Genomic DNA, 576,716 nt, shown 5'->3' on the forward strand with positions numbered 1-576,716 from the left:
AAAGCATACTGTGTGACTCAAACACACAGTGCTTGCTACAAAAAACCCATCAGCATTATTATATCTAAAGCAAGCCCAGGCAACTTGTGAAAAATACAACAGAGCACTAGAACTTGCCCAACAGTCTATCGTTAAAGTTGGAATGCCCTGCCCCAAAAAGTCTGAGAAAATCCCCATTGAGATCCAAACCGGTCAGGCAGCTCCCACATCTACGTGTCAGAGTCAAAACCCATGGCTCTGAATTGAGTTTTGAGAGAGATTGCATTTCGTAGTTTGGGTCCGGGATTTAGCTGCAGGGGGTCCCCAGTGCTGCTGGGAAGTTCAGCTCAAAACCACACACCAAATCTCCCATGCGAACCCGAGAGGAGAGAATGTGGGACCAGCTTGGAGGATTACATATGATGGCAGCAAAACAGCAGTGGCAACCCTTTGTTGTTCACAGGAGCATGAGACCCATGATCCCGTGGTGCACAGGTCCCTGGGCACTGGGACTCCTGCTGCACCCCAGCACGAGCTGCCACTGCCACCACCAACACCACCACTGTCACACACTCTGAAGTCACATTGATGCTGAAAGCACCACTGAGGCCACAGCCAGGCCCCGGCACTGTCCTTAAAAAGCAGAATTAAAATAAGCCTGGGACTGAACCAGCTGCAGCAGGTGCACAGAAGCATCCTCTAACTGGGGCTATTCAATTTGTTATTGCCAAGGGCTGCTGGGTAATTTTAAAGAGGCTCAGCTGCTTTTTTTTTTCCTTTTCTTTTTCCCCTTGTTGGTTGGCTGTCAAAATGGGTGACAGGAGCCAGACCAAGCTTGCTGGACCCAAGGCTGCCCCTCCAGCCAGTGCGCTCTGGAGCTTGCTTTCCCATGGGCTGCTGCAGGGTCCAGTTCCTTGTGCTCTGCCTGTGAGCACATGCATGCCTCTGGTGCTGCGTGGGCCCAGCATGTGAACATTGTGGGAGAAATAGGCAGTCCTAAGCCTTTTTTGCCCTAACTTCCTTACTTTTTGTAACAGGTTTAAAACTTTCACGTTTTTTACCACTGAAATGCCTGGCTAGTGAATTTTTTAGCAACCAGTACTGCTCTTTTTTGATGTGCACTTTTCAGCTAATCTATTACTTTTTTTGTTGTTGTCCTTACCTTCTGCATGGTTACCCAGTCCCTGCTGATGCTGACTATTCAATCACAATTTCACACCACTGTGTTGTCAGGTCTACTCTGTGTTACGCTGGTAAACTCTCGTTGCTCATCATACTGCCCTAACCCAGCCATACTCTTCACATTTACAAGGGGAAAGACTAAGAAACACAATTTTTTTCAAACTCTCTGTTTCACTTCTGGAAACGTGCAAAAAATACGGAAGGAGCAGCAAAAGTTGCAAGAAGGAGGAGTTGAACAGGGGCCCAAGGAGCCCACATGGAGGGGCAGGGCTGCGACACTGAGTGCCATTGCAACATCTCCTAACTGCCTTAATGAAGGGTCAGTTTATTTTTACAATAATACCTCAATATTATTATTAAACACGCTACAACTGATACATCCCCTTCACACCTTCAGAGAAATCTGCCTGTCTACTTTTGATAACGGAAAGTAGCCAAGCAGATCCCTAAGCAGGTCTTCCTCGTGCATGGTGGAGCAGCGGGAGGACTCTTGCAGGGCTCCGTGCCAGCTGGCAGTGCTTCAAACTAATAATCCCACACAGCACTTTCCTACAGTGCACTGCAGGATGTTGTAAGGCTTCATTAGCTAAGGCTTGTAAAGTATCGTGAGTGCTTAAATAAAAGGGACTGGTTTAATGTTAAATATTATGAGGATGTTTTTTCACCATGCAAAACTTACAGTTCCAGCCCGGAGAAGTGAGCTCTTGCCCTGCCCTCAGCTCTGGTAAGGAGAGGCATCTGCCACCAGCAATAGTATCATCATCACTGTCTATGAACGGGATTGCCTGTGGTGGCCTGAAAGCACCAGTGGTACACTGGTTTCTTTCACAGCTAAAGAAATATTTCATTGATTTCTTAACAGAAATCTTGATTTTCTCCATTGGTAACACTATAGCAGCTAAAACTATTTGCAGGCCAGTCATGTTTTTACAAAAGACACTTTATTAAATTACATTTAAAACCTTTATAGAGAGTCATTAAAAAAAAGTAACAAAAAGGAGGTAAGAAGGATATATTTTAGTGTAAGTGAAAACTATTGCCGTTACTATTAACAGAACAATTCACACCGCAGTAAGCTTTTACTGGTGCATTAAGTAAATAAATGACAGTTTAAATTAAAACATTTAATCAACTGCTAGCCTTTTCAAACCTTCCTGGACTTTATCATCAAAGCTATATACCCACAGACAACAAGGACCTTTTTGTCCAGAAAATCAGTTTTAGTGAGCAGAGGAAGCAGCCCACTGACTGTAACCCTAGCAAATGGTCATTCTGCATTGTACCCTCCCCCAAAAATGAAGCCAGATTATTTACAGGAAGTAGATCTGGAAAATTAAGAGAATCATTCTGGCACCAAAGAAGAACCATTCATTCATTTAAATGTGTTGGAGATTATTACTATAAATTGCAAGGGTCAGTTTTCTGCTTCGTTTTACCAACTTATGTCCATCCATTTCCCAATAGTCACCGAAGTACACTATCTTTTGCTTTCCATAATATAAAAACCTGTAAGCTTAGAAAGCTAGACTTGTTATGGGGGTGAAGACAAGATCTTTCTCAGGAAGGAGGGATGACATGAGCAGGGCTGGACACATGGGCTGGGCCAGGGAGCTGCAGGAGCAGGCCTGCTCTATGCTGAGGGGTACAAGCAAGGCACAGCATCATGTGCAGAGTGCTATTTTGGGGAGCAGAGGTGTGGCCACATTCCTCTTCCCATGGTCCTCTCCCCTTCTTTGCCATTCCTCACTCCTCATGAGTAAATTGGCTTAATGACGTCTGCCATTAGCGGCAAGAGCTGATTTTCCTCTCCCCCTTTCAATACTCAGCAGCCCCTAAAGAGATCCAAAACCACCAATTCCCAATGAAGTATACTGTAGCTGGCATTTCTGCTACCTCTGATATTCTTAACAACCTGTCCATCAAAGAGGAAAGAAACACCAATTTGTTCATATTTCTGAACCACACAGCCATCCACACAGGATCTACCCATCAGCAGCCAGGATGGCTTCCCAGAATCATGGTCTGGGATGGGTTAAGTCCAGACAAACTGTAAAGTCAGCCTCATAACGCAGGTTTTGGGAACATTCATGTAGCTGCTGAAAACACTGCCCACATTGTCTCCCTTTGTCTGTTGGGCTGCCTCTTTCTTCCTTACAGACACTCAGACTTTTCACTTCATTTCACCCCAAACACTTTTATCATGGTTTTATGCAGCACAAGCATGTCAAGCAGAGTAGTCATTACTTAATTACTCGATATCTAAATGAGAGAGTTTAGTCAAACATCTCAAGTTTTCTTAATTATAGCCAACTTTATATAAACATCTGCTAGCAAACACCAGGCTTGCAGGCTTGCAGGAAGTACACCACAAATGACGGGAAGGCTCGGGAGAACAACCTGGGGTAACAAAATAAACACAGTGGTTCATCTCAACTTGCTAATCTTCTGAATATTTTCATTCTCAAGTGATTTTGACAAGCATTTTTGAAATTCAACCAGAAGTCTATGTATCATTGGAGTGTTTCACTTTGCTCCTACAACAGACCAAGTACTGAGACAGTATTTTTATCTTGCATCTGGTTTCTCAAGGAATTCTGTCATCAGTGTTACACCAATTCCTTCTTCCATAAAGCATAGCTAGCAAGACCTAAGCCTGGCAGAAAAAATTTATACAGTTAATTACATATCTATAAATTTTAGTTTGGCCTCCTTTTCAGTCACAAAAGGCTCTCTTAGGTACAGGCAGGCCTAATTTTGTAGAAGACTGGCCTATCAGAACTTTTTTCTGTTACACAATGTCCCTGACCATGTGTATCAGCCTCCAAGCACTTCCTCCAGACAAAATCAGGCTTTTTTAAATGGAAGAGGAACCTTGTTCTCTACCCAATCTCAGTTAGATGCTGAAGATCTCTACCAAGACTACACCCAGCTCTTCCTTGCTGACTTTTCCTTCCAAGAACAGACCTTAGATCTCCAGCATAAGTAGGCATAGGTGGTAAAACTGTCCCTGACACATTCAGCCTCTGGAAAAGCTGGAATGCAAATGGTAAAAAGCTAAAGCATGGTCCCTCTCACATGCTTTGGTCACCACAGGACACTTATAAGGGAAGTGACCCACACAGCTGAAGTCCATGGTGCTGGGGAAACTGGGTGCCAGCACAGCAGTGGGGGACTATGGGCAGAGCTCTCACTGGACTCATCAAATCTTCAGTAAAAGGGGCCATCAGAAACATAGATGTCAATCTATTTTGTGATTTCTCTTTTCTCCCCCGATCGTCCTTGATGGCAGCTGTGTCACTCTGAGGAGTGCAGCCAGAACACAAAGCATATTACCAAGCTAATTTTTGTCTTATGTTGTGCTTTCTAGCAGCAGCGCTAGTAAAGAAATTATTTTATCAAACCTTTTCTCCGTGTATCCTCAAGTTTGTTTTTTTTTTTTTTTTCTTTGGTAAGAGGATGCTGTAGAGCCTTAATCCATCTTTTTATTTTGAATCTCTGAAGGTTAGTGTCACCTCAGCTCCTTGGAGCTGATGACCCTGCAGTCAGCTGTGCTTCTTCTGAATGCACTGGCTGACATTTTTGCTTGTAGAACATGCATCCTGTGGAAACCCCTCATTCCTCATTTATGGCTCAATCCTGCCTCTCCTCAGGGGAACCCCTTCCTGCCTTTCCAGTGGCAATAGGAGGCAGCTATTGCTATACCTGCCAAATTTAGCATCAAATAGCCCTCTTATTAAATTTTCAGCAGAGATAGCTATGGACATGAAGTGTTTCCACCTGGTGGAGGTGCCCATGTTACCCGGAGAGCAGGATGGCCACTGTGTGTTTTGCCCAGACAGTGGGCCGTGGAATATTCACAACACCGTCTCTGTGCCTAAGCAGGGGGAGGAGACATGAGGTCCCTCATTGCTCCATGTCCTGACCAATTCCTATCCCATTTTATAAGTCTACATGAAATTAATTTACTTTCTGCAACCAACATTGTTTACACTTGATAAAGATCTGTTAGAGTTACAGAAAAACATATGTGATCATACTTACTAAGCACATGAATGGCAATACACAGCAATATATAGTGTGTAACTGTGACATACCCAGCTGTTTCTAACAGCATTACAGGCTGTCCCAAGGGAGACTTGCAGCTACACATGCAATTCTCACTCTGGTGTAACCTGGCCCTGGTCACCATGGCAGGTAACTTCTCTTGGTATTTTGCCTGGTGGAATTACAGTATTAACAGTCTAGAAAACTATTAAAAACAAAAATAACAAGGAAGCAGTCTTGACAGAGTAAAACCTGTGCCATTTCCCAGTGCTTCTGGAGTCTCTTAAATCACCCACAGAGAAGGAACTTTTTCTTGTTTGGCATGACTTAATGATGGCCCCAGAATTAATTAGCTTAATGCCAGGAAACTTAATGTGTAATATTGAGCATGACATTATTAGCTGTGCAAGTGCCAAAGAAGTCTTTTTTTTTTCTTTTTCAAATTATTATGCGATTTTTGTTACTGTTGATCAAATTATGTTGAAAGATATTTGACCTACATCCATGATCTTATAAAATTGACATTTATATTGCTTCTTCCATGCTTGATCATCACCAAATACCTTAACAAAAGAATTCTTTACAGGGGAGGAAAGAGACATTTTTATACTCACATGGAAGGCAATCAAAATAGGTAAAAATCAAGCAAAATTTTAAATTCATTAGGTCTGTTATGTCCATAGTGCTCCAAGGTGAAAGAGAAATCAATTCAGTCTCCTAAACCTGCATGGAGTCCATCTGCTGTGGATGGAGAGAGAAATTTTAGTATGGAAAGTAAGCAAACCCATAAGAAAGAGTTGAGTATCTCCACTAAGACATAAGTTCACCCCTGCAGTCTCCTTTAATTGACTGAAGAGGCTTTACCACATGGCTCCCTGCTATTACCCGCTTCTTAGAACATTGTCCTGAATAATTGAACCTCTAGATTAAATCATTGTGATGGACACATAAACACACATGCAGAGGAAGAATTACAAATACCCTCACAAAATTTATGTGTCCCATCTTGGGAATTCTTTAATGTTTCAAGGTTTTATCCCATTAGCACTGCATCAGAAATGTGAACCTAAGTGGCTTTCCCTCCCCCACAGTGAAAAAAATTATGGTAGCCAATTATTTTTTTCTGTGAAACTTGCAAAACATTACTGCCAACTTGAGTTACACTCATGTAGGTAATGGTGGTAATCTCCTTTAAAACATTTATCAGCTTACTGTAAATTAGGTAACCTCCATCTACAAAAAGCGACAAATTTATATTCAAGAGCTGATGTATGTGATACTTATAGAAATGTATAAGGTGGGTAAAGGCATGAGTCCAAAATGTGCTCAAGGAATTAATGATTGCAAAGCACATAAAATCCTTAAAGAATTTGTCTGGCCTCCATATTGTGAACGACAGAAAGGCTAACTAGCCCTAAGCACTCTCCCTACTAAGAAAGGAAGACCTTTTCAACCTATGATTTTTTTTTTTTTTTAATACTTTAGCATATTGATCGAGTGTTAAACTATTACCCACCGGTCAATAATTCATTACATTGGCTAATGCACTTAACTGCTAAACTAGCTGTGGCAGACTCCTTGTACTGAGCATTAAAGCTCTGAAATTAAAAGGGAGTGGGGCTGCTGAATTCTGGTTGCATCAGAAGCCCAGAAGACCCAAGTTCCTTCCTGATGAAAAGTGTGTAAAGATACTAGAGTCTAATCCTATTATTTTATATTTAATTAAAAAAATCTTGCAAGTGAGGTGCCTATCTAATTGCAACATGCAGAGGATCAACCTACTTGGTGAAAAAAAATTCTTGCAATAAAGCAGGGGAAAAAACCAGTAAAATAAGAAAGAACTCTCACTCCCAAAACCCATCTTAAGGCACAAATGTTCTGCTTTGCTCAGCCTAAGAGCAGATATAATCAGAGCCACCACCAGAGCAAGTACTTTTGCCACGGTGAGCCCCTACACAGTGAGGATGTCAGAGCATCAGCTGCCACAGAATGAGAGTAACATGTGGCTGTTCTAAACCAAAGTGCTCTCTGTCACGGTCATATTACATCTTGGCATGAAAGGAAAACAGTTTAAGTTTCATGTGGCAGATCTTGGGAGAAAAAAAAAAAAAGACACAGGTCTGAAATGCAAAGCTAAGCTGTCTGGATTTTTCTTTTTTTTTTCTTTCTAGTTTAGGCAATGAACCTCCATGACCCCCTTCCTCCCCCAAATCAGTTATTCACACAGACTCACTCTTCCCCAGGAATTAATTTGTGGGAGTGAAAGGAGAGCAGATTGCTGTGCCTTTGGGTTAAGAGCCTCCTGCTATGTCAGGGACATTTAAGACAAGTTGCCAGTGACATCTTCAGACCTACATTTTATACTACATTTTTGTGAGCTTATATAGGGAACCTGGGGAGAAGACCATGCTGGATGTGGTTGGACCGTCCTTTTGCTGACCTCCTCCAGAGCTGTATTGCCTTGGGAAGCCTGGTTAGTGTGCGGGTGTGCTTGTACAACTACAGCTTTGATGAAAAGACGGTTTTCAGAAATAGTTTCATCTCATTAGTTTTCCCATTACCACTAAGATAAAGTTGCCTCTTGGTTTCTGATGCTCTTTCAGGCATCAGGTTCAGTTAGATACATACCCCTGAAAAATGAGGAAATGAAGAGAGCAAATCTATGCTATAGTTGCATCTTTTAACATCCATCCATGTTTTAACAATGGCCTACCTCTAGCAATGGAGATTCCAATTACACTACGTATTTTCAAATCAGCTGGACAAAATTCCTCACCCAAAGTGGAAGGTCTCTTTGTATGAGTAAGGCTGATTATCAAATAAATATTAGAAAACCTCCAACTTTTAAGTGGAATATATTCAAGTGTAATTCCATTGCTTCAAAATAGAGAAAGTAGTTTTCCAATCTGACATTAGTTTGCCAGAGATTTTTCAGGATTTTATCAAAAAAGAGTTAGAGTCTAAAAGTACAATGAATACCAGTCAGCATGGTTTCATGGAGAATAGGTTCCATAAACACTTTTACTTCCAAAAAATATATATTTTAACTAGTCTGTGTTGATGCAAATAATTTTCTTACTATCACACAACATTTTGACTAAAAAGCTTGCATTGTCTGGAATTAGCCAGTACTTTCTACTGATCTGAAAGTGTCTCACTGATAACTCTCCGAACTGTGATGTTGATGAAAAGATATCAAGAAGCAGGGCCATGAGAAAATAGATATTAAAAAAAAAATGTCTTTGGTCCAACATTAGCTGACATTATCAGTGATCCAGGTGACCAGAATGGCAGGATAAAATTCTTGCCAAGTAAATATGCAGGCATCAGAAAGACTGGTGGGATGGCAAATAACAAGAATGGGTTAGTCTTCTGGACTCACCTGAATCACATCACTAAATGGTCTCTATACCATGTAAGGATAGCATTTTACTGCATTGCATCAAGAAAAATTATGAGAGAGATTGTCTGATAATTATGTGCCCAGCCAGGTGCTTCCTGGAAGAACAGAGAAAAAGCAAAGGAGAAGGGTTTACCTAGGCTTAAAATTCACAGATGGGAGCTGATAAATGTGACCTTGCAATAAGATACTGCTCCACAGCAGGGAGGGTAATTAAAAGGTAGAGGGGATTACTGGAAGAATCAGTAGACTTCCAGTCACTTAGTCTTTAAAATGAGATTCTCTGCTTTTCTAGAGGACTTGCATGCTTTAACCCTCTTCTTGAGAAATTAAATGGCCTCTATGCAAAGCAGGTCAAGAGTAAATAGCCGTAGTTGCTCCTCAGGGCCTCACAGCCTGCGAATAATTTATTGACAAGTCAGATGTTAAGTTTACAACATGGCAGAGAGGAAAAAGGCCAGCTTGGCTTTGGGCAGCATCTGTAAAATGAACAGGATGGCTTTAGACATCTCTGAACACCAGCTCAGGCCACCACCTCCCCAAAAACAGTCTCACTAAAACAGAGTCCGGAGAGACACAACAAAAGCCATCCTGAGCAGGAGTGATTTTAGAGCAGAAATTCTGGTTTGTGGCCAGATCAGACACAGTGCCACTATAATATCTTAAAGAGATCAGTACTAGGGTGATGCAGAAGTGTTTCAAGCACTTCAACTACAAGAAATACACTGTCATTAAGAAAAGCAAAATGTTAGGGACTTGTAGGTTTTGCTGTGGACTTGTAAAACTGACAGAAAAAGAAGTCCTGCATTTTGAGGACATGAACCCAATGGTTTAACAAGATTTCATCTTTAACTTGCTTAATAAATGCACCGTTTACAGCATTTCCAAAGCCCCTGGATTTCAGCAGTGTGTCGTGCTCCCCGCATCACGCTGACAAGGGATCTGAGCATGGAGCACCCTCCTGTCCCTTGACATGCACTACACGTTACACCAGGTCATACTAATGAGTACGGCTACAGCCCCTGAATCCTCCTGCTCGCTGATATTGGAAATGCAAAGCAAGCTCATTGCCTCTGCACAGCCCGTAACAAACCAAATCTCCCAGGATAAATGACAGTCAAGGCAGAGCAGGGCCCTTTGAATGAGAGATACCATTCAAATTCAAAGTGTAAAAAAAGAAAAATAGAGGATGATGTGCCACTGAAAGGGATGCAGAGGAATACAATACATGAGCCTTGAATAAAAATGAAAAATTAATCACATTATACTGAGGCTGTGGATAGAACGCTTCATTCTTTTTTTGTATTCTGATCACTCAGGCAGGCATAAAAATGACCTTTCTTGCATGCATGTTTTCAGAAACCTGTTTCAAGCAGATGTTTATTTTATCTGACTGGATCTCAGCTGGCCTTCAGCACAGATGATACCACATTTTCTATTTAAGGACTGTTCTCTGAAAAGTTAAGCCTGGGCAGTGCAGCAGGTGTCTGTGTGCAAGCACTTCAGCTTCTGCATCCCTGAGATCATTCAATGCTCTGTGACTTCAGCGGAGGCTGCCGGTGAGCAGGAAAACTGCCTGTTCCCTGGCTGCTGTTCGACATGTGTTGCCCAAGAGCTCTGGGTATGGTTTGAAGGGTCCTGTGCTGGTCCCAGGCCCCTGACAAGCAGCATCAGAGGGGCCCTCTGACAGCTTGTTGGTGTGGCCTTCCAGTGTTGGCACCACACAAGCCTTCAAACCATCTCTTTCTCCTACTAGAGTGAGGTTTCCTCAACAATGAACAGGAGTGAAAACCAACAAAAGCATTTCCTTCCTTTCAGCCCCACTTCAATGGACTCTAGACACCTTTTCTACTGTGTTTTGCCTGGAGTCCAAAAGCAGAGAAAGCTGTCTGCTGAAAGTAAAAGGATAAAAGACCACCTCTTGCTGTTTATCTTACCTCATATAACATATGAAACCCCCTGAAATGGGCTGAAATACCAAAAGGCCTGTCTGGCTCAGTATCTCCTCTCCCACAGTGGCCAAAAGCAGGTGCCCATGGAAGGTGGCAGATAAGGATGCACCAATAGGATACGTCACCCAACTAATGTCCCAACATCTGGTAACATGTGGCTGAGGGCCACAGTGAGCCAGGGATGGTTTCTGTATATTGGGTAATCCCCAGTGCATTTATCTGTCATTAACATATTCAATCTCCACACATGAACTTGCGCATCTACAATATCCTGTGGCACAGAGTTCACAGTTGAGCTATACATCACAAGCAGATTAACAGTGAGCTGGGGAAGGTTCATGTTGTGGGAATCACCTTCTGTCTGCTTTACACCCACCACCTGTTAACAAAGGGGTGTATGAAAGAAAGTTCTTGAAAAAGAGATGAATGTACACCAAAAGGTGGAATGCCACAAAGAAAAAAGGAGAAAATGAAGTATTGCCTTCAATACATTGCTGGTCTCTTTCTTGCCTTCGGTCCTAACTAAGAGGTATTGGAAAGCTAGAACAGTAACGGTTGCATTTTATTTGAGTTTTATTATTATTATTACTACTACTACTACAGCAAATATCTGCTTAGTTTGGATCAAAACCCTAGGACTTAACCACACTATGTATCCCAGCTACTATAATGTTATTTAGTTAGCTGGTATCTTGCACATTTTCTTGAAGAAACGGTACTCATTTTGTTAGGAAAGTTTAAGTTCAGGATTACAACATACAAGGAGGAAACAGGAAGACATTCAAGGGAAGCAAAGTGTTTGAAAATTGAGAACGATGGGCTAATCAAAGAAGAGAACATAAATTCCTAAAATCATAAGGACATTGATGAAACGTGAAACGGGTGAGAGTTACCACAGTGAAGCTGCTTCTTCTTTTGTACTTAAAAAGACCTTGACTACGTCTTGCTGTAACTGCCTGCCTGGAGACCTGCAGCAGCCTCAGTGACAAAATGTCAGCAAGCGGAACGGTGGAATGAAAGGGGGGCTTTACTGACTTTTAATAAGTGAGTAGAAGAAGAGTGGTAGAGAGACATCTGCCAGTCCTAATCCACTTATCAGCCAGGATTTCGACTTTGAGGAGATTTCGTAGTCTGGACAGACAGAGGAAAGAAAGTGAAGAAGAATTAAAAGATGTCTGTTCACTCAGTTGCTTTGTTATGAATCTAAAGGATTTGACTGGAGGAACTCATCTGGACTTAGATTTTTCCAATATAAGTACCTTGATTTGTTTGTGGAAAATTATAGAGCACAGTCCACAGAGCAGTCAAATTTCCTTGCATGTGTCGTTGGGGATTGTAAGGTTGTTTTCAAAACATTTGTAGCCCTCTGGAGTTTTCCAGCCACAACCCACATCTTCATATAGTGAGTCATTATTGCTGCCATATCTGAGAGCCTGTAGGCAAAACCAAGCACAGACTAATATGACCAGAGCCAGTTTGCATGCTTGCAACGGAGTGTATATATGTACAGACAGATGCATAATCAAGGGACAAAAATAACTCTGAAAAGACATCACTACTGTCCCTAAGAGGCAGTTGGCTCTTAAACAAGATCTTTTCACCAGTATATTCCAGGATTTAACTGCATTACTATGGATGACAGGAAGCCATCCTCCTTCATCCATGTGGGGATACAGAGATTACTGAAGGATCGCTAGACAGCTGAGCGTATTTTAGCATTAAAACTGGTTTATGCCCCATTAATAAATGTAGTTTTAAGAGAATAGAAAGGAACACCTTTGATTATACAGAGACAAAAAATATGTATCAATACTGAAAGATATTCAGCACTAAGGGGAAATCACACAACGGAAAAAAAAAAAAAAAGGAAAAGAAAGCAGGGAAACTATGTGACAAAGTCTCAATAAATACTGTGAAAGCAACCCAAATGCTTTTTCACATGATTTCTGTAAAACTTCTTTGGCTTGCAATATGCTACTGCATTTACCAGTTCTAGAAAGAAACCATATACTTTCACATCAACTACTAGATCTCAAAATAACTGGGACAGTTGCATAACAGTTACTGCATCACAGGGGAAAAAAAAGTCTAATTTTTTTGTACACACAATATGGAGCAGAAAGGCTATTTGTGTTTAATTTCTATACTATTGTGAAAGGGGTTTAGTGTTTCAATGTTTCAGAGTACTTTTTCCCAGTTTGTTAAGGATGCTTTTCTCCTTCCTGTGCTTTTTCCTGTATTTTGCTGACAGCTTAATTCTTAGGCAGATGGACCTCGATACAAGACCAGTGTCAAATTTCTTCTAGTCAGCACTACGTCATGAGCCAGATGCAACAACCGCTTGGTTAGGAGCTGTGTCCCACATTCAGCAGGTCAGACTGGGAGTTGGATGGTCCCTTTTGGCCTGACCTGGAGGGTGTGATTAATGCAGCCCTCATGGCATACCTAGCTCAGGTCAGCTTCAGCTGAAAATATGTTTTATTCTTGGCTTGCAAAGAGCACCTCTAACCCCCAAAACACCCTTAAAAGCAAGGCTAATGCCACAGACGTGCTTCACAAAGAGCTATCACATGCTAGTAATTTTATCCACCAATATGGCTATCCATGTTCAGCTGCTTATAACCCAAAGGTAAGAAGCAGCTTATTTCAGGCTCCTGGAGTAACATCCCATTCCCTAGAAATGTTACTTGCTGTACAGATTATTCACTGAATGAAACCACTGTGCTGACCTGCAGCATGTACATGACTATTTCCACTCACCCTCTTCTGCACATAACATGCAGCAAGTCCAGAGTTTAAATTCCATTAAGAAGTTTACTCCAAAAGTGTGATCTGCTAATAGGATCATGAAAATGCTTAAAATACACAGTGAACTTTAGCATAAGAGAGCATGGCTTTTTTATACAGACACATTTTTATTATGTTTCTTAACTTTTTAAAAGTTCTAAGAAGAAATTATAAATCTATGTCTACACTATCTAACAAGGTAATTTTAATCTTTATTTTAAAAATCAGATTTATCAAAGATAACAATGCTTGCTGGAAGTATCAAAGCACAGAATTACTTACATGTCTAGCTGCTGTGCCCTGAAAATAGGGCAATAATCCCTGGTAATCCCTAGGTATTTAAGATTACCATGGAATAACACTAGAAATAGTTTAGCAAATGATTTAAGAATGCCTCAGACTGTAATTATGTGCAGATAAAGGTCACTGGGTAGAATATTCTTAGTGTGGTTTGGAGTTCATAAAACAGTGAGAGTCTTAGAATAAGGTACTTTTAATTCCATTCTGCATAACTGAGGTGGAAAAGTAGCAGCATGACAGTATCTGATTTAATTTCTAAGTAATTGGTATGCCTGTAATAGGCTTTTTCCACTGAACAATAGGACAGGCAGGCAGTATGTGATGCAAGGGACAAGAAAAGAGAAAAAAAGAAAGTGAGAGTTCAGAAAGCTCAGAGGGAGAAGCACATCTCTAACTATTTGCTCCTTTTCAATAAATGAAGAAGGCAGAAACTTTTGCCAAACTGTGAGGAGACTTCTTTGTGCTCATCCTTTCCAAACGTTTTCTCCTCTTACCCTGAGCCCTTCCCTCCTGCAGCATGTACCCACTGAAGAAGCTCCCTCTGGAAAATAAGTTCAAAACAGCTGCTCCCCTGCTTTGCAAAACCGAGGCTTGTCTCACTATTAAGTCACTGGCTGGGGACGCTGGGATTTTGTTTCTTTGCTGACACCAGCTTCGTGCAAAGGCAAATCTGTGTTCAGACCCTACGTCCCCAGCTCAGAGATGGAGACAAGGCTGCTGCCTTTGCCTGCTGCGTACCTGCAGAGCATCACTGGTTCGGAGCGAGCAGGATCTCCGGCCCTATCCCCATGTGCAGCCAGCGCAGGCTGCAGCATGTTGGTGCACCTCTAGTAGCACGTTTATCAGAGAACAACAGCTTATGCTACGTAATGCATGGCAGCTTACGCAGTTTTCCTTACATTTATGGGGTAGTGGTCACTGCGGGCTGTACGCCCATGCCACAGGCTGGCGGGCACTCTCAGTGCCGAGCGGCTGCTCGCTCCCACCCCAGCACACCTCCTGTTATTGTCTATTCAAGCACATGTTGAGAAAAATCTGCACTTCTTTAACAGAAGTCCCGCATTAGCATGCAAAGATAGGATCTCTCACGCTAACAAAAACCTTTGCTGCTCATTGTTAGTGGGCACGCTTTGGGGCTTCAGCAGGGTCCTGTTCGCACCTCCAAGCACCTGGCTAACTGACCACGCTCACACCCTGCGAAGGCTGCAGGGGGAAGGTGAGCAACGCGCAGGCACCCTCGGTCTGAAAGTCCCCCACTAATGTCAGCCCCTTCCTCCCTCTCCCCACAATGAACACAGCACAAGAACCACTAGAGAAGCTTGCTTGCAAACTATTTATGAACCAAAAAAAGGTAAAAATATCAATGAACATGGTGTTCACAAATCAGCTGAACAAGCTTTAATTATTAGAAAACACCTACTGTCACTGTGATCTAGGTTTCGGATGAAGCTATACTTATAGCATTAGTTTTCATTCCCAAAAGACTAATGAATCAGGGAACTGACATTTAGAGTGATATTTAATTTTTTTAAGAAATACAAAAGCAATGGCATACTGAATTTGCCTTTTTTCAAGTCACAGGAGTTTCACTAACATCCAGGGTTCCTCTGGAAAAGAAATAGATTAATCTGGATTTATTATAAGGAAAAGAATTCATTATAGTAAAAATAATGTTTGGAGAAATTACATGTAAATTATATTTTGCCAGGAAGCCAAAATGCCCTGAATAGTCATTATGGTAGCACAGATGTTCTCCTGCCACATTTCACTTCGACTCTTTCTATTCAAGTTGCTCTAAAACAGATAATTGAATAAGAGGCTGTAACAGCAGGCTAAGACCTTTCCGTCTAACTCTGATTCACAGATCTTTCCTTTCCAGCTTTAGTCACAAACCTGTTATTGCTGGGCCATATTTCCTGGATATTGAACATAGCAAATGCTATTTTAAAAGAAATATGTTTTGCAGAAATACAAGTGCCGCAGCTGTTACAGTGCCTTTTTTTTAAGCCCTCTGCACTGCATACCATTAGCATTTCATAGAATCTGACTGAGAAGTTCAAAACGAGGGCAAATGTGCAGTTCTCAGAAGATCAACTAATTCAACAGCTTGGAAAGAGTAAGTGCTCCAAGTAATCATATTAAAAACTTATGAAAGTGCTGAGTCAACAGCGAACTGCATACAGAGTCTGTTAACTGGTTTCACAGAAAATTTATGCCTGTGCCTACAAAACCTTGCTTTTTGTTCACAAGAGCTATTAAGGATTTTCATTTCAAAAGGGACTTCGGAGATCAGACCTCTGCAGCCCTTCTGAAAGTCCCTGAGAGTCTGGTGCCATTGTTTGCTTAGGGGTCATATGATTAATTGATTTTGTCAGTTTGCTGTGTTAACTCAAAAAAACCCCCCCAAAACCAAAAACCCCAAACAACAAACAAACAACCCCAAAACATCAGCTCCTTCAGCAAACCAAGAACTGGGAAAATATCATGGGCAATTGACAGAAGCATTTCCAATGGTCCAAGTTGGAAGCTGCATTTTTAAAATTAAACACAAGCAAATACCACAGCCAAGGGCTGCTTGCACCACTGCCATTAATATTTCATCCTTTTTCACACAAACCCTTCCATTCAAAACTATTTGACAACTCTGCAATTACCTTCAAATTTGCACAAATTGAACCCAAATTACTTTATTTTGCCAGCAAATCAGGCACCTGGCAAATTTTACCATCTTACTTGGGGCCTTTTGGGAACGACCACACCAAGTTCTGCCTCCATGTAGATATTGCCCTCAAATACTGCTTCAGCATAAAGCACGCTTATTTTACTTGGACTCTCAAAAACTTCTGTGACTGCCAGAGCAGACCTTCACCCTTCCATGCTAGCAGAGCTTCAAGCATATAAACCTCTTTACATGCTTCAAACATGTAAACCCGTGACAGAAGTAAACCTCTGTCCTAAAAACAACACATGGCATAGTTCTCTGCCCCATCCCCTTGCACGCAACCCAAAAAGAGGGTGCAGCTCACCATGGCTGGGGGAGGGCAGGCAGCTCCCCCAAGGTATTGCACACCCCGGTCTTGCTTTCCACAGCCAGGTCAGGATTGAGCTCATCCATTTATACCACAGACAGATAAATCGATAGGAGCACCCTCATTCACATGAGAGCACATTGCCCTGTGCTCAGTCAAGATCAACAAATGGAAAAGGCCGAATTTTGCACATACTGAAGCTACCCCATGCGAGCCAGACTTCACGTCAGGAAATCAATACATTTGTGAGCAAACCATCCTCAGCATCAAGTTGTATTCCACAGAAATCACCTCCGTAGCTCCAGAAATGCCAGACTGATGTGTGGTCCTACAGGGAGTTTTGCAATGAAACCTGTTTGGGGAGTACAGGTTGGGTCTGTTATTTCTGAAGGCTGCGTATGGTGCATCTCCAATAATTTGTTCTCTATCTGCCAGACCTTTAAATGGGAAAAATCTCCTCTCCTTGCCCCAGTCACCTGTCATTTTGTGTTCAGATGTAGTCCTTTACAAAAATGCTCTCAGATTCATTATTTCTGCTCTTTCTTCCTTTAACTGGAGTAGCTCCTTGTGGCTGAAAGAAAACATTTGAGCTCAGGTGATTAAATGGAGTAGCTTTTTACTTGCCAGCACTTCAGTTTAGAAAAAAAGAAAGTGACACCAACAGAAGTTTGAAAGGCTGAACTATGCCATGGGTTGTTCTTAGGACAGAGGTTTACTTCTGAGCAGTTCCTGGTATTATATTTTTCAAAATTTCACTCACAGCTGTTTAGTTAAATTGGTTTTTTACTTTCCTTCTGAGACACCCAAGTCCCAACATTGTTGTTTGTACTCAAGCAAGAAGCTCTGAGACACCAGCAGGCATCTTATCTGAGAAAAACTCAGTCTAAGTCCTAAAAAGCTCCTTTGGACCCTCCTTGCCCAAAAAGGAGAGCGTCTGAGGAGTCTGGCAGGAAACAAAGGAGGAGTTTGGGCCATAAGACACAATTCTTTTGGAAACAAGCTGCATCCTCTAAAAATAGTTGAGAGACATGTCATGCTGGACCTTGCTGGTACAGACTGAGCCTGCTTATCCTACACAACAAAAATATAATTTCCCTCAACTCTGTATTTGTAGTTTTCTGCTTTCTATAAAAGGATTCAAGAAGAGCTTCCCAAGCTGTGAGGCTGTGTTAGCTTTCCAATCTAAAGGACTTCTGGGCATAGATGGAGAATATTTTCCTACTACATCTGAGAAATGTGCATGCCACACAAATGGCTGATGTAAGGAGAGCAGTTCCTTATGCTTCCTCCTGTGATTTATGTCTCTAGATTTCCATGGCGTGGCTAAGGGGCACGTGGCTGAGGGGCTTGTGGACGAGGGGCTCGTGGCCGAGGGGCTCATTGCTAGCAGCTACTTGTGAGTGCAGAGGACTGTGTACAGTGCTCCTCACTGCTTTTTGCCTGCTAGCTGCTGTGCTTTTTTAATATTTGTCAAAATGAGAATTTTGGGGGTTCTCCACAGCAGTGAGGCTGTCACATTCTGGCCCAGAGGCATCTGATCCACGAGGCAGATAAGTGACCACTGTGCTGTTTTTCCTCTCCCATTTCATTGCCAAACTACCTCCGGATACCACAATTCTCAGCACATTTCCTGCCAGAAAGAACTGCAGCCCAGGCTTTCTAGAGTACCTAGGTACGTGCTTTTCTTCGACCCATTTCAGCCTGTGCATCATTCAGGAAAGATACCAGGGAAGGACATGTCCAAAAGGCTGTTTGCTGCCTCCGTCCCTCCTTCCGCCTTATTTTATAACCTGGAGCTGCCACGATAAACTTGCAAATCTGCATCCTTGCTGTGACTGGGAACCCTGTTTCCCAGCTTGAAGCATAACTACTGCAAAACAGCTAGACTTTAGTTATTTTTCCCCCCAGTGCTGTCCTGCAGGAGCACTGCGAGACTTCAGGCTCTGGACCTCATCACTGACAGGGATAAGTTGCAGGATCTAGCAGCCACACGGGCATTAAATAAAGCCACCCTTCACCTTCCTGACCTGATTGTTAGGAGCAGCACTGGCCCACACCAGGGACCAGCAGGGCTCAGGTAGCCCAGAGGAAGGCAAGGCAGAGAGCAGCACGTCCCCAGCGCGCAGCCTTGGCTGCCAGCAGCCGCTGGCGTCAGCCCTTCCTGAGCCGCAGTTCACACCCAGGCTCTCGCATTTGCCTATCTATCTGCCATGGGCTTGACTAACCCTTTTTGTGAACCCATTCATACCTTTGGCCTCACAAACATCCTGTGACAACGAGTTCCCCAATTTAAGCATGCATTGTGCAGAGAAGGACTTCCTCCTCTTTGTTTTAAACCCACTGCCTGGTATTTCCACAGGGTGCCTCAGACTGTGAGATCCCAGTGAATAGTCGTTCCCTGGTTATCTTCTCTATGCCATTCATGGTTTTTTATAAACTTTCACCATCTTTTTCAGGCCCCAGAGTTCCCTCCCATGCTGAACACAACTTACCGGGACCAGAGAAAAGCACTCCAAAGACTCAGTTCAGTTATACAGAAGCCCTTGCGTTATTTTATTTCTACTTTGTTTACACAGATTTCCTAGTTATTCGTTGACCTCAACTAAACACAACAAAGTTGAAAAATGGGAGGCCAGGAGTGCCACACTTGCAGCTTAACTGGATTAGTGGGACCGCTGCACGTGTAGCAAGTGGGACCAGGGATTTCCAAACTTAAGCCTGCTGACTCCCCATACACACACACACAAGGACCACATTGCTCAGAAGCACTCAGCTCTCCCCTTTGGGACCAGATGTCCCAAAGGTCTGCTGCAGCTCAGACACCAGAAACCAGCAGCCACTTCCCCTCACCCCATGGCAGAGAAAAGACCCCACTCCGGAAAACTGAGCTTGGACTATTGCAACCAGAGTTTCTGCACCTGAGCACTTTGCCATCCAGACCTTATTCTAGTGCCTACCAACACAGCCAGCACCCTGAAACACTTGGTGCCAGCTATGCCTCCAGAAAAACAGACCCCATGACTTTAAAAAATCTGTCTGAACAGAATTGTCCATCAATGGTGAATTACAGCAGTATCACCATGGGGGTAAGCAGCAACTGAACAGTGATAACAGAAACATCTCACCACAACGACAGGGCAGAAAGAGAGGAGCACTCCATCAAGCAGAAACAACAGGGGAGTTCACACAGATGTAGACTAGTTCGGAGACATTCCTGGTTTATATGAGAACTATCATAGGCTTTTTACTGCTAGGCATGTATTTGAAACTGAGCTTTGCAACTAGTTTCTCAGTTTCCTTTCTTCTGCTTGAATCTGTAGAAAAGTCATGAATATTATGACTTCAATCTCATTTTATGGGAATAAGTGCCATCAGAAACTCAGCACAGCTTTATCGCAAGATCAAGACTGTGTGTGTTTGTATGTATGTATTAAGGTCAAGAGAGAAAAATCCATTTAAAATAATTTAAGATCCTTACAAATATCAAACAACAAGAGAAAAATATTGTGTTCAGTGAACAGGATTTAAGATCTAAGCAAAAAGTAGCAGACTATTTTCAAACTGTAACTGTGACATTTTGAACCCAACAAATCGAGGTGATATGCACAGTGCAGTTAAGCTAGACTGACTATTTAAACGCAGACAAGTAGTACATCTTGTGTTAATTGTTAAAGTGCAGCTCATTCAGCCATCACAAGATTTCCAGCCAGGATTCCCCAGCTGGTTTATTTCCCCTTTTTTGTATGTTTGCCAGATCATTGCTGTACTCAGCACCACACTTCCCTCTCTCAAGGGCAAATCCTCCCTGAAAATAAGCATCAGCAATCCCCTGAACAGAGCTATTGGAGTCATTGAATTCGACACGTGAGGTTGGTGGCAATGCCATGGAGAGGAACTTCTGGTTCAACTCCTGCCTGCGGTTCCAGCTGTGCTGCAGGGGTATTGCCTCAGGCCAGGACTGGAGGTGTTGGTGCTGGTAGGTGCCAGCACTGCTGAGAGCACCTCCAGCAAACATGCCTCTTGCCGCGTGCATGTTGCCAGTTTGCAGAACAGCCCCTCCAACACCTTGTCACCCATCACAGTGACCTGCAGCGGAGGGAAGGAGAGTTGTGTTTAATCAGCTTCCTGGAGAAAGGAAGCATCAGTCTCTGTATTCTAGCAGACCCTGGATTATATTGAAATGGTATTTTGACATCAGGGCTGGCAGAAAAGGGGGAGGGTTTGGAAGAGCCCAGGTGCAGCCACGCAGTGCCCATGGCTGGCTGGGATGCCCTTGTTAATACATTGCCCGGAGCAGGGTCTTGCTGTGGAAGGCATCCGCCGAGCAGGGTCCCACAGGCAGGTCACAGACAGGTGATGAAACACCCACAGCAGCAGCAGGTTCCTATGGATCAGATTCACTGCAACTACCTTAGGATCATGCATAGGTATTTATTTTGAAAGGGATTATCCTATGTTGCACCTCTATTACTTAATAATGACCTAGCTAAAGTTACAATGAATATGGCAAAGGTGAGAAGATCACTATGCAGATCAGATACCCATCATTAACTTAGAGAGCAATAATGAGTAAGGTTAATAGTGCTGGTGAGCTGACAGAGTTCAATGTGCTGAATGTAGATGAGATTGGCAGCCAAACTTCCCAACAATTTTGCTGGCAGATGTGCCTTTTCTTCACACACAGGAGACAGGAACCCACATCACAGCTCCATACTGGATCCAGCTGAGCCCATCAGTAGGACAGTATTCTTCAGTTCAGACCCTTCCCCTTCTCTGCCCCTGAAGACTCCTACTCTGTGATCTCCAGGCACTGTCCTGTCTGCAACAGTTTTATAACACACACACAGTGGAAGCCCTTTAAACATTTCCCATTGCTTTAGCGCACAGCAGAATAGATTAATCTCCCAAAGATAGGACTTGTAATGAAGCTAGCACACCAAGGTAATATAAATGCCAGAGTGATCAGGACTAGGCGAAGGTGAATATCACAGTCTACTGATTTATGATTACACTGGTTGACCTTGCTAAAATTTTCTAGAAATATATGTTAGTTTAGGAAAATCTCAACCTGTCTTCTGGTCAAAATGTTCCTCACATGACAGCGGGTCTAAACAGGCACTATTTACTACTGTTTTGTTCTTAGTGAATCACTCGGTGTTATTTCCAAATGCTCACTAATAATGTGTTGGACCAAAGTAACAACTCCCTGTGGATACCAAGGAAATAAAGTGTTTTACAGTTCTATCCCACCTTCCACCCAGAGAGCACCCAGCACTTTATGCACACATGAATTTACCCTCACTGCCTGTGAGACCTGGGGAGAAAAAAAATGTTGGAAAGATTCACCTCTAACACAAAACTCTAACTTCCTTGTAAAAATATAATATAAACATAATTTAAATCAGATTTTTTTTCCACAGGGATTTTCCATTACCATTTCTTTTATCACTAATTTTAAATGCAAAATATATTCCAGGTTGACAAGATAAGTTTTAGTAGTGAAGAGGCTTAATAAAACTCATCCTAACAGAGCCTTGTGTCACCTTGATCCTTCTCCAAAGATAGGGCATACTATATCTCGAGTAATATTCCTACTTACACAGTGTTTCTAGTTTTTAACTGCAAAGCTATTAAAATAGTTGTATATGGCATAACGTGACATGAAACAGTAATTCTCCAGCATTTTAAACATAAGCAGCCTCTCCTTCCAAGGAGAAACCATAGTTCATCTGCCTTTGGGTCAGCGAATGTCCCAAACATCTTAATATCCAAATGATGAGCACTATGGTTCAACAAAAAAACCCCCTCAGATAAAAACCTGTTTGCCTTCCAGTAGATGCCTGAGGGAGATTTAAATCATTCCTACCAAAGTGATCAGTATTCCACATGACACTTCACAAAGGAATTAAAGAAAATCAATTTCCTTCAGACCTTCCTATTTCTGAGCTTTTTTATGAGTCAACGACAGCTGAAGTGTTTGCATCATTAATGAGGTCTTTCAGCACATAATACCTCAAACGCTGCACAAGGGGTCTCTCGGGATGGATAAAACAAACTCGCTAGTTCTGATGTCTGGACTTCAGAGCAAGAACCAGGAAGCGCAGCTGCATTACACATCTCATACATACATACACATATATCCTTTTTAAACTAGCTTGTATTATGCAGGATAACATTTTTTGCTAGCTCTCTGAGCCCAGCTGCATTGATATGAAATAGCCCAGACACCATAGGAAACAAGAAAAGCAAAGGCACGACTACATGCTAGACATTTTAAATCTTGGAGGCAGAGCCTGAACGAATAAAGGTAGCTCTTCAATGTTTTACAGAAACACTGTGCGAACTGTAAAGTGCCTTATGGCCAATCTTTTCCTCTGTAGTAGCTATGTCTACCCCAAAATTGGAAGGTTTGGCTTGGGAGGTCTCCAGCCTAAAAATGTAACACAGCAATTACTAGCAAATTTCTCAGCAGAGGTGTGCAGAAAAAAAAAAAGATTTATGGAGAGACCACTACTCGTGCTCGCTGCCTCTTAGAATAACTAACCAATAACCCTGCTAAGAGGTTTCCCTTACTGTGGCACCCTGCCTTTTGGAAAACAGCGCATGGTGGGACCACTCCCTGCAGGGCAGCCCTGCCTGCTCACCAGCATCTCCCACGGGCTGCAGGAGCCTCCTGCTGACTCACGGGCACGGAAGTCGCAGAGGTCTTCAAATTCCCTGTTTCTTAGTGGGAGGAAACTACAGTTGTACTCACACCCCTCTGCAGCCTCCAGCTCTGTGTGGGTCGGGGATCCTCATCCTGCTTCTGGTGTCCTGCACACGGCTCCTCTCCTGTGATCTGCTCTTTCACCTCAGCTTTTGAAGACAGCTTGCTGTGTCCTGGATTAGTTTGCCAATCAAAAGTTCACTGTCGCACTCTTAGAAAACATACTTTTTCAGGTTTCCCTCCTTTCAAACATCTTAGTCTTTAAGAAGCCCTGAACCAACTCTGGTGCTTTGTGCAATACCGGGGAAATTTCTAATATTTAAGCCTCAAGGCTCCGACAAAAATTCTTCCGACAACTTTACCTGTACTGCAGCTAGTCCACAGCTCTGCAACAGCTGCATGGTTTGCTCTGCTGGTAATTTTTCATCCCACTCGCCAGCTGACTCAGTGGTGCTGGGCCCCCTCACCCTGTTCCTTGGCACAGGGAGCGCATGGTAGGAGCACAGCACACAGGGCAGGAAGCACTTCAACATGCAGAAAGTTCAAACAACATTCATCCCATGTACATAAAAACTTGTCTGGCACAGGGAGCCATCGCGGCGATCACAGCCCTGCTCTGGTCCACGGCAGTTCGATCCACCAAGCACAGCCATGGGACAGGTTCGCAGCAGGGCAGTCACCTGCAGGGTTGCACCAGTAACTCCCTTTGCAGGCGCTAGGCAGGTCCTGCTCTCTTGTCAGTTGGTTCCCTTGAATGAAGATTTCAGTCGAGTTTATCTTGTCTCAGCTGAACTCACCTTCTGTGCCTGATTCACCGCACTTTCATACCCCCATTATGGCAGAAAAATGCCACATAGATATGCAAAACTGGTGAAGAAAAAAGGCCCTCCAGACCCAACAGTAATCAAATCAGGGTGCGGTAGTATCACCTCTACCTCAATGTTTGGTGTTTGAATTGCTGTTTATGCAAACTGCAGAATTTAGTTGGGTTTTTTTTAAAGAAACATACAATGAAAGAGTATTTGCGTAAATCCCATTTTACTGAAGGAAAGGCTGTCATCAATGGCTGCAGCAACATCTGGCACCCAACCATTCAACAGGAGCTTTACAACACAAATACTTTTTAGATAAATACCCCTGTTTGGGAAAAAGCCCTTGCTTGCTGATGCTTGAACTGATGCACTTCATTACAGGAGCCTCACCATCCCGTTAATTGGCTCGATGATGCAGTCATTAAAATAAATGAGCTACACTTCTGCACAGCTAGCAGTTGAGGAATCCATACTGCCCTATTATCTGACAGTGAATAACAAACTGTAAATAATGCAGACATGTAATTAAGCTGACTAAACATTAAAAGAAAAAAGATTAATTCTAAGGATTCTCTTGGTTTTCCCCTTCTGCCAAAAGTTGTTACCTATCAGATATCCCACAGGTTCCCCAACAAGCCCTCCAGAATGTCTTGCATGAAACAAGTCTCTTGAACATCATAATTAATTAGATTAAAGGTTTTAATGCTTTTTCTTCATGAATTAACTAAATTAAAGGCACATCTAAGGGAACACAGGTAATCCAGCACAAGAACGTCCTACCGTCTTTACAGTTTGATTATCATCTGGCTGCTGTAAAAAGGAGGTGAGGCAGGCTGGATGCTTATAAGGCAGTCTATGTAATTTAAGCAATGCCAGACACTTATAACATGTAGTGGAAGATGCAACCCTAACATAGATCTATAGTAAATTCAAAATGCAAAAATTAAGGCAGGGTCAAGTCTTAGTCTTGCACAGATGTTAGTCAGAGCATGTACTAAAACTAAGCGTTCTGTGTACTCTGTGCAGGCTGGTCCAGCTGCAGGCACACAGCTTCCCCCCTCCTCTACCCTGCAAAAAAGGATGTTCAGGTCTTTCTCTACAGGTACAATATCATCACTGAGGTAGAGCAAAGGCTAAGGGTGAGGAAATACTCTGTTCTTCATGGGGACATATTTGCATACCAGTTACACACCTGCTGGCATCAGGTAGGACCAACATGGGCTCAAATCACCAACTTCAGCCCCAAAGCCCCTACCACCCAAGCCAAAGGACTAAAGTGATCATTACTAGTTGGACTGTCCACCAAAGTATTTGAACTAGAGCTGGGTTTGAAGCATTTTATCAGGAAAATTTCACACAGTGAAGGAAACCTGACTGTAACCTAGTATGAACTCAGTTCAGGGAATATGACTCCAAGGAGAACATTGTCCAAGTCCAGGATTATCAAATACTCTGGTGAAGGTAAGAACCATCCTACAAAGCCATTGCCTGTGACTTCAAAATATCTTTCTGCTGCTGTTTTTTAGTTGGATCTACTACTAGCATTTCAGGATCTACTTTTTGTTGGTTGGTTGGTTGTTTTTTTGTCTATCATCAGGCTCATTAGTTGAAATTCACAGTGATTTGTGTGAATGAGGAGAAGGGAGTTAGGGCCTCCTGTACAGAAAAGGATTTAAGAAATTCTTTTTCACTACCTCTTCAGAACTTGGCTCTGACCTCCTAATCCTGAACAAGCCTTTTCCTTCTTTTTAACCAAAGTACAGATCCAGGAGACATATGCTGTTTGGGTAGATCTGAGATATGTGTGCTCTTTGGCTAATAAAAAATTCTCTGGATGAAACACTTGAGGCAACATGTGCATGTCTAGGAAACAATGGGCAGGCATATAAATATGCATAAGCGTATATTCAGACTTCATTTCTCATATCCTGTGGCTGAGCATTACCAGCCGTGGGGCAGGAGGAGGAGGGGGAGGAGAGGGAATAAAAACAAGAAAACCCATGGGTCTGAGGACCCTTTTTGCTGCCCTGCTATTCAGTATCTCTCCTGCCCTGAAGAAGAGACATCCAGTCTGCATTCTAGGAAACACCTGATTCAAAGCCAGGAATAACATATATATTTGAGAGCAATAACCCACCCTGAAATGTTCTTGCATCTCTTAATAAATGCCAATTATCCATACACTATGTATTGTAAATGAAAAAAAAGCCTACATAATGAGGCATGTAATATTCTCTATGGTTTGCTGGAAAAAAAAGTCTTCTGGGAAGTATCAGAAATACACAACATACCCCTGAATTCTTGGAAAATACATAAGTCTGATTTAGCTGAAATTTGTCTAATATATGGAGGCAAATACCTTACAATTGAAAGCACATTTGAAAGATCACAGGGACTTATTTATTCCAGCAGAGGTCAGGAACAAATTATATTCCAAAACATGTGCTCCCTACCTGCTTGTTTCATAGCTTATGGCTAGCTGACATGCAGAGCTAAAACCTCTCATTTCCAGTCAAAAGGAACCTTATTTACAGAGCAAACCTCATTTTAAGATCTTTAAGCACAAGCAAGTTGGACAAGCATGTCTCTGCCAATTTATTCTCTGGAAAGGCAACGATGTCCTGGAAGCTATACAAGATTTTATGCAGCAATTGCTGATCAATCCCTTAGACACGTAGAGTATACCATTTTGATAGGGTTTGCTGAAAAATCCTAATGGCTGCCAGGAGGGGAATTTCAGAACCATAGACAATAACAGTCCTCATTAAAACACTGGATTTGCCACGCTCATTTTAGATTCAGTTGAAGAAGCAATGAAACCACTTTCTATATAATAAAAAACATTTTAGAGCTGCCTCACAAGGCATCAAATTGCAAAAGAGGTCAGGGCTAAGCCATTTCACCTCAGAGTTTCCACTCATTGCAAAAGCAAAGTATGGAATATTAGTTTTGTAGGATTTGGACTTTGGAGACAAGAAGTCAGGTGAAAGGGTTTGGAGAGGAAATTGGAGAGAGATGGACTTTCTGAATGCATAACTCCTTGGAGTTACAGTCTTTCGATATACTAAGAGCTGTACCCAGTGTGTACTTTTTCCATTTTGTTAAAGCAAATGTACATTTTTCATTAACTGAGAGGCTAATACCAACAAGCCCAATTCATAACCTCAGTCTCCATATGCATGATTCATAACCCTGTAAATTCTCTTCTTTACAGGTTGTATTTTTTCATTGGTTTCAGAATTTCTGAAGAAGTTGACTGGAGTTTCCAACTCTGCACAAAACAAAAGACCAGCACATCTAGGAATTTACAGAAAAATGTGACAATTACACTACAACGAAACTCCAGCAATGAGCCTGCAGGACTCCTGAGACTGTTGTTTATGACTTTGTCCTGGTTTTAAAAATGGGCACTGGGCAGTGTAAAGGCTGAAGAGAAAGTGAAAAAGAGCCTACCAGTAACTGATAGATTAGAAACCCTCGAGGATGAGAAGGCACAGTAAAGCTTCAGTGAGATGGAGGAAAAGTCTATTTACACAGAAAATATACATAAATATATACATTCCTGTTCTGGTAGGGCACGCAAGTAATACTCAGGAAAAGTAAATCCATCTTTTAAATCAGGTCTCTGCTGATTTAGCAAAGTATCACACTCCTCTTGTGTAGCACTTGGGAACCAAGGAAAAGGATGAGAACAGATGGATAAACATCAGCTTTTGATTGTCTTCCACTGGAGCAGTACTGGACCATTGCTGCAATATGTAGTTATTAAAAATAATAATTGAAGAAAGAAATATTAGCAAGATTTTAAAAGATCCGTCCTTTTGATCCAAAGAAACTGCTCATCTTTGCTGTTTCTCTGTCCATCTATTCCCTGCTCCTCAAGGCTCAGAAGACCCATCATGGCCCATTCTCTTCCTCTCTCTTTGAATTGATGTTTTTTCAAGAGTTTATGTAGATTATGTATGAAGTGAGGTGTCCCCGGTTATTTTCATTGGCACTCTAAACCCTTCATGTTCCCCTTTGAAATCCCTGGCAGTTCATTTGCTCTCTGCTTTTCTATTTATAAATTCTTGTGCTGAATTTCTGGAATCTTCATTTGCATTTTGCATTTTGCATTTCAGGGCTTGGAGGATGAAGTGGGGATTCTTTTGGAGTGGTTTTTCTGTTTGTTTTCAAGACCAGAGAATACCCTGTATCTAGGTTATTTGTTGTTTTTCCACCAAATCCTTCTGTGCTTTTTGGCTTTTTTAGTTTTACCTGCCTGAGGGGCTGCACTGCTCTGCTCTTGGACTGGAACATGCTATCATATTCCCTTCAAGAGCTTGTAAGAACATCTCAGGGTTAAGTTAGATGCTAGCCCAGGCAAGGACACTATTTATTTGCTGTGGTCACAGCTGGTAAGTAGTTACCAAGGATTCTTTCTTCTTTCTGTTTCAGGAAATATGTATTTCTGCTTTCAATATATCCTAATCATGTAAAGCTGCAACTTGAACAGATCTGCTCTGGGCATTTGCCCATTGCACTTTTGAATATCACCAAATAGTAGTCTGTGCACTTACTTGTAAAAACTTGGATTCTCAATCCATTCCATATGTGCAATAATAATAATGAAGTGGACAGTATTTTATATTAGACTGAATACATTTATGGAGCTATTGACAGAGGTCATCTCATTAAATGACATGTGCTCCCCAAATAATAAACCTAATCAACAGCTGAAGGTGTAGGTGCCCATAAACCTCAGGAGCCCTCTGGCTGAGTGTTTCTTATATGCAGGAGTTTCATTCCTTGCACATTTTTTATGTATTAACTATCCAATTACCCAAAACTTAAAATGGGAGCATCCATAAGCCCTGATATACAAATATGGTAAGATTCAGACCTATGTAGCATCAATAATCAGTCTGTCATAATTCCACCTGCTGTGCCAGAACATCATCTTCCCAAGAGGAATCATCCACCAGCTCAGGAAAAACGTAACACCAACTCCATCCAAAGAAAACAGTTCTGAGACAGCTCTTTGCTGCACGCAGTGGCTGCAGCTTGTTCTTGTTCTGAAACCCTCCCCTTGCCATGAAAAAGCCAAGGTAAAAAGAAAAGCCTCCACATGGTTGGGATACAGATTTGTGATCATTAATGATATTTGGTCATGTCTTGAAGTGCCTTGTTTTTCACTGCTATTCAAATTGTGCTGCTCATTAGTCTCTGCGGGGCTATGGAATATGAGAATTAGAAAGACTAGATATGGTAGCTGCATGGGAGAAGCAATTCACATCAGGTGCATAAGCATGCCCTCCATGTAGCTGTTGTTTCTCCTGCTGGCCCTTTCTACTGCTCAGTCTTTGCAGTCTCAGTGGAATTGCTGCAGACCATCACACAGCCTGTGTGATCCAGGGACCCCACACGGCTGTCTGCAAAGAGTGGGAGAGACAGAAAGCACATAGTCTAAAATAACCACATTCAGTCTGACTTGTATGGGCTGAAGTGGTATCACTACTCATGGGTGCCTCAGCCACCACAACTGAACCACAAAAACCTGCACTGATATGAAAGTAACATAGATTTTAATGTAAATTATTATTCATAATAATAACACATAATAACAGTATAATAATAATATGAAGAATATGGATTCATTGTCATAGGTTTGCACTAAAATCCTCTAGCTGGTAATACTTACTCCATTTTAAGTGGTCGCTGCTACACATTAAGGAAACAGACTTTATACCACAGACCCCAGCTGGCCGTGATGCCAATGACCAAGATGAATGGCATGCAGACAGTCCACCCTCTGAAAAAGTAGTTAACCACACTACTCACTGAGTCTTAGCAGAAGAAGTCTGGTCAGTCCCTCCATTAACAGTCAGTGTCTGATAAAGGCAGAAAGCACAGAGGAGGTTAGAGCAGGCTCTGCTTTCCGCTAATGTTAATGTCTTCTCACCTGCTGCCAGTCCAAAACCTTCTTATACTTACTAGAAGACAGAGTCAAGGGTCCCAGACCTGCTGTCCTGCATCATTACCCTCACCAACTTCTTGAGCTCCCAGGACACCTGCGAAGTCAATCCTGTGAGACTGGGGAGCAGCATGAAGTCTGCTGTATATTCAACATCACACGCAACAAGTGAAAGCTCTGCATTTGCAAACAGGCTTCACTTCAGAAAAAAATGAGTTGTATTCTCCCATTTTTAGACTATCTCCATGTTCAGTCTCAGCACACACACAGAGCTGTGGGGCATAGAAGTCTCCAGAGAAGTCAGCCGGCAGACTAACATAGAGATCAAATTTACACCTAAGAATGATTGAAGAGAGAAGATTGTTGTAGTTTCACTGGGAATATCAGAAAGGCCTGGGGCAGCTCAAAATGTGAGATCAGAGCCATCAGGGAGCAATAATATAAGCCTAAGAAACTGGAGAAGGAAGACAGAAGTGGCTGAGGATGTACTTGACGCAGTAGATCAAAGAGATGACTTGTGAATGAAAAAAGTCAGATCCAAAACTAACTGAGTAAAGGGAAGAGTAGACAGACACAAAGACTGAAGCAAGTCTGGTTTCCTTTACTATCTTCTGTTTGATCTGGACTGTGCTTACGGTAGTTACCATGATTATCCTGGGGATATTACGAGTAGGGCACTGGAGGAGATGGTGGCGTTAACAGACAGAATGATTATATCAGAGGTACTGTTTATTAGACTAAGCTCTATCCTCTGCAATTGAAATGGCACTGTTGCTACTTGCCTATTCTCGTTCCCCATTCAAATAATACTTAGGCAGGGATTATAACAGGAGGAGCCCAGGAGCTTTGAACCTGAGATGCTTTGCTTTGTCCTGTAGGCACGGAGTCGGAGGTCACTCCCTGGGGGCACTCAAAGGAAGATGTTCCACGGGACACTGAGCTGGAGAGGGGCCAGGGAGACTTCCAGACGCTTCACAACATAAAATTGTCTCTAAGATTTAAACCACTGAGGAGTGGGTCTCTGTAAAAGCAAAGCTGTTTCATCCAGATCTTTTCAGTTTTGACACATAGTTACATAAATCATGTCAAGAGATGAAGCAGCAGCCAATATCAGGGTCTCTTTTTTCCTCTAACAGTTACACCCAAGGAAGAAGGGGGGGAGGGGTGAACTAAGACCATTATTTTAGTTCCTAAAACATTTTTTTCCTCAATATCCTGTTCATGCCTTTCCCTAGTCATCTTTAATTGTGGTATAGAAATCTTTTGTCTTAACTATCAGAAGAAAACCCAAATTAAGAAGCAAACCATTTAGAAAACATAGCAATAAAACAGTGATAATAGGAATAAAATCTCCACAGCTTTCGATTTAGGCTAGACTGAATGAGATTTATAACAAGATCTGGTCCATCCATTCACAGCAGCAGAAGCTGAGGCTTCCACTACAGAAAACGCTTTAAAGAAGAAAAGACCCCCACAGACATCAAAAGCCTGCAAGAGAGAGACCACCCCTGCAAGGTTAGCTGCCAGACCAGGATGGCTGTGATCTTGCAGGTCCCTCCACGCGAGTGAAGCATGTCGGTTAGGCTTCTTAGGTGCCTGAAATCAGGAATGTGCTTGCACACCTGGCTGAATGGAGCTGCTGGTGAGAATTACAGCTCTCAGAGCTATTGCCCCAACAAAATTGTAAGTTACTTCAGGGCCAGGTGTCACCCAAGCAGATTCATTGCAAAAACTGTAGCAACAGGTGAACATTACTGCACTGACTGCCCCAATTCAAGGAAGACAAAAGCAGGCAGCCTACACCATAGGCAGACTAGATTAGGAAACACCTTTTTTTCCACCTCACCATGTCTCCCTCTCTTCCTCCCCCAGCTCTGCAAAATGCACTACTGCACAGACATCCTCCATTTGACATTTTCATCCGTAAAAGTCCTAGGAGTTGATTGACAGGCTTCTCATATACCACACACCCTGCCCCAGCTCATCACAGCAGGAAGACAGAAATAGGTATGTCAGCATGGCTGCATCTCAGGCCCATCAATCAACTCAGCAGTGATGATGGGCCAAATGAAGTCTTTCCACTCATTAGATTCCGGTGGTCTACGATGTGCTAAGAGTTTGACCGTAACTCCCTGGTGTATTTGGATGGCTTCTGTGATTCCCAGGTGGTCTTTCATCAAAACATAACCCAGGCCTGGGTCTGGTTAGCTTCCCAGAACAGATGAGACCGACACAGGCATGGGCTCCAAAGATAATTATCTGTTGAAGAACACACAGGTTTTGGTGTAGAAACAAAGGCTGGTAAACAGCCACCACCTGTGGAGTCAGAGATAAGAAGTCATAGCAAACTTGAAGAGATAGGAACAGCAGAAAAGGAAGGCTTCTATTGTCTTTTTTCTTAACCAAAACAGTACTGTAAAAGTAAGACCTTAAAAAGCAATAATTTTCTTTATTTGGAAATAAGAGATACTATCTCATATAACTTAATGACCAGCAGCTCTGCTCTCTCCCTCCCCTGTTCTGGCCATCTGTGCTCTGACACCCCTCAGGCCCAGGTGACTGCAGAATTAAGACAATAATTCTTATTGTGACAGTAAGACAAATCTCTGTTTTTTACAAAAGCCCCTTTTCAGTGGAATTTGATACCATTTTATGATTTGATTCTGCAAGAAGAGCACCCAGCTGAGGCCCGAATCAATACAGAATTCACTAAGGACCTGGGCACCGGCTTGATCTCTAGGCAGAAGAACAAGGTCTTTCTCTTTCCCTCCCTTGTTACCACACCACCAGCTCAAGAAGGTATGAAGCATGCAGGGAAGATTTAATAAATCAGTAGAGGGACTTGTAGCTCTTCCTTTTTTTTTTTTTTTTTCCTTATGGAAGGATGAAATATAGGAAGAGGACCACAAGAAGCAGGGAGGGAGAACTAGGGAAAGGCAGCAGATGTTGTAAAAGATCTACTTTCACGTTCCCTGTGCACCAGAAATGTGCAGACGTATGTTGGCAGAGCTACAGTCAGAGTCCATAGCGAGGCTACATCTTACACATCTGGAAGCTATTTGGCAGGGTGTAGAGTTCAAATGTTTTCTGCTTCAGCTGGTTTCAGACACACCTTCCAGTGCCGGGCTGAGCTCGGGACAGCTCAACCTACAGGCTCATTAAAGAAGGCGTTCACTGCAGCTTCAGCACACTCGCTTCAGCTGTTGTCAGAAGAAGGCATGGGGCTGGGCTTTGCTCCCCCCTCTTTGGCTACAGGGTGCCAGTAATGCTCAGCAATGAGAATGATAATAGAGAAACAGGGAGGAGAGCAAGGAGAAGAAAACGGCACCACAACTCAGCAAAGCCTGGCCTCATATCAAGAAACAAAATGTACTTGGACAAAATCCAGGGTGTGAGTTAACTTGAGAGCAGAGCAAGCCGTTCAGGAAATAAGAAGGTCTGTGCTGCACAGGAACACGGAAGGGTCACATTAGAGCCCATGTGCTTTTTTGCAGAAATCCCTCCATTTAAAAAAATAAATAAATACGAGCAGAAAGGAAAGGTTTGGTCTCCCTGGCCTAGAAGAAAGCCCATCTTTAGCCAGCAGGAAAGAGGAGGCACATTGCTGAGTCCGGGGCTGCTGACACTGCACTGACGCAGCATGGGAGCTCCCAGCAGTCACCAGAGGTTAACTCTACTTTGGTAAGAAACGTTTCCCAGCAGAGATGCACTTCTGGGACCGCCCAAATTCCACCTAGCATGATCCAGTGCATGTGAGCTACCTGCTGTGCTGAGTGAGGAGAGGTGGTTACCAGTGTGGTGCGTGATTTACCTCGTCAGGATGAGGCCCCTGGGTGCAGCACAACTTGCAGTGACCAGCCTGCCTGGCAGGTTGCTGTGACCAGCTGATTGCCCCACTGCCCAAAGCCCCGCTGAGGATGGACACCCAGCAGGTGTGTAACAGAACATGGCAGAGTGAGGCTTTCCCCACCTCACGGCACAGGTCCCAGCTGTGATGCTGTGGGAGCCAAGTCAGGGACTTTTGCTGGTGAAGAAAGATGTCTTATGCGAAGAGGAGCCAGGAGCCAAGCTTCACCCTGTGAACTGACCTTCGACCACCCAGCCAAAGTTTCCCCCATTTTCTCCCCTCTGAGTCTCAACCATGCTCAGAAACTTAAAGCAATACACTGATCCTTTCAATGCTTAGCACACTTCGGGGTTTCATATCTGCTTAGTTTAGATGTAGAGTATCTTACATACCTCCAATTCTGCCTTCATTTTCTCTGTCCAGAGCCATCCTGGAATTAAGACAGAGAGAGAGGAGGAATGGGACGAAACAGCATCTAAAAGTAGCGTGCCAAGACATTATCACTGAATAACGCTGTCGGTGGCAGGAACATTTTGCAGCACAGCACCGCTCTTGCAACACCTCCACCTCCAGCTCCCCCCGCCCTCACCTCACTGTTTGTATTTGCACTCTGCGCTCTGTGATGGTGCACATGCCTGGATGCAGGCGATGTCGCACTTCTGCTTTCTTCAGTTCACTTCAAGACTGGGAAAGCAGCAGTATTCATCCACTCATTTTGTGGCTAAGGTCATGGACGCTAGTGGGGGTGACCGAGACCACGCAGCAGAGGGACGAGGGGGTGGGAAGCCCCCTGTGCTGTGACATGTCCGCATGGCCACTGCGGTCATCTCTACCCCCAGTCCAGGTGCCCAGCCACATAGGCCCGGATTGGAAACATCCAGTGGCAGGGTGTGCCAGCTGGGCTTGTGCTCGGAGGGCACTGCTCGTCTGCCAGCCTGACCATTGAGTCCTGCACTGACATTTTCCCTGGGTTAGTGTTTCCAGATGTTTTCTCAGCCTGACCCTACCACCACTCTCCCCCAGCCTCCTCCTTCCCTGACCTCCCCCATGCTATCCCTCCACAAACCCTGACAGCTTCTCCAAAACAAGTATCCACCCCCTCCCCGTGCCTCGCCTACCCGTGCCCTGTGCCCACTCACCCGCAGCCCTCCCACCCTGGTGCTGATGTGGAGGAGCGTGCTATTTCTTTAGCTGACATAATGAGAAGGTCAGTCAGGGATGAAAAAAGCCCAAGAGAAACACTGAGATGTTTTATATCAACTTCAAATGAGCAGCAAGACAGGACTGTCAAACCCCTCATCCCATATGTCAAAAATACAGCCAAGTCAGAGGAAGAACACACACTTGTGGCATAACAAAAATTTATCCCTGGAACAAAGTTAAAATATATCTGATTATGGTGGCTGGAAAATCCCAGCAGACTGTGACCCAAATAATTGGTCTTTTCCCCACAAATACCTTTACTAGAAAATACACGTGAACCATAAATATCAAATTCACTTCTTTTTTCAACCTGGTGTACCTAGCTTAGCAATGTCAACATGACATGGTGCTGTGAAGCTGAACAGTCTGCAGCGAACAAGGTCTTTAACCATGACGTCCAGCTGCTCTGCCTCCACAGAGTAGCTCACCTGCACTATGCCCAGCCTAATGGAATAAAGGAAAATCGTTTTGAAATGGGAGAGCACCACTGGAAGCACCTGCAGTACTTGTGTTTGGCTTATGTGTAAATGCTCTGAATTACAGAGCAAGATGCAGGTTGTCACCTGATGATTTTTCATCTAAAAGAAGCGAAAGCACCTGCAAACCAGGGAACAAGCACCAGTCCTCCAGCCTTGCAGGTGTGGAAAGCCAGGTAGGAGAAAACAAACAAACATCTCAGTCCAAGCTGGGGCCAGAAGCCCTGGGACAAAGATGCAGCATGACCTCAGAAGTGTGTGACCTTTCCCAAAGCCCAGAAGGGGGAAAGGGGAGGGGCACTTTGGGCACTAGATCAGCTGTTTTCCTCAGGACAGCTTCAGAAAAACCATAACCCCAGCAGGCTGATGTGCCTGAGCTCTCAGTCACAGTACAAACAACAGAGTTACCCCAGCTTGGCAATGGTGGTGCTAGTAGCCATGGGGTGTAACGGTCTAAGAACATAAAGCAACAAGGTCTGTGGACAGAGGGTAATATATTTTATTAGACCCACTAAAACAGTTGGGGGAAAAAAACAGACCAGCTTTCAGCACGCTAGCTTTTTCTCAGGTCTGAAATGGAAGTCCGTCATCCCAGGGGAGAGCCGTGACCCACAGGGAGCACAGAGCATCTGAGAAAATAACTGGATGCTGAAAGTCAGTGGATTATTCACACATATTTGAAATATTAAGTAGTGGGGTGACTGCTGACTAGCACAGTGCTTGGCCAGGGGAAGGGGGCACGCAGCTGCCTGCCAGGGTCTCTGCAAAATCCAGCTGGAAGCAGCCACACTGCGACGGGAAGGGCAAACCCTCCCGCAGCCAGTCAGGCTGGGGTTGGGGCTGGGGCTGGGAACCTGTGCGCCTGGGATGCCAACCAAACCAGCAGCTGAGGAGCAAGTGCTGCCCAGGTTCCCAGGCTCCAAGGGATTTCCCAACAACATGTCCATGACAGCACATAGCTTTGCTCACACACCTGGTGGAAGTTATGTTTATCAGCAAAGCTGCCTGGCTTGGTGAAGCAGCAAAGGCCAGTGCCTCGCTTGTGTTAAGGCTGATCTGGGAGCCTGTGAGGAGTTGCGGCTGCAAAGTGCATGGCGATGGGGCCCTTTGTGGGTTTTAGAATTCTGCAAAAAAGAAGTTTGCAAGAGCTAACGTTTTTTCCAGCTGTTGCTCTACAGGGCAACTTCTTTGAAAGAGTATGAAAGCCCTATATCCAGTCTCAAGTACACCAAGAGAAATAAATGCTTTCTTCCCGCTGAGACAAAGGTCCGGTGGCATATGAAGAAAAGCGTATGCTTGCTTGGAAAGATGACAAAACCCAGTGCATTATTATTGTTCTGTCTGTGTGGAGGCTGCTGCAGCTGCCCTGCCTCATTCTGAATTCTCTTTCTTGCAGCCTATACAAAGGGAAAAATGATGAAAGCGTAGCCCAGACCTGCTCCCACAGTCAAGAGGCAAACAAGAGTATGGAAAGAGAGTTTGTGCCTGATTTTGAACCCCTGTTTTCTAAGAAAGAGAACTGAGTGTGACAAAAAGTTTGAAAGTACTTGGTCTGGTAGAAATGTGTAAATATTCATCCTTCAGATCAGGGGATGAAACTAATCAGAGAAGGAAGAGAGGAGGCAGCAAGTGGTAGGGCTGAACACATGCAAACTGAAATTTTTGCCATTGGCATTGAGCAGCTCCAGTTCCAGTACCAAATGATGCTTTCTATCCTTCAGTAGCAAGAAACATCCCAAAATTAGAAAAGCACAGCACAGTCAGAAGTAATATCTGAAGTTCCAAGGAAATGCAGGAATATGGATTTTTTACTCATCAGGGGTCCTTGGAGAAGAAGGGAAAAAGCTATACTGAGTGAAAGATGGACTGTTGAGTTGCATGGCATAATCTTTACACATCATGTCTCCACAATACGTTTTCTGCTGTAATGAAATCCCAGGAGCTGATGAAAAGGGAAGGCTGGCTGCCAAAACAAGTGACGTAATGTCATTGCAGAATGACCTGAAGTTCCTGTTGTTCAGTTGCACTTGTGAAGCTCGATATCTCAGGTAGGAATTATAGCTGACGGCTAGTTTTCTTTCATATATAAACCTTAAAAATAATCTTTCTCTATTCAGTTCACCAGAAGCCAGTTTGCTGTTTTTAAAAATGATGTATCTGGTGTTAACCAAATAAAAAATAGAACCACCAACCACCTTTAAGTCACAGGGCCTTCCTGGAAAACCAAAGGATATCAAATGATCATACTGTCTGTCTTTTACCCTTCATCTTTCCTAGGATATTATCAGCTGTGATGCTCAGTGGCACGTCCTCCTCCAGAAGAAAAAAACTGCCTCAGACTGAGCTCAGTAAGAAAAGTGTCTGAAGTGCTACCGCAGATGCAACCATCCTCCTGCTTCATGAAAGGGGAGATTGGAGCGCAGGTTTTGCTGCAGCCTTGCCTTCAGCAGTCAGCGCTCTGGCCAGCTGAGGCTCATCTTCAGGATTTTGTAGGCAAAGAGTGTTTTTCTGATAATGGAGCACTGACACCATGGCATTGATACCTGGTAATTTGCCATTGCTACACTCAGTGATTGCCCCAGAGAGAGACTGAGAAATAGGACACGTTACTTTTGTTGGTTGCCAAAATCCACATGGGAGAGAGATGTGGCTCTCTGTAGAGCTCAGAGATGGAGAGGAGATGCTTCTCTCAGCATGACAAGAAAGTGTTCCCATCACAGCTGAGATGATGGAGCTGAGAGGCGTGCTGGGAGGAAAGGCAGCTGCGCCAATATTCGGTTGCCCTTCAGCTCTGATTTTGGCTGTTCTGCCCTCTTAGGCTCAATGAAATTTAGGGCAAGTTCTTTGCAGACTCAACCCATGGTCACAACCTGACTTGAGTGACTGCCACAGAGGAGACCCCTTATATATGACTTCTAGTTGCAGTGTTGCTTCACATCCAGCGCAGTCCTGTGTTTTGCCACAAAATTTTATCCTCTTGCTTCAGACACACTCAACCCTGTCCATTCCTGTTTGGAAAGAAACAGCCTGAGCTTGGATTTGAAGAGGAAGCATTGTCAGAAAGGGAAGTTGCCTTCACCATTAGACACTAATACCTAGGACGATAACTAGAGAAAATGCAGGCTTCGAAAGCAAGTGTTCTTATTACCCACCATACCACAGATAGCTATTCTCATCTAGTAAAGTAGCCCAGCGTTACAAACTAGCTGCAAAAGAGCACAGCATGTGCAATCCAGGCGAAGCCTGCCCGGCCCTGCACGGCTCTGGGTGCATCACAGGAGGGGCAGGACATGGTGTCAAACCCATGGAGCAGCCCCGTGTGTCCTGTGCGCTCTTCTAATGGATGCCGGATATTGGCTGATGGTTTAAAGTTTATATATACTATGTCTGCCACACCATTTCCTTGCAGTGCCATGGGAGCTGTTTCCATTTAAAGCATGGGTTGTTTTGCTATTGTTTAACCTATTCCTCTGTATTATTACATTTTTCTACTTTAGATTATATTGGACCATCTTTACTGAAGCATAGAGGGAATCTTGCTGTTTTACCCCAATTGCTGACTATCAGCTTACATAATACAGAGGATTTGCTTGTAAAAGCAGCCAGAGGAGCCAGAAAATTTGCTGTAGAAATACCTGAGGCGTTGCCAAGGAGCGAGGACCACAAATCCTCCCTGAGACAGTGAAGCAGGATGACAGCAACACCAAGGCCTCATCCGACTCAAAGAAAAATCTATACCTCTTTATATCATTTCTACAATGGAACCTCAACAGCATTGTAAATAATTGCAACCACCCTTGCCATAGGCAGTCCCATTGCTTTTTTGTTTCTGGACTTTTTTGTTTCAGAGACCACAGAAACAGAGCTAATGGGTGCGAGGGGTGGTTACGAATAGAGCTGCAACAAAATAGGCAATTTCAGAGATGACCAAAATTCAACTGTTCATAATTCAAGTCGAATAGTGTTAGCCTAGCAAAGGTAGGAGAGAATTTTTAAACAAACTGTTTCAGTGTTTTCAGAGTGTAAAAAATAGAATATTTAATTTGAGACAAAACTAATACACTTGGTAGCTCCAAGGTAAAATTTTCCTTTTTATTACATTTCACTGGAAAAAAAAGGACATCCAAACCTGTTATTTTTTTTCCTCCCTCCTCCCGCTCCCCCCACACTTGGCAGCTGAAACATAATTCAGTCCAGCCTTTCATTAATCAGGCCTTTCATATTCCTTTCCCACTATTCGTATTGTCCGCGTTAGTACTTTCACAACAGCTATCATTTCTAATCAAGATGTAGGTTTCTCACCACATAAGCCTCGGGAAATATATAAGACAAAAAGAAAGGACCATATCAAATTTGTTTTACTAATCAGCTTTATAAAACAGTGGGGAAAGTTGTAAAGAAATCAAGAAAGGGAGCACTGGCAATTTTACTTATATATTCCATATGTGAATTATGACTTGATCATTTTATGTTTTATATGCAAGCCAATACCAGCTATGACCCCATTTGTCTTTATCATTATCTGATGACTGTGACCTCATCAATGGCTCAGAAGAGACAGTCTTCAAGAAGAACTGCAATACATAGGGGTTCCTTCCAAAAGGGCAGCACATGCTTTCATCTTCCCACCTTCTGAGTTTGCAAAATGGAGGCTCAGGTCTTTAGGAGCTGCAGAGAAGAGAGAATATGAAACCAAGGAGAAAGAAAGAAAAGAAAAAAAAAAAAAAGGGCATATTTTAGGAAGCAGAAGCTACAGAGAATTACCCTGCCTCATTAGCCATCAACACCTTTCCCTGACCGCATCATCTCTACTTGCAAAGGAGAGATAACAGGACTGTAACAAGCATGGAGGAGGATTTCTCTTTATCTGAAATGTTAATTACCGGCATGGAGCTCTCTGAGGGTCTGGTAGCTCACTCTCACCACAAAGCTGATCTATAAAGCCATGCCATGAACCACCTCCCTTGGGCAGCCAGGTAGAAATCCTATTCCATTAAAACATCAAACATTTTCATCCCAGGCAGAATACTGCAGTCTGAACCTTTTCTTAAAATAATTACCAGAAAGGCAACCGGCTGAGGTTAAGTCTTGTTTCTGCCTCATTCAGAAAAGGGTCTGAAATCCAGATCTCCCACACCTTGAGTGAGCCCAGTGAGACACAAGCATACCAAGCTCCAGGCTTTGCAAGGAAACCCTGATGTGCAGACAAGAAATCCTGGTGCGACTGCTACTGTTGAGGGATCCAGGTTTCAGGATGCCTTGCAGCAAGGATGGTGCCAAGATTTTGGGGCACACTGCAGGACAGATACAGCCGTCATCCTGCTTAGCCTCTGTGAAGCTGAAGAGCTTCAGACAGGTATTCTTTGGGTGAGAGAGAGAGAGAGAGAGACTTTCCCCACTTTTTTTTTCTTGCAAGAAAAAGATTTCACTAAAATAAAAAATAAACTGTCAACCGGATCTAGCTGCCACAGAGAGCAGCCCTGCCTCTTGCCTGCAGTACTAAGTCAGCCAGAGGGTTGTGGTCCACACCACAGGGTGTGCGGGTCTGAGTTCCTGTGTTTGAACACCTAGGACACCAGGGTGGAAGTGCTGCTGCAAAGGGAACCTACAGCTCCAGCTTGCAGCCCACTAGCGTTCCTATACATCAAGGCTTCAGTCTTCAGAACTACCCTACAGCCTCCTTGTTCCTTCCCCTTGGGAATAACCTGACCCTACAACGCCCAGGCCTGCTCAGGGAGCCTGGAAGCACCCCAGGAGATGCACATTGACTTCCACATCTACCAGCCTTCCCTGAAGCAAGGTGCTATGTTTAACCTGGGAGGTCGCAGGCAGCCAAAGACCTCTGGAGGTTTCTGTTTTATCTGGAGTGGAATATATGGGAAGATATTAACAGCAACATTCAGCCAGTAACACGGATATGGACAATAGGCAGCACAGGCTTATGAAGAAATAATTGGTCAGACCACTGCAGTTGCTTGATCAGCAGGACTGCAGGCTTAGTGGAACGTAGCAGATGTAACAAGAAGGTACATCCTAAATTTGGCTTCAGTTCTTGGAGACAAACAGGGGACCCGCTTTGTCTTGTTTAATGTCTTCAGCATTCATTTGTCAGCAAATGGAAGCTGCAATCCCCAACTAAAGAGGGAAAGCAGTGCAATAGAATTAGATCATTGTCTTCTAGGATTTAAATGCACTCACTTCAAATGCATGATGTGATGAAACGGTAACTGCATCAGCTCCAAACAGCCCCTCTCTGATGGGAATTTATGGTCTGGAGATAATTCTGTGTTACCGGTGAATCAACTGAACGGTGCTTTCTTTTACCAACTTCGCTGTAAATTCTTCTTAGGGAGGAGCTTGTGGTTGCAAATGAACAGTTCAGTTAGTAAACATGAGGAAGAAGTGGAAATGACATGCCACAACTGTCAACTAATCCTCTTCTGTTATGGGACTGTTTTTTTCAGGTTTGGCAGCCCACACTGATCCCGTCACTTCTCTGGGGAAGTGCTCTTTGAGCAGACCGTGGCAACATGCTGAGCAACTGTCATGGTTTAACCCCAGCCAGCAACTAAGCACCACGCAGCCGCTTACTTACTGCCCCCCCCCCCCAGTGGGATGGGGGAGAAAATCGGGAAAAGAAGCAAAACCCGTGGGTTGAGATAAGAACGGTTTAATAGAACAGAAAAGAAGAAACTAATAAGGATAATGATAACACTAATAAAATGACAACAGCAATAATGAAAGGATTGGAATGTACAAATGATGCGCAGTGCAATTGCTCACCACCTGCCAACCGACACCCAGCCAGTCCCTGAGCGGCGAATCCCCGCCCCCCACTTCCCCGTTCCTATCCTGGATGGGACGTCACATGGTATGGAATACACCGTTGGCCAGTTTGGGTCAGGTGCCCTGGCTGTGTCCTGTGCCAACTTCTTGTGCCCCTCCAGCTTTCTCGCTGGCTGGGCATGAGAAGCTGAAAAATCCTTGACTTTAGTCTAAACACTACTTAGCAACAACTGAAAACATCAGTGTTATCAACATTCTTCACATACTGAACTCAAAACATAGCACCATACCACCTACTAGGAAGACAGTTAACTCTATCCCAGCTGAAACTAGGACAGCAAAATCCACAACAGACACTGCGCACAGCTCTTCTGCGTTAAGCTCTGCACACAGCAGAGAAAAGGCACTGTGCAGACTCTACCACTTCAGGAACAGACATGTGAGAACAGAGGCCCATGCTGTGTCCGATAAAGTATTTTGGGGACCTGTGTTGCAGTCCTCCGCTGACCACTTCCAGTGAGCAAATGCAGGCAGTGGGGATGTCCCAGGGCAGTGCCAGAGGAACAGAGGGAAGCTGGAGATGGAACCTTGTTCTTTGGATGGAGCTAGTTGGTGGAGGCTTTGGGAAGCTTCTTGGCATTAGGCTTAGTTTCCTACCTATGTGGTTCAAAATCTGGCTTGCTAGGACAACTTTGGTTCCTCCCTTTGATCTTCTTGGTGGGGAAAAGCCATGAAGTGAGGAAGCTTCCAAATAGAGCTGTGCAAGACCTGTCTGTCCCCCATCAGGCTGGAGCACATCCTTCAAGTTACCGCTTCTTGAACAAGGCAGGTTCTGCAGCAATATTTGGTTTCCAGTCATCAAAACATTCTGGAATCAACAAAATCAAAGCATCCCAATATTATTCTGACTTATATTTATTTTACTGTAATATACAGTGTTCAGTTGGGGGAAGGGTGGGGAGTTTGTTGGAATGCTCAAAGATAACTCAAGTATCTCACCAGAAAAATGTTAAGCTCTTCTACTATTCTCCCTTCTTTGTGAAATTTCAGGAAAATCTACTTGATTTCATAGAACTCTTCAATTTTAATGGAAATGGTTGAAATTTCTTCTTCCAGCTGGATGTGTCCATGTCCCACAAAAAAATGTCTGAAACTTTTCAGCAGGAAACTCCAGAGGAATTGCACTAAGGCTGGAAGCACCGTATTTCAGATGCTTATTGAACACATTTGACTTAGCCCTAGTAACTGCTTAAAATTTAATTATAGTACATATATAAGAGAAGCAGCACAAAAAAATATTATCTGAGAAGGTAATTCTTGCTTCAGCTAGAGTACAAAGTTGTCTTTGGTGGAAGAGCTAGCAAATCCAGTCTACATTTCCACAAGCCCAAACCACTAGATCCCACCTGGAATTTTCAAAACTCATTATCTCTCTCCCCTATACCCACCCACCTTTTCTTCCCTTTTACAGGCTACATCTTGCTCATCTGTCTCTTTACTAAGAAAAACCACCAAAGCCACATTCCTCCTACTATTCTTAGTTTTTTGTTTCCCCTGTAGGAGTCACAGTTCGTATGTTACCACAAAACAGACTTACAGAAATTTAATTGCCAAACCAAGCTGTAGCTTGAACGAAGTTCCCAACAAGTTGCATTTGATATAGTTACATTTGTTTAGCCAGACTACATACTACAAAGCCTAGTATCACTTTGGCCAACAGACACACAAAAATGGGAGCAGATGGGGAGCAGTGACATTCAGAGCTCATGATAAAGCCACATTAGAAATGGTGAGATTCCAAACATTCAGCCCATGTCAGACTGCAGCCACAATTAATTGCAGAAGAAACTCCTCCCCAGAATGCACACTTCTTATTTTTTCTTGCATTTTGCACCACCATTCCTGAGAATGAGCCAAGACACCTACTGCTGTGACATGCAAAGATGTACCACCTGCCACTAAGCATACCAAGCAAGAGAAATCTGAAGCTAGGTTATGTTCTCTTTCAGTTTGCTCAGTGCAAAATGCTTTGAAATATTTGTGTGGTAGAATCGTAGAAGCATATAGCTCAAGAGGATTTGAAAAGCTATGAACTTCTTACCACTGTCCCAAGGCAGAATCAGCTGCTCCAGTGTCATTACTGGGAGATTTCTCCAAATTGTTTTTAAAAACTGGCATCCTATTCCTACAGTTCACCATCATTACCATCAGAAGGTTTTCCCATTTTCAAACCAGAAGCTTCTTCACTGCTGTTTGCAAACTGCCATTCCTCTACTCTGCAGCAGTGCTGCAGCACTGAAACATTACTCTCTTCCCTCATCAGTCTCCCATTCTTTGGGCTGAAAAGCCCTCAGTCTTTCACCATCAGCTGTTACTTGCTGCATCTCTGGGGACTCTTAATGCTCTTTTGTGGACTTTTTCCAGTTGGTGCCCAGCTTCTCTGCTGTTGACACAGCTTTTAAGCTGGCTTGTCCAGTCACAGGCTCAGCACATCCTCTTACAGCTTGTACTGCTATCCCTAATGGCACTTCCCCCCCCCCCCCCCCGCAACTGGAGGATAACATTGCCTCATGTTCACCTTGTAACTAACTACACCCGCCAGATTCCTTTCTGACAAACTCCAGCCCATTTAGCCCGTCCCTACCTGTGCCCATTCATCTCATTGTTTCTAAGAAAGCAGAGCTTTGGACTTGTCTTTACTGAGTTACACCATCCTTTTTCAGCCCAAATCTTTAATTCGTTGAGATCCTTTAAAATTCAAATCCCTCCTGAGATGTGCTTACAGCACTCTCACCTTGGTGTCATCTGCAAATTTAATAAATTGTCTCTACTTTATGAAAATGTTGAGTAGTAATGGACAAAAACCCACCTCAGCCAAATCTCTCACAACAGTCTTCACTTTTGATTCACCAGTTTTACATCCTCCCTGTTGACTAGGGCTGGTTTATTGCTAATGACTTCACCTACACCTCCCCTCTGATCATAAAACCACAGTCCAGTCTTTCATATTGACTTATGGTGAGTTAGAAATAAAGATATCACTAATGAGGGATGAGATTTTCGCAAACATAAGCCATCATGCATAATTGGAGAGAGCTGCAAAGACCTGTGCCCAAGGAATTGCCAACCCCAATGAAGAAGCCTCACATTAAAATTGATCAGTAGCCACCGCTTCAACGTTCTTTCAGAGTTTTAGCACATTTTGTCTTCAATACTTTTAATAAATCAAGCGCTAAGGTATTCACACAGTTCTTTCTTACAGCAAGGGAGAGAGACAAAAATCAAGCAAGGGGAAAGTAAAAGGTCAAGAAAAGGTAAGACATCCCCCAACCACTGTAACAAAGTCTAGAGATTAGTCTTCAGGGAAAATAGAGCTACTGGTGCTCTGTTGTTTGATATTTTCACTGTAAGCAGCATTTCTGGTTCAGCTTGGGCTTTTGCATTGTGCCAGGTGTTTAAGACCTGGCGCTCTCACAACTGTTCCTCCCTAATTTAGCATTACAACAGCTTCTTCACACAGTTTATTCCCTGAAGCATTAAACGCAATTAAAAGTATTAAAAAGATCAAATGTACATTTCTAGGGTAATCTTCTGATATTTCTCCATTGGCTGTCTTATCTTTGGCTTTTGCTCATACTATTCTTTTTGTCTGTGTAAAATCTGACAATAACTATGTATTTGAGAGTGTTTTGAAGATCAATGCCTCCACAGAGAATAATTGAATTTTTTCATGAACATACCCTTGGAGTGAAAACAATATGAAAGCTAAAGCTACAGATGTCTGATGATTCGGGGGGGGGGGGGTTCCTTTTTTTTTTTTTTTTTTTTTCCCTTTGTAATAGCAGATTCTTTCATGTCCCTTGGCCGAGGCTTCTGGTCAATAACAGGTCACAGTGCTGGCCAGGCTGGCTCCTGACTGCTGCACAGATGCCCCAAGCAGCTAGTCCCCTGGCCACCAAGCGATCCAGATAAGCTGCTCAGGCAAACTCACTCCCTGCCTGTGGCATGGCCACGGGTAAATTTCCCCACTCCAAGGGCGAATTTACCTATCCTTACCGTCAGCAGTGCAGTGTTCACCCATTTCCCACAGTCAAGACTGGGCCAGCAGATGAGGGAGTCAGTCTGTCCTCATTTACCACCGCACCACTGGTCTTTGCCCCAAAGGCTTTAAAGTCTGCTTTGAAGCAAAGCATGAAAGAGCATAAACAAACGAGGGAAGGACAAATGGAGATCAAAGGCGACCAAGGCAATGAAGATCAACTGATGATGCATATCTGCCCTTGCCCAATTTAATACTTACAAATCATCTTAAAAATCAGCTGACCTTCCAACAGGTTCAGGGTTAATTACATTGTGTATGGTTTGGTTTTCCTATTTTTAATCAGATTTTTCTCTTTCCTCAGAGGTGTCCCAGCAGAAATAATTCTGAGTGGAAACTACCTGTAGAAGGCCAAACTTTTGACCTAGTTCAGGAAGGCAAGTCTGAAAACAGCACAGGGGCATTCAAGGAAGGAGTGGAGAAATGAGTCATTTAGGGTGCCAGCCCAAGGAAAGAGGGGAACAAAATCACAGAGGAGATCAGATTAGGAGCTGGTGGCCTAAGATACTTGGAGATCTGGGGATACAAATCCAATCCCAATTTGCTGGGCAAGCAACACACTCTTGTGCCAGGGCTTCCCAGTTGCAAAAGGAAAGCAGAATTATCTGTTTTTTCTACTAGAGGTATATACAGAGAAACCAGAGAGATTAGAGAGAGTGATGTCTTCGAATATGGCGGTTGACAGCACAGTACAAGAGTAAGGGTAGGAGCCTGAGGAAGAGGGCTAGCACCGTGAATTTGCAAGCCCAGTACTGCATGGAGTCTACAGAGCTGTGCAGAGCTCTAATAAATAACAAGCTGGAGACAAGGAAAGCTAGGAATTTACAAAAGCCATAAAGTGACCCTGCCTGCTGTGACTCACCATTTAATAAAATTAAGATTTAACCTTTTCTGTAGTTTCATGTGGATAAGTCACAACTGTCTAATACAGATTCAGCTCAACAGATCTCTACTGTCATTTCTTGCTGTGAAATCATATTATTCCAAACGCTTGACCTCATTACTATGGCAGCCAGATCACTGCTGTTACAGTACCTTTTTATGTATGATATGCACACCATTGCTTCTCTGCTCTGTTTACTATCCTTTTTCATTGTCTCCATCAGGCACAGAGTAACAAGAAACCCTACTGGTGTAATTTACTCTGCTCAGTATGCTATCTTGCTAAAATATTTTTCTTTCATACAGCACCCCCAAAAAATAAATAAATATGAGAATATTACTATGGTTGAAAAATCAAGCTAGTTAGGTAATGCAAATTGGCAGACATTCAGCATCCTTCAATTACCCCCCTTGTATGTATGCATTCTGGCATAGCCTTTAATTAACGTGATCATACCATTTTTTTTCCAGTGAAAACATGTCATTAAGTACCCAGGTTGAGTAAGGACCCAGTACAGAGTATTCTGCTTTCTCCTTAATGTTTAACAGGCTTATTTTCTATAATCCTCAAAAACCCACTCTGAAGACAGACTAATTAATTTCTGCTTGTTTTTCTCCCATGACACTACAGTACGTGAGTGCTTCAGAAACAACATGTTAATTTTCACAGCAGCCTGGGGAGGTGGGCAAGGGGTAAGGAGGTGTGGGAGGTAATAACTTTCATTTTACAAGCAGCAAGCCAAAACTGTGATCCTCAGTAGGGACCAGACCCAAAACCAGTCCCCCTGTTCCCATCCCACCCCAGACTGGAGAAGCATAAATCATGCACCCCCAAGCCAGAGCACAGCACTGGGCTTCACGGGGATGGCACAAACGTTGGTCGGTGGCAGAGGTACCAGGACAGGCTGGTGCAAGTCCCAGGGCATGTGGCCCCACCGAGCCACCCTGAGGGATGCAATGAGCCTGGGGAGTCCCAGGGATGGTGTGCACCAGAATTTATGCGCAGGATTTGTGCTCAAAAATGGCCAAGCTGTTTTGGCTGAAGTTTTCCAGCAAAATCAGCTTGACCCAGAAATCTGGTGAGGAAGTGCTCAACTCAGGGTCTCACTCTTTATCAAAAGCTATAAAGTGACTGAAACCAGAATTTGACAATCAGAAGCACCAGATAACTGTAATAATAAGCTCTAATCCTCATGATGAGAAAAAAAGTAGCGTATCTGGCCATATCCAAAATTGAGATTGATTTTGACAGTCTGACAGCATAGCTTTAATTGCTGTTTATAGCACAGCACTTTTGTGTTCTCACATAATCAATTAGCAGAGCTGCCAGCAGTTAAACACTGCGCGTTCGCACACCAGCTCAGGGAGATGGACCGGGGTGGTCTCACCTGCTCTGGGCTGCAGACAGGCCAGCATTGCTGTGGCCATCGCCACCTCTGCCCAGGGCCACCTCCTGCCCTCACCAAAGTCAGGGGCACAACCACTAGGGTCACATTAACATACATATCCATATGCACTGGAAAACCTTGTCACAACAACTCAGGGCCACATCCAGCGCCAGGGGCTTTCTGATGAAGAAATCAGTCTGTAGGAGTTCAGTAGGAGTCCTGAATCAGTCTGTAGGAGAAATCAGTAAAGGACTCCACTTTAATCTTGACAGGTGAGTGGAGCAATGTGGGTCCACCTTGTCCAGCTGGTAGCAAAGTGTGGCTGTGAGGTTGAAGGACTCTAGGCAGGACGCTCTTCCAGCCATCATGTGTTTAACCATCACAGTCTGCCACAATGAGACCCCCTACCTTGGCACGGTGTGATTACTAAACAGCAGTAACAGTCAAAGACCCCAGAGCACAAATTATTTTCTGAAACACTGGCATGACATTTTTAGCCAGCTACTGTGAATAGAACAGACATGATTAGGTCTGAAATACAACTGCTTAAAAAAAAAAAATTCGAAAGAATACATATGTGAAAAGCTGCCAGCTAAGGCATCAAGTGATCACCAGAGTCAGCTATATGTGGCAGATCTGTGCCATAGACCAAGTGCTGCAGTTGAAGGCCTCCCTGCTGAACCTGAGAGGCCTTACACTGAACAACATTAAAAATCCTGCATTGCATGACATTAATTCACTTCTATGACACTCAACGGCATCATAGCGCTGCACCACCACTGCCAATTTTTACTCTGATAGCCAAAGCCTGGAAAGCCTCTGCAACAAACCTTCATATGCCCATGTCTCAGAAACCTTCATGATCACCTTGTTTAACAAGTGGCAAAGTCACCCCTCTTTTGCAGCCCCTCACCAGGCAAAGAAGGTGCCTTGAAGACATACTATACTTACTCTCAAAGAGAGGGATGTCAGTACAGGCATCAAACAGCACCTCCTCCTTTCTTCCTGAAGCGGCACTGAAGCAGGGACACATCTTTCTCAAAGTCAATGGAAAACCAGACAGTCCCCAAAGTTAAAGATGTGCTTATAGGGCTGGATTGAAAAATATGCTTAGATGCTTTTCGGAGTTAGAGCCAGAACCAGTCCCCCCAATTCATCCCTTTCGCTTGAGACTCATCACAGCAGCAGATAGATGGCAGTTTTCATTAAATCCTTGTTATCAATGTGAGATTCAACACATCCTTAATTACAACGCTCTGGCATCCCCACAATATTTTCAAGGAGAATGCAAAATCTTAATCCCCACAGGACCATACCAGGCAACAGCAAACAGCCCTGGGAATAGCACACAGCATCCTGTGAGAGACAGGTAAGACAAACTGTTCCACATTATAGCAAGCACCAGCATATTTTAATCTTGCTCCAAAACCAGATGAATGAGAGACATTCATTTGAAGGAATTAATGTAACTAATCAGATTCAAACACCAAGGCAATCCATCTGCAATTCTTACCCCAATTTGCTAGCTAGCAGGTGACTGCTTGTGCTCTAAACAAGCACAGACTCTTGCTGAGAAAAAATAAGCAATTTTCTGATTATTCTCATGGTAAGCAATCATTTTAAATCTAAAGACGAAGTAGAGACTTTTCTTTAGAAGATCTGTCTGCCAAGCTCTCTGAACACATGTGCTTTTTAAGCAGGCTCGGACAAAATATTTTTTATATATTGATCAAGTGACACCAACAGGCTCAGTAAAGTCTTCTGCCTCTGTTTTTATGAGGTGAGAATAAAGAAAGTTACATTTTGGAGGAAAGGAGAGTAGCAAACCATGGCTACCAATATTCAAATGACAAAAATGTCTGAGTGAATTCCAGATGTCAGCCATGTGTTATGGTTTAATAGTTCAGCTCTGAGTCACAAGCACAAAAACCTGTTACAAAACACATGCCTGCCCGCGCGTGTGTGTGTGCACACATCAGTATGAACTACTTAAAAAAGAAAAGTCATATTTTTGTGGCATTAGTAGCACTGGAGAAAAGCAGTCAATCTGAGTTGAGGTGGGAGAAAATTAGCAAAGTTTGTCCTATGCTATGGACCAAGGGTGTGATAATTTGTAGTTTTACCATTTACAAAGAATGACTTAAAACTGAAGAGAAATTAAACACCCACTTCACAAGCAAGTGTAATCCTTTCAAATCCTAAAAGTCCCATCACACACCATGTCTTGAATAATCGCTAGCCTAAATCGCCCGCACCCCTGCCATGTGAAACTCATGGAGGTCCAAGTAATTCCTAGACCAGATCTTTCAAACAGTAATATTTATATTGTGGTTTATTAAATCCTTTTACTAGTTTTTTCTTCTACATAAAAGGAATAAATATCCATGGCACCGATGTTTAGCAAGAGTTTATCTTCTTTCTGGTGAAGAAACTTAGAGGAGAACCATTTATTGCTCTGTGTACCGTTTGTGGCCGTGAGCAGGCACACCTCTCTGGGTGTTTTCAGCTCTGCCGGGCTCTGGGTGGTGGGCTTGCAGGGGAGCTGGCAAGAGAGATGCTCCCTCTCTGCTGTGCTCGAGCTTGGCTGCCTGCCCAAAGCAGGGACCTGCATGCAAGGGGAATAATCTACTTTGGCTCATCAATTTTTCACTCATCCCTTCCTCCTGGAACCAGCACTGCCTGTGCTGTGCTCCCACACGCTGCAATCAGCCTGCTCCCTCCCTCCCTCCCTCTATCTGGGTGGCCCTTCCAGAGGCAGAATAAGTCAGGACCTTTGGGACCTGGATGAATTGGTCTTGGGGAATTTGCACAGCAGTGAAATCCATAAGGACCTATGGACACTTTGCCACCCCCAAGAATTACACCCCTGAACACCCACAGGCAATTGCATATTGCATGTTTTCTTGACCGATTTCAAATGCCCATTTGTATTTGGACATGCACATGGCAAGTCTACGCACCCACACAGCCACTCGCATGTGCAAACCTGAGCCAGATAGGCCAGCATGTCAACTGTACACACACGAGGTGCGCGGTAACTACATGCAAGGCATGCACAAATAGACACACATTTTTATGAAAATTAGGCCTTTAAAGCTATGTTTAAATAAGCCGTATTAGAGGATTTTAATGACTCCATGAGAGGATGAGTGGGGTAGTGGCAACAGATTGGCCCAGGCAGAATCACTTCAAAGAAGGTCCAGCTGGTAGGCTGGAGAGGGGAAGAAAGATGAGCAAACTTCAGCCAGAGGAACCACAGCAAGGCGCTTCTCAGCAGCAGAGCCGGCTGGTGGCTGCCTACTCCTTGGGGCCTCCCTGCTGCACCCCTCAGGTGCTGGAGAATGGTTGTCAGATTAAAGAAACTGAAGTTACGCTGATGCTGTCTCTGTCCTGGTCTTGAAAAGCAAGAGACAGACGGTGCTTGCTAAGTACCTGTGTGCCAACAGCGTGTCAGAGGTTTCAGTCTTCCCCAAGGGTACCTGCAAAGAGGACAACCCTCTACTTGGGAGCTCACAAGAGGTTTCTATATTTCCTCCAAAGGTCCCTCCACTGTAAAGTGTGGGCTTAGGGGCAGGGAAGGAGGGATATTAAAGCACACTGGCAAAAAAAAAAAAAACAGAAAAAAACCCGCCAAACACATTTATGCTCCAGTCTTTGCAAATTAAGATTTCACACGGGAATTTGGACAGGTGCAGTGTTACCAGATCTGGCAAGGGCAGCCCCCTGCCCTATATAGCTGACCCTTATTTATCTTGCTGTGGTTTCGACTTAGCTAGGTCCCACAGCAGTGAGGATTTCAGACTCCGTCTAGCTGAGAAGTGGCAGCCGGCTCTCTGCTGTGGCAGGCACAGGGAGGAACCAGCCCCCAGCACTGGGCTCTTGCTTGGGAGGGAAACCTCTGCCCACCGGCTCCGTGCATGGCCACGTGCTCAGGGGCAGGCACATGTTGCCAGCGATGCCTCGTCACGGAGATACCGCTTATGTCCTGTGTGCAAACAGAGAGCACCAGCTTCTCGTGACAATGCCAGCGCAGCCCTAAACAGCTCAAAATCCAAGCAGCAAGCAAGAGATTTTCAGAATACCCTCTTTTCAAGCATTACAAATATTGCATATAAAACTGGCCCTAATTTTGACAACTCCTGTGGAAACTCCCCAGGTAAAAGCCTGTCCCTGAGCTGCTGCTGTTTGTAGGGACTGCAGTGGGAAAGCATGCCCGAACGACAGGGACAGGAGGAGCTGGCTCTGTGGGCATGATCCGGTCAAAGGCCAGGTCATGCCGTGGATTTTGCAGACATACCTCACGGAACAACAGCATTTGCACAATTTTTTGTCTGCAGTGTGACTCAATGGGAAATGGGGCTGATGGGGGCAAAGCGGAGAGGGAACGAGTGGGTGCTGCAGCAGGGAGCAGGCAGTGTGTGGAAACAGAAAAAACTAGATTAAAAAGGACAGAAATGCTGCACAAGGGGGTCATCCCAGCTCGGCAAAGGCAGGCAGCTGCGCTAGTGGGCTGAGGTGTGCAGACCAGGGCTGTGGGCAAGGGCCGGTGGGAGTTGAAGGGCCACCTCCCCAGACATATGCAGAGTGGCCCCCGGGGACACGGGGCATTAGAGGTTTCCTTAGCCATGGCAAAATAAGCCCTCTTGGAGAGGTGAGGCTGGATGCACCCCCAGGAGAAATTTTTGCAAGGAGCCTTTTGATGATGCAGCCTGGCAAAATGTGCATCGAGGTCCAGCGGTTTCTGTTGGGGTTTTTGGGGGATGATGTTTTTTCATAAAAGCCTACCCACTTCAGAAATACAGTCATGGAAATAAAATAAAACATGCGGTGGCGTACTGTTCTCAGGGGGCTGCTGTCAAAGCCATGTTAGAATAGCTCCATCTCGTGGAACTTAGCTGCAGAAGTGGGGGCAAACGACGAACCGGGAGAAAAGCTGTAGGAAAATGTTGGCAACTTGCTCCTTGGCTCTGTGTGCCAGCAGTGGCTTTGGTTCCCATCTGCAGGGGTTTCGCTAGTCCCATCCCTCACTGAGTTTCACTCCAAGCTGCAGGTTTGAAAAAAAAGAAAAATGTCTTTGTGCAAAGCCAACAGAAATGGTATATTTTAACTGACTTCTGACCTATAACTGTAATATTTGCATGGTTACTGTATGATCATGCTCAGAGCTCATGGGAAGGTCTGGGGCTGTGTGGTGGCTTCAAGCTCTGCCACACAGAGCTCCACTTCAGAACATCTTCCAAACAGACTCCTTCTCCCTCCATCACTCTCTACCTCCATCGGTTAATTTACAGCTGCATCTGCACCTTGCTCAGCATTTCTTTCTTGTCTCTGTCATCTAGTTTCTCCTTCTTGTTTTGCAGTTTGTTCCAGGAGTGTCTGTACCCCTGCATGTGTACTCGTAAATCAGAGGGAACATCTGTACTGCAGAGCTCAAACACATTCCTGTCTTTGAAAAAGTTTCCAGTTTAGATAAGCAACCCTTTCAATCATGAATATGAAGCAAGTACACAGCATTAAATCAATGAGATTACATTTTAAAATAATAATTACTCCCTCTTTCCTAATGTACTGTTGGATTTATTCTCCTGTTTATCCAGACTCTGAGTTTTACCCTTTCATAACAGAGGTTATCTTTCAAGTCTATTTAATCCATGTCCTGGGGGACAGGGCAGACAAGAAGCGGATTTCAGCATCAGGAATATGTCCTTTTCGTTTTGCACTGTTACAACCACTTACCATCATCTAAGAAAATACAAAATCTTTCAGGCTTAAGAGGTCTGACAAACATCCCATGAACTGCATAAGACATCAACAAGCCACCAGCGTAGATCACTGAACACAAATGTAACAATCTCCTCGGGTGAAACTGCACTTACCTGTAAGGTGCACGAACACATAAATAATGTTGAGATGATTAATTACCCCTTGGACTTCAGGGGAGCTCTGCATTGCCTTGCCATGCTCAGGATATTCCAGAGTACCTTAGCAAACAGTGCCCACTCAGCACATGGGCACAAGAACTGGAGCTCACTGCCAGGAGATGTCAGCAGAAAAGCACAGCAGCGTGCACTGCAGAGAGCCCATACCGCTGGCTGTGATGAGGTCCAGGCTGACAGCAGTCTAGAAATGGGACCTAGGAAAGAAAGGCCATGGAAAGTGCTGTTGAATGAAAATCTAGACACAGTCATGGTTAAAGGAAGGCTCCCCAGAGTAACTGGTCAGGTTTTCCTCTGGCAGTGGGTAACCCACTAAATCCGCTACAAACTCCAGCTCCTTCCCCTCCCCTCTGGCCTTTTCTCTCTGGGCAAGAACCTCTCTGAGCCCTTGTTTGCTCCAAAATGCCGGGCATGACTCCTCCACACCAGATAACACAGGATTTGGCCCAGTAGCAAACCATATGTGGCTGTTTGTGCTGCTTAGGCAGCTGAAAACCAGAAGACAGAAGTGGTAAAATAAAATAAAAGGATAATATGGGAGGTGAATTTTGGAAATCTCCTCTGGATCACAAGAGTTTAACTTTCTGCCATTGTTCACCCCACCACCTTCCTCCAAAGAGTTATTTCCACTCATGTAAAAAAAGACCATTTATACAGTACTACTGTCCCTCCTAGCCAGTGTCATTTAATCAGGCCAGGCAAACCCTGGCCAGGGCAGGCTTACCGCTCACAAACAGCAGCATATTGAAAGACACTGCTATTTCTGTCACAACAGCACAACTTCAGGAAGTGCCTCCTAGTTTATTAAAGTGTAGGGCCAGTGCCCAGCCGCTTGCGTTTCTTTAAGACCCACTCTTCTGTGATCTAAGGAAAATAGACGTCCTGTGGTGTGCTGCAGCTGACAGAGACGCATGTCTCTGCCCCCGGGTAGCACAGCTCGGATCGGCATGGCAGCGTGACAAACTACAATTCACGCACCTGCTGGGAACACTTCTTTAAACACGGTTTTGTCTCCACGAGCTGGAGATGACGACCCTGACCAACAGCTGCCGGAGCCAAATGGGCAGCGAAGCAACGCAGTGGAGGGGACGGGGGCTGCAGCACCAACAGCCTGCGGATGCTGTGGAGGATGTTAGGCAGAGGAAAGGGTCGGTTGTTCTGAACAGTCAACAGCAAAACAAGCAACGAGTTAAATTAGAGCAAGGAAAATATAGCTACACCAAGAGGAAGAAGCCTATAATTGACGGCAAGAGCGTGATTAGGCAACGGGCCCCAGTGCCAGAGGAAGCCTGACTATCAGCCAACACCACCCCAGAGAGACTTTGTCATCATCGCCTCCAGGAGGATGGACCCCAGCCACGGGAACGAGCTGCGTGACCCATTGCTGGCTCCCTTCCTTTTGGGCTAGGGAGATTAGCCATGCCAGGCCTTCCCTGCTATGGGCCAAATAGTGGGGTGGTTGTTCAGCTGCTCCCAGCCACCTCAGGAGAGCATAGACCACTGGGGTATGGTCTTTTGAGCATTTCACTGCTGTTTTTAAAGCTATTGCAAAAAGGAAGAGAAGGCTATTGCTTGCTTATGGCTTTATTATGAAAGCAAATTATATTCTGGAGGGGTGGCAATATGCACAGAATTAACACCAAGCCAAGCCGCAGTGTGAAGCTCTGATGTGCTTTCTCTGACGGCAATGAAACCTTGCCAAAGACTGAGTTGCCAAGTGAAACACTTTCAAAAGACTAATCACCAACCCGCAGACAGTTACCCCTGGCAATACTGCAGGACATTTGTCCAGTGATCTTTTAGAGGGCTGAAGAGTCAACCAGCCTGTCTCTGACCTGGCTCTGACAAACTCATCAAGTCTAAACATTTGGCAAATTCTCCTTGCACATACCTTTGCAAATGGTGACTAGGTAATTGGTATATATAAAAAAAAACACATGAAAGCAAATGTTAGAGCAGGTGGAATTTCTGGAGCAAGTATCTGATGGAAGAAGCAAGCTGTGGCTCCAGGTCATTGATATATGCCAAGGCCAGTGGGTGGAGGAGGCATGGCTCCAGCGAGGACTGCTATGGGATTGCTCTGCACACACGGGACTACTCGCCTCATTGCCACATTGTTAGTCTGGCTGAGCAGTAAGAACTTTCCCTTTCAAAACCATCTGATAGAAACAGCTCATTAACAGCACCCAACCGCAGCCTTGGCTCCAAGCAGACACACTGAGAATGAAATCCTGAATTTTAGCAGTGAGGTTGGTTTGTTCTCCCATCAGCAAACTAGCTTGGTCAAGGATTCATGCTTGGCAAGAAAGGCAAGATTGCTGCAAGGATATGGACTTCAGAGCCATGTCTCCAAAGCATGGTGAGGACAAAGAAACAAATGTTACCCTGTGGCAAAATACATTTAGGGCATTGACATATTGCTGGCTGGAGCAGCATGCATTTTACCTTGTTACCTCACACACAGTCATAACCACCATAAGATATTAGCTGGCAGCTGCATGGATGCTCATCAGGCAAAGACCATCAGCACAAAATGAGCAGATAAGAATTTGTTAATATGAACGGGGGAGAAAGAGGAGTTGAGAAGTGAATTCAAGCAGTCAAAACTGTGCAGAGACATCATTTTAGGTTCCCAAGCCATCTGGCTGAGCAAGACCTACCTTTTTTTACCTCATCGTGGCAGTTTTGAGTTTCTCACCTGCCCTGACCAGAGGTGCAGCCTGCTGCTGCATTTCAGCACTCTCAGAAGCCCCAGGTGGAGGAGGAGAGGCAGCTCTCACCTGCCCACACTGTCACTGGTGGCGACCCCCCACCAAAGGGCCACGGAAACCCTCTCTCAGCCGGGACGTGGCTTGGGACACTTCCAACCCACTTTGGATGCGGCTATGGCACCTGGGTCACAGGTGCTCCTCACCAGCATTTCTTACTTGAAAGTGGGGGGAAGATTTCTCTCCTCTCTTCCTGGAGCTCTATACGTGGCAATTAATGTCGGTTAGCAACAGGACTTCCTTTTAAGGCGCTCTTTTGTCATTTCAAATCCTCTGTGCCAAAAATTCTTTAAATAGCCTGAACACACACCAGCTCCCTTAGTTTGGCTCTTTTTCCTTATCTCTGCCTGGTTTCCTCCTACTGCAAGGTTAATATCTGCAGCCAGCTGAAGCAAACCAAATCCAACAAAAATGCGACTCTCAGGGATCAGTCCACCCTCTCCGTGCAAGGGGTGGGAAGCTCCTTTTCGCCAAAGCCATGGCAAGATACACCTGACAGAGACCAGCTGAGGAAAGGGGAAGCTTGGAAGGGTTTTAATTCTGAGTTTTTTTGCTTGCTACTCATGTCAGACTTACAGATGCAACCAGATTTCTCTCTCATCAGGCTAAAATCTAGTGTGCAAGACTTGCACAGCCCAGTTTGTCAGATTCTGTAATGTTCAGAGAGAGGAAGAACAGCTTGTTACTAATCATTGTAATCTGCATTTTATCTTGGCTTTGTGGTACTGATACAACCCATGGGGAGCAAGAATAGTGGGTATTTTTCTAGCTTAGCAGGGAACAGAGGCTGCCCTTCTGAGACAGGCAAAAGTCTTACAGTTGTTTCACAGAGTAGCAGGGGGCTCCAGCACTGAGATCCTCAAAACACCTTCTGAATTTTTGAAAAAATCACAAGCTACTAGAGGATAACACAACAACAGTAGTTATACAGAAACAGTATCTGCAGGGAGAGTATAGGAGACGTCCCCCTTCGCAGATGAAATGTGGACGTACAAGATGTCAGTAATTAATCAGTTGCTAATTCCCACCAGCAGTTTCCTTCCCGCATAGCGCCTTTGTCCTGACTATTTTCAGTTTGTGTTTGGTAGGACTTCACACAGCTTCACATGCCCCAGCCGTGGCCAACCCAGCTTCCTGGCCAGCAGGCAGGGCACAGGATGCAGGCGCAGGGACCAGGAAGCCCAGCGTCCCCCTGGCCTCTAGAAAGCTGCGATCATCAGCTGAAAGTTTGTTCATCCTGCCTACTAAAAAAAATAGCACCAGTGCCCCCCCAAAGCCAGGGGTTCCAGGACCTGGCGCAGCAGCAGCACCCTGGCTGAGCGCCCTGGCCTTCAATCCTTTTGAAAGCTGCCTCAAATAAAATCCACGTGAGAACATGACATCCATGGAGAAGTGGCCAAAGGAGCGCTCACTTTATTTATTTGGGATATTTCTATATACAGTGCTCACATCACGTTCCTGGTCACACCCTCTCTCTTTTTCAAGGGGCATCTAGGTCGCTATCTGTGCAGGTGGTTTGTGCGAGTCATGGAAATTTCGGATTGAAGCTGTGGGGTGCTTTCAGCATTAACCTTAAACATCAGTGACAGAGGACAGAAGCTGGTGGTTTGGTCCTCCACCAAGGAGCAGCGGCAAAGCCGATGAAGAAGAATCCCTGGGGTGGGGGGATGCTGCAGCCTGGCCCCTGGCTGCCCAAAACACACACTGGACAGGCTGGCGCCCAGCTGGGGAGTGCATCAGGGGCACAGTCCTGCAGCTCGTCCCCCTTGTGTTCCCATTACCCCTGAAGGCAGGTGAAGGGACATGGTTCACGTGCATGGAGAGTGTGGGCTGGAGAGCACATTTCTCTGCTGTCTCCTGCCCTCGTTTAGGGTTTCAGAAAGATCAATTGCAGCAGCACGAAGCAGAGTGGTTTCACATAAAGTCTTGTAAAGTCTGACATTTTTGATGGCAGCTTTTTCTCCCTGCAGGTGATTTATGCTCCTGCTGCACCACCTTGTTTTACACTTTTCCTCGGAGCGCAGCCTGAGCCCGCAGCACCTGCTGCACCACCAGCAGAGCCCACGCAGGCTTTCCTGCTGGAAAATGCAGGTTTGTGGCAAGTCAGGGCAGGTGGTCCCAGTCCTCCCCAGCTGCTGTGTCTCCTGGCGGGGCACCGTGCAGCTGCAGTGGGGGAACGGGCACAGCCCAAATCCCACTGCCTCAAGGCAAATCCCGGTCCAGGTTCTTAACATCCACCATTTAAAGCAACCGTTTGGATTCCTATCCCATGTTTGTGGCAGCAAATAAAACAACAAGCAAGGAAAATCTTGAAATCCATACTTGAAAGAAATGACTGAAAATTATTTTAATCCTTTGATCCTGCATAAACAGGTATTTTGGAACCCTGCTGTGTTGGGTTGCCAATCCCTTCTTCTTCAGAGGTATGGAAGACCCAGAGATTGACATAATTCACCTCTTAAATAAGAGAGAATTAACACCTCATAGGAATTCTGAGGGTCCTAAATTCATTTAATATATATACACAACTCATGGTACATTTTTTCTTTTTTTTTTAACGTCTTAGATTGATTCCCACTTACTCCTACAGTCATTACACATTTTTTGCAAGGCAGCCCTGGAAGAGGAGCAATTTCCCAGGTTCATCCCACCTGCAGCACCCCTCAGGAGCCACGCTTTTTGGAGGTGCTGTGCTCAGTGCTCTGGCCGGGAGACTTTCCCAACACAAGAGCCAGGCCTGGCGCGGGGCCAGCTGGGCGGATTTGACACCAGACAGGATTTCCCCTTGACCCGACCAGCCATCTTCCTGCCTGGGTGGAGAGGCTCCTGTAGGACCCAGGATCCCACCCAGAAACGGGACCCACTTTTCTGCAGCAGGGGTGGGAACTGGCATCCCGTGATTTCAGCATCGTGCCAACAGCCCACATGATGCCCACATCCATGCCTCTTGGCTGGGCTGAGGAACACGCCAGCACTTCACCATCGTGGTCCCCACTAGGATGACAGCACACCGCTGGTGGTTTTTAAGTGAGGGAAAGGCCACCGCCCGTGGGTACATGTGGTGGGGGTGTCACCATGTTTTGGTGAGCATCGTGAGCCGTTCCTCCTGTCTAGCTCAGAAATCAGTTTAAAATGGAGAACCTGTGGGGGATGTACAGCCCTCTGCGGGGGACTTTTTGATTGCAGGGCAGAGCGACTTGTTTGTGGGGTAGTGTGCGGCCGGAGGGGCAGCACAGGGGGAGTACCGTGCTTGGCCCCCAGCAGCGTTCAGCACCTCACAAGCACTCAGTGACAAACACTGTGGCACTAAAGCCAATTATTACCACTGGTGTTTGCATGCTCTTAAATTTCCCGTGAGGAAAAGTAGAGCAGGAAGAGTTTCAACCAAGCACAGAGGAAGTAAAATTATCAGCAGACAAATACTCATGAGGGGACTCTCCCAGCAATGCCTGTGGTCTGACAGACCCCCTGAATGCCATGATGGAGAAAGGATCCACCCAGCACTTCGGAACAGCAAACACCAGCATACAGAAAAGGAGTGTTCCCTGTTAAGCATGGGAGTTGAATCAGCCTGCAACAGCCCTGGTTCCTGCTGTCGCAGAGGGGCTGCAGCCTGCCCGAGCTTAAGCCCACAGCAGGTGCCCATAGCAAAGCCCCCTGACAGCACTGAAACCCTCTCCTGCTACCTACTGCCATAAATTCTTACCCCTCCCCATTTTGCTTTAGAAGCACAAAGAGCTAAATTAATGAGATAGGTACATGTAATGAATAATTCAGATACCTCCAATCTTTAGTCATTTTTACCAAGCTCAGCAATTGCTTGTGCACATGGATGAGAAGAGGAACTTCAGTCACCCAATACAATTTCATAATGAATTCTTCATATTGTGAAATTGAGGCAGGCCCTGGAATTCATTATTTGCATCATAAAGCTTCCCATTTCCTCAAAGAACACCCCCCACCCCCCAAAAAAATCTCTGGAGTTATTTCTACTTCCTTACATCACACATAAATTCTACGACACATAAGAATATGCTTCACAGCAGTACAGGAAGAGGCAGGATTAGCTTTGGCTGATATCCCCTCCTGATTCAGAGGACTCTTCTTACAAAACAACACATTCATCTTAAATTGGAGATTTCTGGTATAGGTGGTTTGAGGAAGAATACATGCCACCAGGGCTTGTAGCCTGCCAGAAACAAGACATAGGGTACAAGAGTGAGTCCAAGCTGCTGCATGCCAGGAAAGCACAGCGGGGACGACAGGAACACGCCAAACCTTAGCCTTTGAGCATTAGCATGGAAAATGGCAAATGAACAAGGAGCAAACATCCCAAACAAATTCCCCTGAACTTTTCGCTACCAGCTGCAGAGCGAGCAGGATTTCCAGCAAATGCAGAGCTGGCTGGAAAAGAGGAAGAGCTGTTAGTGGGATGTGGAGTGAGCTTTTCAGGTTGTCATTCGGGTAAGTTATTTTCTTCTGTATTTTATAAATTAAGGAGGAGGAAAAACCCAGCTAAATCAGACCTGCACAGAAGCATCCTAGCAGCAGACAAATACAGCAGCAGGGCACTGGTGCCGTGGCCTCTCTGTGCCCGCCAGCCCCAACAGCCCACCCAAGAGGTTTAGGCAAAGATGCAAAAGGGAGTGAGCCCTGCACTGGATTTTAAGCTTTGCTCCTGCCACATTGACTGCTCCCATCTCCCCAGCTGCCTGCAGGGATGAGCACAGCACAGCTCAGGTGAAACCCGACGGACACATCATCTCCAGCTACCAGTGCAGCCGCGGTATTCATACACTATTGCAGAGCTGAAGCTGCTGACTTCGTGCATGCCCTTGGTGCCAGAGAAGCCCATATATCTCCATCTTCACGGGTGTCGAGCTTGATGCTCTCCAGATTCCTTGAAGCTTCACTGATCGAGTCGCTGGGGCTGGATCAGCTCCCTGGTTCAGCCCACCTGGCCTCTCCCCACCACGCCGGGGCACATTGGCCGAGCCTAGTATGTTTTCACCATGCCTTGCTCTACTAGGTAGTGAAGAAAGAGTACCACTTAAGCCTGATGAAAACAAAGTTGTCAAGCTAATAACTCAGCCATTTAAGAAAAGAAAAAAAAAGGCGGGTTGAGATGTCTGGCTAGAGCCACCGCTCAGCGCCATCCCAGGCTCTGAGGACCAGACAACCCTGTCCTGCTGGCATTGGATCCCCTCCTGCCTGCAGCTACCGCACACGTATGTGCCTATCATAGAGATCATTAGAAATATTATCCCTCTCCAGAAAACTGATCATTACCTGTAATCTAAATACAAGAGGAAAAGAGTTCATTTTCAGACTGAACTATTGCTTTTCAGCTTTACTGTTTCTATTGAGAAGTATGTTTCAGCATTGCAATCCTTTTTGCAGCAATATAGGCACAGACCCTGTGCCTATATTTCAGTTGTTTTATAAGTTCTTGTGACTTTTGTAAGTGATGTATCAAATTTTGTTCAACTCAAACTCCCCTTTGCATTAAATTCCCATTTGGTGGGATGCTGCAGTCTCATCTGCCCTTTTCTTGCTCTACCTCCTATTTCACACTGAACTACCCTGTACTTAGCGGAGACATTTCACTCTATATGAGCATCAAGACCAATTTCCCTCAGTTTCCATTTTTTAAAAATCTGTTCTGCCACAGAAAAGTATCAGTGCACAGTAATTTGACTATATTTAAAGCAGGGAAGTTCCTCTTTCACTTTGAAACTACTGTTTTTCTCACATTGAGTCTGAGAGGTCCAGCAAGCATTTCTTTTCCTTCTGACCTGCTTTCTAGCCAACTCGCCCAGTTTGTCTGAGCCTTGCTGCTCAGTCTCGCTTTCGTTAAGGGAACGTAGCACAAGATCATCCATTTTAGCAACCCGCCTCTCACCGTAATGGCCTGTGATTTATACCTTTTCATTTTCACAGCACTCGCCTGTGTTAGCTGTGAAGCATCCAGCACTGCAGAGACAATGTGCATGGAGGTGAGTGACAGCCACCGGTCCCTCTCGAGACACAGGACCTGCGTATGGTCTCTGGTGAATACTTGCCTGCTGACACCTGACTCTTTTCAGCTCCCGAGGGGCTTCTCTCAGGGGGACCTGAAGGCCTTTATTAGAGAAGTAAGGCAGGTGTCTTGAGATGTGCTTAGCAACATCAGTCACTGTCTCTCCTCCTCCTCACACCCACGCATCTGTGCACCCTCACGCTCTCTCCTACCGCTGCTGGGGACTTCGGGAGCCTGTCAAACCAGCACTGCACTTCACCTCCCAGAGAGCTTGAAGGATGAGAAAGTTTCACAGGAGTGTTTAGTAGATATCGGAGCTAGACAGAAGACAGATAAAAGGATTTTGCCTCTTGTGCAGTGCTCTCCATACAGGAATCTTGTACCTAGTGGTGGGATGATGGTGTCTCTATTTGCCATTTGGTTGGTGTGCGGTAACACATGAGGGTTTTTCCAGGGGCAGGAGAAAAGGCTGACCCATAAGATTTCTCTTTTCTCTTCTCTCTTTTCTTTTTCCCTTTTCTTCTCTCTTCTTTTTTCTCTTTTCGGGAGACAAGGAAAAAAAAAGGCAAGGATTTTGATTCAGGGAAAGAAGCACCATGGAAGCCTAGCCCTACACAGCACACATTTGGGGCCAATAGCAAATTCCTTAGTGAATTAAATGTACAAATCCCTGAGCACCCAGAGTTGTACAGCGGGATCCCCCAGGGGATGGTTTCTCCTTGGCTCCCTGTGAGAGCCACTCCATTCCCCTAAGTGTATAGAGAGAGCTCACTTACTCACTGTTTTGTTTCAATGGTAAAACAGGCATTGTTCTCATTTATAGTGACAGCTAAATATTTCTGTATCTGTCTAAACCACATGCCACAGCAGCCAGCTCCACGGGTTCTTCTTTGCTTATCAGTACTGAAAGCATCAGCTTTTCTAAGTCTGTATTTTGCAATTTCTATAGTTATCGGCACTGTATTATTTTGGTGCTTCTAGGCTGGACCTGAGTCCCCGTGCTACAGCCACATCTTGTGACAGCAGGTAACGGGCTGGATTCCAGTCCCCCAGGTCATGCCGAGTGCCCACACGTGGGGGGCTCAGGTGTGGGCAGCACTGGGTCACCCCTCCCCGCTGCTGCCACCCCCAGTGCTGTCCACCTGGCGCTGAGCTCCAGCCAGGAGCCAGGGGAGCAGGGCAGCGGAGGAGCCATGCTTCCCACCCACGCAGGGCATTTTGCTGCGACAGTCCCTTTCCACTTCTCCCTCCCGGCTCCACCATGCTGCTGCCAGCCTCCCTCTGCCCCTGCCCACCGGGCTGCACTGCCTGCAGCAGCGTGGGGCTGTGGCACTCCCCAGCACACACTGGTTGCCGGATTTGTGCTGAAAGGAAAGGAAGAAAGCATTCACCATACCCAGCTTGCGGCTTGCAACAAATACTGCTCTTCTTCCCCCTCCAGCGAGGCTACTGAGTGCCATCACTGCCCACCTGCCTCTCCTAAGCCACAGACAGGCAGAGACATGGTTTGGTCTAAAATACTCACAGTCCCACATGAACAGAAAGACCCGAACCCCATGCACTGTTCCCCAGGGTCCACGCACATGCCCCTCAACAAAGCCCCGGCGGGCCACACGTTTCCACCCCACAGGGCGCACACGTGCACCGTCCCCAGCTCATTGCGGACGCCAGCCTCCAGTGCATTTCTCTCCGGACAACCCGCTGCCACCTGTGCTTGCTTTCTTCTGGCTAGTAGAACAGCTTTGAATCCAACTAAACCAGTCAGATTGGCCAACTGTGCGACATGTGCATTTACCTCCCTGCAAGCAGAACGTCTCCAAGCTTCCTGGCAGGATATTGCCAAAGCTGCCACCCCCATGTGGCCCTGGGGACCCAGGCTGGGACCATGACCATCCAGGACAGGCTGTCCCCTTGCCCTTTGGGAGCAGGGCTGGGCAAGGGGGAGGCTGACACTGTGCTGGCTGTGCCCACGCTTCCCATTGCAGCTTGGCAGCTGGGACAAGTGCAATGCTCTGAGCATCGCCACCACCTGGAGCAGCACAGCAGGCTATTTCGGGGCAGCACTTCCCTGTGTGCCATGGTCCCAGGCTCTGGCTGACTTTCATGCAATCACAAGGCAAAGGCAGGCCAGGCACATTTAATGAATTTCCCTGGTATCCACAGAGTAGACTTCTCTATATAAGAAATTGATTTACTTTCAGTTAAACTGAAAAGCCTTCATAGAAATTGTAGACTCGGCATATCAGATATAATATTTATCTAGTCTGTGCTAAGCCTTCCCGCCATCCTCTCACTGCAGCGTGTAACTGCAGTTCAGATCCAATTAATTTGGACATGTTCCTCCTAGAAACACTCCCAGACCTACTCTTTTTAACATCTCTGCAAGGTTTTTTTTAAGACTTCTCTTAGAATAAGCTTTGTTACAAGACTCATGAAATTCAGAATTTAAAACTACCTGTGGGGATTCTTTCTTAGGGATTAACAGTTCATCTGGAAGAGTAAACAATCCTCATATGTGCTAACCTTGATAAGTACTACAGATGGGACACGCTTTGAATTAGTACAAGAGAGATTCAAGGCATTTGTTTTAAAAACACACTCCACAAACCCCCAAGACTGTGCATTGCAAGTCTGCCCTGAGGCTTCTTAGGGTTCTGGCTGCTGCTTTTTTAAATAATTGAAAATTCTGTTTGGTTTTGGTTTGTTGGTTGGTTTTTTTTGTTGTTGGTGGTAGTTTTTTTGAAAAGCCATAGTTTCCTTCTATTTATATTTGCAGTACATACCTCTTGCAGTTTCACTATGTATTTTCCACAGATTACAGTAAATAAAAGCTATAGCTGTGAAGGTTTAGGACTGAGGGAGGTTCCTGAAAAACTACCTGTCACAACAGAAATCCTCGACTTCAGCTTCAACATGCTCCCTTCCCTCCAGAATTCAACCTTCTCTGAGTTGAAGTCTCTCCTCTACTTGGACTTAACAAGGTACGGAAGGAGCATCCTCCCTTCTGCACATCACATTGGTGAAAGCCCCTGTCCCTGCTGGAGGCTTACTGGATCACACCACAGCAGCATCTCCCTGCCTTCACAGGGAAACCACCAGTAGCGCTTGCAGACAGGTGGTGAAGTGTTTTGCTAAGCAGAGGTTGATCCCCTTGGGCAGTATCTAGGCTTCTTCTCTGATGACAATCGTTTGCAGGACAGTGGGTGAAATATGCATTTTCCAGATATTACTGCTGCTAAGACGGTAGTGACAGCAAAGTTACTAGAGCAATTTTTTAATTCACTTTTTTATAAAGATATTGTTCCTAAAACCTAAAGAAAGACAGGTTTTGTCCTTGGAAATGCCCAACTTTTTCTATAGAAAAAGAGATTTTCATTTTATTAAGCTGGACACTGAAAACCTCATGTCTCCCTGAATTCCACAAATGCCTCTTCATGCCCATCATTTCAGGCCAGGTTTTTCTTCTCACCAGGATCCTGTATTTAACTGTGAACTTAGAAGTACCAGGCAAGTGTTACTGGAAAAGACAGACACTTTTATCCTGGTGAAGGCAACTGATCATTAGTTTTTACAGATATGAAGTGCAGTTCGGGTTATCACGTATACCGGGAGAGTTTTGCGAGACAGGTCACTGATGCTGGTTTCTGTTGCTTTCTGAAGGTGTCAGATCAACTGGGTGTATGATGGCGCTTTTCACAGCAACAGGCAGCTGAAGACAATTGTGCTGACTGGAAACCTGCTCTTGTTTCTGTCTGACACAGCATTCACTGGCCCATGGTCCCTGAAGCAGCTTGACTTAACACAGACAGGAATAACCAGTATGTCCTTTATTCCAATGACAAACCTGCACAGCTTGGATACCCTCATCTTGGGCAGCAACCACATCTCTTCACTGCAGCTTCCTCCCAACTTTCCCACTCAAAACCTCAAATACCTTGACTTTCAAATGAACAACATAAGAGCAGTCACAGCAGAAGATGTCCGTGTTCTGCAGAAGACCAGCAATATAACTCTCATCTTTAAAGGCAATAACTTTATATACATTGAACCTGGAGCTTTGCAGTCTCATTTCTACAGTTTGGACTTCGGGGGCTGCACTGACATCCCCAGGGTCCTGACAGGGATACAGAACTCCACAGCTCAGATCCTTTGGCTGGGAACATTTCACGGCATAGAAAAGGAGCCCTACATAAGCCCGAATGTTTTACAAGGCCTCTGTAATACCTCTGTCAAGGACCTCTATCTGCAGCTACGGCACTTCAGAAACCTAAATGCTGACACGTTTCAGTGCTTGACCAGGCTCTGAAAGCTGGACCTAACTCAAACCCACATCAGCACGTTGCCCCCTGGCATTAGCGGCATGAGCTCGCTAGTGGAGTTAGTTCTCAACACAAACTCCTTTGAGCACCTCTGCAACATCAGCTCTGCCGCCTTCCCCTCCCTCACCCACCTCCACATCAACGGGAACTTGCAGGTCCTGCAGCTGGGCTCTGGCTGTTTGCAGAAACTAGCAAAGCTTCAACATCTCGATTTAAGTAAGAGTCATATTGAAAGCTTTGACTGCTGTAATGAAGCGCTGAGCGGTTTGAGCAGCCTTCAGTACCTGAATCTGAGCTATAACACAAAGCTCCACCTCCAAGACGTGCTTATTAAGGACAGTGCTAACCTGGAGCTGCTGGACCTAGCTTCCACTCCTCTTCACATCAACACTTCACAGGGTCCTTTCCGAAATTTGCATCTCTTGCAAGTACTGAATCTTTCCTCCTCCCACATTAATACTAGCATGCAGCATCTCTTTCAAGGCCTGGAAAACCTCATGCTCTTGGACCTTAGTCAAAATAACTTTGAGTCGGGGATCATGCCAAAGGACAAACTGTTCCAACAGCTATCCAATTTAGAGGTGCTAATTTTATCATCCTGTGAACTGACAGCAGTAGGTGGCAAAGCATTTCACAGCCTCAAGAAGTTACGGCATGTTGATCTGAGCCACAACAAACTTATTGCATTCAGCACAGATGCATTTTCAAACCTCAAGAGCATCTATCTCAATTGTGCCCACAACAGGATCCGTATTGTGCCACGCGACAAGCTAGCATCCCTAGCTGGCCACTGCATAATCAATTTAAGTTACAACCCTCTGGACTGCACCTGCTCCAATATTGGCTTAATCACCTGGTACAAGCAGAATCTGGATAAAATTGAAGACTCTGAAGGAACAAGATGCTCTGAACCCAAATCGCTAGCTGGGGCTCAGCTGGCCACCATCTCGCTTTCCTGTGGGATCAACACAGCAGGAATCACTGCGGTTGTCCTGGCTATTTTATCCTGTGGTGCCATCTTCATTTGGGGTGCTTGCTATTTCAAGCGAAATTACCAGCAAATATAAGTTTATGATGGAGATATAGAAAATATGTACAGCAATTGTATTAAGATGAAAGACAACTTACTGTATTTGTTTGTGACCTGTATTTTCTTCACTTTTGTAATACCCTTTCCATTTGTATTATAACTTTCAGAAAAATAATGAAAAAATTTTATTTGAGAGCTGGAAAAATAAACTATGACCTGAGCCTTGAACATGAATAACTTCTCTTACAGAGAAATCCTACTTCAACTCAACGTTAGCCCCGGTGTCCCAGCTATTACGGCTAATGTACCTGTAAAGGGAAGATCCAAGGGCCAAAATGCAAACCTTGTTCTCTTTAAAAAAAAAAGCAGCAAACCACCGCCATGACCATCACTCCCAACAAAAAAAAACCCAAACCAACCAAACCCCCACCCTCTATCAAATGCCTTTGAAAAACAATGTCGTTTAAGAGCTGGCAGTGGTGTACCCTGCTCCACTAAAAAGAAAAAAAAACTTTCTGTGAAGAACAGATGCAACATTCATAGTCACTTAAGACCAACTTCTGCAGGACTGACAGAAACAGTCTGTATCATTTCTCCAATTTCTTTAAAATATTTTTTGATCCTTAGGAAGTTTCTGGCCATTGAACCTCTATCTGTCCATCTCTCACCCCAGGGCAGGCTCTGTTCCTGTACTACTTACTAGACTCCATAGTAAGCAAGGACCAGTAACAATTTCATCTTTAACCATAAAACTTGTAAATTTGGTCAAGAATCTGCAGGTGCTTGGCACTACACTTGCTTGCACAGGGCAAAAAACCAATGCCTATAGCTATGAGACTTTCCTGTGCCAGCCCAGAGTGGACTGTCTCCTCCAGCAGCAGCCCAGGAGAGAAAACTAGAGACTGCAAAGGGAGCAGCACAGTAGGGAGCAGCAATCTCATCCTACAGGTGCTCCTGGTGCTGACAGCTACTGATGGGAGCTTGCCATGCCTACTCATCTGCCCCATGTTACCATAGCATGATTTACTGCACTCATGCTTTAACAGGCTAACCCTGACATATAGACACAAACTTCTCAGATGGTATAACCCTTCTGTCTCTCTGTAGAATCTTCATCTTACAAAAAAAAAAAAAAAAAAAAAAAAAAATTTTAGGGTCTGTACCACATGGAGTCTTGCCCTGCCCCAGCAAGGCTCCCTGGTGTGCTACACCAGGAGCTGCGGTTGCTCACCGAGAGGAGGAAGGCAAGATCTCTCTCAACACTTCCCACGCTGGACTCCACATTCAGCTCCTGCCCGAACGGCATTTTGTCGATGTTTCTTCTGTAACATGCTGACTAGCTAAGATTTCAAAGATCCCTGCTGGACTAGAAAGTTTGTGCTCGTTTCTGAAGATGCTGTTGACAAGAATCCCTGCTTAGTCTTCTCAAGTAAGAAATACCTCTCTTATTTGAAAAGCCCCTTTTACTGCTAGCAGATCAGACTAACACAACATGGATTCTTGCAGCTTTCACATGCCGCCTTCATGTCACATATGCTGCCTGCCTTACCCACAGCTTCTCCTCCTCTTGCCCATGTAGCCATGTGCTGCCCAAGGGCACGCAGGGAGAGATGTTTGATGTTTCTTCTCCAGTTGCCTATAAACGCTCCCAGATATGGGGTACCAAGATGTTGCCTTTCCTCACAACTCTCCATAGTGTTGACCTGTATTCCTTGTTTCTGTGGCCGCTGACACACTCTGCACAGAAACCTCCTCCTGACCCCATCAGCAGGTGCTGTGCTCCAACTGCCCAGCTGCAGAACACCAAAGCTGCGTGGGCTGTCTGCATTAGACGAGCCCTTCCAAAAGGACTGGTCTAAGGGAGAGAAATGTCACCAAGGAAAACACGTTGCCCGAGGTGAGGACTCCCTGACTCATCCTTGGGAGCAAGGCAGAGATGCTCCTGAAGTCAGCCCAGGGTTCAAGGCGCATCTTCCCCTCCCTGTGCAAATCCGACTGGTTGAATGAGCAACCTCCGATAACTGCATTATCTAACAATCCAGCATGAATGCCAGTGTGTGCACCATCCTAGAGAGATCTGCTTCTTCCCTCTTAAATTTGTGGGTTCAGGTAAGTGTTAGAGAAATAGTGAAGTTAAAAGGGAGAAGTTAAAAGGGAGCATGATGCAGTTCATTGCTTGGCACAAGTGCAAAAAAAATTGCTGCAAGTATCAGGTAGTAACTATGGGAGATTCACAAATACCAGCCAACTTGAGGGGAAAACTGCATCTTAGGCTGATGCTTTCTGAAATGCCTGTGTTTGGAGAGAAGACCACAGATTCAAACACCACAAGTTTCTGAAATGCTACCCAGTGTCACGGCATTGAATCATGTAGACTTCAGATGGTTAAAACTCAAAGATGGCTGAAAAGGCAAAATGGTGAATGTGTTCCTGTGCAATATGTATCTGCACACAGAGTATTAACTACAGACTTTTCTGTGACCCATCCCTTTCCCTCTACACAACTTGGTTTTGATGACCCTATGTTTGTAGCAGGGAACCATCTGGAGACGTGAGCCGAGTAACAACCGGACACCGATACGGTTAGAGTTGTTCTCCCTTTATTGCCCAAACAGCGTGCTTATATACCTTGTCAAGCTAAACATCAGCTGTCCACGCACCAAAAGCTAAAATATAATTGGTTATACTATCTCTGTCCACGCGCCTAAACATAGGACATAATTGGTTATACTAACTCTGTACACGCGCCTAAACATAGGACACAATTGGTTATACTAACTAAAACATGCGAAACTTGTCTCAGCCTAATTGGTTAAGATAAACTGCTGAATTGAGGTTCTTCATGCCAAGTTCCCTTTATCTTGGAATGTGCACCTGTGTTCTTCTAATTGGCATCTTTCTTTTTTTGTCTTCTTGTTTATTCTGTTCAAGGCTTTCTAAAGGCGTCTGGAATACTTTTGCGACCGTTAGCTAAATATGTGTCCGCAACATATGTTCATCTGTTGTCATTTTTATTTTCTCTTTGATTTACTTTACAGTGCCATCTCTGCTTTATTTGCCTGCAAAACACCATTCACAGGACACCACGTAAAACAACACTGCTGAACAGCATACAGTGTGTGTTTTAGGATACATGAATCCTAAATACAGGGACTGATCATTCTGAAGGAAAATTTATATATGGCTATAATACACTAAAATGTCCAGATTATACATGAGAACTTTTTGAAGTCCAAAGATTTTGTCTTCTGGGATTACTTAGCAAGGATATAAATGGAAAGAGACAGTAGATTTATTTTTCTTTATAGAATTTGTTTACTCAGTCAAGCTCTGCTCTGATGCAGTCCTTGGTTTCCAGTCAGGCCTTTTATCTCTTGATTTTTTTCAAATACGGCTAGGGAGCTGGCACAAAGAGAGAACAAGGGAATTGCCTGAGGTGAATGGTGCCTAATAGGATTGAACTCACCACCATCCTGGCTCCTGGGCCACAGATATATCACTGAAGTCATGGTACAACACAAACTGCAAAACAGAACTTGTTATCAGTATTTACACAGAGAAGAAACTTGAGGAGATCTTAGCTAACAAGTCATGTTTCAGAGACTGGTAAGCACTTATCTTTATTCCAATTGGATAAACTAAAACTCAGAGCCAAGCCCTTCCTTCCCCAACTGTGCTTAAACAAGATACTGTCAGTTAGATGCAAGTCAATTTTTGAAAGGGTTTTACTCTGAACAGGATGGTTGAAGAGGCCAATTTCTAAATCTGTCATCTTAAAAAAAAAAAAAAATATCCCCTTGTCAATGATGCATCTTTTAAGAACTTTCTCATATTCAGTACTCATCTGTACCTGGAAAAAGAGCAAGTGAGATGCCTTCCCAACCACTCACCCATACCATACCTCCTGGAAATTACTCTTCCCCAGGAACGGACTACATCCTTCTCCAGCAAATCTCTCAGCCGTCCTCTTGCCCCTGTATCCAATTCACACCTGCGTTTTGAAGGGCTTGCTTTATGCTAGAACTCACCCATGTTGTTACTGTCTTCTTACTCTGCAGCCTTCTCTACTCTTCCTGATGCTCCCAACTCTTTGCAGCTTGAACTATAATCTCTAGCATCGCTTCCTACCCTCAGTTCATTCAAACCCATCCTTGGCAGGTGTCTGGTAGATTGAGCTGGTCAGTGCTAATCAAATACTATGGTATAGATACAGTCAGTGGAAAGAAAAACTGTTGCTAACCCAAACCATGAACTGGGACATGCATCTGTATACCCTCTAGTAACTTATACCCTCTAGTATCTTCCTGTTCTGTGATTTATTCTTTCTGAGCTACCATCCAAATTCAAGCTTGACATCCCTGCTAAGTCTTGCAAACTACATAAGAGGAAAATATGCTAAGGGAGCATATTTCTGCACTCCAAGATGGGAGTTCAGTGCTGAAGAAGGGAGCTCACATTTCCTTTCAGACCATTAAAGTATTCCCATCCCAGGTGAGGTGCAGTCTCTTCTTACAACAGTAGAAGCAAGGATGACAGGCTGCTGTGGTTTAAGCCCGGCCAGCAACTAAGCACCACACAGCCACTCACTCCCTTCCCCCAACCCAAGTGCAATGGGCAGGAGAATTGGGGGGTGGGGGTGGGGGACCAAGTAGAACTCATGGGCTAGGAACTATTTAATAACTGAAGTAAAATAAAATACTAAAAATAATAATAATAATAAAAAAAATTGTAATGAAAAGGAATATAAAAAAAAGAAGAGGAAAAAAAAATAAGACCAAAGAAAAGACAAGTGATGCACAATGCAATTGCTCACCACCCACTGACTGATGCCCAAACAGTGATCAGCCCCTCCCAGCCAACTCCCCCCAGTTCATATAGTGAGCATGGCATTCTATGGTACAGAATATCCCTTTGGCTAGTTCAGGTCAGCTGTCCTGGCCATGCTCCCTCCCAGCTTCTTCTACACCTGCTTGCTGGCAGAGCATGGGAAACTGAAAATCCTTAACTTAGGATAAGCACTGCTTAGTAACAACTAAAACATCAGTGTGTTACCAACATTATTCTCACACTAAATATAAAACACAGCACTGTACCAGCTACTAAAAAGAAAATTTAACTCTATCCCAGCTGAAACCAAGACACAGGCCATGCCAGATATACCCATGACCTTTCTCTCCCAACTTCTTCCTCAACACAACCCCCTTACACCAGCCCTTTCCTCTGGCCCTGAACACTATGGAGACTCACTCTGGGCACGCAGGTTTCTATGTCTCCCCAGGCAGAGGTGACCATTGCTGTTCACAGCCAGAGACGGCACAGCAGGCAGAGCAGTTAAAGTCAATCCTCAACTCCAGTCATTTCCTTTCCCTGAGCTGCCAGAGCCTGCTCTCCTCTCCTTATCACAGCCCCTGCCAGTGCACCAGTTTTGCAGACTACCTGCCTTCTGCTGGGTTGCAGCAAGTTGGAAGGGTTGGGGGTGACCTGCAGCTTCCCCTCACCTATTGGTTTCAAACAGAGAGCAAAGCAGCAAAAGTGATGCTGTAACACTGCTGCACTTGGTTTTGTACAGAGGAAAAACAGAGAAAACAATGCAACAGTAAAACGTGAACAAAAATACCCCCTCTGCCGGGCAGCTGTGCAGAGCTACCAGCAATGGAACAGTAAAGACACGTGTACTTTAATAGACACTGCTCCTCTGCAAGAAGTGGAAAGACAAAAATCAGGGGAGCAAAAGTCCTGCCCTGTTGCTCCTTCTGCCAAAAGGATTTTTCTTCATTGAAGAAACCACTGGATACTAAGGTGTTCTGCTCTATCTCCCCCATCTGGTTCACTGCATCCATTTTATCTTCTGAGAAAAAAGAATAAAGGGAGATTTTATGATATTCAAGGGGTAGAGATTTCAAAACTGAAGAAAACACTGCCCTTACACACGCTCCAGGAATTTGTTAAGGCTGAAACTTCAGCGCAAATTAAAAAAAACAATAAAGATTGGCTATTTTGAGAAGGTACTAAAAAACATACTGCCCTATTGTAATGAATGATGACACGTTTTGGAGGAAAGATTTAAACATCATGTTACAGCCTACTGCTGTTGTTAGCTACCATCACTCCGCGCCTACCTACCCACCAGCACAGCAGTGGTTCCAGCCGCTGCCTGAGATGAGATAGCAGCTATGCAGATATACTCCATCCTCCATATACCTCCTCCCATCTCCAGCCTCAACTGCACTTCCTCATGCAAAATCCTTGGCCAGCATGTGCCTTAAGGGGTGCAATGAGTTGGCCCCAGAGAAAAAAAAACCAAAACAACAAACAACTGCCTGCCTCTGAGTAGAGCAGAGATGTGCCTTAAGTTACAGGAGTGAAAGCAGTTCAAGGAAAAATGCTAACGCAACAGCGTTTCATGCTGAATTTTTATTTCAATGTTATGCAACTGCATAAGTATAAATAATCGTGTTCAGTATACAACAATTATGACATCCATAAGGAGTTTCTTAGAGAAAATAAGACTGCAAACACTTTATTGCACAAACCCTAATAATTTTTTTTCTTTCCTTTTTCTTTTTTGTAAGCTGAGGAATCTACAGCAGGAAGTCTACAAAAGAACACATCAGATCTACAATCACATAAAGACTGACCAAGCAGAACACAGGCAGGAGGATCTCTAACAGCTCACTGATAAGGTACACACCAACAAACAGGTACTACATAAACACAAGCTTAAGCACTATTACACTTCCAAAATGCAAAGAACTTATTTGTTAGAAGTGATAATGAATTATACAAAATATACATAAAGGTATGCTGTAAACAAATAGCTAGGTGTGCTTTAAAGGAAACAAAAGGATAGTTGAAAAAACGCAGAAGACTGTAAACTAGGAAATACTTCCCAGACAGAAATGTTATTTTGAAGTGCATTAGCATTCATTTGTAGTAACTGCCAAAGCACAGATGAACTGTAAATGTCGAGACCATTTATCTGTAGAGCTGCTCAAAAAATATTATCCATTGCTCACTAGCTCCTCTGCAAACCCATCAAAGGCAGTATGAATGTTATAGTGCCACATGAAAAATCAGGACTTGTTTGTGATGTTATTGTTCCATGACAGGTCTGCTGTAATCCAACTTAACTAATCAGTATAATAAAATTTTCACCAGAGGGAACTTAATTCTGCACACTGTCAGTTGCCACACAAACCTCCAAGTCAAGATTACACTGTGCTTTTATGAACAATTTTCTAGCTTTTGAGACAGAAAGACAATCCGTAAGACCTGATGAAACAGGTATGGGCCTAGCTCTACTGTGGGTACATATAACAGAAATAGGCAAACTCCCCATTCTATTGATCCCAATCATTAAAAAACACACATCTGCAAGGGTATCTTGTAGTGCTTCTGTATATGTTTCAAATTTTACCTTTCATCCTTCAAAACAAACTAAATACCTCCACACTAAAATTATTGAAGTCTACATGTTCCACAGTATATAAAATTTAAATAAGGCTTAGCAAAAGTAAAAACACAGTCACATTCTAGCACCAAATAGCTCCAACAGGTTCCTTTGTTACAAAATGCTTCTTTTATAATTACAGTATTTACTTTTTTTTGCATACAAATAAAGATTATGTTATGAAATGTATGGAGCTACTCAATGCATTTAGAAATGAATGTGAAACCCAGAATTACTTGCTAAAAACAGCAAGTTAAGTCTACAACATAAGGCCCCAGCTACGTATTAAAATGTATTGGATGTCCTGAACTTTTCTGAAGATATGATGCTGAAACTGCTTTTTTCCCTTTTCCCCTTACTTGTCATAAAGCAGGAAAAAAGCTACAGCTGTATGAAGCTAATGATGCAGACCTATATGCCATGATAATATGTATTCTCTACATGTATTAAAAAACAGGGATGAACGTACTAGTACTGCAAGTCGTGTGCTTATACTTGTGCCTCACACTGTAAGGGTCCAAATTTAAAAAAGCTCAAGGAACTCAAGAGAGGACTGCAGCAAAAACTAGAGCACATGGCATGTGCTTCAGAGTCTCAGCCTTTTCTGAGGTGAAGGTCACAGAACACACTCCCAATAGACAAGGCAAGAACCACCATTTCACCAGAGAACACGAGTCTTGCTGGGACACCCTGATAACCAACTGGTCCTCCCATAGCTTTAATGACACCTACTCTAAGAGGCTTTGTGCAGTAGGGAGATGCAGTTAGGTCTTGTGTTAGATCTGGTGAAGCAGTCAGCCACGTACAGTACTATCAAAATTGGATTATTAAAAATACATGTAAAAACTCACAATAAGTCACTGTATTTATTCCGTAGTAGTATTTTTTTAACCTCTAGCTAGGATTTTTAGTAAGTAAAAATGTGGCCTGTTTTTGTTTTCCAGTCAGACCAATGCTTGTGCATGTCCACAGCAGGTCTGAGTTTTAATAATTCGGTTTCATATTCGAGTATGGCAAATAAGTGGCAAAGCAACTATCTTAAAAAAGGGGAGAGTAAACAATGCAATCAGCAGCAAAGTATATATGCTACATTCAAACCCCAAACACATCGCTAGGTATTTACAGAGGAAATCTTTTCTTCAACAGCTCTCAGCTATAAAGGTATTTTTGTACAAATACTATATGGTAACAGTTTTACCGGTTACAATTGGGAAGGCATTTTGAAAAAAAGTCCTCTCTTTATATATCCCCGGTCCTCTTTCTTTAGAGACATGAAAGCTTTGCCGCACAAAGACACGACACAGTGCTGGTTTAAAGGCAGTCTAATATATTGACATTGTTTCAGCTAGTCTTGTATTCATACCTGCCAGGTCTTACAGTTAACAAGTTTTTTTGTGAGGACTGCTCCGTGAAGTTTCCTTTCCTCGCCGCTGCCGAGCTGAGTCTTTGTCGTCAGAAAGTGCATTAGGGCGGTCGGGTGTGGTTGCTGACCTGGCTAAATCTTTACCTACATTCTGTTTTCTTGAAGCAGACTGCTGAGCCTGAACGGCATCTTTTCCCTTTACATCCACAGTGTTAACAAAAGACGACATTTCTTGATTTCCAGGTTTCCCCCCAAGGTTTGAAGCAGGGTGGTGGGCTTCTACTACAACAGCAGCACTGTGCAAGGCCATCAGTGAAACACTTTTAGTCATTTCTGCCTTACCGCTCCCTGCAGAAGAGGTGCTTTTCTTATTTACTTCCTTGCAGGTTGTGGGAAGCTCAGGTGAGCCTGCTTTAACCTTTGCTGAAGGTGCATCACTCTTTGCCGAAGACAAAACACATACTTCTTGTCTACATTCAGAGAAATTGGCTGAACAAGTCAGTGACTTTCCTGGTGTTGCACCCACACGACAAAAACTCTGCCCGCTGGCAGCCGACAAATGTTTTATTGCAGTCTGCTTGTTTGCATCCTCTGGCTGTTTTTGATTAACTTGGCCTTTCCCTTTTGAATCTTGAGAGCTTTTGCTACTTGTAGTCGCTTTTTCTGCTCCTTTTCCTCTGGCATCACAGTTTGCAAGGCAAAGGGTAGGTTCTACTTTCCCACTGTCAAGCTGAACATAAAGTGCGTCAGTGCGTATTTTTCCTTCCCGTCTTTTGTCTGCAGAGATCGTCTCATTACTAGGATTTCTGTCTGCCTGTTTGCTCAGCAAGAGACAGTCGTTCACAGTGGAAAACTTTGGAGACATCGTTTGTTTTTCACTGAGGTGAAGTTGCTTTAGATCAGCAGATTCCCTGAAGCCTGCTGGTTCTTGTCTCTGCATCTGCTTAGAACTCACTGGGCTGACAGCAGAGGATTTGGGTTTGGTGTCAGGAGTGATGCTGCTCATTTGGAGGGTGGCTACTGAGCCATGCTCCAAACTCACAGGCCTTTCGGCCTGCACATGGTCATTGCTCATTTTTCTCAATGACCCTGAAACGGAGGAAAAGGGATCTAGCACATTTTTACTGGCATGTTTCCCATCTTTCCGGGAGTTGGTAGACACCTGAATAATAGTTTCTTTTTCTTTTATGGTTGGAGTGCACGGTTTTTGTGACAACGTCTGCTTATCCAAGTACTTAGACTTAGAGGAATTCATATCAGAGGCTGGCCTGTTTTTATTACTGCTGCTTTCCACAAAGGTGGCAGCAGGCTTCACATGTTCTTGAACACCTACACGAACATCTACAGCACAGTTTCTGCTTACAGTGTCTCTCACAGCAGGGGAGCCTGAAGCATTAAGTTGCTGCCAAGGAACTTGGCTGGACTGCTCTTTCTCAGTAGTTTGAAGCCTTATGTCAGTGAACTGTTTCTGATCTTTCTTTCCTAAATCTTTGGCACTGTCCTTCTGCAGACAGGAAACTGGTGCAGACTTCTCACTTTTAGGATCATAATCTATTGGTTGCATGGGCCGTTTGCATAGAAGAACTTCACTCTTTGACTCTGCGATAACTTTCTTGGACTCACTGAGAACTTTCTGCTTGGTTATGTCCCTTTCCACAAAACTACTAGCAACACTGCTGTCATCTTTGCCTAGCTGTTTCAGTGATTCTCTGCCATCCTTAGGTTGTGTCTTGAGGCCAGGTGCCTGCATTTTTCCTTGCACCAGAGGTGGAATGGCAAAATCAGCACAGTTTTTTTCATTGCTTTTGGAGTAGCTCTTTATCAGGACATCCGAGACAGATACCTTCAGAGATGACTCCCTGATCACCTCCACCTTTGCAGGGACAGGCTCACAACTTCTCTGGGCTACTGGTTGTTTGCCAGGCAACTCTTTTTGTATTTGCTTCTCTTTTCCTACAGCTTTTTCAGGAGTGCTTTGGACAGCAGAAAATTTGGAGCATGTTTGAGTAGTTTTGACACTCTGACTTTGAATAACACAAGACTTTACCTCAACTGAATTGTCCTTCTGTTTTGAAGGGGAGGTGTCCTTCTTTTGAACAGGTTCGATAACAGAAATACTGCCTTTAGTAGCTGGACTAGAAACCTTTTTCTCTGTCACTACTTCTGCAGCCACAGGGATGACTGGTGGATTTGGAGAACTCTTGCTTCTTTGCAGAACCTGAGGCTCCGATACATTGACTTTGCCAGATTTTGAATAGCTTAACAACTGCTCTTTCTGACAGGCCAGCTCTGCCTTCCCACCACTCCCTTGTGGTGCTGGGAGTTTAGGAGATCCCCCATCACTGCTGGTGCTCTGTCCTTCTGGCAGCACGCACAAAGGCAGTTCAGTCTTCGAAGCCTGTGGCCCAGAAAGTAAGGCAATGTCTAGTGTGCCTTCTATTGGCTTCAAACAGGAAACAGACCTCCCATCAAGTTTATATTCTGATGGACTTTTTCTGACAGGAGCCTCAGTGGAAATAAGGGCTGATTTTTCCACACTTATGTCCGCTCGGCCATTCAAGGTCTTGAGAGGAACAAAAGAAACTGAGTTGATCTGAGCAGCATGTGCACTGCCAATAAATGCTCTACCATCAGCACCTGCAGTGGAGTCCTGCTGTATGTTTATGGGTCTGCCTGTATTAAGTTGAAGGCATTCATGAACATTTGATGTCAATTTGGGTTTTAGCACTGGACAGACACTGTCATCTTTTTCTTCAATGGACATTTTCTTTCTAAGGTAATCAATATTTGCAAGTTTACCATCTAATCTTTCAAATTTGACGAATTCTTTTGTTGGTACATTTTTATCTGTGTTTTCTCCTTTTCCATTTAGCATCCTGTCAGAGGACTGAGGTAGCACATCTTGCAGTGTACACGGAGGGGAAATTCTTTTGAAGTCATAAGAAATATGACTGGGTTCATTAGGTGGAGGTGCATGACACATCTGTGCATCTAAAGCAACACCATCATTTGATCGCAAGTTTGCGTTCTTTTGAAGGGTGTCTTTCAGTATGCCACCAGCTGACTGGGTCTCCAAAGCAACAATTTTTGTTTCAAACTGATTTGATCTTTCTAATACCTTCTGGAATGCTTTTTTGTCTCTTTCTTCCAATCTTAAGGTATTGGGATTTTCTGATTCACTGCTAGGTTCATATATAGCAGCATTTGCTTTTTCAGAAAAATCTTGCTTTTTCATAACTATCTTGAACTTCAGCTTCTCTCTGTCTAGCTCATCGATGGATTCTTGCCTACCTAATTTTCGGGAGACGGGTCGTTTCAAGCAGCCCTGCTCTACAGGCCTGACTCGTGTGAGTGATGGCATGTCACATACATTCTCCTCCAAGCTCTGAAGAGTTACTTCCCTTTGGGACAACTCTCTGTTCACTTCTTCTTGGGTCACTTCGAGACTGTGTTTTCGTGAACATAAGTGTTTCTTATCACTGCCATAAGAGGGTGCAAGTTTCTCTTCAGACTGGACTCTCTTCAACAGTGGGGATCTTGGTGGCTCTGCACTCTTTGGCCTAACAATATGCCTTACGATAGTTGGAGGGGAGTGCATTTTGCTAGGAAAAGATTGAGCTATTTTTGTATTTCCAATCGAATGTCCTAGCAATGGTGACGGAGATCGCTGAGGGGATGTTGGCTGGGGTGTTGGAGAAGGTGTCCGTGCAAGAGGAGAGAGAGGAATGCTGCCAGCTGATTTGCGTCTTCCTGATCTGTATCTTTGCCCACCAAGCTTTGGACCCAAGCCATGAAGAGTGCTGGGTCTTATGTGTCCTGAACCAGCTGGAGAATTGGGAGCACTTGAACTAGGAGAGCTACTCTGGGAAGAGTTAGTACCTACAAAAAGAACACACAAACATAAAATTAGCAAGATTTTTTTAATCTTGTCTAAATGCTCAGTGAGACACAGAACTTTCACTGATCCAAAAGACCTGTGTGCTGCCAGCTGCCACAATGTTCCAAAATTTGGAAGTTTTTGAGTGACTGGGCTGTAAACCCCTCACCATTCCAATTACGTTGCTATTTCTCTCCTTCCCCCTCTGTTCCTTCATCCCCTTTGAGTTATCACTTACTTCTGTTTAAATAGAATAGCTAATGCTTTCTGCCACTTCAAAGCATTGATCAAGGCTTTCCAAATAATTTACCTTTGCCAAGGGATTGTACAACAGTAGTCGCTTTCAGTACACGCTAAAATCATGATGGCAGTAAAACAGGAAAAAGGGGCAGGCTTTTAGGAGCCAGAAAGATGCATATTTCAGCACCCAGCCAATCTTTTCATCAATAAATCTGCATTCATGAGTGCCCATGCTAGTTCCGTTATGTAGCAACTTTTTCCTCAGTTTCATTCTTTTACCAATTAGCCTCTCCTAGGCAAGATTCTACCTTTTACCCCAAACTCGGACTGTTTATTACTCAACTTATAGCCATTGGACTTGGATTTAAACTCTGGGACTAACCTAGCAGACATTTCCCTTTTAGGAGCTTCTGTATCATGAAAACACCTTTGATTTTGCATCAGGAATCTTTTTCCCTTTTCCAGACAGAAACCAGCTGTTCAATGACTATGCTTGTCAGAGCTGACTACTGTTAGCAGTGAGTGGGGGGCTCACAAGAAGTAGAATACACTTCAAATCCTTTTCTTCTGCCCTCCATGCCTTCACACTCACCAGATGGAAAATCAGTAGTAGAGCGGTAGCTTGGGGTAGGTGATCTGGGAGATAAGCTGTGGGTTGGAGACCCAGGCAAGCTCTCCCCTGATGAAAGTGATCGGTTCAGACAGGAGAAACTTCTGCTTGTGTGAAGAAGAGGAGAGGGTTGCTTGGCCAGCTTTTTAAAGAGAGATCTTCTCCTAGCATGAGAAGAGCACAGCATTAATCAGAAGTTAAGCTGCACAGAAGATACTATTACAACAGGCAAAACTCTTGCTAGCTGACATTGCTTCCCTCTCCCATTACCCTCAGAAAAGCAAATATTAAATGTATGTTTACATGAAAGCAAACCACAATGCAGACCGTGAAGTTTAGAAAATATCCCGATTTGCTAATAGGTGGGATAGGTATTGTAACTAAATCTATTTGTACTAAAATTTAGTCACTGTATTTCAGAAGAATGGTTAGCTCCTTATGAGTATAAATCTTCATTTTCTTAATTTAAGAGCCCACCCAAACTGATGGCATATCTATAAAGCACTAGCAATGTATTTACAAAATACACATAAACTTATGACCAAACTAAAAATGGCCAAAAATTTCACACTAGAAAGTTTAATTAAACAAGTACAAAAAGATATACTTAAAACAGATTAAGATGCAACCTCAGCTATTCACTTTCTTCCCCATATCTATGTGTGTGCCGTGCAAAATTTTTAGGGGTTATGTTAACAGATCTAGTTTAGGCAAAACAGGATTGCAAGGAGGTCCAACATAGGATCTCATAGAAGAACGTAAAAAGGTGAAGAAGACGAGAGAGAACTGTATTACATTTATATTTTAAATTATTATGTATACACACACACACACAAGGAAACATATTCACGATGAAACAAAAGTATTACTCACCTCTCTAAACTCTCTTTCTTTTTGGTTTTCTTACTGCGTCTGACCATTCTGCTCCTGTAGCTGTTTCGCCTGGCAGGTCCTGTCTTGATGGAAGTGTTTTCAAAAGGGGTTGTTGTTACCGAGACTTTGTTGCCACTCTGCCAAAATGGAGAAGGAACCTTTATGTGTGAATAATACAACACGAACTTGCCTCAAATTGAAGCTACACTACAAATGCAAATGCACTGAGACAGAACTCCAACACCAGAGTAAGAGCTGGCAGTGTAGGAAGCCCTATGCAGATGTTGCCAGGCTAATTTATGTCAGCTAAAAAATGATTGGAAAATTCTCAAATTCTGCCAAATTTCCTAAACTTCCTCCATTCCAGCTTCGGGACAAGGAGAAATTCCAATAATTGTAGCTAGACAGGAGGAGACCAAGGACTGACAAAGACTGCAGTTTTCAAGATGAAAGCTTCTACAGAAACATCCTATTTTCCCACAAAGAACAGCTGTCACTGCACAGGGGTCCATTCACTGGCCATTCATGTCTCAGGATACCGACAGTTACAATGATGAAATGGAGGAGAAAACTTAATCTTCATCATCAATCCCAAACAATCCTTTTATCTTGTTCAAAAGAGATAAAAAATATAATGAAGTTAAGCTTTTAGGACTGTTTGCATGAACAGATGACTTAATAAATAAAACCAACTGGAAATATCTATATTATGTTTTAAAAATCCATACCTCCTGCCCAGCACTGTATACCACTACAGTGAACTTCTACTCAAAGGAATTCTAATAGCCCAAATTCATTTATAGTACAGCACATTTGGATAAACAACAATCTCTCATTTTGAGTTTGCTCTTGCAAGTAGTGTGTAGGGTTGTCATGTTTCTATTTTTCCTGTACCTGACACAAAACAACTTCACAACCAACTGCCATAAGTTACGGAATTTTCTCTTATACATTTCTTGCAAAATTGGAAAACTTGAAAGTTCCTTGTGGTTTCAGAGAAGGAAAATAAGACTTAAGGAAAAGTGTATTTTGCATCTTTCCTCAGCTCTTTATATTTCCCCTTTATTTCATTGCTTTCCGATCTTCTTTTATAACTAATTACTCCCTTTGACAGGCAAAGCTTTGCATGTAACACCAGAAATTGTTAGTAATATTGTAGAAGTAAACATACAGCTGTCTAAAATAACTCTGACCTACGTGAGTCTATGCTGAAAAGATTAAAAAAACCACTACAATAAAATAAGCTACAGTGACAAGCTAAGACACTATCATTAATTAAAAAAAGTTGGGGTTTTTGTTTGTTTGTTTTCAAGGAAAAACTGTAATTTTCCAACAGGATAGGCCTTGGAAAACTCCACAAGAAAAAAAACGTGATAGATTATTTATAAAACTCCAACTGCAGGATCAGAACTTCATTAAGCAAAGCAGCTCTGTGGGACATGCCTGGCTATATACGAGACAAAAACCTTTTGGGCCTTAAGATTATGAAAGGCAAGTTCATGTACAGTAGGCAAGAAAATATTTAATATTCTTTGTTTCCACTTTTCCTCATTGATTTCACTTTAAAAGGAGAAAATGAGAAGTAGCATCGTCATCAAAAGCCTGAATTGCCTGATTAAAATGGGGGAGTTCAAGAAAGTGCTTGAAAATGTCAAATTTTTTGAGAGACAGTCATTTCTTTGTGTCAGTGCCTCGAATGTACTTTAGGTATCTCAGCAGAAGTGTCAGTTTATTGCAGAAACTAAAACCGTAGCAGGATATATGAAATCATTGACCTTCCTCCAGATCTGTGCAGTAGTAGCTTAGAGTTTGTATTTGAACAACCACAAAAATCTGATAACTAAGCTCTGAGGGAAACAAACAACCCCTCAATCCTTGGTGAAAACAGCAAGTGCTTTTGTATCCCAGTTGTCCAAGAGTTACCTTTAACAACAACTCAATGACTTCTGTATGAACAAGACCATGCACTGGCTCTCCGTTGATATGAGTAATCAGGTCTCCAGCTTTTAAACCTGCTTGGTAAGCTGCACCGCCTTCTTCCACATTCTGGAAATCAAGAGATGGAGAGAATGGACTCCTGTTTAACCTTCATACTTTCAAGAGTAGGCTTTGTTTAATGAACTCTTTCTATAAAACCAGTTGGCAATGAAGAAAACTTAAGAGATATTAAGTTATATAAAGGAAGAAAAGAAGAAAAATCAGACCAGACCTTTCACCATCAACTACTTACTCAAACTTTATACTTACACAGGGCCTGGAATGGTTTCAAAGCTCACTGAAACACTGCTTGTTGCCACTGGTATTAAGTAAGCTCTGCATAGCGGGGCAGTTTTCATGCATGACAAAGAGGTGATTCACTCCCCATGGCAAAATTTCAGAACTGAACTGAGATTTTTAGCATCCAACACTGAGAAATACTGATGTAATTAAGGCAGTGGTCACATGCAGTACCCAAATCATGATAAAAATTAACTCCACCATGTAGTTAAGAATTGTTTTCATTTGGTTCAAATTCACCAGGCTGCTCATCAGACGGAACAGTGCAGCACAAAGGTGATGAAGGACCAAAACAAAGTGAATTGAAAATTATTTTGACAGTGGCTTAAATAATTTATTATATTTTAAAATAAGCTTTTGAAGAATTGTAATTCATGCAGCCACTACTGAAGCCTACAGTGGTTACAGAGCTAAAAAAACCCAACAAACCTATAGTATTTTAAAAAAAAGCCAAGGTTTCACTTTTACTGCAATGTACCATTTTGCCCCCTTCCTTTCACTGATGTGATGCTACATCAAATTTCTTTCTGGCAAGAAATCCAATTTTTTTAGTTATTCCATTATCAATCAAATGTACTTCATTCTCCAGATTCAATGTTCTTGATGGATTAATAGGTCTGAGAGGTAAACAACATGAATGAAAAATGAGTAATACACTACCACATCAGTAGCACTGCTACTTCAAAACCTACAATACATATTTAAAACAAAGCACTATACAAAACTTCAAAGCTTTCGATATATTTGTAATCAGTTTTTCAAAATGATTTTAAGGTAGTTGAAATATTTTAGTTCATATGCACACACTATTTATGTGTGTATAAAATATAAATGATATAAAATATGTAACTTGTTATCAACCTCAATTATAAAATAAATATAAATACATATATATTTACATAAATATATATTTCTTTTACAATTACGGAAGTTGATAACCAATTAAATGCAAGAACTGCTGTTTCTTCCTTTAGCCTGTCTCCCACTTCATTCAAATCAGTAGTGAACACAGGATGAAAAATACTTGATTTATCCAAGACAGTCAGTCTTTTTCCTGTGCCACAGAATCCTCAAAGGTATTCACAATTCCAAATGATTTGCACATTTCTATACAGAAGAAAGTCAGTGCTTGAAATCAGCCTACTTGTGTCTAGTAAAACACTGTTAACTTTCAGGAATCCCTCAGCTGATGTGGTTTAATAAACTCCATGTATATTTCAACAATTTCTGTTTACAGTCTCCTAGTTTTGCAGATCCTGCCCTCAATAAAAGAGGGGCTGCACCACCCCTTTGGTTTTCTAAGCTGCAGTACTCTGAACTTAGACATGGCTGTTCACAATTGCCAAATTTCCCAAAAGTGAAAGTGACCCATGCAGAAGGTCAACAACATATGTAGGTACCACCTCTGCCAAAGGTGGCTTGTGTCATCCCTACAGCCAACATTGGTTTTGTGTACAGGCACAAATTTCATTCTAATTTACACAGTAATTGTCAACAAACAGATACCATAGGTACAAAAATCAAAAGCAAATGCATCATTACAGTTTTCTTTGGCTGTATATAAGCAAAAAAACGTATTATCTTACCCAAACAACATGGTGCACAGTGTAGATATCACTGTCACCCACATAAACCCTGATTGCTCGGATGGTGAAGCCATACTTTTTTCCTGAACTGTGAATTACTATTGGTTGATGAGGACTTGCAGCAGCAATCGATGAATCACGGCTGGGAGATGAATCTCGGGAGGATGAAGGATCAGATGATAGGGAATGAGGAGACATAGGACTTCCCAAAGGAGAAACACCAAACACATCTGGAAGAAAAAAAATCTGCCTATCAGAGTACATTCTGAGCACACACAAATACAGACACAGAACAGGGAACTGGCTTAGTTTTATGACGTCTTTGTGTCAAAATACATCATTGCCTTTGCACAAAAACTCTCTCCTCCTTAGTCAGTGTGTATCTTAGTGAATGAGAAGTTTAACCAATAACCAGATCTTAGAACTAAATTTCTTACCTTGTAGTGTAAACTATATGTTTTAATGCAAGAGTTAACTTGTTAAATGTAGAATGCTTTTTCCTTTTAGACAGGAAACACACTCATTGTGAACTCCAAAAGAACAATTCTCAGCCTGTTCCTAACACTCATGAGAAGAAAATCAGAGTCTGGTAGCAGATGTTATTGTGAGTACACCCAAAACCACCCCCCAAATCAACCAGCAGTGCTAAACAAAGCGCTAGTTGTTTTTTTGGTTTCAGTTTTATGTAGGTACAGATAAAGACTACTGTAATTAAACTACAATATCTAACTGGTACATAGGACAGGAACTTATTCTTGTACCAAGCCTCCCTTTCTACATTCTGCTACATCATGTAAGACCACAAGAATTTCTTGCGACAACAATATCCATTATGGCTTTGTTTCATTTCATTGTTTTGAAAGCACTATATGCTCATGTTTGTGCAAATGTAAACACAATTGCAGCAGCATAAATAAAACACACTTTGATGACTGTAACAGGGTGACAGCTTTGCAAAGGAATGCAGCTCAGAAAGGTTCCAGGTTTGGTGTTCATGCCAAGCCATGTCATGCGAGGGCAGATATGCTTTGACAGCAGCGGTGCTACTCCCTGGATGTGAGTCACGAGAGGCTCCCAGAGGTTGGTATCACTGGGTTAATGCTGAAATCCCACAGAATAGCCATGCCCTGAGGGGGCTGTCACTGTCACCCTCTGGCTCTGAAACATGCCCAGATTGTCCGCTCCTGTGGGACAAGTCCTGTGACTCTCAGCTAAATGACTCAGGTCGGGAACACTGGCCATCTGTTGCTATAGTTTATTTTATGGATAACCATGAACAAAGTCGGGTTTTTGTACAGTATTAAGTACAGCTAACATACAGTATTTTGGTTGATATAGATACAATGACAGCATTTCTAGGTGTAGACAAATCTACGTTTGGATTTTATAGAATGATGCTGAGATTAAACTGAAAGAAAACTGTAGTTTAATAAGCATGGTAACTCAGTCTATATCATCTCTGAACTTAGTGATTCTTACTCGACAGCTGTGAAAGAACTACTAGAATACAAACTGATGAATAACTCTTGAGTGTTACTTGGCTCTGTAGTTACCTATGTGTATATCATGCTCCTGTGATAGCCAATCTCAGTAATAAGCATGCACTACAGGCCCTCTACAAGCAGAAAAAATAACCATGATGCTGTTACAGGGGTATACCACAAAAACACTTAAGACATTTGGGAGAGAAACATTATTTGGAAGAAAGAGTCTACACAAGGAACAAGCCCAGAGTGTTTGCAAGCCACTTGCAGTATTCAGTGTCAATACTGCCCTGAACAGGCTGAGCACATGGTCACTATCTTTCTCATTGTAAAAATAAAGTCACCTTCATCTCTCATGCATTTTGTCAGAATGATCATTCACATTCAGACAGCATCACAGAAATCCTAAGTATTCTTTTCATTGTCACCTAGTTGTCCTCCTTCAAGCAGGGGCAAAATATTCCTCTTTAACCAAGACCCAACATTTTCCTCTTGACTTATCTCATTAAAAAATCCTCATGGCTAGGGGCTGGAATTACAGGTACTGCATGGGAAGCCTACGCTGTTCTTTAAACTGTATGGTGAAGAAGGGTAGAAAACATGAGGTGAATCAGAAATTCCTGCAGTAATAGGGATCAGATGGGCCTTTCACCTCTCCAAGGGCTCCAAAACACATGCACAATAGCACATTGTTTGCTTACCAAAGTATTAAGGGGCACATGTGCTTTACAACCCAAGGACAGGTGAATTCTAAGAGGAGAGCCAGAACCAACTCTTCAACACTATACAATTCTCCACTAGCCTGAGGACTCAAAGCAACATGCTGAAGTTACTGTTAAAGCCACTTTGAACATATGGAGCAAGTGCAGGGTTATGTTATCAGACCAGCAGATACTTAACTATTACTCCTACGGTCTAAAAGCAGTATATGGCCAGTGTGTGAAGCTGAGATGTAATTCCACTTTCGCAAAAAAGTCCCTCAAAGTTTGGGAAATTTGGACTTTGATTCTGAACCATTAAAAAGCAAAGCACCAATGCTTCATCTGGAAACACTCAATACTGCTGTTATACTTCCACCTACTTACAGCAATGTTTCTGGCTTCAGATTTTGAGCACTCCATGTAAGTCAGTGTAGTACAACCAGGAGCCTACATTCTACTTCTACTTTTGTGACACTTCTCTCTGGGTTATCACCTTTCCTTCCTTCAGTGGTTATTTCACCTCTCCTTACAGAGAGAGAACGAGTCAGGCTGCATGTGCTGCTGTAACAAACAGCTATTCTTGGAGCTGCACATATTGAGCTACTTAAAATTTAAGCTACACTCCTACTGTAGGATAGGCCAAGGACTGAAGCTGGCATCCTGACAGACATGCATATGGCTAAACACAAAGTAGTCACTACTAAGCTACATTTTTGCCTGTCAGAGAAGGTCCCTGAGCTGTAATGTGACCACTGTAAGTCACTGATGAGATTGCACCACCTAGTAACACATGTAAACAACAAGAGAAACAAAAAAGTGTGATGCAGAATCCATTCTGGACTCTCCAAAATCTTGCATTTACGACATAAACCATCAAGCATGCATAAATCATGAAATTTCAAACAAAAAGATTTATCTCTACCTCCTGGGATCATGAGGGACAAAGCACTTGCAGAAAGGGACTTTGTGACTTTTCCAGAGATCTTCCTTTTCTCTGTGCTTTCTAACCGCTGACGAGCCATGTGAGATGCAACTTCACTGGGTGGCTTTGAGGAGTTATCTGTACTGTCCACACTCTCACTTCTTCCATTTATCTGATCTAAGTGCTCTGAAAAACTGCCAACTGTACAAAGAAGAATGGATAAACACATTGAGGGGAAACTGGGGGTTAGGGAGGGCAAACAGTACAATTGTGAGATAGGAATTTTTCTTTCTGTTAACAAGTTCATAAAAGAACACTACATAAATCTGAGTAATTCCTCCAGACTTACAGAATGCATAAATGTTAATAGACTGAACTGAAGCAACAGTTTTTTGTAGTCACTGACTAAAGTAAATAAGAGACAAAGCTGAAGCAAGCCTGGTATCTCAATATGCAGCACTCACCTTAGAGAACCTAATCATACATTTATTTTTCATGTGAACTCCTCCTAAAGTAAATGAAAGGCTCCAATCCTACATAAGTTGCTATCAGCTTAACAACTCTTCCAAAATCATTAAAACATTAAGTATAACTTTATTTTTAATTATTACCTTTTGCTTTTATTCTTTGGGTGGTTTTCTACCATACAGGAGAAAGATATTTGGCACCACTAAACTCAGTATTGCAACGACATTGGTCTTAGTCTATGACAGGTAATGAACTTCCACAATACTGAATGAAGGAAGGACAACAATGTTTCAAACAATTTTAAAAACCCATAAAGGCCTTGTGTCATGTCAACAACATGCACAGGATTTCTTCAAAATTTTCAGAGATGTCACAGGAAATTTGTATGACCTTATGAAACAAGCACCAAGGGTAGGTCACTTATTTAAAGACATAGCAATAATTCCTAGTATTCCTTTAAGGTCACACTGAATATCCTGTTGCTAATGGACCAGAGAAAAATGAAATTACTCTTAAGTGTAATCGATAAGTGACAGAAGAGGATCAGATGCTTTGAGTTATCATTGTGACAGCTGTACTAATGCCAACACCATAACACAGGGCTGGGGGAGCGAGCAAGACTTGGGATACAGCAGAGTCAAGGTTTCAGACAGGGGAGGGAGATGGCAATGGTCACACAGCTGGATGAGCCTGAGGAAATTTATTTTCCCAGAAATGGAGAGGAGGAAAGGGGAAGGAAAATGTGGACTACAAGGGAAATTAGGGGTATGGGATAAAGGGGTATCTTGAGAAAACTCAGTGGGGTCCAAAAGAGAAATAAGCTGAAGACAGGTAAATGCATAGAGAAGGTAACTGGAACCTATATATGGACAATCATGAGACTGATAAAGGCCTAGAGCTGTGTTAAGTATCAGGTCTTTCAACAGTTATACAAGACTCTCCTCAAAGTACAAAACCGGCAAGATGCTAGGGCCCTGGATCCTACTGAAACACATGCAAATACTTGAGCTACGTGAGGGATGCATAAAGGAAATAAATAATTTAAGTAGGGAATGGTTTACAACACTCCCTCCTAGATTCCTAATGACAAAAGTGACTTCCGCAAGTCAAAGAAAACCCTGCCAGCTGTGAAAGGCACACATCATTGAGATGTCTTAACTAAAAACACACAATGGTGCAGCACAGAGTGGTAGAAAACAGCAATACGGATCAGCTGGAATGACTCCAGGATGACCAATCAAAAGATCACCAAATTCAGTCAGGGAATATGTAAAAATAGCGCTTTAAGTGCTCAAGGGATCTAAGACTCCTTTTCTCCACAAGAAGAATCCTGTAAAGGCTCTACAGTCAAGTCGCCGTTCTATTCACTTGCCTAGCAGCCCTCCAGAGTCAGTGGGGCAACATCAGATGTTGGCATTTCCAAAAACGTTGAAGCTTTCCCATACTATCTTCACGAGATTTTTATTAGCTTGAGCCTGAGCCCAAACCAGACCCCCTTGGGATGGCTTTTTTTTAAAGCAGTTCTGAAATACAGGACTTCTAAATCCATGAATGCTACTGCTAAAGAAAGTAAGTCCACAACTTTTTCTAATGTCATCAGCCAAGAGACCCACTGAATTACCTGATAGCGTGGAGCTGCTGATCGTACTTGCTGGAGTGGTTACTTCAGGTTCATCTTGCACTACTTCCTCGCTCACAAATGCAGGCTTTTCCTGTTCATCCCGAGGTCCCACTAAGCCAGTGGAATGATCCTGTTCTCCTTCGGCTGATATGGCCAACTTCGGAAGCAAACCAGAACTGTGTCGCTGCCTGCTACTCTCAGTGTCAGAGGAGATGGATGTAGATATTTGTTGTCTGCATTAAAAATAAGCAAACTCTCATGCAGTAACTGAGAGGAGGAGGCCTGCTACCTGACAGGCAGGATGTGGACCACTTCCAGCACCTCCTTCTACTTACATTTCAGAATATTCTGAACTCCAGCTTAAAGATTCCACAGAAGGCAGTGTTACAGTTTTTGGTTTGTCTCCTGGATCTTCCTTTTCTTCACCTTGCGTTTGAGTGATTCGATCTATGCTACTAAAAACCTATTACAGACAAAACAAAACCCACAAAAAACCCAACTTATCACTAGACATATATGATATAAAAAGATATGCAGGAAAACACATCTTGGGTTGTACTCTGCATGTTCTAAATGCTTATACAGTATTTCAGAGTGCAAACTTCAAACTTCTTGAGCTTTTTTTAAATTTCCAAGAGTTTGTGTTCTTAAAATGCTTTCCTATTTTGCTTTCTTGGCTTGTCACACACAGGGTCATGAATAACATCTCTTCTCATTACGAATTCATCAGCTTTCTCCCAATTTCACTGTGTGAACCAAGAGAGTAGAAACAAAATCCACAGCCTTGGGGTCTCTAGGTCACAGGATTAATGGACATCTTGGATTAAATCACAACCATAAAGCCAATCAGGGTAAAAAAGCCCTAACCCTAAGATACTGGCTTAGTATCTACCAGTCAGGTGTGGAAAGCAGAAAAATTAATCTGAATTAACTCTGAAGTTAAGAATAAATTACTTGGCTAAAGGATTTACAAAAAATAAACTCTGATCATTAGAACTCTGTTGTTTGCTTAGCTGACAAACAGTACACAGAAACTGCCAGCTCTATATTCTACAGCCTGAGAGGCACAGGTAGAGAATGCAATGGTGTAACATTAACAAACCAAACTATTCCTGTGGTACAGAGCTTTCAAAAGGACAGAAGCTCACAGAATCACAGAAGGAGGTTGGAAGGGACCTCTGCAGGTCATGTTGTCCAACCCCTCTGCTCCAGCAGGGTCACCTAGAGTTGCTTGGTCAGGATCACACCCAGTTGGCTTTTGACAACCTCCAGGGACTGAGACTCCACAACCCCTCTGGATAGCCTGTGCCAGTGCTCGATCACCCTCAGAGTAAAAAAGTGTTTCCTTGTTTTCAGACAGAACTTCCTGTGTATCAGTTTGTGCCCATTGCCTCTTGTTCAAATTACCCCGAAAGAGACCAAGTCATTTACCAGTATCTGAATTTGAAACGTACCACCAAGTCAAAACAAGGAGTTTACATAGAATGAGGATAACTACATCCATGATTCCTGTCTCTGCTCTTCCATGCTATCACAGGTACAATATGTATGTGATACTGCAGAGCCAGCATAAGATCCACCGATTCCTTAAAGCATAACCCAGGACAAACAAGAGAAACATAGAGTTTCCAAATGCCTTTAAACAGTTCCTAAAGTAGGTTAAAGAAACTTAAGCAGAAAGCTTTTGAAAATCACTGCTGGATGCTATGTTAAGACTAAAAGCATGCTCATTAGGCATTCCACTTCCATTAGTTCCTGCCAATTTACCCTCCACAGTATTTCCTGAGCGTGTCTACTCTGCTCCTACTAGTATCCTTTGCCCAGCATTAATTAGCTCTCAACTACTCAAGTATACTACCCTTTGGACAGTCAGCTTTACCTTCAATTCACAGCATGCAAATCACTCTCTCAAATCCACATCTCTCCTTGATCAAATCACATGCTAACCATGACTTTAACCATGACAGCTTTTTCCCTTCAGTCTAATGTCATTTAATTAATAGCTACTATAGGCTAGTAACGTAATCTTTGTTATGCCATCACCTGCAAGATACCTAGCACACAACTGGAGCAACATGCAAACTATGTACAAGGAAAACAATGTAAGAAACATGCATTAGCATTTAACAGAACAGTTTCCATATACTTTGTTATGCTATTATGAATTGTCTACAGAAAATACCAACCTATTTATACAATTTTCTGTTACCTTCTTAAGGATTCAAGAAATGACTTTCCTACAGAATCTTCCCATGTTTTGATTTAATGGAATGCACTTAATTCTTGCTCAATTTCAGTTAACATTTGTTGAAGAAACAATCCCCTATACACCTCTTCCATATCTAATATTTCCAAACTCCATAAAACTAGCAAAATGTTTATGTACACAATACATACTAATATTACAGCAATTTTTACTTACTTTTGAAAATCTGTGTGAACATGAGGAAAACTGTCTTATCTCCAAATTAAAGTCTTCATCATTAGTATCATCTTCTTCCTCAGTTTCCATATGGTGGTATTTCTCAGAACGAGCTACAGTCAAGGGAAATAAACTATTTGAATTTATCAGGAAGATCGGGTACCAAGCATTAAAATTAACTAAAAGTGTAATTTTAATCTTAAGATTATTTCTGCTGAAATGTCAAACTACCAGTGAATTTGCAAGCTGCCAGTGGTTCTGATAAAGGAGATGTTCAAAGCAGTAAGCAAAAGTCAAAGGCAGTAATTATTTAAACAAGGCATTCATCACATTTTTTTAATACCATCAAACACCTACTGTCAAAATAACTTGTGTCATCTTCAGACTCCAATTGTGGAATAAATTCTGCTTTCTGCCTCAGCAGGCTGTTCCAGTCAAGGCTCCTGAAGAACTGATGCTGCTTTACTTCATATGCACCACCTGGGGGAGCCAGAGAAAAACACTGAGCAAATCATACCAAATTCTCTGACATTAACTCAACTAAACCCCGGCCAAAAAAATGCAAATTATCATGGAAAGGCATAGTCATCCCTGTGGGCAGGAACATCTACTACCCATTTCCACTAGAATCTCCTAAACCTGTCAGAGCAAGTCCCTGTCCCTGTTTCGTTGTTGCCATTTCTTTAACAGTGGCAGCATTGCATTATCATCTTCCCCCCCTTTCAACATTCCTATTTTTCTAGATATACTAAGTATTATCTGTCAGCTACACATTAGTCAGAATGCATCAGTTGTAGTAGTAATCATCAAAAATGTGCACTAAATGAGTAAGTACAAGTTAGAAAGTAAGGAAGAACGATTCTTAGTAGTTGCTCAGTGTAAATAGCATTACTGTCCAGGAGCTCCTTTTGGTCTTTTATGGCAGTAATACATGATTCTGTATGAAGTACCTCATCATTTATCTTCTTATCGATTACTGCCTACTTTTTATAATGTGTGTAGAACAATTACACTAGTTTCAAGTTAAGAAACAACTATAAGAACACAATGAAATACTGGAATTTTTGTCCTAGGGAGGTGGGCGAGGATGTTAGTAAACATAAATCTAATTCTAAAAACTGAACAGGTAACCTGCAGCAGCAAGAGTTACTGCCAACTTGATTGTATTCGGTTTACACTGTATGGTTTTGGTAGCGGCAGGGGCTGCAGGGGTGGCTTCTGTGAGAAGATGCCAGAAGCTTCCCCCATGTCTGATAAATCCAATGCCAGCCAGCTCCAAGACAGACCCATTGCTGGCCAAAGTTAAGGCCATCAGTGACGTTGGTAGCACCTCTGTGATAACATGTTTACAAAAGGGTAAAAAAAATGCTGCACAACAGCAGCTGGAGACAGGAGTGATAACATGTGAGAGAAAACAACCCTGCAGGCACCCAGGTCAGTGAAGAAGGAGGGGGAGGAGGTGCTCCAGGTGCCAGAGCAGAGATTCCCCTGCAGCCCGTGGGAAGACCATGGTGAGGCAGGCTGTCCCCCTGCAGCCCATGGAGGTCCACCGTGGAGCACACATCCATCTGTAGCCCATGGAGGACCCCACACCGGAGCAGGTGGATGCCTGAAGGAGGCTGCGACCCCGTGGGAAGCCCGTGCTGGAGCAGGCTCCTGGCAGGACGTGCGGCCCCGTGGAGAGAGGAGCCCACGCTGGAGCAGGTTTTCTGGCAGGACTTGTGACCCTGCGGGGGACCCACGCTGGAGCAGTCTGTGCCTGAAGGACTGCAGCCCATGGAAGGGACGCCACACTGGAGCAGGGGAAGAATGAAGAGTCCTCCCCCCGAGGAGGAAGGAGCAGCAGAGACAATGTGTGATGAACGGACCACAACCCCTATTCCCCATCCCCCTGTGCTGCTGGTGGGGAGGAGGTAGAGAAAATCAGGAGTAAAATTAAGCCCGAGAAGAAGGGAAGGGTGGGGGGAAGGTGTTTTTAGATTTGTTCTTATTTCTCATTATCCTACTCCATTGTTAATTGGCAAAAAATTAAATTCATTTCCCTGAGTTGAGTCTGTTTTGCCCGTGACGGTAATTGCTGAGTGATCTGTCCTCATCTCGACCCACAAGCCTTTCACTGTATTTTCTCTCCCCTGTCCAGCTAAGGAGGGGGAGTGATAGAGCAGATTGGTGGGCACCTGGTGGTCAGCCAGGGTCAACCTACCACATGGATACAGCACAAACTCCCCTATGTCAAGGCCAAGTCAGGAGAGAGCCATAGAAGAAGTGTGAAGTATCCAGGATTGGTCTCTGAGTGTCAAGATTTCTATGTTGGATTCTTTGCTTTTCTGACTGCACCAGGGAAAAATTCATAAAAGCCAAATCTTCCCAAAATCACATCTCATTTTAAGTCACTAGCCAAGGAGTGAACATTTCTCTGAGCACAGTAATGGGATATTACATCAGAATTGTGTAATTCTTGATTGGTATCAGACACTTCAAACCCAAAGAGGTCTTTTTTTCTATCATTTTCCTTCTTCAAAACAAGTATAGTATCTCTCTCTCTTCTTTCAACTTGACTATGCCACTCAGGTCTCCTGAGCAAATACACAATTACAATTTTCATGGAGTGTTACACAACTAGCTAATACGTATTAAACAGATAGGGCTGTCATTTGAAATGCATGGTGGAGCCTGGGATAAACTGTTATTTTCCAGTGCCCCTGTGGGACCTGTCACATTGCAGCCTCAGTTCCTGTGAGTTGCTTCTGACACTTAAAAAACCCCCAACTTTGTTGCAGTTTCTAAACACCCTTCTGTGCTTCAAATAAATGGCTGCCCAACTTCCTTCGTCAGACTGCCAGCTCTTGAGACACCATGGACAGTCAAATCAGCCCATAAATGAGCTGCACAGATGCTCCATGTGGTGGCACTGACCATTAACAGTAGTTAAGCCAGCCTCATTCTAGTCAATTCACTTTCTCAACCAGCTGTAGCAAAAGAGGCAGAATTTGCAATCTACTTCTGATCCAGCCTCTCACAAGGTGAAGGTCTTGAATTAACACTGTGTTTACCAGGAAAAAGTATCCTGGCAACAAAACAACAATGCCTGAAAGGAGTATACTTAAGGGAATGGAACTAATTGTGGCTCTTCCGTTTTGCTTTTGGCAGTGGTGCCCTTTGCAGATGAAGCAGGCAGCAAGTGGAGAAGCTGACTGGGGCATGACACCTCCCTCACTCTTAACTTGTTCAACACAGGGCAAGGGAGAACAAACAACAAACTTTGCTGGATGCCACATACTCCAGACCATCAGCTAGAGAGAAGTCTAAGGGCTGTTCACACAGATCTCAGACGCTCAGGGAGCAAGGAACACGCAGTTCACTCATCTCAGTCACGTCATCATGTCCCAAAGGAAGACCTGTCTTTTGGGACCACGTCAATAGTACTTTGGGTCTGGGTTATACTCACGTTCCCCCTGACTGGCTGTGGCAAGGCCAGTTGTAAACTGATTCCTAAAGCTCCTTTTTACATTAACTCTAAAAATATGCAGCACAATCTGATCACTGGACTCAGTTCTGCTAGGAATTTTCCAAGTACTCTAATGCTGACTCAACCTGCCACTTGGTTTCTGTAGCATCCCCAAGGTATTTATATTCGTGGCATACAGTGTTCACTATATATAAAACTATACCTTTTGTTTGAGCTCTTTTATGTAGGAGGCCTTCTTTGCTGTGTTTACATAGTGCTTTGTCCAGCGGGATGGCAGACACAGTGACTAGGGTTCCCATACATTAACACTTTAAAAATCATGTGCAATATTCTTCATTACTGTATCTCACCCAATTCCCAAATAAATCTGGCTCCATCAACTAACAAATAAACACTATTACATAAATGCATAGTGCTTTCATTAGCCTACACAGGCTAACTGCTCCTAATACCACATACCAGGTTGTTCTCTTGAAATGGAATGACCACAGTGGCATAAGCTGGCAGCTTGTGTTCTTACAGATATCCATTTACTTCCTTAACATTCACACTTTTGGTTTTATTCTTTTCCATGCAAGGTAGTAGTGCTTGCTGAATGAGAATGACAAGACCTTTCACAACACAAGCTCAGACAGTCATTTCTGAATATTTAGTTCGAGTACTCATCACCCACCCTAATGCCTGGAGGAACTAATTTGCCAGGCTAAGACACTTCTGAAAACGGAAGCATCAGTTGTGTATTGATTCCCCTTCTCTATTTCTGTGTTTAGTTATTTAACACTGTATTCACGAAGGAACCCCATCCAGCGGCTAACTGGGTCTTTGAGAAGTTTCTGTTTTATTCATCAAATTAAGAGAAGAGTAAATGTGAATGCCCACATGTGAACTCTGAAAAAAGGACAGTCATTATTTTGTTAAGCTCATATTACTGGTCTGAATCTATAAAATACCCTCTGCTATAATAGCATGTTGTCATGCTACTTGCCCTGACAGATGTTTCCCAGGCAAAACAAATATGTGAACAAAAGCTGCCAATGCAGAATCTAGAAGCTATTTCTAGCACACTACCGATTTAAAATATTGCCTTCTAACCTGTTCCCAGTCTTTCCAGAGGATTCTGCCTGAGCAGCAGGGTAATCAGATCCTGAGCATCTGGCGGTGGTGCTTCATCCTTTTCAGGCCAGTTGATTTCATCTAGCAAAACAGAAAGTTGTTTGTTATTACTGAAGTCTGATCCCAACATTCAGCAGAAACTGCATGAAAGCTCTCGTAGTGAGCTAACAGTAAAGTCAGAGTAAAGGCAACTTTTTCAAGTTGCTCTCTGTTGCATACCAATTACTTCCTATTTTTATACTCTCTATATACAGACTCCATAAGCATATTATGTTCCCATTTTCCTTGGAAGTATCCTTTAACCCAAAAGTGTTTAACAAGAGGATACAGGAATGCTTGGCTCATGGAAAACTATTGCAAAATATTAGCACAATTTGCACACTCCCTGCTCCCCCAAAATCATGGTTTAAATTTTAGTTATGTTCATGGAAACTGCTGTTAAGATGGATAGAGCTGACCTGACCCAGCAGTCACTAGTCACATCTGTAATCTTTCTCTGATATTAGTAGACTAACTGAAGTCATTAATCCCATGACTAAGGGCCGAGGTATCGGACTCTGCTTTGGAGAGATACACGCCAACGGAGCTTTCTTCCAAGTGTCTCATACTTCAGAGGAAAACCACCTCACTCTGCTGACTCTTATACTACTAAGGCTTTTTGCACTTCATAGCAAGTTGGACCTAAACAATGTAATCAAGACAGTAAACCCTGCAGTATTCAGGTAAGGCTGAATAAAAATTCCACCAAACTTTCATTTAAATTAAACAATGGAAAATTGTGCCAGTTTCAGTGTGCCAGTTTCAGTATGCACATTAACTTTATAACAGCTTACATAGCAAGTTTTGTCTGATCTTTAGCTGAACCTGCCTCCACAAATGTAATATTTAGACAAAACTCTGCAGAAGTTTCTGGGGAGGTACAAGGATTTTGGTGTCAGAGAAACAGAATGCTAAGAGCTCAGGAAATATAGAAGGCTGTTAAGGATTTTGTCATCACTATATGATCCAGACTCTTTCTTTGAACTGATCATCACTACAGAAATAACCATCAGAAGCTACACACAAGTTTAACCTTTGTATTTCAGAGTTTAAGGAAAGCTACTGAAATAAACAGGCATGAAATGTAACCTGTTTCTGGAGCATTATTTTTAACCCCAATCATTTTAGGCATCTAACTTGGTACACTGAGGCCTCCCACAGTTGTACTCACACAACTTGGGGGCAGGAAAGGCAACCTACAATGAAGAAGGAGGGAGGTAAAATGAGGGAGCAAGATTTTAAAGTAGATTTCCAAGTAGACGCAGATTTCACCCACAGAAACTGGAGTAAAAGTCTAGGCTATAGTTTGGGTTCTTTAACATGGTTTTTACAGTTGAATACAAGGGCAGCATATATTTCAGCACAGGAAACTTACCCAACAAAAGAGTTCTCCTGCAGATCCTGATAGTAATAATGATTTCACTAAGTTAGGATATTTAAATTAAAAAAGAAACTGACAAGTCAACATCAAACCAAGAAACTAAGCTGACAAACAGCCTTGGAGAGTGAGTGGGAATAGATCAGGTTTACAAACATACACTTCTACTCATAATTTCTGGAAGATAAATGGACACATTCAAACAGATGAAGTTATTTACGTAAGTATCAGCTAGATTGTAACCCATGACAATTTGTTTTACAAAACATAAAATTAATGCCACATGCAAAATAAAGTCTAAAGTGCAAATTTTGTCATTAATTTTAGACTATTCCCTCCCCTTCTCCCAGAGAGCATAAAGATAAAAACACATGTGCATGTGTCTGGAAATGCAATAAAAACATGAGTTATTTCCATGTTTGCCTGCCTACAGCTTCCACTGCAGTTTAAATGTAATTTGGAAAATAAAGCATGAATATGCATTGCAGCCATGAGGCATCCAGAACAAAGCCAGCATTTGCTGCTTGTGTTAATTAAACAGTTGATTCTCCTTGCCACTCAGGCCTCAGCATATCACATCAGAAAACAACATGGTTATAAATGCATGAACAGCTAGGATGTTGTATAAAGAGGTCACATACTAGAGGCAACTCACAAATCCATTTCATTAAAGTTTACAAACAAGTCTGGCTTTCAGCTTCAGAGATGGAGGAAAGCAAGATGACAGAGTGTCTCCTTAAGTACAAGAGGGGATTTGTTGCATTCTCAGATAATAAAGAACCAGAGGTGCGGTTAATTTTGTTTCTGTTGGTTTTTTTGTATGCTTGGGTTTGGGTTTTTTTGTCTTAGGTACTAGAACTTTTAAGCAGACCGTAAAACAGACTGGGAAATACTCAGTAACAGAGGTGCCATTCTGTTAAACTTTTGGCATAAATAGAGGCCCTCTACATGTATGCATCTGGGTAATTTATGGAAACAGCAGGTAGGATAGTAAACAATTCTGTTTAATTATCATTCAGTTTTGCCACAAGCCACATAACAATACTTAGGGTCAGCTTGCAGGTTAAGATCTAAAAGGTTATTGAATTTTAAATGGAAGAACAACAGCTGCTACAGAAATAACATTACACTACAACAATCAGCAATGAAATCATTAACAATCTGTGAATTGAATTTGTTTCCTTCTCTTTCTCATTATTTATTATTCGGGAGACATTTGTTTTAGGGTTTTATTACAACTTTGTTAATTTCTTTATTGTGCCATGAGGCATTTTCCCATTTATGCAAATTTATTTTAACCGTTTCTTCTCTGGTATGATTTCTTTATTAAAGACTGAAATTGCTGTGCCATAGTGGCACTAGTTTTCTACCAATACTGCTTTTTTCAAACAGTGCAGCTTAACCACTGTGCTCTACCTTACTGCATTTCTGTACTTAGCAACAGTATACAGTTTTTAATCCAAATATACTCTTATTGCTTTGACAGCAAATTGTCTATTACAATATTAGAATAATGGTGGGTTTTTCAGCAAAACTGGTTTGAAAACCTAGTCTATCAGTAAACTTGTAAATATCTTTACTATTAACCGAAACTGAAATGTTTCACAGCAAGCTAAGAAATCTGGGGAGTTTTGTGATGATCCTCACCACTGATTACTTGTCCAAACAGCTCTTCTGGTGTATCTCCAAAGAATGGCACACACCCAACAAGAAATTCATAAAGGATAATTCCCATAGCCCACCAGTCCACTGGTTTTCCATAACCCTGTCTCAGTATCACTTCAGGAGCTATGTATTCCGGTGTACCACAGACCTAAAAGAAAGAAAAGAAGCATGATGGTAAAACAAGTCTAATTGGGCTATGTCACCTCATTTATAATTCTTGAAGTGTAAAATAATATGGAAACATGGAAAAAATGCTTGCGTAACAGCCAATGTTTTTAGAATGACCTAGCTACATTTACAGGCAACATAATCAACATTTGCATATCTGTCATGCAAAGGACAGTTTGCATTTCATACACGGGAGTCCATTACAGCAAACACCTTCCTTAACTTAAACATATCCTTATTTTTACATGAAAGTTGTGATGGTTTTATCTTAAGTAACTTTTACAGTGAACAGATTGTGAGCAATGGTAATGAGGCATGCTTAAAGGGAAATGGGCCATAGCAAGGATTTTAGCACCCTTGGTTGTACAATGCATCATGAGCTCCACAAGTACTCTGCTGAGACTTCTGAATTCCTTATAAAAACAGTTTTCCATTTGTGTCTCTCACAGATTCACTTGCACACAATTAGGTTGTTCATCTTACTAATAGATCCTAATGCAGAAAGAAAGAAGCCTAGAATAATCTGCAGGGCATCAGTAAAAGTAACTGACATATGCAATTCAAACATCAATGCAGAAGTAACAACAGTTTATATAGTATTACGGTACATTCTGCTGGCAAAACATCACTTCATTTGAACACTCAATGTAGAAATGAAAAAGGCTGTGTCTTACTTGTTTGTCAAGGAATTCTCTGGCATCCTTCTCAATGTGACCCTCATAGAGATTGGTTGTCAAACTCATTAGCCCCACCTTTGACAGGCCAAAGTCTGTAAGCTTTATATGGCCCATGGATGTTACCAATAAACTGAAAATTAGAATGATCTCAAGTTACTGTGATATAATTCAACATTATGTGCTTATCATTATTATACTTGGAGGAAAATGTTTCATTAGCACTGCAAAAAAATATAAAGACAGCTTAAAAAGTAATTTAACCAGGTACAAAATAAACGGGTTAAAAATCTGACAGTCTTACATGTTACTATTATTATCAGATGTAAACAAACTTTTTATATGCAATAATACATCTTATAGAACCATAGAAGTGTTGAGAGCTGAACGCTAGATGCTTTGAAGAAAAAGAAACAGTCATCATCTGAAAGACCAAGAACAGAATAAATGTTGCTTTTGAAGTGAGGTGAACATTTTCTGTCTGTAACAAGCTGGGTCATTAATTTGAAAAAACCTCTGGTATTAAGTTAGTAACTAATACTACACTGGCCTGAGGTATCGTGCTATGAAGGTATTGTCATTCAACAGACATGACTGCAATTCTGTTTGGTTTGGTTGGGGGGGGTGGTTGTTTGTTTGTTTTTTTGATTTAAAATGTGAAACAGGAAGAAGATTAATGGAGCTGCAACTGCCATACTTTTTACTGCAGCTACTTGCTGTAATGTTATTTACATGTACAGGAGCAATATTGTATTTCTAAATATTGAAAAAAAAAAACCCCAAAACATGTAACAGGAAAGATTTCCAAATCTGGTCAATCTTGTCTTCATATATGCAAATATCTGCAAGTTGATGATACTTTGTATTAAACAGTGTTTTAAGCATACTTTGAAAGACGTTTTCCGTAATGACCAAAATGCATTTCCCTTCATTTCAGCCAGAAGTACTTTTTTTTTTTTTTTTTTAGCTACTCTAATAGCCTCTTCCATCCTAAAGACAGAAAATTTTAAAGAGCTCTTTTGGAAAAAACACATTTTCTGTAACTGCAGGTAAAGAAAATTCAAATACTGTGCAGAAATTGTGAATCTATATAACATTCATTAAAAAAAAATTTCAAAAACATTCAAAGCAAGTTTACACCTTTCATGTTTTATCTAACCATTTCAAAGTCCTCTTTTGGTTATATTCTATACACATACTTGTCTGGTTTCAAATCCCTGTGTACAATTCCATAATTATGAAGGTATTCCAAGGCCAGAACAGTCTCTGCAAAGTACATCCTTGCCATGTCTACAGGTAAGGGACCCATATTCTTCATCAAAGTAGCACAGTCTCCACCTGTGAAAACAGGACAAATGTTCCAGATGACACTATAAATTCTGAGGTGTCTCAGTATAATCCATATATGCTGCAGAAAGAGACACAAACTGTAGTCATAAATGTTTATTTTCCAGTCAAATGATTCAACTGAACAGGTAACCACACCAACAACTGTAGTGGAAACACAGTGTGAAGCTGGGAGCAAGTAATACAAGGGTTCAGCTGGAAACCAATAAAGTCTGTGCTGCTACTTCCAAAAAAAAAAAAAGGGGGGTGGGGGGGGTGGGGGGGTGGGGGTGGGGTGGGGGGGAGGTGCAGATATCAAAACAAGAAAGCCCACACAACCACAGCCTGGGTATCTCATCTTGCACTGCCTCTGTCCACTGTCCTCCTTCAGCATCAGCACCTTTTCAAATTGCTTCCTCTTCCTTCTTTCTTTGTAAAAATAACTATTACAAATATTACAAATACCCCAACATGTACTAAAGAAAATCTGAACTCCAGAAAAGCAAACAGCATTTCCACATGAACTTTGAATGCCAGGACACTTATAATTACAGTCTATGAGGAACTTATTCAAAGAGCAGTTATTTCCCATTATAGCTGGAGCACAAGTGTTTTACAAACTCTCACTGGGAGATAATGACTGGGAAAATGACTGTTGGATTTAGATCCTAAATCTGTATTTGCCAGAGTACAGAGGACACACCGGAGGCCTTTCTAATGCAAGTACTACATGGGTTATTTTTCTTTCTTGGTGTAAGAAAACGCATCTTCCTCTGTAAAACAAAATAAACATTTTACCTTCTACATATTCCATGACCATGCATAAATGACGTCTTGTTTCAAATGAACAATACATGCTGACAACAAATGGATTTTCTGCAAATGTCAGGATATCACGCTCGACAAAGGCCTGTTGGATCTGGTTTCGGAGGATGAGATTCTGCTTATTAATTTTCTTCATGGCAAATCTTTGTCTGGTTTCTTTGTGTCTCACAAAATAAACCGCACTGAGGAAGTTCAAGTGGGAGAGAAAAAAGTCTGAGTAACTATTAAAAAGGTATTTTAAAATACTCTTTTTACAAATGAATGTATTTTTTAAAAACTGCATATGTGTTATATAAAATACTTGGGTTTAATTTAAAGCAGTTAGCCTGCCTTTCACATTAGAGCATGGCTACAAACCTCATTTTGTTTCATAACCAGGATGAGTCTCAGTCAACACAAATTAGTACACAAACTTAAAACAACTCCCCCACCCCCCAAAGCAAACAACAGATACAGCAAATGCTGACCCGCCCCCCTGCCCCCCAGACACAGCAAATACTCTCAGCTCAGGCAGATTTGGGGCATTTCCATCAACAAAGGATTATACACAAAATCCAGCTATGGCACAGTGTTATAAATCATTCCGACAAATGCTTATTCTGAAAGTGTGCTGTCAGATAATTATGACTCAGACTTTATCCAAGGGATTTAAAAACATGTCACAGGTTTCTCACGAAGGTTACTCTGAAGTTGCTCGATGGGCTGGCTCCCTCATTGCCAGGTGCAAAATTTTCTGTTCTAGTTCAGTCCCTGACATCACCATTGATTCATATCAGGGGTATGATCACCAGTAGGTAATCCAAAACAAAGATCACTGCATTATCTGCATGGTAACATGGGATTAAGATATACTTTGATGTGCAGAATTTCCACTGGGATACTGGGTATAAAATATCCTGTAAGCTTGGTTAGATAAGGTCAAAGCAGTGAGGGAAGCAAAGTGAAAGAAAACCTCACGTGGATAAGCCTTCTTTCTTTCAAGGCTCAGGAGAAGGAATCACCCTGCTGTGAAACACTGACACAGAACATTACTGCTGCATTTTTCAATACCCCTTGAGGCAAATCCTGAAAATGTTTGCCTTCCTTGAAATCTACTTTGTAGCATTTAATGCTTATAGCATCTCCAGTATATAATTACCACAGTAGTGAGTGTTTATGGAAAGAAAGGACTAAAAGGAGAAAATAGGGGGAGGGGAAAATGGGACACAATTATGTGGTTTTTAAATTCAATTTGTTGTTCCCATGAGGTCCAATTATCAGCATACAATTATTTATTTAAACACAAAAAGCAATTCTTGCCTTACTATTTCTCTGAAAATCTTCCCACAGCTACCAAAGTTACATGCACTGAAAAAATCAACACGTTTCGGCTTTCCTTTGTGGAGGAAAACTTTTTCTAGACAAGAAAGTTTCTCTTACTGATTCCAAAAGCTTTCATTAATCCCTTGTTCTTGCCTTAGTGCAGGGCATGTAAAAGACGTTATATTACACCATTATGAAAGCAGGGGAAAACCACCTTGGCCAAAACCCAAGACAAACCCCACCCTTTGTGCCTCCTACTAAGTCTCACTCTCTTCTGCCCCTCCCAAGCTGGAATAAAGACAGAGTTAGTCAACTCCAGTACTCCTCTCTGCTGGCTTCACGGCTTTTGTCCTCCTGCACCTCTTCCTACTGCTCCCCTCATGCTCACTTCTCTCTCCACCCCTTCATTACAACCATTTTCCTTTGCTTTTCTTTCCCTTACATTCTGGTTTTCCTCTCTCTTTTTTTTGCTATCTCCTGTTAGTCAGTCTTAGCTTCTTAATTTCCTGTAATTTCATCTTTTCCCTATTTCAGTCCCCTTGTGCACTCTTGGCACCTAGAAAAGCGAGTCCTTCGGGTGCCTGAAGCTGCAATCCTTAAAAAAAAAGAAAAAAATTTAAAAAATTGTATGAATGAACTGAGGATTGCCTGAGGACTTGGCATGCAGATCTTTCTCAGAGCTTTAATTTGGACAGTGTGCCAAGGTGAACGCTTGAAAGACAGATGGTAACCAGAGCATATTATTACAGCACATTAATAAATCCCCTCTACAGATCATGTGGATCTGTAGGGTCATAACTACCATATTTAAAGATGAAGAACCAGTAAGTTCTAAGGACTACCTAGTCCAGTAAATATCCGGGACATGGTGGCTATGTTTCCTCAGCTGTCTAAATTGCATTCTCCAGTCTTACAGTCACAGGCAGGTAATTGTACAACTTTCCACTAGCATTCAGTTATCTACAACTCCTCAGAAAAAAAGCTGTTTAGTTCAAGTGTACCAGACTCAGGAGACAACTGCAACGCAATTGCCTCTCTCACCTTTACACACATATACACTGTTTATGCTATATAAAGTGCTTTTAAATGATCTTCAACACATAAAAATGTCTAACATCACTCATTCATATCCTCTGATCACAGTAACCCCAGCAAACAGCATTTATGCTTTACAAAGAAAACTATGCCCTAGCCAGCAGCATGTTATTCCTGCAGAAGACCTCCTGTCTTCCTCCAGGATGCTCCCAGTTCACAGCAGTGATGCCATTTCCACAGCCTACCAGTACACTAAACTAAGCACACTGCAACAGCTGTGCCCAGGACTGCCTGTGACACTGGAGTTCTCAGCTCCCACAGTTCAACAGAGAGTATTAGAATTTGCTCAAATGTCAATAAAGTGATAAATAGAAAATTACATCTTCCCAAAGAGAAACAATTAAATAAAGATGTATAAATTGCCTGGACATTAAAAAAAAAAAAAAAAGGAAAAAATAAACAGGAAATCTTCCACAGTTTTGCACATAAATGGGGCTTCAACTTAATCTAAATGGAAAGCTTGGGTACACATCTGCTGAGACACAACTGTGAACTTTGAGGCAAAATGATGGGAACAGCCACATAACAACTTTCTCTTGGGTAATTTTGAACCCTGATTTGCCACCCTTGAGCTACGCTTCTGTTATTGTATAACAACTTACCGTGTAGATTGTGATGGCCTTCTAGTTTCCGTTCACTCTCCTCAGAGCTGTCGTCTTGCTACATTCTCCTAATCCTGGCATTGAACTTGCACCTTGTTTTCTCTCCCCACAAGCCCACCTTCCCTTCTCTATTCTTTATTTTTCAGAATGCTACAGCTGGAGCACTTAGATGGAAGTTTATCTTTGTTTTGTATGTGCTTTTAAGAGAGAGCACAGTATCTCACTCCTGGTTTCTTGGCCTTGACTACTAAATGCTGCTCATGATTTTCAGTATGTTATAAAGACAATTGTAAATTTGAGGATTCCTTTAATACAAAAACAATGTATTAAGAACATCCAGACCATCCGATTGCCCTGTTGATCTGTTCAATGACAGTGGTATGCCCTATTCTGCCTGCAAAGCCATAATCAGAGTAGCATTGTTGCAGCCTCCTATGGTTTCAAATGAAGAATTTGCTCTCCTACTTCCCACCTTTGTGTTTTCATAAGATGGCAACAAGAGATTTCCAAAACATCCTCTGATTTCACTGTATGGATCTCAACAGGTACACAAGTGCTCTGTATTTTATTGATGCTGCATTTCAACATAGCAAGAAAAGTTTACTTTTCAAGAGAAGTAAGAAAATTCATGAACTTTGGCATTGCCCCGAACATTACCTTACTCCACTTCCAACACAAATCTCAGCTTGAAAAAGTATCTCTAAAATACCTTTAGCTAGGCACAAATATAAAACACACTGCACGTGTGTTAAGGTGACCAAAAAATGCTGAAATATTTAACTGGGTTCCTGAATTGCTCCTACCTAAATATTATGCAGTCTATCCCTCCAATCTTACAACCAACATTCCTGTTTTTTCTCTAAATTACTTAAAGGCTTCAGGCCTAGTTTACAGCTCTTCAGTAACTTCAACTTTTAGAGCCATTTTAAAATCTAGTCTACATTCAGTGCTTGAGGCTAATGTAGCTGTGTTACTTGCTTTGACCTGATTCTCTAATTTGTCAAAGGACCTTGAACTCCTTCTGGAAACACAGGTACTGTACTTTCTGCTTAAAATTTATAGCTGCTCACTAGGAGCTATGTTTCATTTTCACAAGCAATTTCCTGAGAAAAGAATGCTAAATTCTCTACTACCCTGGAATTATGTCTGGTGTTGCCTTCAGTGAAGAGGAGCTACTTGTGAGGCTGTAATTCATGTTACAGCAATACGGTTAAGTGTACAGATAGTTATTTAAAATAGAATTTACAAGCAGCACTGTACCACCTCCTAGCTAGGCAATGCCCATGACCAGGTCAGATTTATTTGGGGGCGGGGGGAAATACTGCCTAAAGCACTGCAGCACTCCTAACATGAGCATCCAGTGCAGTGTGAGTCTTCTGAGCCCTGGGACAACATGCACAGCCTCCCCTCAGCAATATTTCAGATTTATCCTAGTCTGCATAGAAGCAAATGAGAAGCTGGTCATCTGAAGAAAACAACACAATGGCTGTGATCCTTCTCTCACAGCTGCTACTAGTCCTAGTTGTTCCAGTATGTCACAAATTTTGACTAATAAAACCTTCTCTGCATATGTAACAGTAGCAGTGCCTTCTATTTTTATGGCAACTAGTAAACACTGATGCAAAATGATGAAGCTGCCGTCCAGATTTCCTATGGGTAAAGTGTTCTGTATTTACAAAAGAAACACTTGAGAAATTGAGCTCCTCACCAGTTTGTAGCATGCTGCACATTCAGGAAGGACAGAATTCAAGACCTTCAACATGGTAACAACCTTTGTCTACCACTGAGACGATTGCATTAGCTGCCAATATTAGATCCCCACACATATATTAGCTACAGAAGAAAGATAAGGCACTTGGCCTGTGCTGTACTGGGTCGAGGGCAATGAAGTTCATGAGTTCAAAGTTCATCATTTTGAGTAAGTCCACAATGAATGATGAATATAAGATCCCTCGCATAGAAATTGCCAGCCTCTACTTTCTAAACTGTTCTTTAAAGCTATGGGCTTCAAGGAATCAAAGCCTCTTACCCTGCATAGACCAGTCACCCACAGGGCTAAACAGAAAAGAAGGAAAGGAATACAGCTTATTAGACCTGTAGTCCTGTCCTGGTTTAACCCCAGCAACTAAGTACCATGTAGCCACTCGCTCACTTCTCCTCCCCGCCAGCCCTCAGTGCGATGGGGGAGACACTTGGGGAAAAAAAGGTAAAACTTATGGGTTGAGATAAGAACAGTTTAAGAGGACAGAAAGGAAGAAAATAATAATAATAATAATAAAATAATAAAATGACAACAACAACAACAACAGGATTGGAATATACAAACCAAGGGATGCACAATGCGTTTGCTCGCCACTCGCTGACCAATGCCCAGTTAGTTCACCAGCAGCAACCCTCCCAGGCCAACTCCCCCCAGTTTATATACTGGACATGATGTCACATGGCATGGAATACCCCTTTGGGCAGTTTGCGTCAGCTGCCCTGGCTGTGTCCCCTCCCAACTTCTTGTGCCCCTCCAGCCTTCTCGCTGGCTGGGCATGAGCAGCTGAAAAATCCTTGACTTAAGACTAAATATTACTTAGCAACAACTGAAAACATCAGTGTGTTATCAACATTTTTCTTACACTAAATGCAAAACACAACACTATACTAGCTACTAGAAAGAAAATTAACTCTATCCCAGGTGAAGACAGGACAAGTCCATTCAGAGCTGGTGCTACTGAAGTGAACCTACAAAGCCACACTTCCCCCTATCCCCTTCCACTTCTGAACTGGTGGCTACCAGGCTGATGATTAACCTGACTGACTGCAGCTGGATGACTTTCTTAGTCCCATTTCCAATGCAACTACACATGAGCAAATACTGTCAATCAAGTGGAGAAGGGACAGGAGTGAGTACTCACAGGTTAGGGGCAGCAGCTGCTCAAGCCAACACTGCCTCAGAATTTTTAAATTTATCAAGCAACACTGTTAGCCAGTATGTCATGTACATATTGACATTACCATCTTTGTAGAAGTAAAAGCATTCCAGTCTGGCACAAAAGTGGTACCATGTATTTGCTTTAAGCAAATACAGTTATACATTAGTGAAGAGCAACTGAATGAACATCACTTGCTTCCCTGAAATCAAATGTAATATTTATTTTGTTGAGCTGGTTCAGGAAACCAGACTGATGCCAACTTGAAGAGATGGACTATTACTACCTGCTACCTCTTGCAAGCTGGAATATGGAAAAATGTTGCTGTGATTGCAGTGTAAGTTTAAAATTTGGGAAGTATGAAAAGAAAAGTTTTGGCTGGCTGAAAAAAGTCAGATAGACAGCTTGTGAAACCATTAGTGACTTGGCCAGCATCCTACATGTTTACTGATTCACAGCTTGTTTAACTTCTTGTATATTCCTACCCATTCCCAAAAGCCTGATACACCTCATCTACTATACAGTCATTTAATTGCACTACAAATGAGTTTACCGAATCAATTAAAAGCAGAGAACTGCTAAGATATTTACTTAAACCTTCACAAAACCAATAGTTTATATTTAAACTCATCAAGTTTAACATATCTGACAAATCTCTGCTACAACATGCCAAGACCAACAATTACCCTGTCAAACAGTCAAAACTTTCCATTTCACTAATGATGGCAAAACCACCACAGAAAAATCAAAGACAGCAGAATGTATTTTTTTTTTAAATTGGTTCAGAATTAAACCCTCCATTATAGCCTCAAAATAAATAAAGTATTACAATAGCATACAGAATCTTTAATAAGTCAGAGCACAAAATATGCCCACTGACATATTTTTGAGAATAAATCAATGAAGCATAGGCAGAATTCTCACATATTTAGGTTATTTCAAAAAATTAATGGCCTGGAAAAACATGGAAGGGAAAAAAAAATCCTTGTAGCATAACAACAATAAAGGTTATTTCAGCTGTTTATACTTGTAAATAAACTGCAATAAATGCCTATGGGGCAGTTTATTGCCTTGTATTCACATATGGAGCAGGTATTATTGCTTTATTACACTCCATTTTGTAAATGGGTTAAAGAGCATTTAGGCTATCGTGATGTGTTCCCCTTTAAACTTGACCGTAACTTTTGAGTAAATTAACCACCGAACATATTGGTGCCAACAGAAAAAACACTTAATGAAGATCAAAACATGGTCTGTCAATATTACAGTCCCACCTATCTGACATACCACAGCAGAGATCTTCAAGCACACAGATAGTTTTGAAAAAGCGATATCCTGGAGAATTTAGGAGCACAAGCCTGCTCAACTTACAGTAGTTGGGCGGGAAGTAACTAGATGCTAAAATCACTTTTAAAAGTGAGTACTTTTAAAAGTTTATTGTCTCACTGTTCACTGTGTTCCTTTCCCTCTACATTAATTAGTAAGGGGCTGTACCTTTGTTTTCTTTCTTGTTCTTGATTTTTTTTTTCCTAATAAGTAACCATTTAAAAACAAAAATCCAAACCAACAAAATCTACTTTTTTATTGTTTGCTTAAGGATGGAAGTAATAGCACTCTACTACACTGATGAGATTTTCAGTTTCCACTTCTAATACTACCACAGTATAACCTGCCAGCCTACCCCTGTTTTAAAATTTGCTAAAGACAATAACGATTCATGCAGAATCCGGATATGCTGCAAGCTGTTCACCCTCTATCAGCTCCCCTTTTCCTCACAAATTTATCAGGGTCTCATCCAATTTTTACAACATTGATATTGCCAATTTAGCATATTACTGGCATGAAAAAGGTTTCATAAGTATTGATTTTCCCTACCACAAACATGAGGAAAAAAAAAAATCCTACATGCCTACATTGTATGTGTCATAGAAAGCCAGGGCTTTTCATCCTTTCTTTTCAAGCTTTTCAGATCCTTACTTGTCTCTGATTTCAAATGGACAGTTGTCTCCAGTCTGTATTTCTTAATGGCTCATCAAGGCTCCTTCTGACTGTAACACCTATGAGGCAAGATCCACAGGTCTACCGAACCTCTGACTTCAGGTGGCTGGCCTCATGATGCTGGTTACAGCATGCCCTTCTGCAGCTCTCCCCATGTCCCTCCTCTCCCCATCCCTCAGCATCCTAAAACTGCTGGGAAGGTGGGCAGGTCTAGTGACTCAGACAACCTTTTCTCCAATGGGGACCCACCCCACACGGTTCTTCTTATCCTCCTCCAGTAAGACAAAGAGGAAATTGGGTAGGAGATGAAAGCTGGAATGAAGGGGACTAAGCATCTGCCAAAAGAAGGAGAAAGGGATGCAGCCAGGGAGGGGTGCAGCAGCTATTGCTAACTGCTGGAAGAAAGGCTTTTGAAGTCATGGGGTAATTGGGAGAAACTGGCATACGGTAAGTAAAGAGTTTGCCTAAGGAGAAATTCTGAGAAAATGAATTGTGCAGAGGTTGACTAGTGAGACATTTTGTTTGGATATTTACATAACTTTAATGCAAATTATGCTATTTCCTTCAGGCTTTTTGCTGAGCTATGTAAGCAGGTCTGGACACAAGTAATAGCCTCCACACAAGCTGTCATGACCAACAGTACTAAATGCCTCCTGTCTCAGAGCTCAGGGTTACCTTTAACTAAATATGATCAGAGAGTATTACTGTGCCCATCAGCCTCAGGACTTTAAAACAGCATGCAAAACTCCAGTGGGCACATTGCAGGTGCTTTCTCTTCTATGTCCAAGTTCGCTTCAAAGAGTGCTCAGTCCTATCAGGTCACTGCTGCTGCCTACCTCAAGCAGAGGTAGTGCAGGGTAGAGCCATTCTAATGGGGTCTGTGCTGGAGAACAGTACAGCCCTCTCCACTGCTGGGCTGTGACATGGTCTCATTTGGCGATGGGCTCCTCACCCCAAGACGGAACCCCCTCTTTTTTGAACCAATACATCCCTCCTGGTCCTGCAGGTTACACAGACCAACAGTTCCTATCTTGGTATTTTCAGTGCAGAGGAGGAGGCACCAGTCAAGGGTCTAATAGACAGTATCTGATCAGAAAAGGTGACTGAAGACACACTTCTGGCTGCTGATAGACACAATCCCTGCATGGTACTTCCACAAAACATTTTTGTGTTCATTTAAGGCCCAGGCTAATATAATTTTCTCTTGATCTTCTGGAATACCTCCAGATGACTCACATACTACTGGGCAGTAAGGTGTGCACTTTCCAAGCACCCAGAAACTAACCAAGTAACAGCAATTCCTTAAAAGCTAACTGGTTAAAATTTGAGGATACAAGAGTGTCCACAGAGAAGCAACAAAACAGTGCTGCCCTACTTAAGGATATTTGTTTCTATTTTACCAATATTTTTAGGTCAAGTAAGCACTCATTTTTAACAATCTGTCTCCCTACAGATGCAGTTTTATACTGTTTCACATCTGCATAAACACAGGCTGTTTCCAGTATTATAAATCATAGAATCATAGAATCATTTAGGTTGGAAAAGTCCTTCAAGATCATCAAGTTCATCCATCAACCATGCCCACTAAACTAGGTGGCTTTAAGTGTGCTTTTTGATTTATTCAGATTTCATATTTGGTATTACATTTACTTCTGAAAAAATCTTTGTGATGTAATATTCAGTATTTTAATTTACTGCAGCACACAATAATTCATTATGGCCTAGCAGGCTTTCCAAAAAGCTTTTCATGTGAGCTTCAAATATTAGCAACAAAACAGGAAAGCAGAATGAAAAAAGCAGCAGTGCAAACAAACTCCCTCACATAAATATCCCTGCAATAAGAAATAATGGGAAGTTAAGCAAAAATAAAATGCAAAAGAGCTGGTGGACTCACAGATTACTCACCCATAAGCTCCATTACTAATCAGTTTAATTGTTTCAAAATCACTTTCCCGAGGTTTCCTCTGCAGCTTCAGTGAGGTATTAGAGTTCTTCAAAGTAAAAGAGGAAAAAGAACAAAGTTAATACAGTACTTTTTTCAAAATCGGGGAAAAATAAAAACCAAAAAAACCTCAACTTATCACCACGCTGTCACACCCTGATGAACCAGCTAAAAGCTCTGACCAGTTAGCCACCCAGCTAGCACAGAAAGGGACCAAAGGGACTCCTGAAGCAAAGCTGCTTTTTCATCAAAATGGTATCTGTTACACTGCAGCTATCTGTCCGCTCATCTACATGCACAGGTTACAGCAGATAGGCACAAAGGCTTCTGGTAAAGGAGTTACTGCCAATTCCTATCCAGAGTTACGGACTTCTGTGAATCCCACCAGGCACTCGTTGGCCATTGCCTTCCCATTTTAGTAAATCTGAGTCTGGTAGTACAGCTTGGTAGTAACAAAATGTAGATGAGCTCTCGTTCACTCAAACTTTTACACATTTTGAACTAATGTTAGGATAGACTGTGATATAACTTCGGATAGACTGTGAAGAGATACACAAAATGAAAGAGACAAATATGAAAGACAAAAATGCAGTAATTCTACCTTTACAGACATCACTTTCACCTACTTGTATGCCAGAACATTTTCAAAATGGAGTTGTCCCAAGTACTGCACAACCTTTTTTCTAGTTTTAATTTTTAACCAGTCCTGAAGATTTAAGTGCAAATTAGAATTGGGGGGAAGATGAGGGCATGGGACTCCAAATTCAGTATTCCAAACCCACAATATCCTTTTCAAGATGTTTTCCCAATCACCAAGAAGTTCTATGATCCCTATCCATGCAGTTTGGTAATAGTTAAGGTTGAAAGTAGACGTGGCTGGAACATTTTCAATTAAATGCTGGCTAAAGAAAATCCAGTGCGAGAAGGTCAGTGAATATGTTAATATAATGAACTACAAAGGAGCAGACAGAGACGATTTACTAAATTTTTTAGCCCACTTGCCTGCCAGTGTAGGATTCTTCCTAACTGCATATTTATGATGATTTTGAATGGTCCCGTACCTTAAAGTTGTGCTTCCTGTCACTTTCCATGTGTGTTTATTCCACAGCTACACTTTGAGAAAATGTTTCCAAATATTCACCCTGTATTTTTTCTTACTGATTTAATTTCATCACCTCCCTTACTTATGTTGCTTTATTATACTGCATTATCCTTCCTGTATTTCTTCAACATTTGCACAACACAAATAACTTTACAATTAAAATTTCTTAGCTATTGCTAAGCCACTTTGCACTTCAGATTCTCCTAAGCACTTCAGCACTTTCTTTAAGTCTTCTAGTTATTCTTTCTGACTTTTTTCCGATTTGTCAGTATCTTTGTACTAAATACTGCTCAGGTCTAATAGAGTATTTTAAATGCAGATGAACGAAAGCAGCAGAATAAGAAACACCCTTCGTGTCACAACTCTGGAAGCCCTTGTAGGTGGCATTTTACCAGAAAGTCAGAAATTATCTCAAGATAATATGACACATACCAGAGGATGATGTCTTTTCTGTAGCATATGAGAACTATTCAACAGATACCCCATACCTGTATTTTAAACTCTAACATTTGTAAATACCTGTAAAGTACCACTGAATTACCTATGCATCCCCCAAATTTGCACTTGCTTTTTCTATCCACTTGCACTGAAAATCGACACTAAATTTTTAGAACTCCTCCTACTCTTGTTGACTGAAATCCAAGGTATAAGAACCAACTTCTAAAAATAAGACGTTAAATTGAGAGCATTTAAGCCCACAATATTCAGCCCAACCAACTCCTCCAACTTTTTTCCTTTGCCAACCTGAACAAGCATCTGACAAAATGCCAGATGTACTGTAAGATACCTATTATCGTAGACAAATATTTTTGAACAAAGAGTCAGAAAAACAATGCATAATCTTCCAGATTGCAAACTAACTTTCTGAATCCAAGCTATTTGCTAATTTGCTCATTTCTTCGTTGTCTCTTCACTGGATCTGTTCAGGAGTCTCTCAATTTGATCATTAGCTGCCTCTGTAAATGGACTGTTTTAAAATCTGTTTAAAGGACTTTATTTTTATGAAGTGGTTTAAAAGTCCTTCTAAAAGAAAAAGAAATACATTAATTAAACAGAAATAAAGGAAGCAGTGGTGGATTTTGTGGCAAAACACTTGCCACATGGTGAACACTAACTGTGGAAGCCAAAGACACTGCAACATCTAGGAAAATGCATAGAAAGTTTTATTCTAGTATTTTTTGTAAGCCTTCTGTCTGCTGAGCACCATGGCATTACTCAGAGGATTAACCGCTGTCCTAGTCAATCTGTTTAGATATACCAGGAGAAAATAAAACGGGACAGGGCCGGGGGGAACACAACACATTTATTTTTACTTGCAAAGATTCAGCAAAAGCAGCAACATAACAGGAAAACTTACATTTATTGATTCATCCACTTCCAGAGTTTCTGCTGTCCCACTGTCACAGTCAGCTAGCTGAGCTATTTCTGGAAACAAAGATTAGAAACTTCATTTTAAACTGTAGCAAATACAAAACTAAATTAAGCACAGAAAACCTTGGAAGTGACACTTTTCTGGAATACTTAATAAACACGCTGTCCTATCTGTAGTACTTGCCAACTAACTTCTAGGGCATCTCCAAGCATATATAAAAAAAATCCCACCTGGAAGTTGAAGACCTGCTATTCAACGCCTATGTAATCTTCCACTAAAGAATTCAAACAGCCACAAAGCAATGAAGAGCAATACTGTTATCACTGCTGAGACATGGGAATTCTGACATACATGTGATCTCAGCATTAAGGGAAAGACAGCACTAATCTGCTAAAACTCCTGAGGATCTCAGCCCTTCAGGGGGCAACCAAGTTGGTGAGAGGCCTGGAGCACAAGTCTTATGAGGAGCGGCTGAGGGAGCTGGGGCTGTTCAGTCTAGAAAACAGGAGGCTGAGGGGAGATCTGATCGCTCTCTACAACTACCTGAAAGGGGGTTGTAGTGAGGTGGGTGTTGGTCTCTTCTATCAAGTAACTAGTGATAGGACAAGAGGAAACAGCCTCAAGTTGTGCCAAGGGAGGTTTAGATTGGATATTAGGAAAAATTTTTTTACTCAGAGGGTTGTCAAACATTGGAATGGGCTGCCCAGGGAAGTGGTTGAGTCACCATCCCTGTAGATATTCAAAAAGCGAGTGGACAGGGTACTTCAGAACATGGTTTAGGGGGCATGGTTAATGGTTGGACTCGATGATCTTGAAGGTCTTTTCCAACTGAAATGATTCTATAATTCTATGATTCTATGTTAATAGTAGGCCCCATCCTTGTTGGGCTCCTTCACAGTTAAAGCAAAATGCTTCTAGTTTAGACGGAAATGGACTCCAAATGCTTTGCATCTTCTACACAGAAATACTGATAAGCCTAACAGAATAAGCTAAATGCCATTTTCTTGGAAGCTTACCACTTATGGGGTCACTAATACAGACAACTTCTCTGGGAAACTAAGATTTTGGGAGTCTACAACTTGACCTGGCTGTCCCTGCCAGAGTCAACCTATGCTGCAGAGCTCCTAAGCCTATACTGTTGTTCAGAGGCCCAGTAACTAAGAATTCATCTGGGTAATAAAAGCTAAACAGGACAGCTGGTAGCTAAAAGACCCTGGGAAGCTTAGTATTACTTTAATCATGTACATAGTTAATTATATACTCCACATAGCCAAAGATGCACATTTTATCATAATTGTGTGCTGGGGATCAGAGATAAGATCACTTGAAATTTGTGAGGTGCATTTTTATCTCAGGACTGTTAAACTGAATTTATGAATATGAAAAATAATTCAATATCCACACAGAATATCTAAACTGGATTTTTCTATATAATAGTGACTATTACCAGGGAAATTCTGCACAACACTTACTGTAATCATTAAGAGCAAATTAACCACACAGATAATTTTCTGTTGGAACTTTTAGCTAAAGATTTAATGAGTAACTCTCATGTTATCACTATCCAAAACACATTGCTTGTAAAATATAAGAATCAGAAGTAATGAAAATGTCACTTCAAAAACCAAACAGATCTTTAAAGTGTTAGAGAAGCTAAAACCATTCCAAAAATTCTGAATATGAAGTCAAGAAACAGTGAAAAATATCTCCACTGAGAACAAACAAATCTTTAAAAACAAAACAAAACCAAACCAAACCACCTAAGCTAAATTGATAGGCCAAACTCAAAACTGGAGTGGTTTCCCTGGCAAAAGGCACAGTTTTGTGAAAGTGGGGTTTTTTATAATAGAAGTGCTGATGAAACCTTTACTGTACAGGTGAGAATGAAGCAAGCTAGAATAATGTACTTTGACAGCCTTCTCAACTGAAATTATTCATAAATAGCAAATTAAAATGAGCCATTTTTAAAAAGAACTTTTGCAAAATAACCATTATCTGAGAAACACATATTATTTGCAAGCAGTAAGTAGTAACGGAATGGAACCAACAGTCAGCTTTTGAAACGGGGAGCTATGGAACCATTTTGCAATGCCTGAAGAGATTTTTAAAACTCATCTAAATACCATTAAACATCTGCCCTTTTTCTTTCATTGATTTAAACCATTCTGAAGACTCATGATTCAAAAAGGTAAAGATGGTAATTTAAAAACCATGGGGAAAAATTTCTCCCTGAGGAACTCTTCAGAAATGTAGCCACCAGTCTCTGCTAAGTGATGAATCTGTTGTGGTATTGCTTACAGTACAGTATAAATTTATCTAGCATTATCTCCAAGTAATGCATGCATCATTTCACTTGAAGAGAGGACACTAGAGCTACGGCAGCAAACAAAGGAGGTAAGTAGAGAGAGGTCTAAAGAACTAGGTTGCTTTTCTCTGCAGAAGTAGTAAAATCCTTTGCATGAACATTTATGAACATTACAGACATAATTTAACAGCTTAGTTGAAAATACAATTCTGTGTTTCAGGACAAGTGGTGTTACCGAGGTGGGTTCTGTTTGTTCGTTTTGAAAGATTTGGTTCTTATGCTATTTAAAAGTTTAAATATTTCCTATGTTTGCATACAAGGAATTTAAAGCTCTCAGGAGGATAATCTTCACATATTTTTTTTTTTTTTTAAATAGCAATGAATACAGTGTTTCCAAATAATTGTCTTTGTAAATTATTAATTCCAGGGCATAAACCCATAGGGCCATTCTTTTATTTTTGCTTAGGAAATGTCCTTGTATAGTCACCAATTTAAAACCCAAACCAAATCATTTAAGAAGTCATTGCACAGTGATTTATATTGCTTATAAATATCACTTTTTGTAGGGAGGCAGGAAAGCATTAAGACAAATCAGATGGCCTGAATTATTTCACCACAATTCTACATACACATTAACCATTAAAATGATACATAAAATAATTCACTCGCCCAAATCTCCACTTGAACCAAAGATCAGTAATCTATACATCATTTACCCCTCAGTATTTACTGACAAACCACATAGCCCATTTTTCCCTCAGAAAAAAATTTCAATTATCCTGAAATGCTTCAAAGTTTATGTTATATTCATTAATATTCAATTTACGAAATGTAATTATGTGTCCTAGATGAAGTACACTCACATAAAATAAATACTTAGTCTGAGAAAATAGTATCCCTTATTTGTAAATAGCCTGTGTCTCTAGACACCTCTCACAATAAACTGTTTTTAAAAAAAAATATTCAAAGCTATTACTAAACTTAGGTAGCATCAGATTCTTGACTCATGCTGAGGAACACTTCTATTGAAGTGGCCAGAAAGAGTCAATCAGTAAGATAAGGTTCAAGTGGCAGAACCAGGGTCAATAATACTAAACCCTCAATCCACACTCCAAATTAAACCTTGCATACTTTATCAGTGAAGAATTCATGAACTGTCAGTCTAGGCGAGACCAACAGCTCTCCAAATCCAGCAGACACCTCTTTATCTTGCAGAGAATTAAGCTACTTCTTGATCTTTTCCAGTACCACATGGGTAACAATATTTATGTACATTTTCCCAATTTGTCTGGCATACTTGCTGCACTCTGAATCCAAGCAAAAAGCATCAAAGCTGCTTTAATCTATATCTTAGATAAAAATAATACTAAATTTGGAGGAGGAAGTTCTTCTGTGAAGATAGGAAGCAGACTAATAAAAGGCTTGACTTTCTTTAAATCTGTTAATATAACATGAATATCATCTATAACAATATCCAATCTAACTGAATTAGATCTAACCAAAATCCTGAAAACATATGGCAGTGCTGAACTTCATAAGCTGCTGAAGTTGAACAAAAAAGAGTTTTCTTTTAACACACAATATCCTACTCCTTTGATTTAAGGAAATGTGATCTTGAATCATGAGAACTGGTAAAAAGAAAGTTTATCATAGTTTTTTTGCAACTATTTTGTGTTACCAAGTCCTCTCCTAGACATGCCCCTTGTCCTACGTCATAACACAGAAGACAAGCAAAATGCCACTAGCTAGACTCATTTTCCATGATGGCACTTCTGCCAATTTCTTCCAAATTGCAGGACTAGCACTGAACACAATGAACCAATTTCCATCTATCACCAGTGACAGAACCTGGTCTCAGGATGGAAGAGAAGACGGTCTGGTTAGGAGACAGAAGTAATCTTAGTCTTCCCAACACTGTCCTTAAAAGAAGAATCAGGCAAACAAAAATTCCACAATGACAATACCTCCATTGGAACCCAAGTTGTTCCTACAAAAGCCCTCACCATGGACACATGAATTACCCGGAAAAACAAATCTTTGCAGTTTTAATAGGAATGGGTGATACTCTTCTCAGGGACTCCAAGATGTGGGAGCCTGGGGGCACTGAAGGGCAAATAACAGCTCAGCCCAGTTTCATTTTATACCTATGGTTGGATAACAGTCGCCATTAAACTATACCAGTAAATTTCAGCTACAGCTGAAATAAGAAAGTCGCATTGCCAAGCTGGAAGATGATGATGAGTATCATTGACACTGTCTATTTGTGAATGATACTCACAACAGAAAAATCTCAGATGACCTTTCTAATGCCTTTGAGCTTGTGAGTACTCTGAGGGTTACTGAATGTTTGTTCTGCTACCATCTTTACTTTGACCCTTTTCAGGTATGCACAGATTATCAGAATGATTAAACACATTGAGAAGGAAGAATTTAAGAGCCTATAGCTCGACCAGGAGATGCACTTACCTTCCAGAGGATCTTTATTTAAGCCCAGCTGGCTAATAATATATCGAGGGATGTCTGTTTTAATGCCTTGCCCCTCTTTAGCATGGCCTTCAGCTGCTTCCAAAAGATAGTAAAACTCTTCAGGATCAAATTCCTAGAAGAAAAATAATCACCATCATTCTCTCTGTACAAACTGAAGTCTTAAAGCCTAACATAAAAACTTTCTTTGCTTCTTCTATTGCAAATATTTGACATCTTCCTTATTAAAAACAATACCTCTTTATTCTATTACTAGTAGTCTATTACTCTGTTATGATCCTTATACAATGTAACATGCTGTAAGCAATGAAATTTCATACCATTATTTCAGAGCACTACTTTATAAGAATAGTAAGTTCTTCACCCTCAAAACTTCCCATAATATTCAGGGTGAAATGACATAACCAGCAGTGAAAAGATTTCACATACGGAAGACTATCTCCCTGCAGCTGCTTGCATATAAAAATCCACTACTGAAATAAAGAAATTATGTAAATATATTGCTCTCCACTTTTACTTCTAAATGAAATTTTGAAGTATTTTTAATCAATATATATGCACTATGTTTTATGGAAAACACATTAAATAAATCACTAACTTCAGAACAAAGCCAAAATTGTAAGTTGCTGAAAACAATATTTGAACTTCACTGATCTAATTGTTCCAACTCGAGAAATGAAACACCCTCCTTTGGGAACCAACTATTACAACTATCATTTATGCCATGCCTAAAAGGCAAGCCTCAAAGAGGAACAAAAAAATAGAAACTTGTAACCCTGCTTATCCCCCAAGTCCCTTGGAAATATATTTCTTTTACTACCTTCATAGAAGATAAAAATAGGCAAGTATTGAAAGGAACAAGGAAGTTTATTAAAAGGTTTGGGTTTTTTTAAGTAGACTTTATCTACTGGTATGAATTCTTACCAAAACATCTCTCACATAGCCATTACATTCTTCAAGATGTTCATGCCAACCATAGATCACAACAGGTGCAATGCTTATGAGAGTGAGAGCCAGTCAATCATGAAACACTGATGTAACAAATCAGATTTTTTGCTGAGGTAAGTCAGTTCTGTCAAAAGTATCTGTGGAAGCCAGGCAGGCTGCTGACCTAGTTAGCTTCCCTGCTGGTCATTTCGTGGCCTGCCATAACCCCATGGGGCTTTAGTCTGCATGCTGGGTCGCAAGGCTCCTGTCCCAGCTCCTCAGGCTACCCAGGACTTGGAAACAAAACATCCCAACCTGGAACATAGCTTGAGAAATTAGGTATCATGTTTCGTCTTGGAAGCATCCAAACTGCTGCAGCTACCAGGAGTTGCAGTGCATCTGAAATGAAGTGTCTTTGGCATTTTCAGTCTTGTGGAAACAGTCTTAGTTTTTCATTTGTCATGAAACAATTTTCATCATCTTCAGCCTACTTCAAAGTGTTTACCACAAACCCATGAACTGCCCAAACTCTCTTATTTAGCTCAAAGTCTCACAATGGTGCTAAACTGCCTAAAAATCTGAATAGAGTAACTAAGCATTACATGCTGTTTTAGCCTTACTCTCCTCATCTGACATGCTGTACCCAGCTGTATCTCTTACATGTTACTCCTTGGCACTGAAGAACGTACCAACATGATGATGCACACCAAGATTTCCTGTCTACCTTCATCATGAAAACACCATCATCTCCTTACCTGCTGCAGTGGCAGACACACAGCTTCTCCACTTGCTAGTAAGTCAAGGTAATTTCAAAACAGATACTTTTAATCATATGAATGTGTGTGTGTGCATATATATATATCTCTAAATATACACACACATGCATGTATACATACACATGCATGAATAATTAGAAGCAACAAATTTATTTTCTGACATTTACTTCCAACTCATTTGTTCATGTTTCATTTTCCACGTACAAATGGAGTAAAATCTTTCAATATTTGGCAGTAGCTCTTGGCACACATGAAACTGCAAAAGCTTTATTCATATGATTATAAAGTGAATAAAAAAAGGAATTCACGTACCACGAACACCTGAGCCAAGATCACCATCAGAAAACTGACAGCATTACTGCATGGTATCTGAAACTTCTCATGACAAAATTGCTGGATTTATTTCCTACAATGCTATGAACTTTCTTACAGAGGCTGAAGTTTTCCATACCTAGTATCTATTTCAGACAGACATTCCAAAATATCAGCCAATATTACTCTAAAGTTTCCAGAGGGACACTATGGAAAAACAATATTGTTTCTGTAAGATTACATGATTCCGATGACATTTATGGAGTAGGCTTAACACCTTCTTTCATGAGAAATGTATTGTTTTGTGACAGTATGCATAAATTTGTTCAAGCTACCTGCTACAGAAACACACTGTGCAGAGTTGTTACATTCCAGCTTAAATCTTCTGTAGATCCCATCTGAAGTAAGAGCACTAAGGAAGCTGTGCTGGTTTTCTCTGCAATTGCTGCTCTGAAACTCTGAACTAAGAGATACAGTCATCTCCTAGCCTTGCAACATGGTCCTTCCACTCGCATCGGCAGACCCAGCAGAAGGAGGGATACAGCACGCACAAGAACTCTGCTTGAAGTGTGGTAAGGAAAGCAAGTAGCCTAGAATAAAATACTAAGGGCAGAAACTGGGAGCTAAGTGAATGGAGATTTGAATTAGCTAGCTATAAAACTTGGCATTTTGGGAGAATGAACTAACGGGCAAATAGGTCACCAGGAGAGAACTTGAATTAAAAACCTAAAAGACAATGATGATACTGGGGGCAGGGGAAGGTGGCAGAGAGCCAGCAAGCATAGAAGGGAAGGATAAAGCATCATAAAGAAGCCTTGGTCTATCAGGCCACAGGATGTATTTAAGGGCATTTTTAGTTGTGTGATGACAGAGAAGGACGCAGACCAGAGGGAAAACAAGACATTGTACGAGAAATTGAGCAAAGAGGTGGAGAAAGGTTATGTGAACCCTGGGAATGGAGCAGGTGAGATCACACTAGATAGAGAATGAGCATTTCAGGGTTCAGGGCGAAGGAGTAACACAAGTTTGGATTCAGTGGCACAGGCAGGACATGCTAAGGCATCCTCTTATGTAAAGCCTGCCCTTTTTTTTTTTTAAACATCTCTTCAATGCTGATTCAGAGCACATACCTTATTTTAGGTTCCTTCTGAACTGCAAATCATGAACAAACTGCAACTGGGAACACTGAAACATGGTATTTCCAAAACAAAACACAGGCAGCTTTCAAAATGCCATGGCTGTATGAGCCAGGTTGTGGATTAACTGTGCCACAAATGAAGAGACACAGCACAGAGCCAAAATCAGGTTGGAAAGACTTACTAGCTCAGATTCAGTGCCATGCAAATGCAGTTATGACACTTTAAGGCATAACTTGAGTCTAGCAGCAGGTTAGTGACTCCCACACAAGCCTTGCCAGCCTCAAATAGCTGTATGCAGCATCCACACTGTGATCCCGGTATTGGCAAGCAGAGTGGCTCAACAAAGTCAACTCGGGCTGCCTGCCAGGCCTGTTGGGACTGAGGCTGGCTCTTACATAGTATTTGGGTGTCTACGCTGTCCTCCTGAGTACACGGTGTTCTGCAAGGGTTTATTAGTTCCACTGAACAACTGAAGCACATTGGCACTGTGCGTAGGAGGAACGTCCCGCACCTGAGCCACCCCAGCTCCCACAGCATGGGCAGGCAAAGCAGAAACACACCCACATGGCCTCACACAAGCTAGCCCAGTCAGGCAACATCAGTGCTATGCTCATGCATAAATAAGTTAACTCTTCTGCTCCTTCTGGTCCCCAGTATAATTCCCAACTACCTGTATATCCAGATACCCTAACCCCTCTTGCTGCTGTTCCCCCCAGATCAGGTACTGCATAGCTGACTGCAAGCTGCTTATAGCTCTGGCAGCTGTTGAGTGAAATGAAATTATTAAACTTGTAAGAAGGAGAACAACAACAACAACAACAACAACAATGGGAGAACCACCAAGCAGTTATGATTCTGGAACAGTCTTCCCAAGGAATAGCAAAGTCTAACAAAACAACAGAAAAACCCAATTGGTTTCGAACTGGAGCTTCCTCCATTGATGAAAAGGATTCTATAACATAGTATTTGCAATAGCAGGGAACCAAACACAACTGCAGGAGGTCCCTGCCAGTCCCATGTTCCTGAAATAAAAGCAGAAAGGATCCCACCAACAATGAAGCCCTACCCCACTGTTTACAATCGTTTTTTGAAACATGTCAAAGGGCCTTGAATACTAAGCCAGAAACCTTCATACACTAACAAGAGAAAAACCTACTTATAGTAAGCATGGTCTTACCAGGCATTCCAATAAACGAGCAGGACGAGCAATAACTATCAGGATTTTTCGAACAAGTTGCTTAATAAATGCCATTTCTCCACTCTCTGATCGCTCTTGAGCCTAAGAGATAAAAATAAAGCGATAATAAAACAAACCGCAGTCGATGCACTACTGATATCTGGGACACCTTTGAGGGTTTGAACCATCTACTTGAGATAAACAGCACATCAATTTCAAGATGCCAGCAGAAATAACAAGGATTTGAGCAACACTGTAATTTCAAATTGAAGTAATCCCATTCGTACAATTCTAACACTGTAACAACAAAATAAAAGTGCCTACAATGAACATAAACCTACTTTCTACTACTTTTTTTTCCCTCAACTTACACAGTATTATTACCATCAGTTTTGCAAAAGGGACTACATCTCAATACAACATTCACCTCTCTACACATACAGTTGTGTCTCAATTTGTTAATTTTAGGATGAAATGAAAACTGACCTACAGAATATTAATAAACATAAGCAACATCCATGCCAAATGATACTCATTTCTTATGGTCACGTGTCATACTAAAATGACAATGACATATATATATAAAAAAACCTATACTTGCAGAGAGGTTCCATATAAAGGTACATGTAGAAAGGAAGACAATGAAAAATTGAGTTCTACAAAAGATTACAACAAAGGGCGGAAAAATGCTATAAAAGAAAACATACGGAAAAAATACTTCCAGAAGGTTTGATACCATTTGCACAATGGGCTGAACTGCATTTCAAATTTCTTTCAAATGTTCCCCTCTAAGAACAAATTATATAATTTAAGGATTATAATGAATGCAAAGAAACCATATCATTCTCCTTCTGATTAAAATATACTCAAAGTCCTCTACTCAAATATCAAAGCATTTCTTTGTTCTGAACAGTAGAAACCACAGACTTAAGTTTTTCATCATCTCTTGTTTATTCAAAACCACAACAAGATTTAAGAAACTAACATTTAAAAGTGATTAGCATGGACTAATAAGTACTTTTCAAATAATAGATTTCTTATATTTTGGTAAGTTAAAAAAACATATGAAAACATAAAGCTACATATTGCTCTTAATATAAGCACTGACATTTTAAAAAACACCAAATATCTGAGAAGAATTAATCTGTAAAGTTTAAAGAAGGAAAGCAGAAACAGGTACAAATACCATCTAGCACTCTGTAACAGGTTTTGAAAGAACCTTAACTGGACACAAGCATTTGTGTTATGTACACTATCAACCAAGTCCAAAGAAAACTCTTTTGCAAACAAAACACCTGCCTATTTTAATCCCCAGCAAAGTTTAAAGCACCTTTGTACAGTTTTGTGAACACTCAGGTGTGTATATGAACAACCAACTCAATACATGTTATGTTTAAGAGGGATGAAGCAGGAAAGCATTCAGGTCCACTTGACCTTGACCTTAGAATTACAAAAATGTTGGGTAAACCAAACTGCTCAAACCTCAAGGGAGTCTTCCCCTAGTTATGCAAAGTAATCGCAACATGCCAAATAGTGGTAAGAGATGCGGCTTTCTACTGAACGTCGCAGCTGGGAATTGACAACAAATTAATTACACGAATGCGAAGCAGAACTGAGTGCCCATAATCAAGTTGTATGAAGAGAAAGTTTTCTTACTGTCATATTACGCTATTAACAGGTATTATGCACTTGACTCAAAAGTTAAGTCTGAATATTTTAAGGTATTATGTTTTTGCAGAACAGGAAATTTTTACATGACAAAGAATTAGCATCATAGAACATGACAAAATGACTGATTTGGTGCTTTTTTAATAATGCACTGCTTTATATGCAGATTGGAGAATACCTTGCTAGAGTGGGGTTTTTTAGTGGGTTTCGGGGAGGATGTTAGGTGAATGGGTGAACATGTACTCTAAACTTTACTTATTGTGTAGCAATTTTAAGGGATATATTGCTGACAGTGATTAACAGTGTTAACAGTGGTTCAGTGAATCTTAGCTTAGACATGTTTCCTTGTATTTTGACATTATCACTACCATAACATAATTAATAGTCTGTTATCTCCAGTCAACTGGCCAATTCTGCCTGCACTTTGACATCGTAAAAATGCAAGTATTTCACAAGAAGGTCACTAGTTCAAACTTCTTTTGACTAGTAAGCAAGCTCTATATATTTTCTCTGTTTAAAAAAACAGGGTTTCAATAATCCAGAAATAAATCACGGATGTCTTAAGCTTTGCATTGCTTTATGATGAGAAAAAGTTCAAAATACGGTAATTACAGAAAACCTATTTACAGAATAGAAGTTAACAAAAAAGCAGCATAGGGGAAAAAAACCCCAAACCAACCAACCAAAACCTTTAGCAACTGCTCCTGCATTCAAAAGAAAGCAGAAAAAAGGACATAAATTAATGCAGGCATGGTATCTTAACATCTCAGTTAGAAAATTTCAAGTCAATATCAAATCTGCTTGTCTATCACATTAACTTTGGCTCATAATGTGCTATCAAATCCCACACAAATGAGTACATTACATGCTGTACTCGTTTTTAAAATGATGAACTCATAAACTGCAGTGACTTTTGTCATAGCACATTTATTTTGTCAAGTTCCAAGTTCTTCTTAATTCATTTAGCTGATTATTCCATGGAAGTTTCAACACTTTTAGAAATGACATTATTTCTGTTAATAAACAATTTAATTATGAAAATATTATAAATATTTAAATAATTAAATAACCTCTAACTAATGGAAGGCTAAGGGTTGCTGTCTGCTTTCTCAACACAGTAGGCAATTAGTAGGATTGATAAAGTGCAAAGTGTGTTATGTTTCCTCATTTATCCACAGTAAATGGAATAGCAAGCCTCCTCACTCAGGGCTTATGCACAAACTCCTGTAAGCAATTTATAACTTGCACTGCATGACAAAATGCTGTTGTTTTTGAAATCTTTACAACCCATCTATTCCAGACTAGTACACCAGAATGTCTTATAGTCTTTGTAGTGGTCATAATGTAGACTAAAACTGCTATGAATAACACTTTGACGGTTATTTGAGTGAAGTCATGATTATTTCAAGATAACAACTCTTAGGCAAACAGATTTAAACAGTTTTTCAAGCAAACATAACTGTAGTCTCATGGCTCATACCTCCTGTAGCAATTTGTCTAATTTCTGCTGTAATTCAAAGAAGTATCGTGATGTGATGAGGCCCTGGTGGGATTTATCCAAACAATCTCGAGCCAGTTCTGTGATCTGATGGTGGGTAAAACTAAGCACTCCATCTGCCAAGGGAAGGACATTCTCTGGAGAATGATTTCTTATAATGTCCTGAAGCCTCTCTTCCATCTGAGCTGTGGCCTATAGACAGATACATGATACATTAAAAACAGCTTTACATGAAACTAACAACCTCAAATGTTATTTCTGATTCCACAACAATTCTGTACTGCCTAAGTTACATAGCTGGAATGCATGAAATGACTGAAGCAAAAATGCAAGCAAATGGAAAGGCAAAGTGACAAGATGATGCTTCCCCGCATTACAAATCCAGAAAAGCAATAGCCTTACTGTTCTACTATGCAGATCCTCCCCTTTGGCTGTCACTGGTGATGAACTGTGCACTAATCTTGTGACGATCACTAAACAGAACTAAAGGAACACCCATGTCCAAGTCAAAATAATAATTAAAAAAAAGAGAACTCATGGGGGTCTACTTTGTTATGCTAAAGCAGCAGAACTACAGACCAGAGTATCTTCCTTCCTTCCATACGGGTGATAACACGAAAATATTTCAATGGGCAGAGTTTGAATGAATATTGACTGATTAAAAGCACCACAGGCTCGCTAGTCCTACCAGATGTGTCTGCAGGCTGCTTGATGTGTCTGTTCTACAGAACCAACTGTCAGGTTCTCACAAAGCTGCAGATGCTTAAAAAAGCCTTAAAGATATTTTTATTAAAAAGTAACTCCACACCTCTTAGTTCCTATCTCAAACACTCATTAGAGTGGGTTGTTCCACACTTCAGATTGCTGCTTAATCACTCTGCAAATACTGACAAATCTCACTTCATATTTCTATGAAGCAATATGAAGAAATTTCTTCTATTTTTAGGCACTTTTTGGAACAGTATCAGTTTTACCTTATTTTATTTTCCAGGGCTCATCAAAATCCTAGCAGCAACCAAGAGCACAGTGCTCCAAGCTACACACCTGTACCTAGGAACTCATTTGTGCCTCAGACCTCTGGACATGACAGCAACTGTCCTCATTTGGTATCTCATACTCAAACCCCCGTAACTATGTAATGATCTTCACAATTAAAATAAGTATATAATGAGTGTTTTGGAAAAGGAATAAATGCCACTGAAGGAAGGAATTTGCAGGTATTATCAGCAGATGCTGCATAAGACTTAGCAACAAAAACTAGTTTTGGTTTACTAATTCAGTATACATTTGCCCCAAGAACACACCACCTATTGAAATTGAATGTACCATCCATTTCCAATCAGCAGAATATATTACCAGCATGATTCATTTCAAAACCAGTTCAGCAGCTCTGCCAAATGAATGTCCAGTTCTCAGCAGGGATTTTCTTTATTGTGATTTTATCTTTGTAATAAGAGCTTGGTGATGCTTTATGAAAGCCATTACAGTGTTGGATCATTAGTTCCCATAACAAAAACACCACTTACTTAAAACCTATGTAGCCTATCAATTTAGATACTGGGTATCTTAAATATAATTCATTACCTTTGGGAACCTTTCTTTGTAGACATGGTTCATCATAATTATTTCATTGTCACAGCAGGCAGGAGAACGTCCAGGGCTGCAAGCAAAGCAAATTACCCCTTTAAACTTGTCTCAGCATGAACTACAATTAGTTATTATATTTTTGTACAGTTTATTTGCAAAAAAAAGCCAACACAGGCTTCACTGAAAAGGTACATTCTCTCATCAGTGGCACACTTGGTTCCTTTCTGCTATTTCTGACCAGGCCCTAAAGATTATTCCATGTGCTTGACACCTAACGAACTATGTTATTTTCTTAGTTTGTAACTACACTTCAGGATACAGGCAGTTCTGCAACACTTGTGAACATCACCTTTTTCTCAGAAGGCCAACAGAGATATATTTAACTGTTAATTATGGCTATACCTGCCCCTTTGAAGGTTACATACAATCAAAATAGCAAGACCTGACTAAGAACTCTGTTACCTGCAAGTGAAAAACTTGAGAAGAATCAGTCTTTTTTTTTTTTTTTTTCCCCCTTTTTCTTTTTTTAACAGATCATTAAAAAAAAAAATCAAAACTATCTATTTTCAATCTGACCAGCAGGTAAAGGCAGCAACATCCTACATATGCATGGGTTCCATCAATGCTGGGGCACTGTGCCTGTAAAAAAAGCACAAGACTCGAAGGAAAACAATCCATAAATGGTACCTATGGCCTTGGCTAACCTACAAAACTGCTTTTTGCTATTATGAGCCTCATTGTCTGTTATAAATTCCTTGAAAAATCTCCATCTGGTTTTCCTGGGTGGGTGACACTGGTCCATTCAGTCTGGTCTAAAAGACGTGGAGTAGGAAAAAGACCCCACAAAGGGCATGCTGTCCTCTAGGAGTGACTTTATCATAACATGTACATAAGGCCTTCTTGCATGAGCAGAACTGGCTTTTGGCTTTCTAAAAGGGCAAAAATGAACACTAAAATTTGACCCAAGATATCACAATGGTGGGTCCCTTTAACTGATATGGACAATATCTTTGGGGACATCCACTGGCAAATCCGCTGAGGACAGGGAAGGTACATAATTTCATCATAACACTTCTGCAGCATAATCCCCTCTCTGAAAATGCTTGGCTCTTGTTTCTTCCTTGGAGCATTTCTATACATTCTGTGAATTCAAATGGCAGATTTTAAGTTTTTTAAGTGCTAAAAGCATAACTGAAATTGAAAAAAAATTTAAATATGTGGCAATAAATACAATACAGTTTCAATCGGTAATCTTCTAATGAATTTTTTTTTTCTAGTAATTGTTGTGCACTTTCATGTAGGTAATAACTACATTTGTCACAATAGACTACACAGATTTTAAAATAAAATAATAAAAAAGCAGAGTTAAAATATATGGCACTAAAAAACTCATTCCTTAAGATTTGTGTACCTGTGAAACTATTTTTAAACTTTTGAAAGTATCGATACAACAAGTGGAGATATAATACTTCTTTTTTTTTATCTTCCAGTTCTTGAAAACTTACCCATAAAATTCATCTGCATTTTCCAAACCTAAACTATTCGGACAGTTTAGAACTGATCTTGGATAAAACACATCTTACATGAACAGCCACTGCAAATGAAATGCAGAGGCCTAGACTTTGGGAAACAGGAAAGTGAAGTTCACCTTGGTTAAAGAAAATAAACAAGTGCATAACCCCCCACCCACCCGCCCATTTGTTCTTTCACATTTCTTTCCAGATAGTCCTAGGATATAAATACATTTTGAATTACTTTTGCAAATAAAGACTTTATTCTGTGAACAGTTTGAACTCTGGAAAAGAACCAGTGCTACAGTCAGATCAATCATGAGTAGCTCATCAAGACAGTTCATGCAGGCTAGTTGCCTTCATTAAGACCTAGCTTACAATGTTAAACCACTGAAGTAAGCCATGATCAAAACCAGGGGCAAGAATTTAAAAGGACTCTTTAATTCAGCCTCAGATACATACTTCTTGTATTATACTTCAGCAATTTCACAAATAGTAAATGCCCCCAATGTACAAAACCATGACACTCCACAGTCTGTGAATTTAGATCCAACTCCTATTTCCAGATAAACAAACTCACCTGAGACTTCGGGACCGAGGGCGCATTGCAGTGGTCCTGCACCTGTTATCACTGGCAATGCTCTCAGTAGTACAGAAATGTTTAGACAAAAAATGTAGTTCATCAGGTGTTGGTTGGTATGGTAACTGGTGTAGCTTCTCTTGGGATGAGCAGGATGACTACAAGAACAGAACAGAACACAAGCTTCTATCAGAGTGAAAAAAACATTTTCAAGACCATATTCAGTGCTCATGAATAAAGCCATTTAATTTAAAAATTATAGTTACTGTTCCCCATGCCTGACTACCAATTTAAAGATGAAAAATAATTAGTCTTACTTAATGAGCTAAATATGGAGTAAATATAAAAAAAAAAACAAACTACTTCAGTCCCAGAAGAAGGAGCCATTGCATTTCAAAAGTTCAAATTTCCTCTAAGGCAGAGATGACATCTAAGTTCAGTAACACACATCAATACGTAAGAATAGTTAAAACAGGGTCTGCTGAAAATTAATTATTTGAGTAGGACAGCATAACTGTAGAGTACAACTTATTGCCACAACACAAACTGTAAATTTACATAATGAAGGTACTTCATTATCCATAGCTAAGACATTATTGATGCTTTTTAAAATAAAATTAAATATAATCTAAATTCTTGCTGAAAAAAATTCATACGCTGTTTTCTTATAAAACCCTGTACACTCAAAATGAAGTGAAAGAACTTAATACATTTATCAAGAAAGGTTCTATGCCTGACAAGAGTGAAAGGGATTACATTATACTAAGTGGTTTGTTTGAAAAGTGGAAGATACAGACAGGTATGAAATTGGATGTGCTACCACAACAACTAGCCTTGCAAAATATCATATTTTACTGTCTTTTAGGCAGCGCAGCAGGCTACCTAAGCCACACTAAATGTTTGGAAGTAGAACCTTGAAACTACTTCCCTGAGCCTGGATTTGATGTCCTTGTAGAGACTTGTGTGGTAAAGGCTGAATATACGCTAATTCCTAGGAACTCAAGAAAATACTACTTATCACACTAGATCTCATGAAATCATCTCTTAAAAGCAAAAAAAGAAGAAAACGCACTGCTGGGAAAGTTTAACTCACACAAGACTGGTCTAAGTAGGAAGGCTGTATCACATCAGAACAAGTTAAAGTTAGCAAGACTGCATTACCTGCTTTGCTGCAGGCTAAGAAGCACGCACACCAAGAATTTACCACAGTTCATTCATGTGACAGGTAGTAACTTGTCAAATCACAGTAACTCATTTATGAAATTCAGCCATAGCACATTACCAGGCATAATTCAGCACACAGCATAGATAAGTCCTTTCTTATCTGACACTATGGCAGCTAGTTGCAGATAACCTCGTGACATACTTCCTACAGCCACACTCCATAAGATAAGATACTCTAGCACAGCGCGATTTCCCAATACAGACCATCACAGATGGCTATTTCTATAAAATCAATCTCTACCTCTTCAGCTTCACGGAATTCTGGGAAGATCAGGAGGACAATAACCCATATGACACTTTTCCTCATATAAGGTGCCACAGATTCTAGATGTAACAGGATTAAAGTGAGAATCTTCCTTTCGCTAACTACTCTCAGTTGTATCAGGTCCATCACAGGCACAGAGCGCATTTTCTTGGAGGCCTGAATTCTGATCTCTGTACAAATCCAAATTCTCATAGCAAAACTATTTAAAAAATCAGCTCTCCTGGCATTCTAGAATAGCTGCTCCAAAAATCATGTAAGATCTAACACATTTTTAATATGCACAACCACAGTGCACCACGGCAATGCAAATTGTTCTTCCAACACAGAAAGGTAAATTTGTAGCCAATACCAGCTAATGTAACCCCAAAGTCTCTTTCCTCATCTTCTTACCCTATTTCCCCATCCAAATAAGCTTCCAAGAATATAACCTACTGCCAAAAAAACACAAACGAGTATTCTCTCACTATCATTTTTATAGGTTTTCTCTCCTAGAAGAGACACATCATCTCAACTGCATCTCATAGCTGGCAAGATCTGATCCAACTTTGCTAGAATACAACACACAAAGAGTTTCTTTTCAATCAAATAATCTTAGCAGGAGATATTTTCATTTATTTCAGCTTTGGTGTGAGAACTAGTATATGTGGTACTAGCACCACTTCTAAGCCCACGATCTTCCATTAAATTGGTAATTCCATCATTCTCTTCACTTTCAATATCAAAAAAAAGAAAAAACAGGCTAACAAGAAATGGTTAGCTACACTCACCTGAGCTTAACTGTGATTACTATACAGACCCTTCTGCCCATGCTTTGACTTTCAGTTGCTTGTAAAGATCAAAGTTGTGCTCTGCTGTGATGTGTAAAAACTGTTTCTGCTCTCCAGCTAATAAATCTCTGGATTAATGTGACTCTCCTTTATCCAACACTGAAAAGGGAGCATTCTGTACGTAGGCTACTGTGTGTGAAGTGGTCTCTTGTTGCCTCTAAGAATTTTTAAGAATGTCGAGGAGAAGGTTGTACAGTGCTAGCTGTTTCAGATTCTGAAAAAGTACATTAAACCCATTAGATGGGCACACTTCCAGCTTTCATTTTCTGATTCACATGTGTTGCCCAGTGGGTAAAAAAAAAAAAAACAAACCTGAAAAGCATCTCTACTAAGAAACAATGAAATAGTGACTAAATTTAAAATGCAGAGGTTATCCCACTGCTTTCGCAGGGCTCATCAGCAGTAGAAGATTCTTGGGGAAGGAAACCCCCCCCCTAACCATAAGAAATATATGGCATGAATTCTCTACTGCTGGTTTCTTCAACAAAATTCAAACTTATTTATTAGGAAAAAAGGTTTCTTTCCACAAGTCAGAAATTGTTTGTTCAATGCTAGGGAAGACATCTATTTTAATATTTATATGATGTGATCTAGTCAGGAAATATTAAGGGAGAATTCAACAACAGTCTATTACGGAAGTTAAGATACCCAAGTCCATAAATGACAGCGCTATATTTTTTTCATAAGAAATGTAAAAATTATGTAAAACTGCTCCACATTCCAGGATGCATACAGTAGTTAGTAAACTTAAGTGGAAAAGAAGTATATGACTACAATTACCGTTATAAAATTGACGATGTCAAAGAAAAAGCATATGAGTATGGACTGAAAATTAAAACTGTGTTTTGATATGTTTCTGACACAGCTTTTCACTTCCTTTCTAGCACAAGCCTGTTTCTTATAACCATGATGGGGTTGCTATCGCAATTACTTATTATCTGACATAACCTCCTTTATGTCAATATATTTTAAGTGAAGAGTACAGTGTATCTGATCTAGTTCCAATGAAAGGCGTACAAACATGCACTATAAAAAGTGGTTAGGGAATTAATGTGAAACCAAGCAATTTTCTTGGCAAAAGTAAGATCTACACAGAAAGGAAAGCAGAGGTGAAAAATTAGTGCTGCTGAGGAACAGTTCTTAACATACATGAAATCCCTCAACCTGGTTTGAAGTCAGCAAGTATTTATTTGAGTTTCCAGAAGCCTTTGTGGACAAAAATAAAATAAGAGTTGATCATAACATAAAATGATCATGTTTCATCAGTGTATAGGCTGCGGAACTCAAATATTTCACACTCAGGGGAAGAGAAATCTTACTTAAATTGCAAAAGAAACATTTAAAAAAAAAAAATCAGATATCAGGTGACCAATAATATGTATCATTCATAAAACAGTACATTTGTTAATGATACAACCCTAAAGGTAAAAAACAAGGCTAAAGATACAAAACAATTTTTGAAAAGTCATAGTTGGATCTACAAGGACCAAGCCCTTTACTGCAGAAGATGTAACTTTCAAAATGCCAACTATTTGCTATTTTCAAAGCAGGCTTCCTCCACAGCTCTATCTCGCCAGTCTCTCAGCTGTGACTATCACAACATACAGCTTAGTTCCAGGTTGTAACATGATGCAGTACTTCCTCTCCAGTGTAGAGGTGTGCAAGATGTGCAAAGGTACAGATTCATACTTCTCCCACTGCCTAGCTGTATTGGCTTTGTGTGGCAAGGTTTTGGTAGCGGGGGGGGGGTGGGGGGGTTACAGGGGGGGCTTCTCTGAGAAGCTGCTGGAAGCTTCCCGTGTCTGACAGAGCCAATACCAGCCGGCTCTAAGACGGACCTGCTGGTGGCCAAGGCCGAGCCCATCAGTGATGGTGGTAGCGCCTCTGTGATAACATTTTTAAGAAGGAAAAAAAGGTTGCTGGGACAGACAGAAACAGCAGCTGAGAACAGGTAAGAGAAACAACCCTGCAGACACCAAGGTCGGTGAAGAAGGAGGGGGAGGAGGTGCTCCAGGTGCCAGAGCAGAGATTCCCCTGCAGCCCATGGTGAAGACCATGGTGAGGCAGGTTGTCCCCCTGCAGCCCACGGATGTCCACGGTGGAGCAGATATCCACCTGCAGCCCGTGGAGGACCCCACGCCGGAGCAGGTGGATGCCCGAAGGAGGCTATGACCCCATGGGAACCCTGCGCTGGAGCAGGCTCCTGGCAGGACCTGCAGATCTGTGGAGAGAGGAGCCCACACTGGAGCAGGTTTTCTGGCAGGACTTGTGACCCTGTGGGGGACCCACGCTGGAGCAGTGTGCTCCTGAAGGACTGCACGCCGTGGAAAGGACCCATGCTGGAGCAGTTCGTGAAGAACTGCAGCCCGTGGGAAGGACCCATGCTGGAGAAGTTCATAGGACTGTCTCCTGTGGGGGGGACCCCACGCTGGAGCAGGGGAAGAGTGTGATGAGTCCTGCCCCTGAGAAGGATGAAGCAGCAGAAATAACGTGTGATGAACTGACCATAAACCCCATTCCCTGTCCCCCTGTGCCGCTGGGGGGTGTAGGTAGAGAATCCGGGAGTGAAGTTGTGCCCAGGAAGAAGGCAGGGGTGAAGGGAAGGTGTTTTGAGATTTGGTTTTATTTCTCATTACCCTACTCTGGTTGACTGGTAATAAATTGAGTTAATTTTCCCCAAGCTAAGTCTGTTTTGCCCATGACGGTAAATGGTGAGTGATCTCTCCTGTCCTTATCTCAACCCACAAGCCCTTTGTTATATTTTCTCTGCCCTGTCCAGCTGAGGAGGGGGGAGTGATAGAACAGCTTTGGTGGGCAGGATCTCATGCACTGCCATGGTACACACCACAAGTCAGGTGGTACATGCATGGCAGGGAGCTGACACAAGATCACATCAAAAGGATTGCTCTAGCAGGCAAAAATTAACAAATTAGACTTATATTTATCCTATTATGTATCCCAAATAATTCTTCTATTCTAATTATAGCCATCTAAAATGCTAAATATCTAACCTATTACCATGCACTAACATCTCACTATTGTCAAGGAAAAAAGACAGGCAAATGCATGATTCATCCCATCTTAAGATAGCAGTCTAACCTAGGATGGATGAATCATGTCAGACTGGTTTCTCTTTCTTTTCATTATCAAGGCAGCCTCACTTAAGACTTGATACCTAACTACCATAGTTAAAATAAGACAGTATGTCTCCCCTCCTACTGCTCCCACAGATCAAAAGGGTGCAGTTAAACACTACACACTGCCAGAAAATATCTCTAAGCAAAGCACACTTTGCCTAAAGTTTTCTTCTATTTCAGTGAAGCAAAGCAGTTTCGTAACGCATGTTAATTCAAAGTCTATCAACAGTTACAAAACCTACATTGCCTTCTCCTAAGAGAAGCAAGCTACAATGAGAAGATATGGCATGTAATAGAAATCTATCAGCACAGCGAAGTGGATACTTACAGAAACAGTTGAGCTGGGTGTATTTGTACCATAGCCAGAAGAAGGGAGAGAAGCCAAAGACCAGCGGCGACCATCAGTCCTGTTGTGAAACCAAGGTTAGTCAAATGAACATCGCAGTATCCCAATACAGAAACATCTGTGGAAGTATGACTGTGTAAAACTGCATTCCAAGACCATAATACAAACAGGGGTTTTAATAAAGAGTCAACTTTCACAGGGGACCACAATAAACAAGCATTCAGCAAGGATGACTTAGGCTTACAGGTTTATTTTTAAGTGTGTTTTTTCTAGTTAAAAATCTGTGAGATGAAACAACCAGGAAGTGAATGAACAGTCCACAGAACTGGTGTCTCACTAATAGACGTAGAAATGGACCAGTTAGTCTTCACAACTTTCAGGTCCATTGGATGAAAATTAATGAGAAGCAAATTAAAAACTTGTGAACAAATGCAAACCACAATGCTCTGAACCACAGAACAACCACCACAGTCTGCTTGAAATACAAGGGTAGTGCTTTCTTAAGTGACTTCAGTACAGGATACCAGCAAACTAGCAGGCTAATGTCAAATAACTGCAAAGAATGATTAGGAAAAACAAACCTCTTAAATGTTAGATATGTAAATCAGGAAAAACAATTTTGCAACAAAAATCATGCTCACTCAGAATAATAATAAAAAAAAACCCCACAAACCCATAACCAAACTAATTTCTGTTCTTTACCATTTGAGGTGAGCTACACACACACAACATGGAACTTGAACATTCCAAGTGACAAATCAAAAAACAACGATGGGAGCAGTGTTTGGATTTTTGAGGAGGTAACATTTACCTGTCATTTCGGTGCCCATGACTGGAGTACGATTGTATCAAATATGTTAAAAAAAGCAAAACAATACATAAATAACAAAACAGGACAAGTTTTTATTAATAAACAGTATGATAGTGGGGGAAAGGAGAAAGGAGAATTGAAGCTCTGTTTTACAGCCAGTACAAAGATGATCTCTGAAGTCTTTTTTACACAAAAAGTGTAATTCCACAGAAGAGAACTGAAGTCATGCAAATCAGGAACCTTAAACCTCTTGATGCAGCTTCCCCACCCTTCAAGCTAACTGTCTAAAACAACCTTTGCTTCTCTCCATTCTAATGCTTTATTTCCTACTCCTATTTACCCATCCACGAGCTACAACCCAAGTCTCTGGGACTTTGAATACAAATAGTGTGGAAAAAGAAACTACAGTACATAATTAGTGTTAATACATTAAGAGAACATGTGCTAGAGGGACTGCTGACTGTATCAAAGACTGAACTCTGGAAAAAACTTCCTCCTCCTCCATAATTTTGTTTTTAATTCATTAATTCTCCTTCCTTCGCCCATTCCCCCAGGTATGCATGAGCTACCTCCAGATGAATGAACAATTCCTAAAGGAGTTTTCTCTTCGTTTTGGCTCAGCTGAGCAAGCTAAATATGTTCACAGTTGAAAGAAGAAGAACTTGGAAGGTATTTAAACATGGGTAAGACCCATATATTCTGCAGCTGTGAGACAGAAAGTGCTTCCTTACTGAGTAACTCATATTGAACAGGGTTCCTGCATCACGCAGCAATTCTCACACAGAAAGGCCGTCGAGGGTGGGGATGGGATATCACAGACAGTTACCTGGGAAGCAAAGGTGGGAGAATAGGAGGCATCCATACAGGAAGAAGAGAAAAAGGGGGTACCAAGTCCCAGCAGCATTTTCCCCTGGACTCTCATACACCGCTTGTCCCTGCCCTCCAGCGTGGCTCTACCCACTTCCCAGCAGCAATGGAAAGCAGGATCTGTCACGTGGGCTTGTAGATGCTGGATTTTCATGTCCCAGCAGAAGAGGCCTACCAGAGTGACTACCAAAGGCAAGTGTTATTCCCAGGCATTGACCACCCCACCAGACGTGGGCAGAGGAAGGTGACACTCCTGCTTGCTGCCGAGGGGCCTAGGGAAGGCTGTCTCCAGTCTGGCGCACCAGCTGGCAGCATGGCAGAGGGCCACCTTCCTGCTGGAGCTCCCTTTGCTGCACCACTGCATGGAGTAGCCAGCGACTGATGAGAAACAGCTATGCTGAGAAGCCCTCCTTCCCCACAGGAGGCTTCTAAACCATTTCCTTTGCCTTTCCCTTCCTTCCTCACGCTTCCCCAGCTTTTTAGTATCCTCACTGCCTGGGGGGCTGTGGATGAAAAAGGAATATCCGTACAACTATACCACCTCGCCTCTACTCCTTCAACCTGCTCTACCACACTCAGAAACACAAGCTGTCCTTCCCTTCCTTTGTGTCATCATTAAATTTACAAAACATAACAGAAGAGGCATAGTCAGAAGTCTGAGAACAACTCTCATTAACCACAGATCATTTTACTACTGAAATGCATCCTATGAAAACAACCACAACACACATACCAAAGTAATACAAAAATTTTACATTAATGCTGTTTTAAACTTAAGTATCATCAAGCATTTTCACTATAAACATAGAACAAAATCAGTTTCCATAGAAAATTGCTCTAAAGAAGTTTCTTGAATCCCACTGAAGTGGTGAAATATTCTGAAGTCACAGAAACTTCTTGTGTTCCTTTAATGAAAGAATTTATTTGGAGCCCATTACAGGGCTCTAAAAATGGTCAAAATCCAAATGAAACTATTGGTAAACAAATTTACTTTTTTCCTCCTGAATTTAAGGTTTGCAGAACTATAATGATTTTAACTTTCTGTTGATTACGGGTGGGAAAGGAAAGGAAAACTACTTCCTGCCCTGTATTTCTAAGTAACACTCGGTCTTTCACATCTGCTTTTTCCATTATAAGATATTTCTGGATTTAATTAATCTTTCTAAAAATATGCTCACAAACAACTGTAATCCATGAAGAGATAGTTTTCCTTTTTTAAAAGATACTATCAAGGGGAAGTAGCTTCAAAAGAAATACCCAACTTTAAGGTGTTGATTGAAAAAGTGACATCATATGCTATTAGAAAGATTGACAAGATCTGCTGTCACAGATTAATTAGATTCAGATAAAAGGAATACACAAGTAAAGTTTTCTCCCGTTCACAGCTTTTAAAAAGCATTAAGCCATTTCCTTGCACTTACTTTTGAGAGCTTGTGTGTGCTACTTTACTGAACTCCCAAAATAAAGGAAGTAAAACTATAGTGGCAAGTGCTGTCTCATCGCAAATGCAACAGTTACATGCCTGGCAGTACTTAATGGCAAAGCAAGCCACAGCATTTCACTTTCATTTTTTGTGTACATACTCTTGGGTCAACATATAAACACTGCCTACCCTCCCAGGCTCAGAGTTAATAAAGATGTTATTTGAGGTAGGCTGACAAGGTGTTAACTGATAGGTAACCACACCGGCATGAACAGGCAGTCTCCCATGACATGCTATCAACTTTGGCTACGGTTCATTTAATAATAATTTACTTCATCGATCACTTCAAATTCACCTTAGATCTCAAAAAATTCTACTCGCATTAATTAATCCTCACAACACTCCTAGACAGAGCTGACTGTCTCAGTGGTACAGACAGTGAAACAGGTCGAGGTCAGGTATTAAAGGTATGGTGACTGTATTGCTGCTGCCATTAAAATCAGGCCCTGAACGCAGAACCTCTATACTAGTGCTCTTATAAGCAATGCACTTCTTACATTGTTAAGAAAAAAAATAAGGAAAAACCTAGATGTAGCTTAAAATTTCCCTGTATCTCAATGGATGAGGAGATAGTGTCTGAAGTGGATCCATTACAATTAAGTCTTTTTTTTTTAATTCAAAAAGGTATGATTGCATTTTATCAGTCATCCAGTAGAAATTCATTGCAACTGAGGTTTAGGAGAGTTTACAGAATGACAAGTGTTATCTAACTTTTAAGTGATGGACTTCACAAATGTGTTTGCAATCATCTTCTAATATCTGGGGCCAACATTTCCTCTCTGCAAAATGCATGCTGCACACTACAAACTTCCTCTTACCTTCGTGCAAAAGAAAAGTGGGCTGAGGCACTGGGAGAGAAATTCCTAGGGCTATCTTGAGGACTGCTTCCTGTTGGGAGGGATACACAAAAAAAAAAATTATTAGGGGAACAGAAAAAAAAAGAACACACTGAAAAACATTCAGACATACTAATCCAAGCATTTCCAGGCAGGTTAGAAACAAATTTCAGAACTTCTTCTCTCACAGGCTCTGAGAAAATAGGCTCTGAACTAGAATGTTATTTCAACTCATATATTTCATTTGTATTTGACTTTTAGTTATTGGATTTTATAACTCATAGAAAATCCTCTATTTAGCCCTTTAATTTGAGAATTCTCAAATTAATTTGAGCATTGAAGTTTAAAAACACCCAGCTATTAGCTTGAAAGAAACATATTTTTAATGTCAGAAACAAGGTGGTTTTTTGAAATCAAACAAAACATTTGAAAGATAGAAAAATCATGATCGGCATGATTCAGCCCTTATACAAAGTCACTACAGCATTTCCACAGGGGCTTTATTGTCATTTTTTCATTGTTCTGTTTTTTTCTATCTCCAAAACAAACAAGACGACAAGACACACTGAATGAAATGTTTTTTCCCTTAGTTCTGTTACACCAAGGCATGGAAAGGCGACCACCCTCTGTGATGAAAAGAAGCAACTGCACATTGTGAACAGGTAACTTTAGGGTCTGTTACTTCTTCATATTAAAGCACCCAACCTCCTGCTGACCAGCATGAGTGCAGAAAGAAGGCAGCTTCTGAGAGCTGTTCCTGTCACCTCTGCCCCTCAGCACCTACAACTAGAGGAGACACAGTATCTGAAGAAGAAATAAAGATGACCCCTGAAAAACAAAACAAAACAAAAAACACAACAAAAGCTAAAAGGATTTGATTTAAAGTAGCACTGGCACATATCTAAAAGACAATCTTTCCTTAAATAGGGAACAGAGTACAACAACAGTACGTTAAAGTAATGTAATTATTGTAGCATTTTATTTTTGGACATAAATGAGACCGCAACATTAAGCAACAGATTAAAAAAAAAAGTTCCTGTGTACGCAGTTAGAATCAACATTTAATTTCTGAGGAGAAAATTACTACGACATGTGAAAAGGCCAGTACAATAGATTAAGTCCTTAGAAGGACTTCAAGTGGCCTTGATTTCTACTTAAATTTTTGAATTAACATTGCATTTATCATAGTGATGTGCTTAACAGATCCCATTAATTCTATACAAGAAAGCATAATCATGGATCCATTAGGTAGCAAACAAATGCAAAGAACACCCACCTCCCTACCTTTTTTTGGCTAGAAGCAGATGCAAGCTACTTTTTGAGCTGTGCTTAAATCACATCTTCACAGCTGCTCTTCCCATGGCCCCAAGAGACAAGGATTCCACTCTCACTGGCCAATACCTCCAACTTTTTTTTTTGCTCATTTATCTAGCACAGCTGAATTATGTTCTTCCAACATTCCCTCCTCCCCCTCAAAACCCCAGCTTCTTCATTACCCTTCAGACACTTCTGAGGGCCTTGATAATTTCAAGGTGGCAAGGATTTTCATTCCCTGAAGGTGGGGAGGGAAGCACAGGGAATCTGAAGCCACACATGTGGCACAGATTTCAATCTTTATTTGAGGATCAACACAATTTATTCTTGTCCTGCATGAACTGCAAACACCAAATTACTGAGAGCAACAGTTCATTTAATTTAACAGCTAACTGGGTTTCTTTTGTTGCTACCAGAGCTTATTTAATAAACTTAAAAAAAAATGGTTTTTTTAAAAAATTGTAGCACTGTGCAGATAAAACATTGTCACAAACTTCAGCTACTGCACCAGAAAAATTAGCAGTCATTTGGAGTGTGTCGTGGACTTAGGTAAGAGCAAATAATAATAATTTAAAAAAAAAAGAAGAAAAGACAAAGAAGCTACCTTAAACTCTGGCAGAAGAGCAGAGAATGAGGCTTAATGTGGTGAGATGTAAGCAGCTTTTGACAGGAAATAATTTGACAAACCAGCATATAGGAGTTTGTAAACTAATTCCTTTGATAGCTATTTTAAAGTTATATATGGATATAGACACATATTTAACAGATATCAAGAACATGCCTAACCATCCATCAGTCGGTCAGAACATATTTGTAAACTTCACACAGAAGCAAAAAACCTGGTGGAAGAATGCAGTAATTTTATAGCCATTACAATGGATTTGAGGAGACACAATGCTGCAAACCACCTCGCTAGAATCAACACACATCACTTCCTCACAGACAAAACCTGAAGAAGTCAAAGTCTTACTCAGGAAGAGCATCAGATCCTGTTATTAGGAAAATCAATTTGCAAGCACTATTTCCAATAGCAAATGAGCTTTTAGAATAACAAAACTGGTAAAGCTGTATACATAATAACTGGATACTAAATTCTGTGGGTTTATCTAGAAGTCTAAGAACTCAGACAAGCTTTGAAACAGAGAATGAAAATCCAAACCCCAAACGACTGGAGAAACAGCTAGTGCTATTGCGGGTTTAAGGTGTGGTGTTCTAGAAAAGCAAGACAGGTCAGAAGCAGAGTCCTATACGTGACCTTCATCCATCACAGCATTCATCCACCCATCTGCAAGTCAATACCTGGGAGACTTTCAAATGAAAACCAGTGCCAGTTAATTCTCTGTCCATATGTGCAGTGCTTGCTTATTAGTCAAATCCTGCTGTTCTCTGGGATCTGCTGGCTGTTACATGTTTTAGTCCTAGGGTATCTCTACGCTGTTGAGATTACTGTTGACATTTCTGACCTGGTAAAGTAAACCTGACTGGTGGTCACGCATTAGGTAAGTAATTAACTCCAGCACCCTCTGGGAGACACAATGAATAGGCAATCAACATACCAAAACAATACCTCATGACAACACACAGGGTAGCTCATTTTGCAAGCAGCTATTGTTAAGAAAACTGTATTGAGACTAATTAAATTGTGATTGTTTTGTAACTAGCTTCAAGAAGTCCTGCGTCTTTGCCACAGAGGGAAGATGTTTTAAATCTTTTAAAAAGGCATTTGTTACAGTCACTGTATATTATTAATGTATTTTTAATAGCTGTCTACTTACAAAACAAAGTTTCAGATGCAATGACTTTCTGTTAGTACTGAGGGAATAACAGATTAATGATAACTGTTATCCCAAATTCCTAATGGATCAAAGACAAATCCATCTTGAAGTCTTGATGTCATTATTTGATGGTCTTTTAAAATGAATCACAGTACATCAGCACCACAGTACTACAACATAACAATGGGTCATACGTTCCTCTGTGTCAGTTTACTTGGTGGTGAACCCACACTGTGAAGTGAAAAATACAAGAAATGATCCATCAACAGTTACAGGTCTGACTTTCATACCATAACAAACAGTGCCAGTCAGCAGGTGCTTTCCACTGAGATCCACTCACAGGTGAGGAGCTCAAGCTACTTCAAAACCTAGATTAATTATGCTTCACACCAGCAAACAACTTTCCCCAGTAACAGCAAGGAAGGTTTGAATAGCCCTTAAATCTGTTTGCCAAGATGCTTTGCATGTTCTGACCACTACTTAAAATACTGGCAGTGCTGTGTTTTAATGGGATTTAATTTAAAAGTCAGTTGTATCTGCATGTAACTTACCACTTACACTTTCCTCTCCTGTTCCTAAACTAGTAGATGCTCTGAAGTTGCTATAACAGTTTTACTTTACCCAAAAGCAAGACTAAATAAAAAGTTTTATATTAGCAAAACCATTTCTATTATTCTACGTGACAACAGCCAGAATTGAAATATTGTATTATTTTCCTTTCCGTAAGTATCAGTTTTCTGTCAAAAAACGATATTTAGAACCCCGCTTTAATCTTTAGCTTTCAGCATTCCCATACTTCACCATGAAAACACATTAAGCCTTCATTCATTTAGAAACCTTGTCCTCCTTTCCCCAAAATCCAGTCAATGCATACTATATATAGCTAAAGCAGAAGAGCACAGAAGCTGTGCATGAGAGAGATTCTTGTTTGCTTCAAATACACTGTAGTAAGCCAGTACTCATTATCACCTACATTGGACAAAACCCACAGGATTAACGTTAAAAATCCAGGGAAACTAAATTTGATGCACACACACAAATGCCTCCAGTGTGATTCAAACCCTAACACAATTAAAATACCTGGTGCAAACAGCTTTGTTCATTACTATACTTCAATGTAACTAGCTGAAGTATGTCTAACGAACAAAATTATCTGATGCAAGCAGTAAGTCCTAATGTAGTGAAAGCAGAATATTAGCAGTCAGCACTCTAACAGTGTCTGCCTAGAAAAGTCTAAAAAAAAAAACTAGAAAAAAGGATTACAAGTGGAGGTAAAACCTCCTTGGCCTTAAAATTTTGCTTTAGGCACTTGCATCATGTAATCCCATTCAGAAATTTATTGAATCCAAAAGGAAAGGTCATGTTTGTCCCTGTCATACTTAGTGGATGATTCTTCAGGAACCCTCATGTTCTGGTATATATGGCGAGCATGTATTTCTCTTCCCATTCCATGAAGAAGACACCTCTGGACTGATTTAGATAACAATACAGGCTTTTCAGTCTTCCTGTTGCTAAAGCAAGCAAGTAATAGTCTTTCAGTCTTACACAAAAAGTTCTCACATTCTATCCTACCAGCCTTTCTCCCCACATGATCCCATCTGAACATGTATGACCATAAAAGCATGCAGTATTCCAGATAAAATCTAACCAGTACATTGTACAGTGGCATGAAATCTTCCCGAATTCAATTAAAAATTACTTCCTTTACACATGTTCAGAGATTTGACTTTCAAAGGTATGCTAAACTGGTCCTTGCAAACATCATCTGATCTAGAAAATACAGTCAGGTCCTTCCCTAAATTCCTTACAATAGATGAGTCCACAGCTTACAGCAGACATTTCTGTTACTGGTCCTCCAGCACAAAATGCTGGATGTTGCTATGTAATTTCATAGTTTTTTATTTCCAGTCCTTGAGATCATTCAGTCACTTCAACGCAGTTTCCCAATGCTGTTTCATACTGGATGTCTTCCAAATTTACATCAGCCACAGTAATTTTATGCCAATGTCACTTATGAGAAGAATAAAACGTTTTGCCCACAAACCCAAAACCTGTGGACTCTACTGATAAACTCCGCTCCCACTTTATAATATTTCTCATTTTAGCACAACCCCTCTTCTCCCCTTTAAACAATTTCCTACTTATCTTGCAATTCTTGTCCTAGTACTTGTCATCTTAGTGGCACCACATGAAACATTTATGAAACTACAGACAAGTAAGATTTACAGCATTGCTCCTAACAGCTAAATCTTGTTCTTACAGCAGACACAATTAAACAGCACCACATGTGACTATTAATCTTTAGGGGTTAGTATCACCCACAGGAACAAGGTCCTGCGACTATTGAGGTGGGGACACCTGAATGCCCTGACTTTCTGAGATTATAATCATTCACTTTGCAGTCTGGGTGGTGCAGATGACCTACCTACACAGCAGCAGGCAGTCAGCTGGAAAAGCCCATTAATGACCAGGGCACCAGATGTTGTCCAAGCTGATGCTGCAACCCTTCGCTTCCCACAATTCTGAATGTACCCACAGTTCATGCAAAAATTAAAAGGATCTTTCAGCAGGTTTAACAGCTTCCAGCCCAGATACTAAAGGCAAAGGACGTCCAAACAACTAACCTAAGACAGTTGCTAATAATGATGAAGGTCTGAACCCAAAGAAGTGACCTGGTATAGATTTGTTTTCTATTTTCATAAGAAGGAGAAAGACTTTAAGTAGCAAAAGCTGAAATGCTTGAAATCTTTTATGATCTTTGCACGTATGCATAAGGCGTAGTGAGAGACTTCAGCTGCAAACTAAAATCCAACTTTCCACCTACACAAATTATCTCTGCAGGTAGCTACAGGTCCCGCACAGAGGAAAAGGGTATTATATGTATTGTATTAGTAATTAATGTCTATAACAGAGTGTCCTGGGTTCAGCTGGGATAGAGTTAATTTTTACAGGAACCTGGGAGGTGGGGGGGGGGGGGGGGGGGGCATAGCCGGGGCAGCCGACCTGAACTAGCCAAGGAGCTATTCCATACCATGTGACATCATGCTCAGTATATAAATGGGGAGCGGGCTGGGGGGAGGGCTCGGGACTTTCAGTGGCAGAGCGTCGGGTTCCGGGTGGTGAGCAGTTGCACTGTGCATCACTCTTTTTGTATATTCTTTCATTAGTACCGTTGTTGTTGTAACCTTTTTTTTTTTTTTTTTTGTGTGTTGTCCCAGTAAACTGCCCTTATCTCAACCCTCGAGGTTCCAGTTTTTTTTAATTTTCTCTCCTCCATCTCCTCCCTATCCCACCGGAGGGGGGCGGGAGGAGTGAGCGAGCGGCTGCGTGGTCCTTTGTTACCGGCTGGGCTGAAACCACGACAGTCCTTTTTGGCGCCCAACGTGGGGCTCGAAGGGTTGAGATAATGACAGATCTGGCCAGAGCGTGTTGAAACAAATTTGTCATACGCATTTCTTATATTAGATAAGTAGATGTTAGTCACAATGTTGATTCATTTGTTTACATGGTGGCGTTTTGTAAGTTCTTATGTGCTCTATGTATTGCCTGTAGTCACATTTCTCACCTCTGGAAGAGTGATTGGGATTATCATTTTGCTGTACTGGGCAATGTCGACTTGTGAAATGATTACATCACTGGTCATGAGGTTAAGCTGGTATCTGTATGAGGCAGTGATATCATTTCCATACTTCGGGCACCTTCTATCGGATTTTATTGGTAATTACACTCACTCCATGGGGAAGTTAGGGGGGGATACTTCCCCCCGTCCGTTCGCCTCCCTTCTCTCCTTCCGACTAATTACAACAGCTTTTGAGAATTTTGAATATCCTTGGGATGCGCAAGCCAGTGTGCTGTTAGTGCTATGCCTCCTGAATATGTTTCAGGTCTTGTTTAGGGCTACAAAAAGGCTCTTTAAGAGTACCACCCAGAGATCTGCCCCAAAGCTGGATATTCATGAGTGGCACGGCATGTGGGAGGATATGGGCAGGTATCTAGAGAACTTCTCACCTCCAGTGGCCTGGAAGTTCACTCCCGAACAACTACAGAACCATCATGAAGTGGTAGATTATTTGAAAGAAAAATGCTGTGGCTATTCCAAAGACGTACAACTCGCTGCACTGTGCTGGGCCCTGGCCAGTATCTACCAAACACTGCTTGATATTAGGCAGCACCCTCAGGGGGAAAAAGGGGAAAAGATGAAAAACAGGACAACAGGCAGTGTGGCTACCCCAACCCCGGTGACAGATACTGCGGCTACCCCAACCCCGGTGACAGATACTGCGGCTACCCCAACCCCGGTGACAGATACTGCGGCTACCCCAACCCCGGTGACAGATACTGCGGCTACCCCAACCCCGGTGACAGATACTGCGGCTAAACCAGAGAACCAACCTGTGCCAGTATCAGTCGCCCCTGTACAGAAAAAGAAACACACAAAGAAATCAGTTCGCTTAGTGAGAGATGAAGATGAACCAGGGTCATCGCGAGAACAGGAGGAAGAGGCAGAACCTGAAATAATTACCCGATCTCTATCCCTGAGTGAGTTGCGTGACATGCAAAAAGATTTTAGCCGCCACCCAGGTGAGCACATTGTTACCTCGCTGCTCCGATGCTGGGATAATGGGGCTAGTAGTGTGGAATTAGAGGGTAAGGAAGCCAAGCAGTTGGGATCTCTGTCTAGGGAAGGGGGCATCGACAAGGCGATTGGGAGAAAAACACAAGTCCTCAGCCTCTGGAGGCGACTTCTGTTAGGTGTAAAGGAAAGATACCCCTTCAAGGATGAAGTTACATGTCACCAAGGCAAGTGGACCACCATGGAGAGAGGTATCCAGTACCTGAGGGAATTAGCTGTGCTGGAGGTGATTTATAATGATCCAGAAAATGCGCAGTCACCCACAGATCCAGATGAAGTCCAATGCACACAACCGATGTGGTGGAAGTTTCTACGAAGTGCACCACCAACCTATGCCAACTCATTGGCAGTAATGTCCTGGAAAGAAGGCAATGGACAAATGGTGGATGAATTGGCTGTCCAACTCCGACAATACGAAGGAAGTCTCTCTTCCTCCCTACGGGCCTGTGTCTCAGCTGTAGAGGAATTGTCCCGAGAGTTCCAGCAATTCAAAGTGGATATGTCCTCCTCCCCACCTGTACAGGCCCACATCGCAGCTATTGGGAGTAAGCACTCCTCTGCCCAAGAGAGAGGAGAGAGAAAGTACACATGACGGGCTAACCTGTGGTTTTACCTGCGTGACCATGGAGAGGACATGAGGAAGTGGGATGGAAAACCTACCTCAGTCCTGGATGCACGGGTACAGGAGTTGCGAGAAAAAGCAACCAGAAAAGAGGATTCTTCTTGGAAAGCTGCTGCTCCAGTTTCCCGTGAGCAGTCCCCCAGACGCAGTAGATGGGCTGATGCCATTTCTGATCCTCTTGAAGGGACTTCTGATTCATGTGTGCGAAAAGTGAGTAACGGATATTCTAACCAGGATTAGAGGGGCCCTGCCTCCAGCCAGGTGGAGGAGAGGGACAACCGAGTCTACTGGACAGTGTGGATTCGATGGCCTGGCACGTCCGACCCACAGGAATATAAGGCTCTAGTAGACACTGGTGCACAATGCACCCTAATGCCATCAAGTTATAAAGGGGCAGAACCCATCTGTATCTCTGGTGTGACAGGGGGATCCCAAGAGCTAACCGTATTGGAAGCTGAAATGAGTCTAACCGGGAATGAGTGGCATAAACACCCCATTGCAACTGGCCCAGAGGCCCCGTGCATCCTTGGTATAGATTATCTCAGGAGGGGGTATTTCAAGGACCCAAAAGGGTACCATTGGGCCTTTGGTATAGCTGCATTGGAGACGGAGGAGATTGAACAGCTGTCTACCCTGCCTGGTCTCTCTCAAGACCCTTCGGTTGTGGGGTTGCTGAAGGCTGAAGAACAACAGGTGCCAATTGCTACCACGACAGTGCACCGGCGGCAATATCGCACCAACTGAGACTCCCTGATCCCCATCCATAAGCTGATTTGCCAATTGGAGAGCCAAGGAGTGATCAGCAAGACTCACTCACCTTTTAATAGTCCCATATGGCCCGTGCGGAAACCTAATGGGGAATGGAGACTAACAGTAGATTATCGTGGGCTGAATAAAGTCACGCCACCGCTGAGCGCTGCTGTGCCAGATATGTTAGAGCTTCAGTATGAACTGGAATCAAAGGCAGCTAAGTGGTATGCCACAATTGACATTGCTAATGCATTTTTCTCCATTCCTTTGGCAGCAGAGTGCAGGCCACAGTTTGCTTTCACTTGGAGGGGCGTCCAGTACACCTGGAATCGACTGCCCCAGGGGTGGAAACACAGCCCCACCATTTGCCATGGACTGATCCAGGCTGCACTGGAAAAAGGTGAAGCTCCAGAACACCTGCAATACATTGATGACATCATTGTATGGGGCAACACAGCAGCAGAAGTTTTTGAGAAAGGGAAGAAAATAATCCAAATCCTTTTGAAGGCTGGTTTTGCCATAAAAGAAAGTAAGGTCAAGGGACCTGCACAGGAGATCCAGTTCTTAGGAGTAAAATGGCAAGACGGGCGTCATCACATCCCTATGGATGTGATCAACAAAATAGCAGCTATGTCCCCACCGACTAATAAAAAGGAAACACAGGCTTTCTTAGGTGTTGTGGGCTTTTGGAGAATGCATATTCCAAATTACAGTCAAATTGTAAGTCCTCTCTACCAAGTTACCTGGAAGAAGAATGATTTTAAATGGGGGCCGGAGCAACGACAAGCCTTTGAACAAATTAAGCGGGAGATTGTTCACGCAGTAGCTCTTGGGCCAGTCCGGGCAGGACAAGATGTTAAAAATGTGCTCTATACTGCAGCTGGGGAGAATGGCCCTACCTGGAGCCTCTGGCAGAAAGCACCTGGGGAGACCCAAGGCCGACCCCTGGGGTTTTGGAGTCGGGGATACAGAGGATCCGAGGCTCGCTATACTCCAACTGAAAAAGAGATATTGGCAGCATATGAAGGAGTTCGAGCCGCCTCAGAAGTGGTTGGTACTGAAGCACAGCTCCTCTTAGCACCCCGACTGCCAGTGCTGGGCTGGATGTTCAAAGGGAAAGTCTCCTCTACCCATCATGCAACTGATGCCACGTGGAGTAAGTGGGCCGCACTGATCACACAACGAGCTCGCATAGGAAACCCCAGTCGCCCAGGAATTGTGGAATTGATCACGGACTGGCCAGAAGGCAAAGATTTTGGAATGCCGCCAGAGGAGGAGGTGACATGGGCTGAAGAGGCCCCGCTGTATAACAAACTGCCAGAAAATGAGAGGCAATATGCCCTGTTCACTGATGGGTCCTGTCGCATTGTGGGAAAACATCGGAGGTGGAAGGCTGCTGTATGGAGTCCTACACGACTAGTCGCAGAAACTGCTGAAGGAGAAGGGGAATCGAGTCAGTTTGCAGAAGTGAAAGCCATCCAGCTAGCGTTAGACATTGCTGAAAGAGAGAAGTGGCCAGTGCTCTATCTCTATACTGACTCATGGATGGTGGCAAATGCCCTATGGGGGTGGCTACAGCAATGGAAGAAGAGCAACTGGCAGCGCAGAGGTAAACCCATCTGGGCGGCCGCACTGTGGCAAGATATTGCTGTTCGGATAGAGAAGCTAGTGGTAAAAGTACGTCACGTAGATGCTCATGTACCCAAGAGTCGGGCCACTGAAGAACATCAAAACAACCAGCAGGCAGATCAGGCCGCCAAGATTGAAGTGTCTCAGGTGGACCTGGACTGGCAACATAGGGGTGAGCTATTTATGGCTCAGTGGGCCCATGATACCTCGGGCCATCAGGGAAGAGATGCAACATATAGATGGGCTCGTGATCGAGGGGTGGACTTGACCATGGACACTATCGCGCAGGTTATCCATGAATGTGAAACGTGCTGCAATTAAGCAAGCCAAGCGGTTAAAACCCCTGTCGTGTGGAGGGCGATGGCTGAAATATAAACAGTGGGAGGCCTGGCAGATTGACTATATCACACTCCCACAAACCCGCCGAGGCAAGTGCCATGTGCTTACAAGGGTGGAAGCAACCACTGGATGGCTGGAAACATATCCTGTGTCCCACGCCACTGCCCAGAACACTATCCTGGGCCTTGAAGAGAAAGTTTTATGGCGACACAGCACCCCAGAAAGAATCGAGTCGGACAACGGGACTCACTTCCGAAACAACCTCATAGACGCCTGGGCCAAAGAGCATGGCATTGAGTGGGTATATCACATCCCTTATCACGCACCAGCCTCCGGAAAAATCGAACGATACAATGGACTGCTGAAAACTACATTGAGAGCAATGGGGGGTGGAACTTTCAAACATTGGGACACACATTTAACAAAAGCCACCTGGTTAGTTAATACTAGAGGATCTGCCAATCGGGCTGGCCCTGCCCAACCAAGACTTCCACATACTGTAGAAGGGGATAAAGTCCCTGTAGTGCGCAGGAGAAGTATGTTAGGAAAGGCAGTCTGGGTTAGTCCCCCCTCAAGCAGAGACAAACCCATCCAAGGGGTTGTTTTTGCTCAGGGACCTGGGTACACCTGGTGGGTGATGCAGAAGGATGGGGAAGTTCGATGTGTACCTCAGGGAGATTTGATTTTGGGAGAGAATAGCCAGTGAATTAGGCTGTATGATATTTAACTGCTAAATAACCTGCCAATGTATGTCATTGTGTCTATAGTGTCTATATGCCATATCAAGGGTATTACTGTAAGAATTACCCAAATGACTGAAGGATGGACTTTGAAACCGAGCCAAGTACAACAGTGGTAGAACTTGAACTGGTGCCCAGCAATTTCCTCAAGATCAGCCTCTTCGACCTGCAGGCCAAGGGTGTGGGTTGCACCAAATGTACCAGCCACAAGTTCCAGAGGCAGCATACAACAACCTAACACCTCACACCATCTCTCTTATCCTGAAGAACTGTTACAACAGATGGAGCCCCAAAGTCATGGACTAAATAAAATTGATGGACACATTGGAGGGATAGCCCATCGACTAAGGGAATACTATTGGGGGGGGGGGGTGTCCATATATATAAGACAAGGAAAATGATAGTAGTTGATTGGAAAATGTAAGATCTGGGCATGATGTAGATGGTATAGAATAAGGGGTGGATAATGTCCTGGGTTCAGCTGGGATAGAGTTAATTTTTACAGGAACCTGGGAGGTGGGGGGGGGGGGGGGGGGGGCATAGCCGGGGCAGCCGACCTGAACTAGCCAAGGAGCTATTCCATACCATGTGACATCATGCTCAGTATATAAATGGGGAGCGGGCTGGGGGGAGGGCTCGGGACTTTCAGTGGCAGAGCGTCGGGTTCCGGGTGGTGAGCAGTTGCACTGTGCATCACTCTTTTTGTATATTCTTTCATTAGTACCGTTGTTGTTGTAACCTTTTTTTTTTTTTTTTGTGTGTTGTCCCAGTAAACTGCCCTTATCTCAACCCTCGAGGTTCCAGTTTTTTTTAATTTTCTCTCCTCCATCTCCTCCCTATCCCACCGGAGGGGGGCGGGAGGAGTGACCAAGCAGCTGCATGGTCCTTTGTTACCGGCTGGGCTGAAACCACGACACAGAGGTATTATATATCTGCTGGATACATTGTCTTTTTCCTACCCCCTTTTTAACCCTCAGTCTCAGACCTTATACTGCTCTGTGTGCTCCCAAGCCATGGATTACTTACTGCTCTAATAGCTCTCTACTATAGCCCACGAGCCCTCATGGTCACTGTTGCTTACAAATGTATCTGCCCTTTCTTTGACAGGTGCTACTTGTGCACTATTTGCACCCTGCACAATATACTTACTTCATCAGCGTGGTGCTGTCTCACTTGTCTCTCCCTCCCATCCTACCACATGGATCTGAGAATGACTGAGACGGTAAGGCTACCAAAAAACTTTACATAAGTATTCAGTGTTTGTCCAATACAGCTTGCATCTGTAAAGATTAACAACAGGCTCCTGTGTAGGAACAATCCTCTATTATTGCCAGAGCAAGCAATGAAAATTGGGGAGCGGGAGGAGAAATTTGCCGAGACCTCTATATGACTTTCTCATATGGGGCAATTATTGTCATCCTAAACTTGGGCCACTGCTCCTACTCAAAGGATGTCTTTCTAAACTAGAGAACAGCTGGTGCCTTCAGTTCAGAGTGCATCAGGGACAAAAACAGGATTACAAGGAAGAACACTGGTATAAAAATGCACCTCAAAGAATTATGATTATGTTCAAGAGGCTCTTCTTTTAAAATGGAGTGATACTGCTCACATCCAATCTGCTACAGCCAACTCCAATCCAGATTGTTATGATTACCCAGTAGCGACATGAGCTCTTGAGGAGGTCTGAAGTAATGGCACATTGTTTCCAAAGGTGCAGCCAGACCTCTAAATGATCGCACTACAGATATCAAAGATGAAAACATTCTTGAGCAAAGCCAGAGATATTGCCACGAGTGCTAATGCAGTGCACTCTGACCAAGAGAGCTCCACCTTGAGATTCATAACATGCCTTCCCGCACCTTGCTTCAGTTGACACACAGGATGCAGAGCATTTTTTTGCCCTCAGAGATGTGAGGTCTTGGGGGGGGGGGAGAACCCAAACAGGTAGCTTAAACTAGCGGTCCAAATAAAACTCATCTCAGGTATGAGATGCAAGCAAAGGTAACTAAGTATCTATTTTGCCTCTTCTCCCAACAAGCAATGAATTAACATAGAAAGGAACAGGTTGGTTGTAGATCCATGCAAGGGTTTCGTCCAGAGTTCAGTGTCCTCACAAGGGATGAAAATACTGACTTCAGATACATCTGAGGCACTGAATTCCCAAGCAACACCAAGGATCTTATTAGGACAATACAAGAAAGGCCCAGAATAACACTGAAGATTATCAAGATGATAATTAATAGAAATTGATCCTGGGTGGATTTTGAAGAGTCTGACAATCTTGATTACCTTGAGCTTGAATAGCCTATAATAAAGAGATAAGGACCTGCAATAACAACTAAGATGGTAGAAACATGAAGTCAAGAATCTAGTCCACTTCAATAATAGCATCTAATGGAATTATTTTCAGTAAGGGCAACTGCAGTCTCTCCACAGAGATGGCTGGAGTAACCCGACAGTAGGGAGTACAGTAGTGGGATACAGTACCCTAAAAGAAACAGATCTGACAGGAAAGCATTGCTAGTATGAAACCAGAAGCCAAAACGTTTATTTTTTTGAAAAAGGCATGAGCAGTCAGGGTCATGCATAATCTACCTATCTTTCCATTTGAATTACTCAAACCACAGAAGGTTATGTCCTTCATTTTCCTGTTTCATGGAATCAGGAAGGTACCCAACAAGGAACCTCTGGGCACTTCCTTTCCAAAACCAAAGCAAAAGGATGTCAGAGTATGTCCAGACCTTGAAAGTGGCCTCAGAGATCTCCCTTCCAAACTCTTACCTTGAAGCAAATGTGATTGTTTTTAAAACAGAAGATAGGCCCTGGCAGGGCAATCTGATGCTGGCCTGACATGCCAAGCCCAAATTCAGGTAACTTTCCAAGACATGAAAAGACAGTAAAATGTTATTTTGCAGCATATGGACAGAAATAATTGAGTATTATAATTTCTGGCCTAAAATGCTGTTAAGTATACATCACTATGTCCATGCATATTAAAATAAGTCCCAAACTTGCATTTCCAATCACATTTGAAAGAGAACCACGAGACAGACTTCTACTTGAACCAGGACCCAGCTGCCTGACAGACGAATGTGTTCTGACTCTCTATGCTAAAAATAGCTCATCTTCCTACTGAAGTACTACAAAGGACCTGTAAAGCACTACCTCTCCTCGCTCCAGAACCAGAAGAAAATTCTGTATTTTGAACAGGGTCCCTGAGGTCCCCAAGGAATGTGGAAGGTAAGAGAGGGGACTAGAGGATAGTGAAGTGGAACTCTCAGAGCCTACATGTCTTCACCAGTGCTTTTCATTTTTTTTGAAGACTCACAGAAGCATGCTAGGCTTTTTCTAAAGGGGGAAGCAATGTAATGAAGACAGACACAACAGAAACAAAGAAGAGAAAAGTGGAAAGAGAATAGCTCTGAATGCATGAATAAAGATGCTGAGAAGATGAACAGGACTTAAGAAGCTAGGAAAGCTGACAGTCTTGATCTCTCCAATGTCCATATTCTGCATAATCTTACTAGTATGGATTTGCCAAAAATGCATGTTATTACCACGCTTCAGCCAAGGATAGTCTAATGAATAAACCTGTTTTCAGTGAATGCGAACACTGATACTTTGCTGCACATTTAGCTTGCTCCATCCTCCTCTAGGATTGGAAACTATTTTGTTTCACTCTCCCTCTTCTGCTTCTATCGTTTCCTCCTCCAACAGCAAACATTAATAAGAAAGATGTGAAGGTGTTAAAGAGGGTCACCTCCAGTCCTGAGACTTGGAGCTTGTAGTACATGCTCCTGGCAGAAGGTCTGGCACAGGCTGCAAAATAAACACTTACGATATAGAGAACTTTTCTAGTAGAATCTCACCATTCCCAGCTACTTTCCAGGCATAGTCAAAAAGACCCTAAAATCATCTAGCTGGACAGGAGATATACCAGGTTCTCTCAATGGAGTCAAGGAGGTCTCTAACTTGGAGCAATCCCTCCCAGCCAAGGACTGCCAAGAGGAATAAACCCAGCAGGCCGTACACCACTCACTGTCTCTTGTCACATCCCTCTGCTGCACTTCGCAAGAAACCAGGCCTCCAGCACAGGCCACCACAGAGAGCAGAGAGGTGAGCTGAGTGTGCAGATGCCAGTGCAGGTAAGACCTGGTGGCTCTGACAACACAAGAATGCAAGCATCACTAAAAATCCACAATGCCTCTTAAGACCAAGATTACCAAGAATTTATGTACATTAAAGACTTGACACACTGAACCCCTTCTGTATATGTAGATGAAAATTTGTAACTTACATGGCTTTGCTGTGCTTTTAACCACAAAATTTGCAACTCTATTTGCATTAATTAGGATGGCATTCACAGTAATTCAAAGTACAAGTTTAAAAAAAAAAAATAAATTTTTTTTTGCCTATCAACTCAATTCCAGGCAGTATCTTATTGATCACTACACAAAGCAGAAAACCTGTCAAGGGTGATTCTGAGCACACTTTAATTTCAAATTGCCCTTTCAGGGCACTAGTCTAGGCACACTAGCCAGCTGAGCTAGAAGCCAACGATTCTGCAAATATTTACTGTACTTAACTATACATAGAGGCAAGCTAATAACAGGGCTGGCCATCCACATGCAAATTTTCATCACATATATGAGATTTCCTAGAGCTGCTAAAGTGTTTGGCACACGTACCTTGGGAGAATGTATCAGCATTAAGAGAACGTACTGTATCCTGGGTAACTGGAGAAGTTGCCAAATTTCCACAATAGGTTTTTGAATACACAGTACATACTGTTTAAGTAAAAGAACGGCTTACACTTAACCTGTCTTAATCCTTATAGTATTAGTTTTCTACCTTCAGAGCCACTTGTCAACACCTGTGACATCAGCAATATTAATCCCCTTTTACGGTTTGAGACATCGATACAAAAAAGATGAAGCAACTTGCTGAAAGCAGGAGCCCACTGCCAGACAGGAACTCTTCGGCATTTATCAAATACACAACCTATACTCAGGTCCCACGTAATGCGTGCTGGTCACTCCATACTCATGAAGCCTGTTAGGCATTGTTGGTCTAAGACATCGGTTTCCAAACGGGTGGTATAGTCACTCATAGCAGCAGACATGCTAGTTCTCACAGCAAGCATTGCTATTGCTTTCATCAAGTCAGCACAGCACAACTAAAGCCTCTTTCTACAATAACCACAGATTCTGTGTTCCAAAGGGCAATTTCTGCATCTGGGAGACCCAGAGAGGGATCCCAAACATTCCAACATTTCATTTTTCAGTTTTTAAAACGGCAACGTGTTTTTCTTTGTTTGCTTGTTTTAAATGCTCTGCTGCCCTGAACTCTTCACAAATCTTCATGTTGTCTGGATTCCTGGTTGTGATAACCTGCTGCTCAGAGTGAAAACCACCACCGTATTTTCTCTAATAACGTTGCTTCCACAAGAGAACTGGAGATGCCTTACTAAACTCACCATCCTCTTCAAAAATTCAACTGGAACTCTGCACCTTCTCCTTTAGCATCCATTGGAGAACAGTTCTCCAAAGTATTCAGTGTCATTGCCTACACAAGGATTGGTGTGGGGCTTTCATTTAGGCGTGTAGTTTACAGCCAGTGCCCAAAAAAACATAAAGAGACAATAAAACTCTGAGGAAATGTGTTTTGATATGCTAAAAATATTCCTTTTTAAAATGAAGACAATCATTATCAATGTAATATTTATTTATGGTCTTTCATTCAATCTTTAAGTGCTTCAGGTGCTTTAGAAGCAAAACAAAACGATCATCAATTTATTGCTGTGTAAGTGAAGCACAGAAATTTCTAGCAATGTGCCTAACACCACAAATCCTAGGGAGCAAAAGCACTAGGAATAGAACATAATACCCTACCCGCGACTCCACTACCTTTACCTTGTATGCAAACTATTTTATATCGTTTTCACACTGAACTTGGCCCAGAAAGGGAAGGGGATGGGGGGAAGAAATGACATCAGAATGTCAGAATGCAAGGTGGGGAAATAAAAAATAGATACATGATCCATATTAGGTGTTTCTGGACTGCTTCTCATCATAACAGAGGATTTATGGATCTAAACATAACAGAAATTTGGATGGAATGATATGCAACTTTTTGATATTACAAACAGTGGAAAGAAGAGTAGTGGCATAGAGAATGCGTCTGCTTTCCTTTCCTCACATAAACATTTTAAGAATTTAATAATAGCAGTAGTAGCATAGTTATAAAATCACCTGCATGAGCTGAGAGTGGTGAATGAGGCCGAGGCAGAGCTGAAGACTGGCCATTGCCCATCAAACTCTTCCTGTTGCTTGTTCTACAGCTGTGGACAAAAAGAGAGGAAAGACAACATCAGCATCAGAAATACAGTATGTACCGAATATGGACATTTTGAGATTCTGATACTTTGTTCCGTTACTTCCCAGTCTCCTATTAAAAATCAGACTGATTGTTTTTGTAGGCATGTCCAGGAAGTCTAAGATCATACTGGATAATGGCAAAGCAGTTTCCAAAGAAAATACACCATGGATACTTTTCAGGCTTGCACGTTTGCTATTCTGTGCAAAGACCAGCACTCCCCTGTAGAGTCATTTACAAAATGTTCTTCCCTGACTGCAGCTCGTTTCTCCGCCATATACTTTTTATAATACATAAAAATATACAAGCATAATGTGAAAAACAGTCTCAAGCTTAGAATCACCATTCAATGATTAAACCTATTTCTGTTGCATGGACTGTAGCGGCAAATGGCATGCTACAAAGAGCAATGATTTATCAATCTGAGAATGCTACAATAATTATAAACCTAATTATTGACATAAATTTCACATCTGTGCCTTTTGTCAATGGAACAGATGATGCCTAAGAAGATGAACGCATTTTTTTACTCATGCATTTTTCATTTGCAAAGCCACTAATTTCCCATATCACAAGATCATTAGGCGAGATAAATAGTAAATTAACGCATCTATTAAACTTGGGAAAGGAGATATTTTTCTTGAATACATCATACAGTTTTTAAATATTTGTAGGCAAAATTGTTTTTCTTTCTTCCTCTTTCTACTATAATAAATATTCTCACAAACATAAATACCCAACACTGCAAACATTCATGCACAAGGAAAAGAGTATCTTGAAGTCAAAGAAACCGTAACTGTGTATAAACTTAAGCGCATATGCTAATGTTTACAGCACTGCAACCAGAATTTTTTTCTGTAAAGTTTTAGAAAAACTCAAAACCACTAAAAGCAAAAAAATTCATACATAACACCATTTCATTAACACAGTAGGTTCCAACAGAAGCAGATTCAGATCATATTTGCAGATGTCTCCAAAGATGAATTTTGTAACATTATGATCTCTATATAACAGCCAGAAAGCATGACTGATTAGTCTTGATATGGTATAAGCTGAACAAAATGCAAAAGAAAGGACAGAGTCTAATAGCATAAACAGCTAAGTAAAACAGATTCAAAAGAAATCCAAAGCAATACTGAAAACAAGAAAAATAAAAAAGAAAAAGAGGAAATACTGAGTATGAAAGCAATATGGAAGATACCTGCATTACGCAAAAAAAGTCAAACACTAAGACCAATCTCCCCTTGAAAAATCTTTTGTGAAGCAGCAAGAGTGCCATTCCCCACTGTTTAATGCAAAGTTCATTTGCATGAATTGCACAATGAATTGCCATATCAATTATTATAATCAATTAAACAATGAGTTAACTCATGAATATATACTTGTCATTCCTGCAGATCTATATAAGAAAAGAAAGCACAAAATAATTGCAAGATTCACATTTAGAGCACTGGAAAAGTCAAAACTTGTTTAAGACCTACACCACAACTTCTAAGCTGAACAAACAGGGAGAACTTTTTAAATGTGAAATTATATACATGTGCTTTTAGGAATCTGTCTAGATTAAGGTCAGCTTTGTACAAGTATTTTTAACATACTCAGCACTTAATCTACTTTTAAAATGATGGAACTTGAGTAAATATTCCATATTTCATTAGACAACAATTTCGAAGTCATATTGTTTCCCCGATCTTTAAATTTTGTCCAGCTGAAGAGTCATATTCAATTCTTCTCTTATCTAAGAATGGTCCAAATTCTTCCTTTTGGCTTCATGCAATATCACTGTACTTCTTGTAACTTTTCTTGTATCATACTATGACAAGCCTCACTTCATCTGCTACACTTGATTTTAAAAGCTTGAATAACTGTTCCTTTGCAATTCTCCAATCTAAAACTGGTCCCAGTGGCAACTTTTTGTATTCATTAGACCTTCGTTAAAGGACACACAGATTGCTTCTATCCATGATGATGTGAGGATATCACTTCAGCATCTGTGGTGCAGGCTGGGGTTAAGAGACCCAATTACGGGACTTTAAAGCAGCTTTGCATGGCTGAAGTTTGGGATATAAAGGATCACCACATCTCCTGTCACAAGGAGGGAATACATTTTAAGCACCTAATCCTTGGATATGTTCTCAGCAAAACAAACATTACTTTCAACAAATTCTAGGCAACCTTCACTGATTTTGTTACAAAGACAATTCTAGATACAGGTTTATCAGTATCATTTGCCCTGATCTGTAGAAATTGAGAGTTTTAGCACTTTTGCCATAATTTCCTATGTAAATAAATGACTACCTTGTATTCACTGTTACATTAAAATTCAAACTTCACATTCTTCAGGTGAAGTTAGTGCAACACCTTTTACAAATCATTATCAAAGATATCTAATTCAAGTTATCTTGATTTTTGAGGTGTAATTTTTAAGAATTACTTCTGGGGAGTACGATAGCAGTACCTTCAGTATCAAGATCTTATGTAATGAGAAAACTTTCCCCCAACTGCCATTTCAAAAAAGTCTTTGCTATTTGCTCAGACGCAGCTGCAGCTATATGGAGAATTTATCTTTTATCACACAAATGAAATGTTCTATTGAGAAATAGAAAATAAAAAATACGAAGTCTCCTCTATTTATCTTACCATTAAGGTAAGATGCAAATCACTGCATGAAAGGACAAAATCTATCCTAGAACTCTTGCTGTAGCTTTGTTTTTTCAGTTCTGTTTCACAAAGATTCTGAAACAACGTTATCTATCTTGTATAATCTGTGAAACACAACTCCTTCCCCAGAATAATACTATTACAGAAGAGGCTTTTTGTGGGTGGAAAAAAGAAAAATCTTCAGGGAACCCTGAAAGATGATCTAAGCTGCAAGAATACCACAAATGGGAAGCAAGGTCACACTGAGGAAGTGTCAAAGCATCACTTACTCTACTGCATTTAGCCTTGAAACAGCAATCTTCCATACACAAAACAATCCCAGAAGTTAAAGCCATTCTGCAGACAAAATAGTTTTTCCTAGATCTCTGAACACATCAAGTAACTTTCCCCTTCTATTGTCTTCATAAACTGTTCTCCCATTCAAGTCTGACAAGTTAAACCAACTGATAAGAGGCAGCCCTGAAACAAAGCCTCTTTGTCTGCAGGAAAGTTACAGCAGTGCAGAACAGTCTACAGGGATTTTAACTTAGGGAAACATAAACCTTGGTAAACCACAGAGCGCTACACCCTCAAAATGCAATTCTCTTAAGCGTTGGATTTCATGTTGTGATCAGGTTGCATGGCACAGAGAAGAGACTAGCAAGACAGGAAGCAGATACGACACTGGGTTTAGAGCACTGAAAAGGAAGGAGAAAGAAAACCATCTTTTTCCAATGAGAAAAAGAGTAGGGGAGAACAAAGGGGGAAAAAAAATCAGTCATGTTCAACAATAATCAAACTTTGGGGTGCACACAAACTTAAACAGAATAGAAAGTTTACAATTTTTGTCCTTCATCTTCTTCTCTGCCCCAGGAAGATCCTTCCTGGACTTTAGTCTGTTGCCCACAACTTAAAGTGGCAGTCCTGGATGACTACCTATCTGGAAGTAGTTGGCATTACACTCTATCAGTAGAGACCTGGACTACTGGCACTGTTCCTTATCTTGGAATCCAACCTGTAATTTCTTATTTGGTTTCCAAATCCCCCCAAGACAGGTTCTGCCTTACCTCCTGCTCTCCACCACTGACACTCCTGCCCACTCACACTTCTCCTCCCTATCCTGACTTCTCACCACGTCTCACTGCTGGTGAATTCCTCCTTCATCCCAGCTCCAGTATCAGGCCCAACACACTAACCTCTGAGTCACTTCTCCTCCTCCATCTGCTACAGATGATCAACGCTTCCCATGAGAAGTACTCATGATAAAGCGAATAGAGGACACTACATAAGAAGTGCCTTGTGCTCAACTTTGTTAATCACAAAGCAAGGATGAACTACAGCTGCTGAAAGATGCAATCCAACTGCATGAAGCTTGATTACCTTGCTCCTTAAATAGCCACAATTCTTCCCATACCAGGCAAAAGCCATTGGGGCAGAGATGATGGGAACTGCTAGATTGAAACTAGCAAAGCACAAGATAAAAGTACTAGTATGGCCATTAAAATAGAGCTACACTCCACAAGCTCTTGGAAACACTAAATAGAATAAAAAGTTGAAGCAGAAATACAGTTCTTCTAGGACAGGCAGTACTTCATACAGAGCTGAAATATTAAATGCAGGTTTCCTGATAGAGTAATCAAGAAATGGTAAACACTGCAAGAGGTATGCACTGAAATGGAATTTTCTTCCTCAGAACAAGAGCTAATATGTGAGCAAATTACTGGCAGTAAAGGTTAATTGCCTTTTTTTTTTTCCCCCAAAAAAGTAGGGAAAGAAGGCTATTTTGACAGAGGTTACCACTTGCCATGCTTTTCATGGGAAATCTGGCATCAGCTTTAATCATTTATAATGATTTCATTTCAGCATCCTCAATTATTAATATTTACACTTGTAATGAAGATGGATTTGGACTGTAAGCTCTTATGACAGTTCACCACCTTTCACAGGCTATGCTGAGCACAGCACTACCCCATAACACTGCTTAATTTTGCTATCAGTGTAACACAGTGGTTTAGCTGAAGGTAAAGATTAAAAAGGGACAACTCCTAGTTTAAGAGAGGCTGTAGACAAAATGTTTTAATTGCTAATACAGGTACAGAGAAATTAAGCTATTGCCGTACTCAGAATGCAAAGCCTGACTATGTAGACACAAGAGAGACTAATAATGCAAGACAAGCACTCCCATAAACACTCTAGGGATAGTAAGCGTGGTTATAATTTCTCTAGCGTTAAAATTGCATAGCTGAAAACTACCTCAGGAGGAACATGCTGTGCCTAGTAAGACTTGAGACGTGGCCTCTTTGTTTATACAGGAAAGTTAAATTTAAGTTATATTTCAGTTATATTTAACTTGTTATGAAGCAAGCTAACCTGTGACTTCATAGTTACTTATTATCTTCATGAACAGCAACGCTGAAGAGTCAACAGTGCAAGCAGCACTGACTTAAAAAAAAAAATTAAAACATTTAAAGTGAGGAATTTAGCTTGTTGTGTTTTGGGTTTTTTGGTTTTATTTTGTTTTTAAAGAAAAAGAATCCTTTTGCATTAAAAAGCAGTTTGGTGAGTACTTCCCAGCTCTCCAGAATCCAGGCAAGTTCTGTGGGACATTAACTTGAAAGAATGCAAAAATGAGCTGCCATGAAGAGATGACGCACGCTGATGCTGCAGCAGCTTCCTTGTCAAAAGGAGCCTTTAAGCTTGTATTTGATGAAGCATCTCCTGATCTAGAAAGTCAAAGTAACACACAGCCTGCAGTTGATGTTAGTTTCACACCTTGATCACTTTATAAAGAAAATGAATCAACCAAGAATGTTCTTCTCTGAATACTGTGGTATTAAGGTTACATGAGCAAAATCCACACGCTCTAGTCAGTGCTATTCAGGCTGAGAAGTTGGGGTTGTTCAGCCTGGAAAAAAGGCGGCTCTGGGGAAACCTTATAGCAGCCTTCCAGTACCTAAAGGGAGCCTACACGAAAGCCAGAGGGGGACTTTTTACAAGGGTAAGTAGTGATAGGACAAGAAGCAATGGCTTTAAACTGAAAGAGGGTAGATTTAGATTACATGTAAGGAAGCAGGTCTTCACTGTGAGTGTGGTGAGGCACTGGAACAGGTTGCCTAGAGAAGTTGTGGATGCTCCATCCCTGGAAGTGTTCAAGGCCAGGCTGGATGGGGCTTTGAGCAACCTGGTCCAGTGGAAGGTGTTCCTGTCCATGGCAGGGGGGGTTGGAACTAGATGATCTTTCAGGTCCCTTCCAACCAAAACCATTCTATGATTGTATTTTCTGCTGCCTTGTTCTACCCCATAGCTAAGGGAGACTGAAGAGTAAAGAAGCAAAGGTTTACAATTTTGCAGAGATTATTTCCTAGACTCAAGTAGGTAAATTCTCGAGGTGCTACAATCATTGAGAGAAATATGCAAACCATCTGAATGCAAGTAAAACATACCATCAGTAACACCCGGAATTTTCTTTGTGTTCTTTTAATGGCTTTCAATGTTCCACACTCATATCCGTTTAGTATCACCTAGCATTATTTTCTGATATATTTTTACTAGGCTGTATGTCTGCATATACACTTTCCAAATTTGCTGCATGCATATAGATATGTATATAAGCATATACATATATACATTCATATTTACATGTATAAAATGTATATATGTCTTTTTATAAACATATGTATATAATCCTAGATTTAAAACATTACACATACAGCCAAACATTCTATTTATTCACTCTATGAGGAATTATTCCATATCAGTCTTTAATGAGCTGGGAAAAAAAAAGCTCTTGGGATTTAAGTCTTAACTGTTGTAATGTACGGGTTCAGGTTTTACTCTTCTGTTTTTAAAGTTTAGTCAACTTAAATGAGGCCAGTTTTAGTCTGAAGAAGTGAGAGTGCTGTCAAAACATAATAAACAACACACCAAGATGAAGTACAGAGCTGCTGGCAGCCTTAGTTTGGCAGAGTTTGTCCTGAATCTTTGCAACACTACAGTGAGCATTTCAGTTTGGCTACTGGCCAAGTATGCATGGACCGTAAGCTAAGGGTCCTCTCTAGGTACTCATGCATTTGTGTCCAACTCCTTTTTCCCTAACATTACTACCACCTACCAGCATGCCACCAGAACTTCATCATTCCTCAACCATACAAAAAAGGAGACCTCAGTCTTTTCCTTCTTTTTTCTACGAAAATCTGCAGGGAAAATAAAATGCAGCCAACTGGATGCATGACGACCTCCTGCATGGACTGCCTGCAGGGCTCAAATGCATGCAAGACAGCATCATTGCAAAAATATCTGCCAAGAAAAATCAGAGAAATGCAAAAATATCTGCTAAATCTGTGCTGTTTGGACCCGAGAAAGACTGTCGCAAAGACAGACTTCTTACTCTGTAGAAGGCCTCTCAATCTCTACCCCACTAGTGTACTACAAAACAAATAAACAGATCCTTCATTACACCTTCTCAACTGTACTTGCTAGTTAGATATGTGTTCAGTGTATTTAACTCCAGTGACTGCTCTCACTTTTACTCTAAGCAATTTTGATCCATCATTTTTCTTCTTCTCACACAGGAGAAAATCAGCAGTTTCAAGAAATCTGAATTTCTTCTGAAGAACTAAAATGGTGTATTTCTACCTGTTCTGTTCCTTCCTAAAACAACGAATTCAGTTTTAACTTGTTATAGAGATAAATATTTAATTATGTAACATAAAAAGGAGTATTAAGCTAACTACTAACTCCATAGTTGCACAATATTCACAAAATAGCTGCATACAAGATAAAGTCTGTAACGCACACAAAGCCGGCAGGCAGCGGAGAGCAGACAAAAAGAACGCACAGGATCATAAACCAGCCCACTGCGCAATTCTGTTTCATTATCCACAAAATGCAGTTTTTGCGTCTTCATATCATACAACCTATTGAGAAAACGCCGATGGGATCATTTAAATCCCACTGCTTCTTGAATTTCTTTTTTAATCTTATTTGTGTTCTGGGAAGGGACATAAACCGTTATGAGGTGAAGAGCACATTTGCTATAATACTGAGATATTTAACTAAATTCCTCGATAAACCAGTATTGCTCTTTCAAAATAGAAAGGTAAATAGGAAGCTAGTACCAGAAGTAGAGGAAAACACACCCAGGGCTGGCCTAAATCATCACTAAGTATGATTATCTTTATCCTACATAATTCAGGAGATGCAAAAAAAAAAAAAAAAAAAAAAAAGGGCAGAAACACCTCACTGGAAAAAAAATAGTAATAATCAGGAACCACAGTAATGGGTTTATAATATTTAACAAGTGCTACCTTAAAAAAAAAAGCTTCATACATCACACCTCTGAACATCAAAGCATCAATAGTTTGGAGATGTTAATGAAATGAAGTAGTGCCTTGACTTGGATAGTAGATAACCCTGCAGAAACCATTTGCATTAGACAGGAAATACCCTATTTACTGGAGCACATGCCTATCAAGGCTGCAGCACAGACAGGTGGTTTAAAACACAGGTCTCACTGTGCTCTTGGCCACCCCCAGCAGTTTCACATTAACCCAGATCACTCCAGATTTTGACTCGAGACTACAAGCTTCTGGTGCATCCCTTGGGATAAGACAATGAAGCCAGACATTTCTTACCATGTTGTGGTGGTCAGGCTGGGGGCAGGATGTTTCTCACTCTGCCCTCTTGCTCGTTAACAGCTTGGGAGAAACTGGGGGAGCGTGGGGAGCAGAGGGAGGTGAGTTGGGGCTGCTGGATGCAATTCGCTGCTGCTCCTCCCTCTAGAGCCTCCACTCCACCTCAGGCTGGAGTGCTGTCTGCCAGGCTGTAGCATAGACACCATCACAGGCAGTGCTTGCCTCTGGCTCTGTCCCCAGTTTGGGAGCTAGGCTGGTGCCCTGTGACTGCAGCCGCTGCTCACAACATCAAGAAGTCAGACTCGGGTGAGGAGGTAGCTGGGGGATATCCTCCTCACCCTTCCACCCCCAGATGAAGTTAAGGTATAGAGCAAGAGCCTTTTCCACACTTACACAGAACAGAGCAGCCCACCTACTGGCAATTTTGACCCAGTCTGGCCCTTCAAAAAATCCCGAACAAACCCAATAAACAGATGGGTCCTGTTCCAGCCCTATTTCCTTTGAACAACATCCATCCAGACTCGAGGACTAACCAGGCCATTTCAGTACAGCAAGGGAGCCAAGCACATACCCTGAGCTTTCTGTAATTCTGGTTGAAACTGAGGCCACCACAGTTCAGAATTAAGATAAAACATGGGAGTGTCTCCAAACTAGAGACAGAAGACCTGTTTATCCAGATACCTACCGCAGTGAAATCCTGTCTACCTTCTCCCGAGCTTTCTCATTCTGTTTTCCACTTAGACCTATGACCTCTTGGCTTTCTTTGCTTTTTGCTTGCTGGTGGCTGTTCCCAACACCCACAGCTCTGAGCATCACTGTTCATAACTCATCATCTATCATGGAATTAGTGGGCCATGATGATAAGCCAGACAGACCTCCTCATAACATTGAAAGCATTCCCCAAATAGCACAGAGAGTAGCTTTAGGGAGTGCTTCTCTTGGCCGAAAGAGTGTGCATGGTATTAATACTTGATAAAGTCTCAAAGGGTTAAAGTCTGCCTGGCACCTCAGTAGATGTCTAGGAGACACCTCAGAAACAACCACTCCATTTCCAATTGGGGGAAGGAAAGAATTAAGTCTGCTCTGCTTCTTGCTGCAGAAGTTGTGCTTCATCTTCCTTTCAACCTCCTCACTTTATCTGTACTCATCAAAATATTTATGTTGCCAAGGCTACTTTGACATAAAAAGAATCAGAGGGTTCTTAAAACAAAAGTCTACACAGTATCCTTCATACATGAAACACTCTCTGCTCTGCACTCCAGAGATTCTCCCCATGAGAACAGCCACTAAAAGACAAGCTCCTAGAAATATTTTTCCCTACATTATTTCATAATTTTTTAGGAGTTTTGAGCTTTTTTTTTTCCTTAACCCTCCCCCAAAATAATCACAAAGTACAACTAAATTAATCATATCCTAAAATTCAAGGGTAGGAAATTGGGAGCTGCCTAAAGTAGAGAGATTTTACATGGTTTTACTTTCAAACCCAATAGTTCTCTTCTGGTTTAACCCCTAAAATAATTTGTATTTATACCCAACTCCTTTCTCCTGCAATTAAATACTAACAATTCATTTTTACTTGAAAGAATAGTGAGGCCAGACTGGACTGCCCCTTTCCTCCCTTGCTAAATTTGGTAGCTCTCAATCTCTCAAAACTGTAAGGGATCCCATGATGATTAAATGTGTTGTCTTTAAATCTTTAGCAAATACTACCAAAGATTCAAGGGGTGAATGGGTAAGACAATGCCAGAACAATGCACCTGACTGAAGAAAAACTAAATTTCCAGACCAAACCTACCAGGAACAAAAGTCTGACTTTTTTTATTCCTACTTGGGCAGGATCCTAAAGCTAAAAGACACTTTTTCGTATCAATGTTTATTTTGTGACTGAAACCTCCATCACCTGAAAAATCTCTTGTGGAATAAGAAGGTTCATGAATACCAACCCAGCAAACCTTTACGCCTCTTGCACCAAAACTCCTTTTTCTATAAACTTCACATCTTCAAGAGAAACACATAGTTATCAGAGAGATGACAGCCTACACGTGCACAGGCATAAGCAGGGTTCACCTGTATTCACCAAAATCACTGTTAATCCCACCTAAATACATAAGGCCTGTCACCACTTAAGAAGCAAATGCTTCGCACAGTTTTGAAACAGAAACAGGGACACTGAGTGCTTCCTAGCGAAGGCACATCTTCAAGCCTCCCCCTCCCATGTACTCCTGCCCAAATGCTGGGACCACACCGATCATTAAAAACAGCTGGAATGATGGTGAAATAGTATAGCTGCACCAGCTACCACCTTAAGCAACATAATTCAGCAGAAAGTTTCTGAAAGGGATTTCTGGAACAACAACAAAAACAGAATTCCTTTTGTTGCAGCTGGGGTGGGGGGTTGGGGAGCACTCAAATATGTCAAGTCTCCAGCAGACACACTCTTCCAGTAAGAGTAAAAGGTCCTGAGCACTGCCTTTATTTAATCTCTTGAGAACCAGAAATGAAGATACACATCCACAGACTGCAAAGCACTGCAATGATGAAGGACAGTTGGCTACTGAGCATTTGACACACAAGGGAAATGAGCTTCATCCCTTCTACAGCACTTTGGCATTAAGTACAGTGGTTTCTCTCTCTCCTTTCCTCATACACATGTAAGAGTTGCAAAAATTTGCAATAAATGCCTAATTTTAAACTATGCAATATGAGATAAATTTTAACCTTTCTTTAAAGGAATTAATGCAAATAACAGGAAAATGGTCCTGTTCCCTTTTATTTCTGAACTTTTAAAAGAGGCAAGAGGCAATATTATACAACTGAAGTAGCACACCTTCCATACAAGTAATAAACATTTTGAAATTAGTATTCTGTACTGTTTTTTGCTTGGACATAAGTAGTCAGTAGTGCTTAAGCAGTTAATACACTGGAATTAAGGAAATGAAGAAAACACTTAAAAAAAATAAATCACTGTTTAGTACAAAATACGGGTGTTTGAAAACTATGCCCTTTACTGGTTAGGAGCCTGCATATGAACAATTAAGCAGGAGGCATTCAACCTGAAAACTACGTCTGTTCCCATAAGACCTCTGGCAGCACAATCAGTACCCCACATTTGAGTGTGCACACATTGCAGTCCAGAAATTTAGTTTGCAAACAAAAGACCCCCTTCTCTTTACTGAGACCCACATTCTCCTTCCCTTCCACTGTCAGCTGACCAAAAGTTTTTTAATTAAATCATAATTAAGCATCTAGAAGCATTATTTGGGGGGGGGGGGGGGGGGGGGGGGCATGGAGGAAATCCTTTCATTATGCCCATTCAGCTGTTGGTGTCTGTTGAGCCTGCCGAAGAGGGTGTCAATTAATGTCAGCTATAGCAGCTTTCATGAAGAGGCTGTTTGTTCAGTAGGAACTGGCCATCTGCAAAGTCATGCTGAAACGTAAGCAACCAAACACTCTATGGTCACAACGTTAAGACATCACTGGACACATATGTGCAGCCAGCAAGGTGGCATTCCCCATCAGTCATATGGGGCTGTAATAAATCAGATTCTTTTTTCCCTTGGAGTTCCCAAACACAGCTACATCCCTTTAATAGCAAAACAACAAATAACCAATATAAAAAACCTGTATGTCTGGTCTTTCTTTTTCCAGATGAAAACTGAGCTTATATAACTGGCATAACTGTTGATTATTATTTTTTATTTAACAAAGCTTCACAAAAAATTTAACAGAAAAAAGAGAAATCTGTGCTGGCACATAGCTGATACCATTTACAAAACTATAGAAACTACATCAATCACTTCTTGCCACCGCAATTTTTTATTAGATATACAGTATCTACACTCACAAGTTAGCTGTGTATCTATACTGATACAATTATACATGCATATTCTCCCTTCTACAGATGTAGTTACATCATAGAGTAAAAGTCTTTTACTGGTTCAGATTCTCCCAGATGGAAATAAAGATGAACCATGAGAATACAAACTCTCTTCTTCAACTGTAATTGTGTACTAACAAAGCTACGTCAGCAAAATTAACTGACTAGCTATAGCTCAAACCATTACTCCTGTTTAAAACCCAGTGTGTAGGTCTGGAAGCAAACTTCAGCTCTACATGCCAGTACACCTACTGAGGAAAGCAATCTATTATACATGCAGATCACCCTGCTTTGCTGCAAAGTCACGGTGAGGTAATTGGGAACATCTGAATAATCTCCCGTGAAGCAATTCAAACATATCCCGGCATAGTCATCAGCAGGGATGACAACACAAGGCTTCTGACATCCACTCATTCTCCTTTTTTTTTTTTTTTTTTTTTTTTTTTTTGGGGGGGGGGGGGGGGGAGGTAATGATTAATCATCAAGCACCACAGAAGCCAGGAAAGATCAGATGATTTATGTGTTTCAGTTTGCTGCCACAGACCTGGCACTTACATATACATGCGCATTTATACTATTAAAAATAGTATGCTGCGGTATTAAAAAAAGTTTCAGTGGTGTACGTTTCAAGTGACTGGATTACTCAAACAGTGAGGTCAGAAACAAATTATCTAGGCCATCCCATATAAGTACTGATAAAGCATTCATGTTATGCCACCAAATGTTCCCTTCCCCCTGACATGCTGTATGTCACTTTAATGATCCAAGTGTCCAAATCTCTGAACCAGAAATACTGTATAACTTTAGAATCCCTTAAGCCTATCTAACATAGGTTTTCTGGAGATCAAAACACAATAGCGCAGGGTTGCAATCTCTCATACAGGCTCTGAGAAGAGATGACACATTATGCAGGAAGAGGGGAATTTTTCTTCTCTGCAATGGTATACTTCAAGCTCTTTCCCACAACTGGTGATTCAGCACAACTATAACACAATCTGACCTTAAAATTTATCCACATGGTTACATCTAATGAAAATCTGCTGAGTGAAACTGGAAAATGAGTAGCATTTTCCTAGCAAAAAACAACAGTAGGCATTCAACGCTACAAGTCTTCAAGTAGAGCTCTAATGAAATGAAATTTACCTCCAGGAATTAACCTGGTCCACAAAATCCATCCATACTTTGTCTTTACCAAGACTTCTTTCTGTGAGTAATGTTTTACAGAAACTTGGAATTTTCAGGACCAAGTAAGCTTCATTTTTCATTTATAGCTCTCCTGATTCCCTTCAGTAGCTAGTAACACCCTATTTTCTCATGAAAATCCAAAAACACAGAAACAAGGTAAAATGACAATTTAAAATTAACTTTTATCCCTAGTATACTTTTCTATACAAGACTTAAATCTATACAATGATACAGTAACCCACAAGGATATAGAGAAAAGACTAACTCCATCTTAAACACATCAGAGTATACAAGCAATTTATAAAAACAAATTTTGCATATACTTTGCCCCATCCATACCAGGAAAGGAGTATTTTACTACCAAAGTAATGTACTAATTGTTTACAAATAGAAGTAGGTCACAGAGGATTCATGAATGCAAATGCCAGTGACTCAGTGTAGAAGAAAGAAGAAAAGGAAGAAAATGAGTGCAAGGATATGATTTATAGTGTGCAAATGGCTATGAGCTAATACTGTGAAGAGGAACAATTTTACAACGAAGATTTGTTTAATTCACCCTGGTGTGTCAAGAATGAAGCATCACATAAAACAACTAGTAAAGCAACATCCACTATTGAGACAAAAAAGCAAGCAGTGATAATTACAGTTAACATTTTAATTTTGGACAAATGGGTTAACTCACTGTCCACAGCTATGAAAGCCTACAACCTACCTGACCCAACAGCAGCAATAGCTTTAGGTGCCCGATCTAGCAGTGCTGCTGGCAGTAACAAGAACAACCTGAGATGCTACAGGAAATGCTGCCTGTCAAACTATGCAACACAGGCTGGCATACATCTGTATTAAACTTAACTGTTTAAACAATATCTACTCTAATACAAGCAGGATTGCAGGCAAACTAAAAGAGAGGAAACCAAAATGAATGTGTTGTCAACTGTTACAGCTGTATGATGTAGTACATGCAGTTATTCTTGAAGTTCTAGCTTCTGGATTCATAAAACGACTCAAGAACTCCAAGTATTCAGTGTTTGAGGGCAGGGTTTTGTTGTTGCTGGGTTTGGATTTTTCTTTAGGGTTTGTTTGGCCATTTTCCTGGAAGTTCATGTTTCAAGCCATATTTTGGCAAAGGAGAGATTTAACATGAACCCTAAACATCTAAAAACAGACAAAAACTAACTTCTATCCATGAACACTTCAGCATTAGAAAAGACAGTGCTAAAATCTACACAGCAGTAATGAATTCCAAATAAAAAGGAACGCTGGCTTGGACACACACAACAAAGTTGGACAGCACAATTCAGTGTACAGTCTGTCTTCTTTACACATCAATCCCTGCAAGAATTCTAGCATTATATTGTTAAAAAAATCTCAAGACTTCATAATCCTGCAAGAACAGCTCCATCTGGCTTTTTAACTTCAGTTAAAATTCCACCTCAGATCAGCAATGTCCAGGACAGCAGACACATGATGGTGGAAAAAGTAAATTTGAAAGAGAATTTGTGTCAAAGCTGTCAAGGAGGAGAGTTGGAACTCTCCTACAAAAAGCAATTTTACATAAGTCTTTGCTGTTTATAAATGATTAATTACACAAAAGCTGTTATCTCAGACATGAGCTTATGTACTTACAAGAAAAATTAGAAAAATTCTCACATTTTTTGCTTCCACAGATCCCAACTGTCTGCATTACAGTTTGTGCCTATGACTTTCATTGGATTTAGACCTAAGAAACGCTCAAATTGTCATTAAAACAGTACAATGGGATCCATAATGAGCAAATTTCCCCCTTTCCTCAACTATGTCTTAAAGTACCACCACATCACATTACATTCCTCAAATTCTCTAAGACATACTACTATGCTAGCAATTAAGTTTTATGTGGACAAGCTAAAACCAAGACTGTCCACACATTTCTGTAAGCTGTACTGCCACAAGGTTACACCGTCATCATTATTATTCTGAGATTCACACCAGTGATTCCACCACAGAAAGCAGTCTTGCAGATTACCAGTCATCTTAAGCAGCGTGGATGAAGAGAAATGAAAGTTGACTCTACAGTTTAAGATGAATCCAGTAGTTTCAACACACAACTAGTCTGTTCCACTGAAAACTTGCTTTGACACAACTTCCACATACTGTCTGTTTGATGTAATGGAGACAGGTTCAATTGGAACTACGACACATAACATTCTGTGATCTTCTAACCTTCTCAGTAGTAAGGAAGAACATGCTGAGAGTTTGAACATTAATCCTTCATTTCCTGGATTTTGCAAAATAGAGGCCTCAAACCTCTAATTTGGTTCAGTGGTTTAATCAAACATTAGACTTTCTATTAACATAAGGCTAGCTCAGCTTTTCAAATAATCATTACAAATGACCTCAAACAGACTATGTTCAGCTTGAAAGCCAAATGTAGGCATACATCTGAAAGACAAAACATTGTCAGCAAAAGCCACTCCCCAAATGTCTCGAATATAAAGAGTAGAGACATTTGTTGGGATTATCCTTTCTTCAAAAAGTAACTGCAAAAATTACCACTACACATGTAAACAGATTTTACCTTTGAAGACATAAATTAAATTATAAAGCATTCACATAAATAGATGTTAACATAATCACATGCTTTTTAATAATCTCCCTTCTACAAATGTATAACTAAACATTAAATGAAGATTATTTTTCAGTCTTTCAAAACCTCAAGAAAGTCTGTGCAGGTAATGGTAGCACACAGTTTAGAAGGGCTGGACAACTAGTTTGATGGACATATGGGTGTGTGACCAATTAAAAAGTGACTGTTTTCTCAACCTAGCTTAAACTGATTATGGAGCTCTGACTTGTTTTTATGGGGTTGTATAATCTCCTGCCTCACTGTGACTAGCATAAATTTAGCTGATACAGGAAAGTAATGACAATTACATTTTAAAAAGTGACCAATAAAAAACTCCTCAAGAATCTAATTGGTAAACTGGCATTCAACAATTCATATTTCCTCCCACAATTTGATGAAATAGCAATATAATCTGATCATCTCTTCCTTCCAAAGCGTTGCATTAGATTTTACATGATTGTGTTTACTGATTGACACAGATTCTTTATTTCTTCATATTCTTCAGAGAAATAGCATACCTTGCTCTCTTAAAGCCCTACCCCACCCCCCACCCCCAGTAAACTCAAACACAAGACTAGCAGCTTCACACCTATTTAACATAGGAGAGGTACAATATCATTTTGCAAAAATCTGTTAAACTCCCAAGAGTTTCCGTAAGCCTGAAGCTGGACTGAACATTACATTACTGATACTCATAGGTTTGATATCACAGCTCAGCAGATAGCCACTGACACATCACCCACTCAGAGCTCTAAAAACAAGTTATGGTAATAACTCCAGAAAATAATATTCTGCATTTAAATTCTGACTTATTCAGTATGTTACATTAGCCATATCTTTAAAACAGATAACGTAGTCACTCTCTCCAAAGGACAAATTCTGGTATTCCTATTCACTAATGTCTCCCAGCACACTTTATCACTGTAGAAAAGTAGAAACATGTCATTCGTCAGTAGTGGAGACAGGAATCATGCTGCAATGTGATACAAAGCTACACGTCATATCCTTTACAAGTCTAGCTTTAATAGCCCAAAAGCCTGTAGCCATATCACCTCATGCTGCGACTTTGTCACATCTCAGGCTACGCGGCATTAGGCTAACTAGCTGCTGCAGGAAATGATGATGATCTCAGTCAGAGCGAAGCACACACCCCAGTATGGTGCTGCAGGGCACAGTGCTGGTTTGCAGATGAATCTGGGCTGCCAACCATGTGAGATCATTAGAGATCACTGCTTTTGGTGAGCATAAGGGTAGTCAAGCACGCACTTGTGAAAAAACCTACCGAACATTTGGAAACCCAGATCAACTGAATGTGTTTTCTTCAGTCCTGGATTGCTCTTCAAGATCTCAACAAGCTAATTAAAGAAAAAGTTCAATCATTTTGACAGCATATTTGTGCTAAGCAAAATCCTGGTTACCTGAAGGTTTTCTCTACCAATCCTTAATTTAAAATCCACATGTCTTCCAACGGAATTAAGCTACTGAAAACTACCCAAACTAACAAAAAAAGGTCTGTTACAATAAAGTGCAATGAGGGTGTTCTGAGACTAAATTTAGCAATACACAATTATCCACTTCAACAAATCAAATTCTTATCAAATCACAGGCCATGTACAAAAAGTAGGTAAATTATACTGATAACCTCTTCAGAAGGTTATCACCACTGACTATGCAAAGAGAAGCATGGAAGTTCACTGATTTTGTTGAGGCAAACAGGTGGGATGTGCAGCCACAGTACAGATTAGAAGTCAGATTTTCACATCCAAGCAACTAAATCATACCCTCAAGATACATACCAAAATTTTCAATAGAAAAAGTACTCAGTATAGTTCAATATTGTCATTTTATAAATTCACTGTGCTGGGAGAACAGAAGGAAAAAATAAATCCAATAAGCCTTAAGCAAAACTATTGTCTTAGAGTGTTACAGTAAGGTGCCTTCCAGCTTACTTCAAACAGATCAAATCAACTGAAATTAATCATACATTATACACTTGCTTGAAAATCTCAGTAACCACTAAACTCACCAAGTACATTAACGCTGTTGCATATTTTCTCTTCCAATATTAAAATGCAGCAAGTATGTGAAACAATAATCTGCAGCTTTTGTTTTCTATATATCATTTTTCTTCTAGAAGGGCATATGAAAACAGAAAATTGTAGGTACTCCTGTGTATGTCCCTACAGCCATGTGGTATTCCTCCCAGCCAAAAAACCCAACTATGCCACTACAATGGTGCTTTTTGGTTGAAAAAGTCTTTGGAATAAATGATAATTTATTTTAGATGTTCTTACTCTAGATTTTATCTAAAACTAAGTAATGACTGGATTTTTGTTGTTGTGGAAAACCGTACGATGATTTCAGACTGTAGCCTTCCACCTTAAGGCTGCAATGGAGTCAATCTGCAGACACTCTGGAAAACTGGAGGAGGTCAGCTTTGTTCCAAGACTTCTAAAGAAAAACTATTTTGATGGAAGATCTGTCATAAAAGAGAAAACCCCAGATTCTCTACTCTCAAGAACAAAACCACTTGGTCCAACATGCAAAAAAGCCCAGTGGCAAGAAGCACTATTACTCCTTATATATGTAACAGTGCTACGACTCATTGTTCTAGACATCATACGAACACAACAAATGACAGCCTCTGGTGGAAAGAGCTTACACAGTCCAAAAGCCCAGGCATAACAGGTAGATGAGACAAACATCTCTGACAGGTTAGAATAGGGTGTGGATGAAGTGAGGTGACAGAAAAGGGGTGTGCTACAATTTTTGGCCATCAGGAAGAGTAATCACCTCACTACTCATCCGGCCCATTAGCTAATTTAAGGTTTCTATTTGCATCACAGCAGAAGTATGCCCAAAGAAGTGATGTGCAGAAAGGATAAAACCACCATTTCTGCAGTTTTCCCTTTTGTTTGGAACATATCTTATGCCTTGCAAACACCACTGTCACAGGATTCAAAAAAAAGAAAAAAATGTGAGACAGGTCCAAAATCTACTTCAGTCCCCTCATAGTTGTAGCCAAGTCAAAGCCAGGAGCAAATTTACCTTCCATATCAATTTCCCTTGTTCTGTAAGATTTTTATAAGGCAACAGTAGCCCTCACTTTTCACAGGACTTATAAAGAATCCATTGCCTAATAAATGCAGAAGTAAGTAGATTAATTGGAGTTGTTCTCACAAAATAGTGACAATTAAAAAAAAAATGCCTTAAAAAACAAAAAATCTGATACTGCACACTTCTTATCCTAAGAACATAAAGCACCACATTCCTTCCGAATCGTAATATAAAGAGTCGTATTTTAACTACTTGGACTTCTACTGTATTTGAAGTAGAAGTCCTATACTTAACTTGCCTTCTCTTATGTTGAAAAGCTGTGTTGATATTTGCTGCCTTTGCCCTCAGGATGGCTATCGTCTAGTGGTAAGTGAAGTGATCCACTTGTGGTTTATGAGTGTTATGTTTACAGAATCTTGGTGTCTATCAGAAAAGTGGTTTTGTAAAAATACCAAGTTTGCAGAGAAGAAGAACAAATTATTTTTGACAGCACAAACTGTTCAGGTGAAATTTCTGTAAACATATGAAAACTAGAATGAAAACTGTGACTCCATCCTCGCTTTTGGTTGTGTGCCATTATGTGCATTACTACTGTGCCTCCAAAGAGGTCACTGTGTAATGAAGTTCTCAAATGCTAATCACTCCTCTGACATTGGAGGTATTCAAAAAGCGCGTAGACGGGGTACTCCATAACATGGTTTAGTGGGCATGGATGATGGTTGGACTGGATGATCTTGAAGGTCTTTTCCAACATAAATGATTCTATGATTCTATGATTAGCAACGTCCATAACTAAAAAAATGTTTTTTCATATGTGCTTTTCTATAAAATAGGGTAATTACACTGACTTTCCTAATTTTGTACCTTCTGTTACATGCATGTTTAATACATGTATTTTTATTAGAATAGCAACACCTTTGTGTAAAAAAAGAATAATGCTTAAAATGTAACTTCAGATCATCTAAAACTTGGCAGATAGTCTAACATTCTACAGGCATACACTACCCCTGTACTAGAACTATGTTCAGCAACAGCTCATTTCAATAGGGTGCTGGATTTCTAGCATGCACTGGGTGTTCCTGCCACATACAATATTCTTCTAGCTCCTGGACCCCGATCTTCTGCTTGTCTGTAGTGCATGTGCTTTACTTCATTCCTGTACTGTGTTTTGGAATGATCCAACTATCTACCTACAAGATAAAACCTAGGAGCAGCTCTATGGATCATTTCTTAGAGCCTACATGAACAAGGCCAGTGGGACACTTTTGCCTCCCACTACACTACAGTCTTCCAACAGCACCTTCAGCAGGACGTGTTCCTTCATACAGCTCCCACACACTTCAATCTTTTCAGTCCAGCCCACCCAAGAGAGAAAAGCAGCACACAGCTTCCCCCCCACCCATGTCCTTACACACGCCCAACACTCCCACAGGGACCTGGGCCAAGCGCTCCCAGCACAGACAGAAGCCACACTGTGCTGTTGGCCCGTAGGCCACCTTCCTGGGGCAGGTGCCTTTTAGAAAACACAACATTATTGTTCCCCCAGTATGATCTGAAGGGAAAATTCATTTTTCCATACCAACTGAGGCAGAAAATGCAGACAGTCCTTAGAACCTCTCTTCAGATTGTTTCCTTCTATTAATATCCATCTGCTGATCCTTGGACTGGATTTAGGCAGTCATAGTTCTGAAGAACTTATAGAACTTTTTTATGTTTATAAAAAGACTGGCCCAGTATGTCCAAGACCATGACCAAGGTTTGTGGGAGAGATAATAGCATCAGCAATGAATTAGTAGTGGTAAAACACAGCTCACTTAAGGAAAAACAAGAATCAAAATAAAGCTGGCCAGAACAGTGGCAAACCTTCCAGATTTTCGCAAAACTTGTCAATGATTAAACAAACACGTTACCTTGCCTGTGAGGGCCAAATTACTAAATCTCTTAACACTGTTACACTGTGTCTTGTTTCCTGTAGACTGTCAGAGTAGGTGAGCCTATTGGTTTCTTCTTGCCTTATAGTTTATGAATCAGAAGAAGGAAACACATGATGGTTAAAAGGTATTAATTTATAGATAATGCTGAGTACTTAGGTCTGACCTACACAAACAATTTGCATATTTAATAAAATAACCTAGTATATTCATATAGTCTAGTATGTTTTGTATTTCCTTTGAAACATTTCCTTTACAGGAGGGGGGGGGGGGGGGGGGAGCAGTTTGCTGTTCTAAGATTTGAGGAAGACACATAAGAAAAAGTGTGAACAAACTTAATTTTCAAACTTGAAAAAGAACAGGAAGAAGTTTCATCTTTTGGTTTTGAGGTTTTTTCCACCAATAGAAATCAAAGCCTTGCAAAAGATGATAATATTTTGATATTTGGCAAGACAGAACAGCACGTGAGACACAGTCAAGCAGGAAGGAAAAAACTAGATAGAAGTGTATTTCCCAACAGAACTAATGTTCTCGCATTAATCACAGGTCACAGATGGGGAGCAGATGCCTCCAAACACAACAGTTCAATCATCAAAACATGGCAGAAGGGCCAGGGAAGACACCAAATCACCAAGCCGCAGGTAAGAAAAAAAATAAAATACAAGCTTACTTACAAAATGTGTTACATATTTTCTTTGTCCACTATGTGGGGGAAGCAAAAGGAAGATGTTCTGGTAAGACTTGATGGTACAGTGAACTGACATAATCATCCTTTTGCGTGGGGTGTTTGTAGACAAGGTGAACAGAGCATATTGGACTTGTCTGACTGCCTTTGCTTCTACTATTACAGCACTTATGGAAATTCCCTTGACATACCCATGCGTAAGAACAAGCTAGACAGGCCTAGACTCACTGAAAAAGCAAATCCATAAAACAAATGTACACAATCTACTTTTTATTAGTTAACTCCAACAGAGGTAACAGTATTATCACAAAGGATATTAGTTACTTATGTCTTCTAACTGAACAGCATAGTCAGATTAACGTTCAAGCATCCTCCTTCCAGTTTCCGTAAAAGGGAATTAAAAAAATCTGTGTGTTGATTTAAATTATGAAAACTGTCCTGACAACAAATTCTGGTAAACACCAAGGCATCTGTTGGTAGAAACGTAAGTCTGATTTATTCTTATCCTCAGTATCTAACTTCTGTTTCATCAAGGACTGGCTTATTATGTTTATGTTTGAACTATGTTAAATCTGTAAAGATGTATTTATCAACTAAAAATTCTGATAAAAATTTTCGCCTTCTCTCAGTCAGCATTGACTGTAATCAACAGAAAACATCTATGACTGAAGGCAGAATTTCACTCTAAATTGCTAGGTTCATTGATATTAAGCTATATATTGTTAAATTAAATGACACATATCTGTTACAAATAATCTATCAAGAGAAGAACCAGGGAAGCTCCGTGTTCTACAGTTTCATGTCCTCTCATTGAATCATAGCACTACATCTTCTACAACCCTCCTGCAAAATTTTCATATCTCATGTTGCATTCACTCTCCAAACTGCCTTTGGGGTCACCTTCCCTCACTTTTGTTTAGCTATCCAGAGTGCAAGAGATGCTTCTTTGCAGCCCCTGCAATGCCATCTCTGGGACATTTAGCCAGAATGCCACCACCTCTTGGCTGGAAGAAAGTCCTGCCTTCCAGTTACAGAGACCTCTGTGTGTCCATCAGGCACACCAACAAGTTCTCATGTTCCATTAGAGTTAGGTTTGGGTTTAAGGAGGGGAGGTTTCAGTGTTAAAGTACATACTTACAAAATATCCTATTCTTAGGACTACCTTTCCTTTGTTTTCTACTTTTGAGGTTTCTGTATATTTTTATGTAGGAATACCTTTCCAGAAGATTCCAGCAGCTCATCCAAGAAGTGAAAATAACAGTTGCCCAAAGAGAATTTTAAGAATAAGAATTTAAATTAGAAGCTGATTCATTATACTCAGATTTATCAAAGGAAGCTCAGCTAGTTCAAACTACTGTACCCATCTCCCAGTAACAACTTCAGGATTTAAAACTGATGCATAAAAGCATCATATTTAAATGTATTTCAAAGACAAAGTACAGGCTTCTCACAGAAATCCATCTTTAATGAACAGCTTTAATAAACCAAATAACTATTACATAAACTCCTCTCTCCCAGGTATGCATCAAGAAAAGCAAAGGGTCAAAAAAACACTGCAAGTTGTTCCACATGTGCACATCTATCTTTTGTGAGAAGTGGGATTCTATTCAGAAGCCTGTGCCAAATCTCGTACAGGATGGGGCCCCAGCAGCCCAGCGAGGGAAGACTGACTATGCAGTGTTCACAAGTGCATGCAGGAAAATAGCTGGGGAAAACAAAGAAAAGTCTGTCCTCCACTACTGTTTCAGTTATGAACATCTTAAGTGCTACTTAAAACAATCACAGATAACAAGTACCAGCATTCAAATAAATTAACTTTTAATTTATTAGCCCTCTCAAGTTGATCTCCAGACGAAACTGAAATCCACAGAATTACCTCCAAAAAAAAAAAAAAAAAAAAAAGATTACTATAAAGTGAATCCTTCTTCTCTTTCTTAAGAGAAAAAGAGATAGGTATCATGGTATTTTACAATTTAAATGCTATACTAGTTTGAATTAGTCAAGTTCAAAAATTTCAAAGAAATAAACCAGCTTCTTCCAGTGGTGGAGCAGAGCCGAGAATCTTGTTAAATTTGGGAAGACAAGCCACATTTCCCAGAAACAAGATTAGTAGTGGCTGCACTTTGGGAATTTTCAAAAGCTGTAGTATGAATGCACACTATAAACAGCATAAATACCCTCGTAGATGGAAAAAGTCTATCCTATTTATGCCTAGATGTGCCTTTGAATAAAGCACAAGTAAGAAAAATAAGTGCTTCCAATAGTTCAACTGACCTCATAGTATCAATCTCATTCAGCTTCTCAATAAGTATTATTTTACAGCTACTGCTTGAGTATTTATGTATACAAATGTCTATGCACCCTTATGTGCATGTATTTATTTACAGTCTGTACAGGGGTATACATATGTACTGATACATATGAAAATAAACAACAATATCAATAACATTTGTTCTCCAACCTTGCAACAGCTTAAGTTTGAATTCATGCAAGTCCCCTGAAAACAAAACATAAGAGTTTTGTCAGACACATAAAAAATGTTCATACTGATGTATTCCCTTATTGACACACACAAAAGGAACAGAGCTTGTTTTACAACCATCTTATTGCCTTAAGAGAAATAATGTTTTTTAAACTCTGCAATACAATACTATAATCAAGCACTAACAGGACTGAGCGTATATACACTTATTATAGAAATATATTTTTATTAAACTAAATTATTTCCACATGTAATACTTTGCATTATTATCTGTTTCAGCAAATTAAGCAGCATTAGGAATGGTATTTCTTCAATAATCAACACCCTTGACTTTACACAGGACTACCTTAGTCTACGCATAATTAACACAGATTTTTAAAGTTGCTTACATGTAAATGCTTACATAAACTAATTTTTTTTTTAACTGAATATATGTATCCTTGATTTCCCTGTAATTTATCTGGATGTTAATAAGTGTGTTTTAAACCAGTCTATTTAGAAAAGACAGACACTTTGATCACATATAAATGGCCATTTTCCTACCAGTAAGCAGTGCCTAATTTGACATCAACATTTTTACAAGGGGAAAAAAAAGATCCAGTAGTGGGTAACTTTTTAACAATTTTTCTTTAATGTATGATTTTAAACCTAGGTTAAAGCCAAAGGACGGAGATCAAAACCAGGCTATTACATGCTAGAACATCTACATAATTACTGCATATGCAGAAAAAAGAACGGGTGGGATAAGGAAATTGCAGCAGTTTTTACTTTCTAATCAGCAAACTGAACATGCCAGTATTTCATGGGAATAACAGATTCTACTTTAATTATAATCTTTCAAGAACTATAGAACATGACAGTTTTCCTTATTCCTAAACAATTATTTAGGGAAGACCATTCCTAATTGAAAGAAAGGTGAAAAAGCTGATATATTTATTCTGGCATGATCCCTATATTTTTGTACTCATCTGTCAGTGGCAGGAATACCAGCAGCGTGCAGTCTCTGGTTCTGAAGTCTCTCTATTGGGTAGATCAATCTGGGCATTGTTCCGGTTTACAGTACTTCTTAGATATGTTTATATTTAATGGGAGCCATGCCAAAAGGATGAAACTTTTCTAGTTCACTACTATTCAATTTGGCTTGAGCATTTTAAATAAAATGACAGAACTGACCTACCATGAGATTTAAGGTTGCACTGGAAGTGGTTTTTTTTAATCTCAGCTTTATTCAGGTGGAAGAGTCTACTGAAGTAGATCTAACTAATACTAATATGTATCAATAGTATATAGAATATGCACTGTTACGACAACAACAAAAAAGGACTGAAACGTTAGAGCTGAGAAGTATGTGGTCTCAGAAATGGACAGAAGAATGTCAAGTATATTAAGTGTGAGTGATCTCCTTAAATGTCTCTACCAGTGTACATTTAAGTCACACAAAAAATTAAGTAACCATGCAGTGTTATGCAGCAGACCCCCACATCAGATGAAAGTGGGAGTTCACTATTGAATCAGAGTTCAATATATGACACTTGCATATTATGCCTAGATACAATTTTATGTATTAATACTACATATTTTGGGGGGTGCTTTAAAATTTAAGTTACTGCAGTTAATGAATTTGCAAAGGTTCAGAGGAAAAATCCTCCAGAAGGTTCCCAAGAGAAAATCCAGGAGCCATCACTGAATGCAACACACCTGCTGAATAAGGCTGAATCAAAGATAAGTGAACTTTCTGGTTTTCCTCAGCTTGGGAAATACAGTACAGCACATATGAATCTGTCCTGGTGCCATCACAGTGTTCCTTCCAACAAATTTACCTCCTACTAAATCTTTTTCTAATGACAAGTAACTTGACATCCTGATCCAGGTCTACAGCCTACAGATAACGTGGCAATATACACAGAAGAACTGCACGCAACATTGAATAGTTTTACACCACTATTAAATTAAATTGAGTGACACATTTAATAAGCTTCATCAAAAATGTTCAACCTAAAGCAGTCAGCAGTATCTTCATATGCTAAACACAGTGGCTCAAAATACTGAATGATTTCATGTCTCATAACTAACCAAACTGTTACCACTCACGTTTCCTACTTTGTAAGGCATGCACACTGACGTGTAACAAATTCATGGGGAACCTACCCTGAAATCCACTTACCTGAGCACCATTTCCAGCTTTGACAAAGAACTACCAGAGGCAAGCCCATCAATCAGTATGTGGAGTCACACAAATAGGTACATAGCTTACTGCTACCAGAAGTTTGAAGCTCTCTGACAGAAGATGCAGCAGAAGAGGCAACTATGAACCACTCCATGAGTGAGCTCCTGTGTGCTTAAAAATTACATCTGAGAAGGAACAGTCAGCTTCTAATACAGCAAGAAATGTAATGGCTCTCTAGAACATCAATAGCAGATACAAACCAAATTCAATGGAGTGGGAGGACTGAATCTCTGTGTAAAGTGCTCACATCATGTCATATGTCCCAACAACCAGAGCTCACGAAGGGATTTCTAGACCACTGTCCTTTTGATTCCCAGGGTAAGAAAGACAAAGACTATCTCTTACTGTGTAACAGCAAACATTAACCATGACAGTAAAAAAAAAAAAAAAAAAAAATTAAAAAAAAATCAATTACAGCTTATTTCAGCATGTTCCAGTACTTTCCTAAGCACTAAGCTTCTTTTTTATTTTGCTTGTTTCCCGTTTCCTTAAGTTTTCTACAGTAAGATCTTTGGTGAAATCCTAAAGATCTTGACTTAATTCTAACAAAATAGGATTTTTTCAGAATAAAAACTAAGCAAAAAAACCAGGAATATCACCAGATGAATCCTCAACAGTCTGGCTGAAGCTAAGAAACAATGATGGCTCATTGGAGAAAACTGATCGTTGCCAACATTCAGACTGTAAGCACAACTTTAAATACATTAATTGCTTGAACGAAAAGTTTGGCCAAATAAACCAACCAGAATAAAATCAATATACTCACTTTGACAGTGAGACTGTAAGACTATCCCCCTAACGCACAGCCCTTACAGTGAATGAAAGGAAATACAATTACCAAGGTAAGATACATTAACACTTCACTATGAAGCATGGAAAGCAGTGGCATCATTAGTCCAACAGATTAACTTCTAACAAAACATATTCAATGGCAGAGACAGCCTGCATGGATGTATTTCTTATTCCCCCCAGTTTTAGGAAAACAACCTCCTCTCTGAACTTATTCAACACCTACCAGGGTTAATAGCTCCCCACTCTCTTGCACATAGGAATTAAGGTAAATGAAGAGGGTTGAAAGTAAGGAAGAGGTAAAGCTCTTCAAATCACCACGCTCCAAAACATACATTAAAAACACAAATACAGCAAAAAGCAATCCTTTTCTAACTTTTAACTGATGTTTACTTCTATGTACAAAAAGTAAAATAACTCAAGTTGGAGCATGGACAGATTCAGCTGGCATCAACACAATTGTACTTCATTTCTGTGGCTGCTTTTATGTTAGTAAGTGTGCTTGGTTTTCTTATGTCACTAACAGGACCACTTCTAATGTCTATTATTAAATAAAACAATCCATTTATAGTACACTTACACATAATACTATGTTGATAAAGGAAAAAAACAAGATCTATACAAGAACCAACAGCAAGAGTTTACATCATAATTTTAAAATCACTGCAACTACTCAAACTACCAACTCAGATAAGTTCAAAAAGCCTGCTCAGTATTTTCCAGGAAGCATGCTATCCCAAAACTAATAAAACTACACCAAAGTTTGACAACTCTATTCTCTGAGTTTCCAATAAAAGTTATAATTTTCCTTTGTTTTTAACATTTCAGGAATGGTTATGAACTGTTAGAATGTATGAATTATTACTTGATGATTGACAAGTATTTTAATCCTGTATCAGGAAAGTCTCCATACCACTTCAGTGACTGTACACAAGTAACACGAAGTTTCAACACAAATCATCCAGGAGTCTACTTCGGCTGAGAAGCAATTGGGCAAGCATTCATAATTCCATGCCTTTGGAAAAAAAACAACACTCTGACTCAAAGGAAGAATGATTGTAATAACATTGTTTCAGTGCAATTACCACAAAGAAGCAAGAGAAAAGCGCACACACACAAGAAAAATGAATCACTGGTTTGTCAGTTTTGTAAAAGACACAGAGAAGATCAGAGACAGAAGAGAGAAAGTGGCAGGAGGTAACTAAATACATAGCATAGAATGAAGCAAAAAGTATTTACTGATTTTTCCATATGAAAGAAGTGTGTGTGTGCACAGCTACCCATATGTAAATCTACACATTGATCTATATAAATGAATGTATACACATACACAGAGACTCTCTCTCCCCCTCCCCGCCTTCTCTCCCTCTCCCCCCCCCCCCCCATTGTCTACTCCAGACGATGCCATTTCAGGCAGGAACCTGAAGTTAGTACTGTGAAGGGAGAACACACCCACAGCAATAGAAAAATAAGTTACCACATGGTGGTATACATGTTTCTTCTCTGTAAAACCACAATGGTGTAATCTATGTCATTTATAGGCTCAGCGATTTGAATACCAAATGCCTCCAATTTATAATTGAAGAGAATTTTTCTACCCGCCAGTCCTGAAAACCTACTCCATGACTTGAAAGTCAGGCTGGGATATTTCTTGTTCAGGTACCACTCCAGAAAGAGCTGCTGCAATTGAAATTCAGATAAGTCTACTGTTGGAAAACAGAAATAAAAAAATCTTAATGAAAGACTTCAGTCAGCAAATAAGACCATAAACTAAGTTTTATATCCATTTTATAACTTAGCTGCCAGGCTCAACGCTGCAACCTAAAGGAGAATAGACTGTCTCTTCATCCTTTATTTCTCAGAACCTCAGCAAAGAGAAATAAATGCCTACATCAAGTAAATCTGTACAAAGAAACAAAATTCTTAGTACTAGCAGACAATTGTCATTACCCCTAGTGCCAAGAAAGTAGGCTAGTGCTTATAGAAAGGATAGGGCCTAGCAGGCCACAAGAATCCTGGTAGTATAGGTAAAAGTAATTGAACAGGCAAAAGGAACATACCCAAGAGGCAAAAATGCCCAATCAAAACATAAAATCAATGCTCTCACATTCGCAAGGAGTCCCAAAGCCAAGTGTGGATACAACCAGAAAGAACAATGAACATCCCTCAAAGTTTTCATGAAGCACCAAAGCTTGTCATTAGCTGGACAACAGTTTCATAGGCAGTGTTAATATTAAGAAAAAAACCTCTCTTGAATCAGTGGACCAAAAACTTTCACTTAAGCACAGCCGGGAGATTCAGATCACAGGAACTAGACACCCTTCAAGCCTACTCATAGGTCCTCTAAAATGCCTGGAAAGCTATACAAAACATGAGCAGCTACCACTACCCAGCAGCACTCTTTCAGAAAGGAAAGCCATCCTGTGGCAAGTAGGCAGCTATCCTTCTAGTCTTTTCATCTAACAGTTGGGTCTATGGCTGACTGTGAGCCTGTGAAGATAGTCCAGATGAGATGCAGCTCAGTACATGTGGACCCAGCTGGTATCTTAATTAACCCAAGGCCATTTCTGCAGCAGAGCCAGGAGAATCTGCACTGTCCATATTGTTTTTATTTCTTCTGACAGTTTTATCACTCTGGGATCTCCCATTTACACTAGTACATGAATTAAGACCAAAGGGTGCAGGGCACGGGTCCACCTTTAAGAAGGGAGCTGAAGAAGTGGGCTGGTCAGCCTTCCCCTGGAGATGGCAGAGCAACAGATGCTGAGCCCTCCATCCAGATGAAAGAACGAGCCTCAGAAAGGAGGGTGTCTGGGCCCATTAAGAGTAAGCAGCCTTTAAACTTCACTGCTGGCTTTTTAGTTTCACAATGCTGTGACATACTGATTTTGCTACAGAGAGGGCATTAAATATTGAATATCCCCATAATACATAAAACATAACTACGTATATGGCATGTACTATTCGCTGATACGCCATATATGTGACATGCTGAGACAGTATTCAATGCTGCTTTAAAAATTCAAATATTTCAACAAACCCAGTATAGTATTAAATGTGTTTGAAAGGCAGGAAGGCATCCAAATATTTAAAAAAAAAAAACAACAAACAAGCAGTACACATGTGTTTCATGCTTCTTGTGAAGTCTACCAAGTCTCTCTCCTTGACCTGCCGTGCAGCCATACACTTTATAAAAGGTATTTTTAGGTCATCGTACAGGTGCAAACCTACTTGAGTAAGAAAAGTGAAGATGATTTGAAAAAGCCACAGCACATTCATGTTGCCCTCTTTAAACACAGATACATTAGCAGCAGAAAAATGTGTAAGGCCTATTTGGACATTCAGTTGATGCTACATAAGAGTAAAAAAATTACTTACCAGAAAGGGATAATAATTAATTATAACTCCGTACTTACAGCTATCCCCAGTTAGGCACATAAAGGATAGATATACAGTGAAAGAACAGTTTTGCATTGATGTGAAATAGGCCACTTGATTTTCTTATTTTAACTTTCTACCATTCAACAGACAGACACTTCTTCCTTTTGAAAAATATCAGTACATAAATACTTATGTTAGAAATGGCCAGCTCTACTAAGCCCCTGTGCTCCTTGCTTCGTGCCAGCTTTTCAACCAGCAGAAGAAACATTTCATGTATGTTCTCCAAATAGAATACATAAACTAATATTCAAGGTAGTTTCACCGACAGAAGCATATCATAATTTAACATCACTATCAGTATGTCTCAAAACAAGTATATGGAGTACTAGTGAACAAAGTTACAAACTTCTATAAGCTTTTGATACTCCTTGTGATAGAGCCATATACTTAACTGCAAGGGATACCACAGCACAAAAAATGACCAAGATGTCAAAGCTTATCAGTCTTCTGTCCATTGATGGCACAACCCTTTAACTTTTACTTAATATTTATTATTTCCAAACCTTTTTTCCCTTCTGACAATAACGAAAATACTACAAAAAGTCCATTCCTGTATTAACAAAAGTCAGCTAGCCTGTCTAAAAAAGTAGTTACACAAACCTGTCTCTTTAAGAACACCGATCAAAGTAGGCTATCCTGAGTTGTCCATATAAAGTATATCTCCTCCGGATAAAAGGTCAAATATTTGAAAGCAAGCTGAAAGCGAAAGGGGGGGGGGGGGGTTGGAAGTCCGTGGGAAAACAAAAAAGTCTTACAAAAGGAGGCAGAGTAATAGGCGGCATTTAGTCTGTAAAAATACCAAACTAGAAGAACCCCAAGGGACGCGCAAGGCGAGTCTCGCACCTCTCGCAGTTTCAGACCAGCAGAAGCCAGGAGACCGGGAGTCCCGACGCCCTACCAGTGGCTTTCACTGCCGCCCGCGCCGCTCACCTGGCCGCCCCCCCCCAAACCCCAACCCGCCTTACCTCTGCGTCCGGCGGAGGCGGGCGCCGCTCCTCAGGTAGGGCAGCGTGAAGTTCGAAAGGAGCATCCAAAAATTGGGGTCCGACGCATCCATTTCCCTGCGTTGGAACTCCTAACAACTCAGTGCCATAATACAAGCGGGAGGAAAGGACAGCGCCCCCCCACCGCTCTCGGGAGACGGACAACCCGCGGAGCAGGTGGAGAGAAAGGCAGAAGGAGAGAGAGAGGTAGGCAGCCTCCGGAACAAGAGAGAAGGCGAGAGCAACTCGGACCGGCTGCAACTTTACCGTGCGGCTGCTCCCCGGGGCGCCGCCCCGCCCCGCCCCGCCCCGGCAGCGACCATTCGCGCCCGAGCAGGGGTCGCCCGCCGCCGCAGCAGCCTCCCTCGCCTCCGCTCCCTGCCCGCCCCAGCGGCGGCCGGCCGAGCAGTGGGTGGGCCTCCCCCTCCCGCCTGCCCGGCGGTGCGCGAGGCGGGAGCCGCCGCCGGGCTGGCAGCTGCCGCCTCCCTCCACCGGCGGCGCCAGGTGCGAGCGCCGCCGGCTCGGCCCGGCCCAGCCCGCTTCTGAGCGGCGGCGAACGCGGGCCAGCGCCTCGCACGGAGAAAGACAGAGGTGCAGGAGGCGGAAGGTGCGGGCAGCGGACCGCTGCCAGACTGCCCGCGGCGGAGCCCACCCGCGACGCCGAGCGGGCGCGCGTTACTCTGCCGGAACCGGCAAGCGAAGACCCCGGACGTTCCGTTTCAAGGTGCAGCGTACACATGTCACTACTGCGACTTCGTGCCTAGCCCGGGAGAACCGACAGTGCAGACGCTTCATTACTCTTTCTCACATCGGCTCCCTGCCACTCCAGAGCCCGGGCGTTCGCCGCAGCAAGCGGGGACACCTGCCGTCACTACCGGCTATCTCTTTTGAGAAAGCTGCCTTGAAACGCAGGCTGGCAAAAGAAGGGTGCGGAAAGGCTTTGAGTACCTTTTCCACTCAAAACAGTGACCTAATCCCTCAGGTTCGTTGAGTCACTTCCTCCTCCGAACTTGCTCTCTTCGCCCTTCCCCAGCTGCCTCCCAGCTCAGCTGGTTTGCTTTCTTGACTTCCCCCCCATCACCCCACCTTTGCTTTACTTCTCACTTTAGCTGGCTGCTGTCCTCAGTCTTTTCACTCCTAATTCCAGCACCACCCTCAAGCCCTCTCTTCTCTCCCTCTGCAGCTCTGTCTAGACTAGCATTTTTCCTCACATCTCTGCAGTACACAAATAAAAGTGTTTCTAAAATTACTACTATACTGCATTGTCATTCAGTAATGCCAAACTCCAGTTCTTGGAAGCGGTGGTGGTCAGGTATAGAAAAGCAGTTACTGTGGCTTCAAAAAATTACGAAGTTTGTTTTAACATTCTAAAACTTCCATTTGCCTTTTTATTTCTCTCAGGGTCACATTTAAGGGCCTTGGCCACATTTACGGTTATGGAAAGAATGCTGCAAGTTTTTTGCTGAGACTGTTTACTTATTTTACTGAAAGCAAGACTCCCGTCTAATCTCAACACTGAAGGAGCTGTATCTTAGAAAAACATTAACTACTGTGATAGCTGGCAGCACTGCACTCTCTGAGAGAAATTATGTAGCACTGTGGTTAAATCACTCTAAGTTGTCTGCAATAGGAGGAGGAAAACCATGGGAAACAAAGAAAAACCTGATGTAAATACAGACTAGTCTATCCCTTGAGTGAAAGAAAACTCGTGGTGCAGAATGCTGCAGAGCAGAGCACATGACAATCAGGATGAGAGACCTCTCAGGATACCAGCTCGGCATTGCAATGTTAGCCCTCGCTTTGAAAAGCCTTCAGAACTACGCATTGCAAAGAAGGCACTAGTGTCCTCTAACAAACTAAAACATGTTTATTTGTGGGGTGCACAGGAACATTTTGGGGGGATACTTTTACAAGTCACAGGTACAAACTTTATCTTATGCAGGAAACAGGTTTAGACAGGCATTTAATATGGTGTTCACACAGCAGTTACCACCAAAGGCCTTAGTACAAATGCCCAGCAGACACCATTTGCTGACAGGCCACTGTAAACAAGTGAGATTAACACTGATCAAACACAATAATCTAACACTTCTCCAAAGAAGTGTTAATTTTAATTCATTAATTTTAATTACTTAATTGATTTTAGAAGAGACCAATTCCATCTGAGAAGAAGGGAAAACAGGTCCATCTAGATCTCAGGCCAGATTTTCTTGTAAGAGTAAGGCTGAAATGGCCGCAGAAGCTGGTACTCGGGCCAATCTCTGCCTGTGCCCCTCACAAGGACTCAGCAGGAGGGTCCTTCCCAGGCAGCCTGCACGGCTGCTCTTTCTATACCCCTCCACTAGGACACAGAAGTAGTATTCACATCTACTCCAGCCAGTAACAGAAAACCTCTCCTCCGTTTATTTTTGCTTTGAGGCACGCTTGCCCATATTGAGTGTGAAGTTTTAAAGGTTCATGTGAAGGCAAGCACAGCTGGCAACCCTCGTTTCTTAAGAAGGAAATTCCCAAATCTCTGCATAAGCACTGAACACCTCCTCTTCCACGTATTCCACTACCTCATCTTCTCTGCTATGTACACAAGTTTTTGCCTGTAAATCGGCATGTTTGGGGAAAGAACTGTACATAATCATGAAACCAAGGAATTTTACCTATCTGATGTTGTGAACAACACTGGCTAAAGAATAACAACAGTCTTCCACCTATAATGCAGGAAAAGTTTCAGTGTCCCCATCGCCCTACAAGTTCTCCCTTCTCCTCACCCTTCGTAAGAGGCAGTTAAAGGAGTACCTTCCCTCTCTGATTAAAAAAAGCAGTTCGGTTTCCATAACTCAGCCAAGTGTATCACATGTGGGGTGATCATGGAACGTGTAGGTCAAAACTCATTTCATACCAAGGCAAAAAATTAGCAATCTTTTCTCCTGCAAGGCCAGGCTGTATGTAATTCAACTCACGATTTCTTTGTGAAAATCTCTACCACTTCATCAACAGTGATGTGAAGCCTCCAATTCTGAAACATACCCTAAAAACTTTCAAAAATGAAACAAGACTAGCTTGTCATACTGTGGGCAAAGACCGACCTGAAAAAAGATGATTGCTGCTTGCAAGTAGACAAATTCTAATAGAAAAGAAGTTTAATCCTCCTATGTACAACCAGAAAGATGATTATACAGACCTGGCTACTGCAATATACATTTCACGATCTGACAAGCTGGATTTTCGCAAGAGCAGAAAGTAGTGAAGAAATTCTAGGAAAAAGTTCTTGTCCATTTATATAGCAACAGAGGGTATAATAATCCCATCAGAATATCATTCTACATTCAATACTGAACATCATTCACTTCAAACTGTGGCTTCTCATGGTCAAACCCCTTGCAATTCCATTTCTAGACCCTGCACAGACTATTCACAAGCAATAGTTCCCGAGTTACATGACCTGTGGATTCAAACACAGCTTCACCTTTGCTTTCTGCGCACAATTAGATGCACACACAGTCCTGCTAACTAGTCAGGCTGTTTCTAACATGGGCTCAAAAGCAAGGAGACTTGAATAATTATTTTTCCAAGGTGCTTGGTGGACATAATGCATATTAAGGCATTAGAGACTTTGACAAAGGCATGGAAATGAAGGGAGGACTTGTGAGAAGTCCAGCATAGTCCCACAGCAACCTTATATGAATTAATATGCTTCATAAAGGGAAACATGGGGCTTATCCTTAAGAGCACAACATGTAAATGATGGTGAAGACTTTGTAGTGCCTGTCAATAAACAACACAGCTTCCAAAATGGCACCTGCAGTTTGTAACTTTCCATGCCACAGAAATGTCTGTAACTTTCCAGTCACAGAAATTATTTCAAAGCAAACATCTCAAGAGAGAGTGAGGTTTTGCAAGCTAATTAAGCGGGTACTACAAGGCTGCTAAGGGGCCACCTTCTCTCCCAATTTAGTGAGGTGAACCAGCTCAGTGAGGGACAGCCCAGGACCAGACCCAGTACAAGGGAAGCAAATGGAGCGAATGGTCAGGAAGAGAGGCAGGGGCAGAAGAACCACGTCTTTGGCAGCGGCTATCCCTTAAATTGGAGCCTCTCTCACTATCAATACTGATAGTGCTGCTTATCCTCTGAGAACACAGGCTCAACAGCCACATTTTGTCTTGCTTTGTAAGGCAGTGCAATTTACTCACCTCTGCCATATAAAACTGGACAAAAAAAATTGAACAATGCAGATGATACAGTGTTCCAAAACACTGTGTAAACCCACAATTATTAGGAAGGCATACTAGGAAGGCATTAGGAAGATCTACAGCATACTGATAAACGCATACTTTACAATTAGATATATTCCTTGCAACAAAATGTTATTGATATGTTCAGCCACTGTAAATAACTCTCCCTCAGTATCCAATTAAAACCACTGAATTCTGTCAAAAATAAGTAAACAAAATACAACAGTTAAGAACCTACAAACATGTCCTTACCAGCATTTGTTGCTTAAGTTTTCAGCTATACAGCCACTCCCAAAATAACAAGCAGCTCAGGCAACTTCATCACTTAGGAGATGCTTTACTATGTAACTTGGATGATGAGTTTTATTTATCACAAAGCATTACATACGGTAGAAGATAACAAAACAAGTGATAACAATCATTAAGTTTTCCCTTTTATATTCACTTGAACATAAAAACATCACTCAAGTCAGAAAAGGTGACTAATCTACCCTTGCTTTGAAGAAAATTACACTTCCAAAAGCAAACTTATAAAAGCCATCCTTAGAAGAGTCTCATTCAACACATAAGCAAAAAAGATTTCAAAATGTCAAAATTTACTTCCACTAATTAACAGCAATAAAAATTCTTCCCCAGAAATATTTTAATTATATAAAATTGATTACTGATTTTAAGTACCACCATGAAATACTTTGGAAGTTGAACAGTGTATCTTTAAAACCAAAATGCAATACCAATAATAAATCAATATTTGGCACATAGTATTCCAATGCAAAAGTTATCTAACCTACCTTCTTCATGCTGATAATTACACTAATATGCATTGGAATTTTTCAAAACATACAAGAAAATGTTCTGGAGTCATTGCCCTAAAGCATTACAGACTGCTCAACTCTTACAAATTTTATAGCAAGACATACTCTGAATGCAGTTCACCAGCAACAGTACAGATAATAGTTCCTTAAAGATGCTAAGACTAGTAAAATCCTAATAGCATAGGCCTCATACTGAATAAGGAGGGTAAATTTGTGAACCATGAAAGAAATAAGATTGCCTTAATACATCTTTTCTGCTTTTGTGGGAAAGGAATATGATGTACTCACAGCTTTTAGCAACAAAGAAATGCTTCCCATTCCATCAATATCTTGGAAGAACATTACATTAGAACTGAGTTTGCAGATGGGTTGCCAGTTTGTTTTGGTTTAGTTGAGCCTTTTCAGTCAGATCATTATTACCCAAAGAGTAATAAAGGAACTGGCTAAGCTGCTCATTAAATTATTGCTATTTTCGAAGTGTCCTGGAATATCCAGAAGTTCTAGAACAGTGAAACTAAGCTGTCATGCCATAGCACTCCTTTAAAAAGACAAACGCGATACTAGCTGCCATCAGGAATGAATTCAGGTATGGTAACATACTTACTGTCACTAAAAACAGTTTTACACATATAATAGTCTGCCCAAACAGATCTTGTTTCAAATGAGACTTCAAGTCTGGTCAATAAACATCTCAGGTGACAATACACTGAGACATTTGTAAAACATTCAACCTAGGTCCTCACAATGTTTTAATAACTTAACTAGCACAATACAAAAATTTATGCATGATACAGGAAACATTAAAACTCACTAACAGATTTGAAAAAGTAACTGCACATTAAATGTTTCTAGTCAATCATATAGAGTTATTTTCTTTGTTTAATACAATTCAATACTGCTATCAGTGATCTGGAAAAAAAATTATAACTTTTCTAGCAAACAACACAGAAGAGGTAAATAACAACAGGAACATGACAGTTTATCATTGGATAAAGCAGCCTTGTTTGAACAATATGCATTCTAGTCTTGCTAGACATCAAGTCATATCAAAGCACAAAAAAACCCCACAGACATAATACACAGCAAGATTCTGGAAGGCAGGAACAATGCAAAGAATTTAGGTACTGTCATAGATAAACAGCTAAATAGGAGCTCTTAATGTGATGGTATAGATAAAAGAATAAACATCCCTCAGATCTACAAGCAGGAAAATCTCTCATGGGAGTAAGGAAATGATAAAACTGAGCATTGAGGGGCTGAAGTACAGTTAGTTGTGGCATTTCCCAAAGGTTACAGAAAAGTCAGGAGGAGCTCAAGAAAAAACAAATTATAATGAAAGCTGAACTATAGTGTGCAGCTTGAAAAGTTTAATTTATTCCATTTAGCCAAGGCTAAAGGAGTACCTTGGTTGTTCAGTATGGGTATCCCCAGCAGGAAGAGATTTTTGGGAGGAGATGGGTTGTAAGAATAGTGAACTCCATCTTATCCCTCCCTCACTCATAGTGGAGTTAGGGGTTCAAACTGCAGGAGTCAGACGAAAAAGCAAAAAGTTTTAAATTCACCTTACCCATTGTAACACAGTGGATTTCTCATCACTGTAAATCTTATATGCCTTTCTACCTAAAAAATAATCACACTTCAAACAAGAGTTAAGAGGATTGATAAAAAAAATAGTAGACAAGGTTCTACAGCCTGTTTTATATAGGAAGTCAAAATAGAAGATCTTATTGCTCTATTCAGTCCTTAAAATGTACTGATTAATAATTGCTTTTTATATTACTCTTAATTACAATAATTGAGATCTTGCTCCCTCTAGCGGTTGATGTTGATGTTTATTACCTCCCTCTACTAACTTCACACAATTTTCACTGTGGTACAGTGTAAAAATAAGTCGAAGAAATCACAGAATTATTTTGTGGGTGTACAGTGTGTATCTTCCAAATTTCTAAGTTTACTTAGAACTGTTTATAAATACACATAAACACTATTGCTCTAACCAGTTCTGAAGCAACATGCAAAATTCAAATAATCCTCCTACTGCTCTAGTTTATTATATTATAGCTCATTTAATATAAACACATTTAGGAAAAGCAATGGTCCCAGCATCTCTTCCCATTTCTGAAAGGTTCTAAATAGACACACAGTATTAATTGGAAGTTAAATATATTGTGTAGCCATCTGCATCAGGCATCAAAATTCACATCAGGCAACACTATTTTTAATCCAACATTTTGCTATCTGTAGTGGAGTGAGCGAACCATGCTAACAGCTATGCTACCTTTGCTCTGGTCCCAGAGATTAGCTTCTCCTTCTGAGCTAATTTAACAAACAGGCAGACTAATGAGAAAGTGTAAAAGAGTTATTTCCCATTTTTATCACTGAATTTACATTTATCTTGGCAAGTAGAGAAAGCATTTCTACAGTTCAGAAGTGCTACTTTATGTGGTAAGCAGGTCCAGAAAGGGAGAGAATACAGAAAGCATCTGATAAAAATGTCATCATTTTCCAGATACTGTAGTGCTTGGACCCTGACTTCATTATCACAAATGCCAGAGGGGAAAAAAAAATACTGTATTACATAGCTTAGTATTAACCTATTCTGCTTTGTTTTTCCAGTGCTTTTTTGTCAGCACTTAGCAGCATCCTAAGAGGATGAACACCATTTTTTCAAATCAATAATTAACCATTTTTGTGGCTCCAGTAGCACTGGTACAAATGTGAAGGCAGATGTGTTGTCCAACAGGTATGTAAAAAGCCATAATGAATTTTTCCATGGTTTGGGGCATTCATATGAAGCAATCATATGCTTCAGAGACTTATTTCATTGCACTGGCTCAGACCACTCTACATACTTAGAACTTCTCCTGACCTCACACATCTAGACATATTTTACCATGCATCTTTTAAAATCAACAGCCATAGCCTATATGGCAAATGGCATTATCTTTAAGGGTCAAAGTGAAATTTCTAAAAAATTTCTTAAGAAAATGTGGATAAAATCATTCTTCTAGAACAGTAGGTACTTAGCTGTTGTTATACATTCTGCATCATAGATGCAGTCAACTAAGCCATATTTTTTGAGATTAATTCTTAACTCAACTGTAGAAATTCTTTTTTAAATAGAAGTTTTTGGTTTTTTGAACTATAAACTTAAAATTGTGTTCTTTAAAGTTTAAAGCCAAATAATTCTGGTAGACCATATAAACATGACACACAGCATATAAACTTTCTGTACCTTTTTAAGATTAAAATATTCATATTAGACTTTTTTTACTAGAGAAACTTACTGTTTAAAATAGAGCTTGAAATACATCTGTGAAAAAGACTGTTCAGCATTTTTCAGTTTTGGGTGGTTTTGTTTTGTTTTAATAACTTGTTAGCATATGGAAAAGCAAAATTCAAAACACACTACCTTCAGAAGGAAGGACAGTTGAGTAGAACATTTTGTCATGCCATCACAGCATTCTGTTTTGGAGAATCCCAAACAATATATTCCTACAAGAGGAATACTGCTCCTTATACAGAGCCATTTCCTCATGTTCAGCTCTGCGCCCAGCCACCCCACTGCCGTTGACACCAAACAGAGTAACAGACTTAAGGGATTCTCTATGCAAAAGTCAAATGAACTAGGGAAAGAAATCAAGCTCAATTCCTGTTTGATAGCATTCAACCCTGATAGGTTTGGGAAAGCTGTCATCATGAGTTGTAAATTCTCATTTTTAAGACACCTTTTGTGGTGGTGGGGAGGTTTAATGGACATCAGCACAGTGAAGCACTCAAGCCTGTCAATCAAAGTCTAAATAGATTGATTCCGGTGATACTGAATTTAAAAGCAGTTATTCAGTATAAATGCGGTCTTCAGTGAGACAGAAAACTTGATCAGCTGTAATACTTACACACTGAATGTCTTAAATTAATCAGCCAATCAGCACAAGACTGATGGCTACAGATCCATTGCAGGTCTCTGTCAGAGCAAGAAAATGAAATGCTCCTCCCCAACATTGGCAAGTACTGTGTTTATTTCAGCTATTTTGAACACACAATTTATTTTCAAATCCTGATTTAAATCACAGTGAATAAAAGTCAGGTGCTAAGAATTCAGAGCTTTGCAGTATATATACACCCAAGTAGTTGCATTTCCTGAGCTCTTCCCTGCACTCATCTGGCTTCATGCTTCAGCTGATCTGTGTGATGGATCTGTTGTCAGCAGAACAGTGTGAGATGGAGCACCCCATGCAGTGCAAGCCAGCAAATTGGAACTCGGGGACATTGGAAGTTAAAAGGGGAAACATTATGCTTAAAAGAACATTATGTGGACTGCCCATTAACATTACCCTTGGTATTTCAAACAATGAGCTGAGCATACAGCACTGCAAGTTGATAACATCCTTAAATCTCTTTACACAACACCCTTAATGCTCTTCTACTCAAAAGGCTAAATAATAGTAGTTCTGTTTCAGTGCACACCTGACAGTTTAAATCTGAATTTCTGAATAACCCTAATTACACTCAGCTCATACTCTTTACATCCGTGGGGTTTTCTGAACAGTTAAATACCCTGTCCCTCAGATGGTGCTGCAGCTGAATAATCCAAATTGTACGTGCAGATGATATGGTTGCCGAACAGAGCATCACTGGAAGCACTAGAACTAACTACAGAGAAAGAAGGTAATTTTACAGAAACAAAATGGAAAGCAAGCATCTAGAAGTACAAAAGTGGTAAAGATTATTTTAGTTAGTTACACTTGTCAAAACGTGAGAGAAAACCCTCAAAATGAAGGACAAAATACTAAAAATGATCTCATGGCTAAGATGCCTCAAGGTCTAAGACCTAGTGTTATCTAGTCGTTTAATCTCTGTTTGTACTTCAGTTCTCCACCTGTAAAGCAAAGATAACAATGCCCCACTACTTCTTGGGAGTGCAGTGAAGATAATTCCAGAATCATTTGCATTAAATGCTCAGATACTAAAAAAGGAGGAAAGAAAATGAGTAGACAATAGCAGGGAGATCTTATTGAGGCTGACCACTCTACGGATTCAGAGGTACTGCACGATTTCTACAATCCCCTCCTCGCTACAGGCAAAGATGGTACAAACATAAGTTAAGACAGACTCAGATAAGAAACAGTCTTAAACCTCTCCCTCATGCGGGGAGAATGACAACAATCACGGAGGATGATGTGACAAGTCACAGACTTCCACCTTCCACCCCCAAAGACAGGCAGACAGATTTCATTTTAGCTTTGTAGGACCGAGAGTGCACCTCAGTGTTCCGAAACATACAAACTTTGTTTCCATACATACAAATCAGCACCTCAACTGGCCCAATGCTCCATCAAAACCATGTAAAACAAGGCATGCAGGATCAGCACAACCCATGCTAGCTGTTTATACCTCCAGCATCCTGGAAAACTCCATCAGTTATAGTGAAAATAGGGAATTAACTGCTCAGCTTTCAAGTAGCAGTTCAAACCACTAAGAGTCCTAATTTCACAGGTATCAGCCAACCGGATTGTTCCACTCATGTAACCACACAGGATGTTAGTTTATAAAAATATCAATATCCTGATACAAAAGGGACTTAAAAACATTTATCATTACAAATATACATTCTTCGTATGCCAGAAATAAAAAATAAAATAAATAAAAAAAAAATCTCAAGACCCCTTCATCATTAAATCAGCCTCTCCTTTGACCATCTCCAGTCATGTCTGGACATGGCTTACCATGAATTTTATTGAGCCTGAACTATGTGTGTAAAATTATCTGTTTGTTTCTCTCAAATCAGCATACTCATTTATCTCGGTATTTTGAATTTTTTTTTAAGAGGGATTGGTTCTTTCAAAACTTATGCAACACTTCAATTCTGCAAAATTTACAAGAAACCATGCTTAATATCGGCAAAGGATTATCCCAACATATTCCATGTAAGGTATAGCCTATTCTCTATCCTGCTGTTCCTCAACACCCATGCTTGCACACTTCTACATATACACAAAAGAAGAGGATTTCATCAGTCCAGTGGCAGACAGCATGTGGAGAGCCTAAATGTTCTCCTGGCAAAGTATAGAGGTGAAGGAGGAACATACCAGACTGCTCATAATGAAGGAGACTGGCTTCAGTTGATACATATCTACACCAGCACTTCTTATGATCCCCTCCTCTCAGGTGCTACAGCAGTTATTAGAGACACTTCCAGGTTTTATCAGCCTGGGAGGTCGCAGAGCATTAACCACCTTCCTAAACTCAACCGCATGTTTTCCAGTGTACTTGCCAACAGAACTACAGCAATCAGACTACAACTTCTAAAATATGACAAGAACTTCTTCCCGACTGTTGTGGCTGTACTTTGGGGTCTCACAGACATGTCTTTTATAGTCTTTTTATCATGTGAAAGTTTTAGGCCCATTTCTGGTCACTGTTTACTTCTCTATCAAATCGCAAATTCACCTTCCTGACCAAGCAGCATCATGTCATCTCTCATCCAAGAACCCCTCTTGGAGCAATCCCCCTCTCAACTCCTTCAAGGTACACATTTTGGCTGTAAGACACACTAACTTTTTGCTAGGTAGCCCTGAGGCTCTAAACTCCCATTGGCTTTGCTCTACTGAAGTGTTACTGTGTTCGAGCCGGCAACTGCAAACCACCTCCTCTTTTCTAGCCCAAAGAGGGCCTTGCTGTTCCCTCCTACCAGCAGGTCCTGAAGAGCAGAAAAAACAGCCTCCACCACTCCTGGCATAAAGAGGGGACAAGCCATGCTTTTGCTCTAAGACAGTAGCTTTCTTCCTGCTACGAAAGAATTTTTTTCAGGCCTGGGTCATTCCCTCCCACAGTCTGTAAAGCTAACAGTCAGTCTGCTGCAGAGTGCCCTGTGGATTTGGGCCCCTGATTGCTCTAGTACGAGCTCAGAAGGTCATATTGCTCATCAAAGCCAGACATCACAACATACACCCAAGACAACACAGTATCACATGAATACTGACACTATTGGCACGCACGCACAAGGAATGGTTACCACTGTGACGGATGCACTCGACCCCCCCATAACCAAACCAGCAGCAGTTTGGTACAGGCTCCAAAGGAGGTAAAGGCCTGAGCTGTAGCCGGGCCAAGAACTCCTCTAGCAAACCCACAAAGGAGCAGAGTGACACAGTGAAAGTTGTGCGTACAAGGAGTCTCACACGTACCTCTCCCATTGTATGCAATCTGACTACAAGTCAGCCACTTCATCTCATAAATATGACAGCCTAAGTGAGCCTTCTCTGAGCTCTCCCTGCTAGGCAGCGTGGCTGCCTGTTGGTGGTCTCCAGCAATGAGATCTTTTACCACGACACATTGTTGGATGAGCCCCATTTGAATTCTCCCTGGACGGCAACTGGACCGCATGCCTGGCAACTTTCCCCTTGAGCAGTGATGCTTCTCAACATTAAGAGATATTAGTCATTTAGCTTAAATAAGTAAGTTTTAGATAGAATGAATCACTTAGGTTTATAATGTCGTGTGATTTAGTACACTGTTTGTTTAGCTTTACTTACTTAGCATGAGTAGATTTGCTGAAGCCTTAGGCTGCAAGCTGTAAACTTGCACTTAGACTTACTGAACATGTACCTACTTAGTCGAAACAGGCCTCCACAGCCAGGGTAAATCAGCAGGTAAGGAGGCTTCAAGGCTACAACCGTCAACAGCACCTACAACAACCTGCAACAAGATAACATACGGCCTGTCTGGAGACAGCAAAGGAGTCCAGTAAGGAGTCAGAAGGCATCAGGCTAGAAACACTATTGGACCAAAGGGCGTGTGGAAGACGTGCAAAGAGTGTGAAGAATGCGTGAGGGGCAGACAAATAGTCTGTATGGGTATAATTGCCCAGGGATTTCTTTGTTCGGGTCCTTCCTTCCTTCCTTCCTTCCTTCCTTCCTTCCTTCCTTCCTTCCTTCCTTCCTCTCCTTCTCCTTCTCCTTCCCCCCTTCCTTCCATTGGTCAATCCCCAGAGGCACCCAGCTGGAGCTGATCCTGCTGCTGTACCACTCTATTAAGTTACTTATTTTTATAAGACTCAATGCCCAAGAGTCTGTTTCAGGAAACCGAGGGCTTGAACTTCAGAGCGAACTAACACCGGACACCTGGACAGATCAGTAAGTGATTAATAGCATGCTAAACTTTGAAATCCTAGGTGATATAAAGGATTGATTGTGCACATACAACCTTTTGGACATAAACCGTTGACCAAGTCTGAGACTAAGTCTGGATCCAGCTGCACCTAGACTCCTCTCTGAGAAGGAGTTTAGAAAGCAAGGGGTTCCTTTCTGAACCTCATGACTCAATGGGAGGTTTTCCTTACTCTTTTTAATCTCTTAGATATAAACAGTTGACCAGGTCTGAAACCAAGTTTGAATCTAGCCATACCTAAGCTCAATTAGGATTTCAGAAAGCAAGAGGGTCCATTCTGAACCTCATGACTCAATGGGAGAGTCTCTTACCTTTTTGCATCTCCAATCTCTGTGCAAATCATTCAAAATCAATTCTAACTTGATTTTCCTTTGTATGTTTCTCCCACGTAGTAAGTAATAGAGTGAACCTTGCCATCAAACTCTGTTAAGTCGCACTTGTACAGATTCTCTAAGGATCCTAAATCACTCATCTGTGACAACCACGTATTGACAAACACACTAGGGTTTGAAAGTGAGGTTACCAGGAGATGGAGACAAGGACACACTCAAGTTGGTGTCATTCCAACATCAGGTTCCTCAACACCTCCTGCTTCCCAGCACCACGCTCTAGCCCAGGACTAGCTTCCAAGACCACCTAAGAAAACTGGTGTCCCAGCAGTAGGCGGAGTCACTTCCTCAGAGCTGTTCAGGACTACATTCACTACATTGGCTCTGGGACCACGCTGCACATTTACAATAGGCCAGTTGCATCTCATCTCATAGCAGAGGATGGAGTCACCAGGAGAGCTGATCAGTTTGTGCCCGAATCATGCCACCAGCTGTCCTTCCCCTGCAACATGCAGGGAGACCGCTCTCCTGTTGAAAGCCAAGAGACTATTTTGCTGAATGGCTCTTCTGATCAGGAGCACTGGCCATCCCTGCTCTAACCACTAACATATCTCGTAGATGAAGATGCAAACTAGCCAAAACTGACACCAGGAAAAGGGCCACTAAGTCTCAAATATAGCAGTTTGGTGACATTCTTCAGTTTTCTACATCTGCAAGGCACTGCCTCTAGGAACCTACATGTTCACTCTTCTTCTGAAATGGTTAGCGGCAAGTGAAAGGAGCAACAAGATATCTGACAAACACAAGGACTGAGAAGATTTCTACTTAGGGGGCGCTGGGTCTCATGCTTCTTCATTCCTATCTACCACTTTGTTTCCAAAACTTTCATTTTTAAAGGTTTTTTAGAACTTGCAGCTGTGAAGTTATCACTTTAGTAGTATTTAAGAATAAGCTAATACCAAAACAAGATACTTTCCCTAAGGGATCACCAACTTTCATTGCAAAGCAATTCAGCCTGCACAGCAGTGAAAACAAGTTATGTTGTGTATAGCAGAAATAATGAAGCCCTCAAAAAAGGCCACTGCAGGGACAGCAGTGCCTTTCTGACACACACCTCCTTCTTCTGCATTCCTGACTTAAAGCGCTGGGAGTCTCAAAGCATTTCTTCTGCTTGAATTGTGTGTCGTAGGGAAGGCTGATGCATGCAGTACTAATTTCTGTTCTGCATCTATTTTTACCAAGGTGCAATAAAATGATGCAGATGCAACATAATGCTGCAGCGTTGGCACGGAACAAGGTTGAGAATTTCCAACCCAAGAATTTAGCCGCAGGATTGTTTCTTTGGCAACTCATACAAGGACCAGCTGAAATCAGTCACTGTGCTGCACAAAGACTTCAGAATTTCTTAATTTGGGATAACAGGAGTGGAATTACCTCAGGAAATACCGCTCCTGGAAGAAGTGAGCCGCTGACATCCCTACCAGACCAAACTTTCAAAGAAAAGTAAAGGACAACTGGTAGGCTAACCTAGCAGTCTCTCCATATCTGCAAGAATTGACTGGCAACAGACTACTGACAGTAGTCACACTTTGGACAATAAATGGATCTTGAATTCAAGATGTTTTAAATGCTTTCCTGTTAAATCAGATGAAGCCAATTATGAGGCCATACTACATAAGTCTGAATTGTACATGCAGGTTGAGACAACTGAGCCTCAGGACATTTACAGTCCTTACTAATAGATATGTCACTGTCTGATAAGCAAAGCCTCTAGGTCAACAGGTAAGCTCACTGCAGTGACTAATGATCGCTGTTAGCAGGTAATTTGCATGTACGTGAAATTCTGTGGCATGACAGCTAAGGAGGACACCAGACTGTCCATTTTCAAGTATATTTCAAGACCTGTCTAAAGGTATTTTCACATATACAATGTGGATCAGTTACTCAAATTTCAGCCACCTCCTTGGCTTAGAGTTATTTCTTAACACCACGCGTGGAGTACTCAACTCACCTAGTCACTATGTGGCCCCAGGCACAGCTCCATGCCATCCTCCCTCCCTTCCTTCAATTTTTTATTTAGGTATGGCATATTTTTTGCAAATATTACAAACTTTCGCTGTTTGGGTTTTTTTAATTGAAAACATGAAAAAAAATTTTTCCACAGAGCTCCTTTCTCCACATCTTGCTTTCATTTCACTCTTTCATCTTTCAAACAAGACAGAGGGAATGTGATTAAAAGCTCTTTATTATGGTATCACCTATAACAGTTAAGGGAAACCAAACTTTGACTCAAAGGTAAACAAAAATCTGCCCAAAAAGTAATGCCAAGTTTTGGTTTCGAAAGGGGACTATACCAGGTTATTTGTCTTTAAGAGCTGTATGGCAAAAAACATTCACAGATTAGCCAGTGAACACTTAAATATTTTAGGCTTCAAAACTAAGTAATCTGAGCAGCACATCAAATTAAGGTAAAAATTAACATTATGAGGCTGTATCTCAGTGGAAAATACTTCTAGAAGATTTTTATTCTCTGCTTTAGAAAGTAGTAAAGCAGTTCAAGAAACATCCATTCAGGTCATTCCTACGACTGTGCAGCCTTTAAAGATGGTAGAAAGATATCTTTTCAAATAATATTTTGAATTAAAAATGAAAACTCTTCACTGTCTCCAGACCCAGTGTTCCCATGCTACAGCACCACTCCACAATTACAGTAATTTGCAAACTCAAATTCATATTACGTCCTCAAAATGCTTAGAAAGCCTACCATACTAACTTCAAAATTTAACATTCAACAGTACAGACAAAATACAACCCAAAAGGCCAAAAGATTTAATAAAACTAGCACACAACTGCTTTGGGAGGATTTTTATGAGAGTTCAGGGAGAGGAGATCAACAAATCGGCATTTTAAATGATTTAGATGAGCTCTCTCCCACAAATGAAAAAGTAGCTTTCAGACTACCACAGCAAATAACTGTCACAAGAACTTTCCTTGATTTCGTAAGACGCACCTTACACATAAAGGAAAAACAAACAACACAGCACTACAGCAAAGAACTATATTTCTGGTAAGCTTTCTAAAATTCTGTTATCTATCCCTCTAAGTTGGAATACGCTGTAGAGAGAAGGGGCTGCTGTTCTTGCTTTACTTGATCTAAAAATATATATAAATAAATCGTTCTTCTGAACAACATCAAGTAGCACAAGCCACAAATCAAATTGTGTTATTCCACATAACGTTTTCAAAGACATATACAAGAATGTGGGTTTCGCCTGGGAGCTTTTAAAAATGTACTTAAAACTGAAACTTTATGATATCAGCAAATTAAGTTTTACTCTTATTCTACTCCAGAAGCTGCACAAAACATCACTGTAACAACACAGGCTTAGTGTCTCTGATTCTGCATCAGTGTGCAGCAAGTAAAATTGCACTTTCTTTAGCGCCAGCCCCAAAAAACCCACATGGAATCAGAAATTCACATCCCCATATCACTCTTGGGTGGCAAACCAACAGTAAACATCCTCCAGGGGATCCATGCTCACAGATCACAGATGTGCAGCTCCTGCATTTCTCAACTGGACCCTCATTTACACCTGTGCAACCCCATTAAGATACTAACAGGCTTATACAGAAGTAATTGTCTGTTGCTCAATAAAATACTGACAATTCACAAGCAAAAATAAAAACAGTATCTTTTCCTCTGCTGTGACTTTAAAGGGCTCAGAAAACTTAAAAGCTTTGAAAGTATTTCAAAAGCTGAAGCTGGTATAACACATTTAAGTACACAAGAGATCAGACCTGCTGAGTAAGGGGGCTGCTTTTACTTAATCACTCCTCAAAACCCAGTTCTACACCTCAAAAATCTTACACATGCAACAAAGTTGTTTCTCATTTTCCATTTTCTGAAGTTGCAACAGAAACTGCTCTCTCTTTGACCTGTCACAAGTCTTAATATGGGAGAGTATGGGAAATAGCTGAGGAAAATGTGTTTTGTGTGGTTAAATAAATGCTCCCAGAAATAGTTAATAGAACAGCAAGGACATAACAACAACTTTGGAGTAGACAAACTACTTTTGGAGGAGAAAGCCAAAGATTAATTTATTTCACCTTGAGGAACTCGTGCTTTATGGAAGGTGTTCATGAATGCTAATCAGATTATTCTGAGAGATGAAACAGCATGTTTTCTCATTTTAAACAAAAGTGAATAATTTGGGAAAGAAATGGAGCCAAGTGATTCCTTACCTCATCCACGTCAGCCCTTCTCACGACCTTCCCATTTCAGGGTAACAAATCAGCAACTTCATCTTTCAGCACAACCTTAAGGTCAACATACTTTGTACTGATCTCAGAAAGCAAAGGTGGGAATAAATTTTAAAGAACAATGTTTGCTTGAGCATCACTGGGTATGGCAGCTGTGGCACTGAGACACAGGGAAAGGAGGCATCCTCTGACATACACTCTTCCTGTGTCTTTTATAAAAACTTATGAATCCATGAAGTAGCAGTTCTACAGTAGATTACACAGAAGTAAAGAAACTACTCTGAGACCAGAAAGGACCAAATTTAATTGCTAACTCTTCTGTAAGAATTTTGCTCTACCTTTTTTACAGTATTCACTGTCTGGTCTATCTAGACTATACACTTACACTAGATCTAATCATTAACCAGTACGTGCAACAGCTATCACCTTGGCTGTTGCTCAGGTCTGAGCGGCAGCTTTTGGAGCTCCAGTGCAGTGCTGTCAAAGGAGGTACCCTCAAGTCGGTGGAGTGCCAGCCCAAGCACACACTGCCATTGCCTCCCACAATGCTGAAAACTGGCCCCTTGCTCTCTCCCCACTCCTCTCCTAAGACAGGCCTGTTCTCACTCGCAGTGGAGATTCAACTCAGGGTGCAGCCACGCTAACACAAGAGCTAACACAGAAGAGGGCAGGAGCATGGTCGTGGTGACAGAGGCAAGGACAGGACTCATACAGGTTTCCATCATCAGTTAGGCTGTGTGAGTCCCCAGGGGCAGTTTTGCCATAAGCAACTGCCACCCTGCAGCTGCCCCCCGCCAGCCCCACAGCTGCCCCAAGTGACCCAGGCCAGCTATCTCGCACCATGCTGCAGAACAAATGAAGACTGACCACACTGCTTTCCTCCCCACTGAAACGCAGGAATACTGGTAAGTAAAAAAACCCATACTATTGCCTTCTGTAATGTAAAAGCCAAACAGCAAACTAAATTCCCACTGTCCATTACATTTTTCACATGGGTGCATATGCTCACATGCACACACAGCATCATACAAAGCTAGAAAACATTTAAAAGCTCTTTAAACACGCTCACTTTCAGAACAACAATAAAAAACTACTAGAAACTTTCCTGCTCATTTTTCTACAAGATCCATCCATTTCATTGAGGGTTTCATGAAACAGACCAATATAGTTGTTAGAAAGTAGCTATTTTAAGCTTTCTGTCTTTAGCTGATTCAGGGATACAGGAATGTCAGGGGAAAAAAAAACAATAGATGCAGGCAGAGAAAGTGGAAGAACAGGAGGACACCGACTACATTTTGATTTCTGTATTCAAGAATTTGGCATATGATTTTAAACACCTTAAATATAGTTTCACAAAAAATTAAATTTTTTTTATTTTTATAAAATTATAAAAAAATCTGATATTAATTCTTCCTTGGGCTTGTAATTGTTACTCATTTATATTATATATTCAGGTTACATTTAATGAAAATGTGAGTGTCGACACTTTTTGGCAATTTCCAGACATAAAAACCTAACACTGAACACCAGCAAGTAGCTAAGAGCTCCAAGCTATCTGTGACACTGACTTTTTTTTTTTTCCTTTCAATTCAGTGCCATATGATGAAGTTTAATCCATGCCAGTTACACTTCTAATTGCTGCTTTTGGTAACACACATGTAATCAGCTGACAACATGACTCCATGTAAAATGCACTGATTAACACGGCACCCTCACAAGCTTTCCAAGAGAACAGACTACATTACCCAATCCTCATTTACCTTCCTGCCAACTCACAGTTTTAGATACGGTGAGCTGAACTGGATTTTCCTGAAGAAATAGGACTGCCTATGAAAAAAAAATTAAACCATAAAAAAATAAAAGTACAAGCTTGGGCTCTTTTACTTGCCACCTTCTTTTTCAAGGCTTCAGAACTAATCCTTTCAATCCCCTCACCAGGCTGAGAAGGTCTGTAACACTTGTGTCTGGACAGCACCTGACACTCATGCAATCCTCACTCTCCGCAGTCAAGGCTTTCGGAAACTTACCACCATCTTTCTTCCTGAGAAACTAAGATCTTTATCAGTTGAAACCTTCTGCCTGACAATGAGGATGATTAGAAGTTCAAATTAGCTCTCTGTATGAAGGACTTTTTTCTGATCCTGCCTACAAGCATTAAATTCCTTTACATATTTGTAAATGTCCAAAGGCAGGAAAGAATCACAAACTAAACCAAGATACCAGGCACAACCCAAGCAGAGAGAAAACATCAGCCAGCACAAGTCCTATATTTGTCATGAAGAAGAGCTGGAGTACTCAAAGGCAGCAAACGTGAATTCTCCCCCGGGACCCTCATTCCTTGTAGGCAGCAGCAGAAACTGCTGTCATTATTACGTGCCCTGAGTCTCACAGACATTTTTCTTCCCAGGCCGGTATCAGTGGCATCAGTAAAGGAAAAGGTTGAGCAAAAAATTTCTTCTGTTGACAATCACCATATCTACTAATGAAGCTCAAATGCATGCTGTTCTATGTTTTTTAATTTACTGTTTCCACTTTCTTTATCCATTTTATTAGAAGCTCCTACAACTTCTCACACTTAGTGTTTCCTTCTAGTCTTCCAATACTTTCACCACTCCATTCCCCATTGCTATCATAAAGGACACCAAATCATCCAAAGCAAAGGAAAGCACATTCTAAAATTATGTTAGAAGCATGAGTATCTTAAATCTCTCAGTAGCTGTGGTCAGCTATTTACATTACCTTCACTTTCCCTCTTTCCTTGCAAATCTGTTGCTTATGTACTTTAGTACTTAATTAGTACTAAAATAGTATAATAAACTTTTTTCCCCCACAGAAGTCAAAAGTTTTCAGGTGACCCAAACAGCAGATACAAAGTTGATGACAAGTGTGCGCCAGCTGCCTGAAATTTGAAAAACCTCTCCATCCCTCATTCTCTCCAAGAAGTATCAGTAAAATATGGATAGCGTCACGTTGTACCAGGAGGCCCTGCTACCACAGGTACTGCTATTCACCAGATGGTACTGTTTATTTTGAAAAGATCTTCATCATCTAGCTGGCAGAAGACTCCCTTTAGACTACTACTGCATGCGACAAATCCAATAAGCAAAACTTTAACAAAAACAACCACCCAAGGAGCAGCTGTGCAAGTCAAAGGCCAGGAGGGAGATGAGCCAGCACGTTAGAGAGAGATGATACCACAGGAAAATCCTATCCATTCACTCTGGTAAGGCTCCCATGCTGCTAACATTTCTGAATATGAGCAAAGTAGTCGTACTGAAGTAATTCCTCTCCTCCCACATACGGGAGTACTCTGAGCTAACAGAACAGGAAATGCTAATTATTTATATACCCTAAAAACCAACACATATGTTCTTCCTTGTTAACCTAGGTCAAGCTTGAACGGTAACTAATAACTAAAACATTTGCTGTTCAATACACCAGCAGTCCTCTACAGCTATAGCTACATACAGCACAAAGATTCAGAATGAATCAAACTTCTTATATTTCCATTCCAGGGAAAAATCAACCATTCTGGCACAGCTTTATATACATTTCAGGACAAAACAACGCAAGAAAAATCCCTAGGAATTATGACATTTTTCAGCAAGATCTGTGGAGGAGGCTTTACATTAAACAGTATCAGTAATTTCCACTCCATTTCTTCAAAAAGCATCTGAAAAGTCTTCTCCCAGCATCCTTCAACATTGGATGGAAAGCTCAAACTCAGCATTGTTGGGAGCCTCAGCCCCCCAGCAAGAGGAAACAAAAGCCTTGAGGGTCCTGGTCCCAAAGACCATAAAAACACTGAGGTCTGTCTCCATAGTACAGTTTGCATGGCAGGACATCCACGTGTCTGGAGATGCGGTTCAGCAGGTTATGCAAATTAAAAACTTTGTACACAGCTTTTTGATTCCACAAAATTGACGTTTTGAAAAGGAGCACTTCCTTCCCCATAAAGGGAAGTGGTTTGTTCTAGCTGTATAAAATAAAGATCCAATTAGAAAATGCTAGTTTTTACCAAGTATTACCTACCAACAAGATAAGCTCCACAGAATATACTGATTTTGCTGATAATTCATTAAACAAACATCACAAAAGTGTTTTCACTGAGAAAAAACGTATGTTTAATTAAATCATACTGCAAAATGCACAAATGAGAGATTCTCATCCCATCTCTTCCCTAACAAAACAGTATATACAAAAAATTTACAGTATTTCTTCAGAAACACATAGCTCCATTTTTCAGTGTCACATGAAGCCCTGATAGAAGGACTCTTAATTATCAGTTTGTTTTTAACTTTAAAGTGTGCTGAAGCAGGCTAACGCATCCAAGCAACTCTCTCCTCTGCCATGCTACATTCAAGAGATGGCACCTAATAGGCACAAATGCACCTTATTACATCATTCAACAAGGTTTAGTTCTCCAAGAGTCCTTTCTCCTCACAGTATCAAGTGAGACCTTTGATAAAAATTAGAAGGTTTTTTTAATTCATGAGGCATTGATAACTCATTAGTAACTCATTTTAGAAACTACTTTCTCTATGGAGCAGAACTTCAGTAACTCACACCTATGAGATCCCTGGCTTGCAATTTAATTTTCTGCATTAAAAAGAAAATAAAGAAAGCAAAAAATGTTTTCTGTATCAGAAACATCTTTCAGTTATTCATTATGATAATTTTACCATAATAGCAAGTGTTACAGAGTACTTTTTAATCAATTAATTATTTTCTGATCTCATAAAAATACCTTTCTGACAAGTACCAAAATAATGATTTGGGGAGTAGGAGAAAGAAGAGACTGAGAATGATGTTGTATGTAGCTGCTTAGTGCGCATCTAAAACATTACTGTATTAGAAGCAAGGCTTAAAATTCTCCAGCCCTGAAGAAGAAACAGTCCTACCAGGACTATACTACACAGGACTTTATGTTCTTCTAAATGGATATGCATCTTGGATACTCAACTCTCCTCGTATCTGACATCACTAAGCATACTACTACCTCTCAAGTAAGCAAAAAATAACCATGTATTTCAGGAATCGCCCTCATTTCTGAATGCACCTTAAACTTCTGACATAATAGAATACAGTTTGAAGTATGATCAAAGGAAGCAAGCTGTAAAATTTCAATAGCAGATACATTCCTAAGCAAACAGTCAAAGCAACACAGAATTATGCATCGGTATCTTGAATCTCTCCACTAGGTCTCAAAATAGGGATTACCCTATATTTTTTCCATAAAATGCTTAACTTTAGAACAACAGCTGGTCACATATTTTGGATTGCAGAAACTTATTTAATTTTCTTCAAATTTCCCTTTGCAATATGTTTTGATTGTCAGGTTTTGGATGCAGAAGAAAATAGCAACAATGGAAGTTTACTCGCTTACCTCCAAAAATGAAAAGCGAACAGAGGACTGCATGGACTGCAGGGGCTTGTTGGGGTTGGGCTCAGGCTCCTTGGGGTGAGACTGCAAGTTAAAATAATGTCATCTCCAGTGAACAGAAGGTTTAGCAAGAGTTGCATGTTTTAGCGTAGGAGTTACGTAAGGAGTTTTGGTTAGACCCAAAGCATTACCATCCTCCTGAATGAAGTGATTGACAATAGCCACACAGTTTTTGACTTAAGACGAAACTGATTTAAATAAAAACAAATATGAAATCTGGTGCTGGTGTATGTACTTGACTATGTTAAGACTCCCTCCAGGAAAATACTTGTGTACAAAGTCCACAGACAGGGGAAAAAAATGGTTACTTGTTTAAGACTTCAAAGCATTCTGTCTGAAAAAGGATATGTAACTGGGATGTTTTTTTCTTTTTAAAAGTCTCAGGGTTTTTTAAAGTTTTTGATATGCAAATCAGACTTATTAAAAACAAAAGGAAAGCTAAAATTGATGATGAGCTTTCATCAGCAATAAGAAACTCGTAAGAAAGGTTTCCGATTTGAGAGCCTGAAATTTGTGCACTAAAAATTAAAAGTGCCCTAGCTAGGTAGCATCATTTTCCATCGATTTCACTAGGAAATGTTCCCTCACGAATATCAAGCCCTTTATGTAGGTAATCAAATACGGATATAAACAACTCATCCAAAAAAAATGTACTTGAGCATTTGGCTTCAAAGGTGCCTTCAAGAAGTTGCCTCAAGTGTATCTCCATTCAAAAGGTCTCTCAATAGAACAGTAGGCCACTGACAGATTTCACAGATGCTCTTTTAAAATATACTCATGCACTCACATGCACTTGTCCCCATAAAACTTGCAAGAAAGCTTTTTTTTAAAACATGTTTAATAGCATGCCTCTTGTTGCAATTAGCTGAAGCTACCTGTCCAAAAAACCACACAGCTCTGCCTTCTGTGCAGACTGAGCGAAGGCAGAAGCTTACAGGGAACTTTTTCCAGATCACCTTCATAAAGATTTGTTCTGCCACATACCAGACCCTTGCAGCCAGCCAACACTAGCACTCCTGTCCTTGTCCTCAGTGGAGACACAGATGGCCAATATGCTAAGCACAGCTAGTTCCAACTCTAAACCCTTCTTTTCAATTGCATGACACTTGGCCAGATTTTAAAACATTCCCATCAAAACCTGTCAAGGTGGATATCTGATTCATTTTTTTCTGAACATTTCAGCAGGAATAGTACTACTGCTTCTAAAGCAGATTAGAGATGACATTTTTTTGACATTGTACATTCTTGCAACCTTTCCTTCTTGAGATACTTTGGAGACAACACAAAGTTTGGCAGGGGCATGCACAGTGAGTCAAGGGTGGGCCTACTGTTATGATCTGACAAGGCTACTGCATTAGGGCGATTTCCTCTGGCTGCTGGCTGTGCCTGCAAAATCCCTGAACTAGGTGCACAGAAGAGCATGCTGCCAACACAGCCCAGCAGCTAGGTATGAGCTAGCTTGATTTCAGTTGCAGACTAGCTGTGCTAGCACAACTGTATGTCTCAGCTAGTAAGCTCCATTAAGAGCCAACGGCTCAATATATCACTCTGAAAACGGCTAAACTGAACCCAGGCTCACATCAGTCAGCCTGTGCAGGCCTGCGGAGAAAGGTGTGGATTAACAGACTCAGATTTCTGCTGTTTCACTAGGGCACTCTCTGTTGCACTGCACTGACGTGCCGCAGCATGCACTGGAAAGGTCTTTGTTTGTGTGTGATCAGTACAGGCTTGTAAAAAGATATTGGTGCTTCTGGCTGCACTGTCTTTTATTCTCTGCTGCAGGTCTGCTGCTGCAGAGCTGGCAGTTTGTCCCCATTTGTTTTCTTGAGCACCTCTCTTCTGTTTGTCTGTGTGGCCCTCGCTGACTATAGGCTGGAAAACTCTCCTGTGCTGTACCATCAGTGCTCACACCGCTGCTCCTGGCGGTGCACAGCAAGGGTAGGGACAAAGGCAGGTGATACAGACAGCAACTAACTTCCAGCAAGATCAGAAGCAGGGAGGGGAGCTGACACTGATCAAATGAGAATCCAGGTGGAGGGAGAAGAACCGGCACCAGCTGGCCAAAAGGCACGGGGCTTTGGCAGAGAGAGAGCATGCGGACTGCTGTGGAGTAACAACTCAGGGCAAGGAACTTACTAAAGCCAGAGTAGTGAAAAGGAGAGCAAAAACACAGGTCTGGCACTGAATGGGAAGAACATACTAACTTCACACCCCAGAATGAGATTCCTAAGTCACTTTCCTGTGAACAAATCCTAGTGACATCCCGTGGCAAAGCACATCTCCCTCCCTCTCCTGGATGGCACATAGACAGCAGGTGGAAGTCTTACACCTGCTAGTAGTTATGCATATTCTTCCTCATTTGCATTACTGTAACACATCGGAGTCTCAGTCATGGAGCAGACTCTCAGGGCATTCAATATCAGATGTGCTTCTACTATGGATCTATAAATTCCCACCTAGTGATGACACTGGAGGGTCAATCCAGTTCTTCTATAGAACTTGCTTTTCATTTTTGCTTTTTTAAGACCTACTAATTACATGCAAAAACCTGTTAAAACAAATTGTCACAGTGCATATGCACGAGGCTGGCAGGCAGGCTCAATTCTTACATTTACTAAATTTGGAATGCTTCATTTTGGATCCTTAATATTCTTTGAAAGAGCTTTCTGCAAGTAATGAATATAAAGTAGACAGACTGTACTAATTTCTCAGAGACACAACATAATTCTAGTCCCAACATTTAAACTTTATTGAAGGAAAATTCATGAGAATCAGTGTGCAAAGAATTGTTTAAAGGAATGAGTCGGATTCTGCCCCCCACAGATATGTGCTTTTACAGATTGAAAATAAGAATCTGGGAGACATGACTTAAGTCTGCGTTGACTCCACTCTGACAAATCATGAGAGAACGACTCTCTGGGAATCATTAAGTGCCAGCAACCAAAATATGATACTTTCTTGTCTCTACAAGTAAATTAAGTTTAGGAAGTAGCAAGTGTGTTGGCAAAAGAAAGTCTGATATATGAAAAAATTAAATAAATCCAGACAACATTTTAGCAAAAACAATGAACAATGCAGAATTTAAAATATAATTATTAATTTTATCAGTATTAAATATTGTCAAAATATGGCAAAACAAGTGTAATTATGTTAGGTTACCATGAAAAAGGAGGAAGCGGTAAATGATTACCTCATATTACAAAAACACATACATATGTTGAAAAAACAGCAACATGAATCATTTTTTGTCCTTTGCAGTTAGTGATGTTATTCTCATACTATGATTACATAATTCATTGAAGATTGATTTTTAAATATTTAAATTGCCACATCTCAAAAAGAGTATAATTATCAATTATTCATGCAAACCATTTTAATGAGGTCCCTGATAGGACTCCTCCTCCAAAACTCCTGAGAAATTAGCAATGCTATTTTTTTCAGAAAAATACCTAGAGCTTAGTCTGCTCACAGCCAACACACACTGCTCTCAGCAGAAGGTGCCAGATTGAAATGCAGAATTTCTCTCTGATATTTCACAAACGTAGTTCTGGGGAACCCAATATAACATCTACACCTTTTCCTTGGAATAAAGTGCTCTGTCACCTTCATGTGAATATTAGAATAAATTATTTGCTATGCTGCACAGTTACCTATAGCCCTCTCTTTAAAACATGGCAGATGTCAGAGATAATACCTTTCATAGCTAAATAACTTTACCGCAGGCATCTGCAGCATTCAGGGTTTTTTTCTCTTGCAAGAATGGGGAAGTCCCAGGGAATACTAAAGGCTCTGACGTAACCATATCTATTTACCTAGATAAAATTAGCAAGTTCTCATGGTGACTATAATATGCATATATACATGCCTGACATGTCAATGTAGACTGTAGGTATGTATGTATAGAAATAAATATTTGGCTTTGACTAACAAATCTTGGCTAAACATATGCTGGCATTTATGAATAAAAGACTATACTTACTATCACTGTACATTAAAATTACATATTTTCATGTAGTAACTCTCTAAATAGCTGACATCACACAAATGAGTTAATCAGCTTCAAGCGAGTACCAAGTAAACATACTGCTAAATTAGGTAAACATACTTACTGCAGAGACTATCAGGAATCCTCCAGAATGTCGATACAGTTCATTAGTGTAGTTACGTATGTAAAATACGGCTCATTCCTGATGGATTTTCAGAAACAGCATTTCTATAATGCTATAATCTCTTGCAGTGGTCTCTATTATTCAGCAGAGATAGAGGCCTTTCTAAAAGGCAGCACTGGGATAAACAACAGTAACAGAGAGCTGGAGAGAAAGACAGACACCATGGCCTACTGACAGATTCTTCCCCCTACAAGCTGACAGGATGCTCCATGCACTGAGATTCAGTAACTTTAAATATGCAGAAATGCTTTCTTTCCAAATGTACTGCAATATCCCGGCTCCGGGCTCGCACATTTGCTGAAACCAACTGCAATGCATTTAAAAAACGTGTTCCTTCAACCTGGAGCTGCAGTGCTCCCAGACTGTCAAGCACAAACATGTTAAACAGCTCCTAGTTGCACGAAAGCCGGCATCATGCAGAAACCATTAAAATATTAAAGACAGACAATACTTACTCCAAGGTCAGCCCTGGAATTTGTAGCCTTTCCCGCTGGGCTTTCATTGCTGTTATGTGTTACCACACTCTATTGTAATCATGACACACATTCACTGGCAGCATTCTGGCGATGACAGAGAGCCAAAATGAACCACTATAAAGGAATGGACTAGCGATCTCTTGGGGGCGGGGGGAGGACCGCAAGTTTGGGTCCTTCCACCTCTAGTCGTCACGAAGAGCTGCCGGTTGCCTCTCTCAGGTTAGTGGCAGCACACGGCCGCGCTGATTTTGTGAAGCAAACGGCACCTTCAGTTGTGCACGTCAAGTAATTCATCCCCGGTATTCTGCAGCACCAGCCGCCGTGCCGACACACACACACACGCACACGTTGCACCTCAGAGGAAGGAGAGGTCCCCCTCGCTATGCCAGCCCACAGCACAAAAAACACCTCTATGCTTAAGACAGTTTCTCTTGGCAAATGTCAAACATTCACCACCCCCTCTGATCCTGCCGAATAGGATTTAGCCATCTTGTTTAAGTCACATTATCCCTTTCCTTGGTAAATAGACAGGCAGTTTCTGCAGTAATAGAACAGCACATTGCTGAATGAAAAACAGGCTCGTCTCCTTTAACAGGGAAAATTAATTGCCAAGGCATTTAAGAACAAATACATTCTTGTAACACTGAGGTTAATACAAAAGGAAAAGTTACCAGTCTGTTCTGTCATGACTGAACTTGAGTTTTAAAGGGAAATTATCTAGAATTTTTACTAAGGGTGAGAGCCAGACCTAGAAATTGCAGAAAAGTTATACATTTCAGGTTTAAAGGCAACTTCACTTAAAAGTAAACCAGTATACAGTTTATAAAGACAGTTTTAGATCAGTGCTGCTGTGTAGGGTGCTGGTTTTCATTTAATTATATTCCTTTTTTTATGTACTCTCTCTTAGTCTGAGATTATCCTTTTAATAAATAAATATTGTGAATTGTTCCGTGAGGACTAGCATTTTTTTTAATGCTCTATAAAACACCATGAAAAGCAAAGGCACTGTGCAAGTACCTATTTTTAGCAATTTAAGAGCTAAAGTATTTTATCTCACCTGCATAGTCTTCCTGTGTAATTCTTAATTTGTACCTCTTGCACAACATGATAATGTCAACCACATGATTTTATTTTTTGCCAGAGCTCTGGCCCTGCTCTAGGCATGGACAATTTCTACAGACTAGTCAGAGCACAGGACCAAATGAAGCTGCTGCTCATTTTTGGAAGAAATTAGTGAGTTTACAGGTACAGAGTCATGCATTTCAGAGACAGAGGGAAATCTCCTGGTTATGGAAACAGCTGAACTGGATTTGGTGAGCTAGATTGCTCTTTCAACCACACAGTAGAAAATAATGATTAAATTATCTCTTTTCTTTCTCCTACATGTATCTATTGGGAAGTACTTTAAATTTAACTGATGTATTACCTAGAGCCTTCATTTAAAGATATTGAAAACAAAACTGAAGGATACACAGAACTACACATTTGAATTTCTAAAACATAACAGACATCTGGATTCTGATTACTAAGCTGAGGCCCCAGCAAGCATTACTACGCCAAGCATCCTGCAAGTAATCCTTCTAAGGAAGTTCTAAATTCTCCTACCTCCCAAAGAAAAAGAAAGGATGAGATCTAAGGGGTTAAATTCAAGATCACAAATCACGATGGGTTAATTCACAGATTTGCAAGGGCACACCTATCAGCTAGATGCCCAACTCTGACTGGCACTTTCAAAACATATTCTTCAAATTTTACTCAGAATGCAGCAAAACATCAATTTTTTGAAGATTTTCTTGAACTTGAGAAAAAACAGTACAAGAATCAACTAATAGTCAAACAGCTCCAACACTGAAACTATCAGGTGAAGCTGTCCATGCCTACAGGTTTTTTCACAATTTGAGTTTGGAGACAACCATTTAGGAATAGAAATTTAACAACAGAGAAGCAGAGTGTGAGGTACGACTACAGTCACAGGTCCCTGGCTCTCCCCTAGCTGCCAAGAACAGGCAGCTCCCTATTCCCATTGCTCAGCACCTCTCAAACCAAGATCTGTTCGCTTAAAATTCCTCTGATAAAATCTCTTTTGTACATAAGACTTCTTCAGTCGCTGAAATGTCCTGTTTCTGATGGAGATAGAAAATTTTGACAGGTAAACTGTGACTGTGTGCGTACCACACACAAACACATTTATGTAAACGTTATAAAATGTTCAAAGGGCTTAACTTTGTGCTTACTAGCCTTTAGTTAGGTACTTCGTCCTGTTATCTATGTTCATATATGCACACATATGTAACACCAAAGTACTTGGTTTTTGTTGTATAAAGCTGTTAAATTTCCACTGAAGGCACAGAGAGTAGGAGACAGCATAAAACCCCTAGGAGGACAGCCAGCTCCGCTGAATCAGGACGGTACCACAATTATTTCCATACACAAACCAATAGAAGGATTAGCTCAGAAGGAGAAGGTGTGCTTCCTTTGAAAGTGCAATACAAATTTTACATGTTATTCCCATAAGGCTAATTTTAATACTGGGGTGAATGGAAGAGACAAGTCCACAATCAAGGTGGGTTTTCTTCCACTGTTCTTGAAGCAGTGCAACAACAAGAAACACGTAAAAGAATAGTCCGTTGCTACAGACTGCTTTAGTGTGAAACAAAAATAGGCAGTAGGTAGATTTTTCCTGCAGGAGGACAAGACTGCCAGCTTGTCTTGCTTAAAGGAGAATGAGTTGGACTGGCAATTGGGCACAACAGCTTAAACATAAGCAACTGCATATAAGGGCTATTTTGAGACCATGAAAAATCAACCTCTTCCCTGAGCTAATTCATGCAGGCACTTCATGTCGCATTAATGGTAAATTATTCTAAGCTGAGATTGAGCTTTGACTTTGAAAATCCTTCTTCTATGCATTCTGCCTGATCCAGACGGAAGTTTGGAAAGTCATGATTTACTGAAAAAGAGAGATGAATACATAGCAGAAGATCAAATTCTGCCTACCATCACAGCCTTACAGTTTTTACAGGAGTAAATGGGACTGCTTCACATATCTGGGGGCAAAATATAGCACCAATTTAATTAGATAGAGCCTTACAAGGGAAAGCTGACTTCAGTTTGATCAAAACAATTGTTTGCTCTTCATTTCGGACTGCTTAGATTTCGTTCCACAAACATATAGTTGAGGAAGCAAGTGGAAGTTAAAAAGGAGGCTCATCGTACCACAAAAGATAAATCTCATTCATTCACTTGAAGTAACTGTAGTTTATTCCTATGATAAATAACATTCATTATACTTGCAAAGGCTATAGTAAAGTCACTGTCTCAAAGGTAGTCATTTAAGTGTTTTCTTCATCTTTGGCATCATCCCTAAAAATAGGTGTCATGAGTGCTACTTCATTGATGAAACCAATTCCATTAGTTTAACACAGCATTATTACCACAAAAGATTAAATTACCACAAATCCTGCAATACACATGGTAAGTAAAAAGTTTAGTTTATCACTGGTTTGGGTTTGTGTGGCAGCGTTTTGGTACTGGGGGAGGGGCTGCAGGGTTGGCTCCTGTGAGAAGCTGCTAGAAGCTTCCCTGGCTCCAAGTCGGACCTGCCTCTGGCCAAGGCCGAGCCCATCAGCGATGGTGGTAAAGCCTCTGGGAGAACAGATTTAAGAGGAGAAACCTGCAGCAGAGGAGGGCAGTGGGATGTGAGAGAAACCCCTCTGCAGACAGCGAGGTCAGTGCAGAAGGAGGGGAGGAGGAGAGGGGGAGGAGGGGATGCTCCTGCAGCCCGTGGTGAGACAGCAGGCTGTCCCCCCAGCCCATGGAGGGGAGCAGGGGAGCAGATGCCTACCTGCAGCCCGGGGAGGACCCCACGCCGGAGCAGGGGGATGCCCCCCAAGATGGCTGTGACTCTGTGGGAAAGCCCGCGCTGGAGCAGTCTGTGCTTGAAGGACTGCAGCCCATGCAAAGGACCCACGCTAGAGAAGTTCGTGAAGAACTGCAGCCTGTGGGAAGGACCCACGTTGGAGAAGTTCATGAAGAACTGCAGCCTGTGGGAGGGACCCATGCTAGAGAAATTGATGGAGGACTGTCTCCCATGGGAGGGACCCCACGCTGGAGCAGGGACAGAGTGAGGAGTCCTCCCCCCGAGGAGGAAGGAGCGGCAGAGACAATGTGTGATGAACTGACCACAAGCCCCATCCCCTGTTCCCCTGTGCCGCCAGGAGGAGGAGGTAGAGAGAACCGGGAGTGGAGTTGAGCCGGGAAGAAGGGAGGGGTGGGGGGAAGGTGTTCTAAGGTTTGGTTTTACTTCTCATTATCCTGTTTTGATTTGATTGGTAGTAAATTAAATTGATTTTGGTTTTTCCCCAAGTTGACTGTCTTTTTTGCCCGTGACCATAATTGGTGAGTGATCCCTCCCTGTCCTTGTCTTGACCCAGGAGCATTTATTTGTATTTTCTCCTCCCCAATCCACCGGGGGGGGGACGGACGGGGGGGGGGGGACGACACTTGGAGGAGCGAGCGAGTGGCCTTGTGGTGCTTTGTTGCTGGCTGGGCTTAAGCCACAACAATACGTCAGCCCATAGCAATGTAAACTCACAGGGAAGGGGGATGAGTGTTTGGTAGCCCATGACAGAAAGACATACTAGATGACTCCTTCCAGCCTTAAGTTCTGTAAGTCTCAACATCACGGCTCTATTGACATTTACAGGCATACCCATAAATCTGACACCAGTAAGCAATTTACAATAATACATTTTATTAATGTGTCACTGGAGTACGTGGTAAAAGCCCAGGTGGTCTTCCAAAAGACGTTGCCAGAGCCTATTTAGAGCTGTAAGCCTTACTATTCTTCAAGGGATTTGTTTTTAAATTATAGTTTTAAAAAGCACTCTATTAAATTCAAATGTATTTTTAGTAACTTTTTATAAATGAGTTGCGTATTCTGCTGATAGCTCTATGGTATTGTTCATATTACTAAACAAAGGAATAGATCAAAAGAACATGTTTATTAGCAATGTTAATTATCCATTAAAAAATAACAGAACTGCTGTGTAGACCTCTGCTAGATTAACCCAGCAACTGGTTGTCACATTAAACATCTTAACTAAAACCACTGATCCTAAAACACCGCAGACAAATGGAATCAATAATGTGCACCAGCCAAGATCTGGCAAAATCTCTCCACAACCTCACTCACTCCTACTCCTCTGCAGTGAGTTTCAACAGATCTGAAATGTTCCCTGCAGCCAGAATAGCCTCCCCGTATGCAGAAGCAGATGATTTTAAGTTAAAGTGGGACTGATGCTGGCTGCTCCTGCAACACTGAGAGCTCAGAAGACAGATCAAAATAATGAAGGTATCTGGCTGAAAAGTGAAAGAGAGCAGCTCTTTACTCTTTGTCTAAATATCATTTGGATCGCTATTATAGATGACAGCAAAAAAACAGCGAGAGGTGCCATCTAACGCAGTGCATTTAGGTAGCCTTCCTCATATTCCACCACAGTCTCCCATCTCCCTTTATTAGGTAGCATCATTTCTGCATCTGCCTGTGAAAGCTCCAAAATAAGATTCATACAAAATCGAAAGCTCAGCCAATACAATGGCACACCTTTTGTCAAAATCTTTTCTTCTGGAAAAATCCCAGAGTAGCTACTTCAGATTTAGGAAACCTCCTAGCATATTTCACGTACTATAAGAATAAAAAAAAATTCCTAATCTGAAATTAGAAAGCAATAAAAATAGCTCGACTAATAAAGTCTCTTGTCAACAGACATCAAGCTAGTATCAAAACTGTAAAAAGCTTGAGAAATCAGGCTTTAATAATAATAATTGTCTCAATCTGCACTGCCTTTCAATACAAAAGGAACAGCATTAAAAAAACTAGAGGCAAAAATAGATCTACTTCTTGGAGAGTTCTACATTATATAGGGTTTAAACAGTTGGGGTTTTTTTAAATTCAAGAGCATTGTTACACGGTGATAACCCAAACCCAGGCTCTTGATAAGCATTTGTTTATCTGGTCCTTATTTAGGCTATATTTTAGTGCTAACTGACACTGTTTAACTTTCCTGTATTTATTTTTCCATCAAAAGAAATACACTGAAAACATAAAAAATCTTCTATTGAATAATTTTGTAAGATCTTGATGGTATCTGAGGATCTTCTTCAAAATGTTAAAGCACAAATAAATAATTTCATGATTCTACTATCTAGCCTGCAGCCCTTCTCTAAAACCCTACACTTGTCTATCAACAACTAATATGTACCTAGAGAGTTACTAAGCTCTGTTTTGGCTGATCAATTGATTGATAACTGATTCCTTATTAAGGCCCCTTCATGCACACGAATACATATATGCCTGCAGAAGCTTCTCCCCAACAGCTCTGTAATGCTACCACATATATGCCTGATTTTTTTTTTTTTTTAAATACACCTCCTGGTCCTCTCTAAATAGTCATTAGACAAACAGGGGTAGGCAAGCGCTCTGAACAGAGACGAGCAGCAGAAATAGAGCAGTCAGTCTTTCACCAAAAAAACTCAAGAAGTTTGAAGTTCATTGTCTTTCTTAAATTTGTCTTATGCTTACATAAAGCCCTATACACATTTCCACAGGGAATTCTGTCATTACAGACAAGCACAAATGAGTAACGCTGTCTGTTATGAGACAGTATTTTCTTCCATGAAAGCAGATACTTAAAATATAGCATCAAGTTTCAGCAGAAAGTTTTGGCAATTAATCCCATGAAAGTAATGATACATTATAAAGAGAGTGTCGTGGTTTAACCCCAGCCAGCAACTAAACACCACGCAGCCGCTCACTCACTCCCCCCCACCCAGTGGGATGGGGGAGAAAATCGGGAAAAGAAGCAAAACCCGTGGGTTGAGATAAGAACGGCTTAATAGAACAGAAAAGAAGAAACTAATAATGATAATGATAACACTAATAAAATGACAACAGCAATAATGAAAGGATTGGAATGTACAAATGATGCACAGTGCAATTGCTCACCACCCGCCGACTGACACCCAGCCAGTCCCCGAGCGGTGAATCCCTGCCCCCCCCCCCCCACTTCCCAGTTCCTAAACTGGATGGGACGTCACATGGTATGGAATACACCGTTGGCCAGTTTGGGTCAGGTGCCCTGGCTGTGTCCTGTGCCAACTTCTTGTGCCCCTCCAGCTTTCTCACTGGCTGGGCATGAGAAGCTGAAAAATCCTTGACATTAGTCTAAACACTACTGAGCAACAACTGAAAACATCAGTGTTATCAACATTCTTCACATACTGAACTCAAAACATAGCACTGTACCAGCTACTAGGAAGACAGTTAACTCTATCCCAGCTGAAACCAGGACAGAGAGCTAGAAGGAAGTCAAGAGATCATCTTCTCCCTCCCCAAGAGAGGTCCATTATACTTATATTACCCCATCACTTCAGCCAGCTGTTTGTTCCCTCTGTTCTTAAAAGTTGATGGTGATTCCACAACACTCCCAGGTACTCCACTCCTCTGCTTCAGTATTCAGAGACAGTAAATGTTTCAATGGTGTCTAAGCTGAATCCCCCGTAACAATTTAAACACATTATGTCTTGCTTTACACCCCAGTAACATAGAAAACACTTTTATTTCCTGCTCATGGCAGCACCCACGTGAAGACTTTCACGATCACCCCTCAGCCTTCCCTTCTCTAGAGTAAATAACCCCAGCTTGGTAAATATTTTTCCATAGATCATGTCAAGTTTTCAAAGGAGCTGACAGTTGTTATTTGTTCTCCAGCTGATCCATCTCAACACACAGCAGTCAAACCTAAATGCAGCACTCCAGCATAAAGCCTTGCAAGTTCTGTGTTGGGTAGAATAATGCTGCATGCCTTGCAGCTCAAAACATCAGCTTCCCAGCATGATGTACCCTCTCCCCACATTCCCCCCCCCCCAAAAGCATCACACTGTGAAACCATTATACCTCTCAGATCCTCCTCTGCAAACTGATGCCTGTCCGTCTTGCATCTGAAAAGCTGAGTATTTTCTGCTGAAGTAAGAACTCTCAAGCTTGTCCTATTTTACTTGGTATATTTTTGCCAGGTTGTCAGAATGATTTTGAAACCCCATACTGTTCTTCAATATACTCGCATTCTTCCCAGCTTGTTTCTGCTGCAAACTTAATAAATACCATCTATTCCATCATCTAGGTCACTAATGAAAAATAATGACTAAAGCAGTCATCCAGGCTTCTTACACCTGCAGCCCAGTGTAATTTCCTGCTTAGTGTTTCTACCCTACATTCAATATAGCAAAAGGTTCTCAAAAGTGACAATATCCCTACCTCATGCTCCTTCCTCTCCCCCGCCCTGACAGATTTGCTGGTATGGCTTGTTGACAGAACTTGGCTAAAAAAACGCAAACCAAAACATAGTTCAGATTTTCAGTAATCTGAAAGCTTTCTGGATTTAGATATATGTAGAAATATTCTTGGTACTTCTGACAGACTCATTTCAATAATAAAAAGAGCCATATTTTTAAATGTAAATGAAAACATTTTAAGTGTCTCCTAGCAGAATCTAGGAGAGAAGCATTCACAAAGTATGACAACAATCTATAAAAACTCATCTTCAGCAGCCTCTCAATGATACTAAGAAGAATCACAGAATAGTTAAGGATGGGTCTCAAGGCCATACACACCCATGGATGTAGAACGTGCCTGGTTTAATCCCATTTCCATCATGTGCTGTGTTGAAGTGGAATGAACGTCTAGTCACCAGACTGCAAAATAGTACCATGTAGTAGAGGGGAAAAAAAGCATTCCCAACATCTATGTTCCCTGCACAGCCTTTACAAAGGCACAGGAGAGCTTTTCCATTCAGGCTAGAAAGCAAGAACTTGTTTGTTTCCAGCAGCATGCTCAGCCCCATGTTAGGGACACCTAGGATAGCATGTTTGTCTCAAATGTTATGCCTGCCTTCACTGCCTAGGGGCATGACCACACGAAACATTCATGAGTGAAGCCACTGGGATATGAGGAAATGTGATTATATGCAATTACACTGCCTTTTGCACAGTGGCAACCAACACGCAATGAATATAAAGTAAGAGACTCCCAAAACCTGTGTCAGCCTTTTAGACTGTCACTCACTCTCCCTGTGGCAGTTATGTGCCATTCCTTTCAGGCAAGCATGGCAATATTATGGATCCACTTATCCCCAGTACTCTTTCTGACCTTTTCACAGGCCACAGTGAGAGCTGTCACAACACACCTCAGTAAACTTCACAGGTCTAAGCTTGACTGGCTTGCTAGGGAAAAACATGACAGAGAAGTGGAAACACTACAGCATTTGGGAGAAAGGACAAGAGGACAGAGATGGCAGAGAAGAAGAACACATGGATCACAGGGAAGTATGCTAATGCCAGGTTAGCTGCTGCCATGACTCAGGGAGCAAAGACTTGTGAAAGACTGAAGAGGCAGAACTGGCTAATGTTTAGCCCTTGCAAAACAGAAAGGTATCCTGCCAAAGCAGCATTTTCCTTCTCCAAACCTACAAAAGAAGAGCTCTGTCCTGGTGCCATCCATCCGCCCCTTTCCTTTTCAGCCCACCACAGAAGCCACCCACCTTCCTACTGCTCACGCTGTTGGCTGAAGTAACCTATTCAGTTTCTGCAACCTCCAGTCTCACAGTGAGCCATCAATCCCTCCCCAAGCACTGCTGATGGTCCCTGCCCCTCATTTTAGTCCCAGGAGCCATCACCCATCCTCCCATAAACAAAGCACTTGGTAACCAGGTTCTTGGCATGCCTATCCCCATAGGAAAACTACATTCACAGAGCCAGTCCTGCAAGCATAAACTTGGGTCAGGATCCCTGCCCCAGCTCTCCACTGCTCTATCCCAGAAAACACACATGTAAGGAAGGCGCTCCGCTTCAGGCAAAGGCTGAAAATACAAATGGATGGAAAACCTCCAGCAACACGGAAGTGTGCCAAGAACTGCATTCAGTCAACAAAATTTTATAAGAGGGTAAATATGACCCGTAACTCCCATCGGAAGCAGGAGGCAGATACTAGGATGGAGGGAAGTCAACCGGGCCCAGAAGTTTTAGGCAGAGACAGAAATGGTGGTAGAGGCAAAAATGGCCACGGCCACAAACATTATACAGTATGTTCACAAGGCACTAACAAACAAGAAACAGCCAATGTGACCTAACTACAGAGCAGACACCATTCCCAGCCTTGGACAATGGAGGCCCTGACAGTCAGCACAGGGTGCCTCCTGCTGCCACACTGCACTCTGGCTGCTTTAAAACTTAAATGTCTGTCTAGGGACCATGGACACATACTCCTTCCCAAGATCAAACCAGCCTTCCCCCTCCTCAAACCCTTCCTGCAGCTGTCTCACACATTGTTGCCCAGGACTATAGTATAAAGCCTTCAGAGAAAGATGCATCAGGATTGTTAGCATCTCCCAGTTTGTTCAAGATCTCTGCCAGTGAGGACATGCCTACTTTGCTGCTCCTCTGACATCCAGCTGTTGTCCCTAGTCCTCCAGAAGGAAGCGTTCATCTTCTGAAACTTCATGTGATTGCCAGTCCCTCTCACATCCAGCAGCAGCCTTCTGATACTGACAATGAAGTTAGCTTTTACTCTTCTTTCTCATGGCACAGGTTAATGAGCAGAATCCATTCTTCAGGGCCCCAGGCTGGCATTTTTAGGAGGGCAAAGGATTGCTGGAAGGATAGTTGTAAGAACAAAAGGGGAAAGAAAGGGAGACAATCATGAAGAGCTAAAAGGTTCAGAAAGGGGCAAATCATGGGGCAACTGACACAGAAGGTAGGTTGGGCATAAAAAAGACTAGTGGATATGACAGCTTAGTGAAAGAGAAAGGTGAGGGCCAAGGATTGTGGGTCATGGATGAGAGCCAGTATGAAGGCACAGATGCCATCCAGCTCTTGACATAGCAAAGGAAGCACGTGAGGACACTACATGAACTCAGTGATCCAAGAGCATTTTCCCAGTACAGATGTGCTCTGTACACACTCATTGTTTAGTCCCTTACCTCCCCATAAGGGGTAGGGGTAAATCAGATTAACAGCTCACAGAGGATCTTCCAATTTGGCTTCATCCAAAATAAATCTCTAAGGTGCTTGTAACAGAACAGTACAGTATAAGAGAATGTAGTAGTACACTACTGCAAACTAAGAGGCTAATACTAGAAAGTATCTACACAGCTACTTTTTCACGTGTCTTTCCAGTATTTTTATCCCAAGTTATGCAGCAACTAGGATGAAGATCTTGACTTGGAGTTCTGGGGGAAGCCAGCACATGGTAGCAGGTTTCATTTGCTCCTCGGAAATTACTGAAGTATTCTGCATAAACAAGAGTTTCCCAAATGCTTTATGCCAAGGCATGTAACATTGTGGTAGTCCAGCTGAATGACAAAGAAACTGCAGATAACAAATACATGAATATCCTCTATGATAAGCAACAGTACTGGTTTAGAATACTGACAACAATAAAAAATGTTCAAATTTGCATTTCACAGGAAAGAGGAAGGGGGAAAAAAGACTTCCCTCCTCCTTTAAGACAAAACAAAAGTGGCTCATTGGGATTTCATGATCCTTACATCTCTAGAAAGTCAGCCTATACTTTACATGATGGAATGCAATAATACTGAAAATTCAGAGGGGAAAATCTGTAATGCCAGAATGCCTGCCAGAAGATGCAAGGCAGGTAGATCCCTGATGTTCAGCAACTGTCTCTTTTACGTGAGAGCAAATATTTAGAATACAGGTGATATCATTGCTACCAGAGGAACAAATACCTTGTGCAGAAACCTGAGAGCTTCTTTCCTTAAAATAAAACCAAACATGTATTTGTAGAAAATACCTCACCTTTAATCTCTACTGTATTTAGTTTGTGTGGCAAGGTTTTGTAGCAGGGGAGGGGCTGCAGGGTTGGCTCCTGTGAGAAGCTGCTGGAAGCTTCCCTGGCTCCAAGTCAGACCCGCCTCTGGCCAAGGCTGAGCCCATCAGCGATGGTGGTAGCGCCTCTGGGGGAACAGATTTAAGAAGGGGAACCAGCAGTGAGTAGTGGGATTGGAACGTTAGAGGAACACCTCTGCAGACAGCGAGGTCAGTAAGGAAGGAGGTGCTCCAGGCACTGGAGCAGAGATTCCCCTGCAGCCCGTGGGGAAGACCATGGTGAGGCAGGCTGTCCCCCTGCAGCCCATGGAGGTCCATGGTGGAGCAGATATCCACCTGCAGCCCGTGGAGGACCCCATGCCGGAGCAGGTGGATGCTGGAGCAGGGGAAGAGTGAGGAGTCCTCCCCCTGAGGAGGAATGAGCGAAAGAGAGTGTGTGTGACGAACTGACCACAACCCCCATTCCCCGTCCCCCTGTGCTGCTGAGGGGGGAGGACGTAGAAAAAATCAGGAGTGCAGTTGAGCCAGGAAGGGGGGGGGGGGGGGGGGGGGGGGGGGGCGGGGAACATGTTTTAAGATATGGGTTTACTTCCCATTATCCTGTTTTGATTTGATTGGTAGTAAATTAAATTGATTTTGGTTTTTCCCCAAGTTGAGTGTCTTTTCTGCCCGTGACCATAAGTGGGTGAGTGGTCCCTCTCTGTCTTTGTCTTGACCCCACGAGCTCTTCTTTTATATTTTCTCCTCCTCATCCTACCGCCAGGGAGAAGTGAGCAAGCAGCCTTGTGGTGCTTTGTTGCCGGCTGGGCTTAAACCACGACATACACCAAAAATAAAGGGGGGGAATCTATCATTAGAATTCTTTAAGCAGAGCACAGGTTCATCAAACAATCATATAATCTCCCCTGAGCCCCACCATGACCCCAATCCTACAGAGGCTAAATGTGTGCAAGCTAGAAATTGCACAGCCTCAGAAAGCTCTCTCTTGTAGATTAAGAGATTATTCAAATCTTTGCAGCATCAGTCCTAAAAAAAAATCAATTCATCAATACAGCATAGGGCAGCCTGGATCATGCAATTCATGAGGACATTACAACTCCTTTGTGACAATTCTTTTTGACAAACTTCAAATTTTCCTTAACTGAAGAAAACTGGACTTCCCAAAATTAATGCCACTGGGAAAAAACAAACAATGAACACGCTGTTTCAGTATGTCAGAATTTTGATGTTTACTATTTGAAATTCAAACTGAGCTGACTAGCAGTGATTACCCACATGATGTTCTTCTGTAGTCTTCTCACTCAGTAAGTACTTTCTCAGGCAGCAGAATAAAACAGCTGGTTATATCATCATTTGTTCTTTTTTGTTTACATCATACAATTTTGAAGTTTTACTAGAACTAATATCAAAGACAAATAATCATACTCACAATGCAACTTCTGTTCACAGAACATACAAGTGGACACAGCCAATGCTAATTTCAAAATACTTATAGCAAGTATCTTCTGAAATATTTTTTTGTTATTCAACATGCATCTATCAAATTTTTCACTGAAAGTCAGAATTTAATCATGTAATTATTGCGCTTGCAAGCTAAGTTATCCCTAGGCCCCAATCTGCTGCTCAGAGATCACTACTCCCTTGCCTCAGCAGCTCACCATTAAATTACCCTAGCATTTTCCCTCTGCTCTCACTATATGCTTTGCTGCTTCTATGCACATAGAAACACTGCAAACACCACAAACTGCCAATTCAAGAGGTAATGTGGGACAGAAGGACAGAACCAACAGAAACAGAGCAGTTCAGTGAAAAAGGGCACAAGCGGAAAAGGCTGCTCAGGGAAGCAGACTGTCACATGGGAAGAGCAAGAACAGTAGGTTAGCCAGTTTGTCAGACCTCCATCCCATTACTCTTTTTTTGCCTCATTTTGTCAGGTTCACTATTCAAGTTTTAGTAGTGAACTGATGAGGGTATTTTCTACTGCTACTTCTTTGTAGAGATTCAATTATTTTAACACCTCAGCACCTGCCTTCATATCACTAGCAATCCATTAGCCATGAGATCTGGTCCTCTAAGATGTAGGTTGAACCTCATGTGCTATAAAAGAATTATCTGCAGGTACACAAATATTTTAAATATTTAACATTTCATATAAAATATTCTACTGCAAAAACATTTTTTTAACTTAGGCAAAACATGAAGGCACCCAGATACTTGATTTTCTTTGCTTCCTCCAAGAATCATGTGATTCCCCCAACCTGGAATTCTGCAACATTCCTACAGGAAAACGACTTGACCCTAGAGGCTCATTTCATTTTGCTTTTTCCTTGAGGCTTAATCTGATCACAATTTTGATAAAGAATTACTTAAGATTATTTTCCATTCTTGACCCTGTCCTGTCCTTGCCTAAGTAGCCAAAACAAAACTCCAGCAGGGCATAGCACACCCAGGGCACTGTGGAGAAGCGTGATACCTGGTGAAGCATGGGTCAGGTGCTAATTTACATTACTTAATGTCATGGTTTAAGCCCAGCCAGTAACAAAGCACCACAAAGCTGCTTGATCACTCCTCCCCCGCACTGGCCCCCAGTGAGATGAGGAGAAAATACAAAGAAAAACTCCTGGGTCAAGACAAGGACAGAGAGGGATCACTCACCAATTATGGTCACAGGCAAAAAGACACTCAACTTGGGGAAAAACCAAAATCAATTTAATTTACTACCAATCAAATCAAAACAAGGATACTGAGAAGTAAAACCAAACCTTGGAACACCTTCCCTCCCCCCCCGCCCCTCCCCCCTCCTTCCCGGCTCACCTCCACTCCCAATTTTCTCTACCTCCTCCCCACCAGCAGTGCAGGGGGACAGAAAATGGGGGTTGGGGTCAGTTCATCACACATGTTGTCTCTGCCGTTCCTTCCTCCTCAGGGGGAGGACTCCTCACTCTTCCCCCGCTCCAGCATGGGGTCTCTCCACAGAGACAGTTCTCCACAAACTTCTCCAGTGTGGGTCCTTTGCATGGGCTGCAGTCCTTCAAGCACAGACTGCTCCAGCGCAGGCTTTCCCACAGAGTTACGGCCATCTTGGGAGCATCCCCGTGCTCCGTCATGGGGTTCTCCCGGGGGGCTGCAGGCGGGCATCTGCTCCCCCGCTCCCCTCCATGGGCTGGGGGGGACAGCCTGCTGTCTCACCACGGGCTGCAGGGGCATCCCCTCCTCCCCCGCTCCTCCGCCCCCTCCTTCTTCACTGACCTCGCTGTCTGCAGAGGGGTTTCTCTCACATCCCACTCCCCCTCTCCGCTGCAGGTTTCCCTTCTTAAATCTGTTCTCCCAGAGGCACTACCGCCGTTGCTGATGGGCTTGGCCTCAGCAGAGGCTGGGCCCGACTTGGAGCCGGGGAAGCTTCTAGCAGCTTCTCACAGGAGCCACCCCTCCAGCCCCTCCCCCGCTACCAAAAAAACCCCGCCACACAAACCCAAAACACTTAGACACCACAGCACTTACAGAACAACAGATAAATACCATGTTACACAATTAAGCTTTAAAACCTGAACACCTCATTTTCTGGACATCAATCTTGCAGGTAGCCATATTACTTCAAGAAATTTTGTGATGTTCTGGGCCTTGTAAATGTATCTAGGTGATTAAAGAATATAATGGACAATGCTGGATGAACATATATGCCATTAATATAACAAAGAATAGTTTTAAAATATACAAAAAAGTCATCACTATCTGACTTTTGCATGTTTACATAGACTGTGTGTGCATGCACACACACAAACAGATGAGCATGAATTTACCTGTAACAAGGTTTCACAAAGCTTTAAAATATCCTCAAGCAGTGTATACATCTTTCATTGAAGAGAGACATGATGAATTACATTTTAAAAGATAGTTCCTTTCTCTTCCACGTGATGTGATAAATCGTAAAGAGAGGATGGTCACTGTGTAAAACCCACACATGTACCAGTAAAACATAAGTCAAGAGACAACATGCAGAGATATGTAATAATATTAATTTTATTACACAAATGAAGCAGGGATGCAAATGTGCATGTGAAAGCACCAAAAGAAACAATGCAACAAGGTTAAACAGAATGGCCTATTCTGATAGCCATGGACACAACTAACATCCATAAAATACCAAGGGATGTGTTGTCAACATCAAAATGAGGCCTGTGCTCTCCACAGCACAAAGGACTTGTCTGCAGAAGACCCTGCGCTGAAAGCAGGAAGATGGCAACAAGGCTACACAGCACACTGCACGTGCCATTATCCTTCCCATTAGCTCAACACAACTTTAAAACAAGGAAACACAGACAAAGGGCAGCAGACTTGTGTAAAATTTATAGAGGCTGAAGTAAGCAGGATTGTGAGGGAAAAGGATCATGCTATGGTAACTGTTGGCTCCTAAAGCACACAAAAAACATGTCCAAAAATGAGCTTCTCATTGTCAATCACAAGGAACCCAAGAGATGCGATGAGGACCCAACAGCTCATGGCCTTGTCCCCCATGTCATACACAAGTGACCAGCCCAGACACATAGACTTTGTGAAGTATTTGAATTCCTTGTGCAGAATTTGCATCAAAATCTTGTCGTGGTTTGTCTCAGTAAAGCATACATTAAGCACATTTAGAGTTCATTAACAAATCTCAAAAAAAGTTGTCAGTGGAGGAATCTCCTTTGTACAAAGAGTTTTTTGGTTTTGGTTTTTTTTATGAGTTTGTAAAATTTTATCATCTGGCTTGATGCTATTCAGCATTTTCATCAATGATAAGGAAATGAGATTTAAAGCCACTGCAGAAAGGTCAAAGGTGAAACATTGAAGAAATTATAAATATTGAGGACAACAAGGTTATCCCCATACAAAGTGACCTGGATCTCTTGGTAATTTGTACTTTTTTAAACAAAAATGCATTTTAATGACAAATGCAATGTTAGGCATCTAGAAACTTAAGAGGGTCTGCTGCACTTAGGAAGCCACCACTAAGAAAAATAACGTAGGGGTGCTTAGAAGACATTGTTTTCCCAGTGTGTTGCTGTGACAAAAGGTGCCAATAGAAACAGTAACACAGAGCTGTAAAAAGGAGACAGGGATTTTTATATCTACTCGTAGCAAGAGCAAAACATCACAAAACTAGACTTGCAGGAAAAAAAAATCCCCTCAATGACAGCACTAGAAAACCCCTGAAAGTTAAAGACTTGAATCTACTTAGTTTGTCAGAAAGACAGAAATATGTTTATTGAGCACCATACAGTATACTGACTATAGTACACTGCCACCAGGGAGAAAACCAGCTAAATGAGCATGTTCTCGCTTAACGCAGAAGCACATACAGAAATAGTGCTAGTAACACTTAACACTAAAGCATACATATCTTAAGAATCAAACATGGGCTATGGAGAGTATCCATCTGAGCACAATCCACCCATATTAGAATTGAGAGATTCATTACCTGGCAACAATAATTAATGTACTTCATTTTTCAAATTTAAGATAATGGTAATCTCCCAAATAATTTAAAACAAAAAAGTGACTTTCTTTTCATGATTAACGCTCTGTTATTTATTGCAAAGGTCTAAGATTATTATATTGGACACAATCATTTGAAAGTCCGAAGTGGAGTTTCAGCTTACTTTAAACTCAGATGAAGCTGAAGAAAATGAGTGGATAAAATGGAAATGAAAATTAAATGTAAGAAAAAAATAGCCAGTTCTACTCTCAGGGCTCTAAAGTGTAAGACCTTCTCAACCTTACCCACAGCTTCCACTCCTTCCAGAAAAGCCCTCTGTCTTTGACATACAGTTTAACAGTACTGTGTTACTTGCTGATATCAGAACAGTTATTCTTGACTGTGACACCAAAAAAGGCTTTTTTTTTTTTTGCTACAATGCCTGAAAAACCCTAAACATGGATGCAACTAACCCAACAGAAGAAAGTTACTCTTTTTTAGATATAATTTACATCAGCAAACTAAGTCTATTGCTCTAACACACAGGCAGAGTGATGAAAGCATCTCATGCATACGTAATGGAAGTGCAACTTTATGAATAGGTAGATTCATAGCTAAGCAAAGCTGTACCCACAGTACATACTGCACCACCCAAGCTATCCAAATCTGGATACAAAAAGGGCTAGCTCCTGCCAGTCCTGGCCCACAAGTCTTCTTGCTTACGTATTTTGCCCCCTCCACTTCCTGCCAAAGGTGGAAGACACTACAAAGACATGCGACAAGGACTTTCCTGAGGGCAACCTTGCCCCACATCCCTGGTCCAGATACACTGAATTCCTTAAACTGCCATCAGAGTATTCTATCAGCACACACTAATTTGTAGTAAAAATTCCTGTCAACAGAAGATAAGTGAGCCACAGCTATAGAGGCAGACACTGTAAAGAACAAACTGATCTAAATCTCTATATTTTCAGTGTAACAATGGTACTTATCAAAACACTCACCTCAGGTCAACTTGTTTACTTCATCTCTACACAAATATAAACAGCAGTAGCAGTGAAGTATATACAGAAGAGAGCTACAGCAATACAAATTTCCAGTTCAACACTGTTTCACAGCATGAGGAACTAACTCATTGCTGAGATTTAGGTGTAACTGTTGATGTGTGCTCTGCAGAAAGTTCTCTCATAAGTATTAGTTTTTCTCCTGTAATAATTTTAATGGGATATTGCACATTATTGTAACTTAAGGTACTCAGTTTCTCTCAATGAACACCAGATTGCAGAGGCTGTGCACTTTCAAAGAAAAAAAATCCAAACAAGCCCCAAAACTTACATAAACAGAGAAATAGTTTTTATTTTAATTAGGAATACAAATTTTCAGTAACTTGAGTATCTCAAGACTGCATTTTGAGTAGCTTTTATAATTAACATGGAAAATACTTTATTTCTCCAAAATCTAGTATTTTTTATAGTGATCTGTCTAAAATTGTTTAGATAATATTTTCCAAAACTAATCACTATTTTCTAGAACTTAAATGAAGTTTCTGTCTTCAGCTATAATGAATCAAATTTGAATTTCTGTGCTTTGCAAATGATGTACCACAACATGAGCACTTTCAGCACAATAGTGCACTTCTGCAAAAATACATTCAATGAAGAAAGCTGCAAAGCTGCATGTGTAAGCATGCACACAGGTCCTGAAACATATATACGTAAGACAAAGGAAGTAACAATCTTTCTTACATGTTTTGGTGTGCTTGGAGGCTTTTGTTTGTGCTATTTTTCAATTCTTCAGTCACTCTAAATTAATTTCCTTGACTGTCTTTGACAGTTGTGTCCTTCAAGCCACAAAGAAGCCTATGCAATCAGAGAGATAAAACTCAGAGGTGGCTGTTGGGAGAGAATTAGGCTTGTACAATCAATGTATTTCACTTTTGAGGTTTCCTTTGGGTGCTCTGGCATCCAATCTCAACACTTTTCCTTATCACAGATCACCTATATACATAGACAATTTTTTTATAGATATATCTATCTGTAAACATACATATATACATGCATACAGAAACTGTCGAATTCCAGTTTTGTCCACCTACTTTTTTTTTTTTAAGTATGGCTGGCACGATTTCATAATTCCATTCCACTCAATTTCTCATTCCTGCTTTTTCCCTGAGGTTAGCTGATAGTCCATATTTGTCATTGATAAAACTTTCTTACAAAACTGTCATTAACTGTCTTGAAACTTATTTAATTAAGCCCCTAAGCAAGCAGTAGTTTTAACTACTGTTTCTCTTGAATTCTTGGCTGGTCACACTCTTATGTTGCTGTTATCCAAGGATATCAGCTGCTTCACTGTAATGCATAAATGAATTTTATGAAAATTCAGTGACCAACTTTGACATTTCCACAGGTGCAAGTAGATTATATAATTGCTGCTACTGAACTAGAGTCCATATTTTATAATTACCGAAATTAGTTTCAGAAATGTCAAGAGAAGGACAGATGCAGCAAAAATGAATACATAAAAGTTATCTAGCTCTGCATTAAACTGAAATTGACAGATTAAACAAAAGAAAAAGGAAAGAGAACTGATTTAGTCTGGAAAGGTCAGGTATTTTACTTGTAGGGCAGGTGCTTTACCCACTGAAGCTCTAAAGAAAGGAGGAACCTCCTCTACCTACCTGCTTACTTCTTTTTAAGTATTACTGTTTCTGAAGGCTCCTCTCCACCTCACAGAAGCCTGTTGTTAATTCATTTTCAGAAGAAGGGGATTTTAAACCAGAATGTACCTACTTAAAGCTGAGGGTAATTTTCGTGCCACAGCCTTTGAGTTCATGCCCTGTCTCTCTGTAGTTCTCATTTTGCTATACTCTGTGGGTATGGGAAGGAAACAAAAGAGGATAAGGAAATTGATGCCTAAAATTCAGCAGCGGAAACTCACCTGGTTAACACACAACATACACTGAGAGATCTTCTCTGGCTACCTACTCCTGCTAGATACACTCTAAATGTGTAAAGGATAGGGATTTTTAGATGCAATCAGGCATTCTCTGGTTCATCAGAGGATCTGCATGCTTCATACACAGACATTAGCAACACTTAACTGATCAAATTAAATCTGTATTTCTGGGTCTGGCTTAACATTAGGCACCAATGTCTCCCTTGATATTTGGAAGTTTGGGGTGAAAATAATCAATAAAAATATCTTAACAACATATAAATAATCCACCCCTGTAGTGGCAGTGTGCAGAAACACACTTCATTGTTATTTTCCGATAGAGTTGCAAGTGGGACAGTAACAGCCATGCAGGTTTACAATCATGTTAAGTTTACATAAAGTCCGTTTTGCTGCTGGAGACAGCCAGCTCCAAGACATTCATTCTGCCTTCATGCCACCAGACCCTGCAGCGAGCAAGGCATTTGTGCAGCTAGACAGTCAGACACACCAAAGAACCTGCATGAAGCTAGCTGCAACCTGGATCAGTTCTGCCTGTGTCCACACAAGCACTTGTGCCAGCACAGCCAGGGGGTGCTCTGAGGATGGAAAAGCTCACTTCTTTCTCAACCAGAAGCCCTTATCTCAGTTTATGCCAACTATGCTAAAGTTAACTTCAACCTTCTAATGTTTTTTTGTCTCCAATTCATTCTTTAGGAGTTGCTGTATAACAACTACGTAAAATCAGAATTGGCTTTAATTGTAGGATGCCCACAGAAAGCTTAACTTCTTTCATGAGATCCAGAATGAGGCCCCACAGCCACAGACAATGTAGGGAAGAGTGGAAAAGTTAAGCCCTCTCCCTCTCCAAGTTTCCTTCACTTTATGTCCTCAATCCCCTCTCACCATTCCCCCTAAAGCACATAACATTCCCCATGCCTCCTTTCCCAACCCCTATAGATTCTTTCTTGATTTCTGCCACCACCATGGCCTTAATCTTTAGTCTTCTATTTCAAAACCAAGAAACAGTTTCATACTACCCTGCCCCTTACATCAGCTGAATCTTGTGTAACAAAAGGCAGGGAAGCTGCTAGTTTCCAGAGAAGTCTCTGTATTTGGACTGAGCAATGGTAACATAAATATGTCAGTGAAAACAGAGGGCATGTTTTTTAAGGGAAGCCAGTTGGGCTTTTAGGTTGACGGCCACAGAGCTAGATCAAAAGGTCAGCTACTAGGTGGAGTAACTCCACATACGGCAAGAACGTATGTGCCCAATGGCACAATCAGGGTACCCCTGGCAGACGAATGGCAGATGAGGTTCAACAAGTAAACAAGCATTGCCAACTTGAGGCAGGTAACACACTGTGTTGGAATGGATGCCACTGCTCATGAACTTGGAATAACAGCTACTGCACAGGTAGACTCCTCTGCTTATGGTTTTGCTGGCAGTAAGTCAGCATCACCCTCTTTCACTGCATATCTGATCAACTTAATAAAAGAAACACGAGTACCGTTTCTGGCATCAAGTTGAGCACATAGTTAAGCAAGTCCAAGAGCTCTGATTGTTTCAGCAGAATAGGTAGGGAAAGGCTGGTATTCCGATTCAGTCAAACACCACTTGTTTTCAAATGATCTAGAGTAGATAGCCCTACTGCTAGGAATTAGCATGCTCCTGAATGTGGTTCAGCTCTTGTTTAAGGTTAAACCACGACAGCCCTTTTTGGCACCCAACGTGGGGCACGAAGGGTTGAGATAACGACAAACCTGACCAGAGCTTGTTAAAACAAGCATACTCAGTATGCTTCCTGCCAAATACCCACCTTTCCATATAACCCTATCATATATACCATATCCCATCCCATTGAGACATAATCAGCAGCCTCCTTTCTGTTGTCAGAGAAGAAGTATTTAAAAATTTAAAAATTATCTGCATATATACAGAAAACAACTCTGTATGGTCAAGCTGGTAGCCTGTCTAAAATAGATATAAAACCCAATGCAACAGATATAAAAGAAAGCTTAAATATTTTGCACACTAGCCCTTTAAAACATACACATGGCAAACCATAAGCAAGACACCTTTCGTCCTGCATCCCTCTTTCCTTTCCTCCTCTGATTGTATCATATAAGAGAATAAGAGATCATTTCAAAGAAGGGGGGTGGGGCAGAGGAATCAGTACCAGTCATTCATCAACCCAAACCTCACTTTCCAAGCTTCTCTACTTGACCACCCCTGAACCAGCTCTCCCTGGCCTGCTTAAAGCTGTGTCTTTGGCATGCCATTGGCTCTGAAGCTCCAGAAGACAAAGTGGCATGCCTACCTGAAGCCATTCAGGACCTCTAGATGCTTATGGCAATAAAAACATAGGACCTCTCACATTTTGAAATTCAGTCTTCATGTCAACATGCATTTGACGTGCAAACACAGCAGCCCACATGCCACACACACACAACCCCTGATGCTACAGCCCTTGCTAACCTCACCACTATGAGCCCTGCTAACTAAGATAGCAGTATTAAAGATATTTTAAAATACCATCTGCAGAATCCTAAGCACTTTAATAACTAGATATGACTATGCTGACAAGGGGCTATTCCTTTACTGTACTTTATTAAAGTCTTAGCAACATTACAGAATATGCACTTACATCTCAGTGGTCAGCTATAAAAACACGTATACGAATGCAACTGGGGTGATTGCTTTGCAACTGTTTTTCAAACTTGGAGAAAAATATCTAGTAACTTTCAGTGTCAAATATCATAGCAAGAATAAGCAAGGTCATGGCTATGGGCAAAGAAAGAGCCTCAAGAGCCACTTACTGCTCTGGCTGCAGTCAATAGGAGTTTAGCCATTAACTTCAACAGAGGGAGTCTTTTGCCCATACAACAGTTTCAGGTTAATATAAAGTAGCAAGGGCACCAAAAGAAGGCATCAAAAATAAATTCCCCTTAACTGTTTTTCTATCATTGCAATAATCAAATACATGATGTGAAATTAGTTTTATATTTTCTTGACTTTTTTTAAATAATTGGTTTCCTCACTATTTAGTATAAGATTTTTCATGTGTCAGAACATGAAACAAGAAAGTCTTTTCCAAGTCAGCAAATGTCCTACGATGTACAGACTTCTGGTATGCCATGTAAGTCAGAACAACAGAGCACTTAACAGCACTTTCCCTGCAATTACAGTTTCAGTTATTCACATACCTAACCTCACTATCACCAAAAGATACACAGCACTATCAAGCTGAAAACAAGTACAGAAAAATAAAACCAAATAACTGGCCTTTTGTGCGAGGGCTTAGGGTTTTATTCACATGTTGTCACACTAACACAAGCTTATCCAAGTACAGTGATAGCCTTATAGTCCTAAGGTATTTTCTGAAAGAAATAGTAATTGAACAGAGTTTGTTGTTAAGATATTCTGCCATGTTTTATCCCAATACTTTCTCAATAAATTACTAATGAAGAACAAGAAATAAAACAGATACAAATAAAAATATAAGCTTTAAAACCAAACAGCTCAAAAACATGAGGAAAACAAAGCCAAGGTACAGAAATCTGAGCAAAGCACAACTAAATCACACATAATCTGAGTTCGTATTACTCTAACTCTGTAACAATTTATACAAGAATATACACTCTTTACTTCCACTAACCAAAATAGTAGCTTAACAACCCTATAAATTTAGTTGAACTCACCTACTCTTTGTTCCTACCTTTTCATCCACAGGTCTGATCACAGAATTTCATAAGGAAACAGTTTTATTTACACGTCAAGTTTCAATTATATCATTCATGAAGAAACCAAATTTCTTTCTTGATTTTTAACAAGAGAAATCTTCAATACAAAACAAAAGTTTCAGTATAAGAACTTCTTGTCACTTTGGAAATCCCTCATAATAGCTCCTCTAGAAGAGGGGGATGGGCATAAAAAAGGTCATCGCACAACCCATAGGTTTTCATTTCCAATCTTAAGTTTCTTTATATGTATTTTGAGGCAGGTCAGCTGCCACATTTAACCTTCATTTTAACTACCCTGAAAAGAAGACTAGGCTACTCAAAAACTGTCAAAACTACATACTATACTGTGAGTGCAATAGAAAAAACTTCATCTACTTACAAACTTCCTCTCCTTGGAAGGCTCAACTCCTTCTGCAACAGAAAAAAGTTACACTATATTAGGAATAAAACATTTTAAACAGAAGTGGCCTTTTTAAGACAAGTACTGTAATCCTCCCATCCAACCAGTAGCAGGGAGATAGAAGTGGGGTGTTTGGACTACAATAAATAATACAGATTTTACATGCACCATTTTTTACTTGTTGCCTTCCATGCTTATTTGAAATATTAACATTAGCAAAGGGAAAAGTCTAGGCCTTTTTGTAGCAGCAATATTAAAATATTTCAAACAACAGAGGGATGTTTTAGAAAAGCCTTACAGTCAGAGCTATGATGCATTGCTAACAGTATTAAAATTTGCAAGAGTCAGTGACAAAGACATGCTAAGTACAAGTAGATTATCTTGCACTGTATAAATCACAGAATATCTGAGGCTGGAAGGGACCTCTGGAGATCCTCTGGTTCAACCTGCTCAAAGCAGGACCAATTACAGCAGGTTACTCAAGACCACATCCAGTTGGGTTTTGAACATCTGCAAAGATGGAGGCTCCACAACCTCTCTGGGCAATCTGTTCCAGTGTTCAACTACCCTCACTTTTTTCCAGTTCTCACATGAACTTATATTCTGAATGCTACATTAGTTAAGTCTTCTTTGCAGTCATGTCCACCAGGGAATACCACCTATGTTTAAACAAAGGGATAACTTGTCTGACGTGGAGAATACACAGACAGATACACATAAAGTTGAAGAGCATCACGAAAGACAAGGTTACATATGAGAATGATTCAAGTTATGTGGATGTATGTCTTTAGTCACTCAATTGCAGTATTTTATGTTTACTTTCAATGTCCACATGAAAGCCTGTTTTAAAGTATGTAACAGACACTCAGTTTCCATTGTAGAAGTTATCAAAGGGCATAATGACAAAATTCTGTTTAAAAAGTAAATATATATTTATATACACACATGTATGCTGTGTATGTGTGCACATGTGTCTATTTCATATAGCACATAAAGTTACAGGTATTGACCAGAAAACGCACATGAAAATACAATTGAATGGATAAAAATAGTTCAGCCAGGCACCTTAGAAAAGCCCATAAGGGAATGAATAATTACGTATTCTTTACAGACTTTTAAATGGTGTGCAGTAAATAAAGCCCAGGCTGCTAACTCAATGATAAGGATTAAAATATCAAGTAGCTGCTCCATTCCTGAGCACCACCCATCCTGTTCACTGAATGAGGCAGGAAAAAATAGCGTGAAACAATGTAATTAGAGATCATAACGCAAAGGCATAGGAGAGCAGAATTAGGGGCCTTGGTAACAAATTCTGGCACTTCCTAGGAAGTTCCAGCAACTGTTCAGAATTTGCAATTTAAAACAACACCTTTTAGCATAACATGCGCTTACATACAAAAGAAGTTACACCTGCATACAATGTTGCATTATGAAGCTGAGTAATTCCCCTAAATTTAAAATGTCACATTCATCATGAACAAAATGTAACTGCAATTTAGAACCCACGTACTTCCCTTTGTATGTTTTTTTCCTTTAATATTTACAATGCCATTGTGTTCTATTTCTAACATAAAACTTTACTTGTAATTCTAGGCACCGTCACACTGTAGCAGACAATGGCTGTGGAAAAACTGCCAAAATGTATGAGCAAGAATCATACTTGGTTTTGCATCCCATTTAACAGAGGTGCAACATGTACTTCGAATTTTTTTCTTATGAGTCAGGTAATTTTTTTCTTTTTTTTTCTTTTTTTTTAAATCAGAGTGTTTTGGTTATAGTTTATCATTATAACAGCACAGCAAATGACAGAGTGCCTTCTTTAGACACCTGAAGTCACATTAATCTCTTGGCCTATTCTCATGCATGCCACGCTGAAGCACTACTGACTACAGAATAAGAGATGATTCACTGTAGCAACTTGCCGGTAAGTATGTTAAGAACTGCCAAGATCTCCCCATACAAAGTAAAAAATGAACCAAAACCTCAGGTATGTAATTTATAGAGGAAGATTTACAAAACATTGCAAATAAAGCATTTGTAAGGCTTGATTTTAAAACAGTATACACAGAAACAAACAAAACAAGGAATGAAATAAAACAAATATCCTTTCTGGATAATATCTATATCCTCATTTTTCCTATATATCACAGCACGGATGTTAAAATGCAAGGTCACTTCTCTCATGCTTCTCCAGCTTGAATATCTCCAAGACAAAAAAAAAACCCAAAACTTAGTAAATTGAAGCTTGTTTTTTCCGTCTCGGATTAGGCAGAATTTTTACACTCCTATATGATTTTTTAGTGTCACTTAGGACTCACCTGCCCCAAAGATTTTTGCACAGCCTGAAGAAAGTATCAGATTATCAGCTATGTCAATACAGACTTTCTTACTCCAGACAACGCTCACCAACATTATACTAGCTTTGTAATAGTACCGAGCTCCATGTACTCCAATAGTACAGTAGCAGAGCTCCACGGCTGGGTCTACACAAAGCAGGTGGGAAAAGTGTAAACAAGCTCTACATGGGGCTAGCCTATAGCTTAGAGAAATCATTTATCTCCTATGTACCTAAAAATCATCTGTACCATTCCAAAGCTAAAGATGCCATTTTTACTCTGCTTCTCCCAGCTGTTTTACTCACAGCCACTGAAAATAGGGAAGCACTGAATGATACCATACCAAAAATCACTCAGCTCTTCAGACTTGCAACCCTCCAGCTCAGATCTGTTACATTGCAAATGACCTGTAATGACTTCAGAGTTTTCTGCTATTACACTGTGTCCTTTCTGAAAGCCTCAACAAAACAGACTCAAATGACCAGCTGTCCTAGTTCCATTGCACAGCATCCAACACATATGGACTGCTGAAGGTAAAAAATTCATGGCGTCAAGACTTTCAGATCATGTACTTAGCAGGCAAGCCCCTGAAGTATTAAAAAGAGAAAAAGATGCCTTCACCACCACTCTGCATGGTTCTCAGGCACCAGCTCTGCCCCAGAGGACAACACTATACTCTTTGCCCTTGCCCTACATGGAATCCTCCTCTGGCCAGTTTGAGTTGGGCTGGTTTTAGGGCTGTCTCATTCCACTGCAATAGCACAAAGAACACTTAATGGACCAGAGACTCTTGCCCTTGAAGACCTTTGTGTCTCAAAAACCATGGTCTGAAGACATAATAAACCTTGCCTAAGGTTTAAGAGATCTGTGCAAGCTGTGCCAAATTGCTGTGATGTTGCATTAAGACCCATGTGTACTAAATTTAATTGCAGCTATCACTAATCAGTTCAAACTCCACACTCTGTGCATTTTGCTATAAATAACATGGTTTTACAAGCACAGATGCTTTTTTATTATTTCAGTAATTATGCTTCTTCCTCTGGTCCTACACATCTATAAGACAATTCAGTATGGAAAAGTTCAGTCAATGCACCAGCGTGCAGATATTCAGCCTCATAAAAAAACCACACTGACTGAAAAAAGCACATTGAACTTTATTCTGGGTCAAAGTCTTCACCCCACTAACTAGAAACATGGTTTAAATAACAGAACTATATAAAAAGGTTTAAACGACAGAGGTGACTGAGAAAACACTAACTTCATCTCATTTCTTGTAAATATTACCAGCAAATTACAGAAAATTTAAAATATTTAATTTTCTCCCTTATATAGGAGGAAGAAAAGATACCATTAACTTATTGCTTGTCGCCGGGTTCAATTTTAAAGAATCAATAAAAAGCTGACACATTCATAAGCTGCTAAAGACGCATCTAATGTTGTCAATACAGGTTGATTTTAGAACCACAGTAAATTTGCTTCACCTTTCAACAACAGTTGTGATGTTCAAATATTCAAAAAGTCTTATCTTTCACAGTTTTCAGTTGTCCATGAAGTAGCCTAAAAAAATGAACCGTTTCAAGACAAATTTCAGCAATGCTTTCTTCAGCTGCGGAAGTGTTCAGTCTGAGATTAATAAGAGACTTTTTTACATCATTGCTCTACTCACCCATTATAGGCTGTAAGCATCTGAGAGCTTTCTGGTAAAGTGTGTTAGATCTTAATACGCTGCATTAAGAATAGGTTAACATTGCAACATTAACACTGCATTAGTAACAGTAGGAAGAAAAAAAAAATCAGCACACAATTCACCTTCTTATAAACACTGACAGCAAGAGTAACTGCTTTGAAGGATGAACTGGAATGATTTTCTTCTTAAGCAATTACTATAGTTTTTGCTGAAGAAAAGCTGGGGGATGACAGCAGATCTTGCATTTGGATGTAGGAATAAGGAAAAAAAGCAGGGCAAATAACATAGTATATGATTGTTTTGATCTATCAGGGAAAGGGGTTGCGCTATGCAAGAGGATTTTACAAGCTAATCTTGACCTCTTTATAAGATTAATGTATCAAGCCATTGTATCAATCCATTCTAAATACCTTCTAAGTGGGGCAGTGGCAGGTTATGCTTTTTATTTGATTGCTTCCAACTTTGCCAACATTCAGTTCTTCAGATTCACAGCACACATTACCAAGGGGCTCAGTGTGGAGACAGATCAATCACCTCAAATGCTGAGTGTTAGTGTCTCACACCAAATGTGTCTCTCCTGCTGTAATGTTGTTTCTCTGTCAGAGCTATCCTTTGTTCTTGCAACTTACAATATTTCCTGGTTCCAAGAATAGTAAGCCTCTGCCTCAGAAATGGTTTTCTATTAACACTAGGGTTGAATTTTAGGAGTGGCAATCGACTTTAAAATTTCCAGTTTAAGACAGGATTAACCAATTTTCAAAAAGGTGCAGAAAGGTGTTCAGCTCTTTCTTTGTCAGTCAAGGTGTTCTCACTCGGATCTGATTTCTTACAAATCAGTTATAACTATAAAATTTTTCTCCCTTCCAGATGACCCAAGTGACTTTGTGTTTGGACCACCTCTTTCTCAGCAATCCTAGTCTGAACTGGCTTGTCCAAGGTGCAATTCTATATTTACTTTTCTCAGGAAAACTGTACCAATACCTTCTTCACTGGTAACATAAGTCCCAGTCAAGATCACTGTATTTCCACACTGGCTGCCAAGGAGCTTGGCATTATTAATGCCTTACGGTAAAGTCTGATGTTCTGCCTTTCAGCTGAAGGCTTTCATATTTTCTCGTCATCCAGACGCAGCCACCAGTTCACCAGGGTTTTTGCTTAGTGGGTACCTTCATCAATTAGGTCATCTCTTCACAAGCATTTTCATGAACAAAAATTGCCACTTCTGCATGGACAAGGTCTGGAAGGTAGTCACTGCTACTCAGGGAACACTCCATTCACAGTTCTCCCATGTCACCTGCAGAACACTCCTTGGCACAGAACACAAGGCTTCTTTTAAATATTTTTAACTGTCCATTTCAACGTACAAAGATGTTATTCTGCATGGTAACTTACCATCCTCACATCCCTAAACACTAAAAAAAACGTTGGAAATAATAAACTTGAAGTCACAAATTGGCAACAACTACCGCAGATTTTAACAGGGGATATATTGTAAAAGTAAAGAGGCACTTAAGCTCAGATGTAACCAGAAAAGGTCATATTTTGTCTAATTCAATATTCTGTGTTCTATACAATTCATTTTTATCTCCTCAGTTAACTTCCCTGCTTTTGTTACAGGCAGTGCTGACTGTATCTTTCAAAGTAGAAACATATCTGTCCGTCAGCTCTACAGGTTCTGAAATGTGATGTAAAAGGAATACCTGGGTGCCTACTTAAAGCTAGGCATTATCAATTTAAATGCAAATTAACTGGATCAAAAAGAATGCCTAACAGGCTACATATAAAAAACATACAATAAAAAGAAATCGATTGCTTTATCATGTACAATACAGAAGCAATTTAAATAATCTATTTGTATTTTCCTGTAGATGAACCAGATACAACATTAAGATTTATAACAGACTAGACTCAACTAAGTAAACAGCAGTTAAGTATGTTTTAGTTTGCCTAGTATTCTTCTACAAAACTCTCTTATAGCATTAAAAAACACCAATCTCTATAGAAGAAGGTGAAATATTTCAGTGATTCCATGCATTAACAGTAAGGATTTTCCTACAAACCACACTATAGTCTGAAGTCTTTCCAATTATGGGATCAGCAATAACATCAACCAAAAGAACTTGCTCAGAAATAATTACACTAAGAGATACAATACAAATGACACTCAACTAAATTTTGAAATAAATTAACAGAAATCAAAGAACAACTCCCACACCAGAATGCATAGGTTCTAAGTAGCTTTTTTTTTTAAGTAGACAAAATACCACAATGGTTTCTTCAGAGACAGTAGTAAAATTCTAAATTAATGCCTGGTAGTCAAAGATACTCTCTGAAAAGAGAGGATACTACAGGAGTCAGTCACTGGAAGAAGTTTTGAGTATAATCTCTTTATTTACCTTGGAAAGACAAAAAAAAATAATCAAATTGACCTGGCCAGGGGAAAAAAAAAAAAAGAAACAAAATAATCAAAAGTGCTACAAACATACCCTTTATGGGAATAAAATCCACCAACACAGAAAATGAGAGGGAGAAATGCCAATTTAAAAAAAAAAAAAAAAGTCCTTATTGGCACGTCTAATCTACACCACCTGAATCCATGACTACTCGATGCTTTAGGGACATACCAAACCAACAAAAACCCCCCACCAAATACTCTATCAGTAACCTACTGGTCAAATGAGAAAGAGTAATGCAGTTAAGAATTATTCAGACTATGCTTAATAACATTACCTCTGCTATATCTCAAGTTTTCAGCCAAAAGCAGCAATGGCAGAACATATCAACTGCACTTCCTTACAACAATAATGCTTATTTGGAAAGTAGCTACTATAATTAAAGGTAAAAATTCCCGTAATGAGAAGCACAAACCCTTTTGAAAGAGAGCAATTTGCTGCCAACATTAACTCAGTAAATCTTTGTATTCATTTTCTACCCGTCTGATCTTTACTTCTTTCAAATACTTCCTATTAAAATACAGTAGAAAAACACTACTTTAGGTTTTGTTTGTTGCCTACCATGTTACATTCTTAGCTCAACTTTTTAAAAATCAATAAATAACCATGTTTCTTTAACAAAAAAGTGTGAACATTCTGAATGAACTTCCCACCTCAAAGTACACAAAATCATTTCATCTAACACAGTGTTAGAAAATCCACGCTCCATTCTGACTTGCTGTTGTACAGTCTATTTCACCCCTTGGCAAAGTACCACATCACCACATGACTAATGGAGAAATGCATGCACTGCAAAGTGTTTCAAACACCAACACTAAACAGATTCCAGCTACCAAGTTCACACAAATATTCCCACCTTTAGAGTTTAAGAGTGCTATAAAAGGAGAAGGAAAAAAAAAAAAATCACACAAGACATAAATGCCAGCTGCCAGTACAACTGTTCAGCTGAACAAATATAAACAATAATACAGCTTACCAGAATTGGAAAACCCTGAATCCACTTCACCTAAAGCCAAGGATTTCTCTAGGTTCTGTTTCATTCTCTAGGTTCTTTCATCAAACAGAAAGCAGTGGTTTTTATAGGGGCATACCTACACAGGATTTTGCCTACTATTAAAAAGCAAAAGAAAAAAGCAACACCACAGCACACAGCGGCCAGCTTTGGCACTTCTTGACAATACAGTTGCTGCAGACCGTTACGGCCACAGGAATCTAGTTGCCTTCCTTTTCCCAGCTGCAGACATGTTTTGTATTATACAATGTTTTGTATTACACAATAAGTATGTTCAGTAGCTGCTGCTAAACTTTGTTGAAATCGGTAACTAGAAGACAAAATGATTAAGCCTGCCTTCAGCAGAAGGAGACTTGCCTACATTTAGGCTTTGATTGCAACGGCTTTTGTTAGTCCTTTTGCACAGGATAGAAGGGGCTAAAAAAAGTTCAAATATATTTATTCTTTTTTCCAGGACTGATTACCACCAGCACAACACAGGCCTTGCTCTACCTTGACACATTCACAATCATCAGATGGAAGAGACCATGTACACTGAAAGGGAAAAATACACTGGAACTAAGTTCTAAGCCATGTTAACTTGAGGAATTGAGTCACAAGAGTCTCGCCAAGGCACTCTTGTGCCCATAGTGCCCACTCTAGGACTCACAGAGCTCAGCTCTGCAGCTGCTCTTCACACACAAGGGTAAACAAAAGATTTTAGGCAGGCAAGGATCAAAGGGTGCAAATAACTCACTTTTCCCCCCAAACAAAATCACATGGAACAGCAGTGGCAAAACACTACCTTTTTGCTTTCAGCAGACAACAGAAATATCTCTTTTGCAGAAAAAGGCTAATTTATATTTGCTCTGTTAATGATCGCAGATCTTCTGCCCCTTATGAAATTAAAGGCCTTAAAATTAGAGATTTTGCTTAATGTTGACATTTTAACCAGTATTTATAAATTCAAATTTGATTGGTTCAGCTGACCCCTCAGCTTACTGATAATATACTCCACTGATGTGGAAGAAAGGTTCCAGTTCTAGGGCAAGGGTCACACTGGAAAAATTGAGACTCTTTGGAGACCAGCAAGGTAAATATTAACCCCATTTATGAAAACAGCTTAGTCAAAATGAACACTTTATTTTTTTACTTCAAAACTGTAGTTACATGTTTCTTACACAAGCTGAAAGTCGATTATTTCCTACAGGGCTTTAAATGCCCTGAAAATTTTCAAACATCCACACTAGCATCTGCCACTCCCAAAGGAGAGCCCATTCTAGCATAGGGAGCCACATTCTCATGATCTTTTGTCTTTGTCACTATTATAAACCTAAACATTGGTCTTCATCAGCCTTCTCAACATGTTTCCTACCTTGTCTCTTTCTTTGCCATGCTTGCTGCTGAATTGCAAAAGGCTACTGTCGCTACTCCTCTTCCTATACGGTAGGCAAGAGGACACCCCCACCACCAGCTGTTGCATGAATCTTCAATTACTAGTCAACACTCCAAAGGAAGAAAAATTTATTTCAACCTCTCCAAAGACAATATGGCAAAATTCTCATGATCCTTATTGATACTACACTGCTCTCCCTGCTGACATTATCCAGGTTCTCTAACTGGCTGCAATCCCAATTTTGAGTATCCACTGCAGGGAAGACAAGAAGGGAAAAGGTAATTTTTCTTTCGGGACTTGAATGCTTTTTTTTTTAAGTATTCCTTTCTTTATCAGAAAGGGATCGTAACACAAACATTAGCAGTCTGCTATTTTTATTTTCATATGAAAGTCTCAAAATGTGTGCAACAACAGATATCTGCTGCATTAGTCACTGGCCCGAAAACTTGGATGCAGGCAGGAAGCAAAGACCACCTTGAGGCACAACCCCAGCTTCTTAATCCTGACAATTTCACTGGAAAAACCCTTGACAAAACAATGCAAATTACTAAACCAGTGCTGGACCACTGTGTATAAGAATTTGTGAACTCTTGACATGAAATAACTCACTGTTTCAGTCTAAGCAAGGTTTTCAGCTAAAAATCACAGTGGACAGCCAATCCTTCTTACCTACAGAAAGCAAAAATGTAACAGTGATAAATCCTTTTCCACAATTTATACCATTACTTGGTCTCTCTGTATCTGCTAGCAATAAAGTCAGGTATATTTTATAGTTTTTGTTTAGACGACTAACATTCTAGGTAAACTGAGATTAGGACCCAGATAATCTTTTGGTTTATTGCCATTTTATAGCCAATTTCATCCCGCTCCTTGTCCAATATGGCAGATGGATTGTTCCAAGTCAAACTACAGTAAATCACATCAGCAACTGTATTAACTTTGTGCAAGCATTACATTTTTTAAATTCCCTTTTACCTTTGACTGATAATCCTATTTATACTGCCTTAATAAGGTCTAACAGGATAAGTGAAGGTTACTTGAACTTATAACTCTATCTAGTATGTTTGTCTGCAAGTTTCTGTCAGGAAATATCTACTAATTAATGGGAAGAACTTTCCAAAGGCACAGAGATTTCTTTTGTGACTAGTCTCAAAGACCCACAAAAAAAAAAAAAAACAACAAAAAAAAAGATAAAAAAAGGATTAGGACAAACACCATCAGTTATGCATCTATTCACCATGAAACAAAATTTAAAGAGTAGCCAACTATAGTTTCTTCTCTACACCTTCTAGCTGTTTTTAAGCCAGCAGGAGGCAACCCAATCCTGAACAGAGTCTGCAATAGGGAATAGCATAAAAAATTCCTCCTAGTTCCTATACTGATTTACGTGAGTCATCTGGCAGGCTAATTCCAGCAGCTTTCACCTTTCCTGCAGTCACGTCACCAAGATACTCAAGTACAGGAAAGCACCAGTGTATTCTCTGTTGTAATTTCATTAGTGAAGATGAGTACATGCAGAATAAAATTGTTCTCAGGGGGAAAAAAAACCCTTTTTGATGACACAAATATTATCTCAGTATGGTTGAAATACCTTCCCACACTGGTTTCCCCCCCACCCCAGTTCTTGTAAACATTTCAAATTCTAGCCCACAGTTTGGTCCCACTCCACCCCTTTTTTTGTGCCCACACTATGCAGACGTCCCACAGCTAAATGAGGATGTATGTCCACTAATTTAACCATATCTTAAGACTAGCTTTATATTTCTATAATATTCTTTTACACACATACTAGCATTTATGCTAGCCAAACAATTTCCAATACTATTTCTACTACAGCTATTTCTATTTTTAATCAATTGGGAGGCATGCAAGCATCATTGAGATGGAGGCCACACATTTGAAGTAACAGCTGCAAACATCTAATTATAACTTGGTATTACCTTCTACAAAACTCAAGTTTTAGTAAGGAGAAAACTGAGTACTGCGCATTTATTTTTGTTTTGGTTTTATTTTGTTTGGGGTAGGTTATATCTCGTACAATGAATATTACACTACTGACTGACTTGTTCGGGAGGTTAATTTTATAAGGAAGACAACCTTAACTTGCCAAAGAGAGGATCCATTTGTAATCTGACTGCAAATGATCTTCTGCTTCTATTTATATGTCTGCCAGACTCTCTAACCTTTGGTAAACATAACTTTCTAGCAATCAATTGGCCATCAAATCAAGCTTCTATCAGCTGTTGCCAGAGAGGAGTGCTAGGGAATAGTACGTCTTTCTCTGCACTCCCTTGCCTACTGGATGATTTCTTTTTTTAAATGAGCAGATCCTGTGATAAACAAATTACAGTAATATCCTACTCTTGGAGTAGACCCTACAATTTGTGTTGAGTTTATGGCAACAAGCAGTAAAATTCTAAGAATGCATGTGGGTTTAGAACATACTTAAGATGTAGCCTAGAAAGATATATAATGCATCTGATCCATCTAGCCATTTATTATTGATAGCCATAAGTAAATAATTATTTTTACTGAGGCTTCCCACCTATTTAAGACCTTCAGTCTAGGTTTAGCAGGTGCAGACACAGTTCTCAACAGCAAACTACTTCTTTACAAGTCATGAGTCACTGAGGTAGGCAGAGAAGAAAACAGTTCTAGAAAATTTTTATCAGCTTAGAAAGTAGAACATGCACAGTAGTGACTACTGTAACTCCAGAAATTACTTCCTAAGCAAGAAAGTCTGTTTTTTTAAATCTTTCTTTACAGGTGCTGCAGAAATTGTTCAGTATGAGTTGAGGAAAGATTACCATGCTGTGTAACTAATTGATAAGGTACTGACACCAGAATGACTTCAAACAAACTCTATCTCTGCTGAAATGTCCTCTCTCTTCACAAACAGCTTGGAATTTTTCATTTGATTCATTCTACTATCAGTGTTTTTTCCAAGCTAACAAAATTCAAAGTAATCTTTATAACTGCTAGTGTTCCCTATTTATACTGGCAACCTATCTGGAATACAGCTTTATTCTTCTTATGTATTGAAATACAACAAGAGTTTGAAAATAGTCTGAATGCTTTCCCTTATAACTCCTTCTCAACCTCCATGCTCCCATATCAAATTGATTTTTATTTGACTGTTACCTTCCCCAGCTTTATAAATGAGTATTTTATTTCACCCTTCAGTTCATTACTCCTGCAGCACTTTCTTTAACGTTGCCTACCTGTGTTTGTATTTGTTACCCACAAGAAGTTCTAGCAAACAGATTACCCAGCAACCATTTAAATTAAGTTTCTATTTCAAGGCACCACCAAATAATGTAATACATACAGCAAAAGATATGTAGCAACTACATCTATAATGTTTTTATATATGTCTGAGAACAAACCCTGCTTTGTGGCTCGAAGCAGACTAGTTAGAATCCACAATGTTTCAGCATCTTTTGTACCATCTATACTGTTTATCAGCTAGAAGATGCTATAGTGAAAAGGCCACTTGAGAGCTTTGCATCACCACAGAGCAGGAAGAGGCTAGCATGCAGCAAGCACCACATCCTTCGATCACAGAATAACAGGCTGGAAAGGACCTCTGGTCCAACTCTCCACTCAAAGCAGGGCTAACTTCAAAGTGAGATCAGGTTGCTCAAGGCCTTTGCCAGTCAAGTTTGGAATACCTTCAAGGATGGAGCCCTCTGGATAACTTGTTCCAATGCTTAAACACCTTCATTGAGAAAAATTTGTTCCGTCTATTCAGATTTTCCCTTCTGGCAACCTGTGAGTGTTTCCTCTCATCTTTTTGCAGTGCACCTCTGTGAATGATGCTCTGTATCCATCTATTAGGTAGTGAAAGACAGCCATTAAATCCCATCTCAGCCTTTGCAACACTGAACAAACCTAGCTCCTCAGCCCTTCCCTGTACATCATGAACTCCAGCATCTTTCTTGTACCAGAGAGCCAAATCTGGATGTAGTTATTTCAGATGCAACTCTTTAGTGTCAGTTAGAGGGGAATAATCATATCCCTCAACCTACTGGCTATGCTCTTTGATTTTACCTACTTTCTGCACACCCTGTGATTACACCAACAAATATATAAAGGTCCTATTCAAAGGTCCTTTTCAAAGGTCTTTCAGCAGCTGTTTAGCACTACTTAGGTAAGCATACTAAATACTCCTGCCACTGCCTGTTGCTGCTCATTCTGCTGTCAAACAGTCACTTCCATGCCCAAAACGTATCATAGAATCATAGAATCATAGAATCATTTTGGTTGGAAAAGACCTTCAAGATCATCAAGTCCAACCATTAACCATGCCCCCTAAACCATGCCCTGGAGTACCCTGTCCACTCGCTTTTTGAATACCTCCAGGGATGGTGACTCAACCACTTCCCTGGGCAGCCCATTCCAATGTTTGACAACCCTCTCAGTAAAAAAATTTTTCCTAATATCGAACCTAAATCTCCCTTGCCTCAACTTGAGGCCATTTCCTCTTGTCCTATCTCCAGACACCTGACAGAAGAGACCAAGTGACACAAGTCAAATCAGTACTGAATGGATGAAGGAAATATTTCTTCCAATACCTGGAGAAAACAAGAGTTCTCTCTCTCAAAACATTTTTATTACTTCCTCTCTCACATGCAGGTATCAGTCCCAACCACTTCCAAGCTTGACCCAAAAAAGACTGAAGATATGAGGTTTCACAGATGGGACTGATCGAGGAACCTAGAACCATCACCAGCTGTAGGCCCTAAAATTGAGATCCAAAGAGAAATCTATAGAGAAGAGGCTCATCATCATTGTCTGAAGTGCAGCTCTCCTTGATTTGCATCAAATCGATAACTAATCACAAGGTTGGACACAAGCTCATAGTTGACCAAGTTCACAGTAGCGTATCTTTAAAACTCTACAATCTTTTGCCAGGACAGGCCAAGATCCTCTTCCCTCAGGAAACATTAGTCTCCACATCAGAAGTCAACACAGCATGTCCCTTGCTGCTTTGAGTCACCCAAATCACTGACCCACAAATGCACTTCATCTGGGCTCAGGACAACCTGCAGAATGCGTGCCAAGATGCAGGTGAATCACCTATAGTCAGCTGACCATAGGTGGAGGATCTTCTGGGCAAGTTGTACCCCAGTGTCCTCTGAATCACTGCTGCTGCTTTCATGAGATGCACTGCCTTGCTTCCAGGTCTCCCAAAACCAGTTGCTCTCCCATATCCATGAGTTTAGGATCCAGATGCAGGAAACCCAGGGACCAGACATGCAGAATGAAACACTCCTACAAGTTCACCAGGATGCTTTGCTAAGCACAAAACCAGTATTCCTTTACCGGTCTTTGATGGTCTTCCCCCACCCCCAAACAGTGTCCCTGATAAAGGCAACAGTCTGCAAGCTGTGTAGCCTGGGCTTCCATAACATCCTGCCACCTGAGCAAACAGCTGCTGCACAGGAAGGCAAAAGCAATAAAAGAGATCCCACCAGTCTTTATAGAGCCAAGAGACAACATACCATTTCAAAGTAACAAGCTTGTTTGGTTTGGTTTTTTTTGTTGTTTGGGTTTTTTTGTTTTGTTGTGTTGTGTTTTTTTAAACTAGAAAGAGCTGAATCAACAAGCTTTAAGTAAGGCATGTCAGCTTTGTTGATGACAATTTACCATCTTCAGTCTAAAAGCAGCAGGCAAAGTAGCTCCTGCATTAGGATGGCAATAAGACCATGAGACTGGTGGCTTCTGTGCACCTAGCCCTACCACGAGGAGCAACTGGCTGCTCCTCCTGAGGCAATAAATTCAGACCAAGGAGTGTGATAGAACAAGGTGCTGGAGAAGCTTTGCCCAGTCCTGTTGCCTTTCTACAGCTTCCTACTCTGGAATTACCTACACAGCTGACTCTCCCCCCTGTCCTCCTAGTCTTGATCAGGAGAGCTTCCCTGGTCCCCAAGAATGGATGATCAATGCCCTGTGAGCCCGAGTGTTGGAGAGGGCTGCCAAGAGGGCAGTGCAGCAGGTGTGTCTGCGGAGGTACACGGAGTATGCAGGTTAATTCTTTGGTAGGGCTTGGAGACAGGCTGCACTGCTGTTGCCTTTTGAGATGACTGGAGCCCAAGTTTTCCAGCTGGATGCACAACTTTGTAAGAGAAAGCTGTGGGCTTTCTTCATCAGCCGCATTGCAAATGGATTCCTTCAAGCAGAGTGCTGGTCAGGTTGTCACAGCAACTACTGGTAAGGGTCCCTAATGCCACACAACAGGAAGGAAGACGGGTGACAGGACTCTGGTGATATTCCTGCTGACTTGTAGCAGTCTGCAGATGAGTCTGCCAGAAAACTGTAGTTCATGAAGTGCAAGCAGGAGTACAAGGGAAGACAGAGTTTGCCTCTCAGAGGCTCTGTGCTAAGAGCACTTCCCTACTCTGCTTTTACAGTGATCTGAATGGCAAATACTAAGAATCTCACACTGCCTGAAGTACGCCCTTGAACATAGATGAGCCTTTGAAGAACACAGTGTATCATCCTTGCTTATTACACAACGCTGTGTGTCACACTTCTCCCCAGCCAAATCTGCTCAGGTAACCTTGGGCTACTCCTCCCACCACCACACAACTAGCTGTAGCACCTGCTGCAGGACAGGTTTGTCTTCATCCCTTCTCTTGAGTAGCCTCAGTTCACAGAATAGTAGTACAGTACAGCCCCAAAAGTCCTAAGCAAAGGTGTTGAACACAGCCCTCTCGCTGCTCTCATGTCTGCTCCCAGGTCCCGTCTCATGCAAAGCAGCAACCTATGCCCCCCTTGTCCCACAATCACAAGCCAATATCCCTACTCCAAAACTTCCTTCTGAAGGACAGCTGCTGAGCTGCCAAGGCCTATTCCAGATCCTACCTTCCATCAGCTGGGTCACTCTGACTGTGGTCTGATCATGGGTGAACATGATCTCCCAGACTTGAGACCTAAAGAAGTATGAGGCAAAAGCACATACGCCCAGTCCCTGAGTTTGATCCAGGCACAAAGGAAGGGAAAGGCACATAGGAAGGAGTGGGAAACATGCAGAAATTATTACCTCAAGTTACTTCATCAGACCAGGAAAGTAGTCGTTTCAGCTGTAGCAGTTGATTCCAAGAACATAGCAAGGGTGGTGGGAGAGAAAAAAAGGCTTATATATCTAGAACATAAAGCATGGCAGCTATTCTTCACTGAGAAGTGTGTACCAGAGATGAGGAAGGGAAGGGCTGTCAGCACAGATGGGTGCAGGTGCCTGTCAGAATTAGTTTTATTGCATTACTGTGTGGAAATACTACCCACTTAGTGAAAGGTTCTCAAAGAACAGGACTCAGAAGACTACTGTTCCAGGTTTTCACCATTCTCTTGCATGGACAGTGAGAAAACGGATTAGGTGGGTGATCTGCAGGCTGGTCCATGCCCCTGGGAACATGAACTTGCAGTTTTTCTCTTCTGTCAGACCATATTAGCAATGAAGCAGTGCTTCTTGCTTGTCTCCTTTCTCTTCCCTACAGACACACTTTAATCAAAACAAGACACTCAACCAGAGCTATGTTCCTACTGTGTGCTGAAGAGTCTTTTCCAAGCAGATGGTCATTCTGAAGCTGCTGACAATGCCTGTAGGGGGAGACATGAAGAATGATGTGGTCTGTGATAACAGTCCCTCTCTAGATGCTGGGCTGGTTATCCAGCAGTGCTGAGCTGCCAACTGACTTGCTCCCAGTGCATCAGGATGTCTTCCAAGCAGCAAAGACACTGACTAAAGAGCGGTGGCTAAGGGCCCTGGAAACACCAAGCAAGACCCTTTCTGGTCCTTCTGTCCCAAACAAAACAGAAGTGCAAATACTGAGAAGGTTGCTCTGCAGCTGCCAGATTGAGGTTTGACAGCACACCTACCTTTTACAAGGTGCATGCAGGGTACAGCAGGGCACTGGGGTATGGTGGAAAACTGCTGGAAAACTAGATAAGAGGAGGGACCGAAAGCTAGCACAGCTTATGTCCACAGAACTGCACTTCAGTAGCCATTTTTCCTTTGGCCTTCCACACTGAGGTAACTACCTGGAGTGATTCTAGCGTACATTAACGCACACAGAAGGTGGCTCTTCAAGAGAATGGGCTCCTTAAGAAACAGTACAGACTCACTTAACATTAATTTCTGGTCTTACTTAACTAATCCTTTTTTTTTTTTTTAATATATACTTCAATCACTTTTATATCTGTAACCCCCAAAATCATAGAATCACAGAATCGTTTAGGTTGGAAAAAACCTTTAAGATCATGGAGTCCAACCATCAACCATGCCCACTAAACCATGTCCTGAAGTGCCTTGTCTACGTGTTTTTTGAATACCTCCAAGGATGGTGACACAATGACTTCCCTAGGCAGTCCGTTCCAATGCCTGACAACCCTTTCAGTAAAGAATTTTTTCCTAATATCCAATCTAAACCTCTCCTGCTGCAACTTGAGGCCATTTCCTCTTGTCCTATCACTAATTACTTGATAGAAGAGACCAGCACCACCTCACTACATCCTCCTTTCAGAGAGTTGTAGAAAGCGATAAGGCCCCTCGGCTTCCTTTTCTCCAGGCTAAACAACCCCAGTTCCCTCAGCTGCTCCTCATAAGACTTGTGCTGTAGACTCTTCACCAGCTTTGATGCTCTTCTTTGGACGCGCTCCAACACCTCAACATCTTTCCTGTAGTGAGGGGCCCAAAACTAAACACAGTACTTGAGGTGTGGCCCCACCAGTGCCCAGTACAGGGGGACGATCACCTCCCTGCTTCTGCTGGCCACACTATTTCTGATACAGGCCAGGATGCCGTTGGCCTTCTTGGCCACCTGGGTACACCGCTGGCTCATACTCAGCCGGCTGTCGACCAGCACCAGCAGGTCCTTTTCTGCCAAGCAGCTTTCCAGACACTCTTCCCCAAGCCTGTAGCACTGCATGGGGTTGTGTGCTACAACATGTGACCCAAGTGCAGCACCCGCACTCGGCCTTGTTGAACCTCACACAATTGGTCTCGGCCCTTCCTCAAATGCCCTTCCCCAGACCCCCAAAAGGATAGCTTAATATCAACAATGCTGTTACAGGCTAAAAGGAGTAAAAAATACAAGCTGGCAACAGTAAAAGTCAACACAACCGATACTTAATTGGTCAACACATTTAGCAACAGAAAGAATCAGTCCGACAACCATGACTGGAGTCATAATTTAGAATGCAAGACAAGACAACGTGTCCACTTTTTTTTCTTTCATAAAACCAGGGCTTTTCTTTCAAGATCAGGACTACTACCATTGATCTACTTCAACCTGTATCAAAGGCTGTATCTAAATATTGTGATCAATTCTGCAAGTATCTAAATCTAAAGTAAAGTGGAGAATGGGATTTCTGGGAGGTGGTAGTAATGGATACACAGTTTCATTGTTGCTGGACTCTCACAAAAAGTAGCAAAAACCAGATACAGCTGATGCTCTAAAATATGCATTATAGTGCATTTTATTAGCCTAGAGAATAAAATTTCCATAATAACACCACGCTCACTGAATACCTGAAGCTTTTTTGTGTACTGTTAACAAAAAACATATCTCTAATAAGGTGGAACAACCTTACAAACTAACCAGTACTGCTATTACTATCTGCTAGTATCATCTTCTGATGCCAAAGTCGTCTTTTTTTTTACTCTGAAACTTCATATCACAGCTTGATAATAGACTATTTGATTATTTCCATATCCCTGCCGAATTTTTTATTGCAAAAGCCTTTTAAGAATGAGACAAATGAATTGCACACATTTAAGAAAACAGACATCACGCAAAGTTACAAAACCAAAGTAGAACACTTCATACAGTTTCTATTTCACTTTGCAGATAAAAAAAAAAATCCCACCCCAACTTTTTAAAGGAAGTACAACAGCTGCACTTGAATATGAATCTCTCCAGTGCTGAAGTTCACCTTTAGAGACAGAGTGATTCTATCACTTGCAGATGAGTAAAAGTAACTGTATGTCCCACCAAGCACATAAAAGAGCTTCTCTTTAGTAACAAATACTCCACTGACACAACATTCCATTTTAAAAATGGTCCTTCAATAAAGGCACTCACTTTTGTAGCTGTTGGTTCCACTAGTCTCTGACGGTGGCGTGCTGAGCTGAAATGACTCTTCTGAGGCGTCCCTTCCTGACAGTGAATGGAGAAAGGGGAGGAAGAAGAACAGAGAAAAGGAGGGAAATGGATCGTGGAGGGGATGGAATGGAGGATGTTGGAGAAGGGAGAGGGAGAGTATTTAACTGAACTGTATTTTCACTAACTTTGTAAAAGCTTTATTAAATCAATTTCAATAATACCACTGTACAAATATCACAAAAATGAAGCTTTTGCTAGAAGCAGCCTCATGATGCTTTTGTATATGTATTATTAATATGCATTTAATGACACTGTCTACAATAAGCACACATACATACACACATGTACACATGCCTACTTCATTTCTAGATACACGTTAAAGTTAAAAACCCATTCACTTCACTCTTCCCAAGTATATACATTATCTTACATTTTCTGTACCAATTTAAGAAGTTACATACAAGAGAACCCAACCCACTAGCCATCCCACCCAGGTGGATTCACACTAACCCAAAGACCAGCATCTCCTCTAATAAAATACAACTTTTTACTTTCACATTCTCCATCCAGAGCTTCAACAGTCTATCAACCACCTTATGTTTTAGAGACTTTTACCTAGCAGAGACAAATACATTTTCCTGAGAAAACTTGACAAATAGCAGCCTCACACATGTAAAACATAAGCATTTTCTCTTAGAAAGAGAAATTTGAAAGAGCATTCAGTTGAAAAAACAGAAGCACAATAGTCTTCATCACATGTGCAAAATTATTTAGGATAATACCTCACTGCAGCCAGTCTTAAAACTACCTTGATTTGCTGGAGCTGCAAAGGGAGGACTGCCTCCTAGGCTTCAAACAGTGTACCACTTGGTTGTCTATTCTTGCTATTTCTTGTGGTTCCTGCTCACTGATTAAAATTGGTACCAAGCAACCTCTAGAACTGGGACCAGACTGCCCCTAACCTTCTTCTACACGGATGGGGCTGCTCACCTTTCAAGAAAAAAAAAAAACTACTTCCACATACCCAAACTGCTTGAGTACCAAAAAAAAAAAATTGAAACTAGAAACAAATATAAAGTTTAAGCAAAAACATATAATAATATAATGAATAAGTATACTGTATAATCTGAAATTTTACAAAGCAAAAACTTAGTATTTGTATCTCCTTTTCCTACAATGAAAGGAAAGAATACTACAGATTTCTATTTCTTTTGCTGGTCTTCCTGCCTCTCAGGCTTTCAGCAGAGCAGATTATTGGAGAAGTTTTGTTTCTCTTTCACATTCACACTTTCCCCTTCACTGAAATCTTACTGATACTCTTCAGACATCATAAAGCCATACTGAAGAGGTGCTACTCTAACACATCTACATCTAAGAAAAATTCTGAATTTACCTACTAGGGTGAACAGCTTTTCTAGAAACTGATTCAACTTATCCCTACTTCTTGACAGCCTAAATACATACTTTCAATTAAACAGCCTTGCAATGTTTTAACCACCAAAAACAATAGCACTTGTTCTGTTTGCTTTCAAAATTAAGAAAACTTCTAAGTTAATTTTCTGTATGAATTCTACCAAATATGGCATCTGAATTTTCAGGAGATAATTTGTCACAAACAGGACTGAAGATTAAGCATCTACTCCATCATTTCTAGAAACTCCACGGGAACCACAAGAATTAACATGCTCATTAACTTCACAAACATTACACAAGTACTATTAAGACAGGAAACAAGGATGGTTTAGGCAGATTGTTTAAGTCTTGGGAGGAAGGGAGAACACAGATAATAACTAAAATTAAAATATGTCAGAGCAAAAACCAAAATACACCAAAAAAAACCCCTCCAATCCTTCCATCAGTACCATAAAACCTAAAGAACTATTTATACATTAACAGGTGATAACCTGTTAACAGTAACACTTCTACACACCATTGCTTCTGTTAGAATTCAGTGAGAGCATTTTCTACTAACATACACACACAAAAAAACAAGGTAGTGCAGGAAGAAGTCCCAAAACACTAAGTTGTCTGAATAATTGTGCCAACCAGCCAAAACTGAAGTAAATCTTGGGTTTGCCTGTAACTGCATTTTTTTTAAGCTAGTTTTAAAATACAGTACTGTTTCTGGTCAAAGAACTTGAATTAACCTGAAGAGTTTCTTTTTTTGGCTTTGTGCTCTCTTCACCACTTTTTAAGTATGTACAGAGGAAAGCAAAGTTTTAATTAATATGGAACATGAGCACTGTTATTGAAATCAGGAAGAAAAGAAGACAAAAGATATTTAGCCAATGCTGCCCGTATCCCACACAGCACAACAGTCAAAGATTTTTCCAGGATATGAAAGATACTCGTTCAATATCCTCTACCTCCTGAGTATCCAGTAGACAGAAGACCTGTCATTTAGTTTCTTCTCCAAGATAACTTTATCTCAGTATCTTCACAAAGTTTCCAATTTCTACAGCCTCTCACTGCTGTACCAAGTATGAACTCTATAGTCAGCTACTTCAGATATGCATCTGATGGGGAGAAGGTATGGGTCAAAAGCCTACTCCAAATCACAGGAGGCAGAGAATGAAAATTCATGAGACTGTTTCCCTTTCTTTCTCACTTTCAGAACCAGCACACAATTCCTTCTGGGATTCTTCTCCAAAAAAAAGTCAGAATATTTTACAAATGCAAGATAGACTTGCTTGTATTTTGGAGAAGATATCCACAGGGTTCTTTAAGTGAGAATACAATTCTACTCAAGTTGGCAAATATTTCTCAACATCTTAAGACTCTGCTTTTCAAAACTTCATTTTTACCGCTCCTTAACAAAACGGCTTCCACTCTCAGCAAGACACCATGCAGGGCCAGCTCTGTAACTCAAAAAGATCTCGTGGAAATCATCAGAGATTATAGCCACCTTGGGAAGATGTCCTGGTTTCAGCTGGGATAGAGTTAACTGTCTTCCTAGTAGCTGGTACGGTGCTATGTTTTGAGTTCAGAGCGAAGAATGTTGATAACACTGATGTTTTCAGTTGTTGCTCAGTAGTGTTTAGACTAATGTCAAGGATTTTTCAGCTTCTCATGCCCAGCCAGTGAGAAAGCTGGAGGGGCACAAGAAGTTGGCACAGGACACAGCCGGGGCACCTGACCCAAACTGGCCAACGGGGTATTCCATACCACGTGACGTCCCATCCAGGATAGGAACGGGGAAGTGGGGGGCAGGGATTCGCCGCTCGGGGACTGGCTGGGTGTCGGTCGGCGGGTGGTGAGCAATTGCACTGCGCATCATTTGTACATTCCAATCCTTTCATTATTGCTGTTGTCATTTTATTAGTGTTATCATTATCCTTATTAGATTCTTCTTTTCTGTTCTATTAAACCGTTCTTATCTCAACCCACAGGTTTTGCTTCTTTTCCCGATTTTCTCCCCCATCCCACTGGGTGGGGGGGAGTGAGTGAGCGGCTGCGTGGTGTTTAGTTGCTGGCTGGGGTTAAACCACGACAGAAGATTACATCATATCCACCAAATCAAAGATAGGAGGAGTAGTGCAAACTAACCTTAATTAATAGAATCAGCATTACAGAAAAAGTAGTTCTCTAACACTGTGTTTTGGGTTTGTGTGGCGGGGTTTTTTGGTAGCGGGGGAGGGGCTGGAGGGGTGGCTCCTGTGAGAAGCTGCTAGAAGCTTCCCCAGCTCCAAGTCGGGCCCGCCTCTGGCTGAGGCCAAGCCCATCAGCAACGGCGGTAGTGCCTCTGGGAGAACAGATTTAAGAAGGGAAACCTGCAGCAGAGAGGGGAGTGGGATGTGAGAGAAACCCCTCTGCAGACAGCGAGGTCAGTGAAGAAGGAGGGGGCGGAGGAGCGGGGGAGGAGGGGATGCTCCTGCAGCCCGTGGTAAGACAGCAGGCTGTCCCCCCCCAGCCCATGGAGGGGAGCGGGGGAGCAGATGCCCGCCTGCAGCCTGGGGAGGACCCCACGCCGGAGCAGGGGGATGTCCCCCAAGATGGCCATGAGTCTGTGGGAAAGCCCGCGCTGGAGCAGTCTGTGCTTGAAGGACTGCAGCCCACGCAAAGGACCCACGCTAGAGCAGTTCGTGAAGAACTGCAGCCTGTGGGAAGGACCCACGCTGGAGAAGTACATGGAGAACTGTCTCCTGTGGGAGGGACCCCATGTTGGAGCAAGGGAAGAGTGAGGAGTCCTCCCCCTGAGGAGGAAGGAGCAGCAGGGACAAGGTGTGATGAACTGACCACAACCCCCATGTCCCCCTGTACCGATGGGGGAAGAAGGTAGAGAAAATCGGGAGTGGCGTTGAACCGGTAAGGAGGGAGGGGCAGCGGAAGGTATTCTAAGGTTACTTTTACTTCTCAGTATCCTTGTTTTGATTTGATTGGCAGTAAATTAAATTGATTTTGGTTTTTCCCCAAGTTGAGCCTGTCTTTTGCCCGTGATTATAACTGGTTAGTGATCCCTCCCTGTCCTTGTCTTGACCCACAAGCTTTTCTTTCCTCCTCATCCCACTGCTGATGGGAGGAGCGAGAGTGCAGCTTCATGGTGCTTTGTTACCAGCTGGGCTTAAACTACGACAACTTGCATAAAACATTTGGTTACAGCTGCAGAAGGCTTTTCTGCTGATGGTAATGTCTTTTGATAACACTCCATTAAATTACTGGTGTAACTGACGAAAATGAGCAGTAAGTACTACAGCTAGGCAACCTTACCACTTCTCCTTTTGGGAGATACTCTTGAAACCTTTAGTAATTTCTTTTTAAATCTCTCAATGCCCTTCCCATTATCATTTAACATAAACTGTAATATAGTTAAAAAATGGATGTTTGAAAAGGGTCTCCTTTCTATCACAGCTTGGAACCAATGGTAGGGTCAACTTATCTTGACATTAGCTAGCAAAAGTGCTGATCTTCAGAGGCCCTGCCTTCTCTCTTCCTAAAGTTATTAACCCACATAACATGAGATCCTGTACCAAACTGAGAAACTGGGAATTCTTCTCTGTTATTGGCAATTTTTTTTTCCTTCCTGTCTTCCCTTCAGAATGTATTTCAGGAGTAGTTAAGAACTGTGATAAACACAGGTTACACCTGGAAAAACCCCAATACAGTACAGATACCACTTCAGAAGCATAAAAGTATACCTAAATTGATGTGATTAGTCCTATGACAAAGTAAAAAGTCTTCAGGCTATTAAAGTACTTAGGTGGGCTGTGCCTCCAATGACACTAGCCGTGTTGGTACACCAGTACAAGATTCTGAATCAGAATGTATTAACAGTTCATTTTATTAGCACAAAATAATTAGATGGGTAGACGATGCAATACTGCCTTTTGGCAGGGTTAACATCATCAGATACGTGATACACTGCTGGATTACAGAGAACACGTAGCAGTTTTGATACTAACAGGCAGTAGAACTCAAGACAGCTACCAGATTCATTATCCCCTGTGCGAAAAACAAAGGACATTTCAGTTATATTTTTAATCATAAATACATTCCACTCACTTTTGTGCTGCTAGTCACTTGGTACCAGAGGCTTCACCTCCTCGCTTGGACAAGGAACACGTCTGGATGCAAGTCATGCCATGGCTTCCCACCATGAAGACTTCAGCAGTAACCAGATTTAGGAGCTCCTCCCTCCTCAGCTCTCCCACCAGCCCATTGCTGCCCTGAAGCCAGAGTTCACTACTCCCTCTACCATACCTGTACATTTGTGCATGGTTCTATTCTGTAAACCCCAACACTGAAATGATCCAGGTTAAACATAGCTGCTGCGGGAGCAGGAGGGTCATAGCCAGTCTGATGTCAGCCTTTCTGATGAACTCAGAGCTGGGCTGATGTGAAATGGGTCACTGAAGAGAACAGCTGGACTGGAGACTCTATATGCCACTCTGCTGCTAAAGCTCTTTATGGTGGAATTGCCAGCAAAGCCTAGTAGGCAAAGTCAAGTAGGGATGAAAGTTCATCGCTGGGACATGTTAACATATGAAAAGAGCTACCTTGAAGGTGCAACTGAGATCAGCAAGAGATTAAAAAAAGCTGATGGGACACTGCATGCAGAAAACGTAACTGGAATTAGAGGTAAGAATAAAGATGAGAGTAAAGAGAAGCCCGTTCTTTCACTACAGAAGAATTCAATATAGAGCATTTGAAGTATGCAGAGACATTAGACTGTATGTATACAGGTTTTTCATTACATCATAACCTTATGCCCCTTCGTATTGCATTCCAGCTGATAAAAAATAAAAACATTCTGCAAACTTCAGCTGTATGTACTGCTCCAGAAAGGATTGTCTAACAAGTGCAGACAAACCACAGAAAAAGAAAAGGCTAGGATCAGGGTCAGTGTCTCACAGCCAGAACTATTTTTCATTTAAAAAGCAAAAAAGAAAAGAAAAGGAAAAAAGATCTACACACTGGAAAGGGTATGCATTCAGAGAAACTGCAGTTATTACCAGCAAAGCACATGCAGTGGATCCATGACACCCTTGCAGGGTGAATGTCCTTTCCAGAGGAATAGGTCAGTTGCAATTGTCAGCTAACAAAATAAAACGATAGTCAGAAAACTAGCTCCTTGCAAAGGCCAACATGATTCACATCAACAAGGAGAGCTGAAGGAAAAAAACAAAAGATCCTAAATTATTCTCATCTAAGGCAAGGTATTTCAGGTACATGGCATGCAGAAAACTGGCCAGGAAGCAGAAAGAGACAGAGACTTATTTCATTTAACAGGTGAGTAGTCCAAGAAACAACCTTGGGGAAAACAGACATCTCTAAAGAAAAAAAAAACAGAAACAAAACCCAAAAAACCAACAGAAATAAGGGGCATCAGGTATTGAGCATGTTACATAGTTTATTTCTGAAGGCACAGAAGCCTGAAAGCAGGTGTGAGGAGGAAGCAAGGTTTTGGTTGCATAGGCTGGTAACTAATTCAATGATGTACAGGCTTTAATACTGATAAGAAAAGCAGTTTCCATACAATAGCAGTTACCATTAACAGCATAGGTGTTCTCGTGAAAACAGCAATATCTATAGACAAGCTAGTGAGAATATCAAGTGACACAAGCACGCGCTCTTATCTGAAGAAATTTCTACCTTTAGATTGAAGCAGCCACTGTCCTCTCTTTTTTTCTCTCCATTTTTATTAGCTGCCAGACCAAGATCAGAAGCAACAGTGGCAGTAATTCCATACAGAGATGAATTCACCAAACTCCACAGCTGGCCCCTGACAGCTTTGCAAGTATTTAGCACTGAAGAAAAAAAATTCACAGCAACATCTCCATCCACATCAAGCTGGACAAATCCTAATGCCAGCAGGTCTATTTCAATGTTTTAATGTTATTAAGTGTCAGACTGAACAAAACCTCCTCACATATCCCCAAACCGTGATTTTTAAGCATGCTTCCTCCTCCAAGACTAGCCCTGTGCTACCTCTTCAAGATCTATCCGCACCCAAGACTTAAGTCCCTGCCACATCCTTCAGTGCCCTACACTCCAGCCTGAGCATCCTGGCATTTGCATCTAGCAAAAGCTGCAACAAAGCTCATGGCCAAGGGCTTCTGTCATGGTTAAGACTCCATCTTGAACGTTCTTACACAGTGCAACCTACCTCCTGCTCTATAGTGTCTCACGCTAGCTGCAGTTGTTCCACTCAATTACCTAACCAACTGTGCTCAGAGGGCAATGTAATAGAGTCAGTGAGACGCCACAGTGCTATGCTGCAGCCAGTATAAGATAGCATAACACAGTGCTGTACAACTGCACCTGAAGTCTTAATTTCAAAGCACAGGTCAAGAATTAAGTCCCTTCCCTCTGTAATCTAAGTGTGTTAGAGGCACATCTAATGAATAGATAAAAGGAGACTAGGAAACAGAAGCTACAGTAGATCACCTTTTTTCTTCCCGATACCAAAGTAGAATTGCTGGCTCTGTTGACAATAATGACCAGATGAGATCAATGTGACTTAGCATTTTTATTTTTATATATATGCACAAAATAAATAAATATATAAAGACCTAAAAAGCTTTATAATCCTACTGAATTGGACAGTAAGGCAAAGAAATGTGAAAAAAGTGTTTTATTCTGGAAGTTTGATCCTCAGTCCTTTCACTGTCCCTCTCCATAACCCATAGTTCTCAAAGTCTGGGTTTGTGTGGCGAAGTTTTCGTAGCGGGGGAAGGGCTGGAGGGGTGGTTCCTGTGAGAAGCTGCTAGAAGCTTCCCCGGCTCCAAGTCAGACCCGCCTCTGGCCAAGGCTGAGCCCATCAGCAACAGTGGTAGTGCCTCTGGAATAATGTATTTAAGAGGGGAAACCTGCAGCGGAGAGGGGAGTGGGATGTGAGAGGAACACCTCTGCAGACAGCGAGGTCAGTGAAGAAGGAGGGGACGAGGTGGAGAAAATCGGGAGTGGAGTTGAGTCAGGACGGAGGGAGGGGTGGGTGGAAGGTGTTTTAAGATTTGGTTTTACTCCCCATTATCCTTGTTTTGATTTGATTGGTAGCAAATTAAATTGATTTTCCCCAAGTTGAGTCTGGTTTTTGACCGTGATCGTAATCGGTGCGTGATCCCTCCCTGTCCTTGTCTCGACCCACGAGCTTTTCTTTCCTCCTCATCCCACTACTGATGGGAGGAGCGAGCAAGCGGTTTTGTGGTGCTTTTCTGTCAGCTGCGCTTAAACCATGACACACACATGTAACCTTCAGAGTGGAAACAAAGGTCGTCATCGGTATATTTACTTACTTCCTAGTAGCAGTCGTAATATTTACAAAAAGGGCTGGAAGGAGGATCCAGGAAACTACAAGCCTGTCAGTTTGACCTTGGTGCTGGGGAAGGTTATCACCTTGAGTGCCATCACATAGCACGTACAGGACAACCAGGTGATCAGGCCCAGTCAGCATGGGTTTATGAAAGGCAGCTCCTGCTTGACTAACCTTATCTCCTCCTATGACAAGGTAACCCGCTTAGTGGATGAGGGAAAGGCTGTGGATGTTGTCTACCTGGATTTTAGTAAAGCTTTTAACACCGTTTCCCACAGCATTCTCCTGGAGAAACTGGCTGCTTATGGCTTGGAGGTGTGTACTCTTTGCTGGGTGAAAAACTGGCTGGATGGCCAGGCCCCAAGAGTTTTGGTGAATGGCAGCTGGTCACAAGTGGTGTTCCCCAAGGCTCAGTATTAAGGCCAGTTCTGTTTAATATCATTATAAGTGATCTGGACGAGGGGATCGAGTGCACCCTCAGTAAGTTTGCAGATGACACCAAGTTGGGTGGGAGTGTTGATCTGCTCGAGGGTAGGAAGGCTCTACAGAGGGATCTGGACAGGCTCAATCTCTGGGCCAAAGCCAACTGTATGAGGTTCAACAAGGCCAAGTGCCGGGTCCTGCACTTGGGTCACAACAACACTACGCAACACTACAGGCTTGGGGAAGAGTGGCTGGAAAGCTGCTTGGTGGAAAAGGACCTGGGAGTATTGGCTGACAGTCAGCTGAATATGAGCCAGCAGTGTACCCAGGTGGCCAAGAAGGCCAACACCATCCTGGCCTGTATCAGAAATAGTGTGGCCAGCAGGACTAGGGAAGAGATTGTCCCCCTGTACTCAGCACTGGTGAGGCCGCACCTCAAGTACTGTGTTCAGTTTTGGGCCCCTCACTACAGGAAAGACACTGAGGTGCTGGAGCGCGTCCAAAGAAGAGCAACAAAGCTGGTGAAGGGTCTAGAAAGCAAGTCATAGGACGAGCAGCTGAGGGAACTGGGGTTGTTTAGCCTGGAGAAAAGGAAGCTGAGGGGAGACCTTATCACTCTCTACAGCTATCTGAAACAAGGTTGTAGTGAAGCGGGTGTTGGTCTCCTCTCCCAAGTAACAAGTGATAGGACAAGAGGAAATGGCCTCAAGTTGTGCCAAGGGAGGTTTAAATTGGATGTTGGCAAAAATTTCTTTACTGAAAGGGTTGTCAAGCACTGGAACAGGCTGCCCAGGAAAGTGTTTGAGTCACCATCTCTGGAGGTATTAAGAAGATGTGCAGATGCGGTGCTTAGGGACATGGTTTAGCAGTGGACTTGGCAGTGCTAGGTTTAGAGCTGGACTCAATGATCTTAAGGGTCTTTTCCAACTTAAATGATTCTATATGCTTCATGATATACAGAAGGCATTATTCACACCCAATGGCTTGATACTTTCGGTAATAACACAAGACAACCAAGTGAAGTGTTACTTATTAAATCACCTTCTGAGGAGAGCAAGTAGACCAGTTGCAAGATGAGCAGTTGATTACTGAGTATCTCAGAATTTCACTGTATTTACAAATGGATCTAAGGTTGTGGCTAATACCAGAGCTTAATGAAGCTTTACATGAGTTTAATGAAGTAAAATATATCTTTCCAGTTTAAGAAAAATCATGCTGAAATGTACCACTGAAAACTACAGAGTAGTAAAGCTGTCCTATTTTTATATCAGATATATAGCATTTGTAATCAAATGTGTAATTATAAAACTGAAGTTTAAAAAGTTTTTAAAAGTTTGTATCTTTAAATACATTTCCATTTTTCCCCAATTTACACAATAGAATGCTTCAACAAGTTCTACCTAAAAGGGTATTAACAAAGGTTGTAAACTTGGAAAGCAGTAAATTGGAAAAATCCATCTCCAGTACACTGCAACTTCAATTTCTTTTGTCAGTAACAGGTAGAATATTAAACTCTGGAAAGCTTTACTGTGTGCACAAATGTAAACTTAAGAAATCAAGTAAGAACATCTAAACTTAAAAATTACAGAAGCCACCATTTACAACCTCTACCACTTATTCCAAAGGACCTCTTAAGAACTGCACTGTTACTTCTCTGATATAGTTTATTAGACTGAAAATCACATCTGAGAGCTATTCATGATATTTTGTTTCTATTCAGATTGCAGAGCTATTGCAGCTAAAAGTGAAGCTGTATTTCATCCTGAAGCACATACCAAAACTGTAAGCTACCTGCTAGCTGGAGAACGGGGTGGGACATGTGTGCAAGGTCAGAGAAACCACCTAGGGAAGGCAGACCAGCTGAGAAAGGCAGGCAAGCCCCAGCTGAGGTCAGTGACCTTCAACCAATGCACTCATGTCACTGAAGAGCACATCTGACAGGCCACCCCTCAGGCCCAAGGCACAGGTGTATTGGTTTTGTGTGGCAAGGTTTTGGTAGCGGGGGGGGGGGGGGGGGGGGGGGGTGTACAGGGGTGGCTTCTGTAAGAAGCTGCTGGAAGCTTCCCCTGTGTACAACAGAGCCAATACCAGCCGGCTCTGAGATGGACCTGCCGCCGGCCAAGGCCGAGCCAATCAGCGATAGTGGTAACGCCTCTGTGATAACATTTTTAACAAGGAAAAAAAGTTGGGACAGAGGGAAACAGCAGCCAGAGAGAGGAGTGAGAACATGTAAGAGAAACAACCCTGCAGACACCAAGGTCAGTGAAGAAGGACGGGGAGGAGATGCTCCAGGCGCCGGAGCAGAGATTCCCCTGGAGCCCATGGAGAAGACCATGGTGAGGCAGGCTGTCCCCCTGCAGCCCACGGAGATCCCCACGCCAGAGCAGATATCCACCTGCAGCCCGTGGAGGACCCCACGCCAGAGCAGGTGGGTTCCTGAAGGAGGCTGTGACCCCATGGGAACCCTGCGCTGGAGCAGGCTCCTGGCAGGACCTGCAGATTTGTGGAGAGAGGAGCCCACACTGGAGCAGGTTTTCTGGCAGGACTTGTGACCCTGCTCCTGAAGGACTGCACGCCATGGAAAGGACCCATGCTGGAGCAGTTCGTGAAGAACTGCAGCCTGTGGGAAGGACCCATGCTGGAGAAGTTCGTAGAGGACTGTCTCCTGTGGGAGGGACCCCACACTGGAGCAGGGGAAGAGTGTGATGAGTCCTCCCCCTGAAGAGGATGAAGCGGCAGAAAATAACGTGTGATGAACTGACCATAAACCCCATTCCCTGTCCCCCTGTGCCGCTGGGGGGGGTAGGTAGAGAATCTGGGAGTGAAGTTGTGCCTGGGAAGAAGGGAGGGGTGGAGGGAAGGTGTTTTGAGATTTGGTTTTATTTCTCATTACCCTACTGTGGTTGACTGGTAATAAATTGAGTTAATTTTCCCCAAGCTGAGTCTGTTTTGCCCATGACAGTAATTGGTGAGTGATCTCTCCTGTCCTTATCTTGACCCACAAGCTCTTTGTTATATTTTCTCTCCCCTGTCCAGCTGAGGAGGGGGAAGTGATAGAACGGCTTTGGTGGGCACCTGGCGTCCAGCCAGGGTCAACCAACCACAACAGGATTCCCAGCTCACTGTCGACTACAGCTTCCAACCCAGTGCCTTAGAACCTGCACTTCTGGGTTTAGTCCCAGAGATCTCACTTCCAGCTTCAAAATGATGACAACACAGCTCATACCCACGCTGATACTCTAGGTGGCTACAGTGCTCCTGTAAAGAGAACACACTTTGATTTCTTCATAAAGACAGACATGGAATCATAACAGCATTTCACAAAGAAAGTTCAGCTTGGCACTTTGAAGTGACATAGAAACACCCAAATTTTCCTTAAAAAAAAAAAATCAAGTTCAAGGGAAAGCCTTTCCCTTCGATATTGTATGACAATGTAGGTCTTATTATCTTGGAAAAATTAGTGAATACAAAGACTTTCCCCCTTTTCCCTCTCTGATAAAAGATTTGTTGTTCTTCGTTATTCATGCTAAAATAACTGGTCAGAAACATTTTGAAACAGTGTGCTGATAGAATATGTCAGTCTAGCAAAATAAAAATGGGTTGTGAAACTAGTCAATTTTACCAGAATTTTATCTTTAAAAAGTTCCAAAAAATCATGAAGAATGCCATTAAACATTTTCTAAGTGAAACACAGGACTGTGCTAACACACAAATAATATTTAAAAAGACAAAGCTTTAGTGAGACAAAATAGAAAAAGGAAGAAATATCAAACCACAACAATGCATATTTTTAAATGCTCCAAAGATTCATAAACTTTTCTCCTTTATTCCAATGTAATAAAAAGTCAAAAGACAAAGTCCTTCACAAAGTTAAATTTCCACTGCCATTATTCATCTTTTTAGGAGAGTTGCATAAACGTAGCTGTGAGAGTACAAAGAAAATACAACAAAGGGAAAAATGAAATAAGAAATCTAGAAACAAAAATTTCATTTTAGAATGTGACGTTTGGTCTGATTTTTCTCCCTATTGCCTCCCAGGGGCTAAGACACCATAATGAAAGGACACCATTCAACTTCGGATAGTTTTAGTATGTAGCAAAGGAAGCAGTAAATGTTGTGGGACAGATACAGAACGCAGTCATTCCACATTACTAAACATTTCAATAGTATCATTGCAACATTAATTCAACATATTATCCAGTTATGATTTTATTAATTATATGACACAATTCAGAAAGTCAGCATACTAGATCAGCAATAACATTCCTTCATATATACAGCTTCCTGGCATTGGTTACCTGTTGAACAGATCTCTCAACACTACCAAGATCATCTCTATCAAACAGATGTTTGATAAAAACAACTGGTGATTACATAAGGTCTGCCCAGGTATTACAGTCATTTCATACTTAGCACCATAAGTTCTTGGAGTATATTAGAAGATAAATCTTTGACATCTCTGTATTATGTTATAGCTGATATGAAACAATATGGCCTGTTCTAAGGTTATGAGATCATGGTAACAAGAGACAACTAGGAAATTCAAGGTCATCAGCAGCCTTGCAGTCTTGAACAAATGAATTTCTCTGTGCCTCAACTTACCAAAGAGATAAGGAAATGCTATCCCTGTTTCAATGATAACAAGACACTGGGAAGGAAGAAAACAGAAAGATCTAGGGTGACTCAGAAAGGTAAATTAGTTTCAAGTTTTCAGTGTTACAGCTGCAGACTGGTTATTCGGCTTTTTACTATTACGAAAAAGAGAAAAGGAATATTGTCTTTACAGGTAGTGGGAGTCTTCTTCCCATAAAGCTTAATTTACGGCATTAAAACAATTTGATTCTACGTAGGCAGAAAGAGGTAGCTAGGATGTGCAGGGAGGGAGGAGATTGCATGCATTCTGTTCCCCCCTAAAATTTCACAAAACTAGATAGCAAAACATACTCTGCTTACATGAAATGATACTGAAAACTCACCAACATACAGTGTGGAAAAATCAAATTACTCAAGGTGACATGCAAGATTGCAACAGTTTGATGACAAAACTAAGAGGATTAATTTAGGCAGAGCCAGACAACTTTAGCAGAGGTTCAGAAGCTTGGAACTTACCTTTCTGACAATATGGTATACGACAAAAATATATGTAAGTCTTGCACTGGCATGAGAGGTAACAAACAATGTAGTATCTTCTCTCATTGTAGTCTCCATGACTTCAGAGTACTCTGAATTCAAATCACTTATTTTTGTAAAACAGACCAAGATCTTCAGACAGCAGGCAATTCACTGTGCCAAGTGCAGGGGCAGGACTAAGTTACAAATTTTTACACACAGTTCTTCCCTCTCAGCTTTAGATTCAAGCAAGTGTAAAATGTTTTCAGATTTATTAGGGGAAGGGGTTGATTGGTTTAGGGTTTTTTTAACTATTAAGATGTTCATTTCTTGCTGATCTCCACTGCCTTAAATTTAGATCTTCAGTGTAATACTTAACTAGGCTCTGTGCCAAGCTTTACAGGCTGATCAGGAAAGCTCTTTCTATTAGAGAACTATCTCACAGCACAGCCAAAGCATAATAAGAAAGAAAGATTTCTATCTAGTTATAGAATTTTTAAAAAAAGAAAAACGTAATGTGTTGTCAGTTATTTGACAAAGAATGTTGCATTATGGTACATGTGGCAATCCTCGCAGCCAAGGCCAGAAATCAAGTCAATAAAAAACAACTTCCATGTGTAGCTTCAATTTTAAACAGTAAGAAAACAAACCCTTGAAAGCTATCTCCCAAAGAGAACAGAAATCAAAGGCCAGGACTGCATCTTGCACCCATTACTCTGTCCAGCAACAGAAACTACTGGCAAAAGAAAAATTCATCTAAGGTACCTTTCTGTACACCATTCTTGCAGCACAGCCATAGATGTTAAATTTTATGTCACAAAAATGTGAAACAGGTTTGCCCAAACTGCTTGGCAGTCTAACACATTAGCAGGGTGGGTATTCTCCCACTAGCACTGCTAGTTATGGCACTGCTCTCTTCTCCCTAACTGCATCCTGTTGAACACAGACAATCATTACAGTATTTGAACAAAGAACATTAGGCCATTCTGAAGGAGAAAAAGACAAGAACTAGTATCTGACAGGATTCTCATAGATTACTATGTTTCCTCGGTGATGCTAGAGAGAAAACACATAAAAAATAGGTGCTTTAAATATGATCTTTTTTCTAGAATAGCTCCTTTGTGGAAACACATGCATTTAAAAGTGCCCGAATCGTCTCCCTGCATCTCCTTAGAGCCTGAAGACATGAACACACACTTCACATACCTATACGCCTAACCGGCTTTACTGGGATCAGCATCAGAAGAGCTTAGTATTGATTTGTCAGACAGACTCCATATCAGAGAGAAATGATATTGAAATAATTTAAGGTGTCTTTAGGGTGAAACAGGCAATCAAAAAGCATACACTACTATGCTTTACAGCAGTGCTAAAAAACTAACCGGAATATTACATTCTTACTGTTCAAACAAAGCAAAGGGTATAAGGTGCTACAGAAACAATTAAAAAAAAAAAAATCAGTCCTGAACACAAATAAATAAATACATGGGAACTGAAGGGGAGAAAAGAAAATGCACTGGTTGTGTTGTCATAATTCTATTTTAAAACCCCAAAACACCTTATGAAATGAGACATCATGATCAGTTCTTCCACAAACTTGTCACAGATGGTCAAAAATAAGCAAGCCCTCAGCTGCCATCTCAATCAGAAAAGAATAGGGCTTTGCTGTGAGCTTAAACAGAATGTAAGAAAGCCAAAAGACAAACAGCAGAAAACCAAAGTTGGCATTACTGGCAGAGCAAATAGCAAGCAACATAAACAAACCAAAATCCAAAGACTCCTGAAAGAAATCTGTGCTGAAAGATTAAGATCTATGCAGGGTCCTAAGAGAATAGACAGGAAAGCCAACCAAGAGCTATTTGAGAAATGAAATTGAACTAAGCTAACAGTCAATCAAGATGTTACACTAGTTTAGCAGGCACAGTTCTCAAACTAAGGTAGAGACTGCTATCTTCAGAAGATCAGGGAGAAACACAATGAGGTCTGTGCAGCCATCTCATACAAGTAGGTTTGTGAGAGTTAAATTTCTTACCACTGCTGCAAAGCAAAGCACGAAAACACAGTAAGACCCGCTACCTAGTGGTAAACATTATATGCTATACATTAGATCTTCTCCTCTGTTGCCAACCAACCCACGAAAATTGTGGATTTTTGGCCACCTTGACCTAAGAACAATTTTGAACTGTAGCTTACAGACAAGAGCAAATATTCACGGCAAAAGTGACAAAACAAGAAAATACTGTTCAGCTTCATGCTTGAATGTTAAAATCTGCTATTTATCATTGTCAAAAAGTCACAGATACAGTCTATGAAAACAACATACTTGATCACTGCTCTGCTTCCACCAAATAAACTACAATAATGTTTTATGTTTAAACACAAACACAGTACTGTGTCTTGAGGAACCTAAAAAGGAAACAGCAAATGAACTAATAAAGAATCAGAGTACCATAAAATATAGCTTTTGCGCTAGTCATAAACATTTGCTCTTCCTAATTTTTCATTTCTATTACTCCTTCTTTCTTGCACTTCTCTACATTTACTAAAATCTTGAAAATTTTGAAGTAATTTAAAACAAGGAAACCACATTCATAAGGGGCACTGGAATCCTAAAATCAATTTTTCACTCATAGCCTAAATTTTCCAGCTGTACCCGTGAGTGTTGTATTCAGAAAACGTAAGAGGATAGGGATTATTTTCAGGATCTTCTGCACACAAATTCTGACTACTAAATTCCCTAATGTACCTGCAGAACTTGTGTACAATTAGGTTTTTTTAGAGCAACTGAAATGGTATCCTCCTTCTTGTGGCATAATTTAAAGCAAAGAGATAAAATACATTTAAAAACTTAACACATCAAAAGAACTCAAAACAGAAGTTAATGTAAGCACACATTTTATATACTTTTTAGCATGCTTCCCTTGCTTTTCACATAGGAAGAAAAAGTTACATTGTGGGACAGGAGAGGAATCTGCATTATATAAAAAGCATCTTCAGATATGTTTCTGTATTCCGTATAGCATCACTTATCTGTAGAGAACACCAAGAATATTCAAATACACAAAGCATATGCAAAAACATAGGCACACTTGAAGTTCTAGCTTTCTAGGGCTAAAATACTATCAGAAGAATTGTGAGGCGACATTTATCTCCACACAACATATTAATGCACTTCAGTGCATTGTACAAGCTAGGTATTCTAAAAAACTACCACGTTCCAGACAGCTGAAAATGAAATTCAGGAAAACATACATTGTTTAATAACAGGAACCACTAGTTACCAGTAATGCCACAAGCCCCATATTTTAACTAAGGGCCAGCTCTTAGCTTCTTTAAGATTGTGGTTTTGATAACTTAAACATTTCCTTGAAATTTGATCACCTGAATTTTTTTCTTTTACAGCACCTACACAAGAATGACATTTTTGCTATAGTGCTGCTAAATTGGATCTCTTATTTCTGACAGTAAAGCTTAAAAAAAACCCTTCTCATAATATTTTTCAATGCAGTTGTTCCCTTGCTTTGACACAGTGTCTCAGCTGGGGAAGATACCCAGGTGTCTATCCCTATGAAACTAAGCCAACTATATATACAAAAATAAGGAATTTCAAAAAGGACAAAGTACTCCAAACATAACATGCTCTGTAGAAACTCGGAGTTTAGCATCTAAACTCTCTGAAGAGCCTGCTTTTTCTCAAGGGCACAGACACTGAGTGCAATTATCCTTTCTATCACTAATCCCAGCTGCTGCATGTCACTGTGGAGTGGTAAACTTGAGAACTAAAATCAAGGGGGACTTGAATGAAGAGGCAGGGGGAATCCAAGAGGAACACAACAGTAGAAAGTGAGAACAAGTAATTGAGTAAGATTACAGAGGACATGAGTGGCTGACAGGAAACAATGTTGTTCTGATTTACATCAGATGAAGCAAGGATCCTATAGAGAATAGAGTTAGGGTCACAGAAGAATTTAGTGCTACATGTAAAGGGGAAAAACTAAAGCCAAGAAGACAAAATTTTAAAAATTTATGAAATTGCAGGTTTGAGTGTTTTCCTTTTTGATCATAACAATCATTTATGGATTTTTATGTAATTTGAATGCTCAGATGGATAATTGGCACTGCTATAAGCAAAAAAGTTTATTGAGTTACTCTAATAGGAAAAGGAATTAATAGCATCTCAAAGTCTGTGGGCAATTTTGATAAAACCCCTAAATTAAGAAATGGAAAACTTAAGACTTTTAAAGCAAATGTAGTGTATCAGCAGGTGAAAACAAATCTCAAATCATTATGCTAAACACGACACATGAAGCAGAATCACAGTCAAAACTGCATCAAATTTGAATGAAGCATCTTCTGAAAAATTGCAGAAACATGGAAAAATACTAGTTTCATTAGTTGTGACAAAGTGAGTAAAAACCAATGCTAATAAAACCATTTGTCAAACCAAGAACTACACATGGAATTGAGGAGGGAAAAAAAACAAAACAAAACAAAAAAAAAAACAACAAACCTGTTTCAATCAGAAGTTACTACCCTTCACGCAGCTATTATTCCTACTATTACTAACTAAGCAGGCAAAAAAATCCCCACCCCAAAAAAACCACCTCAAGCAGATTTTGGGGATAAGCCAAGTGACTCAGAAACAGGAGCTAGCAAGTGCACAGAGGACTCCAAAGCTGGTTTTCTTCATGACTCTTAGAACACAAGCTCAGTTCAAATTATTATGGATTCCACCACGGAGCTCACCAAGGATTTGACAGAAGGAATGTTAAGTTTATGCTTTGCCTTCCAAACCTAACACAAGAGAGTCAGTCAGCTTTGTGACAAATTGTAGACATTATCAAGAAATGTTACTGCAATTATCAGAAGGCATTAGTAAGAACTGCAATATGGGCTGCAGACACCAAGTTTGGCCCCATGCCAAATATTTTAGCTCTGAATGCAGCAGAAGTCTTTTTTTTTTTTCCTTCATTTTGATTTTAGACTCTGAAATAAAGTGACCACAACACCAAAAGCAAAGACAGAAGAAAATGTTAACCCTTTCAGAAAAAGCTTTCACAGCTCTAACAACAACAAAATATGTCTGACACAAAGCCTTTTAGAGGACCTGACAAACACGTAACAGTGCATGAATGCCTGGAAAATAGAGGTGAATTAACTGATCAAGAGATTGTACACTCTGTTAGGCTTGCAGAAGTGACAGCTAATGAGGAGAGGAAAAGTGTACTTCACATCAGTGTCTCTCCCTTCTCTCAGAAGGCTGGTCCTTTGCTTTATAAAGGCAGCTTTCACTGCCTATCACTATTTAAGCAAAAAAAACATCTATTCTAACCTGCACATCCCTCCCCCTACAACAAAAATAGATTTAAAATGCCCTGTCTCCTATCATAGTGTCTAGAATGACTTAAAAATAGAGATAGCTCTATCAGGAAAAAATTTAATAATTTATCAAGAACATACAAAATTGGGGGGTTTTTTTACATTTTACATCTATGTATGCTGCTCATGCAAACACCTCATAAAATGAAAGAGCAAGTGTCACAATTTAAGTAGTTCTGAGCATTACTTTGCAGATAGAGCCCCTGAAGAAATAATTTATCAGACAGGACTGGGCACAACTACTAAGCAGAGGATGAATGGAGCATGCAGTCACACAGCTATTCCCACACAACACCGGAAGAAGACAATATATCCCATCTTCATCTCAGTTGATTAATCTGAATCTACTGGAAACTGCAAACTGTAGAGATTTTTCTATTAATCCTTCTCTGGTTCCACGCCCTCTACAGACTTTTTCTTCCACACACTCACCAAGAGGCAGAGATACATCTCAGACCTGATTCACAGCTACGCAACTGTGAAGTTGAACTCCATACTGGAAATCTATTGCGACCAGTACAGAAACACCAGCAGAGAAAATGGATCAGGTCCCTCTTGCCTAGTGGGAGGGAGAACACTGTTGTACACAGCACTCAAGTCAGTGAAAATTAAGAACCTTTCAAGAACTTCATCTGTAAGACCGACTTTTCCACCCTTTCTCTTCAGTTTGCAACAGAGGCCAAGTCTAATTAATATTCTCCAGCTCTTATCATCATTTTTTTCCTCACCAGACCACCCCAAGAACACATTCCCAAGCATGAACTGCATCCACAGAAGACACAGTTACAGCCTCCCTATTTCCTTTCCTTTCCTATAGAGTGTGGCTTCCCAGCTGACACTCCTACTTCACACATCAATTTTCAGTATTTCAGAAAGAATTATTTTCATGAAGCCTCCTACTCCAGAGAAATGGCACCTGTTTAGGAGCCATAAATAAGGTCATTTTTCCTCTGAAATTATTTCCTTTCTGTCCGATTTCTCAGAACGCATTTTTAGGTGAGCTAATAAGCAAGGGCCTGGAAAAATCTGTAAGGTTTTACTTTTTGCAAAGGTTTGGACACTTTATGTACCAGATTTCAAAATGTTTGCCTACAAAAGCCAACAGTTTTCCTGTACTGGAGGTGGAGGAAAGGAGTAGTCAAGGCTACGTAATGACTATGCCACCCCTCACCACCTTTTCTAGAAATATCTAGAATTAGTATAAACTGACTGCTCAGTTCCGCCAAAATCGCAACACTCCATTTACACCACATTTTCATTTACACTGCCTGGTTCCATTTCTACAGCAATAAGTCAAAATTTTGCAATTAAATTCTTTTTACCTCACACCCCCTCAAATCAATGCCTGAAGTACAGTATTAGAAGATTTTCACTTGAAATTTTCCATGTTGGCTATAATCATATCTCAGCAAACTTAATGCAATGCAGGCATTCCAAATTTAAAGAAGCTTTAGATCCCCGTGAAAATTTTCCAGCATTTACAAAAAAATATACCTAGAGACAAGAAAATAAACACAGCATTTTCTTTGACATTTGGGAGGTTTCACATATAGCTGATTTCTCTGCCACTGGTCAATTCCTCTGCAAGTCCAATCAAAGAAGCTCATGTAATTACCCCAAGATTTACAAGACAGTGCTTACAAGCCACTTCGAGGCAGAACTGAAATTACCAAAAGGAAAAGGGAAGGCCCAAAGCATCTGTTCGACAAAGAGAAAGCTTCATCAGCTCTGAAAGCGTGACTGAAGCTGGCTGCATCTGGCAGTAAGATTTCTCCCACATTCCCATATCATTCTTACAGATTGAAGGAAATACTTGTTACCTATATCCACCATTACATGGGTTTGGAGTCTTTAAGGTTTAAGGCAGTATAAAACACACTGCTCAGGTGAACACCTCCTAGACAAATTCATGGAAGAAAGATGAAACATAGGCTGTCAGCAGAATGCAATCAATAACTGTGATGAAGAACATGCAAGTAGTTAGCTGTTTTCATTTTTTTTTTAACTTATTCTCAAGAAGATACCTATTTCAATCAACACTAAATTATACTTGGCATTTTTAGAAGTTGAAAGAAATGGTCAATTTTCTCCTGATGTTTCTTACAAATAAGAAGTGTTCTTTGTAATTAAAGCTTCAGAATCTGCTCACCGAAAAGGAGCACATACTACAGATTCCGAAGATTTTATTTTTCTATGAATACAATCAATATAAGCAACTAGACATAAAGGAAGAGGTAGTAGTAAGATGAAATACGTGTATGTGTTCAGGATGCAACAAATTAAAGGCTCGGTTTCTCTCTTAGAAGCCTGAGGACCAGAAAAACCTTCCACATTATCAACCCGAAACAAGATTTATCCAAGTCTACATATTTACTTAAGACTTATATTTTGATATTCAATTCAAGCTGCTTCCTGGCCTTTTTTAAACACAGCATGATGGTGCATGGTATTAAACACAAATACATCAGGTTCCCGTCTAAAAGGAAATGGTTTGTGTGTCCTGTAAATCAAGCTTTGAAGCAAATTGTGTACAAACACAAAAAAAAAACCCAGCACTTGCACCAATTTAGCTTTTAATTTAAGCATGTGCTGTTTCTTTTTATATGACTGGTTTAATTTAAATGCACCGTCACCTAAGAAGGCACACAGCTTTGAAGCAGATTTACCTGCTTCTATCATTTCTACCTCTAACCAGAAGAACTGACAGTCATATGAAGTAAAGTTAGCTGACCTTTCATTAAAGATCACAGGTATTTCAGGACAGTCTTAACCCAGAACCTTTCCTTTTTCTTTTTCTTTTTTTTTTTAAATCCCTTTCAGAATATTCTCAATAGACGTTAAAGGAAAGTATCAATTACATATGAAAGAGAAGAGGGGACAAAAGATATATGGATTGCTCCCACAGAACAACATAATGGCAGGAGAATTATTTAGGGTTTTTTTAATGGTAAGAACATATACTACTACTGTAAAATAACCAACTCATTACTTAGGGATGTACTATAAAAAGCAGATGTCAGCCAAGCAGACAACTTGGAGACTTCATCTAATCGGTATTTACTAACAAGAATTAAACAGGGGCTACACTCCTTGTCACATGCCATATCATCTGCCTTCCAGCTCACAAATTCATCATACTAGCCTCTAGGCTAGTTGCACAGACAACAGATGAAGATAAAAACAGAGCAACAGAAGAACGTAAGGGGAGCGAGAGGACAATATGAAGATAGATTCAGTTAAATGTCTAATGAATACACCTTGAGTGTAAATAGGATTTCTCCGCCTCCATCTTTCTCTAGACGATAGCAGGTCAACTTGAACAACTTTGACCATTGGCTACTTTTCTCCACCCTAGGACCAGATTCTAATGACAGGCATGAGGTACACCTCTTTAAAAACACTTTATTACTGCTTGCACTGCAAGTATGAATTGGTCTTTCTGGTACTGGGATTATTCACTACATAGCTTCTAATACTCTCAAGTGACCATGTAAGCATATGCAGGAGCAAGCAAGTATTCTGTGAAATATGCTTGGTATTCATTCAAAATCACTTTGTTAAAGTTGCAGAACATAAAACAAACAAACAAAAAACCCTCAAAAATAACATTTGCAGAACTCAGCAATAGGCTTTCACATTAAGGTTTGTGCTATCCCTTAATCAGAACGGACTGCTGTTCAATTCTTGTTGAAAGGCAGAAATCCGGTTTACACTACTCAATGGATTACAGCAGGTTTAGCAGGAGGAAATCCGGTTTCACTGTGAAGATCTACCTCTCGAAACTTTTAAATCCTCTCCTTTAAAAGCTGTCATCGGCAGTCCCAAGCTGCAGCAGAGATTCTCTTTCCCATTTTACAATCAATTAATAGAAAAGATTTAGGATTTAAGGACTAGATAAAATCTCAAAATCTGCTTATAAAAGTAACTCACTTTCTACAGGCAAATGCTATCACACAAAAAGTTAAAGAAAAGCTAACGGATTCTTAAAAGACTAAGAGGCCCCAGAGAGTTTTTAGGACCTCTCTACGCTACATAACAAGCCCAGCCACAGATCCTACTTATTTTCATCCGTCTAATAGAAACAGTCACACCTGATCAGCACCAAGTTGAGAGCACTGATCAGAAAAGGCATCTTTCTAAAAAGTTCACAACTGTGCAAGTTCAGTGCATTTTAAACACTATAAGCAGTTTTACATTACTTAAGAATAAAGATCCCAAATATAAGGAGGCTTTCCTCTTCACCCTCCTCCCATTGAAACATTACGGATGTAAAGGAAAACAAAAGAAAGGAAGTGCATTCATCGCTGAGGGCGACTTGAGCAAAGGGGCTTTCTAAACAATGGGCCTGAATGATGTAGTTTGAGGTGGTGCTCCATTTTGGTGAAATTGTGGAAAAGTAACTACACCCTATACTCGATTTTTATCACACGCTCTTTATTAATACCCTTTCTGCCAAAAAAAGAAATAGTTATTCGAGCGTTTAATACGTTATCCAAGAAGAGTACGCAGCTCGAGTCTTGAGTTCAAACAACATACGGTACCAACATTTTGCCATAGCCCACACTCCATTTGGGATATGTCATTTTCTTGAGTTTACGAACGCCAGCGGAAAAGTCAGCGAAAAGCTGACTGAAAACGGCAACGCTCCCGCCTCGCCGCCGTACAAAGTGTGCCGCAAACGCCCAGAAAGCCGTAAGCAGGCGAAACTTTGTCCCCCCGGTAATGGCTGTCTATTCCCGATCCTCAGAGCACTGCTAACGGGGAGCACACGCCCGCACCGCCACCGCCGCTCCTGCCTCGCCAGCTCGCCGGGAAGCGCCCGGCGCAGCGCAGAACTCCTCAGCGGCCGCCTGCCCGTTGGGGCCAAAGGTCGCGCCGTTCCGAAGCCCGGACGACGCCGCGCCCCTGCCGCCCACAGGTGTGTCGTCTCGTCTCGTCCCGTCCCGTCCCCCCCGCCGCCGGGCCCGCCGGCACGCCTCACGGCAGGTGAGGGCAACTTCGAAACTGAGGGGAGGCGGGGGCCGCCCCCCACCGGCACCGCCCGCCCGCCCCTACCTGCAGACCCCGTCTCCGCAGGATACCCGGCTCGTCCATGGCGCCGCTCCGCCGCCCTCACGCCGCTGCGGCGCCTGGCCATGCCGGACTGCCCGGACCCCGCGCGCCGCTCCGCATCCCCGCAGCTGCTGAACGCTGACATCACGGCTGCGCCGATTGGCGCCGCCGGGGCACGTGACCGCGCGAGTTGTGCACCCCGGCAACTTCGGCGCGCGCCGGCGGGGCAGCCGCGCGCGCGCACGCGCGGCCCGAGTCGGGAGGGGGGGGCACGAGGGCACCGGCCGGGGGCACGAGGGCACCGGCCGGGTCCGCCGCGGCGCCGCCCCCCGCCCTGGCCCGGCACCGCACGCCACGTGAGGCCGAGGTGCCCCAGCCCCGCCTCGCCTCGGTCGGGGCGCGTCCGCCGGTCCCCCCCGTGCCGCAGCCAGGTGCGGCCCCGTCCCTGAGGGGGAAAGGACGGAGCGCGCCGCCCCCGCCGCTGGGCCCGGCCCGCTCACTGGCACCGCCAGGCTGCCAGCCCGCCCCGGAGCATCGCGTCGCGGGCCGGTGTCACTCACGGCGCTACTCGCACCAGATCAAAACACGCCGCGGGAAAAATCGCTTAAACGCAGTCATGAGGTGGAGCGTGAACCCACGGCTTTAGGATACGCAGTCAGAAAAGAGCATTCCCGTCACGTGTAAGTAATTTCAGTGTCTGTTTCAGCTTGTTTACCTCGCTCCGCCTCATATTCGTTCGATTCAAGGCAGGCAAGAGACGAACAGCAAGTTTTCCTTTACTTCCAAAATGCGACTGTAGTAACATACGGTAACAGCACTTAACAAGAAGTGACCCCTAACAGGACTTCCCATCTGACCCAGCGGAGAAACCGCGGAGAGAGGACAGGCTGCCTCGGGGGTGCAGAGAACCGCAGCCAGCAGGTCAGGCTGCCACCTTGGCCACGTCGCCCAGGCACCTCGCATCAGCTCAGCTGACCTGACTGAAGCAAGGAAAACTCCCCTCCGTCAAAAACTAGGTGCTGAATCTGAAGAGGTTACGTCTGGAAGCACAGATGCTAAGCAGGAAAAGGGTATTGGACTTTTCTTATCAGCTAAGCTGTTGGTTAAACGGATTATTGATTTTTTTTTCCTTCCCAAAGCTGTCATCACACTATTAGCTATTCACCCATTAACAGTCTAAGATGAGGATTATGACAATCACACCCTCAAATCTAGTGTTAAAAAAAAAAAAAAATATTGATTTCCTGTCAGATTGCATCATTTTGAGAAGTGGTCCATGTACATTCCATAGTAGTAAAACCTGCTAGGGGCAAAAGCATTTAGAACAAAAAATGAAGGATTACTGAAAGGATAACGCTGAGCAGTAACAGCTTATCTGAAGAAAAGAGGAAGAAAAGGCTGCTGTACTTGCCCCCGCGCTCCCCGCACCGCTATTCTTCATATAACTGAAATGCATTAACATTATTGGTTAACACTTTTTACAGTAAAAGGAAATTTCAGCACTTTCGCTAAGCTACATTTCTCTGAGACCTCCAACTATGTTATTTTAAAAAACAGTCAATTTTTATCAGTGTTACCCAGCGACATTAACTGGACAAGTTTCCCCTTCCTTGTCTCTCCAAGTCTCCAGCTTCAAATGCATCCATAGCATCAGGTCAATGGCTTAAACTTAGCCATTACCAATTTCAGTTACAGGATCAGAGCTGTATTTCAGTTCAGAAAGAAATAAGAAGCTTGTACTGACCAAAAGTCCAGTTCCACAGGAGGGAGACAAGAAAAATCAAACACACTGATAGATTTATAGATTCATAGGCCATAAGGGAGCATTGTGACTGTCAAATCTGACCTCCCCTGTTACAAAGGCTACTCTATTCTCCTGAATTAATTTTTGAAATATAACGTCTCTTCAAACAGCATGCTGAACCTGGGGAAAATTTTTTCACTTTACAGAATCAAACTCAAAAGTGACTAGATCCCTCACCTCTGTGAAACAAAGGGAAAATGGAGTTACATGAAGGATATACAGGTATCTCCTTTGGGTTCCTCCCAAACTCCTCTTTTCCCGTTTCCATTTCAAAATGTCATCTTTTCTTTCTTCTTTGTTAATACTTAAAAACTTTCTGCCGCTCAGTCACATCTATGTGCCCTCACATCCTACCTTTTCTATATTTCTCTGTTTCCAAAGAAGAAACAGGCAAATGAATTGCAATTTAAATGCTGCTGTTATGCCTCCAGCGAGGACAGCAAAAATGAATTTGAGGCAATAGCCAAAGACTGTCAAATTTCAAGGGTGAGAGGCAAAACCTTACCATTTTGTCTCTCATGACACACCACAGGTTTCAGCTGCAAAGCTGTTTGCATTTATATACCTAATCTAAATACATATTTACACAAGTTTTATTTTAATCACTGAAATACAAAACCTCCCAACACACAATTTATCAGTTCCTTTAAAATAATACTGAAGTGTAGTTGGTTTTGTTCCAACAATCATTCTAGCATATCCAACTAGCATAGATGTATGAATTAGAAGTGTTCTATCCCTTCTAGCTGAGAGGTCTGAGACATGAAAAATTCTATGAATTCATTACTTGAACAACAACAGCAAAAAGAAGTCATACCACCAAGTAATGTATCACCAACAGGCACAGATGCAAAAGGTCCACAACCTAACAAACCACCTCAAGTATCACAGAAGTTACAGTTGTGTACATGGACAGTTTACATAAAGAATTACAAGCAGGCTAAGCAAAGGTGTCACCTGCATGAAGAAACTTTCTAACTACAGACAAACAGCGTACAAGTATTACTTTGCTTCGCAAGAAGCTGAAGATCATTGGCACAGCTACCTAAATAATACTGGAAGGCAGGAGAATGAAACAAAGAGAAGACTGCCTTTCAGTGGAAGATGAGATTAATCCCAAGTAGAAAAGCACAGAACTACCCTTCAATGAAAAGTGTATTCAGTGCCAATCCTAAAAGTGGCATTTTCCTAAGCTTATGCTGCAATTTATTAAGGCATATCAGAAGGTACTGAAAGGCAGAGGTTTGCAGCTAATGAGGCAAGCATCAATTGAATCTTCTCCCAATCTATGAATCTTTTTAGGTATTACCAAATGTGCATCTATGTGTTTGTCGTGGTTTAACCCCGGCCAGCAACTAAACACCACGCAGCCGCTCACTCACTCCCCCCCACCCAGTGGGATGGGGGAGAAAATCGGGAAAAGAAGCAAAACCCGTGGGTTGAGATAAGAACGGTTTAATAGAACAGAAAAGAAGAAACTAATAAGGATAATGATAACACTAATAAAATGACAACAGCAATAATGAAAGGATTGGAATGTACAAATGATGCGCAGTGCAATTGCTCACCACCCGCCGACCGACACCCAGCCAGTCCCCGAGCGGCAAAATCCCTGCCCCCCCACTTCCTCGTTCCTATACTGGATGGGACGTCACATGGTATGGAATACCCTGTTGGCCAGTTTGGGTCAGGTGCCCTGGCTGTGTCCTGTGCCAACTTCTTGTGCCCCTCCAGCTTTCTCACTGGCTGGGCATGAGAAGCTGAAAAATCCTTGACATTAGTCTAAACACTACTGAGCAACAACTGAAAACATCAGTGTTATCAACATTCTTCGCTCTGAACTCAAAACATAGCACTGTACCAGCTACTAGGAAGACAGTTAACTCTATCCCAGCTGAAACCAGGACAGTGTTTAAAATAGCATAAAGCCTGCTATTTTTGTCTGGAGGCTTTCATGAGTTCTCAGCTTATTATTTCAGTAATATTAACTATCAAAATCATGGCAGACAAGATCTTGGTATTGAAAAAAGGAAGGAAAGGAAGGAAAATCATGAAGTATAAACATGCTCTTTGGCACACTTTAACAATACTACCCTTATATACATATGAAATACAGCAAACTGCCTCACAGATACCTTGACATCACTTGTAGCAGAAAGGCACACTTCAGTTGTACACACACCAAAAAATAGCACATGTATACAGAATATGAAGAAGGAAACTTCATTTTTTTTCCCTGTCAGGGAACGCAAAATTATTTTAAGAAAGACAATAAATAACCTCAACATTTTCCAAAATATTTCTCCCCTATAAATGCAGCATTTGACCTGATTAAATGTGCAGGATGTTTCAGATTTAGATACATACCCCCAAGTACATGTTTATTTAAAGCTGAAAAGAAACATGGTAGCAGACAGTTTTCAGGACAATTACACAAATTTAGAAAGTTTATTTCCTCATTCAGCTGGGGTTTTTTTGCATTACTCGTATCACTTCACTTAGAAAAGAATATTGACTGACAGAACTAAGAGAATTTAGAAATTACTGATTACTGAAATCACCCAATTAAAAGATAAAACCTGAGCATATGAAAATATATATGAATATATAACTACAGTTTTACAATGCAGATTTAATTTAATTTTATGTATACACATATCTCCCATGTGTGGCTGCCACTTTCATACTACACATGGTGGCAGCATATGACAAAGCAGATTTATTATGCACCATGGAACAACTCACTTGTACTCTGCCCTCTAAATCTCTGTCAGGGCTATTTCCTATACCTTAAATACTCTACAGCATCAAATCACTATCACTGAGTTTTTAAAATAATTTTTTTCTTCCCAAGTGTGAAAAATCTAATGCTTACAGAACAAGCAATGCACTAATTGCCTTACATTCTGTTAACCTGCAATCCAAAAGAAGAGGAACTGTTTTTCTCCAGCCCTGGTAAAAAGGGAGCTTTTCATTGTATTTTTGTCTACTGATAAGCTATTCAAAAGTGACTGTTAGTAGAAAAATTAAAATATTTTAAAAGTGCCATAGTTTCAGAAGTCCAGGTAAGTTGACACACTATAACTACAGATACCTGGTTTTACAGGTACAGGAATGGAAAAATATGGAAGTGTTTAACACTAATTCCTATGCAGCCTTTCTCTAAGCACATTAGAGAAGAGAGAAACAATTAGAGCATACCAGAGTGTGCCCTGTTCAATGTTGTAGTTAAAATGGTTTTGAAACAAACTCATGCAAACACTGCTTTTGCATATGTGAAAATGTCAAACAGAAGCAGTGCAAGTTACCTTGCCAACCACAAGTGTGCATGCAGCACAAACACACACGCTAAAATTCATGCATCAAACCAGACCTAACCTCCGTAGTTGAGTTAAAGATCTTCATCCACATCTTTTCCATATATTGTTGTCTTCACATCACCATGACTCAATCCACAATTACTATTTTATCATTCTAATCATTCAAGTTCAAACTTTAAGAACCAGCTTCCAATTTCTATAGGTCTCCTGCCAGCAGAATTGTGGCAACACATGATGCTGGATAAGGCTAATACACAACTAATAGAAAAAGAAGATAGAGGAAATAGCTTTTAGAAAAGTTATTACTGAAATTCAGCACTGAAGAAAGGTGGGAGAAAAATACGGTTCTCCCTTCACCCTCACATACACACCCACCCCACCCCACCCCCCTGCCCCCCCCCAAAAAACCAATGACAGCATTAAACAGGAGAAAAAGTCAGAGTAAAGAAATTTATATTCCTTTTAACTGGTATCCCACTGACTCCCAGGCAGCGACTATCTTACTACACCACCAAAACAGCCAAACAATTGTCAACACATACTTTTTTGTTGGTTTACTTTTGCCAAACAGCAGCTATCAGCTAAGCTGCCTTAGTGGGTGTTAAGGGTTACTGTCTTAGAAGGCTCAGTTGCAGTTTACGTAACAGACTACTGTTTCTCTCAGCAACCCTGCACAGTCCTAGCTTATCATTGTTTCAAATTTCAAAGCTTTCATACCTTTTAAGACAGCTTTGGATTCTAGAATGAAAAAGCTTAAACAAGATGATTTTTGTAACTCAGAAATGCTTCTTAAACATTTACTTTGTGTACATTTCCATACCTCCTGTTTTCAAGTTTCTCAGTGCAACAAGCTTAACCTAATCAGGCAAAATACAAGCATGTTAAAAAAGTTGCAAAGGAGAACTGCACAAGGCTAGCTACAGAATTTAACAAAACGAAAACTGAAACATCAGAGTGTGAACCATACTGGCATATGGCAAAAAAGCTTTTTATTTTAAAACTGAAATCCCAAGGCTGCATCAAGTTCAAATCTACCTAGAGCCTTCAAGTTCAATGAGCTTGTCTTCTTAGCGGAAGACTTTTAATCTGATCTCAGATTGAAGCACAAACATCCTAGCAGATTCTTAACACAGTTTATACAATGCATAGCAATGATGGACCATTCAAAATACAGTGTTCCTGTCTCACCACAAATGCAAAGGCTCACATAAAAGTAGCAGAGATTTCTAATATCCAAGCTTCGGTGGCCCAATAGTTCATCTTCCTCACTGCACATTTTTATTCTACAGGGGTATTTGGTGCTGCAAGTAGTAGACTGCAGCTCCAAGAAACACATTCAGTAGTATCCATTATAACCTGCTCACCACCCAAGGAAATAGTGTCTCTCCTTGCAATCTGAAGGCAAACACCAGGTTTAAAACTAAACAGAAAACACACAGACAAACAGAAAGCTCATCTCAAACAAAAACTTTGTCACATATATGTTCTTGATCACAAAGAAGATTTATTTCATCCATGCAACCACGGCGACTTGCAAACCCAGAATAATATCAGGTGTTCTAGCAATGATAGTTCAGAGCCAACTCTCTAAAGCCTTTCAGAGCCTATGGCAGTATAGCTTCCTATCCACTATGAATGAAATGTGCATCAAATTCTGGCGTCTTTCACCATCTCCCAGAGGTGGATCCCACTTTGATTATTTCTTCTCAAGACACACCATGGGTCTCAAAGTTTTCAAACACAAAAACTATATATTGAAGCCTTTTGAAGTTACTTCTAAGGATAGATTAGAGCATAAACTGTAAAGGGAAGGTGACATTACAAATCCACAAAGGAGCCCAAGGTTATCTTTCTGAAGGGTCATAAGAGAAATTGAGCCACCTTTACATGGCTTTACATATATATCCACACAAAACTTTCCATACTGTCACTCTGCAATGCTGTGGGACAAAGGGATTTCATTAGAAATCATAACGGATACCGGATCATCGTCAAGCGAAGTTACAGAAGCATGAAAACCAAAGCCATGTATGATATTGGGAACTGGAAGATGTGCACATATTTCATACATCAGTTTGACAAATCACTGTGGAAATGAATCAAAATGAAGATAATATTTAAAGAATTTTATACAGATCAACACCTAGCCATCTTACATAAATCAGAAACTTACAGTATTACTACCTACGGTTCCATTCCCCAAGAGTTTTCTTTAATGCAATGCTTTTAATGTTTTCTGAGGAAAAAAGGCTATGGAAACACACTATCCATCTGCCTCTTGTTCCTTCAAGTTCTGAAAGCTCTGCTGCTGTGTGAAGTGTCACTGAAATCAGCTACAGCGTTGGAAGAGAGACATTTCATCAAAATTAGCAGCCAAAACCAACAGACCCACACTTACACTGTGGCTGAGATAAGGGACAGCTGTAGCGGACACAACTGTAGCTCTACAATATATACAGCAAGAATTTCCTCTTGTACAACCACAGGAAGGCTCGTTTGTTTCAATATTAACGGGAAAGCATATTTAAGGTATTCAGTCAGTGAGGAAATATAGGCCAGCTTTATCACAAACTATCTGAACGGGATAATGAGAATCCACCACTTGGTTTTCCTGATTTATTTTCCAAGATCTCATTTACCCATAAAAGCTATGCTGTGGTATCATATGAACTTGCACATTACTTCAGGGAACAGGGAAAGCAATTCTCCCATTTTAGAGTGTTAGGAGCTAAAGGTGCCTTGTTTAAAATTATGAGAACAATAAAGACAATTCATTAATAATTATTAACATACATTGCAATTCTGAGAAACTAATTCCTTTAACAGAAGCAGGTAACATCCGTAACATTGTCATTAACTACTAATAAGGCATAATAATTCATATACAATTTTATACACTGTAAACAATACACATTTTAAATATTTAAACTGTAAAAGTATTTCACAGTATTTCATCTACATAGCCATTTATACCCCTGTCTACATTTGCCTAATGTCCCTTTCAAGGGCTTAGGAAAAGTATGGAATAAATGCTCCATGTGAAACTAACAGCTCCTTTTCAGGATTCAACATGATAACCAGTACCCCTCAGGAAAAGAAAACAGACATGCTTCACCAGCCAAATATTTTCAAGGCATTGCTTCCTATAAGTCCCCAGCTACAGCACTGAGAAGGCATTGCTGGCCTGACAACAAAATTGTGAGCTCTTAGCAGTATTTTCCTATATCCCCCCTTCGGTATTACAATCCTACCTCTGCACACAGAGCAAAACACATTGCTCCTTTTACACGTCTTTTATATTTCAGAAGTAAAGACTTTCAGGCAATATACACTGCATGGATTGATAAGAGTGCTATTCAATTTGTGTTTCCCTTCACCACACTACACAAAAAACATGTTCAGATGAGCCAGGCTGGTCTGCTGTGTATCCAGGAGAGCACTCCAGCTACTAGGTCCAGCAATGTGTTAAGAGAGATTTTACTATTCTTCTGAGCCACTGTCTATTACTAAGAATACACATCATGAGCAGGGAGAAATTCAAGATTCCTTAGCAAAACTCTAATTCTCTTCTTCTAGAGCTGATAAATCTACAAAAGTGGCAAGCCACAGGTCAGTGTAGGGGTGAAACAATTTCTTACACAAAAAACTACAGTTGACTATAGCTTTTTCTTAAAAAAAAGAAAATACTATTGGGTTTCTGATTATATCTTAAGGTTCTCGAAAATAAACTGCTTTTTCATACTAGAGCACATATACCTTGCCAACAGTCTCAATTACTCAAGGAAGAGTAGCCATGAGAAAAGGATGCACATTCCATGGACAGCGTAGGTACACACTGGGTTTTCATGCCACCTGCCGGACAAAATCCTACTTGCACCAACCCATTTCTGTTTTAGCCATTCAGAGGGCTTAGAAAGGTAATAAATCAGTCATGAAAATATCAGAAACAAAAAAAAATCGCTGCAGAAGGAAATTTGTTTTTCAAATAATTTTTCAATAAGTAAACATCCTCCCTTTCAATGACAGAACATACACAAGCACATTGGTTACAACAGACATTTCGACTGCAGTGATTTTGCCTTTTGCATCAAATACTGTGTTTCTCACTGCAGCAAAAAGCATAGATAAATCACGAATCCAACCAAGACAGCAAGCCCTCCGATTTTCCAAGTTTTCCATAATTATACAATAGCATAAAAGAAATTTATTTCTGAAAGCACAGGCACATCATAAGTACAGTCTGTTTCTCTCATGGACCTCTTTTCAACAAGAACTGAGAAATTACATACATACCAAAATGTTCTTCCTTTTTAAAAAAGCTGCTGAACTACTTGTCTCAGTATTTCCCCAAAGAATGCCAAACAACAAACATACAGGAGTTATGCCATTTTAAATCTGAACGTTTGCAGTTCCACATATGTTTTCGGAGAACAAATAAAAAGAATCCTCTGAGTTGAGGCATTTTCTAACAATCAGCTCAACAGAGTATTTTAGATTCTGTATATGGAAAAGGAAGCAAATTCTTAAAAAATTCTCATGGTAAAACAATAACAATTACATTCTGAATAATCCCTCCTAGATACTTAGAAGTTTGGGTTTTATGTGAAAACAGTAATAGGCAAGCTGTATTCCAACCACAATTACTAAATTCTGGAAGGATTCAAATTATTGTTTTGTTTTTAAATCACTCTGAACAATGATGCACCTAGGCTCCTTTATTTTATGCCCCATTTTCCTTTTTAGGAGCATTTAATCTCAACATTTGCAGTATTTTCTTAATGAGATAACATTAATGTACATTCCCTTAAAGATGTATAAATCTTCTTAATGTGTCCTGGCTGTTCCTTCCAGTATAAGATTCAACACTTCCCACTACATGGTCATTTTACTTCACAAGAGCACCCTCTTTCATTAGAGAGCAGTAGTTAAGTGTTTCACCACTCAAATTAATTCAGAAGGTAGTTCACCTTGCTGAAGTCTTGACTCTCCATGGACCTAAGATCCATTACAAACCAGACAAACTACAGAAGTTTGGAATAAAAGGGAATGCTCTCCTACTGATCACTAGTTTTAAGTTGTCCCATGGTTGGTAAGACCAGCACGTATAACAAGCATACCAAGAAACTTTTATTCACAGTTAGAGGTTTCTGGAAAAGGAGCATCATGCTAGGTAAGTTTGGTCAGGATATGTTTTTACTGGCCACAAAATCAATGAAATACACTAAGATCCAACTCCACTTTAGTTGTAGGTTAGTCTTCTTAGTTAATTTGAGCTCACTCTCTTTTCTCCCTTGTTTACAGCAGACAATGTGATAATTCAATTTTGTTTCTTACTACCAACTTTCATCTTTTTTTGAATAGATAACCTAACACAGAGAATTAGAAATCTGTGATCAGCCAAGTGTATATTACTATCAAGTTATTCCGTGCATTACAAAGTCAATCATCATTTCTGGATTTAACTGACCACATACTGAGTATCTTCCACTGCACACCACGTAACTGCAGATACTCAGCAATGATCAAGAGGTTAAATGTATTCATGAGAGAGTAGCAGTTAACCAATCTCCTGCTGATTATTCCAACTTTTACTCAACTGACACTAGGTCAACTTGAGCACTTATCTAGGTTTCTTAATCTCTACATGATGAAAGACAATTCTTAATAGATGCAATGATCTTACTGTACTATTGCTTTACTAAAAGTATGATGGAACTTGATATAGACATCTGCTCCACAATAGGGCATATTGTGATAAAAGAAAAAAAGCAAGTAGAACGTTTTCTAGCTTTACTGAGATTAAAACAGAGTTGCTAAAAATCATCAGTCCACTGTGACAGTGTACAGAAGAGTGGAACAAACATGGTGACTGCATCTCACCAGTAAAGTCAGAACAATTTAAATAGCTGTTACCTCAGCCCAAGGGAGGGCTTGCAGGAATATTAACAGGTAATGTAAGATTAAAAATATCAAAGTCCACATTCCCACCTGCTTTCACAGGACACAAGCACAATTTACAACAAGGCATCTGGTTCCACATGAATGTACAAAAAAGTCTGACTAAAACCCAGAGGTACAAATACCCAGCAGCATGTTCCAAGGCTAAACTGTGGCAGTCAACCCACTTAAAACTTTAAGTCAGTAATACTGCATCTGCTTTTAAACCTAGAAACATAAGAGATTAGAGGTAGCAGTGCATCATCCAACACAAAATAGGCTCTGCAGTATGTTCTCAAATTGAAAAATGCCTGCGGAAAAATCCCTGCTATACACATTTGCTTGTTTGGAACTAAGAAAAATCAAAGAGGAGAAATTTCCATTCCCACCAGAGGGATCTGGATAAACTACATTTCCCCTCCCCACTCCAGTGCCTCTAAGTCAGCCGTGTCATTCAACTCAGTTTGAGTTTGTTTATTTTGGGAGTTATAGCCATCATCAAAACCATGGGAGTACTTCAGCTTGAGGGATGAGTGTTATTGTTCCCACACTGTCTGCTTCCATCCTCTGCTACATTACAATCACTTTGCAAGTACCATAGGCATGAGAACATGTTGACATACAGAGAGGAAAACAAAAATGTTACTTCATCAATTTTAAAATTGAGCAGGAAACTGCCCCACAGCAAAAAACTGAGCAGAAAGGAACATACTTCATCAGCTTCCAAGCAAAGTACACCATTTTAGGCCAAACTTCACTAGGAAGTTCAAAGAGTTTCAGTATTTGCATTTCTGTTGATTGAAACTGCCACAGCAGAAATCAAGTTTTCTACAGTGATGATTACTCTTAAGCTGCATCAGGAAGAATATTTCTACAATGCTCAAGATTAAGTTTCTTGACAATATATAGTTTCACTATTAAAATTCAGATCAGTGGAACAGGATCTTATCCTCTACAGCATTTTTTTTTAATTAATCACCCTAATTATGCATAGGTACCAAATTCCTAAGACTTTTAAGAACAGTCAGAGAGGTTGTAACTGCCCCATAAGAACTCCGAGTGACACCCTAACATACTGCTACCCACCTAGGCAACACAGGGAGCACTCACTTTGAGGTTATCAACACCTCTTACTATGCCTTCAGATCCTGAATGTAGACAGAAGTAGTGTAGACAACGATTTTCCTACACTTATAATGATATTCCCCCATGGCTACTTTATCTCATCTATTTTAAAGGCAGAGCTGAGTGACATTAGTTTAAAATTTTATCACATACTTCCAAGAGTAGAAATCAGACCATCAACAGCAGATTTGTACATCAACACACACTCCTCAAGCAAAGGAGAACTTCCTTGCAACTTGTTATTAAATATTTTCTCATTAAATGTTAAAAACTATAGATGAATCAGTGTTTGAATTAACATGTTAACTGACTAGACAATGAAATCACAGTAGTCAGTTTTCTCCTGCTTTTTGTGATGGGGTCCAGGAGCCAGCATTATAGCTAAATTTTCCTAAATCCCTCCCTGTGCCAGACATTTTTCCAGTCTCTTCACTTCCTGCTCTCCATGTCCTTTTTACCCTCTTTATCCCCCTCCCATTTCCACCCCTTTAAATCCTTTAAGGGATTGCAGAAGCTTTTGATCTAAGGCCAGAAAAGCCCATCACTGTATTCCTGAGTCTTATCCCTTGTTAATCACAGATTATAACATTTTATTCAGTTATCCTCTAAGCAAAGTCCAACAACAAGCTGAGAAAGGTTGTATTCCCAGAAAGGCATCTAAACTTTAAACGCTATAAATGATTACACATCAATTTCTTCTGGTTGTATAGTTCATTGCCAAACCACCATTACTCCCTTGTTTCTCATGTGGCTAATTTTAGGAACATGAAAGTTCATGGCCTCGCTTTTGTAACACTTTCCGCTTTTTCCACTTTTTGCTTTTTAAGGGATATTGGCAACATAATTCTAGATGACATTTCAAGATAACCATCACTACCACCACACACACACAGAGAACTCAGATATCACAGCAGACAAGCAGAATAAGCCCTTATTCAGCCACTACTAACATACCATCAGAAACTTCAGTTCTAGGGATGAAGCACTACTTTTAACCTAGCTTACTGATCTCAACTGTGCAGGTTCTGCAGACCAAATTAAAACCTAAAAGAATAAGGCATGCTCAGCTGACAGCACAGGCTAAGTAAGGTAATTTTAACAGCCCTAGCTTCTTCATTATCTAGAAGTAGAAACTGGGCCTAGTGAGCCTCTTCTCTGTTTGGGGAAAGTGTCTCATGAGGGAGGAAGATCATTATATGGGACGCCTGGAAAATAGAAGCATGGTGTTGATGTGCAAAATAGGGATGTGCTGCTAGATCCTACACACATTTGATCTCTACTGGTTTTGCACCATTAATAGGATACAGAAGAGGATTATACCTACATTCAGTTCTAACAAACTGTGCAAAGTACTTAGAGTAACATCTCCTTTCAGTTCCAGAATATGCTCAAACACATCCTGTCAGCTGTAAGCTAACTGAAGCTGATAGGAGGAGACCTACTTCACCACAAAGTGGGTGTGTTTGGAAGATAAGTTGGATATGCTTGCAAGACGTTTTAACCTAGGTCAGTCTTCTATGAGAGATTATTTTTTTACCTACTTTTCTGATTATTCTTTAACTAACGATACTCTGCAGCATGAGATGTGTTCTCAATTCTGAGAAATCGAAAGCTCTCTATGGGAGGAGAGTTAACCCTGGCCATCTCCACTTCCATATTTCATCCACCAAGAACGAGCAAGAAAAAGCATCAAAATTAATAAAACCATTAATTTTAATCAGACAATTTAGGAAAGGAGTCAAACATCTGGAACTCTGTCAAGCAATTGAATCTACAAATGTGTCTTCAATCCAAATGTGCAGTGACTATTTTAAAAACAATGATATAGACAAATAGAGATATATCTATATTGTGAAACAGAGCACCCAGTCATCAACTTCTTGCATCAGTTTGTCAGAAAATATAATAATTTCATGGCTCTAGACCAGGTCTACTCCAGCCTTTTGCTGTGTACGAGTATAAAGGAGTGCTTATGAAGATGGATGTTCATTTCCCTTCCTCTACTACTAAATTAGAACTAACTACTGAATTAAAACTGCAATTAAGAATTTGTTAGAAGGCAAATACAGACAAAGAAATGTGAAAGCAAATACATATTCATGGGTAAGGAGTTACTGAAATAAAATACACAAGGGAGAACAACTCTCTAGTCTTAAAAGCTAGAAGCAATCAAAGCATGGAAAACCTGCTACCATTACTTGGCAATTGTAGCATTTCATAGGAATAAATACTTTACATTTTAAAAAGATTCTCAGCTATTAGTCTTGGATATTGAACTGATTTTAAATCAAACAAGAACATGGCATTCAAATTTATACAATGGCTTAGCATTCAAATAATCTCCTCAGTTCAGACTCAGTATTTCTGAAATGTAGCTAACTATTTGGGGGAGATTTGAGAGACAGGCCCAAGATTAGGTATTTAGGCAATTTCTATTGTATCTTCTTTGTGTTTCTCACGAGTGCCATCCTTGTACGTGCTCATTAACTTACAGATTATTAAACAGCTGCTCATGGACACAACCAACAATCTGAGGCATCGAAGACCAAAATTCCTGGACAGAAAGAGCTAAAATGTAAAGCAACACAACTTTCAGACTCTTGCTCTCTAATAAGTTTATTTAAAAATAAATTCAGCTATGCCTGATACTCATTAGATAAAACTGAATACAGGCAATTAATGATTTGACAAATTCCCTATAATTCTAAAATAAAACATTTAGATAAAGGCCTTTTTTTAAACTATGTTGTTTGCCCAAGCACAATTGATACTGTCATTCATTTATCTAACCAATTAGTGTTTCTAAAGAATGTGTTTTATTTGTTTGCAATCATTTATTATCTAAGCTATAATTTTGTAGCTTCTCAGGCAACAAATGGCTGTCTTGCATCTGGGGAATAAAACACACAAAGGGTGTTGGTGTGCTGTTTGAATACATGCAATTACTAGTAGTTACATTCTAATTAGCATAATTAGTTTTGAAACAGTTCTCATAATAACTGTCAACATTATGTCAATTTAGCTGAAGTTAATGGCATATTTAACAAAGACACACTTACTCATTTTCAATATTATACTATTTAAAAGAAAGGAGGAGGCAAAGCCCTTTCTGAAGTAAAACTGCTTTTCATAGACACTGAACATTTCTTATTTTGTTTCCTTTCAGCAATCCATCTTATAAAACAGCACTTTATATAATTACCACCCTCCAGCTTCCATAAGACCATTCTTACAAATTAACACTGATAAAGTGGCAATAAAATGCAAGCATACCAAAGTACAGATGCTTACAAATTCAATCTTCCATTGTTTTGGGGAAGGCAACAATATTTTGGCAGTTGGTGAAGAGGAGAAAGTTGGGGGGGGGGGGGGTAGAATCAAGAGGTAAATCTTGAAAAGACTAAAGAGTTAAAGAGTATGCTAAAAAGTAGCAAATGCTTCTATAGGCATACCTAGACAAAACATGCCTTCACTGCTTACTAGAGAAGGGTACAAGCCATTCATAAAGGCCAGTTTTACCCTTTTTCCAGTTTGGATACATTACTAGATACTATTCAGTAGTAGTCAAGGATGTTCCATTATTAAGCCAAGTAAAAATTTAGTCATTTCACTGACATCTTACAAGTTTCCAAGAAGAAACAACATGCCTTTCAGAGTTTGCTTTACTTCACACCATCAATGTCCATCTTCCACAACAGAAAGGAACAGCCAACCTATGCTCCGTACTTGCCATAAAACTGAAGTTACACAATCAGTCTTGACTGAATTTAAAAGCCAAGTGTATTACAACGTACATGTTTCATTTGAGGATCTTGTTTACAGAGTATTTTTATTATGTGGGTATTTTAAAGAGCAAGTTACCATTCAGTAGTCATGAAATATGCTGTCTTAAAAAGGTCTCTGGACTGTGAGAAGTCTTTGTTGTGTTTCTTTAATTTATATAAAACAGATAAACAAAATTAAAGACTTCATGCTCCTTAAAGTAGGAGATTACTTGTTTATTAAAAATCACAAACAAAAAAACAGAACAGGAGTTTGGTATTAATCCATGGTGAAGAAAAAGCAAATCTACAGAAGTTTTAGCCAATTAATTTGGACAAATTTCTTTCATCTACACATTTACCATCATGTATCATAAAGGCACCTTATGTCCAAGTTTCTACTGTTTTTATCTAAGCAGCTATCCAGAAAAAGTTAAAATCAGGAACCTCATTCAATCCATGCCACTGAGAGACAAAGTATCTTTCTGCCAATAAATGGTAAGTAATTGCTCAGACATTTTCAGACTCATTATCATAATTTTAAGCACATCAGCTTATAACAATGAAATACTAACAAAAATGGCTTTATTTCAGGTTATTTTGAACTATTTTCCCAAAATTCTACTAGCAGTAATAGAAATAGACAAGACAAAACAGTAACTAGTAATGGTATTTGTAAACACTTGTGGAGTGGCAGCAGGGCTAGGAGAGAATAAGAGAATTACTCCCAAGTTTTGGATGCTGAATGAGGCAGCAACTCCAAGTTAACTGCCAAACCACTTCAGTAGAAAAGAAGCACTTTCAGGGGCTGATTCATACTACCCTGAAATAAATGCCTGACATCAGGCAAGATGACTGTCAGCCTATAGGGCAAGGAGAGTCCAATAAGCTAGCTCTACTGCAGTTTCCCTACACTTCTGCAAAAATCAGCACTGAGATGCACACTCCGAATTGTCTTCCAGGAGCATGTATTGCTCTCCACTGACGATGCAGAGGAAGAGACTGACCAGACCAACACATGACCTGTGAGAACATCCTAAAGCAGAACTGCTTCACACCTCAGCTTCACCTTTCTATTTAGTGTCGAAGACATTCTGTATTATATTCTTAATGTTTCTAAGTCCACATTAATACTCTCCAGACTCCCATCGTCTGTGTGACCACCACAGAATCTGTCTGTTCTGGATGGCTCAACGTGCTCCTCTAAGAAGTAGAAGAGTAACAAGACTATCACTTAGCTACCTCTGAATTAAAAGCCCCCAACAAATCCAATACACTGCCCATTCACCTGAAATCAGCCTTCCCCATACACATTTTTACCCACTTAAACGGTTCTATACAGAAACTTTATTTTTAATTTATAGTCCAACTGCCTATATTACAGGAGTGAATCATGCATAGCTATTGAACTCAATCTAAAGCAACACCTGCAGCCCATTTTTAATCAATATTCCATAACTCACTTAATCTATAATCTTCCACAGAAAGAATTTACATCTGTGACACAATAAGTAATCTAGGGAAGTTTTTAAAAATTACTGACAGAAAAAGGGAAAAGTAAGTCTTTCATACCCCATTTGCAATTCCACTAAACACTAGTATGTATCTTTGAGCTGTTCATTTGTCATTCTTGTCTATACTGGCACATAATCACTGCTCACAGTCAGGTCCACATCAGCTGGGTATCAACCCCAGCAAGAATGATCAGTTCTAGTAGAGGAAATCATAACGGACTAGTAATTTTCCAGATGAGTGAGACATTACATTTAAAATCACTTCAACTCAGACTGTCAACAGCTATATGGAAATTCTTTATACAATCTCTTCTACATAAGATCAAACTCTTTCCTAGATATAATTAAAAGCTCCCATTACTACAACGTAACAATAGGCCTCCCAAACTCAACTCTGTCAAAGCACAGAACCAAGACCAAAAAAAGGGGGAGGAAGGGGAGTGACCCCTAACATATGGCTCCTATTAAGCAAAGACCAGAGTCTTTCAGAAGTCTAACAGCAAAGTATTATCAAAAGGAGGCTTGAGAAGAGCTCTGCCTATGTGACAATGTAACATTCACCTCCATAGGAGGCAAGTCTGATCGGCAGTTCGAGCTAAGAAATATATAATTCTGAGGCACCTGCATCTCCACCTGTCCTAGTTTCAGCTGGGATAGAGTTAACTGTCTTCCTAGTAGCTGGTACAGTGCTATGTTTTGAGTTCAGTATGTGAAGAATGTTGATAACACTGATGTTTTCAGTTGTTGCTCAGTAGTGTTTAGACTAAAGTCAAGGATTTTTCAGCTTCTCAAGCCCAGCCAGCGAGAAAGCTGGAGGGGCACAAGAAGTTGGCACAGGACACAGCCAGGGCACCTGACCCAAACTGGCCAACAGGGTATTCCATACCATGTGACGTCCCATCCAGTATAGGAACTGGGAAGTGGAGGCGGGGAATTGCCGCTCGGGGACTAGCTGGGTGTCGGTCGGCGGGTGGTGAGCAATTGCACTGCGCATCATTTGTACATTCCAATCCTTTCATTATTACTGTTGTCATTTTATTAGTGTTATCATTATCATTATTAGTTTCTTCTTTTCTGTTCTATTAAACCGTTCTTATCTCAACCCATGGGTTTTGCTTCTTTTTTTCCCGATTTTCTCCCCCATCCCACTGGGTGGGGGGGAGTGAGTGAGCGGCTGCGTGGTGCTTAGTTGCTGGCTGGGGTTAAACCACGACACCACCCCAAGCACAATCTGCTCTGACCTGCGTAGAAGGCTCTTGCCTGCTTTTGCACCAGTATGAAAGAAGCTGCAGTCAGGCACGGATAAAATATGTGGAGAGACAGGAAGGAAGAAGTCTGTGGCAGACAAATATGCCATAAAACTCGACAGGTGATGAGTGAAAGGCCCTTAAGGAAGCATGGCTCACTGAATTTTTCATTAGCGTATTGTTTTATGACCATTTAAAATACTTTTTGTCAAAATGCTGCTGAATCTTCCTCTTCCTATAGTTTAAGCATTACACCAAAACAAAAGCACAATGTTGCTAGTAGCATGACACCTAATAGTTGTGCAAACAGAAACAGAGAATCGAATAGCAACACAGCACTTTTTAAATTTAGTTAATTTAGATAATTAGAATAAATGCATTTTTAAGCCCCCATTACAGAAAAGAAGGAAAAAAATATACAGTTTTGATGTGATTTAAATTGATTTCTGACCACTTATCTACTTTCCTTTAAATCTCAACTATACATTATCCAAATACTTCCTTCACAATAAGCTATGTTTCTCCTAACAAACTAGAAAATAAAATTACACAGGTTGATACTTAGTTCCCTGGAAAATATTAGGGCTCAAAGCACAGAACTTCCAAAAGAATCAAGTGTTTGTAGTAAGCGTGGAGTCCAATAAACCACATCTGCCCCAAAGAGCCACAAACAATTAACATCACCACTAAGCAGAAATAATGATTACATTTTTAAGTACAGATTTTTTGCACTTGAAGTGAAACACTATTTCAGACAGATTCATGGAGAAGCCAGCCATCTACATACCAATATGACATGAAAAACTGGCATAGTGTTATCTGTTCAGCATTGTCTGATCATAGCCTCCTTTAACCTGAACATTGTGTAAAAACAAAAGCAAGTTTCCCCTAGAAAGTAGACATGGATCAGCAAAGTTTTAATAACCAGCCAGAAGGCAGAAGGGGAAGGGGGAAACATTAATAAAGCTTTTCTGCTTTTTTTTACAACATGAAATATATTCATTAAAGTAATTCTTTGAAGAAAAGTATAGGCTAGTATATGGGGTCCTGCATTAAATTTCAACACTTCTTAAGATCCTAATATACAGAAGCACGAAGCAGCATAATGGATGCTTGAAAACAAAAAGCTGAAAGTTCAAGTGTATGAGGCATCTATTCCCCTTTCTCTTTCCTTATCACTTTATCCAAAAGACTTAATTAAGCTTATGCTTCCTACACCCATGTTCTCCTGAGGACAGAGTCCTGTAGAAAGTAGAAACAAAGACACTGACAAAAAAGAAAGCTCACGAGAAAGGACAGTAACTTTCTATTGCTGTCTTAAAAAGCATGCCTTTTGGTTTTGGGGGTTTTTTGGGTGGGGGGAAAGAAACCATTTAAATGCAAACAGCTATACTAATGCAACATTCAGCTCAGAGTTTATGCAAAATCCAGTAGCCCAATTCAGAGTTACTGCTACCATAAACATTATTCAGCTGCAATCAACATATTAAGTAAAGTTGTATGAAGGAATGAATGCATTAGGTGCTTTAAAAATGCAGCCTAAGGATGAAAGGTTGATGTGGAAATAGTTTGATCCCCATCCCCCCACCAACAGATACAGACTTGCAATAGATTTTTTCTGTACGCTCCTAGCTTTGAAAAAAATTACTCACCAAACTAGCAGTAAGTGAAGGTGCTGACTGCCCAAGTGCTTGGTAGCGCATGCGAACAAGATTAGAGGTTTCTGCAGGTTGCCATAGCTGCTGTCCAGTTGCACTGGGAAGCAGATACTTGCCTGTCAAGTTAAGAAAAAGTGCATTAAGATATTAGATGTTGCAGATGAGGCAATGCAATGGACAGAGTTTACTGTAAGATAACACTCTTACCATTCTAAAACATTTGATTCTTTCACTATAGCCCTGACCAGAGGGGATTCCATCAGAACAGAATTCCTGCTATTCACTTGCTAGCCCTTCATGTCACCGTTCCACAAGCTACACTTCTCTTAGGCAAATTCATTTTTGCCATGTTGTCACAACTGTACCTTTTTCCTACCTAGAAACACAATTAATGCAACGACAGATGCAAACATCCAGAATGGTGGGTCTGAACCAAAGAAACCTAAATTCTGAAGGCTAGCAAAAAATAAAATAAAAATAAAAATAAAAATAAAAATAAAAAATATGCTGCTATCTACGCCTTGAAGGAATAAGGTTCCGAGGTACAAAGTGAGGTTTATTGGAATAAGGCACTTACTATGTGGATAAAAATTACACCACCCTGCGAGTGGAGAGTATTCTGCTTCTGTTCCAAAATTCCTTATAATCTATCTAATAGGTATCACTCAATCTCCAAGAAAGTATCCATACCCAGCATCACAAGTAAGAGGAGATCACCAAGGCGCAGGCCAGCCATTCCTCAGGAGCACTCACATCAGGCTCTCATGGAGCGGTTGATATACCCCTCCCTGGTGGTTGCTGTGCTCACCGCCCAGCAGTGTCATTTTGCTGTGGCCAGGCAAGCTCTGGCCCAGTGCAACAGAAGGTCAGACCCCCAATCAAAGCACTGACACTTGGTCTGGATCATCTCCCCACAGGTACTAATTAGGCAGAAAGCATCGCTGGCTCAGGAAGACCCTGAGCGGTAAACCAGCAGCAGGGAGAATACTCAGGGAATTATAGTAAGAGGACAAGCATGTAATGATACTGTTCCTTTTTGCTTACTTTCAGCCACTGTCAAGAAACAGGACAAGAGGCTATATACTGGTCTTAGCAAATACGTCCACCTTAAGTTCTTAGTTATCTCTGAAAACTATGCAAAAGTGAGACAATCACACGAATAGAACAACTGACTTCTCTTAGAATACCAACAAGCTGATGCAAAGCCACAATTCAAAAGATTTTTTTTTTTTTTAAATCAAATCTAGGTTCAAAACCACAATGCAAGATTTTCATTGAGCAGCTCAAGTGAAAAGCATCTTCCAAACCACATGTCCTAAACATTTGTTTCCTGAAATTACTAATTCCCATATCATTAATCTCGTCACCTCAGAGAACTATGGAGTGGGTATGTACCTGACTACTGACACAGGATTTGCACCCTGGTAGGTGGGCACAGGTTTGCCAGAAAATCAAAGGCCCCAGTTTCATAACCTTATTTTTAACAGCAGATCCACAGAGAGTTGCTGAGGTCTCTGGAAACTGTCTATGGAGCTAGAAAGCTCCCAAGCAGCAGCACAGGATAGTCTTTTTAATGCTTCCCAGTTAGTCTTCAAAATGTGCTATTGTTCTTTGTTACACTGGTAAAGCGGAACCCATAGACATTTTTCACCCAATTTGCTAACAGCTTGCCTGAGACTAGAAGAAAAACGTACAACAAAGCTGTGGTTTCTTGCCCAGTTATCCAGGATAACAATTTTCCAGAACTGGAAAAACTGAATTAATTTCTCATCTGCTCTCTCTGCCTGTTTCTATCAAATTCTGGTTACCTCTTTACATAGGCTCCCACCACCCTCAACAGAAAGGATGCCATAAAAAGCTTAAGGCATTGATTGCAACGTCCACATCTTTGATATTCCATTGAAGTCAATCCTGGAATATACCAGTGACATATGCAGTCAGTTACAACTTTTATCTATCACCTCAAAAGGTTAATTCCTTCTCATCTAGGTAGGAAAAAGATAATTAAAAAGTGAGTGGAAAAAACTAAGTTATACATACCTTGCATTTAAACGGGTATGTTCTATTTCTTTAATGCTCTCCACATCAAAAGAGGTCTAAGCATTTTCTTTACTCTCTTTTTGACTCCACTCCTGATAGTCAATGGTAAGATGAGGTTCTTGGGGTGAAACCAGGCATTTCCTAGTGCTGGGTCCCCCGACTAGAAACATCTCTCCAGGCTAGAATGCAGACTACAAACACTGTAATGAAACTCTGCAAGAAGGCTCCTAAAATTCCAGCCAAGTCAAGACAGCTCCGAACAAGACATCATATCACTGATGTAACACCAGTAAAATGCTTTGGCAACACCTATTTTGTTAAGTAGGCATACATTACACAAATCCCCCTTAGAAACTCTGTATTAACCTACTCTAGAAGCCATCAGGAAAATTACATTAAACAATTTGCAACTTGATCACTGTAGCATACTCCTAATGCATTTTATCATCATAGGAATCAATACTTGGAAAGCAATAGTTTTCCTCTGATCTTCAGAACAAAGAAGAATGCAAGCAAGAAATAGATCTGTTTTAATAATGCTTGTTTCTAAAACTGGGGAAGAGCATCACACTCTGGTTAACCAATGCACTTCCCAGTAGGGGTTTGAAACTAGTCTCAAAATCCATTGTCAGACACTAGGCCTTTCCCAGACTGCACAAATTTTCATTTCAGATTAATTCCACTGAGCTTCCCAAGAAAAAAATGGAAAGCAATCATTTGTATTTTGTCCACAAATTAATCTAGTTTTGTTTAGGTTTGAATCCCAAGCCAAAAAGGTTTAAATAACAAGTCAATGAAGTCTAGCAGGAGAAAGGCATATGAGAAATAAGTGCTATTATTAATGCTTATACTTACTTTTTGTTTCAAATGGGAGCCAGACCCAAAAACATGGACAGCTAATATTGTGATTCCTATTCATGTCAGTGATGCAGCAGAGTAGAGCACTCTGTACCTTACCATGTGCAGGGCTATGCTAACACAGAACATCTCTAATAGCTACCTTTTTTCTTTGTCTATTACAGGCATCTGTATTTTACTGTTTTTATCTTGCTCAAACATCTGAAAGAAAGTCTATGATATTTTGATACAGAGGCTAGAGGAGAGGCAATCCTACTTTTTACGACAACAAAATCTTGTACTAAGCCCTTCCTTCAACTGTAAGATTTTGCCTGACTGACAAGAAAGCAGAGTAGATTAACTCAGCACCAGGGCCAGTGTCTGCACTGTAAGAATTCACTTAATACTCCATTATTTCTCTTGCATGATTAACCTCTAGAAATATTTAAAATAACATTGGAGGGCCTGTGGAGCAGCTAATTAGGCATTTGACACTATCAAAATTGCCAGTGAAATCATGAGCATGTGTGATGGCTGGAATGATCTCTCCTCCCATCCTTAACCCAAACAGGAGACTTGAGGGCACCGCAGATTTCACAACATACTGAAAATAAGGCAAAGCACAGCAGACTGCCTAGAATTCCAGTTCTTCTTTTCATAGCACATCCATATATGCTTGTAAACACAGAAATGGCATATAATAAATATGCTTTCTATAGAAGCAAAAATAGCCATGGCTTATGCAAAAAGATGGTGACAGAGAATCTCGTCTGTGAATAGCACTAACCTTTATACAGAGAGATACTACCAGGAGATTAGCAGTTACCAACAAGAATGCCAACTGCAACAAAATATCCAGAAAATAACAACTGTACTTTTAATACTATGCTTATTAAAGTAAGAAAAGTTGGACATGCTTTACAGGAATGCAATGAGGCTTTTACATTTCCAAAAGCAAATGGAACATCAACATTTCTTATAGAAAAAAATTTCTTCCAAAACTCATTCCGCTTTCTTTGAGGCATTAGGGTGCCACCGTGTTAAACCACCACACAACAGAACAGTCCCTGCCCACAATGAGTTAGTCAGCAACTCTCCCTGGATTCCTCCATTTAAAAAAAATTCAATGATTCCCTCAGACTACCCTCTCCTCCTTTTTCTTGCCGCTATAGTAGTACTACAATTTTTCCTACTACAGTTTCATTCACAATTGTATGCATTTTCCCCTTTTACATTTTCTTTAAAAACCCTTTGAATTTACACATATCCACACTTTCCCTCGCTGTTAAGTGATTTAAATAGCAGCATTACACATAAAACTTGAGCTGAAATGCATTATTGATTTTCACACTGCATTCATTTCTGCCTTCAAGTTTAATGCTCCAAGCAGCTACTTTCCTTTTTGAGTGAACTGACTTGTGGGGGACAGAGAGGAAGACTTCACCTCAACTCCACCTCATCCCTTCCATCTTAATTCGACATTTTGGCAGTGTTCTGATGATAGAGATGAGTCATCTACTGATACAGGTCCCCTACAGCTGTCCCATTCAGTCCCAAGATGGCCTTTGACTTCCTCCCATTGCCTTCTGCAGAGGCTTTGCTGGCATCTCTGCTACCCCTCCTGTGCCTGAAACCATGAAGACAGCCTAAAGTCACCACACTGTTTGTAACCAATGGCACCTCTTCCCTCATCTGAATGCAATCCTCGTTAGTCCAGCACATTTATCAAAACACATTTCAATGAAAGTTGACTTAAGTTGATTACATAATGGTAATAACTTAGCACTGTTTAATGGCATTACATAATCGTTGCTGGACATCAGGAATACATCACTGGAGTTCAGTGTCATTTTCCCCTTGAACTTGCCTCTCATATCTCTAGCTTCCTTTATAATGGGTATTTGTAGAAAGTCCAAACAGAATCTTTGTTACTTCTTACTTCTATTGCATCCTGTGTGTGCATACTTGTGTGCCTTACTGTGTAAGGCCAAAAGAGACTAAAAAAAATGCATACACTTCCTCAAAGATCAGTCACAGAATGTGGACTTTGCTTTATTCCAGTTAGAAAAATCTTTCCTACTGCTAAAGCATTGCTCTCCTTCCTCTCTCCCTCTCAAATCCATATCCCAATGGCATGGCTGAGAATTACTAAGTGAGCTCAAATCTGGTGTCTATAAATCTTCCATTTTCAGTTATAATTTAGAAATTACTTGTCTCAAATCTTCAGCAATCTCGCGTTTTAACAACTGCATATGATAGAGGAAACCTTTTGGCATCCAAGTAAGTTTTTGCCTTTACAAAAGTACTTAGGACAGTGTAGATTGCACTGCTGGAAAGTCTGTTTTGCAATTAGTCAAAATGCAAAGCTAAATACAGAGGACGCATCTTGAAAGTTTTTGATGGAGATATTTTTTAATGAAAATATTAAAAGCAGTTCTCCATTACACAACTGTAAATGGAAGACAGGTAGGTACTTTGCTATGGACACAATTAGTCCAAAGTGGAAGTTGTGCATATGATTACAGCGTACTACAGACTGAACTGAAACATCGATGTGTTCATGCTAGCTGCTGTGAAATGGCAGCCTTCAAAATAGCCTCTTGCCATCCTGACATCTTTAAGGCAAGGGCCAAGAAATACTTATTTCACTTAATTGTTTTGATAAATCAATTATACATGACAGAAGTGCAGATTATTTAAAAAACAATTCGGAAAGCTAGATTCTTGTCCCTTACTACTTTGAAGTAAAAAAATAGCTGATCTTATCTCAAGAACTGACTTCTGTGGTCAAGACGGATTCACCAAGCACAGTTTCAAGTGGGTTGCTCACTCCACACCTCTCTTTGGGGAGCCTTATGAGTGTGAGCTACCTTAGGGGAACAGGAACAAGCCATGGTGGCAGACAAAACTGCACCCTACTGCAGATCGCTCTGGGTCATAGAAATGCACTGAAAGAAAACACAGTTGGGTACTTCTCTCTCTTCCTACTCCTTATGCTTTTCTCCCAAAAAACAGACAGAACAGTTCATTGACAGGTCTCTCTGCGAATGGAAGAAAGACTGAAGCCACCCCCCTGCCAACCTCGGCTCCCCAGCCGCAGTGGCAGCCCCAGCACATCGCAGAGCAGCCAGGGCCACACACAAACGGCCTGGGCAGTGGGAGCAGTAGGAAGTGGAAACCAAAGCTGGAGGCAACTTACCATCACTTTCCGTCCCACAGATATGTGAAGCCTCACTACAGCTTCAGAAACCTGCCAGGTGAAAGGCTAACAGCCTCCCGCATTAGTATTTTCCCATCAGGTTAGGGCATTCTGCTTTATTGCTTCAAATTTAACTGTTGCAGACAGCCCAGCTGTAGTAAATGATGTGGACACCATAAATTTTAGCGTCTATTCTCATATCAGTGTAGGGGGGAATTAAAGCCTGTAATTCCCATTAGCAGTAACTGGAAAGTAGAATAGTGGATGGATTTAAAGCCATCATTAGGAAACTTTTCAATATTTTGCCTTATTTTACTGTAGCTGCATTGACAAACTTTACCCAAATTTCAAATGACTACCAGCAGGCAAAAAAGAGTTACTATTTTATTCATGTCTCACTTATTGCCCACAACTTAAGAAAATTAGCACATTTTGCATATTACTCAGCTGCACGTGGTTGAAGTTATTAGACAATGCCAATATCCCAGTCTGATGCAAGAGATGAAATTTTGCTTTCAACCAATCTGTCCACTAAACATAACATTATTCAGTCAAGCCTACAATTACAACTGACTCAACTATAATTTCTTTTGTTACTGTACAAGAAGCCCTTGTAAAAGATCCTTATACACTCATTATAGATTTTTTACTTTTTGATGCACTACAAAATCTCCTTAAAATGCTCTATCTTGGTTTCACTTTCTAAAATTAAATGAAAAAGTGGTATCTGGTCATGCATGAAAAATGCGGCCCAACAAAGGCAAAATTTTGGGGTGAGATTATGATCTTAAAAAAAAGCAATATATGTGTCTTAAAATTTCATCAATATGAAAGGAAAACGACACATCCAGTTTTGGACCAGAAAGTAGTAGGATGCAGGTTTAGATCTGTGTCCAAAATTTATATTAAAAAAAATAAAAATCAAGCCTCCATTAACTACAAAGGGATTCAGAATCAAGACTGTTTATAAGTCCATTATTACCAAGAGTAAGTTGTCACATACAGTTACCTTTCCTCCCAGAAAGAAATATAATTTCCATGCTTTGAAGAAATTTCTCTCATTGAAAGACACTTAAAAGACAATACAGAATTTTGCTCATCTGGAAATTACTCAAAGTTCCTCTGCTAACAGATACTCACTGAATTTACATTTATATTTTGATGATTTGCAATCTATTACTGAAGTGCTGTGACAGCAACAAAATATTTGAAAGGCATTTGGGATCACAAACAAATCTCTCTAGTTTTATTTAGATTTGGGGGGTGAGGGCAGTGTTTGGGTTTGGGATTTTGTTTGGCTGGGCTTTTTTGGTTTGGGGTTTGTTTGGGTTTGGGGGTTTTGTTTTGTTTTGTTAAGTTTTCCATACCAAAACTGTCTACTGCAATAGCAGTGTTAGCCAACCAGTGACACTGATATCTATATGATAAAAAAACCCTACAGCCTGAAATTATCATTTACAACTCTACTTCCCCACCTCCAAATTCTATTGAAATACAACTCAAAATAATTAGTTGGAGATATCTTATCAGTGAGCTCAGAGATGGGCACATTCTGCTGCTTCCTTTTCTTTATCTTACTAACAAATAGAGCCTTTTCCCCATACTTCTAACATGTAGCTCCAAAACTTACAGACTGCCGGTCTGTTCTACAACACAACCCTAATACACAGATATTCCTGCTTCCCTTTCACCCTTTTTTCCAGTTTACACCCGTTCTAGAAAAATTTGAAGGTCCAGTTCTGAAAATCTGATAATAGGAGAAAAAACAGGAATTTAAGGTTCAGGCTGAATGCATGATGGTACCAAAAGCACACTAAATTGGACTACATCTCAGCAATGATGAGACAGTTGTTGCTCCTTCTGATATACAGTCAATTTTGCTAAAATAAGAATCCTGCACACCAAGAGCTCAGAGATAGCTCTTATCTGCAACTTTAAATACCAGCAGACTTGCAAGCAAGTTGTACCTAGAATACACATGCTCTAATTTTAAGAACTTGAGAAAATTCACCGTTGCTCAGTTCAACCACCATGTGAACAGCTACTTCAGCCCAGCTGCCTATATTCTTGGCTCCCAACTCTCTACCGTGTCAACATTTGGGTTTTTGCTACCTAATTCATAGAAATGATAAGATACAAAACAAACATCTTCCATTGCACTATGAAGAAAATGCCCAGTGACTCTATTACAAATTACAAGCATGAAGTGATGTGTCAACACGCTACTTTCTCTACAGTCCCTACTATGACCCCTATTTTTGTTTCACATATACATTGCTAAGCCACATAATTAAAGAAATAACTTGTAACTATATACTTATAGTCATTTTTCAAAAGGTGAAGTTTCCTAATAGAAAAGCCTACCCCTGTTTTCACTGGAAAATATCTATAAACTTTTCCATCCAAGCCTTCAACCTTCATTGTAACAATTAAGCATAGAAAGTGCTTTTCCCTCATCTAAAACATTTCTCAAGCTGTACATTCAACTTAAGTTAAAGTATCCACCTTGGAGCAACCAGGTACAATTTCCCTCCACACATGGTCAGACCATTGGCTTCACAACATCCACTCAAGACAGTCCGTGGGTGAAGAAGGAAGACTTAAGCCTCTAGGAGTACAGACAATGCAGTCTTGATGTGCAATTATAATTTATTTATAAATACACTGCAGAGACAGTTTTGCACTAACGAGCTCAGGTACTAGCAACAATAGGACTGCAGCCTCACAGGGCTCAGATGTAGGTAATCAGCTAGTTAAACCCAAGCATTTAACCAAGTCCAGGCAAGTTCTTTCATATGTGCTTCTACAGTTGCACTGCTAAGCATACTTAAGCCAGCTAATTCAACGGCTCTTGAGGTATTTCTTAAGGAGCTACAACTCAAACTTCAGAAATTTAATATGCATATTCATTTTCTCCACATTTTATTTTTCCACTATGACAAATGACTCTTAGCAACTTTCAAGCTGCTTTTACAAGCGTCCCAAAGAGGGTTAAACTCTACCTCTCCACCCTTCAAAACAGGCAACTTGCAAATGCACCTGCTAATTAGGCTCTCTACTGCTACAGTTTGCTCTGATCTCAACAACAATCAGCTTCTCATGTTCTGATGATACAAGCATGATTAAGCAGCAATCGAGGAGTTAAAGGCAAAATAATGAGACAGGAATACAGTATCTTCTGTTCTCATCTCAGACTATTACATGATGCAGACTCCAGACATGTCAAAGTATATGGAAATTATCTTGCTAGGCGCACAGGGAAGTAAAAATCAACTCAACTACGCAGGTTGATTGAAGCCTCAAATAATGAAGGTAACTGACAATGACAAATATAACCTAATGTCATCTCAACCACCAGTGCACCAAGAACCATTTAAAAATGCGTATTTCATAGCAGAATATATTTACTTCATCTGTAGGAGACAGCTTTATACTGCATGTTTTAAAAAAAACATTTTCTCAGGTCATAATTATAGAATAGCTTGCTTCTATCTCTACTAATTCCACAAGAAATTTAACACATGGTACGGTGCTTTAAGGAAGCCTTTGAGTAAGGCAGTGATAAGACTCCAGGACATCCTCTGAGTAGGCAGTGCTACTGAATGAAGAACGTGCCTGTCATCACGCATACCTGGCAGTTGAACCTTCCCACATTTGTACCCAGGAACCAAGTGGTGTTAGCACCAGTGGTGGGCTGCGACCCTCCTCTGCTGCTGTCCAGGAGAGCCCTCATGCAGCTGTGGCTGAAAAGACTTTCTGAGTACATCCAGTCCTGTCATGCATCACAGAGATGAAAGCAATTCTGAAACACACTTCTGCTCCAATATGCAAGGGGAAGAAAATGCAGGAAGTAAAATTTCCTACAAAATGGCACGTCTGATAGAGCTTCAGCACTGGCAGCCATTCTTCCCCTACATCCCCAGCTTCCGGAGCCAGAGACAGGCCAACAGAGCCCACCAAACTGTATCCCCAGAGACAGCTATGAAGTCACAGGGCTTTTTATGGAATGGCACATGCATAATGAATCAGTCCCATAACTTGTAGGCAGTAAACAATACTGATATTGCACGGAGGAAATAGGGAACACTTCCCCTTATCTACACCAATCGTCCATCATTAACAAAAATTAGCTTTTAAAAATGTTGCCACTAAAATAATCGCATCATAGTTATGATAAGCACTTGTACAGAATGGGAAGATACCATTTCCAAAGAGGTTTCTAGGTACAAGTCACATGATTTTATGCCCAACTTTCCCCATCCATCAAGTTGTATCAAGTATTTGACACTGTAAGGCCTAATGAGCTAATCTGCATTTTCAACAATATTAATGGAAAAAAAAAAATTCTACAGCATGTTTGTGAAAACTCTGGATTTCTACTGCTGCCAACTGCTCCCCTGCATGAACAGGGAAAACCTCCCCTTCCAAGTCCTGCCAGCACACGCCAACCCATGGATAAGAGAACAGATTGTTCTTCATGGCCCATAAAGCTGTTGATCTTTCTGCTAATTAGTGTTAGTGGAGTGATGAATCTCTGATGCAAAAACCAGCCTGAGAATCTCCAAATTCATTTCAAATCAACCACAGATTAGTTACATGGGAATAGCAATAATTGCTAAGCGTATCTGGATGACTGATCGACTCAGAGGTGGAAAGCTGATCAAAGCAGGAATATTAGAGAAAAAAAAAATATATACATCCCAAGATTTCTCAGTTTTTAACTCTTTACTAGATCATGAGGTAAATTCATTAATGTGAAGTGCTTTAGGATCTTTGGATTAAAGATTCTATAAAATTAAATCTGTAGGTGTCATGTCACCAATATTTGTATAAGATCAATTTAAGGTTAGCAAGATAACAGCCCTACCACAATTAGAGACAATTAGCCCAGCAGGAAGTCTGTTTCCAGGCAGTTATTGATGAGATAACAGGAGGCAAGATAAGAACTTCAAACTATAGGTAACAAAGTGTGGGGTTTTTTCTTTGTATCGAGCTGTGGAGCTTATCAGTACAGTATAGAGACAAATGAGCTAGCCGCAGCACTTTGCAAAATACAAACTCTTCCCAGCAATATGCTCTCATACCTTTCAGAAGTAGAAAGGTAGATAGCAATCTCCAAATGCTGCACCAGAGCAGCTGAGGAGACCCAACAGAGCTGCACCGCACACCACGGTGCAAATGGAAGAGCAGCAATGGGACATGAAAGCAAGGCCAATTCAATTTGCTTGTCCAAGTGATTTGCTAGGTTAACCCCCTCCACAGTAAAAGCTCATTTAATTTCTCAGCCTTTCACATTACTTTCTGCCATGAATTCTATTTAAGCATCTCTGAACACAGAAAACTAAAATCTGTAGACAATTTAAGCCAAAAACCCTCTGACTGCAGACAGCCCTTTGAAGTTTGTGGAGATCAAGAAAACCAGCCACCACAGAAAAGCTTTTTAATTAAACATCTTTTCTCCTGTTTAAAGGCCCAGTCTGTGCACAGTTAGGAATCCTTAAGAAGGGAATGTAAGGCTAGGGCGAGAGGCATTTAAATACAGGTGTACGCACAGAAGTCTATTGTCCCAAGAAGAACAGAGCTGACCTCACCTGACCATGCTTTGCTCTCAGTCTGTCCAGTGCTCCTCCAACACACCTGCACGCCGAGGGCACCACCATCCTTCTGAAACAATGATCTTTTTCCCCTCTGTGTTTGACCTAGGGCTATTAAATGAGTAGCTACAGCTCAGCTTTGTGACAGGGCTTATTCCACAGTTGATCAAACTGCACAAGGATTGTGGTTTTAAACCACCTGTGGCACAAGCAGAACTTTTAAAGCTCCAGTTTACTTCCCAGGTAAGGGATGTTGCAAGTGCTGTTACGGGAATGTGTGCATGCAGGGAAGGGGGAAGATGGACCAGGAGAGGGGTTACGATGTAGAATCAGCAAAAGAGGAGAAAGGCAAATACTGATTACTGTATAAGTGGTTTTGCTACCTAAAACTTTATAATCCTTTGGAAGCACATTTTAAATTAAAAGAGGAACTGGTCATAAATTACTTTCAAATACTTTTACTCTGAAGTTGTTTTCTCTCACGAATGCTTATGTTTAGCAACCCCCATTACGAAATATTATTTTTCATCCTTTCTTTCTATTAAGCAGTACTGCTAGCACTTCACACTAAGAATTATTAAAGTAGATCTGCTACACTAACAGCAGGCCAATATAGTCTTTTCATTCCAAATTCAGTCCCACTTTCTCCAGAAGTCTTCCTCCTCTCCCTCCTTGGGGATGAGGATTAAGGAAAGCAATACTGTTGCAACAATTAGACTGAAGTGACTTTTCCAAAAATATAATAGCATGGTGTCTCCAGGAAGCAGTATTCATTTCTTTCCTTGGCCAAACTTTATTTACTATCAGTGGTTCCCTAGCAATTTTCAACAGGAAGCAATAGTAGGTTTATTCTCAAAAACATTGATTTAATTTCCTTCAACTCTGAAGAGCATTCTTTGCTTGTCACTGAAAACATGTGGTTGCCAGGTTGCTTAAAACTGGGCAATTCAAGAAAAAAAAAAATATCTGAGTTCCAGTTTCCCTGAAGCTGTGTAGAATGTAAGTTCAGTTTCTATCCCACCTCTCCAAGTTTCCAAGCCTCCTCTCCCTTGTGTTGATTTCCCACTGGAAAGACTCTGTACATCATTCTCAATTTTTCTCACATTCCTATATAAAGAGTTTTGTAATTTACTCTAGCCAATTCAGAGTAGTAGGTTCTCAGTAACTGTAGTCCTTCAGGTTTTATAAGTCTCATTCAATATATTGCAACAATATAGATTTTATTTCTTCTCGTATGTCATGCATAACATTATTCCCTCTTGTAAAGCCCAATAAACTCATTTATTTGCGATCTATTCCCAGAGATAAAAACCCTATCTATTTACCTCTATTAGTGTTCAGCCTTGCAGGATTTGAACTATCCTGTTTTATATAAACAAATTAAATTTTTGTTTTTAATGTTAATACTACTTATGCTCTATGGCTCAATGATATTGTGTTTTTAACACCAAAGGGAAAATCAAAGTAACACACAAAGCACAATTCACTTATTTTCTAACATTTAGAGTGAGCAACAAGCATCAGCATAGGAATACTCGGCAAATTTGTAAGCTAGGAGTCTTCTCTCTTGCTTTACTTACTCCCACTTAATGTATTTCTAGGAGTTAAAGATAACATTTTTGAACAACAGAGGTAGAGACTGTACCTTAAACAATTTAAAAAATACCTTTCTGAACTATTTTACAATGGACTGATACCCATTGTTAAGCTAGCACTTAAGTTTAAAAGTATCAAAAGCCACAAAACAAAAGTAAGAATAAAAGAAGACAGTAATCAGTGTAAAGTGATATTAAAGATCAAGTACTTTTCCAAATGACAGGTCTCCAGATATTTTTTCCCCCTTATGGACCATGAGTATCTTTGCAGAAACATTAAGACTCAAATAGAAATTAGGGAGGGGATGTGTGAGCATAGACGTAAACCCAAACTAAGAACGTGTCAGCTCACTCATTTTAATGGAAGGCCTTCTCATCCCCCCTGCCTTTTTTTTTTTTTTTTTTTTTTTAAGTGATATTGTGATTCTTGTAGTTTCAAGCCAGAACACGGAGCCAATGATAAGGATTAAAGAAACTTAAAAAAAACCAAAACAAACAAACAAACAAAAAACCCCCCCCAACACCTTAAGTATGTAAAAAAAGGTAGGTAAATACAAGTCCAAGGTAACACTGAAATGAATAACTTCAGATTACTGAGCATTTTAAATAATTCTAGAAAATAGTCATCTCTCTGCAGTGGTTTCTTTAAAATCAATTTTAAAAAAAAAAAATCCCAAAAGAATATTAAGAACCTTCTGTCATCAGAATGACTTTGATTAATTTAATCAGTATCATAAAAGCTGTTAAGATATTTAAACTATTTTAAGATACCAAAGTCTTAGGGTATTCAGGTTCATTTAAAGTGCATTAGTAATAAAGCAGTTTAACATCGTTGCACACTATATTCCCAAATCCTGACATGAAGCCCTGCACAACACATTGCAAGCAGACAAAAAGCATATCAATTTCCCTTTAGAAAGGCCTCAAGCAATAATTCAAGAATAGAGATAAAGACCAGAGACTACAGCAGCAGAGCACATTTGTTTCATTTGTTTTTGATTAAGCTGCTTTCTCTCTCTCTATCTGGAGGGCTTATAAGGGAAAGTTCAGTTTTTAAAGGCCACCACCCTACTTGAAAGTTAAACAAAACCAAAATTAAAAACCCACACCAACTCCTGCTGAAATAATAAGTAGTGTGCTGGCAATTTTTAGTTTCAGTAAAACACTAGTTTGGTCTAACACTTCAAGTTTTTAGAGTAGTAACATTCCAGAGAAGCCAGATAGTTCACCAGTATGGTTAGCAAAATTGACGCTTCAGACTGCTGTAAGTCACTTATCTTTCATGAAAGCCCATAGAGATAACAAATACTCTTACATTGTTTCTGATATCCTCATAACACAACTCTTCATAAAAAAGAAGTTGCAAGGGAAACAGCATATCTTACCCTAGTGACACTAAAAATCACAGCAACAATTATGTGCTGATATAACACAAGAAGTTCCTGTAGCAGTATCTGTCCTTCCTTCACATAAAGTATGAGACAGTTTAATTTTTTAAGTTACTCAGGTAAAAAAAAAAATTATTTGTCACTCATTAGAAGCGTTGTAGGTGATTCTGAGCTACTGATTACAAAGAGAAGTATTGCAATAGCTTCTTGGGGCTTCTTCCAGCATAAGGACAGCTAAAGGGGTGGGAAGGAAGTGAGAAAATCAAATACTTTAAAAGCACCTCCCAGACACTTATGGCAGAATAGTCAGCTCTAGCCACTGTGGCACCATTTTTCATCCCTGAGCAAAAGCACCTCTGAACAACGTACAGAATTTAGAGATAGAAGGCAGACACATCAAGTAAATGCCATTTCAGCTTTCTCTAACCTGAATTTCACCTGTTTGATTTTGATATCAATCAACATCACTTGAACAGATAAACCAAGATGTTGAGTCTCAAATTTATCCCTTCCACTAAACTCACTGAAATCTATTGTCTCCCTCACCAAGTACTTGATATCCTGTTCTTCATAAGAAATTCTTCAAACTGTTAGAAATTGTGAACTTCAGGAATATATTTAATTGCCAAATTCTAGTGAATTTAAAAATTCCCTTCTTGAAATACATCAAGCAAGTGCCAGTTAACCTGTTCCAATGCTTTCACATTGATTTTACTCCACACTCAAACAACTGCTCTTCAGTGAGCACCGCAGCCATACAGCTCCCAGAACACAATCACAATTTCAGCATCTGGCATCTTCCACAGACACTATCAGGGCAGGGAGGACTTGAGCCCTTCTCAAGCATCCTGTGACCTCTGCGTGGCTCCACTGAGAAGCTGCAGTCCACAGCCAGCAGCTAGCTGGTAATGGCCCTCCTCCCCTGCAAAGATGTCACCAGATAAACAAGGCCAAATTGCTTTTTCTTTAATGAAATCAAGTCTAAAGGGACCATCTGTGCACTTTAGCTCCTTGGGGAAACAAGATGTATGTGATCCCATAGATGAATGCACGCTAGCACATCTCAAACAACCCTTAAAGCACCAAACTAAGTCAGCAAGATAAATGCCACATTCCTGAAGATTTCAAGAAATGGGTCATTTTCAGGCTGTGCTTGGCAATTTATCAGCACCCCATGGGGGCAGAGCCTCAAACATGAGCTCACCCCACTGACAACCAGGGAACCCATGTGGAATAGACTTTATGGAAACTCCAGGTGGAGCTCACACCTCCCCCAAAGAGTTCAGCCACAAGGCAAACACCAGGGCTCAAGGTGCTATCAGCTCCACAGCTGCTAAACCTCCAGGTGATGTTACATACACCCCAAACTCACCAGTCAGACCTCCTCCAAGGCTTCCTCTTCTGAGCTGTCTCCCATCTTCACTCAGCTGCCTCTTAAATTTAGAAGACTTTCCAGGGCCAGAAGAGACTTCAGGACTGCTGGATTTTCGAAAAGGCATAGGTGGGGGGGACAATATGTGATCAAGCTGCAAAGACACAGAGAAAAAAAATATGTAAATATACTGTTTAAATGCTTACCTTCACTGAAAAATATCTAAGTTACTTTTACCTAAATATTATGACAGCATTTGGGAAAAATAAAAGAGTTTACAAAGATCTTAAGGTAATTAAATTGCTAACTGAAACTGAAAATTTTTCAGGTGCCAGCTTTGTGGCTGGCTGTGTAAGAAAGCCATCCTCCTTTTATATAGCTCACACCACCTCCAACCACACTCTCACACAAGGAGCAATTTTTGCAATGGTCCCATCTCAAGGTACAAGGGATCTGACTTCAGCTTACTCGACCTTCCATAAAGCAGCCTTTCTGCAGTTGTGAACCATCTGACCTTGCAACCAATGAGATCTGCTCTTGCCACCAATTTTCCTTGGCAATTTCTCCCCAGCACCATGTGAGCAGTCACTAGATGGCACTGTACTATCAAAATGCAAGCCACTGCCCAGTCTAGGGAAACACTGACAGACAGACCAGTGGGAAGAACAAAAAAAAAAAAAAAAATTTAAATTATCCTGTTTATAAAACAGGCATTCATTTACAATGACTTTGAAATAAGTGTAAATACAGAGCCCCATTCTTCAAATTCTGTTCCTGTCATCATTCCTACTCAACATTTTAGCCCTCTGGTTTTGACGATGCATTTAATGTCTCAGTAGTTGATTAAATTCATAAGAACAAAACAAAAAGCAAGTAAGCAAATACAGGCAAAGGAATAAAGAGCACGGATGCGAGTAAGCAAAGGAGAAAGAGTTTCACAAGCATCCTTCCCCTTAAACTGGTGCAGTCACATGGTGTCACTATTTTGCAAACCACTCAAATGTTTTTCTATAACATTTAAACCCTGATTCTTACCAGAATTTTTTAGGAAGCCAAGCACAAAGTCTTTCAGATTTTTACAGTTCATGTACTGAGACTTATCAGCCAATAATCTACATATCACCTGCATACCCGACTGCTTCATCCTCTCCTTCCACTGAAAGGAAGGAGTCAAGGTCACCATAGTCACTGATGAAGATGCACAGTGAAGCCCATTTTTGCTTACAGTTAGTCCCACAGCGAAGTACTGTATGCCCCACAAAGCATTTTGAATCCCACATTTAGAGTTTCTTTTGTATTTAGTATTTCAGGTTAGTTAGTGGTTTGAGTTTGGGGTTTTTTTTAATCAAATCTGCAGCTTATTGGAAGTGTTTACAGACATACAGTTCATCAAGAAACACAGTGGTTTCTGAATCTGCTTCCTCAACATATTAAGACTCATTCATGTTCATGACAGACTGAAGTAACTGATGAACTTACAGCCCATGCCTTCAGCAATTTCCTAAATTAGGACATTTTGGGGTCACAAAGAATATTTAATTGACCACTGTTACCATTTATCTTTCACAAACACAGGTGTGTCACATATTTCTATTTCCAAGTGCTAAGATACCTCACAAGGTGAATTTAAAAATCAGTTTAAAAGGCAATGACTGACAACAGCTGGCTTCTAAGAACATTATTTTGAGACTCTTTCACTTAAGTCTATAAGCAAATACTCTGACTGCTCACTGACTGATGGACAGCAACCATTGCTCAATGCCGCACTCCGAATGCCTCCAAGCATCTAACAACAGCATGATCAGATCAAGGCTTTAGGTGAGTTATTGGCAAAAATGCATGCACTTTCTTAAAACAGGTTCACATCTGAAAGCAATCAACCACATTTTAAATCTTTTTCCTGGCATGAGGTTCATCAAAACTTTATAAACAGCAAAAAGAAAAAAAAGAAAAAAAAATCATCAACAAATGCACTAAGCTCCCTGCACATTAGCACTTAAGTCTACCCAACAGAATTAGCATCTTCCACCCTACCACCTTTTCCCCTTATAAGCAGGTATACAACCTTCATGGCGGCTCAACTCACTCCCACAGTGAACAGACTTGTGCATTCCACAACGTGCAGTCTAATTACAACAGTCATTATTTCCAATTAAGCTGTGCTCCTTTTCCACAGTTTTCAGGGTTTCAGAAGAAACTTTAAGATGGGGCTATAGTACAGAGCAGCACAGTATCATCCAGGTCCTCAATTCATACTTAAGATGCTTTTCCACTGTCCAAACTGGCAGCTTCAGAAAAGTATAATGTTTGAAATCTAAGACAGTTTAAATATCAACCCCCATTAGCTCGTCATTTTAACACCAATGCCCTGCCAGCATTCTCTTCCAAAGGTACCTCCTTGCTGCTAAGTGACTACCACAACTAAAATTTCTGTTTGATACAATTCCAGCACCAACTTTGGGCACGCAAGTTCTCAACAATACAAACTTCTTCAAGGACTTGCACAGAAATGCAGGAGACACTGCACAGCCGGGGACTGCGTCTTAGCCACTGGGACAGCAGCTACCAGCCAGGAGGAAGTAATTTTAACCCCACATAAACTGGCTATGCCTGTGATCCTACATGTTGAGGTTCTTGGGAACAGGACTGGGGAAGAAAAAAAGGGAGGGGAAAGAGGGGAGACATCCTTCCCACCAACACTTTTCAACATGATGTCCTCAATTTGAAAGTCCATATGCAATCCTCTGACATGAGAAACACGGGAATGAAATGCAGTTTCTGAAGTTTTCCATTTTTAAGCACAACAGGGTGAAATTCAGATTCTGTTGAAGGAGAATGTGATTCTATTACACGGCGACAACAAAAATAAGCATTCTTGCATATGACAAATTAAGGCCCAAAATATCACAGCAATATTAGGTTTCACCAAGTGTTTCTTGGGAGCAGAAGTTCTTTTTAATACGGGAACAGTCAAATTTAATATAGTAGACAACACTTACACAGATCTGTCAGCTGGTTTTCAGCTGGATCTACAGTGGAATAGTGTCTCATCACCTGAAGCAACTATACCAAAAGACATATGGTCTAGCACTACAAAGAAACAAAATGGAAATACAAGATTTAACATCTTCATATTGATGGCCAACTCCTGCTTTATGGAAACAATTACACATATATCAACAAAGCATCTCTCGAAGCTATCCAAAGGCTTGCTTTTGCTTCTAAAGGGCAAAATAAGATCTACAGAACATACAGTGTGTATTTGAAAGGAGTCTGTACATTGTAACTGCTGTTGTAGTAGACCGAGAAGAATAGACAAGGACATACCCTTTAACAGCATTGACGTAACAACTCTGGATGCTGGGGAAATATGAGAGAAATACACTGCAGAAAGTAGCCAGGCTTGCAAGCTCCCCCTGAATAACTTCTTGTGCTAGATGAACCGATTCAACTCAGAGAGGCTTTCTAGCCCCCGTTCAGACCTTACTACAAGAAGCAGATGAAGAGGCTTTCTGTCCTCTACAAAACAGCCTTCCCTCCTGCCAGGCAGAGCATTCAAGTCCAAGTAAGTGAAACCAATAGAACATTTTATCAGGTCCTGCTTCCTTGGAACACACAGCTGATTCTGAAGAGGTATAACATGGCACATATTCAAATCACGAAGTGGTTAATTCAGCCAAAATGACACTATAATTGTTCAGCAAGAAGATTGTGACAAGCTTAAATAAATAATAGCAAGACCTATCCAAACTTGTTAATACTTGTTTGAAAGACCTCCTGGGAACCTGAACACTATGGAAGTTCAGGCTGTGTGTCTTATCAGTTACAGATTGGACATTGCTCTCCGCAAGACAACATCAAAGCAAATACGCTGAGAAATGAGGGCTGTTGAAATTCTACCAGAGATACTTTGAACAATTTTATTCAGGCTGCTTCTACTCAGCACATCAAATAGTTTTGCCCAGCCACAACCATCATTCTACTGGTATTTACTTCATGCTTACTAGCTACATGGACATGTGTCGATGTTGTATGGCACACAAGCACAACAGGAGAATCAGGGTTTGGTTGGCTGCATTTTTTTTTTTTTTCAGTGAAACTTGCTTGACAGCAAGTTGCAAGAAATACAATAGCTGTATCCCTGCAGGCAGTTCTCAACAGACAGACATTCATGTTATAACTATCTAAGGCATAATAGCTGCATTTGTAACTGCTTTAAGGAAGGGCATATGACTTAATTTTATATTTAGCACAGAGGATACTTCTGTTTCACGATATTTTTATTCTTTTTTGTCTAACCTAAGTATATGGGACTTGAGAAATCCCTATGGCAAAGGAGTTCACTTTCATGGCCAGTATGTCGTTCTCTGCCTAATGTATGACATGATCTTCATAGATCCACCTTGAAAGATTTATTTGACGATGGTCTCTCTTTCTACTACTGCTCATCTGTCTAGGATAGGACGAGAGGAAATGGCCTCAAGTTGGGCCGGGGGAGGTTTAGATTGGCTATTAGGAAAAATTTCCTCACCAAAAGGGCTGTCAAGCACTGGAACAGGCTGCCCAGGGAGGTGGTTGAGTCACCATCCCTGGAGGTATTTAAAAGAGGTGGAGATGTGGCATTTAGGGACATGATTTAGTGGTGGAGTTGGCAGTTTTAGGTTAACGGTTGGACTGATGATCTTAAGGGTCTTTTCCAACCTAAATGATTCTATGATTCTATGCTTTCAGGTTTTGGCTATCACATGCTCTGCCTACTGTCTTATTACTGCACTCAGGCTACAAGCATACACTTCTCTCCACACTCTTTTTAAAGAAATGTTAGTGACTTAGGGAGCAATGGGATAACGGTGGGCAGTTTTTCCATTTGTCTATGGAATTGCAGGGCAGGGGAATAAAAGAATTTGAGAAGTTACTTCAGAAAGTCACTACTTCAAAAAGACCCATAACAGCTAAGTTAAAGTATATGTAAACAACTATATTTGACAGTCCTGTATCTATAGTACAAAGGGAGTTAAGTCAGCCATTGAGTGCATACAGGTTGCTTAGAGAGGGATTTTTAATCAGCACACATCTCGCCACCAGTCTCTGCTGTTAATATTCACAAAGCATGGATAGTTAACTTATGTAAAAACTCTCCCTCCCCCAACATTAAATACTGAATAATTCCTTTTTGACAAAGGCACTTTGAAAGACAGAAAACACATGGCAAACTCCAAGCTATGCAGAACGTACTGTTCTACAAAATTAATTTCTTTCAATCCATTTTTTCATACATTCCATAAAAAAATCTGCCTGTTTATGTTGTAGGTATGATGAATTTCTACAGAAGCACTGTAAAATTTAGATAACACCTTTCACAAAACCCTATTTACACCCCCTCCCTCCCATGAACCTTACAAAAAGGAACAGACAGTATCATTAGAGGAGAATGGCTTAAAAATTACATAGAATAGAATAATCAAAATATCCTTACCATAGACTTCTACATGTAGATTTAAAGATCCTATAGAAACATGGATGGAATTTGAGTGACAGTCTCCTCCAGTTATACAGGAATTTCCTCCAGGGAATCAGGACTGAATCAATTTGTCCTCAAATAATTTTTTTTTTCCATATTTTGAAGCTATTAATTTTCTGTGTGAATAGAATCAGCTACATTCCTCTAAAGAAAATTATTCTCACACTGTACTAGCCATGGACTTTTAACAGCTCACCTACTCAGAAAGGATTATCTTCATGTTTTAAAAAAAACCCAGGAGCATTAGATCCAGCTGTCTACCGTCATGTATTTATTCTACAGATAGAATGAATTCTCTGCTTGATAATTTTATCATCAAGTAGTCACATCAAGTATGTCAGCCCACATCTCCTTATGAAAATTAAGGACATGACAACTGGTTCAAAATAAGACCTAGCATCAGTGTTTAGCAGTACAATTTGAGCCGAGTACATAATGAGATGTGAGGCAGCCAGAAAGAAAATAATGGATTTCAGGAGAGGAAATCCGTGGTACAAGAAGGTGAATGAAGCTAAGATAACACAATCACACTGATAACATTAGGATAAGGAAAATAAGCTATTCTGAGCTGTTGAGATTTGTTGCAACATGGGGTGGGCTTTTTTCTCAATAAAAATTAAACTGAAATGAGAACTGAACTCATCTGCTCAGCTCCACCTTTTCTTGAAACATCCAGTATAGTTTTATTGTCCAAAATACTTCACCCCCAACCTCCCCTAATCAATCCATAGGCAATACTCCCATTTCCACAGAAACTGGGAAATACAGGTCAAGTATTTAGTCTTAAAAATATGAACAAAGATATTCTATTAAGCATTTTAATTTATTCCTCTTGAATGCTGCACAACTCCACTCTACCTCAGGTCATGTCATATATGCACATTAAATCCTAAAGTTTCCATAAAATGGCTGTGTGCTGTCACCCATTTTAAGCCTCCCCCAGTCAGGCACCAATCCAAGAGAGATATATCACCTGAAAACTCTCACATATAGCGCACTGAAAGCAGAAAATATCTAGCGTATTTTTACTGCTTAGTTTTTTTCATTATCAACCACGAGTCCCAAAATAAAATTCTACTACTATGTTGTCATCAAATATGCCAAATCACGTCATACCTATCCAGATGTTTAAAGAAGCAAGAATGGAAAGCATCATGTTCCAGTCCCATGCAGACAAAAGTAAGGGAGTCCACCTGGTGGTAAAAAGATATTCAGTTGTTCCATAAAAACTCTCATCTTTGTAAAGCTAAATGCTTAAGTGGAGCATGGCTTCACAAACCTAACACACCCCTCTCATCTGTTGCATCTCCAGATATAAGCCATGCCAGAAGCAAGCATGCTTCTGAGGCCAGTTAAGACCCACCACAAGTTCAACAGTGATTGACCCTTTGTAGCAAAGCAGACTGCTAGGAACATAGATCAACCTGTTTCTTCCCATTATTTACACTGGGTTTCTCTCAGCATGCTGCCTCTCTATCTGGCTCCTTTACAAGCATTTTAAGCACAGATACTGAAACATAATAGCCCAGCAAAGCACTTTTTTTGAGGCCAACTATACGAACTTACTTCAGCTGGGTATGTGGGAGAAGTATGTTCTTATCACTTAAATATTCTCCCTAAGTCTAATTAAATTTGGCACAGATACGTGAGTTTTGATTAGCTGCACTGACACAGAGAGCAACACTGAATATGATCTTATTAATGGATAGGACTGTATCTTCCAAAAGCCAAAAGGCATCTTAGAATTTGATAAAAAAGACATTTTAGCCAATTAATAGCACAGTGCACTTTAATTACTTCAGATGCTTGACAAGAATTCAGTAGAACCAAATTAGACTTGAAGAGGAGACACTACAATGGGGTAGTGTAGATGCCCAAGAGGTCTGTCTTGCAGTACCATCACAAGCAGAGGTGAAAACAAATTTCCAGCAGATATCCTGCAGTAACTCACATCTGTGAGGAGCAGCTCCACTGCTTTTGGTCACAACATCAGCTTTTGAAGGATCCTGTGTGGGGGTGCAATCTGGGGGTACACAGGAGTCTCCACTAACCTGCATCAAACCCAATAGCTGAATGAGATCGTTAGCAGTTCCAATTAAATCAGCTGATGGTTGGAATCTTCTACATTCCCTTTGCCCACAAGCAATATCAACCCACCTCAGTTTTGAGTAGGGTTTACAGAACTGTGCAATTATTCTGAATATTCACAGATCTTAGAGCAGCCTCTGCTTTGCAGAACAGAGAATCACAAATAACCTAATTCTGCACAGAGATAAAATGAAATACTTCTCAAAAAACTAGCACCCCTTCTGTCATAGCTTAAGTCCAGCCGGCAACAAAGCACCACAAAACCGCTTGCTTACTCCTCCCCCCCCCCCCCCCAAGATGAGGAGGAGAAAATATGAAGAAAAGCTCATGGGTCGAGACAAGGACAGGGAGGGATGACTCACCACTTTCAGTCATGGGCAAAAAACAGATTCAACTTGGGGAAAAAACAGAACCAATTTAATTTACTACCACTCAAATAAAAAAAAAGGATAATGGGAAGTAAAACCAAATCTTAAAACACCTTCCCCTCACCCCTCCCTCCTTCCCAGGCTTAACTCCACTCCCGATTTTCTCTACCTTCTCCCCACCAGCAGCACAGGCGGATGGGGAATGGGGGTTCGGGTCAGTTCGCCACACATTGTCTCTGCTGGTCCTTCCTCCTCAGAGGGAGGACTCCTCACTCTGCCCCTGCTCCAGTGTGGGGTCTCTCCCACAGGAGACAGTTCTCCACAAAATTCTCCAATGTGAGTCCTTCCCACAGGCTGCAGTTGTCCACGAACTGCTCCAGTGTGGGTCCTTTCCGCGGGCTGCAGTCCTTCAGGCACAGACTGCTCCAGCACAGGCTTTCCCACGGAGTCATGGTCATCTCCAGGGGCATCCACCTCCTCTGGCATGGGGTTCTCCCCGCGCTGCAGGTGGGCATCTGCTCCCCTGCTCACCTCCATGGGCTGCAGGGGGACAGCCTACCATGGGCTGCAGGGGCATTCCCTCCTCTGGCACTGTGGAATGATTGCTGGAGGTGACTTATTGGTATGTCCCCCCCCTCTTAAGGGAAGGTGAACCTCCAGGGTGGAATGCAGTGGATATGCAAGGAATCTGTTCCATAACAATTCCCTAAGCAATATAACCTGCAACCTTAGATGTTAGCAACACCAGGGGAGCTTGGTATGCTGACTCTAAGAGAAACAACACAGAGGGTAGAGCAGAGTGGAGCACCACAGCCAGGCTCTGTGATCACTGCAGGGATGGAGAACTTGAACTACTGAACAAGAATGGAAGGTCCCTGCATTAAATGCACTGAAGCAAGGAGGTGAAACAATGGTGTTCAGTCAACACTATTGTCTTACTTCTGATATATACCGTAAGTGCCCAGTTCTGGAGTAGTGACACGCTAAATCATGTTCTCTGGGTGAACTTTGCTCATTATAATCTCATTATAATACCAAAACACACCTCCATCCCAAAAGCTACCTGCCTCCAAGGTGCGACCACCCCTCAACTGAGCATGCACTCTGAATTTTCTCTAGCATATACCTTTAAAAGTAAAGCGAGGAGATTTTACACCAATCATAATAAAGGTATGTATGACTAGAGTCACTCAAGCTCCACCTAAAAATAAGAAAATATAAAAGGGCTTAAGAGAGGGGGAATGCTAGGGAAGATACCATCATAGAAAAACTGGGAGGACATCACATTATTGATTTTACATGCTACATATACATACAAACACAATGCTTAAAACTCAAGTCACTGTTCAAAATTGTCTAGTGTATTATGCTGAATATATGATGTTGTATAAATAAACAGAAACCATGAACAAAGTTCATGATGCTTTTCTGTAGCATGTTCCTACCTATCATAGCCTAGGTAGTACAGGAATATTTTAAGAATTCTGCTAAGGATCAATAGAGATATATCCACATTATTTTGCTACCCACTTCACATCCATTCTAGAAATGCAAATTTGCCTTAAAACAGTTGCATTTTTCTTTAAAACAAATCTGACCTCTGGCCAATTGAAAGTAAAAAAATAAATACAACTCAGAGGAATACGAAGAATCAGCTATAGCTATGTTAAAAAAAAATCAACTTGCATCCAACGCTTTTTCACAAACACATTTACACATGATTGTGCAGAAGATGAAGCATGGCTTTCACAGTATTGTACAAGGCCAAGAAGTGGCCTATAAATATGCATACACACTGCTGTCTGAGCCAATTATTACTTTACCCTGGTTAAGATGGAACAGTTTTATTACAGTATGATCAAGTCCTTCAGTTCTTGAAAGATTCCTGCGTGCCAGCTCTGTACACACAGATGGACGGACAGACTGCTCCCCTTCCAGGGAGCACTGCTACCAACAACTCAGCCTGCCCTAAGTCTCCTTGGATTTATTCACCCGGCTTTAATGAACATTAAGAAAACTATTAACAAATAGCAGGTTCTGTAGATCTCTTATAAGGCACTACAACAAGAGCCAAAAATCAGAACATAGTTCTAAATAAATATATATAAATATAGCTCAACTCCTGGTTAAAGGGGATCACATAGGGCACTTGCTGCTAGCGTCAAGACTTTCTTTTTAGTCTGACAGTCATACAGGTATCTTCTCAGGAACGCACATGATGTACAAAGGCCTTTGCTTCTGACAAAAAAAAAAAAAAAAAAAAAATCATCACTTCATTTCCGACCCAAGGAAAACTGCCAACACTCTTGAAAAGCAAGAGAAGTCAAAGCATCACACACAGGCTGCTAGCCAATATGAAGCTGCAGCAGCTCAACAGGTCAGCCTACTAGGAAGGACACAGAGGGATTAGACTCAACATAGCAGGTTCTGTAAGAAAGTTTGTTTGATAATTTAATCCAAAAAAACCACAAAAACAGAGAGTAGGGTTTGAGGGGTCTGTCTAACACACTCAGCTCTGTTTTAAGTATACCATCGAGAAAAAATTCCCGTTTCTGTAGGGGTACAACTCCTGAGCACTGCCTGAGCATCAGGAAGCATGCTCACATTTCACCTTCACTTCCAGAGTTTTAAAAGGGATCTGAAAAAAGAAGATAAAAAAAAGAAAACCTACCCTTTGCTGCCCAGATGTGCAGCAGTGCATGCCACCACTATGCAGCAGGAAGGATACTCCCTTCCTGTCCCCGTCCTGCTGGCCATCTTGGCAGGAAAAAATGTTTCAGTGTGTTGAAATTTGCTGTCAGTGACTACTGCCACATCTGCCTGCTGCAAAAGAATCAGTGAGTAGCCAGGAGGCAGCAAGAAAAAGCCGGCAGAAAGCTGCTCAAACACCCCTGCTTCAGTTAGGGAGGAAACCAGGGGCATAACCCAAATCCCAACCCTGGTGGGCAGCTGCCAGGGTCTGGAAACCCATCTGTGCTGGGGCAAAGGGACAACAACTGGAAACCTGCATGCTTGCAGTGTTAAAGAAGGAGAAACACCCATACACACAACAACATTTCAGGAATGACAAGACGCTGCAGGTTTAAGGCGTAGGCATTGGCACAAGCACTTCAGCAGTCCTGCTCCTTCCAGCAGGTCCATGGATGCTGAGGAGCAGTGGTGGCTGACCTCTGCTTTGTGCCCACACAGACACAACTTCGCAGGGCATGGCGGAGTACACTGCAAAAATCACATCTGCCTAACACAAAGCACACACTTCAGGGGGCTTGTTTTGGTTTCCCTGATTTACCTACTCCTAAGAAGTGGAAGAGAACAAAGACAACCAAGTTTTCAACTGAAACACTAGGAACCAAATATCAACAAGTTTAAATGAAAGTTATCAACATCATGCATTACTAAAAAAAAAATTACATGACCCAAAGTAGTATTTTCTCACTTTCCCTTGCATAAAGCCTCTTTTCTGGAAGATTTTTGTTCTTTAATATTCTATGGCTATATTCATTTTCTTACTACCATATGCAGAGCTATTAGTAGCATTAGCAATCCTATGCACTATGTTCTGCTGTAGAGAAAAATATCAAACTAGCCACACTATTTCTTTAATTTCTCAGTGAAAGGAGAAATTAGCTACACAGCAAAACAGAAAAGAACTTTGATATTTCTAGACACCACAGGCAGAATTTTCACCCTTAATTATTTTAATGATGCTTTTTACAGCACAAGAAAGCCATGACAAATGCATGGAAATATGTATATATACATATCCATGTATATGCAGGCATCTACATGCACACCTTACTTCAAACATTTCCAATGCTGCTGCTCATACACAGGTTTTTAAGAAAGATTTTTCCTGGCTCTTTAACTAGGAGGATGAAAATTCAATAAAACTAACCTTCAAAGTCACTTTCAATTGCAAAAAAAAATAAATTGATATCATAAGAAAGAGACCTATTCATCTTCATCAGCTGTTGACACCATCATCATTCGTCTCATGAAAAAAAATAATTCAGAGGAGAATACATATCTCTGGAAAGAGGGGGTTATTTTTGTTATACCATGAATACTAATGAAGTGAAAGCAGTTTCATTCTTTATAAAATCTATTTCCATTCACATTCACCAATGAGCTCCTAGATGACCTATAAAGGCTTCATTTATTCTATCGCATTGGAGGCCTCAGAAAACTAATTGTTTATTCAAGTCTATCTGCTCCATCCATGCTCAATTAGGTCTCACTTTTCCCTCAGTTATAGCGAAATTAAAAATAAAAATGCAAGGTGAAACATTCCTCATTCCACTGACCAGCTCCCCGTAACAAGCCACTCTGAACAATCGCCACTCCAAGCACAGTGAGAGCATCTTGACCATCATGCAGCATTTGAGGGACCTACTCAGCCACTTACAGAATTCCTACTCATTAACTTATTCCTCTGACTAATGGAAAACACATTTGTAATGCAGCTTTCTAATAAGCACTACCAAGCACTGTTAAGTGTAACCATGCATTCCAGCGACAGCAATTCACAAGTACTTCAGTTTTAAGAATGGGAGACATAACCTTTACACACAATAAGAAAAAAAAATTATTCTTGATTTATTATTCATTATTTAGACCATTAAAACATTAAATAATCCATTTCGCCATATAAAGCTTCAAATCCAGCATCACTTTCATTAGGAGTAACATATCAAAGGGAATCACAACACACGTATGCAAGGCAGGTACAAAACAAAAGAGAGAAACTCATGATGAAATGAGCTTGGTATAAAAGGTTCTCAGCATGTAATGGAGCTGAAGTTGATCCATAAATCAATGTGAGATGAAAGCAAGATTATTTATGCGAAGGGGTTGCATTGTTAATTTACAGTCTGATTTAGGAAAGAAACGCTTTACTTGATCAATGTACCAGTGATGTGCATGTGTGTACTTGAGCAGAAATTAGTAATAATTACCAGTAGGTGTATCTCCTCGTATTTTTTAATTAACCTTAACAAGCAGCATATACAGTTCCAGAAAATGCAGGTCTTCCCCGAGTTTGCCTTTAACACGCTCCTAAGTTTTTAAATAATGCAGCCTCGCCACAAGAGACCTTGCAGACAAGGGCTTTTTGATCTCTTTCTTCCCGTTCAGTGCTGAGAAAGATACTATGCGCAGTTATTGAACAATAGCTGCCATGAAAAACCCTTTTCCTGAACTGTTTTGAAAGTGAACTAGAATAAGGCATTTGATAGCTTTATAGTTTTACCCTAGACGTCTAACACAGAATTCAGAGATTGAGATGCTTCTCCTTTAGTCTCACCAACACAATTAGCAAAAAAATATCAGAAGGGCAGGCGTATCTGGGGAAGGGGAGAGCACAACCCAGTTTGCATTTGGCAGAGATTTGTAGTTAAGGACAACAATCAAGAACCACGTTTGTAATTTTAAGTGCCTCCACTGCATTTCACATCTTCTGTCAGCTGCCATTTGTCAGTCTCAGACAATTTACCTAGGTCTATCATTACCAGAAGTGTTTATCAACACTATCTGGCTTAAGGAAGACTTTTTTTTTTTAGCCTGAAGACTTCAAGAAGTATTACAATTAAGAAAAACCACAAAGACCATGTGAGAATGTAACCAGAAAGGTGACAAGGGATGATTTTAAATACTCCACCCCTCTATTTAATTCTTTGTGTAATCTAAGCAAGTAACTGCCCATACATTCTAAATACCCTCATTGTAAAACCTACACTTATTAAGTGGACTTATCCTCGCTCATCCTGGTCTTTTTATCCAGGCTTTTCCAATTAAACAGGTAGCTATTTAATACAATTACACTGATGGGTGGGAGAAGGAAAGATCCCTACTTAGATTAAAAAAAAAAAATCCTACATTAAGTCCCATTAGGCAGGGAAATGATAGCAGAATGTATCACATTGTATCTGAAAGAACAGACATCAGTATGTATATGTGGAAGAGCACAAAACAGACAGGCATGTAAAAAGCATCCAAATCAAAACAATGACTGCGTTTGTCTTTACAGTTTAGAGCTGCTCTGGTTTCTTCATCCTCGTACAGAAAACCTAAAATTAACAGCAAAAGAAGATTTAGCTGTATAGGTTTTAGAGTTTTATTTATAGATCATTTCACCTCAGAGATTTACACACACTTTCTTAAAAGTTCAGTATGACTTAGAACTCTCTAAATTACAAGGATTAGTCGTATACTAAGTTGTAGCAGTTGATTACTTTGATATCACCATGAATCTCTTGAGTATAAGCAATTTAATGACAGTTTCATGAAAATGGCTAGAGTGTAGAACTCAGCACAGAAGCACTACAATGTCTGCAACATGGCAGTAACCTTTGAATTAGAAGGGTTTTCTAATAATATTTTGCTAAAGTAACCTGATTTAATAAAACAAAGTACAATTCTACCCATGATGTTTCACAACGTGTTAGAGTTATTTCGACTTTTTTTCCACTTTCCACTAGTGAAACGGGAGTGCTATCAAAAGCAGGACAACCACCATAAACACACCTCTGTTATCAGGGTCTACTAGGGGTCTACTAGGATTCCTCATGTCTGTAAGGCAGCATGGACTGTGTACCTTTTAATCAACTTGTAAATCAGCACTGTGCCCTCACTTCAAGTGAGCAACACACCACATCCTGTATTCTCAGGGTTATGTCCTCTTATTCAAAATAATGGGACCCTGCATCTTTCATAAAACAAAAGTTGTCTAAGTCAATGTTGAAAACTTGAAATCACACGTAGTCCTTTTACCTGTGTCCACTTACAGGCAGAGATTATGGACTAGAGCAATTCCACACTGGTAGCTTCAAAATACAGAAGTATTTTTACCACTTCAAAAGCTGGAAACAAACTATAGCTATTAGGAGGCAAAGATACTGCCATTTCTATGGTTTAGAAATTTGCCAGTTTATAGAAATCTAAAGCCTCTAAAAGACAAAACAGCACAGATTTGAAAATGGACATTTTATTCAAAAGTACTCAAGACCAGAGTGAGGGATGAGGAGTGTAAGTCAAAGTTGTCTGGAAACCAACACTTTTCCATTCAAACAGTTGACATGCTGGCATCAACCGTATGTCATACATACAAAGAAAGGCTGAAGACAACTTCTTTAAGTCACACAATCTAATTTTTCAGGCTCTCTCAAGTATAGGCAGAAGCAGTTTGTTAGTATCTAACATGAAATCAGGGACACTTCATTAGTTTCATTCATATATACAAATAGCATCTTGTTTGAATATATCTGTATTACCTACGGTAAAATTTCACTTCATTTTAGTTGATTTCTTTTATTCTGATAGATAGCAGACTGTAATCCAGGAAACCACAGCCTAAATTGCAAATAAAACAATCTTGCTAAGCCATACTAACGAGAGTCCACAAGGAAAAACACGCAGTGCTAAAAGCTTTGAAATTTATGACTTGTGTGACTACATACCACTGTGGGAGTTAACCTAGTTTTTATTGATGTTCAACTACTCTATTAACTGGACATTTTTAATACTGAATGTAAAAGTTATTTAATAAAACTATTTCACAAAAAGAAAAACATTGAATCATTTTAAGCCAAAGCCCAGGTTTAACCCCCAAAAAACCTCTGCAGCATTGAAGTCAGTGCATCCCTCCATAAACCTACCCTTCGGTTGGATCAAGAGAGTATTTAAACTTGTTTCATCTTAGGACAAAGTAAGAGAGGCAAGGCTAGGAATGGGGAAATTCAAGTTCTAGTTTTATCATTTGGCTACTGGAGCACTATTTATTTAAAAAAAAAAAAGAACAAAAAAAAACCCAGGAGGACACACTTCTAAAGTTTTTTCCTTCAACACTCTATGTGCAAAAACATACTTTCCCAGAAGGATCCCAGCAGTCCTGCATGTTTTACCAGTAAACTTCCAAAAGCGTAAAAATGGCCAACAGGGTCTTCTCCTCCAACACACTGAGAGGATCAGTAGCTATAAAAATTCTTCAGACTTGTTTCTTTCACTAAGAGGGCTGCACTCGCCTCTTGGAGTTTAGAATAAAGATATAGCAAAAGTTGTTAAGGAAAAGCAGAGCAACTGGGATACACAAATTGGTTTCTTAGTGACCTTGTCTTTATTTGCATAGCAGCTTCAGAAAATGATTGGTAACAGTCAGCCTCAGTAAGTAGCATACAGACAGGACAGCAAACAACTTTGAATCTCAAAGCTACCCCACAATTACTTGTACTTCAGTCTTCACCAAGCTTCCTTTGGTTAAGACTTAAATGTTTCCTCACACGCACTAGTTAGTGGTTTCCAAGACAAGACCCATTTGGGAAAGCAAGACCATATTTTGTATGTTAAAAAAATAATAATAATGTTTAAGTATGTAATTTCAAGAGAATAAAGACTTGGCAGAGTTTAGCTTTAATATTTGGTTTTTCTGAAGACTCCCAGCATCTAATTGATCAGCAGCATACCCTACCAAAGTTACTCAGCTGGGAGTAACTCCACGGAACATTTCTGCAGCACATTCCTCCCCGGGAAGAAGCCAGTCCCAAACACTTTAAGGCGCCTTTTATAAAGCCCAACTCTCCCATAAACCAAGGAATCCAGATTCAGGCAGGGATCTACTCCATAGGACTACCACTTCCACAGTGCTTAGAGCTCCTGCCCATCCAGGGAATATAGGATCCAGAATTCTTTCCTATTAACAAGTACACACTTCGCTGTCCAAAGACAATAAAATGACCAACCTTGGCAAGGTTTTCCAACAAAGGAAATACAGTTTGCATGCATGCTCTCATTTTACAAAATGATACAGGAACTAGCACAATTAGCATTATCTATTTAATAAGAAATGTAACCACACTAAATTGTCCTTTATATTGAGGCAAACAGCCTAGACTCCCAAAGCCATCCTCTCACCAGTAATACTACTGCTGCATCTATTTTTGTAGGTACAAAGGTGTAGAACTGCAGCAAGACCCAGAGCGTCGCACATTTGTTCACGCCCCATACAAAGGCTGTCAATAAAACTGCCTTTCCTACAGCTTCACGTCTCACATTGCCGGCATACCTGGAGTTCACGCAAGAGTAACATGAAACAACGGGCTCTCCAGGAGTGACTGCTGAAGAACGTGAAAGAAATAAATCTCTTTCAGGCTACTACCATGCTGTAGTTGCAAACACACATTATAGCCTCATTAAGAAATACAGCACTGTCAGAAATTCTGACTCAACAGCAAGCCAAAACTAACACAATTATTTTCTCTGCAACAGCATTTCATAAAAATAGTAACCTTTAGAAGTTCCTAACACCTTAGCTCAGGCTCCTGGTTCAGAGTTTCCATACTCATACCTTCCCCAAAATGGCAGGGAGGGGAGAAACTGCACAGGTGTTGGAGGAAGCAGGGAGGAAGCAATGAGGGGAGGGAAAAGGCAATTCCCTCCCTACCAGACTGCTTCACTTGAGCCCATTTATCCCCCTTTTCAGGCAGCTGAGTTTCTGTCAGGATCCTCCACTGCATCCAAGCTCTCTGGCACATGTCTTCACAATTGCCTGCTGTGCTTCCATGAAGGATGCTATTTTCTGTGATTACAGAAATTAAATTAATTTACTGGAAGTGGCCTAAGTACAAGAAAGGAAGCAGCTTGAGGCCAGTGTTAGGCAAAGAAGAACCAGGAATGAAGCAATGCAAACCTCAGTGTCTAATTTTTTTTTTTTTTTTAAACACTTTCACCTTACCATTTGAGTCTTCACTGTTCTCTAGTTTGTATTGTAGATATGCTTCTCTTTACTGCTCTCATAAGACTACTGGCACTGTCAGGTGTTTTATCTTCGGAACAATGACCTCAGGGCATGCAGCTCCTGATGCACAGCCTGTAAGCCACTTATTTTTATAATGAAGCACAAGATAGAAATCTGATCTCAGATTTCTTTTCCATTCTGCTCATTTAGTTAAAGTTCTAGAAATATTCAGGAACAGACTGCTGAAAGATATCCTGAGATGTTTGACATGAACCCCAGTGAGGGTGCAGTCCCTGCCAGCCAGCAGACAGACATGTGTCTTCACAACAGCAGTAACTAGAGTTAGCATCACTACTGAGAGAACAGTCCCTTAAGTCAGCACACGGTCCAGTCAGAAAAACAATCATCTGTTGAGATGAATGTTGACAGAAAATCTCAAAGTGCCTGATCATCAGAGTGTCTGCATGTCACAAACTCAGCACCATAACCTTTGCTGAATCATGAGCTTGAGGGTCCTGAGACTGTCTCAGTTGACAGTTATCCTCTGCCTGATTAATCTAAAAGACAACTGCTCAAACAGCAGCATGCTATTCCAGTCACATCTGTCTTGCAAAGCCATCTGACTCCAGAGAAGGAAAGCATTCCAGCTTCTGCAGACAAGACGGAAGAGTCATGAAAAATGGCAGATTGGACACAAGTGACATCTTACTAGTTGCTCAGGCTGTACGTGTTCACCAAGTCACTTAACAGCCTGTCACAACTGAGGTTATTGGAGAAAGGCAGACCCCTCCCTCCCTTCTAATTCTCTGGGAGCAGAGCAGGAAAACCAAGCCCAGAGAGTACACTGACTGGAAGATGTATGCCCCAAGATGTAAAGACTTGAAGGAGTGAAAGAAAAAGAGGATAAAATGCTCAACCTATTCACTCACTTCCTCCTCTCATTTCACGCCAACATTTAACTACACGAGAAATCTACACTGTTAAGTTGCCTGTCAAAAATCCAGATCAGGAGAGGCACATTCACACCCCCAGGCTCTGGACTACCTTAAGAGCCTGCTCCATCAGATCTTTGCAGGACTTGCCCGCATCCCTCCCAGAGAAAAGGCATGTGGTGCAAACAGAAGGGGGACACCTGTGTTGCTGTCAGGTCCCACCTCAGGATCAGAGCTCTCAGCAAGACTCTTCAGAAGACTGTGTCAGGGAAAGCCAGAGATCACAGTAAGAGAAAGGTAATACTTAAGGATATTATCAAAAGAAATGAGGGGGTTTTGGTAGCCTTGGGAACATGAAAAGAAGATCTTTAAAATTCAGCAAGGCTCCTTTTCCCATACCTTGAAGGTACTCACTTCTTCCTTTCAATGCCAAAGTCCTAAATCCAACTCAAAAGAAACCTCGGGGGAAAGTTTACAAGGTGCTGGGAGAAATAATTGTTTCTTAAACTTTATTCTTACATGTGTTTTTCTCCTGCCTTCCAAGCACAACCCACTTTCATGAGGGTTCCTCTGAAGTTTCTCTAGGGAAGAGGAACCACTGCACTCTTCCCTTCCACATTATCTGAAGACATCCTGGCATTTAGAAAGCGTATTCTGGGGTCAGTCTCCCTCCTAGGTTCACATCAGTTCCAAAACCACAACATTCGGGGCTTCATTTATTAAGAAGTAGCTCAACTAGCAATTTTAGATTTGCTGTCAGGCACACAAAGTACAACTTTCTAGACAGACCAAGCTTTACCATTAAGCGCACCACAAACCAAAAAGTATGGTAGACTTCAGGAGTTTTTACAACTTCACATTATAGTCAAGAAAAATTATACTGATCCAACCGTGCTTGTCTAGTAACATGACCCTGTATTAGTTCCACTATCATACAAGCTTAAGTAGTGCCAACGGTTTATCCCTACATATTCAGAAATCCCTACATATTTCAGTATATATTAAGACCCAACTTCTCCTTGCAATTATTTCATCACTTGTATACAGTCTTGAAGCACTAGATTTATCCATCAGAGTCAAACCTTCGGTGGAAGGTTTCTGCGGCACTCTCTTTTGCATCACCGAAAATGAATTTCCTAATAATTCCTATCCTACCTTTAGTAGCAGCTTGTTTAAAAGGTAAAGCAGAGAAGCTGCAAGCTCTCTTTTGCTAACAACTGCAACCTCTTTCATGACTCAGGCCTAGGTTGTTTGCTTTCCAGGTGAATCAGAAACTCACCTGCTCTTATCAACCCCTGCTCAAAAATCATCAAGAGGAAAGCCCACATTGTGCAGATGACAAAGAGCTCCCAAAATTTGTATTTAAAAGTCCATTCTGCAGATGATTTAACACAGTGCCCAGAGGCTGCTCTCGGAATAGGCCATTAAAGCACTAGTATCTCAAAACACCACTCCCCATTTATTATTAGGACCTTCACTGGCAGAATAGGGAAAGTTCTTCCTGCACTTTCCCCTTTGGCTTCAGCCTGATTTGGTCAAAAAATTAGACACGCAAATACCTAGGAATCATATGCCAGGACCTTATCCCAGCATTCTTGGACAAGAGGTCCACTGAAAGTGCCTGACAAGAGTTACTGGGTTAGATAGCATTGCTGGGGTTACAAAGGGGGTTTATGATTTATAATGGTGACTCCTACTTCTGTAGGCTTCTGTGTTAACAGACCATGGACTGATACGTGTAGCCACACTGGGCATGGCAAGCACCTGCACAGGTACAGAGCATCAAAGAGGGAAAAAAAAACCCCAAAATGTTCCCTACAAGAAAAGAGGCTGGAATACTTCAGACAAGAAGAGTGAAAAGCGAAAAAAGATCAGACTGTAACCTGCACACACAGAATTTTCTTCTATACTTCAAAACCCCCCTCCTTTCATGCTGCAAAGAGCTGGCATTCTTTGACCATCATTCAAAACTGAATAGAATCATAGAATCATAGAATCATAGAATCATTTCGGTTGGAAAAGACCTTCAAGATCATCGAGTCCAACCATTAACCATGCCCCCTAAACCATGCCCTGGAGTACCCTGTCCACTCGCTTTCTGAATACCTCCAGGGATGGTGAATCAACCACTTCCCTGGGCAGCCCATTCCAATGTTTGACAACCCTCTCAGTAAAAAAATTTTTCCTAATATCTAACCTAAATCCCCCTTGCCTCAACTTGAGGCCATTTCCTCTTGTCCTATCTCCAGACACCTGACAGAAGAGACCAGCACCCACCTCACTACAACCCCCTTTCAGGTAGTTGTAGAGAGCGATAAGGTCTCCCCTCAGCCTCCTCTTTTCTAGACTGAACAACCCCAGATCCCTCAGCCACTCCTCATAAGACTTGTGCTCAAGGCCCCTCACCAACTTCGTTGCCCTTCTCTGGACATGCTCAAGCAGCTCAATGTCTTTCCTGTAGTGAGGGGCCCAAAACTGAACACAGTACTCGAGGTGCGGCCTCACCAGTGCCGAGTACAGGGGAACAACCACATCCCTGTTCCTGCTGGCCACACTGTTCCTGATACAGGCTAGGATGCGATTGGCCTTCTTGGCCACCTGGGCACACTGCTGGCTCATATTCAGCCGGCTGTCAACCAGCACACCCAGGTCTTTCTCTGCCAGGCAGCTTTCCAGCCACTCTTCCCCAAGCCTGTAGCATTGCATGGGGTTGCTGTGACCGAAGTGCAGGACCCGGCACTTGGCCTTGTTAAACTTCATACAATTGGCCTCAGCCCATCGATCCAGCCTGTCCAGATCTCTTTGTAGAGCCTCCCTACCCTCAAGCAGATCGACCCTGCCTCCCAACTTGGTGTCATCTGCAAACTTGCTGAGGGTGCACTCAATCCCCTCATCCAAATCATCAATAAAGATATTAAACAGAACAGGGCCCAACACCGAGCCCTGGGGAACACCACTCGTGACCCGCCGCCAACTGGATTTCACCCCATTCACCACTACCCACTGGGCTCGGCCATCCAGCCAGTTTTTCACCCAGTGAATAGTGCACTTATCCAGGCCACAAGACGCCAGCTTCTCAAGGAGTATGCCATGAGAGACAGTGTCAAAGGCCTTGCTGAAGTCTAGGAAAATAACATCGACAGCCTTTCCCTCATCCACTAGGCGCGTCACCTGGTCATAGAAGGAGATCAGGTTGGTCAAGCAGGACCTGCCTTTCGTAAACCCATGCTGCCTGGGCCTGATCCCCCTCTTATCCTGGACTTGCCGTGTGAGTGCTTTCAAAACAAACCGTTCCATAATCTTTCCCGGTACCGAGGTCAGGCTGACAGGCCTGTAGTTCCCCGGATCCTCCTTCCGACCCTTCTTATAAATGGGAGTCACATTGGCAAGCCTCCAGTCCTCTGGGACCTCCCCTGTTGACCAGGAACGCTGATAGATGATAGAGAGTGGCTTGGCAAGGACCTCAGCCAGTTCCTTCAGTACTCTTGGATGGATCCCATCAGGTCCCATAGATTTGTGAGTGTCCAGATGGCGTAGCAGGTCCCTAACTAATTCCTCCTGGATTAAGGGGGGTATGTTATGCTCTTCATCCTTACCTTCCAGCTCATGGGGTGGAGTACCCTGAGGATGACTGGACTCACTATTAAAGACTGAGGCAAAGAAGGCATTAAGTACCTTGGCCTTTTCCTCATCACTGGTTGCTACGTTCCCTTCTGTATCCATTAAAGGATAGATATTCTCCTTGGGATTCTTTTTACTGTTAACATATTTGTAAAAACATTTTTTGTTGTCCCTTACGATAGTGGCCAGATTTAGTTCCAGCTGAGCTTTCGCCTTTCTAATTTTCTCTCTGTATGATCTAACAAGATCCCTGTACTCCTCCCAAGTTGCCCGCCCTTTCCTCCAGAGATTATAAACTCTCCTTTTTTTCTTAAGTCCTAGCAAAAGCTCCCCATTCAGCCAGGCCGGTCATTTTCCTCGGCGGTTTGACTTGCGGCACATGGGAATAGCCTGGTCCTGAGCCATTAAGATTTCCTTTTTAAAGAATGTCCATCCCTCCTGGACCCCTTTGCCCTTCAGGACTGTCTCCCAAGGGACTCTCTCAACCAGTGCCTTGAAGAGGCCAAAGTTAGCCCTCCGGAAGTCCATAGCGGTGGTTTTGCTGACCACCTTCTTTGCCTCACCAAGAATTGAAAATTCTACCATTTCATGGTCACTAATCCCAAGACAGCCTCCAACCATCACACCTCCCACCAGTCCTTCCCTGTTCGTAAACAACAGGTCTAGCAAGGCTCCTCCCCTGGTTGGCTCACCCACCAGCTGTGTCAAGAAGTTATCTTCCACACACTCCAGGAACCTCCTAGATTGTTTACTCACTGCTGTGTTGTATTTCCAGCAGATGTCTGGAAAGTTAAAGTCCCCCACAAGGACAAGGGCACATGATTCTGAGACTACTGCCAGCCGCTTGTAGAACGATTCATCCGTCTCTTCAACCTGGTCAGGCGGTCTATAACAGACTCCCAGCACAATATCTGTCTTATTGGCTTTCCCTCTCACCCTCACCCATAAGCACTCCACCTTGTCATCAGAATCGTGTAGCTCTGAACAGTCAAAACATTCCCTAACATAAAGAGCCACCCCACCACCTCTTCTACCTTGCCTGTCCCTTCTGAAGAGCTTGTAGCCATCCATTGCAGCACTCCAGTCATGGGAGTCATCCCACCATGTTTTTGTGATGGCGACTAAGTCATATCTATCCTGCTGCACAATGGCTTCCAGCTCCTCCTGTTTATTGCCCATGCTGCGTGCGTTGGCATAGATGCATTTGAGCTGGGTCATCGAATCCACCCCTAACATCGGCACGCTGCCCCCAGGCTCATCTCTGGTGCACCTAGTTTTATCCCTTGCCCCCTTCGAACCTAGTTTAAAGCCCTTTCTATGAGTCCTGCCATCTCATGAGCAAGGATTCCCTTACCCCTTTGAGACAGCTGGACACCATCTGTCGCTAGCAAGCCCGGTGCTGTGTAAGTCTCCCCATGATCAAAAAACCCAAAATTCCACCTATGGCACCAGCCTCTGAGCCACTTATTGACCAGGTGTGTTTTCCTGTTCCTTTCAGTGTACTTCCCTGCCACTGAAGGGATTGAGGAAAACACTACCTGTGCTCCCGATCTTTCCACTAATCGTCCCAGTGCCCTGAAATCCCTTTTGATTGCCTTTGGATTCCTCGCTGCAATCTCATCACTGCCAACCTGCACAACTAGCAATGGGTAATAATCAGAGGTCCGAACCAGATCAGGGAGTTTCCTGGTAATGTCTTTTACCCGGGCCCCAGGGAGGCAGCAGACTTCCCGGTGGGATGGTTCAGGTCTGCATATCGGGCCCTCTGTCCCCCTTAAGAGGGAGTCGCCTACAACAATTACCCTCCTTTTTCTTTTTTCAGAGGATGTGAGAATGCGTGGGGATGCCCGACTGGGCTTAGGCACCTCCCTAGATAGGGCTTCATCTACACCCTGATCTTCACTGGCCTGGTCCTCAAGTTCCAGAGCCCCATACCTGTTGAGTAGGGGCAACTGGGAAGGTGAGGGAGACTGGGAGCAGATTCGCCTGCCTCCCCGAGCAGGGACCTGTATCCATTCCCCTCCATCTCTTAGGTCCCCTCCTGCCTGATGGCAGGAGGACAGGGGAACCTCTGATTCTTGCGGAGCCTCCATCTGCTGCCCCTGCCTCAGGGATGGTAGGGTGTGGGCCCACCAATCTATCTCCCTCTCACACTCCCTGATACTCCTCAACCTTTCCACTTCCTCCTTCAGCTCTACCACCAGGCTGAGCAAATCACTCACCTGGTCACACCTCACACAAGAGGTGTCCCCGCTGACCTCCATCGTTTCTGATAGACTCAGGCACTCCCTGCAGCCAGAGACCTGGACAGCTGCATGTTTACATGGGACCTCTGTCTGCGTTGCCATATTTTTCCTAACAATGGCTTTCCCCCGAGTGGCAACCATACCTGGGTCTCCCTCTGGGCCGACACCCACCACCTAAGCACCCTGCTCGAGCTGGGAACAGGGGGGGCTGCGCCCTACCTGCACGCCCTGACTGCGCAAACTTTCTGACGCGCCACGCCCTGTTTGCCCGTCCTGGTCGCCGGCGCTCCTCAGGGGCGTTCAAATCTCCCGCGGTTGCCCCTGGCAACGCCCACGCCGCGTCAGCCTCTCCCGCGAGAGCCGCCGGCTCCGGCCGGGTCCCTCCGCCCTTCCCCGGCGCTCCCGGGCCTCGGGAACCTCCCTGTCCGCCTCAATCTAGCGCTTAGCCGCCGACTTACCGTTGCCTCTGCTGGCCTCGCCGCTGACTGAACGCTGCTGACCGTTACGCCGCGTTCAAATCTCCCGCGGTTGCCCCTGGCAACGCCCACGCCGCGTCAGCCTCTCCCGCGAGAGCCGCCGGGGGTTTAGTCCTTCAAAAGTTTAAGAGCTAATGCACAAAACTTGAAATGCCCAAGGTGAAAGGATTCTGGTACAGATCTAAACACTTGCAAATATGTAATCTTAAGCTCAAAATCCAGTTGACATTGGAGCCTCAAGCAAACAAAACTTCCCATGTCACTACCAGAACTATGAAGACAACCTTTTGCTCAAGCAATTACACTCTGCAGTCTTACACTGGAAGATGGAAGTGAGATTAGCTCAGAAATCATTATTTAAAAGTCTTCAAAAAGAATCAGTACTACCTTGTTGATGTACAGCATAAAGCAGAATTATATGAAGCACAGAAGTTTCATAAAACATTTTTCTTGTACTTTAATCAATATTTACTTGCTTCAAATCAAAGTCAAAGAAGCAACACAGCCCCTGGAAGCACCTAATTTGCATATACACTTAACTAAAATAAGTTTACATCATAAGCCTCCCTAAAAATGGCCCAGATTTGTGCATGAGGTTCAAGCACCTTTAGCACATCTTTACTATTACATCTTTACTTTACATTACTATTACTGAGTTTTAATCATGGAAACAGTGAAATTATTCATTATTTGAAAACATGGCCACACTTGCAGATTAATCCAGTTACAGTTAATCAGCCATTCCTTACTCCTTCATATATGTATCCTGGGTAAAAGGAGACATTCATCCAGCATACCAAAATATGAAGGTTCCGATTTCACTTCTCTGACATTTTTCCTTTTAATTTTTTTTTTTTTTTAATTCTTCTGTCAACAAGGAGTCGGGGCAGAGGGAAGCTTTCAATTATATATGTATACATCTCAAATATGTATCTACACATATTGAGCAAGCATGGGTTAAGAGAAAGAAAAGAAAATTAGAAAAAAAAAAAAATCACACCTTTGCAGATCACATAAGACAATGAATCACAGAGAGAGAGCAGGTTTCGAATTGCTGTTACTAGCACAATTGAAACTAATGTGCATCTAGGGGATACATTTTGCTTTGCATTTGCCATTCCATAACATTATGGATTTATAAAAGCAGAGCCTCAGAAAAAGAGATCAATGTATGACAGTTCTCTTTGATCTCTTGGTTTACTTACTTCTGCAAGTGAGATCAGATTTAAAAAGCCACAGGAATTTACCACTTTGAAGTATTTTAACTTTTCATTAACCGGAACAGTGGTACCCGATTACATGACAAATTCAGAAGGTAGAGTTTATTTTATTTTTTGCAGACTTAAGCTTGTTGCACAACTAATAAGAAATCCAGCACTTAATTCAATTTTCAGGTATGTGATTTGTTAGCAATATGGGAGTTGTGGGAAAGAAAAGGATACTTCAAGAGAGATGACCTATTTTGCTCTGGAATGAGTAGTCCAGCATCCCCTCTCAAACTCCAAGAAAAGCCACTAGGAGATAAAATATATTTTCCTTTGCATGTTTATTCAGCTGACAAGCATGACCCTGAGCACTGACCAAATCAATGAGGACCACTTTGGCCGTTCTCAAACAAATTAAGACTAGCTAATGATGACAGAAAAGGACGACTGAACTGTTTACTATGAATAAAATTGGTGGCTCTTGATACTGGCATTCTTTAATGTCCTTAAAATGACAACTAAGCATAAATACAGTGGAAGTGCCTAAAGCTAACATATGTGTAGCTTTTTTTAAACAGTTAACTTGGAAGTAGATCTACTACTTTGCAGATAATATGCTATGAACTCAGTTTCCTGAATAGGAAATATAAATTTATATAATGTAAACTGAATTTTTGAATATTTATTTTGAAAGATTTAAACTGTGACTCTGAGCCAAAATAGGGAGGGGGACCTTACAAAGCTGCCTTCTTTTTTTTGTTTACTGCTTTTGGGGCAATCTATGTATGATTTATTACTTCTACTTAAGATTTGATCATAGGGTCTAGAAGGCAAGATGGCAGAGAAAGCTAGAGATTGAAAGTTAACAAATATACTCTGGCTAAAAAGGTTTCTCTAAGAAGAGAAATACAAAAACTTCACTGGATGACCACAAGTCTGTACAGGAAGTTATTGTTTATTTTTCCTTTTGGGGGGGAAAATCTTGGCAATCAGAAGAATAAGAGAAGAATAAAAAATGACTTGCCGTGTTGTTTTTTAAATAAGCAAGTAGTCCTGTAGTTCTGGTGTCAAACTGTCTTGTGTGCATAAACGGAGCGGGGCGGGGGGGGAACAGCAATGGAACAGATGTGCTTGAACTGGTAACCATGGAAAGGAAAAAACCACAAATACCATAGTAATGCTCTTTTCAGATTTGCTTATGAAAACAATCCATACACTGAAAGGTAAAACTGCAATAGCAACACTGACAGGACCGGTGACACTAGGGTTAACTAGAGGAGTATGAAACCTCTAAGAACATCTACCAAGAAACAGCTCCACAACAACCGACAAATTATTATGAAGTTGTCTTTGCCTATTTATACTCAATTTCTATTTCTGCCCAGATAATCAATCCACACACAAGTTTACCAAATATGATCTGAGATTTCCATTTTATCATCTGGACACTCACACACATGCTAAGGAAAGGAACAGACTTCACTGCTTTCTTATAAACTGGTCGCTGCTTTGCTACCCAAAATAAATATATCCCTTCTTTTCCCCAGATAAAAGCTTACTGTTCATAAAATCAGTGTTCTCCATGAAGAAGTTGGGTCTGAATAACAGAGCCTCCAAAGAAGTAACAAGGAGATGAAGTACTAAAGCAACTTTCCAGAGACAAACCCTGTTGACTCACACAGGGGCAGCTTGAAACCAAAGCACCGGCTCATGGCAGAAGGAACTTTCTTGATCAAAAGAGAGCCAAAACCTGGGCCAACGTAGGGCTTAACTGGTGAGGTATCAAACTGCACAGGAGCAGTGACTGAACCCTGGCAAATCCTGAAATTCCCAGAAAAACAGTCAAAGCCAAAAGGGACACCAGGAGCAGCAAATGACAGAAGGTACTTTTCTACTTTACGCTACTGAAAAGAACTGCATTAGAAGCCATTTGTCAGCTATCAATCGTCTTGATCACTCATTGCCCAAGGAAAGAAAAGAGGGAAGGACACCACAGGATCACTGTACAAAGGATCTCCATACATTGTTCCAGGGCTTTGCAGTCCAGCAACATGGCGAGGGCCCCAAAGCCAGCACAGGAATGCGCACAGGTCCAGGTTGGACATGCAGGCACAGCAGCCCTCCCACTTCCCAAAGATGCTGCTGACAAGGCACATGACAATCCCCAGTCACAACAGACTTTTTCCCAGCAGAGGGTCACAAGTCACAAGCCACATAATGCAACAGGAAGGGATGACAAGAAACTTTGTTTACACAGCAGACAGTTACTTTAAAAAATGACGAAAAAAAACCCATGCAGCTCCCCATCCCCTCTCATTCCCCAGGGAGCAGCTATACAGAGCAGCAGCATAGAGTCTGTCTTCTCTAGCATCTATGAGAAAAAAAAGAGATTATAAATGCTACTAAGGAAATAGCTTTAAGACAATCTTGTGGGAGAAGAAAGCTCATTTTAAACTATTACTACGCTTTCTGCAGACAGGGCTGAAGAGCTGAGCAGCAAATTGGGAAGGAGTCAGAGACCCTGCTCTTCAGTAAAAGCAGGAATATTCATCTTGGTGGTACCTCTCCTAGAGGCAGCACAGGGAATCCAGCTGAATGTGTACCAAGCAGCAGGAGAGTCAGTCTGAATAAAAACACACAGGTGGTGCTAAAGCAGATACCACAATGAGCTGTGTTAACTAAGTCTGCATAGTTTAATCCTAGACACAAAACCCTGCTTTACAGACGAGTCCCCATATACGACAAGCCTAGGTGCACTCACTCAGACCCAGGAGTAGCAGAACATACCTTACACGCCCATGGGCACATCCAGTTTTGCACAAAGTGCACTGCTTTTCCTATGTTTTAATCATTTATACAAACTGTTGGTTGATTTTCAAACACCTACATCATTAACTAACAAACAGGACTGCAATTACATCCAACTTTTTAGGTGGCAGCCACAAAGAATGTAAGTAGGTCTTCCTTACGTATACTTAGAATGTTTCAGTTTTCTAAAGTCTATATATATCACAGTTACAAATACCTTTTGGACAAAGTCCACTTTCTTCCCACAGTTTCAAACGAATAACATTTACTGTTAGCCTTCAAAATGAACTGTTTCATGGTTGCACACTAATATTCATAGTAATATAATTCATTATATATGATAGCTGTATTACTTAAAAGGAATTTATTTCCATTTTCTGAATGATCGGGTACTACAGGTTGGGATACCAGGTGTTCTTGTCTACTGAGAGGACTGTCCTACTTTAATTATTATGAAGTCTAGTAGAAAATATCATCTTTTCCTGCCCCACCTTTAGAAGCAGAAAGGGAGGTGGGGGATGACCAAAACCTTTCTGCATGGACTATTTCTTTGGCCCGGTTCTGCCCTCTTCCTATTACTCATAAGAAAACTTGCATTTCCTGCCTGTGTCAAGGAAATGTGAAGGCAGCGTGGCCTATGTGGCATGAAGACAGCAGAGCAGTGGGAGCAGCAGGAAAATAGAAAATGACAAAGGAAGAAAAAAAAATACACCGGGCTGGAAGGTACCTCTCAGGTCATCCAGCCCTGCCTCCTGCTCCCACGATCTCCACCATCACTCAACCATGCTCAGCAAAGGCAGCTCTCAAAGACTCCACTCAAGACTGACTCCCAACTAAAAGTGCCTGTCCCGTCTTCCAGCCTGCACAGCAACTGTGCATGTAAGTGGCCCCTCAAGCAGAGAAATTTTTGAAGCTGCTGTGAACCATTTCCCCAAGGGCAATTTCTCCAGTGTGCAATGCAACTCATCCGAAGTTAAGCCTCATGCTTGGTGGGGGCACTACACCAGCCCCCACTGCTCCCCAACCACTGCCCACCTTCCCAGGGCTCTCAGGAGCATTGAGGGACCCCTCAATGTCCACAGAGCCATCACAGACCTTGCTTCCTAGGGAAAAAAGGCTCAGGACAGAGACTTGGGCTGAGTTCAGATAAATTCTGGAAAGTTTGCAGATGACCAGAAAACCGCAACATAATGAACACTTTGTTTGAAGCTTAGCTCAGAGGAGACACCATGGACAAGCACCTTCCCAGGCAGGCTCCCCCATTGCTGACTGTTTTATGGTGATAGTTTTAGAACTTGAACTAGTTCTAAATACACATTTATGACAAATCTGAAATAACCGCTAAATATGTCAACATTTGCCTCATGTCAGAAACTGAAAGCACACCTTCTTCATAACTGCTGATTAACTTCGTACCAAGTTGGCTTTTAAAACAGCTATGGCAACATCTTAAGTTACTTACCTCTCATGGCAGGCTCCTGTCAGCCAACTGGCACCGGCAATAACCTCAGCTTTTCTTCTTCTTTTTTTTTTTTTTTTTTTTTTTAAGGGGGCACAGGGGCAAGGGAAGGAATAAAGAAACACACAAAGCTAAGGTCAGCATGTCAGTAGGAAAAAACTCCCTAGTTTGATCAAAGAAAGCATTAAAAGCTACCATAACCTTCCAACTAAAGGCTTTTTAAACTCTTTGGTTAAATACTATTTACTCAAACATCAACTACTTGTAAACAAGCTGCTTCAGGCTAATCAGGAATGTTACTTTTTGATGCTAGCTAGTGATCCACTGCATACCCTTAGGAAATCTGTTTATTTTACAGCACTGAGATGCAGAATGTAAGTGATAAGAAAAATACATTTTTTCAAGTCACCAGTGTGCCCACATTGAATCATTAGGACTTGGAAAAGATTTTGCAAACCCCGTTTTACTCACTAGTGCACTAAAAATTAAGTAAACCTGGTACAAAGATCATAGACTATGTTCAATAATTTCATTTTTCTCCATCCGTGCAATATTTAGAAGTTTTCCATAAAGACAACCATTAACAATAATGTTTAATGACAGCTAATTTGAGTTATTTGAAAACATATAACTACTTTCTTCAGAAAAACTACAATATTAGTCACCAACATTACCTAAGATGGAAAGCAAGGCCTAACACATGGAGAAAGTACGTCTTGTTTGCAGCCAAGAGAGAAAATACCTACTGTAATAAAAATAATCTGAAGTCAGTTGCGCTTTTATAGGTGAATTTGTTCCTTAATAGACTCAGAGTGTATAGTGTTAAAAAAAAAAATCCATCTTAGATTTCAACAACTGAAAGTTCAGCTTGTGCGCACTATAAAACGTACGGGTAACTTCATTAACATAGCAGACGACAACTAGCTTGTCTGCATCTCTGGGTAGCAGAATCTACACTCTTTCTTGAATTTACTACTAAAATGTCACATGAATGGTGCAAGCTTATCAGATGCAGCTTCCTGAGTCTCTTGAGCTCCAGTCACATTAAAAGAGCAGTTTCTCTTCTCTAACTTGTTAACAAACTGTGCCAAAATCAGAACAAAGTTATGTTGAGAGATCTCAAATCAACACTATGTGATTCAACTGATATTTGCTTTTAGTCAAGCACACAATTTGACAGCTACCATGGGGATATGAACATACAACTATCATTTTGCAGTTGTCCAAAGGACGCGAAGAACATCAAGATGAAACTATTGACTTCACTCTTGATCTAGCACACAGAGGTGATTCATTAGGTAGCTGGGCTGAAGAAACACTTTTCAACAGAGCACTCTAAGAGTCTTATGTAAAGGCGATTGCCTTTAAGCATGTTCAGGAATGAAATTTAGCTCATTTTCAGGGAAAACAGCTACAAATTTGTTTTCACATTTGGAGTTACCCTTAAACACTCGATGCAGGCAGTATTCCAGGGAAATTCATACTTCCTGCAATGACCTGAGAAAGTGTAAGTCTTGCTTTAAAAAAAAACAAACTAATTTACCTTCACATACCAAAACAACTGAATTACATGGGAAGGTGCATGGAAATGCAGGTATCACAATGTCAAAAATGAATTTGCCCTCTCATAACATTTGGAAAGTCAAACTGATTTCAAGCATAAATCGTCTGCCAGTATTCCAGGGCAAAGTTTTACCAAAATCTCTGATGTTATATCCTGATCCTTCTTGCAACTTCCCCATCAACACTGTAACACAGAAGGCCAATTTCTTTTTTTTTTTAAATGAAAAAAATTGTTCACCAGTGTAAGTATTACTTTAGTAACTTATTTGGTATTCCTTTCCATCAATACAGCAAAATTCAAATATTCAAAATCACATATGTGAATTTTCTCAATCTCCTGAAATTATTATTTTTTACCAGGAGGATTAGGAGCAACATATTTCTAAAATTTTACTAAAAAAAAAAAAAAAAGCCCTAGCAAATTAATCAAGACACTAATCACCAAAAAAAGGAAGTATTCTCCAGTTAGATTTTATGAAACTATAGTGTCCATAAACTCTGGGTCCACAAAAGCTATATTGAGAGCAAATCTCTCAACTTGCCCTGGGGGACTTCTCCAGAGCTATTTGCTCAAGAATGCAAATCCACCTTGAGTCAAACTAACACCATCCATAAGCTCCGAGGAAGGGAGCAGGAGAAGGCGGCTACTTACAGTCCAGCTGAAACTTAATGGCACATTTAGATAGCTGTATATATATAGTATTGGCATTCAAAAGGCTAATTGCAGACAAGAATAGTTCAACCACAGGAAAGGGGCACATGCCAGATTGATTTATTCAAGTCATCAAGCTACTTGCACCAGCCTATTCAATCAACTAACAAACATTCAACTGGAATCATCAAAGATTATTTAAAATATAAAGGAAACCATGACTAATAAGTAGACTTCTATGGTTGAACAGCTATACTCTGTGTGCTGCTATATAACCAGCAACACTTCAGAGTTATCACTCTTACTATGGAAGGTACCCTGTAATGACGCTGGCATCAAGCTGTATTCATGAAAGGAGAAGTAAAAGGTCCCTATTAGTAGGAAAGCCAGACTTAAGAGGAAAAAGCTAACAATAATCATCTCAAACCTTGTTATAGCCCACTAAGAATCAATATAGTTTAACCTGGATCTCTCCTTGTGCTGGTTTAACACAGCCAACTTTGTGGTTTTGTTGTATTACATTACCATAGACAAGAAGCTCATTTCCTTTTAAAAGCAAACAGATAAAATGTTTTTAATACTGTTCACTCCCTGGTTAGTATAGCTTTTCTGGAAAAAGAAACAGTTGCCTTATGAGAAGCCTATCAGAAACAGCAATGTATGTTAATGACATGCATCTTCTCACCAAAACAGGAAATTCTGCAAGTTTCCATTTAGAAACAAGTATCTTTTTTTCTATAATCTGTGGCAAATAGACATAACATGACTAATATGGCATACTAATGCAGCCAATTATAGAACACAATCAGTAGAAAAAAGTAAAGCCAATGCACTCCAGTAATATGTGTACCATGTAATGAAGGACCTTTTCATCTTCATGCATACTTTCTTTGAGTAAGCGGTAAGGAGTGCTTGCTGGGGGATGGAGGCGGGTTAGAAATCAAGGCACTCTAGAAGGCACAGATTCACTCTCCATTCTTTGTGATTGAGCAAGAATTCCAACTCTCTCCATTTATATCTAATTACTTCATTTTGCTTTACACACAATCTAATATGCTGTTCTACACCACACATTCAAGCTAAGGATTTGATCTCTGACAATGACTGTGTTTTTGTAAGGATTGTCATCAGCTTCATGCACACACTCAAACCAACTAAACAACATTTATTTCATCTTGAATTGGCTTGGGTTTTTTTCTGGTTTTAAGTCCCAAGTTTTAAAGCCTGAAAATGTTTAATTCCTCATGAATGGTAATTAGCCATTGGTACTTTTTGCTCATGTAGAAGAAAAATGTATAAAGAAAGGACTTTTTTAAATAATTAAACTCCTTTCCTGAGAAATAGAAGAAATAACTGATTCCCAAATATATTTAATTGAACCTACTGCTGTTTCAAATTCATTTTTTCTTTAATTGGTAACTGCAGTACATGTGAATTATTAACTAGCAATCCCTGAGAACAGGATGTAAAAAGCAAAAAGGCTTCCAATGTAGCTCGAAGAAAAACTCATGTTTCTCAAGACACTCTGTAGAATTCTCCCCTTGTGCTGCTTTTTTTATTACCATCTACCTGAAGTTCTGCTGGAAGGTTTCCTCTAAGGAGCCTACAGAAATCAGCTTGAGGATGACAGTATTATGGGACTTGCCTACTCTGAAATGTTAAAGATTTTTAGAAGAGCTACAGGCACAAGAATTTGTACTGTGACTTCTAAAGAAGCTCAAGAGTAAGCAAGAACTTTTTAAAGGTACCTCTGCTCACATGTGTAACTGTGCAGCCAAGAAGTGTTTCCCCATTAATCCAGTAGACAGACAAGAACCAGTCGGGGATGCTCCAAGAAGCCACACAGCAATGAACACAACCACTTAACACCAACAGCGCAAAGCCCATAGTATATCTGCATAAGCACATCCTTGAACAGCACGTGACAACTATTTTCCTACATTTTTGCATGTTATGTTCTTAAGGTGCCTACACTTCTTTCAGCTTTCCTGTGTTTAAACAAGGTTATTACCCCACTTACCAGCACAATCACGTTAACTGCAGTCAGCATTACAAGCTCTCATTTTATTCCAAATCTTACACCACTCGTAATTTACCCAAAAATATTGATGAAAAGACATCCTACTTTGGCAGCTGCCAGCCTTTGTTTCAGAAATACACCAGCCTTCTTTGCAGAGCAGAGCTCTAAAACGCCAAATGACCAAGGTACATCTGGTACCATACAAATTTTTACTTCTATTTTTTAAACTAAAGTCCACTGGATAAGAGGAGCTGGCATCTCAGCTCTGCTGGGTGAGGATCACCTCAGCCAAGATCACAAAAGTCCATGAAGAACATGCAAAAAAGCATGTTAGTGGCAAAAGGACCGCTCCATAGGTCCAACAATATCCTAACCCTGAACACTCAGAATTCACCCCAATTACCAGAAAGGTGTGAATTTCTCCTACTCTTTGGAAGGAAGGAGACCCCCAGGCAAAGAAATGCACATCCAAAACTTCAGGTAAGAAAGCCTGAGACCCAGGCATATGCATCAACTTAGTGTTCATCTCACCAGACACACATCCTCTGAGCATCAATCCACCTTCCTGAGCAGCAGCACTGCCAGTACCTGCTGCGGCCACTACGGTTCCTCAGCAATTCACTTGGTTAAGCCTGCATACCACACCACAGAAGAATGTATGCCATTTGGTACTAGATGACAATGTGAGCACAAAGATGCCTTTTCCTATGTACTCATAAAAAAAAAACCAAAAAAAACCAGGAAAAATGTAGTAGCAGAGGCAAAGCAGGCAGGGATTGCTCTATAGAGGAAGACACAGTTAATCCTTTGCAGGGAGCAGCTAATGCAGAAAAATAACCTGGTTTCCCAGAGAGACTTGGGAGTCGTCACGTTAAGCTGAAGCATTATGAACATGCCACGCTAAGAGAGTTGCCCACCACAGAGTAAGCCAAACACAGGGCCAATCCAGCTGGGCACCAGAGGCAGCCAAAGCAGCTGCCAGCAGTCCCAGCAAACATCCGCTGCAGAGTGGCAGAAGCAACCAGACAGTGTCTGGGCAGAAGGCACAGCATGAAATCATGCTTGACTAACACCTACCTCAGGCACAGAAGAAATTATCCTCCATACTCCCATCTATTTCATAAAAAGACTTCTCCTGATTAAGAGAAAGGGAAGCACACCCTTCCTGCGTATCAAGTGAAAACATTTTTAATTAGATAAAATGTTGGAATGTCTTAAGTTCAAGACTTTAAATTGACTTCCTATCTTGAGAAGCAAGTATCCTGTGAGGAGATTCCTCTTCCTCTCCTACGTCCTCTGAGAAACGTTCATCTTCCACTTAAAGCAACAGGAAATTTTTAATACTTAGATAAATCTTTTCTGATTATTTTCTTAGTTCAGCTCAGACACAATTTGCAGGACCACAGCAGTTACTGATGTCCCACCAGACAGCACTGACATAGGGAAGTTGTGCTAGAAGAGCACATTTTAGTCAATGAAGAAACACAGAAACTCACTTGATTAAGAACCCAAAATCTGATTCTTCCACAATTTTGATGAGATTTATTTTCTAGAAATTGCCAGCCTGCATTTAGTGATCTATTTAAGATTAATTTTTTTTCCTTGCACCAATCCAGCACCAGCTTTCAGAACTTTATTTCTTCACATAACCAAATGGGAAAAAGTAAATCCTTGCTTTTCAAAAAAGATGTGCTGTTACTCAAAAGGAAAACCATTCAAGAAAGCCCTGTATTCTCTGTTACATAGCAGGTCAGGTGGTATCACTTTCTCATGCTTTAATCTGCAACTATACCAAAAAATTTGCCAAAACAAACTTCATAAAAATTTTGTACAGATTTGTCAAGTAAAACATCTGTCTCCCATTAAGGGAAACAGCAAGCTTGCTTGCAGTACTAAAATAGCAATAAAATAACTGCAATACAGTCTTGTGCACTAAGTCTTACAAAGATTGCCCAAACTACTTTTGCCTCTGTTAGGACACAGCTACACACATGCACTAGTGCACTGAGGGGCAGAAGCACTGAGACAAAGTGTCTGTGTAATTCTTCAGCGAATCCACAGAGCAGTACTTGCAACTGTCAGCCAAACATAGCTGTGCAAATAAAAGTCAAGGATCCTATACTGTGGTCCTCAGGAGATGGCCTCAGCTGTCACACAGGAAGAGTAAATACATATAAAATAATGTGCCTACATTATATGCCTACGGGTCAGCCCTGGAGAAGGTATTGCTCATTTCCCGAAAGGGCCCAGAAGTTCTGTCCTGGACATGGGGGTTTCTGTTACTGCCCTATCTCCCAATTAAATTGGAAGTTTTTAAATAAATAATGCAGTTCAGAAAGTCATGAACTTTTCTCCAAAATTTCCATGCAAGACACCCATTTGACACTTGCTGGTCAGAAAAACAAAATCCCTTTCCCATGTTATTTATAAAAAATGAGAACCATTTCATCTCCATCATATATTTAAAATAACCATCTGAATGTGTATCCCCACAAGCACAGGACCTCAAGGGTTTTACCCACAAGCCTGTTCTCAGTTTACCTGCCCTCTAAAAGACGGCAGGTTTCACTGTCCACTATAATCCCTGTTATGGGTCTTCAGTGCAGACACAGGAGAACACAAAAGCATGTTAACATGGGAGTGGAGGGAAGGGACAGGACAGAGCCAGTGCAGTGCCCTCAGGAAGAGGGCCGCACTCTAAAACTGCATCTGCTTTGAACTGAACTTTGGCAATTCAATCAGAGAAGCATTACTTAACTTTCAGACTAGATCATCTTCCTGCGCAGGAGAAAAATCTCAGTTATCTTTGGATTACAATCAAGGAGAGACAGAGGTCACATGCTTGATGGTAAAAAGCCACTCTGCTGGACAGTTTTGAATTTGGAAGAGAAGGAAAATACAGTGAAGACATGGCCACTCCACAGGACACTGCTCCCACTTTTTCCATTCAGAAATCCACAACGTGATTTCTGGAGTTCTGAGGAACAGGAAAAAAGGATGTCTTTTGAGGTTAAATTAATGAAACTCCTGTATCTAAGCTTTTGAAGTGATGCTGTATTCAGCCATAAACAGCACTAATATTTTACTGAGAATAGAATTTATGCAGACTAATTTCCACCATCAGTCACATCCCAGATTTAGAAGGCATGGGAGTTACAATTTTTGCTCTTTACAATGCTCATGTAGGATACTATTTCTAAAGGGATCTTCGCAGTTTTCACTTTAACTGCAAAACTCCAGGAAACCTCATAACCATCCTTTAGAGTATGTACATAAATATATTTTAAAGCCAAAAAATTACATCTACACATATGAATCAGGGTATCATTTTCTAGTATGAATCACTGTTTTACAAAATTACAACCAGATGTTTTCCTGAAACTCTGTCATCATGTATGGATTACACATTGGTCATTCAAGTACCTTTTGTCTTAATTTTATAACCCCTGAGTGATACATGGAGAAAACTCTAAATATACACTGTATGTTTTTTTCAGTTCCAGTAATTTAACAAGCTTTGTGCCTTCCAGGTAAAAACCAGATGAATATTTTCATTGAGCACAATAATCATCCCATAATTTCATCTTCCTACAAAAATTCTGTATCCTGCATTATTTACCCCATGAACTTCTTTTAAGTTACTTAGCTCTGCTGAAAATTCAAAAGGTTACATTTAACTGCTGCTCAGTATGCAATGAACAGTATTTTGGTATGTGACCACCAATTGTGCCCAACTAAGCATCACAGAAATAGTCTTGCTTGATTCAATAGGAAGTTATAACTTGGGCTAATTCTTTGCTAGCTATATGAAAACATGATGGTTTTAGAAATCTATACAGTCAATCACTGAAGAAAAAAAAACTATGGCCAGATCTGGAATAAGAGGCTGTAACAAAAGAAATTAATCAGCTGTAGGAGCCTACAGGATGCAAGTTGCTTAAAGACACCTGAACACGTTCAGACTAAAGACAGATATTCCAAAATTGCTCTGTTACATAAAAGTAGCCTAAGAGAAGAGAGTGGTGATCAGGGAAAGAAAAAAATAAATTACTTTTTTACTGCATCACTTCAACAGCTCTCAACATTAAAATATGCCCACTGCCCATAGCAGTGTCTTAATTACACAAAATGAAGTCCTATCACCAAGCTTTTTGTAAAGGATTTCCAAACTTTTTGAAATTCTTACAGTAACTAAACCAGATGTATAACAAATCAGTATGGCACAATATCACATGGAGTATGTACTAGGCTACTGCGTTGGTATATTTGCAATTTGAAGGAGGAAGCAACCTTGTTTACCATCTACTCCAACTAAACAGGCACTGAAGCATATGTTTAAAATTGTTTTTCAAGTTCTCACCTTTCTCCGGTTTAGACAGCATAGGGAATATACAGAAATATCGCTATTTGCATGCTTCTGCTTCTCTCTCTCAGTACTAAAGTTTTCTTCATTATTTAGACTTTGAGAGCCTTACAGCCTCTCTCATCTTCCCTCTCTCCTTTTCCATTAGAGCACAAGTTCAATGTTTTCACTTTTCAGCTTTGGTCTCTTCGCTTCCCCACCTAGCAACACAGTAAAAGGCCCCCTCCCTTCCCTCACCATCATCTTCTTCACTCAAGAGAAGCATCCCAAGAAACACCTGCGAGGCTGCTCACCTTCACATCAGGAGTTGCATGCAGGCAGGCCACTTCCTTTTGTGCACGTGTGAAGTTTAATGACCTGTGAGTACTAGCTCTGTGCCCCACAGATGCAGAATTTCATCTCAAAACTAAAAAGAAAGGCAGGTGACAGGTGAGACCCCGTTCAAAGCAGATCATGCAGTTAAATCAGACTGCCCCCATCAGACAGGGGTCTTAAGTCACACGTAAGCAGCTCCCCAACTCACTCCACTCCTATGTTTGTGCTCCCCTGTAAGATGTTTCACAAACGAGTACATTTAGCTTCTCCCTGCTTTTTACAAGATGAATCCAACTATTCAATAGATAATCCTTGCTTGACTCTGAGTTCTTTCACATTAGAAAAATGGTAAGAGGAGAGGGTACAGCCAAGTCTTCATACACCGTAAGTCATCTAAATACACAGGAGACTGATGTTAACTATTTTACTAATACTCCTTCCAAAAAAGCAGACAAACCCCTCGGTTGTATTTGTCTGAACAGCAAAACATGTCAAATCTTGTATCTGCTATACCTGAAGAAAATTATAGCAACAACTCAAACACTACACAACCAGTAACCAAATAATACCCGAAGTTAACATGCAACTGAAAGCGTACATAAGTCCTACGAACCAACACCCCATGTTAACCGAAAACGAGACTGCTATTGCAGACTGCTATTTAAAAATAAAATAAAGACTGAAGTATTTAACACAGAATAACTCAAATTCATAGAAGTCCTGAAAAGCATTAAAAGCTTCATACAAAACTGCTTCACCTTACAAATTACCCACTGACAGAAATCATCCTATAGAAACACTTTCCATTTCCCGAATTTAACACTGGACATGTGCTGCTCCTCTTCAACTATGTACACTTTCCAAACACACAAACTAGAACAGCAACAGACAATGTTGCTGGGAAGATAAGGTCAAAGTACCTCCAACATTTTCATGTCCTATATTAAAATTTAAGTCAAACTTAAGCCAGTGTATCGAGGTTTTACCTCCCTGAAGCTATAGGCACCAAAGCTAACAGGGTCAGCCCAGGCCTACCTCCTAGCAAGCAGTAACAATTTCATGGTTCCTTCACATAGCTGTATCTCATGAAAACATGGCCTTTTCTTATCTACACATCCACAAAAAAGCATGGGGTATTTTGCAGTCATACGTACTTCCACTGGTGGCATTCACAGAATCATAGAATCATTTAGGTTGGAAAAGACCTTTAAGATCATTGAGTCCAACCATCAACCCAACACCACCATGCCCACTAAACCATGTCCTGAAGTGCCTTGTCTACGTGTTTTTTGAATACCTCCAGGGATGGTGACTCAACCACTTCCCTGGGCAGCCTGTTCCAATGCCTGACAACCCTTTCAGTAAAGAAATTTCTTCTAATACCCAATCTAAACCTCCCCTGGCACAACTTGAGGCCATTTCCTCTCGTCCTATCACTAGTTACTTGATAGAAGAGACCAGCACCCACCTCACTACAACCCCCTTTCAGGTAGTTGTAGAGAGCGATAAGGTCTCCCCTCAGCCTCCTTTTCTCCAGGCTAAACAGCCCCAGCTCCCTCAGCTGCTCCTCATAAGACTTGTGCTCCAGGCCCCTCACCAGCTTGGTTGCCCTTCTCTGGACACGCTCCAGCACCTCAATGTCTTTCCTGTAGTGAGGGGCCCAAAACTGAACACAGTACTCGAGGTGCGGCCTCACCCGTGCTGAGTACAGGGGGACAATCACTTCCCTGCTTCTGCTGGCCACACTATTTCTGATACAGGCCGGGATGCCGTTGGCCTTCTTGGCCACCTGGGCACACTGCTGGCTCATATTCAGCCGGCTGTTGACCAACCCTCGCAGGTCTTTTTCTGCCGGGCAGCTTTCCAGCCACTCTTCCCCAAGCCTGTAGCATTGCATGGGGTTGTTGTCACCCAAGTGCATGACCCGGCACTTGGCCTTGTTGAACCTCATACAATTGGCCTCAGCCCATCTGTCCAGCCTGTCCAGATCCCTCTGTAGAGCCTTCCTACCCTCAAGCAGACCAACCCTCCCGCCCAGCCTGGTGTCGTCAGCAAACTTGCTGAGGGTGCACTCGATCCCCTCATCTAGATCACTGATAAAGACACTAAACAGAAGTGGCCCCAATACTGAGCCCTGGGGAACACCACTTGCGACCTGCCGCCAACTGGATTTAACTCCATTCACCACAAAACAGCCTCTCCTTTCAGTGTCATGGGACACACATCAGGCTTCACTGCTTGCCTTTCTACACATTCACAGTATTAAGAAATTATCTTTATTACTATAGCAACCACCATTTTATCACTACAGATAAAGACGGCAAAACAATTTGACCAGAATTTCTAGGTGTAGTTGAGCTTCCAAGAGCTAATCTGAATGACAGCTTCAGTAAAATCTACATTAGAAACTTAAGAATCAATGCAGGACTTTCTCCAGTTCCAAGATACTTAATCATAAGTATCTGTTTAAAGAATCATTAAGCAATAAATAGATTAAAAGAATTTACTACAAACTTAATTCTTCACGCCTTCTCTTAACAAGTCTGTCCAAGAGATGGAATCAAAATGTTTTTCACTTCATTAGCAGTAAGACAGAATTCATTTAAAAAGGAAAAACCATTTTCAGGGCCTATTTTCTCTTTAATGCTAGAAAATAATTTGCACTGATAATGCAAATCACTCTCTGGCCTTACTCCAACTTAAGCACAATGGGAGAGCATCACTTTGCAGCAAAGTATTTGTTCTTTCTCCCATTCCCCATCTCCCATGCACTAGGCAAACACTGCCTAGCAAGAACGAACTGAAAGTAATACTTATTTTACAAACGCAGCCTCTTCGGCACATTGTGGTGAAGAGAAGAATAACATTAAATCATAGCAGGTTTGGGGTTTTTAATTAGGTCCTATAGATGAGACATCAACTGCCCTGGAAATGCTCTGAATGCCAGCATAAAGTTTACTAAGGCAACTTTTACTATTTCCTTGAGAAACTTCATATACGTCATCTCTACAATTAAGATTTATATTTTGTATACAATCTAATTTGTTAAAAATTTGAACAGCTATTTCACAAAATTTAGTCTGCTCCAATCTTAATGATGGGCAAGGGAAGCTAACTGGAGACTACTTATACACATTGTCTGCGGCAATGGGTAGATGACCAAACGGACATCCAATTTTCTGACCGTTCCATCAGACTTGTTTCTACATGGGTTTTTCACAGAAGGAAGAGACAGACACAACTGAAATGAATGCTTGGTTTCCTGACACAATTTTAATTTGTCTAAGCCAAGGAGGTGACAGCACCAGAAACCTCATGATGGCAGTAACAATAACTGCCAATTACTGCTCTCCAGAGCATTAGCTTCGTTCTTAGAATTAAGTAAGAAAGATTATTTTCTTCCAAGAGTTATATTAAACAACTTGTTCTACCCATGAATGCCTTCATCTAAATTATTAAGAGTTAGAGACAAGAAATCAGGTACAGTATGAAGTGAGTCCAGAAGTTCAGCTTCATTCACAAAGCCGACAAGGTTTTATCACTAGATTACAGTTCTATTCTGGTACAATCCCTTGATCTGATCCCCTTAGCCTGAAAGCAGAACATTTGACTAAAAAGGAAGATAACTGAATTGAATTGTATAAGAGAGAACTAAAGATGCCTGAAAGTTCACCTAGCTAGGAAAAGATTTTTTTTTTTTTAAAGTTTACATCAACAAGATCCTACATTTCATTCAGCTTTTTAAATAAAGAGTTTAAAACCAGAAGTTTCTTTGGTCTTTCCCAAGTTACCCAATATTTCCAGTGTTACTAGAAATTACAGATGCCTAGGTAAGAGCTGCAGTACATGATTAAACCATCACCATGATAATATGTTTAGCCCTACACTGTAATAATTATCAGAAAAAATAATTACCCCAAGGTGAAACAATTCCACCTGTTAATTTTTATGTATAAGCTTTTAAGCTGCATGCACAATTCAGTTGTGCAAGAGGTATGAGACATTCACAGATGAATTCAGCTTGCTAGAAGGAATATACTTATGAATATTACTCAGGGTTGATGGGGGGTTTTATAAAATAAAGAATACCTGCAAAACAAGGCATTAGCAGATTGTATAGATGAAACCTTTTGAGCAACACCTATTACTTAGTACTGAGCAACCATATTCCAACATGGAAAAAAAGAGTAGCAGAAGCATTCCTAAGCCATGTGCCAAAAGCAGAGCAGGGGCGGGGGGTGTGGGGTGTGCTTCTCATACACATACAAAATTTTTAAAAATTAATATTAATCCAAGCACATATATTGCCAGAGGTGAACTACAGACTTACTAGTTCTGTAAACCTCAGCTCTGAGTCACTGCAGATTTGGGAGTACAGCTTCTGAATGTTTACTACCTGGAAATAGCATGATGAAGCCATAGCAGCAGCATTACAAAGCGGGGATTTACAGCATTCAGTCCTGCTGCAATGACCACACTGCCCTGTGCTCTGACTTGACACTACACCCTCACAGCCACAAATTATACTGGTTCTTTGGAAGGAGGATTTCTTCGGCCTTCACGTTATCAGAATATGCCCTTGTGGCATTTCTCGCAGCTTGATCAAAGACTCGTCCCCTTCAAGTGGCAGAGAAACTCATCTCAGAAACTACAACCTCAGCCCTGCCAGGCTGTCCAGTCTTTTCAACAAATTTCCAGTCACTGAATAACTTAAGTTGATAGTTCACGTGTTAAAAACTATACTAAGAATGAACTTCATATTCAAAGGCCTTCAAGGCTTGTACAAAACGCTTCAGAATACCAGATTATGTGAAGTCCCTCTCTGTCAGGCTTAGTGAACACTCGACTGGATGCTGCACACACAACAGCTACAACCACACACAAACAGTTACAGTCCCTTGTCCCAGCATAGGGAATTGGCCCCGTGGACCAAGCAGAACACCCAGGATTTCAGTTTCCTGTCTGAATCAAGCAAAGCAAAGCAATGCAGAACCAGACCTGTCACAACCCTACCACACACAACCCCAGTGCTTGGCTACTGCATGGACAGAGGCATATCGGATGCTTTTTGGAAGAAGGAATTCTCTCCTGAATCAGAAAGAAATACTCATTAACAGTATTACTAAGAGTCTTCTGCTGCAAACATCTCAACTTCATTTCTCAACAGAAGATCAGTTTGGGAAAAGACTCCAGAACAGTGCAACAAGGCCTACACAAAATAATAGCTAGGAGTTAGCATCATTCCTTTTTCATTTGGTCCACTCCAATTCAGTAAGTAATTACCACAGCATTCCTTTCATTAAGGATGTTCAAGATTCAGTATCAACCTTCCTAACTGAAACTCCACAAGCTCACAGTATGTGCTCCTTACAGAGAGCATCTTCTAGCAAAGTCAGCCAACCAAAAACTTTGTATGTCACTGTTTCCAAGGTTGGGTGACTGTAGGAGTCGGTCAGAAAATCAGCATTGTCTCAACATTGTCATCAGGAACATGAACGGTACGTTATCTGACAACAGCCTGTTTGTGAGTGCAGTGGCCGATCCCAAGAACAGAACGCGCGGTACAAGGCTCTGTTAAAGATAACCGCACAGCTACTGTCCAAAAAGGATGGATTGCAATTGTTACCATAACATCGATGAAGAAATCATGAACTTTAGACGAACTTTGCTTCATTATAATACCAAAACACACCTCCAAGACTTACCACGCCTCGGACACTGACCCTGTGCCTGCGCAATAGCCTCGCTCGAGAAGGGCGGAGACTCCTGAGGCAGAGGTGGGGCAAGGTGTGTTACTAAGCATAAAAGATGACTTCTGAACAACGGAAATTGGGAGCTTCCCCACCAAGGACCACGACAATCGACGACGCAGCATTAGCTGGACCCAGGACCGTTAGGACGTCTTGAGATCAGCGGTGGTAGCTATAACTTCTCTTTCTCCTCTCTCTAAACTTAACTTTACTTTTCTCCTTTCTTTCACCCATCTCTAACTATCACATGCCTCTTCACAGGCAATACAATAAAGTTTTACTGTGTGATTATTGCTATCCCCTTTGGTGTTGGTCACCTTAATTTTGCACTTTCGAGATCGTAGCAAACGAACCATCACGAGTCCACCGAGTGGACCATGACAGTGACCTTTTTTGTGTGTGTTTAAATTTTCTATTTAAGAAATCTTTAAATCACATGACCACACCGTCAAATGTCTTAGTTGGAGGCAATAGAGATTAAAATGTCAGGTGATTCTCTCTGATTATCCCTGCCATAAAAATGAGGTTTTTTGTAGGTTTTTTCTTTCATTAATCTCAATGACTATACGTTTGGATTTTTTGGATGTGAGACAGCAGGACTATTGATCTAAACAGAGGTCCAGCGTTATGACAATTCAATGAGCAGGCGTTATACTGCACATCTGCTGCTGTTTCCTGGTTTGAGCAGTGGGTTCTTTATTATTACTAGAGATCATTAAAGAAACAGAGGGATCACTTACTTTCATCTCAAAAAGCACAAGCCCAACTTTCTACTTAAGTAGTAAGTGTGCAGTAACTACACCTCCTTAGCACAACACAGCAGATGAATTTCTGCATCTGACCTGTCACTGCAGTAATTATTCTCCCCAAAATGTGACTGCTGTCCTCAGGCACAGGAATAGCTTTTTTCTGATCTGTGATTCTGTAAACAACATGAAGTGACTTAAAGTAGACAGTGGTATATGAAGTTTATTTAATGCATATAAATACTATTTCAGTGTTCATTACCAAGACAGAAAGTACTTAAAGTACTATCTTTTTAAAAGGACTACAACATGTTAGAAAAAAAACATAAAACACCATACCATATTTTGGTACTAGTATGCATGCATTCATTTGGACAAAGATACATACAAACAGGAAGACACATTCATAAAGTCATCAATAAAGTCATTTATGGTTTAGCATTATGGCAAGAAATTACATGCACTAGTAAGCACCAGGCTTGCTTCCAAGAGCAACATCTTTCCATGAGAAGAGGAACATTCCATTCAACCAGCGTAATCCTAAGCCCAACCAAGCAGATGAAAACTGGAAACACCTAACAGCTCCACAAGTCTCACTCACCTCTTCCCACCTCCTTACTGAAAACAAGGGAGGAAGAGATTGATGGTTACGCACTGTCAGTAACAAGCACCTGCAGCACTAAGAGTGCAGTGTCATGGCAGCCTGGATCACCAAGCACAGGCCAGTCTGAGGACAGCTACAGAACAAAATTAAATTCAGGATTAAGATACACACTAAAGGAACAGCTTCAGGTGTTAAAGACACTTGAGACAGTCTGGATGGAACACGTACAGCAAATTATAATTGATGTAAGCAGCAGTGTGAACCACATGAGTATTATGCTAACAGATTCAGATACTCCTAATTACTTTAACAATTTGGGCAAGTGTGTTAATGGAATATCTTAAAAGTATCTAAAAAGCAGCATTGGTACACCCTTCCAAAAAGCAGTGTCATAAATGCAGAATTCAGATGAGAATGCAAGCCCTGTAAAAGTTACAGCAAAAATAGTAATTTATACTGAAGTATTTCACGATGTGAGAACTCAAGTTTTTTAAAAAGCTGAAGTAAAACAGGCTATCTGACAGACTTTCATTAGTGGTGTAATCAAGTGCCAATAGATTTTTACTACAATAACAACTCACAAAGCATATGGGACAATACATCTGAATTATGAAGACCCAGGCTAAACATCTGCTGTTACAAATTCACTTGGGGGGAGGGGGAGGATAAAATCAAGTTGGACTACATAAATTTAAAGCAGAGAGGTCTCAGAGAGCTTATTTTCCATTTACACTGTCAGATCAGCGGCAAAGACAGTGCAGGTTAAAACATTCAGTAAAAATTTTGCTTTCTGCTACTATCTTTTTACACATGATTCTCAAAAATTGGAAGAACCAACCCAGAAACCAAACTCTTACATGGCCCACAAAAAGGGTTCCACGTAAATTATTTGACTAGCATTCATCTTTACCTTATTTATAACATACAATTCTGTAAGTGAAAAGCTATGTTATGTATTACCTAGGCATGTTATGCTTGATCTCCTTCTGTAAGGCTTCTGATCTAGTGTTGCCTTGCAGCATAATATAAGCATTCACAGTAATTTCCTCTATTTCTGTGTTGTGATCATATTTTCTCCTAGATAGTGGTCAAGAGGATGTAATTTTAAATAAGTTTCCTGTTCCTAACTACTGATAGATTAAAAAGCGAGAGTTTTCTACTATATTTGGAACCATTAATTTTTTAGGCTATTAGAATGTCTCAACTTAAAACAGCTCTATGCTTGTTAAGGTAGAGCTACAGCTTGCGTAAAAATTAAATGGCTAACCTTTCAGTACATTCATAAACAGGTTACAGAAAGAGGCACATAATATTTAACTGCTTTGGAGCAGCAACCACGCCAGTGAAGCATGGAGATGTCTGTGGAATAGTGCGGGTTAAAGAAAAGAAATTAGAAGTCACTAAGACTACTAAGCTGCATTTCTTTAAAAAAATTTGGGTGTTTTGATGTTTCTTCTGCTTGTTCCTGGATAATCAGCCTTACCATACTGAAGTCTTGAGTTTCTTTCTTAAGAGTAGTGTTGTTTTTCTGTCCTCTCTCCCCTTTTAAGCCTCCCATCATCAGAATGATAAATACATATAATGAGTAACAAATCAACATCAAAAGAAGAAAAAAGTCACAACATATATCCACATGCTACTTCAATGCCAGGGAAACAATCTCCTAATCTAACTTTGAATACAAACAGCTTTCTATTTGTGGATTTGGCTTTGTTTTATATAAAACATACACCAAGCGTTTCCTAACATTAAATATCAGGCAGGTGTGCAACACATTTAATCATTAATTCTAACACTATAGTAGCTAACAAATCAGTAAGAGTTCATATACAATGCAAAGAGAAACAGGATAATCGATTTACCTTTTGACATTAATCATCAAGAAGGGGAGATATTTGTGTGGCTGCACCACTAGAATTACCCATGTTTTTTTCTAACTGAAGAAGATAAATGTGTTAACAAAGTGGTCATGACTTTTCTGATATCACGTGCTGCTGCAGAGAGACCAACAAAGCATGAACTTCAACTTGACAGATCAAGAGAAGCCAATTTTCAAGTGTTACAGCTCAAAATTTGCACATCTTAAAAATATAGTTTAAATACTTGCTGTTAACACAACTCCCAGGCCTCCTGCATTTGTTCATATAGTGTAATCCATCATGCAGGCAATCCAGTTAACTTCCATGTGGTTACACTGCCTGCAGGATTATTCCACATATACTGTAGACTCTGGACCAAACTATTCCTCAGTGCCCAAAACTTACTCAAAAATACCCATCTTCTCTTCCATGCAACTTATCCTCAAGTGAAGTATCTGGCAACCTTTTCAGCAAGTTTTAACTTTATAGCAATATAATATGCAACAGCATAACACTGCAAGGGGAAAAAAAAGCCAAAAAATGCTGAGTTTCTTGCATTTGCGGAAACTCAAGGTTTAAACAGATAATTAAAGGTGTAAGACTGAAGTCTTGCTGATGCCTGCTCTTAGGGCTTTAAAAGAAGAATATTTTAATGCTGTCACTGCTATGTTTGAGAAGCCTGCCACTAGCAGCATACCTTGAAACACTTCAGCTTCAGAATTATTTACTTCCAAAAAAAAGCATGCAGAGCTGTATCTTCCCCCCACCAGTGACTTAATGATCAAACAAATTCCTCATAGGCAGATGCAATATGACAACAAGTACAATGGCTTAGAATATTTAATAGGAATCTAATGTACTGTATCAAAACAGACACAAAAAACTGCGAATAGTAAATCATACAATTTCCTATGGCATTCCAATTAAGCTAGACAAATACTAACACGGTTATTTTGCTAACATTTGTCTAGAAAAATCCAGATTCTTGGATTCTAGCTATGCTTTCTTGACTCTCCTCCCCACCAATATAAAAAGAAAGTAATTGCAGCTTTAAAATCTTGTCAGCATAAATTGCTTCATAGGGCGACATGGGACTGAGTCTTTCCAGCAGCCATGTCTACAGATGTTTCCAGTCTTCCAGTTTAAAGCCCTTCCAGCATTTAAAAATCAGTTTCTCCTTCGCTGATGCAGTACCAACCTAACGCCTGTACTTGCATAATCTGTCTGTACCTGATCTAAAGCATGCAGTCAAGATGCTCCCATCCAGACTTGAAATCCCTGCGTCTCAACTTAGATGTTACCAAGTCTGAATGAAGTTTCTGATCATGGCATCGCTAATCAGCTAGAAGCCTGAAAGGTGAACAGAAATCTACACCTGTATCTGCAGCAGCCTGTGATAAGCAACATCAGTAGGGGGCTACACACAATATATATTCTGCCTTCCATTTGGAAGGCTATCCTGGAAGTCAGTGGGAAGCAGGGCTGGGCTCCTGCAAGTCTCTCACACACCTGTCCAACACACACATGAAGGGAAATGGAATACACAGCAGAGACTTTATCATGTCTATAATTACTGGTCACAGCCTGGACATGCTGGGCCATCACCATTACTGTCAGGGGGTACACTAATGACACGCTGTCCATAGTTCACCTTTCCCTGCACAGGAGAGGCTCCACTACAGTGGTTCTGTCTACCAGGATACACAAAGATTCAAGATTTTGCAAAATCTTAAAATGAGAGAGTGGGATGCTATGCAGAGATTAATCATCTTTCCAAGCTCCAGGATTTTCACATGCATTCATAAGCCCTCCAAAACCTAAAATTTAATTTCTAAGCAGCACTCACAACAGGTTTGTTGTAAAGATAAAAGAGATTAAAGAAATTCCTTTTTCTTTCACTTTTCTGAATCTAGCTATCCTGTCCACCCTGGAAACATAGTGCCATCTTCAATTTTCTTGTCAATCAGTAATTCACCAAAGGGTAGACAATCTGAACCACGACATCTCAGATGAAGTGGCCTGATTATTGAGACAAATCCACAACACTGCAATTTGGCTCAGTTCTGTCTTAGGTAATGATAGGGTAGGAACCTGTCACAAGGCTTTTTAACTTCAAACGTTAATTTGTTTTAAGAATTCTCATCTGTGGTGAGGCAAGAGACAACTTTGCACATTTCACCAGAAACAGGTAAAGTAGCAGTGTTCCATGGAAATCATTCAATTAGGCCAATGCAAATAAACCAACTATTCTTTTTCCTCTCTATTTTTAAGTAGTCAGGCTACCTCTTAATTTACTTGCAAAACCACTTCACCTGTACAGTATCTTTTAAACAAAGACATCCAACTGAACACACACCTCTGGAATAGAAGCCTCATTACAAGAATATTATTGCTTAGAAAAGACCTTACACAATTCTTCTAAAGCAACATGCACTGGTGGCTGAACTAAGGCAAGAGCCACCACCCATAAAAGAGGAAAGTAGCAACAACTAGTTTGGGGAAAATAAACTAAAAATACAAGGGAGAAGAAAAGTCATCTCTACAAAACCAGTTCTGTACAGTCTTAAACCTATACCAGGGCCACAACACAACTGATAAATCACCTATGCTAATAAGCACTGGAGGCTGAAGCCAGTCACACACAGAGTAACAAAATGAAGGCAGCAAATCACAACTCCAGGTGCATGGCTGCATATATTCATCATGCCACATGAACATGGAATCAAGCCATCAAACTGGACAACCTCAGGCCAGCGTGCTGCACACCACCACAGATAACCTCGATACCAGTCCCACATTGCAGATCTCTTAGCTTACCAGTATAATATTCTTTCAAACCTGCCCCCGCCCTTGTGCAGACAGACCATTTTATAATCAACAGAACAATGGAAAAAGAGATGGGTTTCTTGTGCTTTTCCTGAGAGTGCACCTGTTAGGGGGGGAAAAAAATACCTTAATCCAATTAGTCCCAGAATTTTCAATCTTTTATATAAAACAACAGCATGATTCCAGCCTCCATGCAACTCAAATCCTAAACTCACACAGCTATTCATTAAAGAGACTGATTAAGATGACCAAAAGGTTTTAAAACCTTGGCAATTAGAAGACCAGTGAATCCAGCATCAGAACAGACAAACCTCAAGTTCTAATTTATTAAAGCTTTTTCTTGGCAATCTTTCTTCATAAAGCTAAAAATACTGTTAAAAAAAAAAAAAAGGTTTTCATTAATGTTACGTTCCCCTGCCACATACTCCTACTCTTAAGATATTTATTTATAACATCCACCTTTGAAAAATTCCACATATTTTTACAAAAATATTTGTTGAAATAAAAGGGTGCACTATAAATATTGATTCGATTTTTAAAGAATTCTCAGCTGACTCCATTTACTAACCTAATCTTGTTCCCTCATAGTAGAAAAAGAATTTACACCTCTACCTAGATAAGCAAACAGGCAGCAGTGAGGCTGCAGTAGTAACTGGGAGAGTAGATCATGTCAGATCTGTGACACACCTCTGTGATAACATATTTAAGAAGGGAAAAAAAGTTGCTGTGGAACAGAAACTGCAGCTGGAGAGAGGAGTGAGAACATGTGACAGAAACCCCTCTGCAGACAACAAGGTCAGTGAAGAAGGAGGGGGAAGGAGGTGCGCCAGAGGAGGGGATGCCCCTGCAGCCCGTGGTGAGACAGCAGGCTGTCCCCCCCAGCCCATGGAGGGGAGTGGGGGAGCAGACATCCACCTGCAGCCCGGGGAGAACCCCATGACAGAGCACGGGGATGCTCCCAAGATGGCCGTGACTCCATGGGAAAGCCCGCACTGGAGCAGTCTGTGCTTGAAGGACTGCAGCCCGCAGAAAGGACCCACGCTGGAGAAGTTCGTGAAGAACTGCAGCCTGTGGGAAGGACCCACACTGGAGAAGTTCATGGAGGACTGTCTCCCGTGGGAGGGACCCCACACTGGAGCAGGGGCAGAGTGAGGAGTCCTCCCCCTGAGGAGGAAGGAGCAGCAGAGACACTGTGTGGTGAGCTGACCCCAACCCCCATTTCCCATCCCCCTGTGCAGCTGGTGGGGAGAAGGTAGAGAAAATCAGGAGTGGAGTTGAGCTGGGAAGGAGGGAGGAGAGGGGTGAAAGTGTTTTTAAGATTTGATTTGTCATTACCCTACTCTGGTTTGATTGGTAATAAATTAAGTTAATTTTCCCCAATTTGAGTCTGTTTTGCCCATGACAGTAATTGGTGAGTGATCTCTCCCTGTCCTTATCTCAACCTATGAGCCTTTTGTTATATTCTCCCTCCCCTGTCCAGCTGAGGAGGGGAAGTGATAGAGCGGCTTTGGTGGGCACCTGGCATCCAGCCAGGGTCAACCCACCACACTTATCCATAGACTTATTTTATCCTGTCCCTAAATAAAATCAAACAGTCTTACCTTTCCACAGAGTAAACCCGCTTTGGAGACACACACATTTCAAATGTAACTCTTTTTGTGTATTGTGAAATCAGTATCAGTGTTACTGTTTACACTTAACAGTTTTCAAATGGCAGATTTTTCTTCTTATGAGATGACAACTGACAGATATACATACCCTTTAGTGCTACAGGGATAGCTGTTAAAGCTCCATACTTGAACTCACTTATGTTCAGCTCTACAGACCTCAGCAGCAGCACCACCCACTTCCCTATATACATTCAGGGACTTCAGGAGGAAAAGAGCTAGAAAAACATTTTATGCATAACTTCAGTGATCTTCTAAAAATACTGTTGCGTAAAGAAATCATGTACAGCTTTTCCCCAAAGGAGCAGCGATATCATTGCATACCTATTGCAAATACAGACCCACTCCATATTCCAATGGAAGAGCTGGGTTCATCTGGAAACCAACATCAACAGCCACTTCCAACAGCTCTGCAGAAAAGACACCACCTCATTTCAACTTCACTGTTCATAACATATGCAGCTATTACTACAAGTTTAAATTAATCTCTAGGCATTGTTATGTGGCAAGACCACCAGGCACATTTAGAAAAAAAGTAAGGCTATAGCTGAGAAGTCAAGAGCCCAGCATCAGTTACCAGAGGTGATGTTTGAAGTGGTAAATGCACTTAACTGTAAACCTAGCATGAGCTTATAGAGCTGCGTTCAGGAAAGAAAAAAAAAAAATTTCACTTGCAAACTGAGCAGAGTTCCCACTGCCAGCCTGCGTCAGCCACAAGTGCACAGAGCTACTCTACCTAAACACACGTAACAACTATTTTTCAGACACTTTCCTTTTAGAAAGTTTTTGAAAATCATTATATACACAAAGGACTGTGGTGGCCTTGGCCACCTGCTGGCCACCTGCCCAGCCGCTCTCTCACTCCCCCTCAACGGGATGTGGGAGAAAATAAGACTGAAAAGCTTGTGGGTCAAGTTAAAGACAAGGGAGATCCCTCACCAATTACCATCACGGGCAAAACAGGCTCAACTTGGGGAAAATTAATTTAATTTACTGCCAATTAAAATAGAGTTGGCTAGTGAGAAACAAAGACTAATTAAAACCACCCCTTCCCTCTTCCCAAGCTCAACTTCACTCCTTCATTCTCAACTCCTCTACCTCTTTCCCCCCAAGCAGCGCAAGGGGATGGGGAGTGGAGGTTGGAGTCAGACTATAACAGCTCCTCTCTGCCACTTCTTCCTCCTCACACTTTTCCCCTGCTCCAGTGTGGGTTCTTCCCACAGAGCACTGTCCTTCACACACTGCACCAGCATGGGTCCCCTCCACATGCTGCAGTCCTTCACGATAAACCTGCTCCAGCATGGGCTCTCCATGGACTTCAGCTTCCTTCAGCAAATACCCACCTGCTCTGGCACAGGGTCCTCCCCGGGCTGCAGGGTAGATACCTGTTCCACTGTGATCCCCCCAGGGGAATCTCTGCTCCAGTGCCTGGAGCACGTTCTCTGCCTCCGCCTTCTCCCACCTTACTGTTCGCAAGGCTGTTTCTCACGCATTTTTTCCTCTATATTCCTCACTGCCATCCAGCATTTTGCCCTTTCTTAAATACACTTTCCCCAAGGTGCCACTGTCTTGGCTAAAGGGCTCAGCTGTTCCCAGCAGTGGGTCCACTGCAGCCAGCTGCACCTGGCACAGGGCACCCTGCCCTCTCCTCACAGAGAACAGCCCCGCAGTCCACCGCTGCTAGCACCTGGCCACCCATAGCCAGTACAACTGTACTTGCTGAAGGGAAAAAAAAGGACATCTGAGAACAACTTTGCTGAGAAAAGATGCACTTATGAAACCGCACCAAATATGATGGATTTACACAGGTGTTCATGAGCCCCAAATCTGGATTCCAGCTTTAGAGAGCCAAGGAAGGCAGACAGTCACCATTTTGCAAGGTGAGAGAGATTTTTGTTTATAGACGCTCTCAGCAAACTGGGCCTGTAGCCATCGAGACCAGACTCTGCAAAGCCACCCTTCAGCCACTAATGGTGCAAGGCAGGGAAGGAGAGAAAAAACAGAACTTGATTTCTTTTGACAACTTCAGCCAAATTCAATGAAGCTTCAAAAACACCAGTGTTACATCTACGTGTAACCCAGAGCCAAGTAACAAAGGCTTGACTCAGCTGTGCTATCTACGTCCAACACTGGGTTTGCCTCATGACATTTTACATGGGCTTACATTTCATGTCTGCACATCCACACAGAAACACTTAAAGGATAATTGTCACTGGGTAAGAATACTCAAGCAATGCATGATGAGTACAATATAGTAAAACAGACAATGATAGTTTTGATAAAGTCTGATTATAAAAGCTCTCCAGGTCCTTTAGTGATTAGTGGTATAGTGCTGTGCTACAACTCCAAACACCCAGGAAGTGCACTGAAGTGATCGGCAATGTATTGGACACCTCTCAGAGACTTCAGAAGGCCTTCTACCACATCACCCGCAAATGCAGTCGCCAGAATTATCTTAAGTGCTGTGTCTGTAGGGAAAAGCCTTCAAAGTTAACTCCCCCACACTTATATTATTTGGATCTTTTAAAAATGTGTTTGTTTATGCTTATAAAAATCTTGCAGGAAGAGAAGAGTCATAACTGTCCTAACACTAAAGGGAAATGAACACAGCTATACATTTTTACATACAACTTCTGTCAATACACACTCTGTAATATCAAAAACAAATTCAAGAAGCTTTTGCTGAAGGTTTCTGGTACATAAGTATGTTGCCGAAATCCGGAATAAAACTCCTTAACAGCAATGAGAAGTTAAGAAGCAGCCACTCCTTTATTGCAGCGCTGGGCACACGGGGGATCGCTCCACCTATCGTGTGCACCTGTCTCGTCTAACAATACAGTTAAATACACACCTGTTATACATATTCACTAGATTTCCAAGCAAAATGTTAATTCCTTTTCAATGATTGGTCTTTTAATCATACCACCTTATTAATATTCCTATGTTAAAACAATCATTGGTCAATTTCACTTAACTCTACGAGATGGGAAGGGTAAGGGGGTTTCCAAGCAGCAAACTGGTGTCCATGACGGTTTCCTTAGTTTTTGAAACGAAACATAGAAAGACCAGTATCTTCCTGGTGAGGTTTCTATGGTTTGCTTATTTCAAACTTAACAATACTAAGGTTCCTATAGTCACACATAACACAGTTCCTAAAGTTTCTAAGTTCCTATGACTACATTTCAAACTTAACACTCCCATACCTATGCTTCACAATTTTCTACTTCTTAATCAAACCAAACTCTTATATATATAAAATTAGATTTTAATTTCTTTATCAAAATATTTTCAACAAGTATCATTAACCCACTGAAGACCAAATATCTCCTACACACATGCACTAAAACTGCATGGTTTCAGTGGAGTCCTTAAACCTTGGGACCTAGTTTTAAATTTAAACAAGTATCTATTGTTATGGGAATATCTTTTTCCCACAGGTTTATTTAAGCAGCTTAACTGGCTTTATTTGGATGCTATCTGAACAAGTACAGACATTGCACAGTTATCAACATCAAACTGCAGGAGGCATCTGTTAGCAGTACCATCAGAGACAAAAACAGGCCAAGCCATTCTACTTGTCCACACCTCCTAAAGTATAGGGAAGACTATGCATTTTTTCCGTGTTTATTTATGTACATATAACATCTTTAAGGATTAAAATCATGCACAATGGTATTGCTTTGTCTCCTAGGAGACCAGCAAATCTGTTTATAAGCAACTATACCTAGACATAAGGAAGAAGCTGCCAAGGAGTAACTGCACGTAGGAAGAAAATTCAAAAAAATTAAGGCAGACAGAAATCACAGCCTTAGACAGGCAAGACATGTAGGAGGTGGATTACCAAACTCAAATCTAAACAGAAAGGATTAACACACCAACCACCTGTTAATTCTCTCATGAGTACTGCAGATTAACTCAACAATAATCAATGAGGACAGAGGGATTAATGACTAATGAAAACACCACACCCAGCCAGAAATTTTAACTGAAATTATTTTATGTTTACAGTATAACCAAAGCTGCAACTGCAGCTCTTGCAGACACACTCAGCTTAAGTTTATCCAGAAAAAACAGTTCATGAATCAACAGCTGCATGAAGCTCAACACATACTAGAAAAACCTGACCAGGCACCAACCAAGAACTTCAGGTGGCTAAACTGGGCTGATCTGGGGGCAACACCATCAGTGTCCAAGCCAGCAAGGCTCCTTCTGCCCTTCTGACAAGCCCTGAAGCATACTCAGCTCCTGTACAATTGGTAGTATACCAGGTCACCGCCCCTTGGGATTGGACTAGAGCTGGTCTGAAGTCAGTTCCCCCGAAACACATACAATGTGAACACTGTCCTCAACACCAGCCATTTCATCCCACAGATCCATTCCCCTTGCATTGTGCTACTTGCCTATGTAGGCCAGGCTCTTTCTGCTGCCTTGTTCATTTTGTAGGAACGAGATTTCTGTGAAAATTTTTTCTTCATATCAGGCTCATCACAGAAGTATAGGACCCTTTTTCCAGAAGCTGCACACAAGAAGTTTTAGTGTCAAAATAACTTTCCTGCAACACAATCTATTAAAGCTTCCAAATGGAAAGAATTAAAGGAAAGGTATTAATGTAATTACAGGTAGATCACTAGCATTGAAGTAATTTGTTTATAAAAACAGCAGGGGGTTTTGTTTGTTTTAAAGAAATTTAAAAAGCATGCAACATTTCAGTAACTGCAACTAGCTACAGGCGAGACACTAGCACACGCTTACTTTGAAAAATGTTCCCAACTTCTCCTGGATTAGAGCTCAAGTCCTCAGAGACGTTTAGTTTGCTAATTCCAATTCTGTCTTTGTTTTCCAGTGACAGATCTATGACTTAATGTATCTACATTTGTCATCTGCAGTTTCTGCAATTTACCTTCTTCTTAATTTAATTACCATGCCAAAAGCCACTACTTATGAGTGTCATTTTGGGAAAGCAGACCTGGAATGAAAGTGCTTTAGCTCCTACAGCTATAAAACCTGTCTCTACCTGCTTGTAAGACACCAGGGCGGATATAGCTGTAAGGCTATTCCTCTGTTGCGCACAAGGTACAATGCCACAGTTCCTGGCATAGCTGCTCTCTTGGGTAGCATGCAGGTGAGGTAATGCAGGGCTGTAACAGCAGAGCTTGTGCCTCCCAGCTGTTTGAGTCATTACCAACATACCAAAGTTCAGATGTACTTTTCCTCACTCGCAGACAAGCTTACACCTAAAGTGCCTGATAGTGTGGCTTTTAAGTTTTTATGCATTTTTAACATACTTCTTCCTTCATTTTGTGTCTAATGGCCCTGATAACACAATGCAAAGAGTAACATACTTAGAAGCATAAAGGTTATTGAACACTATGTTCAGAAGATTTTCCCCTAGTACACCTCATCATACCTTAACTGAACCTCTCCCCTCCTCCTCCTTTCACACCCTTAGCCTACCTGTAACTCTCCTACTTTAACTGTAGGACCACTGCTGTCTGAATGTAAGTAATCCTTAAAGTTTCAGCCACTAGTTATTACCTCTGATGAGAATTTAAAACTAAGCATGCTGAGTTTGGATAGAAGCAAACCAAGGGAGACCACAAAAACAGCTGCCAGGAGGGAAGATAATAGCATAGAGTGATAGCACTGTAAACCACTATTAATATTCTTTAACTCACGTCTTCTTTCTGAGAAGACCAGATGCCATGCAACTACCTTAACGCATACTCAGTGTGAACATATATACGGTCTCTCAGCAGAATTCAGTGCAACCCTGAGCCCACGCTATAATTTCAATACACTGTCTGTGGTTCAGCAAACTCAAGAACTCAATGAAACTCAAGAAAGTCAATGACTGTCACCACTCTGCAATGACCAGTAAGTGATATGCCCAAGTTTACCACCTTGCTGTTTCAGCTAATCAGTCTGTAATGTAGACCCACATTTTCTAAAAGTATGTGCAGCCAACCCAATATGCAGTACTCTGCTGTGGAGCTGCACCAAGGAAATCAATGGATTTAACTTTGGAACATATCCTCCAGTAGTGTAATGTGTTAACATCACCAGTATTTGAACAAACAGGAAGGGGAAGGAACCACTAATAACAGGTTAAAACACAGCCAGAAGGTTTACTTTAGCCCATCTACTTACCAAAACTATAAAGACCCAGTTGAGCTGAAGGATTTCCCTGTGACATTTTGTAAACCATCTATTCTGATAGCTAGCTCAGAACAAAATATATCAGGCACAATTCGCCCTGCCCTTCCCTGTCATGTACTATGCACAAAACCTGAAACACAGCATGAAAGACATCTGAGACATTTTTGTTATATGGCCTGAATAACAGCTTTACAATGAAAGCATCCACTGAGCCATAGCTACAGCATTATTACATTCTAGTAAAAGTTTCCTGAGGTAACAATGAAAATCAAATTAGCATTTTAGTGCAGTAGTTCATCTGCTTCATTCATGCACAGCTCTCTTCCTCAGGAAGAGAATGGGATCATTAATAGTCCAGGTGCAATTAACTATATAGTCCTACTAGCATGGCAGCATGGCCTCACAAAGGAATTTTGTCACTCCGTATATAAGCACTACTCTCTAGGAATTAAAATTAAATAAATAAAAATAAAAAGGATATACTGAGATATACATAGTTGTTACAACAAAACACTGCAAAATGTGTCTAACAGACAAGTTTCTCTGCCAGGCAACAGGGAATTTATCTTTCTTGGCTACATAGGTTGCCATCCTATAATCAGTTATTTTCATCCACACATAATTTAGGAAGAGGTGTTTGTAGCTTGCATATGGCTTCTTTCCTTTTTTGCTTCTCTTGGAAGTCACTTCCAGAGCTGTTTGATCAGAAAAGCAAAAAAAAATTCCCTCTTTTTCTGGTTCAAGACTGTAGGTGATACCAAGAAAGAAAAAAGTATTGCATTCATCCCTGGTTCCCACTTGAAATGTAGAGGCACTCAGTAAAGAAACCTGTGGCAAGGGCTACCAGGCTATTTATACAGCAGAACACTTGAGCTTTAACCCTTGATACACTTGTAACTCATCTCTGAAGGGCACAAATTCATCAACTTGGTTACATTTGTAAAGGAGGGCAAAGTATTCATCCCACTGTTCCCTAGCTGGAGCAGGACAGTCTTTCAGCTGGGAAGTCTGATGAGAGCATCCCTTTCAGCTAGGAAAGAATAAGTAAAACTTTACTTGGCTCAGTAAACCCAAAAGCTAAGACAGGTTCCTGGCCTGATTTCAAAGTGGAGTTTGTTTGCCAGCACTCCCCCACATTTTTCACCTTTTCAGCTAGCTTGTCCTCAAATAGCATGGTGGGTTGACCCTGGCTGGATGCCAGGTGCCCACCAAAGCCGTTCTATCACTTCCCCCTCCTCAGCTGGACAGGGGAGAGAAAATATAACAAAGAGCTTGTGGGTCAAGATAAGGACAGGAGAGATCACTCACCAATTACTATCACAGGCAAAACAGACTCAACTTGGGGAAAATTAACTCAATTTATTACCAATCAACCACAGTAGGGTAATGAGAAATAAAACCAAATCTCAAAACACCTTCCCTCCACCCCTCCCTTCTTCCCAGGCACAACTTCACTCCCGGATTCTCTACCTACCCTCCCCAGAGGCGCAGGGGAATGGGGTTTACGGTCAGTTCATCACACGTTATTTCTGCTGCTTCATCCTCCTCAGGGGCAGGACTCATCACACTCTTCCCCTGCTCCAGTGTGGGGTCCCTCCCACAGGAGACAGTCCTCCATGAACTGCTCCAGCATGGGTCCTTCCCACGGGCTGCAGTTCTTCAGGCACAGACTGCTCCAGTGTGGGTCCCCCACGGGGTCACAAGTCCTGCCAGAAAACCTGCTCCAGTGTGGGCTCCTCTCTCCACAGATCTGCAGGTCCTGCCAGGAGCCTGCTCCAGCGCAGGGGTCCCATGGGGTCACAGCCTCCTTCGGGAACCCACCTGCTCTGGCAGGGTCCTCCATGGGCTGCAGGTGGATATCTGCTCCACCGTGGACCTCCGTGGGCTGCAGGGGGACAGCCTGCCTCACCATGGTCTTCTCCATGGGCTGCATGGGCGGGTCCGTCTTAGAGCCAGCTGGTATTGGCTCTCTCGAACACAGGGGAAGCTTCCAGCAGCTTCTTTCAGAAGCCACCCCTGTAACCCCCCCCCCGCTACCAACACCTTGCCACACAAAGCCAATACAAGTAGCTGCACCTTTTTTCCTTTCCCCTCTATCATTGCACAAAGGGCTACCAGCATTTCATGATTTTAAGCACAAGTCTCTCATCAGTCATATATATTAAAACTCAATACCACCCAACTATTAAAACCATGTTTCAAAAAGAATTTTAAACTCCACAGCTGCAAGAGAAGAGCTGAAAAAACACAAATCTGAAGGCTGAAGCAACAAATGATAAAAATTTGGGGGGTGGGACTGCGAAGTATTTGAAGCCCACACCACTGTTTTTAAAGGGGCTTAGCAATAGCATGGACAGTACTGCTTGTGATACCATTAACACTGAGAAGCTCCCAAGACAAGCTAGAATGCCACTGTGCTTGGTACCGTACAAAACAAACAAACAAACAAAAGACAAAACAAAAAACCCAAAAATATTTGTTCTTCATCCTTTTCTTTCACTTGTCAAGCTGTTAAAAAGACTGGTGTTTCTCTTGAGGCAGGCCCTGAACAGGTCATTTCCCAATCCAGCAGCAGAACAGGCAGAACCTGCCTCACTGAAGTTCTTAGTAACAGGCATCTGCTTCACCATCTTGGGCATGAGAGAAAGCCTTCAGCCTGGTGTCAGAGCAATTCTGCCTAAAGAAGCTTTAACAGAAAACTTTAAGGACTTTGTTCACATCAATTTTCTGAGATTCATCACACCCCTTTTCGTAAGTCCCCAAATTCTGCATTTTAGGTTTTTGCCTCTAAAATAAGGGCAAGTATCTTCTTCTCATGCCTTGTACAGAAGAGCATTACTGGTTAATGTTTGCCAGCTCCAGGTAACCCACATAGCAAGATCAGAAACCAAGTAATTGATATGTATTAATGCTTCAACATGGCAGTCTTTGAGATCACAGTTGTGCTTTGGGTGTAGGGGGACAGAGTGCATAATATGCAACAAAACCAAGAGGAAAGTTACCCAATTACATGGATTGTTGCAGTAACAGGCTGTCTGGCTGCTCAGCTTGCTAGCTCGAGGATCTTCTCACTTGCACTGCACTTGACAGTGCTCATATTTTATGCCTCTAGACTTAAGACTCTTTTATCCCTTTGTGTAAACTCAACTTTACATAAGCTGTTACTGCTAGCAGAGCAGCCCCATCATATGGAGCTTCCTCATAGTACAGGAGTAGCACCACATTGTTACTTTACTGACATTCAGTTCAAACCAGCTTACATCTAGCCAAAATGCTGTCAAAGGCAGCAGACTATGCTGGACTTAGGCCGTCCTCCTTCTACAGAGCTGCAGCTTTTCAGAAAAGATGTTTCTCTACATTTGATTACACAGTTGAACATACAGATACTAAGGGATCCTGAAGATTAGCTTCAGGACTATGTCCTCCTGCCTGTAAAATTTAAAGCGTGCAAAAGGCCCACTCAAACAATTTTGCAAATGCATTCAAATTTTGGTTTTAAGATTAATTATGAGGTCTTCACCCACCTCCTTCCAGGAGGACTTTAAGTAGCTAAATAGTTCTGGGACATGAAAACAGATACGCAACTCAGTGTATGAACCTGCTTCTTCAGCTTTCACTTACTCCAAGTGAGAAGGGAGATGCTCTACTTACAGGCTTATTTATACCCACCAAACATCTTGAAAAGAAGCTCCAGAGAGCTGCAAACATTACTATTGTACAGATAATCTAAAACCTCAAGCAACAGCACACAGCTGTATTAGATAAAGCCCTCAACCACGTGTGTCTCCTTGTCCCAGGTTATTTCTGAGATAATAAGCGTGCACGTCAAGCATGCACCTTAAAGGCCTATCCTGCACACAGGAAGTTTAAAGTAGGAGACAAACATACATTTTTTCATACTAAAAGCAAATCAAGAAAGTGTTTTTTACATGACTGTTGAGACAGCCCTACACACTTAAAGGGTAAAGTATTTAACTTTATAGGTAATTTATCACAAACATACCTAAAAAGTAAAAGCAGTGCTGTTTCTCTGGCTCATGTGACACAAGAACAGTTTTGTGGCTGCTCTAGGCTAGATGAGTGTTTATTTAATCCCACTGCAATCATTTTAATCCTGAGAAGTATACATTTTATGACTGCATTACTATTCCTTAGGATGGTCTAAGGATCACACTCCAGCAATTAGGCAATTCATCTTTAGGTAGCTGTAACATTCAGGGTGTACTACAACAGGGAATGATTCATCACTGTCAGAGACAAAAAAGTCTGAAACAATTAAAAGAAAAATCTGTGCTATCTCCCACATGGTCTAAGCATGTCCCACAGTTAGTACTTCAGCAGGACAAGCAGGAGGGGAAAGAGAAAGGTAACAAAAACACTACTAGTTAGGTCATAGTGACACTTGACAGAACTAACACTATCTCCATTATACATGGATGCACATGTAAACATTGCCATCACTTCACACACTCTTTCCTTACTTTATCCCAAAGCATTTTGATTTCCACCCCTCCCCCAAGTTACACTACAGTTTTGTTGGGGTGAAGATCTGGCTGACAATCTGTAACGCTGGAGATACTGTAGCTCTCTAGTGGACATATGCTTAAGGACAAACGTGTGGAAGAGCAGCTTTTAGAGCAATACTTTCTTTATCACCCTCTTCACCTTGCTATGAGTACTTTCATGACAGAATCTTAGCTTCCCAGTAATTAATTCTCACCATACAGTCCTCCTGAAGCCACAACAGATTGCAACATGAACAGCAAGAAGGCAGATTCAGGAGGAGTTAGCAGCAACAGAAAAAGCTTTTGTACTTCTCACTCCATACAGTAAAGTATCTTTTTTAATACAGGATATACATCAACTAGAGATTAGGAGAAAATGTGCAATAATCAGCTTCAAAGGTCAGTGGACATTTTTCATGAGAAATACTGTCTTTTCATGCTGTTCATCATCCTTTCAGCACGGTATCAACTCTGATAGCCGCTTCAGTGCCAAACAATTTACAAAGCAAGAACTGAAATTATGAGAAAAAAATACTGTATCTTCCCCTTTTTTTTTGTGGGTGGTTTTACTTGAGGGTTTTTTTTAAAACATCTAAAATAATGAAGAGGACTCACTATGGTAATTTGGAACTGGCAGGTTCAGAAGCTTTTGGATCCATTTGAGACCAAGACAGTTGTGCTGTATCACAAAGCAGTATTCTCTCTGAAAGACTACTCATCTTGGTTTGCTGCTCTGCTCTGGTAAGCAATGAGTATTCCCAGTTACTGTGACAAAGTTTGTAGAAAGATAAGCTCTTTCAATAGGTCAGCTGACAGAGGTGGAAAAGAGAGACAACTCTAAGACACACAATTTAACCTTCAGATCCTTGGGATTACTGTTGTAGTTAAAGAATCCATAGCTTGGCTTCATCCTCTTCTTAAGAAACAAGATTAACCCAGGTGAGCTCTCACCTGCCCTGTAAAACACTAAGATTTGGAAGCCACCATCAAAAAAAGCATATCCCATGCTGGACTGAAAGACTGTAAAACATTTTGAATGGGAGAGACTAATGCAGCCAATGACATTTGGCACCATTTGCCTCAATAAACCTCATAAAACATGTTTCCTGTTCACAGCCACTTTTTTTGCCAAAAGGAAGACTACAGTAGAGAAGATAGAAACACAACAGAAAGGAAAATGGGAAAATCCTGGGGTTTTTTGCATTTATCCCTTTCCCCATAATCCTGGTCTGGTATTGACTACCCACAGAATGTAGAAGCAGCCAGATTACAACAGAAAACATGCTGTTGCCCAGCCTTGACTCCTCCCTTTACAGTCTGGAAAACACTCTTTCCAAGAAGAAGAGTTGTAAAGAGAATACAGACTAATCCTTAAAAACTAAACAACGATGCTGTGTCAGGAAAGTGGTGAACTGTCCTCTACGCAGTGTTTGCCTTGAGTGCCCTTCACCATGCAATCCCATCCTGCCTGCTTCTGTCAGCAGCCAGCCACTCACCTCACAAGAGCATAGGCAAATAATCTGCTCCAATTCATTTGAATTTCAGGTGTTTACTATCCACAGCGCTACAATGCACTGATGTTCCAAAGCAAAGTACTTCCCACATGAAGTTAAAGCCATGTTTAATTCTCATGTGTCTAAGATCTCAGAGTAAGATGTCAAAAACACTTCAGTAACTGATGGCCCTAATCTTGTACACTATCATCTGTTCTTGCTTACATGAAATGAGAGTCTGCTTTGCTTTGGGGGGGGGGGTGGCGAATAAGGTGAAGTTTATGGAACAGTAGGATGAAGGAATGATAATAGGAAAAAAAAAAAGTGATGTGCCTTCTCTTCCCACCTTGACAGTCCCCTCCCCATTCACCTCCAAAAATTAACTCTTTCAGATGTGATACTCTGAAGATGAGTTATCAAGTTTTCAGTTCTACTCTTTTTGATAGAGTAGAAATGTTCACATCATTCTCAGAAAAAGACATAAAACTCATAATGGACCACAAACCATAAAAGAGCAGCCTGGGCTATGTAAACAGTAACACCACCTGAGAGACCTCTGAAATAATCCTTCTGTTCTAGTGTATTGGCTTTGTGTGGCAAGGTTTTGGTAGCGGGGGGGTGGGGGGGGTTACAGGGGTGGCTTCTGTAAGAAGCTGCTGGAAGCTTCCCCTGTGTTCGAGAGAGCCCATACCAGCCGGCTCTAAGACGGACCCGCCGCCAGCCAAAGCCAAGCCAATCAGCAATAGTGGTAACGCCTCTGTGATAACATTTTTAAGAAGGAAAAAAAAGTTGGGACAGATGGAAACGGCAGCCGGAGAGAGGAGTGAGAACATGTAAGAGAAACAACCCTGCAGACACCAAGGTCGGTGAAGAAGGAGGGGGAGGAGATGCTCCAGGTGCCAGAGCAGAGATTCCCCTGCAGCCCATGGAGAAGACCATGGTGAGGCAGGTTGTCCCCCTGCAGCCTACGGAGGTCCCCATGCCAGAGCAGGTGGGTTCCCAAAGGAGGCTGTGACCCCATGGGAACCCTGCGCTGGAGCAGGCTCCTGGCAGGACCTGCAGATTTGTGGAGAGAGGAGCCCACACTGGAGCAGGTTTTCTGGCAGGACTTGCAGATCTGTGGAGAGAGGAGCCCACACTGGAGCAGTCTGTGCCTGAAGGACTGCATGCCGTGGAAAGGACCCATGCTGGAGCAGTTCGTGAAGAACTGCAGCCCGTGGGAAGGACCCATGCTGGAGCAGTTCATGGAGGACTGTCTCCTGTGGGAGGAACCCCAGCTGGAGCAGGGGAAGAGTGTGATGAGTCCTCCCCCTGAAGAGGATGAAGCGGCAGAAAATAACGTGTGATGAACTGACCGTAAACCCCATTCCCTGTCCCCCTGTGCCGCTGGGGGGCCTTGGTAGAGAATCCGGGAGTGAAGTTGTGCCTGGGAAGAAGGGAGGGGTGGAGGGAAGGTGTTCTGAGATTTGGTTTTATTTCTCATTACCCTACTGTGGTTGACTGGTAATAAATTGAGTTAATTTTCCCCAAGTTGAGTCTGTTTTGCCTGTGATAGTAATTGGTGAGTGATCTCTCCTGTCCTTATCTTGACCCACAAGCTCTTTGTTATATTTTCTCTCCCCTGTCCAGCTGAGGAGGGGGAAGTGATAGAACGGCTTTGGTGGGCACCTGGCATCCAGCCAGGGTCAACCCACCACATCTAGTCAGCTCTGGCAAGGCCTAAATTTGAGTACGGCATCCTGGTTTTTGATGTCATGCTTCAAGACAGATGTGACCAGCTGGAAAGAGTCCACAAGACAGCAATGAGAATGATCAGATGTCTGGAAACACAGTCTATAAGGGAAAGCCTTATAGAATTGATTAAAGCCACTGCTGTTGTTTACTCTAAAGAAGAGGTCCAGGAGGAGACAAGATCAGAGCTGTCAAGTATGTCATATACAATGTCACGGAAGAATAAATACTTCTGCTGGACTACCACATAAAGTAGTAACACATACGGGAAAATATGCATGTTTTATAATTACCCATTCATAGATTTAGTTTGAAAATATTTTTTATGTCATGGCTTTGAAGAATTTACTGACAACTAAAGTAGCAGCAAGAGAGGTATCAGGACAACCTGTTTCACTGCTGTCTAAAGGATACGGAACAGCCATGACAACAGATTCAATTCTGCTATGTTGGCAACAGAAACAAGGACAGGGCAAGAGGAGAAATGAAACCTGGAAGAGCAGGATCAAGCACTCGGGATCCCTAAAACCAAAAGAACTCAGAAACAGAACACTGCAGAGAACATCAAAATTTTCATTATTTGACAGTAATTAGATGGGATGTCAATGTGAAAATGATATCTTCAAGCACTTCTCTCAATGTTACACTTTTGGCAGGTAGCAAGTAAAGAAAGCCTGAAATCATCTGTACATTCATCTCGGACCTTAGTCTTCCCTTTTTTCGCTACCCGTGAAGGTTTCAGTGTGCAAGTAACATAGATGCTCTCTCAGTTTTAAATTAACATGCATTCATTTATGTCTGCACTCTAATGCATTGTGGTGTCCTTGCACAAAAAAATTATGATTATACAGGTGGATTTGTCAGGTGGCTCTGCAGGCAGGCAGGAATTCAGCTGCAAGCACTAACTACAAGAAAATGGAAGGATGGGCAAAACCAAAGCACAAAACACACAGACAAAAAAGATTGGTTTCAGATACCAAAGGAATCTAGCAGGCGGGAGTAAATGGGAGGGAAGAAGGCTGCATATTCTAAGCAATCTTTCCCACTGCATTAAAATGAGTTTATGCCTCTAGCATTACTAACTGCAGGTGAGGCATCAGATTGCCCATGTAGAATTTCCAAATTCCAATGCATGCAATGTTGACTTCTTTTGGGCTTACCTTCCCTGTACTTTCAACTCAAAAAGTGCCCATAATTCGTCTCCAAAGCACACACAGAAATAACCAGCCTTAACCAGAAGTTAACTGGTCTGCCAATAGCTGTGAGTTCAGCTAACTGAACAGACACCCTTTGTGTATTTCTACACAGTATTTTGCAGGCTTACCAACCAAGCACCAAACCAACTAGACACCACGTAGCTGTGGTAAGCACAGCCTCTGGCCCACATATACAAGACCTGCCAAGAAGCAGGATATATTAATTACCTACCAGTGAGCACCATGCTAACAGCAGCTACAGAGCTCCTACTCAGTTCAGTGAATAAAGCAAGTTCACATCTCTATAAAAAAAAAAATTATGTGGATATATCCACATTCATTCTACTACTATCATAAATGGACTTTGCTGTAAATACATTCCACCCTTTGTTGGGTCATGGAGTCAAAACAGACCAGGAACCTGGTCCAAGGTTGAGTATTCAAAGAAAAAAAAAAGGGGGGGGGAGGGAATAGAGAAAGTTATATTTAGATCCAATTCACCATGCTGTCCTACAGTTCTATCAATTCAACAGAGGAGGCACCAAGGAATGAAGGGGAAAACAGGAGCTATATAAACAGCCATTACTGTGGAGGCAAACATTCCTGGCAACCACAGCTTAACTAGCTGCAAATAACTTCAGCCAGCGCTTCACAGACATTCCTTTAAAAGTGCCAGGGTCTTCAAAAAAAACCTTTGCACATCCAGCCGCATAAAGGCACAGAATAAAGAACCACCACCTATGAGCAAATTTAAAAGTTGACCGCAACAAAAGGCAAGTCAGCCACTCAACTAAGACATACAGGATATTATGCGCAGAGCCGAAGTAAAGCAGCAGCCAGACACAAGAATGTGCTTGGTTTGGGGGTCACGGCAAGAAACACCTTTAAGGAGTGAGAACCATGCAACAAGGTGGGGGGGGGGAATCGGTCTCAGACACAAAAGGGTCACTTTGCTGTAACATAGTGGGGGGTTTGTTTTAAGAGTGCCATTAGAAGGTATTGCAGACAGATCTGGAGGGGAGGGAACAGCATGCATATCCGCGTATCACACTACAGATGTGTCACCCACAGAGCTCCTCCATAATCCACAGCCTCTCGTTAGCTCTCCCAAGAGGATTAGTGTACTTTAGGGGCTTGCCCATCACTTCCGTCTGACGTTGAAGAGTTTGCTTTAGAACAACGCTACCCAAAGGTGACACGCTACAAAAAACAAGGCCTCCTGAAACAAAAAATACCCCCTCCATACAAAAACCCTCAACATCGGCAGCCAGAAGGGGCGAGAGCCGGGGCAGCAGGAACAAGAACGCCCCGGGGTTACCAGGCGAGGTGACGCGAGGGGCTGCACCCTGGCGGGCACGGAGCCGCTCCACGCCGCGGGGGGCACCTCCGCCTCCCGCCCCGGGCGGGGGCTCCCGGCGCGCCCCCGGTGTCTCCGGGCGGGAGAAGCAAGCGCCGCCGCCCCGGCCCCGCGCACCTCCTCATCCCGCTCCTCCAGCGAGGCGTCGTCCTCCGCCCGCCCGCCGGGGTTCGCCCGCTCCTCGCCCGGCCGCCGCCGCCGCCGCCGCCCCGCCGCCGCCGCCGCCGCGCCGCCGGGGGCCGCCGCCAGCCCGCCGCTGCCAGGCTCCCCCTCCTCGGAGAGAGTTTCCGAGCCGGAGGAGGAGGAGCCGGAGCAAGAGGAGCCGACGTGGCCGGCGCCCCGCGGCTGCTCCGGGGCCGCCGAAACTTTCTCAGCCATGGCCGGGGGCTCAGAGCCGCGCCGCCCGCATGCCCCGCCGCCGGTAGCCCCGGTAGCCCCGCTCCCCCCGCCCCGCCCCGCCCCGCCGAGCACAGCGTCGCGGCAGCGGCGGCGATCCCCGGGCCGGGCCGCCTACCGCGCTCCCGGGCGGCGGGTGGTGCCTGCGGGTGGGGCGGGGCCGGGAGGGGCCGGGACGGGACGGGCGGAGCCAATGGCGCGGGGAGGGGGGCGGGCCCGGCGCGGAGCGCCGAGGGAGGGTGGCAGGTAACGGGGCGGGAAGGGGAGGGGAAGGGAAGGGGCTGCCGTCGCGGGGACCCGGCGGCTCCGGTGGCGGAGCGGTGTTAGGGCGGCGCGGGCCGCAGCGGGCTGGGTCCGCCTGCTGGCGAGGGGAGGGTGCGAGGGACGGGGGATCCCTCAGGCTGCCCCTCGCCGCGAGCGGAGGCAGGCGGTCGGGGAGAAGCCGCGACACGCGACACCCCGGGGCTGCCGGTCCCTGTCCCCGGCAGCCCGGTCCCGCCGCCTGCCCCGGTCGAGGGAAGCGGCCGGCGGCAGCCCGCGGTGCGGAGAGGGCGGCGGCGTCTGCCAGAGGCCGCGGGCGGCCGGGGTTGGCGCGGCGGGCGGTGGGCAAGGTGCGCCGCGGCGCGGCGGGGGCGGGGGCAGGGGCAGGGGCAGGGGCATGGCGCGCCCTGCTGCGCTCCGCGGCGCGGCGATGCCGGGGGTTAAGTAGGGGCAGGGGTTTCGCATGACAATAGGGTTTTCTACGCCCCTCTTCCTTCAAAAAGGAGCTATCGGCAGTTTATCGCAGCGGCTGTGCCAGCTTCGAGTCGTGTGCGAAAGGCTACAGACGCCTGGTTATGATCTTGCAGCAAACCGAGTCCCTTCGGGTGTTTGACTTTGAAACGGGCACTGACATTGGGATTTGTGGCCAGGCTTTCAGAGGCGTTGCAACCAAAGCAGATCACAGGAGTTAGGCACCCGAAAGCTTTTGCAAATCCTCCTGGACAACTCCTTCATCTTTAAGGACCTCAATGGCTTTTAAACCTAGTTGCCCTGCCAATTTTTAAAATATTCTTTTAAAGTATTCTCTTGAAATTTTTTTTTTTTTTGTCCTGAGGTGTCAGTAATGATAACATAGGTCCTAATCTAATGTACTGGTATTATATATAAATATGTAACTGTGTACAACAAAGCCTTATTTGCTTATGCCTGTACAGCCCAGGGTCCCCTGGGCTAATCCAATTGTGGAATCAAAACAGATTAAGCGCTTTGGTAATGAATAAAGTCCCACAGTATCACTACAGAGTAGATATCATCTCCATTTCATAGAAAAAGAAATGTGAGCACAGACCAGTTATTGATGTGCTCTAATTAACACAGTACGTAGATAATGAAAGTAGGAACCAGAATGCAAGTCTCCCATTTTTCAGATTTGTAATTTGACCAGTTTATCCAGTATTCCCAGATGGTAAATAGAAAAAAAACTTAATTTTTTTTTAATGTTACAATGACTATATGGATTATCAGATTAACAGTGGAAGTAAAAATAACTACATAACATTCTCCAAAGCGCAGTCCTTCCCTGCTTTGAACGAGCTATTAAAGCTGGATATTAAGTTGTAACAATGCTGATTGATAGTTCTCTGTGGTTTCTTGTCAGTACTTAGATCAGGCCCTTAAAACAGCTAGAAGTTAATTTATTGGGGAAGAGGATTATAATAGTCACTAGGGACAGAATTTGACCCAGAAATTTGCCTATAACAACATCTAATGATAAGGAAACTTGAGGTATATGCAGAAACACAAAAACTAATTTTGGCTAAATGAATTATACACTTATAATACTACTCCAAAGCTAACTATAATAATTTTAACTAATCAGAGGAAAGAGTTCCTCCTCAGTACTCCAGGCTCTGCAGACAAGCTCTTGTATCTCCAAAACCTGGATTTACTCGTAATTCCTGAGTCCATGGATCTTAAAGCCAAACCTCCTCCAGCCAGATTCTGCCTCTAGTTTAGTGTCATTCTCATAGCAGAACAACTGGCTTAATTTCCTACCTGGGAATTCGCAATGTGTAAGAAAATTGCCAGGTGGTGAAAAGCAACACTGCAGATCCTTGTCACTTCCTTTTCTTTCTCTTACTGCCTGAGATGAGACTGGAGAAAATAGAGCTTAGCCAAAGTGCTCCTACACTTCACTTATTATCAGCTGCCAGAACAGTCCCTGTAATCTGGGGGCAGCAAGGCGCATATTACAATAGTCTCTAAACTGCTCTAATTTATGCCATAAATTGAAATCTGAGAAGGCACTCAAGATTTATTATATCACCCCAGAGTTACAGAAGACAAGTGACAGTATTGTTCTGCTCTGCCCTATAGACTGTGCCAGATCACGTGCTCTGCTAACATTATCTTAAACAGAAGAGGAGTGCTATGCTGCCTATAGTTGCTAAAAGGGAGCTGAAGCTAAAAGCAGCAAAGATAGAAGTTTACATTGTTTTCCATCCTGGGAAAATGGCTATTGCTTGCACTTCACTGTCACAAACCAGTGATGTACTTTGTGGCAAAACACTGAATATCTGGCATGACTTGAGAACTTCATTTTGAAAACATTTTTTAAGAAGATGTCCATATTTAATAAGCTTTGAGCACCTCCTGTCAGGCATTGGATTCATTTGGTGGAGAGTAGGGAGAGAACCGTGTAGCTCAGCGTGGTCCAACCTCAGCTACAGCAGGAGCCAGGCTCAGCTTTGGGAACATTCACCCATTCACATGCTTTTTTTCCACCTGTACGTTTACAAGCAGCACTCCCCTGATCTGCTCAGCTTTCCCTTTCTGTCCTCCCCAAGTACACGCAGCAGTCACCCACTCTGCACTGCACAGCCACAGCAGGCTACTCCTACCCCACTGCTGCTCTTTCCCTCTCCAGCCTCCACACCTCAGGCAAGGAAATGTCCCTTTCCTCCCTTTCCTTCCAGTAGGATCATACCTCCTCTCCACGAGTTGTGTTCAGCACTGCACAAATAGAAAGTAAAACACAATCTTTGCATAATTTATAATTAAGGAAAATAGTCCTATGGTTTGGTACAGCTCTTCACTATGTGCACTACTCAGTGCTCTAATGTCAGCTAACTGAAAACAAAATACAAGAAAAGAAATAAAACGCATCTCAAAATTCCCTGATTACATACCTGCTTGTTAATGCTTGGGAAATGCTTACACTCTGTGTGGTCTTGAAGGACTGGAAGAATGACTGGCTAACAGATTTATTGACAAGTTTGGCACAAGGGAAACACTGCAAAAAAGCATGAAGAGATGTAGAAAAATGGTCAGTAAAGCATAGCTATACATGAGACAGCATGAAAAGACCCGTAAGAAGGTAATGATTGGTTTTGTAATTGGCCTTGAAGATAAAGATCAGGGTCTTTACCAAGAAATGATAGCGAGGAATCAAAGGAGCAGATATATGGTAAAAATGACAGGCAAAGAAAGTGAACATTGCAGCAGTGCATTGAATAAACCAGAGAAAAGTCAGAGGGAAAGACTATGCAACTCAAGACAAAATTAAAAGAGGTGGAACAATGGCTTTAGCAGGGCAAACATCTGTCCCATGCTGTAGCTTTAATGGATCAAATGCAAAAAGTCGAGTTTTGCAGTAGCTATTGCATCAGGTTTATGACATTAGTTGTCTTCAAATTATTGCCTTTTCAAATTAGGCAGTGTTCCATCAAATTCTGTTTTATACTGCTTTGAATATTCTTCCCCTTTGATTCTGCATATTTAGGCAAAAGTCCACATCTGCAAGAAGCAGTTTTCAAAACACACTGATAGAGTGGGGTTAGCACCTGAGAAAATCCCTAGACAAGACTGACAGACCTGGCAAATACAAGGCTCTCCAAATAATACAGTTACGCTACTGGCAGCAACAGTGCTCTGCTTCCATTTCTGCATAGTAAATGTTCATTAAGCCTGACCTGGAAGAACCACTTCTTTGGATGAGTAAGTCTCCATGCTTACTCAGTTCTTGCCCTCCCTGTTGAGACTGCCAACAGCATTGCCAATTAGTGCCAATCCTGAACGCAAATTGTAATATGAATAGGCCTTTCAATTTTTAATTCCAGACTTTTGCACTGGTGGTGTATAAATGTTTCATTAGCACACTCCTTTCTGTAAGAGGTGGTTCATTCACTCATATTTCTGCCTTACCTCTGGGAAAAAAAGCCATCTACCTGACGTACTAGCAGAAAACGGGCAAACAGGAACGTGTAGTTTGGAGTGCTTCTCCCAGCTCTAGCAGTAAATTCTGGAATCAGAGTTCTTTTCTTGGGAATCTGGATTTATTGAAAATACATCTTACAGTGCCATGAAGACCACCTTAAATTTTTACCTGATGTGCTTTATCTTTTCATACTTGCTCTCAAGCAATACCCAAGATCAGGAGTTCAAAAGCTTTTATTTGGTGGGGTGCAACCCATTGGTGTCAGTGGCAGGAATGCCCGCTAATGCCAACTGCAGTGGTAGGTTGGAAGTGGGTAGAAAAATGCATAGTGGCAACTCTCATCTCTCGGCTGGGGCAGGCACCACCGAACATACAACATGGTTTAGAGGTCCTTTCTTCTTATCTCTGAGGGTGTCCTTAGACCTTAGGATAAGATGAATTTCCTACTTCAGAGTAAGCAGAACCCACTTCATTCCTTCCCAACAGAATGAATTCTGAGTCTCTTTCTCACCATTAAAGAGCATTTTTTTACAGTGAATGTGAAGCACGATTTACTTTCCATAGCACTTCCAGAGCATGAAGCAAGGGCGTTTCAACATGCTGATTAGCTTCAGATCATCTCAGAAGGCATTAACAGGCTGGTCATATTACATTATAAATCCTAGCAACACTAGGTGTATGCATGAACAGAAATATCCCATTCAAGTCAGTGGAACATGTAATAAACCTGAGAAAACTATAATGTGACCTATTAATTGAATATGTTACCAGTTGTAAGGTGTCTCTGCCAGGGGAGGAAAAACAACTAATGTAGGCCTCCACCTGCTGCAGGTGCTTTTATCAAGTCCAAGCAGTGCCACCATCCTGTCAGGTAGAGATGATGTGATCAGGACTAAACAGCATGATTGCTAAAGACACTTTTCCTGATTACTGGCACTTGAGGAGCTGCATGAACACTTCATGAATTACTGTCAGGAGACCTGCAGAAAATCACACTTAGAGGAAACCTCTGGTAAATGTTTACACTCTGACATTTACATTTCTGATATCTTCAGGGTAAAAACCAAGAATTCTGCCCAAGACTCTTCAGGCCTTTGTATGTCACAGAGCATCCGGAGGTTGTACAGGAAGAGGTGGAAACATAACCCACTGATCCCCTTTTCAGGTCTCCCTCAAGGCATTGCTGTGGGATTATATCACTGTGGCTAAACATCAGGAACCCCTGCCCTCAGTTTCAGGCAGATTCAGGGAGGCTGTGAGGCTGTGTGCTGGCAGGGACAAGTAGAAGTGATACCGTCTTAATTTGGCTTCAGACATGGAAGTGTACTGCCAGCACATGGTGCAGTTTTTGCTGACAGAGGTGCTAGGTTTCTTGATGCATAACCCTTGAGCAAGGAGCCTCCCACAAATTCTCCCTCACCTTCACAACATCTGTGTATCAGGGACATACAGTGATGTGCCGGCAGCAGGGAAGAGCAGTGTGAGCTTGGCACAGGCCTCTTACCAACTGGGATACAATAGGAAGGTTACTCATTCTGAGAGCTCTGGTCCCGAATGCACATTCTGCTTTATGAGGTCTGTTTTTTATAAAAAATTCTAAGTCAGTGTTACAACTCTCATAAATTACGGAGAAACTGTTGCTTCTCACAACACATTTTAACAAAGGTTATCACTGTTCCTTCACAGTGCTGTAATAGGAGAAGAAGGAGATAATAACTTTTCATTTTAAGATGCAGTATCCTAGTGCCCAGCCATGGGCTCTTACAGTTCATGAGGAAGAGATGGTCCAGACTCAAGATGGAAATTGGAGATAACCAACGCTCTGGCTGCAGATAGAGTGGGGAGATGAGAGGAGCTCTGAGACCCTTCCTGCACTGTGGTTATGTAGCCAGCCTCATGGTCTAGCTGAGAGGCGTGGTCAGCTATGAACTGCCAAATATAATCTAGACCTGCGTGGCTGCATCCTGTGGTGTATTCTGGTCACTATTTTTAGCATTCCCAAACCACGTTTTAACCTTCAGCTCAACAGAGAGAAAGTAAACCTAATTTACACCTGCACCCTGACAGATGCTGGATTTTCCAGGCTCCATGGGGCAGTGGACTTACCTGGACAAGCTTAGATGCCCTCAGTTGTCTACGCAGCATCCTTTCCTTAAATGTTAAGGCCCTAGTTGACAGTGTTAGTATGGGCTGCAAAGTTTGTGGAGAGAAATCCTCCCCAGCAAATGTTAGCCAGAGCCTCTTTGAAAAACAACATGAAGATGGGAAGCGAATATGAAATCCAGTGATTACCCTGAATTGTCAAACTCTACAAAACTCCATGGCAACAACTGAGGCAGAAACAGGTTTGAGGCAGCCCACGAGGTTTCTATAAGCTCTGCCTGCCCTTATCCCAGGCCTCACAGTTCCTAAATAGAGCAGGAACAGTGTTTGAGGAAAAGCTGTGATTTTCTCTGAGAAATCAACTATTGTGTGGGAGCTCTAAAATGGTGCCACCGTATGTACACGCTATAGTTTTGTTTGTGCAGACATTCTTGCTCACAGAAAGAGTAAAAGCTAAGTCTCTGTTGTACATGTAAATAGGATTAATATTCTGAGTTTCACTCTGTTCTGCTCTCTCTCCCATTAGTAAGTAGGGTAATCTCCCAAATTCAAAATGTCATGACTCTAAAGCTAGGAAGACGTTACATGCTTAAGGAGATGCATTCAATTTTGAGTGTATATACCTTATGTGTAAAGTAAAAATGACATCTTTTGTGGCCTACTTCCCATTTTTGAAGTAAAATCATATGACATAAGGACTTAGTTTTCTTTATTCTATTGTTCTCATTTTTCATTGACTATATTTGTGTCCTACCATAAATCAAAACTGAGTTCTGTATTTGCGGGTGGAGACTGAATAGGGAGGAAATTCATTGTAACCATCATCCTTGCTATGACACAAGCACTTATGTGAGAGGAAGGTTTCTTAAAGGTGACTGAATTCTCCGTTTACTTTATCTGCACTGGAAGCTTGTTCCTGTCAATAGGGATGCTTGGCCTCCAGATCTTAGATATCTTTGCCCAGGCTTTATGCATGGCATGAGATAAGGGGTAAGTACAAATTCAGTGGATTCTACATCAGAATTTGGTCTTTGTTTCATCTGTGGCCTGATAGACTAATTACATCAATAGTACTATTCTGTGACCATTGGTATACTTCGCTGAAAATATTACCTAAAGCATAAAATTTTCAACTTTTATTCTATGTTGCATTTGTCTGATGGGCAGTTTCGTACTAGGACAGTTAGGTCTAAAAATAAGTATTTTACAGTAGTGTTTTGGGAGCTGAAGTTGACAAATCCATATTCTTAGATTTACATACTGCCAAAATTTCGGTGCTATTTATACCAATAACTGCAAGTTTAAAAGAAAAACTCCACTTAATATGGATGTAGGAAACCCTCAACTTATCCAAACATTGCATGTTTAAAATTCAAACATTTCATTTTTATGTTTCAGATTGGAAATAGTGGTCAACACTTAAAAAAGTAAATGCCTGAAGTCAGATTCTTAAACATGTACAAAGGATCCTTAAAGACCACTTACAAATCTGAAACCAGGTTAATTTTATGTAGGGAGTTAATCTGAGGCAGCTAGCTGTGAAAATAATAGACATTGTTGCTCATCTGGCCAATATAAGTTGTAGAAAAGATTAAGGGCAAGTGCCAGATGGCTTCCTAGCCAAGGAGATCATTCTAGATTCTGGAAATGCACCCAAACTGTCAAATGTATTAAGGAAACAAGTTTTTCTCCCAGGCAAAAATTAGTAAGAGCTTCAAAATGATGATGATGATGATAATAATAACATGTTTTGATAATAAAGTATTTTGAAGTAATGCAGAAGTTTTCTGTATAAATGCAATTTTCTACAGTTGATTTAATAATTCAGCAGTTTTGATATCAACAGCACAGAGCAAATTTGCACCTTCTCAATAAATTATTCTCTCTTTCCCAAGCAACTCTCTCTAAATATTGGGTTTTGTGCTCCAAATTATCTTTGCATATGTGACATTTCATCTTTCTAGCCTGTTTATGGCAACAATGTAATAAACTTGAAGTGCTTAAGCAAACTTGTCTTAATTTATTAAGTGTAGAGAGATTATGCTTCTCCAGTGATAGGTTTTCTCTGTTGTAACTAATGAGTATGATAGGGTATGCAGTGTTTCCTAGACCTCAGAGATACGGTAAAAATATTCAGACTGAAAAATATAATCATACACATTAATAGAAAAGCTGCCTGTATGAATCACTGTCCCAGCCAAAGCTTTGCCAACACAAACAATTTAAGAAGTGTATCAAAATTAGGGACATGTATTGAAAGAATGATCCACTTTTCATACCAGGCTGAAATGTGGTAGCGGTGTAGTGCAACGCTTTCAGTATCACAAGAGTCTGTCTTGGGCTGCTTATAATTATGCAAAATTGCTCTCATTCAAGCTGAAGTTTTCTATGATGAGAATTTAGTTGAGGTTGTGATCAACCACATGTTTTCTCTGTTGTTATTGATGTGGCCATTTTATTTTACCTTTTTTTTTTTTCCCATTTGTGGAATTTTCAACCAAAACAATTCAGCCATTTCCAAGAATACATTAGAGGAAATACACTGTCTAATCACTATAAAATTCTCACAGCTATTCAAAACAAAGGTCCTGTGCTTTTATGTTTTAGAACCAGAACCAAAATTTGGTGGGAGGATCACCTTGCTGTCAGGGATGTGATTTTACCATCCTTATGAGAATCTAGCCTAATCTGATGATGGACCTATCTTAGTGCGTATAGGACCAGTAGAAACATCTTTGTGTATAACAGATAAATCACCCAAATTTTGTCTGAAATGAGCCTGATATTCACCCATTTATGAGAGTCATAAAGCCTGAAAGGGGCTTTTAATGACACCACTTTTCAAAATGCTGAAAATTGTTGTGGGTTGTCTTCCCTGTGCTTTCATAGCCTTTCCTACTGAATCCATGTAGCAAAGGGCATGAAGATCCAGAATGGAGGGAAGTGAAAGGAGCAGGAGCACAGGAAGAATGGAGATTAGACACCAGAGACAGGAAGGAGAAGAGCAGAAGGTGGGTCAGAGCAAGCATGTGGAAGCGTGGCAGGTGCAATGAGTATGTGCCAAAACTGTTGGAAAGAAGGAAGAGCAGGATCTCAGGGAAGAAGAAAAAGAACGGGGCCAAAAATGCTACAGGCCATAGGAGACAGGGACAGGAGAGTCGAGACCCCCTTGGGCATAACCTGCACTGGCACCTGCGGGCTATCCCAAAATCTCACACCCTCCGTTCATGCTTCTTGTCAAACAGCTGGGGTGAAACCTTACAACTGGGTTGAGACCGAACAGCTGTAGCGAATCCTTTGCATAAGGAGTGCATTTGTTCCATCCTGGTGGTTCATTCGCATAAGAGGTAACAAACAGCCTCATGCTTGTGGTGGGTTGGCCCTGCCTGGCAGCCACCCCCTCCCCACGGCGGGACAGGGGAGAGAGCAGCAAGAACCTGAGTGAGAAAGCTTGTGGGTCGAGATGCAGGCAGCAAGGTCGCTTGCCAGTTGCTGTCGTGGGCAAAATAGACCTGACTTTGGGTAATTTGACTTAATTTATTGCCAATTAATATAAATAGTTAATTACTGATTCGGGAACTGGGAAACAAAAAGAGAGGAAAGAAGTAGATGCTGAAACACCTTTCCTCCTCCTCTGACCTCAGTGTCCCCTCTGCTGTTTCTCACTCCTTCTCTTCCCTCCCGCTCTGCCCGTAAGGCATTTCTGCCCTTTCTTACGTACCTTTTCCTAGAGGCACAGCAGTGTGGCCGATGTGGTCGGCAGCGTCTTGCCGTGTGTCCGTTGTGAAGCCACTTGGAACTGGCTGGAACCGGCTGCCACCATCCATGTCCGGCACAGGGCAACCCCAGCCTGTCCTCCTCACAGGGGCCAGCCCCACAAGCCGCCCGCCGCCAGCCCCCCACCACCTGCACCCCGTACCCTGCTGGTTTTAGTAACTGTGTGAATTCAAGTGAGCAAAGACTGCATTGTGGGACCCAGCTCTACAAGAAGCCATGGACATGGAGATTGAGAAGGGAGAAAGTGAGGGTTTGGGGCGGGCCAGCTGGGTTGGTTTTCCATAACGCAACCTGTGGGCGACAGCAGCGTGGCTGCGTAGGAAAGCACCCCGAATTTAGGAAATATCTGAGTTGAGCTTTCCCTGGTAACCTTAGCTTGCCTCTGTCACTGTGCGTGTGCTTTACGGTGATCTTTAAGGATGTGTTCAACATCCAGCCTTTTCAAAAAGACTCAGCCAGATTCAATGCGCCATGAGACGGTAATCTGGGAATTAACCGGACTGAGGTGGGGGATGAGACAATCGTGCAGGTGCCTCTTCTCCGAGTTGCGGCAGAAGCTGGAAAGTGTGTCCTGAATGGTAAGGGGGCAACGAAACCGTACACTGGAGAGAAGGCAGGCAGGCATTGAGGGTTTCTCATCAAAACTCTTAGAGCTGGGCAACAGCAGCAGTCATACTGGGTGAAAAAGGACAGAAATTCCTGTGCAGCTATTAAAATACAAATACATTTTTCTTTCTGTTCCTGTACTGCTTTGTGTTACTTAAACAACAAAAATCTAAACTTTGCTTTATTACTATGCTTTACTACATGAAGGTATTTCAAAACCATTCAAATACAACTTTATAAAGATACCTGGAAACAAAATAATTGCAAAATTAGAAATTGAATCAGAATATCCTGGAGAAATGTAAGATATTCTTTCTTTTTCTTTTTTATTTCTTTCTCAAGTACAAAGTTTCATTTCAATCAAAACTGTTAAAAAGACATTGAATTGGAAAAATCCACTGGAAATTTTTAAGTAAGCCTTACAGAGCACGCACTTTGAAAAATTGGCCTGTTGCATCTTCACCCAATCATCTCACCCAATCAGTGTGTCTCTAGCAGTTGAAACTCCTGTTCATCCTGAATAAAGATAAAATCTATTTCACTCACAGAACTGTTGCAATAAGAAACTAATTCATTTACAGAACACTCCTGTATTACAGCAATCAGTGTCACAGAAAACACCAGGCAAAATTAATAATTCTATGTTCGTCGTAAGGGCTGGAATTTATAAGGTATGTTAGGCCTGAGGTCACCCATGAGGCAAGGGAATATAAAGAAATATGAAAAAGATACCCCCTCAACAAGCACTTGACATGTACGCTATAACACATGTCTGTTTTTTAATACTATAATAATGCATCTGATTGTGTACAATTACCCAGGAAACCTTGATTCTGACCTATTAAAAATTAGTTGGCTTATTTAGTGATTTTAAAGTCCTTTTAATGTTGTAGGTATACAGCACAAAAAATTCTGAAGTAAACTCATGAGATGCTAAGGTGAGTAAACTGTCTTAACCATCCCTTTAAAATGAAACTAAGCAATTATTTCCAATAATGCAATCAACAATTGAGCAAAAAAGGGTTTGATGACTTCTTAAACAGCAGTTTAAAAAGCTCTTTCAACAGCCACACTTTCTTCTTTCAAAAAGAATGTTTTCAACTTTTCAAAACCATTTATAATCATTTTGATGTGCTACCTTTTTTCTGTCATTGCAGTGCATTTAATGTGATAATTAAAACTGCTGGCAAATATAGGGGAACTTTATAGGGATATTAAATCACTCTAACACAGCTTTAGGTCCTGATGGATTTAGTAATGACTTCTAAAATGAGATTCCAGACAAATCAAAAGATTAAATGCTTGATCCAGTCAAAAAAAAAAACCAAACAACAAATATATATATATATTGTCAATGACATAAAAGCTAAAGAAGTCTTGGAAAGGATAATACGTACATATCTCTGAACTCTGTGTTGTGATAATTTCTTGAATGAAAAATTTACCCAAAGCACATGACCTATTTTTCCATTCAGCTGTTATGGTAGGATTTAGGGAGTTAACAATAATAAGTTCTCTTATCCCTGCAGCATTTTATTCTGGCTCCAGGAGGGTCAAAGCCATAATTATTTTCCATAGGGAAATTATCCTGCTATTAGCCCACCATTATATTTTATGTAGCACAGTTAATGCAAACACGCTATAGTGTTGTATAACTAAAGCATAATTCATTAAATGAATTAAAATTTAAAGTAAGACAAGTAGAGTAAAGTAATCCTTTAGCTTTCCTAACATTTAGAAAACTGACGTCAGAAAGTTTGTTGGGCACCAGAGGGTCGGTAGAAGTGGAGAGTGTCTACCCTTCACTGACTGCTTGTGGGAGGCTGGTACTGTGGGAAGATATCGGCAGGAACTCGGGCTGGCCAGCTGTGGTATTGCACCTCCGTCCCCTGTGACAAGTCTCCGTGCAAGCGTGGGGAAGTGAGATAGATACATACGTAGGTATGCCTGCTGTGACAGACATTGCCGTTTATAGTAACATAAACTACTGAAGGCTCATGGAAATACTTATGCATGTCTGTAAAAAAAACCAAAAAACAAAACCAAAACAAAACACTCAATGCATAATCAGTGTTTTTATCTACAAAATAATTGCTACTAGTGGAACAATAATTTTTTAGGTGACAAATGTTCTTTTAAGAGTCACGGTATGTATTTGGATGTGTAGTTGGGTAAATACGCTAAAATACACCTAATTACCATTTGTGTCACTTGACATAATTTTTTCATTTTGATTTGCCAAACTATTTTGGCTATGTAAATGAGCCAGTGTGTTATTTAAAACCCATAAATATGATCAAGAGATCTGAATGTGCACTAAGCTTGTAAGTTAAAGAGAAAAGTTAAAGAGAAAGTTTGTCTGTCTTTATGTTTTATGGAGAATATGTACACTTAAATATTAACATATATTTTGGGACAATATTCAGTTCTGAATACTGAAAACTTTATATATTAGACCAGTGTTTTTTAAGTATGCGATGCCATATCACATTAATAAATAGTATGACTTGAAAACACAAATCTCGAACAAATTATGACTTACTCTGCCACAGAACCCAAGTTGACTAAGGGGTTTTTAAAAAAGAAACAAAATTAAAAATGAAAGGTTAAAGCACCTGAGTCCAGGAGAAGACTGGAAGACAGTCAACCATCTGGAAACAAGCACGCCTTTCTTTGGCTGGCTGTCAGGTCTCAGGGCCTCGGAGAAGAACAGGGTTTATTCTCTACATTTCTAAATAGCTACATCTGAGCTGAGTGTTAGGTTCAGGGTCTCGGTTCTCCAACTATCCAGTCTGTGAACTTGGATGACTGCACTCCAGCTTCTTTTAGGACCAAGTGCTCAGGGTTCCTTCCAGCAGAAACCATGACAGGTTTCTGGGGTGTGAAGAAACAAGGGTGTACATAGTGATCTCACCCAAACATACAGCTGGGACAGAGCCAGGGCACATACCTGGACCTGGGAACTGGGAACTGCTATCAGCTCCCACAGTAGCCTTAATATCACAATTACACCTAAGGACTGCCATGGGTATAGGCTCTATTTCCATGCAATATGTTAGAGATGCTAGCGTGGTCACTGAAAAGAGTGGACAGTTCAGCATTCGTGCAATATTAAGTTCTTTGGGAAAAACAAAAAAACTAGAATTGTAAGTATGTTGCATATAATATGTACAATGACATTAATGTATGCATATATGTCATAAACCTTTATAAAGTTTGCAAACTTTCTCTTTATTTCTTGCTGGGTTCTGTGCACATCTCAGTGTTGTAAAGCAGGGAGTGAGAGAGCCAGTAATTTCTGATATCCTAGAGAAAGAGTTCAAGGATTAAATGTGCCTCTCCTCATAAACTGGAAAGAGACTTGGAGGTTAAGTGCTATGTTGTATCTGTGGAAGCTAGATCACTTCAGGCCACTTTGGTACAAATTTAGATAGATAGAGTGCCTGTAGCCAGGCCACGTTTCAGACTGGATCTCTCATAATCTGCCTCATTCTTGTTTAAGAGAGTCTATTTTGGCATTGTTTCTGTGGTAGGAAGTCAAATAGGTGTCAGAAATGTTATGTACACACATGTATTCGTATAAGGAATTTCAATACATTATGCTTAGAAATCATCCAGTTTTGCATTTGTACCAAGAAAGTAACTGTGGATATAGCACAGGAGTCAAGAAAAGGAAAAGAGACAGAACAAGGAAGAAGAAGGGGAAAAGAAAAATGGAAATAAGAAGAATCTTCTGAAGTTCCCACATATATTGACAATTTTCTTCTTGTTGGTCTTTTTTTTGGCCACCAGGTCACCACTCCATCTAGACTATCTGTAGCCCATTGGAAAGCAACATGGCTATGAGCCCCCTTACTTTCAAAGACTCGGGTGTCTCAAGTATCAACTTATTTCTATCTGTTCAAGTAGATGTCAAGGCATTTACTTCCTGGCAATATCTATTTTTAATCTACCATTTGTTGTGGTTAATCAAACTCAGGCAAAATTATAGTGAACCACAGAGTTAACTTTAGGTTTGTCCTGGAAAAGAAAAAGGAGATATCTTGATACCTGTGTTTGCTAGTGTCATGGAAGGGCTGAGAACCAAAACTGAGGTATAAAAGCTGAACATCACAGAATCAGGCTTAAGCCATTCAGCTTCTCATTTCAGCAGGCTGCCTTGCAAGAGCACAAGTGATTCCTGCTATCACTTCACAACCTCAAGGCACCCTAGAGGCAGATCGAGTGGTAACAGACAGTACGTAACACTTTAAATCACAGCCTAACCCCCCAAGCAACCCTCAGCTAAAGGCTGGGAGTTGCAGTGGTATCAAAGTGGTATTTTTAACACTACTAACTTTAACACTACTAATTACTAAGAGAAAACAAAGAGTGAAGGCTCACAGTTGTTATTTCATACAGAAAATTGCATAGCAACATCTCAGTTTTAAAGTATGATCTTACCATAGGAAACTTGCCACCTGGTATTTATGGCACACTCCTCCTCAAGTGAAAAGCAGTTGCACATCCAACCTAGCTAAAATGAACAACAGTGAATCCAGAGAAAGAAGTTTACCTATTTTTCAGCAATGTTTGTTTTTTTAACAAGTAGAATTTCTCTAGGGCACACAGATCCAAAACCATATCTTTGCAAACCAGCATTTCTAACCAGTGGCAGCACCTTTCCTCTTCTTTGCATGTAGCAAGCACAGAAGAAGAAAAAAATAAAATTTTACTACTTTCAGCAAGTTGTCATTCATATTTTGAGAAACATACAGCGCTAAATTGTGTGTCTCTTCCAAGTGTGTCCTACAGTTGTGTCCATAGAAACCCAGAATTATCACCCAGATCTTGCCAGTTTCTATTCTCTTTCTTTCAGTAATAACAGTTTTCCAGGCAAGGGCTTCTGAGTCAAACTTATTTACATCCAAACACAAATCAGACATTCTGCTCAATGCTGTTATTTTAGAAATGGACCCTTTTTCTACTGACATTCATAGAATTTTATGTTATTTTTCTTCAACATGAGCAGATGTAACCAATAAAAATGTTTGGACAAACACTTCAACTTTGCAGATTTATCTGATGTATGAACATAACTGACTTGCTAAGAGAGAGGCTTTCTGGCCAACTCAGTGCTTAGTACAGTGGTAAGATTTTATTTTTGTATCTTTACATCTGGGTCTGCAGGAAGAATCTGAGGGCTTTTTCTGCTACTTGGGTTTAAACCATTCAGAAATAAGTGCTGTGCTTAAAAGAGACTGTGTAGAAAGACAGAGGAGTAGGCTGCTTTCCAGATAAACCCTTGGCTGAAATTCTTTGTTTCAAGCTGAAAAAAGTATATATTTTAACATAGTTTCATGGCTTTTTAAAATTTATTTCTATTACTGTAATTCATTTCACCAGCTTTACTGGCATAAATGGTGCTCTTATTGAACTATGATGTGGCATCCTGTACAATGCAATACAGCTACCAGAAGCTTAAAAGGCAGACAAGAGCTGAAACAAGTGAAATATTAAAAAGTTTTGAGCTATTAGATCAGGTCATTGTAGTGTGCATGTACTTCTAGCTCACTTTGTACTTATGAAAGTAATTTTTAGCTCTAATAAGTAATTTGTGTATTTTGACAGTGCTAGTGAGAAAGCATGATAACTGGAAGAGGGCAGAGTGGCTCTTTTCCACAATGTATTTCAAAATTTGTTACAATAAACCCACATGCTTCTCTAGACAGAAGATTAATATCCAGCCATTTCATTGACAGCCTGTACTAGGTGTTTACACTTGTCATCATGCAAAGGAGCAAAATACTTGTAGTCCTGCACTTTCATAACCTCTGTGCCAAAAAGAATTAAAGGAACATATGAAGATTAAGCAGTGAAGGTTACTAGTTCAGACTACGTAGCACACAGAGTTCGATTTGATTCACAGCAGGCTCAGCAGAAACATGGTATTTGCTGTACCTACTGCAGGGAAGTAAACTCTTCTTCCATAAAGAGTGTTTAAACTGTCAAAAATATGAAACAACAGTAAAAATTCTAAGTTATTCAGTCTCTTCAAAAAGAAGAATGCAAAGAATTTACAGAAACCACTTTCCAGAAACCACGATCACTAGAATACTTACTGACTTTTGGGGCATAACTAATTGTAGTTAACTCCAAAGAACCATGACAAACATGGAACTTTTTGGCTTCTTTCATGATTTGGCACTTAGACCAAAGCATAACTGGAGCAAGCTGATTCAATGCCATCACTAAAAAGCACTGAATTCTACTCCATGTGAGACTGTGTAGAGCTGCAGAGGTGGGTAAGCACTTTCCTAGTCTGACTGCCTGAGATGGAGAGATGTAGGTGGCCCTGTCTTTTCCAGGTACATTAGCTCTCCATGCAGTGCTTCATTTCTTCTGAAGTCAAAGCCCAGCTAGGCAAAATAACATTTCCACTGTGGAAAATTAAGTATCACCCACCAGATGCACATCTATAATACATGTATAATTCTATAATCAGAAGTTGTGCCAGAAGCATTGAGATGGTGTTTGTCTTGAAATATGCACTTAGGTTTGCCTATCGAATCACACAGCCCTAGAAATGCTGGTTCAGTATACAGTTTTTAGTAGAAATGAAACACTGTGATATATAGTTCCTACATTGCCTATTTGAATTCTTAAATAAAGTGTGATCAATAATTATTCAACTTTCTTGCTTTATGCAGGGCAGGCTGAATTATACCTGCAGCAGGTAGTAGCTACAGTTCAAGCTTACAAATTATCCATGTCCCATAGCATGCAAGAACAATCTTAGTTTTCTGCAAGACAAAGTGGCACGCAGCAACTATTGGCAATGAATTACAGTTTTTTATGAATTTGCTGCTTGAGTAAGTGTCAAGCAGCTTTTGCACAGCAAGTTTTAAGCATGTGTTACAGAACAGGGGCTTGGCACCAAGCTGAGTAGGGCAGTGGGTAAAGAGCCTAGGTGAACAAAGCATCTTGCTTTTGGATGTAGTGTTTCTACACAAGTCCTGGTTCCTCCACCTCTCTCAAATGAACTTGACTGGAATTTAAAAACTAGCTTATGTCTCCTGGAGAGCTGATTTTGGTAGATGTTTTCTCAGCTTATTTAATGAGCAGGTAGGCTCAGGCTCCCATAGAATACGGCTATTGCAGCTTTCTTTCCAAAGGCAGCAGCAGTACTCCTCCTCTCCCCTGATTCTTTGATAAAACAGCTGGAAGGCTAAAGCATTCATCCAGGAATCAAGAAAGCAAGATTACCACCTCAATCAGATAGGAGAAAAATGTACGTGTCCCGACAATGTCTCTTACTTGCTGCCAGTGGGCACACCTCACTCACCTCCATGGCTGAAGCTGTGCTGTTAAGCAACAAGGAGTTCAAGACGCACGAGGAGAGTCAGGAAGAGAAAGAAGGAGCCGAGCTCCACAGCCAGGTATTTAGACCGCCCTACAGAGATGAGGAAGATGCAGCTTTTGGCCACTCCAGTGGCCATTTTGCTTTAAACTTTCTTTAGGCATAATTTAGACACCAATCAACAGTGAGCATACAAATTTCATCCTTCCATGGAAATTGCCCTAGACATTAGCTTTACCTTATAGAGGCAGACTTTCAAGTGAAAAGGCTTCTCCGGACAGACAGAAACAGATATACTTCCAGAAAAAACAGGTTAGAAAGAGGAAAGTGAGCCCTACTTTTCTGGCCCCTTCTTGGGGGTGGCTTTGGGGTGTAGATCTCAAATGGTAACAGTTTCCTGCTTACTACCTCTACATCTGGAGAAGAGACAGGGTGAAAACATGCCTGGTTGTCAGCTAGTTACTGGCTGGCTACCTTTACTGAGTTTCCTTTGCACCTAGAAGGTGTTGAAGGGAAGTGCCTTACTTTACTAGGCATTGTATGAGAAAGCAACACATCTAGATCAGGAAAGCACATGTTAGTGCAATTGGTGTAACACAGATCGCACTTCAGGGTACAGTATTTCAGCTGCGTATTTCTCCTTCACCACCCGACTGGCCAGTAGCTTTTCATCCTCCCCTTTTTAAACTAGCCTGCTATAGCAGAGGGTTTAGTAAGACAAAGATGCGGGGCACTGTAACATCTACCTTTCAAATCTCGACATCTTTGGCACTAGCCCAGGGTAAATTTGTGATCCTTATTCTTTGACAACATTGTACAAACACTGAATTAATATTTGCCAACTGCATTAGATTGACTCTATCCAAAAAAGTACATAGCCGCTATCCACAGGACATACAGCATAAGTGCAGGCTGATGAATGAATCTTATTTAACTCTAATCCCCAAAGTGTCATTTTCTTTTAGGTCTCCATTTCACTTCTGGAATTAGAAACAAAAGTGCCGGTTCTGACTGATAGCTTTGGCCACAAGGAACTAAACTGAGATCACCATTTTGTTTAATATAGACATTAAAATCCATCTCTGTCATATTTTCAATATACTAAAAAGAGAACACGTGCCCCCCTTTTCCACACTCAGAAATTATCTCAGCACCGCCTGCCTGGTCTGTCTGATGTCTCTCATCAAAAAGTTGGACTGAAAGCTCACGACATCATGTTATATTTATACAGTATCTTGATGAAGAAACAGGCTAAAATCTGGCACCTTGCCAGCTTGGCTCTATACACATACACACATGCACACACACACGCACCTATTGCTGCTGTGAGGTGCCCCTGGCTTAGCTACCAGCATCCATACACTATAAAGGCACTTGAGATCAGGCCACCAACAAATCCAGTCAACTGTTACGGCAGGCAAGTTCAGGAGCCATGTGGGCAAGGGCAGGTGGGATACTTGATGGCACTTGCAAGTACATTACTGCTCTGGTGCATGCTAAGGGATAGTCAGGGTTTAAATTTTCTCCATGGCCTTCTCTTAAAGTCACCTCAACAGTATTTACAGCCCTTTAGAAACAGAATGAGATTAGATTTATGTAAAGCCTCAGCCTTGCATTTAAAATGCAGTTGATATGCTATGTTTGTATATCATGTTTAACACAAAAGGGATAAGACGACCTGTGGATACTCCCACATTATGTGTAATTGATAATAGATCACTGTTATCTGATATCAGTAGTTTTCTGGTAACAGTTAAATAACTGTGGACTAGGAAAGAATTGATGCCAGAATCTTGAACTAGGAAATTCTGGGTTTTTCTGGACTGAGGAAACCTAAGCATATTATATGTTCAGTTACGAGGTTTGTAGCCAAGAGGAAGAAAATGTATGTTGGTTGCCTTATTCGTGTCACAAGCAGCACCTACTTTTCAGCAAGATCCTGCTGTAGGCAAGGTTTTATTGAATTATTTACACTTAAATTTTAGGTATAAGATGAACTGAATTTATATGCCACAACCAGAATAAGTCATGCACGTCTTTTATGTACAAACATAATCTATACAACTCAAACAGGTTGGACCGACTGCAGTCATTATCTCTACACAGGTGAGGAACCCCTAAAGAAGCCTTGAGTAAGTTACCAGTTACAGAGCAGTGGTAACTAGAGATACATGTTAGAAATATCTGGGGGTCAAAAAGAAATGGCCAAAGTCAGATGCAATTCCTCCTGAAAAGTTCTACTTCCTACCACTTCTCAGCTTCTGGCATTTTCAGTATCAGACTCAGATCATCAAAAGGATGAATTCCCAAATGCACAACTGGCTCTACTCCCTCCTTCCCCCTCATTGCTTCATGCACACAAACAAACCAGTGGTACCCACTAATGAAGCAGCAGCTTTGTAAAGTTGGTTCCAACTCCTCATTTTGATTGCTTATTCTAGGAAGCAATTAAATGCAAGCAGCAAAATTAACCATATCCTGTTAATTCATTCTGACAATGTTTCCTGGGAAGGTGACAGAATATGACATGTACAGCTGTATGACAGACAGAGGCCTGATTTGTAATAATTTATAATAATTAAATAATATGTATTCTATTTTATTTTTACTTAACTGTTTACTGTGTGCATTCAAATTACTTCAGCTGCTGATTCATCAGGAAATAAAGACAGGAAGGAACAATTGCAGAAGTATCAGGCTATCAGCAAACATTCAGGACCATTGACTTTAGTGTAACCCGTGTTGATTCTGCTAAACTTCCCAATCTGTTTTAACCCAGCTTCAGAAACCACACCAGAATAAGATTTCAGCACCTTTAATAGGTGGTGCCAAAAGGTCAACTGAGCAGACGTGTAAGACAAATAAAATGCAAGACACACAGAGTTTATAGCTAGAGTAAAAGATCAATACTGACTGACAATAAAAGGAAATGTTATTAAATCAACTCAACAAGCCCATTTTCTGTTAGCCTCTTTTCTTATTAAAATTAAGTCATATTTTGAACAGAGAAAGGCACCCTTTTTCAGTTCACATTCAGAGGGATGCCTTTGCAAGCATGAAATCTCAAAACTTGTAGCTTACAAGAGTTGCACTAGATTAAGTTTCTTACACACCACTGTATTGAGGCCAGGTCTTTTGAGAATTTCAGTGGGTGTCTTCTAGCAAAAGCAGTAACTCCTTCAGACTTCTTGCTTAATAAGAATCAAACAACAAAATAGCAGCTCTTCATCTGTACTGGCACATTTTGTGCTTTTAGTTACAAACAGCTTAAGAGAAATTCTTCCTCATATTTGCTCCCCACTGCTGTGCCACTTTTTTCCCAAAATGGCTGTATGAATAATGTGCCACCAGTACTGGCATTTAATTTAATGGAAATGACTTAGGAAAACAAAAATATCACAGCTAAAAAAATAAATAAATGTTTTAAATATTCTTCTTAGCTTACGTTATTTAGGGAACCTGAATTTCCATTTTCCTATCATTTATTCTTCATTCAAAATCATAACATTTTTGCTTTATGACATCACAGCTGATTGCTGTGGAAAAGTCCATTATGTCACAAGCATAATATTTAATGATTGCAGGGTAATGAGAATGGGACCCAGAAAACTTTTAACATCAACAATATTGACAGTAAAGATAAAAGGAGAAACTAACAAGGGTAATAAGAGGGTATGTTGAAAGAAATGCCACTTATGAAATATTTAGGCTAGACATTTAGATATAACAGATGTTGATAATGTTTTCAGTCGTGCAAGACTGTTTCCCTTAAAATTTATTGTATTAAAAACAAATGGAAGGAGGGAACTATACTGAAGCTCTGAGACAGCTTTTTTAACATTTAAAGAATCCCCGCTATTCAATGTCTTCTCTCCAGCTTGATTAGCAATATAACCTTTCCATTTCTTTTCTTTAACTGGAGTCCTGACAAAGACTGTTAATTTACAAGGGAAGCCTCAGTTAAACTGGCATTCAATCCCACATTTCTTGAGGACATCTTCTAGTTACCAATGTCTTTGAAACAGTTACAGAGTAATGACAGCAAGGCATTTGCTTTTGCTAGTTGCTGATTTTTACCCAAAAGCTTTTCTGAGAAACCTAGCAGCACAGGGTCTCATTTTTCTCTGGCAAACTGTAATGGATAATGTTCTAATGCATTTCTTCCCACAGCTTTTCCCTGCTGTATTGCATTTGCCTTTGTTGTATAGGCACAGCTGAGCCTGAGTTACTATTTGCTTAGCTTCAGCTTGCTTTGAGATTATTCTCACGTGGCTTGGTTTAATTATTTTCTGATTTTCATTTTATATCTTTGAACCAGTAGCTCAATTTATCTAATTTTCCCTAGCTTTTTTACCTGAAAATCAGATAAAATAGCTCAAGATTTTCAAAACTGTATATGGAATTATACTTTTATATTATTAAAAAAAACCCAGCCCTTCAGCCAAACAAACAAAAAAAATCCCCTAACCAGTAATCGTTCTTTTTCATGTTCTATTCAGCTTGAAATGTACCAAAGTTTTGTGGTTTTGTGGGGCGTATTTTGTTTGTTTGGTTGGGTTTTTTAACATGGAATTTGGAGCTTTCCTGCTCTATGCAGACATTTTCCCCCATAACTCAACTGGTGCAATATCACATTACTTTGTTTACTAAATCTACAAGTATGACCCTATTAGCTTTCCTGTTAAGCCATTTTTTTATATCTCCTTATATTTTGCTTTTTCTGGTCCTTCTTGAAGTGTATCAGATTATTTAATTTTAAGAAATAGACTATTAGGTGATATCATGGTCCAGTGTATTGTACCTGGCTAGGAATCAAGTTCTCTTTTCCTGATTCCAGCAGTGCTTCATCACAGTGGATAAAACTGTGCCTTTTGTTTTCCTTTTTCTTTTCCCTTTACATTAAATATTTTGAGAGAAGATTATGTACTTGTATAATGTGGCTCAGATCTTTGTTGACATCTAAGAACACTAACACAAATTATTCAAAATAATTTAGGAGGAAGATTAAGACATATTCAAGCAGTTTGTGACTGTAAATTAGCTCATACAAAACATGTAATTTTCTGTTTCCTCAGACAAAAAGCTAGGCAAAGCAAAGCAAGGAAGCCATGCCACCTCCTGAGGGTATATTAAAAGGGACAGGAGAGTAATGCTGACTCTTAAAAACCAGTAAAATAAGCAACCACACAGACTTACCCATTTTTAGAAACAAGTTGTTGTAATTTTTGCTTGTCCCTAATCTTCAAACCGCTGATCCAAGTTTTAGAACAAAAGCTTTTGTAGCATAGAGAAGTTTGCCTAACCATATCTCATTAATATACTGCTACACAATAGCAATGAAAAAAATAAAAAGAATTCTCCCCAAAAGCTACCACCATTCACCATATCTTGCCAGAAACCAGATGAAACAGTCAGAAGGTCTAGTCCCCAGGATGCAGGATCTCCACCCCTGCTTTAAAGCCTTAGTCATGACATCCCCTTGTCCCAGTGAACAGCAAGAGCATTTCAAAGGAGGCCACTTGTCAACCAGAACATTCAAAGTCGTGATGCAAACCATGGAACCGAAGCACATACCTGAACTGAATCCAAAGGAGAGTCCATCAAACAAAACAAATAGATATACTTAAAAAAAGGCACCTCATGTAGGGCTACAAACAAAGCCATAACTTGTGATAGCAGCAGGTAGGAAAACAGAGGTAACAGCAGGGAGTTGGGAGGAACCTTCTGGAGGTACCATGAAAAATCACCTGTCTACGAAAATTACAGTGAAACAGCATGCTTCTGAATTTCAGCAAGATTTTTATGCAGATGGGGATTTACTTTTTCTGCACCTGCTGTCAGTATGCATTAGACCATAAACATCAGCAAACATTGATTAAGCATATTGCTCAAATGAAACATTAGGCAAAGAAGGAAGGAAGCATCTCAGAAACTCTATATCATCAAAGACAAATGACTTATTCTGCAGCACTTTAAGGCAGAGTAGAGTCATTGCTGCTTATCAAACTCAAGTGAGTTGCAAGTTTTGTAGATTTCTTTTTTTTTGGTAAATGTAACCCAAATTTTTTGTTTAACAGCTCCCAGAGATCAGTAGTCATCAACCCCAACAAAACTATGGAAATCAGATTACTGGTCAGCTGCATGAAGGTGTAGTTCTTATACTGCATCTCTCTGGAGAAAGTATGCAAAAAAAGCACTTCCCTGGTAGCAGGGACTGGAAGCATGGCGATAGAAAGACCAGCAGAAAGCTCTTTTGACCCCAAAATCAATAGGCTAAAATGTGACTCTTCTACTTCTTACCTAAATGTTTGCTGCTTGGAAGTGTTTCGGGACAATACAAGCATCAGGAATCCAACTGTCCCCTGCACTCTTGTCTCATTATTGAGCATAAGCAGCCAGAATCTGATCGGTAGTATTTAAAGCAGTGTGGCAGAGATAAAGGCATGAAAGTTACAGGTAAGCATGAAAAATCTGAGCATCCATACAGTCTCTTTCTGCTGGTGGGACAGACTTATGCAAAACTAGACCTCTAGTATTCAGTGACCATTTTCTCTCCAGTATCATAAATGCTTCATGAATAATTGCAAGATGTGTGGCTCATTTTTTGGCATGATTTAATCCATGTTCCAGCTGTTTCTTTCAACAGCATGAAGCACTGTAGGTAAAGGTTACCTATAACGTATTGAAAGGCTTGTTTTTGCATGTTAACAACATATTGCAGGAGGTTTTTATTATGCAGACTTGCTTAGTTACAGATGAGCTTCAATAAATGATAAAAATGTTAATGTATTGCTCCAATAAATAAAATACATGTCATATCAGGCTTGATTGCTGAATGCCTGTATGACTACAGAGAATCTTGAAGTTAATGCCATTTACAGGGATCACACCTGTTCTGTTTCCTGAGGACGGAGATCCTCATCTGGCAGTGATGCCCACCTTAGCTGTATGTCACACCCAGGCAGTTCAATTGAATATACTCTCTCCTGTGCTACGACAGGTGCTCCAAATATCATACCACAACCTGCTAACTATCCGCAGTCATTGTGAGGCTTGATGAGCCTGGGCAGATGAGCTAGCCATCCACATCTGTGTATGCCTGACCTACCAGTGATCACTGACTGCTCTTCAGGCTGAGCTTTAACGGATCTTCACATGTAATTCCAACATAGTTTTCATCCATCTCAGCTGATCCATAACAAAGCAATAACAATGCTGGAAATCCTTTAAACTCCTCAGAGCAGATTCCTCCTAGCTCACATATAAAGGTTGGAGAATGTTCAACCTTAAAGGTCAACTGGAAATTTTGGGGAAGGAAAACTGCCAATGTAGGGAGTTCATAGTAAAATGGGAAGGAAAAAAAAGTTCTATTTTGACTTTTAAACCTTATTGTGTACTGATGAAGCGTGTAACTTTTAAATCACATTTGTAATTCCCTGCAAAGCTGACTAATGTACTATGGCTCTTCGTAAAGTGGAAGACAGCATCTTAGCTGAGCATTTCATTTTGCAGTATTTTAATGTCTTTTCACACTACATACTGAACATGAAGTTTACCTATCACCAATGCTTCAGTTCTGTCTTCTCATATGCAGATACATTTTATACACCAATCACTTTACTACCCAGCTTTGTTTGCAGAAAGCAAGAAGAGAAGTAATATTTAGCATAGTAATTATCCTTTTAGCCAGGCCGTTTTTCTCTTGAAAATAGGATCTCAAGCACCTACTGCAATTCAGTTACTAGACTATGTCACAGACGAGCACTGGGCCTTACTAGACTTATTCAGGGTAAATGCCATTTGATAAGCCTTTAAAGGAGAATGAATTATATACATTGATGCACTGAAATTGATTTTATTTTAGTTCACCTAACTCAAAACTAAGAATATATTCTGCTTTTCTTTCTGCATTGTGAAAGCTTTGATAGGCAATATTGTGAGGTTCCGGTAACTGGATATTATTAAGGAGAGCACATTACCTCTGTGTTCAAATGGCAGGCATTCATTTCAGGGCTTATAGTAATATCAGGTGGTCTGATGCTTAGGAACTTGACCATCAACTTATTAAAAAGCAAAATAAATTGGGTTTCTTTTGTTTGAGTTTTTTGTTCTGTTTTTCTGTCAATGTGAACTGGTAGTACTTATTTTGTTCCAAAGCAAGGATAAAATAAATATTGAAGTGCAAGTACCCAGGAGCAAGGAGATAAAGTCCAGCCAATGGTAACTTTTTAAAAGGTATATTTTGAAGTAAAAAAGCTGAGGCATTTTTACAACTATTGATCTCCTCCTTAAATAGCCAGAGGGAAGTCTGGATGTATATACTACAGGACCAGCTATTCCAAGCAAAAAAACTCAGTACTCAAAAAACCTTACCAGCCCTCAGGGGGCACTGCTAGCTTTGACAGTAGTTGGAAACTCACCCCTGCCTGAGAAAGCCGATCAATTCTCATAGCAAGAGACTTTTTAGGTAAAGGCAGAGCCAATTTACTCAGTGCTGTTGCGCACCTGGTTTTAAATAATAACCCTTGTGACAAGGGCTGTAACTTCTGCGTTCCAGAGAGCACTGAGGATGCCCCTGGGGCTCAGCAAGGAAGGAGAGCAATATATGGGGCCCTCAGCTCCAGCTATATCACTGAGCATAGAGGGTACTCTCAACACAGATACGACTCTTACTTATTCAAAATTATACACTGCCTATACCCTCTGATAGGAATCTACTGTTTTTACTCATCCACACAACAAACTTCACAACTTCTTGCAAATTGAGAAGGAGAAGCACAACAGGCTTTTAAAGCATTATTGTCTCCCAGGCAGCCCTATATTTCACACGTTTGCAGTGCAATACCACGGCTCCTCACTGTTGCTGCGAGATCCATGACCAAGGACCAGCAGGAAAGCTGCTGTTCTTCAGTGAGGGAAAAAAAGAAGGTGGTAAGCCCTTGTGCCACCCAGTTCCCTAGCACTGGGAGAATACGATAGAGGGAATAGGGACCTGGAAAAAGCACTTTTAAGCCTGTGCTGGTTTTGGCTGGGATAGACTTAATTTTCTTCATAGTAGCTGTTATGGGGCTATATTTTGGATTTGTGCTGGAAACAGTGTTGATAACATAGGGATGTTTTAGTTACTACTGAGCAGTGCTTACACAGAGCTGAAGCCTTTTCTGCTTCTCAACCCACCCCACCAGCGAGGAGGCTGGGGGGGCACAAGAAGTTGGGAGCGGACACAGCCGGAACAGCTGACCCTGACTGACCAAAGGGATAATCCATACCATATGATGTTAGGCTCAACATAAAAAGCTGGGAGAAGAAAAAGAAAGGAGGGCACATTGGGAGTGATGGCATTTGTCTTCCCAAGTAACCATTACATGTGATGGAGTCCTCCTTTCCTGGAGATGGCTGAACACCTGCCTGCCCATGGGAAGTGGTGAATGAATTCCTTGTTTTGCTTTGCTTGCGCATGCATGGCTATTGCTTTACGTGTTAAACTGTCTTTATCTGAGCTCATGAGTTTTCTCACTTTTACCCTTCTGATTCTCTTCCCCATCCCACTGAGGAGGATTGAGCGAGTGGCTGTGTGGGGCTTAGTTGCTGGCTGGGGTTAAACCACGACAGAGCCCACATATTTGTATTGGTAATAGAGATGCTTTAGTCTGTAAACAAAGATCATAGTTCAGAATAGCTGAGGCCAATGAATTCTATGATGTACCTCAGTGTTTTGTTGTATTTTACTGTTATAAAACATGAAAAATACAAGAGAAGTATTAACCAAAAAATGCGTGGAAGTGGAAGCGGACACAGAAAGAAGCTAGAGAGAATCATAAGGAAGGGAAGAGAGAAATCAAAGCTGCTTACAGACACTTGCACTTTTTTAAATCCAGCTCTGGAAAGTGGGGAAAGAAAGGATGTTTAGGCCAGAGACATATAAATCCAAGTAAGAACAGGAAGGAAGTTTTAACGAGGAGAGATGAGAGAGAACAGGCAAACTTCAACAGCCCTAAAGGGAGCCACTGCTAACAAAGGGACAGAGGAGACATGTACACTGAATCTGATTTAGGAGAAGTCAGCCCTAACAGCTGGAGACTAAGCTGACAGTTTCCTAAACTAAGTCACTGGTGCAGCTAGGAAAAATCTTGTCATTAAATCTTATCTATACCTATCTGTAAATGTTTTTCTTTTGCAACTGTGTTTGCAAACCCATATGACAGCAGTCCAGACAAAATTATACAGGTGTCAGTGCATCAGACTGTAATCCCAAGGAAGATTAAGGGCTCTCTGGCACTGTGACGGATTGTATTGGTTAAGTCACATTGTCAGTGTCACTTAAAGTAGCTACACTTGACCACAGGTGTGCTCATGCCTACAGGAATGACATCTCATTCCTGACGTAAGACTACCCAGCTTCATACTGCTGAGCTTCCTGGTTCCTGCTGTGGAACTGTGACATGGAGACTGAAAATCCTGGGATCTGAGGTTTCCCCTGACCTTCCAGAGTGGCAAGACTCACCTTTGCAGGACAACCCACTGCTGATTGCTCCAGATGCTGAGGATGGTGAAGTCACATGAGGAGGTGCTGATCTCTTTTCTCCAGTCCTGAAAATCACTGAAAGACAGAAGGAACATGACTGTGACCACAGTCAGATATAACCATCATGATATATGTAATATGCTGTATGTTTGGAGTCCCACCCCTCAGCAGCACTTTCGGTGTCAAGGATTGAATGAGGGGACAGAAGAATCACTTGGCCCTCCATCCTCCAGGGTACCCAACGTGGTACAGTTTGCACAGGAAGATCTAAACCTATTTTCTTGGGCCTGCTCATGCTCTGCTCATGTGTCTCACCAGCAGCAAGAAGGAAGCAACACACCTGTCCAGGAAGTTCAGGGTGCTGCATGCTAATTGACTTAAGAAAGGCAAGCCTTTTCTATTAATATCTCATCCTGGAAAGTCAGAGGTTGTGAGTGATGCATAATGACCTGGAATAGATGTATTTGCAACAAGTGCTTGGTATAGAGGGGCGCAGAGGCAGATGGCATAACTTACCAGCTCTGCTGTGCTCCTGCCAAAATACAGTAAAAACATGACCAGCCTAAGACTGAAAGCAGGCAGTACAGAAATTAAGTCAGAGGCCCAAAGAGAAGGCTATGGCAGAGCTGTGGCCTGGGGATGACAGGAATGCTCAGGGGTAGCAAATGGAGAAAACAGACAAATGTTATTATGTAAAAATATATTATCTTAAACTTAGACTGTCTTTCCTCACCATTGCATTCCTCAGAGGTCTGATCTGCCTCAAACATTGGATCCCTTGAGTCTAGAGAGACTAGAGAGACTCCCTATGTTGAGACCTGTGGGACACACACAAGAACAGCCAGCCACAGCTCCTCCCTGCACAGCAGCAGATCCAGCGGGCTATGGAGACCTTTGATGATTCATGTGCAAACACGGGCTGGTGCCGTTCAAAACCCCAAATTTCCATTGAGCCACCAAGAGCAAGACCAATGCAAACAGCAACTGTGCACTTGTTTGTCCTGGACCAGGGGCAAAAGGCTTTGGTATAAACATCCCTAGCCATTTATTCAAAGCACTACAGTTCCTCATTTTATGCTGTTTGCTCAATATTTGCAAATCTGTGCATCCAGACTTTTAGGAAAGTAGGATTTTTGTGCTGTTGAATGACCAGTTTGGAGGCTTTTCACTTCTCCTGCAGCCAAGCATTTCTCTAAAGCCATACCTAGTGTCCTCTATTTCAAAAATCCTACACAGACATAAGAGCTTATATAAAAAATCTCCCATACGGGGAGACCCTGACCTCTTCTTTACACTCCCTTCCCTCTGACACAGGAAGGCTCTAGCACTGAAGTAGCTAATGCCATAAATACATGCACTTTTCATAGTGCATTTGAAGAACTCGGAAAGATTTACCCCGAATGTGACACCCTTATACAAAGTTTGTTTTGCACATTGCTTCCCCCAAGGCATGTACCAGCTCTGACAGACCCTGTACAGCAGCTTCATATCCACTGTTCTATGTAACTTTAATGAAAGCTTGGGACGCTCGTTATGCAGATGCAGCATAGCCTAGCAGTCTCTGGCACTCTGCCAGCACTGCCCTACACCCCAGATCATCACAAGCAACTTAAAGGGTTATGCTAAGTATATATCCAAAATAAAGCATCTCACTTCAAAGAAACTGCTTTCCCCTCTTCCCCACAAGCCCCATCCATTTCCTAGGAATGAGCCGGCTGAAAAGCAGGCTGTGTGGTATTTGGATGCAATTGCAACATAGCTTACACAGGAGACATGCACTACACTTTTTCACCCAGCACCTCCTTCAGTGCCATCTTTAAATTTTTGATAAAAACCATGTTGAAGGTACATGCTTCCCCTTTCTGAATCTAAAATGTATTTATCAGTTTGTAGTGGATGGAGATAGAATATGGATGTACATCTGCTACTTCTCCAAAAAATACACTGGCATGAAGATGTGTAAATATTATTCCTGCCTGGAGAGACCAGAGAAGGCACAAAAGCTTTCTTTTCGTGGTAGTATTGGTTGCCCTGAAATGACCCTCTGAGACCTCTTCTCCTAAACACACAGGGACCTAACATAGTCCAGTACTTTGTGTAATCTTTTAAACAGTAGCAAAATGGGGATAAAACATTGTCAAATCTGAGTAATAGGATTTTACATACACTCTACCCAGGTATAATTGATTGCAGAAAGGGCAGGTTGATTAATACGATTCTCTGTAATTTTAATCAAGTAAAATTACAGAGGCATGACCATGAATCAGCACCATATGCTGATAAATTTTTGTTATTTCATTAGAAGCCAGATGTTTCTGCCTCTGCATAATATCTATTATAAGACCATTTTAGCATTCTTTTTTCAGATAAATAAAAATTGTCATTTTCAGGAGGTTATAGGAGAGCTCTAGTTATAAGCTGAATTCATTCTTCCAACTGTGTAAAGTTCCTAACCAATAAAAATTTGGAAGAACCAATCCAACTATCAGGGATCACATTTTGGGAGCAACAAAAATGCAAAAGCAACCTCTCATTGAGCCTGTAGATTTGCTATGATCCCCGCAAAAGATGTGACTGAAATATAGGCTGGACTGCAACCAAAATTGATTATAAAAGTCACCTAACTGCACAAACACTATTTTAGCTTAATTGAATTGCAAGTGAATACACAAGTTGAAAATTTTCTTGTCTGCAGGAGGAGCTACTGATACAAACCACTTTTTTAAACTGATGTGACGTATGCACATATACATCTGCAGGTACTGAAGTATCTCTACTTGTGCACCAACACATAAACTCATCTAATCTCATTGTAGACCAAGTTCTGGGGTATTCAGAGGTTTCCATTCAAACAGGAAAGTTGGCTGAAAATTTGGTTTGCTCATTTTGCAGATTAGCTCTTTTTTTCCTTAGGAACTCAGTTTGGTTAAGTTTCTGATTCAAGTTCATACTTACAGACTCTTGCAAAAACTCAGTGAACTCTCTGTGGTGATAAATTTCACCAAGTTTTTTTTTCTGATGAGTTGTTTGCATCAAATAGTGGTGGAACACCCTCCCCATCTCAGCCTTCATACTGTTTGCCAACAAACCCTTTCCCTCATTCCCTTCTGTCCCCAGACTCGTCTTGCTCCTTTTTTTGTACTCTCCTCTGAGAATTTAATTCTCCCACTTAAAAAAGACCCTAATAATCCATCCTACCATTCTGTATCCTTATAGCACTTCTTATTCTGTCTTTTGGACTGCAGGCTCAGTGGGACACCGATTATATTTGTACAGAAACCATCATTCTATGACTTGGTGCTACAAATACCACAAACAATATGTTTTTGCTCAAGCTAAGACCAAAGTTTGGTGCTGTCTTCCTTGATACTGACTAATAAAACACTTGAACATGCATAGCCATTTAGAATAGAGTAGCACTCAGAACAATTTAAGTACCTTAGACCTGACTATCCATGGCTAATTACCAGGATGGGAATTAAAGTGTGCAGATGTAAATTGAGTGTACTAAAACCCATCTGGAGTTCACTGTTCACTGGTTTGGATAAACGCAACATTAAAAATCAAATAAATCCCTAAGCACCATAAATCAAAAGTACTATGCCTAATGTGACAGATAAAAGGACTGTAGTACTCTTTTCAATATTTTTGTAAGATATATCTAGAGGAATCAAATTTCAGGATGTCTAGAAACATATTTTTAAGACTTCACACTTCCTTCTTCGAAAACTTCTTCTCCTTTCCTCTACCCAAGCTTATGTTACTATGGAGCAGGGTGGGAATTAATCCTTTCATGCAATACAGTTTTACTTGAGCTACTTTAAACAGAGCAAATAACAACCACCATCAGTACCATAAACTCAAAGTATATAACCAGTATCTGGTGATGAGAAATGAGCACTTAAGTGTAACTTAGTGTTATTGCATATGGAAAGCAAAGATAATTTCTAAAATATTGTGGGAAGAGAACGGAATTATACCTTTAGTGGATGAAGTGTGACTATTAACAAGTAAGTACTTTGTATCAGAAAACTCCACCACTCTTGCCAAAAAATTAAATGAAGCCGTGGTTGGGGCCAACAGCTGAGTTTAAAGACAGAAGTATAGAGCACAGTTTGAATGAGCTGAGAGGGACAGTAAGCTTGCAACAGGCGATAAGGCATGCTTTTCTTAATTCTCTACTACAGGTTTCAGTCAAATCTGACATTAAACTTTATTCAAAAACTGAATCTGACTGATAAAGATATTTTTTATTAGATCTTTTCATCATGATTTCAAAAGGCACCTGATGTATCTGTCATATATATGAACTAAATTACATGTTCTGCACAGAACATTTACCACTAAAATAGGCTGTTCAGGCCCAGTCAATCATCCTCAAGACAGAATGGTACATTTTCAGGAACTGTTGACAAAACTACTAAAAACCAAGCAAATATGGTTTAACACAGAAGTTATTTAGCAGAAAACTGAGGCAATTCCATAATTACAACTGTTTGTTCAAAATTATTTTGTCTCCTAAGGCATATGTAGTCTTTAATTATCCAATCACACACCGTGTTCCCCACTAGCAATCTTAATTCTGGCTTTTCTATCTTTTGAATATGAGTTGTCAACACCAATAACAATCTCTTAACAAATTTGTAATGTAAATATATAGAACACAGGAACAGCTTGCACAACCCCAAATAATGCAGGTTAAATAAATAACCTGCACCGTAGTATCCTTTCGGATTCTAAATGACAACATGTTAGCTGCTTGTGTTTAAAATCGCATGAGTGGGGAGCTTGAAAGGGTTTATAAAGCTGGCTTGTGCCTTTTTACCACCATCTTTAGTCAAATAACTCCAGCTGCAGTATTGCTGAGGTTATGTCATGTACATGTCTCTGTGTAAATAACTGAATAAACACAGGAAAGGTCTTTCTTGATCCTTCATTCTTTCCATTAAAAAAAATCATTTGGTGCCATCCATCATTTAATCTGGTCACCCAAAATGAGGTCTGAAGCCTTTTTTAAGCTTTGCTGCCAGAGAAGATACCTAAATACATGGTTGGACACATAAATAACAGTCTGATAGCTCTAAAATGTCAACACGTCTTCAGCTTCAAAGGACAGCTGGAATATTTAGGTTATTTTTTACTGAAATCTACCATCTAAAAATGCAAACTTTCGTATAATTGATCAAAATAACTTAATATGAAATCTAACAAAACCAAACATATTAATAGCTTTTGCACTTATGCACACATCAAATGCTTGGTCCTAAAAATATTTAATTTGATTAACAGGAGTAGTCCCTTCACATCATCTAGTATTTTCCTCAGATGAATCATGTTATTTACCTTACTTAATTTTCACCTTTTTCGGGATCAGCCCCAACATGTCACATTTCATCTTCCCTTCCTGTAGCTCTGTTGAAAACGATGGAGATACATTTCATTTTCCCACCATTTTCACAAGTATTTACCCTGTCTCCACATCCTGGGGTTCAAAAATACCTCAGGGGATTTTCAATCAGAACAAATATTGTCGTAGGCTTTGACTTCACCTTTTTTCATTGTTATCACACAGGAAAATAAACACGTTCTATGCTGAAATTAATCAAATTCAGCGATCTTTTGACAGTAGTGCTCTAGCTTCTTCTTTCAATGCTTCATCAATCACAAATAAATCATGATGGCTGGTGAGGCACCAGAGGACTGACATGGCAGTGTGTCAATATCTGTAGCTGAAGTATTGTTGTTGCCTTGTAAATTATTAGCAGGGGGGATTGTTGACTGAGCAGCAATTCCCCAGAAGTTCAGAGTCATTAGGGCACATTACTTTCAAAGCCCATTGGCCTCAGAAGACTATAACAACAGTTTAACCTTAGCAAGGGTATAACATTTGGGCTGGGCTGTCCATACCCATGTCCAAGTCCTAACCATACTCATCAGTAGGCGTGGAGCTTTTGGCTATCTCTCAGCATGCAGCTAGGGAACCATCACGGAGTAGACAAGTTACTAATGTAGTTCCCCAGGGAACCTATGGCCCTTGGACAGGTCACATTTTTTAATCAATGACTTGGAAAAAACCAAAGTCATTACAGATAATATTTCCAATGGTCACAAAGACTGATGGAAGGCCAAGTAATAGAACAGGTCCTTAACCCCATGTAATTTTAATGCCTGGAAGCTAGGCACAGACAGTGCATTTAATAAAGCTAAATGTAAAGTCACACAGTGTCCAAGTGATGATTGATCTCCTCTGTGCCCGTTAGCACCCCAATGTGACTACTTGCTATCATTTTTGGGTTGCAAACAACAGCTAGTATTGAGCCGTATGCATTCCTACTGTTATGTAGGGTGTGACGGACAGAAGACAGGTTTTCTAAGTCCTATAGATTCAGCAACTGAAAAGGCTTTATGCAGGACTGGAATACAAGGCTACTCAGATAGAAAGCACTCAAGCAGTGATTTATTTGGGGGCAATCATTAATTGGTCACATTAAGGTCATGCTGGGAGACATCAATGCCTGGCCAATCAATTAGGATGTGAAATGATCGGTTATTCAAAGCAAGGCTGATTGATTGTGTATAGTTTCCCTATAGTTTTAGTTTCCTTATCCTGTTGATGTTGGGAGTGTACAAAATGAGAGTCCCTTCTCATGTGGTCAGGTCACACTGTTTGCCAGACACAAAGTAGGAGAGAACAATTTGGCCTTATATGGCTGTCCTATTTCTGATACCTGTAATTCAATCATCTGTCAGGGATTTTGCAAATGAATACTTGAATTTGCTCTAGCCTTAGCATGACTGAAGCTAAGGGCATTTCCACAGTATCTGCTGAACACTCACTGAATACTCAAACATTCAATTTCTCGGACTGTGATGGTACATACTTTGCAGTACCTTACACCACAAAACATGGCTCCAGCATTTCCATCTACATTTGTGAGTTGATTCAAGAGTTAGCAATGTAAGGAACTGCATTTTCACATTTTACAAGTGATCTGTATAAGAAGAAAAATCTTCTGGTGGCATTCACCAATTCATTGAGCTTTTGCTCACAGTACAGCAATAGAGACTTATTCCTGCTCCTCCTGGGAAGCATGTAATCATACATCTAAACCCAAAGAACATAGGTGTGTGCAGTATCTAGAGAAATATGGTTTGGGTACCAATAATTGAGTGAGAGTTCCAAGACCCAATGAGAAGCATTAAATATTGAAAAGCTTGGCCTATTTTGATAGATTAGTAATGTGTCAATCCATTTTAACTATACACAGAAAAGGGTCACAGGCAACTTGATTGTACTGTGTAAGTACTCACATGCACCACAGCAATAGGATAATAGAGACCTTGTCAGTCCATCAGACAAATATATCACAAGATCAGATAGCTGGAAGCTGAAGTGAGGCAGTTCAAACTAGTAATAAAATGTTATTATTGTTTTAAATAGGAATTATTAATTAAGGAATAATTGCAAAGATTGTGTTGTGATATGACCTATCACTGACAACTTTCAATTAAAGCTTCAATGTTTTTGTGGGAGAGGCACTGTAGTTAGACAAGAGTTTGGTTAATTAGTCATACAGCCTGTGCTGTAGACCTCAAGCTAAATAACCACAGATTGATCCATTCTAGCTTGATAATCTAAGCCTCTGTAACATAAACATTTCTTTAGTCTCCATAAACAGGAAAAAGAGTATTTTTTTTCTCCGGGTGGAAAATACAAATTCCAAATCTTGTAACATATCATTAAAAAGTAACCATATTTCTGCTGCTGAATCTTAATGTTTCTTGGAGATTATGATCTGCAGATGCTTTAAATTTAGAGGGGCATTTTGTTTGTTTGTTTGTTGGGGTTTTTTTTTCCTGAATGAAAATGTTTCTGTTCCTTCAGAGTAGCTTGGTTTTAGCTAAGAAAACTGTCATTTCTCCTTATCAGAAAACACAAGCCCATTGTGGTCCACCCTGCTCTGTATCCATTCCATCAGGCTTTGTTTCTCTGCTCCACTACCTTGATTTTAATGAAACCTGTCCTTGTGCTTCTGCTCACTTTGAATTAGCTATTCTTCACCCAGTCAGATTGATTGACTTTTTTATCTCATGACTGCCCAAGTATGGAACAAACTTCTTTCACAACCATCTATACCACTTACTTACAAATTGTTTTCTGTTTTATTTCCATTTATTCTTGTAAACACTAAAGCACAAGACACTGAATGCTTCAAACTCTAGCATCATTTTACTTAAGAAAATTGCTGAATTCCATGGTTGTTCCCTCATAGTCAAGACCTCGCTTTTTCATTTTACTGCTTCAATTGTTTATGCAAAACAGGATCCTCTTTGGGCCAAGTTGATGAAGCATATTGAAGGATTGCTCTACTTTGGGGTTTTTTTCACTGCATGTTATTCTTGGGGAAAAAATACTCTGTAATCACTAAATCACATAAAGTGTACTCTTCAATTTTGCTTAAATTAAGAAAATTCACAATATTTTTTGTGGATTATTTAGAAATCTGTTAAAGTATTATGGCCAGATGCTGTATTTAAGTATTTTGCAACAAATGACAGGTGTGTGAGATTTGGTAATTTTACAGCTGGAGTTTTGTTATGGTGTTAAGTACTACCTCCACGTTTTATATTTCATATTATGAATGGATAAACTACAATCCATAAAGGTTAATCAACATTTAAGAATCAGGACCAGGAAGTTTAGTGCAAATGCACCTCTCACATTTAGAGTTAGTAGACTTGATTTTCTAGTTCTTGTGTCTTTGGTTACTTCTGTTACTGAAATCAGAACTGTAGAATTTTTTACATTCCTCCATCAAGATGTATTTTATATCCAATAACTCTCTGGAGGCACAGGACTGGAGGGAACCTCAAGATGTCATTAAGTTTATTATTGCTTTGCTCCAGCAAGAACAATTATACCGGTGTCATTTCTGACAGATATTTCACTAGTTTGTTCTTAAGGACTTTGAAAGATGGAGATGCCACCAATTCTCTAGGCAATTTGTTCCAGTGCTTCACTCTCCTACCAATTAAGCTGCAGTTTATACCCATTATTTCTAGGCATAGAACATGAAGAATGGATTATTCCTTCTCTTTGCAACCACCTTTTATGTATTTGAAGATTGTTTTGCTCCTGCAGTCCTCTCCTTTCCACGTTAAATAACCCAATTTGTTCAATCGTTTTTCATAGGTCACATTTTTAGACTCCCGAACATTCTCATTTTTCTGTACTGAATTCTCTTCAACTGGTCCACATATAATTGGAAAATTGCTCTGAGTGAAGCCTTTAAATGCTGAATCAATAGGAAGAATTCCTTCATGTCTTGCAGGCTACACTTGGGGTTATGAATTCCATTTGATCCCAAAGAGCTCTGGGGTTTTTTTCATCAATATGACATTGTTGAATCCTGCTGAGCTAGTCCACTGTATGGCCTGCTTTAACCCCTACGTCCTTTCCTTCAGAACTGCTCTTTAAATTACTTTTATCCATCCTATCTACAAAATAGACAATTCCTGGCTAATGGATGTATTCTCATTGAAGAGTATCTGATTATTTTCAGATCAAATCTCCAATTTGTCAAGATCACTTTAAATTGTTATACCGTTCTCAGTACATTCATCCGCAGCTTGGCTCTATCTGCAAATTTAATACCATACTCTGTATTCCATCATCCCAGTTACTAATGAAACTATTGAACAGCCTATGGATTAGAAACAGACACTACTCTATGAATCCTTCTATCTTGACAGTGACCCATTGATAAATACTCTTTCAGTATTGTTTTCAAACCAGTTCTGGATCCAGATTCACACAAGCCATGATGTTTATTTAGCTAGGATATAACATTGTCATTGGAGAATGCCAAAAACCTTCCTAAAATCAAGGTAAACTATGTGTGCATGCCCTTGGTCTACAAAGACTCTTCCTGTCACTGAAGGAAATTCATCTAACAGCTTACTGAAAATATCACATGTAATTGGTGCAAGACAAAATGCAAAGCCTGACTGGGTGAAATCCTTGCGATGGATTGTGATTCCCAAATTGTGATTCTCTTCCCACAGACAAGTTGCCTATCCTCACAATTTGTTTTTATTTTCTCTAGACTGCACAGTGTCTTGGGAATCTGAAGCACTGAATCTGTAAAAAACTGATAAGGGAAGCTAAAGATGACTGAAGACTCTGTGGATGGCAGCACTGAGTCCAATAAAAAATCGTCTTTGAAGTCTATTTTGAAGAAGTGAAATTCTAACAATGCTATAGGCTCGTTGCTCAACAGAGATGGTAGATTTATTCACAATAGTGCAGAAGTAGAAGTCTTTATGAAACATTTCCATGCTGTATTTGAAATGAAGAAAGATCACAGAAGGATGATTCTTGCATGATGAAGTACTTTCTAGGCTATTCGTGACAAAGAACATTAAACAGCTACTGCATTTAATAATTTTTAAATGAACAGGCAGGGAAAACTTGCATCTAATTCCAAAAAGCACCATTTGAGGAACTCTCTGGCTCACTTATCTTAACACTTATTAAATCCTGAGCTACCTAGGAAATTCCAGAAGATTGAAAGAATTATAATGTCGTGCCAAGAGTCCAAGGGGGCAAGTAGGATGAGCAGGATAAGTGCAGGAGCAGAAGATCTACTAGAGAGGCAACATATGGTTTTAATAGATAAAATTTCATAGTGTAACAGATTTGCAACAGATTTATCAAAATTACTTTAAAAATATAGAAAAATCTGAATTTTTGCCCAGTTAAAACAGATGGCAGGCACTGCAGTGTTTCCAGACACCAGCTTCAAGTTTTGAAGGAGCCTCAAAATGAGGTAAAACAAAAAATTAATTGAGCTGTCTGACATATTCTCTAGTAAACAATTATTCATACCAAACAACTTGTCACAGCTCCATCAGTAATATGAGGTGCAGACCGGGATTAGTCAGGATGTAATTGGCAGCAATTACAATACTTCAGCAAATTGGAGAAAATGCATATCCTCCTGCTGATCTATGTTTGGTTACGTATTGCATTCTCGTGTTTATGCTTTTGTGAACACTGTCATTCAGCAGCTGCCTTCAAGATAATGTGCTCCACACAAGCATTCATTTTGTATTATCAACAGACTTGTGCTCCTACCTGTACTGAGACATGCAAATTTAAGATTTCTCTTCATTTCTTAAAATCTGTCAGAAAAGCTTGATCATATCAATGCCCAACCAGTTTGCGTGACAAGAGCTGATGCGGGGCCAGGGCAAAGGCCATTGTTCTCTGAAAGTCCCATTGGCAATGCTCCAAACCAAGAACAGAGACATCAAAACTGACCATTCCTGAAACTTTGGCGATCAACTTTGTTCATCTGAGACACTCAGCTTGCTAAACTTTGAGTTCAGCTGGAAATAGGACAGGAATAGACATCAGGAGTTAAAGCAAAGCCCAACCCAAACTACTTTCAGAAACAAAACCAAACAACTCAGGAACTCAAAGCCAACTATTGAGCATTCAGCCCAAACGACTTAGATGAGAGGTTTTGTGGATTTAGTGTTGCAGATATCTTTGCTTGCCTCAGGTTTTTTTCCTTATTTTTTATTTATTTTTTTTTTAATCCATACATTATGCCTCTTGAAGCTAGCTGTTCCATCCCTCAAAGCCAATATCACAAACATGTGGCTTCTTACATTTTTGCAAAAATGCATCCTTGGAGGATTGGGACAGAACATTGAGACTATGATTCATCTCAGCCCAGAGGCATTGCTGGGGCATGATTCATCTAGTCCTAAAGTAGGCATCTGAGCTAGGTGAGATGAATCAAGACTTAAACCCCCTATTTCTCTGTCTTTTCTATAAACAGAAATAGGTGGCCCACCAGAAGTCAGTGTCTTCATTGTGGATATCTAAAGGCAGGAGACAAAAGTCCAAAACTTATGCTATCACAAAGTAGAAATAGCCTATGTGATTTCATTTTATCACCATTTCCCCATCTCTAACAACCTCATGAATACAAGGAGCTCTTTAGTTTTCTAGATCTGTTTGCAAGGACTTTTCTCATAATATCAGTCTATTACTTTAAAGGTCTGAAGTCTGGGTCAGTATACTTGTATGTGTATAGCTTTCCCACATCCCAAAGCTTTAAGCACTTGTTTACTAACCACAGCAAGAATCTCTAGACACCTGTGTAAATAGGTCTATTAGTTGCAGTTTTAAGTCAAGGTGGATCAACATTTATGCATTTTGCAGCTTTCTGTACAAGAGCAATTCTAATTCCTCTGCACTAACATCTAAACCATTTTTGGCTCCGTTCCATATCCTATTTTAAGTCTCATTGTCCTCGCAGTCATAAATGAAGGACATAATACTTTGTTTCACTTGTAAGTGTCAAGAGGTGTAGCATTATCATCTATGTTACCAGCAGCACTAATAACATTGCAGACTAGACTGCTCTATCTTCATCAAAGGCTATGCATCAGTTGAGACACAGTGCTGATGATAACCTGAGTCAGCTACCAGTGAAAAGAGCTCTTTACTATGTAGGTCACTACCAGGGTTCATTTCAGCAAACACCTGCAAATCGCACTTCACCAGAAAAAAAGCTGTTCTTCGTGGCAAAAAACTTAAAAGCCAAGTGCAGAGAAGACACATGAATGTACTCATATCCTCATGCCTTAAGTATGCACACAAGAATCTCTTGGCAGCTTGCTGAGTATTTGTATAACCCCTCTCCTTCCACAATTTTGGTTTATTTTTGCATTGATTTTTTCAGACTGTTTCCAAACCACACTTCCACTCTACCTATTGAGAGGCCATAAGAAAGACAGCAGATCAAAACCTGCCAGACACATCATTAAAGCAGTATAAACATGTTGATATCTATGCCAGCAGAAAAGGACACTACATAAAAAGACCTGGGGCTGAACTCTAAGCATGGTTGTACTGGAAAGAAATTCCTGCATGTTAGCACAGTCAAAAACTCTTTTATTCATCCTCAGTTAACATCTGTCCTAGACAGCTATTCAGAGGAAAATTGCATGTTGGAGGGAAGAGTGCTGTGAATGACCAGCTAGGTTCACCAGGCATTCAAGTACAGGTTTTCCTCATTGTCTGCAGAGTCTTAAATTAATCTGCAATTTTTAGATTAATATTAAAATAAATTTACACTCATTTTTAGACTAATCCGCAATTAATCAGCTTTTTATTTCCTTCACCATAATTAGCGGACTGGGAAGTTTATGAAAAAGAGCTCCAAAGTATTTCTCAACACTGAAATCTAATTAGCTCACTACAACTCATACTCACAACTAGTATGTTTAAATAATGCATCCCACTTCTGTTTGTCTACCATGGCTGCTGCTGTGGAATTTTTTCTATCTATTCTTCATATTCAAGGGAGGATGCATTTAGGGCACCTACGTGTTTATATGTACTTAAATGACACACTTTAGTATAAATTAATGTCCATTAAAACTATTTTTGTGTATTAAGTGAACCTTCCCCACTGGAATCCCCTTGCTCTGTTTTTTCATAAGCAGATAAATAAAAGAAATATCTTGAGCTACCATGCACTGTCTGGGTAAATGTCAGCTATATCCCTTCCTAGAGGGTTTGGGGTTTATTTCTCAAGAGGGCGGGTGTTGGTTTTGCTTTTCTTGCTTACAGTTTGCACAGCTGAATAATTTAAAAAGGACTCAGTGCTGAAAGAGAAAATGAAGATGGAGTATATTGTTTCTGGCTACAATCCCCAGTGCTGTAGGTGGCATTTTCTGCTAATACAGCTTGCAGTAGTATTGCTAACAAAACCAGAGATTTGAATCATCATAATTAAGGCTGTGTCAAATGGGTTTTTTCTTTGAAAAAAATACATATATAAATAATACTAAGCACATGTGTCACTAGTATATTTTTAATCTATATATCAGTTATATTCCTAAAAGAATTATTTGGTCTTTCAGCGAGCTCAATAAAATTCTTGGGTCCTAAATATGAGACCAAAATAGCAACCAGAGAACTGTTCTATGAGAAATGTTCTGTGCAAACATTTATTGCCTTTGAAACATGGCATTTTTCCCCATAATTAGTGAGCTGGCAAAAGGTATCAAACCTCAAATTCTCTTCCCATCAGTACAATAAAAGCTATGTGTACCAGGGCTGACATTGATGAGATTCCATTGCAATAGATGCAGCGTAAGCATATAATATGGGGCTTTGTCAAAATCAAAGCACTTGCAGCATAAATAAGAGAAACAGAAGTTTGGAAAGGTCAAAGTGAAGAAGTAATTTGCCCAAGGCTGTACAGCAATTAAGTGCTACAGCTCCAAATTGACTCAAGATCGCTGGCCTAGCTAAATGATGTGCCTTCTGTTTGTGTGACCATGTAGGGGAAGGTGTCTTTTTTGAAGAAATGCCATGATTCTGCACCAGGTGCTAATCGCTGAACTTGTCTAATGGGGATTTGCTCCTGCCTGCACTCCAATTGTGTGTGCAACTCAACTCTGATTTTTTCTGTGCAAAATTCAATCTCTGGCAAAAAGAGCTACATGTGTGCAGCTGCACACTATTGTTCTTCAGCATGTGTCTTCCTGGCCTGTATGTAGGGCTTTATTAACAGTGACAGTATTTTGTAATTGAATATTCAGATAAATTCTGCGTCAGGTCAAAATGGTTTATCTACGATCAATCTCCGATTGATTTGCCTGTACAGCCAAAGTATTTGCATATCTCCTCAAACACTGAGATGAGAACACACTGAGCAGCACAGTGAAGCATCCCTGAAGAGCCAGTAGTTACAGAAGGGTCAAGGTGAGGGTCAATACAATACCTGCTAAAGCAGCAGTGAAGTCATCATTTTGAATTTATTCTTATCTGAGGGACAACCTCATTTGCTCCTGTATATTGAGGGAGGACAGAAGAAGGGAAGAAAGAAGGCATAGGTGGAAATGATAAAAAGGGCAGGCAAAAAACAGACTTATGGAAAGAGGGAAGATACAGAAGGAACTGTGTCAGAAAAGTGGTAAAGAAATCCCTCCAAAAGCAATATATTCTGCAGGAACGTCAAGAACCAGCAGCTCAATTGCTCTTTGCTATCTGAGTTCTTTTCCTGCCTTCATCTCCCAAAAGCATGGCTCATGCTGGGGGTGGCAGAGACCTCAGGAAACCATCCAAATCACCCCTCTACCTGAACAAAGATCAGCTACATCTGTGTCTGTGTCATTCCTGGCAGATGTTCATCTAACCTGCCCTTAAAGATGTCCCCAGATAGAAACTGCACATCATTCCCAGGCAGCTTGCTCCAAACCATTACAAACAGCTTCCAGTCTCTAACTTGGTGGGTTTAAGCATTTTCCTTGCAAAAATACCTTTAGACATTTCCGATTGCAGGTGCAGGATCTAGTCAAATGAAACCACACACCACAGCTTGCTTTTCTTAATTACTTGTCACAAATCATTTTAAGGCAATCCACATAGCAACTTTTGACATCTGTGAAGACTAAAACCAATTAATTTAATCTATTTCCTCTTAAGTAAAATTTTCTAGACCATCCAACATTTTAATCCTTCTGAATCCTCTGTAGCCCCACTTCAAACATTTTATTGGACTGAGGCAATACTCCAGTGGGATACAGCAGTCCAGCTGAGGCATTGCTGGTCCCAAGGAAAGATGGAGTATAACTTTGCACATCCCCACAGGCTGAAGTTTACATTATTAGCTGCAGGATATCTGTTCTTGGGTTTATTTGGCAGAGGGGGAAAGGCAGGACACAATGTTGTTGACTTGCGCTTAGTTTGTGAGCCATAAAACCTACTAATAAGGATCTGCTACTTAAATAGTTCCCGTCTTTTATTTGTGCGGCTGATTATTCCTGCCTAAACGCAGTTCCTTGTATGTATGCCCAGTAAACAGCATCCTATTTATTTCAGACCATACCTTCAATTTGTCAAGATCACTTTAAATTCTAATCCTGTCCTCCAACATACTCACAGTCCCTTGCAGATTAGTGTCATTAGCAAACCTAATAAGCATGCTCTCATTTCTTTCATTTTTAGAGATCCCCTGAGATTATGACACATTTATGACCTTGCTAAATTGTAGGGTTAAGACACATACTTTTCTGTAACACTTTAAAAGAGCAACAAACAATCAAATGGACTTTGAGGATATTTGTCCTTAAGAATTCAATACAGGTCTCCAGGAAGACAGGGTATGTCCATACTGCCTTTGAAGGAAATCCCGAGGCCAGTGTCTCAGTGTTTTGTTCAGCTCCCTTATTGAGCCTCCCTCACAACCGCAAGCATGCCCAGCCACTGACACTCACTTCTCATACCAGTAAAGTCCATCAGGAAGGGGCGTGCAAGGAGCTCACCTGCCATTTCCCTTCGGATGTGCACCAGCTGCCTTCGAAACCCCTTTGCAAACGGCCTTCTCTAGTGGGGAAGGTGCAGCAATTCAGACACAGCAGGGAGCTAAACCTCTAACAGAGAATTTAAGGACGTTTGCCACACACCACAAAAAGGGCTGGGCTTGTCTGCTGGCTGCAGAGGTTACCAAAGATGCCAGACGTAACCATCTCTGGAGTCACCAGTTCCACCAGGGCTGGGAGAGAACCCAGCTCCCTGCCAGGAGCACAGAGAGCCTGTGGTTTGGGGAAGCGCTCCTGCACTGATTGATTAAAATTTAATCTGATTCTGACTGCAACAGCAAGCTACAGATCCGGTCTGCCACCAGCCCTGACAGAAAGCAGGAACTGGAACAAGACCTGCTCATGGTGCCTTCCCACTCCCGATCAGAGCAATGGAGCAGGGAGTCACTCTGCAGAGAAATGCCAGCTTTTTAGGCTGTCGGAGGCTGGTTAACATAACTGCTCAGTACTACAGGCAACCTGAGTATTGCTGAATCCCATTCCTTCTCCTTCTGGACCTGGAAATGCTCAGCTTTTCAAAAAAATTGAATCCCCAATCATTTTTCTTCAACTGATATGATTCCTAAATTTAGAGAAATGTGATCTCAGATGGAATTTAACTCATTGAAAGGTGTCTATTGTATTTAGGTGTTTGTGGGTTTAGTAGCTGTTTATTTGGAGAAAAGGAAAAGACAACTTTATTTCCAAATAGCAAACTTACAGCTGTTCCCAACACCTCCAGCTACTTCATCTACTTCAGTTTAAACAGTCATTTGAGAAAAAGTGTTATTTTCGTAACACAGGAGAAACAGCCCACAAAAAAAAAAGTCTTTATCTGAAAGATTTCCGTAACCCTCAACACCACAATGGGAATCGTGCAAATGCTGAAAGATCCTGGTAACACAAGAAAAAACACCTCACAAAACAAGTGAATGATGTATAGACTTGCTTGACACATTCAAATAAACATCCTTGAACAACAGCTGCTATAAGCTAAATGTACTGCAAATAGACTGTTCAAAATTGCTGAGGAGGATAAGCTAATTAGACATTTAGGACCCTATCCCCTTCTTTCATTTTCCAGTTAATCAACTGAGCAATGTGAAGGGTCAGAATAACTCCCTCATACGTACACTAAGGGGAAGAACAGGAGGCTCTTGTTAGGCTCCTGATATAGGAAATTAGCTGATGACTTTTTGATAGAAGGAGATGGATTTCCTTTGCTGGAAATAGAGGGAAGTCATATTAGCATTAATAGATCTGTTCATGGAAAGGCCCATCATAATTAGTGATCATCATTTATCATCATCACAATTTCACCAAGAGATTCTAATCACTCATTCCCTCAATTACTCACAGAAAAAGAGCGGTATGTTAAAGTGTTGAATGCAGGAGACCACTTTATGCCTGGTAGAAGACATAGGATACCTGTGGCAGGTTTGGACAATTAATTTTACCTTTCCTTAGGCTTAGCATAAGAAAAAAAAATATGCCCATTTTGCCTTTTAAATCACCGCAGTGTAAAGACACAGTTTTTGAAAGAAACTTAAACGGGACTCTTGTAGGTGCAGAAACTGAGGGAAAAATAGTTTACCTGTTCTCTGTATTTGTCTTTTCCTTCCCTTCACCCACATCTCCCAAATTCCAAAATCTTTTCTTAACACTGGATGTATTTCTCATGATATATTTACTACATGAGATTAACTGCTCCCTCCTCAATCTAGTTCAGCTATAGCCAGCTGGCAAGAGAGGTAGAGTAGGTGCAGATGAGCGCTATACAGCTCCCAGGCCTGGGACACTTCCGTATCACCAGCACCCAAGGTGAATCAGAGTTGGCACACCAGCCATGATACCCACTCATGCCATTTTCTCTTTCTTCTATCCCTCTGCCTGGGACTGTAACATAGAGACGCAGTTCCTCCCTCCTAGAGAAAGTCGCGGGCTCCCAGAACAGCTGGGGTTGGAGGGGACATCTGGGGGTCATCTTGTCCAAAATCCTGGATTGGATCTCCACATTTCTTGCTGCTTTAAGCCAATGAAACAGGAGAGAGAGGAAAAAAAAGCATTCTTGGGGCAACAGATCTCTTTGTTACAGATCACTTTAAATGATGAGAAAGGAGATACTTTTATTCATCGCATTTATTCATCCCTCCTATCTCATGTAAGTTTAAATTGTCTTTGCTCTGCGTCCTTTGTACACTGTAGACTGCTGGGCATTAGCCAGCTGGGAGAGGGGAAGGGGGTCAGCTCCGTGCATTATTCCTATCACCTTGTTACTACCTGTGAAATCCTCCCTTGTCCCTTCAGTCAGTGGGGTACACTGAATGCAGGAGGACTGAGTAAGAAGAGTGCAAAGTTCATAAATATGTTTATATATGTTTTTATTGCCAATAAAAGCTGACCCATTTGTAAGCAAGTTAAGGAGTACATTATAAAGTTTGGGGTGCCTAACTGCCTGCTAGACTAAATAGTGAGCTCCAAAAGGAGATTATAATGTACTGCAAGTGTCATGTCTGAAAATAAAGAAGACCATTACTTTAAATTAAGAGACCAGGGTGTCACCAAGCTCTCTTCTCAGTGTTCATCTCACACCACCATGTTGCAGAAGGCTTAGTTACATTAAATATTTTGACCTACAACTCTTTTATATGGATTTTATACCAGATGGTCAGACAATGTTTTACATGCTCTGGCTCATGTGTTCTTTACCATTCTAACAGGGTTTTTTGAGCTTGTGGGTCTTTTATTCCTAGTATTCTTTCCATGCATGTATTGCCTTGGATTTGCAATTTCTGCCATTTTTTGCCAGTATTTTCAACAAGATTACTTCCATCCTTTACAGGAATATGTACTCAGAGATTTTTCTGTTAGTTAGCACAAACTAGGAAAGTGAATCAACATCCTTTATTACAAAAAGTGATAAACAACTACATAATTCAGAGATCATTGCATGACTATCTTTGCAGTATGATGTCCAATTGCTTAAATGTTGTCTGATTAGCAGAACAAAAGATTAAATACCCTTCAAAGTTGAAACAGGAACATAGTTTGTATGCATGGTGTCACCACCTCTTCTTATTCTATAGAATAAAATAATGTAAACGTTATTTGGATGCAGTAACATTTAGTGCCCCTGTGTTTGTTCTAATGGATTTATTATTTCCTTTCAGTCATTTTTAGCAGTGATCTTGTATTAGAACACATAGCCTGTGTTTTCATTTAATTTTCTGCAGGCCTTTTTTGTTTGGCTCATTTATCTTTCCTTATCCCTTGCAACCATCTACAGTAATTCAGTTCACTACAGCTAGACCTTCTGACAGAGCCAGAAATAATCAGCTCCAGGCACTGCTGACTCCAAAGTCAGCTAACAAGTATCTCATGATTCTTACCATTTTATGCTCTTTAGGTTAATGGAGACTTTTGGACAGCATTTCTTTCTCCGTTGTCCTGTCAAAAAGTTCCTCCTTCCTCTTCCATTTCTACTGAAACACAGTTTGAGTAGTGGTACAAAACCAAATCACACAGAGATATAATGAAATAAAATTCTCAAGCTGTTGTTCCTGGTACTAGTTAATGTCTCTCAAAACTTTTCCTTCCAAAGTAGAGTAGTGTCATAGAATATTTCAATATGGAACAATTTGTTAGTTAAAACCTTTTAAAACATAAGACAAACTTGTGTAAATACAATATCCATTCTCCTTAAGCTTGATTAAAGAAACAAATGGTTCTTAAAAGTTATATTGTGGCTTATAGTTATGTTAGTGTACTTAATGTAAGTGATTAGAATAATTTCTCTTTTCCTACCAAAGGCAGCGTTCGTGAAAATTTCCCAGGTAACAGGTATACAACCTTGGTAGTCACAGTCCAAGCTCTCCATGCTGTCTAGTAGTGCATTACAGGTCTGTTCTGGAGTACCATTTTAGATAGGGAAGCCCTTTGCCTAGTCCTAGGATAAGACACTGTCCTCAGAGTTTTTTCTTATCTAAACATAAGGATAGTGTTTTGTTCATAACACCTGGCTGGTATTTCTGTTGTACAGGGAACCTTACTCATAAATTGACATTCCTTTTGCCCCATCCAACCTGACCTTGGATGTTTCCAGGGACATAGCATCTACCACCTCCCTGAGCAATCTGTTCCAGTGTTTCAGTATCCTCATCACAAAAAATTTCTTCCTTATGTTTAGTCTGAATCTACCCTCTTTTAGTTTAAAACCATTATCCCTTGTCCTATCACAACAGGCCCTGCTAAAAAGTTTGTCCCCATCTTTCTTATAAGCCCCTTTTAAGTATTCAAAAACTGCAATAAGGTATCCCCAGAGTCTTCTCTTCTCCAGGCTGAACAACCCCAACTCTCTCAGCCTGTCCTCATAGGAGAGGTGTTCCATCCCTCTGATCATTTTTGTGGCCATCCTCTGGACCCACTCCAACAGGTCCATGTCTTTCCTGTACTGAGGACTCCAGAGCTGGACGCAGTACTCCAGGTGGGATCTCACCAGAGCGGAGTAGAGGGGCAGAATCATCTCCCTTGACCTGCTGGCCACGCTTCTTTTGATGCAGCCCAGGATACAGTTGGCTTTCTGGGCCGTGAGCGCACATTACCGGGTCACATCCAGCTTTTCATCCACCAGTACCCCTAAGTCCTTCTCAGCAGGGCTGCTCTCAATCTCTTAATCCCTGAGCCTGTATTGATGTCAGGGGTTACCCTGATCCAGGTGCAGGACCTTGCACTTGTCCTTGTTGAACCTCCTGAGGTTCACATCAGCCCACTTCTCAAGCTTGTCCAGGTCCCTCTGGATGGCATCCCATCCCTCGGGCATGTCAACTGCACCACTCAGCTTGGTGTCAGCTGCAAACTTGCTGAGGGTGCACTCTATCTCACTGTCTACGTCATTGATAAAGATATTAAACAGTACTGGTCCCAATATGGACCCCTGAGGGACAACACTCGCCACCGATCTCTATCTCGATATTGAACTGTTGACCACCGCTCTCTGGATGCAACCATCCAACCAATTCCTCATCCACTTAACAGTCCATCCATCAAATCCATCTCTCTCTAATTTATAAAGAACGATGTTGTGGGGGACCATGTCAAAGGCGTTACAGAAGTGCAGGTAGATGACATACATAGCTCTTCCCTTGTCCACTAATGTAGTCACTCCATCATAAAATGCCACTAGGTTGGTCAGGCACGACTTGTCCTTGGTGAAGCCACGCTGGCTGCCTCGAATCACCCCCCCGGTCCTCCATGTGCTTTAGCATGGCTTCTAGGAGGATCTGTTCCATGATCTTTCCAGGCACAGAGGTGAGACTGACAGGTTGGTAGTTCCCAGGGTCCTCCTTTCTACCCTTTTTAAAAATGGGTGCAATGTTTGCCTTTTTCCAGTCTCTGGGGACTTCATCTGACTGCCATGACTTTTCAAGTATCATGGAAAGTGGCTTGGTAACTACATCAGCCAATTCCCTCAGGTCTCTGGAATGCATCTTATCAGGTCCCATAGACTTATGCATGTTCAGGTTCCTGAGGTGGTTACGAAACAGATGTTCTCTTACAGTGGGAGGGACTTTGCTCCCCCAGTCCCCGTCTTGCAGTCCATCCACTCAAGAGGTGTGGGAAGAGAGATTGCCAGTGAAGGCTGAGGCAAAAAAGTTGTTGAGTACCTCAGTCTTCTCCTCTTCTGTTCTTACCAGTTTGCCAGTCTTGCTCATTGGGGGGGTACACTTTCTTTGACCTTCCTTTTCTGGCTGATGTACCTGTAGAAGCCCTTCTTATTATTCTTTGCGTTCCTTGCCAGGTTCAGCTCCAGCTGTGCCTTGGCCTTCCTGAGCTCATCCCTACATAACCAGGCAGCATCCTTATACTCTTCCCAGGATACCTGTCCCTGCTTCCACTGCCTGTGCATTTCCTTCTTGCCCTTTAGTTTGACCAGCAGGTCTCAAGTCATCCACGCTGGTCTCTTGCCTCTCTTTCCTGATTTCTTACATCTGGGGATCAAGAGCTCTTACACTCTACGGAAAGTGTCTGTAAAGATCTGCCAGCTCTTTTCAACTCCCTTGTCCCGGAGGTTAGTTTCCCAGGGGGTCCTATTGACTAACTCCTTGAACAGCTGGAAGTTTGCTTTTCTAAAATTCAGGGTCTTGACTTTACTCTTCACCTGACCCGTATCCCTCAGGACTGCAAACTCCACATGATCAGTGCATGATTACTGTAGCCCAGGCTGCCTCCAATCTTGATGTCACCAATTAGCTCACTTGTGTTGGTGATCATCAGGTCCAGTATCGCATCCCCTCTGGTAAGGCTGTTTTTTACCTGCTTTAAAAAGTTATCTTCAATGCATTCCAGGAGCCTCCTGGATTGCTACAGCTAGCCATGCTACTTCTCCAGCAGATGTTGGGGTGGTTGAAGTCCCCCAGCAGGACAAGAGCCTGCAAGCGTGATGCCTCCTGTAGCTGGAGTAAGAAGGCTTCGTTAGTCAGGTGGCCTGCACTAGACACCAACCACAAGGTTCCCTTTGTTGCCTCGGTCTCTAATTCTTACCCATAAGCTTTGAACCCGCTCGTGGATATCCTTCAGAGACAGCTCTTCACACTTGTGGTTTAACCCCAGCCAGCAACTAAGCACCACGCAGCTGCTCACTCACTCCTCCTCCCCCTCCCTGGTGGGATGGAAAGGAGAATCAAAAACAAGTAAAAATCATGGGTTGAGATAAGAACAGTTTAATAATTGGAATTAACAAATATAGGTTATAATAATAATAATTGTAATGAAAAGGAAGACAACAAAAAGAGAGTGAAATATAATCCAAGAAAGACAAGTGACACACAATGCAATTGCTCACCACCCACTGTCTGACACTCAGCCAGTCCCCAAGCAGCGATCCGCCCCTCCTGGCCAACTCCCCCCACTTTATATACTGGAGATACACATTTAGCAAAAGCCACCTGTTTAGTACAGTATGCACGTAAAAGTGTTGACCGGACAGGCCAGCCCGATTGACTGGACACAATATCACATGGTATGGAATACCCCTTTGGCCAGGTTGGGTCAGCTGCCCTGGCTGTGTCCCCTCCCAACTTCTTGTGCCCCTCCAGCCTTCTTGCTGGCTGGGCATGAGAGGCTGAAAAATCCCCGACTTAGTATAAACACTACTTAGCAACAACTGAAAACATCAGTGTGTTATCAACATTCTTCTCATACTAAATCTGAAACACAACATTATAGCAGATACTAGGAAGAAAATTAACTCTACCCCAGCAAAAATCAGGACGACACTCTTTCCCTTTCTTGATGTAGAGGGCAACATCTCCACCCCTTCTTCCTCACCTGTCCCTTCTGAACAGGCTGTAGCCATCAATGGCTGCACTCCAGTCATGGGGTTCATCCCACCAAGTTTCAGGAATGGCAACTACCTTCAAGATGTATTACAAAATTAAACTAATAAAACATAGCTTCAGACAGAAACATTCAGTGCAAAATGCTTCTTTCTGATTTTGACTTTTCAAAATTTGTTTGGAATCAATATTATTCAATTTAATTTTGGCCTGATAATTGCCACCAATTACCAAGTGAAGAATGAAATACAGGCACAAGATCTTCTTTTTATTTTTGGTCTGATACTTGTTAACATCACTCCTTGCTCTGCATTTCTCCATTACTTTTTCTCTATTTCAACAAAGATAAACTATTTGTCCTCATCTTCAATGTCCCTCATGGACAATCACAACCCTATTACCATTCTGTGTTGACGAGTTAGCTCCCATCACCAAATGGCCCACATTGTCCTCCCAGTCTTTCAATGTTTTCTTCCTTCTCTTTTTATGTTCCTTGTACTTGATAGGAATTCACTGGACATATTTGCAGAAGTATCAAATCATTCCCATTCAGATTCCTTCTTCAAACTCACTGGAAAACTTTCAAAGAATGAAAGAATTATTTGGCTTTTTTTTGGGTTGATATTGCTGGCTATCAATCTAATAATGTTTCATTACTTTCTTTTTACCCCCTCATCTGGCTGTATTCATACATAGTTTTGACACCACCTGGGACAGTTTCTGTCTTTTTTCTTTTGTCTGGGTGATACCTAACAAAATAAAGTCCAAATCTATGCAGAGGTGCCCATATACAATTTGTAGAGTAACGACAGAATGAAAGAAAACTGTAATCCAGCAGCACTGCACTTACTGTATGGAATATTTTGAAGTATCAGATACACTGCTTAGTGAATCTAGTATGTCTATAAATTTTCCATGGATTTCTTTAGTATTTGCCCTGATGCATTAAAAAGAAATTTACATGGATTGACTACAACTAACTCTTAATAACAATTTTTTAAATCCTTTATTTTTGTGTGTTGGACACTATAAACTTGTTGTGGCATTAAGGTTAAAATTTTGTAATAAAGGGTTACCTGCTGAACTATGAGATTGTACAGCCAGGGAAACAAATTATATTCTAGTCCACATCCCTCTGTAAAGTAGATGTCATTTAGGAGAAGCCCTTAAAAAGAGATTTCTTAATTGGAAAAACATCCTTTTCAGTCACAAATGGCTGAGCTGAAGTGTGTCCTCAGAATATCAATATGAGCTGAAGCTATTAAAATGTCATGGTTAACCTTTTTAAAAAGCCTAATTTAATTAGAAAATAATAATCGGAGTATTCTTACCGGTAAGAAACGCCTGCCCCAGATGAACATTCTGTAAACTCTCAATTTCAATGGATAACACTCTACTGGAAAAGATTCAGCATATGAACAATGAGACTGAGTTTGCAAATACTGTGATTAACTTACAGTTTTTGCTATTGGAGGTAATTGCTGGACCATGCTGGAGGGCAGGGACAATTTACTTCCTGATCACACCTAATAAAATGTTTTTGCACATGTCAGCAGCTCTTAAACATAAGATAAAAAAAAATCATCAGACCAATCAATGTTCTTATACACAGTGTAGTTTCCTTGCTTTTCCTGAAATCAATGAGAGCAGAGACCTCATGAACTGAAGGAAAAAGGCAGCATGGCACCTTACAGGGTATTTCTTCATTTAAACCTCTGTGAGTTAGAGCCTCCCACTAGCTAGCATTTTGCAGGCATATTTTCATCCAAATGAAAATATTACATCTTATGTCAGGGCTGGAGAGATGCTTCCTTTTAGTGCAGGGGCTGCGGGAATAAAAGCAGTCATATTAAATGGAACTAGATTATCTGAGGCAAATTGTCAGTCTAGGACATACCTATGGTGGCATTCTAACCTGTGCGGTATCTGGAGATCAGCTGATGTAACATCTTGGAAAGATTACTCAACAGCTTCCATACTTAGAAATAAATATCCAAAAGACCCCCACTGGATGTGGGTCCGGAGAATCACTGTTTGGGAAAAACAACACAGGAATGTTGCAACACTTAGGACCAATGTTTTTAAAAAGACACTTTTAAGACACAGAAGGACATTTCTACTTCTGTTTGCTAGCCAGGGCCAGTGAGATCACCAAAGCCAGTCTGCATGGGATGGTAGCAGGCTACAGTAGTAGTTAGTTTACTTGAAATGTGTCCTTTGTCCACATTCAGGTTGTTTTTAATTGGATTGGCTCTTGGTTGTGAAGTTATCCTGACTGGATCTCATCTGTCTAATCATGGTGGGCAGCCAGAAGTGTCCCTTTCAGTAATGACCATTTTGGCTCCTCATATTCCCTGACAGAGGACTTGGCCTTTATTTCGTACTTCATAATCAGACTTGGTAGGAGAAGAGACATGGGAAAATATATCACACTCAACCCTTTTCCCCCAGGAACTCAATTTCTCACTTCAGACGTTTCATGGGTTTTCACCAGAAGGGGAGTCATTGGAAGAACCAACAAATTTACACCCCGGAGATCTGGGTGCTGCTCTAAAGCCCTATGAAAATGGCCACACCAGCTCTGCTGTGGAGGACAGTGTAACGCATCTTATTACAAAACAAGGAGGGAAGGAAGGGTGTGGGCTGGGTTGATCCAATCTAAGTATGGCAGAGCTAAGATTTTCTCTCTGCCTGAATATCACTGGCCTCCCTTCACACAACACAGCTGGTTTAGGAATTTCTTCACTGAATTTCTCTGTAGTGTGAAATTCCATGGGCACTGCCTGCTTTTGTCAACCAGCTCCATACAACTACAAAATGCTGGCACCAGATGGGTTAAAAAATAAAATGCAGTCAGATCTTTACAACTCTACACAGAGACACACATTGTGCATTTTGCCTTCAGGTACGGAAAGCTTTAAAAAAAAGGCTGATAGAAAAGGTACCCTAACTTACAGCATTGAGAGTGCACTCAACCTTCCCTAAAGTTGAGATTTCAAGAAATAAATGGCTCAAATCAGGCTACAGAGATGTGTCAGAAATCACGGCTCTTTTAAGGCATGATTGTGTACTCACCTCTGTAACAATTGCTACAGAGTGCTACTAATTTTACAGCTCTCTTTATGCTGATTTATAAGTATTATATGAAAGTAATTGGAGCAAAAAAGAGGCTTTTAATTCTAGCCTGGACTTGTATAGCAAAGCAATGTACTCAGGACTGCCACGGTGGCTGCTATCTCCTTCTCTTCCTATGCCACTTGGGAAGACCCTGAATGGTAGCACTGTGTATCGCCCTGGTTCACCCCCTGCCTTTTTGAACAGGTGACTTCTGCAGCTCGGTGGCCATGTACAATCTGTCCAGGTGTACAGGTACTGCCCTCACCTCCTCCGCACTCTGCCAGCTGCCCAGCACAGGCAGCACGTAGGCAGGGGCCCCTGTGGCCAGCCAGCCTGCGGGAACAGCCGTTTCCTCATCTGATCAAGGTGGGGGAGCCAAGGCTTCGTCAGCTGTGAACCCAGCTGGCATTTGACCGTGTTGTTGGGTATCCGAAGCAGCCTCCAACAACCAGAAGCTACTCTGTGCTGTTCACTTTGCCACTCAGTATTGCTCCAGATTCTTGCTCCTTCCTCCTAAATACTTCCAAGCACTCCAGATCGGATTTATTCCCACCATGTCTCATTTTCTGTCCTAAACTTCTTTTTGTAATGGCATTGTCTAATATCCTGACTTTTAAAACAGACTCTGATCACAGTCTCATCTATCTTTAGTGTTTCATAGTCTTAATTCTGTTGCCTTGACAGCAGTTGCTATATCTAACCCTAGTCCAGTCTGGATCTAATCACTGAGTTGTATAACAAGGTTGTGTAAAACACAAGCACATTAGACTCCTCCAAAATTACTGACCACCCCACACTAAAAAGAAAATGCAATTTCAGCTTCAAATATACAGCCCTTGCTACAGGGCACATGTGCTAGTGGTCACTCAAGGGGAAGAGTAGGCTTAAAACGGAGCAGGGAATGGCATCCTTGAAAGGTGGAAAGGAAATATGTGGAGATGGAACACACCTTTAACAGCAGAATAACCCCAGCAGCTGATCTCTCAGCCAGAAACTGTTGAGTATTACCTGACTGCTCCTGGGTGCTGCGTGCTTCCAGGTAGTGGCTGCAGCTGGAGAAGGGGAGCTCTCGTATCAGTGACCATCACTGCAGCTCCGTGAAGATTTTTAGAAAAATTGCTTCTGTCTTCCCACAGCTTGGCTGCCCTTGCTTGTTAGCACATTCCTGTGAACATACCCTGTCCTGCCAGTCCCTGCTGGCTGTGTGCTGGGATATGTGGTTGGACTGCTGAGTAGTTCTTTCAAACAAGAGCAAAGATATATAAATGTCATTATTAACCATAAACTGGCATAACAAAATGATATGAAGTACACATCAGTTCAAGATAGCTGAAGTGTTGCTCTTAGAGCAGATAAATGAACTGATGCTTCTTCAATGTGCAAACACAGCCTGAGAGGAGAAACAATTTCTCAGGTGCATCAGTTTAAAAAGCTTCTCTAAGCAGCAACGTTTCAAACAAGGCTGCACGACAGTAACTACCACATAGTGTAGTCATATCTCAATCAGTCTTATAGCAGATCATTCAGGTTCTTGTGGCAGAGAGCTCAGCAAAGGATATAAAATCCACCTATGAGATCAGAGAAGTACTTGGATGATTAGCTATACTGCTAGCACTTCCAAGCTCATTAATTTAAAGCTGTCTTGGGTATATCTGTGCTGTAATACAGTCACAGAAGCAATTACACAGCTTGCATCAGCCGTATGCAACTGGCCTGGTCTTGTAAGGTGTGGATATGTAGCAGTTAAATTCTACATCTCTGTCTTCCTAGATTACAAACAGATCACAATTATAGTTCCCCCAAACAGTTGTGCAATTTTATGCATGTCCATGCCTCCGCTGAAGACTATAGAATACTATACAATATTATTAAGCATCAGGTTTTACCTTATTGTGACAAAATAGAGGTTCCAAAACCCATGGGCTGGCTCTGCACTGCTCAGCACTTGCCAACAGAGCACCAATTTAATAAGATTTCCCCTTTGTCCTAGCACTTGACAATATCAGCCCCCACATTGTTTCTAGCTCTGTGGAAAACGCAGTCCCAAAGACTTTTCATCACATTCAATGCTAAAATGTGTATGCAGCAACTTGTTCCTCTGTCCATGGCCCTATGCCATAGGAATATGAAGCTCTTTACCAAATGTGGCTGTGAAAACTCACTCTTCTTCTTCCCTTGCTTTCTGAAAATCAGCTTCTTCCCTCTGTGTGCTTCTCTGGGTTGAGTTGCAAAATGCAGCTGTGGCTAGCAGGGTACTTAGCTCTTCCTAAGGGCTTTTCTGAGATTACAGTCCTACCATATTCTGTATTTCCAGGTTACATGGACCCTCTGGGGACTGCAATATTTTCAAGGCTGTCACAGTGTTTTATACATTGAATACAATAAAATGTACTTGCCATACAGTCACTTATCAATCTTGTAATCTCTTGGTCACCTCCAGCTCTTGTTGCAGACCATCCATGATATTAATACCACAGAAGACAGATTTAGTAGAAGACATACTAAGTCCTCCCCAGACAACTTGTGTCAGCATTAGCAGTTCTTGCTGCCCCAGTTACGCATATGCTTAAAATCCTTTGTTCACCTCATGCCTCTGTGCTGCAGTTTCCTCTCCATCTGACGGTCTTTCCCTAATGCTCTCAAGACTATAATTTCATCTTTCTGTAATGCAAAGCAGGTCATTACCTTGAAAAGCCTTAAGGGTCACTTGAACACACTGCGCAACTGACCACATATGGGTGCAGGGTGCTGGCAAATCACTGGGGTAAAAAAATAGTTGGCACTATTGACAAATGAAAGAGCTATTTTTACCTGGAGATAATGTCTCTTCTGCTTCTACCCTGGAGATAGTTCACATTACTTAGCCATCATTTGGGTTTGGGGTTTTTTTTGGGGGGGGGGGCGGTAAATTCCGTGCTCCTGGGATCATGAGGATTTGGATACTTGAACACTGCTCTGCACAAAACACTATTCCAGAAGTTCTGATGCACAAACCCACACAGTTCAGGAGCACTTTATGCAGTTATTTACCCTGTACATGGATTCAGACAGAAAACCGGCTATTGAACAGTAAGTCTGGAGCTCTTAGATATTTTTCTTTTTGCAGAAGAGGTTCAGATAGCCAATTGTCAGGTGAGCAATCTCTTTTAAAGACCGTTTGTGTGTATCAGACACGGAGAATGCTATTGCAAGTGTCTTGTTATCCTTGTCACAGAAAACACAGCTGTAGTGAGCCTCAGCAAGAACACAGAACTCCACTGCTTGGAAAGGAAACGTAAAACTGCAGTTAGTGGGTTTGAATAAGCAACACAGACCTACAAAGCTCCCACAACTGCTGCTTCAGTTTCATGTTGGAAATTACTAGTGTGGCAGAAGACCAGAGGAGCCCAAGTCAAGGACTAGACCCTACCATCAGGGGGGTTGTGGAAGTAGCGATTAAGAACTGAAGCAGTCACTGCCTTATCATCATCTTTGTGAAAGTGAAGATCACAGTGAAAACAAGGGGATGTTGATTCACACATGTGCACAGCGATAACATCTGCAATGAAAGGCTGTTTTTTAAACAGATCTGAGAGAGGCATGTGGATTCCTTTGTTAAAAGCAACCAAATCAAAACTATCTTTTTACAAAACCTATCCTTGAAAATATAGGTACACCTGCTTGTTACAATGGGTATTTTTTTCCACATTGTGAGTCATATACAAGCTATTCTATTTCCTTGGTATGTGATTTCCTACTTCAACCCATTTTCAGAATTAACTAACATAACAAGATCCAGGATAAGTGCTGGAACACAAGGTTTTATTTTTGCAGCTGAAGACTAATACATAATAATACATACAGAACCCGCACCAGCTCACACTTCAGGGCCCTGGAAAATAGGATTTTCCAAACACAAATGCTAGCATAGTGCAGGTCTCAATATCTTATAACTTGCATTGTGATTCTAAGTGGGAAATCCCTGATGGCTCTCTGAAAGAATATATATAATGAATTCAACACATTATTTATGTAAAAATCTATCCTGTTGAATATTCTGGTCTTAGAAGACATGGCTTTCAAAATTAGATTTGCCAATAAAATTCCTTTCCTTCATTGTTAATCAGCAGAGTATCCCAGTCATTCCCTTCAATTTATTCATGACAATGGTGGAGAAGGAGGTCTACTATGGAGTAATCTCTGCTCCACAGGATCAGTTAGGGACATCCATTCAAGGGAAAGAAAGAAAAAGGGATTATGTCATGTGCACATAAATTAGAGATAAGACAAATACTACTTACACTTGAGAATTTGCTAAACAAAATAATCATTGTTTGAAAGTTAAAGAAAGGCAATGAACAGGCAGGCTTGGGGCATTTTTGAGCATCACTAAATTAACAGCAGTGCTGAAGCATGGGTTTCCTGTAATCTTGCTCATCTAGAATCCCTTCCGATGAGATCAAACTGGGTACCATTACATTGGCAGATGCTCATGCAGTGACCTCTCTTCCTTCTCCAGAAGGGTAGGTATTAGCCTGGTTACATAGAATAAATATTACGACTCCACTGACATTTTTATCTTTTGAGATGTAAGATAGGGGATGTGCCACTAGAAGAATCTTCTAGATCCATTTAGTATAAGTAGCCAGGAATTATTCAGTACAGTTGTATTTACCAAGACAGAGATTCCCTGTCTTGTTATTGGTCTTGGGACCAGTACTGTTTAATATTTTCATCAACAACATAGTGAGGTTGAGAGCACCCTCAGCAAGTTTGCAGCTGACACCAAGCTGAGTGGTGCAGTTGACATGCCCGAGGGATGGGATGCCATCCAGAGGGACCTGGACAAGCTTGAGAAGTGGGCTGATGTGAACCTCAGGAGGTTCAACAAGGACAAGTGCAAGGTCCTGCACCTGGATCAGGGTAACCCCTGACGTCAATACAGGCTCAGGGATTAAGAGATTGAGAGCAGCCCTGCTGAGAAGGACTTAGGGGTACTGGTGGATGAAAAGCTGGATGTGACCCGGTAATGTGCGCTCACGGCCCAGAAAGCCAACTGTATCCTGGGCTGCATCAAAAGAAGCGTGGCCAGCAGGTCAAGGGAGATGATTCTGCCCCTCTACTCCACTCTGGTGAGACCCCACCTGGAGTACTGCGTCCAGCTCTGGAGTCCTCAGTACAGGAAAGACATGGACCTGTTGGAGTGGGTCCAGAGGATGGCCACAAAAATGATCAGAGGGATGGAATACCTCTCCTATGAGGACAGGCTGAGAGAGTTGGGGTTGTTCAGCCTGGAGAAGAGAAGACTCTGGGGATACCTTATTGCAGTTTTTGAATACTTAAAAGGGGCTTATAAGAAAGATGGGGACAAACTTTTTAGCAGGGCCTGTTGTGATAGGACAAGGGATAATGGTTTTAAACTAAAAGAGGGTAGATTCAGACTAAACATAAGGAAGAAATTTTTTGTGATGAGGATACTGAAACACTGGAACAGGTTGGCCAGAGAGGTGGTAGATGCCCCGTCCCTGGAAACATTCAAGGTCAGGCTGGACGGGGATCTGAGCAACCTGATCTCGTTGAAGATGTCCCTGATCACTGCAGGGGGGGGTTGGACTAGATGACCTTTAAAGGTGTCTTCCAACCCAAACCATTCTATGAATCTATTATTCTACGGTTATGAAATCTGTTTCTCTGCAGTCAAAGGTGTGAGGACAGCTGCTTCAGGTACCAAAATAAACTGAGCTGTTGTTGCATGGATCTCAGCTTTGGTGCCATGTGGATCATTAGCAGAATCATCCTATGCAAGTTTTGCTGTCAAGGCTACCTCAGCCTCCACTTAATAAATAGTCTGCTTACAGAGGATCCTTTTAATAATTCAGTAATGAACTTTAAGTGCAGAACTAATTCCATACCTCTTCTGCAAAGCACTTTAATGTGCATTGAGACTCTACTGACTTCAGAACGACCCAAGCACATGCTTATGTGACTCCTGACATGCAGCAGGCCCTCCCATTTCTGATCACGCCAAGTCCACAGAATGTGGCTCAGAGCTGTCACCAATGTGAAAGCTCCAAAGGCAGAGTATGGCACAGCAATGACAGCAAGCCCAGCTATGACACTTGTTTACCTGAGGAAATCTCACTGGTGAGAAATTGCCATGAGATAAGAGCTACAGGGCTGTGTCTCCCTGGAAGGATGGCTCAGCAGGGCTAAATCTTTTCTAAGATGGCAAGTGCAGTGTGTTTCAGCACTCACACTTCCTAATAAATGTAGTACAGAAGAAGGATTTAAAATCATCAGCATTTCTGGTGCACTCATTTGCTCATGCAACTTATTTAATTAAAATTCATATGTTAAACTGCAGTTTTACTGAAACCTCAGAAAAAATTTTTTTTTTTTCCCCAGATAGCAATTAGGAATTAGTGACTGAAGCCTGCCTGTTACATGCTTTATAATGTTTTTCTAATATGTGTCTCTGCAGTGGTTCCTTATTACAAATTGCTTTGCTCTGTTGCCGAGTACCCTGTGAAAGGTACATGGATCAGCCACAGCAGATCAAAGATATATTTTAAAATTTCCAGAGCAGGTATAGCAGTTTATCGGGATAATCTATCATATAGTGGTGTTTTGCAAAGACATGGGGGTTTTCAGAAACAAATGCAGCCAGAGAGGTCTAATACTATTTGTTTATTTATTTAGATGGCACTGCAAGTTTTGTCAAAGTTACAGCTGAAGTTACATAAGCCAAAGTAACCCTCCAGGCCCGTCTGCACTACAAAAAATAATCATGGTCTTTACAGAATATAGAGCAGTTAGACAGCAAGTTATTCACCTGATTAATCTGATTCAAATTAACAGATCTGACTATTAACCTTACTTCTCTGACTGGTTGAAAGTTAGGCAAAAAAAAATTATGACCCCAAAGGATTAAGGTGAAGACACTTGTTTGTATTCTGCAAAAGAAGGCAAAATGTTCTGTACCGTGAGATATGCATTAGCCTAAGTATTGCTTAGGTAACCAGCACTGGATGCACACAAGGGACTTACTTACTCATTCCCTGTCTCAGCTATTATTTCTGAGCAAGCTGTTGATTTAATACTACGTGAAGAAGGCAAGACTAATATTCAGTAACTGTGATGCAAATTAGCTGCATCTTTCTGAAAGTCTAATGATTGCAGAATCTCTCTTGTTTTATTCAAGCAATTGTCAATATCCTGGCTGCATTACAAAGTTGGGTTTTCAGTCCATTTGCTTGTGTCAGGTGGATCAGCTTGCAGGAGCAAGCAGAGCTGATCCATTCAAATCATTGTGTCAGGGTACTTCCTTGACAGTGTTTTTCAGAATGCGGATTTTGCACAATAACTTTGTACATTGAACGAAACTGTCAATAGCAGTAATATGTGAAGGCTCCTTTACTTGTTTGCAACACCTTCTTTCCATCTGTACTTGCTAAGGTCCAGGTGTTTGCTGGCATGCAAATATGCAAAGATACAAAAGACCCTAGTCACATCCACAGCAATAATCCACACACAGCAACAAGATAATGAAAACAGAGACATCATGGCTACAAGTTCAACATATTCCATCTGTTTGTATGGATGAAAGAGTCGTTGAGCACAGAAATGCACACAGACTTAGCACTTTCTCAAGATCACATCACTCTGAGCTGTGTCACTCTCTGTGCTGCTCAGTCCATGGCCTGTGAACCGCTACCCTCCTGCAGCAGGTCAGGGGATGCACAGCTGCACGCTTTGGTTAGAAAAAAGGCCAAAACTTACACATTCCCATGCAGTTAGCTGCTTTTCAACAGAGTCTGCTGTTAAACATCATGAAGAACCGATTCCTGAATTCTGTCAGCATCTCATCAAGTTGTTTGCAATTAAAATAGTGAAATCATTATGGTTTTGTAACTAGTGTCCTTTCATTTACCTTTCTTTACAGTTATATGTTTATTACCTCTTTCTCATCTACCAAATGCAACACAAGAGAGTCTATGAGGGCTGGGGGATTTCCATAGAAAATGTTTCCTTCTTGCAGAGCAATGCAAGGGCAGACATTCAGCTCTTTCACTGCTGCACAGAAATCACTCTGCCAGTCCTGCGTTTTGTTTGCAATATGCTGTGTTATTCAGGAAGGTAGGATGTGGGTAAGATGTATGGAGGAAAGAGGACAAACAGCATTTGAGGTACAAAGAGGCAGAGGGACTTGCAGCAGGGACACACACATGAATGTCCTTTTTTAGAATAAATTAGGATCTTACCCATATCTTATCTGGCCTTGGAATTTGCACAGTTCAGGCATACAGCAGTCCGATGGGTCAGGTTCTTTGGGAAGATGTGTCACCTGTCAGGAATAGAGTGCTACAGCAGAGAATTCTTTGCTGTGGAGTGGGAAGGTACCATGTGAGCCATAAAAGGCATTGATGCTGATATGGAATATCCCTCTGGATAAACAGGGAATAAATCGCAGGCAGAAGCAGAAACGTGTGAGTCTGAGACAGCTCATCTGGTCACTGGGATGTGCTTTCTGTACTAACATCAATGGGGGAAGCTTGTCAGATGTTCTGTTCGTGAAGAAGGAGGTGGCATTTTGCTCTGAGGGCAACTTCAAAAGGAGCAAAAATGTTGGTCTTTCTTTTCTTTCAGTAAAAGAAACTGGTTAGAACAGAAAAAAGGCTGAATTTTCCCATTGGAGAAAGACCACTGACAACCAAGTGATGCTTAGAAAAACAAAGAATCCTGTTGGAAGAATATGTTTCTCTGGATTTGGCAAAACATGACTCTGTGTCTGGCTCTGAGAGCAGGAGTGAGTGCACAGGCTGGTCTGTTCAACCAGAGAGAGGCAAGGAGTGGTAGAGAGAGCAGGGGGATTCCTTCTGAAATAAAGTCCACAGCCTGACTGCAATTCAGCACTAGCTCCTTCTGGGGCTGATTTTACCTCAATGCATAAAAACCTTTATTGAATGCCACTTAACAGACATATGCATCATTTAAGACAAACAAACAAGCAAATAAAAAAATTCTTTTTTCAATATCCCACTCTTCTGACCCCTGGCCATCTCTAAGACAATACTATTCAAGCTGTGGTCCATGGACTGGCACAGCCCTACAAGACATCACAAGAGTCAGCATTTTCTTTTACAAAAAACAAAAAACTAACACTGCATACACATATTCCCGTGCAGCAGGCATGTGACTGTGCCTACTGGCAGGTATAGTCAACGCCCAGCTCTCCCCCAGAATTTCAGGAATTAATTGCAGTTCACTCACCATTGAATATTCAAAAGTAGCCTCCAATTTTCCACCAGAAACTATAATTGATGGACAAAGGTATTTTTAAAGTTAATCATTGTCGTGGTTTAGCCCCAGCTGGCAACTAAGCACCACGCAGCCACTCACTCACCTCCCTCACAGTGGGATGGGGTAGAGAATCAGAACGGTAAAAGTGAGAAAAACTTGTGGGCTGAGATAAAGAGTTTAATAGGTAAAGCAAAAACTGCATGCGCAAGCAAGGCAAATATGGAATTCATTTGCTACTTTCCATCAGCAGGCAGGTGTTCAGCCATCTCCAGGAAAGCAGGGCTCCATCACACATAACGGTTACTTGGGAAGATGAATGCCATCACTGCCAATGTCCCCTCCTTCCTTCTTCTCCCAGCTTTATATGCTGAGCATGATGTCATATTGTATGGAATACCCCTGTGGCCAGTTGGGGTCAGCTGTCCCGGCTGTGTCCCCTCCCAGCTTCTTGTGCCCCTCCAGCCTCCTCACTGGTGGGGTGGTGTGAGAAGCAGAAAAGGCCTGGACTCTGCATAAGCACTGCTCAGCTATAACTGAAACATCTCGGCATTATCAACACTGTCTTCAGCACGAATCCAAAACACAGCCCCATACCAGCTACTATGAAGAAAATTAACTCTATCCCAGCCAAAACCAGCACAATCATCCATCAAGGAAAAAAAAAAATATTGAAGACAACTAAAAGCATGCTTACATTGTATGCAAGAAAGGTGAAATGACAGAGACCTATACAAAAGATAGCAATCTTGTTGGCTCATCACATTTGACTGTAAAACAGCATATTACCTACATTCTGGCAAAGGAATATTACAGATTAGTTCCATACATGTTAGCTCCATGCAAGTCCTTATCTTCTGGTCACCTTCACAGAGCCCAAGAAGCCTCAGACACGTTGCATTAGGCAATAATGCCTCCTGTGTTTGTTCTCTCACTCTCCCTCCGGAACCACATAGCCTTCATTGCAAACCACAGAAGAATAGATAGCATCTTATTAAAAATAAATACAAATAAGTACTCAAATCTTTTTATAACTAAATAATGAAGATGGTAAATCCACCATCTTGCTTAGTTACTATACGTGCTCCTTGTAGTTTTTATTCTGCAAGGATAAATCTAAAATTATTGTTAAGTAACATTATTAATCAAAAAATTCCCTTTGGTGTCTTTATCTCAGATTCTGCGGAAAACACAAAATTGTGATTCTGTTTATTTTAGCATATTATGGTTTGGATAAAGATAAAAATCTGTAATATAAACATATTTGCCAATATCATGACAGTAGGTAAAGAAGTGTTTCATATTAAAGATTTACCTTTCATCTGACAGTCACAGTTTTGGTGGTGCTGGTCTCTTTATTCTCTTTTTTGGTGAAATTCCATTCCTTAAAATAACAGCCTCCTTTTTGAGATGACTGTGTTATTATTACCTTGGTAATCTCACTTTGAGATTTCACACTATTCATTTGAACACCAATTCCAATCTGCTTTTTGATATTCTTATTCTCCTCTGTTCAAACAGGCTTCTGATTACCCTGGCTCATCACTGAGGGGGCTAACGCTGAAGACAAAACCAGCTGACATCCCACAATGTCATTCAGCAAACGACATGCTCCTCTCTAGCAACAGCGACTGTCAAGGAGGTTGGGAAGCGGTCACAACATCTCACTGTTAAACTCTTCCAGCCATTATCTGTGTCCTATTTTTAATCTGTACTTTGTGTCAAAACATAGTAGTTTTGACACAGAAAGGGAATCTGTAAATCTTTTCAGATCTCAGGCCCCTGTGTACGAGTATTGTTTAGAATCAGAAGAGAATGCCTTTTTGCTTCCCTATTTGTAGCTGCTGGTTTGTGCCTTTATACTGCAAAATGTTCTTCTCCAAGCATGATTTACTTTTTTTATTTTAACAGCTGATTATATGTTTCATAGCTGTGCCTTTGATTTCATGGGTTCTTTGTGATTTGGCTTAATAAGAGGTACTGTGGTTTCACAATCAATCTTCAATGAACCTATAGGAGTGCTATTCAAAAATGTATTTTCTATCTTATTCTTGTCTATTGTCAAAAACTCTGTTGATAACAACATATGCTCAGGAGCTCCTTTGTAGGTTTTAAGGAAATTTTGTTTGCATTATAAAAGTGCTGCATACTGGGAACATGATATGCTTGCTCTTCACACCTTAAACCATACAGGAAAGAGGGAGAAAGAAATCTAGCGCATATTTAAGCAGTATCAGCTTCCTTGTGCTGTGCTTTTGTCCCAGTTAGGATTCAGTTTCAGCAGGGGCTTATTTACAAAGAGATGATGCAGTTTACACAAAAAGCTTCGATACTAGCATTGCCAGGTAGGGGTCAACAGCTCTCTTCACCCTTTTCTCTCTTGCTGTAAGTCCCTCTGCCTTTAAAACTCCTTCAGAGATTTTCAACAGCATGTGAAAGGTTACTCACAATAAAAACAAGCACTAAATTTATCTCCATTGCCACATTTCTTGATATCTTTGCTATGCCAAAGTAACGAAGCAGCGTGGTGAGAGCTCATTTGAGGTTGCAGTATGCATAGGCTCTTGCCATGTACCTGGGAGCAGTGAGCCATCCAGATGCCACACAACGGAGCAGGCTAACACAGGCACGTCTGCTCACTGCAGTAGCCAGTTCTCATGCTCTGTGCTCGGAGACATCATGGACATGCAGTAGCAATCAGTAGATGTACAGGCATGCTTCTATAGCTCTTTTCATCTTTCAAGTACTTTATAAACACTCATTTATGACACCTCAGCATACTATTCTGGGCTATCCTTGTCTAAGTCAGCTGGCATGAAAAAAGAGAACTGTTAGGCATCAGAACAAAGGGAAGAACATATTACAGAGCAGTTCAGTTATAAACTTGGTTGCACGATAGACTGCTTATGGGTTTAGAATTTGCTTAACTATTTTACCTTACATTGGTGTTTGAAACTTTTCTTCCCCTTCCATGATGCTGCACTTTAGTTATTTTTGTAGGTCATTAGGACACTACTACACGTCCATATGCAGGGCTCAAGTTTGCAAGACTTCCCTGCCATGGGAGTCCATTCCAGGTGCAGGGGTCTCACTTCGCTCTGTGCTTATGTGCAGCACTGGCCTGCAGAGCTACCTAGCACACCATGTGACACTAGCTGGGCAAAGGCAGTCAATCAGGAGCCAAAGAGCTATTTGCACTTAGCAGTTCTGCTGAGACAGTTCCACGTCACTCCTTACACAGATCTTTGTTTTGCAGCGTACCTTAACCCTAACCAAAAAAGGAATATAAAGGAAAAACAGCCACAACAACAAAACCAAAAGAAAGAAAAATAAAACAGGGTGTACACAGAAAAATAGAGGATGCCCATATCACTTACAGGTGGAACCCAAGGAAATGGTTTTTCACCCCTTCCTTTCAATTATAGGTTTTCAGTTTAGAACCGATTTTTGTGAATTTATCATTCACAGTTGCTATGGAAAATCCTTGATGCTCCTCCAGGATAGGTAGCAGATAAAAGTGAGAGTGTCAAAACTCAAGTCATTTGATTGGAAGCTCAGTGGGGCAGTGTTTTTCCTCTCTGCCTACCTGGAGAGTTTTGGTAACGCTTATGGGCACTGTGCAAATATTAACAAATCAGCTGAGGATTTCTGAGCTAGCTGGAAAATGAAGAACAATGCAAATAAGCAGCAGGGGAGGTGGAAAATGCATGCAAATCAACCTATACTTTCTGGTCCATAGGTCCCAAGCCTCATTACCTTTGAAACTTCTGCTTGCGCTTAAGCAGCACTCTAGCTTCTTTCTCAAACATGGAAGCAGGGTCTGCCATCCACAATTTAATGAGCCTCAAGAAGATCAAAAGAACCAAGCGAGAGATTCCAATTGTCATCTTAAAATAAATTACTTCTGTATTTGTTTATTTATAATTCTTTATCTTCTTTATCTTATAATTATTTTTCTGCCTGTTTTATAGATATATTTTTGATGGATGTCTAGGAAAGGACAGCATTGCTGCTTATTTGAGAGATGAGGAAAAGCACTAACATGTCCTTTATGATGAAAGTAGTATAAAGTAATGTTTATCGTATATTGTTTTTCATCTTTAATATGTTCTGCAAACATGCATGTATTAAACCTTAGAACATTCTCGTGAGGTACGTAAGAAAAGATCATCTTAATTTTCTATGTGGAAAAAACTGTGCCAGAGAGAATTTTACTGCTTTATGCATGAGAAGACTACATCGAAGATCAAAATTAGCAACAGTTTGTATGAGTGGGGAAGAGAAGTACAGGCAAGCTAAATGATCATAGCAATGAGAGGCTTATTCTTATTATTCCCTGTCAGTGAAAATTGTAATTATAAAATCTGGGGTGCTAGAAGGGGTATTTTTTTCCTCAGAGGAGGAGAGGTTGAACTGATTCTATATATTGAAAGAATTATTAAAAGAAGTGTACATTTGGCAAAGGAAAAATTCAGACAATATTCCTATCATGTGACAAAGAATAAAACTTGAGCAAGTAGTCTCAGCGCAGTTTCCTTGCATGCATTATGAAGCAGTCATTACCAGTAGGCACAAATGCTACTTTTTATTCTGCAGAGCTTCTTTTCCTTCAGTAGAAGGAATGGTTATTCACTATTCACTTTGTTATTTCCTTCTCCAGCCTATACTTCCATCCTACCTTTGGTGCCAAATTTTTGACCGATGAAATACAAATATCTTCAGGGGTTTTCCCAGGAGGTCTTCAGCACTGCCAGTTTAAGGATGCTGTCTTACAGACCTACACCTGGGGCCATGGGTCAGACCCCAGCATCAGTAGCTCCAGCACAGACCCCTGTCACTTGAGACACTTTGCAGATGCTATTGGCAGAGGCAGCTACATACTCTGCAGCTGTATCTGTGCTGTGGTGCAGAACAACCCTTAGTCCTGCTCTCTAGGCATGCCTTATTACGTCCTGACTCTTCATCCATCCTTTCTGAAGAGAGACCAGACACTGGGGCAGGGAAGGAAAGAGAGTTTGCATTAAGAGGTTGCTGGAAGACCTCTGATCCACCTCTCAAAATCAGCTCAGCCACTGTACTCAAAACCTTCTTCCTCTCTGTGCCCTCCCACACCCCCAAACGAAAAGACAACTCAGTCTGAGACAGAAACCATACTCAGAAAAAAAATGTTCCACATGATGCTTGCTCTACAAATTAAAGGAGGGTTGGACAAAGCTGAGGTTGAAGCTACATTGCAGCATCAGTTCTAACACTTGTATATGGTCTAAATGCATATACAAAAAATACTCTAAAAGCAAATACAGTTGGGGCAGCTTTTACTTTGTCTACATGAGATGATTAGAGTTCCACTGAGTGCAACCTCACTGAACACACACAGCAGGAAAACCATGTGTGAAACGCCACCATTATTTTAATCCTGACACCAAAGTAGCTCCTCTCAAATGCAAACATGTATAATATAACAGCTTCTACAGACCAAGAATATTTCACCCACGTTGTACATAAAATAAGCTATATCCTTTAAATTAGAAAGCTGAGTCTTTATGCATGCTACTTGGAAGCCAGAGGTATTTCCCAAAACAAATGCAGATCTTGCTAAAAGCTAAAATGACCTCACACTTTGGTCATTGCAAAAAGCCATAGTTATAAACCAAGTGCATCTATGAAATACGCACAGTGTTGCCGCTTTCATGTATGTCCTGCGAGACCAGTACTGGTAATCCCTGGCATTTAGTGACACCTAGTGGTATTTTCTTGGGTAGAAAAGCCCATCCACTACTAAATGTTGGAGGAATGGCTCCTCTGAATGCCCTGTGTCAGATTTCATCCCTACCTTCCTTCCTCTTTCTGAATCCAACAGGAAGCTGACATAGTCCACAAGGACTGCCAGTGAGAACTACACACTTTATAAGTGAAATAACAGTTTCATAAAATATAAGAATGGGAGAAAAATGGTTGTTCCGTCCACAGATCAACCCACACACACACGTGTCTGGGAGAGGAGTTCAGCATCCTCGGAAATCACTGTCCAGAGAAATGCAGAGCATTCCTCTGAGGGTTTGTCTGGGACCCAAGTGGTACCAGACTTTAGATGTAAAACTGCAGTCAATCATTTCATGTCTTTAGGAATATGCAACAGGGTGCTTTACGGGGTTGTGGTGGTTCTAAGAAATTTTTTTAATACTCTTCTGGTATTTTTCACTTGCACTGGTCTTTTCTATGATCCTTGCCACACATAATGTCCTGTTTCTGGCATCCAGTTAATGTTTAATTCATGCTAAAAATGCATCTTCCCTGCCTAAATGAAGGTCCTTTTCCAGCAGGAGTCACTGTGAGGTAATAAACACAAAATGCAAGACCCTCACTGAAGTGTGGGGAGCTGGGTGGGATGCAGGATACCCCTAGCTCGGCACCCTCAAGGTGAGGAACCCTGGCTGGTTCCTCAACCTGACACACACCACAGGCTGCCAAAAAAGTGTGTGGGAAGAAGCAGCCATAGGCCTTGTCCAGCAGCTGGTAAAGGAGGTTTATAGGGTTTGCCTCATCTTGGCCATCCCCTCACCCTCCAGCAGCTCCATGAGCTGGGCAGCATGGGTGGAGGGGGCCATTCAAAATTCATCAGCAATGGAGCACCTGCTTTTGAGTGTGAAATACCTAAAAAGTCCTACACAGGATGAATTCTTGCAGGCTTTGGTCGCAGAGTCTACATTTTCAAGCTTAGGCTTCTGCAGTGTCATGAAGTCCTAAATCTGACAACTGTAGGACTGATTTTCTGAAGCAAGTCATTCAAGGCTGTGACTGTATAGCTGTCTACCTAAGGACTGAGTGCCTGGGGTCAGGAAGCCAGATTTGAAAATGTCAGCATAATTTCGTGTTTGTTGTGGCCAAATTGAAAAAATTTGGTTGGCTGCAGAACTTCAGCCTTGATAGCTTTACTAATCTTTGTAGTGGTTTTATGTTTTTGCTGTTACAACAATTCAATATCTATGTGTCTGGGAAATTCAGTCATAATAGACTTTATGACTGATTCTATTATGTAAATTATTATGTTATTTTTATACAATATAAACCACAAGTAGATTTAGGTACAGAAATGGGTGAGGAATTTTCTCTGAAAAATGTTAGCACATAAGAACATTTTGTGGAACTATACCAGTTTTGCCTAATGTTCCTTAGAAGGGAGTGAAGGAAGACAGGAGCACAAAAACCAAGAGTGTCTGAAAGCTGATGAGGAGGGCACTCTGCTGGGCTCTGTTCGACTTGCTCTTTACTCCAAACCACACTTGACTCAAGGTCTTGGCTGTTGCTTTTCAAATTGCCAGGACTATAAAGTTCCTCTGGGCTGTAGCATTTTTTCATTTTAAGTTTTTCATAAGAATTTTCAAACGCTCTTTCTTTTGTACTGGTTATTAAAAAAAGGGGGAACATTTCTGTGAATATAAATAATTTCCCATTCATCTCTACTTAAAAAGCAAGTATGTTTTTATTTAAGGAAGCATGTGTTAGAAAAGTCTAGGCATTTATTTTATTCTATTTCAATAAATTATTTTCTAGTAGACATTATAGAAAGAGAAGCTTAATGTAATTTCTCCTATTAAAAAAAGAACTACTGTCAAGCAGCTCTTCAACCTACACAGTCTGTCGAGTTCGACAGCATTATGCGGACATAAGGGTTACGCACACAAGACTGGCAGATAAAACAATTTCAGATAAGCACAAGGTGTTTAAACTGTAACTTGACAATTCAAAACACTGCTGGTTCCTATAGCTGCTGCAGTGAGTTACGGCCTGTTACATGCAATGGGAATCAAGTGCCTTTATTTACCAGCAGCAGTTGAAATCACACAACTACTTTGTGCAGTACTCTCTAAAAAGGCATTCTCAAACAAATTTCTGGGGTTTGTCAGTAACTTAGAAATGGCCCAGTAGCTTTTGCCCTTTTGTCACAGGTTAATAATAAATAGCAACACTTCCTTGGTATGATTTGCATATTTGAAGCTACAGTGAATTTCAACTCTTGCACCCTGTACCTCTACTTACACAATGACAATGCTGGCTCCATCAAACTCCCTAAAGCCCCTAAAGAAATATTTCAAGACAAGCATCAGAATCTCCTTTAAGTTTTGCTCTTTAAAGCATGGAAGGTGACATGAGAGAACATATTTCTGAGTCTGACTTTTGTCTTTCGATCTCTGAAGATAAACTTCCTTGAGGTGAGAAGATTAACTACTACAGGATGTACATTAATTGCTTCTGGCCTGCACTATAATTTTCACTTTTTAAATTACTTTTAATGAAAAACCCTCTCCTTTAAATAAGTTGTAAGAAAGTAATGTAAAGAAATGTGACCTTTTTTTGGATTTTCCCTCTATTAACTGCTTTTCTTGTGCTAAGCTTATCCAGTACGATGAGTGAGAACTTGATGTACAAAGATGTACAAAGCCTACACAACACTACTCAGAAACTTATCGAAGTTTCAGATCTGTGATGTGTGTGTTATTTTTTTCTTACTTTTCATGATTCAGAAACTCAGTTAAGAAAAAAGGCATTACTGGATTTGTGTCACCATGAGGCAGTCTTCACAAAACTCATAGCCAGGTTTTGTATGGAAAAAAAATCAGTGAAGGGGAAGATAGATGGACAAGATCTTCTACTTTTCACCCAAGGAAGGATCACTGCAGAAGGGCTTTGGCTTGTCAGCAACAGCCCAATTCCACCACTAGCCCATGCGTGGTGCTTGGAGCATGGCTTTTTAGACCCAGCTGGCAATACTCCATCCCATTCACTGTGGCTTGCACAGGACCACGGGCTTTGCTTGAATCATGTTTAGTTTTAATGCTAATGATTTCCTAGTCAGTGGAAAATTCTAGGTACTTTGATAACCGCAGATTGGGAGGGACTGAGGAAAACAGTGAACAGAGAGCCAGCAAGAGCCAGTATGAACTATTGGACTTAAGTTAGATTTTGCATTTCACTTCCTATCTATGCTTACTGACAAAGAGATATCATTAAAGACCAGTACACCTAGTAAAAGTTACATAATTGTGAATGCCTCTTGTGCTATGTATTTCTGATGCCACTTGTAATGTATTATAATAAAATTAAGAAAATCCAGACCTTCTTTATTGAGCTGTGCAATGGAATGATTGTGTCAAAGGATGCTTCAAGTTCTTTTTGTCATATAGAGAGTCTGTTGTGTTTGGAGAGAATATTGTTAACCTCCGAGCTGCCATTAAACATGGAACTAGAGGGCCATTGCCACAATGACTCCAAAGACAAGGGATTAAACATAGCAGTGTCTTGCAAGATTGTATTCCCCCCTAATGAATACTAGAAAGGAAGAACAAAAAGTTATTTGTAGTATTCCTTTGTAATTCTGCCTCCAAATTATTCCAAAAGGGAAACCAAAATAGACATTCAGATGCTTTCTCCCAAATAGCTCTCTGAGATGCACGGTTCTGGAACAGCTTTCTACACGGAGTAATGGGAATCAGAAACAATCAATTTTAAGTTGGAGCCTGACTAATTTACAAACAGGCTGAGTGCAAATGGCTTCAACAGGACTGGAACTGGTGACTCAAGATCCCTTCCTTCATTAAAGAGCCTGAGGCAGAAGGGATAAATGAAATAAAGACTGTTCTGTTTGCTGCAGTGTTGTTCCTTCCTGTAAGAGAGAGCTTTTCACTTTGTTTCACTTCAAGAAAGCTGAATTTATGGCTAAACGTGGAATTAGTTCTCCACCTTCTTATACTACTGAAGTGATGCTCACAGCAAGTTGGGTCAAACAAGCCAGGCCACAGCTTCTGTCTTTTAGAAGCAAAGCAAGGTAGCTTTCATAAACTATGTCTAGCTTTCCACCATTCAGAGTCAATGTGTCTCCTTCCCACAGCAGTGTAAGCTCCTGTGTTAGGTGGGGCAGGACACCACAAGGCTGTTTATATACCCCGACGCTAACTGATGGTCAGCAGCTGCATTTTCCAGTTGTCAGGCACACTCCCCTGTTCGTCCAGGCCCTGCTTTTCTGAAAAACAGGGCGGTATACTGAGATATCAGATTGCATTCACATCCTCTTATAACCACACTGCCAAAGCAAACCTCTCAAACAAATATATCTTGAGTATGATTGCCCCTTGCCTTGAACCACTGCAAAGTGTATTATCCCAGAGTGGCAGCACTTGCTTTGCCTGTGTATACAGACATACACCACAGAGAACTGGATCCTTTAATACTTCCATTGTTTTACAGGGAAAATATATCTCTTTTCTGTGTGCTTAGACTTCATGTTTTATATCTATCTACCTCCAAGCATTCAGAAAGAATGGAAAGACGAAGTAGACCCACAGGCAGTCTAGCTCATTGCTCGCTCTAGCTCTTACTTTGCCAAATAGTCCAGGTCTGGGAGTTGCAAACTGCAATTAAGCATTTTCTCTTGAGTGCAGTTCCACTTCATCTTGCAGCAATCCTTTGTAACCTGGAAGGCCTATTCTTCAGATATTCCTCATACCCTCCTCAGCTGAGTGCTGGAGTCTGCATATTGACCAGATACAGTTTTGTTGCCAAGAACCAGTGCCTGAAGAGGAAACTGAGCGCTAAACCATTGATGTCAATTCGTTATGTAAATGAGAAAAAGCCACAAAGATTAGATCCAAACTTCCCAATTTCAGGGTTGCTTATACCCTCTTCAGTTCAGCTTTACTCTTTGGCATGTCATTTGACTCTTAATATGATTCCTATTTTCCTGTCATGCTCCCTCCATGGCTTTTCCCTCCCTTCCTGAAAAAAGGAGCTTGCAATCATGGTAATTATGCAGACTTTCACTGTCTGATGCAGCCATGTTCACTTCAGGTCCGCTATCACATTGCTTTAAGGTTCTTGCTGAGAATTCATTAAGTAAACCCACCACCATTTGACAGATCTAAATTCATGGGGTTTGCCTCAGAAAACAGAAGAAAACCCTATGTAAATTTTTAAAGTAAACTTTTTTAACCGGAGAGAGCTAAGTAAGTTTTGCATTCTTCAAAACGGGAGAGGGAAATCTGCAGAGGGCAGTTTGGCATTACCATATATCATAAGGAATCATTGGTAGTTTTGCTTGAAATGTTTCTTTTTTAACAAAGATATCCCTTAAGATTTTTATCATTATGTTTTGTATCTTTTTAATCACAATGCATTTTATATACATGGGTTAAACAGCAGGGCCATGCCTGCACCGTTTTGTTAGAGTTCATTCTGCAACTGCACCACAGAGGCATCATGCTACTCCATGCTCTAGGCTTGCAGTGGAGGATGTTCACACTGCAAAATGCCCTGTGCCCATGCAAGCCCTCTCTCCTCCCCAGGTCCTTGCCACACACCTGCAGACAAGCCCAAATTATGACCTCTTGGTGCCATTCCACTCTACAGTATTGAAATCAGCCTCTTTGTGATGGTATGTCAAAAAATTTTAAAAATAAAAACACCCAGCCAGTTTGGACCCAGGCTGTCACATACCTTGGCTGACCACTGAACCACACTTTGCCAACTCAGAAATGAAAGCATGACGCTTTGTGGTCAGCAGGAAGAGACTTCACCCTGACAGCACCACTAGCCAAAGGGAGATAAAATAGAGGCAACAGCAGCAACAGTCTAAGCAAGTGTTTTTCTTCAGTACTATTATTTCATTAGCAGCAAAATCTCAGAGAATCAGACTGCACAGAGAAAGACTAATGAGGTAACTGGAAAAATGGAATATTTTTCATGTAATAATAGACTAAAAAATAATTACTTGTTTAAACCTAGCAAAACACAGGCTGATAATCAGTATGGGAGATGCAATAATATATTTAAAGTAGGCACAAAAACTTAGAAATATAATCCAGCCAGGAATAAATATAAAGCTGGAAGCTAGAAGGAACTCTCACCAGGGATTGCTAAATTCAGGAACAGCCTCCAGTAAGAGGGATGAGCATAAAAAAAACCCGCTACTCTTAAGATGGAACTAGTTCAGTTCACAATAGAAACTGTGAGAAGTTGTTACCCTTGATAGCATGGCAGAAACAGGAGGCAGCCACAATACCCCTGGTACTTCTGTATTCCTAGCAGCAAACCTAAGCTGGAGGCTAAGAGTGACTGTGAACATTCACACTGTGTTATAAAAAAGCCAAGAAATGCGAAGGTTCACAGAGTTTATGGACAGACAGGCTTTTTCTCCAAAAGGGCCGTAATCAGGGATGTGCGAGTAACCTATTGGCAGTCAAATCAAAAACAAAAGTTGCAAAAAATTTTTGGTTAAGATCTGTATTCTTATCCAGGCATACAAGAAATCTGGATTTCTCAGCTGCCAGAAGAATACCCTAACTACTATGATAGCTAGGTATTTTCGGTAGGGGCACTCTTTGGTCACTCTTGCTGTAATGTGATACTCTAGGTTGACAGTTAAAATGCTTAAATGGGATGTGACTCACTAGATACTAATCCTTGCTCAAGGGATTTTTGTGAATTATTATAGATATAAAGCAGAATAATCTTGAAGGGGAGATTCAAAACAGACCATGCCAGGATGTCTTAAAGCACAGTGGTTAGTCCCTTGTGCAAAGCCCTCATGCAGTCAAAGTAAGTTTAACTGATCCTACCTTCTGAGCAATCATTCTGATCACTGAGCTCTGGAAGATACAGGGGATAATGAAAATCATGACACTGTTACTCCAGTTTAGCAAACCTAGCCCCTCCCTGGCTTTCTGTTCTACACAGGAATGACAGAGAGCTATTTGTGAATTATTTTAAGATAACCAAAGTAACTTTTGATAAAGCTAATGATATGATCTCTCAAAAAAATATTTTCCCCAGGTTATCTATTGGATAATAACTGGGGAAGGAAAAAGAAAATGGCCAAGAGTAACAAAGCCACAAGTGAACATGTATACAAACCCTGGTGACTCAGTTAATCATAAGAACTATTTTTAAATCACTTTGTTCCAAGACAGGAAAGACACTTGAAAAGATTCGAATTAAGAAAAGGCAATGACTTTGCAGCCCAGTAATGCTGGATCAAATTCTGAGAGAGAAAATACCATAGAGGAAAGCTGACTGTGAAAGAGTTACAGTAACAGCACAAATACATTCACTGTTGCTGAAGTGGAAAGGGCAGGATAATATACCGTGAACACAGAACAATATGTTAAAAAAGTTCACCTTCTGCCTTGTACTAAGTAAGCTTCTTCATACTCCTTTCTTGGGCTTTCTCCAAACATGCTTTTGACAATAGTTGTGTTTCACTAGAAAGCATTTCTTTGTCCAGGAGCAATCCCAGGAAGAAAAAACAGAGGAAAAAAAAGGTGACTCAGATATTTGTGTCTCCTCCCACTTGCCTCAGGGATAAAAAAAGCAGGCATTAAAAAAGCAAATAAAAAAGCCAACCTTTCCTGTAGACTTCAAAAAGGTAAAGCTTACTCCCACAAGTGTGTATGGGGAGAACATACACAAGCTTTTGTCAAATTCTCTTTGTTTCCACATCACACATCCCAAAATAACTCCCTGCAGCAGATGCAGGCCCACTGGGTAAGCCAAACAGGGTGGCAAGGAAGAAGGCTTATTTTCTTCCTCATCTGCTTGTGTATTAAAAGCACTATGTTCCCTTTAATAAAGTCTTAAACGTGATGAAGAAAGTTAAGGATGATCCTTGATTCTTCTCTTGGCTGCACAGGAAGACATAATGAACACAAATCTAAGCAGACTCTTACATTATATTTTCAGAGCAGTCAGAGACTACAACTTAGTATAACTGATAAGTAAGATGTGCTCAAAGGTGATCTAGCAGAGGTAAAGATCTTGTTTCCAATTCAGATCACAATACTTAATACTGGTTCTGCACACAGATCAGCCAACATGTGTCTGTTGAACTCTGTTTTCAAACCACTGGTCTGAGCTACCCCAGGGAGAATTTCTTCCCATCATCCCACAAACAAGCCTGTAGCACTAACTGTCGTTCTGCACTAAAGAGAAGTTTCCTGTCTCATCTAATCATACTGCCTCAACTCTTATAAATATTCTAGCTAACACACTAGGCAAAACTCTGCAGCCACACTTAGGGAGATCTAGCATCACATCACTGTCAGATCTACTCTAGTATAAGCAGAATTTAGTCCACATTTGCTCTTAAGGAAATCAATTTAGTTTCCTCCATTTTTTTTCTTCAGAACTGTCTTCACACAAATACATAAATCTCCGGTTCTGCATTCTGCATTGGCTGTCTAGTTTATTCAGTGACATTTATGTTTCATCTGTACCTGGATTTTTTTAAACCTCCAGGGTAAGTCTCTTATATAAACTTTTTTATGGTCTCTGTGCAGCCAATGTGTTAGGGTGAAGATTGTGATTTTCATTAAGATAGCATAGAACTGTTTGAATGATAAGCAGCTTCACAATGTAACTTGAACTCAGAAAGGGTGAAAGAGTGTGTGGTGGAGACTCTCCCCATCACAGCAAATTTCCCCCAGGGACTGTGGCTGAGGGCTGAGTGGGATTTTTTTAATTTTTTTTTCCCCCCCAAAGACAATATGAGAATTGCTCTTTGAATTCAGATACCCATGTATTTTTCTGGCAAAAAAATCACTCTGTAAGAATCTGTCAGATCTTTTACAGACCTGGAGGTCTGCTTATCAGAAGTGTAATTATGAGAAATAACTTGTGAAAAATAGTGCGGCTCTACTTTAGATCCATAGAGGAAAAATAGAGGACTTCAGCATGTACTATTAATAGGCCAAAATTGAATGTGAATTTGCTACAATATTGAATTTGTTACAACATGGCTGAAACAGATCAACTGTAGTCAACTGGCACTGAACTTTCTACCAGAGAAACAGCAAGCTAGCAAAAATACACACAGATTGAACCAGAGAAAATGAAGACCTCAACTATTTGCACTTCAGACAAGGTAAGACTTCAAATAGAAATGCAATATTCCTTTCCTGATGCCTTATCTCTGCAGTCTACATTCTGCGTCAGCTGCCCACCGGGATCTGAGTGCGCTTTAACAAGGCTGCTGGTCCCACATAACCCAAACTGTCTTGGGACATATTTAGGACTCTGAGCAAGCAAGATTTCAGACCCCTTCAGTTTCATTACCATTCATGGTCACAAGGGTCACCTGCAAAAAAATGTACTCACAAGCTCACGGTCCGACCAGTCCTCTGGTGATGTGCAAGGTTACAAGAGGTGGAGCTCCACAGGTAAGAAGCAGGACGAGGGGGCTGGCAGCATGTTCCTCGCTGTGCCTGCCTGTCTTCAGAGATTATTTTTCCTTTGAAGTAACAGTTAATAGATGAAGTTGGGGCAGGGAACAGAGGAGGATGCTGTGGGTTTTCTATTAATTTACATGATGTAATCCAGTCTGCATACAAGAGTTCATTTATTTCAAGATTGCATTCTGTGGAGACCAAGAGCCTGCTGTGTCTTTTACTGCAGAACTTAAATAAGCAAGTGACAAGGAAAAGCATTCAGAGAAAACCACATCTATAATAGTGCATAAACTTAGGTCTGAGAAACTATTTAGGTCACAAATGAAGCAAAGTTGGTGGTATCCTCCAGTCATTCTGCACTTTTGAGCATAGAAGATAGCATAATTTATCCTCATCTGAATAACAGAAAAACCTAAGGCATTTACAATTCTGATACAAGTCCATAGCAGTGAAACAGCTGAAATATAAAACATTTGAAAAAGTGGTTCTATGCAAAATTTACCTCAAAAATAATAATTCTGTTTTTGTTATACAGTAAAATGTTACTATGGCAACTTGATAGCTGAACTATATTAAAAATGGGTTCTTACTACTATGACAAATTCCAGTTTTCGAGATTCTATATCTCCTCTGCTATTTTGATTGGCAATGTATTTTCTGTACTTGTTACAATTGACTTTTTGCTTCAAATGACAGCAACATTCGTACTGAGACCCAGAGCTCCAGCAAAGGTAATAGGGACTTGCCTTATTGGGTTTATTTCTCTACAGTATGCTCTTCCCTAATTCTGTGCACAGTGAACCCAGTTTCCTGCTCTTGCATTGAGTTATCTACACCGTTTCCATTTGGGGTAGGTTATTTTAAATGTGATTATCCTGACCACGTCAAATCAATACGTATAGTTCTTATAGTTTTCTCCATCTCTTGGTTTCTATGCTACTCTGAGTCTCTAACTCTTCAACCCCCCACTGTTAAAATCTCTCACATATGACTTGCATTTTTTCTTTGTCAGTTTTTCCTTACTGCTTATGAATTAACACTATCCTCTTGGCTATTCTTTGTGGGAAGCGTTGTTAAGGCTGATTTTTGGGTCACTCAGATAAGAGGGGTTTTGAACCTGCACGCACACACAGTATCCACCACCCTTCAGCATTTTGGAGCTTACTCCCAAGGCCGAACAATTTCATTACTAGGAACCCCCCTGTAACACTCAGTAGAATTCCTTGTTCACTTGCATTTCATGACTGTGCCCTTCAGAAAATCTGATAAGATACAGTTGGTGCATTAGTCACCCACTCCTACTGTCGACCAGGCTCAGAAGCATGCCCATAACTGTCTCTCTTTAAGAAAGTGATTCATTTTAAACAGATTTTTTTTTTTTTTTTTTTTTTTGCTATTCAATACTCAACCTGAAATATACCATGGTTGCCAAGATAAGTTAATAATTTGCCTATCACCAGGTAGGTCTGAATCCAGTCTCTGATTGTAGCTGTCTAAGCCCAGAAAGGAAATTTCCCACAGTACTGAAATTTTCTGAAAATTTCCCTTTACTGCTTTAGCAGCAACAGCTATTGTGGTTCTGGCGGCTTCTGTGCCCAGAGTTATTTTAAATGTTCTCTGCCAGAACTAATGGATGTGGATTTTATAGTCACACCTGATTTACAGCTATGGTGATTTTTTACTCCATTAGGGCTCCCAGTGTTGGTACCAACAACGTAGACAGAGCATCTTTGCAGTGGTGAAATTACTTTGAAGAGGGGAAGTCAGAGGGTGAAGACAGGCAGGGTCTTCTGCTGCTATTATTTCTATACTACCCAAGCATTTTTATTAGAGTAAGCCAAACACCTTGACTTACTTTTTACTGATATCAGTATGTCTAATTCACATTGACATTTAGGGCAGGGTTTTCAAAGGAGTTTGAAGTACCTATATAAGCTTAATTTGGTTTGCACTGCTGATGTCTCAGACACTGTTAAGAATCTCACGGTGACTTATTACAAACACCAAGGGGGAAAGTTTCTGTTTTTCAGAAGGGTTGTCAGGATTTAGTAAGTATAGAGCTCAAGTGTCCCTCGCGTTGCCATTAATAAACCTATTACTTGTGTTCAGCCAGTAACAGCATAGGTAGTGGAATGAATAGGAAGTTTGAAGAGGAAGTGTGAAAAAATAGACTGAAGACAGCGTACTGTTGATGGTAATCATTATGCTTCTTTACAGACAAGATGAAGAACTCTCTGCTCGCAGCTATCTTTTTATTTGCAATGGGTGAGTTTTCATTTGCTGTATAACTTGCTACTGCTCATAAATAGCAAAAATTCATCACATTACTCAAAGGCGAGGCCGTACGACCAAAACCATGACTGAATTAAGTTCTGCAGGTGGGAGAAACAGCAGACAGTAACCTTCCCACCCCCCCGTTTCTTTTTACAGCTGTCTTGTTAAACGATTCCTTTTCATTCCCCAGATTCCTGCAACTGCATAAACCGGGATTTTCCGTTTTGCCAGCACCTCCCAGGTGGGTAAATATTTCTCACGTACGACCGACTCGATGGCAAAGGCCGACGTCGCCGCTGAAGGAACACCCACCAGCCGGCGGGAAAAGCCGGTGCGCGGCCCATCCCCTCCCTCTGGCGCGCGGCAGCTGCCGCCGGTGGCTGAGCGGCCCCGGCCCCGGCCCCGGCCCCGGCCCCGGCCCCGGCCCCGGCCCCGGCCCCGGCCCCGGCCCCGGCCCCGGCCCCGGCCCCGGCCCCGGCCCCTCGCGGTGCGCAGGCGCCGCCTGGCGGCCGCCGACCACCGCCCCGCCGCGGGCTGCCGCTGCCGCTGCCCCTGCCCCTGCCCCTGCCCCGCTCCCCGCGCCCCGCTCCCTTCCCCTGGGGCCGGCGGGAGGGCCCCGCGCCGCCTGCGAGGGGCCAGGGCCGCGCAAGGAGAGGTTTTATCTCAAAAGAAACGTCTGCGGTTTTCTGAAGGGAAAACCCGCCCAAGACAGCGCAGGCAGGTGTGTCCCTGTGGCTGTAAGAGCGTTTACGGCTGCACAGAGGTAAGTAATCAACAAGCCGGGAATAAACCCTCTCTGGTGTGTGGTCTCTGGACAAATTGCCGTGATTCCAAAAGACAGCAGAATCTGTAATGCTTACGTGTGGCAATTATTTGTGCTTTACATTTAACTGAAAAATTACGGTTAATGGCAAAAAGGACCAGACCAACGCGTTTCAGCAGAGGTTATTACGCAGCAGCTGGCGGTCATCTGATGTACTTCATGCTGAATTTATTGTCGGCAGGAATATCCTCCTTGCTAAGAGCCACAGCAGAGAAGACAGGTTTTCGAGTACGTGCTGGCACTGGCTAAGACATTATCAGGAGGACTATATTTTTCTGAAATTAGCCACAGATAATGTTCTAGTCCTTGCTTGTAGCCAGCCAGACTTAATTCTACTGAAGCGTTACTGAGAACAACACCAGGTGCACAAGAAGAAAAACAAAAAGTTCTAGAGTGAAAAAAGTAAGCTGGTTTTGGTTTTTTTCCTTCCCCCAAGGAGAAATTGGGTTGCAATGTCTTTAGAACAGAGAAAAAAAAAAAAAATGTGTTTTTCTTTGCATTGCTCTTGGAGCCCAGTCATGGTACAGGACTAGTACTATTCTAGGGCTGGGAAGAACTAATAATACACATGTTCTTTAAGGGGAAGCGGTACAGTAAAACAAAAAAGCACTAGGATAAAATTGAATGTGCATGTGGACACCCACAAATAGGACAAGCAAAAAAAAAAAAGTGTGTAACATCCGTTGTGTTCATCTGGAGAAAGTAACATAGAACTTCGATATATTGGCAGCAGGGTGGTGCATTGGGGTGTTAGTTGAGCTAATATGCTATTTCCACATGTAAAATCTGCTATTTTTTCTTTGTCTGTTCTAATACCATCATCTCACAGAGAAAGCCAGAGGTTTTTTGTAAGACTGAGAGCATGAGGAACAATACAACACCCTGATATTCTATATGCAGAGACAGGTCTGCAATGCTGTGGTCACCACTTGGACCTCAATTAATAGAAATTATGTGGGGAAGAAGTCAGTAGAAATTTAGTAAAAGAGTAAAACGTTTCCTTCTCATCACTCTCTCCAGAACTGTTGTTATTTCACATAGTTTCAGGAGCAGTATAGTATGTTGCAAACATATTGACGTGAAATTTTACAGCAGTTCCAAAAAAGTTTTGTTTTCAGGTGTTTTTTTAAAACAAAAACAACAAAAAAGAAACACCAAGTAAATGAAAGGCTTAATTCAGAGTAAAAGAGGAGAAGAATGTGAGAGCAATTGCTGCTTTCTCCAGTTGTTAGAGCACCATGTCCATGGGTGAGGTGACCAAGATTTGGTTTGGTGGTCAGACTAGGAAAGCAAAGAATTCAATAATTATTCACATTGCTATAGAAACAAGGAAGACCTGATTTCCATCTTCCTGAAAGGAAGCTGCACACAGCTAAACTGATGCAGCATAACTTTATTAGAAAAGCAAATTTCTTTTAGTAGGAGAGAGGAAGTGTCATAGGGTGAGGGTATTAAAGTCTGAGCTATACTCATCTGACAGACTTTTTGGTCCAAATCAGCTTTTAACTTAAATATACAGCTGCCATCTGAATGATGAAAAGAATACTGAGGATATTCCTTAATGTAGGAAGAAATGGCTCTGAATGAGGAAAAGAGGAGGACTGATCTTTTATCTTATAACTTAGGTTACGAGGTACCATAACCATACTGTAACACCAACTCCAGAGATACACATATTTACTTACCAAATAGCAAAACATTTCTTATTCAAGATTGATAGCCCTATCGGCAACTCATTAATCCTAGTAGATATAAAGAACACGTGACTCTACTCACCAGGAAAAATACATTTTTATCACCTTAAGCATCCTGTACCTGTCAGGAACCTTATCTACATTTCTGAAGAGGGAAAAAAAAATTCTGAGTCTTTTCTTAAAAGTGTGGGTGGTACTTTGAGACATCATGGCTGATTCTTCTGAACTAATAGTTCAGACAGCAAGACACAAAGCAAAAGGAGAACAGTCATATTTTATCACTACCATTTCTGGTAAGAGATTTTTGAAATACTGAAATAAGCTTAACCACTAGAGGCTAAAAATTAATTCTTTTAAGAATATCATCAGTGTTTAATTTCCCTCCAGCTGAAAAATGTATGTGTTCAGTTGCAAAAAACCCCCATATTTTTCTTTCCAAAAATTAAGCACGAGTCATTTTGTACATACACTTACGCTCCTTCTACTTTATAATGTGATCTTTATGAAGCTGGTAACATAAGCGGCATATTGTTTTTCTCCAGCAATAGTGCATTACTCTGAACTCCAGATAGAGATGACTGATGGTTTTGGAGTAATTCTGAGTCTAGTCAGTTGGCTCCACTGTTGATAATTAGCCCTATACTGCAGTGTGTAATGCTTTGCAAGGAAATCCACAGTAATTCTTTTCCAGTTGGAGATTATGGAAACATCACATTGGCCCTTGGTGTTACTAAAATACAATCCCTCTCTCCTTTTTTTCCCCAACTTAATTGCATGGCGTTCATTTCTAAGATGTTTCACAAAGGTGCATGTAGTCAGTTCTGGCCTATACTTTCAAAGATGTCTATAAATTTGTGTTTAACAGTTGATAAGCTGCTCCAGGCAGAGCTGTTGCCAACTCTGGTTTATAATCCTGCGCATGAACAGTGCTTCCCTCCTATGCAAGGCAGGTGCTTCTGGTTCTCCAGGGTTCCCAAGTCACAGCGACTCCCCCAGGGAAGGGGCTTGCTCCTCAGATCCAGAGCAACCCACCAGAAGCCAATGCTTTGTACAGATTTCAGCAAACAATTGAGGGCTTCCAGAAACACAGTGGCAAAACAGGTACTGTCTGTTGGATGGGAATGGTGTGAAACCAGAGCAGAGCTGGGAGATAAAAATCTAAGGTCTCTTAGGGCAGAGGTTCACAGTAATTTTGTCATCTGGTTTAAGGAGATTACGTTACAATAGCTTTCCTCAAAGCAGAGGGCCAAAAGCTAGTAATGCTTCCTTGAATATATGCAGTTTGTTTCTGCAATTTTTGTGTCAAAGAATGCAGCAGCATTTCCAGAAGTATAAAAGATATTTCATTCAGAATTGGGGGAAAAAAAAAAAAAAAATTAAACTTTAAATAAGTGCAGAGGCAAGCAGCAAGCAAGATGTCACTATTATAGGAGAGAAACACGGTTCAAAAGTGTAACGATACCAAAGCTGTAGGTAAAACCACAGCAAGCATTTCAGCACTATGTTGTTGGGTACATTACAGCTGGTAAAGGCATTATAAAACACAGGAAGAATTATCCTTTCCTACCTTCATGTAGGGAAACTAGGTTTTACCTGGAAACATTAGGACTGATAAGGTTTCATCTTTCTAAATGTCTCTGTTCCTTGTTCGAAATGTTAGTGAATTACTTGCTTTGAGAGTAAACGTGGTGTAAGGACTCACATAGCTAGCTCTTATTTTGTTGCACAAAAGGGTATAGCCTGTTTTGTATTTGGTTTTGCTTCTCATAGTCACCTCACACTTGTTAATGGTGAACAGTTGCCTGTGATGGGTCTTTTCCAGTCCACATGTTTTCATCTTGCAGATTGGGATAATGAATTAGTATGCTACAAAGAATTAAATGAGGATCTAACCTGTACCTGGCTGCCAGTACCCAGTGCTCCGAATATGGTTAATTATACTGTATTCTTAAAATGGTAAGTCTAAAAGTAATTTCAGAAAATGAAAAGCTGTCATTGCTGTTTGGCATGATTCCTACCTGCCAGAGTTTTACTATGTATTTCATCACAGGTGCCCACCAAAGCTGCTCTATCACTCCCCTCCTCAGCTGGGCAGGAGAGAGAAAATAATAACAAAAGGCTCCTGGGTTGAGATAAGGGCCAGGAGATTGCTCAGTAATTACCATCAAGTGTAAAACAGACTCAACTTAGGGAAAAAATTAGTTTAATTTATTACCAATCAAATCAGAGTAAGATAATGAGAAACAAAACTTAAAAAAATCTTAACAACACCTTCCCACCACCCCTCCGTTCTTCCTGGTCTTAACTTTACTCCTGATTTTCTCTACCTCCTCCCCCACAGTGGCACAGGGGGATAGGGAATGGGGGTTGCGGTCAGTACATCACACATTTCTGCCGCTCTTTCCTCCTCAGGGGGAGGACTCCTCACTCTTCCCCTGCTCCAGCGTGGGGTCCCTCCCATGGGAGACAGTCCTTCACGAACTTTTCCAGCATGGGTCCTTCCCACAGGCTGCAGTTCTTCACGAACTTCTCTGGCATGGGTCCTTCCTGTGAGCCGATCTTCAGTCACAGACTGCTCCAGCACGGGCTTTCCCATGGAGTCACAGCCATCTTCGGGGGCATCCCCATGCTCCGTCATGGGGTTCTCTCTGGGCTGCAGGTGGGCACCTGCTCCCCCACATGGGCTGGGGGGGGACAGCCTGCCATCTCATCACGGGCTGCAGGGGCATCCCCTCCTCCCCCGCTCCTCCTCCCCTCCTTCTTCACTGACCTCGCTGTCTGCAGAGGGGTTTCTCTCACATTCCACTCCCCTCTCCGCTGGAGGTTTCCCTTCTTAAATCTGTTCTCCCAGAGGCACTACCACTATCGCTGATGGGCTCGGCCTTGGCCAGCAGCAGGTCTGACTTGGAGCCAGCTGGCATCGGCTCTGTAGGACATGGGGGAAGCTTCTAGCAGCTTCTCACAGAAGCCACCCTGTAACCCTCCTGCTATCAAAACCTTGCCATGCAAACTCAGTACAAAGAGTCATTGTACACCTTTCTGTGCCTCCAACCCACTGTTTGAAACACTATTGCCAAAGATCACCTTAATCAATTACTTTTATTTGCATCTATTGACTTGCATTGAATATTCAACACTAATGCATTCAAAGTAAAAACAAAAACCAAAAAAACAACAAACAGACACTAAGCTGGTTTTTATTATACATTATTTTATACCATGTATCCAAGCAGATATCAGATGTGGCACATAAGAAAAATAGATTTTTAAGTATTTTCTTGCAATTAACACCAGCCAGCAACTAAGCATCAGGCAGACGCTCACTCACTTCCCCCCAACCCAGTGGGATGGAGGAGGGAATCGGGAAAAAAAAGTAAAACTTGTGGGTTGAGATAAGAGCAGTTTAATAGAACAGAAAAGAAGAAACTAATAATGATAACACTGATAAAATGACAATAGTAATAATAAAAGGATTGGAATATGCAAATGATGCACAATGCAATTGCTCACCACCTGCTGACCGATGCCCGGTTAGTCCCCAAGTGGCGATCCCCCTACCCCTGCTCCCCCCAGTTCATATTCTAGATGTGACATCACATGGTATGGAATACCCCTTTGGGCAGTTTGGGTCAGCTGCCCTGTCTGTGTCCCCTCCTAAGTTCTTGTGCCCCTCCAGCCATCTCGCTGGCTGGCCATGAGAAGCTGAAGAATCCTTGACTTCATCTAAACATTACTTAGCAACAACTGAAAACATCAGCATTACCAACATTATTCTCATACCGAACTCAAAAACATAGCACTATACCAGCTACTGGGAAGACATTTAACTCTATCCCAGCTGAAACGAGGACATTAAGTATTGGTTTAATAGACGGAATGAACTTGTAGGGCTAATGTTAAACTGATTACTTTAAAATATGGGTATCTTCAGTTGTGCCTTTTTTGAGAAAGCTAAAACAAAGAAGCCAGGTAAAGTGTAGACAGGCAGATTAAATCAACATCTGCCCATTGGTTCGTTAAAAAAAAAAAATAAAAAAAATTAAGCAGATATATGTCTCAGTACCTGCATTACAAAATGGATTTTCCTCGTTTTATATTTACATATTTGGGATCTCCCATGAGGTTACGGGTATGTTTAGAAAGAGAGAAGTGAGATCAGAAGACATGATCTTTGCCATGAGACCATATCATGTGGTACACAGGTTAGAACACTGTATGCTGTTGGCAAATTCTGATACTCATTGCTGATTATTTTGCCGCATAACCCACCACTCTGCTTTAAAAAAGAGCTGTGGTTAGGAATATCTCCTAAAGCTAAGGAAATGTCAGTACATTGGGAAATTCCCCAGGGTGATCTGCACATTGTGGAGGAGCAAAGCAACCACCTCAGGGCTGAGGTTACTCCCCCCATCACCTTCAGTATTTTCCCACTGGAGGTGGCAGCAGGTGCCAACTTGGAATAAGCACCAAACCCCACTGCATTTGCTCTGTCACCTTGTGGGTCTGCTGGAAGCCCTAATTTCTTGGAAGGGGAGAAGCTCCAGTGAAATGGCTCTGCTTCTGTAGAGATGCTATCAGCTGTTGCTAGTTGCTCTTAGAGTCCTCAGCCAAAATCATACTGTGCTGTTCCTAGGCTGCAGGGTTGATGTTATGAACAGAGAAGGCAGAAAAAAGAGTGAAAGAGGAGGTGGGTGGGGAAGAGGGAGGCAATTGCCTCACAGAGATGTTGATTTTCCCAAGACAGAGCCAGGACTTGAACTTCAGTCTCCTAGGCTTCAACCCAGTGGTCTTAAAGAAAAACTTCCTTTGTTCTTTTTTATTGGGTTAAAAGAAAAACAAAAAACATTTGAAAGGGCTTTTTGATTGTCTAGAAAAGGACATCACCCCTTTCTGTAAGTAACATCAGTTTGACACTGAAATTTTCCTTATCCTTGTTTCTTATGATTTAGTTGTCAGGAAGAAAAGGATTAAAGAAAAACACTCCCACAGAGAAATTCCAACCCAGCATTCGAAATCATGCTTTGAAATATTAATGGCTGAGTCACAACTAGTCTGAAGCAGAAGGCAGGGGAACCTTCAAGTGGTTTTGTTCAGTTATTAAATATTGTATCATGATCAGCACATTTAATAATTGAAATATGGAGGTAGGCAATTAGTATGCCTGCCATTTCTTTAAGAACATTGAACTGGCACAGTTCTAACCTTGAAAAAAATCTGTCCTGTGTGTGACAGAGAGTAAATGAAAGACAGATGGGGAAAAAAACCTAGGCAGAACAGGAACAGCCTCCTATGTAAGGCCTTAAACCTCTTGGACCTTCTGTGCCATGTGCATTAGGTATACCAGAAGTCTACAGGGCTGAGGACTGAGGTGGTATTTAAACATGTCTGTCAAACTCTGATGCTTTGCAGGAACAAAAGTCAGAAGACAGGCATATAACTCGTAAGAGGTTTTTCATACCTTTGTGGTAATTTAGATTCAGGTAACTGGGAAATTTTGCGGTTCAAAAGGAATTTAGGTGCTCATATGGCAGGTGGGAAGTAGACTTTATGAAGTAATTTCTAACCTAATTTTATACCTTCTAAATACTTCTTATATCCCACTGTAAGTACAAAAGAAGACCATGCGGATTTTGTCTTGTATCATGCTGTGCCTTACAAGTTTAGAGAATTTGACAGTTCTCCACCATGCAACAAGGATTTGCATGTTTAAATTTGCTAGAGTACTAGAATTACACTTGCTGTTTCAAGCTGCTCAGGCCTTACCTTCAAGATTCCCCTGTACTCGACACTGGTTGAGGCCGCACCTCGAGTACTGTGTTCAGTTTTGGGCCCCTCACTACAGGAAAGACATTGAGGTGCTGGAGCGTGTCCAGAGAAGGGCAACCAAGTTGGTGAGGGGCCTGGAGCACAAGTCTTATGAGGAGCGGCCGAGGCAACTGGGGTTGTTTAGCCTGGAGGAAAGGAGGCTGAGGGGAGACCTTATCGCTCTCCACAACTACCTGAAGGGGGGTTGTAGTGAAGTGGGTACTGGTCTCTTCTGTCAAGTAACTAGTGATAGGATGAGAGGAAATGGCCTCAAGTTGTGCCAGGGGAGGTTTAGATTGGATATTAGGAAAAATTTCTTTACTGAAAGGGTTGTCAGGCATTGGAACAGGCTGTCCAGGGAAGTGGTTGAGTCACCATCCCTGGAGGAATTAAAAAAACGCGTGGACGATGCACTTCAGGATATGGTTTAGTGGGCATGGTGGTGTTGCAGGCATGGTGGTGTTGCGTTGACAGTTGGATTTGATGATCTTAAAGGTCTTTTCCAACCTAAACGATTCTATGATTCTATGCTCAGTTTTGTATGTAGGTACCTGGAAAACTATCAGTTGCTGTAATGATGCTTTCTGGGGTAGGGGGAGGAAAGAGTAACTATAATCCAATAAAATGTTTGTTTTTCATTCTGCTTCCTTTTCTCCAAAGGGACAGAATACCAAAACTTTTTCAACGAAACACATCATCATCTTCCATCACAATAGAACGAAAGGATCTCTACATGAAGCGATCTGCATCTATTTGGATAGCAGTGAATTACGCCCATGACAGCTGTGTGAAAGGAAAGAACATCTCAGTTACACCGAGCAAAGCAGGTACAGCGTATTCACGAGTTGTGTTACTACAGTGCCCAGCTGAAGCAGTGGTAGCATTTTCTTAAAGATTATTTCCAAAATTCTAACTCCCAATATATACTTGTTACTTTCACTGATTCAGAGAGCTAAGCTGCAGTTCAGCTTCCTTGGATGTAATCTTTACTGAAGTCAATCACAGAAGTCTATCAGCTTTTAAGGGAGAAGGGTTTTACTTTAAATCATTTGCTAGACTATAAAATAGTCATATCCAGAAGAAGATACAGTGACATTTGTGTACAGTATTTAACCAGCTTCCTGTGCTCTCTTTGATGGTTTTCTGTACTTCTTTATTGGTTTACGAAGAGCAGGTTGACTCAGTACCATGCTCTTAAGGAATCCTTGCTATAGAGCATGAGCATTTTGAGAAACCTTTTCAAAGTTCAATTCTTTTCAAAAGCCACTTATCCATTGCACAGTGCTGCAGGGGAGACATGGAAAAAGAAATCATATTAACTATGTTCTTTAGAGGTTTATTCAAAGATTCCCTACCATATCTAATCACTGAGATGATAACTTTAAGAGCTTCCTAAAACTTCACCTTCTTAGAGTGATCATGGTCCAAGAAAAAACAGTGCTTCTCAATCCTGGGGGCACTACCAGTATAACCCAAATTATCACTATGACCTCCTCTGGGGGCTGTTGGCCACCTTGTCTTTATTGGAGGGAAAGGCAAAAACATATTTGCAGTTACAATTGTATAGCTAAACACAGTTGCTGAAATTGGAAGATGTTCTGGAAATTTTCTATACAATTCACAGTTATAGGTACTCTTAACATTTTGATTTTGCCTTTCAGACTCACTCAGAATAGCACCTGCTTAGAAAAAGGGTCTTGAAATCAGTAAAAGCATTCACAAAAGAAAGGCAAGAGGAACAACCCGATTTTTTTGATACTATAAAGATTTCGTAATTATTTATTTCCAGTCTTTTTACAGTCTTTCAGTGTTCAGTATTCTGTGCCAAGTGTTTTATTTTTTATAAACCACACCTGACAGACATAATTACCAAAGCTTTCCAGCTTCGCTTGCATTTATAACAGCTGCATGTTCCCCATTTTAGGGAAGTGCTTGACACCATCTAACATAAATGCTCATCAGATCACAAACCAATTGATAATAAAGTGGGACTTGCCTGCAACTCCTACATCATATGAGCTGAGATACAGAGAGGCACTCACAGAATCCACTTGGTGGACGCTGGTAAGTACTTCCAGGTGACAATTACTTGAGAACATGAGGTGCCTTACTAACAGCTCAGCAGTGCATGGCACATAAGGCAGGACATCAGTAGGATGCAACTGAAAAGGACACACAACATGGATAGCAAGGAGGCATAGCCATGCAGACAATTTGTAGGCAAATCTTACAAAGGTTTCTTAGTTTTGTCTAACAGATCCTAAGCTCTTTGGGAAAGAAAGATTAATGGTTTTATACAGAAGAAGACAGAAGGGAATGTCAGCTGATTCATTAACATGTCAATGAGACACTACAGCTATCAGAGATGCAAAAGCTGAAGAGGATATCAGAAATGCCATACAAACTCAAATCCTGATTACATTTTAAGTGATGGGCAATATTACTCTTTTTGCTGGTATCATTAAATTTTCAAACTGACTAGAGATCAGGTTGCTGTGATTTTTAAGGTAATAATTCATACCTTACACACTTCTGTTTTGCATCAGTTTTCCAGATTTCTTTCTTTGACAAGAAGGGAAATAATTTTTCTGTGATACAAGATCAGTTCCAGATCCATTTTAGGACATGCAACAGTGAGAATATGGTGCAGCAAGAGGACAATACCTAAAACTAAAGGGACTAAGAAAGAGGTGGAAAACCAGTCATAATTTCAATAAGATCTGCATGCAGCAGCAATGGCTGTTTGTCCTGCCCCTTGCCATCCAGCATATCATGCAAAGGCTTCACCAGCAGGCATGCACATATGCGTGATTTGTATCACTGAGTCCCCGAAATTGTCTGTTTTTCAAGCTCTGTTATCTGTAGTTGAATGAAGAATATGTGTTTATCAGGTAGAACAGAACCCCAAGAAGAAAACTGTCTAAAAAGCAACTGTTCCCACTTCTGGGGCTTCTCTGCTCTCCTAGGAGTCTCTTCACTTCTTTTGTGCCACCAGAATCTCCCGTATTCTTCCCTTTATATCAGAAGACTTATGCTATTTTTTCCATTTCTCTCATAGCTGGGTGCCACTTTGTTTAGCCATAGCCACTTCAGAAGTACTATGAGAAGCCCGTGTAAAAAAGGTTTCATCTCAGTACAAAGAACATGCAAGTCTTGGAAGGGTCCCCTTGTTCATTGACATACAAGTCGTAGACCATTCTAGGACAGCCAGATACCCAAGCATACTCCACCCAGTAGTGCAATAGGTAGATAACCATTTGCAGACAGTCTGGTACGCAGCATGTGGAAGAACAGAGTTAAGAGCAATAAAAATGCATGTTCTACAGGTTCTGGAGACAGGGGAGATAGGAGATTCGAGTTAGTAATGTGAAGGACTGGTAGAGACAGCCACACTGCGTGATGAGAATGACCGAGTACTGAAAGACTACAGCTCATGAATATTCATTATCTCCCATGTCCCAGCTGATCCTGTGGACTTCGGCTGTAAACTCTTCATTATCACATGAATGTAGGCTGCATTTACAGATGGGACTGGAGGGAAAGGATGAGTGCAGGCGTACAACAACAGAGGATATATAAAGCTAGCTGAGAAATAGTGTTTATCAAGAGTAGGATTAATGTACATGTAATGTAATTTAACACTTGGATCTTAAATCCATTTCACTTCCCTCTTGTTCAGTAGGAGATTTGGAGTCTTTCTGTAATACTGTGTGTTGTGGGGGTTTTTTGTGACCAAGTTAGTTTTATTAGCAAAAGTATCCGAAGTTAATTAATTAACTTTAATAAAAAAATTAAGCACTGCAGAAAACCAAAAAGAAGAGCTGCTGACCTAATAGTGGGGGATTTGGGTGGGGGTTTGTTGGTTTTGGTTTGGGTTTTGGTTGGGGTTTTTTTAGGAAATATATATAATTAAGAAAAAACTTCATGGCAGACAAATGCTAAAACTAAAACAAATATTTCAATCTGCAATAGCACTTCTGCCAAACACATCCTAACACCTGGAACTGATCAGACCAAAGGTCCATTTAATGCAGGGTACTGTGCTGCAGTCACGTCCACCAATGGACACCTGGAGAAGAGTGTAAAATAGTTCAAGCACATAGCAACAGTTTTCTATCATATTTTGTCCTACAGTTTTCAGCTCAGGGATTTCCTTAGACACAGGTGGTGTCTTTATTTCAAGAAAATCTCCATTCCCTGTACAGTCACTGGAGCTCCAGTGCCATCATCAGCTGCAGATGCACATTACTTCTGTGGTGTTAAGGCATAGGCAGCCACAAGTTCAGTCCAGCCACGCTCCTTACCACATCAGTCATGTGGGTCTATTTAGACATACTGTAACATTTGAGAATAAAGGGATTTTATTTTTTTTAAATATTTAATTTGACCTTGACATCTTGTTCTTCAGAATGCCAACAAGGATCAGAGTTAAGTAAGTGATTATTTTTCAGTATATATAATCATAGAATAAGCTAGGCTGGAAAAGACCTTTAAGATCATCAAGTCCAACTGTAAAGCTACCACTGCCAAGTCTACCACTAAACCATGTCCCTTAGCCCATATCTACATGTCTTTTAAAGACCTCCAGGGATGGTGACTCAACCACTTCCCTGGCAGCCTGTTCCAGTGCTTGACAACCTTTTTGGTGAAGAAATTTTTCCTAATATCCAATCTAAACCTCCCCTGGCACAACTTGAGGCCATTTCCTCTCGTCCTATCACTTGTTACTTGGGAGAAGAGACCAGCACCCACCTCACTACAATCTCCTTTCAGGCAGTTGTAGAGAGCCGATAAGGTCTCCCCTCAGCCTCCTTTTCTCCAGGCTAAACAACCCCAGTTCCCTCAGCCGCTTCTCACAGGACTTGTTCTCTAGACCCACCAGTTTTATTGCCCTTCTTTGGACGTGCTCCAGCACCTCAGTGTCTTTTTTGTAGTGAGGGGCTCAAAACTGAACACAGTACTCGAGGTGCAGCCTCACCAGTGCTGAGTACAGGGGGACAATCACTTCCCTGCTCCTGCCGGCCACACTATTTCTGATACAGGCCAGGATGCCGTTGGCTTTCTTGGCTACCTGGGCGCACTGTTGGCTCACATTCAGCTGGCTGTTGACCAACACCCCCAGGTCCTTTTCCACCAGGCAGCTTTCCAGCCACTCTTCCCCAAGCCTGTAGCTTTGCATGGAGTTGTGAGCCAGGTGCATTGCATGGGGTTGCATTGTTGTGACCCGAGTGCAGGACCTGGCACTTGGCCTTGTTGAACCTCATACAGTTGGCTTTGGCCCATAGGTCCAGCCTGTCCAGATCCCTCTGTAAAGCATTCCTGCCATCAAGCAGATCAACACTCCCACCCAACTTGGTGTCATCTGCAAACTTACTGAGGGTGCACTCGATCCCCTCGTCCAGATCACTTATAATGATATTAAACAGAACTGGCCTTAATACTGAGCCTTGGGGAACACCACTTGTGACCAGCTGCCATTCACCAAAACTCTTGGGGCCTGGCCATCCAGCCAGTTTTTCACCCAGCAAAGAGTACACACCTCCAAGCCATAAGCAGCCAGTTTCTCCAGGAGAATGCTGTGGGAAACGGTGTTAAAAGCTTTACTAAAATCCAGGTAGACAACATCCACAGCCTTTCCCTCATCCACTAAGCGGGTTACCTTGTCATAGGAGGAGATAAGGTTAGTCAAGCAGGAGCTGCCTTTCATAAACCCATGCTGACTGGGCCTGATCACCTGGTTGTCCTGTACGTGCTGTGTGATGGCACTCAAGGTGATCTGCTCCATAACCTTCCCCAGCACCAAGGTCAGACTGACAGGCTTGTAGTTTCCTGGATCCTCCTTCTTGTAGATGGGTGTCATTTGCTAACCTCCAGTCAACTGGGACTTCCCCAGTTAGCCAGGAATGGTGGTAAATGATCAAAAGCAGCTTGGTGAGCACTTCCACCAGCTCCCCCAGTACCCTTGAGTGGATCCCACCCGGCCCCATAGACTTGTGTCTGCCTAAGTGGTGTAGCAGGTCACTAACCATTTCCCCTTGGATTACGGGAGCTTCATTCTGCTCCCCATCCCTGTTTTCCAGCTCAGGGGGCTGAGTACCTGGAGAACAACTGGTCTTACTATTAAAGTCTGAGCAAAGAAGGCATTAAGTACCTCAGCCTTTTCCTCATCCTTTGTCACTATGTTTCCCCCAACATGCAATAAAGGATGGAGATTCTCCTTAGCCCTCCTTTTGTTGCTAATGTATTTATAGAAATGGTCTTTATTGTCTTTTACGGCAGTAGCCAGATTAAGTTCTAGCTGGGCTTTGGCCCTTCTAATTTTCTCCCTGCATAACCTCACGACATCCTTGTAGTCCTCCTGAGTTGCCTGCTCCTTCTTCCAAAGGTCATGAACTCTCTTTTTTTAATTTTTCCTGAGTTCCAGCCAAAGCTCCCTGTTCAGCCAGGCTGGTCTTCTTCCCCACTGGCTCATCTTTCAGCACATGGGGATGGCCTGCTCCTACACCTTTAGGATTTCCTTCTTGAAGAACATCCAGCATACCTGGACTCCTTTGCCCTTCAGGACTATGTCCCAAGGGACTCTGTCAACCAGTCTCCTAAACAGACCACAGTCTGCCCTTTGGAATTCCAAGGTAGCAGTTCTGCTGACCCCTGTCCTTACTTCTCCAAGAATCAAAAAAACTATCATTTCATGATTGCTATATGCCTAATTGATTTTAAAAGCAATATTTAGACCTAAACTGTTGCTTACATGTCCTGACTGAGTGGAACGAGTTCATGAAAGAGAAAGTATTGCCTTGGAAGAATGAAAAGACATTGACTAAAATGTGTAGTAATTCCTCTTTTATGATAGGAACCCCTACTTTCAGCTGCAGTCAGAAGACTGGTCCTTGGCTGAGAAAACAGTTAATACAAGATTATGTTTTATTGCTGCCACATAAATTAAACATAATTTGTTTTTAGGTGCCTGTAGAAAGCAGTGCTGTCAATGTCACCATTTCGAATTTAAATGCTATGTCTTCATACATTATTCAGCTCAGATGCATAGCCAAGGATGGTCTCCACTGTGTTTGCATTTGGAGTAAAGAGATTTTGGTCCCTCACAGTAAGTGAAATATAGTTTTGTCTTACTGGGAATAAGCATGAATGTAAAAGCCTTTTCAAATTTTGTATCATATGAAATAGCATTGTCAGATACTGGTGAAAATACAAAGATCAAACTGATTCAGATGATGGCATGTCTCCATCTTTTTCCATGTTTACCAGAACTCACGAACATGCCAAGAATATCATATAATGCAACTACAGAAATCTCTCCAGGCAGAAGAAGTGTTCTTCTGAAGTGGGAGGTAATGTTCACTTTGAGTCTGGGTACCTTCTGTTATGTCTGTGCTATTAATTTATTACTCTATAGGAAAAAATAGACTTTCTCATTGTATTGAGAATACACTGTATAAGCAAAAGGCATTGTATATTGTACCCTTGTTTCAGGATTCACTGCATTTGTACGGTGGTGTTTTGGGTGCTAGAAACTAGCAAGGAAAAACTACACCAATTTATAAATTTGAGAAATTATTAAAACAGCAATCTCTGGGCTCAAAATCATTGACTAGAATAAAGATTCTTTATGGCTTGCATTAAAAATTGGTGTGCCTCAAGTTTGTCTCTTAGAATTAAGCTTTCCCTGAAGGGTCCTCACAAGTGTTTAGCACATACAAGTGACACACATTGTGTTGCATGTGTTCCTAAGGAGCATTCATATTCTTGAGACACCAAAACCTGTTAGAAAAGCTTGGTAAATCTACTAATTTACTAATTCAGAAATGCAAAGTCATTATAATCAGGACAGAAAAAGAGCCTCTGGCTTAGAAGAACAGTATCTAGCTGCATGGTTCCCATAATGACATTTAAAGTTCAAACCTACGTGTCAGAGGCATCCCCTCTTCTGCAGCAGGAGTCATTATCAGCTGACCAACTGTAGCAGATCAGTCAGTTTTACCAGCTGAAGTTCTTTTGGTAAGAAATGGACAACTGACAGTCTTGAATGTGTAGTTGAGGGCCCCACAGGCAATTTCAATGAGAAAGGTGTTACTAGAGGTGTTTGCATGGAAACTAATTAATTCTGTATGGATTCTGAGAGAAGGACCATCTACAAACTTGAAGAAGTTTGCCATAGGGGACATCTCTGGCAGAAAGGACAGAGACTGGCAGACTTTTGAAATATCAGAAGATGTGGAAAGTTTTGTAGTTATCCCATGCATTTTTGTTAAGGGAAAGAAAAGACAGCAGAGGAAATGGACACCTCATCTCCTGATAAGGATGGGAGATCCCCCTTTTCCCTTATCTCCTGAGAAGCAGGCAAAGCTGCACAGTAAAGGATTCGTTTTGTGATAAAGCAGTAGACCATACATGCCAATTTAAATGTTAAGCTAAGAGAAAAAATTATTCTCCATCTAAATGCTTTAGTTAAAAAAAAGTAATATTGAATATAGTATCAGGGCTAGGACCTTCACTCAGGATAACACTTACACTAGTTTATTGTACGAAATAAGGTTCAATTTCAGATGGCTTCAACAAACATCGAAGGGGCAGAGCGAAGGAGTGCACTCAACAATTAACATGTTAAATGTAGAGAAGAAAAAAAAATCTTTGCCTCTGCTGCCATACTTGTTTAAGCCAATCTGAAACAAAGTAAAAAAGCTTAAAGGTGTTAGAGGCTAGACATAGCTCCTCTGCTTTTGCTAATGTTCAGTGAGTAACCTCTGCAGGGTTCACATCAACAGGCACAAGATAGCTGGCTTCAGCTCTAAACACCCAACCAGGCAACATGTATCGCTCTCATGGCTGTAAATAACACAGGATCTCCTGCAGGACTGCACAAGATAGAGCAGTGCTAGCCTCTTCCAGTCTCATTTTGCTAGGCTAAGAAAGCTAAATTCTACAAGTTTCTTCTTGTGCGATAGACCTCATATTTCACATATCCTAGCAATTATTTCTCCTACACAGAAGCCTCTTCCAGTTTCAAAGCCTGGTGAAAGAACCATAACGCTATTCCCCCAGCACCTTTACCAGAGCTTCAAATAATAGTACTAATTCTTCCCTCCCTATCCTGGATAAAACATATTTCCATCTTAAGAGCTTCCAGCTTTACCAGAAATTCCTCTCAATACATGTGTCTCTGCCTTTTGAATTACTGAACGTCATCCATCCTGTCTATGTTATGCTGAGAGTATCCAATTATTTCATGAAGATAACCAAATCTCACAGCTTTGTGGTATCTTTACACTATTAATTTTGTGCCAAGAAATAACAGACAGGCTTGACATCAGAAGTAATCCTTGCAGAATTCACAGGCCTTCGTGTATGGAGTTCAGCTTCTATCTAGATTGCAGTAATTTCCATTGCTGTGCAGTCATTTTTTAATCTCTCATGAAGATTAGTACAGTAAAATAACAAGTGAACCATCACCACCTGAAGATTTGTATCAATGGCTATAACATGTTCCAAAGTTGTAGTATAATTACTAGCATTTATCCTCAGAGAGACCAGATGCCTAACAGAGCCTAGTAGATGAAGATTCCCAGAGGCATAAATTGCAATTAAACACCTCTCATTAACTTTCAAGTTCCTAATTATGAGGGGTATGTTCCAGTGAAATGTAGAGAATGTTACAGGTGCTTCACTGCTGTTATTACTAATTGGATACACATAACTAAGATCTCAAATAAGCAAAACACTTAATCCTGTGCTTAAATCCTCTCAATTTAAGCATGCTCTTAATTTTAAGGAAATGTTTTGCTTCATTGATTCCTAATAACCTAATTAAAACAGTGTGATTTTATCCCCATCATTAAAGGTGACATTTTGTTTATACAATTTAATTCCTCTTGATTTTCTGCACAGGATGTAATAACTTTTATAGAATAATAATCTTTTTCCTCTTACTAGGTAACACAAAGTGAGAACATCCTTGGATATTACGTTAATGTGGAAAGAATACCTAACAGTTGCAGGGATTCACCAAATCGCATCTTTCTAAAGGACAGAAAAGTTCTTCTAAACCTCTCCATGGCTTATTATAGAGTTAATATTTCTGCCTATAACAAAGCAGGAGAATCTCCACAAGCCACCTACATTGTCCCAGACTCCTCTGCAACAGGTACTTACCTTATCATTCATTCGTTAGAGCGGTGGAGAAGTTTTATGAGCAATCTCTAGGCTACCTTTTGACAGTTTGGGATAGCTTTAAGCTTTCTCTTGAATATTTATTAGGCTGATATTTTTGCATAGTGAGAGACAGTATTGTTTCTTAAGAAACGATTTTGACAGAAGTTAACTAACAGACTAAGCAATTTAATATTCCACCGAGCACTTCTTGTTTTCTCAAGCTAGAGAAATAACTATGTGCTAGATCTACCTATCAAAAGTGCTTATGGAGTGTACTCAAAGATAAGTAGATGCCAGCAGTTTAAACACAGTTCACAGAATTATGTGCACATCTAAGGCTTTTGAGCTAAGTAACTATTAAGAGACCTGCTACTGTCCTTTGTTTCAGTATTACCCCTACTGGCACATGGGAGGAGGAATAGGTAGGATGCACATGTCATATTCCAATGAAGATGAAAGCTTTTTTGATGCCTAAATACACATTTTTTTCATTTAAACAATAAAACTATTTAACAATGGTTTTCTTACAATATAAGCTAGTTTCATTTGTTATAATCTTGAGGTATAGTTATTGCAATATCAGCAAATTATGATTTTTTTTTAATTAAGCTATAGCATGCACAAGTAAAAAGTGTGCAAGTACCCTTGTTGATCTCCAGACAGCTGCAACTAATTTGTTTTCCAGGATTTTCTAACACACTCCCCTCATTCTGTTCTCCTTTGCCTTGCAAAGGCTTAACAATTTGGTTTTGCCTTTACATTTGACTGCTTTAGCTCTCTTCTCATGAAATATATACTACCACCTCAAGCCATCTTTTAACTGACAGCTACTTGTTTACTTAACTTCTCAGCCTGTTCTTCATGGCTTTCTCCAGACTCCTGTTTCAGATTTGGTTGTGCTTCTGTGCAGGATCTCTGTATCTATAATGAATTACTGGGAAGACACTTGTGTTAAGTGTGTTGCCAAGATAAATTCCTTCTCAGCATGCACAACTTTTCCTCAGCTAGTACAGCCATTTTCTTTAATTTGACTTTATGATATTGGTTTTCAGACAGGAGATGACATGGAGAATTTTGTCTGTCTGCCACAAGACCCACTTCTTAGCCCAAAATGACAGGTTGCTCTTCTCCCCCCTTAGTTTCAGTCAGAAGGTGTTTCCTAGTTTGATAATCTGTCTTTAAAAATGTCAAAATGTTTAAGATCCTTGCAGAAAATGCAAAGTATATGAAATATGAAAATATATAGCTATAATCCGTAATTAGCCCCTTCTCATCATTCCCCAGGTAAGCACCATCTCACAGTTGCTCTAGGTATAGCAGTTAATAGCAGCTCACAGGAGGTTATTTAGCAACATCAGGCTTCCTCTTCCAGAGGCTTGGGACAGCCATTTCCCCTTTTCTGATTGTGGGAAGTTAAAGGTCATGAACAGCAATTAACACTGAAGCTCCCAGGGACCATTACAAAATACTAGATGCTAAGTTTCCTTTACTGACTTACTAGTGTGAACCTTCCTATGTACTGGTCACCTGCAATGATAACTACTTAATGAATCATCTTTGAAAAAGAGCAAAAGAGAGAAAACAAGCAAGAGAGGAGAAAACTGCTTTCCTGTATATTGATCTCTAATGGTATTTTTGTTCACAGACTTGCCTGGCCAAATCCATGTCAGACACCAGGGAACTAATGCAGTTGTCACCTGGACTCCAGAATACAAGCCAAAATGTTTTGTGGTTGACTGGGGCACTGGTAAAGACGATATGCGCATGAAAATAATAACTACGACTACTGGAAATTTCATGCTAGGTAAGAGCAACCACTGCATCTAATTATGCGGGCACCATTTCATTTATTGGTTATTTTTGATTGGGGAGGGTAGGATTTTCATTCTGTTTTTAAGAGCAAACTGAAGATCCAGATAAGTGCAACTCTTATCTTTGTCCAGTGCTGAGACGTCACCTAATTGTTAGCAACACCAAGGCAGATAAAAAGCAGAGTTTTTGGTAGGATTCTTCTGGTCACAGCTGGGCAAGAAATGCAGCTATGCTGCTGTTGCCAGTCTGATGTCTCTCCTTGCCCACATTCCAGGCAGACCTATACACTACTGGCTTGTACTGACCCTTGTCCCTAGGTAAACTTAACTTTAAATATAAACTGCTCTGTTACAGTCTCCCTTAGATTATTTTTTTTTTATCCCAATGGCTGTCCTTGTCAAAGCCTAAGTTCTCAACTCTATTATTATTCTTACCAAGCTAGGCATGATGAGCTGCAGCCAGGGATCACTTTACAGGACAGTCATCAAAAATCTTGATTAAATTCATATAGGTAACTGTCCTGGTTTCAGCTGGGATAGAGTTAACTGTCTTTCTAGTAGCTGGTACAGTGCTATGTTTTGAGTTCAGTATGCGAAGAATGTGGATAACACTGATGTTTTCAGTTGTTGCTAAGTAGTGTTTAGACTAAAGTCAAGGATTTTTCAGCTTCTCATGCCCAGCCAGCGAGAAAGCTGGAGGGGCACAAGAAGTTGGCACAGGACACAGCCAGGGCACCTGACCCAAACTGGCCAACGGGGTATTCCATACCATGGGACGTCCCATCTAGTATAGGAACTGGGAAGTGGGGGCGGGGAATCGCCGCTCGGGGACTGGCTGGGTGTCGGTCGGCGGGTGGTGAGCAATTGCACTGCGCATCATTTGTACATTCCAATCCTTTCATTATTACTGTTGTCATTTTATTAGTGTTGTCATTATCATTATTAGTTTCTTCTTTTCTGTCCTATTAAGCCGTTCTTATCTCAACCCACGGGTTTTGCTTCTTTTCCCGATTTTCTCCCCCATCCCACTGGGTGGGGGGGAGTGAGTGAGCGGCTGCGTGGTGTTTAGTTGCTGGCTGGGGTTAAACCACGACAGTAACTCGTGCAAAGGCTGTTCAGGAGTGGCTTTTCTGTGCAGTAGAGAACATTTAGCTTCAGAATTCTGTAAATGAATGCACTTTTTTCCTTGGTCCTTCTGCAGCATCTGCACTGCCACATTACATCTAGTTGTTTTGCTTGTTTTTAAATATGCTAGCCAAGGGGGAAATATCTGTCCTTGACTAAGGAACACCTACAGCCTTTTCAGTTCCCTACTTCTCCTTCAGCAGCTCAAGCCTTCCAGAGGGAAACTATAAGCAGATCTGGCATCTTTTAAAAGCAAACCCGTGTTATGTCTTGTTCTGCTTTTGAAATAGTTTGTATTAAGCGTCTAGAGAAGAAGGATGCACGTATTTTGTACTCAGTGTAAAGCACTGTAAACTTACACTATGCTTTGAATTTCAGAAAGTAAAAACTATACAGAAAAGCTATAATGTTGTCTCTCCTCCCCTTTTTTATAATTTATAACTTTTCAGTAAACCCTGATGTACCTTTATTTGTTTTCCAGACAATTTTCAGCCATATAAGTTGTACAAAATAATGGTACATGCATCCGATGTGTGTCAGTGTGAAAGTTTCACAAGACATGAAAAGACTTTTGGAGTGACCCACTTTTACTCAGTTGAAGGAGGTATTCCTCCCCTTTATATAACCTCATGCCTTATATTTCTTCTTGTTTCCTATCTGCAGCAATAAAAAGAATCCTACACAGTTTCTTTTGAAGGTGACTTAACAGCATTCTCCTGTTAGCATTGCCTTTGGTCCTAGCAGTTACGCACTGGCAGTGAATGACCTGAATGTTGTTCCTTACTGACAAGTCCACAGAAATATTGTTATTACACGTGACATTACCAAAATAACAGAAAGAGGGTCTCAGAGTTACTACTCCGTGTAGCTCAAATTTAACTGTGGCCAAAGTCAGATTTTCTAATCCCAATTCGGTAGTGTTTTATATTGCCAGTTGCAATGAGTACAGCTGTGGCTATTGGAGTAAAAGTGTTTCTAATGAGACAGTCACAATTTCTACCTACTTTGGTATTGCTTAAGGTGAAGTTTTTTTACTCTATGGGATTTCTCCTTTCTCTTCCATCCTTTATGTTATATTTATGACAATTAGAATCAGGCAAGGAGCTCTCTAGGAAGCAGCTAGGTTTCAGTCTTGTATGTCTGTTGCATAAGTATTGATGCAGAACTTGAATTACTATCTGATTTTTAAGTTCCTAGGTCAGGTCCCGCTAATGTGACAATTCTCAATATCACAAAGCATTCTGCGCTTGTGAAGTGGACCAAAATAGCTGCCAAAGACTGTTTGGGCATTCTCCAGGGATACAGAATCAGCTACACAGATTCATCGAGGAAGAAGTCTCTGGGTAAGTCACTGTTGCTCAGAACAAAGCAGCAGCTTAAAGCCACAACAGAAAGGCTTCACACAGACCATTAAGTGCTGTTGCAGCACACTACTGAGTTACTTAGATTTCTGTGAGAACTGAGCACTCTCAAAGGTCAGGTCCTGGTTAGAGTTTTAATGCTCTAGATGGTCCTATGAATACCTAGAATTTTCCGGGTATCATGTCAAATTAAATATTGATAAGAAAATATTTCCTTAAAACTTAGAGTTCTAAGACTACTGCAGAATTCCCTAGTAATACTGAAAGGAAGATGTACGTTTTCAGTATTTCTGAGGTATTAAGATTTCAGTCACAGTACTTTTATGTTTCATTGCAATTCAGCCAAGCTTGACTCTGAGCCTTTCTATAGGACTTAAGAAATTATGTATTTCTTTTTTGAACTCAATTAGCAGGGAATACAGTTTGTATTTCTTACCTGTTTTCAAAGACACTATTATTAATTTCATTTTTAGAAACATTTTCTTAAATTGATAGCTTTTGTGTTTAGCTACAAAGGAGGAACCCTCTACACAGTGAAATAAATGAAGTTGTGAGCCCAAAACACTTCAGTTTTCAAAAAAAATCCCCATACTTCTTTTGATAAACATTTTTCTTTTGGTCTGCAGTGGAAATTCTTCTTGCCATAAATATTAATAAATTAACTGTGCACACACTGACTTTCAAATAAAATTAAAGACGTGTTATGGAAGACAAATAGTACCTAAGACCTGACAAAGGAGAATAGCAAGGGTTCTATAGTTCATGTTGGCCTATGCCTTTACAGGACCATAAAAAGTAACAAAAGCTTCAAGTACACAGCATTAGCAGGAAGTTTGGCACCATCTTCAGGGGGCTCTATTCCACCCCAACTACCTGTCAGCACAAGAGGAGACAGAAGGGGAGTGTCCAGGACTGGTCTTAATTTTTTTTTTTTTTTCCCTCTGCCCTAATCAGTCAGTGCAGTGGTGACACGACACCCAATTGCCATGTTTTCCAGGCAGGAAGAATAATTTTATTGGAGAATCTGGGGGAAGGAAGCCTATAGGCTACAGCACCATTTCCACTTCTATGAAGATCTTAAATTCTCAGTGGCAAACTTGAAAAGTAATTTCTGCCCCATTAAAGGCATACTACAGCATCATTGGTTGCATTATTCTGGCCAGGGGAAAAGTCACTGCACCATCAGAAAAGAAAGGTTGAGCTGAAAGTAGGCGAAGCAGAATGCATGGTCCTTTTTCTGTACTGAGCGATGAGTAATAGCACTGGTATTAATCGAGGTGAATACCTACTGACTACTGTAGTGAGGGTAAAGCATGTGACAGGGTCTAGTCCTTATGTCAGCTGTTACAGCCAGCATGAAAATCACTGTTCGGTGTGTTAGGTGTATTTTCCTGTCATGCAGTATACATAGCCTTCTGCACTCACCACTGAAACATCCTTGGTGTGTTAAAAGCTCATGCTTTTTAACTCTGGATTTAAAATGTACGTAAGTATTTTGGAGAAATCTTGTACCCATCCAGAGAACATCTGCACGGTGTGGCTTCCTCCACAAGAGGAAAGAGTACTCCAAAGAGTAGTCTTTGCTCTTGGCAAAATCCTGAGCAATCATGTAAAACTGGTTTCCAGTTAGACCCCTGAGCTATTAACTGTAACAAAAAAAAAAAAGTCTCTTTCAGTTGCTCCTATTGTGGGTGACAGCTAATCAAAGTATCTTTTGTTTTCTAATAGTTTAAGCAGATTTTATGTAACAGGTCGTAGAGTTCGCTGGTAAAAGCTTGGTTTTTTCAAAGGTGCCTGGATAGGCTAAGAAGGTCAATACAGTTACATTTATAAAGTCTCATATATTGTAATCATATAGGGTTGGCTAATCGTCTCCTTCCCCAAACTCTCTTGCATTTCAGCTGTTACTCTCAATTCTTCTACCACAAGTTACCATCTTACCGGACTGAAGGAAAAAACCATCTACCGTGTACAGATTTCAGGATTCACTAAAGCTGGCGAAGGACCTCCAACTCTTTCACAGCCTTTCAGCACTCCAAAATACAGTACTGTGGAAGCTCTATGCATCTGTGTTACCCAGCATCAATCCTTGCACTATATATGGGATTATTCTCTACCCTTTCCTGCTTTTCAAGGAGTAACAAAGTGCTCATGCACAAGATTTATTATTCAATCCTTAGTTACTGATAGCAAACACACAAAATTGTTCCTTTGTTAGAGGTAAACTATGCATCATAGAACAGCTCTGCCTGTATTTCATTACCTAACATGCAGTGAAGACTTAGCTAGGGCTCCTCATCTCTGAAACATTTTCTGACCTTCTTATGTTAGCTACATGCACATATATTTATTTATTGCTGAGTCCTATCATAGATTTCAGCAGTTTAAATATTCTGCCTGTGACTAGTTAAGTTCAGTAGTCTTTGCTCTTGGCAAAATCCTAAGCAATCATGTAAAACTGGTTTCCAGTTAGACCCCTGAGCTATTAACTGTAACAAAAAAAAAAAAGTCTCTTTCAGTTGCTCCTATTGTGGGTGACAGCTAGCTCATCAAAGTATCTTTTGTTTTCTAATAGTTTAAGCAGATTTTATGTAACAGGTCGTAGAGTTCGCTGGTAAAAGCTTGGTTTTTTCAAATGTGCCTGGATAGGCTAAGAAGGTCAATACAGTTACATTTATAAAGTCTCATATGTTGTAATCATATAGGGTTGGCTAAACATGGTCTCTCAACCATTTTTAACACCTTATCAGTTAAACTAAATCTAACACTGCAGTAGACCCTTTTTTGGTTTGTCCACAGCTTCACTCAATTGAAGCTTTCTAAATAAAAAAAGAAAAGAGCAGGCTAAGATAGTGTCAGCCACAGGAAAAGTAACCTGTGAAATTGAGAGACAGAAGTATGCAAAAGTATTCTCTCCACTACAGCTTTTTTGTATTAAGTGAAGGAGTTATAAACACAAACAACTGAATAGTCAAAAGCATGAATCAGAGAGAAAAAGGAAAGAAATTTAAAATCTTCCTTGAAATCCTTGGATAGGATTGAATTTTTCAGGAAAATAACAAAAATGCAGAGTTAATTTAATGCAACATTTTAAAAAATCAAGTGATTACATTGAATTTAAACATTACATTTACTATTTCTCCCCTCTGCAGCATTTCACAGGTTACTTAATCCATTAGAAGAACCTCAGGTTTCTTTGTCATAAAAACCTTTTTCAGCAGCAAAGCAATTTGCAGCTTTTCGAATACCTTTTTAAGCAAAATCAAGTAGCTGTCTGTTCTTAAAAAAAATAATTTTTTATTGGCAGGTGGGTAGGAAAAGAAAAAGCAAGCCTTTTTGCAAATATGGTTTGTCAGTATCAGCAACACAATCATGTACTGACCACACTTTCCTGGTGCTATTTTGAAACTTTTGATTTAGCTATCTTTAAAGAACACCTCAACCCCAACCCACTCTTCACATCACAGACTGCTTTGGTTCCTGTGTTAGCAGCACTGCTCCCACTGCCTGAGCACTTTATCAACCTTCATTAACCTTTCAAGCACTCTGTCTCCTTCGGGGGGTTGGGAGGGTGGCTTCGGTGGTGGCGGTGGTGGCAGTGATACTTACCACAAGTATCTCAAGCAGGTGTTAATGTAGATTCGCAGCAAGAGTTGACAAATGGCTGACTGCAGATAAAATTGTCCTAACGTTCCTAACAGGTGAAGCATGGCACCTACCAAGTACACAAACCATACTATTGTTTTCAGGACCAGGTGGGATCTCACCAGAAGAAAACCAAACCCTACTAGTAAAACCCGAAACAGTTTAAAAGCCACTTTCACTCAAATGGTTTCTTATGAAGTCAGACCTGCATCAGGGTCCTGATCCATTAAACAAGCTAGAGCTCACGTAATAGCATGGGGAGTAGGAATACTTCTTTTGTTATAAAGTGTTTATCTTTGGGTGGTGGATTTAAGAATTCAGCGTGCATATCTAGATATCTTAAAAATACAAACCTGAAAGCCTCAGAACCCCCCAGAAATCCCAGGTGTTGTTTTCACTAGATTTCACTTACAGGAATCCCAGAATATGTGTAAATTTTGACTTGACTTCTGTTTGAAATGTTTCTCTTGCAGAGACAATATAGCCTTTCTATACTTGATACCATAAGTCTGATTCAGTCTCTCTGTTTCCCATCAGATAAAGGAGAATTTGAAGGTCTTGTGACTGGCCTTACCTTCAGCATGATGTTCATTCTAGTTTTTGCACCTCTCACTTGTTCTCTGGTGCTTAAAAGGTAAGAAGGTAATATTGGCTGAAACTGTTAGCAGCATTTCTGTTTTGTTTAACCCTGAGATTCATAACACTGGGCCTTTTTTGGCATTAAAAGCAACGCAACTCAAAAAGCACACAACACAAAAGCCACCCCGCTCATTTACACAGTGAGAGCAATTACAAACCACTATAAACTGATTAAAGTAGTTTGTCAAGAATCTATAATATTTTGGTTTTGATACAGTTATCTGACTACCTCCTGTCTCAAACACCCTTGAAGAGGGCAAGGACCATTTCTTACAGTAGAAAATAGGTTATATATACAGAAAAAGCATGCATTTGATTATTTTGCTCTTTCATTCCCAACTGATAATCATGTCTCTTCTATTGAAATACAAAAATAAATTCTAGCAGCATACACAAATTGATGTTGCCATCAAAGCAGATTCCTGCAAGGACATTTGGATGTTAACTGTATAAATTATGCACATAAGCACATAATGAGAAGGAGTAATGAATGGATGAATAGGAAGAAGAGAGAAAAACAAGGGTGCCTGTAAGATATGGATGAGGTCCTGTTATTTTAGGAGAAATTGTTCTCTGCAGTAGTAAAGCACACCCGCCTCAAATTAATCTGAGGTACAATGTTAGGGAAATACACTACCACTAAAAGAAAAATGGCTTGCATATTAATGAGTTCTAATATTCATTTTCTGATAAACCTAGTTGCATACAACCATTCATATTACTATTATAATATCCTAGAACACTACCCACCCTTTTTCTCCTTTTTACAAAGCACCAGCCTCAGAAGCTGAAAGCACAGCTGCTAAAGAACAGAACAGACCATACAACCCATGACTTGAAAGCCGTACAGCACAACATAGTTGTCTTTAGCTTATGCATCAGGCTAACCTCCTGCCCTTGCCATTGGGAAACAGACCACACTCCACATTAAGTCTCCTGTGCATTTTACTTTTCAGATTTTACTTTAAGTTGTTTTTTATCTGATCCAGCCTTTTTGATAAGAACTTCTGAGACCTACACAGAAGTTTTGACCTAGAGCAAACTTCATTGTGTTAAACCTAAGATCATACTTCATTGTTTTGGCCCATTAGGAAAGAATTTTTTGAGAACTAAAAAAACAGCACACAGAAGCTCAGTGTGGCACTACAAAACAGCCATTAAATATGTAGTAGTACTGAACATCTGGAACAGAGATGAAGGTTTCCAAGGATCCCCTCATCTCAATTGCCCGTGTCATTTGTAAAAAAGGACTCCCCAGCCAGCCAAACACCTATCTTCATAGGAGCAGCAAGGAGACCCAATAACTCTACAGCCCCAGGTTTTACCTCAAACCACAGCATAAACAGAGGCAAAGTACCTTACAGCTAATGAAGTCTAGATTTAATTTGAAAACCAGACAACACAGAAACCAACACTAAGGCAGAGTAATGGGCTACATAACCTCCCACAGTCTCTGACAGCTGTGTTGAGTTTTTTTCCTATGGAGGTGAGTCATTGCCCAAAGCTCACCAGTGGGTGCTCTGAGAGCAGCTGCTGATAGGGAGGTGATCAGTTCAAAAATGCCAAGAGACAGTCTCCCTCTGCTCCCCCAGGAGCCAGTGATGAGCAGTCAGGGGTGACTGATGCCAGTAGGATCAGTCAGCTCAGCAGAAACTCCTTTTGAAATTTCCATTCCACCCCACTACTGCCCCTCCACAGGGAAATCACAGCTGGCCCCTGCCAGCCTGGGGCTAGCACCAGCATCCCAGGGTGGCGGGAGAGACAGGCAAGCCACCATTACAGCCTGCCTTCTCGGGAAGGGCCAGGGAGGACAATGGCTGAGGTGGTCCCCATGGTGGTGGTTGCCCAGAGAGACTGGAGAGCATAGCAGCTTGTTGCCTGTTTTGTTATTTCTGAGCCCCTGGGCGCGAGGAAGAAGCTTGAAAAAAAGGGCTCTGAGGAGAGGTCTGTGGACCTGTGGTCTGTTTTGTTCAGTTAAAGAAATTGATCTGCTTACTAGCCAGCTGAAACCCATTTGAACAGCTCAATTAGCAAACTCAGCTCTACATTACAAACCCCTTCCACTACAGCAGAAACAGCTGGTGTGAGTTTTTAGCAAAGGTGTGTTCAGGTTCATGTCAGGTGAAACAGTGAGGTACTGTATATAATAGCTCCCAGAAAGAACCAAACTCAAAACAATTGGGAAAGAGCAGGAGCTGTCTTGTACCCCGTTCTGGTCTGTGGGTCCCAGGGAGCACCTCTTCCAGGCCACTGGTGTCATTGCACAGAAGCTAAAAACAGCAATAGCTTGCTCTTTGAGGGAAAGTAAACTTCTAGATAAAAGCCCAGGAGCAAATACTTACTAAAACAAACTTTCTCCTATGTGTCCAAGAGTCCTCAAGGAAGATGGAGGGTTTGTGGAAATGGTAGTGAATTAGGAGTATACAATGATTAAACACAGAGAAAGAGACAACGTTACCAGCTCCTGTCACAGCTCCTTTGTCCTTAAACAAAGATGCTAATTGTCTCTAACTCAGCATTTCAGTGTAGACTACCAAGCTTGGTCTTCAGTTTTTAATTGGCATTATGCTTCATAGTCATTGTAGAATGTCTTGTTTTGATCGTCATGAAGATACCAAGAAAATGCTATGTATAAATGGTAGTTAATTTAAATGCATAGGAAATGTCAGTCATTTAACCTGACAATAAATTTAGAATATTTCTTTACAGGCTGAAAATATCATGCTGGCCTAGTGTACCAAGTCCAAGAAACAGCAGTGCACTCCAAGATATGGCAAGTACTCTTCTGATGGTATGAAAAAATAGACAAGGGAGATCTTTCCTACTGATCAGTAGGAATCAGTAATGCTAGTTATTAGTCTTTTCACACTTCACCCTAGTAAATGTGTAGTATCAACAGCTAGGAAGCTAGGGTAACATTAGAAATGTAAGATGGGGAAGCGTTGTTGTTTAGGCAGAGGCTATATACGCTTTTTAATTTAATAAAGGTTCTCAGACTTTTCTGAGAATATTATAGAGTGTATTTAAAGGTATCGTTGTTAAAAGAACAAAACAAAGTTGAATCAGGGTAGATGGAGTCTGAAGAGAGAAATTAAGTTTTTATATCTAGTCAGTTTTCACCAGCTGGAACTGATTATTAAGTACAAGTTACTCAAAATACAAAGTAACACATCGTGGCCTAACTCCACAGAAGTCTCATGATGGAGGCCTTGTATATGGTGTTTTCTGAAATCTGCTCCTCACTCAGTCTCTACCCACCACCAGAGCAATCCAGGGGCTCTGGCTGGTCAGCTGGTAGCTGGCTGAGGAGTACCCACTAGTCAACAGGCACCAAGGTTCAGCAGCATGTTCAGATCTTGCCCACGGCTTTCCCATATGCTTTGGTAAGGATACCTGAATTTCAGGACTGAAGAAGCGCCTGGAAATCAGGTGTTAGAAGGAGGCTGCTGGGGACCATGTTATTCACTTTTGCCTATTGGTGGACTTATTTGCATCTTTGTCCCCTTACCTCCCTGCTTTTAAACAAGATTCTGCTGCAGTTTTGCTGACACCTGATACCAAAAGTCCTTCCTCTAGGACACCTCAGTTTATCTCCCAAGTCTCAGACTGCCAACCATCGCGTTTTTGGAGCAGGAACTTGTACTGCTTTCTTTTTTAAATCGCTTTGATTTTTCTGGCAGACCTGAACTTAATTTGTTACTCATAGACCTAGTTTCTCAAGCCAACTTGTGATCTTTAACAAAGCAGACTTCTATTTATTTAGTCAAAGATCAGGCAGAAGCTGGAAGGTGTCTACAAGCCAGACACTGTCCAAATCTAGGACACAGAATGAAATCATCAGCAATGACATGTCAGAAGACCCTGGCAGGCTGCTGGTGGTAATCAAAGGTTTTGCTGAACATCAGCGTTGCTTCCTTCAACAGAAAAGTATGAACTTTCATATTCCAGATGAGGACTTCCTTGCTTGCTTTCTTCCACTTAAATGTAGATAAAGAAGTGGTGAGCTCAGAGGTAGTATCAGATAGTCATTTTACCAAAGCCAGATAGTGCTGAACAAAGGAGGATCAGATGTACAACTGTACAGCTGTACAAAGTCAGAGTTTCTAAAGTGATGCTGTTAGAAGATTGCAGTTTCACTGTTTTGTTCAGTTAAAAAAATTGATCTGCTTACTAGCACCAGGCAACTTCCAGTTGTCAGTTCTGGGATTCAGATGTCCCTCACTGACCACTTCAGTAAAAATAACTCCACCTAATCCTCTTGCTTCTTCTCCACCAAGCATTTAGAAAGTGTGATTCAATACTTGTTTGAAGTAAGACTTCTTAAAGGCAAAAAAGGAATCTAGTATATTCAGCATTTGGGGAATTTCTCCCTTAAAGAAAGCACAAGACCTGAAGCTGTTTCAATGTAATAATAAGCTTAGGTGGAGTTGAACTGCAGGATAGGAGTTCAGCAAGAAAGGAGTGAGAACTACCAGCCAAAATAACCTAATAACTTCAAAGAATAATTTGCATTGTGAAGAAGTGCAAGTGAAATACATTGAGGCTGCGTGTTATAGAAAGGACAAATAGGTTCTATGAACTAGAGTGCCACTTTGACATAAATACTTCAAAAGCAAAATATAACTATTTAAAATGGCATTTAACTGTTTCTGCAGGGGCAAAGCAACTATAAAAGGAAATGAAGCCTGTATTAGCCAAGCCTGGTAGACAAAACCTGTAATGTTGATAACATGGCAGAAATGGAAATAACAGATGTCAGATAAGGGTTTGGGGGAAGGCAGAAAAACCTCTATGTGAACAGACAGTACACTAAAGCAGTTACCAGATATATTGCCTAGAAGTAATCTGATATTACAAACAGTTCATGAAATGTGGAGAAAGGTATTCCCCAAATGAGCACTGTAAAACGGAGGCAAGGAGTAAATCTTACTATATTCCATATATTTATTCTATTTGTAGGTTTCAAGACTGAACCCCATCAGGTTAGCTGAGTGATGTAGCAGCTCTTGACAGAAATACATATATAGTCCAGATAGGTGGCCCGAGAATTTGTACTTTAAATCCAGACAGAGCATTCTTTATTACAACCTAAGGCAATGATACATCCCATGGTGCAGAGCAGCAGGAGGAACTGGAGACACTCTCAATTCAGTCAGCACACAGAGGCCACAAAAATGAACTATGGAGACTAACATGACCAGCCAGCCACACCATCGGTGTCCTGTTCTTCACGTTTAGACAAGATTCTTCAAAGATGATGCTGCTTTTTCACCTATTAGTGCCTCTTTCAGGCAGAAGCTCATATAGAGCTTATTTTAGATTTGGTAGGTGTAGATTTGGTCAGGCTGCTGTTCACAATAAATATGATAATGAAGGTACATATCACAGAGATCTTTATTCAAAAGAAGGCAAAAGCTGACCATGCAGAGGCATCTACTCATCCCATCACAAGAGAAAACTAGAGGTATTTTATGCAGGGTTGCTGAGATTTCGAAGAATAGCATACTCATTTCCAAGTCAGAACACAAATTGTAAGAAGAAAGAAAAAACAATACACACTTATTTATTTCTTGCAAAAGAACCATAACAGTTTAAACAAATTTAGAGCAACTGAGGAGAGGGGAAAAAAAAAGCTAATAGTTATACCAGAGAACATACCAATCTGGCCATAATTTAAAATATTGGTAAAAGTGGGCAAATCCAGCAGAACAATTTAAGTGGAATAGAAGGATGCTTGAAGTTACAAACTGTTCTCCATTTAATCATCCAGAATTTGCAAAAACTTGTAACCCAAGGTATACTTAGATCACAACATGGCATTAAGTTGAATAAGAAACTGCTTGCAGCAGCTGATAGCTAAAACTTGTTTGGCTGCTATTCAATTCAAGCTGCTGCCTTTTTATAGTAACACATTTGTTAAACTTTTTGAAAGCTGTGGGTCTCAGAATAGCACATAGTGAAGCCTACATTTTAGCACCATTATGTTTTGTCCCATTTACACATAAAAGCAAGAAAAACTTTGCTTAAATACTGTAGGAGAGGAGAAGATGGCCCTCTGAATTAGGGAAATAAATACTTTCATTCATCTTTCTAAAACCAATGAAGATGAGATAAAATAGACTAGTTAGCATATTATATAGGCAGGACCAGGCTGCCTGACTCCTACCTTCATTTTTTTGTTATGTATTTCAGTAAATTGCCAATTGCACTTTGCAAAAGTATGATGCTAAAATTATTCTTTCTCCTTGTTTTGTCTTGCAGACTAATTGGAAACCCGTTTCAAGGTCGTTGCTTCAGGCCCTGTCAGACAATGATACCACCAGCCTTTATGTCATAGAGCATGAGTCAAAGGCTCCTTTGAAGATAGATCTCGTTACAAATGGTAGAGAAGACAGCAAGTGTGACGCTGGCCAGTCAGAAGAACCTAGCAATAACATAGACAAAAGCCTAAGGCATGAAGAAATCCCTGAAGAAGGAGTTACAAGTGAAGAAGAAGGAATCATTTCCATTACAATACCACTCTTGAGTGACTACACCAGCATGGAGTTCAGCCAGAAAGCCCTGATGAGTCCAACACTGAAGCTGCCTGCAAGAGCTGCTCGTCCTCATCTGGAAATGGAACTAAGCAGTAAGCCAGCACAAACTAAGCATCAGGTTTTGTTTGCTCCCCAAGACTACCTCAAACAAAGCCAAGTAGTGTTTTTGCCATCTGGACCAACTTTGATGGGACAAGTCAATTCGAACTGAAGCATCTTCATAATTTCCCATACCATAAAATCAAGTTCCAAAACCTCTCATGCTTGAATGGAGCCATTAAGACCACATAGGACAGTAAGCTTGTGCCAGTAGTTAGTCTCTGCTTCAATAAGCTTCCTTGGTGAAATAGACTGATTATATAATTAGATTAGCTATTTCACCACATTCATTCTGTGGAAAGTCCTACTGTCTTCACACAGGCAAAACTTTCAGGGAACTGTATGAAAAAACCTTCCAGTTAGGTACCTCTTGCTCTTGATTTTCAGATCTGATAAGTAAGTTCTTCAGTAAAAATTCCAGCAAAAGTGTCTACCACTCCAAAGAAGCTCTCCAGTTGGTCAAAGCTGGCCAAAGAGAAGAGTGAAAAGCCTTGAATTTAGGAATAGAAAATTATGCTTATCCATCTATGTAAAGCACTATCAAGTGCTTTACATCTTAGATCTTTACACCTTTATTCATCATAGATGAATATTGCTGTGTAAATGAAGATGATAATAAGTATCGTTATTAGTATGGAGTTTTTACTTGCATTAAATTAAGGCTATTTCTTCCTGCATTTATCTACACAGACATAGAAATCCATTCATGTTCTGTTACGAGATGCAGTTGCAGGTACGATGTCACACTGCACGCAATTACAATATCTGTTGAACAGACTTCAAGAGGTGGATAGTTCAGTTAGTCATCCCTCCAAAGCTTGCATAGAGGAGTCGTCATTGGAATATAGGGGATAAAATGGTCTTCATTAATATGCTGTCTGTGCGACTCCATCATGTATCTACACAGTGCAAGGAGACTGAACTGGTTTTCTAGCACACAGCAGCTTCTCACCCATGAACTCTCTAGGCATTAATGGTTTGCAGTTATTGTAGAAGACCCAGTTTTTTGTTGTCTCTAGTTTATGGAGCATTTTATTAAAATTATTTTGTGGAGAAATTGTTCAACTGAACTGTAAGCACCAGAGGCTCCTTAGATGGACAGCTTTTAAAATTCTCTCATTAAAAGTGAAGGACGATTCACATTCACACAAATATTTCCATGCATATTAGGCAGTATGAATTATAGAATAGCCATGCTTACAAAAAGCTCAAAGAAATTGCATATACCCCCCCCCTTGACTGATTTAGTAAGGCCCCATAACAAAACCTCTTTTATGCAGTTTCCTTATTTATATTCACTTTCTCTTTATTTATATCTCTCTATGTCTGTTAGGACTGGCAGGAACCAATCTGCATTTCACTGTGGGTTTTGCATTGTTTTTATTTATCACTTACTTAAAATGCATTGTTTTGCCACAAAGCAATGTACCTGTTACCACTCTCCCTTGTTACCTCTGCTCATTGAAAGAAGGGGTAACAGGAGCACTCCCTGGACCACCTGTCATGCTTTAAGCCCAGCTGGTAACAAAGTGCCACGAAGCCACTCGCTCACTCTTCCCCCCCGCCCCCGGCCCCTGTGGGATGAGGAGAAAATATAAAGAAAAGCTTGTGGGTCAAGACAAGGACAGGGAGGGATCACTCGCCAATTATGGTCACAGGCAAAAACCAGACTCAACTTGGGGAAAAACCAAAATCAATTTCATTTACTATCACTAAAATCAAAACAGGATAATAAGTAAAACCAAATTTTAAAACACCTTCCCCCGTTCCCAGCTCAACTCCACTCCCGGTTTTCTCTACCTCCTCCCCACCAGCAGCACAGGGGGACAGGGAATGGGGATTGTGCTCAGATCATCACACAGTGTCTCTGCCGCTCCTTCCTCCTCAGGGGGAGGACTCTTCATTCTTCCTCTGCTCCACTGTGGGGTCCCTCCCACGGGAGACAGTCCTCTGTGAACTTCTCCAACGTGGGTCCTTCCCACGGGCTGCAGTTCTTCACAAACTGCTCCAGCGTGGGTCCTTTCCACGGGCTGCAGTCCTTCAGTCACAGACTGCTCCAGCGCGGGCTTTCCCATGGAGTCATGGCCATCTTCGGGGGCATCTGAAGATGCTGCTCCAGTGTGGGGTCCTCCCTGGGCTGCAGGTGGGCATCTGCTCCCCCGCTCCTCTCCATGGGCTGGGGGGGGGGACAGCCTGCCATCTCACCACAGGCTGCAGGGGCATCCCCTCCTCTGGTGCACCTCCTCCCCCTCCTTCACTGACCTCGCTGTCCGCAGAGGGGTTTCTCTCACATCCCACTCCCCTCTCCGCTGCAGGTTCCCCTTCTTAAATCTGTTCTCCCAGAAGCGCTACCACCATCGCTGATTGGGTCCGCCTTGGCCAGAGGCAGGTCTGACATGGAGCCAGGGAAGCTTCTAGCAGCTTCTCACAGGAGCCACCCCTGCAGCCCCTCCCCCACCACCAAAACCCTGCCACACAAACCCAAAACACCACCTGAAGGGTTTGAACAGTCTTAAATCTCTTTCTTCATGTTTTTAACTTCAGTCAGGTGACTTTGCCTGATTTGAATTTATGAGAATACAAATGATCCTGCTATTAGCAGAGCTATCACTACTTGCAATATCTAGTAGAGGGACTGAAATGAAAAGCTGTTATGGACAATAAAGTCCTCAAAAGATATAAAATCATTATCAAGTAGTCATGTGAACACAGCCTAGTTTGTCCATTTCCCAAATATAAGAATTATCTGTGCTCCTTACCTACAGTATTTACTTCACTTCTGGTCAGAGTGACTTATTTTCCTGGTGCAGTTGGCACCTTCAGTAACTTTCTCATCCTTGTAAACATTGAATTCATTTTTTCTTACTCTGCACCTGCCAAACCAGTACATATTATTTATGTTACGTATAACATATAAAGTAAATAAGTAGAATCAAACCAATGGCTTGTGAGCAGTTTCAGTATATGAAGTAGCCTTCATACCTGAAACTCAAAAGACAGTCTGGGCTTTTGACCCCGTATTGTCTCCATGACATTAGCCATTGGCTGACATCCTGCTAAAGAAAATCCATTTATCAGGCCAGGAGAATTGCCCTAGAAGTACACATGGACCTATTTGCCTTGAATAGAAGGGGTAGATGTGTTCCACTTCCAGTTAGAAAGCTCACAGTATATGTAATTCTTAATTGATCTCATCAGAGCAATACCACACTCTCCGTTTGTATAATGGCTGTAAATGGTACATTTGGGAGAATAAGAGATACATGAAAAATCCTGGTATGGAGATTAGATATAAATGAAGAATTCATCCCATCATGATGTATCCTTTGAGAGAAAAGAAAGAACCTTTTATGTGAAGAGAAATAGAAGAGTACACTTGCTGAACAGTTTCATCCAGCCAAAAGGGAGGCTTTGGTGGAATAATGTACTTACTCAGGGTCGCAGGACTAGGAGACACATAGTGATCAGGTCTTCAGATTAGGGGCAACTAGTTTTTTGTGGTGGTTTGGTTTTTTTCGTTGGTTGGTTGGTTCTTTTAGGGGGATTTTTAGTTCAGTTGGAAGGGACCTACAACAATCATCTAGTCCAACTGCCTGACCAATTCAGGCAGTTTAAAAAAGTGTGTGCATATACAGATGTATAACAACTGCAGAAGCCTACCTCTACTAATAAATGTGTAAGATATTTCATTTCATGTGCTATAGTACTGTTCAAGTGGTTTCAGTAGTGCTCTTAGCTTCAATATTCTTAGCTTCAATATGTGTTATGTTAAGAGTGAAATTGCAATTATGAAGGCTCAAGACCACAAAAGCCAAAGCATTTTTAAATTTCTTTTTCTTTTCTTTTCCCAGTCAACATAGCTCTAGATGACCACTGTTAGCATTAGTGAGAATTTAGACATTGTAAAAGCTTAGACACTTAACTGTCGGCCTGGAAGCACATAAGCATAGTGATTTATAGCATGCAGTATTATACTGCAGGTCACAGTGTTTTAGCATTTTATATTTACAGAGAAAGTAATGTAATATTCAGTCTCTAGTATGGCCTCTAAAAACATGCACAAAGTTAGTGCATACCTATTTTTTCTGGTATCCAGAGTAGATGTTTTTTCTTGCATACTTTAATGTAGTATGGACATGGAAATTTTTTTTTTTTTTACACTTTTTTTTAACACTTAACGACAGACTACAGTGCAGCAGCTAGACAGCACTTAAAAGTATCACACTGTTTCAGAGGCAAGATAAACAGCTACTCAGCCTGGAACAGGAGTTTGCAGCAACCACAATATTCCAGAGGTTTTTTGCACTCTGTATTAACTAGCAAATAGAATAATAACTACTACAGAATATCTACAAATCCCCTGAAATTCTAAGCCTTTGGGATACTTTGGCAACCTTAAAAGCCACCTTTATGGCACTGTCGTGGTTTAACCCCAGCCAGCAACTAAACACCACGCAGCCGCTCACTCACTCCCCCCCACCCAGTGGGATGGGGGAGAAAATCGGGAAAAGAAGCAAAACCCGTGGGTTGAGATAAGAACGGTTTAATAGAACAGAAAAGAAGAAACTAATAATGATAATGACAACACTAATAAAATGACAACAGCAATAATGAAAGGATTGGAATGTACAAATGATGCGCAGTGCAATTGCTCACCACCCACCGACCGACACCCAGCCAGTCCCCGAGCGGCGAATCCCTGCCCCCCACTTCCCCGTTCCTATACTAGATGGGACGTCACATGGTATGGAATACCCCGTTGGCCAGTTTGGGTCAGGTGCCCTGGCTGTGTCCTGTGCCAACTTCTTGTGCCCCTCCAGCTTTCTCACTGGCTGGGCATGAGAAGCTGGAAAATCCTTGACATTAGTCTAAACACTACTGAGCAACAACTGAAAACATCAGTGTTATCAACATTCTTCGCTCTGAACTCAAAACATAGCACTGTACCAGCTACTAGAAAGACAGTTAACTCTATCTCAGCTGAAACCAGGACAGGCACAATGGCATCTGCACTTGAGAAGAGTCCTCCTGAAAGCAGAGAGCACAAGGGCATCCTGTCAATCTGAGTCAACCTCAGTTACTGCTAGAAAAATTGTAAAATAATGAAGCACTTCATTAAAGCCCTCTACTTACAGAAGATACTTGTCTCAGAGCTCTTAACTCTGTGTCACAGGCTCTTGGTTTGCCTTTTTCTCCCTCTTTTGATGGCACTGTGTGTCTACTGCCTGAATGATGTTAACTGTGTCCTGGTACTGCATTGGTGGGATCTGTATGAACGTGGGTAATAAAACTCAGGACAGCTTACATCAGTCACTTCTGAGCACTGTTTACAGAAGACTGCTGCTAAGACAAATCACTCCATGCCAATGGGGGGAAATAAACCTATCCCCATATCTATTTTATTTCTACAGCAGAACACCAGTTTGATTATAAGACTGAAAACAACCTGCCATGCTAGAAAGAGTCATTTGCATCGCCCATCCTTAGAGACCCCTTCAGTGCTTCGTAGAATCACAGAATAGAATCATAGAATCATTTAGGTTGGAAAAGACCTTTAAGATCATTGAGTCCAGCCGTTAACCTAGCACTGCCAAGTCCACCACTAAACCATGTCCTGAGGTGCCACGTCTACACAGTTTTTGAACGCCTCCAGGGATGGTGACTCAACCACTTCCCTGGCAGCCTGTTCCAATGCCTGACAACCCTTTCAGTAAAGAATTTTTTTCTAATATCCAATCTAAACCTCCCCTGGCACAACTTGAGGCCATTTCCTCTTGTCCTATCACTAGTTACTTGATAGAAGAGACCAGCACCCACCTCACTACAACCTCCTTTCAGGCAGTTGTAGAGAGCGCTAAGGTCTCCCCTCAGCCTCCTTTTCTCCAGGCTAAACAACCCCAGCTCCCTCAGCCGCTCCTCATAGGACTTGTTCCCTAACTTCATCACACAAAGCCTTCCCTGGACCAGGACAGAAATTTCACAGAAACAAACTAACCAAGGAAGTAATCTGGATTTGTTGAAGTGGTAGACACAGGCAGGACAAAGGAAAATCCTGAGGAACAATAAGCACAGCAACAGCCAGCACTGCCAGGGAACTTGTGATGAAAGAGGTTCAGGTCCATACTGGAGACACTGGAGTCTAGGCAGGCCAGAGAGTAGTGGACATGCTACTTTACCTGAAAAATTGTAGGCTGCAGCCAGTTTTTGACAGATTGCTAGTACGGAAATGAATAGCAGAACCATAAAGCTTTTATGGGTATTCTCGGACCTTTCCCAACAGTAACTGCTACTGTTGAGCTTTGCTGGTACTGGTTCAAGCCAAGGTACTCAGCTACTGGCAACCTTCACCGTTTTTGTGAGTTACAATTAAATAACCATTCTGGCATTCATTTCAAGTGTATGGTTAGCGGGTATCACCAGAATTAGGATCTGTTATGCTCTGTAATTGCCTTCTGGTACAACACCTGTGGCTGTGCATTCGGTATCTGGATGGCTTTGGTGGGTTACCTCTATATTGAAATGAATGTGGCCACTGTGACTTCTGTGTGTTATACTCAAGTGCTACATACTCGGTTCTGGAAAGGAGACTACCTGTGTTTCTTTGATTTTTAATTATCGTCGCTGTGTCAAACCAGTTGTAATTGCCAATGCCCATAAAATTTACATAGATGAACTATTTATCTACGCACAGAGTGTATTGTAGCTTCTCAACACCACATGGGTTCGTACCTCATAGCGAAAAAAGCAGTAGCACATAGTCACATTGAAGTTCTAATTTGTTAGCTCCGGTTATGCTCAGTCATGCAAATGTCCTTCCAATCCTGTAGAGCATTTGTGGAAAAGTTAAGAGAAAATTTACATGGAATACATTGGCTCAATGAAAATTAACATTGCTAGTAAAGATTCCACCAGGAAAAATAAAAATATTTCCACTACTAAAATAAGGGATTTTGTGGATGCTGGGAAAAGCCCTAGCTCCAAAAGCAGTTAAAACACAGTCCAGTGGTACATGACTCCGTTCACCCTATTTCAGTGTTCATTCAGCCTTAGTCAGAAGACCCTCAGGATTTCACAAAACATGAATAAGAAAAGCAAAGCTACAGCAGTATACTTAAATTCACCATATCTAGGCCATATCTCCATTGGAATGATTGAGGAGTCTGCAATTCCAGAAAGGGTTGTGTGTGTACTTGTAAACCCATTATACAATTGCTTTGATGCCATTTGCTGTGAGGGTTTTTCTTACTCTTACATTTCTTCAAGCATCAGAGTTTCTCCTCTCTGTTTCCATATGTGTGTATTTGAAGTTGCAGGGTTGCAGTTAACTTTAAATCCTGTGTCCATCAAATATTTTATTGAAATAGTCAATCTATTTTGTTTGTAATACTGTAAGTGACTGTTTCTGCTCTCCAGATCTGATGAAAAGGTGTGCTGATCGTAGCACATGGAGAAGCAACACTGGAGAGCTAGTTACAAGCATAATAGAATACTACTTTTTCAGCTTCTAAGGACAGTTGTGTTTTGGTTTTGGTTTGTTTGTTGGGCTTTTTTACTGGTTGGTTATTGGAAAGCTTCAAGGAACAAAAGGGAAGGCTTGTATGCAAAGAACAAGTTGACTGACAAGAGTTCTAAGCACTAGGAAGAAAATGGAAGATACACTGTTTATTTTTCCTTATACACCTATGCTTGCATAGTCTGCCCTTCCAGCAGTCCCAATGTGTCTTGGACCTGGAACAAGCCATGCTGCCCAGGAGGCCCAGTATTTCATACTGGCACCACAGTACTCTGTCTAATGCCACGTCAGCAGAATCCAACCTTACAGTTCCCATCTCTTTTCTACACTGGCAAAACTCTCATTGCAGTCATAGACTGAGTAAGGACTACAGATTTAGTTCATTTTCTTTTGATTTAGATTAAATGAAAGCACCTTCCTGCTCCCAAGCATTTTAAATTACCTTTCACCCCCAAAAAGAAACAGTTCAAACAAATACATTTCATCAGCTAATTAGCTGCATGCAAGCAAATGAAAACCTCCAATATACATCAGCCTCAGTCCCCTAGTGTTGGTCCAAGGGACCAGGTGATGAACCGGGCACGTCCTCAGAGTCAAAATGAAGCTATTTCAGATGTGACTAAAAAGGCCCTGTAACCCATACACAGAGTATCTCCTATTAAAGTATAAGTAGGTACATCACATTCCAGTGCATTTTAGCAGATTACTACAGCACTAGGGTACTAAAATAGCAGTGGTAGGGTACTAAAAATAGTGGTGCTCTGGTGTAGGCTTGTAACAAAGCCTGTAGCGCACTGTATGTCTAAATACTCAGTATTTCAAACGATATCTGAAACGTTACTGCGATAGCTCAAAAGGGGGTGTTCTAGCATTGAATTGCATACTGCAGTGCAGCATAGGGTAGCTTGAAGAAGATGCTCTTCCTACACCAGCTATCACCCTTATACTTTTTGAAATTCCAGGACAGATTCTGGATTTAACATTTCTGTTTCTCCACTGTAATTCCCTCAACAAGCCTTAAGGGGTTTGAATATTTCCTGGCGATTTCTCTCTCAGGACATACAATCAGCCTGAGTTTGCAGCAATGAAGGGCAACATTTTCAAAACAAAGTATTGCTACAGCAAATCCCAGACTGCAATTTGCAAAGTCAACCTAAGTGATACACAGAACCATATTAAAAAAGGAAGGTTTCCATCTTTTGATTCAATGTATCATGCTGGAAAGGGTATATTGTCAACACTAGTGCAGTGATTCAAAAGCAAGACCACCACCAGCTTTCCGGAAAGCTCGTGTCGAAGGTTACCAAATCATAGTGGCAAAGCCAAGCTTCTGGGGAAGCCCAAAATCAGCATCCTGCCTACGTACCCATCTAACAGCAGAGCCTCATTGCAAACTACCTTCATTTCTGTCTCACATTGCAACCAACCCACTCCCAGGCATGCAGTACTTTTCAACCAGTACAGCCATTCCTCCGTCATGATTTACACACTTGGTCTTCCACCATCTCAGAGTTACCTCAATTCATAGTTCATAGTACACAAGTTCACACCTTTGTAATACAAAAAGGAATGGGGAGACTGAATCATACATAGTTCTCCCTCCCAAGCCCAAAACCCCGCCTCCACCCAAACATTTTCACAGCTTCCAATTAGCTAAGCACCAAACAGCAGCAACGGTTTACATGGTATAAATAATCATATTAACACAGCCAGAGATGTTTGATCACTAATGTTAGGCATTTTACATCTCACATATGTGCCTGTAAGTCAGAACCAGCAGGCTTGGACAGTTAACCATTATGCTCTTCTAAACTTGGGGGAGACAGGGCACAGGAATGATGCTTGTCTGCTCTTATAAAGCTCTTGAGAACTATGATCTGGAAGGCTGATATAGCCTCTAAAATAATACTTTTTGCCTTTATACTCTTTATAGATCTCTATTTGTCCCTCTCTATCAAGAGCATAAAGGCAAAAATTTCTTACAGGCAGAGGATGACACAGTAGCCATGAAACGTTATCACTTCAAAAGGGATATACTACTCTTTCCAATTGCAGCTATGAGCTACTATTGGAATAGAGTTACACATCTGACAGAAGAAAAGAAAGTTCTTAAATAAAAGAAATAGGATTTCTATGTTTTATTGTCATCTACTGAATTACTACAGTCCTTATAACTATAAATTACCCCAGGTAAAAATGATCAAGGGGAATCTGATTTATTACAATGAATTAACTTAGGCAATACTTGGCTACCATCTTTCATCTAGCCATCAAAGTACAGTAAATGTCCATTTCTAATGCATTCAGTGCAATGCAATGACCCGGGTCTAACACTTTCTTCCATCAAAAGATTCTGAAGTATAGTTTAAACAAATAAATTCAGCATTGCCACACTTTGGTTGAACACAGCAAGTACTTTAAGTCCTGTTATAAAATTAGAAGAGTGAAGAACAGACTATTTCAGTGACTTACTGCATGTCCCACATTATCTGAGAAATGGCACTATAAAGCAGTCTCCAGCTCTCACAGGGTCACACCATAAACGTACAGCTGTCGTCTTTCCATCCTCTTTGGAAATAAAGCAACAGAACAAACATATCACAGCTCTAAGGATCTTTAACAGATCAAAGGATCTCCTTGCTGGTACAAATGAAACTTGGACAGATCAAACACCACCTTACAATTAACATCATAAATATCCAGCTGACATCTTTTGTAGAGGTCAGCTCCTCTTCTATGTATTCCAATAAACCCTTTAATAACATATATACCCTAAATCTCCTCTGGCTAGAAGAGAATTCAACTGGGCACACCAAAACAAACCAAAAAGCACTGCATATTTGTTCCTGGTTAATATATACCATCTCGTAACATCTTTCTATTTATTCTGTACTGTGGTTCGTTCAGAAATACTGGTCATTTTGCTTGAGGCTGATCTGTGGCATGGGTTAGTATGATTTACAGCATGGTTCAGACAAGGCTAGTCCTGACTAGATACCTAGTCTTGACGAGACCAGCCAGGATGACTGGGATGCGTAAGAGTTGAATACTTGTGAGGAAAATGCCAAGCTAGTAGAAAGACAAGTATTTAACAGCTCAGAGGACTTACTAAATGAGTCTTAGTAAAATAAGAAGAGTAACCCCTCAAAACTGAACAAAGCAGAGGAGCAATTGTGGAAAACGTTACCTCACCACAGTAAGACAAATCCGATGAAGATGATGATTATACATTTGTTTAATGTTGACATTTCACATGGACCAACGCATCTGCTTTGAAATTCTAAATCCAGTAATCTGAATCAACCCTTTGAAATATTACTTCAATAAAAATTAAAGGTTTTCTTTAAGCTCTATCTTTAAAAAGAAATGTAAGATTTGCAGAGATAAAAATAGAAACAGAGTCTTTCCCAGGTCCGATACTAAAGCAGCACACTTAAGACTAGTACTAACTCATGTTTGCCCGTTTTCTTAAAACAAGTAGGCAAGTCATGTACACATGAAAAAGTTTGATTTTAAAAGACCGTCAATTTTTTAGTCAATTTTCAATCAACTCCTCTAAAAACAATTTCTTTTTAGTGAGTCATTACTTAAGGAAATTAGGTAGTATATTATATAAATAGGTAATACATGATTTTGAACCATTGCTAAGACATCTCAAAATATTTCTCAGATCTCTCTTTCCCTTTCACATTCAGAGGAGCAGCAAGGTGAAATGCAATTATCCAGACCAGATGTGTTCACTAAATCACCTGACCAGGAGTTAAAACAGCCAGTCTCATTACAGACACGACTGCTCTCAAAAATTACAAGATCCCTACTGAGCAAGTTAAAGTCTGTTGAGAAGCACATCTCAAACCTTTGCTCCTTAATCACTGCTGTTTATTTAGATTCTTACACATTATACAAAGCAATAGAGAAGCTTAAGCACTGAAAACAGTGACTTTTAATATGAAAATATCCATGACAATAAATTGACATGTACTGTTAATGTCAGCTCTGCATGAACTCCTGATCCTACTTTAAAAGAGAAAAAAAAAAAAAAAAGGAATTTTGACATACATTTCTCTACAGCCACATTTATTAACTTACTGTTTAAAAGTGACAGGCTCTCCCTGGTGGAACTATGGTAGTTTTCTCTGGAGAAGAAAATCCCCTGCTCAGCCAGAGGATTCAGAAGTCTCTTCTTTAACTAAACAGGGACCGTACATTCAATTACTTAACCCCCCACCAGCTTTCCTGCAATATTCTTGTCAGTATCAGTCCAACAGACTTGGTTACAAAGCACTTGACTCTCTGGGGGAGAGAAAGAGAGAGGGAGGGAGAGAGGGAAGGGGGGGGGGGGGAGAGAGAGAATTGCTTCACAGTCATTTGCTGTATCTCATCCAAATCCAGTGGAAGCGAGTTTATGACACCATTAAAACTTTGGGACATTGTTTATTTACAAAAATAACTACAACATAATAGCAGCATTTGACATTTCTTTACTTGTACCATTTCACAGTTGTTTCATTAGTGCAAAAATATACTCTACCAACACGGAACAAGTTTGGTTGTATGTTTAAACTTAGAAGACCTACTTTATTACCAGAAATACTGAATTTAGAGAAGGGAAATAATATTTTTGCTGCTGTAGTGCTTATGTTCCCCAGGTGTATCTGAACCCAGACTGTGATAGGTGCTGTGTATAACAAATTAGTCATAGCTCCTATATCAGTGGGAAAAATACCAGAAAGGATCTACTGGTAAGACTACGTGAACTGTGCATATCAAATTACTCTCTTGATGTTTCCAGAGCAGATCACTCATTTCTTTGATTAAATTACTATGAAAATTATGTATTTATGAAGTAGCAATTCCTAAGTGGCCCATGATTTACTCATCGGTGCAGTAGTTCTAAATCTTTGCACTAAGGAAGATTTTACTGAGTAGAGCAACAACTTCTAAGAACGCTACTTAACTGGCAGGCTCATCAACATCAAAGACTGAGTGAAAGGAAGATGAAATTATTCTTTTACCACTGCTAGTAAGTCTTTCAGGTGAAAACAGACACAAGTAACCTTTTCAATGGAGAAGAACAATTTGATTAAAAAGATTAGTATAGAACAAACTTTCTACACCAAAAATCTCTAGTATTACATCAAATTTGGCACCAGATTAACATAAAAAATGTTAATTAGAAAAAAAGTGTAAGCTGAAACTTTCCAGAAGAAAATATATAAACAGCTAAAACCCCATTTTTGCTGCCCATGTTCTCCTGTATTAAGCTCAAAAATCATAAAGCTGTCACAAGAATTTTAAAAAAAAATTTTTTTTGCCCTCTCGGATAGTAAGAGTTCAGTTTCAGAAAACATTGTGAAAACTGAAGTTAGTAGATAGCTTCTCAACTGAAGTATTTACTTAAACAATACAGAATCAAAGTGTTAGAGCTGTGTCTCCTCAAACTAGGGCGAAAGTAGCTGCCTCCACATATGGTCAGACAAGTTTATTAAGCTGTTTTGTATTGAAGAGAATACAGAAGAAATCCCCATACTAACATGCTCAGATCCTGCAACAGGACTTACCTACAAATGAAGAATTCTTGAATTTGAAATAAACATGGCATGCAAAGACATATTTTAAGAGTTTAAAATTAAACACAATTTAAAGTGTATTTCTGTTACATAAAAAAAAATTCCCTTTTGTCCAGTGCTTTTAGTTTTTAATATTACTTTAATTAACTTTTCAACATATAAAAATAAACCTAAGGTACAGGCTGAAAACTTTTTTTCTGTTTACATATTAGCAAACAAAATTAAGTTTTAGATTCTCTTTAGGTAATAACACTTAACGATATCTACAGATTTCAACTGCCCACACTCTAGTCTCTGGTGAGAAAACTACATCTCTCTGAACTAAGCGCCTACAGATTTACATTATTTTAGCAATTTACAGATCTCAGCACTTGTGTCACTAAGTCCAATTCTCACTTTTAAAATTATGCTAACGCCTAAGGCAATAATTGATTGCTATAAAATGGAAAGTACCACCAAGTGGCAGGCGGGACCCATAATATGCCCCAGTTCGCAAGTCATTGTCCAGAATTCGTATCTTTAACATTATTTGTTTTACCATTATAATGCAATTTTCACACTAACATTTACAAAATTCAAGATTATTTTTGTCTGGTTTTTTTTTTCTCTAAGTGAATGGCTAGTAAAATCAAAATACATGAACTCTAACCTTGTTTCATTACAAACTAACAAAAAGACAGTGATGCAGATGCGTCAGACCTAGAAGTAGAAGATACACACATCACTATGGCATCACTGCTTGCAACCGTCATACATGTGAATGAAAAAAATAACACAGTAATAAGGACAAGTATGAAGTATACAATAATTCGTACCATACAAAGCAGCCTTAACTTATTATCTCTTCCTCAGACCAAAACAAAATCACAGAAATCCCTTAATCTCTTAACTATTACAAAATACAAGGACAAGCTAAGGGCAACACAGAAAAGCTACCATGTAACAAATAGATTTGCAGAGTTTAGAAGTAATTTCAAGTATTGCCTCAGAAGTAACTGGGCCAGAAAACACTAGCAAGCAATGGAAAGCATGCTACAGACTACAGAATTTACCTTCTTCGCAGCAAACACACTCAACTGGCCACAGCTCATTTCAGAATCCAAGCTGTGCATATAGGCTGCTGCTGTTAGCCAGCTAATGTAAAGCTAGTTCACATATATCTATCTGAAATTGCCATAAAAAAAAATAGCAGGTGACTAATGAGTAGGCAGAACCCACATCTCACCGATTTCTCAGGTATCCTTCAGATGTTTGTAGTTTCCAACCGAAGTGCTTTTTTCCCCTCTTAGTTCTAATTCTGAAATATGAAAACCGCTATTCTTTACATACCATACTACCATTAGTGTTTGCAAACAAAATTTCATCCCTCACACCTGTGTAAACCTATTGACTTCGATGAATTTATCTAAGTCACAGCCACCTTCATTTTGAGCTTGGCATCCTGTTTCATCCAGCAGCAGCTGTCTTCGGCTACCTTCTTTCAAAACCCAAAGAAAAATCCTATCTATTATCCAGAAACACTGCTGTGAAGTAACTGTGGTCACTAATGGAAGCTTATGCATAAGTGCTTTACACAGTCTTAGCAAAACGGCACCATATCATCACTTTTCTGAGCAATTACAAGTCACATTTTCAAATAAAGGCTGACTCAAATGAAGTTACATTTAAAATACAGCTATCATGAACTACACTGTTCTCAAAACCTCCACTCAATTTAATCTGATTTATAAAGTGCAAAACCAAACAATCTGACACAGCAGCTCAGCATGCAAACTTGTTAACGATGAAGGCAATGGACTTCCAGTGGAAGACGGACACATTTAATGGATGATGCACACAATCCTGTTGGACCAAGCAGGAACTTCATTATTGTGCTACACTACTGGCTTAAAAGTGAGCTACTCTCTCCAGAGAGCGCCATTTTACAGAATAATAGCTCTCTAGTAGTGGCTTTTTAGGAAGAGAGGAACTGTAAAACACCTAACACATATAGACAGAACTTAACTACCTCACAGATCTGCACAGTACTTACAAAGCAAAACCAGAAAATACAGCATTTGTCAGAGAATATGAGTTGAGGTGCGTTTTTGTGTTTGGTGATTGGTTGTTTGGGGTTTTTTTTACCTTTTTTTAGGGAAAAACCTTTTTGTAAGGAAACCTTTAGTTCACATACAATGTAACAGTGTGCTGCATATGGACTTACACATGTCCTAAGTTAGCTAGTAAGGCTGCCACCCATAACTTAATTTCCAAAGGCGTGTTTCTTAGCTAATGTACACAATCCTTTACATATTCTGTAACTGATATCTAATAGAGCTATGCAATTTCAGGATAACAAAACTCAAGAAATCAAACTAGTACCAGCTGAAACATGATACACTGGCAAGAATTCTAATTCCTCCCAAAGGAGAAACTTCATTTTTCAAAGATACTATGAATAATACATGTATATTTTCACTGGTATCCACATTTCAAATCAAAGGAGCTGCGTGAATAAGACCAGATAACTAAAAATATTTCTTCAGTAAGTATGTACCAGCAGAAATGTCCCTCTAAAATACTTAATTTTATTAGTGAAATGGTACCAAAGATAGCAAGTATACAAACAATCGCTTTGTTCTATGCTACTTACACATCATAAATAAGACAGCTGTTGTTGCAAGACACAATCCTTCACAGTCTTCTGTAAGCATACAGTTTGTCACTCCTTTATCAGAATAAGCTGTTTACCAGCCAACAGCATGTGGCTTAAACATCACAAAAATGACTGTCTATACTTTACATGGTAAAGCATTTTCTATAGTCTTAAATGTACACAGTGGCAAGAACATTAAATTCTATCGAAAATGAAGAGTGATTAAGCAGCTTCACAATCAAACTGGGTTTCATTACCTTAGAAACTGGGCAAATTTTTCATCCCCTGTAATATGCTTTTTTTTGAGAATTAACTATGCAAATGAAAAGAAAAACAAATTGAAAGCAAATAGTTAATATGCTATGAAGTTTTTTATTTTAACTGAAAGAAATAACTTCCCGTGAGGTAAGGCAATTAAGTCATTTGATTGTATTAAGTTGTATTAAAAATACTCTACTCGATTTTAGGTATAAGTAAGTTTTAAAGGTATGACTCTTTAAGAAATCTCATGTAACTGATTAAATTAGTTCAGAAAACACAAGCCATGTTTTACCTTGACAAAAATACTTGCTTTGTCATTCTCACATGTTTTCTCCCCAAAGAATGAAAAAAAAAATCTACCATATAACTCCTGTGTAAATTAGAACTTTTTTCCCAAAATTATTTATCCCCTCTTCTTTGCATACAATTCCTTTTATATCACCCAACAGGTATCAGAGAAGATGATGGAGAGGTAACAATTAAGGCCATCCAAATGTAGATAAAATATCTAAAGGGCTGTCTTTGATGCAGGTGATCAGAAAATGCTTTGTATTCTGCTACTACTTTTGTACAGTGGTGGTCCCCAAATTGCATCCTTGCTTTCATCTATAAATCTCCTCTAAAAATAAAAAATTAAAGTAAAAATGGAGCTTTAGTATTTTAACAAGTGAATCAAACAACCATTCTGACAAACCACTTGCATTCTTGTCTACAGTATGGTGGTGGCAAAATAGCAATAGAGATCATGTAAGATCTAGCTGAAAATGAGTAATAGCACATACACATTTCTAGAAAATACCACATTTTAAGAAGGCACTAAAGCTTCTGCTTGTGCTCCCATGTTTTTTTAAACAAATAAAAGTTTATTTTCGTAATGGCACCTGTACTATTTGCAGCTGAACAGACACACCGCAGTACAGCTGAAAACAAAGCTGTAAGTTCTGATAACATCATAGAGATGTGTTCAGTTCTGGAAGGACAAAAGAAAACAACAAAACAACCCCAAAATAACGCAGTAAGCTAACCTATTATCTATAACATGGCAATGTCCCTTTTAGGAACATAAAAGTAGCATGCATTGTTCAAATACTTTAAAAGAAATATTAATTTTAGGGATATTAGTAAGAAATCCTTTTAAATAATAAACCCCAAGAATCTCAAGCAGTGAGCAAATAAAAAATATACTAGTCAGTGGGTATTTAACACAAAAACCGTCGAATTGTGTTTATGTTTAAAAACCCTTTCCCTACAGTTGTCATTTACAACAAAAGAAAGTGTGTATATTTATGCACCACTTCCAAGCACATCAAACAGTACACATGGAAGTTTTTGTGGGTTTTTTAACCCATGAAGTAAAACAATACAAAATTCATCAACAAGCAGTATTTTAAACAACCTTCAATGCATATCTTCAGCTTTTTTGGGGTAGTACAGGTTTACATCTTTCAGTTTCTACTTATTTGTAACAGCTTATGGTAAAACTTAACATAAATCATTTTACAAATAAGTACAGCCATGATGGAAATGCATGGATTTTCAGAGATGAATAGTTCTGATGGCATCTGCCTTTTCATGGTGTAACTACTGGTCCGTGCTCTCTTGCTTTACAGCAAGAAAACAACAAAGCTATCACAAGAACTGGAAGAGCTACTAGTACTATCAACACGTTCAGGTTGATTGCTTTGACACTTTCTTCCTCATTCTGGGAAATAAAAAGCTTTGGATTTCATTCCTTAGTTGAATCAGAGGTCCAGTCTTTGCTTTAAACCTCTTCCATTTTAATTGAGAGATTTTCTTCATTTGGTTGACAGTTCCCATTGTGCTGTAGTTTGACTTCATCTGTCCTTTGTGTATCTCTGTTGTCTACTTCCTTGTCAATTTCTGAATTCTGATCCTCTTTAGTGTGATCTTTGTCCTACCAAAGATAAAATTATTTTACAAAAAAATCATATTCTTAGCATTACAGCATATGACTTCCAATACTTTTGACTCAAATATTTTTATTGTCTCAATTTTTACATGCCTGTCTTGTCTCAAAAATTTTTAGAATTGAGGTGTCAGCTGCTTTTTTTTTTTTAAAAACTTTCTTTTCAATTGGCTGAAGCTAGGCATTCCTAACAACCCACCATCCAAGAAATTATTGCCATAAAGTGATCTGTCTTAATCATCAATGTGCAGAAAAACAGAACAAGCAGCATCACGGCACCTATGAGAAACAGCTCCAGAAATTAAGATTTCACCGTATTTTCTAAATAAAATAGAATTACATTTTTTCTTTCATATTTTTTGTCAGGCATCTGACCCATTTTAAGAGAATTCTTGGGTAAGATAATACTTAAGCACATGGACAGAGTCACCTAAACCATCTGTTTTGTAACAGTTGAATAATTCTGAGTACAACAAACTGCTCTTTAAAGGCATGCTGCTTTTCAAATTCTAAGATTAAACAATTTGAAGATGTTTCTTTTCTTATTCACACCACCTTCTATTTTGCAGGTGAAAATCCCATACCACTCTTCCCCAACTCTTCAACTTTACTACTGCAGAGTCCAACATGCAGACCAGGACTAAAGCAACCAGGGAGAGGCTGAACTGCAGAGTGAAAGTTTATTAAAAAAGTAATCTTTTCAGCTTGACAGCCAAGCTGTCCCTGAATGCTGCTCCATAGTTACACAGTCTGCTTTCTGCCTGCTCATACAAATAGGCAGCCAGCCAAGTCCTAACATATGGCACAGAACAGGAAAGAGAAACCAAAACAAAGTGTTTCTGTAACCTATTCACACAAGCTCCTACAAGTCCAGTAAAGTTCAAACACGCAGACTTATCCAACTGGCCCACTAACACCAATTGTAGGTCTCCAGCTGGTAAAAGCTAGACCCAAATGGTAATAATTTGTTAAGAAAACAGGAGAAAAAGAAGGGAGGAGGAAAAGAAAGAAAAAGAAGGGAAGGAATTTCAATAATGGCTCCACTAGCACCACTTAACTCTGCTTATCACTTGGTCACACAGCTTACCTTCAAAGTAGTGGTGCTTTTGTCAGATTTCTCCTTTCCCTCTTTTTCTTTACTACTTTTTTTCTTGGAGGTGGAGCGTTCTCTTTCTCTTCTTTCATTATTTGTATCTCTCTCTCTTTTTTTTTCTTTCTTGTTTCTGTTTAAGAAAGTTTTTAGTCAAATCAGAATTTGATCCAACAGCAACAAGCTTCAAACCATTTAACTGCAAACTGAACTCTCATCTGTGGGTTTTCAAAAAAAAAAAAAAACAACTAAACATAAAAAAAGCCCCTTCATAAAGACAAGGGGATTTTTTGACTGGAGAGAGCTAAAGAATACGTATGCTCAGTACACATGGTATTTGCAAAGAGAAAAATTAATCTGTATCCGATAAAGGGCTTTTATTGATTTGAAGCAAATTTGCATTGTTGACAGATTTGAAACTCTCTAGTTGAAAGCATACCAAAGCTCAAATCCGTGAAGGTTTTTGTTTTGATTTGGTTTTGTTTTAAATTAAAACTGAATCATACTGACCAACTGAAATCATCTGAGATGATTAGTGCAAAGGCAGTAAAACAATGAAAATACTCTAAGTTCTTCCTCTTTTACTGCTCATTAACTTTTATGTTTACATCAAACTGACCTTCTTGGAGAAGGAGTTCGTGAAGACTTTCTTTTTGTTGTTTTGGATGTTTTAGGAGACTTGGAGGAACTTCTACTCTTCCTTTTACGCCTTTCTCTACAGGACCAAGAAATTAAAGATTATCAAAGAATAAAAATAATAAACTCAGGAACCAGATAAAAACAGAAAGCTCTTAAAATGATTGGACACAACAACTAAGTAAATATCCCTGAATTTAACAATATATAGCACCACCAATATATGAACTGTACAAAGCAAAAAAAAATTTTCATATGTTTCAGTTTGATGGGAAAGGGCAGGCTGGAAGCCAGAAAAAAAAGATTGTGCCCTTTCAGATTTTAGGGGTTTTTTTTATCCTCACATGCTTGTATTTATACCTGATAACAATGGGAACACACTGAATTCACTAATCCTGTATTAAGTAAGAGTTTCTTCAGTCAGGAAAAGAACTCAATTGAATGAAGAGCCACATTAAGACAAAAGGCATAACTTGAGCAATATGAACATCAAAATGTAACATTACAACCTGAAGATCACTGTAATTTCAGTTCAGCCTGACTGAAGTTTAATTCCTAAATACATATACTAGCAGTCGTATTGGTTTAGAAGCAGTGCAAAATGAAGCTCAAGCTGTTGTCAAAATCAGAATAAATAAGTTAATATCTATTGTTTTCCTAGCAGTCCTTGCTTAGCAGACAGAACATTATCATTCTGTAACACACTGAGGAGCTCGTAGTATTTTACAAAACAGCTGTTTTACATAGATATATGAGATTTGCTGACGTTGCTATTATGGAGTCTTCATCTTGCATAGAACAAAACATTAAACAACTGGTTGCAAACATGCTGAGGCACATGTTAAAATAAAGCAAAAACTGAGCCAGTAAAGCTTCATTCAACATAAACGTAGAACCCATCTCTGTCAAAGAAAGATTATTTTTTCCTATCACCTCTTCATAGAGCAGGAAAAGCGGACAGGAAGAACCATCAAATGAAAATAGGGAAGTTAAAAAGTAATTGAGAGGGCACTTCAAGATACGGCACAAAAGCTACAATTATGTGTACCTGCTTTTGCAATTCACACCATTAGGTGTGAATATTTATCTTCAATATTTAGAAAGACCAAGAAATGAACAGTTATTAGATAAATTACAAAAGGATATTTTAAGATATGCTTAGTATCACTATCTAGATTGATACTCTGACAATATCATCTACCACGACCTTCTGAAGCTGCACAGAAAAAAATTTCTTAATGATTTTGTTTTCTGCTTTTCTTATCACAAGTTGAAGAACTACAACCGTGTCTGACAGTATTTGTTCCCATCTCTATTACATCTGTCTACACAAAGGTTTTTGTGCACCTGTTCTTTTAACGCTCTTAAGCAATACTAATACAGCAAAATTTAAGAAAAAACAAGTCTGAATACTTTGATAGTGATCCTGTGTCTCTTAATCATAACACAGAAGTAACATTCTGTACCTATCCCCTCTGCTAGCCTGTAGATGTCTGTTGGAAAAGGAGCCAGATCCTCTTCTTCCTCTAGTCTGTGTCTCTTCCTTCAGCTAGGAATCGCAAATAGCCATCTGATTTCTAGTACTTGTATGCTGTCTGTCAGTAAAGCGAGGCCAGTTGCCACCTAGTTCTTAGAAGGTCCTTCCACCTTCCCCTATTCTCCAGAAAGATGACGATTTGTCCAATATTTTACACTCATCAGGTGAAGGATCAGCAGTCCCAACTCAGTGCTGCACTGTAAATCCAGGCAGCTGAAAATGCCAGTTTGTTGGATTATCTTCTCCAGAAGGGTTTGTAACCATTTCAACTAGGCAATGTCAATTACCAAAGTAAACAGATATCCCTAAATGCAAGCTAACTGGGACCCTGTAGCCCAACACATTCACATTTACTTTTCAGAGAATAACAGAATTACTGAGGTTGGAAGAGCTTTCTGCAGACCACCTAGTTCAATCTCTCCCTCCCCCACCTCAAAACAGGGTCAACTAGAGCAGGTTACTCAGGCCCACATCCAGACAGATTTTTAATACCTCCATGGATGGAGACTCCACAATCTCTCAGGGTAACTGGTTCCAGTTTGCCCAGAAAAAAACACAATTTAAACATTAGAAAAAAGCCTTTATTTCCCATATGTCAGTAGGTGCCTGCTGCCTCGTAGCCTGTCACTGGCCCCCACTGAGAAGTCTGGTTCTGTCTTCTTCACACTCTCCCATTAGGTATTCTTATGCATTGATAACATGCCCCCTCAGCCTTCTCTTCTCCAGGCTAAACAATCCCAGCTCCCTTAGTCTCTCCTTGTATGCAGGATGCTCCAAGGCCTTTATCAGTTTTGTGGCCCTTCACTGGACTCACACCAGGATGTCTGTGTGTCTCTTGTAATGGGGAGCCCACTACTGGACACAGGATTCCAGATGTGGCCTCACCAGTGCTGAGGAAGGGGAAAAAATCACCTTCCTTGACCTGCTCACAACACTCTGCCTAATGCAGCTCAGCATACCACTAGCCTTTGCTGCAGGGACCCCCAGGGCCTTTTCTGCCAGCCAGCCTTCCAGCCAGTCAGCCCCCATGCTGTACTGGTGCAACGGAGTTATTCCTGCTTGGGTGCAGGACTTGGCCTTTCTCTTTGTTCAAATCCATGAGATGCCCGTCAGCCCATTTTTCCTGTCTGTTGAGGTTTCTCTGAATGGCAGCACACTCCTCTGGTGTACCAGCCTCTCCCCCACCTCTGCGTTGTCTGCAAACTTGCCAAGGGTGCACTCTGTCCCACTGTCTAGGCCACTGATGAAAATGTTCAACAATATTGGCCCCAGTATTGATACTCTAAGGATAATGCTATATCTGAAAAAAGAATTGTAAATCCATATAAAAAAGTGTATTTCTCTCATCCTCCATCTTCAAAAGAACATTGTCCTTCTTTAGTAACACCTGTATAAAAAAACCTAACTTCATATAAAGTAGGGTTTTGTACTGTGACCCCACTAGAAAAGATGCACACTGATGTTCACTAGAATTCTTTGCCCAAGTACGTGGCATTTGAGCCTTCCATGGTGCTTTCTTAAATAGCAAGATTCTTAAAGGGGAGCATAATTGTTGCAAACTAGAGTATGAATTTTTGGTAACATCCAGCTAACTACACTTGCTATGTGACATTAGAAACTGGATCTTCCACCAAGGGTCTTATATAAGCTACACATTTGTCAAAATCTTTTTTCTACACTTACTTAGTTCAACGCTCCTGAGGCCTACAGACAGAAAATGTTACGTTTTCAAAGCTGGCAGAGCTACCTCTGCTCCACGTAGTTCTTTAACCCATGAAATAATGTTAAAAATGCACTAAAATAGGAAGCTGCATAAGCTCAAAGAAGCCACAGTATTTTGCCCATAAACCTCCAAAACAACATGGACATTACTTATAATGCAAATAGAATTTTCAGAAACCATTACACCCTTTTCTGCCTTATATGAACTATGAACTCCTGAATTTTGAGGATCATGGGAATTTTGCTTTTGTCCAGTGAAATTATTATAATACGTAGAACTTTTTCCAATTCATCCAGCATTTCTTTCTCTCAAGGTAACAGATAAAATTTGGTATCTGAATTTGACATGCGATATTACTGAACTCCCTAATTCCTGAGGTATTCAGAAAGCACTGTTTCCACCAAAGCTTCTGAACTTGTTAGCCGCAATGCTTTTAGAATATGCTTGAGTTAGTCCACTTACAGAACTTATAATAGATCTCACAGTCTCCTTTTGCTGTACTGAATTTATCCAGACTTCCACCCAGTTTAGCCGCCCTCAGAGGCAAAAACAACAGCTACATTAACTTGAATGTTTTCCTGTTTACTATCAGCATCATTAAGGAATGCTACTTTTTACTTGTACCTGGCCATCTAACCAGCTAAACAAGGTATCCTTATCTTCTAACTGAGATACATTCACATTCCGAATGGCTAGCCAGCCAAGTGACATGCTTGATTGCTGTTGTTCAGCCATCCAGCTGAAGAGTGGCAAGTACTATCACCCAACTATTCATAAGATCTACAGACCAACACTGTACAGTATGTAAGTAACCAAGGAACTATGTAACAGTGACTCAGACTTTCATCAGGATAAAGATGATGTGTGATGTCACTTTATCAGAACTTTTGGATGGCTCCAATGCAGAGAAATGGCACAAGAATCATCTCCTTACTGTCCTCAAGGACTATGCTATATGGTTATGTGAAAGGCAAGCACCAGCAGCCCAAAAAGAAACTACGTTCTATCAGGCATCATACAGAGCTCTTTGTAACAGATTTTACTTTTAGGAAAATCTACAAAACAGAAATAATACAAATTTGATTAGTAAGAGACATGCTGATATTGATACATAAAAACTAGGATGGTGCCTCACTGAACTGACAAGTCAAAAAACGCATGAAAAAATTCTAAACAAACCTGCTGGAGCTACGAGATCTTCTTGAAGAGCTATAGCTTCTTGGGGGTGTTCTGGATCTCTTATCTTTCTTCTTTTTATCATCTCTCTCCTTTTCTCGCTCCTTTTCTTTATCTCCATCTTTTTCCTTTTCTTTGTCCTTCTCTTTGTCCCCTCCTTTGTCCTTATCTCCCTCCTTGTCCTTAATCTTCTCTCTGTCTTTCTCTCCTTCTTTCTCAATCTCTTCTTTTTCTTTGTTCTCATCTACCTCTTCTCTGTCTTTTTCCTTCTCCTTATCTTTCTCCTTTTCCCTGTCCTTGTCCCTGTCCCTATCTTTGTCCTTATCCTTCTCCCTGTCCCTATCCCTGTCTTTGTCTCTGACTCTATCTCGATCTTTGTTGCGCTCTTTATCTCTCTCCCTGTCCTTCTCCCTGTTTCTCTCTTTATCTCGCTCTCTTTCCCTGTCTTTGTCTCTCTCCTTCTCCTTGTCTCGGTCTCTCTCTTTCTCCTTTTCTTTGGCCTTTTCTTTTTCCTTGACCTTTTCTTTGTCTCTTTTCTTGTCCCTGTGAAAAGCCAAACACAAATCCATTAGTTCACCATTGAACTTTCCAATTAAAATTACAACTAACTCTTTAGCATACATAAATTGCTCAAGATAAAGTATGCGTCTGTGTTGAAAAATAGTAATTATTCAGTATTTTAATTCTGTTCACCATGAGGGAAAGGTTACATAGCCAGGAAAAATTTCGAAACCAAACTGCAGAAAGGGAGGCCAAAATCAAATCAAACTGTGATCTTCAGGGCGATGTTATTACACTTTGAGAGAATATGTATCTTCACCTCACAGTTACTTTATTATACATACATAAATTAGTTTCTACATTTTGTCAGGAGATGAACTCTAGAATCTGCAAATCCACTCTTTACTAAAAGTGTGTCCACATAAAATGGACTGCAGAATAACCAAGTCTTTATTCTACAGTGTTCTCTCACACAGATCCTGGAACTGCTTGGAAGTCCAACAACAATCAATACACAGAAATAAAAAAAAACCAAGGATAAAATTTCACCAAACAAATTCTGTCTAAACTCAATAAAGACAATTCAATCATCTCTAATGTCATTAGGAACTTGAAAATTACTGAAAAATTTTTAATACACTAAAAACAGAAGCAAGGATAACAGAACAAGTCAGCTTCTTTGGGACAGGCAGAATGATCCATGTTCATAAAAAGAACAACAGTGAGGAAAATTCCAACTGATGTTCTAGTCACCAAGCCAAACAAAAATTGGTTAGATCACAGCTTTGGCTGGAAGATTACATTTGGTACAATATTATTTGGGAGTGCGAGCCTCTGTCTCTCCTTTCTAGCAGAGAGACAAGTGACTCCTAGACCTGCCTCAAGGACATGAAAATGAACAATTGTTCAGAGAGAGGAACAGGAGAAAGCACAAGAGAAGTTGATTAGCAGGCTTTTACATGTCCAAGAGAACCAGACTTACAGAATTTGCTGTGTCTATTGGTATTGGTACCTATTCCAGGATTTTTAAAGATTCTCAGAGAGACTCCTTCACACATGAAAGGTGCTAAGCACAGCCCCCACCTTTCTTCAACAGAAGCCTTTGGCTGTATCTTCTTCTCAATTGCTAATAAATAGTAGACTGTGGTATGCTCTATGACCTGACAACTTTGGTTCCCACCAGGTTTTGACAAATACTTCTTTAGAACGCTCAGAGAAGGAATGTAAGATCATAAAGATGAAACAGCATGCAATCCCTGCAATAGCAGAGTCTCACAATGACCCAAGAAGTGCCTTCCAGTTAATTTATCACAGAGATTTCATTGACTTGCCCCTTCCAGATATCTCAAGAAGGTCCAGACAACAGCAACCGAGAATCAAAAGGATCCATCAATAAAGCCCAGCTAGGTATGTAGCCTATTCCTGTTTCCACTGAGGTCCACAGATCTGCAGTTCTCTTTCCCATACAACTTCTTTCCTCAAAAAACAACAGGCAACTGCACAACCTAAGTATGAACCTCCCTTTAAATCAATCAGGGGAATTACAGAGATGAAACAGAAAGAAAAGTACCAAGACTTCTACTCATGAAGCTACATTCATAGGCACTTTTGTTTTGTGATTAGTCACTACTTCATCCCTCAGAAAATTATCCTATTATCTTGCTGGAAATTCACAGTTCTATAATTAGATGATCAGACTTAAAGATTAATAGACTAGGTAAAATATAGATGCATTAGATCCTGAAATGCAAATACGCCATATAACAGACACATACGTTTGTACCCACAGCAGCATATGGCCAATATGAGATAGCCAAAGGCAAAAATAAAAGCTGACACACAAAAACTTTATACACATTCTCCGAATGCAGGATCGAGTTCAGCCTGAATCCAACCTTCTCAACTGATATAGATCAAACAAGCATCATTCACTTTTTTGTGGGTTGCACAGGCTACACAGAAGATTAAAGTTAAAGTTTGGCAATTAAAGGTACCTATTTTTGGTCAGCTTGCACATTGGTATAAATGTAGACCAGACTATCAAAGTTTAGGTACCTCAGTGTGGTGGTTTAACCCCCGTAGGTACCATATGAGCTACTATGAAGAAAATTAACTCTATCCCAGCCCAAAACAGTACACTCAGAATTTACTTTCTATTCTTTTGTCCCACAGACAAGGCTAAGGACAGGCTAAAGCATTTAGAGATTCCAGCCTTTACCATCACCTAAAAGGTTTGTTAGATTTTTTTCAAAAACTCTGTACTGTGTGCTAAGAAGAACAGTATAATTTCTTAAAAACGGAACTCACCGAGAACGTGAGCGACTTCTTGATTTCCGCCTTTCCCTGGACCTAGACCGTTTTTTCAGGGGACTTCTGGATCTGCGTCTGTCCTTGTGTCTTGAGAGTGATCTGTTGCCAGATCTACTTCTATACAAACAATGCCAGAAGAAAAATACTTTAATATTGAAACTTCATAAAAATTAGGTCAACCAACAAAGGAAAAAACCATAAATCTTGCCTCACTACATAAAATCATGTAACAAGTTACACCTCAGTAATATACTGCCTACCAACATTCTTGCAAATACAGATACTTTATGCTTCCAAGGTGCACATGTCCTCCTTTGAAACAATGCACCATTTAAGTAATACCGTGTTTCACAATAACCTCCATGAACATTCTGGAAAATATAAATTCATATCATATTAGGATAGCTGTCCTTAGTAAATTACAGTGCATAAAATAGACACATTTCTAGCAGCTTGTAAAAATAGTTAGTTACATTTTGTTTCTTTCCCAGGCCCAGTCACTTATTGCAGTCTTGGTCACTGAAGAAAGATGGCTTTAACTGGTCTCTTTCTGCATTGTTCTCGAGCCATACAATTTAAATGAACTTTAAAAAAAACAAATCAAAGCAAAAAAAACCGCCACTATCTGTGGTTCAGCATTTAGCCAAGTTACCCTTTCAGTTGAAAGGATTTGTTAGCATGGATTTCAACTGTAACAATTCTCAAGGAAAGGAATGAGCATTTACTATATGATATGCAAATAATTTGCAGATACTCTACTAAAAATCCAATTGAAGTCTTCCAATAAACATATATAGTATAGTCGCAGATTTGATCAAGAAAATAAGACTTTTAAATATTATTATATTCTTTTTTTCCAAAATATTCCCTATTTTTCGATGATCACACTCCCTAGGAAAGCAAAAATAAAAAGCTGAATTTGAACATTAAGTTTCAAAAAACCACATCATTGGATACTTTGCCTGAGAGGTTAAGGTACCATGCAGTTTAACTTACCAAAGACAGAAAGGCCATGTATATTATTCAATAAATCCTGAAGAACAGGGAGGTACAAAAAATACCAGCTCCACCTGTCTTCTGCAGCTCAAGACACACAGAGTAATATATACCAAGAGGAGAGGCAACCATTTTTTACCTACAGCTTTGCTCTGCTTATCAGCACAGAAATACAAACTAACAGGGCAAATTAATTAAAATTGAGTCAAAATAAGACCTTGAATGAATTTTGTAGCATAGAGATGAAAACGATTTAAGTGTTTTATAAAACAGTAAAAGAAGGAAGTGGAAAGGATAGTTTATTCTTAGGGATGAAGTTGCCTCAACAGATCAGACTGGCCTTTTTTCAGCGTGTTCTCAAAACTAACAGTAGCAGTGGTAAATCATTTAGAAACATATTTATATATATATAAAACTATGAACAGTTTAAAGCACAGGTTTTCCATAAGTAAAAAAATGTATGTTTATCTTCTAAAAATCAATTTGGTTTGTGTCAATACAAAATATTACCAACATTACTGCAGTGTTATACAAGACAAAGACTGTTTTTCAGTTATGTCCTGAGTTAGGGAAACAGCAGAGAAGCAAGCAATAAGGAAGTGACCAAATTATTATTCTTGCATTAAAAAGGTACCTAGTATTTTGATGTCATTGGACAACATGTCCTGTGGTGTCTCACTATTGCAAAACTGAAGCCTGTACTTATATTGTATTTGTTTGGTAGTATAATTGATGATAACTCCCTCTGGCAATCTTTTCTGTATCTAAACAAATTCAAGTTACCTTGTTAAAAGATGATGCGTGAAAGGATACAACAGAACTGTTGCTGCAGCACTAACAACACTCAGCTTTTTAAAGGTCAAATAGATTCTAAATGTCTTTTTTGTTGTTGTTGTTACATAATGTAGCCAAATATCTTTAGATTGATTACTTAAATGCTCAAAAGACATTCCTGACATTGAAAGAATCTGAACCATTTCAGGAGGCGTTTGTACGTCTCACAGAGCAAGACTGCCTCACTCTTGGAAAAACCTTAATGGGTATTCTTTAAAGGTGATCTAGTAATTTTATTTCCTCCCACATTCCAAAACCTGTTTCAGGACCCAACAAATTTAGCAAACCAAACAAAATCTGAAAAATGAAAAACTGCCCCTAAAGCCTTTTTCTTCTGCTTTTAAAAACCATAGCTTTACATCTACAGTACGGTAAATAAAAATACTGCATTTGTTAACTCGATGTTTAAAGTTCAAGACATCAGGAACTTTCTACTAGTAAAACCAACCAGCCTATCTGCTCAGGGTCTTAACAGTAAACTACATGTTTGATCCACAAAACACAGGTAATTATTTCTTTTTAAAATAAGGGTCACAAAATTATATTATGCTACATGGCACAAAATGTACCATGAAACCACAGAAATGGTTATGCTACATGGCACAAAACATGCCCTCTAGTGTGTTGTAACTGAAAGTAATCTTGAAAACATTTAGCATTTAGAAGGAAAGAGTACCAGTTCAGAGACGAAGTTCCTGGTTACTCTGATCTGCTCAGTGTAAGTTAGTAATCTTCTCTACAGGGATACTCGTCTTGGAACTCAGTAAGAAATCTCAGTAACCATCACCAGTCAAAAAAACCCAGTATGATCTCTTAGTCCAAAATAAAAACCATACCTACCTGTGTTTTGAGTGTGATCTTTTCCTTCTAGATCGGGATTTTGAGCTAGACCTGGATTCTGAACGAGAATGGGAACGAGATCGACCGCCTTTTCTTTCACTGCTCTTTCCAGACTCTGAGAGGAAAAAACCACTTTGCAGTGTAAGCTCAGAACATTTAAAGATCCCAGTTAACAATCTGGCACAAGTGGAATGTACCACACATAGTGCAAGGGGCCTACTCTTTGCACATCTTCCTTCTTTGCAAATATCCTTCAGAAACATCCAAGAAAGTCATTGCATATACTCGTTGAGTGCAGCCATCCTGCAGCAGTACACATAAACCAGATAATTATAAACAGCTAGCTCTATTAGGAATGGGATTTATGTTGCTGCCACAATGCACAAGATCACAACATGTTCTCCTCTTGGTCTATTATTTAATATAATTACTTTTTTTTAAAATAACCTGAGAAGAATTAATTTAGAGGGCGTAATTTTTAAAACAAGCATAAAATGTAAATAATAATTAGTACTTTCTATATTTTTAGATATTTCAACCACTGCACAAATACTGAAGTTTTATTCCTCAAACATTGTTTTGCAGGAGGAAGGGATGGAGAGAACAGGGTGAAAAGTTAGATCCAAAGGCCAGGAAGTCAACAGAAACCTTTAGCAGTGACCTCACCAGACTTTGGTTCAGATTCTAAAAGACTGTTATTCTGCTGCTTAACATTGAGGAAATGTTAGAGCTGTTTTTCTTCCAACCCTAAAAAACAACAGAAAATACTCACCCATCCCCCCAAAACCCTCAAGAGTCCACACTATCTAACCTACATAAGACAATGTCTGGGTTTGTTAGTGAGAAGAATGACAAAATGTCGCTGATGAAAAGAAAAAGGAGGATCCCAACTGCAGGTTTAACAAATTGAGAATTTTTTTATGTTGCAGTTTTGCAATCAGTTTAAGTCAGCATAAACCAGCACTGAAATGTCTGTCTAACCTCTCAACCCACCAACACCTTCCTCCTTGACCTGGCATCTCAGTGTTAACAGGGATCAGGGAACCAACCTGGATGAAAAAAAGTCCTTTATAATATGTTAAGTTTTATCCCAGATTCATTCTCTGATCCCATTTGCTACAAGGATGCACACAGTCTTGAGCCAGCATGAAAAAGAGCATAGCCCAGGCACAAAATTAACCTGCTGCAGATAAGGAAAGCATAGTGTGACTGCTTTTGGAACCATACTAGCTCCCTCTGATCATGAAACTATGGCATTAATAGGTGCTAGAGGAGAACAAAACAAAATATAAAGCATCCTCTTTTAAAAGTTTTTAAGTACTTTGAACTTTAAAAGCACCAATATTAAGTATTAACTTTGTATTTTTGAAAACACTCAGTGAGAATGTATCTGAAAATAAGACATGATGAAGTAAAAAGTCAGCTTCATTCCCCTGCTTTGTTGCATGAACACAATTTTGGTTATTTTCTTTTTTTTCCAACACATATTGTTCACCTTGAGTACCCTTTTCCTGTGTTTGATAATGCTCTTAAAAGCGTGTGCCAAGGTACACACAGAACATGTCTGTTAGGTAATGAACATAATATACCTACCTGGCTCAATAGCAGCAGATATGAAAGACTGGGCTTCCCTTACTCTCTTCATCACTTCTTCCAGTTCCTTGGCAGCCGCTTGCGGTGTCATTTCAGGAGGCTTCACTATTGCATTATTGGAGTGATTTATTCTAAATTAAGGAAAAATAAAACCTTTAACTCGCAAACACTTGAAAAGGGAAAATGAAAAACAACAACTAAAAACTTCAAAGTTCAGCAAAACTACAGATTCATCCTAACACTCATCTGTTCTAAATATCTGAAATGTCTTTTATTGCTTTCAAATCTTACCACTTGTAAATAAATGTGGCACAGTATTTCCGTGTTAAAATATTTGCTAGTAGAAGTCTAGGAATCTATTTCTCTATTTCAGATCAAATCTCTATGTTAAGGCCTACTAATTACATACATATTATATAGAAAGCTTAATTAGTTCTAAGGACTTTGCAGATTCTTTCACTATTATAGCTTCCACTTTCTCAAGATTAAATACAAATATATTTTACTCAATGCCATCCATATTCTTCTCAGAGAAAGTTATGCACAACCTTGAAACTGGAGTTTATAAAAATGTTCCAGTTTGCTAACAATAGGTCCTTATATTGAAAAAATATTCATCACAGCAGTTTCTTGCACATCAGATCACAAATGTATAAGAATACAAAGAAATCTCTCATTCAATAGTCATATGGATGATTAATTTCTTACTTTAGTGGCCTGTCTCCAAACATAACTCCATTAAACGCAAGAGCTCGAGGTACAGAATTTTGGTCTGCAAATTCCACAAAAGCAAATCGTGTTGGTTGTGTCTCATCACCTGCCATTCGCACAAATTTGACTTCTCCAACTTGCTTAAAGAATTCAAGCAGCTGATCTGCTGTTGTAGTCTAGAAAGAGTCGAAGAGCTCAGCTGAAGTAAAATATATAATGAAAACAACTTATCCAATATATCAGGTAATCTAAGAGCTACAGATTTTGGAAAGATATCTCACCATTATTACATAGACGACATGAATTTCATCACGTTACACTTTAAGACAGACAGGTATTTTTTATTCCTTTAATCTAAAGAATATACTACAATTTAGAATAATGCAACCACAAGCCCTGAAGTCCTACTTCTAGGTTAAAAAAGCATTTGCACCATTTTGCACTTTTCAGGCAACTCATTTGAAATAACTGATGAGGAATTTCCTTACACACCTGTGTACAAGCTACTGACCACGAATTTTGATCAATTAAAAAAAAAAATTCCAAACAATAGTACAAGACTTAGCTTTTATCTGTTTTTCTACTAGCTTCCAGTTTGTTTTATTTTATCGCAATCAACAGTACTTTTACATTCTAGCAGCTACTTCGGCAGTCAAAAATACCCAAAATAAAATATTTATATTGCCATCAGTCAAAAGCAAATAGTTTTTCAATTAATTCAATCAACTGCTGAAAAACCAAGTTTCTGACAGACCTAACTTTCCAGTTACAGAAACTCAAAGGTATTTATGCTAATTTTGCAACTTCCACTAGGACACATCATTCCATCTTACTGTACTTAAGCAACTGCACAGTGTTGTGGGGAACAGCTACCATGATCTCACGACTTCTGAGGCATTGCTAAGCTAACACAACCCAGCTGGACATTTCACCAGCACACAGAATCATAAGCATGTTTCTTGAATTCAGCTACAGTGTGATTTCTCTGGTATCCTGCCAGAATGAATTCCACAGTTTGATCTGATCTGATTGGCACAGAAGCATTCAAAATTCAAAATATCACTAGTTACCAAAAAGGATATTATTTTTTGTTTCAATTCCTATTGTCATCAACTAACGAAAACCCTTTAACATCAGAATTCACAAATTACAATTCTAAACCTTCTTTTAGTATTTCCATTACACAAATAAAAGCTACCTGGGAATTCAAGTTTCCAACATAGACTGTTCTCCTGATTTCATCAATTTTGGATGGATCCACATTCCCCATAATTGGTGGTTGTGGTATTTCTCCCAGTGCTGTAATGTTAGGGTCCAATGCTGCCGCTGGTATAGCCCCCAAAGTGCCAAGTGAAACACCGAGCTAGAAAACACAAAACAGAATACACTTTGCAACCAAGCACTGGTGGGAGATACTTCACTTGTTAATACTTGCCTGCCTTGTACATTTCTGTAAAAATAAATCTAATGAATATAGGCAATACTTTAAGGTCCCAGCAGAGCACTTTTTTTAAAGAATAAAAATCTACCCATAAATAACCTTCTATAGTTAAGATTTTCTGTGGGCTATCATTTAAGATCTTATCAAAGAGGTCAGGCCAGGGATGCAGTGTATCAATCAGAAAACATATAGGCTTGAATTTCTAATGCTTACAGTCAATCAAATTGAGTAAGATGCCTTCAGACACTACTAATATTATTATTATTTTTTTGCCACAGCAAGTATTAGGAGTAGAGGAGGAACTGCTGAGCCCTTGCCCAGCAAGGGAAGAAGGGAATTTGCAGTGCCCAGGACCAATTTGTTCTGTAATAGATATCAGTCCACCAAAGGGACAGATAAGGTACCTTTTGGACAAACACAACATGTAAGGCAAGATTAATTACAGTTGAAATGCGAAGGATATTAAGTCAAAGTTCTTTCCCTACAGTCACTTCCTAGAGAATTAGGACAATACAGCTCTCATTTTTGGAACTGGGAATTGAAATCTCTCCTGCGGAATGTTATAAAAAAAGTCACTTGAAAATCACTATTAAATTGGTCTGCTGAGTTCCTGGTTTGAATTTTTTTTTCTCCACACAAAAAACAACTGCCTTTCCAGCAAACAAATTTTCTAACAAGTGTGAGAAATTCTCAACAAGCTACCCGTAATTTTTTTTTTATGTAACAAAGGAGAAAATACTCTATTTTAACTTGAAATTTTCCCTGAATAGGTCACAGCAGCCTGCTGATGTCAAGAAAGGCTTACAGAGGCAAAAGGGAACTGAGCAGAAGTAGCAGCAGCTAGCTCTGATGCTTTCTGTAGTGAAAACATTGTTAGGCAAACAGTCAAAAGCCCTGTTGTAGAGATACCAAGTAAAACCACCCTAATGCAGCATTTTAATAGTCCAAAGAACTGTGTCAATGTAACTATTATGTTTTAACAAATTTTTAGGAGGTGGATAGCACTGCCACTGGACAAATTAATGGGTCTAGGGAAGGACAACAATTAAAATGGACACAACCAAAATCAGTATTTACCCACTATTTTGCAAAATAATAATCTGAAAGAAAAACCCAGGAAAGGTACTTCATGGACATCTTATGATCTACCCTCAAAAGAGGCATCACAGCTAAACCCTCACTGATCTAGCATACAAGAGGACGACATCCATAGATCAGATAGTTCTTATTCTCTGAACACAGAAAAGGCTACTGAGTATAAAGAAAACCAGAAATCAAACAGCAACTGAATTTTTCTTACTGTAGTCAAAGGGGTTGGTGTAGGTATAGGAAGCAACCCTGCACCAGGCATCAGGCTTGTCATAGTAGGAGCAGGCGCCAACAGAGAAAGGGCTTTGGCTTCATCTGGGATTTTACCTGAAGAAGCAAATGAAAGCATTACACAGAGTTGGAACACTACACAGATGTTACTCTTTCTATGATCTTACAATTACCCTTGCATTTAAAAATGTAATAAATAACAATGAATCTATCTACCAGATCCTTACAAAGAAACAAATAAGAACTTAAGTTTTTCCTTTTACCCTGCTCTACTAGGAAAAACAAAAGTGAGCAAAACTTCAAAGACTAGCAATCTCATTAATGGATTATTATTTTAAAAACTGAATAATGTATACAATTATTTAACACTTTGAGCTATGGGTCACCTGTACTGGAAACTTAATGTTCATGAACCAAACGATATCAAGCATGGACGCTTTCCCAGGGCGGTGTTTTCGCGGTGATCGAAAGTTGTTTTACACATGACAACCGTTCGTGTTGGCTGCATCACTAATAGCACACAGAACATCAGATACAGAAAAGAAGAACATTTTTTAAAGTTTAATCCCCAGAAATGGCAAATAACCAAATCAGTAAAAGAAAAAAAAAAAAAAAAACACCCAAAGTATGTGCTAGCTGAAATTTGTGCTTTTTTTTTTTTAATTCCTCTGGTGCTACCTACTTTGGATGTAAAAATAAATAAAAATGAAATAAAAACTACTAAACTACTGTGACTCCACACAATACATACTACAAGTGAAGTTGGAGGTGGAGGAGGGGAGGGAAGAAAAAATTTAGATTTGTACTGTCTCACATTCTAGGTCACTTCAGTCTATCTGAAACTTTGAAAAATTAGCTTTAAATTTACTGAGATTGAAGAAAATCATAACTCATCAGTTAAGCAAGGTATATTTTCCCCAAATACCTATTTCCTACTATTTCAATCAGATTATATTCCCCCTGTAAAGATGAAGGTTTAAGTAATATCTAATCTGAATTAAACACAGGTTTCATTCAACATTAGTCACAATTAGACTGCTAAATGAATCCCCCAAAATCTTCAAAAATCGGAAGATTTAGTAGTTAAAAAATTACGATTACAATTAAACGTAAGTATTAAATTCGAAATGTAAAGGAATTTAAACTAGTATAAACATTAAAACGCTAAACTGAAAAACTACTGAAAGAAGTTTTAATTATATTAGGTATCTATGATCTATTCAAAACTGCTGGCATAATTGTATATATGCTATCCAGCTGAGCCCTTTGGTATTACCCCATGCACTTTAATAAAGTAAATGCTTTTATTTAAACACAGTTTTAAAAGTCAAGGTATACACAAATACTGTGCCAGTGGCTTTTACTGCTTTGGTTCAAACTGTGTATGTTTTAACTATAAAACTCCTAAGTTCAGGATTTAAAAATGAATATATAAATATTCTTATCAAAAAGCAAAATATGAGGTAAGTTTCAAAACACTGTGCAGTTTTAGCTATACAAGTTCCAACAGACCCCACAGGAAACATACTACTTTAAAAAAATAAAAAGAAGAAAAAAAGTGTGCACACCTGTTCTACAGATCTGCAGCAAGGAATAGGTTACAGCTGGATATGACCAAAGGACAAAATAAATCTAAATGAAACTTAATTTATATGTAGCATGGGTGGAATAGAAAAGATAAAATAACAGTACCCTTTTCTTCCTCATGCTTCCTATTTACATTTATTTTATTTATGTTAAATTTTGAGGCACCTTGCTCCTTAACATGTAACAAACCACTTGATTTTGCTATCTAAAGGAGAAAAATAGGAAAATTATTAGCACTTAAGAATTAACTGTGCAATAATGACTTCCAGGGCTTTTTAAAAAACAGGCATGCATCTGAGTCGTCATCACACTGTTCAGCACTCTTTACAGATCTCATGTTGAAGTGAGGCATGCAATGTGTACCTGAGGTGTACCTGATTTGCCTGTCTGCTCATGAGTATCAGGTACTTTGCTGCACATCCTGCCTAATATGTAGCTAACTAACGGGCTTTTAATTATACAGTCCCAGCAGCTGTGTGTGCAAATTAGGCATAGAATTATGTACCAGTTCTTCTGAAAACTGAAATACTTAAGTGTTTTCAAATTACTAATGAACCAGACCTTATCCTGAACAGCTAGTACCTTGCAATTAAGTGGATACTCATGCAGGTTTCTACAGGATCAACAGTCACGGCTCAAGTAAATCCAATGGCAGAAATGGCTCCTCAAGTGGTGTGTCTGCATTCTAATTTAGATCCTTGGTCAGTAACGTACATAAGTATATGCCTAATTTAAGTATGCGCTTACATACAGTCAATTTAATATACACTTAACCAGACAAGAGATGCTTAGGCATTTAGCCCTTTTAAACAGGAACTGAATTAGACACATAACTAAACAGACAATGAGTCAAGTTCAGAAAGATACTTAAATACAAGCCTAAACTTTTAAGTATATGTGTCATCTTACTGAAATAATTGGAATTATTCATTTGCTCAAATGTTGCTCAGGGAATCCACTGAACACTTTCGGTTAAGCAGCACCATTACAGCAGTTCGAAGAATAAATAACATGCATATCTAAATTGTAAAGTTAGCAGCATTATTTCCAGAATACTTGGTCCTTCAACAATGTAATGTTTTATTTTAAATACAAAATCTAGTTGGTCAGTTCCACACCACAAAGACTTATTCATCTTATTCAAGAATGAGAAAGGGTCTATCTCTACAGACAGATCCCTGAAAATTTGCCTGTATGTTCAAAGATACTGTCTTTTCAAAGGATCCTTCTCCAGTTTTTAAGACGAGGTCAAATGTTTTAACAATTCTATAGAAAACAAACCATTGTGGGGAAAAAAATGAAAACCTGAAATATCTTGCAAATTTACTTCCCTGTTCTTTAGATGGTTTTGAAAAACAAATTAATACGTGAGGCCAAATAACCTCACGAGTTACAGGCTTTAAGTTTTGGAGTTTTATCTCCATGAATTTAATTACAAAAGGAATACAAGCCCACAAAGATGCAACAAAATATGTGGGTTATGACACAACAAAAAGACACTGTAGTTTAACTGTTTCATTTTTTAAAATCATGGTATTTAGAAGTTGAATGGAAATGAGGTAAAGATATTTATTTTCTAATGAGGGAAACAAAATAAATATGCCACATCTATACTACCTCCTTAGAAAGACTTCTTAGAAGCTCTTGTGTTTCATAAATAACAGATTCTATGATAATTTATTTATTGATTCTTCACTTTGCAAAGGAATCTGGAAGCAGATGTGGATTAGCTCTGCATTGCCTAGAGAGACCTTATGCTTCTTAGGAAATGTACAGTTGTCCTAAGTATCAGTTATGATTGTTACTTTTTTGTATCACTGAAGTGCTTAAGAGCCATAGTCAACCTAGTCCATACCAGAATCCATTTTGCTAAATGCTGAACCGAAGTATCTGCACTAAGCAAGTACTGATCACAGTATTTTCATCCCCCTTCAAGTGCTCAGAAGACATTAATTTCCTGCTCTTTGTCCTGAAACTACATGGTTAATCCTTCCCCCCAAAATGGCTTCTGCAATAAGTAAGTTTGCTTGTTTTAAAAATACTTACAGTTCGCACCTATTCTATAAACATAATTAAAGGAATTGTTACTTTCCTTCTATTTTAAATCAATGGAAAATGTGCACTTACAAATAAAATAATTTCTGTGTGATCTAGTTCATGATTCTTACTGGATTTAGCAGCAGTGATTAAAGAGATTACACCTCCTGGCAATTACCTCAACTACCACAGCTAAATCCAACAGATCATGAAGCAAAGCTCCTCCCAGCTTCAGTGCACAGCCTGGTGCATTCCAAGTGAAACAAATTGATCCCAATGCAGCTGGCTGTAAGAGCAATGCCTGAGGACTAGACACACCACCTGGTCCACCACTTCTGTTTCAGGCCTTCCATTTCACAAGAAGAAAGAACATCACTTAGGGATGAGAACCTTCTCCATCACTCCAGCACGAACTGCCAGGGTTTTGAGATTGTGAGATGACCAAGACAACACTTTTTTTTTCCTTTTTTTTTTTTTTTTAAGAAAAAAAACCCCTCTTCTTGAAATAACCACCACTGGAGCATGTCAAAGTGCAATATACACATACATACACACACACACAGAGAACTGATTCAAACTTCCCACAAATAACAGCGTTAAAAGACAATGTGCCTCACATAACACATTCCAACCAAAACTTCAGGCTGCATTTGTACTTATGAGTGGTAAACAGTTTTTTTCTGAAAATTATAAAAAAAAAGGGTGAAATCTTACTGCCACTGACCTCACTGGAGCAAGGTTTCATTGGAAGCAAACAAGTATTTCATGACATTCAATATTCATGAAAGTTCAATTTCAGAAATATTTTAAACTCTTCTTCTATTAGACATAAATAGTAAGCCTTCTTTTAAACAGACCATGCAACCTAAAATAAAACTACTCTGCTGAGAAGAGAAAAATAGCAGAGAAAGATCATGACTTGACTTTGTAAAGTTAATTTCTCCAGAAGAGTTTCAAGTGCCCTTTTCCAAGATAAACTCATAAAGCATAACATATGAAAGAATGTATCTTAAAAACAGATGTATTTTTCACTATTCCTGTCTTCTGATACAACGTGCTCCTCTGCTGAATTTAGATGCTTAAACATATTCCAAATCAAATTTATCTGTAATTCACAGCATAAAAATTAATCACATTCTAAATTCTGTGTATACCATCCACCATTCATAAGCAGCTTCAGGTCAACTTCAAAATGAAACACTGTGAACCCTTTACAAAACACCATTTTTACAGAACTGAAATACCAGTTCACAAGTACAAGGGAAAGAGATTTAACAGAACAAAACAAAAAAAGGGACAAAATAAAATAAAATAAAAATAAAAGAAACAAAGGAAAGAAAGCAAAATAAAATAAAAACAGAGACAGGGCGTCCATCTTCAGCAGGCCAGACTTCGATCTCATTTCCCCCATGAAGGTTTCACTTGGCGGCAGGTTTAGTGGCATGGCAAACAATGCCTAACTCAGGCAAGTGTAACAGGTCTGCCTTGGCCAGTCTAGTCATCTAATAATGCACAAATATCACACAGAGAAAACATACAAAACCAAATTAATAGTCAAAATCCATCTACTAGATAATGTGGACATAAAATTTAGAATGATTAGGGTGGCATCTTTGTTTATTTTTCAACCTTTGTGTTCTCAAAGTATAATGTTTAAAGAGAAACCTACCGATACAACACACAAAAAGGTGGTATTTTGACAGCTTAATAATGTTACTTCATTTACAATTACATTTTTGTTAAATTGTTTATTAAATGTCACAAAATGAACATTGTTTTCATTGTGTAGTGATTCCCTCCTCATACCCCCTTGATTTACCAGTTTAAATACACTCCAAATTTCAGATTTTATTCTGTTTTTTAAAACCAAGTTTTCAGTGTTCCGTTTCACCTCTCCTCTATTTTCAATTCGGCGCATGAAATGTTTTATTACTGGCACCATTGGCCAAGGATATAATTTCACCTCCCAGTAGAATATAGCCATCACTACTTTTAAAGCCTGTGATACCCTCCACTGACTTCACTAACAATGCATCATATGATACATGGTCAGTCAAAAAAATCTTGTGCTGTGGTCTCCAAACCCATACTTATTCCACACAATAAATTCCTCAAAAAGTTAAACCTATATAAATTCACATCTTTATAAATTAAAATTAGTGATTCTGTTAGGAAGTTACATGGAAACAGCATTTTGACATTAAAAAAATTTGACCTCACAACCTAATCACTTGTTCACTTAATTATGCATAAATCTCCGTGCGGTCCAGAATGATTTTGAACAGTGACAGCTTCTCTGTAATATGTTTTCTCAGAAATGCCTAATAAGTCAGCTACAAATGGGGTTGGAACAAGATTTGTCAGAACTTTGATTTTATTCTCTGTCCATTCATTGTCTACCATCAAGAGACACAGGAAAATGTAGCTTTACCTGCCTGTTGCCATATCACGTCAGGCAGTGATCTCATCACAAGAAAAACACCAGGAAGTGTTCTTCATTCATTAGGCGGCAATCTTCCCTCTCTGGCAGTACTGAACCAGTGTTAAGGTCTTTTCAATGAAACATAAAACTAACATCCTGAATAATTCGTAGTCAATTATTTAGGGGCAGTTTTTCAATAGGGACTCTGGTCTCATTAGCCTTTGCAGAGCTTCAGGTGGATACAGCAATATCCTCTTCATGGTTTACGAACAATTTCAAAAAATAAAACCAAAAACCCCCCAAACAAGGCATAAAAGCAACTTAAAACTTAGGCTTCACAAAAGACAAATATATGTGCCATATGCCCCTATTAAGAAGACTACAAGAACAGGCAGTATATTGTGGGCCAATATAGCCTTTAGTGAAAGTACTTATACAGTCTATGAAATGTTGGAGACTTGTCAGAGTTTGCTAGGAACATCCCAGACCATTATCACAGCACCACTAATCTCATACTATCCAGATCGTGGTGCGGCAAACGTGCCAAAAAATGGTACTCTGGGATCACTACTAACAAACTCCAAGAAGTCAACAGTATTTTTTGAACCAAAACCTGACTCTTGCAGTTAGAAAAGTTATGTTAATAGGACGTATTTCTGGACTTGCTCTAAATATTGTTGTTCATGGCAAAACAGCTACCATGTTCAAAGTGAAGTTAGGTTCACTCCACAGCTGGAATGTTTCCACTCCAAAGAGGCAAGAAGTCCAGAACCACATGGGCAGATGCTCAATTCCACAATGATCCCAATGAAGTCAATGGGGCTCTGCCTAACTCCAGCGATATGCCTACTGTAGTGCCATGCTTCACGTAACTGTATTCAGATCTGGGATATTATACTAACAATACAAACTACCTTGTATTCAACACCTCTGTAAAAGCATGACCTCAAAGCTAGTTAAGGGAACACTTGTAAATTTAGTATTCACTAAACATATTATTAAGAGTTTTAAAAATCTTTTAAGCAGGAAGCATTCTGTACAGATCATTGCATTTTTAAAGACGTATCCAAAACCAAAAAGAAGTACCAGTATACGTAAGGAAGTCTTTTTATGGCACACAAAGTAATACTTTCCATAGTAACAAGAGAGAAAAATTGAATATTTTTTTATTAAACTAGCAGGTAAACATTTATATTCAAACAGTAATTATCACCATGAATGCTAAGTATTTTAGATTAGATTAATCAAAAATGGCCAAATGCACATATCACACATCTACAAGACAAAACTGGGATTCAGTCTAAAAAAAAAAAAGGAAAAATGATCAGTATCTTAAAAAAAAAAACCCAACAAACCCACCACACCAAAGGTGATACAATAAGATCCAAACTGCAGTGTTATTAGTGCCAGGAAATTGCCTAATCTTTTCAGTGCTCCATTGACTTCAGTGAGAACTCTGTGTGAGAATAAGCTTGCCAACAGAAACCATACTGAAGGGAATTATTTTACCTTGTTTTCCCTCAAAATATGTAGTTACTATGGAAAACTGAATTATCATAATTTGAATCAACTGTCTTTGCTGCTGAATTTCAATTAAATCTATATAATTGGGCTTCTTCATTCAATTTTTAATTTTGTTTCAAAACTTTTTTTCAAAAAGCAATAAAACAAAATAAAATAAAATAACAACAGAGCACCACCTCCTTACATGGAAAGCTTAAAACAATTAGCAGACAGGACAAAGACCAACATTACAGAAGAATGTCTAAAATACCAACCTTCTGCGCAGGGCACAACTATCAAAGCTCTGTCAATAAAAACCGTGTTAGTTAGATGCTGGGCCACACCAACACTCGATGCTTCACGAAACTTAATATAACATACTTTGGAGGAAAAAGCAAGAGGTGCATTGCTGCAAGATAAAAGGAAAAAAACGATTAGTCACATTAAATAATTGTATGCACATATTTTTAACTATTACTCCTTAACAAAAAAATAGGGTTTAGACTTCCTGAAAAAGTTAGCCAAAAGGTGAGCCTATAGAAATTTACTAAGTTGCCTACTTACTATGTCACTGAAAAAGGCATAGCATAACATCTCCTCCTTTTAAATAGAAACTTAAAGAAGCAAAAATCCCAAATTAACAAGGCTATTTTTATTTTATAATCTTAGTAAAAAACACTGACCAATACATTCCAAATTACTATTTTAAGTAGCATATTTACTTGACATATTCGTCAAGTAAATAATTTATAGTTGGGGTTTTTTTCCTCCAATTAATCCTCGTTTAGGAAAGTCAAACAACAAGCCCAGTCATTTTTCAGTGGATACTTCGGATACTAGCCCGTAATAACCGACACTCTTTCTTAGGTCTTCATGAAAGCAGTTTCATTAATTCTTATAAAGACAAAAGCAGTTCTCGAGAGTTTTTTCAAATGTTAGGTCTTAGTTCAGTAATGTAACAAAAATCCTTTTTATCATCTGCCTTAGTCTGGCATAGTGTAGTATGGGATAATGCTGGAGGAGGTAGGAAGAATTCAGTATTCGGCTAGAAGAAGGAAGAAAATTTGTAATTTGCTTTTCCATTAGAAAGTATACCAACAGAGATGTCAGAAAGCACAAGATGTAAACTTTGTAATCTTAATCAAAACCAAAGAAGTTTGCTTTAAAAAATGTATTCCCCGGTCAAGGTTTGCAACCTTTATACAAGCAGCTTACTTCTTCATATGAAGGAAGTACAGGTGAATCTTCAAAGAGAGAATGCAATAGGATATTGCTGGAACATCAGCAATTTCCATCTGAAAAGACCATCTGTCTTCTAGCAAAGCAGTAACTCATGGAAAATATGCTGCATAAACCGTTTCATCCTGACCCTACCTCAACTGAAACAGAAACACTTGACAACTTTCTGGAAGTGCCAGAAGCAGTTCAAGTTTAGCCCAACTCATCTTGTAGGCCCTCAAATTCCAATCAGGTACTCCCAAAGTAGTTGTATGGAATTAATTAGACTTCAGTATTTAAATACAAGCTCAGAAGTTTTAGACACATTATTTCATCATATTCTTTGCACAAATGAACAAAGAACTTAGTCTGATGCAGGCAGACTGGCATGTTTCTGGTTACCAAAAAGGTAACATCTAGGTAGAATATCTAGAGAGCCATCCAACTTCAAAATGGCATTCAGAAACACTTATGATGGAAAATTCTGTGTAAACAGATATACTGAGGAGGGAAAAATAAACAGGGAGTGGGAGAGACATAAATGTCAAAGTCAACCTTACACAATTTAGAAAAACATTGCAAGGTGACTACATTTCTTCTGCGCATTTGTTTTGTTTGTAGTGGCCACTGTTTTTACAGTTCCAAGTTTCCACATTCAGGAAGGAAATAATTATATAGAATGGCTTCTGACCCTTCTGTAAGGTTTTGGTTCAGAACAGTTTCCAACATCAGAGGTGACAGAGAGCTATGACTTTCTCATTACTCAGCAGAAATGTTTGCATACAACTTTTAATCTTACGTATTCTGAAGAGCCAGACTTCGCTCACTGCAAGGATTTTTATTTTATTTTATTTTATTTTTATGGCCACAGGGTTTTTTTGGTTGGTCTGGTTTGGTTTGTTGGGGGGGAAGGGGGGGGCGGTGTTTTGGTTATTTTGTTGTTGTTGTTTGGGGTTGGTTTGTTTTTAAATACACATGCCAGTGTTACAACCCGAATGGCTGAAGCCTTCACTGAAGATTCTGTGGTCCAGACTACTGAAGACTTCTAATATCTCCTGGTTTTTTTCCTTTTTTGTTTTCATTGTTAACTCAAGAACATAATTCTGGTCCAGGCAATTCCAGGCCCCATAAATAATCTTTATAAATTTCAACACCTATAGAGTCAGCTGTGGCAACTGTATTTTTATAATATTCTCCCCCCTGTATTTCCTGGATTTCAATCACAAAAGCTATGTGGAAAGTATGTTAAAAAATATTAACATCAGAACACTGCTGCAAAAGAGGGTCTAAAAAGAAGTCTTAGTACAAAGTGTTTTCTGAAGGTTACAGAGGAGAAATTCTCTATAAGGAGACCACCTCTGCTGAAAATATATCTATGCTGCATCTACATCACGGGAGATGATTAAGATCCAAAAGATCTAAAATTCTAAAACGTTTCACAGTGATTGAGTCCTCTCCTTTTACAAAGTGGGCCTCCTAAGCCTCCCCAGCAGGCTTCTTAAGAAGTGTTTCTTAGAACAGAAAAGTCCTATTCTGTTTCAATTCCTTTTGTTCCATTTTTTTCTGCTAACCTTTTCTGAGGCAGAATTGAAATAGTCTCATAGTCTTCTTCCTAGGGTTACAAAGCACTGATGCAAAAAAGCTACTCGGATGTCTCTGATTCAAGGTTACTATAATCCAGTTTCTTTAGGAAAGCAAGAAAACTCAAAAAGGAAATAAGTATCTAAATAGTATTCAGACATTTCTGCCATTTTTGTCTTCCTTTATAGGGAGACAGTAACATCCATCTCCCAACAGAACAACAACCAACCAAAAATATTTCATAAAAATGACACATTCAGAAAGCTACAGTGAAAAATCAAATTAAAGGCTATGAAATATTAACATTCCTCTAAGGGTCCAGATTTTCTCAGGGTGGTGGTGGTGGAGGAGACAACAGAAGTTATAACTTATCAAAATAAGATGTTATGGAATAATTGTGCAGATCACATTTACATAAGGCTCTGTGTGTTTTATCTCAAAGGCCTCATCTATACTGCAGTCACTGCAGGATGTTAACAATGTCTAAGAAACACTTTGTTCTAGCCTCCAAGACCACTCCATACCATCCAGAAGCAAACAGTATTACCCAGCGGGGCTTTTGACACCTAATGGAGACAGTTTGTGCCTCCCTGCTTTCAAACAACTCATTCTACAAAAATCCAGTAATTGCTCAATGAAGCTTTTCAATATTTAACTGTTCAAAAATCCTCTTACAGCCATATTTGAAGTCTTATCACTACAAATGTAATTTTGAAGGCTTCTCTGAAACACAGACTTCAACTGGGCAACAAGCGTAACACAAAAGCATGACTGAGACTAAGAATCTGATTACAGACATCGCTGATCTCCTAGTAAGATGAAAAACAACTCTAAGCTGTATGAGTGGTTGGCATACTGGAGTATATACCCAAGGCAAAAGACCTGTCACAGCCTGCAAACCAGCTTTAGATTTCAACTGTACTGCAAACTGAAAGTGATCTATAAAAACTGGTCTCAGTCTTGCTCAGAACTGTGAGAAAAAGAAGCCATACTACATCTTCTCACAAAAGTCTCTTTAAATAGCCAACAGAAAGGTACCAATACCTGCTTGAACAACGCATTTTGCAAATTTAAATGTAAGTAACTTCAGGCTGTTAAAAGCAACACACAACAAAGAGACAAGTTTCAGGGAATATTCGACAGAGCAGGGAACGCAGTATACTCTCTCATGCTCTTGTACACTCAAATGTTGGCATCATCACACAAGCATGGTTTCTCAGAGACCTTTTGCATGTGCAGGCTTGCAGGAAGCCTCCTTCCTACCTTGCTAATGGCTTCTGTGTACTCCCACTTAAGAAATCTCAGCAAGCACTGCAAGTTTTGCAAATGGCAAACTGAGGAGCTCTTGTTAAACAGCGACAGCAATTCTCCACTCCCAATATGGGAATTCAGATCTCTAACCAAATCAGGACCATACCCAGGTATTCAAAACTTCAGGAGTTTTTCCTCAGGCTTTGTGACAAAATATCACTGTAGCTGACAGCAAAGCCCCACTAAAGCCACTGTCTTCTACATAGAAGTGGCAAATCCACACGGAGGCCCTGGTGTAGTAACAACTCTTAGTACATAAACTAATACTCTTACACGGGCTGTGGTTGTTATATTATTTTCTGTTCTTGTTGACTTTTTCATCCTATCTAACCATAATTTTCCAAGTCATTTTCATATACACCTATAACTTTTCTTTATGATATTTAGGTCTTTAGCTTCAGGAAGAAACCAGAACTCATTACATAAAATTAGAGACCTGCAATTCAGTCATCCTCCTTTCCACAAGATATAAGCAAAAGGGAAAGTACTACACGTACAAGTAAATTAAGAAACCAAACAACACAGAAATCATGTTTTCTGAAAGGATTTTACAATCATCCCTACTTTCATTTCTGAGCATCTTTCATATAAAGTTGGTTGAAAAAACTCCCACCTAATTCTCAAAAGGTCTCTGAATATTCTTCTTCTCAAGGTTAAAGCTCTGTTTATGGGACAGAGAATAAGAGATGACCAAAAGGCTTGGTAATGAAGTGGAATAAAAGGGGTCTTTCAGCACTGAAAGCCACCTATGGCAGTCTTTAAGAGACAAGTCTTACAAGGAAAGGGTTAAAAAAGTCTCATGAAGTCTAAGTTTCTTGTGCAAATTTTTGACGCTAGTGACCAACAAGGTTAAACCAATACAGCAGACAGATGCAGCATGATAAAAGACAAACTCTGCTGGTCTCTAAGATCTGATAATCAAATACAAATTAAGAGTGAAATGAGTGAATTAAAAAAAAAACCAATCCTTTTCCCACCTCCATATAAATTACACTTGTTTACTGATGTTATTCAAGGTCCACAAACAGGTCCTTTCATTTTTTATATTAAAGTTTTGATGGAAAGCCTTCCAGAGAGCAGAACAGTACGTAGTTGCACAATCAAATCAAATTTGAGATTTTCTTGTAAGAAAATAAGTAAATACAAACAACAGCAACCAGTAACAAGCATCTCTGACCCACTGACCTATGATTCATATTAATGGCTTTTCAATTAAAAGAAATATTGCTTCCAGTGCCAATGAAGCCTCACTGGCAAGTAGCTAAAATTCGGATGATGACCACATGGAAACAATGTCTTCAGTGCCAAGAGTTTCCAATGCCCTCAGCACTGAATCTGAAGGTGGACTACTCACAGCTCACATAAGCCTCTTTGGAACATAACAGTAATAATGAAGTAGCATTTACTGCCATCTGCATAAGGTATGAAAGCCTCTAATATACAAGACAGAAACTTCCCCACAGAGAACTAGCCTTTCAGGAACATGGCAGGTATAAAATTCATCCTTCTTAAAGGGATGTCTGATCAGCAGCAACTGAAGAAACTGAAGGGCTTTTATTAATGAAGATAAAACATGAAGTGACAAACTACCAAAAAGCATAGTGTGATCTAACTCAACATTCACAAGAAAAAAGTCCTCCCAATCAATTTGAGATATAAAATAAAGGATCCTAACAGAAACTGATACTTTAAAACCACAGTCTTAAGATATTAATTGCTGGGAAAAGTCACTGTATTCAGGAAGGTTGCTGGGAATATTGTCATCTGAAAGAGTCATCTGGAAGAGCCTGCATTTTATTTAATGCATGAAAAAACTGAGGTGGTTTCTCTCTTCCTCTCCATATTTTGCAAGCTCAGAAGAACTTTAAGTAAACTACTCTAACATTAACAGGCTTTCTATTTAATATAATCTGGAAGCAATTATGTTCAGCAATTGAGATTGCCTTTTAGTTTTTTAAGGAAGTTCTCTGCTGCATCCTATAAAACCAAGGTATATGTTAATGACAGGAAAAATGTAGAAAATGGGTAAAAAGGAACTCTTCTAATAATGTTAGTTCAGACAACCATAGCCCTGTACTTTGCTCTACAATCACTGAAGCACAAAACCTACAGGTGCCAGAGACATCATCCTCACTCCCTAGTAAGTCAAAAATCTTCTTTTTTCATTAAGTCAGTGGCAGGATGTTGCACAATGAATTAGAGCCAAACAGTGCTATCAAAGGAATTTGCTATAAGGTGGAAATGATCACCTGATCAAATTCACCACTCCCAAAGTCCTTTGGGATTTCTCTGACAGATCAAAGTATCAAAGGATTAGGAAAAAAAATCCAAAGCTAACACGCAACGCTGCATCTTCGAAGAATGGGAAAAAATATTTCAAAAAGAAATTAAATTGTCAAGAGCAATGCTCCAAAATGGTCCATGTCCTTGACCAAGTTAATGCATGAACACCAGAATGAGACCTGTTCAAGATTTGCTGCTCTACCGGGATGCGCATAAATCTATGGGGCCCCATGGGATTCATCCATGGGTGCTGAAAGAGCCGGATGCAGGAATCGAATGTACATTAAGTAAGTTTGCTGATGATACTAAACTAGGAGGAGCTGTGGACTCCCTCAAGGGTAGACAGGCCTTACAGAGAGATCTGGACAGACTAGAGAGCTGGGCAATCACCAACCATGTGAAATTTGACAAGAGCAAGCACCGGATTCTCCACTTGGGGTGGGATAATCCTGGTTATACATACAAACTGGGGGATAAGAGGCTGGAGAGCAGCCCTGCAGAAAGAGATCTGGGGGTTTGGGTTGATGGCAAGTTGAACATGAGTCACCAGTGTGCCCCGGCAGCCAAAAGGACCAACTGTGTCCTGGGGTGCATCAAGCACAGCACAGCTAGCTGGTCGAGGGAGGTGATTGTCCCACTCTACACTGCACTGGTGTGGCCCCACCTCGAGTACTGTGTGCAGTTTTGGGCACCTCAGTATAAGAAGGACATCGAACTATTAGAGCGTGTCTAGAGGAGGGTGACCAAGATGGTGAAAAGTCTCAAGGGCAAGACTTGGGAGGAGCAGCTGAGGTCACTGGAGAAGAGAAGGCTGAGGGGTGACCCCATTGCAGCCTACGGCTTTCCTCAAGGGAGGCAGCGGAGGGAGAGGTGCTGATCTCCTCTCTCTGGTGACGAGCGATAGGACACAAGGAGATGGAATGAAGCTGTGTCAGGGGAAGTTCAGATGGAACTTTAGGAAACGGTTCTTCATGGAGAGGGTGGTTGGTCGCTGGAACAGCCTCCCCAGGGAAGTGATCGCAGCACCAAGCCTGCCATTGAGTTCAAGGAGCATCTGGACAATGCTCATAGTCATATACTTTAGTTTTAGGTAGTCCTGCGAGAAGCAGGGAGTTGAACTCAATGATCCTTATGGGTCCCTTCCAACTAGAGATATTCTATTTCCTTTCAATTAAAAAAGTAGCTTTGTTATTTAAAAAAAAATGAGTATTTAATACAATCAGATTTTATGGATTAGACTTCAGGAGATTGTGAGAGACTGAACTGTTACCTTGAGCTGTTTGTCTCAAAGATTGTTAGGCGTGAGAGACTGGACTGTCATCTCAAGCCGTTCATCTCAAGAATTGTGAACTGCTTATCTCGAGCCTTTGTCTCTGGGATAGCCTGCCTAAGCAGGACATTCCTCCGTCCATAAGGACGATTACTAGGCCACTGAGGCATCCAGGAGAGGAAAGAGGAAGAACGTGGAGGCTACCATTCTCACGGAAACTGTAGTCTTTGAGGTAAGATACTGGTTTCTGGTGTTGATCACATGAAGGTCGTGTGATAGATGAAACGTTCACACACTGTTCACACGCTGCACGAACAATACGCCTGTGCATACCTCATCGAAATATGCCCTATAAAAAAAAATCGTGTAGACAAGCTGTGGTGTGCACCCACCACTGAAGAATTGAAGACTGAGGACCAACGGGACGCCGCTGGATCCACGGTGGTGACTATCCTTGCAACTCTATCCTGACTGCTTGCTTGATTTCTGCCTTTTCTTCCATTCTATCCTATCGCTACTATTTTATACTTTTGATAATAAAAGCTCTTTTGGGTCTACGGCATTTGACCTCGTTTGTGTCTTAATCTCACTCTTGGAATCATATCAAAACCTTCCCCGACATTGGATCAGGACAGAGTTTAAGGGAGAAAGTAGAAGGCTGACAGGGCTGACTTGGAAGAGGTGAGGGATAATTTATACTTTCAATTGGAAAGATCATAGAGAAAAGGGAGCTTTATAAAGTGTGTGTATGCATGTACATATACATACATCTGTCTATATATTCTGTTTACTGATGTGCATTACCAACAGAACTGGGAGTTCACATTCATTAGAAATAAACATGCCCAGCAAAGGCAATGGGATTACAAATATTACAGTAAATTCCTTAACATGAATGCCCTTTTTTTAATATACCTTAAATGATGCATACAGAAGAGAACATGATTTCACTCCGCTCTGCAAACTCATACTTGACTAAGTAAAAATATTTTGTGTGTAAGCTGAATATTTGCAATACAGAATTAGAGAGCATCCTGGTTTAACCCCAGCCAGCAACGAAGCACCATGCAGCCACTCACTCACTTCCCCCCACCCAGTGGGATGGGGAGAGAATGGGAAAAAAGTAAAACTCGTGGGTTGAAGTAAGAAAGGTTTAATAGGACAGAAAGGAAGAAACTAATAATGATAATGATAACACTAATAAAATAACAACAGTAATAATGAAAGGATTGGAATATACAAGTGATGCACAATGCAACTGCGACCAATGCCCAGTTAGTCCCCGAGTGGCGATCCCCCCACCCCCACTCCCTCCAGCTGATATACTAGACATGACATCACATGGTATGGAATACCCCTTTGGGCAGTTTGGGTCAGCTGCCCTGGCTGTGTCCCCTCCCAACTTCTTGTGCCCCTCCAGCCTTCTTGCTGGCTGGCCATGAGAAGCTGAAGAATCCTTGACTTTAGACTAAACATTACTTAGCAACAACTGAAAACATCGGTGTGTTAGCAACATTCTTCTCATACCTAACTCAAAAACATAGCACTATACCAGCTACTGGGAAGACAATTAACTCTATCCCAGCTGAAACCAGTACAGAGAGAAAACAGGTTCCAATTCTACACAATGCAACATGTAACTTTATTTCAACTCATTGCTTAATCTATTAAAAAAGTTAGGATAATACTCTTTTAATATTACACCACAGATTATTCTTGAAACAAGAATTGTTGGCTTTATTTCTTTAACTATGTATTTCTGTAGAAAGGCTAGCAAATGGGGTTCCAATCTCAGTGAAAGCTTTTACTTAACTTGGCTAGCACAAATACTCTCAGATGACTGAAAGCTACTATGTCACCTTTCTCTTATCCCTCAGCATGAAATAAATTAAAAAGAGCATATTAATATTTGTCATTCAGTACTCAACATCCATGAGACCTGTAGTTCACTAACTCGACTTACTGAATTATGTTTTTCATCTAGAAAACAGACTAAAACGTGAGTTTCCCCTGTTCCATGAAGGTAAAAAAATTCATGCTCTAGAATACATTGGAAGTTTGGATTTCTTACAGAGCTGGTTTTAAAGCTAAGACTGAGATGACATGATTTTTTGTCTCATGTTGATTCTAATGTAAAAATTCAATCAAAAAAGAAACTTTCTAAATAGAAAGAATTGATTTTAAAAAAAAATCTAGGCCTTAAATCATTAAATACTTAAGGAAAACAACGGTAGCAGAAAATAATTTTAACAAATTGCAACCATCTATTACAACATCTTTTTGCTTGGGGCACCTTTGCTTCCCATGCACTCATCAGTAAAACACCGTCTTCTGAATTTATCAGAGAGAGTCAGTAGGAGGCATATCTTTTTTCATTTCACAAGAAGGGCATTAGAGTAAATACTTAATTTTTTTCCAAGGTAATAATTTGAAAGTCAGGTCAAATGTCCATAACTATTACTCAAGGAAATCTGTATTTCTAAAAGTTATGCATAAAAACTGTAAAAAAAACCAAGAGTAAAATAAGTAATCACAATCCCGCATCCTATCTCTGAAAACAAAATTCATCATGTAAAACTGATGTTTACAGCATTATAACCTTGACATTTCCTAGTCAAACCCTGCCATGGTACTGGATTTTAGTATTTTATGTGTATATACACACTGGCAAAATTTTATACATAGGCACAAACATTATTTGCATATGAATGTCAAGAAAGTATCTATTTGCCTTAAAATCTGTCATATAACTTAGTGAAAAATAAAAGCAACAGCTATAACAAAAAATATATGCAGTCAGGAGAAAACTCAAGTGTATTAAGAAGCAAGTGTTGAACAAGTTCAAAGTAAAACCCTAGAAAAGTGTATAAAAATCACCATAAATCTGTTAAAGAGCGTTTAAAACTCAGTAAGGCTGTTTTAAGCATATCTCTACATGAATGGATGCCTATTACATATACTTTATATACATATGAAATCATATTTAATTTTTCTAAGTGGTCCTTATTCAAACCTACTCAGATGTAACATAGTAACATATAAAAATGGGTAAATACCAACTTTTTTGCTATTTAGTTTTAAAAATCGAAATTTTATTTGCCTGAACGTCTTCTTTGCATTGAAATTGAAGTATCTGGACATGAATGACTCCCTCCTGTTTCTGCTATTCCTATTTAATTTTTGTAAGGAAAAAAAGATACGTGGTTTGAAAGGACATGTCTGTCATTCACTTCCTACTACAGCAAATGCATTAATAAATATGTATTTCTTTTCATCCCCTGCCTGGGAGGAATACTGTTATTTTGTGAACCTCAGTGTTTCCCATCTGAGTGCATCCCTCGCATGCAACCGACATCATGAGAACAGCTACAATTTAGAGAAACAATCTATTTCCGTTATTGACTTTCATTTACTGTAGGTGTCTTATCAGGGGCATTTCTGAGCACAAGGCAGGGCAGGTTCCGTCCCTCTGTGAACAGCTATTTTGGCTTCTGTTAGAGCGGCCCTTTCTCGGAAAACTGAGAGAGGAAAGAGCCGAGAGCCCTTCCAACAGGGGAAAAAAAAAAAAAAAAAAAAAAGAAAAAAAGAGTTGGTCCCGCCGGCACGCAGCGCCCGGGCAGCGCGGCCTGGCAGCCAGCCGGGCGGGGGCCGGGCCTGCGGCTCTCTCGCCCGACCCCGCTCCGCTCAATCCGAGCGAAGAGAAAGGTGGGCCACAGAAAGAGGGTTTTCAGAACGGGGGAAAGCGACCTGCGCCGGGGGAGCGCTGCGGGGCAGCCTGCGAGCACGCTTCTCGCCGGGCCTTTGGCTGCGACTCAGTGCCGGCACCCCCAGCGGGCGGCCGCAGCCCTGGCCGCCGCCACGAGAACACAAACCCCACCGCTCCGGAGACGCCGCGGCTGCTCCCCTCCTCCAGGCCGGGGCCGCCATCTTAAGACCGGGCGAAGCGCCTCTCCCCGACCGCTCCTGCCATACAAAGAGGTGCGACCACGTGACCCCCGTGCGCGAGGCTCTGCTGCCCGCACTCAAGATGGCGGGCGGGGCCCTCTGCCTCTTCCCTTCCCTCCCCTCCACCCTCCCGGCCCCTCTAGGCCTCTTCCTCCTCCCAAGTCTCTAGCCCTCGGGAGGCGGGCGCAGGCCCCACTTACTCCGGGGGATAGAGGCGCAGCTCCTCGATATCTCCCAGGAAGCCGAAGAGAGTCCGCATCTGCTCACTGGTCACTGCCGAGGAGAGGTTCGTGACCTGGATGACGGACGTGGGGCCCAAGGGGAAGCCCAGCGGCACCCCGATCCCTCCGCTGTTCATCATGGCGGAGCCTGCACGACCGCTGCGCTCGCAGCGCTGCCGCACGCAGCGGGAGAGGCGGGACCGACGACGGAGAGGAGCGCGCGGCGCCTACCAGAGCGTCCTAGCGCGCGGCCGCTCTAGCGGCGGACTCGACTGCTCCCTGGAGGAGTTTCTGGGCGGGCAGCTGTTCGGCCCCTGCCGGCCGGGGCTCCCGGGGGAGGGAGCGAGCGAGCGAGCGAGCGCGCCCCCGCCCCGGGTAGGCCGGCCTCCGGCGGCCGCGCTCCTAGGTGGGCCGCGAGGAGAAGACCCTCGCCCCTCGCTTCCCGAAAAGCCGGCCGGGCCGGGGGCGGGACCAGCGCCGGGCCTCGGCCCCGCCTAGAAAGGGGTGCGGGGCCGCGCGCGCGGCCGGGCCGTTAGCGGCCGCGTGTCGAGCTTCCCCGCTCTCCCTCCTTTCAGGCCACCCGCACCCCGCGGCTGTGAGCGGCCGCGGCCCATCCCCGCGGGACGGACGGCGCGAGCGAGGGAGGGCAACGGCTTTCCTTCCCCGTCAGAGAAGCGGGAGGGTTCTCGGTTGACGCCCGGGGTAGCAGGGAGTCTGGGTCCCAAACTCCGCCTATAACAGGGCAGGTTTGGGTCCCTTAGTTGCTGGGGCATGAAACCCACCGGACGCTCTGCCAGCGAATTGAGAAACAGAAGAAGAAATAGATCTCCCATCTAAGTGCCCTTTCGGTAGCCGAGTTCAACGGGAGGCGGTTTAATTACCCCAGGGAATAAACCCTTGAAAACACCCTAACTATGTTTGAGCAGGAAGGGGTTGCAGTGGAGTAAGTTGTGAACGGTTTTGTTACAACTTGACTGGGGATCTATCCCAATTAAATTGGTTTTAGCTGGAGTTGCAGTTCCAAGTTCTCTCTGAAAATTAGATTGACTGGAGAGAATGAGCCGGAGCGCTATGCAGGTGGGTGATCGCTACTAAGGGCCTAACTGCAGTCTTTCTTAGGTGGTAAAGAACTGTGAGTCTTGGCACTGAGAGATTTAAGGCTTCAGACATGAGTATTTTAGGTTTTAAGACTTTCTGTACCCCAAACCTGAACTGAGAAGGGACCCAAGTATTTTTGAAGCTATCTGGGCTGAAAAAGATTGCAAATTTGTGATACGTCCCCAAGCAAGTAGGTCACTTGTTACAGAATCTCCATAGATAAGTCTGGGTAGTGCTTCCTTTACTGACGCTTAATATGTTACAGAATTTTAAGTAATTCCAAGCAATTGCCAGAGATTTATTTTATTTTAAAATGCCTATGCATATGTTTCAGGTAGTACTTATTTCAAAATGGTAATCGGTGTGCTCATATTCTTTTTCTAAATGGAATCCATATTCCAGAAGTACAGGATTTAAGATCAAAGTTAAATCCTTTCTTTCAGCCATCTTGGTAACTTTTAATTAGCCTAAGTTTAGAGAAGTTTAACTGGAGAATTCAAGATCTTTTGTTACATATTGTGCAAAATCAAACTCCAGTATGATTATTCTATCTATAGGAATATTACACCAAGATCTCCTGTGTTTTGACTAGTACATCTCATCCAAAGGCGGTTAGCAGAGGTGTAGAACTATTACTGCTTTGAACATTCTTGTCCTTTCTCCTTGCATCTCTCAGTAGAGGGTACCAGAAAAATGAGCTCTAAAATTCACAAATAGAAAAGTTCTGTGATGTCAAAACTGACTGGGATACCCTCCTTCAGGTAAAGCCTTTCCAGTAAAAAGTAGAATCAGCCCATCATAAAATCATCATAAATGTGTGCCGTGGTTTAACCCCAGCCAGCGACTAAGCACCACGCAGCTGCTCACTCACTTCCCCCCACCCTGTGGGATGGGGGAGAGAATCAGGGAAAAAAAAAAAAGTAAAGGTCATGGCTTGAGATAAGAACAGTTTAATAGGGCAGAAAGGAAGACAATAATAATAATAATAAATTTACAATAATAGTAATAATAAAAGAATTGGACTATACAAAACAAGTGATGCACAATGCAATTGCTCACCACTCGCTGACCAATGCCCAGTTCCCAAGCAGCGATTCACACCCCTTCCCCAGGCCAGCTCCCCCCAGTTTATATAATGGGCATGACATTACATGGTAAGGAATGCCAGTCTGGGTCAGCTGTCCTGGCTGTGTCTGCCCTCCTAACTTCTTGTGCCCCTCCAGCCTTCTTGCTGGCTGAGCATGAGAAGCTGAAAAATCCCTTAGTATACACACTACTTAGCAACAACTGAAAATATCAGTGTGTTATCAACATTATTCTCACACTAAATCCAAAACATAACACTATACCAGCTACTAGAAAGAAAATGAACTCTCTCCCAGCCAAAACCAGACAAAGTACATACGAAATTCTGAGCTACTGGTCTGCTTCCCAAAAACAAAACAGAAGCAAAACACTGTTTAAATTTTGTGCTTGTCCATTCCTGCCACAGGACAAAATTAGCTTGGAAAATAATACAGATAGATAAATTAATTTGGGTTTCAGAAGAATAGAAAAAAACCAAAAACCAAACCCAATGCCGAAAGCCTTGGTTCACGTAGGCTGCCCGTAAAATGCCAGAAGCAAACGAAGACTCTATTTTAGCCAAACTGTTCAAAATTTAAAAGTATTTAAGAGCCACTCCCTCTCCTATAAAAAAACAGAGCTATTGAGAAAAAAGGTTAAATAGAATGGGTAGACATGCAGAAGCGGAATTGATGTACAAGCAGTGCCCAAACATCATCTCTCTAATCAACAGTTAACAGAGTTGCATTTGCATCTTCATTCGGGTTGCTGTAGGCCAAGAGAAAACTTCAGCTGTGATCTAAGTGGATTAGTACATGTAGGAGCTTCTTTTCAATTTTTCTCACCTGTTTTTATACTTTTCAGTAACTGTATTGGTGCACTTAGATTCAGTAAATAAATTCTTTCATTTTACCTTCACCTTGCCTGTACGAGCAATGATGTCAGGTTAATTAGCAAAGACCAAGGCATTCTGTGCCTCCAGTGCAGAAATCCTTCAGCTTCTGCCAGCTGGGGATCCCAGCATCAGTTTCCTGACAGTCCACACAATAGATTTTGCCTGAGCTCCAGCTCTGGAGCTCTAACCATGATTTCAGAAAGCCCTTTGCAATTGCAGAGTTATCCAGAGTTGATGGGGTCCTTGGGAGAACAGCTTTACAGTCATTGCATTAAATTCTCAAAAATGAGTTAACACCTCTCTGGAACAGGAAAGTTATTACTTAAAAATTCCTGTTCTTAATATGTGAAAACAAGTGCAAACTATGCTTCAAAGAGAACTGATTTATCAGTAACTATTGTGTAGTCAAAGTTCTTTCCATTTCCTTCAAAGTTGCTCCAGAAATTAGACTGAGTGGGACTTTGCAATTCATAAGGGTCCCCTGGTGAGCAGAGTTTTCAGACACTGTGAGGGCAAATGATAAATGGTAAACCATCCATGCATCAACAATATGCATGTTCATGAGGGAAAATAAGCAATCCTTTCTGAAAACAAAAAGTGGGGGTTTTTAGAGGTACAGGGCAAATCTCAGAGTATGGAGCACTTGCTTACCCTTACAACAACATGCCTTTTCTGTTTCATTAATCAGCTCAGGTTTTCCTGTGTATGGAAAATAATCTTCCCCTAAAACTGCATCGTTTAGATTCTGAAAAACAACAGCAATACATTACCCTTATAGAGATCGTGAAACTTAAATTCCATGTTACCCACATGTAAAATGGTAAAGTCTTTAAACAAAAGCAACTATTAACCTTTTGTCTAAGATTGTATTTCCTGATCTTTCCACAAGGTTTAAAAAGCATTTACTGGGAAATGTTAATTGCAAGTGCCAGTAGTAAAATATTGGCAATTCAGAAGGAGGTTACAGTAAAACCTGTTTTAGGTGATCAGGAGAAAAGTCTTTCTCCTTACAAGAAGTCACCTTTAGAGTAGACCGTGGATGGTCTGTTAGACATGGACATCAGTGTGGTACTTGCTGTGCTTCCAGGTGTAGGGAGCAGAAATCAAATGAGGTAAAATAAAGAGAGAAACATTAGAAACCATTCATTAGCCTTCTTTAAATGGAGCCTTAAAGACTTCCAAAAGAATCTTATCCACAGAGCACATCTATTTTGATATAAAATCAAACAGTTCTACTTTTTAAGCAATTTATGAAAAGTAAAATTTAACTTCAGATTCAACTACTCCTGGGGCACATGTAAAACTTGGCTCTGGAAATCTCAAGCCCCTGAGACCAGTCAGAAAGTTTGGAGCGAGGAAGACGTACGTAACCCTTGGCAGAGGAGAACTGGGTTAAATGAATTATACACACACAGGTCCATGGGACCTGATGGGATATTCCTAAGAGTATTGAGGAATCTAGCCAATGTCACTGTGAGGCCACCATTAATTCTCTTTGAAAGGTTGTAGTGTTTGGGAGAGGGGAGTGTCACCCCTAGATTCTAGATGGGCAAGAAGGAGCATCTGTAAAACTACAGGCCAGTCAGCCTCACCTCGATCCCTGGGAAAGTGACAGCAAATCTTCCTGGAAGCCATTTTCAAACCTGTTAAGGACAAGAAGGTGATTGGGAGTTGTGAGCATGGATTTATGAAGAGAAAAGTATGCTGACCTGTATAGCAAGTCATTTCATTGTGTAGCCTTCTACAATGAAATGACTGGCTCCATGAAGGAGGGGAGAGCAGCTAAGAGTGTTTATCTTGCCTTCAGCAAGGCTTTTGTGACTGCATCCCATAACATCCCATAATATCCTTATAGACAAACTGATGCAGTATGGATTAGATGAGTGGGCAACCAGGTGCATTGGAAGCTGGCTGAATTGCCCTGCTCAAAGGATTGGGATCAGTGGCACAAAATCCAGCTGGCAATGAGTCAATAGTGATGTACCCCAGGGTCAATATTGGGTCAAATACTGTTATATTGTCATTATATCTTCATTAATGTCCTGGACAGTGGGACATGGTGCGACCTCAGCAGGTTTGCAGATGATGCAGAATCCAGAGGAGCGGCTGATACCGAGAGTGGATGTGCTGCCATGCAGAGGGACCTCAAAAGCCTGGAGAAATAGGCTGACAGGTATCTCCTGTTGTTGAGCAAAAGGAAATGCAAAGTCCTGTACCTGGGGAGGAATAACCCCATGCACCAGTACATGCTGGAGGCCAACTGGCTGGAAAGCTGGCTGGCAGGAAAGGACCTGGGAATCCTGTTTAATGAGTTTAACATGGGCAAGCAATGTGCCCTTGTTGCAAAGGCGGCCAACAGCCCCCTGGGCCGCATTAGCAAGAGCATGACCAGCAGGTTGAGGAGGGTGCTCCTTGCCCTCTACTCAGCACTGGTGAGGCCACATCTGGAATGCTGTGTCCAGTGCTGGGCTCCCCAGCTCAGGAGGGCTTCTTATCAATGTGAATAAGTACCAGATGGAACAGTATAAACAAGACAGCCAGACTCTTCTCAGTGGTGGCCAGTGACAGGACAGGAGGCAATGGGCACAAATTGAAATGCAGGAATTTTCATTTAATCACAAGAACAAACCCCTTTGTTTACTGTGAGGGTGGTTGACTGCTGGAACTGGTTGCCCAGAGAAGTTGCGGAGTCTCTGTTCTTGGAAATACTCAAAACCTGGCCTGTTGACCTTGTTTTGAGCAGGGTGGGGTTGGACTGGATGATGTCCAGAGGGCCCTTCCAGCCTCAGGAACTGTGTGATTCTGTGAGAACTACAGGTGCTTGCCTGAACTGAGTTCACTTATTCAATCATTCTTAGTTGATAAGAAGCTTGGAAGAATGCTTTTTGTTAACTTTCTATAATAATGGAGATATTCATTAGTAATCTGAGTATATCTGAAAATCCATTAAAAGTGCTATAGTACTGTGACCTTGCTCAGAATGTCTGTAGTCAATGCAGTTCTACAGTTGGTGGAATGGTTTGTTCTTTAATTATATTTCACGTATATGACAAGATCTTTGAGCTACTTCACTGGTGGTTTCCATAATCATGTATCTTCTTCAAGAAGAGAGAATCTAACAGACTTTAATTCTTACTGTCATGGCCGAAACTGTTGATTAGAGAGAACCAGCAATGCTTTGCTCAATTACAACTACATTGAACAGGATTTGATGGAATGTGATTAACAAGTGAGACTAGCATCACTAATTCAAACAGGAGAACAAGCATGAAGAATTTCATTGTTTTTCTGTTCTCCTATAATAGAAAGGAACAATGCTTGACTTCTACCAAGATGCAATTAAGAAAAAACAGCATTTCTGCAAGGAAAGCCTAGCTGCCAGTTTCCCACTTAATGTGGTAGCAAACAATGCTTCGAATTGCTCCATAGATTATATAAAGTAATACTTTGTATTGGCCAAGCAGCACATAGAATATCAAGCATATTATTGCCCACCTAAGTACAAACGTAAGATAGTCTAGAAAAAGCTTTTCCTGAGAAACCTGTGAGTACATGAAAATCTCAATGAATTTGTATCACTGTCAGCAAAAACAGCTAATCTCAGAGGTTTTTATCTGTCAAAGTATTTGCCTGTATGTCAAACTGCTTTTCCCACTTGTCATAATATTTTTCTCGATCACCAGTTATTCCTTATGTGCTGTTGTAACACCTGTTACTCACCTGACTCACACAACACTCTGTTAAACAAAGAAGAAAGACTGATACATGCATTGTTCAGGAAAGGACCGCCCATGTGGTGGTAGGGTGGCCATATGACTGGTACTCCTTTCAGTGGGCATTTCTCAGCTGAGTTTGGTTGTCAAATGACTAGATGTTTTCATGTAAGTTACTTAAGTATCAACTCATGTTAATACATTTGCAGGATGCTAAACAACACACTCTTTGTTCTGTTTTTTTTCAGTCAGGCTTTCATAATTCTGCAATTATGCACTGAACTCAAAATAAAAAAACCTAGCAGTCTTCAGGGAAAAAAAAAGTCCAAACATTAAAATAATCATTGTATAACACAATTTGAATTTTGGGAACAACTTATTGAGACTTTGAGAAAAGTTTGAGTGAATGGTACAAATCTTTAAAATACTGCCATCATTTAACTATAACTAGCACCTTTGGTTCTCATTAAAGCATTCGAGTTGTGCTCAGTATACAACTTTTTATTTATTTAAGATGGTGAATTCATATGTTTAACTTAATCTTTCAGTATGTAAGAGTGATTAAAATAGACATGTATCAATCTCGTGAAGAGATCCAAATAAAAATAAAGCATTTTTCTTCTGAATATTCTTTCACAAGCAGTACTAGAATGCCACTAAAACCCAGTATATTTATATAGTTTTTGCTGGATAAGTTTGTTTCCATACTCAATAACTTTACACCATTTGCCTTATCGTACAAGAAAATTCCAATGTTTTGCATAGATGGGTGATGCAGAACACAGGAAACAAATGTGTCTTTTACAACATGAATATTCCTTCTCTTGTGAATTAATCAAGACGCATAATCTTCAAATGCCAGTCTCCTGCTACTGCTCACAGTAGACTGCCTGTTCAGACTGACTACTGATCATGCTCTTATTTTCTCAGGTTTTGCCCAGATGCGTGCTCCAGGTCAGGATATTTTTCTGCCTCTCATAATCAGTTAGGAATTTTACTGAGTGTATAAATTCATGCAGAGATGCTTGCCAAGTTCTGCACATGGCCAAAACCTCAGTTCTGATAGTATGAACTGTTTCTCATCAGAGTAGGCAGTTAACATGATATCTGAAAACAAGAGTATATGTTTTGCCTACATCTACAGTTATTTCAGCACATTTTATTTTAGAATAAAACTGCACAGGGAAGTAGGATTTTTGAAATATCTAACACAATTCAGATTGACACCTCAGTTTAACTTGAACTAAATTTCAAATAGAGACAAATTGGAACATGTCAACTTTGTAGCATTTCACAGACAATAGACTTCATTCTAAACTCCAACCAATCCACAGTTCTTCCCAAATGCTGGAAATTGCTTTCACCCCCTTTCCACCGTTATACCATTCAGGCTTATCAGGCAGCTGCTCTCTTTTTTTGTATATGCCTTAGTATAATTTGTTGTTGTTTTTTTAAGAAAACTGGAGGAAAACATCTTACAGAAAACAAACTCTTAATTCTGTGAAGTAATCCCTAATCCACCACATCAGTGATCTCAAAAATTATATAAAATGCATCTTACAAGACCTATTTTTCACAAAGTATGAGACCGATTTTATATCGCTACCCAGAAAAATTATAAAAATGTTTTTCTAGCATAAAATTTCTCTAGTGGTAGATGTTTTTCCTAGATGAAACTTGAGCCAGAAATCTTAAAATCCTACCTATATTGAGAGTAACATGAACTCTACATAGTCAATGTAAGCAGCTGAAATCCTTTCAAACTTCCCGCCTCTGGATGGCAGTCTTTTGTATAAACTGGCATGGTAAACTGAAGCAGCCGTGAGATTTCTGCATCTGCTTTTTATCTGTTTTATGGCAAACACATGAAAAAACTTGATTGCTGTATTTAGCATAGCAGTATCAGTTATAAGAGTCATATTAGCAGCTATATGAGTGTGCTTTATAATGAAGTTCTCCTCCCCATAAAATTGCTGAATTCAAAGATGGAGTAGCTTTTCTCAGCTTTCAATTCTTTTAAAACTCACTCCAAAATAAGATGAGGGACTTAGCTGACAACCAATAGTATCTAGATAGTATTTTTATCTCTGAATCTCCAAGGGCATATTAACAAAGGAAGATTATCGCCACCATTTACAGGCTGGGAAAATGCACCAAAGGGGGTAAGAGAGAGATCTGAGAACAGATTCTGCATCCAATTATTGTTTCAGGGCAGCGTTTCTTCAGTCACTTACAAAATCTAGTATCTGTTTTCCGGACAACACTACTTGGACTACAGAAGCATTTCTTTTTCAAAAGGGGTTTTTAGAAAACCCTCTTTTAAGCCATACAAAATTCTACCTATCAATTGTGTAAGTTTATATTAAACAAAGTTTTATGATATGCTTTTAAAATCGGTATGTGTGAATATGTATGTGTAGGAGAAGGAAAAGAAAATGTTAAAATTCAGCTTTTTTTTTTTTTTTTAATTAACTGAGGGTCTGCTGAGAGATGTGCTACTTGCTATTTTTCTGGCAGGACATGCTATTGGAACAGTTCAGGTAGGTCCCTGCTATTTCTGGAGAAAAAAAGCATCTTTTTCCTTTGCTGTGAGGTTCACTCTGCTGTGAGTCACAGCTTGTAACTCTACATAAAGGTAAGATGTTTTTAAATCTCCTGAATACCTATCTGAACAAGATAGTTCAGAGGAATTGGATAGACAATTCTGGAATTCACTGGGAAGAACTTCCTCTGCCTTCCAGCCTGAGTTCATAGGAGCAGGGCAAGAAGTTTAAAAACATTCAGGACACAGAAGTTTCATTCCTCTAAAGCCAAATAATTTCATGTATAGTGGAGGAACTGCAGAAATGTGCCTTTCTATTTTAGTGCCTGACTGCAGGGCAGAAACACAGTTCCAGTCTACCCATTAGATATGAAATTTTCTTTTTTTGTGCAATAGTTGAATTACCGTCATCATAGGTATCGGTTTGATAAACTGCAGTTCATAGGGTATAATCTTCAGCTGGATAATATCACCTGGAGCTGAAAAAATCACAACAGTAGTGAGTTTTCTGTTCAAGGCTATTGTTTTGAAGAATGATAATCCAGGTATTGTCACAGCTAAAGTGGCTGCTTTAATTTGCTCTTGCATGCTGAATTTCAAAGAATACTTCTTTTGCCTTAAGTTGGAAAAATAACACCAGTTTTGGTCATATCAGTCAACCAAATTCTTTTTATCTGAGACACAGAAAAAAACATGAATAATGGTAACTTGCACACTTAAAAATCTAATCCTGTGTGTCCTGCTGCATGACAAGGACAAGATGAGAAGGTCTGGGCACAGTCACACTTTGCCACTACTTCTAGTTCCCAGCATCCTTCATGGCATAAGAATATAGGCTTCCACTGACAATAAAAGGATTAGAACCTTTATAATTGTTAAGTTTGAAAACATACTGGAGTATAACTCAGTGCAAATAAACATTAGCATTTTATTTATAACCTTTATTTGAAAGTGGTATAAAATAGACATTATTGCAAAATGAATTGAGTTCAGTAAGTACTAATACAGAAAATTCTTTTTGCTTTCTTAAGATGTTTTGGTATCTTAAGATGTCTTAAAATACAAGCACATCATGATTAATGCTATAACAGTATAATTACAATCTACAGTTAAAAACCCACCACACGGCACTTACTGCAGAGTCAGTCCCATTATTCAAATCACCAAGTGTATTTTCATTGCTTTTTTAATTAAGATGCAGCAGAAAAAAAATGTTTGGAGGTTTTATCTGTTTGGAGGCTTTTCAGCATGGTTTCTAACCCCTCCATGCATCAACTCCAACCTCATCAGTCGTTTCTTATTACAGTTAGCAAATGAGACAATTTTACATGATTATTTCATTTTTCCCAGGACTTAGTATTATGTCAGTTAACCAGCTGTTAATATCTATCTCAATATTTATTAGTAAACCTCACTTTCTCAGTAGAGGAGCCATGGCTTTCAACTGAAGTACTTCTGTCAGAAACATTCTCAGCAAAAATACCTTCTCCATATTCAAATCCAGTTGTTGATTATTCTATTGTGAGTAGAAGTTGTTGCAGACAAAAATCAATCAAACATGCTAAAATGTTATGATATTAGGAGCCTTGGCACAATACTTTCAAATCATGTATTTTGCCAGTGCATACTTCTAATTCAGTAGAAAGCTTTCCCCCCTTTTTGTTGGTTTGTTGGGTTATTTTTCTCCAAAGTTTCCTTTGCAAATCAACATTAGCAATTGAATGAGAATTTCTCTGTAGACCATCTGGTTCATCTGACCAGTTTCTCTATTAAGAGACAGTCCTTGAGAAGTTTGTCCAAACTGGTATTTGCAAACCAGTCTAGCAAACAAGAGTGAATATTCCATCACAGTTGTTTTCATTAATTTGGACAATACTGAAACATAAACAGTTCAGCAATTTGCAGTGTCCAACCATGCCTCATGAAACGTACTCAGTGCAGAGCCATATTCCCCTTTGTGTTATGCAGCTGCAAAAATAGATGTTGCAGACTACTGTAATCACAAATTTAATTCCTGATGCTCAAAAGTTTGGGCCATGTAGAAAAGCTACGTCATTTCAGCAGCATGACCTTTCATGGGGAACTGTTCTCAGCCATCTCGGGAGCCTTGGCCAGCCCAGTCATGTAATACTTGTTCTCACACACCTTCTTATTACATCTCTAAAACTTTTTATCAGGTATTCATATAAATATGAGTGGCTGAAAGTGTTCTCACTCAGCCATTACAACCTACATGTTAACTGAATTCACAGCTCAGT

The 576,716-nt window shown here is 40.7% G+C and overlaps 4 protein-coding genes across 21 annotated transcripts; 2 read left to right on the forward strand and 2 right to left on the reverse strand.

Moving 5' to 3' along the window:
- Positions 1-66,303: 66,303 nt before the first annotated feature.
- On the forward strand, positions 66,304-69,125 carry CD180 (CD180 molecule). The gene is given in 2 exon segments (XM_052778858.1): positions 66,304-66,529; positions 67,209-69,125. Coding segments are annotated over 2 exon segments (1,908 nt in total). The 5' UTR covers positions 66,304-66,347; the 3' UTR covers positions 68,935-69,125.
- Positions 69,126-75,296: 6,171 nt separating this feature from the next.
- MAST4 (microtubule associated serine/threonine kinase family member 4) lies at positions 75,297-395,292 on the reverse strand. Of its 14 annotated transcripts, XM_052776785.1 has the most exons (31): positions 395,017-395,292; positions 325,646-325,799; positions 309,615-309,736; positions 264,522-264,596; positions 245,553-245,584; positions 161,593-161,681; positions 143,522-143,591; positions 140,354-140,374; positions 139,525-139,603; positions 133,744-133,901; positions 131,650-131,725; positions 130,048-130,257; positions 126,900-127,001; positions 122,551-122,683; positions 117,765-117,832; positions 115,269-115,354; positions 105,422-105,630; positions 104,497-104,635; positions 103,298-103,430; positions 102,438-102,603; positions 99,353-99,454; positions 95,149-95,271; positions 94,792-94,904; positions 92,705-92,832; positions 92,370-92,602; positions 90,281-90,481; positions 87,174-87,403; positions 85,234-85,356; positions 83,311-83,447; positions 82,420-82,601; positions 75,297-81,589 (listed from the first exon to the last, which is right to left on the reverse strand). In XM_052776785.1, exons 1-31 carry the CDS (start codon positions 395,275-395,277, stop codon positions 77,727-77,729), a joined length of 7,818 nt encoding a protein of 2,605 aa, XP_052632745.1. In that variant the 5' UTR covers positions 395,278-395,292; the 3' UTR covers positions 75,297-77,726. The 14 variants fall into 14 exon arrangements, with proteins under 14 accessions (XP_052632745.1, XP_052632747.1, XP_052632746.1 ...); XM_052776787.1 differs by lacking the exon at positions 264,522-264,596; XM_052776786.1 differs by lacking the exon at positions 140,354-140,374.
- Positions 395,293-481,575: 86,283 nt separating this feature from the next.
- On the forward strand, positions 481,576-512,626 carry LOC128137804 (interleukin-31 receptor subunit alpha-like). Its single transcript, XM_052778999.1, has 13 exons — positions 481,576-481,921; positions 486,431-486,597; positions 487,695-487,834; positions 492,734-492,875; positions 493,037-493,119; positions 495,719-495,929; positions 497,583-497,741; positions 499,355-499,477; positions 500,064-500,216; positions 502,136-502,279; positions 504,417-504,513; positions 507,228-507,291; positions 510,780-512,626. The coding sequence occupies exons 1-13, from the start codon at positions 481,773-481,775 to the stop codon at positions 511,263-511,265; spliced, it is 2,118 nt and encodes a 705-aa protein (XP_052634959.1). The 5' UTR covers positions 481,576-481,772; the 3' UTR covers positions 511,266-512,626.
- Positions 512,627-523,080: 10,454 nt separating this feature from the next.
- On the reverse strand, positions 523,081-565,422 carry SREK1 (splicing regulatory glutamic acid and lysine rich protein 1). Of its 5 annotated transcripts, none has more exons than XM_052775684.1 (12): positions 565,125-565,410; positions 553,592-553,725; positions 545,748-545,863; positions 544,205-544,369; positions 543,004-543,182; positions 542,296-542,426; positions 540,703-540,817; positions 538,030-538,149; positions 535,225-535,764; positions 530,769-530,864; positions 530,147-530,282; positions 523,081-529,047 (listed from the first exon to the last, which is right to left on the reverse strand). In XM_052775684.1, exons 1-12 carry the CDS (start codon positions 565,283-565,285, stop codon positions 528,895-528,897), a joined length of 2,046 nt encoding a protein of 681 aa, XP_052631644.1. In that variant the 5' UTR covers positions 565,286-565,410; the 3' UTR covers positions 523,081-528,894. The 5 variants fall into 5 exon arrangements, with proteins under 5 accessions (XP_052631644.1, XP_052631648.1, XP_052631647.1 ...); XM_052775688.1 differs by lacking the exon at positions 565,125-565,410 and adding an exon at positions 546,154-546,277; XM_052775687.1 differs by lacking the exons at positions 553,592-553,725; positions 565,125-565,410 and adding exons at positions 546,154-546,277; positions 547,937-549,852.
- Positions 565,423-576,716: the final 11,294 nt, after the last annotated feature.

The sequence above is a fragment of the Harpia harpyja genome, chromosome Z (genome assembly GCF_026419915.1).
Source record: "Harpia harpyja isolate bHarHar1 chromosome Z, bHarHar1 primary haplotype, whole genome shotgun sequence".
Lineage (NCBI taxonomy): Eukaryota > Metazoa > Chordata > Aves > Accipitriformes > Accipitridae > Harpia > Harpia harpyja.

Excerpts from the sequence above, each read along its gene's own strand:
- LOC128137804 (XM_052778999.1), top strand. The coding sequence starts at position 481,773 with ATGGGTCTTTTCCAGTCCACATGTTTTCATCTTGCAGATTGGGATAAT. Across the intron at positions 481,922-486,430 it reads TATACTGTATTCTTAAAATG|GGACAGAATACCAAAACTTT; the intron begins GTAAGTCTAAAA and ends TTTTCTCCAAAG. Across the intron at positions 487,835-492,733 it reads AATCCACTTGGTGGACGCTG|GTGCCTGTAGAAAGCAGTGC; the intron begins GTAAGTACTTCC and ends ATTTGTTTTTAG.
- MAST4 (XM_052776785.1), bottom strand. The coding sequence starts at position 395,277 with ATGGCTGAGAAAGTTTCGGCGGCCCCGGAGCAGCCGCGGGGCGCCGGC. Across the intron at positions 131,726-133,743 it reads CCTCGGTCCCGAAGTCTCAG|CCCTGGACGTTCTCCTGCCT; the intron begins GTGAGTTTGTTT and ends CTTTGCTTGCAG. Across the intron at positions 103,431-104,496 it reads AGGGATTTGAAACCAGACAA|TTTATTGGTAACATCCATGG; the intron begins GTATGTGTATAG and ends TCTAATTTTCAG.
- SREK1 (XM_052775684.1), bottom strand. The coding sequence starts at position 565,285 with ATGATGAACAGCGGAGGGATCGGGGTGCCGCTGGGCTTCCCCTTGGGC. Across the intron at positions 544,370-545,747 it reads CACCAACCCCTTTGACTACA|CTCGGTGTTTCACTTGGCAC; the intron begins GTAAGAAAAATT and ends TGTGTTTTCTAG. Across the intron at positions 530,865-535,224 it reads AGATCTCGTAGCTCCAGCAG|AGAAAGGCGTAAAAGGAAGA; the intron begins GTTTGTTTAGAA and ends TTGGTCCTGTAG.